General features: G+C 45.7%; 1 protein-coding gene and 1 non-coding gene across 2 annotated transcripts; one reads left to right on the forward strand and one right to left on the reverse strand.

The window, feature by feature from the left end:
• Positions 1-15218: 15218 nt before the first annotated feature.
• Positions 15219-15337, forward strand: LOC138988658 (5S ribosomal RNA). The gene has a single exon (XR_011464930.1). It is a non-coding gene; the product is annotated as a 5S ribosomal RNA (ribosomal RNA).
• Positions 15338-50618: 35281 nt separating this feature from the next.
• Positions 50619-486466, reverse strand: FSTL4 (follistatin like 4). Its single transcript, XM_005890418.2, has 16 exons — positions 486196-486466; positions 478292-478427; positions 448893-448926; positions 284617-284865; positions 192826-193019; positions 189495-189618; positions 113729-113895; positions 101606-101726; positions 85531-85692; positions 85018-85152; positions 84079-84105; positions 80055-80173; positions 74988-75137; positions 66341-66448; positions 59004-59113; positions 50619-56624 (listed from the first exon to the last, which is right to left on the reverse strand). Exons 2-16 carry the CDS (start codon positions 478415-478417, stop codon positions 55919-55921), a joined length of 2532 nt encoding a protein of 843 aa, XP_005890480.2. The 5' UTR covers positions 478418-478427; positions 486196-486466; the 3' UTR covers positions 50619-55918.
• Positions 486467-576716: the final 90250 nt, after the last annotated feature.

Below are 576716 nucleotides of genomic sequence, written 5' to 3' on the forward strand. Positions count from 1 at the left end.
ATTCATCTGTCAATGGACATTTAGGTTCCTTCTACATCCTGAATATTGTAAATAATGCTGGAATGAATATTGGGGTACACATGTCTTCTTGAATTATGGTTTTCTCTGAGTATATGCCCAGTAGTGGGATTGCTGGATCATATGGTAGTTCTATTTTTAGTTTTTAAAGGAACCTCCATACTGTTCTCCATGTGCTGTGCTAAGTCACTTCAGTCATGTCTGACTCTTTCTCAAAGAACCAGCTTTTAGTTTTATTAATCTTTACTATTGTTTCTTTCATTTCTTTTTCATTTATTTCTGCTCTGATCTTTATTATTTCTTTCCTTCTGCTAATTTTTTTTCGGTTCTTCTTTTTCCAGTTGTTTTAGGTGTAAAGTTAGGTTGTCTATTTGATGTTTTTCCTGTTTCTTGAGGTAGGATTGTATTGCTATAAACTTCCCTCTTAGAACTGCTTTTGCTGTATCCCATAGGTTTTGACTTGACATGTTTTCATTGTCATTTGTTTCTAGAAAATTTTTGATTACCCTTTTGATTTCTTCAATAACCTGTTGGTTATTTAGAGGCATATTGTTTAATCTCCATGTGTTTGTGTTTTTTTACAGTTTTTTTTCTTGTAATTGATATCTAGTCTCAAAGCATTGTTGTCAGAAAAGATGCTTGATATGATTTCAATTTTCTTAAAATTACTGAGGTTTGATTTGTGACCCAAAATGTGGTCTATTCTGGAGAATGTTCCATGTGTGCTTGAGAAGAAGGTGCATTCTTTACATTTGGATGGGATGTCCTGAAGATATCAATGAGACCCATCTCACTTAATGTATCATTTAAGACTTGTGTTTCCTTATTAATTTTCTGTTTTGATGATCTGTCCATTGGTGTGAGTGGGGTGTTAAAGTCTCCTACTATTATTGTTTTACTGTCAGTTTCTCCTTTTATGTCTTTTAGTGTTTGTCTTATGTATTGAGGTGCTCCTATGTTGGGTGCATAGATATTTGCAATTGTTATGTCTTCCTCTTGGATTGATCCCTTGATCATTATATAGTGTTCTTCCTTTTCTCTTGTAATAGTCTTTATTTTAAGGCCTATTTTGTTTGTTATGAAGATTGCTATTCCAGTTTTTTTTTGCTTCCCATTTGCATGGAATATATTTTTCCATCCTCTCACTTTCAGTCTAAATGTGTCTTTAGGTCTGAAGTATAGCCAGCATATATATGGATCTTGTTTTTGTATCCATTCAACCAGTCTGTGTCTTTTGGTTGGAGGATTTAATCCGTTTACATTCAAAGTAATTATTGATATATATGTTCTTATTGCCATTTTCTTAGTTGTCTGGGGATTGATTTTGTAGATCTTTTTCTTCCATTGTATTTCTTGACTATGTAAGTCCCTTTAACATTTGTTATAAAGCTAGTTTGGTGGTATTGAATTCTCTTAACTTTTGCTTTTCCGAAAAGCTTTTTATTTCTCTGTCAATTTTGAATGAGATCCTTGCCAGGTACAGTAATCTTGGTTGTAGGTTTTTCCCTTTCAGTACTTTAAATATATCCTGCCATTCCCCTCTGGCCTGCAGAGTTTCTGCTGAAAGATCAGCTGTTAAGCATATGGGTTTCCCTTGTATGTTACTTATTGCTTTTCCCTCACTGTTTTTAATATTCTTTCTTTGTGTTTAATCTTTGTTAGTTTGATTAGTATATGTCTTGGCCTGTTTCGCCTTGGGTTTATCCTATATGGGACTCTTTGCACCTCTTGGACTTAATTGATTATTTCCTTTTCCATGTTGGAGAAAATTTCAACTATAATCTCTTCAAAAATTTTCTTTTTCTCTTCTCCTGGGACCCCTATAATTCAAATGTTGGTGCATTTTATATTGTCCCAGAGATCTCAGAGACTATCCTCAGTTCTTTTCATTCTTCTTGCTTTATTCTGCTCTTCAGAAGTTATTTCCACCATTTTATCTTCCACTCACTGATTTGTTCTGCTTCAGATATTCTGCTATTGATTCCTTTCAGAGTATTTTTAATTTCAGTAATTGTGTTGTTTGTCTCTGTATGTTTATTCTTTAATTCTCGTAGGTCTTTGTTAATTGATTCTTTTCAATTTTCTCCATTCTGTTTTCGAGGTTTTGATCATCTTTGCTATCATTGTTCTGAATTCTTTTTCAGGTAGTTTGCCTATTTCCTCTTCATTTATTCGGACTTCTGTGTTTCTAGTTTGTTCATTCATTTGTGTAGTATTTCTCTGCCTTTTCATTATTAGTATTTTTTTAAACTTACTGTGTTTGAGGTCTCCTTTTCCCTAAGGTTGGTCCAGTGGTTTCTGTAAGCATCATATAGGGTGAGATTTGTGCTGAATTTTTTTCCCCTCTGATGGGCAAGGCTCAGTAAGGTGGTAATCCTGTCTGCTGCTGATTGGGTTTGTACTTTTGTTTGTTGTTTAGATGAAGCTCCTGCACAGGGTGCTACTGGTGGTTGGGTGATGCTGGGTCTTGTATTCAAGTGGTTTCCTTTGTGTGAGTTCTCACTATTTGATACTCCCGAGGGTTAGTTCTCTGGTAGTCTAGCGTCTTGGAGTCAGTGCTCCCACTCCAAAGGCTCAGGGCTTGATCTCTGGTCAGGAATGAAGATTCCACAAGTGGTTTGTTATGGCATTGAGATTGAAAGAAATACCCCAAAACGAGAAACCAAAGATGAACCCCAGACAAATGGTAGTTACAAAATCAGACAAATAATAATTGAAATAATGGAATGTACACATATACATATACACCCATAAGCAAAATCAAAACAGTCCAACAAAAATAAAGTACAATAGATTGACCTGGCAACCAAAGGAAACCAAAAATTATATTTACCAGTTAAGAACAAAACTAACTAAAGCACAGACTAGAAAACAAAACCAAAGCAAGGTGCCAAGTGGGGAATAAGGCAATGAAAATAAAGCTAACAAATATGTTGAGAGGAGAGGAAAGAAAGAAAAGAAAGAAAGAATAGATATGCAAAGTTAAATAGAGGTAGATAAAGAAGATTTATATACATTAAAGATTAACTGTGAGGGGAAAAGAATAGTAGGAAAAGCAAACAAAGGAATAAATATAGAAAAATGATAGATTTTAAAAATTAAAATTAAAAAAAGAGAAAAGAAAAAAAGGAAAGAAGAAAGGAAGGAAAAAAAATAAAAAAGAGGAAAACTCCACAGAACAGCAAATGTCCAATGTAGAGGTAGAGGTTTATAACAACAATAAAAAATGTGACTAAGGAAAAAAAAAAGCCCAAAAGCTTAATTAGATTTCATACTGCCAATAAAATTGACAACTACAACAGAGGGGGGAAAATGGGAAAAAAAAAAAAAAAAAAAAAAAAAAAATCCAGAAGAATCTATAGAACAAGTCAAAACACAAAAATAATAAATGTTTTTTTCTTGAGTCACTGCTGTCAGAGTCCTTTCCCTCACTGGGAGTCACAGCCCACCCCACCTTCCTAGGATGCCCTCCAACACTGTGCTGGTCTCTGGACCTGCTGTGGGGTGCATCTCATAATCTAATCTGGTCCTACTCCTGTGTGTTCTTGCCTTCAATGTCCACAGCTATCAGAACTAGTGCATTTTCTTTTGTGGGAGCTCTCAGTGTCCTTTTATATATTCCATAGACACAGAGTCTGCCTAGTTGATCCTGTGGATTTAATCCACAGCTTGTAAGGCTGGTGGGAAGGTTTTGGGTCTTCTTCCTTAGCCACACTGATCCTGGGTTTCAATTGTGGTTTTATTTCCACCTCTGCATGTGGGTCATCCACTGGGGTTTGCTCCTTAGGCTGCCCTGGAGGATTTGGGTTTGCCCCAATGAGGGCCAGGTGTGGAGGTGGTGCAGCTGCTTGGGTCACAAGCGGTTCTGGCAGCACCAGGTATTCAGGGGAGTTGGCAGGTAGGGCAGCAGGAAATACAGTGCTCTAGAAGGGCATGGAAACCAGTATTGGCCCGTACCCTCCAGTATTCTTCCCTGGAGAACTCCCTTGACAAAAAAGCCTGGCAGGCCACAGTCCACAGGGTGACAAAGAGCTGGACACAACTGAAGTGACCCTGCATGCATAGACGCAAGACTTTTTTTTTGCCTGTGGCAGCTCTGCCCCAGTGAGTGTTGAGTGTGAAGGTGGTGCAGCTGCTTGGGTTGTGGGGACCCTGGCGGTGCCAAGTGTGTAGGGACATGGACTGCCTCCACTGCAGGAGTTGTGGTCCTATCAGTGTCTTTTTGTGAGCCTCTGGTAGCTGACAATCAGAAGGCCTCTTTGGCCAGTCTTTTCCATAGCTCCGCCCATTCAGGCACATAGAGGGGCCACCCTGGCTGGGGTCCTACTCTGTAGATTGGTGCATCAGGCACTTAAAGGGGCACACTGGGTGGGGTCCTACTCTGTAGTTCGGGTGTGTCAGGCACTTGATGGACCAGCCTCTCTATTGTTCAGCTGCAGATGCTGGCTTGTGGGGAGAGAGAGGCTATGGTAATGGCTCCACCCCCTACTCATGAGTCAGCAATATCCCCTAGCTCCCATGGCTGCCTGACTGCTCCACAGGCATTTCCCACCACGATCTTCTCCTTCACATCCCCTAATTCCATCTTTCCACAGTCACCAGCAGCCCTCACCCTGGGAAGCTCCACAATCCCTAAACTCTAGCTCCCAGCCACTGTGCCTTCTAGGGGACCTGTGTCCCTGTCTGAGGTATGTACGGCCGCAGTAAGGACTGTCTGATTCCCATTCCATTTAGGCTGCCACAGATCAGCTCTTTCACTCTCAGCCTTAAATGTTTCTCCTCTGACTCAGACAGTTGCCCCAGTGTGGGGATTAGACCTCTGTTTCAGTTTCTCCACCTGCTGAGGGCAGGTCCAGTCCTACTAACGCTCCTGTTTTCCCCCCACTTCCCACTTCCTACTGAGTTTTGTGTGATTCTTTATATTCTTTTCCGCTGGTCAGGTACTCTCGTCTGCTCTCAGCTGGTGTTCTGCATGCACTTCTGTGTCTGAAGGTGTATTCCTGATGTATCCATGGAGAGAGATGTACTCCACATCCATCCGCTCCTCCACCATCTTGTTCTTGGTCCATGTCCGACTCTTTATGACTCCATGGACTGTAGCCCACCAGACTCCTCTGTCCATGGGATTCTCTAGGCAAGAATACTGGAGTCAGTTGCCATTTCCTTCTCCAGGGAATCTTCCTGATGCAGGGATCGAACCTCTGTCTCTTATGTCTCCTGCATTGGCAAGCAGGTTCTTTACCACTAGCACCACCTGGGAAGCCCTTGTTCTCCATGGTGACTGTATCAATTTACATTCCCACCAACAGTGCAGGAGGGCTCCCTTTTCTCCACACCCTCTCCAACATTTATTGTTTGTAGATTTTTTGATGATATCGTTCTGACCAGCGTGAGGTGACACCTCATTGTAGTTTTGATTTGCATTTCTCTAATAATTAGTGTTGTTGAGCATCTTTTCATATGCTTTTTGGCCATCTATGTGTCTTCTTCAGGGAAATGTCTATTTTGATCTTCTGCCCATTTTTTAAATTGGGTTGTTTGTTGTTTTCATATTGAGTTGCGTGAGCTCTTTATTTTGGAGATTAAACCTTTGTCATTTGCTTTGAAAATACTTTCTCCCATTCTGAAGGTTGCCTTTTTGTCTTATTTATGGTTTCCTTTGCTGTGCAGAAGCTTTTAAGTTTAATTAGGTTCCATTTGTTTATTTTGTTTTCATTTTCATTACTCTGGGAGATGGGTCAAAAAAGATCTTGCTGTGGTTTATGTCAGAGTGTTCTGTCTGTGTTTTCTCCTAGAAGTTGATAGTGTCAAGTCTAACATTCAGGCTCTTAGTCCCTTTTGAATTTGTTTGCGTGTATGGCATTAGGAAGTGTTCTAATATCATTAATTTACATGCAGCTGTCCAGTTTTCCCAGCAGCACTTATTACAGAGTCGGTTTTTTTCCATTGTATAATGTTGCCTCCTTTGTTATAGATTATGTGACCCATAGGTGTGTGGGTTTATCTCTAGGTTTTCTATCAGGATTTACTCTTAACATCTTTCATATATAACATATAGCACTATTAATTATATTTATCATATTGTACATTACATTGTTAATACTTGTAACTGGAAATTTGTACCTTTTGATTGCCTTCGCCCAGTTTTCCCTTCTCCATCCTCATATGCATTTTGGAATCACCTAATGCAATTCCTTGAAAAATACTATTGGTATTAGAATTGTTAGGTAGGTAGAATAGGGAAAAGGAGTCCAAAATGGCGGTGGCTAAAAGACAAGGAAGGTCCGAGGACCAGAGTGAAGACTTCAGGCAGAACAAACAGAACAAACAGCACTCCTGGCTAAGCCCAATTTGCATAGGGCAGGCCCAGGTGGAGCACCAAATAGCCAGGAGTGCTGTTTGTTCTGTTTGTTCTGCCTGAAGTCTTCACTCTGGTCCTCGGACCTTCCTTGTCTTTTAGCCACCGCCATTTTGGACTCCTTTTCCCTATTCTACCTACCTAACAGAATTATGATTACATTGAACTTCTAGATTATTTGGGAAAGAATTGATAACTTTATTATGATAAATCTTCCCATTCTCAAAAATGGATTATCTTTTAAGTTAGGTCATGTTTTAATTATTTTAAATTAAATCTTATAGCTGTACTATTGCTTGCACATTTGTTATTAGGTATATTCTAAAGCTTTTGACTGTGTGGATCACAATAAACTGTGGAAAATTCTGAAAGAGATGGAAATACCAGACCACCTGACCTGCCTCTTGAGAAATCTGTATGCAGGTCAGGAAGCAACAGTTAGAACTGGAGATGGAACAACAGACTGGCTCCAAATAGGAAAAGGAGTTCATCAAGGCTGTATATTGTCACCCTGCTTATTTAACTTATATGCAGAGCACATCATGAGAAACCCTGGGCTGGAAGAAGCACAAGCTGGAATCAAGATTGCTGGGAGAAATATCAATAACCTCAGATATGCAGATGACACCACCCTTATGGCAGAAAGTGAAGAGGAACTCAAAAGCCTCTTGATGAAAGTGAAAGTGGAGAGTGAAAAAGTTGGCTTAAAGCTCAACATTCAGAAAACAAAGATCATGGCATCCGGTCCCATCACGTCATGGGAAATAGATGGAGAAACAGTGGAAACAGTGTCAGACTTTATTTTTTTGGGCTCCAAAATCACTACAGATGGTGACTGCAGCCATGAAATTAAAAGATGCTTACTCCTTGGAAGGAAAGTTATGACCAACCTAGATAGCATATTGAAAAGCAGAGACATTACTTTGCCAACAAAGGTCCATCTAGTCAAGGCTATGGTTTTTCCAGTGGTCACGTATGGATGTGAGAGTTGGACTGTGAAGAAGGCTGAGCGCCGAAGAATTGATGCTTTTGAACTGTGGTGTTGGAGAAGACTCTTGAGAGTCCCTTGGACTGCAAGGAGATCCAACCAGTCCATTCTGGAGATCAGCCCTGGGATTTCTTTGGAAGGAATGATGCTAAAGCTGAAACTCCAGTACTTTGGCCACCTCATGTGAAGAGTTGACTTATTAGAAAAGACTCTGATGCTGGGAGGGATTGGGGGCAGGAGGAGAAGGGGACGACAGAGGATGAGATGACTGGATGGTATCACTGACTCTATGGACGTGAGTCTGAGTGAACTCTGGGAGTTGGTGATGGACAGGGAGGCCTGGCGTGCTGTGATTCATGGGGTCGCAAAGAGTTGGACACGACTGAGCGACTGAACTGAACTGAACTGAAGATACATTATGGTATCTTTTTTTTTTTTCCTACTGCAAATTATAATTGGTTAGAGTTAGTATACAGGAGCTATTGATTTTTTTTTTTTTTTTTTTTGGTCCTGTAAAACCTTGACTTTCTTGAAGTCAAATTTATGTTTTTGTTTTTAATTACTTCTGGATTTTGAAACAGAGTAAGAAAAGTTTTTCCCACTTTTTCCAATCATGCTGAATTTTCATCCATTTTTTTTCTAATACTTGTATGGTTTCATTTTTAACTTTTAGAACTCTGATTTGTTTGGAGTTTATCCTGGGGTGTAGTATAAGAAACTGATCAAGTTTTATCTTCTCTATGATAGTCTAGTGTACCAACACAATTTTTTCCTTAAAGCCCATCTTTTCCCTGCTGATTTGAGATAGTACATTATTGAAAACTAAAATTTTGCATTTCTGGATTTTCTCTTTTGTTCCATTGGCCTGTGTCTAGTCATGCATGGTATCATGCTGTTTTAATCATAGAGGTTTTATCTCAAGTTTTCACATCTGGTAGGTGTGTGTGAGATTTATTTTAGCATGCCTTGGGTCCTTTCTTTCTGAAGTTACATGTATATCTTCAGTTGTGGGCTATGTTTAATGTTCGTTTTTCTTCCCCCTACTTTCCCCTCACTAATTTTCTTATGTAGTTTCTTCTTTTCCATTCTTTGTTTCCCTGTTCTGAGAGTTTCTGGCCTCAGATTCCTCCTTTAGATGTATCTATTCTGCAACTCAGCCCATTTATTGAGTTTTTTTTTAAATATCAAAAGTTTAATTTCTATTAAGATGTGATTTTTCATAGCCTGTCCTTTTTAGTTAATGGTTATGTTATCCTCATACTCTTCTAAGTATGTAAAACATTTTGTTAATAAAAAAATCCTGTCATAATTGCTTTCCTGAGTCTATTTCCTTGGAATTAGCAGTCCTGTTTGCAAAGTTTCCCTCTCTCAGGTTGTTGATGTTTGGTGAACCATCCCTGTGTGCTTATCTTTAGTTGAGTGACCCTTAGTGTCTGCCTGTTCTGTGCACAGAACATTTGTCAGATTGGGTGGGAACCACAATTACTGCTTTACCGAGGAGGACACCTGGGGGATGATATGGGCATGAGTGAGCCTGGCCCACTAGCAATGTTCCCCTTCTATCTGGGATAGCACCTGTCTCTCTTACCTAAGCATCCACAATCACTGCTCCTCCCTGGAGGCAGACACCTTCATGCTGATGCTTGGTGGTAGTGGGAATGTGCAGGCTTACATCTGTATTCTTATTACCAGGTCTCTGTTAGTCACCACTGACTCAGGACTTCTCTGGCCCTGAGTTTTCTCTATGAGTGAGAAACATTTTTTGCTTTTCCACCCTTTCCTTTTTTTCCCATCTTTTTTTTTTTGGGTGTGGGGGGGTGTGAGTTGTTTTTGTTTTATATCCTGGCCAGTGGCATCCTTTTGTGGCTTTCAGCTTTCTCTCTATTTTTTTGCCTTTCATGGATTCTTCACATTTTGTAGTCAACTAGAGTGTCCTTTCTTGTTTTAAACTTAAGCATATATTAACAATTTTGCCAACATTTTTATGGATTTGCTCCCAAAAGAGAAGACTGTGGCCTTGATTTAGTTTATCATCTTAAAAGTGAAACTTCATTTTTTTCTTTTATTTCCTTTTTGAAATTTTGAAAAGAGTTTTTATTAGAAAAATTAAATTATACCCACCCTCCAGAGTCATATTTATATTAAAGAATAGATTATTACAGTTTATGGTTTATATTTGTATATTTGCACTTTAATAAAAAGTATAGCAATGAATTTTTAAAAAATAGGACATAGAGTAAAGGATAGATGTTGCCATTCTGTCAAAGATTCTTACATTATTTACAGTCTGGGTCCAACTTTAAAAATGTATTCATTATGTAAAAAGCTATAGAGAAGTATCTGGCAGACTCTGCTGTGCTCATCACCTATTATCCACTAACCTGCTCTATTTATTATACATCAATATCCTGCCATATTTTCTTTAGATGAAAAAATAATAGGGACTTCCCTGGTAGTTCAGTGGTTAAGACTTTGCCTTCCAATGGAGGGGTGCAGATTTGGTTTCTAGCTGGGGAGCTAAGATCCCATATGCCTCACAGCCAAAAAACCAAAATTTAAAACAGGAATAATATTGTAGCAAATTGAATAAAGACTTTAAAAATGGCCCACATGAAAAAACCTTAAAAAATAGATAGGATATTACAGGTACAGTTGAAGTCGCTTAGGTGCCCTTATTCTATTCTCTTCACTCCCACTGATAACAAACCACTGACAGGGATTATTTTGGTTGTCTTTATTATGTTTTGTTACAATCATCACATATGACTGTACCAACAGACAATGTATAGTATGTATTTTCAGTGTTTTAAAAACTTGATATAAATGATACCATATTGTACATATCTTTAAGGGAGTTGCTTTTTAAACCTAATCTTAGGTTTTTTTGGGGATTTAGCTATGTTAATCAGAAAAGGCAATGGCACCCCACTCCAATACTCTTGCCTGGAAAAATCCCATGGACGGAGGAGCCTGGTGGGCTGCAGTCCATGGGGTCGAAAAGAGTCGGATACAACTGAGCGACTTCACTTTCACTTTTCACTTTCATGCACTGGAGAAGGAAATGCAACCCACTCCAGTGCTCTTGCCTGGAGAATCCCAGGGACGGGGGAGCGTGGCGGGCTGCTGTCTCTGGGGTCACACAGAGTCGGACACGACTGAAGTGACTTAGCAGCAGCAGCAGCAGCCATGTTAATACATGTAGTTCTATTTCATTCATTTAATGTTTCCATTCTGTGAATAGACTACAACTCTTTATCTTTTTTTTTATTTGCCAATGGTCATTTAGAAGGTTTCCAATTTTTCTTTATTATAAACAGTGCTACTGTGATTGTTCTTTAAATATTATTTTGTGCATACACTCTCTAGTATATACTTGGAAATGTTAACTGCTGGATTACAGGATATACACATCTTTAACTTAATTAGATTTTACCAAATTGCTCTTCAAAGTGATGGTGCCAATGTGTACTTCCTCTAGAAGCATATAAAGACCCTGCTTCCCCAGGAACTCATCAACACTGGGTGCTATTGAACTTGTTCATTACTGCTACCCTTATGAGGGTGGAATTGTACTGCAATGTAAATTTAAGGAGCATTTTTCTAGTTATTATGAAGTTGAGTAACCTTTCATCTTATTATTGCCCATCAGGTTTCATTTCTGTGTTTTGTGTGTTCATACTTTTGCCTAGTTTTTATTGAAATGTCTTTTTTCTTATTAAAAATTTCTTTATCGGGTCCAACATACTAATACAATTTTATGTGACCATAAACATCTTGCCTCAGATTGTGGCTTGTCTTTTCACTTTACTTATGGAATCCTTTGAAGATACCATAAATAAAAAAACTTATTTTTAAAATGGATACTATAGTCACATGGTTAACACTCTTGTAAATATAAATGAAATGATTTTCTTTCAATCATATTCTCCATCTGTCTAGCCCTCCAGTACTGTTATTTCCTTCCTTCTGGATTTCTTTGTGCAGAGACAAGCAAGCAAGTACAAATATCTCCCTGAATATAAAACGTACTCAAATTTATTTCTCTTTCCCTTTATGGTTTGTATTTGTAGTTACTTGTTAAGAAAACTTTTTTACTCTCAGTTGTACAGGTATTTTATTTTTTGCAATGAGGTATCACTTCACACCCATCAGAAGGGCCATCATTAAAAAATCTACAAACAATAAATGCTGGAGAGGGCATGGAGAAAAAGGAACTCTCTTGCACTATTAGTAGGAATGTAAGTTGATAAACCACTATGGAGAACAGTGTGGTGGATTCTCAGAAAACTAAAAATAGAACTACCATACGACCCAGTTATCCTACTACCAGCCATATAACCAGATAAAACCATAATTCAAAAGGATGCATGCACCCCAGTGTTCATTGCTGTGCTGTTTGTACTCGCCAGGATGTGGAAGCAAGCTAAATGTCCATCAGCAGAGGAATGGCTAAAGAAGATATGGTATATGTATACAATGGAATATTACTCAGTCATAAGGAATGAAATTGGATCGTTTGTAGAGATGCAGATTGACCTAGAGACTGTCATACAGTGAAGTAAATCAGAAAAAACAAATATCATATATTAATGCATATATGTGGAATCTAGAAAAATGGTATAGATGATCTTATTTGCAAAACAGAAATAGACACGGACATAGAGAACAAACATATGAACACTAAGGGGAGTTTGGGATGAATGTGGATATTGGTATTGACATATATACACTATGGGTGAGGCTTCCCTGGTGGCTCATATGGTAGAGAATCTGCCAGCCAGTGAAGGAGATGGGGGTTCAATTCCTGGGTCGAGATCTCCTGGAGAAGGAAATGGCAACCCACTCTACTATTCTTGCCTGGGAAATTCTATGGACAGAGAAGCCTGGTGCACTACAGTCCATGGGGTGGAAAAGAGTCAGATATGACTTAGCGACAAAAACCACACAGACACTATTGATACTATGTATAAAATAGATAACTAATGAGAACCTACTATATAGCACAGGAAACTGTGCCTACTCAATGCTCTGTGATGACATAGATGGGAAGGAAATCCAAAAAAGAGGGGATATACATTTTTGTATAGTTGATTCACTTTGCTGTACAGTAACACAAAATTATAAATTAACTATAATAAAAATGAAAAAATGTTTTGACTGGAAAAATTATTGAAGTATAGTTGATTTACAATGTTGTGTTAATTTTTGCTGTTACAGCAAAGTGATTCAGTTATATACACACATATATACATACATACATTCTTTTTCATATTCTTTTCCATTATGGTTTATCACAAGGTATTGAATATAGATACAGTAGGGCCTTGTTGAGGAGAAGGCAATGGCACCCCACTCCAGTACTCTTGCTTGGAAAATCCCATGGACGGAGGAGCCTGGTAGACTGCAGTCCATGGGGTCGTGAAGAGTTGGACACGACTGAGCGACTTCACTTTCAGTTTTCACTTTTCTGCATTGGAGAAGGACATGGCAACCCACTCCAGTGTCTTGCCTGGAGAATCCCAGGGACGGGGGAACCTGGTGGGCTGCCATCTATGGGGTCGCACAGAGTCAGACATGACTGAAGCGACTTAGCAGCAGCAGTAGCAGCAGCAGGGCCTTGTTGTTTTTATCCATCCTGTATATATTAGTTTCCACCTGCTAATACCAAACTCATAATCCATCCCTCCTCTACTCGCCTCCCCCTTGGCAACCACAAGTTTGTTCTCTATGTCTGTGAGTCTGTTTCTGTTTCATAGATATATTCATTTGTGTCGTATTTTGGATTCCTCATGTGAGTGATATCATATGGTACTTGTCTTTCTCTTTCTGACTTCATTTAGTATGACAGTATCTAGATCCATCCATGTTGCTGCAAATGGCATTATTTCATTTGTTTATGGCCAAGTAGTATCCCATTGTAGAAGAAGCACCACATCTTCTTTATCCATTCATCTGCTGATGGACATTTAGGTTGTTTCCATGTCTTGGCTACTGTGAATAGTGCTGCTATAAACATAGGAGTGCATACATCTTTTGAACTAGAGTTTTGTCTGGATATATGCCCAGGAGTGGGATTTCCGGATCATATGGCAACTCTATTTTTAGTTTTTTGAGGAACCTCCATACTGTTTTCCATAGTGGATGCACCTGTTTCCATTCCTACCAACAATGTAGGAGGGTTCTCTTTTCTCCACACACTTTCTAGCATTTGTTATTTGTAGATTCTTTAAGGATAGCCTTTCTGACTGGTGTGAGGTAGTACTTCACTGTAGTTTTGATTTGCATTATACGCAGGTCAGGAAACAACAGTTAGAACTGGACATGGAACAACAGACTGGTTCCAAATAGGAAAAGGAGTACGTCAAGGCTGTATACTGTCACCCTGCTTGTTTAACTTATATGCAGAGTACATCATGAGAAATGCTGGGCTGGACGAAGCACAAGCTGGAATCAAGATTGCCGGGAGAAATATCAATAACCTCAGATATGCAGATGACACCACCCTTATGGCAGAAAGTGAAGAGGAACTCAAAAGCCTCTTAATGAAGGTGAAAGAGGAGAGTGAGAAAGTGGGCTTAAAGCTCAACATTCAGAAAACTAAGATCATGGCATCCGGTCCCATCACTTCATGGGAAATAGATGGGGAAACAGTGGAAACAGTGTCAGACTTTATTTTTTTGGGCTCCAAAATCACTACAGATGGTGACTGCAGCCATGAAATTAAAAGATGCTTACTCCTTGGAAGGAAAGTTATGACCAACCTAGATAGCATATTGAAAAGCAGAGACATTACTTTGCCAACAAAGGTCCGTCTAGTCAAGGCTATGGTTTTTCCAGTGGTCATGTATGGATGTGAGAGTTGGACTGTGAAGAAGACTGAGCACCGAAGAATTGATGCTTTTGAACTGTGGTGTTGGAGAAGACTCTTGAGAGTCCCTTGGACTGCAAGGAGATCAGCCCTGGGTGTTCTTTGAAAGGAATGATGCTGAAGCTGAAATTCCAGTACTTTGGCCACCTTATGTGAAGAGTTGACTCATTGGAAAAGACTCTGATGCTGGGAGGGATTGGGGGCAGGAGGAAAAGGATATGACAGAGGATGAGATGGCTGGATGGCATCACTGACTTGATGGACGTGAGTTTGAGTGAACTCCAGGAGTTGGTGATGGACAGGATGGCCTGGCGTGATGCGATTCATGGGGTCGCAAAGAGTCGGACATGACTGAGCGACTGAACTAAACTGAACTGAATAATTACCAATGTTGAACATCTTTTCACGTGTCTATTTGTCATCCATGTGTCTTCTTAGGAGAAATGTCTCTTTAGGCCTCCTGCCCTTTTGTCAGTTGGGTTGTTCCTTTTTTTGTTGATTTGCATGAACTGTTTGTGTATCCTAAAAATTTGTACAGATATTTTGTTTTCTTCTAAAGGTTTTACAGTTTTGCTCTAACTTTATCTTATCATTTTTTAAAATTATGTTTATTTATTTTTAATTGATTGACTGCTTTACAATATTGGTTTGATTTCTGCCTTATATCAACATGAATTAGCCATAAGTGTGCCTATTTCTCCTCCCTCTTGAACCTCCCTTTCACCTCCCACCCTTTTCCACCCCTCTAACTTTATCTTGTCTTCATATGGATAGTTAATTATCTTAGAACCGCTGATTGAATTGCATATGGTTTCTCCCTGACTTTTTATTTTGTTTTTATTTTTGCTGCTTTGCATGGCATGGTGGGATTCTAGTTCCCCAACCAGGAATTGAACCTGCACCCCCTGCAGTGGGAACATGGTGTCTTAACCACTGGACTGCCAGGGAAGTCCCTGTCTCTGATTTCTTTAAAAAGTCTGCTTCTTGTCTATGGCCATACTACCCTGAACGCGCCCGATCTCATCTGATCTCGGAAGCTAAGTAGGGTCGGGCCTGGTTAGTACTTGGATGGGAGACCGCCTGGGAATACCAGGTGCTGTAGGCTTAAAAAAAAAAAAATTAAAAAAAGAAATTTAAAAAAAAAGTCTGCTTCTTGTGTTGTGTATTTGGCTTATCTATTTATCTATCTATATCTGTTTCTGGCCTTTCTATTCACTTCCATAGGTGTATTTATTCATTCTTCCAGCAATATGACTATATTTTAATGGCTCTAGCTTTGAAAGAATTTGAAAGAATTCTTTGAAGGAATTCTTATCTACCATTTCCTACCCCTCTGGATCTTGGCTATTCTTCGTTTTATTTGAATTTGATTGGAAGTTCATAAAATTTATAGTCAATCTGGGGGAGAACTTCCCAGTCATGAATACATCATCATTTGTATGTCTTTCAAATGTCTTTTATAAATATACAATTTTCTCCATAAAACATGTGCATACTCTTTGGTTGTGTCTAACTCTTTGCAACCCCATGGACTATACAGTCCATGGAATTCTCCAGGCCAGAATACCAGAGTGGGTAGCCTTTCTCTTCTCCAGTGGATGTTCCCAACCCAGGAACTGAACTGGGGTCTCCTGCATTGCAGGTGGATTCCTTACCAGCTGAATTACCAGGGAAGCCCGATTTGTTGCTGACCCTAAAGAGAAGAGTTTAACACACCTAAAATATGATGGAGGATGTATTTATTAATTATGATAATATTAGATGTTGTAATAGGCCTCAAAATCTCTGTCTGCAGCAGAGAGTGAGTTTATTTCTTGCTCAGTTAACTTTCATGTCATGTATTTCTGGTGGGTGGCCAGTTCTCTAAATGATCACACAAAGGATCCAAGTTCTCTCAAAAATGTGGTTTCAAGACCACCGCAGAAGTGGAAGGAAGGTGGAAGGGTCATACATAAGAGAATTTCACACATCAGGCCCGGAAGTGGTGTGCACCACTTATGCGTATGTTCGTATAACCAGAATTCAGTCATACGGCCACACTTAACTGCAATGGAGGCTGGATTCTGTAGTGGACAGGTGTCCAGTACACTGGAAGGAAAGAAGAGGAAATGAGGTTTCTGAAGAGCCAGGTAGTTTTTGTCAGTCTGCCCTTCTATATGGGCGTCCCTGGTGGCTCAGATGGTAAAGAATCCACCTGCAGTGTGGGAGACGTGGGTTCGATCTCTGTGTAGGGAAGATCCTGGCAGAGGGCCTGGCAACCCACTCCAGTATTCTTGCCTGGAGAATCTCATGGACAGAGGAGCCTGGCGGGTTAGAGTCTATGGAGTCACAAAGAGTTGGGCACGGCAGAGCGACTAAGCACACACAGCCCTTCTATATACCAAAGATCTATTTCAATCTTCGTTACACATGTAACATGGTAACCTCTTCCCAAGGGATGCATGCCAGGGCACATCTAATTGCTCCTTCTAGATCAACTACCAGGAGATATCTGGGAGATGTGCAGGCTGTCCTTTGGGTCCTGATGTAGTATGATGTGGGCTTCCCTGGTAACTCAGATGGTAAAGAATCTGCCTACAATGTGGGAGACCTGGGTTTGATCCCTGGGTTGGGAAGATACCCTGGAGGAGGGCATGGCAACCCACACCAGCATTCTTGCCTGGAGAATCCCCATGGATAGAGGAGCCTGGCGGGCTACAGTCCTTGGGGTGGAAAAGAGTTGGACACAACTGAGTGACTAAGCACAGCACAGTAGTGTCATGTCATCCGATGATCTGTGAACTCATAAGACAAGTCCCAGCCCTCCCCTTTCCTCAGCAAATGACTGGAGGTGAAGCAAGTGCAGGATGGAGCCCTACATGAATTTCTCTGCAGAAAAGGAAGGACAAGGACCACACAGCAGTCCCTGCTCAGCTGCAATGATGAGATGCCACCAGGCAGACACCAAGAGGCCCCTTGTCCACTCAATTTCAAGTGCCAGTAATTGAATCCAGAGGACATTACTAGAGATAATTCTCAAAACTTACTTAATTAGTTAAGGTTTTGCTAATTAATTTTTTTTATTTTAGAAATCATAAATGGGTGTTGAATTGTATGATGTGTTTTTTTCTATATCTACGGGGGGGGGGAGTCACAGATTTTTCTTCCTTAATATGTTAATGTAGAGAATTGCACTAGGAGCTTAGAATTTATTGATACTTGTTATTACTGGGATATGCTCTTCTTGGTCAGGAGGTTTTACCTTCTAGAAATCTGATTTGCTAGAGTTCTATTTGGAATTTTTCTGTCTATGGTTCATAACTGAGATTGGCTCATACTTTTTATTCTTTTACTGTTCTTGTCTGACATTGGTTTTAAGAGTTTACTAGTAACATAAAATGAATTGAGGAGCTTTTCCTTCTATTTTCTGAAACATTTTGTATAAGATAGAAATGGCTCTTAAACTGTTGGGGCCTGGTGTTTTTGGTTTTGTTTTTGTGAATAGATTAACTATTGACTTGCCTTCTTTTATAGGCTTTTCAAGTTTTCCATTTCTTCTTGAGTTCATTTTGGCAAATCATCTTTCTAGGAAATGGTCCATTTCATTTATGTTTTCATATAGATTGCATAAAGTTTTTTGTAGTAATCTGTTATGTTTTAAAAAAAACCTCTGCTAAGTCTGTGATAATGATGTCTTCTTTTTCATTCCTAATATTGTTTATACTCTCTTTCCTGATCAGTCTTGCTGTGGGTTTGCTATTTTACTGGGTTTTGCAAAGAATATCTTTTGGTTTTATTAATCCTTGTTTGTTTTCCATTTTAAAAATGTTTGCTGTTAGCTGTCCCTCCTCCCCACCCTGCTTTTTGCCTTCTGTTTTCTTCAGGTTTACTCTGCTGTTCTGTTTGTAATTTTTGAGTTGAATGCTCAGACCTCTGATGTCTAAACTTCTGATTATTTTCTAATATAGGCATTTTCCCTAAGGCAAATATATCCTTCTATCTGTGGTTATATGTGCATCATACAAGTTCTGATATATACCTATAATAGATATCAAATAAATATATATAGATGTATCCCTAATCGTTTAATTTGTAATAGTTTCAAAATTATAATGTCCATTATAATTTCTTCTTTGACTTGTGAATTATTTATAATTACACATTTAAGCCTCCAAATGTGCAGATTCTTATCTTTTCTGTTATTTATTTCTGTTTTACTGCTTTATGATCAGAGAACATTTTATAATTTTGATTACGTGGTATTGAAAAGCTTTTCTGTGGCATTGTACCTGGTATATGTTTTTTTGTGAGGCTTTGTGTGAGTTTGAAAAAGATTTTGTTTTCTTTAATTCCAGGGTTCTACATACATGTATCAGTCAAGCTTATTTGTTGTATAGTTCAAATCTTCTACCCCTGTCAGTTTTTATTTGCTCAAGACAATTACTGTGAGAGTTAATGTTAAAATCTCCTGGAATGGTGGTAGATTTTCAGTTCCTCCTTGTAATACTATCAAATTTATTTATGTATTTTGAGGGTATGGTTTTAAAAGTTGTTTTATCTGCCTGGTGAACAGCAACTTTTATCATGTAGTAACTGTCTTTATTCTTATTATTTGCTTGAAAGTCTATTGTCAGGTATTAATATGACCAGAACAGTTTTTAAAAAATTTTCATTTTATATTGGAGTATAGTTTTTTACCAGCACTTAAAATGTGTAAAATATCATGTAGGAAACGAGTTGCCAGTCCAGGTTCGATGCATGATGCTGGATGCTTGGGGCTGGTGCACTGGGATGGCCCAGAGGGATGGTATGGGGAGGGAGGAGGGAGGAGGGTTCGGGATGGGGAACACATGTATACCTGTGGCGGATTCATTTTGATATTTGGCAAAACTAATACAATTATGTAAAGTTTAAAAATAAAATAAAATTAGAGAAAAAAAAATTTTACTAAAAAAAAAAAAAAAATTTTTAGATAGCTCAACAAATCTCAAAATAACAGAAAGGAGGTTTTATTCCCATTTCCTCTGAGAAAATCCAGAAGGTTAAATTTGTAACTTAGCAAAGATTTGAACGAAGAATTCAAAATCATTTTCTGAACCCTAAACTCTTACTCTTGCTTCTCCTGTTCCCAAAGGTAAAAATTCTTACTGATACATAGAAAAAACTCTCCTAGCACAGAAAAACATCTGACTCATCAAAGGATAATCAAAAAATGACACAAGTATATGGAATAGTTGGACAGTCATTTAGACTAAATTACATCCATCTTTAAGTAGTTGTTCAGTCATTAAGTCGTGTCCAACTCTTTTGTGACCCCATGGACTGAAGCACATCAGGCTTCCCTGTCCTTCACTGTCTCCTGGAGTTTGCCCAAATTCATGCCCGTTGAGTAGGTGATGCTATCTGACCATCTCATCCTCTGCGCTCCCTTCTCCTTTTGCCTTCAGTCTCTCCCAGCATCAGGGTCTTTTTCTGGTGAGCTTGTTCTTCACATTAAGTAGTTGCCAGATGGTTACTGAAGAGCCTCAAGAAAGATAGGTATTCTAGTGACCAAACCGGGGTTAAAATATCCAGTGTGTGCTCAGTCACTCAGTCGTGTCCAACGCTTTGTGGCCCCCTGGACTATAAACTGCCAGGTTCCTCTGTCCATGGAATTTTCCAGGCAAGAATACTGGAGTGGGTTGCCATACCCTACTCCAGGGGATTTTCCCAACCCAGGGATGGAGCCCACGTCTCTTGCACTCCTGTATTGGCAGGTGTATTCTTTACCATTAGCGCCACCCCTTGCCCTAATATAAAGCCCTAGGAACTAAGTCATTACATTTTAAGTGGTAAGCAGCATTTCACTACTCATAATTTTGATTCAGTGATACAATTACTAATAGAGCCATCTCATAACCCATTTCTACTAGTCATAACTCCAGAATAAAATGGAAATATTTCTTATATTGTCTCACATACTATTACATTCCATTTCAAATATTCTTTCATTCAGTCTAAGCAAAACTAAGTTGGTCAGTAGCACATTTGTCAAGGCAAAAGTTTCAGTTTTATGGTACAGATCTAGAGAAATAAAATGGAGTTCTTAAATCTGAATACACTACTAGTTTTCCTAATGATTAACTAATTATTGCTTATGGAGAAAAATGAATTTATTCATTCCAAGTTAAAAAAAAAACCTAAAAGTGGATCTTTTTTCTCCCTTTAAATTAAAAAAAAATTACAGGAGAAGTTTGCATTTCTCTTTTATAATGAATTACTGACAAATTCCTGACTCAGCAATCAAAAATTGAAATTCAGAATTTAAGACAAAGAAGCTAAATCATGTACATATTTAATTAAGAAACTAATAATGGAATATTATCCAAATGAAAAGCACAAGGTCAATTATCATGTTCCATATTTCAGAGAAGAGGCATTAAGGATTTATGCCATAAGTTAGGATGCTAAGTTCAAGAGTTTGGTCCTTTTTTTCAAAGAGACTACACCTCTTAAAATGCTCCTCCTCATATCTTAGGGATTATTTTTTAAGCATTTGGTGTCTTACTGTACAGAAATATGCAGTAAATCCATATCCAAAGTGCAAAATCATAATAACCACGTGTTTTCCACTGAAAATGGTAAATGCCTCCCTGGACCCTCCTCACAGTGGTTCCTGTGGACCACAGAGGTTATGAACCTCCAGTGCTTTGTCTCCACCTAGCTCTGTTGGAAGCTCTGTGAGAGGCACAGACAGAGACTGAAGGTGAAAGAAATGGAAGGGGCACACCAAGCTATAACGGAGGATAGTTGATTCTCAGTATTGTGTTAGTTTCAGGTATATAGCAAAGTGATTCAGTTATACACAGACATGTATCTATTCTTTTTCAAATTTTTTTCTCATTTACGTTATTACAAAGTATTGAGCAGTTCCCTGTGCTATACAGTAGGTCCTTGTTGGTTATCTATCCTAAACATACCAGTGTGTGCATGTCAGTCCCAAACTTCCACTTTATCCCTTTCCCTCCCCTTTCCTCCTCGTAAGCATAAGTTCATTTTCTAAATTGAGTCTTTTTCTATTTTGTAAATAAGTTCATTTGTATCATTTTTAAAGATCGTGTATAAAAGTAATATCATATGATATTTGTCTTCCTCTGTCTGATTTACTTCACTTAGTATGATAATCTCCAGCTCCATCCATGTTGCAGCAAATGGCATTATTTCATTTTTTTAAATGCCTGAGTACACTGTACAACATCTTTATCTATTCCCCTGTTGATGGCCATTTAGCTTGCTTCCATGTCTTGGCTATTTAAATAGTGCTGCAATGAACACTGGGATGCATGTATCTTTTCGAATTATGGTTTTCTCTGGATTGTGTCCAGGAGTGGGATTGCTGGATTATATGATACTGTGCTATTTTTATTTTTTAAAGGAATACCCATACTGTTCTCCATAGTGGCTGTACCAGTTTACATTCCCACTAACAGTGTACTTTTGCTACCTGATGCGAAGAGCTGACTCATTAGAAAAGAACACTTTCTAACACCATACACAAAAATAAACTTAAAATGGATTAAAGATCTAAATGTAAGACCAGAAGCTATAAAACTCCTAGAGGAGAACATAGGCAAAACACTCTCCGACATAAATCACAACAGGATCCTCTATGATCCACCTCCCAGAATATTGGAAATAAAAGCAAAAATAAACAAATGGGACCTAATTAAAATTAAAAGCTTCTGCACAATAAAGGAAACTATAAGCAAGGTGAAAAGACAGCCTTCAGAATGGGAGAAAATAATAGCAAACGAAGCAACTGACAAACAACTAATCTCAAAAATATACAAGCAACTCTTGCAGCTCAATTCCAGAAAAATAAATGACCCAATCAAAAAATGGGCCAAAGAACTAAATAGACATTTCTCCAAAGAAGACATACAGATGACTAACAAACACATGAAAAGATGCTCAACATCACTCATTATCAGAGAAATGCAAATCAAAACCACAATGAGGTACCAATTCACACCAGTCAGAATGGCTGCGATCCAAAAGTCTACAAGGAATAAATGCTGGAGAGGGTGTGGAGAAAAGGGAACCCTCTTACACTGTTGGTGAGAATGCAAACTAGCACAGCCACTATGGAGAACAGTGTGGAGATTGCTTAAAAAACTGGAAATAGAACTGCCTTATGACCCAGCAATCCCACTGCTGGGCATACACACTGAGGAAACCAGAATTGAAAGAGACACGTGTACCCCAATGTTCATCGCAGCACTGTTTATAATAGCCAGGACATGGAAGCAACCTAGATGTCCATCAGCAGATGAATGGATAAGAAAGCTGTGGTACATATACACAATGGAGTATTACTCAGCCATTAAAAAGAATACATTTGAATCAGTTCTAATGAGGTGGATGAAACTGGAGCCTATTATACAGAGTGAAGTAAGCCAGAAAGAAAAATACCAATACAGTATATTAATGCATATATATGGAATTTAGAAAGATGGTAACAATAACCCTGTGTACGAGACAGCAAAAGAGACACTGATGTATAGAACAGTCTTACGGACTCTGTTGGAGAGGGAGAGGGTGGGAAGATTTGGGAGAATGGCATTGAAACATGTATAATATCATGTATGAAACGAGTCACCAGTCCAGGTTCGATGCACGATACTGGATGCTTGGGGCTGGTGCACTGGGACGACCCAGAGGGATGGTATGGGGAGGGAGGTGGGAGGAGGGTTCAGGATGGGGAGTGCGTGTACACCCATGGTGGATTCATGTTGATGTATGGCAAAACCAATACAATATTGTAAAGTAAAAAAACAAACAAACACACATACACAAAAAAGAAGAAAAGATCCTGATGCTGGGAAAAATTGAAGGCAGGAGGAGAAGGGGATGACAGGGGATGAGATGGTTGGATGGCATCACCATCTCAATGGACATGAGTTTAAACAAGCTCCAGGAGATCGTGAAGAACAGGGAAGCCTGGTATGCTGCAGTCCATGAGATCACAAGGAGTTGGACATGACTGAGCAACTGAACAACAGCAGTGGAGAAGGGTTCCCTTTTCTCTATACCCTCTATAGCATTTATTGCTTGTAGACCTTTTTCTTTTTTATTACTTATAAAGTTTTATAGAAAGAATGCATCTGAGTATCATTCTGTTGGTGATGACAATTTAACAATACTCATAAAACATAACTGTTCTTGAGCAGCTAATAATTATTAAAATTATAATTGTACAATATTGGAGTGTAGAACAAAATTTAATTATTGGAGGACAATTGCTCTACAATATTGTGTTGGCCTCTGCCACATATCAACATGAAGCAGCCACAGATATATATATGTCCCGTCTTGAACCCCCTCCCATCTCCCACCCCATCCCATCCCTCTAGGTTGTCACAGAACACCGGGTTGAGCTCCCTCTTTTGCACAGTAAATTCTCACTTGCTATCTATTTTGCATATGGTAATGTGTATGTTTCCATGATATTCTCTCAATTCATCCCACTCTCTCCTCCCTCACCGTGTCCACAATCTGTTCTCTATGTCTGTGTCTCCATTGCTGCCCTGCAAATAGGTTCATCGGTACCATCTTCCTAGATTCCATACACGTGTATTAATATACAGTATTTGTCTTTCTCATTCTGACTTACTTCACTTTGTATAATAGGCTCGAGGTTCATCCACCTCATTAGAACCGACTTAAATGTGTCCTTTTTTTTTTAATAATTGAGTAATATTCCATTGTATAATGTACCACATCTTCGTTATCCATTCATCTATTGATGGACATCTAGATTGCTTCCACGTCCTAGCTATTGTAAAAAATGCTGCAACAAACATTGGGGTACATGTATCTCTTTCGATTATGTTTTTTTCTCAGGGTATATGCCCAGCAGTGGGATTGTTGGGTCATATGTAGTTCTATTTTGAACTGTTCTCCATAGTGGCTGTATCAATTTACATTCCTACCAACAGTGCAAGAAAGTTCCCTTTTCTCCACTTCTCTCCAGCATTTATTGTTTGTAAATTCTTTAATGATGGCCATTCTGACTGGTGTGAGATGATACTTGATTGTAGTTTTGATTTGCATTTCTCTAATAACGAGCGGCATTAAGCATCTTTTCACGTGGTTGTTGGTCATCTGTATGTCTTCTATGGAGAAATGTCTGTTCAGGTCTTCTGCCCATTTTTTGACTGGTTGTTTATTTTTCTGATATTGAGTTGCATGTGATGCTTGTATATTTTGGGAATTAATCCTCTGTAAGTTGTTTCATTTGCAATTTATTTTCTTCCATTCTGAGGGTTGCCCTTTAATCTTGTTTATTGTTTCCTTTGCTGTGCAAAAGCTTTTAAGTTTAATTAAGTCCTGTTTGTTTACTTTTGTTTTTATTTTGGTTTAATAGTTGGGTCAAAGAGGATCTTGCTGTGATGTATGTCAAAATGTGTACCACCTATGTTTTCCTCTAAGAGTTTTTTAGCCTTATGTTTAAATCTTTAATTCATTTTGAGTTTATTTTTGTGTATGGCGTTATAAAGTATTCTAGTTTCATTCTTTTACATGCAGCTGTCCAGTTTTCCGAGCACCACTTATTGTAGAGGCTGCCTTTCCTCCACTGTATATTCTTGCCTCCTTTGTCAGAGATAAGGTACCCGTAGGTGCATGGGTTTATCTCTGGGCTTTCTATCATGTTTGTTTGTAGATTTTTTGGTGATGGACATTCTGACCTGTGTGAGGTGATACCTCATTATAGTTTTGATTTGTATTTCTCTGATAATTAGTGATGCTGGGCATCTTTTCATGTGCTTCTTGATATTTGTATGTTGTCTTTGGAGAAATGTCTATGTAGATCTTCTGCCCATTTTGTACACTTAGAACATTAATCACTTATAGGTTGCTTCATTTGCAAATGTTTTCTCCCATTTTGTGGGTTGTCTTTTTGTTCATGATTTCCTTTGCTGTGCAGAAGCTTTTAAGTTTAATTAGGTTCCATTTGTTCACTTTTATTTTCATTACTCTAAAAGGCAGATGAAGGAAGATATTACTACCATTTATGTCAAAGAAAGTTCTGCGTATGTTTTCTTCTAAGTTTTACAGTGTCTGGCATTGCATTTAGGTCTTTGATTCATTTTGAATTTATATTTGTGGATGATATTAAAGAATGTTCTGAGTTCATTCTTTTACATGTAACTGTCCAATTTTCCTAGCACCACTTATTGAGTAGACTGTCTTTTCTCCATTGTATAATCTTGCCTCTTACGTCATAGATGAATTGATCATAGTGTGTGGGTTTATTCCTGGAATTTCTATCCTTTTTCATTGATCTATGTTTCTGTTTTTGCCCTAGTACCAAAGTGTTTTGATTGCTATAGCTTTGTAGTATAGTCTGAAGTCTGAAGTCAGAGAACCTAATCCTACAGCTCTGCTTTTCTTTGTCAGGGTTGCTTTGGCTATTTTGGGTCTTTTGTATTTCCGTACAATTAAAAAATATTTTTGTTCTAGTTCTGTGAAAAATGCCATTGGTATTGCATTGAATCTATGCATTCCTTTGGGTAGTTCCTATGGGGCTTCCCTCATAGCTCTGTTGGTAAAGAATATGCCTGCAATGCAGGAGACTCAGGTTCAATTCCTGGGTCAGGAAGATCCCTTGGAGAAGGGATAGGCTACCCACTCCAGTATTCTTGGGCTTCCCTTGTGGCGCAGCTGGTAAAGAATCCACCTGCAATGCGGGAGACCTGGGTTTGATCCCTGGGTTGGGAAGATGCCCTGGAGAAGGGAAAGGCTACCCACTCCAGTATTCTGGCCTGGAGAATTCCATGGACTGTATAGTCCATGGGGTCACAAAGAGTCAGACACGACTGAGTGATTTTCACATTGGGTAGTATAATCATTTTAGTATATCTTTCCAACTGTTTGTGTCATCTTCAGTTTTTTTTTTTATCAGCATCTTAGTTTTCAGAGTACAGATCTTTTGCCTCCTTAGGTAGGTTTATTCCTAGGTGTTCTTATTCTTTTTGATGCAGTGGTAAATAGGATTGTTTCCTTAATTTATCTTCCTTTTTTTTATTGTGAGTGTATAGGAATGCAAGAGATTTCTGTGTATTAATTAATTTCCTCCAAATTTACTGAATTCATTGAGCTCTAGTAGTTTTCTGGTAGCATATTTAGGATTTTCTACGTATAGTATGATGTCATCTGCAAACAGTGACAACCTTACTTCTGATTTGGATTCCATTTATTTCTTTTTCTTTTCTTATTACTGTGACTAGGACTTCCACAACTGTGTTGAATAAAAGTGGCAAGAATAGACATCCTTGACTTGTTCCTGATCTTGGAAGAAATGCTTTGAGCTTTTTACCATTGAGAATGATGTTAGCTGTGGGTTTGCCACATATGACCTTTATTAATGTTGAGCTAAGTTCCGTACTCTTGCCTGGAAAATCCCATGGATGGAGGAGCCTGCTGGGCTGCAGTCCATGGGGTCACTAAAAGTCGGATATGACTGAGCAACTTCACTTTCACTTTTCACTTTCATGCATTGGAGAAGGAGGTGGAAACCCACTCCACTGTTCTTGCCTGGAGAATCCCAGGGACGGGGGAGCCTGGTGGGCTGCCATCTATGGGGTTGCACAGAGTCGGACATGATTGAAGTGACTTAGCAGCAGCAGCAGCAGCAGCAAGTTCTGTATATGCCCACTTGCTGGAGGGTTTTTTTCATAAATGGGGGTTGAATTTTGTCAAAGCTTTTTCTGCATCTGTTGTGATAATCATATGGATTTTATTCTTCAGTTTGTTAACATGGTGTATCACACTAATAGATTTGTGGATATCAAAGAATCCTTGTATTTCTGGGACAAATCCCACACAATCATGGTGTATGATCTTTTTAATGTGTTGTTGGATTTTTTTGGTATTTTGTTGAGAATTTTGTGTCTATGTTGATCAGTGATATTGACCCATAACTTTCTTCCTTTTATTTTTTGATGGTATCTTTGGTTTTGGTATTAGGATGATGGTGGCCTCAAGGAATGAACTAGGGAGTGTTTCTTCTTCTGCAACTTTTGGGAAGAGTTGCAGAAATATAGGTGTTAACTCTTCTCTAAATGTTTGATAGAATTTGCCTGTGAAGCCATTGGGTACTGGACTTTTGTTTGTTGCAAGTTTTAAAATCACAGTTCCAATGTCAGTACTTGTGATTGACCTGTTCATATCCCCTATTTCTATCTGGTTCAGTCTTGGAAGATTGTACCTTTCTAAGAATTCATCCATTTCTCCTAGGTTGTCCATTTTATTGTTGTATATTTGCTTGTAGTAGTCTCTTATGATTCTTTGTATTTCTGTGGTGTCCATTGTAATATCTCTCTTTTTATGTCTAATTTTATTGATTGGGCCCTCTCCCTTTTTTTTCTTCATGACTCTGTCTAAAGTTTGATCAATTTTGTCTTTTCAAATAATCAGCTTTTAGTTTCATTGATCTTTTCTATTGTATTCTTTGTCTCCACTTCATTTATTTCTGCTCTGATCTTTATGATTTCTTTCCTTCTATTAGCTTTGGGTTTTGCTTGTTCTTCTTTTATAGTTGCTTTATGTGTAAGGTTAGATTGTTTATTTAAGATTTTTATTGTTTCCTGAGGTAAGATTGTATTGCTATAAACTTCCCCTTGGAATTGCTATTTCTGTGCCCTGTAGGTTTTGGATCGTCATGCTTACGTTTTCATTTGTGTCTAGGCTTATTTTGATTTCTTCAGTGATCCATTGGTTGGTTAGTAGTATATTGTTTATCCTCCACATGTTTGTGGGGTTTTATTTTTACAGTAATTTTTCCTGTAGTTAATGTCTAATCTCATAGTGTTCTGGTTGGAAAAGATGCGTGATATGATTTTAGTTTTCTTAAATTTTCTGAGGCTCACTTTGTGACCCAGTATGTGGTAAGTCCTGGAGAATGTTTCATGTGCACTTGAAAAGGATGTGTATTCTGCTGTTTTTGGATGGAATTCTGTACAGATAAATTCGATCTGGTCTAATGTGTCATTTAAGCCTTCTCCCCCTATTTTATGTCTGAGTGATCTGTTCATTGATGAAAGTGGGATGTTAAAGTTCCCCACTATTATTGTGTAACTGTTAATTTCTCCTTTAATGGGTCTTTATTTGACATATATTGAGATGCTCCTATGTTGGGTGTGTATATATTTGTAATTGTTATCTTTTTTCATGGAGTGATCCCTTGATCATTATGTAGAGTACTTCTTTGTCTCGTAACATTCAACATTCTTTATTTTAAAGTTTTTTTTTTTTTTGTCTCGTATGAGTATTGCTACTCCAGCTTTCTTTTAGTTTCCATTTTCATGAAATAACTTTTTCATCCCCTCACTTTCAGTCTGTATGTGTACCCATATCAGAAGTGGGTGTCTTGTTGATAGCATATATATTGTTGTATCCATTCAATCAGTCTATGTCTTTTGGTTGGAACATTTAATATGTTTACATTTAAGTTAATTATTGATATAGTGTGTCTTTGTTGCTAATTCTTTTGGACTTGTTTCTGAAGGTATTTTTCCTTCCCTTCCTCTTTTGTTCTCTTGTGATTTGATGATTATCTTTATTGTTGTGTTTGGGTTGCTTTGTTTTGTCTTTTTGGTGTACGTATCTATTGTAGATTTTGAGTATATGTATCAGTTCAGTTCAGTCACACAGCCATGTCTGACTCTTTGCGACCCCATGGACTGCAGCATGTCAGGCTTCTCTGTCTATCACCAACTTCCAGAGCTTGCTCAAACTCATGTCCATTGAGTTGATGAAGCCATCCAACCATCTCATCCTCTGTTGTCCCCTTCTCCTCCTACCTTTAATCTTTCCTAGCATCACAGTCTTTTCCAGTGAGTCAGTTCTTTCCATTAGGTGGCCAAAGTATTGGAGCTTCAGCCTCAGCATCAGTCCTTCCAATAAATATTCAGGACTGATTTCCTTTAGGATTGACTGGTTTGATCTTCTTGCTGTCCAAGGAACTCTCAAGAGTCTTCTCCAACACCACAGTTCAAAAGCATCAATTCTTCAGCACTCAGCTTTTTTTGTGGTCCAACTTTCACATACATACATGACTACTGAAAAAACCATAGCTTTGACTAGACAGACCTTTCTTGGCAAAGTCAAGTCTCTGGTTTTTAATATGCTGTCTAGGTTGGTCACAGCTTTTCTTCCAAGGAGCAAGCACTTTTAATTGCATGGCTACAGTCACCATCTTCAGTGATTCTGGAGCCCAAGAAAATAAAGTCTACCACTGTTTCCATTGTTTCCCCATCTATTTTCCATGAAGTGATGGGACCAGATCCCATGATCTTAGTTTTCTGAATGTTGAGTTTTAAACCAGCTTTTACACTCTCCTCTTTCACTTCATCAAGAGACTCTTTAGTTCCTCTTTGCTTTCTGCCATAAGGGTGGTATCATCTGCATATCTGAGGTTATTGATGTATCTCAGCAATCTTGATTCCAGCTTGTGCTTCATCCAGCCCGGCATTTTGCATAATGTACTCTGCATATAAGTTAAATAAGTAGGGTGACAATATACAGTCTTGAGGAACTCCTTTCCCAATTTGGAACCAGTTTGTTGTTCCATGTCCAGTTCTAACTGTTGCTTCTTGACCTGCATACAGATTTCTCAGGAGGCAGGTAAGATGATCTGGTATTCCCATCTCTTTAAGAATTTTCCACAGTGTTGTGATCCATACAGTCAAAGGCTTTGGCATAGTCAATAACGCAGAAGTAGATGTTTTTCTGGAACTCTCTTGCTTTTTTGATGATCCAATGGATGTTGGCAATTTGATCTCCGGTTCCTCTGCCTTTTCTAAATCCAGCTTGAACATATGGAGGTTCTTAGTTCACATACTGTTGAAGCTTGGCTTGGAGAATTTTGAGCATTACTTTGCTAGCATGTGAAAGAAAGTGAAGTCGCTCAGGCATGTCCGACTCTTTGCAACCCCATGGACTGTAGCCTACCAGGCTCCTCCATCCATGGGATTTTCCAGGCAAGAATACTGGAGTGGGGTGCCATTTCCTTCTCCAGGGGATCTTCCCCACCCAGGGATTGAAACCAGGTCATGTGGTAATTTGAACATTCTTTAGCATTGCCTTTCTTTGGGATTGGAATGAAAACTGACCTTTTCCAGTCCTATGGCCACTGCTGAGTTTTCCAAATTTGTTGGCATATCAAGTGCAACACTTTCACAGCATCATCTTTTAGGACTTGAAATAGTTCAACTGGAATTCCATCACCTCCACTAGCTTTGCTCGTAGTGATGCTTCCTAAAGCCCACTTGACTTCGGACTCCAGGATATCTGGCTCTAGGTGATTGATCACACCATTGTGTTATCTGCAGAGGTCATTAAGATCTTTTTTTGTGTAGTTCTTCCGTGTATTCTTGCCACCTTTTCTTAATATCTTCTGCATCTGTTAGGTCCATACTGTTTCTGTCCTTTATTGAGCCCATCTTTGCATGAAATGTTCCCTTGGTATCTCTAATTTTCTTGAAGAGATCTCTAGTCTTTCCCATTCTCTTGTTTTCCTCTATTTCTTTGCATTGATCACTGAGGAAGGCTCTCTTGTCTCTCTTTGCTATTCTCTGGAACTCTGCATTCAGATGGGTATAGCTTTTCTTTTCTCCTTTCCCTGTAGCTTCTCTTCTTTTCTCAGCTATTTGTAAGGCCTTCTTGGACCACCATTTTGCCTTTTTGCATTTCTTTTTCTTGGGGATGGTCATGATCACTGCCATCTGTACAATGTTAAGAACCTCTGTCCATAGTTCTTCAGGCACTCTGTCAGATCTAATCCCTTGAAATTTTTGTCATTTCCACTGTATAATTGTAAGGGATTTGATTTAGGTCATACCTGAATGTTTTAGTGGTTTTCCCTACTTTCTTCAATTTAAGTCTGAATTTTGCAATAAGGAGTTCATGTGTGTGTGTGTGTGTGTGTGTGTGTGTGTGTGTATACACATATACATTTATACATATTTATACACATATATATTTATATATACAGATACATACATATAATTATTTTAAGTCTCTGGTTTTTAAATTTCAAGTGGACTCCAGTATCCTGCATTTGTTCTTTCCTCATGATTGCTGGTGTTCATATTGTGTTTGTGTGTGGATGATTTCCTACCTTTCCTGTAAGTTTGCCTTTACCAGTGAGCCTTCCCATTTGTCATTTTCTTGATTCTAGCTTTGGTCTTTTCTCCCTAGAGGATTTTCTTTAGCATTTGTGACAACGGTGGTCTAGTAGTGCTGAATTCTTTTAGCTTCTGCTAGTTGATAAAGCTTTTGATTTCTCCATCAAATCTGAATAAGTGCCTTGCTAGGTAGAGTATTCTCGATTGTAGGTGTTTGCTTTCATCACTTTAAATATATTGTGTCATTCCCTTCTTGCCAGCAGAATTTTTGCTGAGAAATCAGTTGATAATCTTCTGGGCATTCCCTTATACATCTTTGTTGCTTTTCTCTCATTGATTTTAGTATTCCTTGGTCTTTAATTTTTGTCAGTTTGATTACTATGTGTCTTGGCATGTTCCTCTTTGGGTTTATTCTGCCTGGGATAAACTGAGTAGCAGTTCCAGGACTTGCGTGACAGTTTCTGGTCCCATATTAGGGAAGTTTTTGGCTATATTTTCTTTCAGTATTTTCTCAGGTCTTTTCTCTCTCTCTCTCCTCCTTCTTGGACCCTATAATGTGAATATTGATGCTTTTTTGTGGAGGGTTATTTATTTTTTATTTATTTTAATTAAAAGATAATTACTTTACAATATTGTGATGATTTTTGCCATGCATCAATATGAATCGGCCACAGGCATACACATGTCCTTTCCTCCTGGACCACCCTCCCACCTCCCTCTCCACCCTCTCCACCCTATCCCTCCAGGTTGTCACAGAGCACCCTGCATCATACATCAAACTCCCGTTGGCTATCTCTTACATACAATAATGTATATGTTTCAATGCTCTTTTCTCAAATCACCCACCCTCTCCTTCTCCCACTGAGTTCAAGTCTGTTCTTTAAGTCTATGTCTCCTGTGCTGTCCTGCACATAGGACCATTGGTAGCATCTTTCTGGAGTCCATATATATGTATTAATATAAGATATTTATCATTCTCTTTCTGACTGACTTCACTCTGCATTGTCCCAGAAGTCTCTGTGACTGTCCTCATTTTTTAATCCCTTTTTCTCTTCTGCAGCAGTGTTTTCCACCATTCTGTCTTCCAGCTCACCTCTTCATTCTGCTACCTCAGTTACTCTGCTGTTGATTCCTTGTAGTATATTTTTATTCCAGTTATTGTATCATTCATCTGTTTGTTCTTTAAATCTTCTCTTTGTTAAACATCTCTTGTATCTTCTCTATCTCTTCCACCATTTTCTGCCAAGATTTGCATCATCTTTACTATCATCATTTTACATTGCATCATCTTTTACTATCATCACTCTAAATTTTTTTCAGGTAAGTTGCCTGTCTGCACTTAATTTTTTTTCTCTGTGTTTTTTATCTTGTTCCTTCATCTGGAACATATTTCTCTGTCCTCTAATTTTGTCTCAATTTCTATGTTGGTGGTTTCCTTTCTGCTGGCTGCTGAATCATAGCTCCTCTTGCCTCTGGTGTCTGCATACTCGTGGGTGAATTTGGTGCAGGCACTTGTGCAGGTTTGGTGGGAGGGACTGGTGCCTGCCCTCTGGTGGGTGGAGCTGGGTCCTGTCTCTCTGCTGGGCATGGCTGTGTCAAGGATTGTGTTCAGAGGTAGCTGTTGGCTCAGTATGGCTTTAGGCAGCCTGTCTGCTAATGAGTGGGCCTGTATTTCTATCCTCTGGTTAATATTTGGCCTGAGGCATTTCAGCACTAGAACCCATAGGCTGTTGGTCTTGATGCCCTAATGATGACCTTGGTAAGAGCTCACACTGATCAGTATTCTCTGGGGCCTCTGCCACCAGTGTCCTTGCCTCCCCAGTGAGCCACAGCCAACCCCCGCAACACTAGGAGACACTCCAAGAATTATAGTTACATCCAGCCTAGGCCCCTTGGAGTTACTGCTTTATGCTGGGTCCCATTGTACATGAAAGCTTGTTTGCAGCCATCAAGAGTAGGTTCTCTCTTTCCCCCAGTCTTGTGGAGGTCCTGCACTCAAGCCATGCTGATCTTCAAAGCCAAATGTCTGGGGGCTCCTCCCCCTGATGCCATACCCTTGAACTAGGAAGCCTGAGGTGGACTCAGAAATCTTGTGGGAGAACCTCTCCCATATGATTACTTGCCACTTCGTGTTTCACCGTCCCTCCACCTCCCCCAGGAAGGTATGAGATTTGATTATATTGCCAGAGAGCCCCTCCTACCATCTCCTTCTACCATCTTCTTTGTCTTTTGTTGTAAGTTCCAGTCTTTTTGGTCAATGGTCATTCAGCAGTTAATTGTGAGTTGGTGTTTGTGAGAGGAGCTGAGCTCAAGTCCTGGTACTCTACCATCTTTTCCAGAATCGAGGGGCTGCTCCTTTTAGTTTAGATGCTTTCTCTCTGTCCTCAGTGTGTGCTGGCCCTTATCCCCTTGATATCAGATGTGCAGGTGCAGTGGCCCTTGCACACTCCTGGAATGGCAGGGGCGGGGCTTGGGGCCTGCTTGCTGGTCTCCTGTGGGTGGCTGTGGTCTGAATAGTCCTGTGGCAGTGGGGGAGGCACTTGATGCTTGCTCGTGGGTCTCCCAGGGGTGGCTGCTCTCTGTGCACTTCTGGGACAGCAGTGCTTGGGACCTGCCTGTGGGTCTTGTAGTGGTAGCCCAAGGCTAACTCTGGAGCCCACTATGGCGATGGCTCTTTGTGTCTGCCCTGGGAGCTCCTGTACATGGTGACCTCTTGTCTGGGAGCACTCACAGGGAAAGAAGTTCTTATGGTGGTCACACCCTTCTCCTTCTTGCCCCCAGTAATGGCACCTTGCCTCTCTGGTGGGCCCAGACTTCTTTTGAGTACATCCTCAGTTGCCCCAGTCCAGCCTCTTTGGGCTGTGTCTGTGTAGCCGATTCCAGTCTTCTCCCTGAGTCTGACCTCTGAAGCCTGAACTTCAGCATTCAGCTCCCACTGGCACTGACGGTCACGTCCCTCATGCTGGGGAGCGCAGGGCCTTGGGTGCTGACCTTCTGTGCAGGTTACTCTTCAGTTTGCCTTCTGCAAGCTGGTCGCTGCGGTCTCCTTCTGAGCTCCAAAGCTCCTCCTCCATCCAGGCTGAGCTCCACCCCAGTGAGGGGACTTCCCAGGGTCTAAGAACCTCTCCTCCTCACAGCTCTCTCCCTGGGCACAGGCCTCATCATGATCCCTTTCCTTTTCTTTTTCCTTTTGTCCTACTTGGTTATGTGGTGGTGTTCTTGCCCTTCCAGGATTCTGAAGTCTTCTTGTGGTGTTCAATAGGTGTTCTATGTGAACTGGTCCACTCGCAGATGTACTTTTTAATGTTTTTGTGGGAGAAGGTAAGCGCCCCATCTGACTCTTCTGTCTTCTCCATCCTGTCCTCATTTTTAATTGTTTAAACTATTTGGAAGTGGAAATGGGGAGTCTCTCCACTCAGTCCCAGGGCTGTTCTAATGTTGAGGCTCCATTGGTCACCTGGGGCTCATCCATATCCTCCTCAGCATCCTGCCCTCAGCTGAGCTGGGAGCAGATGCCTATATATTTTTAACAAATTAATTAATTTATCTTTGGCTGTGCTGAGTGAGTCTTGATTACTGTGCGTGGGCTTTCTCTAGTGGCAGAAAGTGGGGGCTACTCTCTAGCTGTAGTGTGCAGGCTTCTCATTGCAGTGGCTTCTCTTATTCCGGAGCATGGGCTCTAGCGTGTGAGGGCTTCAGTGGTTGTGGTACACAAACTTAATTGCCCTGCAGCGTATGGAATCTTCCTGGACCAGGGATAGAACTTACATTCCCTACATTGGCAGATGGACTCTCAACCACTTGGACCACCAGGGAAGTCCCTAATGCCTATATTTTAAAATTGAGGTATAGTTAATTTACAATATTGTGTTAATTTTTGAGGTATTTCCAAGTGATTCAGATATATGTGTTCTTTTTCATTATGGTTTATTATAAAATATTGAATACAGTTCCTTTTGTTACTAGGGAGGACCCTGCTGTTTATCCATTCTATATATAATGGTTTGTATCTGCTAATCCCAAACTCCCATTTCATCTCTCCCCTGCCCTACCCTACCCCCACTGGCAATCACAAGTCTGTTCTGTGGATTAATGACTATATTTTTATACTGTCTTATTATTTGATACAGTAAATTCCTTCAGCTTTTGTTTTGAGTTTCTTAGCTATTTGTGGCCTTTCAAACTTCTATAAATTTCAGAATTAGCTTGCCAAAATTACCTCTTGAAGTTATGATTTAGATGGTTATTATTCTATAAATCAGTTTGGGGAATATTAACATCAGTATATTATTAAATTGTCCAATCCATCAACATTGTATATCTCTCCATTTAATAGTGTCAAATACATCTTATATACCTTTGTTGATTCTATTCCTGGACACTCTTTTAATATTATTGTTAATGGTATCTTTCAAAATAATAAATTTTATTTTTATTGTTTGTGATAGTATATAGAAACAGAATTGATTTTGTTGTTGTCCTAATTTTTTAATCCAGTAACCTTACTCAACTCTCATTAATTTTAATAATATATCTTGTATATTCATTAAAATTTTCTACCTACACAGTCATATAATCTTTTTTTTATTTTTTATTTTTGGTTTGTTTGTTTGAAACCCTTATACTTTTTATTGCAATTTCTTATCTTATTGATCTGGCTAGAACCATGGTGCACAGGACTGAACTGAAGTGGCAGTAAGTGAGATCTTTGTCTTATTCCCTATCTGAATGGGAGCACTTGCAATTAAAAAAAAAATTGAATTTACTTATTTTATGGCTGTGCTGGTCTTTGTTACTGTACTCAGGCTTTCTCTAGTTGCAGTGAGAGGGGCTACTCTTCATTGTGGTGCAAGGACTCCTCATTGCCGTGACTTCTCTTGTTGCAGAGCATGGGCTCTAGGGTTTGTGGGCTTCAGTACTTGTGGCTCACAGGCTCTAGAGCACAGGATCGATAGTTGTGATGCATGGGCTTAGTTGCTCCATGGCATGTGGGATCTTCTCAGACCAGGGATCGAACCCGAATCTCTTGCATTAGCAAGTGGATTCTTTACCACTGAGCCAACAGGGATGCCTGCAGTTTTACTATGAAGAATGTTTGGTATAGATTTTTGTCTCTAATAATCAAGAAAGTTTTATTCTGTTTCTACTTTGCAAAGAGGACACCGTGAAAGTGAATGAACTTAGAATTTTTGCAATGCCTTTTCTACTCTCTCCTGTCTTTTAATCCAATAATGTGGTAAATTACATCAATTATTATTTCCTAATATTAAATCAACTTTGCATTTCTGGGATTAATTCAACTTAGTCATAATGCATTATCCTTTTTCTAAGTTGCTGCGTTCAGTTTGCTGATATTTTATTTAGGATTTTGATATATATTTTATGAGTAAAATAGGCTTGTAATTTTTCTCTGTCTTGAATTCATCTTGTTAGGTTTCAATATGAAAGAGTTATTCTAATATCACAAAATAAATTTGTAATTTTATTGCTTTTGTTGTATTGTCTGGAAGAGTTTGTGTAAAATTGGAAATGGTTAATATTAATAGAATTCATTGGTGACACTGGCCTGGAAGTTTAAATATTTAAAAAAATTTTGAGATAATTGTAGATTTGCATACAGTTGTGAGAAAGAATATAGAGAAATCTTATGTATCCTTTACCCAGTTTCCTCCAAAAGTAATATCTTGAAAAATCATAGTATAATCTTAAAACCAGGATCTTGACATTGATACAATTAAGACGAAACATTCCCATCGCCGCAAGAATTTCCCATGTTGTCTTTCATAGCTACACCCAATTTATTCTCACCCTCATACCCTTTCTTAATGCCAGATGACCACTAATGAGTCCTTCATTCTGCCATGTCAGGAATGTAATATACGTGGAATCATGTGTTCAGGATGAAGCCTTATGGAATAGGCCTTTTTAGTCAGCATAATTCTCTGGAGGTTCATTCAGGGCTCTTTTGTGTGTCTGTAGTTTGCTCCCCTGTTTTGCTGAGTAGTGTTTCATGGTGTGGATGTGCCACAGTTTGTTATGATTCACCCTCTGAATGAAGAACATCTCAGTTCTTTCCAGTTTGTGGCTGTTATGAATAAAGCTGTAATGAACATTTGTATGCCCCTTTTTTGTGTGAGAAGATAAATCTTAATTTCTATGGGATAAATGCCCAGGAATGTAATTATTGGGTCATATGGAAGCTGAGTGCTGATTTTTAAAATAAAAACCCTGCTCAACTGTCTTCCGTTTTATGTGCCGATCTGTAATATATGAGTGATCCAGTTTTTCTGCATCCTCAGCAGTATTTGGCTTTGTCACTATTTTTTATTTTAGCAGCATAGTATTTAAGCAATTCTGCTATGTGTGTAGTGTTATTTCATTGTGGTTTCAATCTATATGTCTCTAATGGCTAACGGTGTTGAACATCTTTATTTTATTATATTTTATCCTAATTAGTTGAGATAATCGACAAAGGTAATTAAGATAATTATCAGATAATAAGATAACAGTTAATTGTTCATTAATTTTAATTGACATATAGTTGATGTACAGGCTTCCCAGGTGGTACTAGCGGTAAAGAGCCTGCCTGCCAATGCAGGAGACGTAAGAGACTCAGGTTCCATCCGTAGGTCAGGAGGATCCCCTGGAGGAGGGCATGACAACCCACTCCAGTATTCTTGCCTGGAGAATCCCGTGGACAGAGGAGCTGTGGTGGCGAGCTATGGTCCATAGGGTCATAAAGAGTCGGACGCAACTGAAGCGACTTGGCACAGATAGTTGATTTACAATGTTGTGTTCATTTCAGGTGTACAGTAAAGTGATTCAGTTATACATATATATACGTGTATGTGTATATATATACACACACACACACACATATATATTCTTTTTCAGATTCTTTTCCATTGTAGGTTGTTACAAGATATTGACTGTAATTCCCTGTGCTATACAGTAGGTCCATGTTATTTATCTATTTTATATATACTAGTGTGTATCTGTTAATCCCAAACTCCTAATTTATCCCTCCCCTCTTTTCCCCTTTGGTAACCATAAATTTTTTTTTTTAACATCTTTTCATGTACTTATTTACTATCTATGTATCATCTTGGTAAAATGAGTTTTGGAGTTTTAGAATTCATGTCCTGGGCCCATTTTCTAGTTGGTTGCTATTTTACTGTGGATTTTGATTGTTCTTTATAAGAAGAACAAAGTTAGTAGTCCTCTGTTGGATAGATCATTTGCTAGTATTTTATCCTAGTCTGAAGTTTATCCTTTCATTTTTTTAACAGGATTTTTCACAGAACACAAACATTTTAAATTTTGGTGAGCTCTAATTTATCAGATTTTTCTTTATGAAGCATGTCTTTGGTGTCAAGCCAAGAGCTCTTTGCCTAACTATAGCTCTTGAGTATTTTCTACTGCTTTTTCTTTAAAAGTTTTATAGCTTCATCTTTTACATCTAAGTTCATGATCTATTTTGAGTTAAATGTTTGATAAGATGTGATATGGGCTGAGGTTTTTTATTTTTTCGCCCATGGATATCTAGCTGCTCCAGCACCATTTGTTGAAAAGTCTCTTTCGTCCACTGAGCTGCTTTTGCACATTTGTCAAAAGTCAGTGATGAGTGCATTCCCAATTATGTTGCCTTATTGGAGAAGGAACTGGCAACCCACTCCAGAGTTCTTGCCTGGAGAATCCCAGGGACAGAGGAGCCTGGTGGGCTGCCGTCTATGGGGTCGCACAGAGTCGGACACGACTGAAGCGACTTAGCAGCAGCAGCAGCAGCATTCCCGGTTATATCAGTCAGAGTCTAATCAGGAGACCAAGTCTACACCCATTTGAATGGCAGAAATTTATATAAAGAATTTCTTAGCTAGTATCAGGTGGTTGACTACTAAAAGAGATTTGAGGAGATTCTGTGGCATCCAAAAGTACCAAGTACCAAAAGCTGCTGATACTGTCCCGGAAGACTGGGTGATGGAAGAACTAGGACCGAGGAGGGAGGCCATATCTTATCCCTCCATGAAGATGAGATGCAAACCGATGAGAGCATGGGTGCTACAGGAACACACAGACTGCTGGCGCTGAAGGAAATTGCTAGAGTCAGTGAGCCACAGTGGGTTTGGCAGGTGGAGATGGTTGCCTGAGGCGCGGCTGGAGTTGCAGCAGAGGAGGCTGCTGGCAGTGGGAGTGTGATCTGAGGCCCTCTGGCCAGACTGTCACAAACGTGTACTCCAAGTGAGGAGACCATGGCCGGTGGTGGCCCTGGAAGTTCAGCTGGCCTGATGTGTGAGGATTGCTGAAGTAAGTACCAGCGAGTTTTCCATAATAGTCCTCTGGCTCCTCGGCTTAATGAAAAGGAAGGAGAAGTGGATTCCAAAAGGAAAGTCCCTCTTCCCACTGCTGTTTCAGAGTCTCCCAGAGCCCTCTAGAGAAAAGCGGAACATTGAGGCAGGTGGCCCAGGGGAAAGGCACGCAGAGCTCATTCAGCTCCAGCATTACAATGAAGAGGAAAGGAGGGTGGGTTGGGGTTGAGAGATAATCAGTTGATAACTGGCACACCAACTTGAGGGAAGGTGTATTGGGGTTCTCCAGAGAGATAGGACCAATAGAAGGTACCTATGGATGTGGGCAGGTATCTGTCTGTCTGAAAGGACTGGCTCACATGGCTGTGGAGGCTTGGCAAGTCTAAAATCTGTAGGGTAGGTGGCAGCTGGAGACCCAGAGATGAGTTTATGCTACAGTTTGGGTCCAAAGGCAGTCTGCTAGAAGAATTCTCTTTTCAGGGAGGTCACTTCCCTATTAAGACCTTCAACTGACTGGATGAGGTCCACCCACGCTATGGATGAAACTAAAACTGTTAAGCCGCCAAGTCGTGTCAGACTCCTTGCACCCCATGGACTGTAGCCTGCCAGGCTCCTGTGTCCGTGGAATTCTCCAAGCAAGAACACTGGAGTAAGTTGCCATTTCCTCCTCCAGGGGATCTTCCCAACCCAGGGGTCGAACCCAAGTCTCCTGCATCGCAGTCAAATTCTTTACTGTCTGAGCCACCAGGGAAGTAATCTGTTTTACTTAAAGTTTACTGATTTAAATATTAATCTCATCAAAACACCTTAACATAAACATCTAGAATAATATTTGACCCAATATGTGGGTACTGTGACCTAACCAAGCTGACACACAAAATTAACCATCACAAGAAGCATTCAGCATTTCACCATTAAAGGTGACATTAGCTGTAAGTTTATTAGCTGTAAGTTTTCTGTAAGTGCCTTTTTTCAGGTTGAGGAAGCTCCTTTCTGTTCCTGCTTTGCTGGGAGTTTTTTAAAAATTATGATTGGGTATGGATACTTATCAAATTAGTTTTCTGCTTCTCTTAACATGATCATATGATTTTCCTGTTTTTACTCTGTTATTGTAGTAAATTACATTGACTTTCAAATGTTAAGCCAATCTTGCAGTTTGGGATAAATTCTAGTTGGTCATGATGTATTATTTTATTTATGTATTATTGGATTGAAATTGTTAAAATGATGCTAAGGAAATTGGTATCTATGTTCTTGTTCTTGAGAGAGATGAGGCTGTGTTTTTTTTTTTTTTTTTTTGTCTCATTGGATGAGTTGGGAAGTATTCCCTCCTCTCCTATTTTCCTGGGAGAATTTTTGTAGAATTGGTACTGCTGCTGTTGCTGCTGCTGCTGCGTCGCTTCAGTCGAGTCCAACTCTGTGAGACCCCGTAGACGGCAGCCCACCAGGGTCCTCCATCCCTGGGATTCTCCAGTCAAGAACACTGGAGTGGGTTGCCATTGCCTTCTCCAATGCATGAAAGTGAAAAGTGAAAGTGAAGCCACTCGGTCGTGCCCGACTCTTATCGACCCCGTGGCAGAATGAACCAGTGAAACCATCTGGCCTAAAGTTCTCTTTGTGGGAAAGTTTCCATTTATGAATTAATTTTCTTCAATAGCTGTGGAGCTATACAGATTATTTCTTCTTGAGTGAGCTTTAGTTATTTGTCCTTTTGAAATTTGAGTGTCAGTTTGATTAGTGGAAGTATAAATATGAATTTCAAACTGTGGTGCTGGAGAAGATTCCTGAAAATCCCTTGGATAGCAAGGAGATCAAACCAGTCAATATTAAGGGAGATCAACCCTGAATATTCACTGAAAGGACCGATGCTGAAGCTGAAGCTCCAGTATTTTGGTCATCCAATTCGAACAGACGACTCACTGGAAAAGTCCCTGATGCTGGGAAAGATTGAGGGCAGAAGGAGAAGAGGGTGTCAGAGGATGAGATGGCTGGACGGCATCACCAGTGCAATGAACATGAACTTGGGTGAACTTCGGGAGATGGTGAGGGACAGGGAGGCCTGGCGAGCTGCAGTCTGTGGGGTCGCAAAGAGTCAGACATGACTGCGTGACTGCACAACAAATATAAATTTATATTGATATTTCCAATCCATATTTAAATTGTAGGACTTTAACTTCTGGAATTGATGTTTGTGTCTCTTGTGTGATAACACAAGTTTTCTGTAGTCTTTAATGTTGCTCTTTGATCCTGTTTTCAGCTCTGCAGGGGCAAATAAAATTATGAACTTACTGCCCCTGTTGTGCTTGGATTTGTGCATATGAAGTCGTTCTGGCCAATGAATTGTGAGGAGGAATAGAATTTTTTCACTTCCAGGCTAGAGCACTTAATTCCTGATTCCTGGCTTCAATTCTCTTTAGTTTAGCCTCAGCAGTTATGGAAATGAATTGAGATGGAGTGTTTTTAAAAAGTATTTACTTGTAGTTTATTTTTAGCCACGCTGGATCTTGGTTGCTGCGCGGTCTCTTCTCTCATTGTGGAGAGTAGGGGTTACTCTCTAGGTGTGGTGTGCCGGCTTCTCATTGTGGTGGCTTCTCTTGTCGTGGAGCGTGGGCTCTAGAGCACTCAGGCTTCAGTACTTGTGGCTCCCAGGCTCTAGAGCACAGGCTTAGCAGTTGTGGCCCGGGGGGTTAGTTGCTCCACGCCATGTAGAGTCCTCCCGGACTAGAGATCAAACCCGTGTGTCCTGCATTGGCAGGTGGGTTCTTTACCACTGTGCCACCAGGGAAGCTCTGAGATGGAGTTTTTATCAGACTGGGTCATTGAGAAACTGTAATGCACAGAGCATCCTAACAGCCCCCACTGGATGTAGGGAATGGGCAAGAAATAAATCTTTGTTGTTTCACGCCACTGAAGGTCCAAAGTTGATTATTAGCGCAGCAAAATCTCCTATCCGGATTGATACCATTTTTAATTTGCTTTATCTTGCTAAATGCATAAGATAGCTTAAAAATACAAATATTAAAAATAATATATCATTATAATATATACTATACATGTTATAATAGTAAATATTATTAGCAATGACTATTTAGTGAAGTTGAATATTTTTTTGCAGTTCTTTTAGCTTGGAAGGAAAGTTATGATCAACCTAGATAGCATATTCAAAAGCAGAGACATTACTTTGCCAACAAAGGTTCATCTAGTCAAGGCTATGGTTTTTCCTGTGGTCATGTATGGATGTGAGAGTTGGACTGTGAAGAAGGCTGAGCACCGAAGAATTGATGCCTTTGAACTGTGGTGTTGGAGAAGACTCTTGAGAGTCCCTTGGACTGCAAGGAGATCCAACCAGTCCATTCTGAAGGAGATCAGCCCTGGGATTTCTTTGGAAGGAATGATGCTAAAGCTGAAACTCCAGTACTTTGGTCACCTCATGTGAAGAGTTGACTCATTGGAAAAGACTCTGATGCTGGGAGGGATTGGGGGCAGGAGGAGAAGGGGACGACAGAGGATAAGATGGCTGGATGGCATCACTGACTCGATGGACATGAGTCTCAATGAACTCCGGGAGTTGGTGATGGACAGGGAGGCCTGGCGTGCTGCGATTCATGGGGTCACAAAGAGTCGGACACGACTGAGCGACTGATCTGATCTGATCTGATCTTAGCTCTTAATCTGCCTACTAAGGATGAGCGAACTACTCATCCTTAAACTACCCATAGCAAACTACTATGTCCCGAAGTCCCTTGAATTTATTTTCTTTCTGTGATTGTGTTACCTATTTTATATTTTGCTGAGACATCTTTAAATCTTAGGCTTAAGATTTTTTGAATGTGGATGATATGAGTTTGGTCTGCAGATGTGGTTATGACTCTGCAGGACCTTTCTGTTCTTCTCAGCCTTAAAGCAACTTTCCTTGAGGTTCCCTGGGGCTGGGGTGGGGATGCTCAACTTGTAGTTCACCCTTAGCCTGAGAATATAACTCTTTGGGGCCCGAGCTTTCTATATGAGAATGTGTCCTGGCAGACTCCTTCCCGTTACCTATGAGGCTGTTGAAATGAAAGCCTGTTTACCTGGATAGACAAGTGCTCTCAAGAAGATAGCCTGACCACCCTGCTTCTGTCTCTGGGTTGACTTTTACTTTTTCATGCTCTTCTCACCTACTTGGTGTTTAGGAAGATGTTCTCCTTTGAGAATTGTTTATCTAGCATTGTTAATGGTAGAATTGTCTGAGTGTTTGAATCTGCCATATGCTTAGGAAGGAAAGTCTGACGATTGGCTCTGAGGTAGGAATTGATGAGGCGTTTATGTGGTGGTGGTTGGGCCATAGGAATGATTCCACTGCCTTTCCATCAGCCTTCATCTGCTTTGTTTTTCTTTCTTCAAGTTGCATGCATAAGGATAAGGTAGGCTCAGCTCTGTCGTCATTGATTTTACCTGGGGGATGAGTGCTTCCGTTCACGGTGCCCCCATTCACCAAAGACAAGAGTCCTTCTTGTCCTCACCTGACCCAAAGGGAGCAAGAGTGCTCTCTGCTGTGCACCTGTGTGACTCACTAGTGGATGTCGATGTTAGATTTCTCTTAATACAAAAGTGGTGTGCAAAGCTCCTTGCAGAAATTTTAGAAAATGGAAATAAATGTATAGAAGATTAGCCTGCATATTATCCCAGAATTCAGTGATAAACATTTGGGTCCATTTCCTCTCTAGTATTCTTTTATCAAGGTGATAATATACAGCATGAGTTTTTTTTTTTTTTTTTTTAGTATCCTGAAACAACAGTAATGTGGTTAACTAGCAGTATATCAGCTAGTGCTGATTCAGATTGTCCTTGGGTTTTCAGAAAGCCTGACCAGTGTGTGCAAAGGGCTGTGGCTCCTTTTAGGATTTCCTTGGGGTATCATGAGTCACACTCTCTTATCCCGCAGGGCTGTTGAAAGTCTCCCTGTCCTTGGTCGATCTGGGGGTGCATTCTGCCCTTTGTGCACTGAGGGGGCACTGGTGGTTGTCACTTGCCATCCTTCTTCCTGGGCTGCTCAGGACACTGTCCAGCAGTTCTTCTGGCCACTGCTGACCAATAGCTCCTCTCTGGTAACTGGGTTCATGCTGGCAGAAAATTCGGGCTTGAAGGGATGAACTCTGATGGCCAGTGGCCTTGGAGAAATGGGAGCTAAGGAAACAAACTCATTTTCTGTGAACATATAAAAATAGTACCTTTGTACACATAAAGATAATACCCATCTAGACTTGAGAATAATATAATATACTATTTCATCAAATTTAGTTTTTAAAACTTTGATACTAATTTTTAAAATGGAAGTACAGTTGATTTACAATGTTTCAGGTATATAGCAGAGTGATTCAGTTTATATATATATATATATATATATATACTTTTATTATTGGGGTATAATTGCTTTACCATGTTGTGTTAGTTTCTGCCTTACAACAAAGTGAATCAGCTATATGTATACATATATCCCCTCCTTCTTGAACCTCCCTCCAACCTTCCAATATATACATGTACTTAAAATATATATATATAAATTTTTTTCAGATTCTTTTCCATTATAGGTTATTCTAAGATATTGAATATAGTTCCCTGTGCTATATACTAGGTCATTTGTTGTTCAGTTGCTCAGTCATGTCTGACTCTTTGTGACCCCGTCTGACTCTAATGACTGCAGCACACTAGGCTTCCCTGTCCATCAACAATGCCTGGAGTTTGCTCAAACTCCTGTCCATCGAGTCGGTGATGCCATCCAACCATCTCATCCTCCGTCGTCCCCTTCTCCTCCTGCCCTCAATCCTTCCCAGCATCAGGGTCTTTTCCAATGAGTCAGCCCTTTGCATAAGGTGGCCAAAGTATTGGAGCTTCAGTCTGAGCATCAGTCCTTCCAATGAATATTCAGGACTGATTTCCTTTAGGATTGACTAGTTTGATCTCCTTGAAGTCCAAGGGACTCTCAAGAGTCTTCTCCAACACCACAGTTCAAAAGCATCAATTCTTTGGCGCTCAGCTTTCTTTATGGTCCAACTCTCACATCCATACATGACTATTGGAAAAACCATAGCCTTGACTGTACAGACCTTTTTCAGTAAAGTAATGTCACTGGTTTTTAATATGCTGTCTAGGTTGGTCATAGCTTTTCTTCCAAGGAGCAAGCATCTTTTAAATTCATGGCTGCAGTCACCATCTTCAGTGATTCTGGAGCCCAAGAAAATAAAGTCTGTCACTGTTTCCATTTCTCCCCAATTTATTTGCTATGAAGTAATGTGACCAGATGCCATGATCTTAGTTTTTTGAATGTTGAGATTTAAGCCAACTTTTTCACTCTCCTCTTTCACCTTCATCAAGATGCTCTTTAGTTCCTATGGACTGTAGCCCATCAGGCTTCTCTGTCCATGGGAATTCTATATCTGTGATTTTATTTCTATTTTGTAAATATGTTTATTTGTATCATTATTTTATATTCCACATATAAACAATATCATATGATATTTATTTTTGTCTTCCTTATTATGATAATCTATGATGATTCATGATAATGAATTATTATTTCATTCTTCTTTATGACTGAGTAGCATTGGAGAAGGAAATGGCATCCCACTCCAGTATTCTTGCCTAGAGAATCCCAGGGATGGGGGAGCCTGGTGGGCTGGCAGAGTCAGACATGACTGAAGCGACTTAGCAGCAACACCAGTATTCCATTATATATAGGTACCATATCTTCTTTTTTTAATTTTAATTTTTTAAATTTATTTTTTAATTGAAGGATAATTGCTTTACAGAATTTTGTTTCCTGTCAAACATCAACATGATTCAGTCATAGGTATACATATAACCCCTCCCTTTTGAGCCTCTCTCCCATCTCCTTCCCCATTCCACCTCTCTAGGTTGATACAGAACCCTTGTTTGAGTTCCTTGAGTCATACAGCAAATTCCCACAGCCATCTGTTTTATATATGGCAATGCAAGTTTCCATGTTACTCTCTCTGTACATCTTACCCTCTCCACCCACCGCCACTGTGTCCAAAAGTCTGTTCTCTATGTCTGTTTCTCCATTGCTGCCCTACAAATAAATTAATCATTACCATCTTTCTAGATTTCATATATATGCATTAGTATATGATATTTATCTTTCTGACTTACTGTACTCTGTGTAATAGGCTCTAGGTTCATCCACTTCATTAGAACTAACTTAGATGTCTTTCTTTTTATGGCTAAGTCATATTACATTGTATATATGTACCACAGCTTCTTTATCCATTCATCTGTTGATGGACATTTAGGTTGCTACCATGCTCTAGCTATTGTAAATAGTGCTGCAATTAACACTGGAGTACATGTGTCTTTTTCAATTTTGATTTCCTCGGAGTATATTACTAAGAGTGGGATTACTGGGTCACATGGTGGTTTTCGTCCTAGTTTTTTAAGGACTCTCCATACCATCTTCCATAGTGGCTGTATCAATTTGCATTCCCACCAACGGTGCAAGAGGTTCCCTTTTCTCCACACCCTCTCTAGCACTTACTGTTTGTAGACTTTTTGATGTTGGCCATTCTGACTGGGGTGAGGTGGTATCTCATTGTAGTTTTGATTTGCATTTCTCTAATAATGAGCAAGGTTGAGCATCTTTTCATGTGTTTGTTAGCCATCTGTATGTCTTCTTTGTCCATTCATCTGCTGATGGACATTCAGGTTGCTTCCATGTCTTGTCTACTGTAAATAGTGCTGCTGTGAACATTGGGGTTAATATTAATTTTAGATTCAGGCATAGCCAGCCCTGGCTATTGAAGAATTGTGGCTCTGGGATCACCTTCTAGCCACCATCCAATTTCTTTGAGGGCCCACTGACCCCTTGCATATGGGGGTATTTAGACCCCAGGCCTGTTGGTCTTCTCTTTTCACTCCATACCTGCCACTAGGGCTTGCATACCCTCTACTTCTCAGTTCTCTTTCTCCTGTACTCCCCTACCTCCTGACACCAATTCTCATCTTTGTTTGAATATGTCCCCACTGCACGCGGTGCAGTCCAAGCTTGTTTGGATACCCCTTGCCTACCTGGCTTCTGCCCCTATAACCCCTGATAGAAGCTTCTCTCTGGTCCTCAGAGTCCCAGGGTTTTGTGCTCAGAGGAAGGGATCTGTGCAGGACCATCTGTCAGTTTCTGCCCACCTCCTGTAGGGGCATCTGCCTTCTCTGTCTCTCCTCTGACAACCCTTCCTCACTCCCTGAAGACAGCCTTGTCTTGAGCAGGGTGCTCCCAGGCTCCAGGTAGCTGGATGTGTGAGCCGTGAGGCATCTGAGTCCTGGATGCAGACTAGCAGAAGACTCACTGCTCTTGGCAGCCTCTCTCTTTCCTCCACTTAACCTGGACACTCTGTGGCCCCAGTGCCCGGCTGGGAAGAAGATGCTTCCCAGAGCCCAGTGGATGCTCTCTGTTGCCACAACATGGCACTCCACCATACAGTCGTCGGCCTTGCTGTGCTGTGACCACCCCTCGCAGAGCTGTTGTGCCTGCGGTCGGTGCCATTGTTCTCCACTCCTCTCTCGTGTCAGCCCTTTGCTGTTCCTGTTTGCAGGCAGGCTCTCACCCCCACTGTTCTTCACTCAGGACTTCCTGTTGACTTCCATATCTGGAGAAGGGATAGGCTACCCACTCCAGTATTTTGGGGCTTCTCTTGCGGCTCAGCTGGTAAAGAATGTGCCTACAATGTGGGAGACCTGGGTTTGATCCCTGGGTTGGGAAGATTCCCTGGAGAAAGGAAAGGCTTCCTGCTCTAGTATTCTGGCATGGAGAATTCCATGGACTATATAGTCCATGGGGTTGCAAAGAGTTGGACATGACTGAGTGACTTTCACTTTCTCCAAAAGAGCTCTTCCTCACCAAGCCCCCTGCAGGTCCCTCAGTGATCTGTGTGCCAGTGGTTCCTCTTGGGTCCATTTAACTCTTTATAGACTGTGGGCTACACGTGGGCCAGACCTCGGTACAGAGATGGTTCTTGGAAGATGTTGGTTGAACAAGAGAGGGAATACATTGTGAAGGCTGTGGAGGTGTTCTGGCTGTGGGTAGAGCTGGCAAGCCTGCCCTCCTCCTCCATCTCCCAGACTTGGAAATGTGGAGCCTGGGACCAAGTGCTTTGCTATCTCTGAGTGGCCTCCTTTCAGCCTGGTTAGGAGGGAATGTGTGAATACTGGGTAGGATAGAAGTTTCTCTCAGCTGTTTGGGGTGGGTCTGATGGTGGGCTTCAGCTTTGCTGTCCCAGCACACCCTCAGTCTCAATACCTGGCATCCTGGGGATTGTGAGCCTGAAGGAGAAATCCAGAGTGTGTGCGGTGATAAGCCCAGCCTCTGTGGGCAGTGAGCAAGCCGACTGCTGCTGTCTGCTTTTGATCAAGAGTTTTTGGGTTCTAATGAGATACACTTTCTCTTGCTTAGGGGGACTGGCCAGACCCCAAATCTTCAGGAAGAGTCTGGGCAGTCGTCTCTTTGAGACAGAAGTTCATGCAGAGCAGAGCCCCTAGTGTGTGTGGCCTGTGCCCCTTGGGATCTGCATAGAAGTGAATCTGGAGCAGCTGGGGTTCCATCTTTTTGTCAAGGTGGGTATTGAAAGGAGTAGGTTTACTGGTTAAGAGCATGTGTTTGGCCCTTGAAGACTTGAATTTGAATCCTGGCTCTGTTGTTCTGAGCCTCATTTTTTCTTTGTTTATAAAATAGAGATGATAATAGTACCTCCTGCCTTGTTGGGTGTGGTAAGGTTTAAAGACAGATGCTTATTAAGTGCTTATCACAGGGCTGGGCACAAAGCAGTTTACTTCCTCAGGAGGGTGGGGAGCAACATCCTGCTTGTGTGATTATGATAGTTAATTTTGTGTCAACTTAGCTAGGCTGTGGTTCCCAGATACTTAGTCAAACACTCTTCTAGATGTTTCTGTGTATTTTTTTTTCAGTGAGATTAACTTTGTAAATATTTATTTGGCTGCTTTTTGGGTCTTATTTGCTGCACGCGGGACCTTTAGTTCTCGCACGTGAACTCCTAGTTGTGACGTGTGGGATCTAGTTCCCTGACTTGAACCCCTCAGACCCCCTGCATTGGGAACATGGAGTCTGAGGCACTGGATTACCAGGGAAGTCCCTAGATTTACTGTTAAATCAGTAAACTTTGAGTAAAGCAGATTAACCTCTGTAGTGTGGGTGGGCCTCATCCAATCAGTTGAAAGTCTTAAGAGCAAAAGACTGAGCTCCCTTGAAGAAGAGGGGATTCAGCCAACAAACCACCTTTGAACTTGAACTGCAACTCTTCTCTGGGTCTCCAGCAGCCCACTTACCTTAGAGACACACACACTCTCTCTCTCTCTCAAGAACTTGCACTGCTGGTCATGGTGAAGTAGACTTGAAGCTCACCAAGGCAGGGACCGTGTCTCCTCTGTGTGGCCCTTGGCCCCCTCCCTAGCACCACGTGGCTCATGGCAGGTGTTCCTCATGGGTAGCTTGGTGATTACTGAGCACTTCATACATTCTGTATCCCAGTTGAAAGTCTACTGCAGTGAGAAACAAGGGTGACTGGAGTTGAGAGTGAATTAGTCTGGGGGCTGGGGTGGATTTTAAGGGCATTGCAGGGCAGGTGATGAGAAGTTTTGGACCAGATGTCAGTTGTGCATTTTGGGAGCTGAAACTTCGACATGGGGAAGAAATACATCTGGGGTCAGGTGCTTGCTTTGTCCAGCCTCTTTCTGGACTGGGTCAGAGCAGGGGCCAATTTGCCTTGACCATCATGAACCTATACAGGCCTGGGTTGCCTTAATCAATCCTCATTTTAACAAGTGCACATAGACTGGCACCAAAAAAAGGTAACTTTTTTCAAGTTTTATTGTAAAATCCTCAGAAAAAGAGCATTTACAATGACAATACTTTATGATAATCTGTGAAACATCTTTCTGTCAAGTGGTACTGCAAATACACGGCGTGTCCAATACTGTGCGATACGTTAACGTAAACTCAAACTTATTTCCAATGCCACATACAGTTACTGTGTTGGTACAAATTTCTACTAAAGTTGATGTATTAAAAATAATTTATATATATTTTATAAATAAGGAAAAATTCACATGTATAGTAATTACAGGAGACCTTTGAGAAATACCAGTGATTACAGAAAATATATTTTGGAGTCTACACAACTGCTCAAAATAATGTAATCTGCCTCGACATGAGAGATCTGGAAGTTTTCTGAGGTGGGGCGGGAGGAGAATCCTAACGGGACAAGCGGAGCGTGTGTGTGTGACTTCATATTGTGAGGGTCGTTCACTGGACTACAGCATGAACACAGCGTGTGTGACACTGCAGCAAAATTCCATGCCTAGTCTGCTTTTAGATCATCTCACAGGTCTTCAGGAAGCACGAGCAGATGGGGAGAGGGGTGGTGTACAAAGGGTCCAGGAACGAGAAGGGGCCTGGCCAGTGGCAGGCAGTCAGGGTGTGGGCTGGGGGTACCACAGAAGGCTGTGCTGTGGGTCTGGGGTGCAAGGGGGCTTGCAGACTGCCATCCCTCACCTCTCTGAAGCAGCTGAAGGAGCCAGGGGCCAACAACTATTAAAGCTATGACAGATGTTATACGGGGCAGCAGATGAAGGTTTAGAGTTAGGAAATGTCTCAGGCCCCATCTCCAGCCAATTTTTCATGGTTGCCTTTCCTCAGAAATACTCTTGAAGAAGGTGCCCCCAGGGGGCAGCACTGTCTGATCCTGCCTTGGTGACAGGTAGAGAGCCACATGTCACCAGGTGGGAGTAGAGGTGAGTCAAGTTATTTTCATGGCATGTAGGCTTGAGCCCTCTACAGCCCTTTAGGGCATGGCCTGCTCCCTGGGGCCATAGGGGTGAGCTTGGGAAGAGGGGTGTGTGAAGTGTGGTTTTGTGCAAAAACCAAGCACATGCTCAACACTCTCGTGCTGGCTAATGAAGCCTTGCTGTGAATTTTGAAGTCAGTCCCTGCTCTTCCCTATCTTTCATAATTTCACACATTGTGTTTGGTTAAATTCCCAGTACTGCTCACAGGAGACCATTATTACTGGGCTCCCAGTGTCTGCTGTGTGGCTGGTGCCTAAATCCTGAAGGTCCAGATAAGACACTCAAATCCTCAAGTGGCTCGGCAGGTAACCTGGTGTAGACTAAAGGAAGTGGGTTGCATTCCACCAGGTATTTGGGGTCTTGTAGTCACACCTTGAGGATAAATACTATGCTTTTCCCCCTTGATTCTTTTAAGCCCCTCTGTTCTATATGATCTCTATGATTTTGGAGAGCAATCAAGGCAGCTAATGACTTTCTTGAACAAAACTGCTTTGGCTGTGTGCCAATCTGGGAGCAAATAGTATAGGATTTGGGCGGATGAATGACTTTTCACATGTACCCCAAAGCCAGGAAGCAGCATGCAAAGACCGCTGGGGGAGCTGGTGTGGTGATTAGGTGAGTTGGCCCTTGAATTGTTGGAGTGGTTCATGAGCAGGAGTCTCCAGGCATAGGAAGGAAGCGGGAAACAGAGTACAGGTGAGGATGGAGGGATGTAGCTCAGCCCTTCAGGGCTTGGCTGAGATGGCATGGTCTCCATTCCTGTCCTGCAGTTTCTGTCTGATCATAATGGACTTCTCTGACAGTTCTGAGTTCTCTTTAGTCTTGCTCATCAAACTCCAAAGGGCTGTGAGCTAGGGCTTGGGGGGTGTGATTTGAGCAGCAAGGAGTTGTGTCCCCATGGGTTCTGATTGCACTTGGAGTGGGATCTGGGGTCCTGGTGGGGAGAGATGGCAAAGGACTTCATGTCAGCATCATTGTCATCCTACTTTGCCCGTCTGGTGTCTTGGTTTGGAGTGCACATTCCGGGGGGTGCTAGGTGAGAGGAAGAGGAGAATGTGAGGTAGATTGGTGGATGTGTAGGAGAGAGTTGGGAGCAGTATCAGTGCTCCTGGAGGCTGGCTTTTGAAGAGGAGGATAGGGGAGCGAGCTGTGCAATGTGATAATGAAGAGGGTGCAGCATCCATGGTATTTGAATGAAACACACTGTGGAAATGAATCAGATTACTTTTTAAGCCCCGTGTAGAAAAATATATCCATTGTGAATCTGTTTTGCAACTCAGTTCTGAAATCTCCACTAGTTCACAGGTTATTTGGTCAACAGAAAAGAAGTGGGGCCACACGAAGTCAGCTCCAGGCGGCTTTCCTCTGTGAAGACTCAGCTGTTACAGTTCCCTAGGGTGGCAGGTGGTTCTCGGCTTTATCTGGGCTTGAGAGCTGTCCTCCAGGACACTAATCTGGAGCTGGGAGGCTGAGATTGGGGTAGGAATCGCAGGGACTGAGTTTCTGTCTCCTGTGCTGCCGTCTCTAGGTCATAGAATCTGAAGCTTGGTATGAGTGTGGCCCCTGCCTAGACTTTACAGGGCTCTTCCAGCTACCTCTGCAGGCTTGGGGAAAATAGGATCTTGGAATGACTTGAATGAATACTTAAGAAGGGAGCCTGGGCCAGCCCCAGGCAGGACTTGCTGGTTCAGTGTTGTGGGGATGGGATGATGGCGTTGGCCTCACTGTGTGTGACTCACACCCAACCTTCCTTGTGCGGAAGTCCATGCAGGCTTCTAGGAGCAGACAAATCCCTCTTCCAACTCTCAGTCCGTGAATGGCTGGGCAGGCTTTTGGACCCAATACCTCCATGTAGGGTCCTGCTCACTTGGGCAGAAGGAGAACGAGAGTATTATTTCAAATCCTTAACGTCACTATAGGTTTATTTGTGTGTTTGTTAGTCTGAAAAAAAATATCTACGTTGAATTTTTCTGCAATGAATTTGATTTCAAAATCCAGTAATTTTGAAATAGTTTATTACGTGAGTGACTTTGGGGTGACTCTTTTGGTAAAACAAATATTCCTTTACTATAAGTATTAGTAGATAGCTGATGATTCGTGTTCATAAGAAGGATCTTGGATGTTGTGATGACTTCATATCCCAGTGGCTTTCAGACTGTGTTCCATGAAATTCCGCTGGGGCTGAAGTATGGGAGGAAGAGGCAGGTGGAGTCCAGGCCAGCCTTTCACTTGGCTGCACTGCTGAAAAAACATGGACTTTCCTGCCTTTATGAATTTGCAAATTTCACAATTTTCAGGGCTGTGATTCCCTTCTCCTATTTAATTGTATCTGAAATGCTGGCAGCAAGACCTAAACTGGCTATCTCCAGCTTTGTAACTACACAGTGATGACAATGAGAGGCTGATAAGCTTTCCACACTTGAAAGTGGAATGAATACTGGAAAAGGAACAGGTGCCGCTGAAGTCACTCCCAGTCAAAGAGGCCAGTTGCGGCTGGACTGGTCTCTTACTCAGGAATCCTGTAACACAGAGGGGCTGATGTTCTGTCCTGGCAGTTGGTGGGTTCTTCTTCATGTAGACTCAGACACTTTCTTTTTCTTCCAGGGGCTGCCATAATTCAGAAGGTCTTCCCAAAGGAAGAAGCTTGAGAAAGTTGGGAAATTTCAGTGACAGATGTGCAAGCAAATGTGTCAAGAGATTGAGGCAGGAAAAAAAAAAAAAAAAAGGTGAGATGTGTTTTCCATCCATCCCAGTTATTGTAAAACTAAATAATTAGGTTTTGAGGTCAGTTTCCTCAAATATCTACATATTTTATCTTAAAAAATCTGTGAATGTATATGTCTAGGCACACTCCCGGGAGTTTTTGGGGACAAGAGTATGGTGGACTAAGATGCATGAGACATACCAGAGGACTGGCTGATACCAGGAGCTCTGTGAGGGGGCAGGTGGATTGGGCAGTTAGGTGGGACTGAGATGCTGTATTTCTAGTGAGACAGGGTCTATGTCTCTCTTTCTCTGAAAGAGGCCATTTCTCAGCAGCTTAGGAAAATCATGGCCACGTTGGCAGGAGAAGGCATCTAAACTGATGTTTCTGTGATGGGACCACACCCCTTCCTACTTCAGTGGCTTGAAAAATGACCATTCAAACCTGCTGATGTGCACGAGAAGGGTGTTTAGAGATCCCAAGGGAGCCTCTTCCTTGTTGAGATTCTCCGATATGGGATCTGTTGGGTTGTACTTCTTTGATTGCCCTGGAGAGCCCACCACGTTTGGGAGTACTGGCAGTGGCCTCCCACGTCCTTGTGTGTTCCTGGGGAGATGGGGACCCATGTGTAAGGAACACTGAAATGTGCTGTCTGTGCTTCGTGGATGCAGGGACTTGGGTGCAAGCTGAGTGCGAGGGCCACAGGCAGAAGAGAGTGCGGTTTTAAAGGGATAGCCTAAGGAACCCCACTTGAATCCTTGGAGGAGGGCATGGTTTCTGCATTGAGCCTGGAGGCCACTGTTCTGCACGCACATTTCCAGGCAAGCTTGGTCAGCCCTGAATCTGGGGTACTGGACAGGCTAATACATGTCCCCCTTGAGTGGTGATAAGCAGGCACACAGGGTTTGTCTTGGTCTCTGGGGTCCCAACCCAGAAAAAGGAGCCTTTACCAATGTGGTGGTCTGATCTGCACTTGGGGGTGTCAGTGATGTAGAGGACCCCAGTCCCCTTGATGGCCACTGTCTTCTTTCTGGCTGTCGGGTGTGGGGTAGTGCCTCTCAGAGACGTGGCCTAAGGCAGGGAAGAATACAGCTGGACCTGGGAGAGCATCTTTCTGCTTACTAGCATTTGAGATTATAAAAAATTAGTTTTTAATCAAAATTTCCAAAATAAAGTGAGTGATTTCCCCATCCCCAAGATGCAATAAGTCTTGTTGGCTCTCCCTCAGGCTTACAACAAGTCAAATGGAAAGAAAAGCGAGAAGCAGCTGCAAAGGAGAAAATGAGGTCCAGAGCTCTCAGGCCAGGAGGGAGGGCCCCGCTCCTGGGAGCCCCCGGCTTCAGGCCATCCAGCAGGGTGAAGTCTGGACGGACCCGGTGTTAAAGAATGAGGATGCAAAGGCAACTGACAGAAGCGTCCGCCTGGAAAGCTGGAGCTCCTGGTTCCAGGGCGGCCCAGGTAACGTGGCGCGTAGCTGGGCGCACAATGATTCCTTTACACGGCAGCAGGTTCTCATTGCAGCTCAAGGCAGAAATCCTACATCCTAAAACCCACCCGATCTCTTTAGCAGCGCATACCTTACACTAGGAAACTTGCGAGGAGACCAGTGTTGAACCACAAAGCGAATACAGGTTTTTTGCTTTTGTCTGTAAAAATGTACAGGGTGCCTGCTCGGGACTACTTCATACCTCGCCCACCCACACCACCGTGGTCCCCCCCTTCACGCCTGCCACCTCGCACCGTAGTGCGTTCTGTCTCCCGTTGATGAGGAACAGTGACTCCCGGGCGGGCGTGAGGAGGTGCTGCCCGAACAGCCCGCTGTCCCTCACGATCCTGCGGGGCCCTGCCCAGGCCCGGGCTGGCCCTGCGGGCGCGGGCTCCTTCAGGCCCTTTAGCACACCCATCTTGCCCGTGGACAGCTCCAGAAACAGCAGGTCTGGCTCTGTCTCGAGGGTGGCGTAGACATGGTACTGGTCTCCCTGTGTGAAGGAGCGCTGGAAGGCTACATCCGAGACACCCGGGCTCACTTTCAGGTTGTAGAGGGTCCGGATCTCCCCCCGCAGTGAGATCTCCTGCACGTGCAGCTGGGGGCTGCCCGCGGCTGCGCTGACTACAAAGCGCCCATCCGGGGATGTGTGCGGGGTGCCAGTGACCTGGCCGTTGGGTCCGACCACCGCGTCTGTGACGCTGTCGATCAGCAGCTGTGGAGAGGCTTCAGAAGAGCTGTCCTGCCGGCACTGGACGAAGAAGTAGCCGCCCAGGTGGGTGTGGGCCATGGCCTGTGGCAGGCAGCCGTGGCTCTGCAGCTTGATGGTCTTGAGGGGCATCAGCGTTTCCAGGTCGACTTTGTGGATGGCAGGGTCAGACTTGTTGAAGATGAAGCCGAACCTGGGAGGGGATGAAGACTGAGGTCAGAAGGCCGGGGGGTTAAGGGATCTGCCATTTGTCTTAAACGATGGCATCCTTTCTCTTGTCCTCTATCCTTTGCTGATCTAATAGCCTGTTAATAAGATCTATTTTGCAGGAGATGGTTTCATAAGTGATCCATCTATGATCTCAAACCAAGTGCAGTTGAGTTACAGACTGTCCCTGGATTTATGCTCCTATAACATGCACACATCTTTAGAAATGGTGAAGGAGTGGAATTATGCCTTCAGCAGCTCCTTCCTCTGGGGTGTCTTTACCTTGTGCCAGTTGAGAAGTGGTGGGCCCGTGGCTGGAGGGAAAGGACCAGAGGTGTCTGCCCTGACTCTGCCTGCTAGGAGGACAGGACAGGTGAGTCTATTTCTGAGTGGTTTTGTGGACTAACGGGTGAGTCAGAACCTGGGGATGCAGATACAAGAGAACAAGGACAGATGTCTTATCCACGGTCCCTGACCCTCGGAGAGGAACGTGAGGGCAGCCTCTCCCTTGGCTACACTGATGATGCTGGTCAGAGGAACCCTGGGCTGGGGCTGAGGACAGCTTTTACCTTTACAGCCAGATGGCCTGGCGCTCCCGTGGTGCCTGCTGGCTGCAGAGCCTGGGGCAAGCTGCTGAACCCCTCTGAGCCTCTGCAAATTGAAAGAGGGCAGTTCCTTCCGACGGCTGTTGGGAGGATTAAATCTTAGAGTGGGCGCTTTACTGGAAGAGGTCAGGAGGTGGTGGTTGCCGCATCTGGACTTGGTGAAATTCCTCTTTGGAGGCTGGCTGTGAGCTGCAAAAGGGTCTGACTCCAGGCAGGACTCATTCTGAGCATGAGAGTCTGCCTAAACCCCTTGCTTGCAGAGGCCTTTGGGGGTTGTGTACACCTACCGGAGTAGAGAAAAATGTCTTCCACAATTTTCTCTTGAATAGCTAACTATGCCTCAGAGACGGGAAAATGCCCATGTGATGGCATCTTTAAAGCATCCTTAAAGAGCTAGAGCATGGGGAGAGCAGGAAAGAAAACCCCAGGCCTGTAGGAAGCTGTCATGTAAAAGTCACACACAGGCTCTGCAGCGCCTGAGTTTGCATGACTCTTGTATGAATTCAGCTTCTTTAAGGTGGTTTACCATTTACAACCATCTTAGAGGCTCATCTTAGAGGTATTCTCTGGAGTGAGGTGAGGAGGTCAGAAAGCTGTTATTTTCTCCCTTGGGCAAGGATAAATGGGTGAGCCTTATTTTTACAAGTCCAGCTTCAGCTTGCAAAAATGAGTCATTTCTTCCTGGAAAAAGGTGCTTGATGTCAGAGTAAAGGAAGGCATAAACATTGCCATAAGACATTTGGGTCTTGATGACTTTATAAAAGGGCACGCTCAGCCTTCTGGCAGTGGTGCCTTGACTAAGTGTCAAGGTTCTCTGAAAGAAAGAGGGAAGGGCAGCAGCCAGGCTGGGATGAGGCTTGCAGTTGAGGCCACGGCTGTTATTACTAAGCTGTTCTTTTGGATGGTGGCAAAGCAGGTGTTCTGGGGCCTCTGAGAGGAGCCACAGGTTGTGGTTATTAGAGAATGAGGCCAAGAAAGGAGACCTGACTTAAAAAAATTTTTTTAAATGTATTTTTAATTGGAGGATAATTGCTTTTCAATGTTGTGTTAGTTTCTGATGTACAATAACATGAATCAGCTATCAGTATGTATGTGTGTGTATATATATATATATATATATATATATATATATATATTCATCCCCTCCCTCTTGATCCTCCCTAGCCCTTCCCCCCACTAGGTAATGTCATCACAGAGCACCAGGCTGAGCTCCTTGTGTAACACAGCAACTTCCCACTATCTGTCTTAGGTATCTAAGCTATCTGTTTTACATGTGGTCATGTGTATATTTCAGTGGCACTCTCTCAATTCATCCCCCACCTCCTTCCCCTTCTGTGGGAGACCCACATTAGTCTGACTCTCCAGTTCCTGACTGTGTGACTTTGGTCAGTGTCTTCTGTTCTCTGAGCCTAAGTTTCCTCATCCATAAAACAGGTTGGAGGACTACCTGTTTTGTTTTGTTTTTTTTAACATATAGCAAGGACAGAGTACACAATTAACCACAGTTGTTTCCTCTTTACTGTCCTCACCCAAAGCTAAGACTTCCTGACCTTGGGTCCCTGAGGGCATTAGGAGCTGGGTGCCTTTCTTAACTTTAACAATGAAGACAGGGATGGGGCTGTTTCTCTGTTCGTTCCTGATGTGGTCCAAAGAAGGAGTTGGGGAGAAAAAGAAAGGAGCAGGCCTCCCCGGTGCAAAGCTGCCCCCTAGAGGGCTGAGCTGGGGCATGGAGTAGCTTAGCGCTTGTGGGCCAGTCTCACCTGATATGGTTGATGATGAGGTTTGTTGGGGGAATGAAGAAGTCGTCCACTCCGGCAAAGGGTGTGCGGATGAGGCGCTGGCCCTGGCCAGTGCTGGCCTCTGTGATCACCTGTAACATAGAATGGAAGTCCTTGTGAGGGTCTATCCAAGCGGAGGGGGGGTAGGTGGTGGAAACCTACAGACCCAGGCACACTCGGGTAGTGATCCTCCTTTTGGCTGGGAAAAGGGGGAGAGGGGTTTGAAGTAGCACAATACGCAATGGTGGAGTTGACTGGTTCTGTATTTTCCCTTGACACCAGGTGCCTAGGTTGCTGTGTTGAGAGTCTCCACCATATGCTGCTTGCAGAGGTCCTCTCTGAGCACTGGGAGTCCATAATTTAATAGAGAAAACAGGCATCTTTCAGAGATGCTGGCTGTGCCACTTAGAGTCGGTGATTAGGATGCAGGGGAGGGTTCCACTTTTACAAATGGGACTTGCTATGAGCAGTGAAGAATTAGGCCCTGTGTTTTGTACAAATTGGTAGTGACAGAGCATGGCTGTCTCTGTTCCCTGGGAGGAGCAACTTTATCCCCTGTGGACTTGGCAGGAGGCAACTTGAGCAGTTCCTTGGTGTGTGTCCCTGCTGTGTCTGTATAAGGGAAGGGTACCCTGGCAGGGCCGGACAGAGCTGAGTGATTGATGTCTGGGGTTAGGATGGAAGCCCTGCTGGAAAGCCCCCTGTGGTCAGGCTGGGCTTTTGTCCACCAGCTGCTGAGACCGTGGCACAGGCAGGCTGGAAACACTGAGCCAGACAGCCTGTGTCCTCTTGCCTTCTGCATGCGCTCATCCACCTCCAAGTTCTGGGTGATTCCCAGACAGGTGGCAGACCTGCAGCCAGGTGAGGGGCTTGGCCAACCTGTGGGCAGTTTTGGCTGCAGGACCCAAAGGACAAGCCCAGACCCTCCCAGCAGGACAGAAGGCAGATGCTAGACTCTGACCAGGGAGGGGAGACACATTTTCTGATCTTTATATTGTGACCATGTATACAGACGGAAGGATTCAGATTTTTGCAGCCTGGGGCTGAGGACAGTCTGTGATGTGGCTTTGTGACTCACAGGGCTTAGAGCTCTGGATGCTTTAACCTTTTAAGAGTGGGACTGCCTCTGGCTCTTACTGTAATGACAAGACAAACAGCACCTGCCCTGCCTCCTCTGCACCTGCCCTGCCTCCTCTGGCAGGTTTGAGGCTGGGGTTTTGGGGATGGTGGTTTCCCTCCAGGGGTCAACAGGCAGAATGCCAGAAAGATGTAGGCTGGGAATTTTAGTTTTAGGGCAGCTCTTAAGTTCTAAAGTTAGGTTATTTTCCTGTAATTAAAAAAAAAAGTCGGAATGACATTTCTACGCCAAGTCCATGGGAAAAAACTTAGAACTAGACATTAAGAAAATTTCAGTATTAGGTCAACTTACTTAAAAAAACAGAAAGCAAACTTATAGTTGTCCCGGGGGATAGCTAGGGAGTTTGGGATGGTCATGTTCACACTGCTACATTTAAAATGGATGACCAACAAGGACCTACTATATAGCACATGGAACTCTTCTGTTTATGTGCCAGCCTGGATGGGAGGAGGATTTGGGGGAGAATGGATACATGTACATGTATGGCTGAGTCCCTTTGCTGTTCACCTGAAACTACCATAGCATTGTTAATTGCCTATAGCCCAATACAAAATAAAATGTTTGAAAAAAAGAAAAAGAAAATATCAGTATTAGGCAACTGGATCTTAGAATGTCCAGGTGAAAATGCCGGAGAATTCCAAGAAACCATGCAATCATTGCTTGATACCAGGTCTGTCATTTTAGCTTATAATAGAGATGGAAAATCACAGGCTGCCAGCAGTCAGTGTCATTCACGCTTCACCTGTGTGCAGAGGTTACTTCTTCAAAACCCAGTATCATGAGCCATTGAACTGATATGGGCTAGTCAACCTCACTTCTCCAATGAGTCATGAGTTCCTTCTTGGCCTGTGTCCCAACACATAGCTGGGCATGTTGGTGACTAAAAGATAGCTTTTGAGCCTCTCAAATTTGCTGGATCTATGGGCTTGGTCGAAAATGCAGGCAGGTGGCTGGATATCAGGAGATGTCAGTTGGTAGCATGGGGATGGGAAGGCTGAGCATCTGCTCCAGAGGGGTGGATGAAGCCAGCTAAGAGGTGACAGTTGGGGAAGAGCAGGGAGCCAGGGTATTGATGCAGCTAAAAACTGGACCTGGGAGTGGTGGACAAGAGCACGATGGGCAAAATTTGCAACATGCCAAAGGTTTAAACACTGGCTTCTGGGGGAGGGCCTTGGTGGAACAAGCCTCATTTATAGAACCACTTTCATTTTGTCACAGCAAGTTTGTTTAACTAGTCCCTTAGTGTTAGATGTTCAGAAACCTTAGGATAGAATTTTGAATGTTTTGCAAATGTAAATAATGCTGTAACACACAGTGCTGTAACTAAATCTTTGTGCCCACCCTTGATCATGGCCTCTGAGGGGTCACGTTGCTGGACTGAGGCTTTTGGTTCACATTTCTAAATTGCTCACCACAAAGGCTCTGCCTTTTGTCATTTCCAGGAGCGGTTTTTGCAAGCAGTGGTTTCTTGAACACTAGTCCACAATGATGAAGGTAGGTTTATTCAGTTTATTTCATTTTCTTGTCAGAGTGCATTTCTCAGACTTTCTAATTATGGTGATGGTGGGCATAATGGTCTAATTCTTGATATTAATTAAAATGCTCTTACTGTTTTGTCATTTAGGCAAAATTTGCTCTTGGTTTCTGGGAAACAGTCTTCATTATGTTTATGTCTTCTATTCCTTTTTTTTTTTTTTTAGTTTTTTTTTTTTAATTAAGAATGTCTGCTGTATTTAGTTAAATGCCTTTCCAGCATTCATTGAAAATATTATAGTTTATTCTGTTTTAATTTGTGCTATGAGTAATATTGACTGATTTCCTAAGAGTGAACCATTATTGCATCCTGGAATTTGTTCCCTGCTCAAGCAGTTAGATGCATTGTTGGACTCTCTTTTTAATACCATGTTGAATTTTGCTTCTGTATTTGTGAGATTAGTTGATAGTTTTATTTTTTAATACTAAGGAGCTGTACATTTCCCCCACATGGTCTGAGATAGTTCAAATAATACTAAAACTATCTGCATTTGCAAGGTTTGCTATAACTTGGCTGTACCCAAAAGCTCCTCTTCTGCTCAGTTCCAGTTAATACTATGCTCAGCCTCTCTCACAAAGGTAATGGTTGCACTGAATACAAATGGTCTGAGAAATAAGATTAAATGATCAACTTTAGGTTTCCATAAATGATAAGATTATGGTCCCAAAGCATTTGCCTTACCAATTTCATATGCTTCATTTATCAGTTATTACATTTTAGGCAACTATCACTAAAATGTATTTGTTTCTAGGATCAATACTAATTTATTAATTAGCCAACTTCAATGTATTTTAATATGTTTTTAAAAATCTCCACTCATCATTTGCCTTTTTCTGAATACATACATCTGAATGTTCTTGCCTAGGTATTAATCTAATTGTTAAACAATGCATCAGAAACTTGGCTGTACATTTTTCTATGGTAAATCTTTAATCTTAAAAAAAAAAAAAAAACCTCTGGTAATTGTTCTACTTCAGGTTTTCCTTTTCTTAGGTCAGTTTTTTAAAATTATTTATTTTATTAAAGTATAGTTGATTTACATTAATTTCTGCTGTACAGCACAGAGACTCAGTTACACATTTATATACACACACACATAATTCTTTTTTATATTTATATAAATATTGTATCTTTTCTGCTGTGGTTTTTCCCAGGACACTGTAAGCTCCCTGTGCTATGCAGTGGGACCCTGCTGTCCATCCATTCTGTGTGTAACAATCTGCATCTGCTCACCCCAGGTCTATTCTTTATCAGTGTCTTTCTTTATGTCAGTGTCTTTCTGCTTCACAGAGAGGTTCATTTGTGTCCTTTAGATTCCACATATAAGTGATGTCATACGATACTTTCTCTGACTAGATCAGTTTATTTTTTTCTGCATTTTGCAATCCCGTTTTTTCTAGGTTTTAAAATTTGCCACCTCAGAGCTGCAGTATACTATTTGACAATTATTTTCATCTTCCTTCATCTGTAGTAATCTCTCTTCACATTCTTCATTTTATGTTTTTTTTCTTTATCAGGTTTGTGAAGGATTTATGGGTTTTTTGTTCTCTTTTTATTTCTACTAATTTTGGTCTTTTAAATAATTCCTTCCTGCAAGTTAACTTTGTTCTTTTTCTAATTTCTTAATACAAATATATTCTCTGCAGGTTTTAAGACACAAATATTCCCTTGCGTATGGTTTTCTCTCGATCCCGTAGGTTTTGATGAGAAGGAGTCTCTTTTTCATTGCTTTCAGACACTTTGTAGTTTCTCATTTTAATTTCCTCTTTGCTCCAGTAACAATCTAGGAGTGTTTCCTTATTAGGTAGGTCACATTTTAATTATTTCTAATTATCAGATAATGTAGCCTATAACACTGACTTTTGCAAAATTTGTTAAAATTTTGTGATTACTGATACATGTATATGTGGACATGTGAAAAAATTCTATTTGGCAGAGGAAAGGTTTTCTATATATTTATGAAACTGAGTTCCTTATTCATATTATTCACTTTTCCCACATCATTATACTGTCTCCTTGGTATGTACAATTTAAGTCCATTTTAAAATCAAGTTCCTGTATTGTTAATCACTCTTGTGTCATGTATTTAGTTGTTTGCTATCTGTTGGCTGTTTATCTTCACATGATGTCTCTCCTTATGCTATTTAGTGCTTGTAATCTTAAATTTGACCTTGTCTGATATTATCACTCAAACATCTTTTCATCCACCTATCACCACTTTATATGCCTCTTGTAAACAAATTATAGCTAGTTTTCTCTCCCTCTCTTCCTTCCAAACCCAATCTCATCATCTCTGCTTTTAATAGGAGAAATCAGTTTGTCACATTTGGAATAATTATATAGTTAACTATCTCAACTATTAATTTCAAAGAGCATTTTCTATATCCTCTCTTATCCCCATAAGATGACATGTTAGAATCTTTTTACTCCCTTCTCTTTCCTCTACTCCCTATCTTTACTTTTACTGAAATAATTTACCATCTTTAGAATCTGGTATCAGAATATCTCTTTCAGTACATCTCTAATTCAAATGCCTTTATTTAGCACTTACTATACATTAGTCTCTCCTCATGCATCTTGTTTCAATTTTGGACCTTCCTCTCTTCCCTGGTGGCTCAGATGGTAAAGTATCTGCCTGTAATGCAGGAGACCCGGGTTCAATTCCTGGGTCGGGAAGATCCCCTGGAGAAGGAAATGGCAACCCACTCCAGTATTCCTGCCTGGAAAATCCCATGGACTGAGAAGCCTGCTGGGCTACAGTCCATGGGGTCGCAGAGTCAGACACGACTGAATGACTCCACTTTCACACATTAGTTTCTCCTCATTCATCTTGTTTCAATTTTGGACCTTCCTCTCTAGATTTCTTACTTACTCTTGTCTCTTCTGTATCTTCCTCCATCTCGATGTCTCTGATCTGGCTCACCTGCTGTTTTTCTGCTATCTTTTGTGATATGCTCTCTGAATTCTTGCATATGCTTAGGTCTTTCTTTTGTCCTGACAGGTAAATGATGCCTTGGATATCAACCCTTTTCTTTTAGCAGCATGTGGGCACAATGCCACAGTCTTCACTGTTGCAGGTGAGAAATCTGATTGTTCTATAGGTGACGTGTTCTTTCTGCCTTGAAATATTTTTTCTTTATTCTTAGAAGTCCAGAGTTTTACCAGGAAGAACAGAGATGTGTTCTTTCTCATCATGTTAACCTGGATCACTTTCAATCTACAAGATGTACTTTTTTTAAATTGGAAATTTTATTCCAAATTGAATGTTTGACTCCATTCCAACTATTACTTTTTCTAAACTTCTTTTGACTTTGAAATGTCATTTGAGACTTCATATCTTAATCTTATATTTGTTCTGTGATTTGAGGATTTTCTTGCTCTTTATCTTTCAGGCTATTAATTTGAGTCTCAGTAGAAACCATGCATTTTTCAACTCATCTCCTGCAGTTTTAAATTAGGTAATCATTTTTGTTAATTTTTAGCTCTAGAAAAATATTTTCTGGTGGCCCCTCCCTTCGAATTTCCTTACCTGTTTTCTTAGGGCTGCCAGAGAAACCAATTTTCTGAGCGACCTTATTCTGACTCCTAGGTCCTCTAATGAATTATTACTATTTGTCATCAGCTCGCTGGGGCCCAGGACGTGTTGATGGTGTCCACTGAGGGGCAGTAGTCTCGGTGTGTGGGAGATGAAGTAGTGTCCTTCCCCTGGCCCAGGAGAGTGGCCAGTCCCCAGGAGGAAGCTTCTGTAGACGGGGTGTCCCCTGGCCTCTTACCAGTCTTGGGAAAAAGGTGAACTTGGCTCCATCTGCAGCCCTTCTCAACTGGGGTTCTGAGAGAGAATAAATCCTAATATCCTGAGGAGTCCATTGTATGCGCTGAGTTAACTTCTGGGCATCTGGAATGGTTCTGTGTACCATCATTGTGAAAATTGAGGGAACAGGTATTTAAATCACCTTCTGTAGGGCTTAATCCTCTCATGTGCCTCGGTGAGAAAGGCTGAGCCAGACACTCTCAACACAGGTTGGTGTTGGCCTTCCCTGACTGGTGGAAGAAGGGATCCCACAGTTGTGCTGGGCCCAGGCTCTTCCCAAGGGGGAGTCAGTACAGTGCAGTGGCTGGACTGCAGGGCTGAACATATACCTAGGGTGGAGCAGGGGCCAATTACTGAACCTTCCTGTGCCCCGGCACCCCATGAGCACTCAGTAATGTGCTTTCATTTATGAACATACTTGCCACTGCTTTTCCTTCTTTTCCTTCTGCTTCCTTACTGGCTGGTGCCTGCTTTGGCAGTATTCTCCAGCCCATGCAGCCCAGGGTGGAGAAAGCCCTAGCTCCCTTTGGAGTCCAGAGGTTCATTCCTGCCTGGCCCCAGGAGCTCCTGGCTGAGAAGAGACAAGTGTTTGGGGGCTGGGCTAGGTGGGGCCCAAGAGCCACCTTCTGGTTGTCATGACATCAGAATCCCATCTACCATCAGTGTTGTCTTTAGCAGCACGCCTGGTGGAAGATACCCTGCTAATTGCCTGTAAGGGGCATGGTCCTGAGGATGTTTCCTACTCTCTTTCATGGACATACTTTGGGTAAAGGTGATTAGCTGGGGAGAGAGTCCTTTCTTGCATGTGGGTGTTGTCCTGCATGTACCCAACATACCTGGAGGCTTGGTTGGGACTTGTGCACGTTCCCCCAGCTCAGGACCCACACTTGGTCATGTGATTTGTCATAGGACAGCTTAGCCGGCAGAGGATCGACACCTATGGACTTAAAAAAAAAAGTAGCGACAAGTTGATCATTGTTGTTGCAGAAAGTGATTCTTTTCTAGGCCACTCTATCCAGCCTAGCAGCCTGGATAATGAGCCCATTTGGGAACCCAGGGAAGAAACCTTTGTGGGTTTGTCTCAGAGGCATAAAATTGGTTGTTAGTAATGTTTTCCTTTCTTGCAAGTTTTACTTAAAGAAGACCCATACCATCTTGGCAAAAACATAAACACAGGTTTTTCTTTTTTCCAGTTTTCCACTCACGGTCAGCTTCAGGACCCTCCCATCACTTCTCCTGTAAGCCTTGGAGGCCTCCTGAACCCTCAGCATCCTTCCCAAGCTCTTCCACCTGCGTGATCTGAGACTGACTTGGAAAGCTTCTGTTATTACATGCCCTTTAACTTTGTGCAGACTGTCTTGTACATCACCCACCTGGAACCTCCAGGACTTGGACTTTAGCATCAGGTGAGTCTCTTTCTACTGCTGTAACTGAAACTCTGCTATTTTCTGAGAATAGAGCTTCCTCAGTCCTACCTGGAGACTGTTTTATACTTCTCCACCCTTATGGCAGAAAGTGAAGAGGAACTAAAAAGCCTCTTGATGAAAGTGAAAGTGGGGAGTGAAAAAGTTGGCTTAAAGCTCAACATTCAGAAAACAGATCATGGCATCCAGTCCCATCACTTCATGGGAAATAGATGGGGAAACAGTGGAAACAGTGTCAGACTTTATTTTGGGGGGCTCCAAAATCACTGCAGATGGTGACTGCAGCCATGAAATTAAAAGACGCTTACTCCTTGGAAGGAAAGTTATGACCAACCTAGATAGCATATTCAAAAGCAGAGACATTACTTTGCCAACAAAGGTCCGTCTAGTCAAGGCTATGGTTTTTCCTGTGGTCATGTATGGATGTGAGAGTTGGACTGTGAAAAAGGCTGAGTGCCAAAGAATTGATGCTTTTGAACTGTGGTGTTGGAGAAGACTCTTGAGAGTCCCTTGGACTGCAGGGAGATCCAACCAGTCCATTCTGAAAGAGATCAGCCCTGGGATTTCTTTGGAGGGAATGATGCTGAAGCTAAAACTCCAGTACTTTGGCCACCTCATGTGAAGAGTTGACTCATTGGAAAAGACTCTGATGCTGGGAGGGATTGGGGGCAGGAGGAAAAGGGGATGCCAGAGGATGAGATGGCTGGATGGCATCACTGACTCAATCGACGTGAGTCTGAGTGAACTCTGGGATTTGGTGATGGACAGGGAGGCCTGGCGTGCTGCAATTCATGGGGTTGCAAAGAGTCGGACACGACTGAGCGACTGAACTGAACTGAATGTAGTTTCTAAGTTCCAAAACACTGTTTGTGATGCCGCTGTGACCCCTGCTCTCTTCCGCACTGACCTAGCCACTCTCTTTGTTTGTTAAAGAGCCCTAGTTTGGTGCCTTCATTCAAAGCCCTGCTTTCTTAGTTCCTTCTTGGTTTCAGTGATCTTTTTCTCTTCCCTACTGCAGCCACCGTAACTTATTCTTTGTCAACAAATTTCTGAAACTTCAATTTAAGTCCACCATATTCTAGCCTTTCTGATCTAGTCGAGGGGCATTTTTGTCCCCACTGGTTAAAACTTTCCTCAAGAAATGTCTATGGAGTCCTTGAAACCATTTAATTGTCTTCACCACTCCACTGAACTGTGATAGAGCTTAATGTCAAATTCAGAGATCAATTTTTGATCCTCCTCTAACTTGAATTTTCAGCATGGTTTACCATTCCCTTCTGGGAATATTGTCTTTCCTCAGCCCCCCCACCCCCCTGGCTTCCCTTCCTCATCCTGACTTCTAAATGTTGGCATGTTCCATGGCTTCAGATAAACCCACTGTACTCTAGAATTCATTCCTCTGTTGATGACCACAACTCTATACAAACCTAAACTCTTCATGGTGCCCATCCCCGTTGACGTCTATTTATTCTCTAGTCACCCCCATCTTTGCAGTCTGATTTAACTGCCTTGCTCAGATTAAAACCCACTCTACCCTGAAGTCCTAAGCAGAGTTGTTTCTATTTTCCTACCTTCATATACCCCTGGTCCATTGTTCATGCTTCTAGCTGCTCCTCATTGTTCCTCTCTTCTGCCAGCTTCCTAGTCTTTTCCCTTCATTTACCAAAGGCTTCAGGATCCAGCAGCCTTCTTCTTCCCAGAGCTTCTTAACTCACCATCCTCACTCTCTCTAGATTCTTGTACTTTTTCTCTCTCTTTTAAAAACCCTCTTGATTATGCATGCTCTTCCAGCTATCTTATTTGTCCACCCTCTTCACAAACTTCCCTGAAGTTTGGACTGCAGGCGCTATCTGTCCTTTCTGCCTAACCTTTTCCAACCATAGTTCATATTCTCATTCTGACTGAGGTGGTGTGGAGCAGGAGGTTGAAAGCCTAACCCCCACCCCCCGCAATCTCTTAAATTCAGAACCGAGCTCTCCACAGTCTCTATATACTAAGGAGCTAAGACACGGAGGGGAAAATGTCCTGAAGAACAAACCAGGCTCTCAGTGTGAGGACCGGAAGGGTGACCTACTAGGAGTGAATCAGAGGCTGACTAAGCTTTATAAAAGCTGCAACTCAGCCTTGGCTCAACACAGTACCTGATTAGAGGGATTCATTTTCTACTCTCTCTCTTCCTAGCAGAGAAAAGGATAAACTCTCTTCAGTGGATGACAGCCATAGAAAGTCTCTACAATGTTATATGGAAGGTTTGCCATTCAGAAAAAAATGACTAGGCATTTCAAGATACAGCTTATATGACTGAAAATAATATAAAAAGATAAGGAAATTATGTGCATATAATTATATATATGTGTGTATGTATAGGGAATTAAGCAGAAATTCTAAAGTGAAAAAATGCAAATGAAGATCTGAAATGAAGATCTCAATAAATAGATTTTGTTAAATATACCTTAGACAGGGTGGAAGACAGGACTAGTAAAGTGAAAGACAATTGAGGCACATACCCAAACTGAACTACAAAGAGACAAAAAAGGATGGAAAATATGAAAAGAGGGAAAGAGATGTGTGGGACACAATGAAAAGGTCTATTTTTTTTTTTCTTTCAAAGTTCTCAAAGAAGAGGTGAGAAAGAATGAGGCCTCAGAATATTTGAAGAAACACTGGTTAAGAATTTTCCAGTCTGATGAAAAATATTAAAGACCAAAGAAAGAGAAAATCTAGAAAGCAGCCAGAGAGAAAAAAGGGATACGTCATCTTCAAAAGAGAGACAGTAAAACTTGACGGTTGACCTGTTAACAAAACCAGTGGAAGATAATGAAATGGCATCTTAAAGCTGAAAGAATATAACTGCCAATGTAACATTCTATATCCAGTGAAAACATCCTTTACAAATGGAAACTTTTCAAACAAATAAGAACTATGAGAATCTGTTGTCAGCAGACCTGCACTAAAGAAACCTGTCCAGTCAGAATGAAATTGATCCCAGACAGAACACTGTACTTCAGGAAAGAATAAAGAGCAATGAAAAAGGTAAATATATGTGTGAATATAAATGACAATAATAGTCATGTTTTGCAGGGTTAAATTATGTGTAGAAATAAATTCATTCCTACTATAGTGCCAAAGGCAGAACGGGGGTTAGAGGAGTTAGAGTGTTCTAAGGTTCTCTCGTTATTAGGCAATGAAAGTGAAAGTTTCTCAGTCATGTCCGAATACTGGAGTGGGTGGCCTTTCCCGTCTCCCCAGGATCTTCCTGACCCAGGGATTGAACCTAGGTCTTCCGCATTGCAGGCGGATTCTTTATCAGCTGAGCTATCAGGGAAGCCCATTATTAGGCAAATGAAGTAATAACTTGTATGAGACTGTATTGAGGCAAAGAATGTGTTGTGATCCCTAGGGTGGTCATAATAATAGCAATGATCAAAGAATGCATGGACAACAAGTTACTAGAGGGAGAAATAGAATAATAAAAATGTTTGACTAATCCAGAAAAAAGCGAGAAGGGAGAAAAAAACAAACAGGTAGGTCAAATAAAAAAACAGAAAGATGGTAGGCATAACCATATACAGGAATCAAATAATTGAGTAAAGACCAAGATTATTAAACTAGATAAAAGATCACCTTTTAAATACATGACATAGATTGAAAGTGAAAGAATGGAAAAATTATACCATGGTAACACTAATCAAAGTAAATCTGATTTAGCTACACTGTTAGACAAAAACAGACTTTCAGGCAAGAAGCTTTACCAGAGATAAATAGGGATATTTTGAAAGAAGTCTTCCACTCAGGAAGATATTACAATTTTAAAGCAAAGCAAAAATGGATGGAACTTGATAAATTTACAATCATAGGGGGAGATTTCAACATACCTCTTAGCAGCTAGTTGACTAAACAAAAGTCACTTAGAATATTTGAGTAATAGAATGATCCAACTTGACACACACACACACACACATTAGAAAACACATGCTTTTAAAGTATACATAGAGCACTTGCCAAAGTAGATTAGCTTGATTATAAAACAAGCTTCAATAGATTTCAAAGGATTGAAATTATTCAATCAATAACAAAAAGATAGCTAGAAAATCTCTTGTCATATTTGCCCGGAGAAACCACACCAAAACCCTGGTTTTATGTAACTTTCTCCCAACAGTGAGCATTCCTTGGAAAAAAAAAAAATACAAGTCTCGTCACTGGTTTGACTTTAAATTTGCACCCCTCATCCTTAAGTGGACCTTCACCACTGCCCTGCAGTCCTATCACATTTCCCTGGTCAATTTAATCTCACATCCAACTTTCACCTCTTTCCTTAGACTTCCAGCCTTGGTGATAATTTTCCTTCTTATTTCAAAGGCAACCAGAAGAGAAGGTCACTCAGCTACCACCAACTGTATCACCTATTTGCACCTGTGCCCGAATACTTCCGGTTTCTTCCTGCTCTGATGAGTGAACGTGCTTTTATCTTAGGCTGGTGTATCTGCTCCTATGTCCTGGATTCCACTGCCTACTTCACTGATGCAGAAGAAAGGGAAGAACTGCAGAAGTTTTCCCCATTAGCATACAAATGCTGGAATGTCATCTAGCCTAAAAGTTTCTTCAGCATCCTCTGCCAGCTACCGCCTCATTTGTCTACTTTTACTCACATTTCAGCAAAACCCCTCAAAATGGTTGTCTGTATTCACCATCCCTACTCCCTCTGATTCTGATGTGAACTCACCCCTCTCAGGCTTGTATTCTGCCATTATCATCCTGTTTGTTCCTGCCAAGGTGATCCATGTGGTGCTGAATCCAAGGTTAGTTCTCAGTCTTCACAACATACAAATACTTTCAGCAACCTTTGATACCATTGGCCACTAACTCTCCCTTAAAATACTCTTCTCTTGGCTTCTGGAAAACCACCCTCTCCTCATTTTCTTCTTACCTTTCAGGTTATTCCTTCTTGGTCTCCTCTGTTGGCTCTCTCTCTCATTCCTGATCTTTAAGTGTTGGAGTACTTCAGGGCTCCAACCGTGACCTCTTCTCTATCTATATATCCCTCCATGATCTCCTCCAGGTCACTGGATTTAACAAATTCACATGGTAACGATGCCCACACTCATATCTCCAGCCTAGACCTCTCCTTTGACTCCAGACCTATTTATGCAACCTATTACATAACATCTTTAAAGATATAGATTATATATATAATAGCAGCTTAAACGTAATCTAAAGTGGAATTATGAATTTCCCCCTGGATCTGCTTCACCCCCTGCCTTGCTCAAAGCCCTATCAGAGCGCATTACTTTCCTACTGCTGTAGCAACAGTGCCACTAACTTGGTGGCTTAAAACAACACAGATTTATTCCCCATAATTACAGTTCTTGAGGCCAGAAGTCCAAAATTAATTTCACTGGCAGGAGAAATACATCTGCATGGTAGTGCTCCCTCTAGAGGCTCTAGGGGAAAATGTATTTCCTTGTCTTTCCAGCTGCCAGAATCTAAAAATTTGCATTCTTTGGCTTATGGCCTTTCCCTCCAATCTTAAAGCCAGCAGTGTAGCAAACCTGCTTTATCCTTAAACTGTCTCCTTCTTTGTTGTCACATCCTCTCTCTTATGAGGATACTTGTGCTTGCAGGTAGGGCTCACCCAGATAATTAAGGATCAGATCAGATCAGTCACTAATTCCCTTTAAATTCCATTTAAAAATCCTTACTTTGAACAAAATCTTTAGAATTTGTATGCAAACACAAAAGACCCTGAATAGCCAAAGCAATCTTAAGGAAAATGGAGCTGGAGGAATCAGGGTCCCTGACTTTGGACTATACTACAAAGCTATAAAACAGTACGCTACGGGCACAAAAACAGAAGTATAGATGAATGGAACAGGTTAAAAACCCCCAAAATAAACCCATGCACCTACTGTCACCTAATCTTTGACAAAGGAAGAATATACAATGGAGAGAAGACAGTCTCTTCAATAAGTGGTGCTGGCGAAACCGGACAGTTACATGTAAAGGAATGAAATTAGAACATTCTTTAACACCATACACAAAAATAAACTCAAAATGGATTACAGACCCAAATGTATGATTGGATACTATAAAACTCTTAGTGGCAAACATAGACAGAATACTCTGACATGAACGGCAGCAAGATCTTTTTTGATCCACCTCCTAGAGTAATGAAAATAAAAACAAACAAATGGGACCTAATTAAACTCAAAAGCTTTTGCACAGCAAAGGAAACCATGAAAAAATGAAAAGACAACCCACAGAATGGGAGAAAATATTTACAAATAAAGCAACCAAGAAGGGATTAATCTAAAAAAATATACAAAGAGCTCATGCAGCTCAATATCAAACAAAAGCAACCCCAATGAAAAAACAGGCAGGAGACCTAAATAGACATTTCTTCAAAGAAGACGTACAGATGGCCAAGAAGTACCGGAAAAGATCAACATCAGTAATTATTAGACAAATGCAAATCAAAAGTACAGTGAAGTCTCACACTAGTCAGAATGGCCATCATCAACAAATCTACAAATAATAAATGCTGAAGAGGGTGTGAAGAAAAGGGAAGCTTCTTGCACCTTTGGTGGGGATGGAGAGCAGTATGGAGGTTCCTTAAAAAACTAAATACAGAACTACCCTATGACCCCGCAATCCCACCCCTGAGCAAGTATCTGGAGAAAACCGTAATTTGAAAAGATACATACACCCAACGTTCACTGTAGCATTACTTACAATAGCCAGGACACGGAAACAGCCTACATGTCCAATATGTATGTATAATGGAATATTAGTCATAAAAAAGAATGAAATAATGCCATTTGCAGCAACATTGATGGACCTGGAGATTATTATACGAAGTCAGTCAGAGAGACAAATATGATACTGCTTATATGTAGAATCTAAAATAATACAAATGAACTTGTTACAAAACAGAAATAGGAAGCACAGATGGGGAAAAGAGGGGTGGGCTAAACTGGGAGATTGGGATGTAAGAGTATTAACTATATATACAATAGATAACTAATATGAACCTACTGTATAGCACAGGCAACTCTACTCAATACTCTGTAATGATCTCTATGGGAAAATAATCTTAAAAAAAAGTGGCTATATCTGTATGTATAACCGATTCACCTTGCTGTACACCTGAAACTAACACAACATTGTAAATCAACTGTAGTCAATAAAAAGTCTTAAAAATCCTTAATCACACCTGTGAAATCCCTTTTGCCATATAAGGTGACATTCTTTGGTTCTGGGAATGAGGGTGTGGATATCTTGGGAGCCATTATGCCACCCACCACACACAGTATATGGCATTACCATTCTATTATTGCTAAAATTATTATTATTATTCCTTTCTCTCAAACCTTACATTCAGATGAGCAGAAAATCTTTTGGGCTCTACATTTAAAATATAGCAAGACTTTGATAACTTCTTACTGCCTCTACTGCCGTCATCCTCTCTTGCCTGGATTATTTCCATGACCACATCTCTGTTCTATCTTCCAATCTGAGCAGCAGATTGACTCTTTAAAGATGTCAGATTATGTCACTCCCCTGACTGAAAGACTTGAACGGTTTGCTATCTCACTGGCCTTAGTTTATCTCTGTCTTTGCTGCATCCCACTCTCCTCTGCCATGGTCGTGCTCCAAAGCTCCAATCCCACTTGGTGTTCAGATCTCAGACTCTGTTTACCTCCAGAGGTAGGGCCACTTAAAAACAGTCTTTTGGTTCCTCTGTCTCTTTCAACATGTAAATAGCTCTTAGCATCTGTAGCTCCCTAAAATTCTAAATGATGGTCTCTTTCCCCAACTAGAATATAATTTCTGGGACCTGTTCATTCATGGCTATTTGTCCAAGCACCTAGACCAAAGTTTGGCACATAGTAGGCAATACATGCTTAATGAAAAATGCACTTCTCTAAAATGAATCTTCTCTACATCCTTTCATTAGCCTGACCACTTCTCCTAGGAGCTGGGAAGTGCGCAGAGAACAAAGAAGGATGTGGCAGGCTGTGCCCCAGAGCTGGAAGCTCCCCCCTCCCTCAGAGAGATGTACCTGAAGGACTTTCTGAGCCTGCACGTCGACCACGAGGACTCTGCTGAGTGTGGGCTGGGCCACATAGATGTAGCGGTGCCTGACGTTCACTGCTGATGCCCACTGGCAGGGCTGGGTGGCGTCCCCATCCTTTTGAGGACATATTTCTTCCTGTAAAGGAGACAGGCTGCCATAAGTCTTCTTAATCCCCTGTTCCCCTGCCATCGCTGGGTTCCGCTCCCTTCACCCTCCCCTCTTCCTTTCTTCCTCTCTCAGAATTCTTCGCCACTGCAGCATCCAAGGGAGCACAGCACGCACAGCTTCTCGCATCACCATGCATGGAGCTTTTACTCCGCGTTCCGTTCATCTTTCATCTTCCCCTGCTCCTCCTGAGGCTGTAACTCCCTTTGCCGGCCTTTCGGCCAGCAGCTGAGAGGTCCGTGTGCTTCCACTCTTGAGAGTGGCCTTCTCCCTCTCCTCATCCCCGTCCATCGCACACAACTCTTGTCAGTGACCAGACTCCTGCAGGAGTCACCTACACACACCCTCAGCTTCCTCACCTCTCACATGCTCCTTAGTCTTCTGGCGCTAGTCCTCTGCACAGAGCTGGCGGTGTTCTCACTGAACTTCTGGCCGACTTTTCAGTTATATTCAAGCTTTGCCATCATCTTAATTGAACTTGGGGCATCATTTGACACTGTGTTGACTGTTTCTTGGTTCTGTTCCCTCCACCCTCCCCAGTGTCTGACCCTTCTCTATTGTTCAGTCTACTCTGTTTGCTGATCTCTAGATGCCAGAATGCTCAGGGGTCACTACTGGATGACTTCTCTAAAATCCACTACCTTTGCTAATCATTGTTAATCCACACCTATGACTTTAAATACAGTCTGCTGCTACTGCTGCTAAGTCGCTTCAGTCGTGTCCGACTCTGTGTGACCCCATAGACGGAAGCCCATGAGGCTTCCCCGTCCCTGGGATTCTCCAGGCAAGAACACTGGAGTGGGTTGCCATTTCCTTCTCATGCTGCTGCTGCTGCTAAGCCACTTCAGTCGGGTCTAACTCTGTGCGACCCCATAGACAGAAGCCCACGAGGCTCCCCCGTCCCTGGGATTCTCCAGGCAAGAACACTAGAGTGGGTTGCCATTTCCTTCTTGTGCTAACAACTCCCAAATTTGTATCTTTAGCTCAGCCCTTTTCTCTGAACTCCAGACTTAGCTACTTTCCTAAGTAGCTATTTTATTTACATCTCAAATTTGTAAGTTCAAAATCAACTCTCAGTTTTGCCTCCCAGTCTTGCTCATTTCCCCTGTTTTACTTCCTAGACAAAATCTCTGAAGGCATCTTTGACTCTGCTTTTGCTCTCTACACCCTCAGCCTTCATCCAATGAATAAAAATCATTTCAATTTTACCTCCAAGAACATATTGAGAGTTAAACTTCCCGATCGCTTCCACCTCTGTCACCTTGACTCAAGCCACATCTGTCCCTTGAGTGACTGCTACAGCATCCACTCTGTGCTCCTTGATTCCACCCTGGCCTCCCCTGACAGATTCTTGACTCACCAACCACAGGGATCCCTGTGAATACAAGTCAGCTCAACACACTCCACCACAACAACACTCTTTCTTGCTCAGAACAGGGTCCAAGTCTTTCCTGAAGTCAACAAGGCCCTGAACACTCTGGTTCCTGGGACTCCTCTGACCTGTCTCTAGTGTTTTTCTCCCTTTCCCACCCATTCTGTGCACGCACGTGCCCGCATCTTCCGTACTCATGCTGAACTCCTGCACCAGGGCCCGTGCGTGCGCTGATCAACTGGTGTCCCCAGACATCTACCTGGTGTATTTCATGTCCTTCAGGTGACACGTCAGCCCATATGTCACCTTCTGGAGATGCCCTCTCTAGCCTCAACAAGCTTAGCACCCAGGCACCCACCCTCTTTTACCTTGCTACACTTCTCATTTCCCGCTTGACCTTCTTCATTTGTTTGTCTACCTACACTGAGTCTTTTCTTTGTCACTAGATCATAAGCTCCTTGAGAGCAAGCTCTTTGTTGGGCTCACTGCTTTATTCTTAGCACCTAGTGAAGTGCCTGACACAGCACTGGTGCTTGAAATATATAACATAATGTAATACAAATAAAGAATAAGTGAGAGAAAAGAGGACCTTCTTTTCCCTTGTCTTTTGTGATATACATTCTCACGTGTTTCCTCATGACTCTTGTGCGATGCTGTCTCAACCTTTGTGTCAGCCCCAGGGTTCTGTGCAGATGCCCAACTCCAGTCACTTACACGCACCCTTGGTGATCTTCTCTCCTGTCTTGGCTGTCATCAGCACTCACATGCTGAGGCTCCCAGATCTGTGTCTTTAGCTCAGAACCATTCTCCCCAGTTCTCCCATGGGTTCTCCTACAGTCAGCTCATTCTCAACCATCCACATGTGAGCTGGTCTTTGCCGCCATCCCTGCTCCACCTCTGAGTCCTCAGTGGCATCTAGGCAGCTGAGTCCAAAGCAGGAACACCATTCTGGACGCTTCCTTCTCCCACACAACTCACTGTGAATTAGTCCCTGAGGACTACAGAGATTGCCTCCTAAATCTCAAGAGTTCTATGTTCTAGCTTAAGCCCAGTTTCTTTCCTAAACAGCTGCAATAGCTTTGAAGCAGGTCTTTCTCCTTTTACATTTCACTCTCTGTCATCATATTTAATCCTTACATGCCTGTGTGCTAAGTTGCTTTAGTCATGTCTGACTCTGAAACCCTATGGACATAGCCAGCCAGGCTCCTCTGTCCATGGGATTCTCCAGGCTAGAGTGGGTCACCGTGCCCTTCTTCAGGGAATCTTCCTGACCCAGGGATTGAACCCACGTCTCTTATGCCCTCTTGCATTGGCAGGTGGGTTCTTTCCCACTAGCGCCACCTGGGAAGCCCTTAATCCTCACAATAACCTTAATTTACCTATGAGAAAAGACAGAGGCTTAGAGGGGTTAAACACTTTTCTTAAGCCACTTGGCCTGCTGAGTGATGGAGGTGGGCTCTGATATCACTTGTGCAGATCCTGCTCTACAGCCTGTGCCCTGATCTACTAACCCTGCAGCATCCTGCTGGGCAAAGTGGACTCTCATCCAGCAGAGAGGCCAGAGATGAGAAGCACCAACTGCCTACTCACCCAGAACCTGAGGAAGAGGGTCAGCTCATTGTAACTCTCCTGGGAGGTTCTGGCCATTTTGTAGGTGAGCAAACTGTTATTTGGGACTGTTCCATAGCTCACAGAGGTTTGAGTTGCCTGAAATGCCTACAGGACCTCTCTTACTGTGTATGTTCTACTTTCTTAGGAAAATTGAGCCCTGCTTAGGATTTGAGAGATTTCCCTTGCAAGCTACAGGTTAGGTTATTGCAAATATATGAGAAGTTAGTGCCAATGTGATGGGTTGCAATTATTCAAACCTAACTGCTAGAAATTAACTAGGACCACTCTTACTAGGGGGCTGGTGGTGGCTCAGTGGTAAAGAATTTGCCGCCTATGCAGGAGCCACGGGTTTGATCCCTGGGTCAGGGAGATCCCCTGGAGAAGGAAAGGGCAACCCATTCCAGCAGTCTTGCTTGGGGAATCCTATGGACAGAGGAGCCTGGTAGGCTACAGTCCGTGGGTTGCAAAGAGTTGGACACGACTTAGTGACTAAACAACAACAACAACTCTTTCTAGATGGTTTCATGGCTATCACGTGGAGGGAAAACTTATCAGAGGTTAACACTTTAAAATATGATTAATTCAAATGAAATAGTCTGGAAGACAGCTGTTCCCAAGCTGCAAATATAAGAAACACAACACTGTAAAATACACCACCGGTCAGCACAGCAATACGACAAACTTGTTTCAGGAACTCGTCTGGGCCAAGCCCACTTGCTCCGTGAGCTCCAAGCCCATCACTGTGGCCCAGTGTATCCACTGTATGTCTTTGAGTAGAGGGCTCATGGGGGCTGTTAGATGACTCTTGGATTAATGCCATACTTCTACCCTCAAGAAGCCAGGGATTAGCTAGGTCAGACCTCTAGTAAGAATCCACCAATGCAAGGCCAAGTGGGAAACCAGTGGAAGGGACAGAACCGAGGGGTGGGAGGCACAGCCCTGAGGATGCCTCCTGGCAGCTGGGTCTAGGGGGCTGGAAGAGTTGTTTTGGACCTGCTGCCTGTGGTCGTCTCTTCTGCCTCTGCCCCCTGCATGTCACACTGCCATTTTCTACCCAGCCTCTGAACTGTCCATAGCAGCTCTGATGCTCAGGCCACTCACATGTTTCATGCTCTCTCCCCTGTTCCCTGGGGACCGCTGAGGGCCTCCAAAGCTCAAAAATCTACTGTTTCCCATTCTCACCACCACTGGTTTAACCCAGGTCCCCATCCTCTCCTGGATAATCACAATAGCCTCTTCACCCACTTCTGTGCTTCTAGCGCAGCCCTCCTGATCCTCACCCTCCATGAGGCCCTGCACATGTTCCAAAGCACCGTAATGCTGGCCATCCTTCGCTTGAAGCCCTTCGGTGTTCCCCTTAGGACTCATCAGCCCTGACCCTTACCTACTGTCATCATCAATCTTAGGCCCTTCTCATATCCATTTGTCCTCCAGGCATGTGGAATATTTGTGGTTCCCTGAACATGACCTGATGTTTTATGCTCCTGTGCTCCACGTTCATGACATTTCCTCTCAACATTCATCACCAATTCCTACCTGTTCTTCACAACTGAGCCCAGGCATCACCTGCCCCCGGAGCCTTCTCTGACTTTGCCCCTGGAGAGGCCTTGCTGCCATGTACCTTACACATCTTCTAGCAGCACCTGTTTGGAAGCTGTCCATTCACGCTACTGTCTCTGTCATTTGGTTGTGAACTTGTGGAGGCCAGGAACCCATCTGTCCTCCTGGGGCCTCCCTTCAGGCTCCGTGCATGGAAGTGGCCACTGGAGGAAGGCATCTGGAGCCACATCATGTATAGCAAATGGAATTCAAGAAACCCGGTGGCGCACATGGTGAAAGGCTGTTGTGTGATGTTGCTGGGATGCTGTGTGTGATGTGGAGTGTCCCCAGTGCCAGACACTTACGTAGCTCATGAAGATCTTCTCCGTGGGCTTGAGGTGCCTCTGGATCTCACAGTCCACTGGGTGCAGGACGATTATGCCATCATCGGAGAAGACGTAAAACATGTTTCCCACACTGAGGCCTGCGAGGAGCAAGCACAGCCATGGTTATGCCCTTCCTAGCAGCTGGTCCCCAGGCAGGCTCACAGGCCGCCTTGGGCAGAGATGAAACCGGCAGCCTGGCTGCGTCGGGTGTAGGCACAGAGTGCAAGGTCTGGTCCAGGAGGGGCGAGGCAAGATGAGCAGGCAGTGAGTGGGGAGCAAGTGCCTGAGGGCTGAGAATCAACACGTACACGGAGGGCCCTCCAACCCCTAGGCTGTCTTCCCAGACATGCACTCCTGCCCCCGCTCATCCACAGCTGGCCGTCAACACAAGTTTTCAAATAAAGGACAGCTCTGGCTGTGACGTACATTTGACCTTTCCTAAGGGCTTCCCTGGTAGCTCAGCTGGAAAAGAATCCGCCTGCAATGCAGGAGACCCTGGTTCGATTCCTGGGTCAGAAAGATCCCCTGGAGAAGGGAAAGTCTACCCAGTCCAGTATTCTCGGACTTCCCTGGTGGCTCAGCTAGTAAAGAATCCACCTGTAATGCGGGAGACCTGGGTTGGGATCCCTGGGCTGGGAAGATGCCCTGGAGGAGGGCATGGCAACCTACTTCAGTATTCTTGCCTGGAAAACTCCATGGGCCTAGGAGCCTGGCAGGCTGCAGTCCATGGGGCCAGAAAGAGTCAGACAAGACTGAGCAACTGAATGCATACACGTCCTGAAAGGCAAAGTCTCCCTTGGTCCTTGTCAACTAGGCAAATCAGAATGGATCAGATGATGCCAAAAAAACAAAGTTTTTTTTTTTTTTAAACACATTTATGTACAGTGCTGCCACTTGGAACACGGGGGCCTAAGAATGCTGGGGTTGGTATTTCTTTGTCCAAACCTGGCCTCTGTGCCAGTGAACATTTCCTTCAAGACAGTTTGCTCCAACCTCTGCCTTACTAGTTTCCCTGCGGCAGCCCCATGCCAGGTAACAGAGCCCACAGCTGGGTCAGGCCAGCTGCCTGCCCCCTACCTCATCCTAGCCCAGGGCCATGGCTATCTGGGGAGAAATTTCCTTAGATCAGCAAAGAAGGGGCCTTGGGGACCAGCTAGTTCAGCCTCCTTATTTTAAAGACAAAAAACCAAAAACAGGCCCAAGATGAAGAGGGGCTTGGTTGAGGCCACAGGCCCTTGTAACAGACCTGGAACCTGCACCTGGGCTCTGTCCCCTCACCCTGCTCTCCATACAAGGTCAGCATGGCACAGGGATGGGTAAGGTCTAGAGTTCTCCCTCTTCCTCCCCCACACCCCTTCCTCTCTCCCTTCATTGCTTTCGAAGGTAACACATTGAAAAGATTACTAGGAATTCTAAGAGAATTACCTATGTGAAAAATTCTTTCCTAGCATGCTAATAAAACCAGTGTACTGACTTAATTGACTAATGGAGTAAGTTTTTAGTGAGTGAGAAAATGATAAAACAGGCAAATGGGAATCCTGTTCTGCCTACTTTCAGTGGCTCTGTTGGTCACTTTCACCAGTGCCCGTGGCTCCCAGTGTGGGCAGGGGCCCCTGACTCCACAACACAGCCTCACCTGCGTCTAGTTCTGTGCTGAGTTGAGGGCTCCTGCCACTATAAACAGCTAGACTCCAGCCTCTTGGAAGCTGGGAACGCCTGGGCGCACTCTGCATAGGTCCCAGCGGGAATCCTGGGTGCTGGGCAGCCTCTCCCAAGACCCAGACAAAATGGGCCTGTGCCTCCCACACAGTGGCAAGTGTATGGAGCGGGGTAGGGAGCACACATTTGCTGTGACCCCAATCTATCTTGTCCCCAGCAAGACTTTCTCTTTTATACACTGTCATTTGGCAAGCTCCTCTTGCTCAAACTTAGGGGCCAGAGGAGGTCGTCCCTGCAAAACAACCACAAACCCCACAACAGGCTCCCAAGGTTCTTAGAAAATCAGTGGCTGGAAGAACCAACATGAGACTGAAGACTTTGTAGAGCCCACGTGGGGCTTGCAGCTGTGCTGCAGGCTGAGCACTGAGCCTTGCGACAGTGGACAGTGCAACGTGAAGCTCAACAAGGCCTTGCTCCACAAGTAACTGACTTCACAAGAGAGCTGGCCTCACGAGTCAGACCCCAAGGTTCTGTCTGTGGTGAGCTTGACCAAGGGGCACAGGGGAACATTCTCTGCTATTGGGAGTCCATCATGTCACTGCTCCTATTCAGAGATGGGAGAGCCCTGCCAACCTCTCTGCTTTTGCTCCTGTATTCTCCAACTTCGGGTCCTTGAGTATGAGCAGGGAAGGGCGTGGGCAGACAGCTGTCCAGGTGTGATGGAGTCTGTTCACTGCTGGGTTGTCCACTATCAGCATAGCACCAGCCAGCCCTAAGCTCTGAGGCAGCTGTGGGTCTTAATTTGGCCTTTGGGCAGCCAGAGCTGCATTTAACACTTTGCAGGGGCTCCTGCGCTCTCTGCAATTCTCCACTTTTGAGACTTGTAAACACCCCTTAGGAAGCACTTTTTAAAGAAACAGAGCCAAAGCTCTCTGTGTGTGCGGTGGCCTAGAAGCCAGGTTGAGGCAGTGTCAAGGGACCGCTGTCCCTGATTAGCAACTGTTGCTATGACTTTCCTTCTGAGGATTCCTAAAACCTACTGGCAACAATCCCTCATTTTCCAGGCTCTGCCTTTGTTTTGCTCCCAGACTGTGTGAGCATTAGTGCCTGACAGTCAGGAAATTACTCTGAGTGCTTGTATGCATGTGCATGCTAGATGGCAGGTAACAGCCTGTGACGTTCTTAAGAAGAAACATGAGGAAATGTGCTGGTTTTCAAAAACGGAGAATTAGTGCTTAACCCTGGATCTCACGGTGCCTTCTGCTGGTGCTCGTCCTCTCCTCTGTCCACCAAGCTAGAGGACAAGGTACCTCAGGTGATTTGGAGTCTTTGGTGGAGGGGTTCAGAGGGAGAGTTGGGGGTCCATTGCAAACGCATCCAACACAGTGACTCAGGCTCTTTAACCCAGTGCCCACATGTGCTTGCTATTTTTGAGCCATATTATTAGACCACTTTTGATATACAAAAATGGCAATTTTGTTTTTTGCTTTCTTTGGCCATGTGGCTTGTGGGATCTTAGTTCCCTGACCAGGGATTGAACCTGGGCCCCCAGCAGTAGACACATGGAGTCCTAACCACTGGACTGTCAGGCAATTCCCCCCAAATGGCAGTTTTGTATGGCCTGGCCTAATATCTAAAGATTGTTGGGTAGATACACATAGGTTTAAAAAACCTATTCATTTAGAAAGATACATGCAAATGTATATTTACAGACATGATGGTAGCTTTTTTCTTTAGCATTTTCTCAAAGTAACACTAAACCCCAACACCAACATCAGTTACTAGAAAATATTTTAAGGCTCAGTTCTGACCAGGATCCCTGCCAAGAAGTCTGCTTCAGTGGAGGTTTGAAAATAGCTTTAAATGGAAACTTTTGTTCTAAAAAGTCGAATAGTCTAACGTCCATTAAAGACATCTGTGCTTGTGCATGCTCAGTCACGTCTGACTCTGTGACACCATGGACTGTAGCCCATAAGCTCCTCTGTCCATGGATTTCTCCAGGCGAGAATACTGGAGTGGGTTGCCATTTTCTACTCCAGGGGATCTTCCCAACCCAGGACTTGAATCCACGTCTCTTATGTCTCCTGCACTGGCAGGTGAATTCTTTACCACTGTGCCACCTGGGAAGCCTATTAAAGACACTAGTAGGTTTAAACCAAGTTTAAACTCAAGTGTGCCACTCGAGTTTGATGTGGACTTCCCCTCTGATCTGGCCTGTGGACCCCACTTGTAGGGATTGCTTGATGTTTAAAAGAACTATTGGTGGTGCATGGAAAGATGGCATGTTATGGAGCCATGAACACATGTGATTACAGGCACAATACAGAACAAATAAGCTTGGTACCTTCTTCTCGCCATAGAATGTTCGCAACTGCAGCATCAGAGAAATGAAGAAAGCAGGTACATGATTGGGGGAAGAAAACAAAAGAAAAAGCAACGTCAGAACATTGTAGTGATTCAGTTCAAGAACACACTAGTATCTAGTTCATCATGTATGGACTCTGTACCACTCATCACCCCCCACAACACTGAGGGGGGATGCTGGGCAGAGACAAATGCTTCCAGGGCTCAGGACCCTTTGGGTTTCCAATGAATCAGGTCCCAGGATCACAGAAGCTAATGGGATTCTCTCTTCTGTGGATGATAAACAGCAAGCAACATCCCTCAGACCTCCTGGACTACTTCCAGGAGCATGCTGGTTTTCTGCTAGGATTTTCCTTAGGAAGATCATCTGCAATATTTTTTTGATTTTCTCCCTTGATGATAAAGACTCAGCTAAGGGTCTTTGATCACGGGAAAGAGACCATATCTAACACCCATGTCCATGAAATTACTCCTGTAGAGCCTACTGGGGAGCAGTGGCTATGAGGAAGAGCCTGCTTAGCACCCCAAGTAGGCAACAATCCCTGGCGTAAAAGCATGCGTGGGTGAGTGTGCAGGCCAGTTCCTGGGCTATGGGAGGGCAGCAGCTGCTGGTGGGTAATTAGTAGGGGCAATTTTGTGGATGAAGGACAGAGCAAGCAGGAGGCAGAACTGGGGATAGGCTATGAGGCCTTCCTTGTGGCCTTGGGCTCTGTCTGCTGTCCAGAGACTTTCCCTGCCTGTGTTTGTAGAGTTGTCTAGGTTTACAGGCAAAGTTTTCTCACCTCTGACCATCCTCTGTCCCAGGATACATGGAAGGACATAACGTTTACCAGGGGTTCATGGTTGGTGGCTATGGCCCCTGCAACCCAGTGTCTCCCAACCAGCTCAGTAAGGAGCTCAAAGGCAAAAGTGGACTCACGGGTCTTTCTAGCTGAGTCTTCAATGAAGAGGGAGGAAATATCTTCATCCACACCCACTTCATTTTTGGCAATGCAGGTATATGCCCCCGTGTCTTCATACCGAACACTGCCGATGTGGAGCTCGCTCCCATTGGCTGCAGAAAGAACAGAGCGCAGGGTGGCCTGCTCAGCTGGGACCTCCCCCTGCCTTTCTCTCTCCTATTGAGAGTATTGAGGTTAAAAGTACAGCCCCTCGGCAGGGCTAAGGGCCGTCAGTACCCTGATATATACCCAGGAAGGGCTGGAACAGCGGAGCTGAACTGCAGGTGACCTGGGACCTAGCTGACAGCATCTCCTCATTGTGCTCAGAGAGATCTGTGTAAGACCACAGAGCAGGAAAAGCGGGAGAGACATTTGTTGCTCCCCGTGTCTGACTTAGAAACAAATCACTCCTCTTATTCCCATTCCTAGAGAGAGTGTCAGCTTGAACTTGATGGCATTAATGGCACAAAGACATCAAGGGGGGCTCTTACCTAAAAGGGAGAGCTGTTTTGACATCTGGGTTGAGACATCCATGCCATTTTTTAGCCAAGTGATTCTGGGCATAGGAATGCCCTCTGCGTGACATCTCAGGCTTGCTGCCACCCCCGGCTCCTGTGCCTGGGTCTCTGGATAGACGCGGATAACGGGTGGCACTGTGGGCGAGAGTTAGTGCTGGTGAGAACAGGTCTTCACCTGCCTCGGGCCTGTGGTCCCACACTGAGACTCTGCCCAGAGGGCTGAACCGGGAGGCAACTCTGGAGTTCTCTTTGTAACTAGTTTGCAAACACTCTGCAGCAACTCAGGCTCTAAAAGAAAGGGCTATAAAATGGATTGTAGGCAATAAACACGTCAGGCTTTGTACTCTGTAATTCATGGCGCTCATCATTATTCTAAATATGATCAGAAAGGCATCCAAATATTTAAGGCTGTTCAGCTGCTACACATAAAGAGCAACAACCGCCAAAATTTATTTCTGAATGAATAAAATTCAGATATATTATTTCTGTTATCGGAAAGCCATTGGACAGGGACTTAATTTCTTGCAGGAAGTGCTTCACAAAGCACTTATGGGCATTGACTGGCAGGGCTACTAATTACATCACTGCTCTAGGGAAGCCCATTGATTTTCCAGTGGGTCATTTTATTTCTCCACTTCTCATCCCCTGGAACATGGGTACAAGGCATATCCCCCCTTGTTTGTTCTTGACTCAGCTGTGGGCCCTGGCAGTCAAGTTTGGGACTGGGGATATGACCAGGCCTACTCATCAGATGAGCAGGGCTGGGCAGGACGTCAGCACTCTCCCGCCCTGGCCTTTCCGACATGGGCTGTCTATAGGGCAGGAAGAAGTAAGGGTTGTCTGAGGGTCTTCCCTCCTACCCTGAGCTCTAGGCCCAGGAAATAAAATAATTACCATTTTCAGTGGAATTGTTGGATCTTACTTATTCATATATTTTACTCTATATACTTCCAAAAAGACTTTGTGAGGACTCATGTAATGGCATGGATATGAAACTAAGCAACAATAAAAACCACATCATATGTCTTTTGGAAAGATGGGAGGATTCCTCCTAAAGTGAGCAACAACATTTTTCCAGAGTTCTTTGGACACTCCTAAAGGCAAGCCACTCCAGTATTCTTGCCTGGAGAATTCCATGGACAAAGCAGCCTGGTAGGCTACAGCCCATGGGGTCACCAAGAGTCGGACAAGACTGAAGTGATTGAGCACATTGTCTGATAAAAGAAAGTGATCCAGTATGTTAGGAGAGAGATTTCCTCTAGGACTAGAGGTAGAACAAATTGACGTGCATATAGAAGGAAGTGATAAAGCTGATCCTAGAACCTGAAAATTTCTAGTGATCTGTGCTTGGATGGGCTGAGGACAAAAGAAACATTCTATCCCCTCATTGTGAGAAATGGATGCTGTAGCTCTTCAGGAAGCTGGTAATAATCTGATCAACTTAGTTTGAGTTTCAAGTCTTTCCTCTGGTTGACTGTTGGGGCAAAGTAAAAGGCCGAGGATAAAGCCAAATGGATAGCTAGCAAAGGGCACAAACCCACCTTCAGAGTGACCAGAGCCATCTGCATAATATCAGCTGGGAGGTGCTAACCACAGAGACCAAACAACAATAAAGTCTGAGTCATTTTCGTGGTTTCTCTTTGTCTGCAGTTCTAAGGGAAGAGTCCCAGGAGGTGGGAGAAGGTCCTTGTCACAGGTCAGGCCACTGGGGATGGAGGACGTAAATGGGGCTCTAGCTAAGGTGTACCTGGAGGGCTGCTGAGAACACAGGGCCAAAGAACTAAATAGACATTTCTCCAGAGAAGACATACAGATGGCTAACAAACACATGAAAAGATGCTCAACATCACTCATTATCAGGGAAATGCAAATCAAAACCACTATGAGGTACCATTTCACGCCAGTCAGAATGGCTGCGATCCAAAAGTCTACAAGCAATAAATGCTGGAGAGGGTGTGGAGAAAAGGGAACTCTCTTACACTGTTGCTGGGAATGCAAACTAGTACAGCCACTATGGAGAACAGTGTGGAGATTCCTTAAAAAACTGGAAATAGAACTGCCTTATGATCCAGCAATCCCACTGCTGGGCATACACACTGAGGAAACCAGAAGGGAAAGAGACACGTGTACCCCAATGTTCATCGCAGCACTGTTTATAATAGCCAGGACATGGAAGCAACCTAGATGTCCATCAGCAGATGAATGGATAAGAAAGCTGTGGTACATATACACAATGGAGTATTACTCAGCCATTAAAAAGAATACATTTGAATCAGTTCTAATGAGATGGATGAAACTGGAACCTATTATACAGAGTGAAGTAAGCCAGAAAGAAAAACATCAATATAGTATACTAACGCATATACATGGAATTTAGAAAGATGGTAACAATAACCCTGTGTACGAGACAGCAAAAGAGACACTGATGTATAGATCAGTCTTATGGACTCTGTGGGAGAGGGAGAGGGTGGGGAGATTTGGGAGAATGGCATTGAAACATGTATAATATGTACGAAACGAGTCGCCAGTCCAGGTTCAATGCACGATACTGGATGCTTGGGGCTGGTGCACTGGGACGACCCAGAGGGAAGGTACGGGGAGGGAGGAGGGAGGAGGGTTCAGGATGGGGAACACAGGTATACCTGTGGCGGATTCATTTCGATATTTGGCAAAACTAATACAATATTGTAAAGTTTAAAAAAAAAAAAAAAGAACACAGAAATGGATCTCCCTTCTCTGACTCCCCTTGGTTCAAAGAGCAAAGAAACAGTAATTTATCTAGGAAACCTTCTTATAACCTGAATTTTGTAAAGGGAGGAATGGGGTTCAAGTGGAAAAGTTAGTAGGGTTTTGCTCAAGAGGCTCAGAGATAGGGTTGGGGGCTCTAGGAGCACCGGACTGGTGGGGAGTTGGATAAGGAGGTAGAGTACCCTGGATTCTAGAATGTGGGAGGCCAGGACCTGGGAGTGAATAACCTTGGTTCCTGCTAGATCACTATTTATTTATATAAGCCTGCCAAGCAACCACAAGGAAGAATCAACATAAATAGAATTAGAAAGGAATGAATAAACTTGCCAAAAAAGAGAGGAACTGATAAATCTGAAGCCTGGCTTTTCATGAAAATCAATAAAATAGCCAAACTTCTGGCAAGGCTGGTTACTAAATAAATAAATAAATAAAGAACACAGAGTAGGTTTAAAAGTATGGAAATACTATGTTCAATTATAGGTAATAAACATCAAAATCTCAATGAGATGAATCACTTAAAAGGAAACTTTAAAGTATTGACATGGAATCAAGAAGAAAATATTTATTAAAAACACTTTTTTCCAGTTATTCAATGAATAGATTGTAGAGATCTGTTATACAATAAGGACCTATAATCAGCATGTTATATTGTGCACTTAAACATCCATTAAGAGGGTATATCTCATGTTATGTGTTCTCACCACAAAACAAACAAACAAGAAACACAAAGGGACTCTAGGAAACTTGTGGAGGTGATGGGTATGTCTGTTACCTTGATTGTGGTGGTAGTATCATATGCGTGTACATGTCCAAAGTCATGAATTTGTATATATTAAACATCTATATATAAATTGTACCTCTATAAAGCTGTTTTTAAAAAAGCACTACTGATTAGTTTCATAGGGAAGCACGCTGACTAATTTCATAAGGAAGTTCCTTTTAGGAATGGCTAATTCCTAGAGCATACCACAGAGAAGATGTACCAAATTTTATCCTGGAGCTGGTATAACCTGGACATGGAAACCTGCCAAAGAGAATACAATATAGATCACTACAGACCTAACTCACTCAGCACTAGATTTATCCAAATTCCAAGTAAAATATTAGCAAATCAGGATTCCAGACAAGATGGTGGAATAGAAGGACTTGCACACACCTCCTCTCACAAAAACACCAAAATCACAACTAATTGCTGAACTACCATTGGGGAAAAAAAAAAAAAAAAAAGACTGGGACCTACCAAAAAAGATATTTTACATCCAAAGACAAAGAAGAAGCCATAAGGAGCTGCTAGAAGGGGAGCTTTTGTGATATCATCAAATCCCATACCTGCCAGGTGGGTGACCCACAAACTAGAAAATAATTGTATCACAGAGGCTGTGCTGCACGAGTGAGAGCTCTGAGCCCCAGTCAGGCTTCCCAGCCTGAGGGTCTAGCTCTGGGAGGAGGATCCCCCGGAGCACTGGGCTTTGAAGGCTAGTGGGGATTGAGTGTAGGACTGGGAAAAACAGTGTAGGACTGGGAAAAACTCCACGGGACTGGGAGAAACAGAGACTGTACTCTTGGAGGGTGCACACAAGATTTCACATGCACTAGGACCCAGCACAAAGCAGTGACTCCATAGGAGCTGGGCTAGACATACCTCCATGTATTGGAGGGTCTCATGGGGAGGCAGGGGTTGCTGTGGCTCTCTGTGGGGGCAAGGATACTGATGGCAGAGGGTCCAGACAATACTGATCAGTGTGAGCTCTCCTGGAGGTCACCATTTTGGCAATGAGACCTGGCCAACCCAACAGCCTGCAGGCTCCATTGCTGGGACACCTCAAGCTGAACAACCAGCAGAGTGGGAACACAGCACCACCCATCATCAGACAGGCTGCCTAAAGTTGCACTGAGCTTACAGTCACCTCTAAACACATGCCTTGACATGACCCTGCCCACTAGAGACGAGACACAGTACCATCCACTAGTAGGCAGCACCAGCCCCCTCGCCAGGAAGCCTGCGCAGCCCCCGGGCCAACCTGACCCACCAGGCATCAGAAGCAAAAGATCCTGCAACCTGTGGAAAGGAGACTACAGACACAAAAAGGTAAAATGAGACAGCAGAGAAATTTGTTCCAGACAAAAGAACAAGATAAAAACCATGAAGAACAATTAAGTGAAATGCAGATAGGCAATCTACCTGGAAAAGAATTCAGAGTGATGATAGTAAAGATGATCCAAGATCTCAGAAACAGAATGGAGGCACAGACTAAGATGACACAAGAAATGTTTAACAAAGACCTAGAGGAAGTAAAGAACAAACACAAAGAGATGAAAAATACAATAACTGGAAAGAAAAATACACTAGCAGAGATCAATAGCAGAGTAAATGAGGCAGAAAAATGGATAAGCAAGCTGAAAGACAAAATGGTGGAAATCACTGTCATGGAAAAGAGTAAAGAAAAAAGAGAAAAAAGAAATGAGGACAGTTTAAGAGACCTCTGGGGCAACATTAAATGCCCTAAGAAAGACACTTGGCACAGCTGATGCCAGAGAGAAAAAATGAAATGCACCAACATTCACATTACAGGGTACCAGAAGGAGAAGAGAGAGACAGTGAACCTGAGAAAGTATTTGAAGAGATAATAGCTGAAAACATCCCTAAAGATTTGCCATCAGATCCAGCAGTCCCACTCCTGGGCGTATATCTGGAGAAAACCATGATTCAAAGGGATACATTCACCCCAAAGTTCATTGCAGTGCTGTTTACAATAGCCAAGACATGGAAGCAACTTAAATGTCTATTGACAGATGAAGAATATGTGGTATAATTTATAAGCCATTATAAAGAATGAAATAATGTCATTTGCTGCAACATGGATGGACACAGAGATTATCTTACTTAGTGAAGTAAGTCAGAAAGAGAAAGGTAAATATCATATGATACCACTGATATTCGGAATCTATAAAAATGATACAAATGAACTTATTTGCAAAATAGAAACAGACTCACAGACTTAGAAAATAAACATATGGTTAACAAAATGGAAAGGTTGTGGGGACGAATAAGTTGAGAGTTTGAGATAGACCTATATACCCTATTATATTTAAAATAGGACCTACTAAAAAATGACCTACTATATAACACATGGAATTCTGCTCAATATTCTGTAATAACCTAAATGGGAAAATTTTTTGAAAAAGAATAGATACACATATAACTGAATCACTTTGCTGTAAACCTGAAACTAACAAACCTAACACTATTAATTAACTATATTCCCATACAAGGTAAAAATAAAAGATATTGATGGACCTAGAGATAGGAGAAGTAGTCAAAGAGAAATGTCATATGATATCACTTATATGCGGGAAAAATGATACAAATGAACTTATTGGCACCCACAGACTTCAAAAGCAGACTTATGCTTGCCAGGGGGGGAATGTGAAGGAGAGGAATAAATTAGGAGTTTTGGATTAACACACACATATGGCAATCCACTCCAGTATTCTTGCCTAGAAAATTCCATGGACAGAGGAGCCTGGTGGGCTATAGTTCATGGTGTCGCAAAGAGTCAGTCACAACTGAGCGACTGAGCACATAAATAAAATGGGCTTCCCAGTGGCTCTGACCATAAAGAATCTGTTTGTAATGCAGGAGACCTGGGTTTGATCCCTGGGTCGGCAAGATCCCCTGGAGAAGGGAATGGCAACCCACTCCAGTATTCTTGCCTGGAGAATCCCATGGACAGAAGAGCCTGGTGGGCTACAGTCCATGGATTTGCAAAGAGCTGGACACAACTAACTGACTAACACTTTCACTTTTCCAGGTGGCACTAGTTATAAGGAACCTGCCTGCCAATGCTGGGGATAAAAGAAGCAAGGGTTCAATTCCTGGGTGGGAAAAATCCCCCGGAGGAGGGCGTGGCAACCCACTCCAGTATTCTTGCCTGGAGAATCCCTTGGACAGAGGAGGCTGGCTGGCTATGGTCCGTAGGGTTGCAAAGAGTTGGACACCATTTTAGTGACTTAGCATGCATACCATACCATGTATAAAACAAATAATCAACAGGGACTTACTGTATAGGACATGGAACTTTACTGAATATTCTGTAATAACCTATGGGGAAAGAATCTGAAAAAGAATGAGTATATGTCTAAGTAAATCACTTAGCTGGACACCTGAAACTAATACAGCACTGTAAATCAATTATACTCCAAAACCAAAATAAAAATTCAATTAAAAACACAAAAAACCAAATACACACATAAAAATATTAGCAAATCAAATCTAGCATGGAATTAAAAGAACATGCTGGGACCAAATATAATGTGCTTCAATGACTATTAGGAACTCTGTAATTAATCATATCCAAGTCAAAGGCAGTCAAAAAAGAAACACCATTTGATAATCTTGCTAGACACTAAAAGGCATTTGAAAAAAAAACTCAAAATCCATTTCTTGCGGGGAAAAAAACCTCAATAAAATATGAACAGAATAACATTTTCTTCCAACAATGAAGAATATCTCTATAAAATGAAAGAATGGCACCATTCTTTTCAGAATGGTAAAATATGAAGTGGGGAAAAAACAAAAGAGGAAAGGAGGTAATACCAGACTGCCAACATTTGGTGGGTGTTATTGTCAACAGAAGGCAAGAAATGGGAAGGAACAAATATTAAAGAGATGGAGAAAAATGATTCTTTGTTTGGATATGGTCCAGATAATGAACCAAAAATGAAAGGTTTTATTTATTTTTTTCTTTTAAAAAATAATTTTATTATTATTTTTTTTACTTTACAATATTGTATTGGTTTTGCCATACATCAACATGCATCCGCCACAGATGTACACGTGTTCCCCATCCTGAACCCCCCTCCCACCTCCCTCCCCATACCATCCCTCTGGGTTAAAAGTGAGTATTGTAAAGGGGCCAGCACCCAAACAGAGAAACTTATGTACTAGCAGTGATGAGACAGAAAACACAGCAGACTGAAAAGAAGGAAATTATAACATCTCCTTGAAGACATTGAAAAAAGACTTGAAAAACTAGAGAGACATGGTCTTGGGTAGGAAGGCTTACTGTTGTTAGGACACAAATTATGCCAAACGTTTAATCTAATTCCAGTTAAAATCCATTGGTGGGGTCTTGACAAAACAATTCTCAAATTTAGCTAGAAGAAAGAATGTGCAAGAATAGTGGAAGAAATTTTGAAAAACATGTCATGGTGTGGCATTTTTTTCATACCAGGTATCACGAAGTATTTCAAGAATTACAATAGCTAATGGGGGAGGGGGAGAGGAAGAGGGAAAGGGAGAGATGGCAGGGGCGGTGGTGGTGGTGAGGAGGGCTGAGGGAATTCCCATCTTTGAGTCTAGCACCACATTAATGGTCTTGGTTGATTTTACAAAGTCCTGTCAACTCAATATTGTGCAGCCATTTATTAACTCTTATCCCTTGGAACACATGGAGATCAAATCAGTCAATCCTAAAGGAAATCAACCCTGCACATTCATTGAAAGGACTGATTCTGAAGCTGAAGCTCCAATACTTTGGCCACCTGATGTGAAGAGCTGGCTCATTGGAAAAGACACTGATGCTGGGGAAGATTGAGGGCAGAGGGAGAAGCGGGTGACAGAGGATGAGATGGTTGGATGGCATCACCGACTCAGTGGACATAAGTTTGAGCAAACTCCAGGAAAGTCAAGGACAGGGAAGCCTGGCATGCTGTCCACGGGGTCACAAAGAATCATACAGAATTAAGTGACTGAATAACCACCAAGTGTCAGGTATTACACACAGAGCAGTGAAAAAGACTGGCCCAGTCTCTGGCCTCATGAAGCTTTCTGTCGGGAGGAAGGTGAATAACATAATTGCTAGTGTGATGGGCATGGCAGGAAGGCGAATGGGGACAGGGTCTGGGAAGACTTATCAGAATAGAGCACTCAGATACACTCTGTCCACCTCACAAAGGAAACACCAACCTCCCTTCTGCATGGTGCCTCCCCCTCTATTGACAGCAGGTTTGTCCTGTGGGCTGTGGGTTTGTGGACTGCCCTCCTCAGTGAGGTACCCGGTGGCCAGCACTGGCCTTGAAGACTGGCCTTTGCCACTGCCCTGAGGTCTGATGGGACTCTGTCGACCCATGAAGAGGTCAACCTGAGCATGTACTTGCATCCCCTGGTGGGAGGGTGGGGTGGGGTGCTTGTTACAACAATGCTGGGCCCACCCCACGGTATTTTGATTCCAGAGGGCTAGGGGACTGGTTTTTACTTGTCAGGTTGTAGGTGAGATGCTGGGTCAGCCCCGACGGGAAGCTTTCACAGATGGACTGAACTGAAAAAGGTGGGAGCATTGTAGAACAAAACAAACCCTGACTGAAAGTTGAAGGTGTGGAATCATCCTCTCAAAAACAAGGGTCTATTTTCTGGGCAAAGACACTGGGCCTCCAGTGGCAGGGGTTAGAAGACGGCTCACGGGTGCCGAGAGGGGCACCCTTGGCCAGACTGGAGGGCTCCAGTTGCTGAAGCCATCCTGGGGTCTACAACCACTCCTCTTCAGACCTCTCTGTCTGTCAGACTAAAGATGGGCCTCAATCCTCAAGTGCTCCGCCTCCCAGTGGCTCCATCCCCAGTCTCATCTCCAACTCAGGACCACCAGGACATTTCTGCTCACGCCCTTGGTTTGGGATCCTGTCCATCTTCACAAGAGCTGAGGTCTCTGGGGCATCCCTTATCCCCAAACCTGCTATTGTACCTTCTAGAACTCATGTTCCACCATCAGCAAAATATCCTCTCTCCTCAGACTGTTCTGTGAGTGTCCCTTCAGCTTCTCGCTCAGATGGAAGCCTGGTGACACTCCTCCTGCAGCCCCTTAGGTGGATGCGGCTCCCTCGCCCCTTTGTCCCCTACCCCATAGGCTTGGAGGTGGGGCAGACCCTCTCTTTCCCTTCTCCAGAAAAATGCCGGTTTTGAGTTTTCTGTCCCAAGAGCCTCATTCCTAGATTCCATCCCCTCACATTTCACCCAGGACATTATTCCAGCACTTTTCTTTCCCTCCTGTATCAGTTCCCCATTTCAACTGGATCTTTCCTATCAGTCCACAAATGCTTTTAATTTCCATCTTGGGGGAAAAAAACCCACACATCTTTACCCCTGCTTCTCTCCCCAACTGTGCCTTGTTTTTCTTCTTAGAAATACCCTGTAGAGTTATCCGCACTTGGTGGCTCTCACTTCTCTTCCCCCTAGAGCCAGCTCCAGCAGACCCATCCCCTCAACACCATGGAAACATCTCTGCTCTGGGCCTCAGTGACGCCCACCTCCACTGACCTAATCCAATGGCCAGTTCCTTGTCCTCATCTTCCCTGACCTACCTCTGGTTGAATTCAGCATAGCTGATCACCCCGTCCCGGATACCACACTCCTGGTTTTCTATCTCTGTGGCTTTGTCTGTGCCTTCCTGGCTGCTCTTTCTCATCACCGCACCCCCCATCCCCACTCGCCCCAAGGCTCCCAGTGCCATCATGCTCCCTTGCTCCATGCTCCTTTCCTTATCTGTCCTCCTTCAGCGTCTACCTTGGTCCATTGACTTTAAACACCACCTACCCTGTGAGGCATATGGCATTTCTTCCTCCAGTCAAAACTCTCCCTTCAACTCCAGACTTAGATACCACACGGGCTACATGACACCTTGTCTTTATCATGTCACCACCAGCTCCTCATCTTCCTTCCCCAAGCCTGCTCCTTCACCCACCGCTCAGCGAATGGCCACTCCTCCTCCTTAAAGACCATTTGGAGGCATCTGTGACTTTCCCACCACATGGACACGATGTCATCTTTTCAGTAAGGCCTTGACCTGCCGTCCTACCTAAAGTTTCCAGCTTTTATTGGAGTCTCCTTATCCCCTCCTGTTTAAAACATTTCCCCCCTTAGTATCTTCCACCCTTTGACTTGCTCCACAGGATGGGGATTTTGATGTCTCCACTGCTGTGTTTTCAGTGCTTAGCCTGGTGAGTGTTACGGAAAGAAACTCAGTAAATGCTTGTTGAATGAATGACGATCCTGAGGATGACGTGGTGTTGGTGGCAAGGCAGGGTGGAGGGGGGATGAGGGTGGGAAGGGAGATTCTTTGCCAAGGGAACAATCAGTGCAGGGCAGGGGAGTCAGGGGGGCAGGGCAGGCATGTCTAGGAGCGAGGTGTTCACAGGGTAGGAGCATGTGGGAGGGGTGGGGCGGGGCCCAGGTCCCAGTGTGTGTGCATGTGTGGACTCCTGAGCATGGAAGCTGCTGTTGCCCCTCTGAGTGGAGGCATGGGCCTCCACTCCCATGGTTCCTGAGAGACTGGCATGGCAGAGGCCAAAGTAGCACAGCTCAGCCAGCAGCAATGGGAAGGGGCCCTGCAGACTGACCCAGGCCCCTGGGCTAGGTCAGTGCCAGCGGCCTCCTGGGTCTTCCCAGCCCCACGCCCTGCATGGTGGAGTGGAGGGTAGGGTGGCTTGTGAATGGAAGCCTTGACCTTTGCAGAGTTGATAACTGGTACTAGGATGTTAGAGGGAAAAAATAAAACCATCTCATCATTTGGGTGGGCGCCTGGTCACTGCTTACCAGACCCAACTGTGTTCCTCAAGTGTGAGGGGGCATTGCTAAGGCTGAGGTGGTATGGACCAGGTCTGAGCGAGCACTGTAGCCAGAGCCATGGATCCAGCCTCCTGCCAGGAGAGGGAGGGCCTGAGAAGAACCCTGAGCAGGGAGGCATCCAAGACCTTGGTACATGAGGTCCCCGTTTGGGTAGGTTCCGATCAGAGAAAAGTCCTGCATTTTCTTTGTGAGAGACCCTACCTCTCCAGGGTAGGGCTGGGTGGAGATGCAGCTCTCTGCCAGGAGCAAGGCAAAGCCCAATTGCTTTCTTTTGGCCCTGATCTCCTCTCTTCCTTTGTGTTAATTCACACACCAAAATCGTTTGAAATTAATGTTGTCCTGGGTAAACACATTCATTTCCTTTTAAATTTGCAAAACCTTCCTGTGAAAACATTTGAATACATAACGCAACGGCACATTTTCTTTGGGAAACATTGATCATTTCCAGGGCGAAAGGCAGCATAAATATGTCTTAAGTAAGAGGCACATTCACAAAAGTACCAAGCTGCAGTAATCAACAGATTCGGGAGATTACTATTGTGTTTTGGGAATGAATTGTTACTTGTCTGAACTGTGGGGAGGTCGAGGGTGTTTTTAATTTAATGGATTAATCATTTGTCTGAAGTTTTTCCTCCTTCTTATGGAAGCAATGCAGGAGGTTTGCATGAAGTTATAAATCATGTCAGTGTTTGGGTCTCATCTCTGGGAGGCCTGGTCTATGGGGAAGTTATACTAATAATTTGAGAAAGAAAGGAAATAGTTGCTTAGAAGTGTTCCCTTTAGCAAACCAGGTCAAGGCAGAGTTCTGGATGGAGAAGCCCCAGAAGGCATCCAGAAGCTCAGCCGGTATGTGTGGTCCAGTCCCTGCCACCAGGGAATGGAGCAGCTCCAGGGAGAAGTCTATATTTTATTCCTGGCCTGGCAACTTCCTCTGGATTTGATTTTCCCATCTGTATAATGGGTTGCAAGCTCTGTGAGCGCAAACCATCTGTGTGCACCAACTATGGTTAAAATATGGTTTGAGACAAAACAAAATCTCCCCTATATCTGTCCCATCCTGGACTTTGAATTACATCTTTCCAGGTATTTCCCAAGCATTTGACACATATCCTATCTCATCAGGCCTATAAGGCAGGAGGTATATTGTTATTCCCATTTTACAGGTGAGTTTACCCACCTAGGATGTATGTCAAGGAAGTACCAGCACTAGGATTTGAACTCAGGCCTCTCTAGCTCAGAGTTCATGTCTTGACCTATGACAGAGGTGTCTCCAGTTTGGGTCTGCACTGTGCCTTGGGTGGAACAGCCTCACCCAGTTTCTATTCGTCTGAGTGGTTTCCCATGAATGATTTCTCTGTCTCCTGGGCCCATCAGCTACATACTTGATGCACCTGCCGGTTACCTGGAGAATTCTGAGCCTTCTGAGAGGCAGGGGGCTGGCCAAGGCCTCCCCTCCCCACTTCATCATCCTCCCGTTCCTGTCCTCACTCTGACTGAGGAGAAGCTAGCAGGAGGAACTGACATAGAACATCACTCCCTTTGTGTCCCAGGCACTGCCTTGGCTCAAATAAGCCACAGGCCCTCTCCAGGCCAAGAGGAGACCAAACTTCACCACCTGCAGCACAGCTGGGTGACCACACTTAATTCTACCCAGGTTACTAGGGGACATCTTTCATGCTTTTGACTCATGCTGGGGATGAATGACAAAAAGGAACAAATCCTACAGATGAACCTGTTACTGCTCTCTCACAACTTCCTAATGAGATGACCCAGCAAGGTAGTGCTGCTTCTGTACTGAGCACAGACAGTGCCTTCTCTCCTTCCCAGTCCTTCTGCTTGGAAGCCCCCAAGTGCACTGCCTCTGTGAGTTTTCCCCAGCAGCCCAGCCCTCCTGACCCTGGGACCCTGAGCAGCATTGGTGTCTGCACAGTGGTCTGCTGAGCCCACCTAGAGCTGGACGACCAAGCTGTGCAGGTCACCAAATCAGTCCTGCCAAGGGCAGGGGCTGCCTTACATCTGCGCTGTAAGTCCTTCATTAGACGCCTGCTGCTTCTGACCTGAGCTCAGCACCTGGGGCAGGGGTGGGCCAGGCAGGTTTCCTGTTCCCTGTGTGCGACACTCCCCACCCCCGCAGTGTGCCCCCATAGCAGATCAAAACCAACCTGCCGGCTGATCACACCTGGATTCTCCAGCAGCCACAATGCAAGGGTCCAGAGTGAAGGGGTGGAAAAGCCATCAAGAGTCCAGGCTTTGGTGTCAAGATCTATTTTGCTGTTACTAATTGTAGGGCTAAGGGTCCTGGGCAAGTAATTTAATCTCTCTGTAGTTTCCAACCCCTAGTTTCCTCCTCTGTGAAGCAGAGAAGGTGCCCAGTAGGTATCTGGGAAACGTTCCTACTGTAATTGTGTCTTTCATGCCATTCTACTTTCAACAGCATCTTCCCATCTTCCCACACAGGTAGGATGGTTTACCTTCTCAGTCAACACAGTAAGCTTCACTTCCGGAATACACTTCCGGAAAACCTCGTGTCTTGTCCCTGGTCAACCAGAAATGGACTCACGTCCTTGGGAGACAATACTGGGTCTACCTTAGTGCTGTCTCGCATGACGAGTTGCTTAATGGACCCAAATGCCACCCCAGTTGCCGGTGGCCAGCCCAGCCCAGGGACCTCAAGGGCTCCTGGAGTGAGGCCCACCCGGATAGCCTAGCCTGACCGCTATGGAGCTGAACACAGTGCACCATGGAATGAGGTAGAAAGCCTACTGCAAAATACAGAGGTCCTGGGACTACCCTGGTGGCTCAATGGTTAAGAATCCACATTGCAATGCAGGGGACACGGGTTTGATCCCTGGTCGAGGAACTAAGATTCCACATGCCTTGGAACAACTAAGCCCACAGGCCACAACTCCTGAGCCTGTGCACCACAACTAGAGAGTCTGGGCCACAGCAAAAGATCCCATATGATGCAATGTGGATCCTGACTGTGCAACTAAGACCTGATGCACCAGATAAACAAATAAATAACCAATTTTAAAATTATTAAAAAAAATAGAGGTCCCAGTGTGCTGCCTCTGACACTAGGACTTCACCTTAAAGAGAAGCCTTAAATCTCTCAGCAATCAGAAAATGGATTTCGAGTGGCCTCTTTCTGGATCTCAGCACGGAGGTTTTGCTGTTTCAACTTTCTGAGGCCACAAGCAGCCCCTTTAGCAAGAGGCTGGTGGGTGGGTAGGGAGGCTTGAACAAAACTCTCCAGCTGCACAGTCCACTCTCCACTCGAGTAGTGACAGGGAGCAGCCTAGTCTCTGCTTTAAAGCCAGCAGCACATGGTGTCCATGGGCCTGGGCCCTGCTCCCGGATTCGGCACTGGGAGGGAGGAAATGGTTCATTCCCCATCATGAGCTCTATCTCAGAATTCTGGGGGAACACGAGGCAGAAGGATCCCCCAGCAATTTGTGTGGACCTGCAATTTGTGTATTGAAAGTATTTAAGATCACAGCATCTCCTGCAGAAGCCTGAGGTGAGGACAGGTTCTCACTCGTGAGTTACTCTGGCTCCTGGGCAGATGGATTCCCCCACCCAGGCCCCTCTCCCCACAAATTTGTTCTGGAGGAAATGAAGGGGACCAGCCTCAAGCCCTCTCCTTGTGCCCTCGGTTCTTATGGGGTGGGGGTAAGATGTGAAGGGTTGGATGGAGGATCTGGGAATTCTTGATTTCCCATTTTCAGCTGGTCTGAGGACCAGAGGGAGCTGTGCCAAGGCACATGGAGTTGTTGTGCAACCACGCATTTACCAACACTGTACAATGCTGGGTACCACTTGCCAGCTATAGATGGCAGCGCCCTCTTCACACTGCAGAGCACACAATCTGCCCCTGGAGTGACCCAGACACTGCCTACTGGCTGCACACACAGATTGAACTCTGAATGCCAGCCTGGATGGCTCATCCAAGGGATGTTATAACTAGGAACCTGTGTGTTATTTCTGATGAAATCCAGAAACTTCACTGTACATCTGGAGTCAAGCCAACAAGCATAGACACAAAACCCCAGAGGATTAAGTATGTCCCAGCTCAAGGGAAATACTAATAAAATATGACTTAGGCAGTATGAATATAAAAATCCCTAAAACATCCTCTAGGACAAATGCAGAGGCAAGCTGGGCTTACTCTGTTGTCCTTAAATGGCTTGTCACCCAGGATCCCAGAGGCAAGTGATACTGAACCTTGTGTTGCAATGATCCTCAACACTGTGTACGCTTTATCTCAAAACAGAAGCCCCGGACACTGGCTGGCACCAGGGATCTGGGGCTGACTTGGAGCTTTCACATTATTCTCTGGTGCACGGACACCCTGCTCAGGCTTGCTCAGGGTGGGGCCCAGCTGGGCATGGCTTGACATGTCAAATTTCCCTGGGGTACTGACCCACCTAAATGACTCACCCCTCCCACCTGGACTCACTTCATCAGAGGAGGCTTTGGGGAAGAGCTGGACTGGGAAGTGAGTTAGCAGACTCTGCCCCTGCCCACCGCCCCAGTCCCCCTTTACATATGGGAGAAATGGGACACTTTGGGGTCAGGTATTTCTTCAAGAAGGCAGAATGCAAGAGAGAAGGAAGGTTATTCTGAGCAGCCTTTGGGGAACACGTTGGGGCAACAACATGCATGGAGCCATTTACTAACCATTCACCTGCAGGACGTGGGTCTGGAACAGCTGCTCGTGGCCGGAGGCGTGGCAGGTGTAATTGCCCATGTGGATGGTGGTCACCTTGGTGATGTAGAGGGAGTCGTCCTCTCCGAAGTCCTGCTTGGGCAAGGAAGACAAGATTGGCTTCTCTGTTGAGTGGGCTGGGAAGGACAGCCAGATCTTGGGATTTGCCAGAAAACAGAAACCCTGCAGCTGCGAGGACGTCCTTTCTGCCTGGCCCCTTGCTCAGCCAGAGCTGCCTGTGGGGCAGCAGGACCGCCGTGTCTCCACCGTGCTGCTTGCCCAGACCCCATACGTCATTTTACGACCTGATTCACCTTCTCTGGGAGGCCCGGCTGAATGCCTTCCCCAGCACCCTCCATCTCCATTTCTACAGCTGGCCTCCCCTGCCTTGCCTGTTAATCCTGCTGCTGCTTGGCTGGTTTCTTAGACTCTTGTCCACCTGTTGAGATGCTCTGGAGGGCGGCCTCCTTTGCAAACTTTTTCTTAAAAGACTGGATAGCAAATATTTTGGCTTTGTGGGCCATAGGGCTCTGTCAACTACTCAACCCCGCCTTGAGGCATGAAAATAGCCATACTGATACCTAAATTCATGAGTACCACTATGTTTCAATAAAATTTTATTAAAAAATGGGGTGGGCTGCATTTGGCTCACAGGGTATGGTTTGCCTATCACTGGTTTAGATCTTATCTCCCTCCCCAAATAAGTTCAGGCAGCTTGCAGAGATCTGGGTAACCCCAGAGAAGGAAAACAGAACACTGAGGAAAATGAAAGCAAACAGAAAAAAAGGGCAGGATGTAAATGAGAGCAAGTGGGGCCAATGACAGGCGTTCCATGAGAGAGGGCTCAGTGATAAGCCTTGTCCCTGTGACATCCGCAGCCTCACTGTGGGGTCCGATTTGGCCAGCACGTGGGGAGAGATGGGCAGGAGGGAGCTTCGGGCTGATCAAAGTCACCTCCTAAGCACAGGGCATGAAGCACTCCCCCAGGGGCTTTCCAGCCAGCCGCCTCTTCTGCAGAGCCCTGCGCAATGTTGGCCCTATCCAGGCACTAGCTGCCGACAGGCTGGGGATGGAATTGCCTAGAGTTTCAGGGAGTTTGGTTTTAGCTACCAAACATGTCCGAGGTGTGGTACTCAGAGCTTATGGGGCAGAACAGATCCTGACTCCCCGGTAAGAAACGGGGCTGGCAGCACTAGCTGCAAGGAGTGATGGGGGAAGTCCGGTGCTGCACTCAGGAGACTCAGGTTTTAGCTTGAACTCTGTCACTGACCAATGTCCCCTCATCCCTCTGGGCACTGGTTTCCCCTGCCTGGAAGCTGTGGAAAATTCCTATGCCCTGTCTGCCGATGGGAAGCATGACAGACATGGGGCTGCTCCTTTTCTTCTCATTATTTTTAAAAAAATTATTTATTTTTAATTGAAGGATGATTGCTTTACAATACTGTATTGGTTTCTGCCATACGTCAACATGAATCAGCCGTAGGTATACATTTGTCTACTTTTCTTATTATTAACAGAAGATGCAAAACTCTTCTTGACCCCTTGGAGACAACACTAAACCATCCCTCCTGTTATTTCTCTTGTCCTTCCTGAGCTCCCTTCTCCCACGGAAGCAATTTGGTGGCAGGAGGGACAAAGGCCACTAGTCAGTGTGGCAAGGGCCCAGTTACAACCACGAGTCCTTTAAGGAGGCTTTCTGGCTAGTTAGCCTAATGAGGGGTGCAGGCCAAGTGAGGTCTGGGTTAAGGCAGAGGCTAGAAGGTGGAAAGTGGATGCATGCAGCCTGCTCTTGGTGTCAAGGAAAATGGTACTCAGAAGTGCTCCCACTGGGCCAAAACATTGGAGAAGGCTGCAGGAACCCTTAAGAGTTTTCTCTGAAACATTGCTCTGCTTTAAAAAGCCCCATTCCGATTACCCAGTAGAAGCTTCAATAATAAAAATAAAACACCAGATAGCTGATTTGTCCTGTGTCATAACAGAGTCATAAAGGGTTCATACCTGAGTCGCTTATGAAAAGTTAATAGTCACTTCTGGGGATGACATATTTCTAATCTGAGCTGTTTCCCGTGTTAAAACCTAAGTCTGAAGGAAAATACATTTTGCTTGGAGTCTCAGAGGTTGGAAAGGCATTTTGAGAGAGGGCTGGGGAGCTGGGTGTGGCCCCTACTTTGGGAACCACTCTGCGCCTACCTTGGTTGCTTCCCAGACAAGACTACAGACTCCATCCCAAAGGGCGACACCAGACCCGTTTGCTCTCGGAGTTTGGTGCTGGGGGTCCCCTGGCGTTTCCTTCTGGGATGCCTTCCTGAGCCTTCATATCCACAGCCCTTCCTTATAGGAGGAGGGCCCTTGTAGCCAGTCTCGGGTTCTGGCACCCTCTGCTCATACTGCCACCTCAATGGGATGGCGTGGTCATGGGGACTGCAGGCTTCTCAGGTCGAGGTGCCCACAGGCCCACTGCAGGGTGGTGCTAGGTAACACCACCAGCTCGGTGTCCACGAGCTGACTGTGCACTGGGAATCTGACACACATCGCCTGGTTTAAGCCTCAGAAAAAAGCCCTGAAAACCACAAAGCAAAACAAAAGCCAGTCCCCACAGGATGAGAAAGTAGAGCCCTCCTGCACGATATATTCAGAGTCTGACCTTCTCTAGCACCTCCACTGCTATTACCACAGGCTCCATGCAGTGACTTCCACTGCTGAGCTCTGCGTCCTTCCTCCGCATCACAGCCCAACGACGCCCCTTGTCTTACTCCCATTTAGCGTACTGTTTGCCACCTGTCTCCCTGACTAGCATGTGAGTGCCCTAGGGGAGGGCAGGGACACTGGTGCCTGCTGCTCACTGCTGTGTTCCCAGTGCCTGGTGTAGGGCTGACACAGAGTGGCCCTCAGTAGATACTCATTGAACAGACCATACAAGGCGCTGAGCTGGGCTCTCTGCAGGGGCTTTCCTGATTTTGGTTCTTTGGGTTGGACAATGGACATGTCCAGGACATGTCCTGCCTTCCCATGCCCCCAGATATTGCCAATCACATGAGGGTACAAATCAAGTGGCTGGTAGGGAGGCAGAGAGCCAATCTCAGGTCTTGTGCCCACTTTCCCACCCTGCCTCCTTCTCCACACTGCATTCTCAGACCTGGGCATGCTGGGAGGGCTCCACACATGGCAGCAGGCAGAGTCCATGTAACCCCAGACTAGGCTCATGGCTTCTATGAACCTCTAACAGAGTGGCAACCCACTCCAGTGTTTTCGCCTGGAGAATCCCGTGGACAGAGGAGCCTGGTGGGCTGCTGTCCACAGAACTGCACAGAGTCGGACACGACTGAAGTGACTTAGCATGTATGCATGCATTGGAGAAGAACATGGCAACCCACTCCAGTGTTCTTGCCTGGAGAATCCCAGGGATGGAGGAGCCTGGTGGGCTGCCGTTTATGGGGTTGCACAGAGTCAGACATGACTGAAGTGACTTGGCAGCAGCAGCAGAGTTGCTTAGCCTCTGGTTTTTCCTCAGTGTTCCTGGGAGCAGAGGTGTGATCCCTCAGGTGTGGTGGGTGTGGGGCTGCTGGATGGGTGATGCACTACTTGAAACACCTAACTCATTACCAGCCTGTAACTCAGGCTCCACGGAAAACGTGATTCTGTACTCAAAAAAAAAAAAAAAAGTCTCTGGGCTGAAACAATAGGCATCATATAATTATATTAAAAAGTGCATATTGTTTTCTGGGACATGAATACTGGCTACAGAAATCAAATTTCCCTCATTGGATGTAAAGAAATTACTTTAAAAATTGATTTATAAGAAGTTACATAAAACTAAAGCTGCAATTCTTTCTCTCCTGGAGGTTCTCTGAGATGTGTCTGAATACTGCTATCAGTGCTTGATTGCATCTCTGTAATTGTCTTTTTATGGATGGCTTTTTTTTCTTTTTCTCTGATGCATAGAAATGTATTAGCAAAATCAAGGTTCCTTCCAGAAATAAACAGATGCTAGATTAGACCATTCTTTGTATTGATGCACATCTGTCTTTGGAAAAGAGACGATTTTACTTAAAGAAATGGTTTTTGCCTTTTACGAAGCTGTTTTCTAGGTATCTGCCCTTAATAAAGCAAGCAATTAAACAAGACTTAAGTATTAAACAATATTTAAGCAGAGGAAAGATGGGAGATGTTGTCACAGTGATACATGTGAGTCAGGTCGAAGTAATATGAAAATGAGCCATCAGTGCTGACTATTTAGTGACTAAATGTTGAACACAAGGACTCCAGAATGATTTCAGAGGTGAGGGTAATGGTATTGTCAACGCTGGGCTTCCCTTGTGGCTCGGCTGGTAAAGAATCTGCCTGCAATGCAGGAGACCTGGGTTTGATCCCTGGGTTGGGAAGATTCCCTGGAAAAGGAAATGGCTATCCACCTCAGTATTCTGGCCTGGAGAATTCTATGGACTGTACATGGAGTCGCAAAAAGTCGAACACCACTGAGCAACTTTCACTTTTCACTGTCAATGCTCCAAGTTAAAACTCCATTTAGAGACATTTATTCCAAGCTTTTCTAACTCTGCCCTTCTCAGGAGCTTCCTTGGCTCTCTCTGGAGAGGATGGAGGAAGTAGAGTGTCTTTCCCTCCCGGCCGATTTGACTCTGTGCCCCTGAATCTCGTGAACCCTAGCATCCCACCTGCACAAATGGACCCAAACACCACAGCGCCTTGGTGATGGCGGGTCCTCAGAGATGTCTGCACTGCACGTGCCCCTGCATGCAGCACTACCTAACAGGTGGGCAAAACACCCAAACCACGCCTCTAGCCAGACCCCTGGACACACCCCTACCCTCACCCCACGGAAGGAATTAGCCTGCCCCCCTCGGAAGCAAGCAAGCAAGGGAAACTGTTGTTTATTTTTGCTCCCCTCTGCTGCAGCAGGGTCCCCAATAAAGCCTTGCCTAAAGTTCTTGTCTGGCCCCTAGTCTATTTCTGTTGACTGAAGGAAGGCCAAGAACCCTGGTCGGTAACAAACTGAAGTTTCAGACTGTCTAGAACCTGCTGCCTTCATCTGGGAAGCCTGCAATCCTCTCCCAGAACACTTATATCATGAGTCCCCAAGCAAAGAGGGCCTTCCCAGCTCCTCTAACATGGATCACACTGTCAGCCAAGATGGCTGATCGGCATTCTTGCTGTTTATGAAACATCCTGGAGAGGATTGATTAAATTTCCTTCTGTGGCTCATTTCAGGGACCAACAAGGCTTACAATCAGGAATTTTCTCCCATTACGGTGTTTAAAGCTTGTATACACCGCTGGAAGGGCTATAAACTTGGTGCAACTCTTTTTTGTAGGGAGATTTGGCAATATCCATCAAAACAGAAAATGTGTCCACCCTTGATGGAGTTACTCCACTTCTAAGAACTTAAACAACTACTTACAGAAATGTGGAAAGAGGTACGTATAAAGATGCTCACTGCTGTGCTGTTTGCAGATGGTAAAGCCTAAAAGCAGCCTGAACGTGAACTCCCCAGCATGGGGCTTGGAGTTCTGCATTTAGGGTCTAGAAGCTGGATCAGAACCTTCCTGAGGACCCCTGTACCTTTGAGATGGGGCCAGAAGTGATCATTAAGCACAGGTACAGTGGAGAATGAGGGGTGACCCTGAGGAGGCCACTGAGAAAGCTAAGGCCAGATGAGGTACCTGGAAGGGCAGAGTCCCCCATGAGCTCTACAAGCTGTTGTACCATGGGCCAAGCTCTGTCTCTAGGCGAGCTTCGGCCAATCCTCCTAGTGGTTTGAGCTTATCCAAAGCTCAAAAGAACCGGATGTGCATCCGTAACCAGGGTTTATTTGACAGGAGCTGGAGAGAACTGGCCAAAACCTTTGAACGCTTTAAGTAGAGTGTTTTCCAAGATCTTAAAACAAAATGTACCCAAGCGTTTAATGAGATTATTTTAATGCAGAACCTACAACCACCGTCTAGCATGTTGCAAACAGCTCTCCATGCTAATCAAACGCCTCTCATCTTTTTACAATGGATTCATGACTGGTTCATATAAAGACAATAAAAATTAAATGAGTCATGAGCTCCTAAATCATTCTCTTTTGGTCTTTTTAATAACTCACTTCCAAAGAAGAGCTGGCTGAGAGCGTATGCTTCATTAGAGTTATTTGTTCATGGTTTTACACCATTTAGGCATGGGAAAAAAGTGAACCTTTTAACACATCCTTCAAACACTGCCACAAATACTTTCTTCTAATGGGTTTTGTTTTTCTGCTTTTATCACTGTACTCTGCCTGTCGACATTTGAAAGCCCCAAATAGGGAGATTTGGTGAAAGAAAAAACCAACAAAAAAGAGTGGCTCTTTCAAGTCATTTGCAATATACTAGGGTTTGTTGTGAGCTTTTTTTTTTAAAGAAGAAGAATACAATAGAAAAATATCCTGAGAATATCTTGGCCAAACAACTCCATGTGCTGGTCTAAAAGCTTTCTGCCTTCTCTTTGCTGCGGCAGAAGCCAGCAGCTAATGAGACCTGGAGCACCAGACACACGGCTGCACCCAGAGTGGACATTGGGGCTCAGGTACTGTAGCCATTACTGCTAGAGCAGAAGGTGGGTCCAGCTGCCCCAGAGCGAGACCCTGGCAGTGCTGGGTGCTAGACGCTATTGTCCTAAGAGCAAGGAACCCATGAAGCTCTAACTGGGGTGTGCAGGTTGGCTGCAGGCTCTGGTAAGTTCCTGAAACCCGAGTGAAAGAATTCCACTTGCCTCATAGGGTTGTGATGAGGATTAAATGAGATGATGCTTCTGAATGGACTATCATGGAGACCGGCCCCCCAGACACAGCAGCATCTTGGTACCGATGGTAGAAATACCTGTGTTAACACTAGCAAGGATTTGGGGATCAGCTAATTTCTGGGACTTTGGGGATGTCTTCTCCCTGCTTCTGCTCCCCTCATGGCAGCCCCTGTCCCTGGGGACATAAGGGACAGTGAAGAAGACAGTTAAGTGGCGAGGGCAGGTGACAGTGTTGGAGCAGGGGGTGCAGACTGGGTTTGGGGACGGTCCCTTCACTTCCTGAGTAGCTGCTGTGTGGTCTGGGCAGGGCGCTGAGGCCAGGATGGGCCCTGCTTCTGCAGATAGTGGGGCAGCCTCCCCCCACCCCAAAGAACACCCAGTGTGCAAGGCCTGGCTAGGTGAGGAGTGTATGGATCTGCTGCTGAGATGGGCCCCACCCTGTACTGAAGACTGGCTCTGAGCCCTTAGGAGACAAGAAAGATTGAGGCTCTGTTGTCTGGTGAAAAAGGGAGCTTCCTGGCTCCTGTGCATGACTCGTATCCCACAGGGCCCTGTCTCCCAGGTGATTTCCTTATCACAGCACTACATGACCCCAGGGCCCAGAGAACCCTCAAAGGGGAACTGGTTGGTCCCCTTCCTGCTTCGGTACCTGTGGTGAGGGCATCTCACTGCCTCCTAAGGCAGAGTCCTTCCCTAGTATAAGCTCCCCCCACAGGCTCTGGTTGTGGCCCCCGGGGATGATAGGGTGCCCTTCTCCCACGTGGCCCTGTGCTGTCTGAGCAGAGCAGGACAGAGGCTAGGCGGGCTGACCACAGGTCCACGGAGCTGGGGGTGCTGCTGAGAGGTGCCCGTCACCCTGGCACACCAGCATAGGTACCCTCCTGGCCAGCAGCCTGGCCTGAGACCAGGGCACCTTCTGAGCTGGAGCCGTGGCCCTGGGTCCTTGAGGGTTTGAGGCGGGGGGTGCAGGGCCAGGTCTGAAGCTGCCAGACCCACAGCTGCTCCTGTAGAGATCCCAGCAGTTGGCTGGGAAATAAACAAATTATAGGCCGCCTTTGACGGTGCACGAGTAGAAACTGTCATGCAAACAGAAGGAGGCATCATAATCTGGAGACCCACTGCCGGGAGCGGGGCAGATTCCCACCCCAGCTGGGGGGCGCCGGCCTAGGGGGCCTTTGCACTTCTAGTATCCAGTGCTGCCCTCTGCTCGGGGAGGGGTTGTTTTTCTGGTTGCAGCTGAGTCAGGGCCCCTCATGGTCCGGGCTGCAGAGAGATTGAGATGTCTTGCTGTGGGGAGGGCTCAGGCATCCTTGAGGGGGAATACCAGGTCCCTAGGACCAGCTACACTGTGCTGCGCTGTCCCCTCGAAGCCAGGGAAGTGTCTTTGCTCTATGGCTCTGGACTTGTCACTCGGGAAGTGAATCCAGAGGGGGGTTCCTCATGTGTGCTGTCTGGACAACTGCGTACATACTGGCGACTCCTGACTGCTCCTGACAGCGACATCGCTCACTGGGGAATCTGAGGGGCTCCTCCTTGCGCGGCTCCGGGCTAAACGGGCACATTTACTTTCTGAGCAAATATTATTCTGATGCTTGGGGCCTCCTTGATGTTGGCAAGTCAGAAAAGTTTAATTACATGTGTCATTAGCATGGCATTCTGTAATAGCTCTGTGACCGAATTCATTAACGGAATTCTTAACAGATAAGACAAGACAAATTAATATTTTGTTGCCCATGAAAGCTTCTCATTAAGAGAGTAGTGAAAAAGTGATTAATATTTTGTTGCCAATCAAGATGTCTCATACAAATGACAAAGAAAGGTGGCCCACACCTCTGTGCACTCTCTAATCTCCCCGCCTTGGGTTTTGTAAGCTGATCAGCTTTCCCCGTCAGTGCAGCATTTCGGAGCCAGTCACCCGTTACAAGGCCTGTGATCGTGTTGTGTTTCATCTCTGACTACGGCAGGAGCGGGTAGGCGCTGAGGTGCCACAGGCTGGGGAGCTCTACGAACCCACTGATCCCTGATCTTTGCTCTACCAGGGTAGCCCCCCTGGACTGTTCTCCCCTGACCCGTCTTGCTTCAGGAATGTCCTGTGTATCCTGATGACCCAGCCCTGCCCTGATGCAGCCTAATTTCCTCCTATGGCTACTCCCCTCACTGTCCAGAGCAGGGCTGTGCTTAATGAACCCCTGCTGTGTGCCAGTCACTAGGTGGGGTGCCCTCCTGTCAACACGCTCAGCCTGAAAATGCCCTCTTAAGGTGGACAACCTCATCTCCGCTGCCCCGCAGGCTCAGAGCAGGTGTATGGCTCACCCAGGGCGGCCCTGGACCCACTGGAGGTGCTGGTCAGTGTCTCCCCCTGGATGAATCAAGGCTGACCTGAATCAAGGTGACGACAGGCTGTGTCATCCCAGAGTCACATCTACCTGACGGGGGCCTCACCAGACTGCACTGACTGCTGGTTGGGGACTCAGGCTGCAAGGGGTTGAGAGTGCTGTCTGGTGGGAGAAGTAGTAATAATAGAAATAACGACAATGAGAGCATAATAGCATGGACATCATGTGCTAAGAACTTCATGTGTCTTTTAATCCTCATTATAGTTCTATGCTGCTGCTGCTGCTGCTAAGTCACTTCAGTCGTGTCCGACTCTGTGAGACCCCATAGACAGCAGCCCACCAGGCTCCGCCGTCCCTGGGATTCTCCAGGCAAGAACACTGGAGTGGGCTGCCATTTCTTTCTCCAATGCATGAAAGGGAAAAGTGAAAGTGAAGTCACTCAGTCATGTCTGACTCTTAGCGACCCCATGGATTGCAGCCTACCAGGCTCCTCCATCCATGGGATTTTCCAGGCAAGAGTACTGGAGTGGGTTGCTGTGAGGCAGGATGTATTATTCATCCCCTTTCCACAGAAGAGGAAACTGAGGCTTAGAGAAGTCAAATGCCATTTCCAAGGTCGCTAAGCCAGTAAGTGGTAGAGCTGAGACTTAAACCCAGGTCCCTTTGACCCTGGAGCCTGTTTGTGCCCTTCATGAGTAAGGCTGTGCTGTCACTCTCCTCTCTGGAAGGCAGGTATACATGTGTGTGTATGTATATGTATCTGTGTGTGTGAGTGTGTCGTGTGTGTGTTTGCATGTATCGGGCCAGGATCCCTGTGGGGCTAGCACTGCCCTGCGCCCTCACTTGGGGGTTTCTCAGAAGCACAGGGCCCTGCTTGCTCGAGGGCTGCTCACTTGCCGAGAGGAGCAAGTGTTTCCTGGGAGGTAACGAGAGGCCATTAATCTCCAGTTGCACCACAATTACCCAAATTGCTAACCTCTCTGTGAAAAGTAGAAATGCAATTGAGCTGGTGCTGGAGGCATGTTCGAGGGAGGGGAAAGCACTCAAAGTAATTTAATTAACTGATGGCAAGTGCATTAAAAGGAGCTCTGCCTTTGCCTTTATTTCTAATGTCTTTAAATAGAGCATCGAGCAATGCACATGGACGTTCAGACACAAGTGGGTTTGACCTAGATCTGAATTAATCACCACTGGCCAATCGTGGTTAAAAGCTGACAACCCACCTTGAGAGGTTTGCACACACAAATGTGCACCCCAGAAACACACATAGCACGCACATGCACACATACATACACACCCTAGTCTTCACAAGCAGGACACTGCCTTCCCTTGCTAAGATCTCAGGGCAGCCCTGGGCATCTTAGGCTCAGAGGAAGAACTCTGCCCACTGAGCACCTGACCAGCAAGCAACCAGGCTTGTGCTGGCACTGACATTCAGAGGTGGGTGGATACTGTCTGTGCTCACTATAGAGGGGAAACTGCAAGGAAACCATCTTGCCTGGTGTGACAAAGGTGGGGGAAGGGCACTTCTGCCCAGCCCTGCCCAGGGCTGGACTCCAGAGTGACCCCCTCTTCCCGTCTGCTTCCCCGACCGTCTTCAGTGTGCATCCAAAGGGACCCAGAGAGTGGCAGAGTCCCAGCTTTATGATTTCTGTTACCCTCTCTTTCCACAAAGCAGTCTCAGAGCTGGATGAGATCTTTAAGGTCATGGGGTTTAGCTGCCTTCTTATGGCTGGCAGCACTGTTTACCATGACCCTGAGCTTGTATGCCTCTAGGGACAGGGAGCTCACTATCAGATATGATGGGTCACTCCAGTGCAGGGCAAGGCTGATGGCTGGAGTGGTGCTCCATCCAAGCAGTTCCGATTGGTCTCTTTTTGGGGTGCACACTGGCCCTTTGTGCTAGTCCAACTCATGGGGTCACACGGTCCAGGCCAGTTCTCTCTGCTGGCACCTTAACCCCCACCTTACAGCTGCTAGTGTGAACTGACCACTGACTCCACAGGTCTTCCTTCTTGGGGCCAAGAGGCCCATTCTGGGTTGGCCTGTCCTGAGCCAAGGAGACCAGGGCTGCTTGTCTTCTGCCTGAAACTTGAATTCCTGTCACTGTAGCTCAAGACCTATAGACCATCCTGGCAGCACCCTGCATGGGTGACATTACTCCATTGTCTCACATGAACTCCTAGGAAACCACAGCCCCCTTGCCGCCCACCCTCCTTGTGCCAAACCTGGGCCAGTGCAGACTCTTCAATCCTTCTATTCCTCAAGGCCCACAGAAGGGAGGCACCACTAACATTGCTTTTCTAATAGATTAATTCACTGAGGATACGTTTAAGAAACTGTCCAGTCATAGAGGCAGAGTGGGGTGATGCTGGGACCCCAGTGCACACTGCCTGGGGTCCTCAGAGCCCAGGAGGCCCCCCATTGCTCACGTTGGGCTGTGAGGACACAGGAACTCTCTTTTTCCTCTCAACTCATCACATCCATACTCCTTGCCCAGCAAACAAGACCCCTGGGCAGGTCCCTCTGGTCTGATCTTGTTTTCTTTTATCTTGCCCCCTGCCCCTGCCTTCCAGTCAACCATCCCAGAGGCCACCTCTGCCCTCCACAGGAGGTGCCCTCTCCCCAGTGTCTAGCTGTCTGTGCCCTTCCCAGCTTCAGGATCTAGAGACTCTCCCAGGAGAGAGCATCTTCCCCCACAAGCCAGATGCTCTCCCCTTCCCGGGAACCTCCTGCCCCATCCACAGACTTGCCCCCAGTATTCACCTTATTCTGGGCCTGGCTGGAAGTTTGCAGACATCATCCATCCATCCTATTCTCTGCACAAGGTGGGACTGATAACTCCAGACACCAGACAGCAGGCTGGATGGCACCAACAGGGGATATGAAAAGAAAGCCCTCTGGCCCTGCAGCTCCCACAAGGCATCTCACACAGCTGGCCACCCCAGGCGGTGGAGCTGAGCTCAGAGCCTGGTGACTTACGTTGATGTCTTCCAAATCCAGGAAGTTTAGGGCCAGCCCGTTGCGCTTCCAGACGATGGGCGGCCGCAGGTCTCCGCGGATGGCGCAGGTCAGCACTGTGCTCAGTCCCACGGTCACTGTAGCCACACTGACCCGCTCCTCGGGGGCGAGGCTGAGCTGCACCACCTCTGCAGGGAAAGGAGATGTTGTCAGCTGCAGGCCCACGGGGGTGAAGTCTCTACTCGAAAGGATGTGGCCAAGGGGATCTACTGCAGGTCAGGGGCCTGCGGAACTTCAGGGATCAGGAGCATTATCTACAGTGGGCTGGCTAAATGGACAGATGGACACAACTCCTGGGAGAGGGGCCATGATTTATGTCAAACGCTCCAAGGGCTCTGTGAGTCACATCAGGTTAGGAACCATAGCCAGCGCAGGGAAAGTGTCAGGGCTGTGGATCTGTAAGTGGAGCCAGGGAGGTGGGCTGCTGGGGCCATGGGGCTGCCCCGCTGAAAGCGGGGAGCCAGATGCACCGGCCCCGCCCTGTGCTCACCAGGCCCCATGGAGTCCAGCCCTTGCCAAGTGCAGTCAAGGTCCGCTGGCTGGACCGACAGGTTTCTTGCCCACCTGGGGGCAAATTAAAGGTTGCACTGTCTGCAGTCTGGGGAGAGAACTGGCTGACCTTTGAAGGTTTGCTGCTGCCTAAGGAGCCTGTGAGCTTGGATTTGGGTTTCTGTTCAGCGACCGTGCACTGCAGCCTTTAATTTTTTTGAAGTGTACTTTGGGCTGCACAAATGACTAATCCTTGCCACTTCACACTTGATAACTGGCATTAAGACTGATCACTTGTCAGGCAAATGGGGAGGGTCTAAATTATCTCCCTTTTAGAATCACAGACCTTTCAGAATTCTCAGGGTTAATAAAAAAAATCAAACTCAGGCTACTCAAATGCCAAAATGGGATGAGGTTTGGAGTGGGGAGTCGCTAGCTTCGCTGACTGCATGGCCTCCCTACTGCCCTTCCCTCATATCTTCTTGGGCAGCTTGGGGAGGCAGCGTGGGTGGAGGGAGGCGGGCTGGCTCTGGGGACCTGGGTTGATTCTAGGATGCTGGCAAAGGGTGCTAGGACCTGGGGGGGCCCTGACAGGTGTGGAGCAAGGCCCAGAGTTGGGACCTGAGCTCTGCGACTTCGTGGGACACATTTGAGCTGTGACCAGGCAGCACACCTAGGCTCACACTCTCTTGCTAGTATGTGTGTGTCGGGGGGAGGGGGGCGGTGGAGAAGGGGAGCAAAATCCATCAGAGGTGCCACACATCAAAGAGCAGGTGCAGTGAGAACTGGTGCAGTAGAGACCAGTTCAGCCCTGGGCAGCAAAGCCCTTCCCCCAACTACAAACATTCATGGTCCAGCCCTGGGCCCACAAAGATGAACAAGATATACACTAGGTGCTTAATCAGTGCTTGTTGGATGGCTGAATGAAAAATGAAGGAAATAGAAATACAGAGGGAAAAAAAGGCAACAGGCCAGTGGAGAGGGGACAATCACACACAGGAAAAATGGGACTCCTGGTGAAGGAGCCACATGAGGAAAGATAAGCACCGAGTGATTGATGCAAACGGCATAATATTTTATAAACACTAAAGTGATGCATTTCAAGCTCCCTCTTAAATCATGTTCAACTTGCTGCCCTCCCACCTCTGAGTCATGAGGCTTATTGCTCAGGGCAGAGAAGGCATTAACCCCCCTGTAGCAAGACCCAGGTTTCAGAGATTCAGAGGGGCAGAGACGCGGAGAGGGATTTACTAATATTGTTTAGCTCCCACTGTGCCCAAGTACAGAGGAGACTGTTCTCCCTCCTGGGATGAGCCTCAAGGCCCTATGGAAGTGGGAAGGGGCGTGGAAAGCCCCCTTGCCCCAGGGGAATAGGGAGGGACACAGCGGGAAGGGCAGAGAACTTGCCTGCTTGTATGCAGGTGAGGGGAACCAAGGAGGCTCCAAGAGGAGGCTGAAACCTCCCTCACCCGGCTGGCGCCCCTCTGCACCTAGAGTGACCACACGGACACGGCAGAGAGCCAGGGTCTGCATTCATCTGCCAGAGCCCCCTTGATCCTGAGTGGCGTGGAGGGGCCCAGTGGTTCATGGTGCGCTCTGTGCCTCTGTACTTGAGGACGGCATTGGACTCTCAGACCTGAGCCTGACTGTGCCAGCGGGGGCTTGGCAGGCCGAACTGTTGGGAAGCATGGGACTCTGGACTCCACTGGGCTGAGAGTGCCCAGACCAGGAGCACAGTGGCGTTGATCCCTGCTGAGGGTGCCTGTGGGCAGGGCGACCAGGGGCCCTTGCAGTGGGGACCAGAGGTGGCAGAGGACAGCCAGCCGTATGCCTCCCTCTACGCTCAGAAACACAAAGTTGTGTTTTAAACAGTTGTAGAAAAATGTCTGGAGGAGCCTGTAGCACAGGGCTGAAAATAAACAAACAAGCAAACGAACCCAAGTGGGAAGCCTGTGTGGCTCGCCATCCGCCGCTGGGACGGCTGCTTCCCACTTTTTTCCTGAGCACGCCCCCAAGCATTCGTATGTCTGAAGATGTGCGATTTCACAGGAAAGACTCAGGCAAAATTAGAATGTGTGAATACTGACAAAACCATCATAATTCTGCTCCTGTCAGCTACACAAATATTAACCAAACAGCAAATATTTGGATCATTTAAAGTTTAATTAAATGAATGTTTTATTAGATTTAGTTCATGTCAATATTCCCTAGGTCCTTTAAAAATTCTAGAGAGATTTATGGCCAACGAATTGCTCCTCACTGCTGGTGTTTTACTGTTCAACACATGTTCCCCGGCAGGCCCCACTTCCCTGCTAAGTGACCTCCCAGGGTGATTTCCCAGTGAGGGAAAAATGAGGCAACCTCCCAGGTCGGGGCTCGAGTGAACCGGGCAGATGTGGGGCTGTGGCTTCGGACACCTGGCCCCCCCGGTGCTGCTGGAGATCGCCAGGCAGCCTTGGGCAGGTCCCTTCCCATCCCCGGTCCCCAGCTGAGTCATGAAGGGTTGGTCTAGGAGGGCTCTGGAGGCCTGGCCAACTTTTAGGCTCTGGACTCTGCATGTACGGTTCTGAGTAGACGTCCCTGTTCATCCTCCTTTGTCCTGCCAGCGCCTGGTTGCTGCTTCCCCAGCACCATCTGCCTCTGTTCCCTGCCCACTTGCCGTGATGGTACAAATGATGCCTCAAGGGGCAGCATGAACACATGCCAAGCCCCCAGGGGTTCCCTCCTGATGCTCCCTGAGCCCTCCTTTCCTCTCCCTACAGGTCCTCGAGAACCTCCTGTGTGGTCACCGCCTCCCCCAACCCCGTTTGTCCCTGTTGCCCCTGAGTGTCCTGGTCACCACTTGGAGGGCAAGGTATATCAGGGCTCTGCTCAGAAGCTACCAGCAGCTCCCCATCACCCCCAGATTCATCACGAATTGAGAACAGTCCCTGACCTTGCCCCATAGTTTCCCAGTTGACTCAATCGTACCTGCTGGCTCCCATCCCACTGTGGTTTGGGGCCTAAGCTTGTGCCTACTTGGCACCTTCTACTTGTCTATTCTGAGACCCTCAGCCCCAGTCTCTAGGATGACCTCATGGGATGTTTCCGGGACCCTGTAGTCTTCACATAAAGGGAAACTTAGACAGACATTGGGTGAAGAACATTGAAAGTTGTCCTGGTGAACCTGTCATGACTTTTTCAGGCTTAAGTAACAGAAATTCTCCGAAATGCTCAACACACTTAGGAAAAGAAAAAAGAAAGGGGTTGATCTTCATGCCCGTAATTGGGAAAGCTCAGGGGTGGAGGAGACTGCAAGCATCCAGGACCCTTGACACTTTCTGCATGGCTGCAAGGAGTCCAGGGGTGGCCTCATGGTCACATTGTTCCTGTATGTGGGATCCTGGACAAAGGGCCCAAATCTTTCCTAAGGGCCCTGCAAAAAGCACGGACTGAACTCCGATTACCCAGACTCATCTCCTATGTTCTTTCACGAAGCAATCTCCCGGGCCAGGTGATGAAGTGCTCTGCAGTCACAGGACTGACTGACCCACAGCCCTGGGCCATGTGACCACTTCTGGACCAGGTGCTGGGTGCTTAGAGGTGGGGTCAAATGTCATGCTAAACAGGGTGTATTGGGCAGATCAATACCCTGTGGCCACTGAAGACACACAGAGAGGTCCTCTTTGGTTCCCTCCATCCCTTCACAGCCCCATCCGGAAGCCTAGGCGTGGTGAAAGACGATAATGGGAAGAGGGGTGGAGCTGTGTTGTGCAGACAATGAGAGTCATCAGAAGGAAATGTGATCTCAGTTATTGCACCTACCCCCAACCTCCCGGGTGGCACTAGTGGTAAAGAAACCATCTGCCAATGTTGAAGATGTAAGAGAGGCGGATTTGATCTTTGGGTCAGGAAGATCGCCTGGAGGAGGGCATGGCAACCCACTCCAGTATTCTTGCCTAGAGAATCCCATGGACCGAGGAGCCTGGCTGGCTATAGTCCATAGGGTAGCAAAGAGTCAGACGACTTAGCATGCATGCACGCATGTGCGACTGCATGCCTGCTCACTACAGAGCGATAGCAGAGGGCTTTGTGGTGGTGGTGTGGACCAGCTGAGGGGACCCCACAATCCTCTTAAGTTTCCCATTGTGATGGGGACCGGAGGAGGGCCAAGAAGCCTGGGATTTGTGGAGATGGCCCTCATATGTGTTCAGTGAACACACTGACTGAACTGTGGGCTGAAGCTCACCACTGCCCGGGCACGCCTGTAGATGAGGGGACTCAGATGTGTCTGGACCTGGACTCTGCTGCAGTGGGGTCAAGAGTCATCAGAGAGGGAGGTGGAGAAGCCACACTGCAGCCCTCCAGGGAGCAGCCTGTGGAAGGGCCAGCAAGGGTTCCTTTCAACTCTTGACTATGACTTTGCTGCTCCCATGGTGCTGACCATCTGTGGTTCCAGGGCCACTCTGTGGGAAGTGTCCATAGGTTTCTGGGGCACCGAGCAACAAGACCTGCCTTGTGCCCAGAGCATGTTGGGGACAGTGACAGAGGGCTGGGCTGGGGGCTCCGGTCAGGTTCGGGGTGAGAAGATATCTGTAGAAAGGGTCTCTAGAAAGAGAGGGCTGGACTGGGGAGCTTGTCCAGCACTGCTGGCAGAGCTGCCCACAGAGAGATGATGTCCTTGCTGTAAGAGCCACACTGGAAGGCTGCCAGGTGGTAGGCAATTGGAGGAGGGCAAGGGAGATCAGGGTTCCTCACAGCTTGGGACATCTGTCTCTCTATAGGCCAAGGCTTTGGACATTAGTCAGCTTCCCCTTATTCCTCGTGGGAGGAGGAGGCTCAGGTAGCATTGCCATGACTACCAAAGTCAGCGTGGGTTGCTCAGCGTAAGAGAAACCTTCCTCCTTCACTTGAGGCAGAAGATAGATGGGGCCCAGGCTGAGCAGCTGTCCCCTGTGGACAGAGCTGAGTCCTGCTTGGATAAAAGATTGAGACATCACAGGTTTCTCATTCTTGAAGTCAATGAGCTCTCCCAAACTACACGTGCACAGAAAGGTTCCTCAGAGGTCAGAGAAGGGAGGGGTCTCCAGACCATAATATGTTCCGTCAATTTCCCAGAAACCCTTGCCCTGGAATCCATTCTGGCTAAGAGATGTGTATGCGCATGGTTGGCGGTGCTGAATCAGACCAAATGTGGACTCAGAGCCAGGCAAAGCAAGATGATTGGCCAGGGGAAACCAGAAGCCCTGCCCGGTATAAGTGATTTAAACTACCCCAAAGGCATGATTGGAGAAGGCAACAGCAACCCACTCCAGTACTCTTGCCTGGAAAATCCCATGGACGGAGGAGCCTGGTAGGCTGCAGTCCATGGAGTTTGCGAAGAGTCGGACACGACTGAGCGACTTCACTTTCACTTTTCCCTTTCATGCATTGGAGAAGGAAATGGCAGCCCACTCCAGTGTTCTTGCCTGGAGAATCCCAGGGACAGGGGAGCCTGGTGGGCTGCCATCTATGGGGTCGCACAGAGTTGGACACAACTGAAGTGACTTAGCAGCAGCAGCAAAGGCATGATTCTTTCTCTGAGCCCACCCATGTATATCTATCCACACTTATTTTTTTCCTCCTAATAAATGCTTTACTTGTTTCACTTCTTTCCACCTCTTAATAATTCCTTTCTCCAAAGCAGAACTTGTCACTGGCCACTGGCCCCGGTGGTCTAGTGACTAGGATTTGACACTCTCACTGTCTCAGCCTGGCTTCAATCTCTGGTCCGGGAGCTGAGATTCTGCTTCGAGCTGACGCAGGCTGAGACACCCGAGATCACACTCAGCACGCTGCATGGTGGTGGGGTCCCCCTGGGCTGTCTGACCCTCTGGTAACTAGCACAGTGCCTGGCACACGGCAGGTAGGCTTCAGGTGCAGTCCTGGGAGACACGTCCCTGGCTCTCAAGGCCCTTCAAGCCAGAGTGGCAATGCCCTTGGTTTTCCAGACACAGCCCTCACTTCCCTCCCCATACACATGCCCTCGGTGCTCCTTGGAGCTTGGAGAGATGGGGCGGTGCGGGGGATTAATGGGCCCACCACGAGCAGCGAACAAGCACCCTTCCTGGAAGCAGAAGGCCATAAAATTTGAGTCACGGGAGAATTGGGTTTTAGTTCCTATTACAGCTTTCCCTTAATCTCAGGCACTATTTCTCACACTGACTTGAACTCGATGAGACACTCATAAACCCATCAGCACCCTCTCAAGCAGGCTTCTGTTGCTTCACAGCAATAGAAATTAAATTTCTCAAATCCCTGTCAAGTTGGCATTAGTTTTCTTATGCTAGAAATGCACTAATGGAACACATTCCTACCCGGACATTTGCCATTTTTCAAATGATGCTCTTGGTGGAAAGACTCTGTCCAAAGCTCAGTCTACTGGCTCCCACATCCCTGTGTGGACTGAGCTTGGCTCAGGGCAAACCTGGGCTCGGGGGCTGGCTGGGAACCAGGGAGGCCTGGAGAGAGACCCCAGACCAGGTGCTCAGAGACCTACCAGAGGTGGCCTCTTTTGACACTGTTCTTTTCCAACAAGCAATGTGCTTCTCCCATGCCCTGGGGGAGCCCCCTCCCCACCAGTGGCCTGGGAGTTGCCAAAGCAGGTGCAGCCCGTGTGACAGTCTCTACTAATCTGGTCTTATTCCTGACCAGGGCCACGCTATGAGATGGTGAGTGGGATAGAAACCAGGGTAGAGTGTGTGTTGCCTAAGGCCATCTGACCAAGTAGGGGACAGGCAATGTCTAACTGCCTGGACCTGATGGCCTCCCCTGGCATTTACAGGGCAGGGCTGCTGTGGGGAGGTGATGGGGGTGCTTTGTGACTCCCCTGGCCCCCTCCACCAGAGCCTGCCTTTCTGGGCTCCCTTCAAACGTCTACTGAAACTCTATGGGTGGGAGGCTGGGAACATGTGGTCTTTCATCTCAACCTGCATATTTTGAGCACTGGGGCATGTCCAGCCTGGGCAGGAGGCCTAGACCAGCTAGACTCGTACTCCTTCAAAATTTCCCATTTCTTTCTGCATAATAAGATTTCATTTTTGTGTCACTGTTGGATTCCCTCTGGCATGCTTCACTTGGGGGAGGGTAATAAATTTACTAGTTAATTACCTGCAGATCTGGGGGGTAATTTACTTTCTCAATTGACTTATGTTGTTTGGGGTTTCTTCAAGCATTTCTGCAGTTTAGTTATTAAGTTCTGCTCTCTGATATAAACAGATACCTTTATAAGCTGCATGAAGACAGACCATATCTCTTTTATTTCTTTTGTATCCCAGCACCTAGCACAGTTCTAGCACATAAAAGGGCTTAATAAGTAATGTTAAGCAAGTAAACAGTTAGGGTAGTATTCATTCAACAGTTATATATTGAGCACTTCCTATGTACTAGGATATAGTGGGAATATGCCAGAAAGCAGACCATGCCCAGAGCCTGCTAACCTGGGACTCCTGGCTAAGCAGGGAGAGAAGTGTCACTTGGAGGGAGAGCATGCCCCCGAGCCTGTCCACAGACCCTGCTGCAGAGCCCTGGTTCCGCAGAGCCTGAGCAACCTCTTTTGGTGGCGCTCCCCATGTGCCCAGCGGTGGGTCCTGCAGGGGTGGATGTGGAAGGCTAACGCATGTCTTGCTCCCAAGGAGCCCAGGTCTGGCAGAGCCTTCTCTTTGTTTGCAAGGCAGGGGGTGCCCATGCAGGAGCCAGGTCACCTGGGTATTCTCCGAACTCTAGGGTTGTTTTGCCTCTTCTGGCCAATGAACCCTTTTGTATTTGGGAAAACTAAAGCACAAGGTGACTGCTGTGGGCAGGTGAGGAGAGGTAAGAGTTGAGCTCAGCATCCAAAGGCTGTGATGTCACTGTCTCAGGGTGCCCTGGGCTCCATGGGTGTGGCAGGCAGCAGAGGCATCAGTGGAAGAACAGGGTCAGTGCCGAGGTGAAAAGCCCAGAGCTTCCTGGTCAGCAGGCTATGTGGTCCCTCCCTGGTTGGTCTCTGTGCCTGGGGGAGCCTCAGTCCGGCCAGCCAGTCTACTTCCTGGTCAACCCAGGACCCTCCCTGGTTGTTCTCTGTGCCTGGGGGAGCCTCAGTCCGGCCAGCCAGTCTATGTATTTCCCACTTCCTGCCGAGTCTGCTCCCAAAGGGATGGGAGCACCTCTGCTCAAGATACTTGCAGAAGCAAAGTATTTTAACCCAGAGTTGTTTTCGGTGACTGTAGGGAAAAGACTGTATTATCTTATCCAATTATATACTAGCTACTCAGAATTTGCAAAAATTCATACAGATGTCAAAGACTGGATCTAGAATCTCCTGGACAAGCTATTGGTGGAGATGAGCAGGCAACTTTTATCTGACTAGCATGAGGGTGCCATGCTATGTGTTCCCAGATGCTAATTCATTTCCCAGTTCCTGCGCACTCATTACGACTATTCCCCAGCCCCTCTTGGAGCCAGGATATAGATATATGACAGGTTCTGACCAAAAGAATTTGAACATGTCTGGCTACACAAGCACTCATTGTGATGGTTAATTTTATGGATCAACCTGACTGGGCCATGGGGTACACAGAGAGTTGGTCAAACATTATTCTGGTATATCTATGAGACTGTTTTTGGATGAGATGAACATTTGAATCAGTAGACTGAGTAAACCAGATTGCCTTCCCTAATGTCCATGGGCCTCATCCAGCCAACTGAAGACCCGAATAAGCCAAAAAGTCTGAGTAAGAGAAAGAGATCTTTTCCCGACTGTCTTCAAGAGGGGACACAGGTCTTTTCTCCCCTTCAGTGAGTGCATGCTCAGTTGCTTCAGTCATGTCCAACTCTTTGCAACCCCATGGACTGTAGCCTGCCAGGCGCCTCTGTTCATGGGATTTTGAGGCAAGAATACTGGAGTGGTTACCATTTCCTCTTCCAGGGGATCTTCCCAACCCAAGGATCGAACCTGCATCTCCTGCATTGCAGACAGATTCTTTATCACTGAGCCAGCAAGGAAGCCCTTATTATCTCTTCCTGAGTCTTGAGGTTGCTAGCTTTCAGACTGAAACTTACACCATTGGCTCTCCTGGGTCTTGTGCTTACTGACTGCAGATCTTGGGACTTCCCAGCCTCTAAAATCATGTGAGCCAATTCCTTATAATAGATCTCTCTTTCTCCCCATCCACCCATTCATCCATCTATCCGTCCATCCATCTATCCATCCTGTTGGTTCTGGTACTCTGGAGAACCCTGTCTTCTGCAGTTATCATCCACGCTCGCTTGTTCCTTCTATGGAGACTGCATGGCCAGGTGTTTTGTGAGAACAAATAACATAGCCTCCTAGTTGCTGCTGGAGGAGAACTGCATAACCCTATCGGACCTGATAAAGGTGAGAAGTCAGTCTTTACTGTATTACGTCACTGAGATTTTAGGGTTTCTATAGCATCTGGTATTGATTATCTAAAAGACCATCCCCTATCCCAAGAGAAAGAAATGTAAGTTAATTTACTTCCATGGAAGAAATTGTAATGAGATACGGAAGGGACCTTTGGGAGGGCAAGGCATTTGGGTCAGGAAGCCTCTGCTAATCCTCTGACAAGAGGAGATCTAACTTCTGTTTCAATCCCCAGGACATCGGTCCAGGGATCTCATTCTCTCATCTCATAGCTATTTCCACGGCTTTCAATATTAGAGTCCAAACTTTGTGCCCAAGGGAGGTGACATCTAAAGGCAGAATGGGAGAGAACATGTAAATCAATTGCACAATATAATATGCTCTGTGGGTGGAAGGAACAAGATGCTGAGAGAGAGAGAAAGGCAGGGGAACCCTATCAAGATGCAGGTGGAGACATTCAGGATCAAGATGGTGGAGTAGTAGGACATGAAGCTCATCTTCTCCCACAAACAGCAAAAATATGTCTACATGAGGAACGATTCTCGCAGAATATCTACTGTAAGCTGGCAGAAGACCTTAGACTGCTGAAAGGGCAAGAAAATCTTCATGTGACCAGGTAGGAGAAAAGAAAAAAAGAAATGAATTGGGATGAGACCTGTGCCCCTGGGAGGGAGCTGTGAAAGAGGAAATGTTCCTACACCCTGGGAAGCCCCCTCACGGGAGGGGAGATCAGCTGGGACAGAAGGGGAGCTTCAGAGCCTCAGAGGAAAATGCAGCAGCCAGTTTGTGGCAGCCGGAGCAGAGGGAGAAATACACAGATGGTCAGTATTGCTGTCTTGCATTCCCCAGCCTGAGATGTGCAACCATGGGAGTAGACAGTTTTCTTGGAGGCTGGAACTAGAGCTTTGGAGATGAAGCAGAGCAAGGACTGGGATTGGCTGTGTGGAAACAGTTTAGGGAGGCTGGAATCCAGTGTGACTACAACTGAGGGTATATGAAGAGGAAACCGAGGCTGCCTTAGTGGCCAGTTGCCATTGTTTTGGGGATGCAGTAGGAGAGGGGAAGGACCTGGACTGTAGCCTTTTCCCTTTGCACATGCTCAGAGATGGCAGGACACTGCCTGCACAGTCCCCAGGGGTGGCCGTGAGCCGCTGCTGCTGCCTGCCAACCATGAGTGGTTGTGAGCTTCTGCCTCTGTCCTTGCAGACTCCAGGAGTGCAGGAGATACCTCTGCTCCCATCATGTACTCTGGGGGCATGCCTGAGCTGCCGCTGCCCCTGAGAACCCCAGTCTAGGAACCAGCTGCTGCACTTGCACATCCCCTGTCAAGCAGATAATGACCAGCACACATTGAGGAAAGAAGCTACAGGCATCAATACTAAAAACAGGCCTCACACCACACATATTAAACCCATACAAGCTACACATATAAATAGCCCTCTAAGACCAAGTAGATAACTGTTTCTCCTAAACTCACAGAGTAAGAGAAATACAAGTAAAATGAAGACACAGAAGAACTCTCAGTTAAAAGACCACGAGCATTCCCCTAAAGAACAATGAAACAGATCTCATCAGTCTAACACACACCAATTTCAGAAAGGAGATAATGAAAATATTAAAGGAATTAAGAAAGGCTATCAAAAGAACTGCAGAATATTGTAAAAAGGAACTGGAAACTATAAAGAACCAAGAAAAATTAGAAAATTCATTGGCCGAAACAAAAGCTGAGCTAAAGGCAATGAAGAGCAAAATGAATAATGCAGAAAAACAAATAAGTGACCTGGAAGACAAAATAACAGAAACCACCTAATCAGGACAGCAGACAGAAAGCCAAACAAACAAAAAAAGAAAGCAAAACAAGAGGCCTATGAGATAATATAGAGCATGACAATCTATGCATGGTAGGGATCCCAAAAGGGGAAGAAAGAGGAAAGGGGATTGAAAATGTTTTTGAAGAAATTATGGCTGAAAAGTTTCCAAACCTAAAGAAGGAAACAGATATGCAGGTATAGGAAGCACAGAGGGTCCCAAACAAGATAAACCCAAACAGACCCACACGGAGACATATTATAGAAAAAATGGCAAAAGTTAAAGAGAGGATTCTAAAGGCAGCAGGAGAAAAACAAAGAGTTAATTACAAGGGAACCCTCAGAATGATGTCAGCTGATTTCCCTATGGAAATGTTGCAGGTCAGAAGGGAGTGGGCAAGATATATTCAAAGTCCTGAAAGGGAAAAATCTGCAACCTAGGATACTTTACCCATTTAGAAGAGAAGGAGAGATAAAGAATTTCTCAGACAAGCAAAAACAAAGAACACAGCAACACAAAATCTATCTAAAAGAAAATATTGAAAGGTCTTCTCTAAATAGAAAAGACGTAAGAATCTATAGATAGGAGAAAATCACAGTTATAAAGAAAATCACTTAAATAAACCAGTACACATATTAAAAAAAATTTCTGTGAAAGTGAAGATAACCACAGTGAACAGCAAAAGGATGAACATAAAGATGTAAAAGAAGACATCAAAATCATAATATGTAGGGGAGGAGTGTGTGTGTGTGTGTGTGTGTGTGTGTGAATTGCTCGGTCATATCTGACTCTTTGTGACCCCATGGACTGTATCCCAGCAGGCTCCTCTGTCCATTCTTGTCCAGGCAAGAATACTGGAATGGGTTGCCATTTCCTTCTCCAGGGGATCTTCCTGCCCCAGGGATGGAACCCTCATCTCCTGCAGCTCCTGCACTGGTAGGCAGATTGGGTACCACCGCACCACCTGGGAAGCCTGTGCACCTATGCAGGAGCACCCAGATACATAAAACAAGTGTTAACAGACATGAAGAGACAAATTTGTGAGAGTACAATAGCAGACTAACACTCCACTCACATCAATACACAGATCTTCTAGACAGAAAATCAATAAAGCAACAGAGACCCTAAATGATGTTAATACAATACAACAGTTAGACATAATTGATATTTTCAGGACATTACATTAAAAAAAAACAACCCAGAATACAAATTCCTTTCAAGTGCACACAGAACATTCTCTAGGATTGCCCATATGCTAGGACACAAAACAAACCTCAACAAATTTAAGAGTATTATCTCAAGCATCTTTGTTAACTACAATGACATGAAACTAGAAAATCACCCACAGAAAAAGAAAGAAAAAGCAATTACATGGAGATTAAACAACATGCTACTGAAAAACCAGTGTGTCAAAGAGGAAACCAAAGAAGAAATTAAACAATACCTGAAGCAAATGACAATGAAAACACAACCATACACAATCTATGGGATTCAGCAAAAGCAGTTTTTAGAGGGAAATTTAATGATGATACAGGGCTTCTTTAAGAAACAAGAAAAATCTGAAATAAACAACCTAACCCACCATCTAAACGAATTAGAAAAAGAAGAACAAAGAAAACCTAAAGCCAGCAGAAGGAAGGAGATAATAAAGATCAGATAGGAAATAAAGTAGGGATTAAAATGAATAAAAACCAAGAGCTTTTAAAGCCAGTCTTATGGACTCTGTGGGAGAGGGAGAAGGTGGGGAGATTTGGGAGAATGGCATTGAAACATGTATAATATCATGTATGAAATGAGTCGCCAGTCCAGGTTCGATGCACGATACTGGATGCTTGGGGCTGGTGCACTGGGACGACCCAGAGGGAGGATATGGGGAGGGAGGAGGGAGGAGGGTTCAGGATGGGGAGCACGGGTATACCTGTGGTGGATTCATTTCGATGTTGGGCAAAACTAATACAATATTGTAAAGTTTAAAAATAAAATAAAATTAAAAAAAAATAAAGTAAATCTTAAGATGCTAAAAAAAAAAAAAAAAGGATAAATAAGATGGACAAATCTCTGGCCAGGTTCACCAGGAAGAAAAGAAAGGGATCCAAATAAACAAAATAAGAAATGAAAAAGGAGGCATAACAACTGATACCACAGAAATACAAAAAATAATTAGGGAATATTATGAAGAGTTCTATGCCAGCAAATTTGACAACCTAGAAGAAATGGACAAGGTTCTAGAAACATACAGCCCACCAAAACTGAATAAGAAGAAACGTAATTTGAACAGACCAATTACTAGAAGTGAAATAGAACCTGCAATTAAAAAGCTCCCTATAGATAAAAGTCCAGGCCCTGATAGCTTCACTGGCAAATTCTACCAAACATACAAAGAACTTACACTGATCCTTTTCAAGCTATTACAAAAAACTGAAGGGAAGGAACACTCCCAAAAACATTCTATGAAGCCACTATCACCCTGATACCAAAACCAGCTGAAGACACCACCAAAAAAGACACCACCAGGACTTCCCTGGTAGCTCAGCTGGTAAAGAATCTGTCTGCAATGCAGGAGACCCCAGTTCAACTCCTGGGCAGGGAAGATCTGCTAGAGAAAGGATAGGCTACTCACTCCAGTATTTTGGGGCCTCAGCTGGTAAAGGATCTGCCTGCAGTGCGGGAGACCTGGGTTTGATCCCTGGGCTGGGAAGATCCCCTGGAGAAGGGAATGGCTACCCAGTCCAGTATTCTGGCCTGGAGAATTCCATGGACTGTATAGTCCATGGGTTGCAAAGAGTTGGACATGACTGAGTGACTCTCACTTTCATTTCTCTTAATAAAATATTAGCAAAGCAAATTCAACAAGACATAAAAAGATCATACACCATGATCAAATGGGATTCATCCCAGGTTCACAAGGATGGTTCAACATACACAAATCAATCAATGTGATACACCACATAAACAAAAGTAAAAACCACATGATCATCTCAACAGATGCAGAAAAAACATTTGACAAAATTCAACATTCAGTTAATGATAAAAATTCTTACAAGATGGCTACAGAGGGAACATATCTCAATATAATAAAACTATTTATGGTAAACCCACAGCCAATATAATACCCAATGGTGAGAAGCTGAAAATGTTTCCGCTAAAATTCAGAACAAGACAAGGATGCCCACTCTCACCTCTTCTATTCAACACAGTACGGGAAGACAGGAAAAAGAAGTAAAATGTATCCAAGTTGAAAGGGAAAAGGTAAAATTCTTATTTTATACAGATAGATGTATAGATAGATAGATGTATAGAAAATCCTAAAGACTCCACACAGAAAGGACTAGATCTGATAAAAGATTCAGCAAGATATAAGGATACAAGAAACATATGGAAGTCAGTTGCCTTTCTTTACACCAACAATTAAACATCAGAAAGAGAATTATAAAAAACAATACCTTCTAAAATTGTAACCCCCAAAATAAAATACTTAGGAATAAATCTGACTAAGGAGGTAAAAGACTATGCTGAAAATTATAAAATATTAATGCAGGAAATTGAAGATGATTCAAAGAAGTGGAGAGACAACCCATGCTCTTGGATTGGAAGAATATTATTAAAGAGGCCATAGCACCCAAAGCGACCCACAGATTTAATGCTACCCCTACCAAATTACCCATGACATTTTTCACAGAACTAGAACAAATAATCCTAAAATTCATTTGGAATCATAAAAGACCCAGAGTTACCAAAGCAATCCTGAAGAAAAAGAACAAAGCAGGAGGCCTAGTCCTCCTAGACTTTAGACAATACTACAAATCTACAGTAATCAAAATCATGTGTTATTGGCACAAAAACAAACTTATGGATCAATGGAACAGAATAGAGAGAAACCCAGAAATAAACTCATAATTTATGGTATGAGTTTATACTCAAAGGTATGAATTAACCTTTGACAAAGGAGGCAAGAATATACAACAGGAAAAAGTCTCTTCAGCAAGTGGGGCTGGGAAAGTTGGACAACTGAATGTAAATCAATGAAGCTAGAACACACCCTCTCATCATACACAAAAATAAACTCAAAATGGCTTAAAGACTTAAACATTAGATATGACACCACAGAACTCCTAGAAGAGAACATAGGCAAAACGTTCTCTGACATAAATTATACCAATGTGTTCTTAGGTCAGTCTCCCGAGGCAAGAGAAATAAAAGTAAAATAAACAAATGCTGCTGCTGCTAAGTCACTTCAGTCATGTCCGACTCTGTGTGACCCCATAGACGGCGGCCCACCAGGCTCCCCCGTCCCTGGGATTCTCCAGGCAAGAACACTGGAGTGAGTTGCCATTTCCTTCTCCAATGCATGAAAGTGAAAAGTGAAAGTGAAGTCGCTCAGTCTTGTCTGACTCTTCGCGACCCCATGGTCTGCAGCCTACCAGGTTCCTCCGTCCATGGGATTTTCCAGGCAAGAGTACTGGAGTGGGGTGCCATTGCCTTGGGACCTCATCAAACTTAAAAGCTTTTGAACAGCAAAGGGGACCATGAACAAAATGAAAAGACAATGCACAGAATGGAAGAAAATATTTGCAAATGATGTGAGTGACAAGGGTTTAATTTCCAAAATATACAAACAGCTCATATAACTCAACAACAACAATCAAATAATCCAATCGAAAAATGGACAGAAGACCTTAGCTGACATTTCTCCAGGGAAGACATGCAGATGGCCAATAGGCACATGAGAGATGCTCAGCTTCACTATTAGAGAAATGCAAATTAAAACTAAAGTGAGGTATCACCACCTCACACTGGTCAGAATGACCATCACAAAGTCTACAAATAACAGATGCTGGAGAGAGGATGGAGAAAAAGGGAACCCTTCCACACTGTGGGAATGTAAGTTGGTGCATTCACTGTGGAAAACAGTATGGCAGTTCCTCAGAAAATGAAAAATGGAATTACCATATGATCCAGAAACCCCACTCTGGGCATATTCCCAGACAAAACTATAATTCAAAAAGACACATGCAGTGCTATGTTCACAACAGCACTTATTCACAACAGACAAGACATGGAAACAACCTGTCTACTGACCAATGAATGGATAATGAAGATGTGGTACATATATACAATGGAATACTACTCAGCTGTAAAAAACCAAAATAATGCTATTTGCAATAACATGGATGAAACCAGAGATGATCATATTAAGTGAAGAAAGTCAGAAAAACAAAGACAAATATATGACATCACATATGTAAAATGGAATCACTTTGTTGTACAGCAGAAATTAATACAACATGACAAATCAATTATACTTCAATTTAAAAAAGGGTATGTGGTGTTCTGTGCTTAGTCAGTCACATCCAAATCTTTGCAACCCCATGGACTGTAGCCCACCAGGCTCCTTTCTCCATGGGGATTCTTCAGGCAAGAATACTGGAGTGGGTTGCCATGTGCTCCTCCAGGGGATCTTCCCAACCCAGGGATTGAACCCAGGTTTCCCACCTTGCAGGCAGATTCTTTACCATCTGAGCCACCAGGGAAGCCCAAGAATACTGGAGTTGATAGCCTATCCCTTCTCCAGGGGAACTTCCCAATCCAGGAATCAAACCCAGGTCTCCTGCACTGCACGTGGATTCTTTACCAGCTGAGCTACCTGGGAAGCCCCCAAAATGTATATACAGATAAAGAAAAAGATGCAAGTGGTGAGTAGTGGTGGAAGACTTCTGAGTAGGAGATATTTAAGTAGAAATTTATAAAATGGGAAGAAACCAGGCCAAGAATGAGGGGGAGGACGTTCTAGTCAGAGAAAGCTCGTGCAAAGTCCCTGAAGTTGGATGGGGCTTAGCATGCTCTGAGAACTGAAGAAGGCGAGTGTGGCCAGAGTGCAGGGAACAGGGCAGGTGTGCGTGGTACAGATGCTGAGAGGCAGAAGGTGGCCAGGTGAAATAGGCAGAGCCATGGTTCCTTAAAGGGAAGATGTAATAGTTTTAATTTAAAGCAATGGAAAGTGATGGGAAGGATTTTGGGTCAAGAAGGGCTGTGATCTCATTTGCATGCTAAAAGGATCACTTTGGCTATTGTGGGAATAATGGACCACTAGGAGAGAGGAGAGGATGCGGCAAGACCATCCAAGAGGCTGAGGCAGGGGTTCAGGGGAGACAGATGATGATTATGGAGATGGGGAGAAGAGGAAGGTCTGGGGCTTGGAAGCTGTGGATGAAGGGGCAAGGGAAAGGTGTTCAGGATGACTTCCTCTTGTGCTCCTGGTTCCATCCTCTTGCATGCTACAGTGCCATTCCCAGCGATGAGGCGAGCTGGGAGTGGAGCTCCAGGGACCCACACACAAGCCTTCTCAAGGCGTGTGATCTGAAATGTAGATTACAAGCACGCTCTTGTCCTCTTTGGTAAATAAGATGAGAAGAGGACTTCTCAACTGTGGCACTTTTGTGCCACAGCCTCAGCTGAGGAAGAGGGACAGACACAGTCCTCTACTGTACAGGGTCTGGAACGTGTCCAAGCAGCAAAAGCCAGACAGGGAGCCTGTCCCTGAGGGGTCTCTCCCTTTACCTCCACCCTGCAGCCCAGGCCATGGCCCTCTCTGAGTAGGGACTGGGCTTCATGTGTGCAAAGCAGAGAAGCCATTGGGTCTTGCAAGACATTAATGAATACAGCTTGTTTTCTAATTATCTAGTCTCCAGAGGACACTAAGTCATGGCTGCGTTTTGTAAACAGGCATCAGCAGGCTGTTTTGGAAACAGCTTCTATAAGTGTATTTGTTTTTTGTCTCAATCCCAACTTCTGGAATGTACCACAGCTCGGATGAACTCCTGAGGAGGGGTTCCTGAGCCTGGTGGTGGGTTCTGCTGCTCCCAGGGCCCATGGAGTTCCTGCCAACTTCAGTCTTAAGGGAAAACATTGCTCACGGCCTCTATCCTTTCCAGCATGGCTCCCAAGGACCCTGGCCTTGGGAAGGCCAGGGAAGTGTGAGCCACGTCCAGACTATGTTCTCCCTCTGTGTCTTCCCTCTGCTTTCGTAGCTTCGGTCACTGAGTATTTATTAACATGGCAGAGAGCTCAGCTGAGTCCAACTGTTGGAAGGAGAGGAGGTCAGTGTGAGGTGTTGGCCCTAACAGCCTGGCTTGGGTCTTGGCAGAGAGTGGTCAGGGTTGAATTTGAAGGACCTTTCCCTCACCAGTTGGTGATGCTATGGGCATAAGCCAGGAACGAGCAGCACAGAGTTAGGGAGGGGGCCTCTGGGGTAGTGGTCAGAGGTGAGACTGGAGATGTCAGGAGCTGGGCTGGCGGGGCCGCATGATGATGGCGAGAAGTTGATGTTTTATTCCATGAGAAGCCAGTGGAGGATTTTAAGCCGGAGAGTAAAATGATCTGATTTATACTTTTAAAGACCATCTGTACATTGGTTGAGACATTTTCTGCAGCATTAACAGGAAACCCCAGTCGGGAATGAGGCTGCCTAGTAAGGAAAAGCTACTACTGACACAGTGAGAAGGCCCTTGGGGGAGTTTCTCGGGTAGGTTCACCCTGTGGTCCCAAGATGGCATGGAGCACTCAAACCCTACCCTACCTGCCCTGCAGCCCTTAGCCTGTGGTTGTGTGGCACAGCTTTAGGTGCTGCATTGGAGCATGAGAGGAGGGACTCCCTTGTGCTTGAGCTGTGGGAACAAGTAAGCCTCTCCCCAAAGCCCTCATGCCTTGACTTCCCCTCAGGTTTCCACCTTGACGTCCCCTCGGGTTTCCGCCTTGACTTCCCCTCAGTTTCCACCTTGACTTCCTCTCAGGTTTCTGCCTTGATTTCCCCTCAGTTTTCCCCTTGACTTCCCCTCAGTTTCCACCTTGACTTCCCTTCAGGTTTCCGCCTTGACTTCCCCTCAGGTTTCCAGCTTGACTTCCCCTCAGGTTTCCAGCTTGACTTCCCCTCAGTTTCTGCCTTGACTTCCCCTCAGGTTTCCGCCTTGACTTCCCCTCAAGTTTCTGCCTTGACTTCCCTTCAGGTTTCCACCTTGACTTCCCCTCAGGTTTCCACCTTGACTTCCCCTCAGGTTTCCACCTTGACTTCCCCTCAGGTTTCCGCCTTGACTTCCCCTCAGGTTTCCACCTTGACTTCCCCTCAGGTTTCCACCTTGACTTCCCCTCAGGTTTCCAGCTTGACTTCCCCTCAGTTTCCACCTTGACTTCCCCTCAGGTTTCCGCCTTGACTTCCCCTCAGTTTCCACCTTGACTTCCCCTCAGGTTTCCACCTTGACTTCCCCTCAGGTTTCCACCTTGACTTCCCCTCAGGTTTCCAGCTTGACTTCCCCTCAGTTTCCACCTTGACTTCCCCTCAGGTTTCCGCCTTGACTTCCCCTCAGTTTCCGCCTTGACTTCCCCTCAGGTTTCCACCTTGACTTCCCCTCAGGTTTCCACCTTGACTTCCCCTCAGGTTTCCGCCTTGACTTCCCCTCAGTTTCCGCCTTGACTTCCCCTCAGGTTTCCACCTTGACTTCCCCTCAGGTTTCCACCTTGACTTCCCCTCAGGTTTCCACCTTGACTTCCCCTCAGGTTTCTGCCTTGACTTCCCTTCAGGTTTCCAGTTTGACTTCCCCTCAGGTTTCCACCTTGACTCCCCCTCAGGTTTCCTTGGCAGATTTGCATCACGCGCTTACCCCAAAGCAACCACCAGAGAGAACCACCACGACTGGCTTGGGCAGGCATGTGGCTATGGGAGGAGGTGGGCTGACCGAAGCTCTGTCTGAAAGGGGTGCACAGTGCTGGGGTGGCCTCCTGGGGGTTCCAGGAAGGGTGGACAGAGCAGGCAGCAGAGGAAGTGAGGAGAGCTGTTAGAAGCCAGGCTGATTTGGGACAACTGTTGGAGGCAAGTCAATGGATGTGTTGATTGACTGAATGAGGGGATGGAGAGAAAGGAAATAATCAAGCATGAATATTAGATATTTTGGCCAGATAAACCGGATGGGGGTTTGATCCATTTACTGAAGGCTGAGGAAGAAAGGGCAGATATTTTTTGTAAAATCCAGGTTCTGCTTTTTCCACAGTAGGTGGACTGAGAGGTAGGCAGTGGGCTCAGGTATCTGAAATAGAGGTACCTCCCTGTATGTCCAAGGAAAGATCTTGGTAAGAAAAATGGTCCATGCCAGGGAAACCAATTCAGAATTCATCAATGCTCTGTGACATTTAAAACCACAGGAGCCAGTGAGATCACCAGGGAGTGTATGAAGTGAGGGGAGATGTCTGAGAACCGAGTCCTGGTCCCCACTGAAGTTTAGGGGTGGGAGGATGAGGAGAAGTCACAATGAGCCTGGGCAAGAATGTGAGGACGAGATGAGGTCACTCATGTCCAGTGATCCAGTCAGGCTGGGCCTGAGATTATGGGCTTGGCAACATGGAAGACACTCAGAAACTCAATGTTTGGAACCTCTAGTGTTTCATTAGGGCACTGGGGAGTGAAGTCATCTTTGGAATAGGCTGAGAGAGGATAGGAGGTGGAGAGGAAGAGCTCGTTAGAAGAGTTTTGTCATGAAGGGGAGCAGAGAAATGGAGTGGTGGGGGGGAAACCCTGGCTTGCAAACACAACAGCTTAAAAAACAAACCTGTGGGGATGAGCGAATGGAGAGGGAGATATTCATGATACAAAAGGGAGAAGGGACAATTCTAGAAGAAAAGTCTCTGGGTGGGTGAAAGCAGGAAGTCCCTAGAGAATAAGTGGAGGCCTGGCCCCTGACAGGGCAGACGCTCTGTGCTTCATAACAGAGGGTGGGCAGAGCCTGGTGCAGGTGGAGGCATGGGGAAACGCATCCAATGGTGAGGGACGAGGGGAAAGGTCCGTGCAGTAAGTATTTGTGCTTCACAACCGGGGGTGATTCTGACCCCCAGGAGACAGCTGGAGCTTTCTGGAGATGGTTTTAGCTGTCCTCCTTGGGGAGGGAGGATTTTCCTACTAGTATCTAGGGGTGTAGGTCAGGGATGCTGCTAAATACCCTACAATGCACTCAAGAGTCCCCACAACAAAGAATAATCTAGCCCCAAAAGTCAATAGTGGCACCGTGAAGAACTGTGGTTTATGTTAATAATTATAACTAACAATAATAACTTTGGCCACCTGATGCAAAGAGCTGACTCATTTGAAAAGACTCTGATGCTGGGAAAGATTGAGGGCAGGAGGAGAAGGGGATGACAGAGGATGAGATGGTTGGATGGCATCACCGACTCAATGGACATGGGTTTGGGTGGACTCTGGAGTTGGTGATGGACAGGGAGGCCTGGCGTGCTGTGGTTCACAGGGTCACAAAGAGTCGGACCCGACTGAGTGACTGAACTGAACAATAATAATGTGACTCGTACAGCCTTCCAAGAAATACCGAACCTTAGCCCTCAAAAGTGAAAGTCCTGCCTCTCACTACCCTCTCCTAGGCAGGGCCGGCATGCACGCAGCCCTGTGTAGACTAACCCACGTCCTGGTGGTTACACTGTGGGGGTTAGAGAAGGCCCTTCGTTCCTCATCCCAGCTTGCTGAGGCCAAACCTTACCCTGGGGCTCAGGCATCATGCTTTGCTGCTGACACTGGGCCTGCTGGACTCCCTGCTGCTCCTGGGGTGGAGGGTCTCCATGCAGGAAGGTGACTGGGGAGGGGGGACGTCAGAAGAATGGGCGTTACGGTCGTCACAGTTGTGACATAGAAACGAACTCATTTGCCTTTGCTGAAATCTTCCCTGTGTCAGGCATGATGCATGGCACCACAGTATTGGGATGTGAGAAATCTCTTCTTCTTGTTTGGAGTATTTATCTCTCTCTTTTGCCTCAGGTAGGTTCTTTAAATTATCTTTCAGAGAGAACCCTATAATGTATGCTTTGTCCAAGGACAGATCTTGGTAAGAAAAATGCCTCTGTTTCCTCTCCGAAGACTCCTCCGCCATCTGTCAGTTTGGAAATCTCCACATCTTGACCCACAGCAAATTGCTTCTGGCAGCATACAACAATGTAGTACCTGTACTGCGAGGCACACCTGGAGGCTGTGGGCCGGCGGAGTGAGCGGTCCATTTCAGGGATGAATGAGCCAAACATCATCTACCTCTCCCCATCTTTACAATTACGGCCAAACTGCTCTAGCACCCCTCCGAGTTCACCCCTTTCTCCTCAACTCATCCGAGGCAGCTCTGGCCAGAACCTCATTATTGGCCAACACAGCAGCCTCTTCTCTGGGAATTTCTCCATCAATGGGCAGCTCCCCTCCAGGGCTCCTCCTTGCCTGCTGTCTTGGGAGGGAGCCCAATTCCTCGGCCTGGTGTTTAAAGCCCACGAATACCTATTTTTAGCCACATCTCCTGCCGTTCCTGCTTTAGTCTGAGCCAAACTGCACACACTCTCCATGTGTGTCCTGTCCTGGACCCAGAGAGGGTACTTGGGGCAGAAACCCTTAAAATCAGAGAAATTCCAATGATCACAAGAGTAGTGGTGAAAATAAACCAGCCCCTGCAACTTGACAAATGCAGCACTTGGTGGGCTGAATTTCGGAGAAGAGACCTCCAGACTAATGCAGGGTAGTCATTCCCCCACCAGGGACTCACAGGCTGGCAGGAGGTACCCGACATGCCCGCCCAACAGGCAGGCTGCCCAGCATCCCTGCAGGGCAGGCCATCTGGGTCTTGGGTCCCCACGTGGAGGATGGGAAAGCAATGCCCAGAGTCACAGAGGCAGGACCAACACTCTGTAGTTCTGAACACTGCCGGGTACTTCTCAGCATCCCATTTCTTTCTTTCTTTCTTTCTTTTTTATTGAAATGAATCCGCCACAGGTATACATGTGTTCCCCATCCTGAACCCTCCTCCCTCCTCCCTCCCCACACCATCCCTCTGGGTCGTCCCAGTGCACCAGCCCCAAGCATCCAGTATCGTGCATCGAACCTGGACTGGCGACTCATTTCATAATGATATTATACATGTTTCAGTGTCATTCTCCCAAATCTTCCCACCCTCTCCCTCTCCCATAGAGTCCATAAGACTGTTCTATACATCAGTGTCTCTTTTGCTGTCTCGTATACAGGGTTATTGTTACCATCTTTATAAATTCCATATATATGTGTTAGTATACTGTATTGGTGTTTTTCTTTCTGGCTTACTTCACTCTGTATAATAGGCTCCAGTTTCATCCACCTCATTAGAACTGACTCAAATACATTCTTTTTAATGGCTGAGTAATACTCCATCGTGTATATATACCACAGCTTTCTTATCCATTCATCTGCTGATGGACATCTAGGTTTCAGCATCCCATTTCTATGGGGCTGGAGGGAGAAGGGGAATGATAATCTCAAGAAGAGAATCTGGGTCTCAACCTCAAGCAATTAACAAGTTGGAGAAAGGGAACCAAAGAGTTAAACACGGTACTCCTCACTGCCACCCCCCCTCCCCCAAACACTGCCCCTACAGTGCCCTCAGCCAGACTGTTTGAGGGGCAGGGGACACCACAGGATGTGGCAGTGACATCACTGCCCCTGGCAAGGAGACTGATTATCTTGATCTCACGTGTTCTGCTCCTGGTTGTGGTGCTGAATGACTTTATGGTTATAACTGAACCATCTCACACAGGCTGGGCTGCTGCAGGGGTCCCAGTGCCCTGGCGGGGAGAGGGCACATGCACAGCCTGGGCAGAGGTCAACGTGTGACAAATGGCTCTTGCGCATGGTGTGTGGGGATGTGTTTGGGTCTCACCTGGGATGCAGCCTATTTCAGGAAGCTGGGTTGGGCCCAGACCCAGTTTCTCTTCTGCGCTTTGTACCAAGAGGCTCAGGTTCAAGTTCAAAGGCCCTAGAATTCTTTGGAATAAAATTATCATCTGGGTTCTACAAACACCTATAAACACACTGCACAGGTACCCCAGGAACCTGTCTTTACCCCTGGAGACCCAAGTTTCATACTCCCACCTGCTTGCTTTATACTGATACCTGGTTCTCTGGAGCAGCCCTGGGAAGCCACCGTTCCTGCCCACTGTAATGTCCTCATGCCAAGATGATCTTCCTTTTAGCCTCACCTCCCTGACTCCACTCAGGCCCATTAAAAAGGAAAGGATTCTGAGAAACTAGAAGCTGACACCAGTCAAATGTGTGACCCTCCCAGGTCCCAGGCCTGGCTGCTTCTCTCAGCTCAGCTCTGCACACCTGAGCCCTCCGGGGCAGGTGTTGTGGGAAGGCTGGGTTTGGGGAAATGACCCTGACACCAGGAGGCCTACATCTGCCCTCAGCTCCACAGATGCCACACATCACGGTCCCCCGGCAGACGAGGGGCTGGCCCAGCGGTCCTTGGGAAGAACCGGGTGTCACTGACCACAGGCTCCTTCTGTTTAACCCATGGCACTTCAGGAGAGTAGAGTTAAGGTCTTGGAACCTAGCCGAGCCCTGCCTTTCAAGCCAGTGTGGCATGGTTGGAAAGCAGTTACAATATGAAAACCCATCCGCCGGTTTACACAGTCTTTCACGCCACAGCGTGTGGACCGAGTGCCTGCTGGGAGCCAGGCCCTGTGTGCCCCGAGACATTCGGCCCCTGGCACTCCTCATGGACCTGTTCTCTGATGTCCAAGGGACCTCTGTCCTAGATGGCCTGGTCTTCCCCTCACCTCGTCTTCCCCAGCTGGGCCTCCTTCCCAGGCTCTGTCTCACCATCCTTTCTCATTCCTTCAGCCTCTTGCCTCCATGGACCCAGGACTGGCCACCTCCTTCTTCTCAACCCTTTCAGCTCGACCTGTCCTCCACTCCCATCTCCACAGGCCAGAGCCTCCGAAGGCCTCCTGCCTCCACGCCCATGTCCTTTGCACTTAATGCTGGAAGCACGGCCTTTGCAGGGTGCCCCATACCACGCCTGGTGCCACGTTCTGTGGCAACCAGCTGCTGCTGCTGCTAAGTTGCTTCAGTCATGTCCGACTCTGTGCGACCCCATAGATGGCAGCCCACGAGGCTCCCCCATCCCTGGGATTCTCCAGGCAAGAACACTGGAGTGGGTTGCCATTGCCTTCTCCAAGGCAGCCAGGTGAACAGACCCTAAATAAGGTGGCATCAGCAGAAAAGGGGCTCTGAGCAGGGCACACTGGATAGGGGTGAGTGGCAGGAAGGGTCAGGAGTGGCAGGAACTCCCTGCCTGCTTTTCAGCTGCCCCCTCAGCACCTTGCATGGGACATGGCATTCAGCTCACCCTAAGAAACACCAACTGAATCCAGGAAAAATAAGCTTAGGGACTGAAGAGGGACAAACAGGCCACCAAGGTACAGAGGGACAGAAGACTAGGAGTGGCAGGGAGCTGGAGCGCCTGGGCCGTGGAGGGTGGTAGGGAATGGTGGGGCATGGATCAAGGCAGCCCTGGTTTCTGAGCCCTCTGTGCATGGCTGCCATGGGAGTTGATTCACACCACGGCCACCCAGGAGGGTGCTGCCTTGACCCTGTGGCTCAGGGAGGAGAAGGGATGGTTCATGGCTGAGCCCAGGTTTAGCCATCAAGTGAGCACACTACCCCAAGCAGTGAGGTTGGGGTACATATCAAGGGTCTTATTTTGCCTTGCACCCTTTCCCTTCACACCCACCAAGCAATGGCGATTGATTGCTTAATGACTCCAGCCAGGAGGTACTCTCCCCAAAGGTGGGCAGCAGCCCTGCGAGTCCCAGTCTTGCTGCCCCCACACCCCAGGCCCACAATGGGGCTCTGGGTAAGGGTGAGCGTACAGTGACTACCCAGTATGGTAGCCTCAGAGCTGGCAAGTTCAAGGGCCCCACTGCCTGTGACCACAGCACTCCTGTTCGCTCTGGGCTAGGCATTGTGAGCCTGGTTAGTACTGGCCAGAATGCTGAGCATCCGCCCAGTGTGTGTAGGGGGTTCTCTGCATGCAAACCTGGGGTAAACAAACCACAGCATGTACAGCGAGTATGGCTGTAGAATGTTGCTTCCATGGCCCTGACCTTGGGAACTGAGATGAGTTTCCTTTCTCCTGGAGGCTCTACAGACAGACCAGGAAGTCGTGGATAGGATGGCTTCCAGCTGTCCTGAAACAACAGCGGTTTAATGAGCTCCTGCACATGTGGGGCAGTCTCCAGTGAAATGTGTCCATTAAAATATATGTGGTTCAGGAGGCCTGGCCCTCTCCCGGCTGAGGAGCAGCTGAGGGCAGATGCCTGGTGAGCTGTGGGCTGGCATGGCCAGGACAGGGTCCGCTTAGCAGCCTCACCCTCACCATCCTCCCCCAGAGACACCCTCCACACTGGCTCCTGACCTTGGAGAGAAGATGGTGAGCCAAGAAGGGTGTGGAACAAAGGCCTGGGTGTCAGTGGAGCCTGGGAGGGCCAGGGCTCCAGGAAATCTCTGTCTTTCACGAGAAGCAGGTGAGCAGTTGCCTGTCTCTGTCCATCCTTTCACTAAGAAGTATGAAGTCCCTGGCAGTGGACAGCAAAGGACACCATCTGCCCCTGCCTCCTGGGAGCTGGGCACGTCTCCTTGTGGAGTAGGCGTGATCAGCTGGCAGTAACTGCAGGGGTCACTGGTCCAGAACAGTGACCAGGCTTCCCCTTTGGCCCTGGCCCTGGTAGGGTGCACTCAGCCTTTAGAATAGTCATGACCCTGCTCAAGCCTGTAGGAACCAGCTGGGAGTAAGCATGTGACTCCCCACCATGTACCTGGAGAGCACTGGGTATGCACAAGTCACAAAGGTGGAGGGTCTGGGCTGCCAGCTGGGCAGGGTGGACCCCCGTCCTTGCACTGCATATCCCCCTGGAGTCTCCATAACCCTGTTTCTCAGGACCACTCTCCTGGGAGCTGGTGATGGTAGAAGAAGGAAGAACCTGGGTGATTTTGATTTGACAGATCCTCTTGGGATGGGTGAGAGAGGGAAGGGGTGAAAGAAAAGAAACTAGGGAAGGTGGAAGAGGAGAGAACTGGCTCAGGCACCTTACTGTCTAACAAGATACTGGGGGCCGGGTTCAGATGTGGCCACAGAGCAAGTAACAAGCTGAAATCAAGACTGCTGGGAGAAATACCAACAATCTCAGATGTACAGATGATACCACTCTAATGGCAGAAAATGAAGAGGAACTAAAGAGCCTCTTGATGAGGGTGAAAGAGAAGAGTAAAAAAGCTGGCTTAAAATTCAATGTTCATAAAACTAAGATCATGGCATCTGGTCCCATCACTTCACAGCAAATAGAAGGGGGAAAGTGGAAGCAGTGACAGATTTTCTCTTCTTAGGCTCCAAAATCACTGTGGATGGTGACTGCAGCCATGAAATTACAAAATGCTTCTTAGAAGGACGGCTATGACAAACTTAGTGTATTAAAAAGCAGAGACATGACTTTGCTGACAAAGGTCTGTATAGTCAAAGCTAAATTGTCTTTCTAGTAGTCATGAACGGATGTGAAAGTTGGACCATAAAGGAGGCTAAGGGCTGAAGATTTGATGCTTTCAAATTGTGATGGAGAAGACTCTTGAGAGTCCCTTGGACAGCAAAGAGATTAAATGAGTCAACCCTAAGGAAAATCAACCCTGAATACTCATTAGAAGGACTGATGTTGAAGCTGAAGTTCCAATATTTGGCCACCTGATGTGAAGAACTGTATTGGAAAAGACCCTGATGCTGGGAGAGATTGAAAGCAAAAGAAGAGGGTGGCAGAGGATGAGACGGTTGGATGGCATCACCAACTCAACGGACATGAGCTTGAGCAAACTCTGGGAGATGGTGAAGGACAGGGAAGCCTGGCCTGGTACAGTCCATGGGGTCACAAAGACGCAGACACGACTTAGAGACTGAACGATACAGGATCCAGGAGCTCTCCTGATGGGTGTAAAGGTCACGTTGCCAGGTCCTTCTAACTCACTGGCTGGCCCACCTGCTCCCTCGGTGGCTCCTTGCCCTTAGGTGGCACTGCCCTCCAAGCCGATGAGGATTGACATGGCTGAGAAGCCAGGCATTTCCACCATGAAAGCAGACGGGCTGGGATGGGAGAGGTCTTCCCTCCCACCAGTCAAACCAGCAGAGGGAGATTTCAGGCCCAGTCTGAGTGCGGTGATGCTGTGAGGGCCCAGTGCGGGCACCTGCACAGAGTTGGGGAGTCCACCTGGCATCCAGATGTTCTCCTTTAGATGTGACACCAGACCAGACTCTGGGCTGAGAGCTGGTACTGCCCTGGGGAAGACGTCTTCTCTGGAGGGCAGCGAGGGGTGTGAATGTGTGTATGATATTCTTGATACTACTGCCAGGCTGCCAGTGGTCTATTCCTTCTGTCTGAAACTATTTCCTTTCTGACTTACGGAAATTATTTCCTTTTCTGACTTCCTAACTTCCTTATTTTTATGGTGCTGTGGTCATTGTAGAAGCTACTTATCATTACTTGGCCAAATGAAAAGTTGGCCACCCTAAATCAGTCTTCTAAATTTCTGTTTTTAATTAAAAAGTTAAATTATATGTAAAAAATAAGAGTTTTTACGTTAAAAAAATTAAGTGTGTATAATCTGGACACTGCAGGTGTTGGTTTGATGCTGGGGTGCCAGCTCTCACATCTCACTTCTTGGTTGGCCTCCTGTGCCTATGGCAGCAGGGATGGCTGGTGGTTCAGTGTCTGTACCAGATCTTATTGGCTGCATTGAGAAGGAGTCTGGGCTCCATCCAGGCTCAGCAGAAAAGAACGGTATCATTGATGTGCTGTGTCTGCCAGCAACTTGGGAAGGAATTTGCTCTCACTAACACCAGCTCTTAGGTTGAAAGTGAGCAATTTTGCATTCAAAGAAAAAGAAAAAAAAAAAAAGCACAAACTGGTTAAATGGGCTTAAATAAAATTGTAACCAATATACAGTAATTTCTGAAAGGTCCAGCTGATCATAACTTTAGAGACTTCCCTGATAGCTCAGTTGGTAAAGAATCCGCCTGTGACGCAGGAAACGCTGATTCAATTCCTGGGTAGAGAAGATTTGCTGGAGAAGAAAATGGCAACCCACTCCAGTATTCTTGGGCTTCCCTTGTGGCTCAGCTGGAAAAGAATCTGCCTGCAATGCGGGAGACCTGGGTTCGATCCCTGGGTTGGGAAGATCCCTTGGAGAAGGGAAAGGCTACCCATTCCAGTATTCTGGCCTGGGGAATTCCACGGACTGTATAATCCATGGGGTTGCAAAGAGTCAGACATGACCAAGTGATTTTCACTCACTCACTCAAGCTTTAAAGAGGGTTTCACTTTGGAAACCTAGATGCTAGAGACATCTGGTTGGTAAACAGAAGATAAGGATAACTCAGGATAAATACACTCAGCAGGCCTTAGAAGGAGCACTGCTCACCAGGAACAGAGGCTGGAGTCCCTCCTCCCAGGAGCTACATCTACTGTGGGCTGAGCTCTGAGGTCACCAGGCTACAGTACAGATGACTTTAGGATTTTAAATGCAGAGCTGGTCAAAGCTGTGCTTTCTCACCAGTGGAAAGTTTCATGGCGACACCCAGAGCTCCAACTACTCTTTCTGTGCTATTGCTTTTTAGTGGGGAAGAGTCTGTAAACTACCACCACCTGCCATGGGAGTTGGTTTGAGAAGCTGGGCTGATGTATATGAGTTCATGGATGACTGAAGACACCTGGAGACTTTTGAAGCCATGGGAGGTCAATCTGGAGGCGTTGGAGGCACAGTTTATTTGTTTTTGTAGGCCAGTTTCTCAGGAGCAAACTCTGAGTGCAAATCTCAGCTGCCTCCCTCTTCATTCCAAGACAAGGAGGAGGGAGTGGGCTGTTTAGTCTCCTTAAGTTTGGAAACCAAAAGATACAGAGACGAGAGTGCATCACTTTTGGAGGGGTTGGCAGGAACCTGCAAAATCAGGCACCTCCAGAAACCTCTGTGAGTTGATATGATGGTGTATTTATGTGCAAAGATGCCTTTGACCAATGATGCTGACTGCAGTATTGTTTGTGATAATAAAAAACTAAGAATATCCTGACACTCATCACCAGGGCACTGGCTAAATATACTATGTTTCAGCCCCAAAGAGAATATTATACAGCTATTTAAAGATCCAGGTCAATCTATTTGTACTGACTTGAGATGGTTTTTAAGTGAGAAAAGCAAGTTGTAAAACAATTCGTAGTCTAATCTTAGGTCACAAAAATACCTGTGTGGGTATTTGTACATACATGAAAGAAAGCCTGGATGGGTCCCACCAATTTGTCAATGCAGGTTTTTCTTGGGGCTTGGGACTGGGGGTCAGGGTTTGGGACTGGGTTTTGGGATTTGAAGAATATGAAAGAAAGCCCTTGGGAGCATCACTGTTTCAGGGTCTCACAATGACTGGATGGGAGCAGTTGGACTTGAAGGATGAGTTCTCAGGAATTCATGCCCTGGGAGTTTTCAATCAGCCTGATGCTCTGGTCCAAGCCCTTGCCAGAGGTGAAGCCTTTGCTCTGCTCCATCTAAGGTTTGCTGGACCTGTTAATGCGCTTGCCTTTGAGCTGACTTTGGGATCTATAGAGTTCTACAGGGCATGGCAGCGTGTCTTCTCTTATCTTATTGGGTTACAGGCTACAGAGTTGACTGCAGCTTGAACTTTTAAGGTTACTGGTTTGGTGAACACTGTGCTTATAAAGATGATGGAGACAGGAGGCTGCATTTGATGCTATCGGTCATTCATTACCAACTTCTGAATGGAAACCTAAATGCCCACATATCTGGCTATCTTCTCTCTTTCCATCCCTTTTCAAGTCTTTAATTCATGTCACCCTTTCGCGGTAGCCCCTAATTCCACAGAACATGGGTGCCTAACATGGCTTTTCCTTAGGATGCCACTTCATTATCTCCCTAATCCAACGTGGCGATGGGGAAGATGAGCACGGCCACTCTCTGAGTGATTTAACAGGATGCTTTAATGATGTATTGAAAATGAACATTGACCCCAGGTAAGAGGTGCTAAACTGATACTTTAAAAGCACACCATCAATTTCGCTACGATGGACTCTCCACCTTAAATCACTGTGTTGTCATTTTTATGATGCCGATCTAGCTATTGAGGCTACAGGACTGTGAAATGTCGTATAAAAAAGCCAATAAGAAAAAAATAAAATTAAGTTGCGGGGAGCGTGCATTAGCATTTCAAAAATGTTCTGTTGCATTATGCTATTATTCTCTCTCTGTCAAGGGGCACTGGGATCGCATCCTCCCCATAAAGAGACTGTGCCACAGAATGTATCAGCACTCCCTTCCTGAACCGGTGTGGCAGCTGAAGGGCATAGTTACGATAATGGCAAAATACATTCTGGACTAAATTTGATAGGACACTGGTGCCGTCTGCCTCCTCTGATGACAAAGTCTTGATTGCTCTTTTCCTTGTTGGCTCCAGCCTGTGGCTTTCAGAGTCTTGACAAATTAATGTTTTCAGCATTTCTGCCCTGGGAGAAAAGTAAGGAATGATCTCTGCTGAGTTGAGGGTATGACTTCACTACAGGTGGCAACATGGGTGCTGGGATTCCATGAGGCATAGGCGACCGCCAGACTGCACTTCCCAACCTGGCAGCATAATAAAATCCCCTAAGTTACCAAAAGCCCAGTCCACTTGAATTCTGCTGGAGAAGACTCTTGAGAGTCATTGGACAACAAGATCAAACCAGTCAATCCTAAAGGAAGTCAATCCTGAATACTCATTCATTGGAAGGCCTGATGTTGAAGCTGAAGCTCCAATACTTTGGTCACCTGATGTGAAAAGCTGACTCATTGAAAATGACCCCGATGTTGGGTAAGATTGAAGGCAGGAGGAGAAGGGGATAACAGAGAATGAGATGGTTGGATGGCATCACCAAATCAATGGACAGAGAGTTTAAGCAAACTCTGGGAGATAGTGGCAGACAGGGAAGCCTGGCATGTTGCAGTCCATGGGGTTGCAAAGAGTGGGAACGTGACTTACAGACTGAACAACAATAAAAGGGTTAAGGAGGCATGGTCCATCTGGAAAGGGTGAGTTTAATAACTCATAATGAGCCTGGGTCAGCAGGATTGGTCTGCTCTGGGAAAATTTAGGCTCATCCTTGGCGTTCACCAGGCTGTCTTCCCTGGTGGCTCAGAGGTTAAAGCATCTGCCTCCAGTGTGGGAGACCCGGGTTTGATCCCTGGGTCAGGAAGATCCCCTGGAGAAGGAAATGGTAACCCACTCCGGTATTCTTGCCTGGAGAATTCCATGGATGGAGAAGCCTGATAGGCTACAGTCCATGGGGTTGCAAAGAGTTGGACACGACTGAGCGACTTCACTTCACTTGGAGTTCAACCCCTTGGCTCTCTGAGGGGCATCTTACATTCTAACTTGGATTCTAGTTAGTGCTTCTTCGTAAGCCCGGCTTCTAGGCCTAAGCTGGGCCAGAGTGAGGGTCATTGTCTGCAGAGGGGAGGAAGGCCTGCCAAGCCTTGCCTTGAGGAGCTTCTGTCTCCTGGGTAATTACGGGAATGTGATTCCTTTCTATGGCTCTGAATTTGCCCAGTTGGGGAAGATGAATCCAGTGCCCCTGGTAGTCTATTACACTAAACCACTGAGACAATTGCAGTGTTTTATCTAGAACTTTCAGAGAGCTGACTTGTTCCTTAGGAACCATTGGCTTAACGGAATTCACTGTATTATTTTCCAACGTGATGTGCTGCAAAACCGGTTGGGTCAGCACTTTGGTTTGGGGAATGTATTTTCATTTGAGAAGATGCCTCTGCTGGGCTTTTTGCTGCATTGGTTTAGGAAGCACGAGGCTCTTAGCCCTGGTGAGGGAAGGTGACTTGGGGAGGCCATCATGGCAGTGCAGGGAGCGGGTGAGCACAGGCCTGCTGGCAGTGGCTGGGGCTTTTATTTTTTTAAACTATATTCAGAATCAAGTCTAGCAAGTGAGGTTCTCTGCTGAGTTGAATGTTACCCTTAATGAGATACCATGTCCCTTCTGTTCTCTGTAACAGGGACCTTGAGAGTTTTTATTAGTGAGCGAAACCAAACTTTTCACTGTTTTCATGTTTCCTAATAACCGTCTGAGTCGTAACCTGAATTTTTATGCAGCTAATTACAAGTGCGACTTGAGCATGAAAGATTTATGCGATCAGAAATTACCTGTGTAATCTCTAGGCAGGCGGGGGATGAACCAAGAAAGGAAGTTAATCAGTTTTCTAGGTCACACAAGAGGCACCTGAGAGGTGCTTCTGAGGGCAGGCAATGGATCTCTCGGGACATGCCCTGCCCCACCCCAGAGCTCTTTGCTCCCCCTCCACCCCAGGGCAGCCAGCATCGGCCCTGGGAATCAGCACTTTTCCCTAGGGTGACACTTCCACCCTCTGTCCCTAAGACCAACATACCCAGCTAACAGTTCTGCAGAAATGAAATCAAGCACATGAAGGTGACAGGCTTAACAGGAAACAGTGACATCTCCAAAAAGGGTCAGTGCCCATGACCAGAATAGAGGCCAGAATTCTAATAAACTTCACCTCTTTAAGATTTCATTTAGTTAAAAAACAAAGACAGAAAATGAACCACGTGGCCATTCCTTGAAGTCTGCACCTGGAGGAATGCAAGTCTGCCAAGAAGCCAGAGCTCTCACCACCTAACACACTCACTAAATGACTAACATATTGTTTATCCATGGGAAGGCAGCTTGCCCAAGTGGCAGTAAGGAGCATGTGATGGAGAGCTGGCCCGGAGAGCCTGGGAACTCACACATGCTAAGGTCCGTAACACACGTTTACTTATGCAGCCATTTGCTGAGGCCCACAACTGATTAATATACCCAGGCTTGTTCATTTACTCAGCATTGTTTAATCATTTAATTTCACAAGAGTTTTCATATCTTTTAATCATCCTAATATTCTTCTTATTGCAACATATTACTAAGCTGTTAGTTCAATTCAATTAAAAAGTGTCATCCAAAAGTAATTTATTCCATGTGCATCCTTAAGCGGATACCCCAGATATGTCTGCATTTTAAAGAAATAACAACTCTGCCGATTTATTATTCTGCAAACGACTGTGCTGTGTTAGCACTGAGGGAGATACCGGGAACAGTGAACGTCTGCGGACACCAACATGGTAGCAGATCTGTGATTATTCCTCTAGAGTTTTCTCTAAGACTCAGAAGAGACTATGGACACTTGGACCATCTGTTACTACTGGCTGACCCCTGAAAACCCACTGTGACTTTCTGGTCTTGATCATATTTGTAATAGCACAGCCTCTGAGTTTGCGCTCTGGGGGCCCCTTGGCTGGAGTTCCCACCAGCACTGCCTCACTTCAGGAGCAAGTGCAGGAGGCCTTTGAGGGCCAGGGTTCAGGAAATCGCCTGCTGTGGGTCTGCTGGGGACACATTTCTTCCAGAATATGACCTTCCTGGTTGACCTCTGAGATATTTCCTCTGGCCCCTCTAGAGCAGTGCTGTCTAGTGGGAATGTAATGCAGTGCCAGCCACCTAGCAGATTTAAATGGTCTAGCAGCCACCTAAAGCAAAAAGAAACAGTGGCTACTGATTTACTTAATATTCTTTAACGCAATATATCTAAAATATCATTTCAACATGTAGTCAATGCAAAAGTTAGTTAATGAGCTATTTTATGTTCTTTTCCCATGCAAGGCTTCAAAATCTGGTATGTACATTTCACTCTGGGTGAGCCTCATTTCAGGGGTTCAGTGTCCACATGGAACCAGTGTCTACCATAAGGCTCCAGAGACCTCAGGCAGGGGCCTTTGTGCAGCCTGGCTGTGGCTCCCCTGTGTCTGTGGCTCCCCTGGATTGAGGGGGGAGCTGCTTGGGGTCCTAGGGATCTGCCTGCAGAAGTTGGTGAAGCTCCCACAGTGGTACAAAACAGGGCTCGCTGGCCACTGATGACCTCTGAGGCTTGTCTGACCCTGAGGTTGCAGGAACTCAGCAGGCCTGGGAAGGGATCACTGGTGGGAAGAAGCAGTTGCAAAGATGCTATCGTTCCTCGTCCCTAGGCCTTTGGGGGGCCAAAGGGAAATCCAGGTTTCAGGAGGTGGAGGGAGGAAAACTGCTCCAGTGCTAATGGGGGCACTGATGGGAGGGAGGGTCCACTTCCTCTCCTCAACCCTCTTCCTGCCTGCTCAGGCATGACCCTGGGCACATATGGGATGCCCCAACTGGTGGGCAGGTCCCTCTTGCCTTTCCATCAGGAGACTAGCCTTGAGGGCTGATTACCAAGCTCAGGGAGTAAACTTTAGTCCTTAGCCTGCTGTGTCCTCCAGGGAAAGATCGACTTTCCTTGGGGAACAAAGTCTTCCATGATGAGGACACTTGGGATATTAATATGCCCGCATTTTGAGGCCAAGGTGGTCCTTCTCCTTTGGCAGACCCGGGCCAGGGCCTGATGGAGGGCTGTTGCAGAGGTGTGCTCTGGGTGGGCGGGGTTTTATTACACGAGTCTGGTGATAGCCACTAAGTGCCACTTCCACGTCCTAGTCCCCTGGGTCTGTCCCCTATCTGGGCCAACTGAGAGCCTCAAGAAATCAGGGACAAATAGAGACCTTGAAAAATTCTTCATGCCCTTTCCTGCTCTTGCAGAAGGCCCTGGTTATTAATATCTCACTCTAGGAAAAGGGCTATTTGTGCCGGTTGTTTTTTTTAGGAGAACAGCAATAAAAAAGGGAAATTAAATTAGCAACTCTGTGTGAGCTTCTAATCCATTAGAGTGTCTTCAACTCTATAACCTGCTATCTTAAACTCTGGTCACCTACTTAAGTGGTTTCAAGAAAATAGCAGTGTTCCGCCTGGCCCTATTTTGCACCAGTTACAATAAAAGTGATTGAATATCAGCAGAGCCTGGGGTTCTGGTACTGAGCCACAGGGCTCTGATGGGTCACCCTGCTCGGCCTGCCCACGTGGTCACAGATGCTAATATCCCCATCAACAAACCCGTGTCCTTGCCCCGGAGCACACACCCAGCTCCAAGAATTAGTCAAATACAATTACCCACATGAGGTGGCCTCACCAACCTCTACTAAATAATGGGAAGATAAAACTGTCTTCGGTGGGAAACACCACAAAGGAATTATACTTCGTAACAAGAACAGGGCACCGCCAGCAGCAGCTAACCATTACCGAGTGCCACTGGTGTGTCTGGCTCTGTGCCGTGCAGGGGTCCTGCTACATCATCTACAGGGCCCAGTACAAAATGAAAACGCAGGATCTTTGCTTAAAAAAGTACTAAGGATTTAAAGATGGAGATGGCAGAGCATTAAACCAAGCACGGGGCCTTCTGAGGACTTCCCAGGTGGCGCTAGTGGTGAAGAATCTGCCTGCCAATGCAAGAGACTTAAAGAGATGCAGCTTTGATCCCTGGATTGGAGGAGGGCATGGCAACCCACTCTAGTATTCTTGCTTGGAGAATCTCATGGACAGAGGAGCCCGGAAGGCTACAGTCCTTGGGGTTGCAAAGAGCTGGACACAACTGAAATGACAGCATGCACGCAGGGGGCCTTCAGAAGACGGAGGCCTGAATGGCTGCAGGGGTTGTCCACTCAGGTCGGCCTGGCTCTGTGCATCAACTGGCTTAATTCTCACAACAAACCCTATTACTCTCTCCACTTTACAGATGAACAAACAGAGACCCAGAGAAGTCCAGAGACTGTTGGAATGGTTTCAAAGTGGTCTGAATGGAGAAAAGGGACAGGAGGTCTGAGTCAGCCCATGGTGAAGTCACGGAAAACCTCCCAGAACTGTAGCAGGCTGCCCCAGAATCATGCTGTGAGTGCTGATTCAGTTTCAGGAAAACAATATCACTTGTCCCATTAAATTAATGTTGTTAATTTGAAGTTTATTGGTTTTGCAGTTTGTTTTTATTTCATTTATAAATTTGTTTTAGCTTTATGGTTATGAAAGAGCTCTACACATAAGGAACATATACTCAGTTTTATGTTTACACATATTTAACTAACATTATACTAAACGTAATTCAAGTCAACAGAGAGAAACCACAAGGTTCCTGCTTTAAGTGGGGGTTACATATTACTCCAGGAGGGAAATGCATCTCTTGTCCCCCAGGGTGGGGGCCACAGGGGGTGCTCACAGCCCCGCCCCTCGTCTGGCTGCAAGGACCCCAGTGGAGAGTGGGGGTGGGAGACAGGGAGGGAGTGAGAAGAAGGGGAAGGCAGGTGGTTCCTCTGAGTGGGTGCTGTCTAAAGAGCCCCCAAAGGTCTGCCTGGCCCTGGTTCCTCTCCTGGCTGCTGCTCCACATCATTTGCCTTGGCCCAGGGAGCCCTCAGCCTATAATCTAGATTCCTGGAGAGTGGCCCTGACCCCAAAACATGGAAAGGCCTGAAGAAACACCCAGGGGCTCAAGACTACACGTGCGTGTGTGTGTGTGTGTGGCAGTTATGACCTCTCAAGGGTGTGTCATTAGCTGACCCTCAACAGGTGCTCTGGGGATAAAGGCCACCCCCACCTCCCCATTGTGGTCTAAGCCCCCAGTCTCACAATAGGAGCACGTTTAAAACCAGCAGACAAGACCCTGTTACTCTTGACTGGCAATTGCCCTGCCAAGATACATTTCCCACAAAAATGCAGGCCAAAGACTTGCAAGAGAATGTTCACAGAAACATTGTGTATAATTGCCCCAAACCAGAAACAAGCCAGGTATATCCACTATGGAACACTGTATACCAATGCAAAGGAACAAACCTCTGCTACTGATGAAAATAAATAGATGAGTCAGTCTCACAACCACAGTTCTGAGGAAGCAGATAGACACAAAAGGGTCATATTATATGATTCCACTGATGGAAAGTTCAAAGACAGGCAAAATGACTCTACGGTATTAGAAAGGCAGGTTAATAGTTATACCTGGGAGGAGCGAGAGCATCTGGGTGCTGGACACAGAGCCCTCAAATAGCAGGAAGGCATGCCTACATCACAGATGGGACCATTCTTCCCAGGGACCTTAAAGGGTTTGCATGGGCACCTCCAGAACCACCGCCAGCATATCTCTGGGGACCTGGTGTCATAGGCTTTGCAAAGCACAGCTGGGCTGATACAACTAGTTTAGTGATGTTCAAAAGCACTGTAAGGTCCCACAACTACCAGCTAAAAAGTGCCAGTCCATGGGCGGGCCAGGTGCCCACACCCTGCCCAGAAGCCTACCTCCCCTGAAGCTTGTGGATCCAACATGGCATGTGTGTTTAGAGCAAAAGGGGTCTTGTGAGACCCTACCTAACTCTTGCAGAGGCTCTTGCCCTCCTTGGCTCATCACGACTTCTGCCATGACCCACACATGGGCTTAACTCTTATCCCCACACCTCCCTACATGGACAGCCTTCTGTTCTCAAGCGTTCCAGGGGGCTCTGCCTCTGTTGGAACTTTCTTTCCTACATTTCATCAGGGCCATCACCAGCTTATGCTTCCTGCTCTGTCATGACTCAGATGTGGTGTGTTGATGACTACCACCTCCTTTCAGTCTAAGGGAGCCAGGATCGGTTCCCCTGCCTGCCCTGGGAGGCCATCCCAGCAGAGGTGTGTCAGAAGCCCCTCAAGGAACATCAAAGGCGGGAGGAAGTTCATAGTGGAAGATTGAGTACCAGGTGCTGGGCTCAGAGGGACATGCTGCAAGAGGGCAGCCCTCACAAGGGGACCTCTGAAAGGCCTGCACGTCACTTTCACCTCAAAAACTCCCAGGCAGTTAAACAGGTGCATGTCTGTGTTTCCCACTCAGGACACCAGGGAGGGAAGGGCCCTTGAAGACCATCTGGTCCCCTGCTCCTCCTGTGGACACGTAACCAAGGGAGCCTCAAGTATCCAGGGTGCTAATGGCCTTGCTGGCTCTAAAATTCAGGCCCCTGGACTCCCAGGCTGTGGTGGGGCTCCTGGGCATCATTTCTTGAAGAGGCAGCTGTATACCTGTCAAACCTTCAGGCACAGGAGTCTCTCCCCAGCCCTGGACAACCCGCTCATCCTGTGTGGCTGCAATCTGAGTGCAGCTGTGATGTGGGGTTTCTGTGTAGAAGAAGGTCAGTTTCTGTAGAGAAGTTCTCTAGAGCTGACTGTGCATTCTCTGGATTTCCAGCACCCTAGACTGTTGCCAAAATTGGCTCCCATGTGCCTGGGAGGAGGTGCGGGCTGAGCCTGGGCTGGCCAGTGTACACAGATCCTGGAAAGCTCAGGGGTTCCCTGAATGGACACATATGGAACTTGAGAATATGGTGACAACGAGAGTCACAGAGCACAGGAGTGGTTGGGAGGTGGAGGTGCACAGGGCACGCATCTGCAAGGGCCAAGACAGCACACAGCAGCTCCCTGCCAGGGCCTCCTCCTCTTTATGGGCTCTACTGGGTTGAATAGCATCCTCCTTAAATTCAGGCCCATCAAGAACCTCGGGATATAACCTTATCAAAAGAAAGGTAGGATCTCACAGATGTAATTATTTAAGGGTCTCAGGATAAAATCATCTTAGATTTAGGGTAGGCCCTAAATCCAATGTCTGGTGTCATTATAGGGCTTCCTGGTGGCTCAGACAGTCAAGAAGAGGAAAAGACACAGAGCAACAAAGAGAAGGCTATGTGAAAATGGAGGCAGGAGGCAGACGGAGGCAGAGACAGGAGGTGTGCTGCTACAAGCCATGGATCGCCGGGAGCCCAAGAAGTTGCAAGAGACAAGGAAGTGTTCTCTCCCAGAATGTTTAGGGGGAGCATGGCCCTTCCAACACCTTGATTTCAGATTCCTGGCCTCCTGAACTATGAGAGAATAAATTTACAGGGTGTTGTTGTACTTTGCTATGGCAGTCCAGGGAAACTGGTGCAGGGCACTCCCTTGAGTTCAGCGGGTCATATCAACCTGCAGCGCCCTCCAGGCCTGCATTCGGCTACCTGCTCTGGCCTTGGCCAATCATTTCAGTGTTGTCTAGCTTCTGGAAGCCACATTACTTAAGCTGGCTGGGGTGGAAAGTGGCAGGTGGGCATGGAGAGGAAGGGCTTGAAGTCTCAAGCCATAGGCTCAGTCTAGCCCACTTACCCAGCTGCAGTTAGCTCAGCACTCTGTACTCCAAGCCCAGACATGAATATTCATGAGCCAAGTTACTGCAGGCACCTCAAACTCCCAGCCAAGGTCCATGCCATGAGAAAGGTATACTGTGCCAGGTGGGTGAAAATGAGGCATGAAAGTCATCTGTCACCTGCTCTGAAAATTGCTCCTGAAATGTGGCTGCACAAAGCCCCCAGTCCCAAAGGATGCAAGACACGACCCAACAGGTGGAGGCTCCCCGAGGGCAGGGACCTAGGCTGTGTGGTCTTGCAGGCTCAGCACAGAGCCTGGAACAAACCAAGCCCTACCCAGGGCCACGGAGATGTTTAATAAGCAGCTGTCCACCGCACGTTGTAAAAGCCACCCTCTTTTGAGAGCTTCCCCTACCCCCTCAGCTTCCCCGCACCACTGCATCCCAGCCATGCAGCCTGCCTCCTGTTCTGGGGACACAGCAAGCCTATTCCCACCCCCAGGTCCGTGCACAGGCTGTGTGCCTGATCTGGACTTTGGCTGGCTCCTTCTCATCCTGTAGGTGTCTTCCTTTACCCTCTCAGTGGGGCGCTTACCCTGTAACTACCCTATCCAGAGGGGCCAGGGTAGTTTCTGTATCTCTCTCCATAGCCTATAAGCTCTCAGAGGGCAGGAACCATATCTGGTTTTGCTCACCACTGAATCCCAGCCACCTGCCCAGTGCCTGGCATGTGCAACAGAGGTTAACACTTAGTAAGTGGACAGAGAGGCCCGTACACTGGTTCCTTGAGTTTGGGACACACAGAGATGTTCTGATTTAGGGGAGGGGTCACCTGATTCCTATCTCACTGGAGCCAGACCTCCGGTGCCCTGAGCCAGCTAACTTTCCTATTTGCCTGATGTCTGTGATCCGCATTAATGGCCCTGAGGGCCACTTGAAGGTCATGATTCAGAGTCCCCAAAAGACCCGTGCTGACTGTTGCCTGGAACCTACTTTCTAGGAAATGCTCCCAAACAGATTGGATTTAGCAGGCCAATAACAGATAATAAAAACTAATATTCCCTGGGCATCCTGCCTTGCACTTGGCTGGGTCCTATAAACACTACTCACTGAACCCTCAGAACAACCCTATTATCATAAACAGGTGCTCTATTGACTCCCATTGTGGACTTTCCTGGTGGCTTAGACGGTAAAGTGTCTGCCTGCAATGCGGGAGACCTGGGTTCGATCCCTGGGTCGGGAAGATCCCGTGGAGAAGGAAATGGCAACCCAGTCAATATTCTTGCCTGGAAAATTCCATGAACTGAGGAGCCTGATAGGCTACAGTCCATGGGGTCGCAATGAGTCGGACATGACTTCACTTTCACTTTCATTGACTCCCATTGTACAGATGAGAAAACTGAAACTCGGGGAAATGAAGCAACCCAGCTCTTCAGGAGTCCCCACCCAAGCTCCCACTAAAGGTTGCCACAGTCCTGGTCCAGGTGTCTCCTGAGGTTTGAGCTGAACATCTGGAACAAGAGACTGGAAGTGGAAGACTATGATGGAACTGGAGAGTGAGGGAAGTGGTAGGGAGGGGTTGTCTTTTCTCAAGAGTTACTAGGTCAGGGATGGCACTGGGCAGGGCTCCCAGCCGGGTACTCAGTTTTTCCAGCCATGGGTTGGGTCTCAGGGGAGCCAGTCAGAGGCAGGTGTGGCCATGGGGTTTTATCAGGACCTCTGGTCCCAGCAGCAGTCAGGATTTCACTACATGCTGCTGCTGTTCTCAGACGCTCAGTCGTGTCTGACTCTCTGCGACCCCATGGACTGTAGCCCGCCAGGCTCTTCTGTGCATGGGATTCTCCAGGCAAGAATACTGGAGTGGGTAGCCATTCCCTTCTCCAGGGGATCTTCCGGAAACCAAGGAATGAAGCTGCATCTGTCTCTTAAGTTCCTCCATCAGCAGGTGGATTCTTTACCACTAGTGCCACCTGGGAAGCCCTTTCACTACATGAGTGGCTGGCAAACCTGGGTTTGGGGTTCGGGTTCGTGGCTCCAAGACTACAGGTCAGGCCAGAACTTGGTTGGGAAGGTGGAGCTGGTTGGCAAGGTCAGTGCCTAAGCCCAGGAGAGGGAGCTGAGGATAGATTTGGGTGGTAAGCACAGGCTTTGTGGGGGCATCTGTTCTGTGTCCTCAGAGGCTACCCTGAGCAGGGGAAACTTGAGCTGAGCCTCAAAGGCTTTTAACCAGAAGACAGAAAAGGGTGGGACCCGGGAGTGGGTTCCAAGTAGAGGAAACAGTACATGCAAAGGCCTGGCACCCTGCTACGGGGACAGATGAGCAGTTGCAGGAGCACCAAACCATACGCTGGGGCCTGAGAGCATGGTGGAAATTTCTTAAATGCCTGGAGTCCGAGAGGAGTCCTGGGGTGTCCTTGTGTGTTCTGGGGGTGGGGAACCTGTGGCCAGTTGGGGGAGAAGCTGTCAGTTCTGGTTTCCTGCCAGCTCACAGTTGTACTGTTCCAATTAACATTCATAGAGTAATTGAAATATGTAATTGGAAAACTTACAATGTATTTTAATCCGACTAGCAGCAGGACTATTTTCTCCCCATAGGACTCCCCTTGTGAGAGGAGACAGAGGCACAACAGTGGCTCCTGGGGCCAGAGTCGGGGCCTTCTCTTCCAGAAGATGCCCCCTTGTGCCCCAGGTGAGGGCTGCCCCAAGGGTTCCCCGAGCGGATGCCTGGGTCATTCTACCCATGGGTGCAGCTGCTGATTCTGCCTGGTCAGCAGGACCTGCCCTGAGTCTTGGCTCGGCCACATCAAACCTGGGATTTGTCACACTCAGGCTAGTCTTCTGAGTCCCAGGACTTTGTTCTGGAAGGGTATGGACTGATCTTTTCTCAGAAGGAACAAACAGCATTTTTACCAGGAGGGTGGTTTCCTCTAAAGGCTTTCCTGGTGGCTCAGTGGTAAAGAATATGCCTGCAATGTAGGAGACTCGAGTTCAATCCCTGGGTCGGGAAGATTCCCTGGAGAAGTGAATGGCAACCCACTCCAGTATTCTTGCCTGGAGAATCCCATGGACCGAGGAGCCTGGTGGGCTACAGTCCATGGGGTCACAAAGAGTCAGACATGACCGAGCAACTAACATATACACACACCAGGAGGATGGTTTTGTCTAAACAAACACTACAGTTTCACAGGCTCATCTGACATTAGCCTCTTCTTCAAGAACACAACAGTTGACACTTATCAAGTTCTGAGAAATAATTTGGGAGAAGAGGGACACGAAATGCCTGTGGGTACAAGGTCGGCGATCTGGGAAGGCTGAGGTGCCCCCGTCTCAGCAGATGTGCTATTTTGTCACCAGGCCACAGAAGGACCTCCTGCCTGCTTCTAAGGACTGGTCAGCAGTGACAGAGTTTGGTGGAGGTACTGAGTGTCCCTAACCATTCTCCCCCTAAAGGTGTGTTTCAGGAGCCCTTCCTGGGGCCCTCGGGCCCTGAGCCCAGTGTGTGGTGTCTTTAAGGCTCTAATGGGGCCATGCTGAGCCTTGAGGATCCAGCTCTGGGGCTGGGCCTTGGCTGTCCAGATGGTGGACAAGAACTCGGGCCCTGACTTAGAAAGCTGTGCCCACTGGAGATGAGAAATAAAATCAAACAAAACAAGTCACCGAGACATGACTTGTTATGAGGTCCAAATCCAGGGGGCAGTCTGCCCTCTTGCTCAAATTGATCATGTCAGACACCCAGCTTTCCTTCCCATAGAGACCCCTCGAAGCATATCACCAGGCAAGCAAATGCTGGGAGCTTCCTGGGGGGAACTGAGACCAGGCCCCAGACGTGTTTGGCCTGAGGGTGAAGATGGAGCTGGTAAAGGCTCATGGAAACCTTTCTGGGGACTGTGGACAGGCGTGCTGGCTCACAGCACTGCAAGAGCAGGAGACACACGTGCGAGGTGAGGTCTGACCTGCACAGATGTGGGCAGAGGCCCTACCCTGACCTAGCCACACCCTGGGAGGGACCATTTGCACATCTGAAACTCTGAGCACATTGTAAGGAGCAAACCTCACAAGTCTGTGCCCCCAAGTCAGACTGCTGCCAAAGTCTTGTGTTCTCGACTTAGAACTGAGTCTTGTCACTAAAAACATGATCTTTCTATTGTTGAAGTGTGACACTCCTTCTTGATCCTAAGACATGTGTCACTTGGGGTAGAAGGTGGGGGAAGGATGTCAGCATCTTTGGTTTTCGTAGCAGAGGGCTCTGCAGATATGACCAGTGGCCCTCCAGTTAAGACCCTCCTTCTACCTCCTCTCCCATGAATCCTCCCGGTTTGCTCCTCATTCTCCTCCCCGGCCTGTGCGGACATAGCCCCTGGCACAGCTCTGCCCTGCACGTGGGGCTCTGGAACCACTCTGGGCCCTGACTCTGCTTTGGGCACTTGATCTTTTCCTTAAGTCCTTAGCCAACCCTATTGCAGAAGACTTGGGCATCCAAGACCTGGGATTAGGCCCCCACCTGCCAATCTCCTCCCCACTTCCTGCTTTAAAATGCTTAGTAGACTAACACTGTAAAATCTGAGAGGCTGTTTAGTGTTAGACACTGGAGAGACAGGTGAATTAGACACATTAGTCTAATTTGTCCTCCTTGAACAAATTAACTTTTTGGGTTTTTTTGCGGGGCAGGGAAGGGTAAGTGCTGAGGGAATGCAAATAGAGGGAAAGAATCAGGCTGGCTGGGGCCTAGGGGCCCATACCCTCCACTGAGGTATGAGTCCTAAGGAGCAGGCCGCAGTATTAAGACTCAATGAGGCAGGAAATAGGAGGCTTGTGTGTAGGTGAGCGCATAGCAATGGGTGACCTTAGGGAGCCCTGCCAGGAAGCTGTGCAAGTGGTCAGGGCACGGCATTGGGTCAGCCCTGGGACTCTCAATGCTGCCCCCACTGTGCCCGGCAAGGTCACGGGGTATGGGAGGTTGGCCCAGTCCCCTGTGCCCTCTTACTGTAAAAAGGCAGAGCTCAGATCCTGAGGAGACAGAGAAGGCAAGACATATTTAAGAGTAACAAAAAGAGAAATGAACACACAGAGGAAAACCATGATGGAGAGGGAACTGCTAAGATCCTGTAACAGGAATGACATTTTGCTTTTGTACAGTGCCTTGGCGAAATGAGGAGAATGGAGAAAATTCCAGAAAGTGCCAGCCCAGCTGGGACCCCTACCTTTCCTCCAAAGGCTGCCTCTGACACCAAAGATTCTCTCTGACCTGCAGCAGAGACCTGCCCTCTCCCTTGGCTCTGACCCCTCCCCTTAGAGACACCATGGGGTAGGATCTGAACTCTCACGTGTCCCCTCCACAGTTCCAAAGGAATCACATCCCATTGTCCTACAAGTCCCAAGGGTTCAAACACTGCCACCCCAGGGAGCCTCCCTGACCCTCAGCTTCTTCTTCCAGAGGGGTCTTCAAGGCCCTGGAGCTCAGTACTGCCTGACACAGCCCAGGCTGGGATGCCCTGGTGACAGCAGCAGAAGGAGCTGGCACTTAGCTTTCTGCACACCTCAGGATGGGCCTTTGGGTTCAGCCATGGCCAGGCACAGACTTTGTCAAGACCTGCCTTGGGGGTTCTCAGAACCCTCAGGGTTGACCACAGCCCTGAGCACTGGACCCTAGGAAGGCAGCAGGATCAGTGGCCCCATCACCAGGGCATTAATATCTTGGCTCTGCACCAAGCTCTGTTCTGGGTGCCCATGTACAGCAGAATCCTGGCCTGCCCTCATGGAGCTTGCAGCCTGGGTGTGTGTGATATGGTTGTAACATGAAGCTGACTGCTGAGTGACCCAGAGTATGAGGTCAAGCAGAGCTTGGGAGCCTCGATTCTGATCCCAGCTCTACTATTGACTGATTCTGCCACTGTGGGCAAATTCCTTTACCTCTCTGGGCCTTTCTCTCCTCTTCTATAACATGGGAAGCATACTAGGATCTGCCTCACAGACTTTCCATGAGGATTGAATATGTAAAAGTATTTAGCATTGTGTCAGCTCATGAAATATCAACGACCTCAGATATCCAGATGAAACCACCCTAATGGCAGAAAGTGAAGAGAAATAAAGAGCGTCTTGATGAAGATGAAAGAGGAGAGTGGAAAAGCTGGCTTAAAAAACAACATTCAAAAAGTGAAGATCATGGCATCTAGTCCCATCACTTCATGGCAAATAAATAGATGGGGAGACAATGGAAACAGTGAGAGACTTTATTTACTTGGGCTCCAGAATCACCGTGGACAGTGACCACAGCCATGAAATTAAGAGAGACTTGCTCCTTGGAAGAAAAGCTATGACTGACCTAGACAACAAATTAAAAAGCAGAGACACCACTGTGGTGACAAAGGTCCGTCTAGTCAAAGCTATGATTTGTCCAGTAGTCATGTATGGATGTGAGAGTTGGACCACAAAGAAGGCTGAGTGCTAAAGAACTGATGCTTTTGAACTGTGGTGCTGGAGAAGATTGTTGAGAATCTCTTGGACTGGCAGGAGACCAAACCAGTCAATTCTAAAGGAAATCAACCCTGAATATTCATTGGAAGGACTGATGCTGAAGCTGAAGCTCTAATACTTTGGCTATCTGATGGGAAGAGCTAACGCACTGGAAAAGATCCTGATGCTGGGAAAGACTGAGGGCAGGAGGAGAAGGGGGTGACAGAGGTTGAGATGGTTGGATGGCATCATCAGCTCAACAGACATGAGTTTGAACAAGCTCCAGGAGATGGTGAAGGATAGGGAAGCCTGGCACGCTGTAATCTATGGGGCTGCAAAGAGTTGGACATGACTGAGCAACTAAACAACAACAATAGCTCATGGTATCACTCAGAAGCAACAGATTCTAGGCTTTGGGAGACCATCCCAGACCTTCCAACTCAAGTACCTAAAACACCTGGACTGAGTTTTTCCCCAGAGAGCTCTTGTTTCTATGAAGCACATTTTAGACACACATCCACCCACTACAAATCCATCACCTCTTTAGTCTTGACAAAAACTTCTTTCTCACCCACAGGCCACACAGTTAAAAAGGGCTTTTCAGCTTTTTAATTTTTAAAACACATCACCTGAGAGAAGTTGTTGTGTGAGGAGAGAGCAGCACAGCCTGGGGAGGGGAGAGGGGTGGGGGCCTAACCCCTCACGGAGACCCTGCCCTCCACTCATGGCCACATCCTGGCAATGGGGGCCCTCCCCCCACATCCAACGCAAGCAAGGGCCAGAGGGAAGGGGTAAGGACAGTTTCTTGGTGGAGGGGGCATTTGAACTGGTCCACAGTGACTGGAAAGATCCTGACAAGCCGGCGGGCCTTCCTAGCTGCTGTGTGGAAATGATTTTGGTTCTCTTTGTTTTTACTCCAAGTGTGTGTGTGTGTCTGGAAGTTATGAGACACACTAATCACCTCGAAGCTGCTTCCAGTCCACATTTCTCCTCTGGGCTTGAGTGGAGCATTTTTAATTCCATAAAAAGAAAACCTAATCCAAAAAGTATTGATTTTAAATTTCTTTCCATCTCTTTCACTTAAAAACCAAGGTTCAGCTGCGGGTGGGTTTGGAATGGTGATCCCATCTTTATATACACAGACCAAATGCTAGTGCTTCTCAGCCAGAAAGCCTCAGCTCAGAATATATCAAAGCTTTACAGAGTAACTATTTTGCAGGGGAAGGGAGTGCTGCGCCTGGAGACTTAGAGTCACTGTCTCCGTTAAATCAGCGTTGGTTTGAGGATGCTACCTGGACTCTGGCTTGTGACACTGGCAGCAGTTGGGTCATTTCCTTTTTTAAGATGCAGGCCTGGGATGCCCACCCAGTTCAGCCCTGGCCCCACCTCCCTTCTGCCCAGAGCTTGGCTGGCGGCCCCCGGTCTGCCACTGAGGCCTGTGTGCTCTTGGTGACCTCACCCTCTGGTTCCCACTGCCCCCTACTGCCTGCACCCCACGCTCTGAGACAGAGCATGCCCTCCAGCGTCCATGTCCTCTCTCACACTGTGCTTCTGCCATTTGGCTCAATCACACATTTCCTTCTGGATGCCATTTAAATGCCAAATGCCACCTCCTCCAAGGAGCTTTCCATGACTGCCATACCTCAAGCACCTGCATCACTTTCTTAGCCTCTTTTCCCTGGGAAGCAGAATAGTGCAGTGGACAAGTCGTGTGTTTGGGAGTTGGAGTTGCCTCGGTTTAATCCTAGCTCTGCTATTGCCTGAGCTTCCTGGGTGGCTCAAGTGGTAAAGAATCTGCCTGCTAATGCAGGGGACACAGGCAGGAAATGACGGTTTGATTTCTGGGTCAGGAAGATCTCCTGGAAGAAGGACTGGCAACCTGCTCCAGTATTCTTGCCTGGAGAATCACCATGGACAGAGGAACCTAGTGGGCTACAGTCTGCAAAGAGTTGGACACATAGCGATGGAAAACACACACTCTCTCTCTACCCAAGTGGCGGGACAGCTGGACAGCCCTGAGGGGCCCCTGGGACTAAGGGGGCACTGCTTCTCTGGGTCTTGACAACCTTGTTAACTGTTCCAAAGACAAGTGTCAGAGTCCATGAATGGCTGCTTGCCACACTCCAGAGGTGTGCTGTGTCTTCTCCCCTACTCCTGCAGCCTGGGCTCAGGGAAGCACAGTAAGGCCTGTAAGACGTCCTTTGGGCAAGGGAGCTCCAGGAACTGCCCCTCTCCAATGGGGCACTCACCCGGAGCAAGACAGCTCAGAGGTACTGGCTTTCCAGCTGCTCCGTCAACATTCTAATGGTCCCAGAAACTCCAGGGGGACATGGGACAACCAGGTGTCTCCCTTGCCCATGGGGTGAGCACAACCCCTACCACCTGGGAATCTGGGATAACAGCGAGGACCTTGGAGGCTGCCAGGTCTGGAGCCCCAGGGCCAAGCAGGACAGAGCTGGAGGTCACGTGTCTCTGCCTGGCCTGGAGGCCCAGTTCCAGCTGTCCTACCACCATCTGTCCCACTTCAGTCATTCAGTCATGCAGACCAGGAATACAGCAGGTGCTTCGCCAGAGCTGAATGAAGGTCAATTCGTGAACCCTCGCCTAATACCTCCTTTGACCCTTTTTGTCTTACCACAAGGCGGAATACTTTCCTTCTCTCTCTGTCCATCCATCTTTTCCTTCTCTATCCCATCTCCATGCTTTCAGGCCATCTCAAGTCCATCTTCTTCCAAGAAGCCTGCTGACCCTCATGATATTTCCACAATACCTAGCACACAGCTCCTGTGGTTTATTTCCATATTCACGCATTGCCTTCTGCCCTGGGCCTCATTTCCCTAGATGGGTTGGGAGCTACAGAGTGCAAGCCCTGGGCCATCACTTCCTCTACCTCCTAAGTGAATGACTGGCCATGTCTCCATTCCCCAGAGTCTCTGGTGAGAAAGAAGCCTTTTCAGATAGAGTTTCAGATCCCAGGATGAGTGAAGGACCACAGCGTGGCTAGACAGGTGTCCTGCAGTTGGGGTCACCTGTCTCCCGGTTCACCCAACTCCTGGGGGGTCCAGTGGTCTGTCCTGGCACAGAATTAGCCCCATGCCTGCCATCTGCCTCCAGAGCTGCCTGAAGCCAGGCCATAAACCCTTGGCTAGAAAAATAACATGGGGGCTCCACGTGGCAGTAAGATGTGAGGGATTTAGCTCACCTGCCACAGCCAGGCACACAGTTTATTTCCACTCTTTTGGCCGACACTTCACTTGAGAAATAGAAATGGAGCAATGGCTTCTAAAGCAAAAGGAATTTTGTCTCAATTGCATTTGTATCCAAATGGGCAAAATAAATTCCAGTGCAGTCCCAAGTGTGCCAAGAGCAGGGTCTGGGTACCACGGGGTGTGACGGCCTTCCATCCCCAAGAGAATGACCAGGATGAAACACGAGGCCCTGGAGCAAATCTTCACAGTCTATTCGTGGTGGCACAGGCACAGCACTGGGAGGTGTGTCCTCCAGGCGGGTGTGCCCTCTCCCCTCCCAAAGGGTGCTCGGTGATTAATTATCACGTAGGTGGTCAGGGACAGCAGGGAGGAGAGTGATTGAGTAACATGGAATTTTACTTCCACATGTGCTGGGAAGCAAGCGAGTGAGACTACTTGCTGCTCTAAATGAACAGAATGTTTAGAGCTGCATCAATCAGCAGACACACTCAGCACCTGCACCCACCACTTAAACGCCAGCCAGTGCCAGGCGCATACCCACAGCGGAGCTGCAGAGCAGGGTCCCAGCAAGACCATGTTGGGGTAGGCTGCCAGCTTCCTCTGCATGACCCTTTGTGACCCTCGCTCAGTCATGTCCGACTCTTTGCAAGAGATTCTCCAGGCAAGAATACTGGAGTGGGTTGCTATTCCCTTCTCCAGGGGATCTTCCCCACACAGAGATCAAACCTGGGTCTCCCGTACTGCAGGCGGATCCTGTACCATCTGAGCCACCAGGGAAGTCCTTATGGAGGCAGGAGAGAGCCAAAACCTGAGTCTCCCCCCTTGGTCTATTGCTCTGCTTCCTGGCATGTCAGCAGCCCTCGGGGAGGTGGTCCCACAAGGGAAATGGGGGCCCATTATGGAGTTATACTTTCTGCAGGGTCTGTGGATCTTCACATAGATGTCTGAGGCCCCTGAAGCTTAGCTGTCCTTCACTTGTGGTCGCTTGTCTGCACCTGGTCAATTCACCGCCAGACTCCTTTTCCTTCATTATAACTCCATGGAGCCCTGTTTAAAAGCCAAGATGCTGGCTTGTTGGCCAGCTAGCCTGTTGGCAGGCAGAAACCCAGGCCCAGCAAACCCTTGATTGCAGTTTCCCACTCGTGCTGCAGTCTCCCCATGGGGCCCTCATTCTCCAGCTCCTCTCCATCCCCAGAGCCTTTTCCCACTGACTCCTGCAGGTTCTCCAAGGCCCAACCACCCACCCCGAGGCATGTAGCAATCTGATTAAAAGTGAAGTACACTGAAGGGAAGAGGTGAGAATACACTGGTGACATAGGGGATACAGGAAGAGAGCTGGGCTTGCAGAGAGGATGGCGAGTTCAGTCACCATGGTGATGACCAAGGGTTCCTGGGGTGAGGTAAGGGGCTGGTGAAGACCTACAGCTGGAAACTTGGTGTCTGGATGTGTGGGTGGGACAAAAACCTCTTGTAGAGAGAAACCTCCGTAAGTGTCTCAGGAAGGCCCTCCGCCTGCTTGTGTAAATAGAGTTTTACTGGAACGCAGCCACATTCATTGGTCTTACGGTTGCTTTTGTGTCACAGTGTCAGAGTATTCACTACCTGGCTCTCTATAGGAAACCTGTAAGAGGCTGGCAGAGGAGAGGAACTCACTCACAAAGGAGGTGGAGAAGAGGTGGAAGGCAAATGGGCATCTCTGGGGAGGGCTCAGCAGGGCCTGTAGAGGTGAAACCCACTAAAGGCTGAGGCGTGTCCCTGCTGGATGTGCCAATGGAGATCACCAGTGGCTGTCGCAGGCCTCAACTTCCTCATCTGTATGAGGCTGTGGAGGAGGTGGAGAGGGAAATAGACAGGCTGGAGAGAGAAGAACAAGAGGGAGGAGTAGGGCCACAGAGTCAGTGGGCACAGATGACCCATGGGTGGGATGCTTGGCTGTTTCACGGAGGAGAGGCGGCTGCAGGCATTAGGGTGTAAACACTTCTATATCAGAGCCAAGCCTTGAAAACGTCTGTGAAATATGAGTCTGCTTTCCTGCCTGGGATACAACTGTCCAGTCAGCTTTACAGACTGATTCTGCTTTAGCAGAGTCTCCATCTGGGTCTGCAGAAATGGGAGCTGGAGGGTAAGAGGGGAGCAGCAGGCCCAGGCTCAAACCTCATGTTCCTATTTCCTTGGGGCTGGCCCTTGCCAGGGTCAATTCACCAGTCCTTTCTCATCTCGTACCTACTTTCCACACCGGAGCCCGGAACACGTCTACTCAGTCTGTTGAGTTGAGGCCATGCCCTGCAGGCTCCATCCCTTCCTCCTGGGTCTGCACTGGCCCCTGGGTTCTCTGTGTAACCCAAGAGTTCAGCCAGCCAGGCCTGTCCCCAGTCCTCCTTCCTCTAAGTACTCCTTCCCAAGACTGTGCCTCCCTGCACCATGGGCTTTGGGGTCTCTGTCCCACCTTCCACAGCCCAGGCCCAGTGATCCACTCCAGGAGGGGTCTGCCCCTCCCCCGCACCGGCCTCCTAGAGTGAGTCTTCATGATTCCTCACAGTGGTGCCACAGCTAGACCTGTGGGCCAGCCCTTGAATCAAACAAAACAAAACAAAAAATCGGAAAAAAACCCAAAAAACAAAAAAAAAAACCCCAAAAAACCAAGAGTGTGAAGCTAAGTAGCAAACTCATCATTTGAAAATCTCACGTTTCCTGAGATGAGATGATTCCCATTAACCAAACACCTTCATTTTCAGAAAATCCATGTTCACAGCTTGCTCTGTAGAGCCTGCCCCCGCAAGTTATGGTTTATATTTTATTACAAGGTGAAAAGAGAGAGAAAAAAAAATTCTCACAAGGAAAAAAAAAAAGCCCACTGACTCTTTATAGCAACTCCCAGGGCATTTGATTTAAAGGGACATTGTCATCTTTAATGTTTTCATCCAGAGGAATTAGAGAGCGCCACCACGATAATTTAGAAGCTCCTGATTTAAGGGGCAGTCTCCGTGGTCTGGCTTCACTGTATTTCCCTTTTTATGGTTCCAGAGAGTATTTTCTGAGAGATAATAATGTTGGGTGATATTTCTCCTTTGTCATGTGGAGGCCCAAGAAGAAAATTAAAATAGGTCCTTTCTAACCCCCCTCTCTGAGGCCAGGCTGTGGCTCGAGGAGGACTGTCACGGGCCACCTGCAGCCACTTCATCTTCCCGAGGCCCGAGCCTGCCTTTTGGTGCCCCCACTGTGGAGATGGGGAGGCAGGCCGCCATCCTGGCCCTGCGGGAAGAGACTCCTGCACCAGCCGCTGGCCACAAGGGCTTCTCAATACCATGGCTTTCTGTGGCCCTTTCTGCTCCTATTTCTGCCTCCACATTCAGGTCTCCATCACCTTCCAATTTCACCAGCCCATCACTTTCCCTGGGTGCATCCCCTGCTTAGTCCTCAAGCTGGAGAAGCTTGATCAAGTCTCTTCCTGATTTCCTTGAACAGCTCAAACCCTGCAGCCTGATCTGGGGGCCTGTGGCAGAGACTGCTATGTGTTCACCTAACCTGCTTCCTGTCCCTCCTGTGGACACAGTTGGACTACATTTCCCAGCTGCCCTTGAGGTTGGGCATGGCCATATGACCGAGTTCTGGTCAATGGAGTGTCAGAAGGGACATATCCACGTCCTAGCTGGGCTCCCCCAAATCTGCTACAAGATCTTCTACTCTTTCTATCCCTCCATATACTGGCCAGGTGCAGGGCATCTGGTTAAGGAATCTGAGGCTTTGTGAGATGGTATAATAGAGCCACAGAAACAAAGATGCCTGGGTCCCTTTCTCATCATGTGGCCACAAAGTGAACCCCAGCACTGAACTATTACATGAGGAAGAAGGAATCTGTACTGTTAAACCCCTGAGATTTTGGGGTATCCGTGCCTGCATTCAGAGAAGGCAGTGGCAACCCACTCCAGTACTCTTGCCTGGAAAATCCCATGGACAGAGGAGCCTGGTAGGCTGCAGTTCATGGGGTCACTAAGAGTCGGGCACAACTGAGTGACTTCACTTTCACTTTTCAATTTCATGCATTGGAGAAGGACATGGCAAGCCACTCCAATGTTCTTGCCTGGAGAATCCCAGGGATAGGGGAGCCTGGTGCGCTGCCGTCTATGGGGTTGCACAGAGTCAGACACGACTGAAGCGACTTAGCAGCAGCAGCAGCAGTGCCTGCATTTAGCCTCCCTAACACAAGCCCTTGATGCTCTGGTTCTCATCTCTCCCTCCAGCATCACCTTATTTGCCTGTGACACAGGGATGCACCGGCCATGCAGGATGGTCTGGGGCCTTCCCATGTCTGCACTTTTTCTTGGGCTGTTCCCTCTAACTGGGCTACCCTTCCCTATTTGCCTATGTAATGCAATCCATCCTTCTCTGAAGACTTCTGGCATCTCTCTGATTGGAGGTGTTATACCCTTCTCAGTTTTCAGGGCATTCTGTGGGTACCCATTTCACAGACAAGGGAAACCTGTCTCTGCACATGTACTGATTTCCCAGAGGACGGTGAACTCCTTGGGGGCAAGGACCACATCTCCCTCATGCCCAGAGTCAGAAGCTGTGCTGTGTGGTGGCCGGGGAGCCAGCCTTGGGGCCAGACCCTCTGATGTGAGTTTTAGCCATACTATTACTTACTGACACCTGGGGCCTCAATTCCTCTTCTGTAAAACAGGGATAAAAAAGAAGAGTCCACCTCACAGGAGTTAGTCCCAGGTCCATGTGCCACCCCCACTCCTCTGCCAGTCATCGGCTACGGCTGGGGCGCTTCTCTCCTCATCCCACTCTGATACGCGTAGCTTTTCACTGACCATAGTCTCTCTGATGCTTCTCTTGTTTTTACATCCACTAGGTGATATAAACATCCAAGTAGATTACCCTACCAACCCTCCACCTTACAAATAACAACAGACTGAAAAAGCTTATCTTCAAGCATCCTCCTCTCTGATCACTCCCAAATCTTTTCTGGTTTATCCTCTCTGGTATCCAGATTTCAAAGTCTTCAACTCTACTGACCAACCATCTACTTTGCCATCAACCCCCTTATGATGTCACTTCCTTCTCACCCAGCTTTAGCTCCATGGAATTTGCATCTCTGGAACCAAGCATTGCACACAACCTCAATTCCCTGCTCCCTCAGCACTCCCTCAGCCTTGATTAGTCCTGTCTGTGTGTTCTTACTGTGAAATTCAGACTAAAATTGAAGAAAGTGGAGAAAACCACTAGACCATTCAGGTATGACCTAAATCAAATCCCTTATGACTATACAGTGGAAGTGAGAAATAGATTTAAGGGACTAGATCTGATAGACAGAGTGCCTGATGAACTATGGATGGAGGTTCGTGACATTGTATAGGAGAGAGGAATCAAGACCATCCCCAAGAAAAAGAAATGCAAAAAAGAAAAATGGCTGTCTGAGGATGCCTTACAAATAGCCGTGAAAAGAAGGGAAGCAAAAAGCAAAGGAGAAAAAGAAAGATATACCCATTTGAATGCAGAGTTCCAAAGAATAGCAAGGAGAGATAAGAAAGCCTTCCTCAGTGATAAATGCAAAGAAATAGAGGAAAACAATAGAATGGGAAAGACTAGAGATCTCTTCAAGAAAATTAGAGATACCAAGGGAACATTTCATGCATAGATGGGCTCAATAAAGGACAGAAATGGTATGGAACTAACAGAAGCAGAAGATATTAAGAAGAGGTGGCAAGAATACACAGAAGAACTATACAAAAAAGATTTTCATGACCAAGATAATCACGATGGTGTGATCACTCACCTAGAGCCAGACATCCTGGAATGTGAAGTCAAGTGAGCCTTAGGAAGCATCACTACAAACAAAGCTAGTGGAGGTGATGGAATTCCAGTTGAGTTATTTCAAATCCTAAAAGATGACGCTGTGAAAGTCCTGCACTCAATATGTCAGCAAATTTGGAAAACTCAGCAGTGGTCACAAGACTGGAAAAGGTCAGTTTTCATTCCAATCCCAAAGAAAGGCAATGCCAAAGAATGCTCAAACTACCACACAATTGCACTCATCTCACAGGCTACTAAAGTAATGCTCAAAATTCTCCAAGCCAGGCTTCAGCAATACATGAACCGTGAACTTCCAGATGTCCAAGCTGGTTTTAGGAAAGGCAGAGGAACCAGAGATCAAATTGCCAACATCTGCTGGATCATCGAAAAAGCAAGAGAGTTCCAGAAAAACATCTATTTCTGCTTTATTGACTATGCCAAAGCCTTTGACTGTGTGGATCACAATAAACTGTGGAAAATTCTGAAAGAGATGGGAATACCAGACCACCTGACCTGCCTCTTGAGAAACCTGTATGCAGGTCAGGAAGCAACAGTTAGAACTGGACATGGAACAACAGACTTGTTCCAAATAGGAAAAGGAGTACGTCAACGCTGTATATTGTCACCCTGCTTATTTAACTTCTATGCAGAGTACATCATGAGAAACACTGGGCTGGAGGAAGCACAAGCTGGAATCAAGATTGCTGGGAGAAATATCAATAACCTCAGATATGCAGATGACACCACCCTTATGGCAGAAAGTGAAGAACTAAAGAGCTAATGAAGTTCTTTAGAAGAAATAAAGAACTAATGAAAGTCAAAGAGGAGAGTGAAAAGTTGGCTTAAAGCTCAACATTCAGAAAACTAAGATCATGGCATCCAGTCCCATCACTTCATGGCAAATAGATGGGGAAACAGTGGAAACAGTGGCTGACTTTATTTATTTGGGCTCCAAAATCACTGTAGATGGTGATTGCAGCCACAAAATTAAAAGACACTTACTCCTAGGAAGGAAAGTTATGACCAACCTAGACAGCATATTAAAAAGCAGAGACATTTCTTTGTCCACAAAGGTCCGTCTAGTCAAGGCTATGGTTTTTCCAGTGGTCATGTATGGATGTGAGAGTTGGACTATAAAGAAAGCTGAGCGCCGAAGAATTGATGCTTTTGAACTGTGGTGTTGGAGAAGACTCTTGAGAGTCCCTTGGACTGCAAGGAGATCCAACCAGTCCATTCTGAAGGAGATCAGTCCTGGGTGTTCATTGGAAGGACTGATGTTGAAGCTGAAACTCCAATATTTTGGCCACTGATGCAAAGAGCTGACTCATTTGAAAAGACCTTGATGTTGGGAAAGATTGAGGGCAGGAGAAGGGGACAACAGAGGATGAGATGGTTAGATGACATCACCAACTTGATGGACATGAGTTTGAGTTAACTCCGGGAGTTGGTGATGGACAGGGAGGCCTGCGTGCTGGGTTCATGGGGTCGCAAAGAGTCAGACACGAATGAGCAACTGAACTGAACTGTGTGCTGTATGCTTACATCTGAGTAGCTGAAAATGGCTGCGGACAGCTCACCACCCTGCTGACTCGGTTCCCTTTGGGTTCATGACTCTGTGCGTCATGTGATGTGAGCCCTTCATGCTGCCTGGTGACCACCCCACCTTCTGTCCAACTGCCCACCCTCCCATTTTCCTAACAGATTGTTCCAGACTTTCTCTCTCCTCAAGCCTCCACATCTCCTCTTCTATCCTCACTCTCAGCCATGACCTTGCTTCCTGACTCACAGAGAAAATAGATGTCTACACGGGTTACTGCCACATCCTTCCACCTACCTGCACCTGCACTCACCCAGCAGGCTCCTCTCCTGTTGGTACGGCTCTACCAGCCTCACCCTAGGACAGCCCCATCACCCCAGCACTAGACTCTACCTGCCCTCACCTGCTCAGAGAAGTTTCTCTGTTCCTCACAACAAAACTCCTCGGATGAGCTCTTTATACCTTGTGTCTCCAGTTCCTCTGTTCCCACTCACTTTTGCCCTCTGGCCCTGCCATCCAGTGAAAGCTGCTCCTCCAGGTCACGAAAGACCCCAGAACTCAGGGCCCAGCGCTCTCTTCTCTGTCATCTGAATCTCCCAGTTGCATCCGCACCACTTACCACTTCTGGCATACGCTTCTGTTGGTTTCCAGGACATTGTGCTTGTCTGGTTTCCCTCCCATCTCTCTGGCTTCTTCCTCTAACTCTTTTGCCAGCTCCCCCACCCCCATCTCCTGACCTCTTCACACTGAAGACTCAGTCTTGGATGCTCTTCTCCATCGACACTCACCACTCAGTGATCTCATCCAGCCTCCGTGCTTCAAACACTACCAGTAAGCTAAGGACTGGCATGTTCCATCTTGGGGCTGGACCTTTCCCTAACTCAGTCTTGTATGCCCAGCTGCCTGTTAGCATTGCCACTTGGATGTCTCGTAGGCACCTCAAACTCCATATGCCCCCAATGTAACAGCGATCGTCCCTCCCAAACCTACTCCACCCACAGTCTCCTTCATCACAGGAAATGGCAACTCCATCCTTCTGGTCCTCATGCCAAAACCTCCGAGTCACTCTGGACTCACCTCTTCTCTTGTAACCACAGCCAGTCCAGCAGCAAATTTCCTTGGTGTTACCCTTCAAAACACCCACTTTTCACCACCTGTCACGTTGCCCTTCACCACCATTATCTCTCCCCCAGATTATTGTAACAGCCTCCTGTCTTGACTGCTTGCTTCCACCCTTGGCCTGCAACAGTCTATTCTCACAACAGTAGCTAGAGTGATTCATTTAGAATACAAAGCCAGATTATGTCACTCCTCAACTTGAAACCCTCCAAAGACTTGATGTTTCATCCAGTGTAAAAACAAGCCTTCATACTAGCATCCAGGGTCCTGCAGGGCCTCTGACCTCATACCCTCCACCCCATACCACTCCAGCCACCAGACCTGTGCTCACCCAAGGGCCTGGGATGTTTTCTCAGGTGACCTTGTGGCTAAGTGCCCATCCCTCCAACACCCGGCTCACACAGCCCCTGCTTAGCGAGGCCTTCCCTGGACTATGGTGTTTAACTTCTGCTGCCCACCTGCTGCTACCTGCCCCCACCCTGTCCTCCCTGGTCCTCTGTGTTGATCTCAAATCACATCTCTTCTTCTAGTCTATTTTCTGTTATTGTTTATCTCTGTCTCCTCACTGGGATGCAAGTTCCATGAGACTGAGACTCTGTCTGCTCTGTTTTGAAACCTGGTGAATACCACGGCCTAGGACAGCACTGCCAGGAGGTGTTTGTTGTGTGAGTGACTGCACCCTGCTTCTGAGGTTAAGTGCTTTTCACCTGCAGACCAACCTCGAGGGGTTGGGGGTTCTGCAAGGGCGCCTGTGAGGCCACATGGGTAGGACGCCCTGGCCTATCTCCACTGCATCAGGAGGCCCTCTATAATCAGTAATTGCAACTTTGATGCAAAATTTCTTGAAAAAAGGCTCTCTACAGGAGCCAATGGCACCTCACTCCAGTACTCTTGCCTGGAAAATCCCATGGATGGAGGAGCCTGGTGGGCTGCAGTCCATGGGGTCTCTAAGAGTCAGACAACTGAGCGACTTTCCTTTCAGTTTTCACTTTCATGCATTGGAGAAGGAAATGGCAACCCACTCCAGTGTTCTTGCCTGGAGAATCCCAGGGACAGGGGAGCCTGGTGGGTTTCTGTGTATGGGGTCGCACAGAGTCGGACATGACTGAAGCGACTTAGCAGCAACAGCAGCACAGAAGCCAAGAGGACCATTTTTCATGGCAAAGGGCATCACTCGAAACTGTCTTGCACTAATGTGTCCTGACTCACGTGTGAGATCGCAAAGCATTTTGCAAGCATATACTAATTGATTTGTTCAACATCCCTGCCAGAGAGAGGAGGAATCAGTACCCTGATTAAAGAAAGAAGACTCAGCTCATGATTGAATCAGGCACAAGGATGGAGTGTGGGGAGTCCCGGGGTGCCAGGCATGGAGAGGAAACTCCCACCTGTCCTCAAGCCGAAGCTTAAACGTGGTCACAGATGGGCTCATCACAGAAGTACTGAGGAGGGGTGGGCGCTGCAGTTGCAGTGTCTTCTGGGTTCCAAGCTGGGGGACCATGGGCAAGTTCCTTAATCTTGCAGAGCCTTGCTTTCCTCAACTCTAAAATGGGCATAAATGGCATCCTTTTCATCAGGATCGCTGTCACTAGGTAAGATAATACGAAACTGGTTACCACCCAACAAATGTGACCACTGGTAACAAATGCCACAGCCTCTGCTGCCCACCTCCCCTGTGTGCCTACTGTGTGCCTGACTGGCCCAGCTCCCTGTCACTCACAGCCACAGAAGCCCCAGGCTGGACACAGGAGCCTCAGGAAGAGCTTGCCAGAGGGGTCCTGGCCAACTGGGAGGAGGGCCCTGTAGCCCCACCGTGGTCCTTCACAGACCTCTGGTCGGGCAGACTATAGAAGAAGGGGACTTCTGGTGGAGCGGCCTGTGTGGGCCAGGATGCTGCGGGGTGGGAGTGTGTGGGCTTGGGCGAGCCACGTCCACTTCTCTGGATACACCCCACTCCTCTAATCCCTGGTACCCGCGAGGCCAACACCTGACAAATGTGACGTACCACAGGGACCCTGCTAAAACACTCTGGGCATCACAGCAGCTGGAATTCCTTGAGTGGCAGTGCAGCCGAGCTCGGACTCTGAGGCCAGACTCCGGGGTTCAAGTCCTGACCCTCAATCCCAGCTCTGAGATGCAGCAAGTTGCTCCAGCGCTCGATGCTTCTGGGCTTTTTCTACAGAAAGGGGCTAACAATGGTTCCTCCCTCGCAGCATGCTGCCAGGATTAGTGGATTCCCTTAGAGCTGTACCATGGCACATGCTAGGTGCTCAATAAGCACTGGCTCTTAATCCTGTTATTATTTTCTGAGACTGATTATACGGCTTCAGAAACAAGCTCTGTGACACACGCCGGGCCCTGCAGCTGCTCTGTGCCAGCACCCTGGGGTGTCTGCACCAAGTGTTGGGTTGTGGATCAGCCCCCACAGCAGACACCCCATCATGGGAGGGCTTCCTCACATGGGCCCAAACCACTCCCTCAGCCAGTAACTTGAGGACAGGGTGACACAGCCAGGCCTGCTGCAGTCACCGCTGTGTCCCCAGGGCCCAGCCAGCCACCTGCTAAGCATGAGTGGAAACGGGCGAGCAAATATTCACCTGTTGTTCCACTTGGAGGTGTTTCCCTAAACTTGTGTTTACCTAACAGGATTAAGAGCCAATGCTTATTGAGCACCTAGCATGCGCCATGGTACAGTTCCTAACCTGATGGCTTTGTGACTTCAAAGACCACAGCTGTCACATGTAAAGCTTCCTCCAGTAAACCGAGCCACACTGCTTAACCATCTGACACTTGCCAGGCGTGTCTCAGTTCACTCTGGAAGCTTACTGTCCTCTACAAGGACCACTGGGACAGCTGCTGGTCAGGCCACACATCCTGGAAGCACCAGAGTATTCCCGTTCAAGGATTAGAAATGGGAACTGGGGTTGGGAAGCCATCCCTGTACACTCAGGGAGATGCCATGGCTGTGCTGTTGTAAGGACCACATGCTGTCCTGTGATGAAGGTCATCTCCCGCTCCATGGACATATTGGCAGAGCCTGCAGGGCCTCAGCCTTCTGAGTGGCTCTTCTTTAAAGGAGCAGGCTTAGTGCAGACAGTCTAGTCCAACACAAGCCTTTTGAAGTCGAGCTGCCCAGAGTCTGGGCCTGTGAAAATTCTGTCCACCCAGCTGCCCAGCCGGGACTGCCCACAGAGGAGCTGTGGCCAGCAGTCTGGTGGCCATGGATCATGGGCTTGGGCTGAGTGTGCCCTTCTCTCTAAGCAAGATCAATGACCTCTCCTGACCTCAAAGGGAGAGGCTCACACAAGTGTGGAGGCTCAGGTGGGGCCCACATGAACAGATAACCCCAATCCCTCCTCCTGTGTCCAATTAACCCCAGGTTTGCCCGCCTCTCCAATACCACAGCCGCCCGGAGACACTAATCAACAGCCCATCTAACTGCTTAGAGCTTTCCCTCCTTCGTCTCCACCTTCCCTTCACAAGAGCTGCTTTCAGACTCTAACCAGGTAGTGGTGGGAGGCAGGGAGGTGGCTGGAATCTGGGCATGAATTGTTCCAAAGTGAACAATCAGCCTCTGAGTGATGGAGGCCTGACTCTCGGGGACCAGGAGCCCTGCTCAGCCCATGCTTTCATTGTTAATTTAGAGAATTCAAGGAAAACATTCCAAGTGGAAGCGCATTGGCAAGCCTCTTCAATTAGAGGCAGCTACTGACTGCCTCTCCATACGGCGGAAGCTGCTGCTCCCTTAGAAGCTCCACCGGCAGCCCTTAGAAAGCCTCCCACCACCTGCCCTCCTGTCTGAGACAGGGTGTGTGGGTCCCTGGCTGGAAGCAAGGGAAGCGGGGGCAAGGTGCTCTGTGATGGTGGGGCTGGGGAGGGTGGCCCTAGGGAAAACTCACATGACTGTGTGGGGCACAGCCTGAGAATCCACGGACACGTGTCTCAGGTGAGACAGGCCAGGTTGCCTCTGAGGCTCCCTGCAGCTGTGGCCCCTGCTGCTCACTGTCTAGACCACCCCCACCCTGCTGGCTTCACACCCACACCCCTCCACCCTCCCGCCCGTGAACCTTCCACATGTCCCATTTCTTCTGAAGCCTGAAGCCCTGAGTTCCATCAGAAAGTGTTTCATCGACTGCCCACCAGTCCACAGGATGGTAATTCTGTACATGACCCAACCCTCGGGTCACCAGGGTCACCAGTGGGGGCAGGGCTGCAATCCTGAAGGTTTGGTCAGGACAAAGCAGGACCCCCAGTTCTGCCCTCAGCTCACACCTACCCCAGGACCACCGTCTTCACAGAAAGAGAGACAGCCTGAGTGCACTGAGTCCACTTGTCCACTCAGCACGCCCAGGTGTCAGGGCTGGCTGGGCCGTGGGGAGCCTCAAGAGCTCTGTCAATGCTCTTATTTGACCTCTAGTCCTTTTTGGCCCAACTCCCAACCCACTGTTGATCTGTCTGAGCCAGCCTTGGGTGGCTCCCACTGACCCTTAGACCCCTCACTGTGCCCAGTGCGCTGGGTGCTGGTGGCCCCACACATGGGCCAGTGCAGCTGCTGCCTGGATAGCACTCAGCCTGCCACGCTCTCTTCAGCTGTCACCCCACACCCAGGCATCAGCAGGGGAACCCCAGGGGGTGGGGGTGGTCCTGAATGGCAGTGCTGTTCCCAGCCATCCTGCTGATAACAGCAGCAGCTTTCTAAGCACTGCTGCAGAGAGATGGGATTTGAGGCCTGGGATCAATAGGGCTACCAATAGAGATAGCAAGGGAACATTTCATGCACAGATGGGCTCAATAAAGGACAGAAATAGTATGGACCTAACAGAAGCAGAAGATATTAAGAAGAGGTGGCAAGAATACACAGAAGAACTATACAAAAAAGATCTTCATGACCAAGATAATCATGATGGTGTGATCACTCACCTAGAGCCAGACATCCTGGAATGCGAAGTCAAGCGGGCACTAGGAAGCATCACTACAAACAAAGCTAGTGGAGGTGATGGAATTCCAGTTGAGTTATTTCAAATCCTAAAAGATGACGCTGTGAAAGTCCTGCACTCAATATGTCAGCAAATTTGGAAAACTCAGCAGTGGTCACAGGACTGGAAAAGGTCAGTTTTCATTCCAATCCCAAAGAAAGGCAATGCCAAAGAATGCTCAAACTACCACACAATTGCATTCATCTCACAGGCTACTAAAGTAATGCTCAAAATTCTCCAAGCCAGGCTTCAGCAATACATGAACCGTGAACTTCCAGATGTCCAAGCTGGTTTTAGAAAAGGGAGAGGAACAAGAGATCAAATTGCCAACATCCTCTGGATCATTGAAAAAGCAAGAGAGTTCCAGAAAAACATCTATTTCTGCTTTATTGACTATGCCAAAGCCTTTGACTGTGTGGATCACAATAAACTGTGGAAAATTCTTCAAGAGATGGGAATACCAGACCACCTGACCGGCCTCTTGAGAAACCTATATGCAGGTCAGGAAGCAACAGTTAGAACTGGACATGGAACAACAGACTTGTTCCAAATAGGAAAAGGAGTACGTCAACGCTGTATATTGTCACCCTGCTTATTTAACTTCTATGCAGAATACATCATGAGAAACACTGGGCTGGAGGAAGCACAAGCTGGAATCAAGATTGCTGGGAGAAATATCAATAACCTCAGATATGCAGATGACACCACCCTTATGGCAGAAAGTGAAGAAGAACTAAAGAGCCTCTTGATGAAAGTGAAAGAGGAGTGAAAAAGTTCGCTTAAAGCTCAACATTCAGAAAACTTAAGATCATGGCACCTGGTCCCATCACTTCATGGCAAATAGATGGGGAAACAGTGGAAACAGTGGCTGACTTTATTTTTCTGGGTTCCAAAATCACTGCAGATGGTGACTGCAGCCATAAAATTAAAAGACGCTTACTCCTTGGAAGGAAAGTTATGACCAACCTAGACAGCATATTAAAAAGCAGAGACATTACTTTGTCCACAAAGGTCCGTCTAGTCAAGGCTATGGTTTTTCCAGGGGTCATGTTTGGATGTGAGAGTTGGACTGTGAAGAAAGCTGAGCGCCGAAGAATTGATGCTTTTGAACTGTGGTGTTGGAAAAGACTCTTGAGAGTCCCTTAGACTGCAAGGAGATCCAACCAGTCCATCCCAAAGGAGATCAGTCCTGGGTGTTCATTGGAAGGACTGATGTTGAAGCTGAAACTCCAATACTTTGGCCACCTCATGCAAAGAGCTGACTCATTTGAAAAGACCCTGATGCTGGGAAAGATTGAGGGCAGGAGGAGAAGGGAACAACAGAGGATGAGATGGTTGGATGGCATCACCGACACAATGGACGTGAGTTTGGGTAAACTCCAGGTGTTGGTGATGGACAGGGAGTCCTGGTGTGCTCCGGTTCATGGGGTCGCAGAGTCGGACATGACTGAGTGACTGAACTGAACTGAACCAATAGGGCTGGACGTGCACAAGAAGAGGAGGCGCTCGATGTGCTTTCACTTGTGGGAGCTGAGAAGGGAATCACTGCTTAATGGGTTTGGGTCTGGAAGGAAAGCATCTCTCCACAGGGTCCTGGGAGCATGGGGATACCTGTTCTGAGTGACAGGCCTGCTCCCTAGGGGGCCCCACCCTCCCCTGTGGGGCTGAAGCCCACTGGCCCTAAGGGGCTCTTTCTGTGGTGCCGTGGGAAGGGGACCTGGTAAAGTGTCTGAAAGCACCTGCGGCCCACAGACTTTGGGATCCAGAAAGAGCCCACGTTGCCCTGCTCTGCACCAGCATGTGGTGAAAGGCCCTCAGAGAGGATGCGGCCTCAGGGATCCCTCCCTCTGCCCCATCCCAGAGTCACAGATCGTGGGGAACTTTCTGGACGTTGAACTCTGGGGGAAAAACTGAAGACTCTAAAAGGTCTTGTCTAGGGTAGGGCATGTAGCCAGTGACTCAGTGTTCAGGTATGACCCATGCACACCTGCCTCGGTGTTGGGGTCTGTGTTAGCAGCTGTGGGCCCCCGGGAGGCCCCCAGCTTCCTGGCCTCAGTTTTCCTTATTCTCAGAACATGGGGCTGGGAGGAAGCCCTGCCAGGGGCGGGCGCAGCATCTGGCACATGGCTCTGAAGCCCTGTCAGTGCCTCACCAGTGGGGCTGTATCTGGAGAGGCTTGAGAGTGTTCAGGAAGATGAGTGAACCAGAGAAGGCACTCAGGGGGCCATCCGCCCACCTCACCGCCCCTCCTACTACCTGTGGAGGGCCGAGTCCTTTGGGCCCCATTTCCACTCCCACTTGGATTCGATTTGCAATCCTGACAAGTGTACAAACAGTTATTGTGCCTGAAACACCTGAAGACAAACGCCGGTGCCATCTGGAGCAGAACGGCTCACCAGGGCTCAGCTTGCAGCTGCCTGGGAGGGGGTGTCTCGCACAGCCTCCCTCCACCTCCCCTGGGCAGACCACACTGTGGAGGGTCCCAGAGTGGGACCATAGTGGGGGACTGGGAATCCTGGCTGAAGCCTGAAATGGAAAGCCACTGCCAAGCAGCCCCATACGTGGAGAGCAACAGAAGGCCAACTGATCAGCAGTCCTCAGCTCCCCGCCCCCCGAGTGTCCACAGGCAGGAGGAGCGTCGGGAGATACTAGAAGGTCTGCACAGAGGAGACTGGTCTGCCTGGAGCTCTGCTGAGACTGCTCGCAGTCCAACAGACTGCTTATGCGTGTTGCTTGTGCCAGTCCCTGCCTGGATCCCTGGGTCCAAAAACAACAGCAGAGTCCAGAAGCAGAGGCACAGGTCTGAGGCCCCCAGAACCCCATCAGATTCTGTGTGAGCTGAAACAGGAACTCGACGCTTGGAGCTCGTGGCTGGGAGCAGCTTGCCTCCCACCAGAATGGGAATATATTCTCCGTCAGTGGGGACGCCTCCCAAGTCCCCACTTTGCTGCAAAGGGCATTTTAATTTCACCCCACTCCTTGGCCTGGGGCCTCCTTACAGCGCCTGGAGCCTCCAGGAGGCATCTGGTAAGGACTTGTCAGATGCTGTAGATATAAGGGGATCTAAAGACAGATTTGCATGCTTCCCTGGTGGCTCAGTCAGTGAAGAACCTGCTGCAGTGCAGGAGACCCACGTTCAATCCCTGGGTCGGGAAGATCCCCTGGAGAAGGAAACGGCAAACTACTCCAGTATCCTTGCATGGAAAATTCCATGGACAGAGAAGACTGATGGGCTTCAGTCCATAGAGTCACAAAGACTCGGACACGACTGAGCAACTACTACTACTACTACTACTACTTACTACTACTACTGGTGGCTCAGATGGTGAAGAACCTGCCTGCAGTGCAGGAGACCTGGGTTTGATCTCTGGGTCCGTAAGATCCTCTGGAGAAGGGAATGGCTACCCACTCTGGTATTCTGGCCTGGAGAATCCATGGACAGAGAAGCCTGGCAGGCTACAGTCCATGGAGTCAAAAGGAGTCTGACATGACTGAGCGACTAACACACACACACACACACACACACACACACACACACACACACACAGGGTAGATTTGCACTCTCCCACAGAAGGCCAGCTTTGAGGGAAATACCGGTCCTACCAGGAAAGGGGTGAATAAAGTAGAGCAGGGGTGAGGGCTGTCTTGGCAGAGGGCACCTCTCTGCCAACCCAGTGATACAGATAACACAACACACCTGAAGAACAATAGTGGGCAGCTGACCCCGCTCAGTGCCACATGGGCAGTAGGGTTAACTCCACCACCAGGAACCCCCCTGACTTGCATTCTCCCCGAGAACCACTACAACCGTCTTGAACCATCTCTCTTCACTACTGTTTAGAAAACTCCAGCATGGTCTTTCATCCTTCCCACAAGTGTTTATCAAGCACCTGCCATATACCAGTTTCTGCCTCATGGAAAGCTCTGGGTTTATCTCTCTCTCCTGCCCCTTTGTCCTCCAGCTGGAACAAGATGCCTCAGACAATAACAACCTTGCCTGCTCTCAGAGGCAGCCCCTACTTTGCCGTCTTTGTCCCCTGGCTTTGTTATTGCCTCGCCTGTTCTGCTGCTACCTGCGTCCAGGCGCTCTTGGTCATGTGGCCTCTGCCCATGCTTTAGTCACTCACCATCGTCCCCAGCCCTCAGGCTGGAGAGTGGCTGGAGAGTAACATTCATGATAAAATGAGGACCGGTGAGCCAGCAGGTATGGCTGATGCAGAGGACACCTGGATGGGTCACGGCCGGTGGTCTAGGGTCTCCAACTAGCCCCTAGTGTGCCACCGGAGTGCCTGCTTCAGGCAGCAGCAGCAGCTTGGGCATCCCCCGCCCTTCCCTTCTCTCTCTGCCTGTCCAGGTCCCGTCTGTGCCCGGGGCCTGGCTCTCTAGCCACCACCTTGCCAGGGACCATCCTGGTGCTGGGATGTGAGTGCTCCCCCCACTCCTGCCTCAAGAGTGGCCCCCATGCTGCCCACCCAGGCGGTCGCTGTGCCCATGTGAGCAGAGCCCTAGCACCTCCACTCCCCAGCATCTCATTCCTGTGCAGACCGTAAGCTGGGCAAGCAGAGTGGTGGTGGAGGTGGGGGTCTTATGGGACACTGTCACAGAGCCTGAATTAAGGTGGCTGGAGAGGAAGGGAAGACCATGAGGCAGAGGATAGGGATTTATGCTCCAAGTACTTCCTGGGCATGTACAGCCCTGGGAGAGCTCTCAGACACATACCTGGTGGGTCTTGCCATGCCTCAGAGCACTGGGGTCTCAGGAGCCACAGAGGCCACCCCCAGGCCACACCCACACCAAGACGCAGGTGCTGCTGGTTGGATGAGGAGGCAGCGAGCTGGGGTGGGGGGCACCTTGCCTTACTTTCTGGGATCTTGCCTGGAGTCTGGGAGGCAGTCTCAGCATCTGAGGGGTCCCTTGCAAAGCTGGGCTCTGGGCAGCTCAGCCATTCACATCCCAAACCTTCCTAGCATCCCAATCCCAGGGAGCAAGTTTGGAAATCAGTAACGTGAACTTCAGTGCTTAATTGCACATTTAGGGCCTTTGGAGCCCTCACAAAAGCTTTGCAAAAACACAAGATTTACAAGGACAGTAAGGTGCTATCCTGGTAAAGAGCTGACATTTAAATGGTTCTCATTTTATATTTTTGTAATGAAATGCTTTGTTTCATCTGCAGCCATTTCTATGTATTTTCTAACATTCAGAGAGCTGTCTGTTCTGTACAAAACGTAAGCCTCTCTACAGTTTGTACATCAGGCTGGCTGGGTGATATGTGAGCATAAGACCCAGAGCCTGGCTGCAGTCCTGCTGGGAGTCCTTACCCTGGAACAGGAACAAACAAGGTATCCAGCCACCCTAACCCTGCTTCTCTCTCCAAGACTTTTTTTCATTTTGTTTTTTTTTTTAAATCACCAAAGCATCGCATTTTAATGAGTTTTCTTTGCAATTTGTATATAATAGATTTTCAATAACAACCTGTAATTAGTTCATTTCTACTGTTCAATTGCTCTGCACTAAGGCCATTGACAGCTTCCAGCTGGGATCTTTAAAAATGGAAAGTGCTTGAAATCTCAGCTCCTGACAATGTTAGCAAGTGCTAGGCTCTACAATTTAGCTGTTAGCAGCAAATCACTGGAGATGGGAAAGAGGTGGTCTCGATTTGAAACTTCCAAGACCCTCTGCTTGCCAAGTGTATTTATTTCTTCATATACTTCATCCCTTTCACTGAACAAAGATTTACCAAGGGCTTTCTGGACGTCAGACCCCACGCTAAGCGTGAGCCCATGGTGAGCAAAACAGCCTCCAGCCTCATGGAGCTTATGGACTATTATGGGCCAGATGACGATGACAGAGCACAGAGTGACAAGGAGTGGGAACACACAGAAATCTTTATCATCACCATCATCACCTCCATCACTGACCTACTTGGCTGATGACTACTTAGCATTTACCATATACAGGGTATCATTCTAAACACTTTACACAAATTATCTCACTTAGTGTCGGGTAACCTACGTGGGATTTGATGCTTTTGAACTGTGGTGCTGGAGAAGACTCTTGACAGTCCCTTGGACTGCAAGGAGATCCAACCAGTCCATCCTAAAGGAAATCAGTCCTGAATATTCATTGGAAGGACTCATGCTGAAGCTCCAATATTTTGGCCGCCCGATGTGAAGAGCCGACTCATTGGAAAAGACTCTGATGCTGGGACAGATTGAGGGCAGGAGGAGAAGGGGGCAACAGAGGATGAGATGGTTGGATAGCATCACTCAGTGGACATGAATTTGAGAAACTCTAGGAGATAGTGGAGGACAGAGGAACCTGGCATGCTACAGTGCCTGGGGTTGCAAAGAGTTGGACATGGCTTAGTGACTGAACAACAACCTTATGTGGTGGTTATTATACCCATTTTACAGTTAAGGAACTTGAAGCTCAGCTTAACCTCTGGTGAAGACCTGTCCAAGGAAAAATGGGTGGCAGAGGATGAGATGGTTAGATATCATCCCCAACTCAGTGGACATGAATCTGAGCAAACTCTGGGAGATAGTGGAGGACAGAGAAGCCTGGCATGCTGCAGTCCATGTGGTCGCAAAGAGTCACAACTTACTGACTGAACAACAACAATCGTTTTTATATGACTTGAGTGGTAAGAGCCCATTACTAACTAAAGCACTATTAATAAGCAAAAAAGCACCCAGATGGCTGGCCCATTGGCTTTGGCTTCAGGGGCACATAGCAAACTCACACAGAAGCCTTCTTGGAGGCCCTCTCCCTGCTGGAGGCAAGGAGAAAGCCCTTGGCAGGGAGTGCTGAGACTGACAGCACTTTCTGATACCAGTTTCCAGTGGCAGCTCCAGTTTAGCTCTTTTATGCCCTTGAGCAAATGAGGGACCAAGGTCAGGAAATCAGTGTTTTTCCCACTTGATTTGCAAGTCCTGCCTGAGGCAACCAGTTCCTCCCTTTGGGATTAGGGGAGTCACCCCACCAATGGTCGTAGCCTCTGCCAACACTGACACAGGTAACTGCACACAGGTAACTCTTGCTCTCCAAACTCAAGAGCCAAATAGATTCAGATAAAACTTTTGATGGACTCTGTGCCATCTGTAAGGAGATCAAACCAGTCCATCCTAAAGGAAACCAGTCTTGAATATTCATTGGAAGGACTGATGCTGAAGCTGAAACTCCAATATTTTGGCTAGTGAAGAACTGACTCATTGGAAAAGACCCTGATGCTGGGAAAGATTGAAGGCAGGAGGAGATGGGGACAACAGAGGATGAGATGGTTGGATGACATCACTGACTTGATGGACATGAATTTGAGCAAGCTCTGGGAGTTGGTGATGGACAGGGAAGTCTGGCATGCTGTAGTCCATGGGGTGGCAAAAAGTTGGACATGACTGAGTGACTGAACTAACTGAACTGATGCCATCTGAAATTTTGCTATTCAATATCCCAAACGGAGGAAAGGAATGGAGGAGTATAAAGTGGGATTTTACTGGCTGAACTTTCTGTCTGAACTCACCCTACATGGATAAGGGGCTGGATAGATTTGGGGGAGGGATAGTTGCTGTTGTTTTACTATCATGGGGTGGTGGTGAGGGCTATGATAATGGGTCTGGCAAGGCATCTGCCCTGTGCGGGCATTATTTGTTCCAGAGGATAACCACATGCTAGATGAACCCACAGTACCCTTTCATAATGCAGCAACAATGGCAGAAAAAACAGCTGTGAATTTGCCCAGTGACTACCTCCTCTGGTTTACAGAGTTGCCCTGGATACAGAAGTACCACAATAATCAGATTAAATCACTGTTTTCCTTTCTGCTGGCCTGGAGCTAAGGGAGGGCATCTGCCTCCCACACAGTTGGTCCCCCTGACTCAGGTCCTCCTCCTGTACACTGTGCATCCGTGACCCTCGGACGGTAATGCAGGAAGACCTTGATCCTATGGTGAGCCTGTCCTTTACATGTAGCACATTGCTCTCATAGGATTAATTAAAAGGACAAGTATCTTTCTAAAAAAGCAGAAGGAACTTGTAATGAATTTAAAGTGAGAGAAAAATCCTCATTTAAGCAATATGTTTTTTCCCACAATCCCAACCCAAGCATTCAGAAAAGTGCAAAAACATGCATTATTGAAAAGATTTTTAAGCAAGCAACTTTTTAATTCATTGAGATGAACAGACAGGCGGGCACGCATCTCGCTCACCAGTAACCCTGGCGCCTGGGTCTCTGTCTCACATCAGGGGTGGGAGGTTCTGCGGCTTGTTGGGGGTCGGGGGCGGGGCAGGAGGAGGAGTGAGGAGGAAGGCTTGGGGGACATGCTGAGAGGGCACTGGACCGTTAGTTCCAAGATCAGTCTATGATTTGGAAAACCAAAAGCAACCTGAGGAGAATGCTTAGGTGACAAATAGAGGCAGAGAGGGAGGCCAGCCTCACATTTCACTGCCATCATTGTACAAAGATGAGTGATTGGCAGCTTTTGTGACTTCCATGGTTAAGGGACCTGTCCTCTGCCCTCCTCAGGAGGTGGGGGTCACCTGTTCTGCAGAGCCAGGAGGAAGGTGCAGCACCCCACGAGCCACTCAACTGAGCAAGGCAGCTACCAGCCCTGGGGTTGCTGGCATTGCCCTCAGCCAGCTGCAGACAGTGGCAAACACCAGCACAGCCTGGGCTATGTCAGCTGCATGAGAAAATATGACTTAGGAGACTGCACACTGTCCCCCTCCCCCCCGGAAAAAAAAAAAAAAAACCCTTGTAAATATTAATACAACTCACTTCACCAGGGAAAAGCCCCCCAAATCCCATCCTTTAATAAAGTGGCTGAATCTGTGCTAGTCACCCTACATAGCCTGCCCTGCCTGGAACCCAAGGATCCTGGCAAAACAGAGACTAGAAAATGCAATTTTAAAGTCTCAACCTTTGCCAGCCAGTCAGCTTCAGTTTTGAAAATCAAATCCAAAATGTTGTTGCTGAAATGTCTGAGATATTCCTTTTTGCGTTTTAGAGAGATGTCTTTAATGCCCATTGATTTCTGGGTAATCAGTTGTACCTGTGTGTCTCATTTCAATTTCCTATTTAATATCCACTGGACCATAAATCCATTCCCAGAGCGAGGGGAGTTTAGAGTTCCTGTGACTTTGAAAGACCACTGATCCCGGGTGACTCTGCGTCTCCGAGTGCTCCGAGTGACTGTGCTGGGCCTTGAAAGCAGGGTTAACTCATTTTGTGGCTTCCTTAATGGCTGTGAGTTTACGTTTTATTGCATGTCTATTGTTTGGGTTGGGCTGTGATGAATGGTTTGGCTGCCCAGTTCAAAACAAGTCCAAGGCGACAGCAGAATCTAATTTGTTTTAAAAATGATGATTATAAGGCTTTTCAAATAATAATCCAGGAACAAGGAAACAGACAGCACATTGCTCTACATGGGACATACGACCAGAAGTGAAGTGAGGACGTTCCTCCTTTTCCACGGGCAGCTCCTGCTCTTAACAACCTTCACTAGGGAGGCCAGGGCGGCCTCTTTCATCAGGGGCAACAGGGATGCTGCCACTTCCTTGAAAGGAGAGCCAATAGCCCCTGCTTGGTTTCAGACCAGTTCCCAGGAAGGAAGTGGGCTCAAAGATCAGAGGCTTCTGTGACAACTGGTACCAGGATGGTACCCAAGCAGTGTCATTTTCTGCCTAGTGATGCCATTGTGGGACACTGGTGTGTGGCTCTGGTATATCCCCAAATCCTTGAAGTCCAGCCTTGGCCCCCAGCTTTGAAAATGCAGTGATCTTTTTCTTTACAGCTCCTTCTATAGATGGGGGGAGGGGGGTGTTGAGTGCATAAAGCATGCTGGGAATGTCTCAGAACTGACCCTGGAAAGCGTGCTGCTGTTCCTCTGATGAGAAAGGAAGCTCCACCTGCTCACCCTGTCATTGGCCTGACATCTACTCCTTTCTTGTTCACTTCCCGTGGGATTAGCATCATCAAGGGGGCTCTGTTTGAAGAAGGCGGATGGAGAGGAGATCCCGGGAGGTGGTGAGGGCAGGTCGGGAGGGAGGGTCTTGTCCAGCGTGTGCAGGTCAGTGCCTCACCATGGGCTCTCCAGAGGGAAAAAGAGCCCCCTCACCCTTGGGTAGCATTTGTGTTGTGTATGTAGACTTCTGTGTTGTAAACAGTCCTACTAGGGCTGATTTAAATCTCCCATCTATGTAACTGTTTGCCTTTGCAAAAGTCCTGAAAATATAACAATCATTGCACGAGCTAGGTCTCCAGAGTTGCCGATACTGCCACACATTTTAAAATTTAGAGATTCATTTCATGGAATAAGCTCCTCAATCCACAAAGCAAACACCTCCCAGGCAGATTGAATCTACCAGCCATTCACACCTTATTATGAACCACCACTTGTAGAGTTTAAACTGTGGGCATGAAGGAGGAGGCTGGGGAGCAACACAGTCATCATGTATCAAGCAGAGCCTGGGAACTGGGGCTTGGACTTTGGTCCTTGGTAAGAGGGATGCCGTGGACTGGAAAGGCGCAGCCTGCAACAAGCTCATGGACACTTCCCACAGGGAAGAATCACGCTCATTTCTCTCCTTTCAGGTCACATGCATACCTTTTCTACCTGCCACAAGAGCCCTTCTTGTCAACAAGTCATGAGGATGCCCCCTCAGGCCTGGTGAACGAAGTAACAACAGTACACAGAGATGCCGATATGAAGCAGGAACACCTTCCTGGAAAACATACTTCCAGGTAGAGAATGGGACCCAGGATGCCAGGACCTGTGGCTCAGAGTACTCAGGGACCCTGGGGGTCTCACCCCTGCTTCCTCAATTGCAGGGCCCACCGGAGCTGCAAGCTTGCAGGTCATGTTCAAGGTGCTTCATACAAGGTACACACGTTACCTGCTTTAAACAGAGCCTGCTCCACATGTTGTCTGACACAAAGGAGCTTCACGTCTTTGGGGCCAAGAATGTCCCCCTTGTCTCAAGTTAGGGTCCCACACTGCCTTCCATCTCCTAGTGAACTTGTCTGGACGTGTCTGGAGCTTCTTGCATCTCACATCTCCTGGAAGCCCTGTCCCAGCTCTAGCTATGGTTGACATGAGGTCATCTCTTGGAAGAGCACCTCAGGGAGAAGACCTGGGTCCCTCAGACACTGTGCCTGCTCACCATATGCACCAGTGGCCCCACAGAGGGTCCATTCTGAGCACATCCTCCGTTTTCAGGCAGAGCAGCCCCATTTCTCTTCTTTCTCAGGGACTCCACCACCTCTCATCAACCTGGACCCTCATTCTTCATTATCCTGCATTGTGACTACTCCTTTGTTTACCTGGCCAAGCCTCCAGAACCCTCCTGCAGGATCTGGCCCCAGGCAGGGTTCTCTGATGGGGCTGGGCCACTTCCTTGGGAGAACCCTAACATCTGCTCTGTCCAAGTGCAGTCACAGAATCCCCTAGCCATGTGAGGCAGTGCCTTCTTAATCATGCTTAAACACAGTCCTGGGTTCCTCAAATGATATCAACAGTGAGAATAACCTTCATCCAAAAGGAACAGAGCAAGTATCCCATCCCCCATCTCTGCCCTCCTCTTGATGCTAACGCTAAGTCATTTCAGTTGTGTCCGACTCTGTGCGACCCCATAGACGGCAGCCCACCAGGCTCCCCCGTCCCTGGGATTCTCCAGGCAAGAACACTGAAGTGGGTTGCCATTTCCTTCTCCAATGCATGAAAGTGAAAAGTCAAACTGAAGTTGCTCAGTCGTGTCCGACTCTTCGCGACCCCATGGACTGCAGCCTACCAGGCTCCTCCATCCATGGGATTTTCTAGGCAAGAGTACTGGAGTGGGGTGCCATTGCCCTCCCTGTACTCTTTCCTTAAATCTCAGGCTTGTTGCAAAACAAACTCAACTACTTTCACCTATAAAAGAAGCCAACCTTGGAAAACAACCAAAGACAGACTCCAGACCCTGACACCGTTTTGGTGAGGAAATGTCTTTTTGCTGACTGTGAGCCCCGACGGGGACCTGACTTACGGAAAGCTGTGTAGAACTCATGAAGGGTCAGGAGGCCGTCTTTGTTGTAGTCATCAAATCGGAGGAGGTCACCCGGCGAGCAACCCAGGAAGTCCTCTTCCAGGTCCTGCTCCTTCAGCATGTGCTGTGGGTGAAAGGGAGAAGGCTAGAGTCAGGAGTGAGTTCAGAGCTGTGGGCACTGTCAGGCCAAGTGAGGCTGCAGTCACCGTTTGGGCAGATGTGTCTGTGTGTGTGCCTATGGACTCCAGCAACAGCTCCGTAGGCCATGGGGAGCATCCAAATCTCTGTGGTGTTGTCTTGTCTGACCTTCTCCTTTTAGAGATGAGAAAACTGAGGCTCAGAGAGGAAAGGGACTTTCTCAAGGTCACATGGTGATTGGGCTGAGTCAGTATTAGCTTTCAGGTCTGTCTTTTCCCTGCCAGGGCAAACAGACCCTACATGATCTGAAGTGAGAAGGATCCATGTGGTCATCTGGTCTACCCCTTTGTGTTATAGATGGGGAAACAGGGAAGAGACAGGGGCCTGATCAAATAAGCCCAATTAACAGTGGCCATACTCAGTGGCTCCCAACTGTGTAGAGCTGGAAGGTCACTGCTCCATCAGTGTACCCCTCCCCGCCCCCTCCAACCCCCACCAATCTCAGGTCAGCACATCCTAGCCACAGTACTACTCCTGGGGAGAGGAAGCTGCTGTTCTATTGACCTAGGCCTGAGCCCCTGCTCTGCCTGCCTTGTCCTGCCAGGAACACAAAACACTACCCTTGGGATTCTGTTGAGGGGACCATGGGTGGGCCCTTGTGAACTCCTCTCTGGATGTGGTCTGGGCTGCAGGGTGGGGGCCTCCCTAGTAGGATCATTTGCATGTGGGTCTGAAACTAGAGTCTTGCAAAGAAAATGCTCAGAAGGAAATCTCAGAAGAAAGAAAATGATTTTATTTTGGGGGGAAGAGGGGAACAGAGGCATTTTCTCTTTATTTAACAGTCTCAGCTGGGCCTGGTATATTAAAGGCAATTTAATGTGATAATGTTAAAAAAATGACCCTTCACCCAGCAAATAAGAGTGTTCGATAAAAGGGAGATCAACCATAACGCCCGAAATCAATCTTCCAAAGATGGAAATTTCCCTTTGTCTATTTCTGTGCTGGAAATTGATTAACTTTTCATAGGACCTACAAGTTTTCCCCAACGCCTCTGATTCAGTGTCAAGGAAAGGCCCACTTTAGCTGGGCCCTGCTTGGCAGATTTATGAAATGGACTTTAAACACATTAAATTTTAAAGAGGAAATCATAGTCCAATTACCACGCTTGTTAATGGCTGCAGGTGCCTCAGGGCATGTCTCTGCCAGGTTAGAGCCATGCGCCCAGGAATGTTCTGTTTACCTGGCAACTACCTGGATCCACGTGGGCCTGGGGCACCGAGATCCCACAGTTGCCTGATGCCTGCCCTCTGGGCTCCCCATACAGCCTGTACTGTGGGGAATCGAACTGCTAGATGGCTCTTCTCTCAGATAACCATGACCAGCAGGACCTGGGCTCTCCCCGGAGCAGCGTGGGTCATTGGTGGGTCTCTGGTCCTGGCCCATGGGGTCTTAGCCATAGCTGGGGGCTGAAGGTTGATGAAATAGTGACATGAAGGCTGGTGTGTGTCTGGGAGGCTTCCTGGAGTGTGGGCCATGGATGGACTTGCCCGTGATGCCAGGTATGAGTGAGCAGAGCAGGGTCTGCAAGTGCCTTAGGATCTGTGGTTTCCCACCCAACACTGGAAGCCAGCTCTGAACTGGGTGGACCTGACAAGGGGGCCCTGCATGGGGAAATGTCTGGATAACTGCTCTACTCAGAGTTTTTGGGCACTTGCTGTCCCCACAGACCTCGAGAGGATCAGGTGGAGCTGGTGCTGGGAGCTGTCCTCCCAGGGGGCCCCGTGGAGTGTGAGGAGAGCTGGTCCATGCACACCTGGCACCCTGGCTGCATCTCAGGTCACCACATCCTAGGCAATGAGTGTGGCCGCAGGCAAACCATTTGATTTCCGCTTCCTCATCTAAAAATACCTGGTAAGTGGGGATAACAGGAGCACCTACCACACAGCAAAAGGCGGCTGAAAGGTTTACAGTAGAGGTGATGGTGACAAAGGGATGCTAACGGCTGTCACCCACTGAGAACGTACCACCTGCTGGGCACCAGGCTGAGAACTGCACACCTCTTTGCTCATCTAAGCCTCCTGAAGACCCCGTGACAGTCAGAGACAAGAAAAGGGGTACAGAGCCAGGCAGTTGTCTGCCTAGACCCGCTAGGTCCCCGCAAATGCTGGAGTTGGGTCTGAATTCAGGCCGTTTGACTGTAAAGTCTGTGTTCGTAGCTACTCTATTGAAGAGTGAGGGACATGCCTGTGTGGGGCACATTGCAGGTAAAGGGCCTCCCTTAGTGCCAAGCCCGGGGTGGGGCACTCTGTGGTCTCGGGGGCAGAGCTGCCCCAGGGTTGCTGACCTAGCCTCCCTCCATGTCTTTGCACCTGTTTTGGCTCTGAGACCCCAGGCTCTCAGACCAAAAACAGCAGAGCAGGAGCAGGAATGCAGACCCCTGGGCCCATCCAGCCCGCCTTTCCACCACCAGCACCCAACAGGCCTGTCCTGCAGCTGGTGTGCCTGCCGCCCCGGGTTGATCCTTCCTTGTTTCTTTTTGCTGCAGATGCTTATGGCCCTTGTACCACCTGGTACCTGGGTAAAGGGCCACACGTGCTGTGTTTGGAAGGGAGGCAAACCATAGGCTCCATCTGAGTGTTTTCTCAAAGGAGAGAGCAGTGCTTAGGGGGTGACCACAGGGCTGCCTGTGAGCCACAGGCTGGAGTGTGGGCTGCTGCTACCCAGGTACCACCACTGGTGAGGTCCGAGGGGGAGAGGACGAGGGGACAGCATGTTGCAGCTCCCAAAGCTCTTGGGGAAAACCAAATCTGCTTTCTTTGAACCTTCCTGCTGAGGACAGTAAAGGATTCAGGAAGAAAAGATTTGTTTCCTAATGAAAGCCTCAGAGCTCAGCCTGTGTACAGTGTGTTTCGCCAGCTAGCTCGGAGCTTGTTGGTAAATATTGGCTGAAGGTGGCTGGTGGTAAAGAGACACGGACATCATTTTGTTTGTCAGATATTTCCAAGTGTTCAACACAAGCTCTCTGACTCCTGGGAGATGCTTTCTCTTGCAGGAGAAAGGCCCCCTCAGTGTCCCATTTCAGAGATAGTGACAAACGACTCTTCCCACATGGGTCTGCTGGTTCTCTTTCTACACACCCTGAATGGAAAATTGGATCCCCCCGTAATGTGATTTCACCCAGTGCTGTACCCACCTGGGCCAGCTCAGAGGTGCCAAGGTGGCCGTCTCCATCTGCATCAAAGTCCTTGAACAGAGATTCCACCAGGAGGCGCTTCTGGGAGGCGGGGTCTTGTCTGCTGTCCCCTTCGTGGAGTGGCTGCAAGCGGCTCTGCAGTGCCAGAAGGACCTTCTTCAGGCGGGCGTAGTCGGCCACGGTGCACGGGTCACCTGGAAGAGAAGATGGGGTTACTCCAGTCAGACTCTTCCCCGGTCTTGAGAAGACCTCCCTCCATCCCACCACCCATCAGCAGTTACTAGGCACCTGCTAGACGTAGTGCAAGGTGCAGCCTGAGTACATGAGACCTGTCCATCCGACTGGCCACCAGTCCATGCCACAGATATTTACTGAGCACCAGATACAAGCGACACGTGATGTCAACGATGGAAGGAGCCTGTCGTTCACCCTGCACATGTTGATTGAGCACCTTCTACAGCCAGACACAGACTGATGGTCAGACAGAATGGGAGTCTTCATTTGGGGGATTTCACAGTGCAGCCCCACAGCAGCTTTAGGAAAGTGAAGTCACTCAGTCGGGCACGACTCTTTGCGACCCCGTGGAGAGTAGCCTGCACCAACTCCTCCGTCCATGGGATTTTCAAGACAAGAGTACTGGAGTGGGTTGCCATTTCCAATTCCACTTTGCAATGGCTCATCTTTGCCTTAATCCTACCTTAAAGGCTTCTTTGGAATCCGTGGCCTCATAGATCAGGGAGTTGCAGTTAACAGGACTAATAAGCCTTGCTTAAGATAATTAGAAACACTCCCAGAGCTGGATTACTTCAAGACGAACATGTATACACAAGCCCACGACCAAGAAACAAAAGGCAGCTTTTACGAAAGTAAGCCCAAAGCACACAGCCCATTGCTCTCAGGTCTTTCATCACGGCTGTGCTTGGTCCATAGCATCAGAACCACACAGTATTTTGGCAAATGAGGCCTGTGATACACTGTGACATGATGTAGTTTAACTTTGCTGGTAATGGGCCATGGAGATGTTCCCCACCCACGGGGCTGTGAGCAGAGCAGGGGAGCACTCCCTGCTGCCCCACTTCCCCTCCTCCTGGGATGAGGATGAAGGATGTACCCCACCTCCTGGCTTTGCCGAATCCTGGAGCACAGGTGTGGGGTCTTCCTCATCCATTCCAGGTTCAAGCCAGAGTGCTGCTAGCAAGGGAGTGTCTGAGGTCTAGGTCTTTTCACCTTAATTTCAAGGCCAGCTTAGGGCAGGCTGTGTCAGCTCAGGGCTGGAGAGCCACGGCTCTGTGGTCTGCCGGGTTTGAGTCCTGGTTCTGCGGCTGCCTGAGTGTGTACCTTGCACAGGGTGTGTCAGTGATTTCATCTGTGAAGTGGGGGAGAGCAGAGCCTCCCACACAGGGCTGTGAGGAGGGTTAATAAGACATGCACATGATAAAAGGCATGGGACTGGCCTAGCACTGAGTAAGGGCTCATAAAATGACAGCTACTCTCCCCTTTGTCATTATTGGAACCAGAGTAGCTGAAGAGCAATAAACAGGGAGCTGCTTGGTGGGGACAGGGCTGCTGGGAAGTCCATCTGTCTCTCTCCCTCCCTCACTGGACAAGCCTGGATGGTCCGACCACTTTCTCTTGTGCTTGTTTGTGTTTCTAGATCTTCTTTCTTCCAATTTGGGGTCAATTGATTCTTGTCAGAAACAGATGTCTGTTACCATTTCATCCTGCATGTTTATTTAGAAAAAAATCAATTGCTGTGTTCAATATAATCAAATCTATCTGCTCTCTAGGAGTTTCCGTGGTCTGACAAGAATAGCTCTCCCACCCCTCTTTGGCCTGGTAGCATATCCATTCCTGGGAGCTCGTAGGGCCTCCAATTGGTAAACCTGATTCTCAAGTCTGCACAGTGAAAATCACAGCCATGTTCCACAGCCACACACTCCTGCCCAGGGTCTGTCCTCGGCTTCCTGAGCTGGACAAAGGCCAGTCTGGGGAAATAAGAGGAAGAGGTTTGCCCAGATCTTGGTGCCTAGCTCCCCAGAGGATAAAACCAGTCCTGGCAAGTGGCAGAAGCTGGATGCAGTGTATGAGGGCAGAGAGATGCTTCGGTGGAGGTGGCAGTGGAAATGTGTGGGGGATCTGCAGGGGCCTGGAATGGAAGGCCTGTCAGGCTTTCCAGGGGACAGGCGTTTTTGCCCCAACACTGGGAAGCTGGTGTTCACAGCAGATGGATGTGGGATTGATAGAAGGCTCAGTTCAGAAATGCTAGCATACCATTAGGCTCCCCCCGCCTCCCCAAAAGAAAAGAATACACCTGAAGGTTGGAGCAGGCTGGGCCAGGTCGGATGGGCAGAGCTGTCTCATCTTCCCTATCTCGGTGGGGCACAGATCTCTGAGCTGCCTGCTGCTCTAGGCCAGGGGTCCTCACGCGGCTAGACAGCACCTCCCACTCTGGTGGCCAGGAAAACCAGCTACGCAGGTCCTGTCGGGTGGGCTGCAGCAACCTCCCCTGGCTCACCTCTCCCATCACACCCCTATAGTTCACTGTGAGTTCATGGAGGCTTCTCCACCCTGGCAATGCCCAGCCCATGCCTGCTGGTCAAGAAGGTATATACATGCCTAGAAATAAACTCGGCAGAAGAGGTAGGTGCCTCAGTGTCCAGGGTCAGCTCCCTGAATCCCTGGTCTGGCCTTCTGCTAGGCTCATGCCACCCATGCCTTTTCCATCTTTTTACCAGCATCTACTCACAGATTCTGTGCTCTGTGTTGGGCGGTACTTTGAGTATACAATGGAGCTTTCTGTCTTGGGCATCAAGGGTGCCCATGGAAGGAGAGCTAATGAGGCCAAGGTAAAGGAAGTCTCGCTATGGATGAGCCCCACAGGATGAGGGATCTGTGGGCACAGGAGGCCGGGGGAAGGGATTTCTGGGTCACAGGGGTCGCAGGTATAGGATCCAGCAGCACAGTGTGTTCAGAGTCCCAAGGAGGCGGGTATGGCTGGGCCGGAGTAGGGCAGGGAGCAGGGCTTGGATGAGGCTAGAGGGAAGCGTGGAGCTGGGGCAGGGTGCCAGGCCCAGCAGATCGCACTTTGCCAAACTTGCTCTGTCCCTTCCTTTACTGAGGCCCTCACTGTGCCTGGCTGCTGCTGGGCATGGAGGTCCTAAGACAAACCCTCTGCTCCTAGAAGGTGATATTGAAATCCTTCTTTATCCCAGGAGCAGTTGTGCTTTACATGAGTCTCAACCTGGAATAAATAAATCATTGCCTCAAGGTTCCCGGCTCCTCTAATACCTGTGTAGCTATATGGGGGCGTGAGCCTCAGAGGAAGGGCACGTGATGGTGGCATTTCTGTGCCCATGGAGATGTCACTTCAGCTTCCACAATTCAGCCTCTTTCAAGACTTTTGAGGCTTCATTTCCAGCAAGGACTGCCCTCTCACAAGCCCTCCCTTTTGGTCTCTAGGATGCACAGCTTCTGAGAGAAGCACGTGAAAGTGCTAGTTCACCAAGTCCCAGCTTTACTTTTTCATTCACAACCTCCTGATCACACGCTGGGGTCAGAGGTAACGGCTCCCTGAGGCGGGGTGTGGGCACCTGTGAGTCCTTGCACAGCTGGCCTTCAGCTAAAGGGTCTCGCTCTGCTGCCAGTTTGAAATCTCTGTCTTATTATAAAAGGAACACACGCATCAAAACAACAACAAAACACTTGGAAAGTGCAGATAAATATAAAGAAAGAAAGTAAATTACCCATGATCTCTTTTCCAGAGGCTGGCCAGGCTGGGGGTGAAGCCTAGCCCTCAGCACAGGCGACCCTGAGCCAGGAACCAAGCTAGCAGAGCCCTGGCTGGCCTCATGTGATGCATGGGTCCTGAGGCCTGGCCTATAGCCTCTGTTTTCAGATCTCCTTCTCCCCTTAATAAATATAGGCAAGAGCTTCGATACCCAAAGGTTGGGTGCTTCTCATTATTATGCAGGTCATTTCCGCACACCCACCTGGCAAGCCAACTGGGGACTTGAGGAGGTTGGGGTGTGGAGGGAGAAACAATCTCATTAGCCCTGGCCACACAAATGTGCTGCATGCGGGCGGTGTTTACTGCTCCCCTCAGTGTTCTTTACCCACATCTCTGCCCGGCCTACTCATCTCTGCATCTTGGCCACAGCTGAAATATCACCTGATCTAAACTAGCCCTTTGGCTTCATAATTCTCTGTGCTCTGCATGTTTGGGGGTGGGCCTGGTCCCAGGGAGGGACCCTGCCCCTTTGGAGGGAAAGTCCCTGGAGGGGAGTACAGCAGAGGCTTGGGGACCACAGCACTCTTCCCCAGTGCCCATGTGGGGGCTGACCACGATGATGGAGAGTGGGCTGACTACAGGAACCTGGATGGGGTGTTGTCAGCGCCGTGCACATCCCGCTGTGGGACCAGACTGGGTAGTCGCGCACATGGTGGGAGAGTGTTAGGTGACTGTGAACGTGGTTGAGTCCTGTGGCTCCAGGGCAGATCCTCTCATCAAGAAGCCAGGGTGACTGGGCCACCCTGTAACAACCTTTCCTTGGGTCTTCAGGCAGACAGGCTTCACCATAGGCTGTGACACCTGACACCAACTCCGCTGGTGAGTCCCTGCAAGGCTGGACGAAGCACTGGACAAGGAGTCAGCAGAGCAAAGGAGATCACAGGCTCTGCCTTTGCGTGGCTGTGAGACCCCAGGAAAGGCAGCCACTCCTGCCTTTCTTGCCCCATTTCCTACCTTAGAATGGGGACAATGAACACCTTATAGGGTCCAGACATAAAAGGAAACATAATAGACCTTGCAGTGTCTGCATGATTGCCAGGCCCGAGGGCCTCTCTGCATGAAATGCCCTACATGAGCCACAGGGTGTGGTGCATTTATCTCTGTCCCCTTTACTGATGCCCAGAGCCTAGTACAGGTGGCCAGTAAGTTGGTGAAGACTTCCTCCTGCCTACCCGTCCCCATGAACGTTTCTGCTCTGGGGCCTCTCGGGGAGGGAGGCTCACGTCCTCCAGCCTGGCAGTGATGAGAGTCCCCAACAGGCCCTTTGAAGGACTCAGCCATCCTCCGCTGGCCGGGGTGTCCCCCATGCAGCAACACTGGCCCCGCTTGGCCAGGCCCCGGCACTGGCCTCGGGCTTCCTGCTGGCACGTGTGTGTGGGGGCTCCTTCTGCTCACAGACCGGGCCTGTTTTGGCAGATAAAATATTGATCAGCTTGCTGAGGAGCCCAGAATGTGATCCTATTTTCATGTCAGAACTTGGTAATGAACTACATTTATCAAGCCCGTTCTCCACGAGAAAGGTCAGCTGCGGATCTGGCTAAGTTGTTATGACACCTCATTAATCTAGTTCCCTCAATAATTGTCCCTCTTTGAAGATTCTAATGTTCTCCCATTCCAGCCACACTGCCTCCACTCTGAGGGAGATTATTACAGCAGGAGCACAGGCACGTCCGCATTTAATTTTTTGAGCAAAGAGAGATAGGACGCAGGTAGCAGCCTCTGGAATTGAACGTCTATCAAAGGCATGCTTTCTCCTGCAGAACAAAGGGAAGCAAGGGAGACACTGAATATTCCATCAGCCACATGCGCCCCTGCCAGGTTGGCCTCAAAGGAACGGTCTTTGCTGTGGCAGGCAAAGCTTCTGGGCACAGATGTGGGAGGGGCTGGTGGCTCCAGAGTCGGGGAAAGGGATGTGGCACAGCATGGGCAAGGAGGGGGAGAGCCAGCCAAGTAGCAGAGAGCTCAGATTCTAACAGAGAGGGAGACAGGCCATGTGGTCAAGGCCCTGGGTCTGCCCAGGGCCTGGATACTGGGGGGACGTGGAGGCAGGAGAGAGGGCGGACTGGAGAGTCCTGGCATTAGGAATAGAGGTAGTAGGGAGACTGGAGAGAGACCATCTCTGCTTGCCTCCCTCACCAAGCCACCCCCATCTAAAGACGTCCCTGTGCACTGCCCCATTCTTGTCTGTCGTGGTCCTTTCCCCAGCCTTCACTCTGTTATTCATACACTGTTGGCATCAGGCTGCCCCATTACATGGGAGCCCCTTGAAGCCAGGGCCATGCCTTGTTGTAGGTGTGATGCCAGCACCTGGCCCACGCATCTGCATGCAGAAGGTGCTCATTAAATGTCTGCTGACTGGACAAAAGTGTAATCTTGGTGGATAGTTGCTACAGCCCTGTCCTGAGGAGGAGGACAATCCCAGCCACCCCGAGGCATAGTGACTGAGGTCTGGAACTCTGGAGCGGCTGGGGGGCCATGCCATCCATCATATCAGCTCTTGGCTGCAGGGGGCATGACACATGAGTGTGTGAGGAAGCCCCAGTGTGTGGTTTGTGTCATGCTCACTGCCAGGGGCATGGATCCTACCTCACTAGTGGGGGCACCCCAAAACCTGCAGCAGTAGCTCCAAAGAGTCTAGCACAACAAGCCTGGGAGTCATGGTGGCAAGGAGGTGGGGGGCCACAGAGAGGCTGTCACCCTGCTGGACACGGGGTCACATGGGAGTGTCTCCTCCAAGCCCCTCTAGGGAACACACAGCTCTTCAGGACCTGCCACTGGACGGGAGGAGGATGAGAGGGTCTGGCCTCTGGTTCTGCCATTGCTGGTCAGGACAGTCCTGGACAGCCCTGGGAAAAGGCCAGGCAAGGGGCTTCTGCTTGGAACAGTGCACAGGTGGGGAGGCCTGAGGGTGAATTCAGTTGTGGCACAGCTTCAGGAAAGGTTCAGTGCCACACGAGGGTTCTAATCAGTAACTGAACACAAAGCTGACCCTGGGGACCCTCCGAGCTCCAGGAGAATTTACATGTGGGTAGAACTGGGGGGAGTCGGGGCTAGGGGGATCCTGAGGCCCCTGTGAAGACAATCCCCCATGGCCTCCGGGGTGCTGGCCCTTCCCTTACTGAGGCAGCCTTACACTTCAAGAGTCCCTGGCAAACCCCTAAATTTATGGGAGAGGGGACTTCAGGACAGAGGTTACTAGATATCATGAAGAACTCTTCTGCCATTAGCAGGAGTCATCTCACTTGGGGATGGGTGTGAGCTAAAGAGCAGGGGGATGGGAAGGAAGAACGTGCCCAGTGGGGGCTGGTGGGTCATGCTCTGAGATGCCACCACCTGGGGGAGGGCAGCTCCCTTCCTGAGCTGCACACAGGCTGTCCCTTCAGAAGCCACACAGCAGCCTACCATGCCCTTGAGCCACAACCTCTGGACTCCAGTCCTTCCTGACCAGGCCAGGCGGCCCAGCCCCTGGGCTCAGAGGACCCTCAGGGGTGTGCCCACAGTCTCTTGGCTGCTGCTGGGTTTGCTCACGGGCAGGCTCTGCCCCGACCCCCACCCAAGCATCTGCCTCCCTGGTTCCCACACTATCCCCAGCTGGCCTGAGAAGTAATGTCACTGCTGAAGACAAAGCTGCCGTCTTCACCACCAAAGCAAAAACTCAGCTTAATCGTCTGGCACCAACATCACAGCTCAACATGCTGTGTTACATGGGCCTCAGTTGCAATGTGGCATTCTGAGGTCTATTTTGAAACTGCTAAGCTGTGCAAAGAGCAAGAAGCATTTTCCTCCCCTGTCTAATTTATGAGCCGCCATAACTTTACTGGAGTTTAGCTTAAGAGGAACAGATGTTTAATTTGATGTAAATTCATGAACATTAACAATCTTTCTGCTGCCATTTCTGGGAAAATTCAATTAACAATAAATACCAAAACCAATGGGTTTATCTTTAGGATACGTTTTTGCTAATAGGTGATATAGTTTTACTGATAGTGTTGACCAAGCCACAAAATTCTGACAATTTCTAGAGATTGCTAAGCACACATGATATGGTCCCCTCACAAGCCCCAAACAGGTGTACTCAAAGTCATGCCACCTGGTGATCCTCTGCTGGCTGTCCCTTGGGACCTATGACTTCTGAGCAGATGGGTCACTGCTGCCATACTCAGGTCCTCTGGGCAAGTGTTTACACCATGGCCTGAGCTGCAGTTCCTGAATACCCTCTGACAGAAAGCAGCCTGCCAATTTGCTTCCCTTTCCTGGAAGGCCCTTTCTTCAAATCTGGCTTTACTGCCAAGGTCCAGCTCTAAGGAGGTGCTCTGTCCATTTTGTTGGTCATAGCAAACACCATCTTCCAAAAACAAAACAGATGATTCTACACATGGACATCACCAGATGGTCAATATCAAAATCAAATTGGTTATATTCTTTGCAGCTGAAGATGGAGAAGCTCTATATAGTCAGCAAAAACAAGACCTGGAGCTGACTGTGGCTCAGACCATTAGCTCCTTATTGTAAAATTCAGGCTTAAATTGAAGAAAGTGAGGAAAACAACTAGACAATTCAGGTATGACCTAAATCAAATCCCTTATGATTATACGGTACAGGTGACAAATAGATTAAAGGAATTAGATGTGGTAGACAGAGGGCCCAAAGAACTATGGATGGAGGCTTGTAACACTGTACAGGAGGCAGTTACCAAAACCATCCCCACAAAATAGAAATGCAAGAAGGCAAAGTGGTTCTCTGAGAAGGTCTTACAAATAGCTGAGGAAAAAAAGAGAAGCAAAAGGCAAAGGAGAAAGGTAAAGATATACCAAACTGAATGCAGAGTTTCAGAGAATAGCAAGGAGAGATAAGAAAGTCTTCTTAAGTGAACAATGCAAAGAAATAGAGGAAAACAACAGAATGGGAAAGACTAGAGATCCCTTTATGAAAATCAGAGATACCAAGGGAACATTTCATGCTAAGATGGGCACCATAAAGGACAGAAATGGCAAGGACTTAACAGAAACAGAAAATATTAAGAAGAGCTGGCAAGAATACATGGAACTATACAAAAAAGGTCTTAATGATCTGGATAACCATGATGGTGTGGTCACTCACCTAGAGCCAGACATCCTGGAGTGTGAAGTCAAGTAGGTGTTAGGAAGCATTACTACGAACAAAGCTAGTGGAGGTGATGGAATTCCAGTGTAACTGTTTCAAATCCTAAAAGATGATGCTGTGAAAGTGCTGCACACAATATGCCAGCAAATTTGGAAAACTCAGCAATGGCCACAGGACTGGAAAAGGTCAGTTTTCATTTCAATCCTAAAGAAGGGCAATGTCAAAGAATGCTCAAACTACCATACGATTGTGGTCATTTCACATACTAGCAAGGTAATCCTCAAAATCCTTCAAGCTAGGTTTCAACAGTACATGAAGCGAGAACTTCCAGATGTACAAACTGGATTTAGAAAAGGCAAAGGTACCAGAAATCAAATGGCCAAGATCCATTTGATCATAGAAAAAGCAAAGGAATTCCAGAAAAACATCTACTTCTGCTTCATTGACTATACTAAAGCCACTGACTCTGTGGATCAAAACAAACATGTGGAAAATTCTTAGAGATGAAAGACCAGACCACCTTACCTGCCTCCTGAGAAGCCTGTATGCAGGTCAAGAAGCAACAGTTAGAACCAGACACGGGACAAGAGACTGGTTCAAAATTGAGAAAAGAGTATGTCAAGGCTGTATATTGTCACTCTGCTTCTTTAACTTATATACAGAGTACAGCATGCCAAATGCCAGGCTGGATGAATCACAAGCTGGAATCAAGACTGATAGGAGAAATATCAACAGTCTCAGACATGCAGATGATACCTCTCTAATGGCAAAAAGTGAAGAGGAACTAAAGAGCCTCTTGATGAAGGTGAAAGAGGAGAGTGAAAAAGCTGGTTTAAAACTCAACAACCAAAAAATGAAGATCATGGCATCCAGTCTCATCACTTCATGGCAAATAAGATGGGGAAAAAGTGGAAATAATGGCTGATCTTATTTTCTTTGGCTCTAAAATCACTGTGGATGGTGACTGCAGCCATGAAATTACAAGACACTTGCTCCTTGGAAGAAATGCTATGACCAACTTAGACAGCATGTTAAAAAGCAGAGACACCACCATGTTACAGTCCACATAGCCAAGACTATGGTTTTTCCAGTAGTGAGAGCTGGACCATAAAGAAGGCTGAGCACTGAAGAATTGATGCTTTTCAACTGTGGTGCTGGAAAAGACTCTTGAGAGTCCCTTGGACAGTAAGGAGATCAATCAATCAATCCTAAAGGAAATCAACCCAGAATATTCATTGGAAGGACTGATGCTGAAGCTGAAGCTGAAGCTCCTACTTTGGCCACTTGATGCAAAGAGCGGACTCCCTGGAAAAGGCCTTGATGTTGGGAAAGATTGAGGGCAGGAGGAGAAGGGGGCGACAGAGGATGAGATGATTGGGTGGCATCATTGACAAGCTACACATGCTCATCTTGTCTTCGTCTCTGCCTGTCTCTGCCATAAATTATGTCCCAAAGCCTTTGCATCTCTTGTATGAGTGTCTTCAGTGTCTTAGAGAACTGGCCACGGGGACCCACACTGGATGCTGTCATGGGCTATGAGGGGCTTGGCAAGTTCCTGCCTGCCTTTGAATGCATGGTGCTCAGCCTGTCTCCTGCCCTGCCTTCACTCAGCCTGTCTCCCCTCTTCACTCACTAATCCTAACTCCAGAACCAACAGCAGGCCCACCACGCTCATTAGCAGTCCCTCATTGTTCCAGACTCCAAAGAGGGCCTAGCATCAGGCTGGGTCACTGTCCTTGCTCAGCATTCTCTGTTCTCTTCCACAGACTGTGCTATTCATCATCCCAGCTTCTGAGTTGAAGATACAGGACCCACTTTAGGCCCACAACAGGATTTGCACATCTAGGGCTCCACATGGCCTCTGCCCTGCCTAGCCCAACACACATGCCAGGCAGACCACACACCTCCTTCCCCCGCTGCCCGCACCAGAGCCGATCAAGGCTTCTCGGACGCTGGGTGGAAGTAACCTGAATTTGTGGACAAAACCTCATCTCAAGTTTTTCCCCAGCATCAGGTAATTTAAATTAACAAAACCACCCAGAGCTTTGCTAGATAAATGGTACATTTGCTCATGAATGCCTGGTTCAATTGATGTTGCTATACAATCTGCTGTTTGACATTTACAATCCTCTCTTCTATTCCTATTAGAGAAGCAAAATTGGTTGGATTCCTAGGAGAGGGATCCACATACACTTTTTATGGTTGACTGGCACATCTATCAGGTGGCCCCTGAGTGAAAGAGTAATGTTTGAAAACTTGAATAAATGCTAAAGCCCTCCTGGAATTAAGAACTTTAGCTTTTACTCTTGCGTTTGTGGGAAACCCACATGACTAGGTTCCCTACCAAGTAACTCACGCTTTCTAGGAGGAGGACACGTGCTCCTTCCAGACTCTGCTCCCCTGATGCCCTGCCCAGAAGCTCTGTCCCCTGCCTGCTCCCCTCCTGTCCTTACCTGCACCATGAGGAGAAGCAGTGGTGCTAGACCAGGGGATGGCAGATGGGGAAGCTGGAGGGGACGAGAGGAGAAAAAGTGAGCACCACCCCGTCTACTGTGATTCCCCCAGAATTGCTGCGAGGCTTCATCCTCCAGACACCTAAGCAAACGGAAATGTCCTGCTACTGAGGCTGCAAAAATTTAGTTCCTTGGGGTCAGATGTCCAAAAAATGTCACTGCTTTAAGCCGCTATGATCTTCGAGTGGCCACTGAGTTGAGGGGAACCTTGCCAAGAGACGCAGCAGGGTCTGAGGCCGCTGTGGACTGAGTGAATGGTGGGGACAAGGTCTCCTGGCCCTAGAGCCAGGCTTACATCCAGGTAAAGGGATCGCTTTGCTCTGTGAGGACTCACAGCACAGGAGAAGCACTCTGTAAATGACCTCAAGAAGGGCAGTGCTGTTTCCAGCAGGCGTTCTGAAATTCCATGGCGGGTGTTTTTGGTTCTCACAATGATTGGCGGGGGCCCTGGTGGCACTTAATGGCTGGGACCAGGGACCTTAGGGACCCTGCTCTTTGTAGCACTGTCCTGTCTAGCAAACATTTCAAATTGTACCATGGACAGTCACTTTTGGTTAGCTGTTTGGAGGATGAAGCCTCCCAGCAATTCTCAGGAACAAAATCAATGGAATCACAGCCTATGGGGGTGGTGGCCACTCTCTAACTGGAGTGAAAGATCTACTTACCACTCTTGGGTTACTAGGACCTACCGAGGTGTTACACACAAAATACTTCCCCTTCCGGCCATGAAAAGGATTTTCCAAGGATGCACTTATGCTTGTATATTGTAAATTTGGTTTACATCTTTAAAAAGTTAAAAAAATATATTAAAAAAAATTTTGTGACTGTGTCTTCTGGCTTTCAGGATCTTAGTTCCCTGACCAGAGATCGAACCCATGCCCTTGGCAGTGAAAGCATGGAGTCCTAACCACTGGACCACCAGGAAGGACCACCCTTGTTTACAACTTTATAGAGAATTGTCCACTATTTTGGAGAATCATCCTTCCACACTCAAGGACACCTGAGTACTCAAACTGCCAACCTAACGTGCCCATCATGGGCTCCATCTGCAGCCTTTGTTCCAAGATCCGCACGTCGGGGCTGACATCTTACCACTGTGAGGTGGGGTGTGTAGCTGGCATCCAGTTACTTAAAATGCATGCTTTATGCCTAGGACTTTTCTTTATATCCCAGTTTTGGTTAAGACACATATTCATTCAAGATTACACAGGGACATTACACAATACTTGCTATGGAAAGGTAACTTTGAGTCTGGAAGGATTAAAGACTAGTCATCTATGGAAACAACAAAAATATGTTTTTCCTCAGATTATTTTTATTGTGGTAAAATACACATAATATAAAACTTACCGTTTTAAAGTATACAGCTCAGTGATATTCAGAATATGGTACAACTATCACCACCATCCATCCCCATAACTCTTTCCATGTGTAGAATTTTAACTTTGTCTGCATTGAACAATAGTCACCTATTCCCTCTTCCCTCAGCCCCTGCCAAAACCATTCTGTCTATCTCTGTGACTTCTATTCCTTTATGCTGTGCTTAGTTGCTGAGTTGTGTCCAACTCTTTGCGACCCTTTGGACTGAAGCCTGCCAGGTTCCTCTGTCTATGGGGATTCTCCAGGCAAGAACACTGAAGTGGGTTGCCATGCCCTCCTCCAGGGGATCTTCCCAACCCAGGGATCGAACCCAGGTTTCCCATATTATAGGTGCATTCTTTACCAGCTGACCCACCACTCCTCTATGTATCTCAAATAAATAGAACACATTCATTTGACGAGTGAACACGGGTGAACTTTGAGAACAGAATGCGAAGTAGAACAAGCCAGTCACAAAAAGACTACGGTATGATTCTCTTTATTTGAGATATGTAAAGGAGTGGATAAATAAATAGAATCATACACTAGTTGTCTTTTTGTGACTGGCATCTTCTACTTCGCATACTGTTCTCAAGGTTCATCCACGTAGTAGCATGTGTCAGAATTTCCTTTCTATTTAAGGCTGAATAACATTTCATTGTACATATATACCACATTTTGCTCTTCCATGCATTGGTTGATGGACACTGAATTGCTTCCTGTTTTTAGTTATTGTGCATAATACTGCTGTGAACACGGGTATGTAAATGTCCTTTCAAGACCCTGCTTTCAATTTTTCAGGATAAATACTCAGAAGCAGAATTGGAGACAATTCCAGAAGTAGAATTGGAATCCATATGGTAGTTCTATTTTAAATTTTTTGACAAACTGTGATACTGTTTTCCACAGCTGCATTTGACATTCTCATCAACAGCTCACAAGGGTTCTAATTTCTCCATATCCTTGCCAACATTTGGTATTTCCTGTTTTACTGTGAGTGGCTGTCCTAATGGCTGTGAGGTGGTGGCCTTACTTCTTCTGACACTGCTTGGTTCTGGGATTGTAAAGGACAGGGGGAAAGGTATAGGAGTGTGCCTGAGTGTGTGTGTGCAGCCCCATGGCTGTGCCGTGTACACTTGCACCTGTGTGCAAGCCCAGCCTGCAAAGGCCCAGCACAGGGAGGCAGAGAGGGCAGGGCCATGCTTTGGGCCGTGGAGCTGCCTACTCCTAGGGTGACAGCCAGCCACAGCCCCCAAGGACAGGGCTTCGTGCCTGCCCCACTGGTGACAACAGGCCCTACGTGGGGAGTGCCAGGGCACAGGGCAGGACCCACCTCCCTCCCCATCTCTCTAGAACGGGGTTCCTCCCTGCCTCTGTCCTTCTGGGATGCCTACTGGGTGGGGCCCGGACACTCTGCGCCTGCAGGTGAAGAGACTGGGACGGGAAGATTCTGAACCCGTGTCTCACGCCGGCACGGCCTGAGGTGTGTTGCTTTCCTCTGTGTTGTCTGGGGTGTGTGCTCAGATGCAGTAATCCTCAGCTTCAGAGCACGCCAGAGAGCCAATGACTTTTAAAGACAACAAGCAGAGACGTTCCTTCTTTGGCATGAGGGGTGTGTGGACTGCAAATCTCTGCCACTGAACGGGTCTCCAGGAAAGAACCGCCCAAATGTGAACAAGGTCCACGTCTCCACCAGCAGAAGCTTAGCTGGGCTCGTGGGACATTTACTTTAGAAAGAAAGGTATTAGAGGAAAACTGCCTGAGAATGTGCTCAGAAGGCAAGGTCTGCTCTAAGTCGGGGATTCATCCTGTATGTGGCCTTGTCAGGACACGGCATTTTGGAGAGAATTACCTGAACAGAGGCTTTTAGACCTGACGTGACTTGGAGAAGTTCCCTGAGGTTTGAAGGTTTATCTGAACCTCTCTGACTTGTATGATTGACAGTAAATCCCAGGTCAAAACAAAGGAAAACAAAACTCCACAACAACAACTCCGAGAGAGAACAGCAGCCTTTCGGGACAGCTTTAGAGCCTTTCCGGTGCTTGAGCTGCTGGAGGAGAGAGAGCAGGCTCTCCTTTCTGCATCTGCTCTGCTGTTCAGGGATTATCCACCCTGGAAACCTATCAAAATGCAGGCGGCCCACAGAGAGAGCCCCAGAAACTATTGTTTCTGTGAAAGTCAGCTCCAGGCAGGACTTGTCTGAGCTGATGGGCGGGCCATAGTGGTCCTGGCTCGGTGTTCAGAGCCTGGCGAAGGGGGTTTGGGGGCCAACAGCAAAGGTGGGGAGCAGTGGGACTGAAGAGGCATCCAGGGTTCAGCTCCTCTGTGGCTCAGAAAGCCCCTCCCCTCCAGCAAAGCGAGTTATTCCGGACACAGCTCAGTCGCATCACTGCTCTGCCTGCTCTGTTCGGTCCCCAAACACTGTGGTGGGATTTGTGGATGTGTTGACTCTCATTCGGTTCACACACTGGGAAATCGCTGGGCCTGCTCCTTGCCCTGCTTACTTATAAGTTCTCGCATCCCGAGAATGGCCTCCTCATTGCCTTATCTGTCATGAAAATGGATGCAGGTGTTTTAAGAGGGCTCAACACCCACAGGAAATGGGAGCGACAGGGACACTCCAGGATTCTCCGGAGGATGATGTATGTAGCCCGGGGTACCCCTGGAGGCAGGCAGAGTGGGGCCAGTGCCCCATGGCTTGACACTGTCCTTCACACCTGAGGCTGTGACCAGGTGTCTGGTGTGAATCCCCACAGACAAGGTGCAGTCTGCATGTGTCACAGGACTAGTATGCTGTGCCTCAACCTCAGGGGATGCTTACCTGCCCTCTTTTGAGTTGGGCTTTGAAAAAGGTGGGTAAAACATTCACAAAGAACTTTCCATGGAGAAGGGCAAATCTGAGAAGCCACCTGGTGAGGCTCTACACCCACCACTTATCGATGCTAATGGCCCCTAATAAACATGGGAGCCGTCAATTAAATAAGCCAATCCCACTCGCACCTTGGTGTGAGTTTTCCCCACTAACGGTGCTGTTTGATGAGTATGGTGTCCTGTTGAGATTTTTAAGAGCATGGGGTGAAATGCTCTTTCATTTCCTTTGTAGGCCCTCAGCCTGTCACCCAGGGCCAGATGCACAGAGGACACTGGATAAAAAGTCCCCATGTAGGTAGACAGATGCGCACACACACACAGCTGCTGATTCAGGGCTGCAGCCCAGTGACTGATCCTGTGCCAGTGGCCAGCCCCAGCCTCGTCCCCCATCCCTGTCGGTCTTTTAAAGACCCCTACACAGTTATGACCGACCTAGACAGCATATTAAAAAGCAGAGATATTACTTTGCCAACAAGGGTCTGTCTAGTCAAGGCTATGATTTTTCCAGTGGTCATGTATGGATGTGAGAGTTGGACTGTGAAGGAAGCTGAGCACCAAAGAATTGATGCTTTTGAACTGTGGTGTTGGAGAAGACTCTTGAGAGTCCCTTGGACTGCAAGGAGATCCAACCAGTCCATCCTAAAGGAGATCAGTCCTGGGTGTTCATTGGAAGGACTGATGCTAAAGCTGAAACTCCAATACTTTGGCCACCACATGCGAAGAGTTGACTCATTGGAAAAGACTCTGATGCTGGGAGGGATTGGGGGCAGGAGGAGAAGGGGACGACAGAGGATAAGATGGCTGAATGGCATCACCAACTCAATGGACGTGAGTTTGGGTGAACTCCAGGAGTTGGTGATGGACAGGGAGGCCTGGCGTGCTGTGAATCATGGGGTTGCAAAGAGTCGGACACGACTGAGTGACTGAACTGAACACAGTCTGTCCAGCATAAATAATAGGCCACAGACCCTAAGAGCATGGGGTAAAGGCTTTAGCATGATGTAGTCCAGACTCTTCCTTGTACCAACACAGAAACTGAGGCCAGGAACAGTCAGGGTCTGTCTTGGGTCCTAGGGTGTGGGTGATGGAGCCAGGTTATCACCTGCCTGGTGTTTCGTGCCCATACCCTTGGGAGTCTTTCCTGACCCAGCTCCACCTCCCTTCTCTTTTATTTCCAGCCTTCTTGCAAAGAAACTCCACAAGATGTAAATAAACTTGTGGGGAAGGATGAAGGAGACTGTCGTTGGGGAGAGAATGGGGTTTTCTGTAGCATGAGGGGGAGGTGGAAACCCTGCCCAGATGTGAGGCCTCTTCCTTGGCAAATCGTATTATCACCAACACACTGGCAGGGCTGGTCTTTCATGGCCAGCAGCCTTGGCTCAGAGCTGCTCTTAGCAAGCCTGAGGGCAGAGTGGACTGGACTCGGCCTGACCTGAGAGGGATCTTCAATGCCTTGTGCCTGACCTCTGGGGGCATTCGAAGACCCAGGCCCCACCCAAGTCCCAGGGTATCACCAACAGCAGGAAGAGCCAACAGGAGATGTCTGTTTTCTACCCCACTAACAATTTTTACTGTTTCCTTTCAAAAGTCTCTTCTCCTCTGGGTGTAGAGCCTAGAAAGGGCCCATGTTAGAAGCTGATGTTGTCATCTACATGCTATTAAACCCCTAGGTAGTTGCTTTGTGTTCTAAGTGATAGGGACAGAGTAAAGGGACAAAGCAGGTGATTAGATAGTTAATCCCACTAAGGGATGGTAAGTAAGGAAAAAAGTATGGGAGACCCTGTAAGTTAGTGATCGTTCAAGAAAGCCAGTTTGCTTAACCACAAAAACGAGCAGGCTTGCTTCGCAACAAGACCTGCAGCAGAAGCATGAGACGTGCCCGCAAGCAATACAGCAGTGGTAGCGTGAGACCCATATCCTGCCCAGTAAGTCAGTTAATAATTCCTAGGACACGCTCCTCTGTACACACAAAAATACAGGAAAAATGCACATTATATTGAAGCCTGAGATGATTCACTGAATTTTAGTCCATGTTAACACCTTCTGGTTCATTCCATCACACCATGACGGTCCTGGCTTGACCATGTGGGGACAAGAAAACCCCTGCCTGACGTGGAGGAGGAGCTGATGATGGAAGCCTGACCTCTACTCAAAGATGAGGAAGAAGGTGGTCTTCTCCCCCGCCCCTTTCCTCCTTGGGTTATAAAACTGCAGCTCGCTAAGTTCTTGGGGCAGCACCTCTCATGTGCTGGCTTATAAACCTCACAAGTGGCCCATCTATCACTTTGCCTCTCGCTTAAATCTTTCCGGGCTGAGACATAAAGCACTGGAGCTCCTCAGAGCTCCCCTGCCGAGACACATTTCTGTGGTTTCATAAGTGCAGTGACACATCACAGTTGGCCTGTGTCTGCCACACTCACTGGGTTACTTTCTTCCACGCTCACACAGAGTTTCCTTAACCCTCTGGCCTGTGCTCCCTTCCCCAGTGTACCCCCTCTTCCTAGGGCCTCCTCTAAGCGACAAGGTGGGCTTTTGTCTCTGATCTGGTTTGTCGCATCTGTTCCTCTTTCAAAAGGCAATCTGAATAGGGTGATGCTTGGATGGAGACTTGAATAGGGCATTGTGTGGGGTGCTTCTGGGTGCTGGTCAGGAGATGTGTTTTCTGTAAAAACACATTGAGCTCTACACTTATGATTTATTCATTTTCTGTCTGTGTTATACTTCAACAATACGCTTATTTAAGAGGCAACCTGACAGTTCTCAACGTCTGTTGCCTCGGTAGGGTCTTTGTCCTCGGCCAGGCACCAGTCTGGGTACACGGACAGGGAGGGGGGTTCAAGGAGGGGGTCTGTGATGTGCAGCAGCCGCTTGCCTGGTTGCTCAGGCTCTGCCCTGGCGCGTGACTCTGGCCTATATAGCAGCCTGGGGGCCGGGTTGCCCACCTTCCCTGGAGGTGTGGTTTGTTAGGTCCTCTGGCCTGGGTCTCTGTGGAGGGGTGGGGTTTGCAGAAGAACCTTAGTATGAATGGAAGAAGCTGAGGCCAGGGGATCACCAGTTCCTGGGGCATCCTGGCATCACCCCCACACTTGGCTGGGAGCTCAGTCTAGCAGCTGGGATGACCCCTCACAGGCCCTTGGGCCACACACCAAGGTACCCCTCTATGGACCCTGGCTCACGTCTCAGGCCCAGCTGGCAGTGGGTGGCTCTTGGCTCAGAGCTATTGCTGTGGAATCGATCTGTTCTCGGTGAGGGCTCACCACGGTTCCTGGCATCACCACGGCCTCCTTAGAGGCCCCTGAGTGCACAGGGCTGGTGGGGAAGGACATGGAAACCTCTCACAGACCACGGCCTGGCCTGCTCTGCCCCCTTGTCCTCTACCGGGTTCCCAAGTTGTTGAATTGAAACGAGGGCTCAGGCTCAGTTGGGACCGACCTTGGTGGCCCCGGCTGTTTAGCTCATGTGGGCATCAAATGGGCATCAAAGGTCTACTCAGAGGGGAGTGAGATGGACCCTTCTGCAACCTCACCTCATGGTCCAATTGTGCCCAACTCACTATCGATGACAGTGGCACAGCAGGCCCAGCCATACCCTCCTGTCCCCACATCCCTCCTGTCAAGGCCCTGGACTACCCTCCCAGGCACAGCTCAAGTCACCTCCTGGAAAGTTGTCCCTGGCCAGCCCCCTCCCCCTCTTCTGTGGCAACTACGACCTGGACAGTGCACCTGACTTTCAGCATGAACTCGCTCTCCAGTGGGTGGTACACCTGCCAAGCAGATGGCAACCACAGGGGCGGGAACCGTGTGGGCCCTCTCTGCACTTCCAGCACCCACCACGCCCATGCGGGATGCTCCATCCCTGGGGACGGACTAATTGGTCTTAAGCAATGTGACATTCAGATAATTTACATCCAGGGAGCAGAGGGAAGTTGACTCCACAGCAGGAGATAATTTATAACCATTTTGGATGTCTGGCTTGGCAGAGATGGGCAACCTCGTCGCTTACCCCTGTTCTGTGAATTCACGAGCTCATGAATTACTGCCTGGCTTACAGTAACTCTGTATATCCCGCCAAATGTAGGCTACAGGGGCACTGGGCAAAGAGTTCTGAAAGCCCCAAACCAGGTGGCACCCCTGCCCCCACTCACTGAGAGGTCCCAGAAAACACGCTGGCATCCTCCCCAGTAAAGTTGTTCAGCTGGGGAAGGAGGGAGGGATGGGGTGCGGGGAAGAAGCACAGACAGCCCTGAATAGTCCCTGGGTCCCGTCCCCATTCACTCAATAGACAGGCACTAACTCGTGGTGCACTTGGGGTGTGGGTGTGCCAGCCCTGGGCCAGGCAGTGGGGCGCAGAGGGGACGAGGCACAGGCTCTGCTCTCCAGAAGGCCAGGCCACAGGACGTGAAGAGATGAACAGCACAACAGGGCTGCCTCCTCACCTGCACCAGGGCAGGCCCCAGGCAGGGGGTGGGGTGAGGGGTTGCAGCCCATGGGGCTCGACTCAGGGCAGCGTCCTTCCCAGTGAGGCTGAGAGCCCTCTGCCTGCCCTTTCAGGAGTGCAGAGATGGGATAGGCATGCCTGTTCCCACCTCTGGACCAGCTGCACAGGCTCATCAGACAAGCCACCCACCCAGGGGAACGATGCTTGCGTTCTGGGTGGGGGCGTCTCTCCCTGTGACCCAAATGACAGAGCCAAAGGCACATTTTCCAACTAAGGGGAGAGCTGTAAAGAGTCCTCTGCTACTAACCTGAGCACATGCTTTACTGTCTTTAAAAGGAGATGAGATAAACTGGCAGGGCTGGCTCTGCCTGTTAACTGGGGTGCATTAGTACAGAATTGGAGCCTGGGACATCTTCAAGAAGAGGGTCTGGGTCCCCTTATCTGGATCATGTCCATCTGATCAAATGGCCACGATCCTAGCCTTTAAAGGACTTAGTAGAACTAGTGGATCACAGGAAAGAGAGTGGAACGAAAAGTAAATATGTAGGGAAGGAGTCTGCTGGTACAAAATCTGGGGCTGCACATTGGGAATACTGGTGATAATTACATTTAGAATGCCGCCCCAGCCTTAGGAGATTCTTCTCCCGAATCGTGTCTCCAAGTTTCAGGCTGCATGCTAGAGTTACACGCCTCTCAGAGCTTTAAACGTGCACCAGAGAGCGACAGATCCTCACCCCATTTATCAGAAAGCCAGCCAAGAGCTGGGGAAGCATCCTTGCCAAGGTCAGCTAGCTCAGTGAAGTTGATTTAGTTTTTAAGCGAAGTAGAGTGAGCATCCTGGGGACACTGTTTGCAGAAATGGAGATTTAGTACCGAGAACAGCCATGCCTCCTACCCACAAGTCACTGAGGCCCATGTGACTCCAGAGGAGGCTGTTGGGATGGTTAGTACATGTGTGGAAGGCATCTAGCAGTGGGGTTCTGGGGGTGTTGTGCATCACAGGTGTGTGTGAGTATGAGGCTGAGTCTCTGGGTGCATCAGTCCCTAGGTCACCCATGTGGAGACACGTGGTCGGTAGGTAAGCCTGGGCGAGGGGGCTGGAGAGAGCTGGTCCCCTCTGGCACTTCTGCCTGCCTTGGGCAGGTCATGAGCGAGTACTGGTTGAGCCATGTCTCTGGAGGGGCCTGGTTCACCCTGACTACCTCTGTCTTGGCCCAGACCACCCTGTGCGCTGTAGATGCTGCTATCTTCCAAGGGATGCAGCAACTTGGACCACTGACTGGCCCTGTCAACATCATACTAGGCTGGCTCTTGGAGGCCCCAGAGCCTTGAGGATGCACTGACCTGCCCATGCCAGGGGCCCTCTCTGGACCAGCTCCTGTGGGCAGGACGTGAGTGTAGCCCCCAGGACTGGCCCCTCTCCATGCTCCATCTTCCCGCCCTGTTCTCTGCAGGCCCTTCCATACCTGATCGTTGCTGTTTTGACTGTTTTTCCTGCTCCAGTGCTTTCTGGGTTCCTAGAAGCTTTGGTTCTTCAGAGACTGGGATAACATGAGCTGGATAGAGCTGTGGGTGCTCCTCAGTAGACTCAGTCCCTTTGATCAGGGGCTGGAGTGGGGGAAGACTGGAGAGGTCTTTACTCACTGTCCAGCTCATACCCTCTCCTGACCTCCAGACCTCATACCCTGATGCTGGTCTGACATCTTTCCACGTTGTCCCTCAGGCTTCTGACTCACCCTGGCCCCAAGTGAACCTGCCATAGAGACTACTCCTTCCTTTATATCCCAACCCCAGCCAGTGGCCCCTCAGCCAGCGTCTCTAGCTGCCTAACCACATACCTGACGTTGACCTTGCCACCCTGCCATCCCCAGCCCATCAGTCCTGCCTCCTAAGTGTCTCCTTATTTGTTTTTTTTAAATTAACTTTTCTCAAAGTATAAAATTTTCTCAATTGTATAAAGTTGCTATACAATGTGGTGTTAGTTTCTGCTGTACAGCAAAGTAAATCAGCTATACATATACATATAGCCCCTCTTTTTGGGATTTCCTTCCCATTTGGGTTACCACAGAGCACTGAGTAGAGCTCCCCGTGCCATACAGTAGGTTCTCAGTAGTGATCTATTTCATACACAGTATTTTTTATATGTCAATCCCATCTCCCAATTCATCCCACTTTCCCTGCCCCCCATGATAGCCATGAGTTTATTTTCTACACCTGTGACTCTATTCCTGCTTTGCAAATAAGTTAATCTGTACCATTTTTCTAGATTACACATATAGAGCGATAACATAGGATATTTGTCTGTCTGACTTCACTCTGTATGACGGTCTCTGGGTCCATCCACGTTGCAGCAAATCTGACTCCTATGTACTTCTTGATGGTGCCAGTTCCCCCCATTCCTTCTGTCTCCACTCTAGGTCAAGGAAACCACTAACGTGACTTGGATGACCACTCTGTCCTGGTTAGCCGGTGGCTCCAATCTTGCTCTGGCCAACCCCCTCCACTCAGCATTGAGGACCCCCACTGTCCTCAGGGGAGAGCCAAACTGCTCCCCGTGGCCTGTAGAGTCCTCCCCTACTGGCCTGGCCCCTTCACCAGCCTCACTTCTTCCCATGTACACACCTGCTCCAAGGACCCTGGACCACCTTCAGTATCTCACACCAGCCTGGCATCACCCTTGGTTCATGGCACCACAGCCACACCATACCCCATCTTGGCAAACTCCTCACCACCTTTAGGTCTTAGCTGGCATGTGGCTCCCCCTGCATATCACTGTCCTCTGCATATTCACGCTCCTCTGCGTGTCCTCAGTCCTCTATGGGCATGTCCTTTGGACGTTACAGCCTCCACTTCCTCTGCTTGCCCATCATGCCCCTCCTGTCATGGCCTGAGAACCAGTGGAGGTCCTGGCATGTGATCAGCATTCAGCAAACACACACCAAAGAAACGAAGGAGTGACCAGATGAACAGGCAAGTGACTTCTGTCCAGAGTCCCTTCTACTGTGACACACAAGGCCTCTAAGTTTCCCTCTGACCCAGGATGTCATAGAAGAGCTGATGGGTTAGCTAAACATGGATATTCCATACTCACAGGCCTTCCTTCCCCTCCACTCAGAACCTCCCTCCAGTCAAACCCACCTCCTTCACATGAGTGGGGGCAAAAGAGGAACGAGGAATGGTGACAAGTAGGCACGAGCATGGGGTGCCCCGGCCATGTCCAGGAGCCAGCCTGGGCCACCTGGGATCTGCTGTCTCTTTCACTGATGGGGAGGGAGCTCTGCTCAGTGTCTGGAAGTACGGGGACTGGGGTCAGAGTGGCCGGACAGTCCTCCCTTCCAGGCCCTCTTTCACTTTATACTTTCCCCCAGGTGTGCTCACAGGACAGGCAGGAGGGTTGGGTGTGCCCGCCATCACTGTGTGCACCTGCTCGGGTTATGTGTGTGAGCAGAGCAGCACCCGCTTGCTGGGAATTTTGCTCTTCTCTCCCTGAGTTGCATTTCCTCATGTGTGCGAGGGGCCTGACCATCTTTGTCCCCAGGGCTGTTGGACTCAGCCCTGGGGACAAAGGGCTGTTGGCCCTGGATGGCACCTAACCTGGCACAAAGGAGGAGCACCCTGGGTGGCTGGGAAATCCTCTTTGCATTTAATAGGTCAGATTCCCAAGACCTCCGGGTGTGTGGTGAGTGTGGGGTCCGTGAAAATTTCTATGAGTTCAATCTCCTTACAGAGGAAACACCTCCAGGGCCTCAATCCCAGGGAGCCCACAGGGTCCAGGATGGACAGCCCTCTCCCTGGTGGCATTGGCAGTGGGTGGGAGAGGGCACCCGTTAAATGACTGTAATGGAAATATAAATTATTCTACTTCAAAGCAGGCACTTCAATATTTCATAATGACCATTATAAACCTGTTCTCTGCACACTGCTAATAAATACCTCAGCCCCACACCACATTTTCTGGTATCTCTAAAGACACCAGGGGAAGGCAGGGGAGCCATAAAAGAAACATAAAAATACAGTCGCAGATGAGCCTAAAACTCATTTTGTTGAAGCTTAATTGATGGGAAAAGCTTCTGGTCCCAGAGAACTTAAAGGCCCATCATGCGGATATTTGATTAAGCATCCCCATATCACAGACCACACAGAACTGGAAATTGTTAGGCAGTAATTGCAAATGCATTAATAAAATGATGATGTGGGTTTGTTCGGGACATAAAACAGGAATAAAATAATTCACTCAGATAACTCCACAAAAACGTACAGTCACCCCTGAGCAGATGGGAGCAAGGCTTGTTTGGGTCTCAGTTTCACCAACCCTCTCCAGATGGGGCCCAGGCCTCTGTTTTCAAAGGCTCATGGGATAGATGGAAGCATGGCCAGGCTCCTGAACCACTGCTTGAGTCCAGGTATGTGATCCCTGAAGGTCCTCTGAAGTTACTGTCCCAGGGAACCACCACCCCACTTATGTCTCTGTCACCCAGCCAGGGGGAGACAACCAAGCTCTGATGATGGCAACTTCAGCCATCATCTCTCTCCTAAAGTACTACAGGGCAATGTAGAAAATGTGTGCAGGAACTCAATCATCTACATTAGGAAAGGAGTACATCAAGGCTGTATACTGTCACCCTGCTTATTTAATTTCTATGCAGAGTACATCATGCGAAATGCCAGGCTGGATCAATCACAAGCTGGAATCAAGATTGCCAGGAGAAATATCAACAGCCTCAAATACACGGATGCTACCACTCTAATGGCAGAAAGCAAAGAGGAACTAAAGAGCCTCTTGATGAAGGTGAAAGAGGACAGTGAAAAATCTGGCTTAAATCTCAACATTCAAAAAACTAAGATCATGGCATCCAGTCCCATCACTTCATGGTAAATAGATGGGAAAAAGTGGAAACAGTGGCAGATTTTATTTTCTTGAGCTCCAAAATCACTGTGGATGGTGACAGTGATTTTAAAAGATGCTTGTTCCTTGAAGAAAAGGTATGACAAACCTAGATAGCATATTAAAAAGCAGAGACATCACTTTGCTGACAAATAGTCCGTATAGTCAAAACTATGGTTTTCCCAGTAGTCATGTATGGATGTGACAGCTGGACCGTAAAGAAGGCTGAGCACCAAAGAACTGATGCTTTCAAATTGTGCTGGACAAGACTCTTGAGAGTCCTTTGGACAGCAAGGGGATCAAACCAGTCAATCCTAAAGGAAACCAACCCTGAGTATTCATTGGAAGGACTGATGCTGAAACTGAAGCAATACTTTGGCCACCTGATGTGAAAAACCAACTTATTGGAAAAGACTCTGATACTGGGAAAGATTGAGGGCAAGAGGAGAAGGGAGAGACAGAGGATGAGATGGTTAGATAGCATCACTGACTCAGTGAACATGAGTTTGAGCAAACTCCAGGAGATAGTGAAAGTCAGAGAAGCCTGGCATGTTGCAGTTCATGGGGTCACGAAGGTCGGACACCATTTAGCAAATGAACAACAACAAGTTAAGATCTAAGCCAAGGTCAAGATAACTATGAGATGACTGTCCCTTACCGTGGGCTGGCTTCCTACTGGACATTAGGCAGGCTTGGTCATGGACTCCCAGAACACAACCAAAGAAAGTTCACCAGCCTTGTTTGGGTCCCAGGACTCTCTGCCAAGCTGCTGTGTGAATGCGTGTATGCACAGGTGTGCAGAAGGGAGGGGGTGAGAAAAGTGTCATGGAGACCTTTCATGGAGGAAAACTTCTTCCTTTCTCCCCTCTTCTTATCGACAAATGAAGCACATCCAGCTACCAAAACCCTTGTACAAACTCTAGATCCTGTCACTTCTGGACCACTCCCCCTGCCCTGCTCCTTCCAGGCCCATCTGTCCTTTCAGGCCCATTGTGAAGCAGTCTTCCTGTAAGAAGGCCTAGGTGTGGCTCCTGGATATGCCATTTTACCAGCTGTGTGACCTCAGGTAAGTCACTTCACCTCTCTGAACCCTGTTCATGAAGCAAGAGCAGTAAGAGTACCTACATTATTAACATCTCTGAGGCCTCCAGCGCACTGTCAGCTATGCCTCCGCCACCCAGGCCACAGGAGTGTGGTTACCTGCCCTAGGTGTGTAGAGGGCCTGGTCCCTGCTCTAGTGCTGCCTCTCGGGCACCCACAGCTTCCTGAGGGGCCTCCTCGGGGCCCAAGTCACCTCATCTCTGGCTCTGGGAACTCCCACAGTGCTCTCACAGAGCGGGGTTGATAGAGGAGCTGGGACCAGCTGACAAGAGGACAGGAAGGACAGCCGGGAAGGACCGCCCCAGAAAAGGTGGGGCTGGAGAGGCTGAGGCAGCATCACTTGAAGCTCAGGGGGTAGTGGGCCTGGAACAGAAGGACAAAAGTTGCTGGGCCCTCATGTGGCCAGAGAATGGCAGGAGGAGGCGTTGAGGAGAGGCTGAGAGGGTCAGGGGCGGGGGGTGGAGTTGGAGTGCAGGGAAGGGGCAGGAGCAAAGACAGCTCAGAACCAGAGAAAACATGACTGTATTTGTTAGAGTAAGGCACACTAGCAGAAGAGTGTGGAAACCCTGTGTAATTCATCCCTGAACGAGCAGCATTGCACATCTTCCGCTAACCAATACTTCAGTGAGGAGGCAAGCTGTCGACTTGCTCACTCACTACGTTTTTACCCCAGATAGCTGAGGAAAGAACAACATTTGGAGTCGGTTTCTGCCTCTCGGCTCTGAAGGGGCCATGTGTCACAGTGTGTCCTAGCACGCAGGAACCACGCGATCGTCAGGGAGGACTTCTCTGGATGGCCGGGTGAGCTGCAGACACGCGGGGCCTTTGTGCTTCCACGACGCATGTGTAAACATAGGATGCGGGAACCAGTGATACAGAGAGAACGTGTCTGCACCCTGGTCAGGTGCGGTGGGAAGAGGATGGGTGGTTCTCCTACAGCCTCGACACCAGGAGCAGGAGGAACAGAGGGGACATTAAGCAGGGTGGCTCCCCCGGGGCAGGGACTGGGACAGCTGATGGGGCCCCAGGGGTGCCCAGACCTGTTACTTCATGGGCACCCGCCTCAGCAGGTCCTTGGAGATCTGCATGTGTGGCTGATTTCAGGCCCCTCCTGAGCTGAGGATGTCCTGGGAGAGCTCCGTCTCTGACACAGAAAAGTATTCTTTTATCTGAGCCTGGATCTGTAGGTAATTGAGGTGTTCTCCCCTTGCTGACAACAGGAGAGAGGAGGAGAGGAGGTGAGATCTAGGCAGTGTGGGTGAATCTCATTCCTCCCTGCAAGGTGGCTCGCTTGTTTTAAAATGATGAAGAACCCAAGGCAGGGGGCAAACTTCCGTTCAATGCAAATAACTAAATGGTAGCCCTAAAAGTTCCTCTTTCATGGGGATTTTGAGAAATTTTTGAAAAAGAAAAAAAGAACCACCAGTAATTCTTAAGCCTCTAATAGCAAGGCCACCTCTATTCTGCACGGTCCCTTTTGCTCTTTGCCTTCATGTTGCACGTTTGCACCATGGTGATGACAACATTTGTGACACCCAGAGTTGTGCCTTCGTAACTGTCTCCCAACCAGTCCATCCCAAAGGAGATCAGTCCTGGGTGTTCACTGGAAGGACTGATGCTGAAGCTGAAACTTCAATACTTTGGCCACATCACGTGAAGAGTTGACTCATTGGAAAAGACCCTGATACTGGGAGGGATTGGGGGCAGGAGGAGAAGGGGACGACAGAGGATGAGATGGCTTGATGGACATGAGTCTGAGTGAACTCCAGGAGTTGGTGATGGACAGGGAGGCCTGGCGTGCTGCGATTCATGGGGTCGCAAAGAGTCGGACATGACTGAGCGACTGAACTGAACTAAACTGGTCTCCGGGAAGACTCTTGTTTTTCCATTTGCTCATGGATCTTTTTACTGCAAGGGGATCCACTTACCACCATCTGTGGAACACCCCAGGGCTTATCACAGTGACTGTGGGGTCTGGGGCTTTCCTTCCTTCTGGAGAGAAACAGGCCTGGGAGCACCCCTGCCAGCTCATCAGGATGAAGGATGCTCCTGTCATGTGTGTTATTATTATGCGTTATAATGAGGGCCCACCTGCCCTGGATAAATCCATTTTAATCAGCAAGAAATAAAGCAGGGCATAGATTTCCTTAGAAACTCTGGAAAAAGAGATTTTCTGGACGCATCCTCTGAGCCTTCTTTGAGGAGGACAAAGAGAAGGCTGAGGCTGGCTCTGATGTGGAAGTTCTCCTCTGGGCTGCTGGCTGTGCCGACAGAGGCCCGGATGCTCAGCACAGATGCAGAGACCGCCCGCAGCCAGCCGCATTCTGGGCTCCCTGGGAGGTCGGCCCAGGGCCACCTCTCTGTCCTGGAAACATCTGAGCAACCCTGGAGCTTCACATGGAATGTGGAATACAGGGGAATTTTCAAACACTGTGTCATCCTTCCAAACCCTGGGGTTTGAGAGTCTCAGATCTAAAATCACATGAGTCAAAAATACACTTTTTTGCTCAAACAGCTTAGCACATTTGAAAGAGGACTCTGACCCTAAACTTGCGACATAAAGTTTTTATGACTCGGGGTTGCATTTGGTGATATTTGCTTTGTTGTGTTCAAAGCAATAAGAGACATTTTTATTAGCGGCGTGGTTCCCATTTACTGGGTTTCTATTTACTCTGCAAGATCTAATTCTGTATTGTCATTCCAAGAGCAACGCCACTGGAATTCAATCACTAGGATTGTGAATTTCCTCAAGCAACTTCTATTTAGTCAAGGCCAGAAGCTCAGTAGGTGGTAATAAATATCAAAGTACAGGATGGTTGAGGAAGCAAAGTAAGAAGCCCAAATCAAATATGATTATTGATCAACACTGAACGGTCTTAATCATCCCTATGCTAATTCTAGATACACATAGTGGCTTTTTTACCACATGACTACATAGACATTTTTAGCTGAGAAAATACATTGAGGAATTCAAAATGGAAATCTTTGGAGAGCAGCAAATAAATAAAAATACAGCAAAAGGCACAGAATAGAAAATGCAGCACATTCTTAAAAGCGTGAGATAGCTGGTGACAGAGTTGGGTAGAAACTCTTCAAATGTTCAACATGGCACTACTTTTTAAAGAATTTTGAAAGCAAAATACCCTCACCATAAAAACAAAACCCTAAACTATAACACATTAAGATCAATTAGGCAGTCTAGCCTGTTAGCAGGTTGATGGATTATCCACAGTCTTCTGTTATAGCCCAAGAACTGCTAAGTCACTGATTGAGAAGCTCAGTCACTTAGAAGAGAACTAGGCTGTGTCTGATACAGCACAAACTGTTTCAAGCTCTAAACTAAATAAGTGCAAGGGTAAAGTTCTTGTCCAGGGTTTTGAGAACAAATAACAAAGAGCTCACCACCCAGTTCTACAAGGGTTAGGTCACGTCTGTGTCCCAGTGACCCATGGATAGCATACTCTGAGGGGAAAATCAGTTTGGAAAACAGGATGAGGCACTGTGTGCTTTGGGTGAACAGGCCCTCAGGTAGATAGATGCACACCTCAGGAAGAATCTCAATGAATCAGATTCTCTCCTCTTTCCCATACATAGAAAAGGACTAAAATCATTAACTTGAGATGTCTGTTCTTTGTGATCAGCAATACTCTTTTCCCCAAGATGTGGTGCTTGACTGCATATATTTCCCAGTCAAAAATGATCAACTGGCTTTTCTCCTATTCTTTGAGCAATTTCCTTAGAGCTGAGTGAATGGCTGTCTCCCATGCTATAGTTCTCAGGAAGATCCTAAATAAAACTTAACTCACAAAAACAAAACAAAACAAAAAAGATCAGTTAGACAGTCTTTCTTGCCCCTTCACTGTGGAAGAAATCCAACCCTGGATCCTTCCCTGTTACTTCTGATTTCAGTGACCTACAACATTCATCTTTACCTTGTTGCATTCTGTAACTGTATGTACTAAGAGCCAGTTTCTGCTCATTGCATCTAGAAGTGAAAATGAATAAAGAGCATTAAGAACATTCTAGTCCATCACCCTCAGCAGAAAGACAGTGACCCTCCCTGTCACTGGGGAGAAGTTGGCGGTTCCCCTGACTCCACTGTGCTGTTTGAAGGAGGCTGTTTCAGGCCTCAGTCAAATAGTTCTGCTTTTTCACCTTCTTTCAGTTACTCAAAATGTGACATATTTTAGTTTGCTTAACATGGGATGATGTCTTTCTTGTTTAGCAATTTGTTTTTTCCAGAATTTTTAACTGCTTTAAAAATGTATTTAAAAAGTTTATTTTCTTATCATGGAGGTTTAGAGCATCTAATCTGATTTCTATGAGATGGAGTCTGCTTTGTTCTTGCAGACTTTCTTCTCAGAACCTTCTGACTTCTTCTTCTCACCTGACTGGATCATCTCCCAGGTTCCTTACACAGCTACCCTACCTGTCATGGTGGGGCCCCTTTCACTACACATCTGGTTTAGTTCTGCTGCTTCTTGGACCAGCTCTTCTCATTAAACACCTTTTCTGCTTTAGTGGATTACACTGCCTCTCTCACTCTCCCTTTTTTTCTAAATTAAGAAAGCAGATAACTTTTTGTGTCCTTACATGTCTGAAAATGTCTTTATTTGGTTCAAGATTCCAGGTAAAAGTTGTTTCCCTCAGACACTTGAAGGCAACTGTCCCACGGCCTTTTAGTGTTGATAACTCCTATCTGATAACAGTGATCTCCTGACTCTTTGTTGATAACACATCTTTTCTCTCTGGAAGCTTTTACAATCTTCTCTTTGTCCTTGATGTTCTGAAATCTCAGTTCACTTCAGTTAAGTCACTCAGTCGTGTCTGACTCTTTGTGACCCCAAGAACCGCAGCACACCAGGCCTCCCTGTCCATCACCAACTCCCGGAGTTCACCCAAAGAGAATATGCATTTGTGGCTCTTTTTCATTTCCCCGTTTCTCAGTTCTAATCTGGTCTTTCCATATGAAGGTGTTTTAATTCAGCTCTGAGGAATGTTCTTCTGTTACTCCCTTGATCATGTCCTCTTCTTGGATTTCTTGGTTCTCCCTAAGTCAACTTGTTTGAGCAGATGGATATTGCTTCCCCTAGATTGATTGTCCATATCACTCAGTTTTTATCTCACCTTTTCTACTCTTATGTTTTTAGCCTACATTACAGGATACTTCCTCAACTCTTCCTTTAAATCCTATTGAATTTTTAACTTTAGCAACTGTATTTATAATTTCCAAGAAATCTTTCTTGCTCTATTCTTCTTTCTCTTAACAGCTCTTTCTTATTTAATGAAAAACATATACTCAAGTCTAAGGGTTTTTATTAGATTAAAAACCAATTTCTTTTGTTCCATATCCTCCAGGGTTAGTTGTGGGGTTTTCTGTTGTCATTCGTCTTGGTTCTTCTCTTTTAGGCTGTTCGTTTCCTCTACATGTCTCATGACCCCGCTTGTCCAAGTCATCTGTAGTGATTAGCTTGATCAGTGCACATGGCTGACACTAGTTTCCTCTGTGGTTGTATAGCTTGCCCTGGGAGGGCTGACTGTGAACTCTGTGCATAATGGGGTGTGTGTGTGTGTGTGTGTGTGAGGGGGGGAGGAGGAGGGAGAGGTGGAGAAGGAGAGGGAGAGGTGGGGAGAGAGGGACACAGTGACTCATTTCAGGATGCACAGACAAGCTGTCCTGCCCAGTTCTCCTGGACCTCCAATTCCTTGAGATCAGATCTGCCCCATGTAGTTTCAAGAGGAAACTAGCCCTCAAGAGGACTTTGAGTAAGACAATTATTAACTAATAAAAGCAAAACCAAACAAAAAAGTTCTTATTGTTCATTAAGGGCCTATTCTGAGCCACATGTTTTATAACTGATTTATTTCCATTTATCTTATTAAATTGCCCAAACCACTCTATCTTTCCATTTTAGAGGCAGGGAAAAACTCAAAGACTGTACGACACCTGCTCAAGTTCACACATGTGGGATGTGGCAGAGCCAGAAGAAGTTCTCAGTAGCCCCAGACCCTTGCTTTTTCTGGCACTGCTTCCACATTTGTTTGAGGCCAAAGGAACAGATGGTAGATTCCAGAAATCTATAGTCACTACCAAATGCCCTCACCTTATCACCTCCGTGCTTTTTGTTTTATAAATTCATAGTGTAGAGAATTATATTCAATATAATCTTCAGATCTGAGCTTGAGGAGAAATAGCTTTCTTTTGAGATGTATAGTTATACAACAAAGCCTCCGTGATAACATGGCTGGGGAGGTAGGTGGGCTGGTTAGTAAAGAGTTTCTGAGGAGGACTTATCCCTCCCATGAGCCAAACAGACCCCTGGCTTCAGAGTTGGGTCTTATCCACCCCATGGGGACTTCTGGTTCTCCAAACACAAGAGGGCAAACATACCCAGCACACAGCACACAGCTGGGCTTGCTCTGGTGGCCCAGGTCAGAGCTCTCGCTAAAGTCGGCAGTGGCACCGTCACCTGCAGTCGTCCTGACTCAGAGCGGCTAAGTCCCAGGCGGGCTGCCCACCAGCCTCCTAGAGCACTAAGCCTGATCCTCCCTTTGCTCAAAGGCCCTGTGCTCCTGGAGAGAACCAGCCATCAAGAGGCCAAAACACACCCAGAGCAGCCGGCCCCCTGCCCCACAGGGACAAACCCTGCAGATGTTCATCTCTGTTGTGACACTCTTGAGCCACGGTCCCAGGAACTTCCTGCCACCCACAAGCAGTACCTTGTGGACCTAAGAGCTAATGCAGGAAACCAAAGAGGACCTGGAGGGCCTTATCATGGACTAGCAGCTACTGAAAATAACCCCTGTGGTCACACAAATGCCCTAAAATCTGTTCATGCTTTGAGTTACTAAGGATCACAGCAGCCTTGGGAGGCAAGCAGAGCCCGGGCATCAGCCCATCTTACAGATAGGCAAACTGAGGCTTGGCAGTGAGTATATTAGTCAAATTCCTCTAAGGGTGTAAAAGAGCAGCCTGGGAAGTTAATTTTCTCCACTAATTCCATTTCTACATTGTGATCCAGAAGGTGTCTTCAAGTCCTTCAAAGTGTGTGAGGCTTCAGTGAACCTGGTCAAGCTTGCCAGCTCCTCTTTGCTAGTCTCAAATCTTTCCCGTTCCTCCCCTGGGGCCCAGCTCCAGCTGCACCAGCACTCCACGGATCTTCCCAACATGCCCTGCTCATGGGACCTAAACCCCTTCAAAAGGCCTGTCCCCTACCAGGCTGGCAAACAGAGGACACACTGAGACAGGCAGAGGAGGGCAGAGGTGCAGACCAGTATTCAGCTGCAAAGTTCCCTTGGCTTTTAAAACTCTGAAATGGGGGCAAAATTCTAGCCGGGTCTGAGGATTTCCCAGAAGAAAGCAGGCAAGGCAGTCCCTGGTGCTAGACAGTGGGAGCTAATAGGCAGTGTCCGGTAGTTGAATTTCCATTCAGGGGCATTTGTGCTTCTCTGCTCAGTGGCACCCCGTTGTCCCACTCCCTCCCCTACACCCCACCTCCCACACCGTATTCTATTCTATGAATGCATGGAACGTGAAATCACCAAGTCTGAAGATGGAAGATGGAATGTGTTAGCTGCAGCTAGAGACAGCAATGAATTTTACAAATAGCTTTCTAGAAGCCCTCATTCAAGTTCACAAATCAGGCCCATAACAACCCCAATTCTACATTCCCGCAGATAGAGACTGCCGGCTTCTCATTTCTGGTGAGGCCATTTGTCTTGGGCCTAATCTTGTTCACGCAGCGTGGGAGGCTCCAACTGATCCCAAATTTCCCCAAATGCCTCAAAGTGTGGAGGATAGAGACCCTTCTTCGCCTCGGAAGGGGCCCCAGCCGGAATTCCTGCTGAAATGCAGGAATCATGGGGTGTCATTGCCAGTAAGGATGGGGAGACCAGCAAGTTTAACTCCTCCCTCAAGAACAAGGAGCCCAAGGCTGGGTTTTACCCAAAGTCATGGCCAGGGGAGGAGGACAGTCTTTCAAAATGATAGCTGGTGCTTTTTCATTTTCAGTAAATTATTTTTTCTCCTATATTCTTTCACCATTAAAACTAGACCCAAGGCTGAGCATTACAGCCTCCGGGGAGGGATTGGAGCACAGAGCACAAAGGTGTCAAATTTTTGGCTCCTAGCGGAGACAATTTTCTGGAAACTAAGGCTTTCAATTTGCAGAAGACAGGCTTTCTGAAAAATAATTTATTTCTAAAGCTCTAGAAGCTTGACTTTTAATAGCAAGAAATAAAGCTATGGAGTTCATAAAATGTGGAGCATAAGTGTCTGAGCTGGGGAGGATATGTGGGAATCCAAGGGCTCGTTTTCCCTCCCGGGAGGAGGTCGAGTCACCAGACTGGGAGAGGAGAGGAGAGGAGGTCAGGGCCCTGACACCAGAAAGGCTGTGTTTGGGTCCCTCTTCTAGAGGGGGTTGGTGTCTTATGGCCCCTTTCCTGGGAGGAGATGATCAAAACCCCATAAACACTGGTGGGGTCCAGAAGATAGGAGACCTGTGCCATGGGAGAGGGGCTGCAAGTCTGCTAGATTAGACAGGTCCTGGGTCTAGCTGGGAGTGGGAGCCGGAGGGCAGAAGGGCTGTGGGGTGTCCTTGAGGGTAAGTCTGTAGGCAGGAGCAGGACCTTGTCAGCTGGAGGTCCCCACCTTACTTCCCATGACTTTCAAGTCCAATAGATCTAAATTTACCCATGGTCTGCCTCCTCCACTTCCTTGTGGAGGGAACAGTAGCTGATTAGTGTCTTCATCTGAAAAGTGGGGACAAGTAACAGGGCTGACCTCACTGGGTGGTCCTGAGGATTAAGTGAGATGATACATGCAAAGTCCTTAGCACGGAGCCTGCCACAGAGAAACTGCCTGAGAAACGTCGTTCTTACTATTGTTTCTAACAACACCACGCTGGCTTTGAAATCAACTCACTTAAACAAGCGGAACCAGGGAACTCCTGCAAGCAGGCTAATTAAGACATCTAAGTCATCATCATCTTTTCAATAACTGCCTGTTAAAGCCAGGCTGCAAGGGCTTGTGGGGTTTGTAATCATATTCACTGAAAGCTCAGAAGAATTCTCTCAAGTTCACAGGCCAAATATGAAACGCATCTTGTGACAACTTCACTCTTCTTTGCAGAGGAAAGGCTGGGGTGTAGAGCCTGCCTTTGTGTGAGCATCACAAGCCCAGAGAGAAGCACGGGGTAGTCCTGAGGGGAAAAGAAACAATGCTCTTCTAACTGCCAGATATTGAGTGCAAGGTTGCTCCTCCTCTTGGAAGCCTGTGTGTAGGTATATACAGGTGTTGTGCATGTATGCACACACACATGCATATGGGTTTCTCTGTGTTCCTCCTCTTCGCTGTGGCCCCAGCTCTCTGAGGAGCTTCCAATAATACAGAAACCCCTGACCGATAGGACACAACCTCACTGCACCGAAGAAACTAAGAGCCCAGCCAGCACAGCTCAGCACTCTGAATGGTAAGGCTGCGATGCCAGCTGAGTGGTCATACCACAAAAGACCCACTTTACGGGGTGGACTGTATCTTTGTTCATCCTTGGAGAGAGTGTCACATGTCTTCCAAGGGTGACTGATATTGGAAGCACTGAAGTACAATCCCTGGAGGACAGCGTGGCTGTGCTGAGCCATGGTCAGCCTCTCTTGGCCTCCTGCCCAGCAAAGACTCACTGTTGCAGGCAGGGCCCACGCTCTGTCAACACAGGAGGGTCTTCCCTCCAGGCCCAGGCTCTCAGGCTTGACCACCTCTCTTGGTTGTCCCCTGCACCCTTCTTTTTCAAGGTTTCTCCCAAGGTTTGGGTTCCTGTTTTCATTTCTGCAGTCAAAAGCTCTTCACCATCAGCAGACTTCCCTGGGGTCCAGTGGCTAAGACCATGCTCCCAATGCAGGGGGCCTGGGTTTCATCCCTGGTCAGGGGACTAGATCCCACATGCTGCAACTAAAGATCCCACGTGCTACAACTAAGACCTGGCACAGCTAAATAAATATTAAAACAAAAGTGTTTTGTTTTTTTTTTAAATCTCTTCAACATCAGTTAAGATTAAACTTGCTATAGCAGAAATCAACACACCACTGTAAATCAACTATACTTCAATAACATTTTTTAAAAAGATTAAATCTGCTGTGATTGGAAGCCCCAAACAGTGACTTAAACATAAGTTTTTGTCATTCATCTTTTTCACGTAAAAGAATCCAGAGGTAGGAAACTCAGAGCTGGGTTGGTGTGTCCACTAGCTTGTCACAGATCTGGAGTCATCCCAGTTCACCGTCCCCTGTCCCCTTGGTGTGACCCTTGGCTTCATGGTCCCAGATTGAGCTAGAGCCTCAGCCACAATATCATCCTTCCTGGAAGCAATGTGGGTGAAGGGGAGGGCACAACCCCTCTACTGTAATCAGCTTTCTGGAAATCTCACATAGCCTTTCTGCTTCATCCCATCGGGCAGAACTTATTTGAAAGGCCAACTGAGTGATGAGGAAGGCCAGGAACATAGCCTTTTGTCTGAATGGCAATGTGTCCATGTAACTTTGAGATTTGTTACTGAAGAAGGAGGTGGGAGAAGATATTTGAAGGCAGCTATCAGTTGCCTGTCCTATGGAAATTTTTTATTTTGGTGAGCAAAGGGAACTGGACACAGACCTCTCCACCTCCCCTCACTGCATTTCCACTCCCAATCTCCAAGGCTACCTTGCAGTTTTTAGTAGTATTACATTGTGCTCTAGCATCTACTGTTGTCCTCTGTCAGGCTAAGAATTTCTCCTTTGTAGATAATATAGCTTTTTAATCTCTGGCTGCTCTTTTCTCATTGTCTCTGGTGGTCTACAGTTTTATTATTATTTGTTTAATCTTGGATCTACTTTTATTATCTTGCCTGGAACTTGCTGTACTTTCTCAATCTGAAGATTAAATTGTTTCTTCAATCCTGGAAAATCCCCTGCCATTATCTTCACACATTGCTTCTCTTTCATTCTCATTGTTATCACCTTCTGTGACTCTTATTAGATGTGTATTGGATCGTTTTATTTGGTTATTCATATTTTAGCTGCTGTTTCCAATTTTCCTTATCTCTTCATGCTGCATTTTTGGTTATTTCTTCAGCTGTTTTCCAAGTCATTAATTTTCTCTTCAGCTGTCTAAACTATATTTTAAATCCTTAGACATAATGGCAATTAAAATTTTTTTCTACTAGCTCCATTTGGCTCTTTTTAGAGTATTTAGTTCTTTCAGGATGATCTAATCTTTCTTATATCTTTAAATATTTAATATACTTTAAAAAGTTATATTTAAAACATGTTACATAAGTGTATAATTTAAAGAGCCCAATAGTTTCTTAAGGCATCTTATGAAAACAGCAAGCCTTTGTCCCTTTAATTTTCCTTTCCTAGAGGAAATCCCTTTTAGCATTTTTACTTGGTTATTTTGGAATTAACCTAAAAAACATTCAAATTCTTTTTTTTTTTTTTAGTGTTAGGCATTATCCATTAACTTTCCAGTATGAAAGATGAGAATTTAGCTCTTTTTTTTTTTTTGCATAATTCTTCCCCCATCCTCACTATAGAAAATCACCGTCCTGTCTACCCTTCCTCCCAGTAGAAATATATTTCAGTTAGCTCAATGTTTGGTGTTTATGTTATTAGGCTTTATAAAGGCTATTCACAGCCAAGCCAAGAAGTGCTCTCTGGTCCATGGGAGGAGGAGCTTGGAACTTTTCTTGAATTTTCTTTTTTTGTTTTTACTCTGGAGATAATTTTTGGTGACTCTGGAGATAATGGTGACAAACAAACAACCCATCTGCAGAAGAGAAAACAAAGGTCTGCAGGTGGGCTGGAGCCAGACTGCCTCCCCAGCCTGAAGGGTACATGTGGGGTCCCTCCTACATCCCAAAGGAGGCAAGGCTGTGCTCCGGGCTCCCTGGGGTTTGGTGAGAGGGTGTGTGGGGCATCCTTCCTCGACGGCAACAACGTGGAGTGAGAATGCAAGTCCCGCATGGATACCCTGAAGGGCCGATACTTGATAGATGGGGGTGGGGCAGCTGGAGCCACAATAGGGCAGGTTAACGCTTCCTGGAAGGCTTTCTTTGGAAAGTTGCCTCCTGACAGTATTGCAGTGGAGACTGTGAGGAGTGGTATGTGCGTGCGTGTGCACACACACACACACATACACCTGAAATAACTTCAGAAGCGGAAGAAGCATGCTGTCTGCTGGGACTTTGCTGGCCTCAGGTATCACCAGATTCCTAGTACTCAGTTCTTTCCAGAGGCGACAGGACCCCCAAACATGCTGGGTAGGGCAGGGAGCACTGTCCCCCTTGTTGCCTCTCCTGCTGAGGATGAGTCAGAACCAGAGCTATGACCAACAGGAGCAGAGGAACAAGGGGTGGGCTTTAGAGAACAGGGGGCCCTGCCATTCTGCACTGTGTACAGGCTTATGGGGCTGGGGCTGGTCTGGGCTCTGCTCCCACTGCGTGGCCTCAGGCAGCTCACACATCCTCTCAGAACCTTAGTTTGTCCATCTGAAAAATAACTCCTGTTATGCAGGACTACCCTCAGGATTGAGAGAACTGATATCAGGAAAACAGAGCAAAATAAAGCAAAGCGTGGAAAGCTTGTAATGCCACCCCAGAGTGATGGGCAGCTCTTACCAGGCTGAAAAGAGAGAAGGAGCTAAAACAACTCACACTGATAAGCCACTCCCAAATGACCCTCCTGCTCAAATGGAAACATGATCGGAGGTTCCCTAAAAGGGTCCCCGTGAACGTGTATGGAGCAGGATGGAGATTTGTGGAAGAGATGTGGTGATTTCCCAGCTCAGCCCTCCTGGCTGAGTATGCCTGGAAGCTGTGAGATGGGAAGGATGTCATGGAGACCCTTGGTGATCTGGCCCAGGTGCCTCTGCCTGCGGACCCACAGCAGCCCTGTGGTCACTCAGTCTCTGGCTTTGTCCATTACTACTGGGTATGGATTCATTTTTACCTCCCCAGGGAGACCACATAAAGTCCTTGTGCACAGGCTGGACTCATCCCAGCTACATCCCCAGATGGAGCTACAGAGAGCAGGCCAGCGACCAGCTGGGCACTGGGCAGGTAATCGATGAGACCACCTGTAGGTATTAGTATAAGTGGGCATGGCACCCGCCCTCTAGCTGATGGTGTGACAGCCTTGTAATCCAAAGGTCATGGCTGTGTCCCCTGCAGATCTCACATCCCTTACACCTGACCTACAGTCCCAGGAGCACTATGTTTCTACCAAATGAACAGACTGACGGCAGCCAAGTGATGGCAGCAGTGCGCGTGCGTGTGCAGGTGTGGGCAATGTCACCGCCCGTGCTGCTGTGAGCCTCACGCCTGCCTGGTACCTGCTGGCTCCTGTCATGCCGACTGTGGACTCTGTCCACTGCTAATTGAATTTAGGAAGCCCCACGGTTAGCAGCAGTTAGGCTCTGGCTGTGATGTAGACTTTACTGGTCCTGAGCAGCTGTTAGTAAGTAGCTTGCATGTGAAAAGACTGGAAATACAGAATACCAGTCACAGGCGGTAGCAGCCTCTGCTAGACGTTTATCCAAAATAGTTGAGGGAGCAGGGGTCTAGACGCCTCAGCAGTCTAGTTCACAGATATTCCCAGACGGCTTATCAAGTTTCGAAGAGAGAAAACAAATATGCGATATTTAGCATGGAACTAAGCTGAATGTGACTGAATCTTTCTTCAGGCTCAGGAGGCAAGCCAAACTCTAGTGGAAACTGAGAACCAGCATTAACAATGCCAAATTTAGTTGTAAAAGAAGATCCCAAATCAAATCCTTCAGCTATTTAAGTTTTAATGGCCAAGAAGGGGTTTCTAATCCCTTATTTCAGACTCAGCATTTCCTTTCCATGTGGTCTGAGGTCCTGCTTGTACTCCTGGGGCCTTGAAACTGACACTCGTGGCTGTGGCCTGGTCTGTGGGAGGAGGTGTCAGGGACTGTCTGATGGTCACCGAGGGCATGTGTCCAGGCCTCCTGGGTGGCATTTTATCTTTTAAGAGAAAGACTCTCAAGGCCTTTCATAGAGGCTTGGGAGCTGGGGGGTCCCCAGGGGCCGTCAGGGTCATGGAAGCCAGGTATGACTCTACCTAAATCCTCTCTGCAGCCAAGAGCTCAGGGGGTCCTGCTAAAGAGGTCTTCATGCTTAAAAGATAACCTTGTTGAAAATGACTACCATCCAAAGCAATCTAGAGATTCAGTGCAATTGCTATCTAATCACCAATGTCATTTTTTCCCACAGAATTTGAACAAAAAAATGGTACAGTTTGAATGGAAACACAAATGACTCCAAATAGCCAAAGTAATCTTGAGAAAGGAAGATGGACCTGGAGGAACCAGGCCCCCTGACTTCAGACTATACTACAAAGATACAGTCATCAAAACATTTTGGTACTGACTCAAAAACAGAAATATAGATCAACGGAACAGAATAGAAAGTCTAGAGATAAACCCATGCACCTTTGGTCACCTAATCTATGACAAAGGAGGCAAGAATATACAATGGAGAAAAGACAGTCTCTTCAATAAGTGGTGCTAGGAAAACAGACAGCTACATGTAAAAGAAAAGGAGAATACTCCCTAAAACCACACACAAAAATAAACTCAAATAGTTTAAAGACCTAAATGTAAGGCCAGGTACTACAAAACTCTTAGAGGAACACATAGATAGAACACTCGTTGACATAATTGCAGCAAGTTCTTTTTCATCTACCTCCTAGGGTAGTGAAAATAAAAACCAAAATAAACAAATGGGATCTAATTAAACTTAAGAGTTCTTGCACAGCAAAGGAAACCATAAACAAAGTGAAAAGACAAGCTTCAGAATGGGAGAAAATATTTGCAAATGAAGTGACCAACAAGGGATTAATCTCCAAAATAAACAAACAACTCATGTAGCTCAATATCAGAAAAACAAACAACCTAATTTAAAAAACGGGTGGAAGATCTAAATTATCATTTCTCCAAAGAAGACATACAGAAGGCCAAAAAGCACATGAAAAGATTGTTAACATCACTAATTATTAGAGAAATGCAAATCAAAACAATGCTGCTGCTGCTAAGTCACTTCAGTCGTGTCTGACTCTGTGCGACCCCATAGACGGCAGCCCACTAGGCTCCTCTGTCCCTGGGATTCTCCAGGCAAGAACACTGGACTGGGTTGCCATTTCCTCCTCCAATGCATGAAAGTGAAAAGTGAAAGTGAGGTCACTCAGTCGTGCCCAACTCTTAGCGACCCCATGGACTGCAGCCTACCAGGCTCCTCCGTCCATGGGATTTTCCAGGCAAGAGTACTGGAGTGAGGTGTCATCTTATAGCAGTCAGCATGGCCATTATCAAAAATTCTACAAACAATAAATGCTGGAGAGGGTGTGAGCAAAGGGAACCGTCCTACACTGTGGGTAGAAATGTAAATTGATACAACCATTATGGAGAACAGCATGGAGGTACCAAAAAAACTAAATAATGAACTCCTGTATGATCCAGCAATCCCACTCCTAGGCATATATCTGGAGAAAACCACAATTCAAAAGACACATGCACCCAGTATTCCCTGCAGCACTATTTACAAGAACCAAGCCATGGAAGCAACCGAAATGTCCATCAGCAGAGGAATGGATAAAGAAGATACGGTACATATATACCATGGAATATTACTGAGTCACAAAAAAGAATGAAACCACATCATCTGTAGTGCCAGGGATGGACTGAGAGATCATACTGTCAGTCAGACAAAGACAAACATCACATGATATTGCTTATATGTGGAATGTAAAAAATGTATACAAATGAACTTTTCTACAAAAGAGAAATAGAATTACAGACGTAGAAAACAAACTTAGGGTTACCAGGAGCAAAAGGGGAGAGGGATAAATTGGGAGATTGGGACTGACACATACACAGTACTATATAAACAGTTAGTTGCTCAGTTGTATCTGACTCTTTGCAATCTTATGGACTGAACCTTGCCCAGGTTCCTCTGTCTGTGGGATTCTCCAGGCAAGAATACTGGAGTGGGTTGCCATTTCCTTTTCCAGGAGATCTTCCTGAACCAGGAATCAAATCTGGCTCTTCTGCATTGCTGCTGCTGCTTCTAAGTCACTTCAGTCGTGTCCGACTCTGTGTGACCCCATAGACGGCAGCCCACCAGGCTCCCTGGTCCCTGGGATTCTCCAGGCAAAAACACTGGAGTGGGTTGTCATTTCCTTCTCCAATGCATGAAAGTGAAAAGTGAAAGTGAAGTCGCTCAGTCATGTCCGACTCTTAGTGACCCCATGGACTGCAGCCTACCAGACTCCTCTGTCCATGGGGTTTTCCAGGCAAGAGTACTGGAGTGGGGTGCCATTGTCTTCTCCACTTCCGCATTGCAGGCAGATTCTTTACTGTATGAGCCATCATAAAGCAGATAAGTAATAAGAACCTGCTGTATAGCATAGGAAACTTTACTCAGTAACTCTGTAATGGCCTATATGGGGAAAAAAAAATCTAAAAGAAGAGTGGATATATGTGTATGTATAACTGATTCACTTGGCTATATACCTGAAACTAACACAGCATTATAAATCAACTACATTCCAATAAAAATTCAAAAATTTATTCCTAAATAAAAAGTTTATTAAAAATGAAAAAAAGAGATAGTCTTAAAAAGTAGACATGGGGGTATGTTATTTATGTTCCAAATTCTTATTTACCATAAATTCAATCACAAATACATACCAGGTGTCTATTTTGTGCCAGACCCCAGGAACACAGCTGGGACACCGCCAGCTCTGGGTGCTTTGGTTATTCCCAGGTTGGAGCTGAACCTGGATTTGGGGATGATGTCTGGAGGGCCACGTGGAAGAGGTATGTAGAGGGTGCGCTGAGAGAAAGAAGCACGGCACAGTGCTTCTGGGTGGCCAAGGCTAGGTGCTGACCTGTGGGGAGAGGCCAGACCAGAGAGGACAAGTTGGAGGCCCCCCAGCAAATTTCAGGGGACTCCTCAACCTTCTCCAGGTGGAAATGCAGGAGACTACAAACCACTCTGTCGGTAGCAGCTGCAGGGGACACCAGGAGACTAGAAACTTAAACCAAAAAAGCAGTAAAGAGCCCACCATCATGGTTCCAGGCTGCTTTACATCTGCCTTCTGGCCTGCCTCACTGGGAACCTCAAGCCTATGTGGTCTTTTCAAGAAGAGCCCCCCTGAAGCTTCCTCTAGGACTCTGATGAGGATGCGAGGCATGCAAATGAGACCCTCAGACCACATCACACAGCTTCTGGTCTGGGACAGTCCATCCCAAAGTGCACTCGCTCACATCTAAACAAATGAAGGGACCCTTATCTCCCTTTTAAATTTCAGGTCCGTTTTATGGTTCAAGGCAAGAAGGCATGCAGAGACCATCTAAAGCTGCATCGGTCTTGGAGTCCGAGAGCTCAGGCGGCCTGAGTGTGGAGCTAGGATGCATGGGGATCAGAAGGCAACCTTCAGGTAGAAACTGGCAAGATGCTGGCCAGGGGTCCACATCAGACTGCTGTTAGGTATGCGAGGAAAGAGAGCATTTGAGATTGGCACTGTAGCCTCAGGTCAGGGCTAAGAAGAGCACACGTGATGGTTTGGGTAGTTTCTCACTTCCTTCCAGTCTGCGGGGTCCTGTATCCCTACCCCTCTCCTGGCAGAAAGTCCTGCTGCTGTCTGTCTCCTCCAGACTGGGTGTTCTCTCCTCTCTCCTGGATGGATCCTTAGTGCCCACTCCCAGGATATGCCGATGAGTAATCACACAAAGAACCAATTTGCAAGAAGTAAAATAGGTCCATGGACCGGGTTGGGAGCCAGGGAACCACTTTCTAGCTGTGTTTGGGTTGTCGCCATTTTATAAAATGCAGTTTAGAAGGTGCTGATTTCAGCGACAGCTTTAAGCTCTGTCTGACATCATCCTTTGTTAAGCAAAAATGAATTTCTCCCTTGCCTTCCCAGATGACCTAATGGTAAGAACTGCATCCGCCGCCCCCCACCCACCCCCGCCCCGCCCAATCCTAACCCTCCAGCCGACTCCAGTGCTCTCTCATTGCCTTATTGCCTCCCACAGGCTTCACAGGCTCAGCTGCCTTCACGGGGTTTCTTGCCTGATTCAGTTCTGAAGGTTTGCCTCCCCTAGTCTCACTCTCTACAACTCCCCTTCCCCAGCACGAGGCAGGAGCAGGTGACTTGGGCTCTGAGACACCCACATTGAAGCCCCTAAAGGAAGAGCGTTCTGGGGTCAGTCTTGTCCCAGGCCCTTCCTGAGAACATACCTGCCTTGTCTTCTCCAGCCCCTTCCCACTGCTGGCGACAAGTGGTGGAGAGCCCACGCAGGGGCAGCTCTGCCCAGGATGACCAGTTAGCTGATCGTGGTGTCAGCTCAGCCTGGTAAAGCATGCAGCTGGCCTGGACCCACCTGCATCAGCCAGGGCTCTCCCGCATCTCCCCTGGGGCATGGCCTCTCCCGCTGCTCTCTCTTGGTCCTTCTCTCTCAGGGAAAATGCAGTCATCTGTGGCCGCCTGAACAGACTGCCACGGACTTAGTGACTTAAAACAATACAGATTTATTATCAGACAGAACTGGAGGTCAGAAGTCCAAGATGGATCTCACTGGGCTAAAATTAAGGTGTCAGTGCTTCCACCTTCCTCTTCTGTTTGCAAGGACCACTGGGCTTGCCTGTATAGCCTCCCCATTGCAACAGCCTTCACTTTTTCACACCTGCAAAGTTCCCATCGCCATCTGAGGAGCACAGTCACAGGTCTGGGGATTAGGGTGTGGTACCTTTGGGAATGAGCATCCCTCGGCCTCCCACACTGCCCAACTCAACCCGTCAGCTCCAACACTAACTCAAAAAGTCTCATTAGAGAAATTATGCTTCACATGTCACTTTCTCAAAGGATCAAACAGCAAAGCTTGGACTCTGATAGCAAAGGAGGCCCCACCATGAAACGGCACTGCTGGGAGGATGAGGGGGGCCCCAAGCTCTCTCCCTATGACCCCTGAGGCCATGCGTAGACACCCCAAGTTCACTCAGGTGATGATTCCTTTCCAGCTAGGGTTTCATCTCTTTTCAGGGTCTGGCCTGACCTGAGCACCACAGCTAGAGAACCCATGTGCCACCACGGGCTGCAAGACCCAGCATAGCCAAATAAATAAGTATTAAAAAATACCCAGCTGAGTAAAAGAAGCCAGATACCAGAGAGAACATACTGTATGATTACACTTGGTAGAAGTTTTAGAACTGTCAAAATGAATCTGTAATGATAGAAATCAGGCTAGCAATTGCCCTGGTAGGTGAGGCAACAGACTGAAAAAGGACCACGGGTGTACTTTTTGGGATGATGATAATGTTTCATATCTTCACTGGCATAGTAGTTATGCAGGTATGACGCGTCTGTCAAAATTTCCAAATTGGCCCCTTCTTAATGTTAATATTAGTGTTTTGATTCTTATAGATTTAGAGTACATTATAAGTAAGGGCTTTTCAGGTGGCACTAGAGTCTGCCTGCCACTGCAGGAGACACAAGAGTTGCAGGTTCGATCCCTAGGTTGGGAAGATTCCCTAGAAAAGGAATTGGCAACCCACTTCAGTATTCTTGCCTAGAAAATCCTATGGACAGAGGAGCCTGGGGGCTACAGTCCACTGAGTCGCGAAGAGTCAGACATGACTGAGCAACTGAGCAGAGCATGCACAAATGTAAGTAACTAAAGTCTGCTCTCTCCCTGTCTTATTCTTCTTTTAACAGCATTTCTTTACTATTCTTTGTCTTGATGAAAACTTATCTGAAACCCTCTTTCTCTGTTTCTCTGCTGGATGTGGTCTCAGCATTCCTCCTGGGAGTATTCCAGAAGAACTGGAGAGGGTGGCGCAGGTGTAGAGGGTCACGCACTTTCCCTGACTCTCCTGGGTCCTAGATTCAAAACTGCCTGGACAGAGCAGAGTCAGGTGTCCCGAGCTCCAGCCTGCCTCCAGGCCCCTAGGCCCACTCCTTTCTAAATCCCACAACCAGCCACAAGGCAGTTCCAAGCAGAGTAGATTTCTTGCAGTGCTCCATCAGTGGGTGGAGGCTTGGGGCTTCCCCCTCTACCAGATGCAGGTGCTCGAGGGCAAGGTTCCTGGCCCCCCCACTGCCCCCAGCTCCTCCACTGCCAATCATTCAGCTGCATCACAAAGTCCAAGAACAATACTTTCCTGGCATTTTTTTTCAAACTGTGAACAAGGACTTCGGGTGATTTCCTCCCTACCTGCACCTAACTGTTCTCTGATCTTTTAAAACCTGTTCGATGGTGAGAAAGGAAGAACCAATTGTTTAAGTCAAAGCTGGCTCCATGATCTGACCTTAATGCATGAAAATGTGCTGTGGTCCAATGATCGTTTTATAGAATCTAAATCTGAAATATTCTCACTTCCCATCTGAAGTGAAAAATCATAAATGTTATTATTAGTGTCTCTTAGAGTTTGTTTTTCAGGCAATAAAAACTTTTTGCAATAAACCAGCATTTATTCTTCATGGACAACCTTTAAATTCACTGTTTGATAGACTGGAAAAGGAAACTAGACAAGGCGATACAATCCCCATAGAAAGTTCCTATTGATGTGATTACAGCTTGAGGGAAATAAGAGATGGCACATTTTAAAAAGTAAACTTCTCTTTACATCATCCAATTATGCTCAGGAAAAATAAAAATAAGCTCAAAGAAGAGGCTATGTCTTCAAAATTCACTTTAATTTCAGGCAGTGAAGAGCAGTAATGCATTTACCCTTCAAAAACAATAAATAAACTTTCAGAGTAATTGCAAAGACTCATCTCTTCTGAGATGGCATGTCCCATTCTCTGTCATGTTCCCAGTTATCACCGTGAGTGATACTCCTGCACACAGGGAGTTTAATTGCCATCTTAACTGTGTGTAGCACTTTTTTTTTCCTAAAGCAAAATTTGGGGAATTAAATCTTTGAGAATAAAATGGTTCAATTACAATAACACAACTGTGTATTAACTTTCTTCTCTCCCTGGAGTTTATAAACCTCAGAATTCTGCTCTGAGCAAGAAGCCAATTTTAGAAGTGGGTTAAATGACCCAGAGTAAGAAGAACATCCGATTAACTTTTTTTTCTGGGCCCTTCCCACTGAGACCAAGTCTGAAACATGACTCCTGACCTCTTCTTGCTCTAATAAATTTTCCAAGGAGGGGTTCACATACCAACTATGCAGTGCTGGCCTCTTTCCAGAGATTTTTATTAACTGGATAAAAAGCACTGTGTCTAGAAGAACACCATGCCAGGAATGGGGGCACCTAACCTCTGACCCTTTATCTGTTATCTTGAGACATTATGGTGAATTACACTAAGTTTTCGTATTTATTTGCTGCTCTAATTAAGAAGCATCCTCTTTTCTGTCATCTGCTCTTCCTTTTACAACAAGCAGCAGGCTCTCTAGGGGGTCCTGTGCCCCTACTTTAGTTCATACTTCTCCTTTTCTCCAGCAGCTGTGTTCTGTCTCCCTGAGACCCATTTCACTGTTCCCTGCCCAAGAATCTACAGAGCTCCCCACAGCATTCCACTCATTCACCATGGCCAAAGCTAAAGGCCTGTCTTTCAGGCTTTCCTGCTCTAGCTCCTAATTACCTTCTTTTGCCTACCACCCCACTCCCCGCCCCCTCAAAAAGTTCCCTGACATTTCTGAGGCTTGGAAAATGTACCCAGATAGCCCTGAGGAGGTCCAAGAGGCTGTCAAATACTTTCTTTCTGTTTTTTTTAATTATTGTAGTTGATTTACAATGTGTTAATTTCTGCTGTACACTAAAGTGAATCAACTATAGGTATACACATATCCACTCTTTTTTAGATTATTATCCCATATAGGCCATTACAGAGTATTGAGCAGAGTTCCCTGTGTTATACAGTAGGTTCTTATTAGTTATCTATTTTATATATGATAGTGGGTATATGTCAATCCCAATCTCCCAGTCTACAGATTCAATGCAACCCCTGTCAAATGATCATGGCATTTTTCACAGAAGTAGAACAAAAAATTGTACAATTTGTATGGAAATGTAAAGATTCTGAATAGCCAAAGCAATCCTGAGAAAGAAAAATGGAGTTAGAGGAATGAGGCTCCCTGAGTTCAGACTATACTACAAAGTTACAGTCATCAAAACATTTTGGTACTGGCCCAAAAAACAGAACTATGGATCACTGGATAGAAAGCCCAGAGACAAACCCACTCACACACGATCACCTAATCTTCGACAAAGGAGGCTGCTGCTGCTAAGTCACTTCAGTTGTGTCCGACTCTGTGCGACCCATAGACGGCAGCCCAACAGGCTCCTCTGTCCCTGGGATTCTTCAGGCAAGAACACTGAAGTGGGTTGCCATGTCTTTCTCCAATGCAAGCATGCATGCTTAGTCACTTCAGTCGTGTCCGACTCTGTGTGACCCCATGGATAGCAGGCCACCAGGCTCCTCTGTCCACGGGATTCTCCAGGCAAGAATACTGGAGTGGGTTGCCATTTCCTTCTCCAGACAAAGGAGGCAGGACTATACAATGGAGAAAAGACAGTCTCTTCAGTAAGTGGTGTTGGGAAAACTGGACAGCTATATGTAAAAGAATGAAATGAGAACACTCCCTAACACCACACACCAAAATAAACTCAAAATGGATTAAAGACCTAAATGTAAGACTTGAACACTATAAAACTCTTACAGGAAAACACAGGCAGGACACTCTGACATAAATCTCAGCAAGACCTTTTCTGACCCACCTCCTAATGAAAATAAAAACAAATGCAAACAAATGGGACCTAATTAAACTTAAAAGCTTTTGCACAGTAAAGAAAACCACGAAGAACCCTCAGAATGGGAAAAAATATTTGCAAACGAAACGCTCAACAAGGGATTAATTTCCAAAAAACACAAACAACTCATGCAGTTCGATATAAAGGAAAAAAAAAGTCAAAAAATGAGCAAAAGACCACATTCCTACTTGATTAGCCATGTTTCTCCCTAACACTGGTTCTAAGTTGGACAGAACTGCCTCCCAGTGCGTTTTTTTTTGGAAATCACTGGAGCATTTTGTATTGTCACAATGACTGGGGTATGGTGGGTGGGGGAGGGTTGCTGTTAGTGTCGAATGGCAAAGAACCTTGGGTGCCAGCCTTTCTGCATTGCACAGGATTGTTCTGCACAACGATGTATTATCACATATCCCCATTTTGGGGGAATGTCTCATTGGGTATCCATGTAGGTGAAAACATAATGATTTAAGCCTAAACCCTAACTCTGATTATACATAAACACAAGATATCTTGTGCATGGTTTTAATATATTTGGAATTTTCCTGGGATAAGCTGCTATGAAAACCAAGGGAAAAGCATACATTGTTTTGCTCGGAACTTTATCAAAAGCTGTTCACCATGACCTCATTGCCAATGGCAACACATGCCTGTGGTGTGAGCCGCCAGCTCCATACACCTGAATCAGCTTTGTTTGAGGAGGTTGCTTTCATGCCAACATTGGCTTCCTCATTAAGAATCCTGTTGTGATCTTGCATGAGCACCCACATATTGAAAGGCATAGTGGTTTACTACAAATTACTTCCTTATTTTTCATTTATATTTCTATCAGCACACCTTCCTTCAAAATTACATGCGTAAGTACATTATCTATAATTTTCATTTCAAAGTAATAAAGGGGGCATTACAAATAATTTGATAAAAAGTGGGCACCAGGTCTGATAGGCCCAGAGTAGGAAATGGCAACCCACTCCAGTATTCTTGCCTGGAAAATTCCATGGACAGAGGAGTCTGGTGGGCTACAGTCCGTGGGGTTACAAAGAGTTGGACACGACTAAGTTCATATGCACGCAGGTGTGATACAGCTGACAGCCAGGGCTTAAGATTTGGCAGTGGAACCCAGCAGCCCCTCATGGGACAGGGCCAGGGAGACCTTTGATTGTGTATTTGCTTATGCATTGGTTTCTTAGTTCTCACTCCCCAGCATGAATTGCCTCCTAGGTGATGAGAGGTGCTCTAGCTGCACCCTTGGGGTTTCTTTGATGGGTCCTGGCTCTGAGGTCTTTGGGTCTGCTTGAGTATAAAGGAAGGACAGCTCTCTTCCACCCAAATGGAAAACTGCTGCCCCCTGGTGCGGGAAGAAGGGACCCAGGGTGGGAGCTGTGCCCAGGAGGCGTGGGGGCTGCACCCTCTCTAGGACCTTCTCCCCAGGCTCACCTGCCCAGACACCTTCTGCCACATCCACCTCTTTTCTGCTCTACGACTATTTCTTCACTGTAGTTACTTTATATTTTAACACTCTATCTCCTACTTTTATTTGATCTTCACTTAATTTCTATGCTTTTAACCTATCTCCTTTGAAATTAAATACTTTACTTCAAAATTCACTCTGCTTTTTTATTCCTTTCTTTTCTATTTTATCTCAAGTTTAGTATTTGGGATTTCAATTCGAGTCTTCTAATTCCTCTTCTCCTGCCTTGTGTAGCTGTCAGCTCTTTCAACCTCTTGTTTTAAACTTCATCCGTTTTACTGACTCTCCTCTCTTCTAACTTACGCCTGGTTCGCTTCCATTTTGGGGTTTTATGTCTGCTCTATCACTCTTGGAGAAAAAAATCACCTCTTTTTATTTTTTCTCTTTCCAAATAATCTGGATGACCTACAGTCTACAGAGAGAAAAACCAGGTGTAGAGGAAACCTCCTGGTTCATTCCTGGCGGGGACACTGCTGGCAGTGCCAGGCGGGGCGCCAGTCTCCCACAGGAGCAGGTCTCCTGTGCTCCCGTGGGTGGGGTGTGATATAGGGTGGGAGGTCTCTGGGAGGTTCCTGACTCCCAGTTCCAGCCCTGCAGTGGGAATCATCTACTGCAGCCCCCTCAGCACTTGCTTTTCCCAAGAAACCCTGAATCTCCCACCCAAGATGATTTTCCTTTTCCTTCCTGTCTCCAGCCCTGCCTTCTACTGAGCCTACCCAGGCAGGTCCTCTCCAACCACTGCAGCCTGCAGGAGCCTGACAGCCCTGAGTTCCTATGGCCAGTCGCAACTCAAGCCTTTAACTCCATCAGCTACCTTTTCATTTTGCCTCCTCTGCTCTTTCTTTAGATGAACTTAATTTGCAAAGCAGAAATAGAGACACGACTAGAGAACAAACACATGGATATTAAGAGGGGGCTGGAGGAGTGGGGTAGACTGGGACTGACCTATATACACTACTATGTATAATACAGAATACTACTGAGAACCAACTGTAGAGCACAGGGAGCCCTACTCAGTGCTCTGTGGTGACCTAAATGGGAAGGAAATCCAAGGAAGAAGGGATATGTGCATACATGTGTCTGATTCACCTTGCTGCACAGCAGAAGTTAATAACACTGTAAAGCAACTACACTCAAAAAAAAAATTTTTTTTTCATTTTTGCCTCCTTTGCTCTTTCTTTTAAAGATGACAGCATTTAGCCTCCACGTAGGAGGCCAAGCAAGGTTGTTTCTGAACCTACAGACAGCACCCTTGGTGCTGCAGGATAACACGTGGACTGTGGGGTGAGGGGGGAAATCTCAGATTTGGGTGGTTGGAGACCAGAGGAACCAGCTCCCATTCACTAGCTTGGTTCTGCTGCAATTTTCCACACCAAGGGTTGTTTAAAACGAAGCCCGCCCACACCCTGCTCCATGCTCTGTCCTCCTATCAGCGTTAAAAGTGTGTGCAGGCCTCTCATCACTGAGACCATTTCATACTGAGCTAACGATAGTTTTCTATGGCTGGGTTAATTCAGAGACGGTGGTACAGAGGGCATTAAATTAACACTTGCCACTTTGCAGTAATTCACCAGCCTTCCTGTCGATTGCAGCCCACCTCTGGACTTTAACTATGCTGTTAGGAACAGATCTTTAAATAACCCCTTCCTACCGAACACACTGGCTAAGGTGGCACATACTGAATTCCAGCATCGGCAGGCAGATTGTGAGCTCAGAAACACAGGTCAAGTGTGCCCGTTGGGTGACGGTTCCAATTACTGCCCAGCAGGGATGAGTTCAAAGTACATCTTGAGCCAGGCTCAGGTTTGGAGAGACCCCACACAGCTTTTAAGTTCTAAAGTCAGGTTCTGTTGTGGGGCAAGAGTGGGCCGTGGTGGTCGCTATGAAGCCTGCTGCCTCCCTGTGACATCATGCTTCCAGGGGATGAGGGGCCCCCACTCGAGGTGGCAGTGGGGCTGTAAAGGGGAGAGTTGGTAGGGCTGCCCTGGAGAGGCCTCCAGCTCCACTGAGTCCTGATCTAAGGCCCCATAAGCAAGATGTTCTGGCCCTCCTGCGAAAGCTGTCCCTCCCGCCACACATTAGCAGACAGCGTTTGGGAAATTGTGCAGTTATGAGGCAGGCACTGAAATGAATCCTGAAGGAGATGGTACATTTTTTTAGCCACTTAATTGAATCTGTGGCAGTAAATCTTTTAGTCTTCTCTTAGCATTTAGAATTTCAATTTACTCCATGGATTTTTGTGCTCAACCCCCAGTGAAAATGAACATTTGTGCCGAAAAGCTTTTAATCAACTGTTCTCAAAATGTCAGTCCCCCTTATCTCCAAAGCCCACTGAAATCTTTGTGCCTTTGGTTTAAAAAATATACTCTGTGTATCCTGTTTCTCCCTTTCAGTTTCTAGCATCCTTTATCGTGGTTTAATCAGAGTCATTTTTGATGTTCATCCCTCTCTTAATCTTCTTAGATTTCTTTTTAAGGTGAACCTTCCACTTCAATCCGGCTTCGCCAATCTATTAAGATTCTCTGCGGCTGCTGCCTCGCAGATGAAGATATGCTTCTGTGGAAAGCCCTCGCAAAGCCCTCTGTTTTAGCACGCAGAAGGTTAATTGCCCAGTCTTTAATTAAATCAGTCATTTTTCTTGAATGTTGTTTGTGGAACGCCATAATAAATGAAGCCATAAACCTGTCCTCATTTTATGAGGATTCTGAGTTTTGACTGTTCTTGCTTACTCTTTCTCCAAAGGCTGCTCATGGCAAAAAGCTAATTTCTAAAAAACCCTAGATAGGAAAAAAAAAAAATTACAACTTTAGAAATTTTAATGGCAAGGGCTTTATTTGGCCCTTTTTTTATGGCTTAGGGAAATGTGATTTTTAATACTTTTTGTGGTAAAAGAGAAAAGGCTAAACTACAGGCCTGGAAGGACCCATAGACTGGGCCCAGGACAGGACCTTGACCAGGCTTCTCTGGGCCCTCCAGCTTGCCACCAGATGCCGTTATCATTTGAGCAGCCACCAGGGGGCAGCATGACCCCCACCTGCTGATGCGCTCATCAGCTCAGTACTGCCCTGACCCCCTGCATGGGGTAAAGATGTTCTCCCATCGATTTCTCCCTGGTCCTCTGATTTCCGATGAGCCTAATCAGCTGTGCAGCTCAGTCCTTGCTCCTTGATTTGTCAGGAGAATGAGTTATCTGAGCAGACACTCTCTGTGATTTGTAGGTTGGAAGACTTAGCTGTACTGCGATGACCTTTTCAATATTCTGTTATTAGATGGGCTGGCCATTTCAACTTTTTCCTGAACAAAATGTCTTCCTGTGTGCTGAAGTGGGAGAATGGCCAGTTAATCAGGACACCCAGTGCTGAAAAGGTCGGACTAGGGCCATGGGTATTAACATTCACCATCGTCATTAGCATCCTACAGCCTGCAAAGCTCTCATCCCTTGGCCTCTGGAGGGATCTGACAAAGTTCCACCAGCAGACCCTGTCCTATCTCTAGCAGACAGATCTACAGGGCTCCCTCTGCCTGGGCTTCTGACTTCTTCCCCGACCTCATCTCCTACCAGCCTTCACTTCACTTTTGATGCTCCAGCTACAGTGACCTTTCTGTGTCTTGAGCAACCCAAGCTCCCTCCAGTCTCAGGCCCTTTGCACGGGCTGAGTCTCAGCATGGATCCCTCTTTCCCCTGATTTCTGAGTGGCAGACTTCTTGTGAACATTTAACTCTCAACTCAAACGTCACCTCACAGAGGCCTTCCCAACGGACCCCCTAGTCGTGAAACAACTCCCCATTGAAACAGCATCCTATTTACTTCTTTTTTGAGTCATTTATCACACTCATCTGTCCATGTCTTTATTCTTTGTCTCATGCTGCTTGAATGTAGGCAGCTCAAGGGCAGGATGCTGTCTCTCATGGTCACCACCATATCAGCAGTGCCTGGCAAAGTCACGGGTCCTCAAAAATGATTACTGGCTGTCATGGACTTAATGTTTGTGTGCCCCCAAATTTCATATGTTGAAATTCTAATCCCCAATGTGACAGTATCTAGAAGTAGGGGTCTTGGGGAGATACCTAGGTTGCATGGGTGGAGCCCTCATGAATGAGATTGGTGTCTTTAAAAGCAGAGTAGGAAGAGCTTGCCTCTCCTCTGCACAGGAGGACACAGGAGAAGGCTGCCATCTGTGAACCAGGAAGCAGGCCCTCATTAGACACTGATCTACCGGTTCTTTGATCTCAGCCTTTCCCGACTCTGGAACTGTGAGAAATAAAGGTTTGTTGTTTGAGCCATTGAATCTATGGTAATTTGTTATGGAAGACAGAATGAAAGCAACAGCACAGTTTATTAAAACATAATCTTGTAATTTAAACGCCACCATGGCCACTGAACGCTCTCCTCCTCCTGCTTTGCTCTGCCTCTGTCTTAACCCTTCTTGGCAGGGGTGGTGGGAAAGAATCCCCTGACACAGAGGCCAGGAGAAATTCAGCACCCAGGGTGTTAATTCACTGCAGTTTTATTCACTCAAAATAATAGCGAGTGACCAATCTAAAGCAGAAGTGGCTCATACAAGCACAGAGCAGCCGCAACACTTGTAGCAATAAATCAAAGGTTTGAATTTAGGCCTACTTAAAGCACTCACCCTAGCTAAAAAAGAAAAGGAAAGGAAAAAACTCTACAAACAGCTTTTGCTTAATTTTTTGGTGCAGGGCACTTCAATGCTGGCCAATGAGCCATCTAAACTTGGATTTATATTGAAACGTTGAAACTAAACAGTATCTACTCTTGTGAGATGAGACTGCAGTGATTCGACACCCTCCCCTTGAAGGCCTGTCTGAGGGTGACTCTGTTAGAGGCTTTGGAGCAGATGCAGGTGGAATGGAGCCGTCATTTCCATGGGGAGCTCAGCTCAGGGCTGGCAAGGGATGAGCAGACTGGACCACCTACCTGCTTAAGGCAGCACAGAGGGGTGGACACCATGACACCCAGAAGCACTTGCTCAACAGTGAGTGAAGACTCTGATCAACCAGCAATGCCAATTTCAAACAGCTGAGATACATGTCCACATCCCCACAAAGCAGGGGAGGGGGCACTGTTTTTAGCAGGACCTACACATACGGTTTCTCCAGTGGTCGTGTATGGATGTGAGAATTGGACTGTGAAGCAAGCTGAGCGCTGAAGAATTGATGCTTTTGAACTATGGTGCTGGAAAAGACTCTTAAGAGTCCCTTGGACTGCAAGGAGATCTAATATCCTGGGTGTTCATTGGAAGGACTGATGCTGAAGCTGAAACTCCAATACTTTGGCCACCTCATGTGAAGAGTTGACTCATTGGAAAAGACTCTGATGCTGGGAGGGATTGAGGGCAGGAGGAGAAGGGGACGACAGAGGATGAGATGACTGGATGGCATCACCGACTTGATGGACATGAGTTTGGGTGAACTCCAGGAGTTGGTGATGGACAGGGAGGCCTGTCCATGCGATTCATGGGGTCGCCAAGAGTCGGACACGACTCAGCAACTGAACTGAACTGAAACACGTGTGGGGTGGGCAGGGTTGTCTCCTAACAGTGTAGAATAGTCTGGGCAGAATGTTTCCCTTACAGCCCTAAGGTAAACAAAGAAACAGCTGTATGGCAGACTTGATTCTCAGAAGTTCTTTTAGGAATTCAACCAAAGCTGCTTTTGAATTCCTTCCAGGCAGACCCTGCATGTTTAGGATTGCGATGTGAAGAGGCCTGGGCATTCCTCCGTGAGCACTGTCACTCTGGATGCCCGTCTGCAGCGATCTGAACCATGGAACAGCGTCACGCTCCCTCCCCTTGGCCCTCCCCTCACCTGGAGGATGAAAGATGTTCAGAAGTGCAAGGAAGCAGGTTTGCCTGCCGCTGTGGGGTTTTCTGCAGTAGGCCACACCAGGAGTTTGGAATCAAAGATCAGGAGAGTAGGAAAGGAAATTAAAGCTAATGGTTTTAAAGGGTCTGCTGGCTATGATCCTTGGGAGAGAACAAATCAAACATAATTCCACAGGTAATATGGGATGTACCTGAACAGAAACCTTAACAGTTTCTCACTGTGTTTGGCTGGTTGGTTGGAACTTCATTCTCCACGCTCTGCTGTTGATAAACCCAGGCCCAATAGGCAGGAACAAGACCCCAGAGCTTGAGACCTTGAAGGAGTCCGGAGACCAGGCTCTTCTCTCACCCCCTTCATAGTTTCAGATGGAAACTACGATGAAGGATTAACCTTGTCTAGGGAGAGTCTGGCCTCTGACCCCTGGCTCCTGGGAGGTGATTGCTAAGCTTTTGGCATGTCTGGCCTGGTAGAAGTCTTTGTTGACCTGTGAGCTTTGGGCCACGTCAGACAGTCTATGCTAGCGATGCAATTTATGATGGGGACCACGGTCCACATGGTGTCAGCACCACCTCTGCAAGGGTTGGAGACCGACCAGCCATGTGGGCACTCAATCACGTTTATGCAACTGAGTCACAGTGAAATCTTTGGACACCAAGGCTCAGGTGAGTGTCTTCTGTTAGCAACACTCTGGGTAATGTCACACATCACTGCTGGAAGAAGCCAGCACACGAGCACAACTGCTGGGGAGGACAGTTGGAAGCTCTGCCCTCGGAGCCTCCTGGACTCTGCTCTGCATGGCCCTTCTTTCTGCTGTAATTTTAATCTATATCCTTTTACTGCAATAAATCATAACCACTAGTATACTGAGGGCCTCTCTGGTGGCTCAGTGGTAAAGAATTCACCTGCCAATGCAGGAGACACGGTTTTGATCCCTGGGTCGGGAAGATCCCCTGGAGAAGGAAATGGCAACCCACTCCAATATTCTTGCCTGGAAAATCCCATGGACAGAGGAGCTGGCAGGCTACAGTCCATGCGGTAGCACAGAGTCAGACATGACTAAGTGGCTAAACAACAACAAAAGTAGTATCTTGGCTTTCCTGAATTCTGTGAGTCCTTGCAGCAAATTGTCAAACAGGGGGGTGGTCTTGGGGATTCCTAAACTTGCAGTTGGTATCTGAAGTTAGGAAGGTCTTGAGACCAACCCAACTCTGCAGAGACTGAGGTCCAGTGAGCAGGAGGGAGATTCAGAAGAGAACCAGACCTCCTGATGGCAGCTCAGTTCCCCAGCACCGCAGGGGTGTGGCACACAGATGCCCGGAGCTAGGAAACAGACACGCACTAGAACAGAAGTGTCGGCAGGGCCCCTGCGATTGGGGCCCATGGGCACCTGTATGCTGGGCTCTGCTGTGAGACACACCTGGGTCCTTCTACCAGGTCCTTTCCTGGTGTCCCAACTGTGGACAGGTTGGTGGCCTCTCCTCTGGCCTGTCATTTTATTTCATTGAGTGAAGATCAGCTAGCAGGGCCAGGATTTTTCTCCTAATGTCAACTGCCTTTTCCTGCAAAAGGAGATTTTTTTCTGGCTGACAACACTGTGGTGGGAAAAGCTAGTCTTGAGCCAAATATAGCTGACCCTCCCAACAGGTGGAGAAGCCATCCCAGTAGAGAGAGAAGCTGTAGGTGCCACCTTCCAGGTCTACTGGGGTTTCGCACAGGGTCTGTCAGGCCCACCTGCATGGGGCCGGCTCAAAGTCACCAGCCTCTGAGCCACCGAGTCTGCCCTTTCTTTGATAATGTTAATCTCTTTATATCTTTCAAAGCTCAGTGCCCATTTGGCATTTGAAAATTGATTGAACAGAATCATGCCTCTTCAAACAAAACACCAATTATGCAAGTTGCTCCATCCGACAACTGGCGTCTGGCTAATGCCCGGCCAGTGCCGTCCCTCTCTCAGCCACCTCCCTGGGGCTCCTTGCTCCTGGGGTCCCTCAGCAGGACCTGGGCTGAGCCCCAACTGAGACATGTCATGCTGCACAGGGAAGAGTCACAGAATGTCACGTGGGAAGGGACAGAGAAGCGGGGCAATCCCTCACTGTACAGAAGGAGATAGGCCACCTGCCTGGGGGCAGGGCAGGGACCAGGTTGTTCAAAGCTGCGACCCCCGGAGGCTGACACGCCAGGCCAGCCCACCACACCCCAGCTCAGTGTGGGCCTCGTTCCTTCCACCCTGGTGCCTGCTTCCTCATTCTCCACAAAAGCTCAATTTAGGCGAGCCCCGTGCTGACAGGTGGGCGTCTCCTACGTGGGGACACTTTGGAGACACCCAACTGACACGCAGAGCCTGAAATGACATTGTTAAATGGTACTTGTGGTCATTCCATTTCCTGGGTGGACTCCTAGTTACCCGGTCACCAGTCACCTGGTGTCAACAGGACCTCAAGAACTCATTTGGCTCCGCTCCCTCCTTCCAAAGCCCCAGAGCCTCAGAGCTGAGGGCAGAGCTCGGGGTGGCCAGGACACGGGCCAGCAGAGTTTTGACAGGGCTGAATGAGCAGCACTTGTCTGCCCTGTGACACTGAGGCCCTATTCTCGGTGTCCTTTGTCGAGGCTGGCCCTGGCTCTGACCCAAGACCATTCTGCTGGGTTCCAATTCCACCTCCTCCGGGAAGGCCCCCCAGCCCCCCGGGGGGCTGTCCGCCTCCTCCGGCAGCACTCACAGGCCCATCTCCTTTGTAGTCTTGCCATGTGTGTGATCAGAGTCCTACTGTCTCTCTTGGCGAGCATCCTCCTGACTCATGTCCTGATTATCTCATCTGTCCTGATGAGACTCTGAGCTCTGCAGGGCAGAGGAGAGGGAGAGGGCTGGTTGCCTCCAAGAGCACTCAGCTCTGGGCCAAGGGAATGACACGGTAACTTGGATAGTGCAGCCGTGGTTGGCAGGCTGGGCGATGGGCAGCCAGGCAGGGGCTGGGACAGACCGCCCCCAGCCCTGTCACTTTGCCAGAGATGGTTCCACCACTTGGCATCTGACCCCAAGGCCAGTCCCACTACAGTGAATCATCTGGATCATTTAAAGAGCCTATTACTGGGGAAGTTTTAATTTTTAAAAACATTAGCTATGGACCCTGCAGGAAGCCTGGCAGAGGATACCTAAAGAAAGAGAGGGCCTGTCCCAGCTCGGAAAACAGACATGACTGGTTTGCCTCCACGGCAAACCAGGTTGGTAAGGGACCTGAGGATAGGTTGGGGCCAGGAAGCCTGGTCGATAGATGGCATCAAGGTTTGGACTCCACAGTTTCATCACCTTGAGATAGGGGCTGAGACATGAAGCAGTGCTGAGGGAGGGAGGAGAGGCCAGAGAGTTCAAAGGATGACCTATCCAAGTCCGAGGTGACTGGCTCCATTGGCAGGTCAGGGGTGGCCAGTGGGGAGGAGGCTGTGTGCTGAATCAACCCGGGGTTCAGAGCCTGCTCCATCTTGGATGAGGTGACCAAGTATAACCTGGGCCTCAGCATGGATGTGGGCTAAAACATTAGCCTTGATGACTGTGCTACTTCCCTTCCCTGCATCAGGCCTGGCGCTTGGGCAGCCTTGCGTAGCCTGGGCAAGACAGGCACATGGAGGAAGGGGCAGAGCTGCCTGAGCATCCCAAAGCACTGAGAAAATGGGGCCCACTCCCGGGCCATCAACACAGGCCAGCCTTGGGGGACTGAGATGAGCACCCCCATCTTGGACCTCAGCGTCCACTGATCACGTAAGCTCTGCCCACATTTCAGGGTTGCCCAGAAACTGGCTCTGCTTTCTGCCGGCCCTCACAGCAGGTGGCATTCCTGGCCCTGAGCACTGCTGCTCCTGATATCTATCTGCCACCTGGGTCTCATGGAATTTAAAGCTGGAGCTGGTTTGCATCCCTTAAACCCCTGCGACTGAAAAAGCGGCATGACTGAAGAGATCTGAGGGGAGTGTGGGATGCCTGGCCGTAGGTTGAGGCCTGTCTGGGAGGTGAGGAGCTGCCTGGGTGTCCCTAAGGCAGGGCGGCCTCTTGTCCGCACTACCCAAGAACTCTCGGGGGTGGGAGGAGCCTCCTCTACAAGTGAAGAGCCCACAGAATAATACAGCAAGCGGCAGCTGATTCATGTGCATAAACATCCACTGGAGGACGAGGAAATGTCATCTCCTCCTTTGTTCTCAGACCCCTTTGAAGTGCGATGGAAAAAGATGGTCACAATGATCATCAGGCACTCTTTGTTACGGGAGCTTCATTTAAAGAAACTGATTTGAGCTTGAAAAATACTGAGGTCCAGCAGTGTCTGCTGGAGCAGACACTCAGGCTCAAGGCTGGAGGCTGTCCAGGTGACCCTCTCTCACAGGGCTGAGTCCTCTCTCTCTTCTCTGCTACTGTTGTATCCCAGGATGGGAGGCCCCATACTCTGCTGTACATAAACAGTGCCGGCTGTTGGAAGGCTCATTTTATGGGAGAGGTGTGGGGAGGAGATGAGAGTCATGATACTGACAAGCAGACTTTGAAACCTGCCTTTCTGCCTCCCACCCACAGGCCCAGTATCCACCTGCCATAGGGCCCAAACACCCACAGCCGACTCCCAGATGAAGGTCCTTCACGCTCGGAGAGTTTTCTTGTTTCTCTTATTAGGGAGGCAATGCTTTATGCTGAGATCCTGGGGACTGTTGCGGAAAACCCACAGTGTTGTTTTCACTGGCCCGCGGGATGACACTTCTAGACTGCATGCTACCCTAGTCTTCCCTCGCTGGAGGCCACCTACCTGTCAGAATCCCCCTAAACATGCAAAACCAAGGAGAGAATATGCCACGCAGCCTGGTCCAGCCAGTGCTAGTGGGGAGACCCTCCCCTCCCTCGAGGTCCCTGTGAGGATCGGGTTGTTGCTCAGGCCTCCTGGTCACTGTCCAGCCAGACAGTCTCACAACCTCTCCTGGAGCCAGAAGGAATCCCACCTCCAGGCTTCCGTGGAATGACTTTTAAGGTGGGAAAAAGCCAACAAGGGCAATTACAGGGATGTCGCTTCACTCTGGACCAGTTCCCAGTGCCACGTGTAGTGAGAATAATAAGCCAGAATGCAAGTCAGGTGTTGCAGTATTAACTCCATGTACCTGGGGCGGATGGGGATGCTCTCTGGACAGTTCCAGAAATCCTTCCACATGTGGCATGTTATGGTGGAGATGGGGCTTCCAGGGCGGGAAGTGGAAATTCAAGACTCTGACCAGGAGGACACTGCCTCTAGTTGCCCCCAGAGGGAGGGTGGCTCTTTGTTTCCGGCTCTCCTAGCGGCTGTTCCCTGGTGTGGACAGTGTGGCCGACCTTCCCCACAGAGGAAGGGGCTGGGGCTCTGAGGCCAGGAACCACGCTGTTGCATTTATGGGGCCATGCAGGGGGCTGTCTGCCCCTTAAGTCCCGACCTTGGAAGTGATGGGGAATCAGCTGCTGCATCTATGGGGACACGCAGGGGGCTGTCTGCCCCTTAAATCCTGACCTCGGGAAGTGATGGGGATTGGGAGCATTGGTTCCAGCGGCTAACAAGAAGCAAGTCCTCCTGGAAGCACATCTCAAGGGTGATAACGTGAAATCCGCAGGGAGAGGCAGGGAGGGGGGCTGTGTCTGCAGAAGAAGACATTCACTCTGCACAAGAGAGGGAACCGTGTGAACGAGGAGCGGCACCAACGCGGGACCGTGTGAGCTGGAACAGTCTGCTCCTGGGGCCCAGCCAGTCCACCCAGTAATGGCCCACTGCACTGGCTTCCCCGCGGGGTCTCCATAGAGAGGCTGAGGCAGCTGAGGGGGCTGAGTGTCACAAGGGCACCAGTATCATCTGGCCTTAATGATTTGGTGCAGGTTGGCACAGTCCTTGAGCAGGCTGGCGGTGAGTCTGGGGTGCTGGCCCCACGCTGAGTGACCATCTGGGGCAGATCCCACAACTCCCACACTCTCTGCATGGGGAGCCCTGGCCAAAACCTAGGCCACGCAGTCTGGGATGGGGCCACCAAGCCCCTTGGTACCCTCTCAGTGGGGTGCTAACGTGGGTGGCCTTGGATAGTCCCCAAATCTCAGCATGAAGGATCTTCTGGCTTAGGGAGTGCTGCTTTTCTCCCTGCTGGCTTAAACAGAACAGTCTACAGAGCTTTGAAATTATCTCCTCCCTTTGGGAAGCACAGGAAATGTCTCCCCTTAAGCTCTGCCTCCCTCCTGCAGTGCACGTCCAGCAGTGCAGACAGAAGGGCCAGGCCTCCTACCTTGGACACGGGAACCCTGAGCCCACCACGGGTGGTAACTTAGGGTGATTTTACAAGTTCTGGGGAGGTCCTCCTGCCCACCTCTCCCCTACCTTCCCCACACTCAAGCTTACTACCCTGGGCACAAGGAGTTTATTTTATAATTAAAGACAGTTTACCAATTTCCCTGTCCAGTCACTACGGACACAAGTTTGTCCACACTTGTGGACAAAGGTCTTTCCGGAGGAGGGTTCATGTCAGCAGCAGAGCTGAAGGGAAAAGAGCAGGGGCTTAACAAGGGGCCTGAGCCCCGGGCACACAGACACTTCACCAGAGACAAGCTCTGAATCACCGCCTCATCTCTGTACAAGTAAGTTGTGCAGATGGAACGACCTTTTAACCTTCCCCTTCTAGACGGAAATAGCAATAGCACTACATCCTGGTTAAATACGGACACTTTCAACCATGTTCTTGGTGAAAAGTTAAACAAAACATCCTCGCTGCAACCATTCAGCTCTATGACAGGGAGGTGTTGAAACCCCAACATTTCAGCGTTGGAAGAAACCTAAAGGCCATGACAATCATAAGTTAACCATTTACAAACGAGTGGACCGAGGGCCACCAGTGAGCTGGCACATCACCTAACGAAGCATATGATTGTAAATATGTTTATACGATGCAGAACTGCGGGAGCTGTTTCAGTCTGGACGCCCCTTCCCCTCCTGAAGGAATCCTCTGTCCACTTAACCTGCAAGGCACCGCTGCATCCACACCACCTGCCTTGCCTGGGCTGGAGGTCCTTCTCCCAAAAGAGTGACGACTTCACTCATAAAAACACTTAAAAGTGTTCTTCTGGGGGAAAAAGTGTGTGCATGGGTGTGTATATACACACAAAGAAAAAGTCTCTAAACCTATATGCCAAAATATTATCCAAGGCTCTCTCTGATGGTAAATATGCTTTAGTTTGCTCTTTTGTGCTTTCCTGTACTTTTTTCTGCAAATAATACATAATATCTTTGTAATCAGAAAAACAACAATAAAAAGCAAGCAACAGTGGTTACTTTAAAAAAACCCCAATCAAGGTTTTCCTGCCTTGATTGAAGTAGCAGAGCCTCACGCTAGCCCCCCGTTGTCAGCAAACAGCTGGAATGTTGGTGAAAGCATGAAACAAACTGGTTAGTTAAAAGCGGTGTACGAGCTTCAGAGTAGGTGCTCCTTTGTGACAAAAATGTACTTTCCTCTATTCTTGCTCCCCTTGCGTGTAGTCATTCCATTAGAGGCAGCTCCCCAAATATCTACCTGTTTGGAAATCTGGCTTTCTGTCAAGTCTGGATCAGTAATGGACTCTAAGGTTAATTTATTTCTCTCCCACCAACACGGCTTACAGTGAGATCAACCTTTGTGACCAAGGAGTAGAGACAGGAGAAAATGTTACTAGTCACTGAAAGATCCCCAGCCTGGACAATAAACATACTGCTTCTATCAGCTGCTATTCAGACCTAAACAAATGGAGGGATATGGTAGGTCTGGGGATTAAAAGATACAGTTGTATAAACACGTCAAGCTTCCTGAACTAACCCATAGATTTAATGCAATATGAATCATACTTCCAACAGGGTGTGTGCACACAGGTACGTGTGCATAAGCACAGGGGTGCAGGCACTGAACAGCTCGTTCTGTAATTTATTGAGAGATGAAAAGGACCAAGGGCAGCTGTAGTGTTCCCAAAGAGGAATAACAAGGGCCTGCTCTATGAGATAGCAAAACTTATTATGAAACTCTACTGAGACAATGTATAGAAATAGGTCAAATGAACAGAAGAAAGGGTTCCACAACAGTGTCAAAGTTGCCCAGTTGAGTCTGACTCTTTGAGACCCCATGGACTATACAGTCCATGGAATTCTCCTGGTCAGAATACTGGAGTGGGTACCCCTTCTCCAGGGGATCTTCCCCTGAAAATATGAGCATTTGCTATAGGAGAGATGTTATTATAGATCTCAGGGGAACAGATGGACCTCTTAATACATGATGCAAGCACAATGGGGGAATAAATGGCCTCTGTTTGATACCATTCATAAAAAAATTACTTCCACATAGACTAAAAAATAAACCTGGGATTCTACTTCTGGAATGTTGGCATAAGGAGCTCTGGAGGCATGCTTCCCAGAGAAACAATCATAATTGGCAAGACTTTAAAAACCATTGCTTAGGGCTCCCCAGGTGGTTCAGTGGTAAAGAATTCACCTGTCAATGCAGGAGACATGGGTTCGATCTCTGATCAGGGATGATCCCATATGCCATGGGGCAACTAAGCCCGTGCACCATCACTATTGAGCTTGTGCTCTAGAGTCTAGTAGCTGCAGTTACTGAGCCCATGTGCTGTAACTACCGAAGCCCACATGCTCTAACCACTAAATCTCTGCAACAAGAGAAGCCATCACAGTGAAAAGCCCGCACACCACCCACTAGAGAGTAGCTCCTTCTTGCCACAACTAGAGAAAAGCCTGTGCAGCAATGAAGACCCAGCATAGCCAAAAATAAATAAATAAAATAAACCGCACTGTTTAAAGTGACTAGAAATTGTCATTGTTCAGTTGCTAAGTCGTGTCTGACTCTATGACCCCATGGATGTAGCACACCAGACTTCCCTGTCCTTCACTATCTCCCAGAGTTTGCTCAAATTCATGTCTATTGAGTCAGTGATGCTATCCAACCATCTCATCCTTTGTCATCCCCTTCTCTTCTTGCCCTCAATCTTTCCCAGCATCAGAGTCTTTTTCAATGAGTTGGCTCTTCACATCAGGTGGCCAAAGTTAGAACTTCAGCATCAGTCCTTCCACTGAATTTTCACGGTTGATTTTCTTTAAGACTGACTGGTTTAATCTCTGTGCAGTACAAGGGACTCTTAAGAGTCTTCTCCAGCACTACAATTTGAAAACATCAGTTCTTTGGTGCTCAGCCTTCTTTATGGTCCAACTCTCACATCTGTACATGACTGCTGGAAAAACCATAGCTTTGACTATACGGACCTTTCTTAAGGGCATATCACACATGAAGAAGCTTTTTAAAAAAGAAAAGCTATTAACTTTCAGTAAAAACAGTAAGAGTCTTACTTGAACCATGACCTGCTTACTTTGCCCTCTCCACTCCAGATGGGAGTGGCCCAGGAGACAGAGTTCTTTCTCTCTCAGCTCTCAGTCAAAGCCTATACTACCTTCCTGAGAGGGCAAGACACCAGAAATTCTCATCCTTCCTTCCTCCATTTTGCATAAGCTAAATTCCAAGTCAAGTGCAGCTGAAGGATCTGGGGCTTGTGTCTTATGTCCAGGCCTGAGTTATAAGAGGGATATTCAACTGTTGGCAAGGCAGGCCAAAGATACTGAGGCCCCAGCTGATCTCATCCTAGGTCACTCACAGGACAGAGGTTGCATGATGGGAGAGACAGGCTGAGAAGACCGGAGATTACAACCCCAGGTAGCACCCCAATCCTAAACCAGGAGTGTCACTCTGAGAAAAATGGGCCACTATGCCTGCCTCAAGCTCTGGAGCATTGGTTTGAAGATTTTGCCCAAGGGGAGAGGCAGGCCACAAAAAAAAAAAAAAAAAAAAAAAGGAGAGCTGTGACTAAGAGGAAGTAACTTTATTTTGAAAACAGTATACAGAAGTTTAAGCCTAAGGGTCCCCATATAAAAGGAGATTTTGGTGCTAAGCAATTGAGAGGAGGCTCTTAGCTCAATGAGGGCAACAAACTAGACTGTAGGCTGGTCAACTGAACAGGAAACATACAAACAAAACAAACAAAATAAAAATGAACAAAGCTTCAAAGACATACGGCATACCATTAAGCATCCTGACATTTGTATAATGGGAGTACTAAAAGGAGCGGAGAGAGAAGAAACAATGAGAAAAATATTTAGAGGACTAATAGTTGAAAACTTCCGAAATTGGAGGAAAAACATTAATCCACACATCCAAGAAACTCAATGAATTCCAAGTAGGATACACACGAAAAGATCCACACTCAGGATCTTAGTAGGAGATAGAAACATTTTATAATAACAAAAGGATCCATTCATCTGGAAAATTTATAATAACAATTATAAACATATATACAACCAGAACCCAAAAATACATGAAGCAAAAACATGATAGAATTTAAGGGAGAAATAGACAATTTAATAGTAATAGTTAAAAGGTTCAATACCCACTTTTGATAATGAAGAAAACAACCAGGCAGAAGATAAACAAGGAAATTCAAATCATGGGCAACACTATAAACCAACCAGATCTAACAGATCGTTGTATAACTGTCCATCCAACAAGCGTAGAATGCGCATTTTTCTAAGTGTACATGAAACACTCTCTAGGCTAGACTACATTCTATACAATTAAACAAGGATTAATACATTTAAAGGGACCGAAATAACATAAAATATCTTCTCCTACTGCAATGGAATGAAATTAGAAGTCAAAATCAAAAATAAAAATTGGGAAATTCACAGATATGTGGAAATTAAATAGCATTCTTCTACATAACCAATGAATCACAGAAGAAATAACAAGGCAAATTAGAAAGTGCTTTGAGATGGATGGAAATGAAATTGCAACATAACAAAACTTAAGGTATACAGCTAAAGGAGTTTTAGAGGGGAATGAATTTATAGCTGTAAATGCCTCATCAAAAGAAAAATTAATCTCAAATCAATAACCTATCATTTTACCTTAACATACTAGAAAAGTGGAGTAAACTAAACTTAAACCAAGTAGGGGATAGAAATAGTAAAGATTAGAGTAGAAATTAGTGTAATAAAGAATAGAAAAGTAAAATCAACAGAACCAAACTTGTTTCCTTACCAAAACAAAACAACCCCAAACTGACAGAATTTTAGCTAGACTGATAAGAAGAAAATACAGAAGGCTCAAATTACTAAAAACAGGAAATAAAGAGGGGCCCACTACTACTGGCTTTACACAGTAAAAAGGATAATGAGGTAATAATATGAACTATTATATACCAACAAACTAGATAACTCTGGCAAGTTGGATTTATTTGTAGAAACACACCAACTACTGAAATTGACTCAAGAAGAAACAGAAAATCTATACAAGTCATTTGATTAACTATTTAAAAAATTTACCACAAAGGAAAGTGCAGGGCCAGATGGATTTATGGGTGAAGTCTACCAAACACTTAAAAAGAATTAATGCCAATTCTTCATAAAGTCATACAAAAAACAGAAGAGCTGGGAACACTTCCCAACTCATTCTGTGAGGCCAGTGTCACACTGATACCAAAACTAGACAATGTGTTACAGGAAAATAAATACTAGCCAACACCTCCTAACCCCCTTCTAGGTACAAAAAAAAAAAAAACCCACCCTTAACAAATTCAAACCAAATCCAGCAATACATAAAAAGGATTATATACCATGACCAAATGCGACTTACGCAAGTAATGTAAGGTTGGCTTAGCATACAAAATCAATTCATGTAATACACAATATAAACAGAAAAAGAACAAAACCACATGATCATCTCAAGTGTTGTAGAAAAAATTATTTGATAAAGTGTAAAATTCCTTTTTGATAAAACAAACAAACAAACAAAAAACTCAACAAAGAGGGAATAGAAGAAAATTTCTCAATGTGGTGGGACTTCCCTGGTGGCTGAAATTACAGTCTGCCTGCAGTGCAGGAGACTTGGGTTTGATTCCTGGGTCAGGAAGATCCCCTGAAGAAGGGAATGGCAACCCACTCCAGGATTCTTGCCTGGAGAATTTCATGAACAGAGGAGCCTGGTGGACTACAGTCCATGAGGTCACAAAGAATCAGACACGACTGAGAGACTGACATTACCACTTTCTTCTCAACATGGTAATAAACATCTATGGCTCATAGTTAACATCGTACTTAATAGTGAACAACTGAATGCTTTCCCCTAAGATCAGGAGATCAGCCCTGGGATTTCTTTGGAAGGAATGATGCTAAAGCTGAAACTCCATACTTTGGCCACCTCATGCGAAGAGTTGACTCATTGGAAAAGACTCTGATGCTGGGAGGGATTGGGGGCAGGAGAAGGGGACGACAGAGGATGAGATGGCTGGATGGCATCACTGACTCGATGGACGTGAGTCTGGGTGAATTCTGGGAGTTGGTGATGGACAGGGAGGCCTGGCGTGCTGCGATTCATGGGGTTGCAAAGAGTCGGACACGACTGAGCGACTGAACTGAACTGAAGATCAGGAACAAGACAAGGATGTCTGCTTTTGCTATTCTATTCAACACTGCACAGGGGGTTCTAGCTATAGCATATAGGTAGGAAAATGAAACATAAGGCACCCAGATTAGAAAGAAAGAAGTAAAATTCTATTTATGCTCATATTATCTTAAATATAGATAATTCTAAGTCATACCCAAAAGGCCCTATTAAAACTAATAAATGAGTTTGGCAAGTTTGCAGGGTACAAGATCAATACACAAAAATCAACTGTATTTCTATATATTAACAATAAACACTCTGAAAATGAAAATATGAAAACAATTCTATTACAACAGATTGAAAAAGAATAAAATGCTTAGGAATAAACTGAACCAAAGAAGTGCAAAAGTTATATTTCAAAACTGCAAAAATTGTTTCAAGAAACTAAAGAAGACCAAAATAAATGGAAAGACATCCCATGGTCATGGATCAGAAGACTTAATACTGTTAAAGTGTCAACACTTCCCAAAATGATTGACTCATTCAATGAAACACCTATCAGAATCTTAGCTGTTTCTTTGTACAAGTTAACAAGCTGATCCAAAAATTCATATGGAAGTATAAAGGACCCAGAATAGCCAAAATGATCTTACAATAGAATAACCAAGTCAGAGGATTCACAGTTCCTAATTTCAAACACTTACAAAGCTGTAGTAATCAGGATAATGTAGCACTAGTCAAAAGATAGATATACAGATCAACGGAATGGAATTGAGAGTCTAGAAATATGCCCTTACAATCATGGTTAATTGATTTTCAACAAGAATGCCAAGACAATTTAAAAGAAAGAATAGTCTTTAAAACAAATGGTAGAGGGATAGCTGGATATTCACATGTAAAAATGTGACACTGGACCCTTGTATCAAAATGCATGCAAAAATCAACTCAAGATGGACTTAAGATCTTAATATAAGATCTAAATGTAAATGCTAAAATGCAAGATACAAATGTAAATGTTATAACTGTAAGATTCAGGAAAAAAAACTACAGTAAATATTCTCTTAAATATGACATCAAAAGTACAACTGACAAAATAATAAAAAGGTAAACTGAACTTCATCAAAATTCATAACTTTTGTTCTTCAAGGGATAACAAAATGAAAAAGAACCCGTAGAATAAGAGAAAATATTTGTAAAGCATATATATGATAAGAGACATGTATCAGGAATATACAAAGAACACTTGAAACTCAATAAGGCAAACTGTCCAATTAAAAATGGGTTAAGGATATAGACAGTTTTCCAAAGATATACAGATGACCAATAATCACATGAAAAGATGCTCAAAATTATTATCCACCAAGGAAATGCAAATCCAAACACATCAGAAACCACTTCATATCTGCTTGGAAGACAGTAATTAAAGAGACGGATAATAACCATTGGCAAAGATATGGAGAAATTGGAACCCTCGTGCACTGCTGATGGGACTGTAACATGGGGTAGTCACTTTGGAAAACATTTGACAGTCCTCAAAAGTTTGAACACAGAGTTCAGATATGACCTAGCAACTCTACTCCCACGTAAATACACAAGAGAAATGATAATATATTTATGTCCACACAAAAACTTTATAGCAGGATATTTATAACAGCCCCAAAGGGGAAATGACCCAAAGGTTCATCAACTGATAAATGAATAAGGTCTGTTCTATCCATGCAACGGAATTTTATTTGGCAATAAAAAGGAATTAGGTATTCATATATGCCACAACATGGGTGAATCTTGAAACCATGATACTAAGTGAAAGAAGCCAGTCATGAAAGACCACATATTCTTTCAAATGTCTAGAATGGGCAAATCGCAGGGCAGAAAGTCGATTATTGTGTTTGCTAGGGCTAGGGGGTTATGGCTGGTGTGGGAGAAATGAGGAGTGACTGCTAATGGGTTCAGGGTTTCTTTCTGGAAGTGAGGAAGATGTTTTAAAATTGTTCATAGTGATGGTTGCACAACTCTTGGGATATTTTGAAAACTATTGAACAGCATACTTCAAATAAGTGAATTGAATGGCATGTGATTATATCTCAGTAAAACTATTATATTTAAAAATTAAATGTAAGAAGCAACACTATAAAGATAACATGGAATAATGTAGGGGGCAGGGAAGGATTTATTTTAAAAAGCAGAAAATCCACTGAGCGTGATGGAAAAGTTTTTCTTTAAATCGAGATATAACTGACACACAACACTGGGCATGTTTAAATGACACATGTTGATTTGATACATTTATACGTTGTAATAGGAATGAAGGAAAGCTTGATAAATTACATTAACATGAAGAACTTGCATCCTTAAAAATAAACCAAGACAGAGTGAAAAGCCACCATTGGAAGAATATGTTTGTAATAAATATAATCAACAAAGAATAAGCATTCAGAGTACAGAAAGAACTGCTATAAATCAATTTTTTAAAAAGATAAACAACTGAATGGAAAAGTGAACAGAAAACTTGGGCAGGTCCTTGAGAGAAGATGAAATCAAAATAGACAATAAACAAGTGAAATGATGCTTAGTCTTACTGGTGATGAGAAAAGTCTCTGTTAAAACCACAGTGCAACAGCATTTCATACCCCCACCCCGCTGCCAGAGAGTGTAAATTAAACATGTTTAACCGTCACAAGTGCTAGTAGTGTGAAGGACAGGAACTCTCTCATGTTGCTCTTTTCAGGGTAAAATGGCCAACAACTTGGAAGACAATATGACAATCTCTAGTAAGGCTAAAGAAGCACACTGCTCTGCATATGCATAGCAAAAGACATAAGACTTCCCTGGTGGCTCAGTTGGTAAAGAGTATACCTGCAATGCAGGACATCCAGGTTCGATCTCTGGGTCAGGAAGATCCCCTGGAGAAGGAAATGGCAACCCACCCCAGTATTCTTGCCTGGAGAATTCCATGGACAGAGGAGCCTGGCCGGCTACTGTCCATGGGGTGGCAAGAGTTGGACATGTCTTAGCAACTAAACCACCATCAAAAGGCATATACACAAATGATTCCAGCAATAGACCTGAATGGGAAATGATACTGCCTGTCAGCAGTGTGATAGATAAATGACGGTATATGTATATAAGGGGTTTTCAGTAACACAAACAAACAAGCTACAGCTATACTCAACATGGATGTCGTACAGATATGACGTCATATGAGAGTAGCAAATCAAAACAGGACATTACAACACAGTTCCACTTATATTAAGTTCAAAACTGGGAAAAAGCAAATCATACCTCAATATATAGTTAGATGAGACAACTATAAAGAAAAGCCAGAACAAGATGCTCACAGAAGGCAGGGAGGACTACGTAAATTTGGAGAGGGGCAGGAGAAAGAGGGGTATCTCTAAAGCATAGCCCTAATTCCTAAAACATGTGCTGTGCTTAGTAGCTCAGTCGTGTTCGACTCTTTGTGACCCCATGGACTGTAGCTCACCAAGCTCCTCTGTCTGTGGGGATTTTCCAGACAAGAATACTGGAGTGGGTTGCCATGCCCTCCTCCAGGGGATCTTCCCAACCCAGGGATAGAACCCAGGTCTCCTGCATTGCAGGCAGATTCTTTACCACTGCGCCACCTGGGAAGCCCTCCTAAAACATGGCTCTTCTCAATGATTTTTTGTTGTTGTTACAAATATACCTTTGTATCCTCTTCTGTCTCTATGTTATATTTCATCATAAATAAATGAAGAGAAATCTGTTTTCAACAAGCTGCTTCCCTTTCAGTCCTTTGAAAGTGCCGGCGGGTCAGCACTGCACGTGGCACACCTATATGCAGGGAAGGCTCGGGGAGCCTGACCTGGGAACTCGCGCGTGGCCTCGGAACACTGCTCTGGCCTGAGCACATCCTGCTGCGGGTGACACCACCGTGCAACAGACCGAGTTCTGGTCCTTAAGGTTTTCTCCATCCCTTCTCAGCTCTGCAGTCGTCCACTCTTTGCTGTTCTTCTGACGGAGGTGAAAGCCAGTCTTGCTTCCACCCAGTCCTTCCCGTGTTCTCCCTCTCTGTCCTGAGCATGTGTTTATGGCATGCTTACTCCATGCCAGCCTACGATACGGCACTGAGAAAGGCGGGTCTGGTCTCTACAGTTCAGTGGAGGGATAATGTTACTTACTATCTCCTAATTAATTGATCACTATTATTCCAAGGGCAATGGCAACCCACTCCAGTACTCTTGCCTGGAGGATCCCATGGACGGAGGAGCCTGGTAGGCTACAGTCCATGGGGTGGCTAAGAGTTAGACATGACTAAGCGACTTCATTTTCACTTTTCACTTTCATGCATTGGAGAAGGAAATGGCAACCCACTCCAGTGTTCTTGCCTGGAGAATCCTAGGGACAGAGGAGCCTGGTGGGCTGCCATCTATGGGGTCGCACAGAGTCGGACACGACTGACGCGACTTAGCAGCAGCAGCAGTTCCAAGGGTAAGAGGAACATTTAGGCTTTATACACTCAGGTTTGTTAAACCAAGCCCATATCCGGGCCCAGGACAGAAACTTTGGAAAATATTGTGAAGTCTTTTAGTCCTTTCCATAAAATGTTAATTTTGTGGATATTCTTAAACCCTTGGAGGTTTCAGGGATGTAAAATTTGGTCACTAGGAAGCAATTTGAGTATGGTGGATGTAATTGCTTTTGTTTTGCTAAAAGTTTCAATCTGCTCTCTCTGGAAACTTAAAAGAACAGCTTCGTTCTGTGGCTTTGTCATTTCTGTTTGTGTATTTGTGCTATCCGGTGGGCAAAAGTTAAATGTAGATATAAAAACCAGGAGGCACTAAGACAATGTATAAGGAGATTGTTTTCTTCTGATGCTGTGGGAAGACGAATTTTAGCCTTAAACCCATTACTCTTAATGTCCTGTTTTCAGGATTTACAACCTCCATATGGATTTCCCCCAGCAGAAGAGAGGGGCCAACACACAAAGGGGAACATGGCTTAATTTTCTCCATTGCACACCCATCTGGGAACCTGTTCTCATGGAAGCGTAGGCGTCCATTTGTGCCAAGAGATGTGGTCTCACACCTGGCTTCAACTAACGTGGGAGTGGGAGAGCCCCAGCAAACAGCCCAGCCGGAGCTGTGCTCACTCAACAACTCCTTCCCCATCAGCCGTGCTGGGGAGAGGGTGCTGAGGCGGGTCCCTGTGCCTACGCTGTGCTGACCCACGCCGGCTAGGTGGTGCGGGTGAGAAGCACACGTCTCCTGGGTTACTGAGACTCTGTTGCTGCCACAGAGCCCAGCATGCTTTGAAGCCTTGGCCTCCTCTTCACAAGGGGCAATAATTCCCACCCAACCGCCTGACTGTTCTCATCATCCCTCACAACCTTCCTCTTTAAACTGGAGGCAAGAACACGGAGAAATTACTCACTTATTTTTTGACTCAGTCCCTTATTTATAATCTAGACTGATGGAAAAGCTGGAGAAAAGGATCCTCCAACAAAGGAAAGCTTGCTGGCTCACATGAAGTTGCCTCCCTACACACACCAGGAGAGTCATACGGAAAGGGTTCCAGGTTCCTGCCCCACCCTGGGTGATGATGTCCAGGGGAGGGTGGACAGCTCAGTATTTCAATCGTGTCTAAATGCCAGTAAAACTGCTCAAGTCATTAAAATGGCCTGTGCCATCCAGTTCACTGAGAAACAATTTTCCAGCCGCTTGTTTTAGATATGTGTGGGCACACTCAAGTCAGACTTCCTGGGGAGAGGGGTGGAGAGGGAGAGCCGAAAGGGGGAGGTGAGAGGATGGAGCCCTGGGAAGGAGAGAGAGAAGGGGAGACTGTGCCTGCCTGGTGAATATGCAGTCAGCTACGCCCCCCTTAACCGGCCTCCGACTGCAGCTGGCCTGGGCCTGTGTGCCCACAGGGCCTTTACGACAGGCTACTCCACTCCTTGGCACATTCGGAAATCTACCTTTCCCTTGACACAACCACCTCCTCCCCATCGGAGCAAGCCTAGCCCACCTGACTTTGCTCTCCCCTAAGCATCACTGTCCCGAGTCACACCTCTCCTGTGGCCCACCCTCTGTACCTGCTCCTGGAGGTCACCTCTGGAGTCCAGATCCAGGCGGGGTCCTGGCCGGGGCTCTCTGGACACAGACTGGACAAGGAAGGAGAGCTGCCCTCTTGTGGACCACAGACCAGTTGCTGGGCACAGTCCTCTACTGCCAAATTCTCCTGGCTTTGTAGATTTCTGGCCACGCCCTCTGGCTCTGTGAGACCCCTGGTGAGATACCCCCAATCATACAGTCTCCGTGGTGGTGGGTGGTAGGGACAGGGGAGCCCATCGGAAGGACGCTTCTATCTGGGGTCAGGCAAAGAGAACTGTCAAAAACAAACTTGAGTCCCAATCAGTGACAGGCCAGTGCTCACTTCCCTAGAAGGAGGTTTTCTCCAATTAACTTAAGTCATGTACCTGCCTGTCTGACTGACTGGCCCCCGGGCAGCTCTGGGAGAGAAGCAGGTGTCCCGTCCCTTGGTGGGGACACCTCAAACATTTGCTCAGTTAATTGGCCGCTGTCTTATTAAGAGGCGGGTCTCCTGCTGCCGCCTTCATTGCCGCTTTTGAGGAGAAACTTGGGCTCCCTGTTCTTCCCCCAAAGCCCTCCATCAACCGAGGTGGCTGATTAAATACTTGGATTCCTGTGGCTCTGAACATGGCAGCTTGCCAGCTGAGGTGTGTGGCTCCAGACAAAAGTATCCTTGGACCAGAACCATGTCAGGTCTAATCAGCAGCCCTTGTGTCCTTCCGCCGTCTCCCACCACTTGTGCACTTCCCTGTGTTCTGGAAAATTTGATGCCTCTCTTCCCTTTTGATTTTTCTCCTCTCAAGTTTGCATCTTATATCATCAGAGTGGTGAAGGATCATTTCAAACACTTACTGTTTTAACTATTAAGTTTGTGGTAGAGAAGAACTTGACTGAGAAAACAGTCATTGGCAGAAAGCACCTCTCAGACCGGCGGGTGCAGGAGGGTGGGGACTTCTGGGCTAAGTGCCATCCCCCCTACCTTTCTGTGGATCTTGTGGGTGCTAGGTGTAGGGGGGTGAGGGCTGGGCTGGAATCAGGGGAGGCAGGTACAATGACCCAAAGAGTCAACACTCCATCTGCAGCTCAGGGTCAGGGACCTAGCCCCAGGACAAGGGAAGCATGTGTGTCCCTGAATGCCTGAACAGTGCCTCCTTCCTGCTCTCCAGGTGGGGTGGCAACGGGCTGTGCCCCCGACACAGGGCCAGCACGTCCACAGGGCTGTTCAGAGCGTGGTCCAGACGGGACGCTTGGCTCCTGTTGACCGAAGAACCTCATGCTGACTGGCTAAGGTCTGAGGAAGACGGTTAGAACAATGCTGTTTAGTCATGTCTGACTCTTTGTGACCCCATGGACTGTAGCCCACCAGGCTCCTCTGTCCATGGGATTCTCCAGGCAAGAATACTGGAGTGGGTTGCCATTCCCTTTTCTGGGGGATGGGGGGTCTTCCCAATCCAGGGACTGAACCCGGGTTTCCTGCTTTGCATATGGATTTTTTACCATTTGAGCCACCAGGGAAGCTTGGGTGAGTAGACAGTGCTTAATTTTATGCCTCAACTTGGCTGGGCCACAGCACCCTAATAGGTGATCAGACATTGTTCTGCCTGTTTCTGTAGGGGTATTCTGGATGCAATTAAAATTTAAACCAGTGGAGTTTGAGTAAAGCAGATGACCATCCACAAAGTGGGTAGGCCTCATTTAATCAGTTGAAGGCCTGACTAGAACAAAAAGACCAACTCTCCCTCAGGTAAGAGAATTCTCTAGCAGTTGGCCTTCAGATTCTAAACAGAACACTGACTTTTTCTGGGTCTCCAGCCTGCTGGCCCGTCCTGCAGATTTGGGACATCTTGGCCTCCACAATCACATGAGCCAATTCCTTATACTAAATCTCTTCCTCTCTCTAATCACAGCCTATTGGTTCTGTGTCTCTGGGGAGCCCTGACTAATGCAGTAGGGGTAGGAGGCAGGCCTGACTCTGTCATCCTCCAACTGTTCAAAAGTCTCTTCAGGTAAGAATGGCTGAAGTCTAGAGGGCAGGTTTTTAATAGAACCTGAGCCCCTCTCCGCCCAGCCTTCCTGCATGGCTGTAGACTCCCCCACATCCACAGCAGATGGGGTGAGCCCACCACTCACAGCTTCTACGCCTGCATTCCCATTCTGGGGAAAAGGCATGCGTTGTGTCCAGGCTTTGAGCCTCCATGTCACCTCCACCTCCTTCTCCCAGTGTGTTCAGCCAGTCTCTGATCCTGCCAAACTGATTTTTCCTGAAGAGTTCCCCAGTCTGTTCACGCCCTTAATTCAGGCTCCCACGTCTTTCTATTGCATGCATCAAATGCTTCCTCCCTGGGCTCAGCCTGAAGCTGCTCCTCATGGCAATTCTGGGTGATGCTTCTAAACACCAGCTCAACTATTAAGACTCCAATCCTGCCTGCAAAAGAAAAGCCATCCCTATAACCCCAAGTTCAAGGTCTAGCCCTGGCTTGGCCAGAGCCCCTCCCCAGACTCATCTCTTGCTGCACTGTTCTCTCACCTAGAAATCTGTATTTGGGAAAACAGCAGGTGGCTTGTGGCTCCCCATACTGGCTTTACATCCTAACCCTTGGCCTAAAAGGCCTTTTTCTTCCCTCTTTGACTCACCCATTTCTACCCATCATTTAGTACTCAGCCCAGATGGCACCTCACCCGGGAGGTCTTCCGGTTCCTTCCATAACAGACTAGAGGTGCTCCACCACGGTGCTCCTCACCCAGCTTTACGTGCATCTCCACTGTGAGCTCTCCATGGGCAGGGCCACCTCACAGTCCTCTTGAGTCCCCACCCCTGAACTGGGCCTGATGCACAAAACTTGAAAAATAAATGAAACATTGAGTTGTCGAGTCTTGGCAAGTCATGAATGGCCAAATATAAGAATCACAGGTTATTTTAAGTAATCTTGAAACCAAGGGTGAGACTTGGTCCATATAACGTTGAAGGAACTTGCTCTGGGAACGTGAGCAAACAGGTGGAATTAAGTCAGGGCACACCCTGTAGCTGCTTGGAAATCCTGCATGATGCAGCCTTTTTCCTGATCATACCCGCTCAGACCTCCTTCTCCAGGAGCACCATCTCAGGCCATCCCAGAGGCCGCTGGTCCCCCAGGAGTCCACCTGGGGCTGCAGTGAGAGGCCGAGTCTGCTTGCAGCAGGCCTGGGCGGTAGCTTGGCCCCAAGTCTGCCGTGCCCGCTGGCGCCTCTGAGGAGAACACACGTGCTTGCTTCCCAGCTTATCATCCTGACCCAGGGCCAGACTGGGCAGGGCTCACTGCACCATCTCTGTCCTTTTATAAAAATCAGCACACACACAGAAAGCTTAAGAAGAGCAAAGACCACAAAGGAAGAAATGTTTTTTAAAAAACACCATTTCTTTGCTGTGACAAGAGTGGCTAACAGCAAGGTTACTGTCAGCTCCATGTGTGAAAATGCCTCCCTCAGAACAGAACATGGACACAGGCACCATCTGCCTGTGAGTTTTATAAAACGATGGTGAGCAACAATCACCTAGTGCTTTACGGGTCCGAAGAGTTTCAAAGCTTGTTTCCTTTCGTTAATTATAAAAATCACTATAGGTATAAGAGACGGATGTGGCAGAGCAGTAGGTGCTAAGACAACATGTAACATTCACAATCAAAAAGTCAGAGAGATGTGAGTTTGGAGGGCAAACTCCATAGAGGTGAGCTCTCCTCCTCACCAGCTGAGTGGTCTTGGACAAGTCACTAAACCTCTCTGAGTCTCAGTTTCCTCATCTGCCAAGCAGGGACCATAACAGTCTTTATCTGGGAGGGCTGTGTGGGACTGGTGAGAAACAGTGATGAAGTAGCCAGGTTTGGGTGCAGCACGCAGCACGCACTGCTTGTGTTACCTGCCCTCCATTCTCATCCAAACCTCTGATCTCTTCAAAAGGATGAGATGCGTGAACTCATAATAATTTGCTGCAATTTTTGGAGATTGTAAATGTAGCCAACTGAGTCCCTGTGGAGCTGCAACCAAAGGAAGCCTGGCGGAGCCTTCAGCTGGAGTTCTTTCTTTCCCCAATCTTCTAGACAGGCACGTTCAAGGGTGCATCTTGCTTCCTGCCTACTGTTTCTCTAAACGAGTCCATGGGCTCCTGCCGGCATTTCTCACAGGAAAGAAACCACATTTCCCAGCAGTGGGCTCTGCCTTCCTTCTTAACAGATCCCTGTTCTCATTAGGTCTTCCTGATACCTACAACTGTTTGCCCTGAGAGCCATAAAACTCTTTAAAATGGAGAGTTTGTTGCTTTAAAACCATGAGCAGACGGACATAGAAAACAAACTTAACGGTTACCAAAGTAGGAGTTGGGGCTGGGGAGGGATATATTGGGAATATGGGATTAAAAGATGCACACTCCCATATATAAATAAACTACAAGGATTTTACTGTATACCATAAGGAACTATACTGAGCATCTTGTAATAACCTATAATGGGAAAGAATTTTAAAAAAGGATAACATAAACACATACAAAAAATATATATATATATATCTGAATCATGTTGATATATACCTGACACTAATACAATATTGCAAATCAACTACATTTCAGTAAAAACCAACCAGACAGAAAACACCATGAGCAGAGTGTTTACTGAGAGAAGCCTGGCACATAAACAAGACCTTCATGCTACTCCTGTCTGGCAAGGGGTGGGGGTGAGCAGGAACACAGGCAAAGGGGAGAAGGAGAGGCGGGAGAGGCGGGGAGGGGGAGAGAGGATGAGGTGTGGACAGAGGATCAGAGAGCTCAGCTGGGCACCCTGAGCAGGGCAGGCGGGGCTCCCAGAGGTGTCTTCTAGACTACAGGGACAGGCCTGTGGCTACACCTCAGCTGACCAAAGTGGGCGGGAGTGGGCTGAGGGACAGGCAGTGGGACACCGTCCCCTACGGAAGAGCAGGAAACAGACACGCCTGCCAGGCCACTGGATGAGCCCTTTCTTCCCGCTACAGAGAGACGCGCATCACTCACACCCCCTGCTTAAAACAAGTGAATGGAGTTCACCATATCTGGTGATTTTAATTACCTGCAAGCAAAGTGATTTTACTGCTTTCATTTAGGGGAGCTTCATGAAAGTACTAACAGTTTCACTCCGAATACCTTCATTAATGAGGGCTCGGAACCCATCAAAGCAGAAGCAAGCACAATGAGAAGCAGGGCAGATGGCAGGCTTGTGGGGACCAGGTGCCCAAGTCCGGGAGTCCCTGGGGAGCTCTGCCCTCAGCAGTTTCAAGAACACCCCATGTTCTGGACACTGCTCCTCCATGGCACCTGGCACAGGGCTGGGCACAAGTCTATCCACAATAGGAACATGGGCAGTTCCTGCGCCTCGGGACACTGTGGAGGACTGGGCCCCAGCTATCTGTAGCTCTGTCCCTTGGCTATCCCAGGCGGGGACTCAGCTCTACTCTAGAGAGCTAGCTCTCCTTAAGCATGCCTTTGAGGAGCCCACTCTGCTGGGGAAGGTTACCTCTCCCTGGGCTACCCCGTGACCACTCCACCCCCCAACTCCCCTGACTGGTTTCAGTTAATTTGGCACAGTGGTAAGTGGCACCTCCCTCTCTTTGGAGAAAAAAGATGGTTCAGACTGGTACCTTGCTTCCTGTCCAGAAAAGCAAGCAGAGAATCTGGGCACCCGCGTCAGCCATAGGAGCTGCAGGTGAGTCCGGGGGTTGGGTTGGGGTCGAGAACCAAGAACAGGCTTACTGGACTCATGGACCCACTGTCCTCCCAGCCTCCCAGTCCCCTTTAGCTCCTTATGTCATCAGGGAACAGAACCTGAGAGGGACTCCACGTGCCCAGAAGAGCCAGAGAGCCCTTGCCCTCAGCCTGTTAGTAAGCAGCAAACACTTTTAGGCAGGGACAGAGTCAACATATTTGAGTTGTGGCTGGTCTGACAGCTGCTGAGTTTGTCACACAGATAATTAGATAAACTGCTTGAGCACAGAGATTCAATATGCGGTGTCATTTAGCGGCTGCTACACGGGGGCCTTGATCTTAATTGAAGGCGCAATAGGGGAGAACCTTAAAGAAGTCCCAAATCAACTTCTCGCTCCAGTAATTAAACATCTGACTTCTGATCATCATCCAAAGCTCCTCAAGTGCTGGCTGTGGGCTCCACTAAGTGGTGCTAAGCACCCTGAACCAAGGGCCTCCCTTCTCTTCATGCAGGGTGTTTCTTGAGCAGCCTCCTACACAGAAGCTTGGGGGGCAGGACGCTCCATGTCACCCCCCACCCCACCTACTTCTGCCTTCCTCCTCCCTCATGTCCCCTCAACTCCTTATGTCATCAGGGAACAGAATCTGAGGAGGATTCCTCGTGAATCCACGCCTCTTCGGCTGGGACCCTGTGACTTGTGTTGAATGGAGGGCTTCCAGCTAGGCCTTCCCATCCTCTCACATGGGTCTCCCTCAGGAACTGTGTGAGCCCCATTTAACACATAATCATCAATCTGTGCATTCATCTATGAAATGAATGGAACATCTCAAAAAGCAAAGGATGGGAAGACAAATCATATTTCCCCACTCATAAGGACACCCAGGATAGCAAGATATGTACTCTAACTCTTGAGAATCCCTTGGACAGCCAGAAGATCAAATCAGTCAATCCTAAAGGAAATCAATCCTGACTATTCATTGGAAGTATTGATGGTGAAGTTTCAATACTTTGGCTACCTGATGTGAAGAACTGACTCATTGGAAAAGACCCTGATGCTGGGAAAGATTGAAGGCACAAGGAGAAGGATGAGATGGTTGGATGGCATCACTAATTCAATGGACATGAATCTGAGCAAACTCTGGGAGATAGTGAAGGGCAGAGAAGCCTGGAGTGCTGCAGTCCATGGGGTCGCAAAGAGTCAGACATGATTTAGCGACTGAACAACAACATGCCAGCTAACAAGAAGTTAGAACCAAGGGAGGACACTGCTCTTGCTAGAAGCTCTGATGGTAGCTTGTTCTTATGCAGGAAATCCCCTGGGCCCTGTAGGTTTATCTCAGTTAAAGGGTGAAGCTAGAAATACGTGATGATGAGCTCCTAGACAGGCCATCTTTTCCAGCCCATGGCACACCCCTCCCAGCTTCCTGGGTGGTGATGAAAGAGGAGGTCCCCTCAAGGCCATCCCTGGGTGGGGGTGCTGAAAACTAGAAAGAAAACATGGCATGGTGGCTGAGAGTTTGGGTTTTCAGTGCTGACAAGGCCCACTTGGAGGATGTGTCTCTTTACCTCTCGGATGTCTCTCACTTTCTGTGTTCTGCTCCAGCAGCCTTGGCCCCCTTTTGATCCCCAAATGTTCCAGGAGAGCATTCACATCAGGGTCTGTGCACTAGCTATTCCTTCTGCTGGGATGCTCTTTCCCTGGATATGCAAATACCTTGCCCCCTAACCTCCCAGCCTCCTCCAGGCCTTTGCTCAAAACTCACTTCTCATGTTAGATTCTGTAACTTCTTTCCTTATCTTCTTCTTCTCCATGGCACGTGTCACCACCTAAGACACCTTATCTCTTGCTTACTGTCCCCCTTACAAAACTGTATGCACCGCGAGGGCAGGAATCCTGTCTTGTCTGTGCATTGCTGTATTCTCAGTGCCCAGAGAAGACGTGACTCATAAGAAGTAAATGTTCTCTGAATGAATGGAAGGAAGAGTTCAAGCAGCAGAGCAATGTGGCCAGAGTTGCCTCTTGGCGGTGTCACTCTTAAAGCCACGTGGAAGATGGGTTTGAAGAAGTATCTGACCAGGAGCCAGGACAGGGGGCCTGGGAAGAGTCAGAAGGGCTGGGGCTGGCAGGACCAGGAAGAGTGACGATAGCACTGCGGGAGGAATGTAGTAAGACAAGGCCTGGAAAGCACTGCCTGGCCTTGGAATTTATAAGGGCAGAGTGATCTTGGTGGAGACAGGAGCCAGGTGCAGACCCTGGTGGGCAGAGTGTGGGGGGAGCTGAGGAAGTGGAGGCAGCTAGCACAGGCAAGGCTTTGGATGACTGGGAGAGAGGGAAAGGGAGAGGAGAAATGGTACCTGAGGGATGCCGGGATAAAGCCGGCTCTGCTTGGCTTTAGCATGAGAATGTGTGAGTCTGTCAATGGACACAGAGAAGTGGTTGGAATAAGGAGAGGGTGCTGAAAAGAACAGGGAACACTGTAGGGGCCTCAGAGACTGCAACTTGTTTCCACAAGTGAAATCAATGCAGTACGAGACTTTCTCAGCTCAATGAGTTATTAGTAATTTTTAATTACTGAAATGTAATTAATTCATCCAAAGTGTGGCAGTTCTGTGAAGCACACCACAAATGCTGATCTGATAGCAGCCTTGTACCCTTGCAGGGTGCTCACACTAGGACATTTTCTTGCATAAAATCTAGAGTAAATATCCAGAGAAGACACATGTTTAAGTTATGTTTCTTGATCATGGAAGCAGATACTATAAATGGGATGACTGGGACTCAAAGGCCATTGTACTGGGAGGCTATTGCTGATGCTTTGATGCCGGCAGAACCTATGGGGGAGGCTGCAAGGAGACGGTCCATGAAGACTTCCATTGGTCCTTGAAGTCTTGGGGATGTCTCTGGCTACAGAATGGCCACACAACGGCCCAGATAATAGGGGTGCTGCAGATGCGACTCCGACCTTTCTTTTAGCTGTTAGTTGAGATGGGAATACCAGACCACCTGATCTGCCTCTTGAGAAATTTGTATGCAGGTCAGGAAGAAACAGTTAGAACTGGACATGGAACAACAGACTGGTTCCAAATAGGAAAAGGAGTACATCAAGGCTGTATATTGTCACCCTCTTTATTTAACTTATATGCAGAGTACATCATGAGAAACGCTGGACTGGAAGAAACACAAGCTGGAATCAAGATTGCCGGGAGAAATAGCAATAACCTCAGATATGCAGATGACACCACCCTTATGGCAGAAAGTGAAGAGGAACTAAAAATCTTCTTGATGAAGGTGAAAGTGGAGAGTGAAAAAGTTGGCTTAAAGCTCAACATTCAGAAAACGAAGATCATGGCATCCAGTCCCATCACTTCATGGGAAATAGATGGGGAAACAGTGGAAATAGTGTTAGACTTTATTTTTCTGGGCTCCAAAATCACTGCAGATGGTGACTGCAGCCATGAAATTAAAAGACGCTTACTCCTCGGAAGGAAAGTTATGACCAACCTAGATGGCATATTGAAAAGCAGAGACATTAACTTGCCAACAAAGGTTCATCTAGTCAAGGCTATGGTTTTTCCTGTGGTCATGTATGGATGTGAGAGTTGGACTGTGAAGAAGGCTGAGCGCTAAAGAATTGATGCTTTTGAACTGTGGTGTTGGAGAAGACTCTTGAGAGTCCCTTGGACTGCAAGGAGATCCAACCAGTCCATTCTGAAGGAGATCAGCCCTGAGATTTCTTTGGAAGGAATGATGCTAAAGCTGAAACTCCAGTACTTTGGCCACCTCATGCGAAGAGTTGACTCATTGGAAAAGACTCTGATGCTGGGAGGGATTGGGGGCAGGAGGAGAAGGGGACAATAGAGGATGAGATGGCTGGATGGCATCACTGACTCGATGGACATGAGTCTGAGTGAACTCTGGGAGTTGGTGATGGACAGGGAGGCCTGGAGTGCTGCGATTCATAGGGTCGCAAAGAGTTGGACACGACTGAGCGACTGATCTGATCTGATCTGATCTGTGAAATCAGGCCTCCAGTCCTGACCCTGCTGGTGCTCTCAGGTCCTGCACAGCCTGGCCACCCAGCAGACATTCAATAATGTCTCTCTCTCTTCAATAAGCAGTGCTGGGAAAGTTGGAGAGCTGCATGTAAATCAATGAAGCTAGAGCACACCCTCACACCACACACAAAAATAAACTCAAAATGGCTTAAAGACTTAAAAATAAGACATGACACCATAAAACTTCTAGACGAGAACACAGGCAAAATGTTCTCTACCATAAATTGTATCAGTGTTTTTTTAGGTCAGTCTCCCAAGGCAATACAAATAAAAGACAAAATAAACAAATGGGACCTGGTCAAACATATAAGCTTTTGCACAGCAAAGGGAACCATAATCAAAGTGAAAAGACAACCTATGGAATGGGAGAAAATATTTGCAAATAATGCAACTAACAAGGGCTTAATTTCCAAAGTATATACACAGCTCCTACAATTCAATAACAAAACCCCCAAACAATCCAATTTAAAGATGGGCAGAGGACTTAAATAACCATTTCTCCAAAGAAGACATACAGATGGCCTATAGGCACATGAAAAGATGCTCATCATCGCTAATCAGTAGAGAAAGGCAAATCAAAACTACAATGAGGTAGCACCTCATACCAGTCAGAATGGTTGTCACTAAAAAGCTGATAAATTCTGGAGAGTGTGTGGAGAAAAGGGAACCCTTTTACACTATTGGTGGGAATGTAAATTGGTTCAGTCACTACAGAAAACAGTTTGGAGGTTCCTCAAAAAAATAAAATTAAACTGCCATATAATCTAGTAATCCACTCCTTGGTGTATACTCAGACTAAACTAAATTTTAAAAGATAAATCCATCCCTACATTCATAGCAGCACTATTCACAGTAGCCAAGACATGGAAACAACCTAAATGTCTATCAGGAGATAAACAGATAAATGTACATGCATCTATGTACATACATAGATACATATGATGGAATACTACTCAGTCATCAAAAAGAATGAAATAATGCCATTTGAGGGAGCATGGATGGACCTAGAGATTATTATACTAAGCAAAGTAAATCAGAAACAAAAAGACAAATGCCATATGATATCACTTACAAGTGGAATCTAAAATACTACACAAATGAGTATCTATGGAGCAAAAACAGGTCCACAAATATACAGGACAGATTTGTGGTTGCCAAAGGGGTGAGTGGGCTTCCCTGTTGGCTCAGGTGGTAAAGAATCCACCTGTAATGTGGGAGACCTGGGTTCAATCCCTGGGTTGGGAAGATCCCTTGGAGAAGGGAACGGCTACCCACTCCAGTATTCTGGTCTGGAGAAATCCATGGACTGTATAATCCATGGGGTTGCAAAGAGTTGGACACAACTGAGCGACTTTCACTTCACTTCAAAGAGGCGAGGGGTCGAGGAGGGAAGGATTAGGAGTTTGGGGTTAGCAGATGCAAACTATCACATATAGGATGGCTAAAGAGCAAGGTCCTACTGCATAGCACAGGGAACTATATTCAATATCCTGTGATAAACCATAATGGAAAAGAATATGAAAAAGAATACACACGTATAACTGAGTCATTGTGCTGTACACTCAACATTGTAAATCAACTATACTTCAATAAAATTAAAAACAAACCAACATCTTTGAGTGAGACAGCTTGGTGGAAAATGCCCACATTCCCCTGTGTGGAGCTCACAGGAAAGGCCAGGAAGGTACAGAGAGATTCCTTTGCCAGGCTGGGGAAGCAGCAGTGGCCTATGATAGAATGCAGGTGGGGCCGGGAGTGGAAGGGCAATTGGAAGAAACTGGAAACAGGAAGGGGGTGGGGAGAAAGTGGAGGCCAGTGCCAAGAGGCCAGAGCATGCTAAAGGAGGGCACACCCCAGAGGCTCTGATTTTCGTCTCTGGGCCTCTCTGGCAGCTGCTGAGTTTCCCACTCCTTCCTTAGGGGAGAGGAGGTGGCTGGTGCTCTGGTGCAGGGAGGGGCTGTGAGTTCAGGATAACTCAGCCGCCTTTCCTGCAGAAGCTCCCAGCTGGGCCCCTTACTAACCTGCACAGCCAGGAGGCCCAGCCCAGCAGAGGGGCCTTGCCCACTGACCATGGCACCTGAGTCCTCACTCCACAAAGTCTCCTGGGGGGAAAAGAAAAGGCAGTCTTGCCTACTGTGAACATGACTTGCTGGGACTGAATTAAAAAGAGCCCCAAAGTTGGGGGTGATGATGAAGGGTGGACTACAGCAGCAGAGCCCGAGGACTAGGGGCCTCGCTGGGGCTCTGGGTCCCCATGTGGGGAAATGGGAAGGTTGGACTATCTGACAGTCCACTTGAGTTCAAACTACCTAGGTTGGCACACAGGCCTATCTTTTCCCCCCTTGTCTCCATTCATCCATAGTCTCCCTCATCAACCCCAGCTCCCTGTCAGGACCCGCATTTTAATCACTTGCTCTGTCCTGAGAGTCTGCAGGTATTACTACTTCATGTCTGCACCCTGTGAAGCCCTTATTCACTCTTCAAGATTCATCTCAATTGTCTTTTCTCCAGCTCCCTCCCTAGACATTCCCCTTTTCACACTCAAGTGTACCAGTCCCTCCCTCATCTCAACTGGCAGTTCCCGAAAGCCTTTCATGCATTCCAGAACCTTCCTCTAGACCTGGAATCAGGAGTTTCTGGTTCTTCTCTTCCACCTCTGCAAGCTTATCAGGTGAACTTGGATGCCTCACTACATTTCTTTTCAAAAAGTAAGGCAGTTGGAAAAGTTTTAGAATTTTGATCATTTGGAGATCAAATTCTAGTCATTCATTAAATAAACATGGAGGACAAATGTCTTTCTTTCCCCTTGTTCACAGGACATTCACACCCTTGACTTCTAAGCCCATATCGAGTGTAATCACACGTGAGCAGGGCTCTTAGAGCCTCCTGCTTCCATCCCTTGACTGTGCCCCGATGTTTGCCATGATGTCACCATTATCCTGAGTGATGCTGATACTGCTTAGAGAAGAGCACGCATGACGATGTGCCTAGCCCTGCTCATTTTATGCTCACGACAGTCTATGAGGTAGGCATTATCATCACCCCGTCTTACAAACATAGTAAGTGAGACAGAGAGAGCTTCTGTGTCTTCTCCAGGGCAGTGTGGAACGGTCCCATGGCTGGCCTTAAGGTGATGCCTCCAGGCCTGTGCCACCTGCCCTCTCAGTGCGGGCCTCCCCATGATGCTTCCTCAGGCCCCAGCATTTCCCTGGTGTAGGGACCACTCCAGCAGAGTGAAACCAAATCCCTAGGATGTCTGCCCCTACCATAGCCCTGTGCCTGCTGCCCCCACACCTGGGGAAGCTGAGAGTCTGCCTGAGGCTGGGCCAACACAGCTGGGAATCAGAGTATCTCTCCCTGGCAGGGCAGAAGAGACTTGGAAGTGGGGAAATGCCCTGGAGGCATGGGACTCAATTTATATTCCTAAAGCTATAAGATGCTAAAGTAACAACAACGTCTAAATACCCCAAAGAAGAAAAGAAGTCTTTGGCAACAAGTTGTATCTGCTCTGCTAACTTGTAACAGAAGGTTGAGTTTTTATTCCTTCAGGAAAAAAAAAAAAAAAAAAAAAGGTTTGCTAGTGAGCCTATTGTATGTTTAACTTTCAAAATAAGAGGCAATTATTTCCTCTGATTTCAAGAGTCTGGGAATTCCCCTCTGAAGCACCAAGGCGCACTTGTGCACTTACAAATGCCATGCGGGATGAGGATGCTTAAGGGTCTGTTCAGAACTGAACCTCTAACAGGCTCCTTTCTTCCATAATTTCATGGTTTGTTTGGAAAACTGCCTAACTATGACATTGTATCATCTGAAATAATACAAGCCTGGCGTGCTGAGTGATGGCTGAGAGGCAAGCTCCTCTTCTCCAACACCATAGGAGATAAAGCGTGAACTCAGAGCTGAGTCAGGAAAATCATTTTAAAAGTGCCAACTAGTACACAATAAGGAATGCCATGTCACAAGATAACTTGAGACACAAACTCTAGAAGAAGTTAAAGGTACAGAGAAATCTACCCACTATCTTGGTGTTTTGGTGCGGAGGACAAATGTGACTAATTCTGCCCCAAGGAGAGAGACAGTATTCCATCTCCTTCATCCCCCTGACTTTTCGGATGTCAGGAGAGCTGGTATGGAAGCTGCCAATGGCCTCTGAGACAAGGCTGCAGAGTTCAATTTTGATTTTCTCACCAGTGAATGATCCCTAAATGATGTATCTCATTCTGTATTCACACAGTATTCCATTGCCATAGCAACTAGAATGTGTTACCACAAGTTTTCTTGTACGCGGTCTTTGAATGCAGCCGCTCCTTCCTTGCACAGCAGTAAGCACCCTGTGATCCCAGGTGGTACCCCCAAGAAGACACCCCCCCCCCAACAAGGGTGCAGGGAAGGGCTCTGGTGGCAGAGCGACTGCTCTGAACTGTGGTGGCCTGGCCTGGAAGCCCACATCCACTTTGCTCCACACACCCCCACCCCATAAGGACCATCCTAATATAGTGACTTCTGGGGGTAGAGAAAGCCCCAGAGAATGAACTTGTAATTTCTCTTTGTAAAGTCTGATGGGGAAAGAGAATGAAACATGAAGGATTTTAGAATTTTTGTTCGGACAGGTAGAAAGGCATTTTCAAGTTTCCTGAACCAATAACTCCCTGGACATTTGGGACAGAGACAAATTGTCATCCTTGGAGCTCAAGACAGCATTACACACTCTGCTGCCATCTTGGGGTGAGGACTGTAGGAAGCTGTCCTTTATACCCACCCTTCTTTCCCCCAAGAATCCCATCCTGCCTCCCTCTAGCACTCTGTCCATCCATTACCTCCTGCTCCCTGTGAAAGCCAGGGTTCTGGCAAAGATGAAGTTTCTCCCCAAAAGCACCCTCCTAGGGCTTGCCTTCCTCCATGGCCACTGGGACCCTGGGGTCGGTGAACTGCTTGCTGGGCATTCCCTATGGAAACACTAGGGGAGGAGAAGCTGGCTGGCCCTCCTGCCTCCTGGGACTGGAGCTGATGCTGAACCAGAGGCAGTGAAGGCTTCTCTGTGGGATTCAGAGCCAGGGGATGAGGTGTGTAGACAGGGGAACCCTAGCTGCAGGTGGACATCTCCAGGATAGCTTGACTCTCAGCACCTCCCACCTCCACTCTCCATCTACCAGCAAGCTGTCCAAGCCCAAGACCATCCAGGCAGGAGTCCTTGTTCCTGCTTCTGCATCTCCCTCACAGCTTGTGCGTCTCCCTGCTCCAGGCCTGAGGCCACCATGAATTAGATAAATGATGACAACAGGTGTCATTAATACCCGACATGTGTAATGTACCTGGCCCATGCTAAGTGGTTTCTGTGCTGCATCTTATTTACTTTTCTCCACAGAGCAGGTGGAAACTGCCAGCAGCCCGTTTTAACAGCTGGGCAAAAGGCCTAGAGAGGCGGAGTCACGCACTCAAGGTCACACAGCTGGCCTGCAAACTCAGGTCCCTCTGGAACCTTGCAGGTACCTCTCTCCATTGAAAAAGGGTCGTTTGGAGATCGGCGCTGCCACGGTGAGTGGGTGGGATTTCACAACATCAGTGAAAACCCCATTGAATCAGAAGGATTCAGTGGATAAATTCAATCAGTGTGAAGCAGAACCGAGACCTAATCTGCTCGCCCCTTCTCAACGCTCCCGTCACCCCTCATCACGGCAGGTTCTGTGGTGGTTAACTTTCCCTCGCGTGAAATGAGAAATGCTGTATGAATAACAGATGGTGAGGGAGGCCATGCACACTCTGATGTAGAAATATAAACCTTTAGAAAGGTGCAGTCTGGGGGAATACTGGAAACTGGAGAATGGAACGTCAGTCTATAACATGCAACATGACCAATAAAGCTGGAGCAAGGTGGACAAGTGTGTTAGTGCTCACGGCTGCTGAGGCACAGGCAGGCCTGGACTGGGCAGGGCTTCCAGGCCTCGGACATTTTTCTTGTGCTTGTTTTGGTTTGATTTCCACATTGGGCCTCATGATTTCTGAAGTGCCCCAGCATTCATGTCACAAGCACACCCATGAAAGGGTCCAAGACTCTTCCCATCACAGGATAAACTCAACAGTCCAGAGACCCATCTGCTCCAGGAACCCCTGCCAGGGCCCGTGGACGAGGAGGAAAAGCTACCTTCTCTAGGGTTACAGGAGGCCCATAGACTTGGGCTCCTGCATCGTGACTCCTCCTGCCACACGGACCTGATGCCTAGGAGAGTGAGGCCTGAGCTTGGCCCTTTCCTCCTGAAGGCCAGGCCCCCAGCTGTGGCCACACAGAAGTTCCTCTCTGTCAGTGTCACAGGCACTCAGTGGCAGCAGGGCTCCATCCCAGCTTTCTCCTCCCCTCCCGGCCCTGCCCCACAGCAGGTCTGGGACCTCATGCAGGCCCACGTGGGCCCCCCACCTCCAAGATCCCACAGCTCAGGCCAGAGGACCCGTTCCCACGTGCACACAAGCTGCTTCTGCTGTCTCACCTCACCTAGATTATACACGTGTGACCATTTGGGCTCAGCATCGCAAACACTTCTACAGCCTCTGACACGCACCATTCATCGCAGCCACACAGACACAGAAATTTGTGGCCTAACTCTCGTGTCTTGGAACATCTGTGAGCTATTGACACCTTCTTGGTGTCATCAAGGCCTTGAGCCACATGTTAGTAAGATGATATTCATGTACGAAGAGCCACAGGCCTTGCCCCTGAGGCTCTTACCCTCTGCCAGGAGCTGGCACTGCTCTTCTCACTCAAGGACAGGGCATGAACACTTTGGCCCCCTCCTCCATGGAGATGGTCTGACGTCCATGCAGGACCTTCCTTAACTTGCTCTGAGGTGCTCTAGACAGGCCAGACAACCACTCTAGGCCAGAGTTGGAGTGACTGCCATGCTGGGAACCTCTGTCCTGGGGTGGGGAGGGGCCCATCTGACTACTTTCTATGCACAGAGTGACCTTCTGATTCATGAGACATAGTCCAGAGGGGTCAGTGTGCTCCCTGCCACCACCTGGCAGGACCCACCCTGTGAGAGAGACCTGGGCAGTGTCTTTTAGCCTGGACGCTATGGACATGGGCTCTGCACCAGCCCAGACTTCCTGGGCCCTCCGGTTCTGCTCTCCCAGGCCCTTCCTCAAGGCAGGGGCCTCTGGAGGTGGACACAAATGCACATGCAGCACTGAAACACTGCTACTGCTTTTAAGGCTCCAATCTTCCTCTTTCTCTATTTTTAAAACACATTTAACCTGTAGACTCAGCACCCAGGTCATTTGCCAGAAAGGCATTAGAGGATCTATGATAAAACCCACAAGCACAAAGGCACAGAGCCATCTTCCTACCTTTAAGGAAGCAGTCCTTGTTGTGGACCATGACGATCTTCTTCCCCAGCAGGCAGGCAGCACGGTGGAGCTCACAGTGGTTTTCGTAAACCCTCCCGTCTGAGCCACACACAGGCACATAGCTGGGCCGGCAGGCCTCCAGGCATCGGCACTCGGGCTCCCCTGTCTTCCTGTTGAGCATACACCTGCTCCCGCGGCCGCACAACTTCTTCCCGCAGGAGGCTGGCAGCTCGTCGTGGCTGGAAAGTCCTGCGAGGCACACAAACACAGAGGGTCAGCCGCCAGCACTCGCGGGCATGGGCCACCTGCATGGCTCTCTCAGGCTGTATTGGCCAGAGTCTGTGAAGCCAAGGCATCGGGGCTCAGCTGCCCCATGGAGCCCCTGCCCCTCCAATGGGTGGTGGACAGGAGTGCTACAAGCAATGCCCTGTCATGTAGAGCCCAGGTTTTATGTCTGGCTCCCACCAAGCATCTCAGACACAACCGCTGCCCGTCCTGGGAGGGAGGAGTCAACAGAGGGCCATGCGGAGGTGGTAAGGTACCAATGGACCCTGCTGACTGAGAGGCGGAGGGCTTGCCAAGGGATGGGGGCTTGAGCCAAGGTTCCTGTAACCACCATGCAGCTAGCATTTGCCTGCCTTAGGGAGGAGACCTGGCATGAGCAGGGGTTTTGTGCAAGAATGGGGGTGGGAAGTAAGGGGTAGCAAGATGTGGGTCTGTCTTGCTAGATTCAGAGAGCCAAGTGGAACTTCAGTCTGATACGTTAGGCACTGGGGAGCCATGGTGGAGACTAGTAACAGTGGAGTAAGGAGAAAGTGGTTCTCTAAGTGTTTAGGAATGGGGGCAGCCAAGGCAGGGAGGTCAGAGGTTGACCATTTCCTCTGGAAAGAGTATGGTTCTCTAAGACACAGGAGCAGGGGTAGCACTGGCACTCCACTGCTCAGCCCTTCCCTGGAGGCTCAGAAGGTAAAGAATCTGCCTGCAATGTGGGAGACCTGGGTTCAACCCCTGGGTTGGGAAGATTCCCTGGAGGAGGGAACAGCTACCCACTCCAGTATTCTTGCCTGGAGAATTCCATGGACAGAAGAGCCTGGCGGGCTACAGTCCATGGGGTAGCAAAGAGTCGGACACGACTGAGTGACTAGCGATAACAACAGTCCTTCTGGCATAATAGCACAGCCTATGTCCATGGGCAGGAGGGCTGAGATCATGGAAACAGCAGCTGCCGTGCTGCTGTGTGTCTCCTGTACCCAACACACACCCATGATGATCTCAGGCAGTGGTGTCCCGAGCTCACACACCAGAGCAGTGGGGCAGAGTGGTTTCTTGCTGAAAAGGCTCACTTACGTGGACGCTTAAGCAAGCATCCATCACCTACGGGACATTCCTCAGGAGCCCAGAAAACTGGATTATGGCCACGTGGCATTAATGGCAACGGATAGGAAACTGAGAATTATAAAAGGATATCAAAACACAAATAATTGAAACATATATACAGATTTTACAGCCACAGAAGTCTTTGCTTTTAAGTTTTAATTAAATTTTCTTCAAAATATTGGCAAGACAGAATGGCCCTGACAGTCAAGACTGAACTTTCAGCCTCAACTCCTACTCTATGGGATTAAAATGCCTAAGGAAAAAAAAGCAAAACTTGTTTTTGGTTAAGTCTGCTTTTCATCATTATAGATTTGAAAGGAAAAAAATCAGTTATCAGTAGATTAACTGCTTGATTCAATAACTCATTTAAATTCTTCCAGCCTTGGCAAGCTAAGAAATATTGACTTTTTCTTGAATCATAATAAGCTAGAAGGTCAAAATATCTCTTAGCAGTATAAAAATACAGATCCTAAGTGGGCGTGTGAATCTCCTTTATCCACTTTGCTAATTGTTGGCGTGTCACTGCAAAGACTCAGGGGCATTCATGGGCCCCTGCTCGCCCTGCTGGCAAGGCTGATGGGCAGAGGAAGCCGGGGTGCTGGCTCGACAGTGGGAGGCTCTGGGCTGGAGGCCCCCCACCCACAGTGTCTATGGCTGCTTTGCCACGGAGCGTGTTTGATTAGCAAAATTCTCCTGGGTTACCCGGGGAAGTGCTGGCGGCTACTAGAAGAAACTAACAGGCTCTGAAAATATCAGCCTTTGTTTCTTTCCAAGACAATGCTGCCTTTGTATCACTATTTTCATCAATTTTCCTATGTGATGTGAAGGACACCCACTAGTGGCTCCATTTAAGACACTGAGCCCAGCTTTCTGAGCCTCTGGTCTCACAGTGCCTGCTTTGGGGGCTTTGCCCTGGCTGGGCTGCCCATGGAGACAGGCTATGCCCTCTCTCTGGGTACCTCAGCCTCAGTGTACCCCTGGGGCCCATTTCGGCTGCCCCTGCCAGTCGGAGTGCCCCTCTCTGAATCCTCTGAGCCCAGGAGGGCCTGCCTGATTCTCTGGCCTCAGAAGATGCCCAGGGTACAGAGCCTTTATCTTCTTGCCCTTGCCCCCATCATTGACTCAGGATTTGTGAAACACAATAGTTTTCAAAGCTGTCCTCCCTAACTCTGTTTAACCCCCAGGCTAGAGGCTGGGCTGGGAGGGTAGAGGGGGACCATATGCAGCGATCTGCTCAGGGGTGTATCTCTCTTGCTTTCTCCAAGAGGGGAGCTGGAGGGATGACAGTACGAAGGGGAAGCCACTGTGTGTAGAGATGGGCCTTTGCTGGGGTACAGGGGGCTGGAACCAGGAGGGCAGAGCAGGAAGGCCCTTCAGAGACCACCTAGTCCAGTGCAAACATCAAAGGAAGAGCCAGTTTGCATGGGCAGGCACGGGGAGGGTCCCCTCTACCTGACCCTGGCCCTCTGAGACGCCCACAGCCCAGGCTGCAGCCAGCGCCTCTGAGGAGCAAGCAGCACTGCACTGCCCAGGTCTGATCATCCTGCCAGTGTGGCTCTGGGGGCCTCTACCAAGCTGTGCTCTGAGAGGCCAATATCAAGAAAACACTCGTGCCGACCTGTGCTCATCCAAGCTGCCAAGACACTCAGGTTCTCTCCAACATGGAAATGGGCTGTTGGCACATATGTGATTTCTAATGATCTGCAACGAGGACAAAAGTCGCTTGAAAGCCCTGCACTGCCCTTCCCAGTCTGTGGCCGGCAAGCCCACAAAGAGCTGAGAACGTTGTGCATGGGGGTACAGGGCCCCGGCCCTGCCACCGAGACACCCGCCAAGTGTGGTTTCACAAACGAGTCCCTTGTCATCACTTCCTCCTTGTTATTAAAACAGAATGAATTCCCCACTCCTACCAGGACGATGATAAACCAGTAATGGGAAAGGTAACCAAGTGAGACTGCCAGCAACTGCCTACAGTATTTATGGGTACGACCATGATGCCTGGAAAAGATATAATGCGCTTAATTTATAGTCATAAAGAAAGTCATTTACCCAGGTTAGAAACCGATCATCTCACCAAATAAGTGCTTTTCAACACTAATTAAATTTACTGAACACAGTCAGACATGGAAATTGTTACATGAAAGTTATGGTGGCAGAAGAAACAAGTCCATCTGTAACCAGTCAGTGCTAGTCTCCCTCTGCGATTCAAATGAGGATTCTCCACGTGACTGCCCCAGACCCGGAACTGCTACCTCAGGGCATGGGTGGAGGCAGTGGAGGATAGCAGTGGTCAGACAAGCCACCCAACCCCAAGAGAGGGATCAGAGGGAGCAAGCCTTCCTCATTCACCCGGAGCTGGAAGCATTTCTTGTTTTGTCACCATTGACCGTAGGGCAGAGCACAGACAATTTGGCTCTTTTGCTTCCAAACTCTGACTCAGTCTCAACTGGTTCCTTGCACAAGGCACTCTAATGAGCAGGCAACCTCTCCGAGCAGGATATGGCCTGAATAGCACAGCGGGGAAACCCCTTAGTGTTCCACTCTGGGATGCTCAGTGCCTTCAGGTACATTTGCCCGGTGCGGTGTTCCGTCTGAGAACTCAGCCTCGGCTCGCCTGCTGAGGAAGCCCCTCCCCTCACATGGCCTGTGGCGGTCATTCTCCGTCTCTCTATGAGCAGTACTGCCTCAGTTCCCTGGGGAAGGGCTGGAGCTGAAATCCCCACTACCTGGCCACATGCCACCACAAAGCCCTAGTGAGGTGATGGCATGGTTCTATGGTGGCTGCAGAATCACGAGTCATGTACAGATGTGACAGCTGGACAGTAAAAAAGAAAAAGAAAAAAGGCTGAGTACTGTTAGGTAGGTAGAATAGGGAAAAGGAGTCCAAAATGGCGGTGGCTAAGACAAGGAAGGTCAAAGGAAGGTCCGAGGACCAGAGTGAAGACTTCAGGCAGAACAAACAGCACTCCTGGCTAAGCCCAATTTGCATAGGGCAGGCCCAAGTGGAGGAAAAAAATGTAAGAGGAGGAGCCAAAGCGCTTTCTCACGGACTCTCTCTCCCGTGTGCGTGCGCTCTTCTCTCTCTCTCTCTTCTCTGTTCTCTCTCTCTCTCTCTCTCTTCTCTCCTCTTCTCTCTCTCTCCTCTCTCTCTTCTCTCCTCTCTTCTCTTTCTCTCTCTCTTTCTCTCTTCTCTTCTCTCTCTCTCTTCTCTCTCTTCTCTTTTCTCTTCTCTTCTCTCTCTCTTCTCTTTTCTCTTCTCTTCTCTTTCTTCTCTCTCTCTCTTCTCTCTTCCTTTTCTCTCTCTCTCTTCTCTCTCTCTTCTCTCTTCTCTCTCTCTTCTCTCTTCTCTCTCTCTCTCTTCTCATCTCTCTCTCTTCTCTCTTCTCTCTCCTCTTCTCTCTTCTCTTCTCTTTCTCTCTCTTCTCTCTTCTCTCTCTCTTCTCTCTCTCTCTCTTCTCTCTCTTCTCTTCTCTCTCTCTTCTCTTCTCTCTCTCTCTCTCTTCTCTCTCTCTTTCTCTCTCTCTTCTCTCTCTCTCCTCTCTCTTCTCCTCTCTCTCTCTTCTCCTCTCTCCCCCCGCCTTTCCCCTGCTATCTTCTAAATAAAATAGAGCTATAACTCTGATTTGCCTAAGAGCTGTAGCATGATTTGTCCAAGACCCGAGAGCTGTGATGCACCGAGGGCTTTAATGTCCGTCGCTCCAAATCTTTGTTGTGACGAGACAAAGAACCGAGGAACATACACTTGTGTGACAGTACCGAAGAATTGATGCCTTCGAACTGTGATGCTGGAGAAGACTCTTGAGAGTCCCTTGGACTGCAAGGAGATCAAACCAGTCAATCTGAAAAGAAATCAACCCTGAACATTCTTTGGAAGGACTGATGCTGAAATTGAAGTTCCAATACTTTGGCCACCTGATGCGAAGAGCTGACTCACTGCAAAAGACCCTGATGCTGGGAAAGATTGAGGGCAAGAGGAGAAGGGGGATAACAGAGGACGAGATGGTTGGATGGCATTACCGACTCAATGGACATGAATTTGAGCAAACTCCAGGAGATAGTGAAGGACAGGGAAGCCTGGCATGCTGGGGTCCATGGGGTTACAAAGAGCTGGACACGACTGAGCGAGTGAACAACAATAACAGTGGCTTCACACTCTGCAGGGCCCAAGACAGGCCAAGGAGAGTGGGTGCGGACACTGAAGATGAGAGGCAGCACATGCAGTCCCAAGAACTGGTCGCCCTGCCTGCTGATGGCCTCACTGCTGCCTGCCCTAAATGCCTGCCTGTCACTGCAGTGGTCTCTGGTTTCTGCAGACAGAATGTATTTGTACAGGGATGAAGGGCCCACCTGTCAGCAGACATAGGCATACACAGATTATATGCGTTACTTTCTGTGCATCGATAGGGATCCAGCAGGGAGCTGAAGCCTGTATCTTGTGCTGTGGGCAGGTTTTTTAAAGACCTAGAGTGAGGGCTTGCATTTGAAAGAGTGTGTGTAGAGGAGCAGTGATGTGGGCTGTATCAGCTGGAGCTGGGTAATGGTCACAGTACTTGCCCACATCTTCCCTGACAACTCAACCTTAGACATGCCCAAGATGGTCTGGAGACAGGGTGTCTGTAAACTTTGAATCCATCATTACAGAAGACACCCAAGTGCCTTGGAAGTAGTTGCAGAATTCACGTTTGTATGAGAGCCAGGCAGAGACCCAGGTCTACAGCCAGTGCAGTTTCTACACACTGTGTGGAGTTGGGGGTAACAACCGGGCACTTCAGGAGTGCTTGCCAGCCAGCTCTCCATCCACCCATTCATCCAATGAATATTTATGAAGCACCTGTCATGGGCCACAGACCCTATTCTAGATGCCAGGGACACAGGCAGACTGGGACCCTGTCTTCAGTTCACTGATATCACAGAAAGACACACAAGAATGTGAACAAGTGAACACATATAAGGCAAATGTGGACTGCAGAAAAGGCCAGGAAGGAGTTAAACAGGGCACTACAGTGGGCCGGCTTCCATCTGGAGGTCAGGGAAGAGAGGAGGTGAGAGTTGACCTGAGATCTGAAAGTCAAGGGGCAGAGCCCCAGACAGCACAGCAACTTGGGGTGCCAGAGCCCAGGGTACAGAACAAGCAGAGAGCGGCACCAGGGTCAGGCCTGGATTGCTTCCAGGCAGATCTCACAGGGCAGAACCAGTCTGTAGAGTCAAATTTGCTGTTTGCCTATCTGTATCCCCAGGGAAGTGGGGTGACTCTGGCTCCCTGAAAGCTTCAGTCAGTTTGTGGGAACTCAGTGTTGGAGGGGAGCCCCCTCTCCTGGGTTCAGCACCGCCTGCTCCACACCTGGTTGAAAGGCCTGTCCTCCAACACCCGCCCCCTCACCCCCCACCCCAGCCACCATTCCTAATATTTACACAAGCTTATCTAATCCTCACTTAGCCCTTGTAACAGCCCTGTAAGGTAGATGCACTGACCTCACTCTGAATGTGGCATGTACATCTGCCCACTTTACAGACTGGGAAATATGAGTCCTGCAGTGACATGCTGATGGTCACACAGCAAGTAGATTTTAGGTGGTGGAGCCTAGATTTGAATGAGTCTCACCCCAAATCTCTCAGACTTGGAATAATAAGCTCAGCCAGGAATATGAGTTCCCTCAAGGAACCCAGGCCAGAAGGGTTCAGATGTCTAGTCTGGGCTTCTCCAACATCAGGACACACACAGATGTCAGCACTCCTGGCCAGCAGGATCGCTGCTGCTCACACATCCCAAGAATACACAGCCTGGAGGCCAATTTAGCAACTTTTCTGAGGGCTATAGGCTCACAGCGTCACAGGAGGAAGTCCCGCTTGGATCTTAGAACACAGAATTCCAAGCCCATGCGTCATCATGCATGGACACCTGGCCCACAACCCCCTCCTTCCATTGTGATGTCTCAGCCTCAGTGGCCCCCTACCCCCCTCCTCTGGCCTTTTCCCCTGAAATTGTTAAGGTGACTGCTGGGCAGACGTGATGACCTCTCAGTGACCACACAGTGCATCCTAAGCCGAGACTACTGTGTGCTTCATGAAAGAAGAAATTTGACCAGCTCGGAAACACTTGACCAATGTTCCAGCTTCCAAAGCTTAATAGAAACATATGGTTACCCATCGCTGGAAGGTAATGCTACTGTTCTGTGTGTGGCTCACAGATACTAAATTAAGGTCTGACAAATTGGCTTCAAAACACACCAATCAGTCAAAGCCAGAAATGCCTGGCACACAGAGAGGGAAGAAGGACTTCTAACCCTCAGCAGGCTCTCAATTCTGCCTGAGGAGTTTGATTCTAACCAATTCTACAACAGACCAAAGCCCAGATTAGGATATTACACACTGTCCTACCTCCCTGGGCAAGGTTTCTGGAGGTAACTATTTCCGGTCAGGGATGAAGAATGTAAGTGCCAAAAGGACACTCCTCTAAAACCTGAAAACAGGACTCTGATGAGGATACAAAATGAGCAGTGTTTAAGATTTATTCAACTCGGTTATGAGGGACCCTCAGGAAGGTAAAGCTGGTTCAAAGGAGAGTTGGTGGAGGTACGGGTGTTGGAGAGATTAGGTGGGATAAAGCTGCCAGAAAAGACGTACAACTGGGGAATGACCTACAGGGCAAGAACACCATACCCTTTGGGGGGTATTTTTTCCACCAGAAAGAAACAGTTTGCATTTTTACTGGAAACAAATCTGCAAGTTAATGTGTAACTGCATAGTGCGGGCCTTTGATGAACACAAACTAATGAGGTGAACAGAGATATAACTGCCTAGTTCAGAATGGTGTAGCATTTTGGGGTGAGTCTGTTAAAAGATGTTCCTGTATGACACAAGAGGACTTGCCACCCTCCCTTGGCCTTATTCCCAAGTTCTGGGTAATTTTCCCAATGTCAACAACAGTGGCAGATGTCATCTGAGTCACCTGCCAGGAATTTCATCCTTGTCTCCTTCCTGTGGAGCCCCCAGCCTCACAAAAGACCCCAGAAGGAGGAAATGAGACTGCAAACCACCGAGCTCAGCTCTGCTGGACTCTCACTTGAGAAAGACAAGTGAGGTGTGTGGGAACGTGAGGGCACGCTGGAGCTGGACATGTGTGAGTGAACTCATCCTAGAACTTACGTGATTCCCAAATCCCATCTGGGTTTCAAGTAACTCAAGGTTAAAGCTCACATTGACCCAGCCCCGGGCTCCTGGCCTTGTGAGCTGTGTGAGCCCAGTCAAGTTTCCCACTCTTTTCCCTCTAATTTAAATACGAGGATAATGATGCTTTGCCCTTTACAGGATCTTTTTTTTTTTTTTGAGGATTACATGAGCTGATTTGTGTGAAGGGCTTGGCACATAGTAGGCACTCAATTCAGACATTTGGAATTACTGACAGGTTAGTTATAGTCTTAAGGAGGTCTGCCTTAATGAAAAGGGGAACAAATTTATACTGCAAGTATTGCCTGGTTTTAAAAGGCAGACTCACAATAGCACGCTTCATAATATCTTGAGGAAATGCTTCCCTTGAAGCTTCCCCTGCACTGGAAACTTGCTTGACCCAAGTTAAGTCTGCCCAGCTTTCGGGGGCATCTGAAATCACACATTCTCAGGGCACGGTGAGCAGCACTGGCCTGCGGCCTCCACTCTGCACCCCAGGGCCTCTGACCTGAACACACTTTCGAAAGCAGCCTGGACATGGGCCCCGGTCCTGTGGCTGTAGCCGGCTGCTCTCCTCAGTCAGTCCCGGTGTTTCTCTCTCCTCTGGGAACCTTTTGCACTGTTATGCCATCTCTCCCTCTATAGTGTATTGATGACAGTGAAGCTACCTGACTCATGATTTCTAGAACTTTCTCCCTGAGGCCTCCCACAGGCATACTCCACTTAAAAGGGGCTCCCAGACTGCTAGCCTGGATCTTTATCTGGCTGTTTGCTGGCGCTCAGCACTTCTCGCTGTGAAACTGGGGACCCCCACTCACATGGCTCCCCAGACAGTAGAGCAAGCCCTGGAGCAGGGCCACTGTAGCCAATCTCCACCATCACTCAGAGCTCCAGGGTGGGCATGAAGTGGTCTCTCTGGTTTCAGAGGAAAGACCAGGTTCTACTTCTGCTGAAGAGAGCTTGGCACAGGGCCTAGCACAGAGAGGGCTGAGGAAAACATCAGAAGAAAGACCAAATCTTATTAACACACTTCAGAGACCTAAGACAGCTGGCTTAGTAACCAGAAATCAATGGTTCTAAAGAAACAGACACGGCAACATAAGTAATAGAGTAGAAACTGGACAGCATTTGGTGGGAGAATGGACTGGACTGGGTTCTGTCTGGATTCCACCAAAGCAAGGCTTTTTCACATGTGAGCCCAGTTTCCATATGAGGGGGTATCTATAATTCCCTGAGACTGGATTTAGGATGTCTATAAGAGCTTGTGTTCTAACATGCACATCTTTGGGCTGTAGTAAAACTACGATAATCCCTCCTTTTTTCTTTTTGCCTCTATTTGCCCTACCAGGTTATCTCAACTGGCCTTTGAAGGGTTATTTTGAAGACATTTTTGGGAAGAAAAGCTGCATAAAAATGTGAAGCACAATTGGATTTTTGCCCTTGGGAGAGTTTCCTTAACAAAATGGTTTTGTTTTAGAGCACTTCCTCCAAATACATTCCTATCCCCAGGTTTCCGTTCATTGCCTAAAGCCTCTCCAGTTCACATCTGTCTTACTCTCTGTCACCAGGGCCCTCATTTTTCCTCCTGGTACTCAGCTCCCTTGTCACTTTCTCTGGGTCCTCGGGGGTCCCTGCGTCTTCCAGCTGAGGGGGGCAGATGTTGCTGCTCTCAGTGGGTCCCCTCTCTCGCTGATACCTCATTATGTGGGTTTGTTCCTGCTTCTCCACCAGCTAATGATTCAAGGCCGTGACACCTTGGGCTGCCTCCAATTATTTTGAGGATTATTGTGGAGACACTCAGCATGAGCCACCAGGATGCTTCCTAACACTTTAGACCTATGAACACAGAAGGGATGTTAAATCCTTCCAGGGCCATTTACCTGCTGTACAAATGCTGCCCCCAGGTCGACACATTATCCTGGTAGATCACCTGTCATTGGTGTATATTACAAAACTGAATAATATGTACTTCTTGATTATTCCTTTAAAGCAAGAAATGGAGTGCAACAAAAATATCTGATATTAGCACAGAAAAATTTAGTACTTTCTAGTCAGAAGGGCGGGTTTCCCAGGTGGTACAATGGTAAAGAATCTGCCTGCCAATGCAGGAGATGCAGGTTCAATCTCTGGGACAGGAATATTCCCTGGAGAAGGGATTGGCAACCTGCTCCAGTATTCTCGACTGGAGAATCCCATGGGCCAGAGGAGCCTAGCTGGCTACATTCTATGGTGTTGCCAAGAGTCAGATACGACTCGGGAACTAAACAACAATAATAACCACCAGAAGGGTATCAGTTTCTCCTCTTAAAGACCTGCCCTTTCTCTCTCAATCATAAAAATACATGCTGGATAATATCGAAACAAAGCTCAGTAATAGTATCAAATAGATAATTCCATTTCTACTCTGGTTTGCCTGAACCGAGCAGCTGCTGAGGCCTCTGGTAGGTGGGCCTGGGGGCCCAGAGAGGCTGGCTAACTATCCCTCCTGAACAGCTGGGTGTGCTGCAGCTCTGAGCCCGGGAGTGCACACGCTGAATGGACAGCCAGAGACTTCCTTCAGATGTCTCCATAGGGGCCAGCAAAGTATTTCAGCATTTGAACCTGAGCTCCGGGGAGCAGGCAGTGGACAATAACCATCCACATGAGGGGGTCTGGCCTCCAGGGGGAAAAGAACAACCAGAATTAGAGCTGCTAGAGAAGGATAATGACTTCAACAGTCAACAAGATATCAAAACTCCAGGAGGAGTGAGCACAGCACAAGGAGGGTTTTCAAGAGTCATGATTTTTGAACCAAAAAGAAAATCAGAGGGATTTAAAAAGAGAATGGTCAGCACTGGGACTCAAATCTTCCAAGATCAAGTAGAGTACATATCTCAAGGCCCAGAGCAAAAAATAGAAGAAAAAAAAAAAGTTCTGAAATATAGTAGTCATTCTAAATAAAAACTTTAAGGAAAAAAAGGCACAGAAGACAACTTCTAAATATGTCCTTTTAAATGGTCAACCACTGCTTCAAGTAAAGATCAGGAGCCAGACAGGGGTACTTGTCATCACCATTTTTATTCAAAAAGGAAGTGTAGTAAAACAAGAAGATGAAACATTAGTAAAAATTTGGAAGAGGCAACTAACAATTATCTCTTTTCACTAATTGTGCATCTGTATACTTAGAAAACCAAGAGGTTCTAGTGAAAAAATATGAAAATTTTAAGAGAATTATGATGAGGGTGGTTGGACAGATGATAAATATGCCAAAATTAATCATTCTCCTCTTCATTAGCAAAATAATTAGAAATAGAAAAGGGAAAATAGTCCACTCATAATAATGATAAGACCATAAAATATTTATGAATAAATTTAACAAGAAAGCCATAGGACTGATATGAAAAAGACTATAAAATATTATTGAAGGTCATAAAATAAGATTTGAACAAATGCAAAGACGTTTCACATTCTTGGGTGGGAAGACATTACCATAAATTTACAAATTTAATGCAATATTTTGGGAATTGGATAAAATAATCTCAAGAAGTTCATTTGGAAGAATAAATGGCCCCAGATAACCAAGAAAAATAAGAAAAAGAATACTGAAGTGGGATGTGACTTTTCTGATATCAGAACATCAAACCAGAAAGCTGCTATATGATCAAATCAATAAGATAATGATTGAGGAATAGACAAATCAATGACTGCAGATATGACAATAAAATAGAAGAGGGTCCAGAAATAAATCCCCATGTATCTGAAAATTCGATGTATGACAAGAGTGGCTACTACATAGGGAACATGATAGTCATTTGATAAATGATAGTCACTATATTTTGCCTAGCTATCCACCTGGAATGAAACAGCATCAGAAACTTCTCACAACACATAAAAGACAAAATTAAAGTAGCTGTACATGTTTAAATTATTCCTATTAAATGATGAGTGAATATAACAATACTTATACACTTTGTGCACAGCCTAAGCATTACAGTACAATAAACTATGTACTCATCAATGCACTTAAAAAAGTTTCATTAGTTTTGAATTCCTCCTATTTTATTCCCTCATTTCTACTCAGAGGTAAATATTATCTGGAATTTTTGTCTATTATCGTTTTGTTTTTCTTTGTAGTTTGAGCTCATCTTTGTATTTTTATGCAGTATACTGCTTTTTTTTTTTAAACATGTTTCTGAACTTTACAGAAATGAATCACCCTATACTTACTTACCTGTGAAGTGACCTCTTTGCTTTTACACTGTCTAGTTTCACACCTTTGCATATACCTGCAATTCATTTTCACTTATCGTGCCCGTAGTACACACATGCCATTATTCATCTATACAGTTTATTTAGATTGTTGATTGCTTTTTCCCACGGTCCTCTTTCTTTTGTTTCTTTATTTTGGATTGAATACTTCACCTTTGGTTCTTTTCTTCTACTCAGATGAAAATTAAATATACTCTTTTTATTCTTCTACTCTTTAATCCATAAATTAAAAAATGTATAAATTAACCTAAGTCCAAAATTAACTAATAACTATACCCTCCACAGGAAGAACTTCAGACCATATGAACTATAATCACTCCTCCCTTGACCTAAATATATGAAAATAGTATATATTAATTCTGCTTTTATTCCTCATAATTCCTTCTTATGCCTTGAGTTTTCTTAGTTGTGTCTGTCTAAAATATCCATATTACCCTCATTTAAAAGAGTGATTTGTGCTCTGTAATTAATTCTATGTTCACAGATCTTTCCTCTCAACTTAATAAACATTTTATTATTCTGCTCTTTGGCTTCCTTGTTACTGAGATGTCAGCTGACAGCCTTTTCATTCTTTTGTACGTAATCCTTCTTTTCTCTTTGAATCATTTTAAAATCTTCACTTTGTTTTCCTGCAGTTTCTCCAGGACGTGAAAGCGTTAGTCGCCCAGCTGTGTTTGACTCTTTGAAACACCACGTACTCCTCCTGCCAGGCTTCTCTGTCCATGGGATTTTTCAGGCAAGAATACTGGAGAGGATTGGCATTTCCTTCTCCAGGGGATCTTCCTGACCCAGGGATGGAACCCGAGTCTTCTGCATTGCAGGCAGATTCTTCACCATCTGAGCCACTATGGAAGCCCCTCTATAATGTAAGTATGCAGATTTCTCTGCATTTGTTCTGCTTGCAATTCATTTGGCTTCCAGGAAGTGAGGATTCATGCCTTTCATCAGTTCATCACAGCCATCTTTACATATTGTCTCTGCTCCATTATTTCTCTTTCCCCCCTCCCCAGGCATTCTGATTAGACACGTTACAAGTCCTCATTCTACCTCCTTCTATCTCAGTATCTCTTATCTCTTTCACATTTCCCATATTTGGTTTCTCTGTGCTGCATTCTATGTAATTTTTTTCTAATTCATCTTCTAACTCCTGAATTCTTCAGGCTTTTTCTAATCTACTCTTGCACTCTCTCATTGAGCATTTATCTTTGAATGTTTATTTCTGAAAGTTCTATTTAGTTCTTCATGATGATGAATGGTCATCTCAAGACTCTCTTGATTTTCAACCATATTTGAATCTTCAAAAATCATTAAACATATATTTTATATTCCGAGTCACATTGTTATTTATGCTGGTTGTTGCATGGTGTTTCTCCCCCATGGCATTTCAAGTTTATTTTTTTAAGAATGAGCTCACACTTCTTGGAAGTAGATCTGTGAAAATTCTGGATGCACAGTTTGAAGATGGGCTCATCTTGAGCTAAGCACTTGTGCTAGGTACTCAAGGACTCCATCATTCTGGGTTAAGCTCAATTTTATGTTTGAGATTTTACAGACTACCTAGGTAGTCTGCATCTGAGCTACAATTTCTTATAGAGATCACCATATGGTTATATGTTATCATGAGATTTTTTTCCCCTTAATTTTGTCTACTCTTTTAATTTTGTGCAAGGACTTGAGACAAGCACATTCTCTTGTACTTGCTTGTGACAGGGTATGTTTCTTTCTTGTTTAATCCTCCACTGTGGATGTAACCCCTTGGAGTTTCTGGTTTATGATGGGAAGGAGAGAAATTTTTCCAGATATATCCAACTTGGAAGGACCCTGGGGTTTGTCGTTGCTGCTCTGAATTATGCTGGGTGATCAAACCAAAGCTAAGGTTCACCCAGTTTGGCCAAAGCCCTCCAGGCAAAGCCAGCTTCCAGCTACATTACTCTCTGGGTTCCTTATTTCACTTTCTTTTTTTAACCTCTAAGTATTCCTTACATTCTTACCAGCACATCAATGCCTATAAGGATTTAAAAATATATTTCTCTGCCACACCGCCAGAGGCAGAAGTTAGGTTATGACTTTTAAAAGTATTATATAACAATTACAAAGCTGAGGTAAATACAGGGATACAACACTCAACGCAGCACTGGTCAGCTCTTTGGAAAGTGGCTGAGAACTGTTCCTGCCACAGAAGAGACTCAGGGAAGCCTGTGGTCACTGCCAGATAGCCTCTTGCCATTTTTCTGAGTCCACCTGCATGTTTAAAGCAAACTTCAGCTCTTCCAACACCAGAAAGTTACAAATTAAAGAGAAGTCTATGAATGGGATGCAGTGGAGGAAAAAAGACACAGTTATCACCAGTAACCTATGTCCCTATCTTCTACCTCAAAGCCCAGAGCAAGGCCACTTAGGAGCAGTACTTTTCTCAGTGTAGTGAGGTGGCTGGTGACAAATACAAGATCACTGACTTACCACTTGCAGACCACTTGTGATAACAGAAATAAAAAAGACTGAGTTGGGTTTGAAGTATCTTCTGAATAAGCAATGCCTTTAGGCACAGTGTGGGTCTCTGACCTGTAATGCCATCTGATCTCTAGTTTATATTGACCAGAACAAACCTGCTTTTGACTGGTCCTCCTCTCCTGAGGCAGACTCAGCGGAGAGGGAGGGCTTTGCTCTCATTGACACGTTTCTAACTAAAGCCTGGGCAGAAGTCATTCTGTACCAGTTATTGGATCAACCTTATCTAGAGTGGCAAAACAGGACAATATTTAAAACCAAAATATCCTTCTAAGCAGGTCTTATTGGCCAAAACAAAACTATGTTTGATTTGTGACAACAAGCATACTTATCATTTCACATCTAAATGTGTCAGAATGACTTTTGCTATTTTATTCCAAGGGGAGAAAACTCTAATACTATTTTAATTTCAAAAATTCATAGTTAAGAGGTAGGCAAGTGGGGAGTGGGGTACCACAAGGAAGGGGACCAAAGAATGAAGGCCATATTGGTTCTAGTAGCAGCACACTGGGCAGTGGCAGGTGGGATAAGGACCCACAGAGGAAGATGGGGTCAGGATATTACTTTATATACAGGGGAACCTAGCAATAGATGCATACCTTGAGGATAATGGGAGCCAGGTTTCTTACAGAAGAGAGTTACAAATAAGAAAAGAGGGAAGCTAAAATGAACTCTAGAAAATGAACTGTGTGTGTGTGTGTCCTGTGTGTCTTTTCTGAGAGGAGCCAGGAGCAGTAAAACTCCAGTAGTAAGGAGCACATTTTATTCTCATGTCTTGGTTTCTATATGCAATTCACCACTAATGGGAACCAAGGCTCTTTGAAAAAAATGGCTTATTCCAGGGAAGGGGCAGGGAAAGTATAAGAATAGCCCAGGGTATCTTTTGCCAGAAAGTAAGGAAAAGTCTTTTTAAAAAAAATCATGGAACATATCAAAAGATGCAGAATACAGTTTGAAGAAGCTCCTGCTGGCCAAATCTTGGACCTCCTGAAAATAATGATAGCAGCAGGTAATATCCCATTGAATAAACAGAAATCCACAAATCCACAGTGAGTTTTAAAAACTGGGCAAATAAATGGGGTAAAGTAGAAAAGTCTTCCTTACAGTAGAATTTCAATTAATAAGAATAGAAGAAATAAAGGAGGTAGAAAATTTTAATTTGGCAATGATAGTATTAATTATTTCAGGCCAAGAAAATCAATAAATGTTAAAATTGGTGGGTGAGAAAGGAATAAAAAGGTATTTACATAGCTTCAAAATATCTCATCAGAAAACATTTATTAGTTTTAAAGGAAAACAGAGTAACTTTACAGTGGAGAAAGCTGGTAGATATCATCTTATTCAAGTGATCAAAGTTAACATTACCAGCGATGGGACAGGTTGCCATCAATTCTTAGTTGATGGGATGCAGGAGGAGAGCTCCATCCTAAAGGAGATCAGTCCTGGGTGTTCACTGGAGGAACTGATGTTGAAGCTGAAACTCCAATACTTTGGCCACCTGATGCGAAGAACTGACTCATTTGAAAAGACCCTGATGCTGGGAGGGATTGGGGGCAGGAGGAGAAGGGGATGATAGAGGATGAGATGGTTGGATGGCATCACCGACACAAAGGACATGGGTCTGGGTGGACTCTGGGAGTTGGTGATGGACAAGGAGGCCTGGCATGCTGCAATTCATGGGGTCCCAAAGAGTCGGACACGACTGAGCGACTGAACTGAACTGAGGAGCAGAGCTCATCATAACTTCAGTTTTATTCTTGCCCCAAATTCACAACTTCAGTGTAGTCACAAAGAAACATGAGATGAACCCAAATTGAGAGACATTATTAAAATGACTGGCCTATAATCTTAAAAAATGTTAAGGATATGAAGGCCAAGAAAGGATTGAAGAACTGTTCTGCATTGAAGCAGGCTGAGGATAGATGACAACTAAATGTAATGGGTGGTTCGATGTGACGTCTCTTACTATAAAGGATACTGTTAGGATGAAACTTCAATGAGGTCCTCTGTGAAGTATATTTTGGAGTCCTTTGTATTGTTCTTACAATTTCCCAATAATATGGTAGACATTAAAAAAAAAGGCATCTAAAATTTCAGACAGAAGTATATCTCTGTATAAGATAGAAATTTCCAAAAGATTGCTGCTCCTTTTATAACAACAAAAAAAACTCAGGACTACAATTCATACCTTATTTTTAGTCATGTGATAGTAATAAAGGAATATATGTCTAAGTGAACCAAATTCAGAGAAGAGGAAGCCTTTAATAGAACTTAATATACAATATATTCAATTTATTCAGTTCAGTTCAGTTCAGTCGCTCCGTCGTGTCCGACTCTTTGCAACCCCATGAATCGCAGCACGCCAGGCTTCCCTGTCCATCACCAACTCCCAGAGTTCATGTCTGGGATGGACTCACGTCCATCGAGTCAGTGATGCCATCCAGCCATCTCATCCGCTGTCGTCCCCTTCTCCTCTTGCCCCCAATCCCTCCCAGCATCAGAGTCTTTTCCAATGAGTCAACTCTTCGCATGAGGTGGTGAAAGTACTGGAGTTTCAGCTTCAGCATCATTCCCTCCAAAGAAATCCCAGGGCTGATCTCCTTTAGAATGGACTGGTTGGATCTCCTTGCAGTCCAAGGAACTCTCAAGAGTCTTCTCCAACACCACATTAACTGGACTTAAATAAGAATAAGCTGATTAGACAGAGCAGGTAATGAGATCAACAAATTCCAATGTAAGTCAATAATAAAAAGGACTGAACACAGTAAAAGAAATACAGTAAAAAAAAAAAAATTGAACAGATCACCAGAGAGCTAGGAGAATATCTGAATAGGACTAACATACATGTGTTATTGACTATGCCAAAGCCTTTGACTGTGTGGATCACAATAAACTGTGGAAAATTCTGAAAGAGATGGGAAACCAGACCACCTGACCTGCCTCTTAAGAAACCGTATGCAGGTCAGGAAGCAACAGTTAGAACTCGACATGGAACAACAGACTGGTTCCAAATAGGAAAAAGAGTATGTCAAGGCTGTATATTGTCACTCTGCTTATTTAACTTATATGCAGAGTACATCACGAGAAACGCTGGGCTGGAGGAAGCACAAGCTGGAATCAAGATTGCCCGGAGAAATATCAATAACTTCAGATTCACAGACGACACCACCCTTATGGCAGAAAGTGAAGAACTAAAGAGCTTTTTGATGAAAGTGAAAGAGGAGAGTGAAAAAGTTGGCTTAAAGCTCAACATTCAGAAAACTAAGATCATGGCATCTGGTCTCATCACTTCATGGCAAATAGATGGGGAAACAGTGGCAGACTTTATTTTTGGGGCTCCAAAATCACTGCAGATGGTGACTGCAGCCATGAAATTAAAAGACGTTTATTCCTTGGAAGGAAAGTTATGACCAACCTAGGCAGCATATTAAAAAGCAGAGACATTACTTTGTCAACAAAGGTCTGTCTAGTCAAGGCTATGGTTTTTCCAGGGGTCATGTATGGATGTGAGAGTTGGACTATAAAGAAAGCTGAGCGCCAAAGAATTGATGCTTTTGAACTGTGGTGTTGGAGAAGACTTTTGAGAGTCCCTTGGATTGCAAGGAGATCTAACCAGTCCAACCTAAAGGAGATCAATCCTGGGTGTTCACTGGAAGGACTGATGTTGAAGCTGAAACTCCAATACTTTGGCCACCTGACACGGAGAGCTGACTCATTTGAAAAGACCTTGATGCTGGGAAAGATTGAGGGCAGGAGGAGAAGGGGACGACAGAGGATGAAATGGTTGGATGGCATCACCGACTCAATGAACATGCATTTGGGTGGATTCCAGGAGTTGGTGATGGACAGGGAGGCCTGGCATGTTCATGGGATCACCAAGAGTCAGACATGACTGAGCAACTGAACTGAACTGAACATACATGTAATTTGAGTTTCAGGCGAGGACAGAAAGCACAGCATGGAAGAAACATGAGATCTTGCTAGGGTGATAGAAATGGTTAAAGTTTTGATGTGAGTAATGGCGTATATATTTGTTACAAATTATTAACAAAGACCTATGCATTGGGGTCTCAAAGAGTCAGACACGACTGAGAGACTGAACTGAACTGACTGAACTGATGCATTTCATTGTATGTAAATTATACTTCAATTAAAAAAAAAATCCACATTCAGGTGTTACTTTTTTCAAGAAATGCTTAAATGATCACAAACAGAAAGTGAAGAAATCTTTAATATTGCTCCGATATCTCACTCAGCAATTGCAGGGCTTACCACTTTTCTGGCTGAGTGGAAGGACTCTGGTCTAGGTTCTGGGAGGAGGGTGGGGCCCTGAGACAGGGCATGTGTGCTCAGTCGCCTTCGACTCTGATTAAGTTACTGAGCATGCAGTGACTCCTGGGAAAATTCCCTGGTGGAATCGGATGATCTCAAACAGTGCTGCAGGAACAGGGAGTCTGCTGGAGTCTGGCAGAGATCGCGAGCTGTGCCTGTTTCCAGAAGTGCTTCTGAAGCCAGAGAGGGTCATACAGCAGCCCTGGCTGGCTCACCTTTCTGAGACTGCAGCTAGGGCTGGCTTCACGGTCAGTGCTGGACATGTGCCTGCTCTCTGCACTTCACCTCTTGCGTGACCCCGGGCTAGATGGCTGTGCTGTAGGAAGCCTCACTTTCACCTGGTGAACTCTGCACCTGCTCCCTTGCTGTGTGTTCTCCAAGAACACAGTCTGGGAGACACCAGTCATGTGGCTCTAGAAGTGAGGCCTTCTGATATCTTATGTGCTCAATTCAGAAACAATTCCTAAATGATGCTTTTGGGAAAATCACAAGCGAGACTATCTTCTCACCCTGTATGCAAGCTCATAGGACATAGAATGGAGAAGGAAATGGCAACCCACTCCAGTATTCTTGCCTGGAGAATCCCAGGGATGGAGGAGCCTGGTTGGCTGCTGTCTATGGGGTCATACATAGTCGGAAACGACTGAAGCACTTAGCTGTAGCTGTAGCACATAGAAGCAAGCTGGGCTGGTTTTATTGTTGCCCATTCATTCATTCGTCCTAATACTTTATCTCCTACTGCATGACAGGCCCTAATCTATGTACTGCAGATACAGCAGTAACCAAAACAGACAAAATCCCTGCCCTCGGGGAACTGAAATTCAAGTGGAGGAGACAGACAGGAGTAGTAAGTGCCATGAAGAAAATGATATCAGGGAAAGTGGATGAGGAGGGCAGGGGTGCAGAACTATTTAGATGAGGTGGTCAGGGAAGGCCTCTTGGAGGAGATAGCCTTTCATGACTTGTATGAAGTGAGGAAAGAGGATCTGAGTACAGAGCAACGGCCGAGTCCCTGTGGTGGGAACAGATGTGGTGTTTTCAAGGAGGAGCAAGAAGAGTGTCTGGGGTGGTGGAGAGGGGAGGAGAGTGGCTGAAGAGGTGAGGGAAGGAGGTGACCCAGAGCCGGCAGGGCCGTGCGCGGAGCCCTGACTGCAGCCCAAGTGTGACGGCAAGCCGCTGGGGGATTCTGAGCAGGAGAACAATTCGATATGATTTATGCTTTTAAAATGGATTCTGGCTTCAGGTGGCGTGGTGGGAGGAAGCATGGCTGAAACAGCAGCCTAAGGAGAAGCAAATAGATCGCCTTAGGAGGCTGCTGGAGTTGCCAGAGCAAGAGGTGCTGGGGCCTGGACTGGGGGAGGCGGGGGGTGGGTGGCGGGGAGAGTGGAGGGATTTCTGTGTTGTTTCAGGCAGGGCTTGCTGACACAGCAGATGATGCTGTGAGTGAAAGAGAGAGTCAAGGTTCTTTCCTGAATAACCAGGTGAAGGCTGCTTGCTCTTCACTGAGGTGGGGAGTAATCAAGTTTGCTCATAAATTCAAGAGATTTATTCCAACTACACTAAGATTGAGGCATCTATTAAGTGTCCAAGCACAGAAAAGCAAGGGAGCAGATGGCTTTGTGGGCCTGGAGTTCAGGAAACAAGTGTGAACTGGAGACAGAGAACTGCAAGATTTTAAAATCACGGGACTAGATGACATCACCCAGGGAAAGAGTACGGACAAAGAAGAAAAGAGGGCTACCCTGAAAAAAAATTATTCTTAGACAATTATCAAGTGCGGAAATTTGTGAAACTTAATTCCATTTCTGTAGTAGGAAATTTAATTCGAAAACTACATGTTTAATTAGGTTATTCAGGCTACCTTAGGAGAAACTCTTGCCAAACTTGTTTTTCCTTTACAAGTTGTTCCAGATTAGAAACAAGACCCAAGGTCCCCGGGACTGGGTTAATGTTCTGATGCCTGAGGCTGCTAATGTGGTGGTCTGGGAGCCTGAGGCCAGATGAACAGGGAACAGACGAGCTGCGCACCTCCAGTTGTGGAGTTCCCTGTACCCGGTTTCTGTATGGGGACCATAATGAAGAAAGAGAAGATCCCCTGGTATTACCATCACAACATGTTGGAGCTGGCGCGCTGGCTTTGTCCTCAGACTGCACAGAGGAACCTGTTTCCTGGCCACTGTTTACAGCTCCTGTTTGACCATTTGGCACTGCTCATCTTGATGGAGAGGGTACCCGAACATGCATTCACTTACATCAGTGGAAACTTCAGTTGTCACCCCATTCAGGAGGCACTCAGCTCTCCCGTTTGCATTTTAGGAGCTGGAGGCCTGAGCCTTGTTACCTCACATACCCTGGTGTCCCTACTGCGGGGCTGCACACAGGGCTCCCCGCTGAGAGATGCTCCACATGTCTGTTCCCTACCCTCAAAGGCAAAGGGTGCTGCCCGACTGCAGCAACAGGAGGAAATAAGCCCTTGTCACATGCAAATAGGAGCTCCCAGTCAGCTGTGTGCTGGAAAGGGGGTAGTCACAGTGGGGAGACCAAGAGGTGGATGGAGGCTCTGAAGGGGCCTGGAGTGGGACAGAGAGTGGGTGGGGGCAGTGACAGTGGTGAAGGGAGGAAGGTTGAGTGGCAGCGGGATGACTGCGGAAATGAATGGTGGCTGCCCATGGTGGCGAGGGAGGGGACCAGTGGTGGGACCATTTTCTTCCCCTCTGAGAATGAGCCCCCTAAACGACTCACCACAGAGGTCAGGGGACCTGCATAGGGCAGGAGGAAGATGGAAATGACTTAGTATGAGCCTTTTTATACACAAGAACACAGGATAGGTCCGTGAAGGCTGGGTGACCACAGGCCAGGACTAGAGCCCTTCCATGTACATGGCCCAAGTTCTGAGCTGAGGCGGGCAGTGGGGGATGGTGCTGTGGTCCCAGGGGGTAAGGTGGCGAGGAACAGGGGAGCCTGGCATGCTACAGTCTCTGGGGTCACAAAGACTCAGACACGACCTGGCAACTGAACAACAACAACCAACCCACCCCCACGTCACCTCTGCTCCAAGACAAGGGGCACTCGAAGATAAACGGCCACACCTGCCTTTGTGAAACCAGGACCTTCTGCACAAGAGAAAGGGCATTCTGTGTGACACCACTAGAGGGAGCCCCTGTACCCCGGGTTTCTGGGACCACCAGGACCTGAGGCAGCCTGCGGGTCCTGGGTAGACGGCACCCCTGAACTTTCTGGCAGTTCAAAAAGTCAGTGCGGAGAGACTCCATTCACTGGTTACTAGTGGAGATCTGTGGGCAGTGCCGGAGGCTACAGCAGGAAATCTTATGAAATAATCATATCAGAATGATGAAAACCTCCTGGGACCAGCTGACAACACAGGCAGTTCACGGAAAATGTGAGAAACGTGCAACCCAATGGAAATGGGGAATAGGGAGATATTTTGATTCAATACACGAAAGACAAGGAAATAGCATGTTGTGAAGAGTTCTGAGTTTGCAGCCGCTCAGTTTTGATGTTGAGGTGGTCCGGGGCACCTTGGTTTGCTGGCCCACACTCCCTTTCTGTTGGTGATGCTGAAATACTGGCAGGTTAGATGAGTGTCCTCTGAAAGGCCAGTGGAAGGCTGGTCTGGGCAGGGAAGCTGACAGTGACCTGATCACGTCGTCACATGGGCCATTTTGGCTGACTTCACTACGCACAGTTCCCATTTCTGGGCTCACTTCTAAAGACGAGAGAAGGGAAAGCATACTGGCATTGGAGTTCGACAATACTGAGCTCCTCTTCTGGAAAATGGGAGAGCAAACCTTCCCCTGAGGTCAGCAGAGAAGAATACAACAATGAACATTAAACAGCTGGCCTAGCCCCCAGCCAGTACCTGAAAAAGCTAGATCTTTCCCCCTTCCCAATAAAGAGACATTCCATTGAGAGGAAATCTATGAAAACAAATCAAAACATCCTTTACATGAAATTTCTCATCTGTATCAGATTGTGCTGAAATTTTCGCCTGTGGATTAACCTGTTTCAAGTGAACATTGATAAAAAAGATTGATGGGCTCCCATTTATTGAGCATTTACTATGTTCCAGACAGTAAAAGTGCTCGATATAGATTTTCTTCATGGGTGAAGGTGGTACCAAATTGCAAAAACACTTTACTACATAGGTATTAGTTTGTACATCTTTTTAATATTAAAATTTCATTCATGACCAAAAAAAAAAAAATGAATTTTAGCTTATGCCCAAGATTTGTCCCAGAAGCTGTTCTCCAGTTATTCAGATAGCCTGTCCCAACTGCCCTGTAGCAGGAGACTCAAAGCAAAGCATCTTGACACAAAGCGAAACACACAAGACAAGGCCCTTCCCAGGCGGCAAAGCTGTTAAACTGCCAGGCCTGAGGCTTAGCAACTGTCCACAGCAGGAGCTGTGCTGAGATATTAAGGAAGAGACATAAGGGAAAACTATTTTGAATGTGCATTTAGATGCTTCAGCAGAAAACCTGACAAAGTAATTAGCAGACTCCTGTGAGGGAAGATTTAAGGCCCGGCTGACCTTCTAAGGCACTCATGACAGCTGAATCTCCACTGTTGGAGATTCAGTTCTTGGGATTGCCCTTCTGGGCTCCTCTCAGAAAGGATAAGTTTGAACTTTAAGTTAAAGTATTCAGGGACTGAATGGTGGTCCAGTGGCTAAGACTCCATGCTCCCAAAGCAGGAGACCGGGGTTCAATCCCTGGTCGTGGAACTAGATCCCACTTGCCATGACTAAGAGTTCACATGCCGCAACTAAGACCCAGCACAGCCAGATAAATTTAAAAAATAACAATACATATTTTAAAAAGTTATAGCAGTCATTCATTCACTTACTGAATAATTTTGCATTCCTACTATGGGCTAGGCATTATGTCCTGGGAATACAACAGAGAACAGGAAAGACCTGGACCCTGTCCTCAAAGCTCATGGCTACTACATACAGCACTGCAGTTTCTTCACCACACAGCGTCCAGGGAGGATGAAATCTAGTTCACAGTCTGTGTTTCCTGGCATCAGATTGAACTTATCTGGATGAGGGGACACTACTGTTTTTGAACAAACGTGTCCTCTACTTGCCAAGCCAAGAACTCACAGTGCTCTGTTTGCCCATTGCGGGCACTTTCATTCTGATGCATATGAAGGCTCTGGAGGAGACTGTCCTGTACACAGAGTTACAGGACCATGACTGTCTCACTGATGTCTGCATAGCCTATTGGTGTGGGCAGAGGCCTCCTCCTGGCCCACAACCAGGCCTCAATGGGAGGAAAGAGACGTGGAAAAGAGAGTCTGTGTTTGAAGCTGGGATGAGGGGAAGGGAAGCAGGACCACGTGGGTGGACCCCAGTCCTGCTGCCCCATGTTGTGGAACCCACTAGATAAGACTCTCCTCTCCCTGGCCTCTGCCCCTTCCTCTTCTCTTTGGGGGCAGGTGGGACTGGACTGTTTGTGACTTTCCTAGTAGCTCTCAACAACCCTTATTGGGCCACCATCTCCAGGAATAGGCCTTTGATCTCTAAAGAAACCATCTCTCCCAAATAAAAAATTCTTCCAACAGAGAATGTGCTAAGGGTCTAGTGAGTGTGGCCCTTTATGCTGACCATAGGAGAGTCTTCCCACCAAGGGAGGGAGTGCAGAGCATCTGGGAGCCTTTAGACGTGAGGACGAGACCTGCCTCCCATCCCTCTGCAGGGCTGGGCTGACCAGCAGGACCAGCGGGCTTCGGGCTCCAGTATAATGAGCCACCGGCACTGTGTGGGGGCTCTGGGCAGACAGGCCATGCTGCCCTGCCAGCCTGGAAGCTCCCTAATTGGAGAACATCCTGAAGGTGGTCTCCTGACAAAGGTCATTAGGGGAGAGAGTAACAATTCTGATTACTCATAACACAGCTCCTATGGCCAATTAACAGCAGAGGAGGCTGAGCTGCATCACTGGGGGGGTGATCTATACGGTTTTGTGTCTCCTGATGGACTGGACAGCAGGCAGCTGCAGAGCAGAGGAAATGATGGCAGAAGGGGTGGCAGAGGTGGGGCTGAGGGAGGAATCACCTATGAGCATCCACCTTCATGCCAATCCCTGCTGTAATGACATGTGGTTAGAACCTCCAAGTCCCTTCTTCAGGTTAACAAACAGCACTGCCTCCACAAGGCAAGAACCCAGACCCCAGACTCTCCTTTCAGAGAGTCAGCACAGGTTTGGGAAGGAGCATGCTGATGTTTGAGGTCCTAAAACCACGTTAGTCTCAAGGCGTCTTGTCACATGCTCAGCCTTGGATCTCTAAGCTCAAAGGCTCAGGGGAAGTTTGGTTTTACTGAATCAGAAAATAACCCAGTGTTCCGTCTCACAGGCTGACCCACATCATCTCCACCAGAAGATGCTGGCAGTGTCACCAGAAGAGAGTCAGCCAGCCCTGGGATACCGCCTTCTTCTGCTTTCACCGGCTGTGTGATCTTGGACCAGTCACACAACTTCTCTGAGCCTCAGTTTGTACAGCTATAGAGCAGAGATAACAACCAGTACCTTGCCAAAGGGTAAGAGAGGGCTCAGGCACAGTACCCAACTTAGAAGGTTCTCAGTACTTGGAAGCGCTCCTGTTCCATCAGTTTCTTCAGCCAAACGCTATGCTAAAGGAATGATCTGGGACTTCCCTGGTGGTCCAGTGGTTAAGAATCTGCCTTCCAATGCACGGGATGCAGGTTCGATCCCCAGTCAGTGAACTAAGATCCCATATACCATGGGGCAACTAAACCTACACACTGCAATGAAGACCCAGCACAGCAAAAAAAAAAAAAAAAAAAAAAAGTAAAGAATCCAGAGGCCTGAGAGGACGACAGGGCGCCTCCCGGCTGAGGAGCTGTAACTCTCCATCTCAGGGGCTTGCTTTTCTCCACAGCAGGGTGGCCACCATGTCTAGGGCTCCCCAAGCCCTGAGACACTGGACTCCTCCTAGTGGGAGGGTGTGAGCAAAGGGCTATACAGGAGTGCTCCTCACTAGTGCTTCCTGCTAGGAGTACGCGTAACTGGGCATGGGGAGGTGTTCAGGGTAAAAAATGCAAATTCCTAGACTCCACGTGCAGAGATTCTGACGCAGTAGTTCTGGGGCAGGTCCTGGGAGTGTGCCTTTTTAATGAGTGCCCTGCTAAGTTAGGTTGCAGAGCTGTGGACCACACATTGGGAGGCCCCGCAGGGCTCCAGCTCGCGCGGTGGGGACACACAAGGCTTTGACTCAGGCAGCAGCCCTGCCTGTGCTGTGGGCAACACACCTGCTCGGGGGCTTCACCTGGCCACATGCACCAGAGAAGTGCGGGCATCCAGGTCTCTCAGGGCAGGTGCACAGGACATCTGCTTTCCATTATGGATCTTTCTGGAAAGTTAGGGGTGCCCAGAGGGTAAGAGAGAGTGAGCTGGGGTGGGGGGCGGTTATTTCAAGGACTCTGCTGAAGCCCCTAATGGGAGAAGAATCGCCCTCTAAACCCCGATGTCAACTTCCCTTAGTTGTGAGGTGGTGAGTAATGCGTGGATAACAATGCCTGAGGGGTGCCAAGCTGGGAATGAGTTACTTTCAAGATAATGAATTTTGAGTGGATTTAAATTTATCCTGATAAAAATCTCATTCTCACATACGTGTGCTCTGAAAGCCTGTTGTGTATGTATAAGGGACTGCACCAGCGTGTGTGGACCCAGGCAGGGCTTCTGGTCTTCTGTACTTGGGTACACAGGACACATGATGAAACCTGTCACATGTGTCGTGGCAGGAGACAGGCCTGCTGCACCACCTGGGCTGTGGCCCGGGGCTCCCTGTCTCATCCCAGGGCCCTGGACCGGCACCTGGCTACCTCACCCTGCTGCTGCCTCTGATTGGAGCCATGGGGGTCTCTGGAGGGACATGAGGGCACACCCTGCCCACAGCCAGCAAAACAGGAAAGACAGCAGGTAGGGGTGGAGGGGAGGGGAGGCCCATTCTGAGTCCCTGTGGTTCACAGTGAAGCCCAGACATCCTCCCATGAGAGACACGTGAGTGAGAGACGCTGGGCAGGTGCTCCACCTCGCAGCAGCCCAGAGCCCTGAGCACGGGGGTACTCTGTGTGAACGGGAAGCGACCGCCCAGGAGTCAGTGTGACACAGGCAGGGGCACCCATCTTCACACGCAGCAGACCAGCCCGGCCCGCAACTGCAAGCACACACGTGGGCACGCCAACTCAGCATGTGCCTTTCTGTCTGGCCATTAACCTTAATGTGACTCTTTAAAAGCGTTTTTTTTTTTTTTTTTTTTTTTTAAAATGAGCAACTGTCTCCTTGTCCACAGGCAGGGATTTTGATTTTCCCTTTCTTCCCTTAGAGCTGGGCTCCTAAGGATACCACAAATGGGAGGAAACCAAACACTAAGATTCCACAAAGAAATCTGGTTTCTGGACCTGCAATCCCACTCCTGGGCATGTATCCAGAGAAAAACATGATCTGAAAGGATACATGCGTCCCAACATTCACTGCAGCACCCTTTACAATAGCCAAGACATGGAAGCAACCTAAATGTCCACCAACAGAGGGATGGATAAAGAAGATGTGGTACATTTACACAATGGAATATTCAGTTCAGTTCAGTTCAGTCACTCAGTCGTGTCCAGCTCTTTGTGACCCCATGAATCACAGCACGCCAGGCCTCCCTGTCCATCACCAACTCCCGGAGTTCACTCAGACTCATGTTCATCAAGTTGGTGATGCCATTCAGCCATCTCATCCTCCGTTGTCCCCTTGTCCTCCTGCCCCCAATCCCTCCCAAAGAATGAAAAGATGCCATTTGCAGCAACATGGATGGACTTAGAGATTGCCACACTGAGTGAAGTAAGTCAGACAGAGAAGCAAAATTACCATACTATATCCCTTATATGTGGAATCTAAAAAGAAATACAAATAAACTTATAGAGACTGACACAGAAGAAGGAACTTATGCTTGCCTATGCACACTACTGTATTTAAAAAGGATAAACAACAGGGACCTACTGCACAACACAAGGGACTGATCAATGTTATGTGGCAGCCTGGATGGGAGGGGAGTTTGGGGGAGAATGGATTCATGTACATGTATGGCTGAGTCCCTTCACTGTTCACCTGAAACTACCACAAATTGTTAAACGGCTACGTGTGTGTGCATGCTCAGTCGCTTTAGTCGTGTCCCACTCTTTGAGACCCCATGGACCATAGCCCACAAGGCTCCTCTGTCCATGGAATTCTCCAGGCAAGAATACTGGAGTGGGTTGCCATGTCCTCCTCCAGGGGATCTTCTTGACTCAGGGATCGAACTCATGTCTCCTGCATTGCAGGCAGATTCTTTACCGCTGAGTCACTGGGAAGCCCCAATTGTCTATACCCCAATTCAAAATTAAAAGTTTTTTGTTTTTCAAAAAAAAAGAAATCTGGTCTCTGGAGTGGCCTGACCAGGGCTCTAGCTGTAGTTAAATTGGTTTACCCCTGCAAACCCTATGACAGTGGAGATCTGCTCTCAGGAAACCCATACCCCATAGAGTCACTAACACGAGTAGCTGTGCCCTTAGCCCTCAACTCAGATGGTGGTGAGGATGACAATGCTGAAGGCACCATGTGGGTCGGACACTCACTGTGTAGCTGCCCTGGGCGGGGTCGGGGGGAGTTTGTTTCCTCACTTCATCCTCATAACAACCTCCTGAGATGGGGTTCTGGTATTCCCATAGTACAGGCGAGAAGACCGGCAGGGCGAGGATTCTATGCTTGGGATCAGATCCTGTGCTCAGACCACCATCCAGGGAAATGGGAAGAAAGATGGTAGCTGTGACAACAGTCATGCTAACAGAAGATGCCCAGGATGGACACTAAGTCCAAGCTCTTTCTCCTTCCAGAACCTGCCTTGATCAAAATTAGGCCTGTCCTCTGAGTGTGGATCTCGAGTCTCATAAGCATCTAGACAGATCCGGTCATCAGAGTTCACTGTCTTATGGGTGTCTCTATGCCCCAGGTTGCCTGCTGGAAACAGGACAAAGCAGGATAAGCTTAGGACCCATTCCCTGTAAGGCACAGACTCTCAGCCTGTGGTCATGCTCCCTCAGCGACCTCCCAGAATCCACCAGCACACACCACATCAAGATGTAACTCAGTGAGAACATAAGGTCCCTCCCTTCCCTTTTCAGGTTAATTGAGCCTGTACCATAGTTCACATACTCCTGTTTTCAGATCTCTGATTATTGATTAATGGCAGGTCACTGGTCACAGACATACACTGCACAGCGTCAGCATTTGAGACATGAGCTGTAAATAAATGCTCATAATTAGTGCTTGAGAAAGGCTGGGTGGCCCCAAGATGCACAAAGCATTTGGGAAATGTGAGATGCAATTTTTCCTTATGCAGACAATTTCCAAATTCTAGATGTAAAGCTGCCTGGGTGTGGAACGTAAGTTGAAAGTAAGATTTTTCACACTAGGGGCAAACTTCACAAGAGAGAAAAACAATTGGAGAAAAGTTGATTGAGTTAATTGTCTTTTTTCCCCCTGCTGTTCCGAGGTACGGGGAGAGCTGGACAGGCTTCCTCTGAAGCCTAGTCTTGCTCCAGCCCCAGTGCCTGTGGGGTGGGTCTTGCTGCTTATGCCAACACTCCACTATCTCCCAGGGGTTGGGCTTAATGGGAAAGCGGCATTTGCAAAGGTTTCGGGGAGTGGCCCTGGGATGGTGATGCTTGTTGCTATGGTGATAAATATAAAGTCTCCAGTTCATCACTGTCATCTCAGCAGGACCTGGGAGAGCAATGGACAAGTCAGAGCCCTTATGCGTTTGGTTACAGATGCATTCATGAGCTCACGAAAGAAGTGGAGGAATAACTGCTCAGGCATGCCTTAGCTCACTGCATGTGTTGTTTCGGCCAAACTCTTCATGTCAAAATCTTACTCTACAGAACAAAAGAGTGGAATATAGCTTTCAAAAATAATAAGCTTCCTCCTTTCTTCTTTCCCTCTCTCCCACAAATTTCTAATTTGTGTTTTGACATGAGTCTACTTGGTATAGTTAGAAGTAACACAATCATTTGTGTTTCTCATCGTTTCTTGAAGGACACACCCACAATTAGATATAGAGAGGGTTGGCTGGCCTTGCTCAACTGTGGCTTGGTAAAGCTGTAGAGAGTGGCCGAGGCCTTAAGAAGCACAGACAAAGCTTAGAGAAAAGTGGTACCTGATAAAGGAACGCATCCCCAGCACAGATCTAAGGCCTCACTGTTCCTGCAAAGTGGTGAGCAATCAAATTACCTACAAATGTATGGAATCTACTGTGTGGTAGGCAATAGCTAAACACAATCAGGATAATATGCTGATGGGAAGAAAAGAGGGTAACAGAGAGAGAGGGGGCTGGGCACACATTCTGAGGGAGAAAGGTCCAAGTCAGAGATGGCAAATACGGGGCACTCATGCCCCAGCTCCAAAGGCAGACAATGGGAATCACCCCACTCTTGCCCACCGAACCCATGGGTGGCCTTCTTCTTCCTCCCTCACATCACTGCAGGCAGATACTACCGAGAGGTATGAGTTACACTGTGGTAGATAAAGAAGGCAACAAGTCTCCAGTGCCTCTCAGAGGCAGACTCTTAATTCCCCTCTTCCCGCATCTGGTCTGTCCCGAGCGACTTGCTTGACTATTAGAACATGACAGCCATACCTCGGACTTCTGAGGCTTACGAGCCTTGATTGTTCCACAGGAGTGTCTTGGAACACTCACTCTTGGAGCCCCAGGCCACCACCTTAGAGTTCTCACTATCTTGCAGAACAGACTTATGGAAATAATCTAAAACAACATGGGAGGAGAAGAGTGCAGCTGACCCTGCCAACGTGCCAGACACGTGAGTGACACGGGCTGGGACCCTCAACGACAGCCCAGCCAGCCTGTGGGTCCCACTGAGTAGCCCTAACACTGTCACTGAAGCAGAGAAAAGAAGCACTCAGCTGAACCTTTGCCAAATTCTACATGCAGTCATGAGATATAATACAAAGGTGGTTGCTTTTAAGTTGCTAAGTTTGGGGGTAACTTGTTCAGTTTAGTCACTCAGTCGTGTCCGACTCTTTGCGACCCCATGAATTGCAGCACGCCAGGCCTCCCTGTCCATCAACTCCCGGAGTTTACCCAAACTCACGTCCATCGGGTCAGTGATGCCATCCAGCCATCTCATCCTCTGTCGTCCCCTTCTCCTCCTGCCCCCAATCCCTCCCAGCATCAGGGTTTTTTCCAATGAGTCAACTCTTAGCAATGAGGTGGCCAAAGTACTGGAGTTTCAGCTTCAGCATCAGTCCTTCCAATGAATACCCAGGACTGATCTCCTTTAGGATGGACTGGTTGGATCTCCTTGCAGTCCAATGGACTCCCAAGAGTCTTCTCTAACACCACAGTTCAAAAGCATCAATTCTTTGGTGCTCAGGTTTCTTCACAGTCCAACTCTCACATCCATACATGACCACTGGAAAAACCATAGCCTTGACTAGATGGACCTTTATTGGCAAAGTAATGTCTCTGCTTTTGAATATGCTATCTAGGTTGGTCGTAACTTTCCTTCCAAGGAGTAAGCATCTTTTAATTTTATGGCTGCAATCACACCATCTGCAGTGATTTTGGAGCCCCCCAAAATAAAGTCTGACACTGTTTCCACTGTTTCCCCATCTATTTTCCATGAAGTGATGTTACACCACTATAAATAATGTATCACACAAAGTCAAACTCACTGGCCTCCCCTGGGTATAGATAAAAACGGTTCAGAGCCTAACAAGAGTCTTTGGAGGTTTTTCCAGTAACACAATAGTAAAACTAGTATTACTGAGTGCTTACTATGTGCAAGATACCCAGAAACATTTTATGTGGAATAATTCATTTAGACGCAAAATTTCCCCAAGTACTCAATAACTGATACCAAACCCCCATGAACTGGGCTAAACACTGATGAATCTACCTTGTTAAGAGTTGACTCAACGAGCAAAGGGCTTGAAGGCATCCGATCATGTCTGTTCTCTCACTGGTGCCTCACTATAGCCCGTGTGAGCTGGACAAGGCTGGTTTCATTTTATACCACACGTGTATATATGTATTTTAACATATGAAGAAACCGGGACTCAGGGAGGTTGTGATTTGTCCAAGTTCATACCGGTTTACACAGAAAATGGAATTTGAACCCAGAGATGACAATTCCCTGGCCAGTGACTTTTTTGTATATCACAATGTCTCTCTAAACATGTGGAGAAAGGTTCTCCTTACCATTACCACCACCACCACCATGCCTGACTCTCCCACAGTATGCAATATGACCATTAGACAGGACCCTACAAAGGAAGTTAACCCTAACTTTCTAAGAGACACTTGCTGCATGAAAGATTTGTAGCACCTAACATCAAGTTCTCCTCTGCAAAACCCACTTATGGGGGTGGTGTGAGGATTAAGCTCAAGTTGCTAAGCGAATTGAGCCAGGCAAGGCACACAGGAAGTGCCCAGTAAGTGGGGGCAAATACCATCACTCATTTATTAACCCATTTGACATTAATTAGTAAGTATCCATGAGGTGCATGTGATGTTTTAGGCACAAGGGATTTAGCAGGGAACAAAATAGGCAGAAATCTGTCTCTTAAAGATCTCATACTCCAATGCTGAGTAGAAGCCTCTATGGGAAGAGGTGCTGGGTGGCTAAGCCCACTTACTAGTTAAGTGATCTATTAACATCTCCATACAGCAGCCTCAGATCACACTTAATTCAAATTTATTCCACAGCAACATGACAAATGCTCTAGTGCCTTGCCGTGTGAGGCCATGGTCCAATTCTCAACAGCAGTCCTCAGGAATGGCTTACAAAGAGCAGAAAATGCTCCTTGGGTCCTGTGCCATTAAAGGGTGGCTCCACTAAGTTCTTTACTTCTCAGGCTATCACGTTGGGAAAGAGAAACTCCTAGAGTTGTGAGGCAAACAAATATCGAAACTGCTCTCTCTTTCAGTGAATTGAAAGCCAGAGGTGAAATCTTGTATGATTCAAACTGGAGCTCATTGGAATTCACCAAAACCTGGGCGAGTTCCCTAGAGACCGACAAAAGCCTAATAGTGTTATTTGTTTGTGAAGCGGGGGAAACTGCAAATCCATTCCACCTGCCCACCCACATTAATATCATTTTCTGGTCTGGGAAGTTAACGAGGGGAGGGATTTCCTACAACACTCTGGCAGTAGGGCATCCACATGAGGGTGGGATACCCCCTCCAACCTGCAGGTTACCTATTTTTTTTTTTTTAAGATTGTTGGTCAAGTAGCCTATCGTGATTTAACTTTTCCAGCTTTAATGAAACATTTTTAGTTTCACTTACTAGTTCACGCAGTCAGCTAGCACTTATTGTCTACTAAGGCAAGGTTATAAATGAATACAGCAAGCTGTGATGGGGTTTGTAGTCTAGTGGGGCAAGTGTAGACAACACACAAAGAAACAGACACATAAGAAAAAAAAATAGATGCTAATGAAAGCTATGCCGAGATTAAAGTACATTGATTTGATCAGGAGGCATCTCAGAGCAGGTTACCTGTAAGCTTAGACATGACAGGAGGGAATCAACCAGATGGAAAGGACAGGGGAAACATCCCAGGCAGAAGGAGACTGGAGCCAGGTCGAGGCTAGCTCCCCTGAGGGAGAGGACTCAGCAGCGTGGGAGGAGGGGGCAGCTGGAGATGAGATCACATGGGCTTCCCGGGATCTCTGGGGGCCTCCGGGCCCTGGCAAAGGAAAGAGCTTGGGATCTTACTCAAGGTACAATGGGAAAACCCTGGAGGGTTTTAAGCAGGAGGTATTGAAGATCCCCCGGAGAAGGAAATGGCAACCCACTCCAGTGTTCTTGCCTGGAGAATTGCATGGACGGGGGAGCCTGGTGGGCTACAGTCCACGGGGTCGCAAAGAGTCGGACACTACTGAGCGACTTCACTTCACTTCACTTCATTGTGATCCAATTTACATTAGAAATAAATTACTCTGGATTGGCCTATAACAGGGCAAAGGGGGAGGGAGGGACACCAGTGAGAGGCTGCTGTGTTTGTCAAGGTGAAAGACGGTGGTGGTTCTGACCAGGGCACAGTACTGGGGATCGAGGAAGTCGACAAGACTCGGGAAATGCTTTGGCAGTCAGGTTGATAAGACTTGGTTGATGGATTACATGTGGAGGTGTGGGGGATGGTTATAAAATAAATGCAATGTGTTTCAGAGAGAATAACTCAACATTTTAGTATACTTTACCCTAGTATTTTCCAGTTACATAAACATACATATGCATTTTTATAAAATTGGATTCTGGATATAGTTTTACACCATGCTTTTCAACTTAATGTTCTTTTTGTGAATATTTCTGTAAGTCATATTTTTTTTTAATGACTGCATAATATCTCATCATGTAGGGCATACCATAATTTCTTCAACCAATCACTGCTTGACATTTGGGCTGCTTCCAATATTTCCGCTATTATAAACAAGGCTAGAGTAAACATCCGTGTACATAAATCTTTAGGCAATCTCTAACTTTTTTTCCTTGCGATAAATTGCCTGAAGCAGGATTACCGAATCAAAGGCATTTTGAAAAAGAGACTTGATGAATGGGTACTGCCAAATCACTAACAAGAGAGGTGGTATCATTTCATATTTCCACTGGCTGTATATGATAGTGCCTGCTTTACTTTACCTTATGGAATTGAATTTTATCATTAAAAGTGGCCAACTTAATAGCCAAAATAATATATTATGCTGTTTTAACTTGCCTTTTTTGATTACAAGTTAAGCATCTTTCTAATATTTAACCATCATGCAAATTTGCTGGATGCAAGTGAACATGAGCGTGTGTGTACATGTACTTTCCATTCCTGCTCTTCACCAACCAGGCTATTTCGATGGCAATCTTTTTTTTTTTTTATTATTATTGATTACTAAAAACTCTTTATATAGTAAAGTCATTCCTAATGCCAACTACTTTTCCCCCCTTCAGTTTTTCATTGGCCTTATGATATTTAGAAGCCTAAAGATTTTATGCCATCAAATATATCAACTGCTTCCTTAATTGTGTCCTCCTTTCTTGTTTGGTTTAGGAAAGTCTTATTCACCTGGATAAAGGCATATAAATATCTGTGTATATTTATTTGAGGTCTTTTATTGGGTTGGTCAGAATACTGGAGTGGGTAGCCTTTCCCTTCTCCAGGGGATCTTCCCAATGCAGGTCTCCCACATTGCAGGTGGATTCTTTACCAGCTGAGCCACAAGGGAAGCCTGAGAATATGGGAGTGGGTAGTCTATCCCTCCTCCAGGGTATCTTCCTAATTCAGGGATCAAACCAGGCTCTACTGCATTACAGGCAGATTCTTTACCAGCTGAACCATCAGGGACCTAGACAGCATATTAAAAAGCAGAGACATTACTTTGCCAACAAAGGTCTGTCTAGTCAAAGCTACAGTTTTTCCAGTAGTCATGTATGGATGTGAGAGTTGGACCATAAAGAAAGCTGAGTGCTGAAGTATTGATGCTTTTGAACTGTGGAATTAGAGAAGACTTGAGAGTCTCTGTAAGAAGATCCAACCAGTCAATCCTAAAGGAAATCATTCCTGAATATTCATTGGAAGGTCTGATATTGAAGCTGAATCTCCAATACTTTGGCCACCTGATGTGAAGAACTGACTTATTTGAAAAGACCCTTATGCTGGGAAAGATTGAAGGCAGGAGGAGAAGGGGATGACAGAGGATGAGATGGTTGGATGGCATCAACGATTCGATGGACTTGAGTTTGAACAAGCTCCGGGAGTTGGTGATGAACAGGGAAGCCTGGAGTGCTACAGTCCATGGGGTTGCAAAGAGTCAGACACAGCTGAGTGACTGAACTGAATTGATTGGGTGGGCCAAAAAGTTCATTCAGGTGTTGTTGTTTTTTTTTTTTAAAAAAACCCAAATGAACTTTTTGGCCAACCCAATAAGATTTTGTTTAGTTCTTAAGCTACCATTTCCTAAGTGGTTTCTGCAGAACATGAAACATCAGTCTCATCAAATGTTCTGTGGTCAAGAAATTCTGGAACAGTAAAGTTCTGTCTTGAAATTATCTAGTTCACAGTAGCAACAGAGATTTTGAAAAGTCTGCAATAAAGAAATGTGCTTACCTTGGCTTAACATAATGTTTCTCTTTTCCTATTATGATTATTACTAACCTGTAAGAGTGTTTTGGGACAAGCTTTAGAAGAGCCATTTTATCTAACGGATTATGAAGCAAATTCAATTTTTAAAAACAAACACTTGCTTAGTTGTCCTAGCAACATGTAGAAATAGTACCTAAATGCCTTTCTCAGAGTACTTAAATACCATCTTTATGTTAATGTTCTGTGTTCTAAGGTTTGCTGCTGGCCCTTATATTCAATTCTATTGGTATGTCAAAGCCTCACACCACAACTCTTGTTTTTCCTTCTACTTCTAACAGTAACAGTTGATGTTATTTGGTACATGAAGCTCCTTGACCACTGCATCTTCTTTATAGATTTTATCACCATACAACAACCTCCTTTTTCTCCTTTAATGCTTTTACCTTGAATTCTACTTTGTCTATAAAATTGCTACCTTTCCTTTGTGTTTTTGACTAATAAATATTTTCCCACTCTCCTTCCTTTAACCTCCTTGTGCCATTTGATTTTAATTGTATATGTTTTCATTGTCTTATTCATCAAAAAATGTATGGAGTCCTTCCAACGTGCCAAGTGTTAGGCACTAAGGAATACAATGATGATCATAAAATAAATATGGCGCTCACCTTCATAGAAATTAAACTGCAGTATGAAAGCTAGACATTGATCCATTGAAATGTATAGTAAGTATACATATAAGCATATGTGAATTTACAATGGTAATAAATTTTAATTTGCCTAATTCTGATTACTGTATTTTATGGTAGAGGGCAGCATGAACTACTAAGTGATAGAAAAGTTTATGATGGAATGATGTCATTGAGCTTGGAGGAGAGCTCAGGAAAGGCTTTCCTGAAGAAGAAACATTTAGGCTCAGCTCTAAAGGATGTTTCATTAACCAGATGGAGTGGGGGCACTGGAAGCATGCCAGACAGATGGTGATGGTGTGGCATGAAAGAGCTTGTTGTCAGAAAGTGGGCTCAGGTGAAGAGGACCAGGAGAATATGGTATGGGTTGAGGTTGGAAAGGTCAGTGGGGTATGATCATGAAGCCTCTTTTAGATCCTGCTGAGGATTTGAGCATTCATTTTAGAAGCAATGAAAAGTCATTCAAAGGTTTAAAGTAGAGGATTTACAGGCAGAGACGTGCTGCAGACATGTGCATGCACGAGCAGAACTGGGCATCTTTCTTTCCAACTCTGTGTTCGGTGATAGCACTGAACCAGTGACTTGAAATTACCCATGGGGACTTCCCTGGTGGTCCAGTGGCTAAGACTCCATGCTCCCACTGCAGGAGGCCCTAATTTGATCCCTGGTCGGGGAACTAGATCTCACATGCCACAAGTAAGTGTTTGCATGCCACAACAAAAAGATCCCACATGCCACAATGAACATCAATGATCCCACGTGATGCAATAAAACCTGGTGCAGCCAAATAAATAGCCACCCATGGTGTTAGTATTTACACCACAGATATTGGCAAATATTGGCTCTCACCCTTGGAGAGCTGGTTGTTAAACACTGACATAATTACCAATTGCATCTTGAAGTCACTCTGATATCTGGGTAGAAAATAGCTTCAGGAGAAGAAGAGGGGATATAAGGAGATTGGTTAGGATGTGATTATGAGAATCTTGTTAAGAAATAACTGTACTTTGAGTCAGAGTAGTTGTAGTGGAGATGGAAAGAAGTGGATGGAGACACATGTAGGATGTAGAGCTGAACAGGTACGGTGAGGGACTGGATTGGATAGTTACAGGAGAAAGAGGTATGGAGATGGCTCCCAGATCTTTGGCTTCTGTAAATGCATGGATGGTGGTATCATTTACTGAGTATGAATGCTGGTTGAGAAGTGTTTTGTTTTTGTTTTGGCAGCAGGGTTGGTGATGGGCAAAGACCATAAATTTCAATAGGAACATTAGGAGTTTGAGTTGCCTGTGAGATACTAAAGTGTGGGTGCCAAGGAGGAAGCTGGACTTAAGGGCCTGGATGTCTGAGTAGAGGTCTGAGTAAGAGCTATAAGGTTGAGTCACAGGACTGTGGTGGCACCTGAAACTCTGAGCACGGGTGAGGACACTTAAGAATATGGAGTCAGAAGGGAAGATCATCTAGGACAATCTCCAAGATGAGAGCCTGAGGAAAGATACTTATCAGCCAACATTTAATGTAAATTGTATACAGTCAGGTTATGGGAGGGGTTGAGTTTATTTAGGAGTCTGCCTTTTCAGTGGGAAGCTATTCTTTTAAAATCACTCTTTCATTATTTCTATGACTAGCGTTTCCTTGCTTTGTCCTTTTCTTTGTATTATTATTTTTCCATTTTTTCAGCTCCACAGGTCATGTTTTCCTTTTTTCTTTCTTTCCTTCTTCCTTTCCTTCCTTCTCTTCCCTTCCTCCTTCCCTCTTTCCTTTCCTTCCCTCTTTCTCTTTCTTATTATTAATGAGTTTTTCTATATTACTCTGATTATATACACTCAATTCTATAACTCATTGGGAATCTCATGACCCATTCTTTTATGACACAATTTTTTTCTGGATATTTATTTTGATTCATTTATCAAATGTGTGGTATTAAAAAAAGCAGGGAGAGGTTATATGCTTTTGAACTCTTAGATATGTAAGAATGTCTTTCTCTTACCTTCTCACATAAACAACATTTAGGCAGGGAACAGAAGTCTTAGATCATCATTTGTCCTCCAAAGTCCCTAACCACTGCTCCAGAATTTTCTGGCATTCAGTATTTATAGACAAGAACTCATGAGTCGTTCGGATTTTTCTTCCAGGATGCCAGTAGAATTTTTGTATGTGTATATATTTCAAAACCGTTTCCAGGATATGTTTTTGGGTTAGGCAGTATCGATCAGAAAGAGAATATATCACATTGGTGGAATGAAATATATTAGAGGTTATAAACAGAAATGAATCTGTGGAGTCCCTGCAGTCAGGGACACACATACAGGTCACTAAGATGATGTGGAGACACAGACATGGCAGTGGGGGGAAGCGGCAGACGTGGAGGAACTGCAGAATCTTTGCCTTCATAGCGTCACAAACATGGGATGAGTGAGGAACACAGAGGGAGTCTGACTAAGGAAAGTGTCCAGCAAAGGCAGAACTGCAAATTCATTATCCTGACTGTCCTGACAACGGGGCTCACACCTCATGAGAACAACATTATGAGGGAAAAAACCACATGCAAATCAACTACCTCAGCTGCAGAAGATGAACGAAACCTAAATCAGTACAAGTTATTTCAGGGCTCTGGGTGAGACATACAACTGATACCACAGGTTTAATATTTTCATCCTGATGTCAGGTGGGATGTTGACTGTCCTTTCCATGGCTAAAAATAAATAGCTTAGGGTTACCAGGAGTTACAAGTTAGGGGAAGCAGAGCACCCCCTCTCTCTTGCATCAGGAATCCAGGCACTGACACACGGGCCACCAAGGGAAAGTCCCTTTCCTCTTGGAGTTGTGCCCTCCCCTTCTCCGAAACACGGTCTAGGATGAGAGGTGATTCAGTTCTAACACTGGTACCTATGACTGCAGAGATGGCGCTACTGGCCAAAGACAGTCTGTGCCCAGTGGTGTGGCAGGCCAGAGCGCACATGGGCAGGGCAGGGCAGGCCATGCCATGTGGAAGGCCTTGCTGAAGGGGGCAAGCTCAAGGGTATTCATGTGCTTGGCCCACCACCACCCACAGCCCATTCCAGCACCATCAGTGGTGGGCATTCTTTCGTTAGGAATTCACTCCCTTAATCACAGGCATTAGGGCTCAGACCTCTGGGAGGAGTTAGACGCTGATCTGTCTGTTATAAGCAAGACCACTTGATCAGTCACTCCAAGGACCGATGGTCCTTGGGGAGTACAGCTTCTCGGGTAGCAGGACAGATATGGTGGGAGGAGGGAAAGGAAGAACAAGTTTGCTGTGAGGCCCTGGCCCTGGCAGGAGGTGGGTTCAGCTGGCGGGTGGCATAGGACAAGCTCTGGACACCAGGGGCACCTCCATTCACTAAATAGCTCCTAAGTGTTGGCAAGGGGCAGGGACCCTTGGGAGTATGCTGAGGGCACAGAAACAAGCTCCACCCACAGCTCAAGGGTGCCTTACGATATCCCCCAGGCCCATCTTGGGAGGGGTTTGGGCTTCAAGGCATTTGCTTCTGGAGAGGATCAAAGTCTGCTGGTGGCTGCTTCACAGGCCCATGTGTCGCCCTAATCACTCAGCCTCCAGGGTCTGGGGCTGCACGGAGCCCTTCCACCTGCCTGGTTGACATGCTGCTCACGGCAATGCCTGGCTGAACTGAGACATCAGCTCCATCTAGGGAGTCACCAGTGCTGGCCTCAGCTTATCACTTGCAGGACACTGGTGATCCAGGTGGATGTGCCAACACTGTAATGTTCTCCAAGTGGTGGGGAAGGCAGCATCAGGACAGTTGCCTGGTTCACAGACACAACCTCTGAGAGCTTGTGGAGGAAGGAGGAAGACAGTGGAGATTGCAGAGGAGATCCAGCCAAGGCCGGGCCTGAAGACGGGGGTCCAGGCATCACTCCTCATTTCACTGCACCTCTGCTGTGCCCATCGTGGCACTACAGAGAGGGGCGTGTGTCCTAATGGCTAGATGTATGCACAGGTGAACTCCCTTTTGGCCTGCACCTTCTGTCTCTGTGACAAGGTCAGCCCTGTTCCAGATGATGGCAATGAGAAGGAAAGAAAAACTCCACAAATCAGGCCCTGCGCCACACAGGGCATGCATTGGAGTAACTGGTTCCTTCATGGTGTGGTTCCCAGAAGCAGACCATGAATCAAGGATCTGAGTACAAGTAGTTTGGGGGAGGTGATCCCTGGAAGCACTGGTAGGGGTTGGGGAAATTAACAAGAGACAGAAGCCAGCACAGAGTATATGAATGAGCGGGTTATTGCCATGGGCAACTGGGGTTCACCCCTGCTGGGCAGGCCCCTCTGGGTGATGGAGGGAGAGCATGATCCCACCTGAGGGTGCAGAGCTGCTACCAATCCGTCAACTCTCATTTGCCATTGGCGGAAGGTTGCTCCTAGGAACATTAATGCCCCAGCCCTCCTGGCCTGCCCTGGGCTCTAATGGAGCACATTCTGGCAGCCAGGGAAAGGCCCATGGAGAAGCAGCAGGAGACACCTTCATTGTGTCGGAAACAGTGAGAACTGGGGCCAAGGGCAGGGCATTGGTGATGTCCACTGCATTGGCCAAGAGCTGTTTGGTGAAGATATGTAGCTTCAGAGAAGGAGGGTCACAGGTGGCTGATCCATCACCACAGAGGACAGGGCAAGGGATGAAGAGCTGAGCAGAGGCCTGAGGCCAGCATCTGTGACAGACAGGAATACTGGACCCAACATAAGGAAAACTGAGTCACTTACACTAGGGAACGAGGATGGCTGGTGGCAAGGGTAGGAGCAGGGAACGCAGACCTGCTGACTCCTGGCCTGCAGTGTTGCCTCCCACCTGCCCACAGGCATGCTCCCGTGTGGCTGGGCTGCTGACCATACCGACAACATCGTCTGTAAAGGCCTCTGTTCACCTCGTCAGCCCGGTTCCACTTGTGCATGGGTTTCAGTCCAGGCTGGCACGGTCTTGGACAGGGGCTCAAGGATGGAGCATAATGTCTCTGAGTGGGTATGGGCAGCCATGCCAGTCAACTCATCAGCTGCCAACATCATCCCCCTGATAGTGAAAAGCTGGGCCCATGGGGACAGGGACATCCTCTCAGTCACGTAGAACCCAGAGGAGGTCCATTCACTGGATCTGAAATGTTAACAAGCAAGTCCAGCCACGCACACAGAGGCAGGGCCATGCAGCAGCACCCTCCAGGAGGCACAAGGAGGCATGTCCGTGGAACAGTCTCACCGGATGATGTGAGGTGGCAAATAACCTCCCAATGGCTCACTGGCTAAGGACAGCTATATGTCTGTGCCATGGGGTAACAAGATTCCAGCTATCTTTCTCCCGCTACATGCTTACAGGAAGATGCAACAAGACTAAAAATTGATAGCACAGGCATCCCTTTCAGCTGGCAGTCATTTTTCTTTGTTGCTAACTATACAGTTGCAATATTGTGCCATTAAGTCACTGGAATAAAAGATGCTAACTAGTCTAGACTAGCATTGAAGGAAAGTTACACAGCTCAAAAGAGCCTGGACTTAAATTCCCCTCGGGGGTCCTCCCCACCATTCTATGCAAAACAAAGAACTCTCCTTTCTGAAGAAAAAAAAAAAATGGACATTAAGATTGATTTGCCCAGCTCCCAGCCAGTCCAGCCTCTGGCTGATCTCCAGAATTCCTTGCCCCAGCCATTTAAGAGATAACTACTCTGAACAACCTTGGAGAAGAACAGGCCCCCTTAAGACAGTAGATTTCCACATATATGCCTATATATACTTACTCTTTTCTTGGGTTAGTGCAGCAGCTCACTAATCTGACTGTTGCCCTTTCTCGCCTCATTAAAGGTGACCTGTTACTGTAAAGTGCCCGTCTTGTTCTTTTTCTGAACCTCGCCTTCTCTAACTCTGTACCCTACAAGCATAGTGTCAGATCCATTTTTATTGACCATCCTCTTCTGCAGCTTTTCTTGAGAGATACGATGTTGATGTTTTTTATCTATCTCTATTTATCAAAATAAAGGGGAAAAATCCTCATCTGTTTTTGACTAGAGTCAATAGAAGCATGTTTAGTAAAACCAATATAATACAGCAGGGATGTCATCCTTTGATTTACTTTTTAAAAAGCTCCCATGTGATGGTATATCATCTTGAACTCTGGTGGAAGTTAAGAAGGAAAAGACACAGAGGCATCTGTGCAATGACCCTCAGTGGAGGGACCCCAAAAGTCATGTCGTGTCAGGAAGCATTTAACAGGAAGCTTCCTGTGTGCTGTTTTGGATCTGTCAGGAATTCTCTGTTCCTTATTAATTCCTGAATATTCAGGAATTAAGAGAGGCAAGCCTCTCTCAGGGGCTGAGGAATCCAGGCATTTCCTTCATTAGTTTTTCTATACGGTGATAAGTACCCTCTTCCTTCTTGTAAACCATATGGTAAAAGTGATTATTTACAACTCTCTCTCTCTTTAATATGGATCGCCTATGTTTTGTAAGTCTGGAATTTTAATCTTTATCTTTGCTGAGAATAACTACAGTATATATGCCCACACCATGTTGATTAAAACACCTTTGCTCCATCAGAGCTCTGGTCTCCGTGTCTGTCTTTCTCTCTCTCAGGCTATTTCTTTGGAGCACAGAGGCCCTCTGAGTTCACTTTCCTGCCCGGGCTTCTAAGACCCTCTGGAGAAGGAGCTCTGTGCCTTCACCCCATCGAGAGGGCGCCTGAGGCCTCTGTGAACAGAGCAAGCCCTGTGCCAGAGGCTTTATTGGCTTTCTGCGTAAACCAAGGAATATCAGCCTCTTTCTCTCCTTTACTTTCTTATCATCAACTCCAAACCACCAGGTTTCGGTCCATTAAAGGACCTATTAAAGTTACATAGGTTCAACTGGGTGTTCCTAGTCGCCAGGACAAAACCACTCAGTGACTAAGTCACATTATACCATTGACCCAATACCAGCAATAGCACCAGGCTTCATATACATTTGTACCTTTTTGCCATCTATAATTGCATATTTTGTACCTTCTTTAAAGCAACAACAGGTACCCTGCCTACCTTATTAAATGTGAACAAAGCACATTAAGTCAAATATAATGATTTTAAAGAATACTTTTGAAGGTTCAGTTTATCGGAGATCATTACCTCTAAATCCCCCTGCAGAAATATCATTCTTGTTCCATATGGGCCACATTTATTTCCACACATCCCCAACCTCCCTTGCAGAAGGTTTTCAGCACAACACCTTGTGTTCATAAGGTAAGTGTGACATTCTAATTAGAAATCAAACATGGGTGGTGGAGCCTAAATGTGGAATTTAAATTCACTCAAGGTCCAAAAATATCCAACTGTTCCTATCTAAGATTCTTCCAGGTGCAAGGAAGTGATAAGGGGAGTTCAATTCCTCTAATGTGCCTTAAAGAAGAAATGGCAACATTTAAGGACTCCCATCTGGGAAAGGAAAGCTCAAATGTTCTAAATAGCCAAGCCTGAACAGACGTTTTACACTTTCTGGTGTTGGGACAACTCATGCACATTTTGGGGAGTCCCCCACCCCTTCTGCTACTGTGTCTGCTTCTTAAACCAGGCAGGCACCATCCTTTAGATGGGAGTGTCTGGACTGCTATGGGGTGGGGAAGGGAGTTGGTTGGTGGTGCCTGGGGTCCTCTTAGTTAAGGCATCTAACCCTCCGAGACAGTTCCTCTGTGGGTTCAGCCTGATGTTCTGAGGGCCCTGGCAGTGGTAGATCAATTCCTGCCCACAGGGCCCTCCAGCCTCATGAGAAACCCCACCTGACCCTGCCCCCTGCACCACATTCCAGCCAGACTTCACCACCCACAGTAGGCCTCCATTCTGTACCAGACTCCCCCTGCCCTGGCTTCAGCACATCTGTTCTCTCTGCTGAGAACAATGTCCCCCTGCCTCCTGCCTTTGCCTTTCTGTTTAAACATCACACCATCTGAGACACCTAAATCTCCATTTGGGGATTAGGGTTCCTGCTGTATGCTCCTACAGCACCCCTCCTTCCTTCCTGACAGCTGTGTTGAGCTGTTGCTGTCAGACCTGAGCACGAGGAGGGGGAATCATGTCTATCTAGGGTGGCTTCCATCCCCAGCTCCTTAGAGCATTTCTTAAATGACTCAACAACTGAAAGGAAGGAAGGAAGGAAGGGCAAAACATTAAGACAGACAGACAGGTAGATGCCTCCTTGTCCACAGTCCCTGCTATGGCCTGAATGTGTCTCTCCCCACCCCATCTCCAGTTTCTATGTTGAAACAGCCCCCATGGTGATGGTATTAGGAGATGGGGTTTGTGTTGGAGGGGGGGCATAATTAGGTCATGAGCACCCAGCTCTCATTAATAGAATTACTGCCCTTCTAAAAGAGGCCCGAGAGAGCTCCCCACTCCTTCCACTACATAAGCACACAGTGAGAGGTCAGCAGTCAGCAACCGGAAGAGGGTCCTCACCAGAACACGTGGGCACCCTGATCTCAGATTCCCAGGCTCCAGAGCACAAGAAGTGAAGGTCAGCTGCTTACAAGCTGCTCGGTCTGTGGTGTTTTGTTACAGCAACCCCAGTGACTGAGACAGACCCCGTGGGAGGGCTTACCCAGCAGACTGCCCAGGCCATTAGAATTGCTGAGTGAAACCGGCCGGTTTGCTTCTCTACCACCAGCACCAACTACGGCAGTCCAGGTGCTCAGCACCTGCCCCACAGGCAGCCAGAATGCAGCCAGGTCTTGCTCTTTGGGGATCACTCTGGTTCTCTGCTCCCACTCCTGCACGGACTCAGCTCACTCTCTGCCCAACTCAGGGCATGGTCTGTGCTATGCCCTTGTATTTTTCTCTCTCTTGCTGGACCGCTGTCTGCCCCAAGCTACTGCCCTGTCTATGCCCGGGCCAGCCATGAACCAGTGGGCTGCAGCTCCAGGCCCCGTTTCCCTTCTCTTTAATCTAGGGGCTCTTGGGACTGGGCAGAGGTGAAGTGAAGAAGGGGTTCCTGCAAGGCACTGGGCAGGGTGGAGGCCTCAAGCAGTCCTTCCCCTACTGCCCTGAGCCCATGGCATCCTCCTCCTCAGCCGCTACTGTGCAGCCCCAGGAAGGAGGCACAATGCCTGATTGCCTGTAGTCCCCAATCAACCCTCACTGTCTCCCACTGCGGTCACTAGGCTTGATGCAGAGCTTCAGAGAGGGAGAGGGGGCCCAGGGTAGGGCAGGCAGCAGGTAGGAAAGCATAGGCCCTGAGCCCGGCATGTAGCTCCTCTCAAAAGACTGTATTTGAGGACCCAGCCATCAGATCTGGTTCTGATTCCACTAACTTTTCACATTCAAATTAAACAGTGAGTCTGCTTTCCTCTGAAGAAGGAAATGGCAACCCACTCCAGTATTCTTGCCTAGAGAATCATGTGGACAGAGGAGCCTGGTGGGCTGCTATCCATGGGGTCGCACCGAATTGGACACAACTGAAGTGACTTAGCATGCATGCATGCATGCATGCATTGGAGAAGGAAATGGCAACTCCAGTATTCTTGCCTGGAGAATCCCAGGGACAGAGGAGCCTGGTGAGCTGCTGTCTATAGGGTCGCACAGAGCTGGACACAACTGAAATGACTTAGCAGCAGCAGCGGCTTTCCTCTGACATGGACGCACCATCCACCTTTAAAACTCAGAGAAATGGAGGGGCAGCTGCCACCTCCTAAGGCCTCACCGCTGAGATCACTCCAAGGGGGTGTTCAGGTGTGGTGCGGGTGTGCACCCTCAGATCACCACCCTGCAAGCCACAAAGGCCTTCTGTGAAGGTTCAGCCTCACCCCAGTCACCTGTGGGTGGCTGCCACCTCATTGGCTCTGCCTGCCCTGGTGTCTGGCACAGCTCTGGGGCACACTGTGTCAGCCAGGCCCTTCTGTCCAGGGATACCTGGGGACCAAGTACACCCCGTAGCAGCCCAGTCAGCCCCACCTGGAGAGTATCTAAGACACCAGCTCGTGGGGCCAGACGGCTCCCTCCCAGGGGAGACCAGCACGTGTGCTGGGGGCCAGGTCGGGGGGACGGAATGCGCCATGCTGGGGTTTTCTTCCCCTAGACCTGTGAGCTCACCTGCCAATGTGCAGTAGCATGAAAACAGAGGGTGTTGGGGATTATTTAATTGAGTTCTGAATTTATGCTTGAGTTTCTGTAGAAGGAGAAAAAAAAGACAACCCTCTTTAAACAAGTTTCATTGAAAGGTTATAAAACACAGATAATTTACATGTGGGAGCAGATGGCAGGCTGGGTGCTGTTCCAGGCAAACCATGTGTCCCCCGGCGGCTCTTTTTAATGGATACTCTGAGTTTATATGTGGTTTATAAACTCAAGGGTTAGTGACTTCTGAGTGATTGACTGTAAGGCATAAAAATGCCTACAGCCGTGACCTTCATTTCTACTGAGGAGGCTTTCCTCACTCCTCCTACTCTAGTGGCACCCAGAGCCAACTTAGCCCATCAAGGCTCCCAAACCCTCATCCACAGGCAGGTTCTGACGACAACCTGACTGAGACTCCGCAGCCTTCTTTTGTTGCTGAGCTTGCTGCTGTTGTGTGCCCCGGCTCCCGGCCCACATCCTCCCCCTCTCAAGTTTGCTTCACTCTTCTGAATGACGCCTATCACCCCATCTCCTGGCGCCCTGTATCAGGACAGCCTGGCCCTAACACACAATGCTGGCCTTCCCCTCCAGGCCCTCCATGAGGGGAAGCCCTGGAGCTGGCCTCTCTCTGTGGCTTGCCCACTGCCCTGCCCATCCCAGCACCCTCCCGTTTCTAAGCAGAACGTGTCTGCGCATAACAGAGCCCTCCCTCCGGCTGGGTCCGGTCCTCATCAGCTGCATGGCCTGGCACGTCCCCCCAGCACTCCTGGACCTCACTGTCTGGGTTCTCTGACCACCAGTGATAAGGCTGTGGAGCAGCAGAGAGGAGTCAGGAGGTGTGGCTGGGACAGCACAGGTCTACTGCATACAGGTTTGGATGACCAAGTGGCTCATGTAGGGTGCAGAGAAGCGAGGACTCCTATTACTTCCATTACAAAGGTTCATTTCCTTCTAACTTTGCAGGGCCCGTCCCAGGTAGTTCACCCTGAGCTCCTCTGCCTGCGCCAAGGAGTCATCAAGTGTGCACTATGTTGGTGGGGGTGTGGTGGAGGGAGGAGGTGGAACAGTCACAGCCAAGGTACCAGGAGGACTTGGGTGCTAAACACGTGACAAGCCTCACTGATGGGGTCAGCATCATCACCAGCCCATGTTGGGGAAACCGAGGCACAGAGCAAGGGAAGGACTTGCTCAGGGCCACGTGGGGCCACCTAGAGCCCAAGTTCCCCACTAAACCATAGTGCTATCCTGCCTTTTCCCAAGGTGAACCTTTACTCGATGTGTCAAAGCAGGACCAAACGCACCTCCTGGAAATTTCCAAACCTGGAGCTCAAGAGAAGTACCCTGGCTGGCACAGGGGACAAGACAAGATGCCAGGCAAGATGGAGGGTCAGATTCCTGCAGCTCAAACTGGATGAAGCTCATAGAAACACACAAAAAGCAACCATGTACACATGGTTATTATTTTTGTATATCATTTTAGTGCAAGCTATGTGTTTCTACCATTCTGGTGGAAACTTCCTAATCTTTCAACAGAACTGCCCCCCACCACCCTTTTCTTTTTTTTTTTTCTTGGAACAGATGGCAAGATCTTTATTTCAAATAACTTCAACGAGGAAATTGTTATTTCTACCCCATGTCTGCATGTGCGAATACACCATGTTTCATATATTTGCATGAAAGGAGCTGTGTTTAGTCTTTGCTCACACTTGAGATGCTGAGAAGACACTTTAAATTAAGCACTCTCCACAAACAGTGATCATAAAGTAGCGGGAAGATAACACCGCACTCATTTGCCCCTGCTGATACCATATGCCACTTTCCTCCCCGGGGCTGCCCTGCTGATGGTTCCTGTCGACTCCGACTCCGTAATAGAGTCACAGCTTCCACCCTTCTCACGGCACCCTCTGTCTTCTTCAAGGTGCACAACCTTCCTCAGTGACATGGGAGAGCACTGGGCCAGTGCCCACCCGTCTGAAGGGGAGAGGCACCCAGGGCTGAACACCAGGCACTTGGCTTCCTGCTCTACAAGCTGCGGAAGCGTGTGCAGAAGGCCTCTGCTGGCCTGTCCTCTTGGGTGTCACTCCTGCCCCTATGGCAGCACAGCGCTCACACCCTTGAGCACAGCCCCTCCCAGCACACACAGTGTCAGTGCTCCTCTGCCCCGGGGGCTGACGGTGGGGTCACATCCAAGACCAGGGCCTCCCCACCACCTCATCTTTCCCCAAAGGCTGGTGTTTCTCAGTCTCCTCCCAAGGGCATGGTCAGAAACACATAAACACCCTCATCTTCCCTGGTGGCTCACATAGTAAAGAATCTGCCTATAATTCAGGAGACCTGAGTTTGATCCCTGGGTTGGGAAGATTCCCTGGAGAAGGGCAAGGCAACCCACACCAGTATTCCTGCCCTGAGAATTCCATGGACAGAGGAGCCTGGCGGGTGACAGTCCACGGGGTTGCAAAGAGTCAGACATGACTGAGCGACTAACACTTTCACTTAGAGACAGAGGCTGAAGCTGACAGAGACGGCCGATGACTTCCAAGGTCAGATGTTCTTCAGCATTTCTCCAAGGGTGGCCCTGACCTCCCGCAGCATTTGTTAAAATGTGTCCTGAATGGGATTCAGGATCCCAGGGTGCAGGCTCTGAATGTCCTGTGTTCTGAACAAACACTTCATGTATCAGGGTGCACAGGACAGCTTGACACCCACTGGCGGGGATAAGACAGGGATTTAAATTCAGGTTCCAATAGTCAGCGCTCTTTTGAAACCACAGCTGCCACCGGTGTTTCAGGTAATCGACTAACTCACATCCAGATGTTTAATGGCCAACTGGTTAATTCATACTGGGGAGGTAATTCTGACAATCGTTTGAACAGGTTTTCTCTCCCAGAACATTACCTTTTAATGGTGGCCTTTAGGCATACAGACGAACACTGAAAAAGGAATGGGGTCGGTGGGGGGCGGGCAGGGAGGTGTGCCTGAGCCCCCATTTCTTGGATCCCTTGGTGTGTGCGCCCTACAGCATGCATTCAACATTGCTGCACCTCACTGAAGCTCAGGGCAGTCCTGGGGGGCAGGAGGGCTGTGCCTCTGCTCCACTCTGAACTACCCCAGTGCTTCACCCTATACTGGCTTCCCTCCGGAGCTGGGGGCCCAGCCAGGACTGCACCATCCTGGCCAGTCAGTGGTGGGGGGAGCCCTGGGCTCCAGCCCTACCACTTCCACTTAGCCATCTGCACACACCTCGTGCAAGGGCTCTGCACACTGAGCTCATGGGCTCAGGGAGCCCTGAGAACCATCACCAGTCTTGTCCTTCTTTCATAATTCAGGAGAATCAGGGTTAAAAAAAGTGCATGAGCAATCGACATAATTTATATGCTGCAAGTGGACGAGCTGGCATCCTCTCGCGTCATAAAGTTTAAATAACGGTGGTTTAACACCAGATGTAAGTGCAGCTGTCCTGAGCGGAACGCCATTAGCTCCATTACGACGGGAGATGGTGCTTTTCCCAGCTCAGCATCCCCAGGAAAACATCACACCTGTCATCTTGGTGCCGCAAGCAGCTGACTTGACGCAGGGGTCTACAGCGCCTCTTCAGATCGCATCCATCAAGGATCTGGGGCATTCACAGGGGAGGGGAAGGCGGGCTGCAGACCAACCAGCAGAGAGGCCAGCCAGGCCAGCACTTAGTGCATGCTGGACAAGACCTGGACTCCAGGTATCCCCAGGTGGCCTGGCTCTTCACACTGGTGTGCAAGCCAGTGGGCCTGGGCCAAGTGGAGGGAAAATGTGGGAGAAGAGGGAAGGAGGGAGGGAGGGAGAAGGATTAGGAAGGAAGGAGAGAGGGACAGCAGGGGAGAGGAACAGAGGGACAGAGAGGGAGACTGAGAGCCAGAGGGAGGAGTAAGAAGGGGCCGAGGATGGAGGAGGCAGAGGAAAGGGAGGGAGGGGATCGTGGAAGGGTAGAGTCAGCTGTGGGCCTGAGCAACCTGGAAGAAGTCTCCCCCATTCCCTGGCCCCTGTTTTTGCAAAACCCCTCAAGGGCAGATTGACTTGACCTGGGCAGGCAGGTACTGTACACAGACTCCTTCTGCTAGTGTTTCCATTCCGATCAAGAAGTCTCTTGAGGCCTACTACAGACAAAGAGAAAACTTGAGCATGTCAGCAGCAGTGCAGGGGGGACAGGGCTCAAACACAACTGTGGACAGAGCCCCTGGCTGGGCTGCAGACAACAGCACGAGGCAAGAGCACCCCTCTCACAGACGAGACAACTGAGACCCAAAGGAAGGGATCTGATGCCCAGGGCACAATCCAGAAGGCAGTAGAATTGCTGGAGGCAGGCAGAAAAAGCGGACTTTTCTATTGCTTTGGCAGTGACACTGCTCTAACTCTTCACCATGGAAAGGGTGTGCTGCTTGATCACCAAGAGCTGTGGGCACCAAGGTGGCCACAGAGGGAGCCACCTGGCCCACTGTCCGCCTGCCCCATCACTTGCCCTGTTTCAGGAGGCATTGCAGGTGCAGACAGAGAAAGCATAGTCCCTCTTCCTCCAGAAGCCCACGCTTGGCTGGGAGGCAGACTTGTGGAGTACCCGGGGCTTCCATGTGTTCCGTGCATCAGCTGCGGGAGCACAGAGAATGGAGCCCCTGACCTTGCAGAGGGCACAGTGCAGGTCACAGGTGGCCCCTGACAACACCCCCCAGGTCCCAGGCCAGTCTCACATTGATCTCCACCTAGAAGCCACAGCACACGCTGGGGACCACAGCCGGGGCGCAGCCTGTGGGTGTGCACAACCACCGGGGCTGAGAGCTGTGACCGGGGAGGTCACGACCCTCGCAGACCAAGGCTGCTGGGAGAGGAGGTGTCAGCGGTCTGTAGGGCGAGCTGTTGGGCCAAGTGCCCCCTTATAAATGCTTGAGCAGCACTGCTGAGTGTCTCAGCGGCCTGTCTGATTACCTGGGAAGAAGCTTGTCTAAGAAGATATAGACTGCCCCGTTTCCGTCATCCTTTGCTCTTATCCCTCAAGTACCAAACCAAAGAATTGGATTTTTAAAAGATGACAAAGGTATCTGTGTTGCACCAAACAACAAGAGGGAAACAACAAAAGAATACTTAGTGGGATCTACAGCTGGGAAAATTTTCCTGAGCTAAGAGATTTCTGTGCAGGCAATCTCTGTAGACAGTTCTCATTTAAATGGAAATTCCTTCTGAAACACAAACAACGGCTAACACACCCACTGCTTTACTGGGTGCCAGGCACTATTCTGAGAGGTTTGTGTGTATTAACTCACTTAATCCTCAGCTACCTTGTCAAGTACTTATTCCTACTACACGTGCTTTACAGACGAGGGTGGTGAAGCTGAGAAAAGTTAAGTAATTAGGCCAAGATTATTCAGCTTATAAAATCGCACAGCTGGGATTTAAACCCAGGCACAGTCTGGGTACAGAAACTATCATCTTAACCATGAATGTGCCAGGAATGGGAAATGATCCATAGAGAAAGCATTAAATTAACTGTCACAAGAATTGCTCACACTTCCAACAACTTCTGCAGGTAGTTTGGAGGGATTTATTTAGCTTTTGTGGACTTTGACATTGTTTTGGGGCGTTCATCTCAGAAAGGATTCACAGAGGGACTTTTCTAACAGGGAACAGTGGAAATGCTTTGCCACTTTGAGCTTCTAAGACCTTCTGACACAGAAAAAAAGGGGTTGGTGGTCTTTCACTGGGAAAGCAGGGCCCCAGGGGGCTGAGTGAGGTGAGCTGGTGGTGCTCTCACCCAGAGAGACCACCTACAACACAGCTCTGCTGACCTCAGCCCAAAACACAGAGGTCGGGGAAGGCATCCTTTTCTACAGCAGGCTCACTCTGCACTGTGTCTCCCTGAGTCACTGAATATGCTCCCACAACCCTGGGATGCAGCCAAGGTGCAGAGGGGAAGTGACTCGTTGGGATGATACAAACAATGCCTTGCCAACTTGGATACATGTCAGTGTCCACGAAAGCGCCCGGAGCACGTACTCACTCCAAAATGAATGGATGGATGAACAAATGAATGAACAAATTCCTCCTGATCCAGTGACAACAATGGCAGTGAGAAGGCAGAAAGGACACACAGTCTTTCTGTCTCCTGAAAGGAGGTCTCATTCATGAGAGGAAAGTGTTAGAGGTGAGGTGAGCCCAGCAATAGACACTCCCTCAGGTCAGACACGACTGAGCAACTTCACTTTCACTTTTCACTTTCATGCATTGGAGAAGGAAATGGCAACCCACTCCAGTGTTCTTGCCTGGAGAATCCCAGGGATGGCGGAGCCTGGTGGGCTGCCGTCTGTGGGGTCACACAGAGTCGGACACCACTGAAGCGACTTAGCAGCAAAGACCCAACTGATGCCACCCTCTCCTCCTCATCCCCACGGCCTCACTGTATACAGTCGCCGGATTATAACTTTCTGAGGTCACAGGCTGCGACTAGATGGACTCTGGAATGCACACTTCCCCCCACACCCCAGCGATGGCATCCATCCCTGGGAGCAGCTCCTGGCTGTGCCCGGTGTAGGGGCCTCACAGAGGGGACTGTGTTCCATTTCCTCTGGGCTGTCTTAGGGGATCAAAGCCTGATCCAGATCAGACTCTGGGCTGACCCTAACCCTCGCCCAGCCCAGCCTGTCTCCTTGGGGAAAGAGATGGGGGAGAAGGAAGCAGCCATCTTCTCCATGGTCTCCCAGCCTGAGTCCATGGCTGGGAGCCACAGCACACTCATAGGCGACAAAGAATGGTCCCCTCAGGGCCCACCATGTGGAGCAGCACAGTGCCCAGTAGGGGCCCTTGTGACTAACTACGGGAGAGGGGCCGGGTTGAGCAGCTGGGGACTCAGAGTGGAGGAGGCCGTCAACCCCAGAGGCAGCGTTCTCATAGTTCTGAAAGTCCCTGCAGCATTTCTGTCTTCTGTAAGAAGTGGAAACAGCTAAGTTGGGCAGAGATGAGGCATCCTGTCAACACAGCAGCTGTCAGAAGAGAAGCATAAACTGCTCTTAGCAAGAGAAATATCACATTTCTCCCTCAATCAGCGAGTTTTAATTTATTTATCTAGCTGAGCCATGATGGATACAGTCTGTCCAAATATATTACATGGGGATAATGCAATCTCTTATCCAGAAAACCACCATATTATAGATACTATCAAGCTACTTCCTCAAAAGTGTTTGGTACCCTAGCAACCAAAAAAGAAAACAACTAAGACATAAAAATTGCATTGCATCTGCAATACTTTGTTGGAATTGGTTTTGCAATAAAGCATGTATTGTAAAAACAAAGGTTTAATGATATATCAGTTTGGTGAAAATCTGATTACAAAGCAAAAACACATACATCTAAGTAAAGTTGCAGAGCTTTTAAAAATGAAGCTTGGTGAGGACGTCCTGGGCAAGCTCCATCTGAAAGGGTACTGGATTTGGTTTCTCCTTAATGGTGGGTTGGCATCAATGAAATCCCTTCTTCCACGTCCAGCTCCATGAATGCCAGCCTCAATCCTGAATTTGAACTTGCAGCAGCAGCTACTGGGGTTGGTACACTTACAAAGAGGACAGATGGCTACTTGGACATATGAAACATTTGCCAAGATAGTAAGCTCCCTCTGCCCTCAGACGTGGCACTGAATAGAGCCTGGGAACCTGGGGAGGTCCCGGCAAGGCAGCTGCCACAGCTTATAATGAACAGCCATCTGTATCCTGCTGACCGGCCTCTGACTGTTGTAGTGCCGCCCGGTCTGCCAGTCACTGGCAGGGGTGGGAAGTCTTTTGTTCAGTGTCCTCAGTCCCTTGGCCGCTGGACTGAGCCTGCCATCGCTGAGACCCCAAGATATGTCAGCTGAAAAGGACTCGGTCCTACCACTGGGCCCTTCTCGTGGCCTTTGCTCTGCTGCCTGTCTCCTTCACAGACTGGAGCACCGGGGGAGAAGACCATGTCTCATCTCACTCTCACTCTGGCAGCACAGAGCTCAGCATGGTCTCGGCCTCACTCCATGTGAGCTGTTAAATGCCCGAGTGGCGGGCTCCATACCAAGGGAGGAGTGTGCAGAAGTGAACAAGAGATGCAGCACAAGAGGGGAAGGGGAGAGAGAAAGGCGCCCACGGCACGTCCAGCAGGTTCCCCGCTTGGCCCTCCCTCCTTTTACTTTCTTCACGTTTCCAGGCTCCTCACCTGGGTACGTTCCCATTTTTCTGCTACAAAGAACGAATATACTCATTATATTAAAATGCCAGGCACAGTATCCTGAGAAGTGTTTTTATTTCCTAAGAAAATAATAGGCAGGGAGTATTTAACCTAAAAAAGTGAACACGAGTGTGGCAGGCACCGTGGCCCCTGGGTGGAGGTGATGCACTGCAGCTGCCATTGCTAACACAGCAAAAGATGAAAGAAACTGGTTTTTAAACATGTACGTACATGCACCTTACTGATTCTATTTCTTAACCTATATGGATTGCCTTTTCAAATAAATTCGCCCTTTTAGAAAGGGTCAGGCATACAGCCTTCGCCAGCAAAGGCTGAGGGCAGAAAGAAATCTAGAGAGCAAGAACAGCTTATTCCAGGTAGAGACCAGACCACGGAGGCTTCCATAGCACGAGATGATATTAAAGGTCTTGGGAGAGAAGTGAAAAGATGAAAATCAGAAAGGTGATGAATCTATAGACCAGACTCCTAGCCTCCAGCCTGTGGACAGGGCTTCCTGGGCAGGCAGTCCCTACTCAGTGTACATCTATGCTGGCCCCCACCCTCTGGGCAAGAAGGAGAGCCTCAAGGCTGGGCAGCATCCAAAGGCTGTGGAGGGAAGCCCTCGGAGGGCCTGATCAGCCAGCCCCTCTGCTCAGACCCCAGCCCTCCTGGGGTCTTGCCATCAGCAAGCCCTGCAGGTGCCCTTGGTGTGGTAGGGGCTGTTCTGGGAACAATGACATTAGTAGCTTGGGTATTTCCTGCAAAGAGCCTGAGGCTTTTCATTGAGTGAATCAGGCTTTCAGAGCTGATTTCTGGATTTCATTATAACCCTGGGGGTCCTCAGGGGAGCTCCGCAAGGCCACTCTGTAGCTTTGACTTCTGCTTTACATCTGGAGCACACCATTCACACATACACGTGCATACTAGAGACCAAATGTCCCAGTGGGTAGAAATGAAGTCCTTTGGCTGTGAAGTCAAGTTCAGCTTACAAATGTGGATGACCAGCTGGTTCCTTGCCTCCCAAACACTGTCTGAGGCCCAGAGATGGGCTTCCCCTGATCAGGCCGACGGCCCTTGGTTGCACTGACACTTTGAGTTGGGACCCAAGAGGAGGAAGCTTTCTTTTTTCCCTAGAAAGACTTATCAGTGGTCAAGACACAGCATCGCACAAAGTTTTACTTTAAAGAAACAATACCCAGCACAAGTTAACAAAACCCGAAGTCGTCCTCACCCCCTCTGGCCCAGCACAGGGACAAGGCCCCATTGTACCCAGCCTGTGACACTACAGGTTCTAGGTGGAGATGAGCCCAAAGGATACCCACCCTCTGCTCCTCTGCCCACCTCTGGCTCCATTTCCATCCTGGAGACTTCCTGTTTTTGCTCTTCGGACGTCTGCATAGTGAGGAACTCGCTGAAAGGTCCCATGAAACAGGCCTGGAGAGATGCCATTCCATAGACTTTAGCCAGGCTGGAGCTAAATGCACTGGGTGGAATTTACAACCTACAATTTTCTGTAACATTGTTCCCAGGGTGGGGAGGTACAGAAGGAACAAAAAGAAGGGAAAAAACCAAGAAAGCTAAGAGAAGGAACTATAGTTTCAAATTCATTCATGATTTATTGGTTCCCTCCCTGAGGCTGCAGGGGAATCTGAACTCCACTGCGGGATGGCCTGGCTGTGTGATGCTGCAGGCCACGGAGCTGCACACAGCTCGGGTGATGTTAATCCCTCCTGTGCTGGCTGCCTCCAGCCCTCACACCGCTGCTACCCAGCCTGGCATCTGGTCAGTCTCAGCAACCGGGTGGGACATCACACACCTCCTGGGGCACGCAGGTGGGCATACCTGACTCAGAGAGACCCACTCCAGTCCCGGCACAGACAAAATTCTCTGGAGCCAATATGAAACAGAGCAGGTTTGAAATCCGTGTCCTTTCCACTTCTGCTGCTTTCTCCTTTATCCAGTGCCTTCCCTTTGAAATGAGGCAAAGCCCTGAAGGGAGGCAAAACAGCAGTGCAAAGGAGGCTTTCAGAAACGTCAGTTTCCATGTTTGCGAGCCGGGGCAGCAGGGCCAATCAAATGCTCTGCCGCCGCCAGTGTTGCAGGCGCCAGTGGGCTCCATCTACATCACCATCAGCATCTCAAGTCTGCATTGCCCCACATGGTTTATAAAAGCCCTTCCCCGTACATTTCCCCATTCAATCGGCTTCTGCCATTTAATCAAGGATCCTTTGACTTCCAGAAAGAAAAGGGGGTTACAGCGACCTTGGAAGAAGTGGACAAAGCCATTAATCAATGGTCTCTGCAAGCAAGGGGAGGCCATTTGAAGAGCTTGAGCATCGGGTTCCAATTAGTGCATAAGACTGCGTCCAGGGAAGAAAGAGTTAGTGCCAGTGTCACCAGGCCAAAGCAACACAGGAAAATTCATTCGTGCAGTTTAGCCTTCGACAAGCATCCATCTATCTATATGTTCAGCTGAGCTCCCCCATCCCATTCTGCACGGTGAACAGTCATTGTTTAAAAATGTCACGATAATAATCAGCTTTTGCGGCAAAGATATGAAAAATGTATTGCAAGATCAAAAGGACGATATTGTCTTCCAGCAGATTACACATTCTGCCCAGAGAAAGGCTAATCTGATGTCCTCAGAGAGGAAATAGGTAAACATTTTCAACATTATCACCATCTGTGTTCCACTTCTTTGGGTCTGCTCAAGAAAACAGTTATTTATGTATAAATAAAAGAGAATGATTTTTGTCCTTAAGAAAATCGTAATGGAAGCCTTGAAATACCTGTTTTGGGTTTTACAATCTCAGCCAGTATATCTGGGAGGAAACATGCATACATCCCCCAATCTTCTTGGAGAAGAGATAACCACCCTCCTCCCGTTTCCACTGTGTCTGCACCCCAGCCTGAAGTGAGTCTTAGAAGGTCATGTCCCACTCCACACAGTTCACACATTGAGAAATAGGCTCTCTGGATGGCAGCTCCATAGAGGTGCCGTGGGGCTGGAATACCCGCCTCTCCGCACTCGGCAAGACTTCTGTCCTGAGTCTGACCCCACCTGTGAAATGGGGATGACCTGGCCTCAGGGGTGTACCCTGGGATGATGGGCAACCACTGGCCACTTACGAGGCCCTCACAGACTGCCCTTATCAGCAGCAGTACTGTCATTAAACACAGGATGGGGTGAGCGATGGAAGAGTGCAGCGCTTCGAAACCTGCCTCTTTTGGGTTGACTTCAGCAGGTATTTCCTGAACAACCTGCTGCCTGCTTAGGTCTTGGCCAGCCTCCTGGGAATGACATGAAACAGCCCGGTGGAGCACCTGGCCATCTACAAAGTGGAAGGAGGGGATGAAGGGCAGGTTCACTCACTGCCACCTTCTAGTGGGGGCTGGCAGGGAGAACCAGAGGGAAAGGGAGGTGTCCCAGCTTCTCTTGCCTTGAAAGTCGGCTGCTGCTGATGGACAGCTCTGACCTCAGCTTCTCTAAGGGGCAAGGCACTGTCATCTCCCCTTTCTCCAACAGACCCTTGGGTTTAGCCCTCCGAGGGACCTTTCAGCCAGCAGGCTTCCAGAAACTGAGAGGATTTCACTGCTTTCTCCAGTTTCCCTGGGCCTGAGAGACTAACACAAAGAGCACACATGTTAACTCTGAAGCTGAAAACAAGGAGCAAGGCAAACCCAACAAGTGCTCCCATGTCCTTTCCCATCAGCAGGGAAGGGGTGAGGAGCCCGTTAGCCACAACCCTGCCAAGAGCCTGCGCTTGGAATGAATACCATCACAGGAGCCACTCAATCCTTGGGACTGTCAAATGTAATTAGGATTAGATCTTTGAATTCTAGATTTTAAAGAAACGTCTGTGTGGAATTTCAAGTACAATTTAAATAACACAATTTAAAATTGTGTTATTTTTAAAACATTGCTTTGCTCTTAGAAATCTATAAGCTTGAGTAAATTCAATCAATAGATATTATCAAACATCTGCTGAGGGGACTGTAGAGAATTGAAAACAAAACAAAAAATAGCTCTTGTCCCCAAGCAGTGTCATCTGAGGCAAAGGGTTCAGACAGAAGAGGAAAGAGACATGTGGGTTCCCAGTGTCCGAGGCCACCTCTCAGACAGAGGGCATGGGGAATCCATGGGGGGCCATGCCTGCCTGAGTGCCAGCCTCTGTGCCATGAGATGTTTTGGTATTTGTTTCTTGTCTTACCCTCAGTGGGCTATCGGCCATGCACACTTGGTGACTGAACTGTTTCTGGATGACCACCTTCCCCTTCCTTCATCAAGGACCCTCTCCTCCCCATTATAAAGCAGGTTCTCTACCACAGTGCCCTTGTCAACCAGGGCAGCCACAAAGCTGCAGGGGGTGACAGCACCCCCCTGGCATGGAGCTCTGCAGCCCCCACGGGCTCCTAGAGGCACAGCCTGGTGCCCCCATACGGTCTCAGTTCTGCTCTCCTGCTACTTCCAGCTCCGTTACTTTGACCTTGCTGTTCTTTCTCACAAGAACACGTATTTCTGCTCTCTTCATCCTGTCTGTGAGCTCCATGGTGTTATTCCTAGAGAAGTTAATAGCAGTCCTAGGCTCATCTTTACTTAATGAAGAAGTGCTATTGGCTCAGTCGTGTCTGACTCTTTGTGACCCCGTGGACTGTAGCCCTCCAGGCTCTTCTGTCCATGGAATTCTCTAGGCAAGAACACTGGAGTGGGTAGCCGTTCCCTTCTCCAAGGGATCTTCCTGACCCAGGGATTGAACCTGGGTCTCCTGCATTGCAGGCAGATTCTTTACTATCTGAGCCACTAAGGAAGTCCCTTAATAAAGAAGGAACAGGACATATTTTATACTGAAACTGGGGAAAACCAGACATCCAATAGGGCCCAACACAACTTGGAAGACCCCAAATGCATTTGATAGTCTCTCTGCAAACTTCCCACAGGCCATCTTCACTGGGTCAGGGCAGGACTAGGTTCAAGTCTTACTGGCTGTGTGACCTCCAGTCAAGTACCTCATGTCGATGAACCTCAGTTTCCTCATTTGACAAACGAGGGCTGGAACTCAACTATCACTCAACCCCTTCCCATGCTCAGCTTGTCACCTTCCTTCATGTTATACCAAGTAAGGGAAAAAAAAAATATTTTTCTCTTCAGTGTTATTGTTTTACTTATAACACTGGGGTCTCTAACATTAACCAAGTATGTATGGTATTTTTAGCTACATCAAGGGTTAAATAAAGTTCTGGAGGCTTGTCTATAAATCACCCTCCTTTCTGGGGAATACGTCTATGGAAAAATGCATTTTCGTTTGCAAAGGTCCAAACAACGGCCTCACGACAGACGCCAGACTGCTGGGAACAAAACCCTCTTGTGAATTGCGGATGGCTTGCAAAATCAGTTACTCAAATTCCATCTGTTGACACTGCTCTGCTATTACAAAGTTCCGATCTAAGGGGAAAATGCCATAACGAGTGTGGGTTTCAATCCCATATCTCAATACTGGGAACTGCCATCCAGCCTCCTCTGTCATAACAGACTGATTGCCTTCAGAAGTGGTTCTTCAGGAACAATGGGTGATTCTTTCATTCTCAGCAGTTTGGTCTCTTGCAAGAGACTTAATTCAATTCCTAAGTAGTGTACTGGGGCATTTACAGATTCCCTGCCCCACATCCCAGCTCCACAGTGTAATCTCCCAGTTTTCACCCACCAACATTTGCTGCCACAGATCTGTCCTTGAAATATCTTAGGATGAATGCATATTTGATGTCTGATGTTTTTTCCCAGAACCAAAAGGATTTCCAAGTTTCCAAAGAAATTCTACTACAGTTACAGACTACAGACGCTGTGGGTGACTAACAAGACAAATGGGGAGTTCACATATATCCCACTAATGCCCTTGGAGATGGGCAGGTGCTCAACCCTGTTCACTAGTATGCTATTCATAGCTAAGGATTTTATAACATTTAGATGATTTACTGTGTCATCTGATCAGCCTGGGTAAAAAAAAAAAAAAAAAACCTCATCAATTTTCTTCATCAAATGACCTAGGGTGTTCAAATAAGGAAATAACTATACATTCTCACAACCACACTTCAGAACCTTCCAGCTCTCAGTGAGAATGAGGAAAGGTCTAGGCCTATTCAGGTTTAGAGGGTGAGTGCTGCTAAGCACAAAACCCTCGGCACCACCGTATGAGTAGATGATGGTCTCAGGCAATAAGAGGGGCATATACTTTCACAACCACCTGGCCTCGTCCTGAGTTATTCACAGGTGTCATCCAAGAAGGGGATGATGAGCATGGAGAAACATAGACACAGCTCCTCACAGCCACCTCCTCACTGGGGCCAGCCAGCCAGCAACATCTGCCCCATGACATCCCCTCCTGTCTCTGAGGGTCTGGTAGCAGATGGAATGGTCTCAGAGTGAAAGCTGGCCAGGTGAAGGGCTGACCAGGTGCTCACGCATAGGCCTGGCACACGCCACCCAGAGGGACAATGCCCGGGACCCTGGCACTTGCTTCTCCCCAACACTCTGGGGGGTCCCCTATAAAGCACTGCACCCCTTAGCTGCCAGGGTTCACCTTCCCTTCCTCTCTCACTCCTTACTTAGCTTCTAGTTTATGAACACTCTGCTCTGCAGCTCAGAATTCCAGTCCCACCTCAGGTGGTCTCAATTTAGCACGTGTGAGGATGGGATGGTTGACTCTCTCACTTTCTTTTCACTCCAAATGATTCAAGACGGTAATGAAATTCTATTTCCATGCCAATGATTGGCTCAGAAGGGGCCATATATCCCCCTTCAGTCAGTGAAGTATTAGGGGCAGTCTTCCAGGCATCACTGATGGTTGGAGCCTAGGGAAGCCCTACCTACTGATAGCTGTGAAAATATCTTTCCATGTGGCTTGAGCCACTTTGAATGAAGCTATCTGCAATCTGAGAGAGCAGGGGCTCAGGGATGGGAGACACACCCTCAGGAGCCTTTGCTCTTCTGAAGCTCACAAGCCAACAGGGTCTGGGTGAGGAAGCCACATGGAGTTCCTTCTAAATTTCAGGAGTTATACCATCTTTACTATGCGTGGAGCACCTATGAGAACTCACAACAGCCAAAGGCCATTCCAGCATCCTTAGCAACCATGTGCTGGGCCTCACGGGTCGGCCTCCAGTCTGTGAGCACCTGTGACAAAGGCTTGACCACATTTTGCTCAGTTTCCTTGAATCCTCTTCTCCACCAGGCCTTGGCCTTTGCCTGCTGAGCCCAGTATTAGGAAAATATCCTGCTAAGCCAGTTAATCCAGAATCTCCCAACTCTTGACAGCCTTTCAAGTTCCTGTCCCTCCATGTCCTTGATACCTAACCAAGGTCCCCTCAGTAATTTCCCATGCCCTCCCTCATTCTGCCTGCTGGCTGTAAATTCTAGCCTGTCACTCTTGATTTGAAGTTGAGGTGATTCTCTCTCTCCTCTACTGCAAGAGTCTAAAAGAATTTTATTTAAATTTTATACATTTTCTTTTTTTCTGGTCTATGCTCTTCTTTTATTTTAACTTGAGGTATAGTTGATGCAAACTATAAAAGTTACAGGTGTATAACAGTGATTCACAATTTTTTTAAGTTATACTCCATTTACAGTCATTATAAAATAACTGACTTTGTTCTTTGTGTTATACAATACATCCTTGTAGCTTATTTTATACCCTAAGAGTTTGTACTTCTTAATCCCCTACCCACTGTGGTCTCTCTCTGTTTCCCTCTCCCCACTGGTAACCACTGTTTGTACATTACATCTGTGAGTCTGTTTCTTTTTTGTTGTATTCATGAGTTTTTTTGAATTTTTTCGACTCCACATATACGTGATATCATACAGTTTTTGCCTTTCTCTGTCTGATTTACTTCACTTAGCATAATACCCTCCAAGTCCATCCATGTTGTTACAAGTGGAAAATTTCATACTTTTTTATGGCTGAGTAGTATTCCTATGTGTATATGTGTGTGTGTGTATCAACAGTCTTGAATAAAATCTTTCTTGCTCTTAGAGTAATTTCTTCTGACACTACCCATCATCCCTCCTCAGCAGTCTAGGCTTTGCTTTCAGATGGTTCATGCCCAGGCAACAACACTTGGGAAGAGACCTGTCACTCAAAGCACCATCTCCTCTCACATCTCATCCCAGCATCTCAACCTCCTGGCACAACATCTTTACATAAATAGGAAATAGCGCTTTCCATACCATGAGGATTAAGGTCGAAAGCGCAAATATCCTGCGTCAAGGAGTTTGACTTAACGCACACCAAGGTTGTAAATAGTTGATACCTTTTCCTGAGAGCAAATGATAACAGAATGAATATTAACGGCTGCCCACAAGGCTAAATAAATCAGGATGTTGAGCATCTGAAGGCAGCTAAGAGGACAGAAAGGACAAAAAGGCAGGTGGAGGTTGATGAGGCAGGGACCGACCTGCATTACCAACTTGCTGCAGGGGCAGCCCCATTCCTTCCTGCACCAAATGGTCCCACCACATCTGCACCAAGTCTCCATCCTAAATTCAGTTCACTCGGCTCCCTGTGGGACAGACACTGAATGGGAAGTACCATAATCACCTCAAGTCTCTAGGGCCTCCCCAGATGTCCTCTGCAGAAACTCTGCTCTTGGCAGCACACACACACTCGCATCAGGGATGCTAAAGCACCTCCCCTCCCCTGCAGCACAGCACAGGCACCAAACCCGCCTCGGCCACATCCGGGCATCTGAGTCTCGGCCCCCAAACAGCCCAAGTCACCGGCATCAGGGCGGCTGCATTTCCCCAGGGACAGACCATTCTTCTCTAGGTGGACTCCACGTGTAGGATTTTCTATTTAAATAATGAGAAAGATAGTCCCACCCCTACCACCAAAGAGCCTAAAAAGGAAAACATAACTGAGCTTAAAATGTTCAAGTGGTTCAAAGGAGACAGCGCTCTCTCTCAGAAGAAAATAATTCACTGTAGTTTTACAACGGAGCATCACCAGCCTGGTGGGTATGTTCCTTGGACTGCTGTGGAGGAAGCACCGGGGACCTTCCCTGCTCTTCCCTGCCCAGAAGCCCCTTCTTCACAGGGGCACAGTGCCTCAGACCCCAAAGACAGAGAGCAACTGAGGTAATGAAGTGGCAGTGCAAGCCGGTACTTTAGGGCCAGGAGCCTGGGTACAGGTCACCCCAACGGCAGGTGACTCCCAACAGCAGGGTTTGATGGGAGAGAATTCTCAAAGCTGGCGTGAAAGAGAAGGCCATTTTCTTATGTTTTATGTTTTTCCTATGAAACCTTGCTGAGTGAACAAGTTAAATAGAACCTTTCCAGGGCCTGCCTTCACCTGGACGGTCTGTGTAGTGAAGTACACCTGTAGGCATTTCCCTTGTCCTGGGTGAAAGGCCCATTGCCCACAGAGCAGCTGGCTGTTTCACTGCCAGCCCTGACAGGTGCCACCATGCCTGTCCTGACCTCTGTCCTGCCTGGTTCCACCTATGCCCTCCAGCAAGAGTAACCACTCCAACTTCCCATTCATCTGTCAAAGCGGTTCCCGTTCTGGCTGCTTCTCAAAGCTGTTCCTGTGTGGCTCAGCCCACATCCCTCTCCTCTGAGTGCCTCAAAGCCCCAGGACTGCTCCACATGGACAAGGGGGCACCCTGTGCTGTCTGACATAGTCTCTGTTACCTCCCGAGTGCTGTGTTCTCCCCAGTACGGAGTGAGCTTCCTGAGGGCAGCCCTATGCCACTTGTCCTGTGAGGGCTCCCGACGGTGCTAAGCACAGGGTATGGGCTCAAGCCTGGGGAACAGCGGGGGTTTTTGGGGAGGGGCAAACTAGCAGGGGCAGAGAGCCAGAGTTCTCAGGGGCACGTGACCCAGCAGCAGTCTGTCCCTGCTCTGGGAAGGGGACAGTGAGATCACACCCACTGGCAGTGGCCCAGCGGGCTCGGAGAAGGTGCCATGGCTGCTCCAGGGAGCATGTCATCTCCAGCCAGGCCTCAGCACGAGGCCAGACACACAGGCTCGGCTGTGTGACAGCCCCAGTGTGAACTGAACGAACAACGCCTCTGCTGAAGCAGGGAGGAAAAAATCTTTACTGATGCCTCTGATGAGTGGCACACAGACAAGCATGACTAAAACACATGCTACCCGGGAAGCAGTATTTCCAAGTAATTACATCGACGGTCAAAGATGCATGGTAGCTTTGAAGATGTGGGATCAGGATGTGTTTCTGCAGAGGCAGGAGAAGCAGATCAAAGAAAAGAGGGGGGAGGCTGCTAAACCCGTGGATGGCCAAGATCCAAGAGGCCAGATCCGGGGCCTGACAGAGAGAAGAGGATGTATGTGATTCAAGTTTCTGCCACTTAAAATTCGTCTCCAGTGACCACCGGAATCTCTCGGGCATGAGTCCAAACCTTCCCTGGCATACGAATCTCCAGGGGTGCTCGCTTAAAATGCCCCTTCCAGACTCCCCCACCCCAGAGATTCTGATTCAGCAGGGCTGAGTAGGGCCCCAGAAGCCGATTTCTAAGAAACCCGCCCAGTAATTGTGGTGCAGATGGTCTGTGTCCTCGATTTGAGAGCCTCGTGAGTCCTGAGAACAGGGCAGACCTTGTGGCTGTATCCTCCTCTATTTCCCCAGAACACGATCAAGGAGAACTTTAGATGGACAGGTGTTTCTGTGTTTCAGAATCTTCCTATAGGGACACAGAAGGGGGTGGCTAGCTTGTCCATGAGGCCAGACCTCCATCCCTACACCAACCTGGTTCCAGTGCTTATGGGAGAGACTGAGGCAGGGTTGGCTCAGTTTTTAGCTGTGGGGTAAGGAGAAAGGCTGATTTGTGAACTTAACTTGGTTCAGAGTAGAAGGAAATAGGACACAGCTTTTGTGAAACAGCTGACCCATTCTTTGAATAAATTTCTCACCATATTCTGCTCCCCACAAAGGAGTGGGTGGTGCCCAGTGGAGAAGAGAGTCCTCAGTTGAATCCATCCCTCTCTCTCTCTCTTCCCCTGGGTTAGTTCCTGATTTCGAGTCATGCTGAGGTGGAAGAACTCGGGAAAAGACCCTTTACCAATCCTCAGGGCTACTCATTAATCCACTGTCCATCCATCTACCCGTCTATCCTTCTGACACGTATTGAATTCTCTCTGAGTAATAGGTCTCTTGCCACATTCCAGGAGCAGAAAGTGAACAAGGCAAGGCCCCTGCTCTCTTAGCTGCACACAAGCTGGTGAGAACAACAGAGAGACAAATGGAGGCAACAGAGCATAGATGTGAGACGAGTTCCAGGCCTGACGCAGCACGAAGGAGAAACTGCCTAACTCCTCCCCCTGTGTTAGCAAAGATTCACAAGGCAAGGATGCCAGGCCTGAAGGCTGAGGAACGGGGAGTGGTCTATGGTCAGATTGCATATATATGTGTATGTGTGTATGTGTGTGCCTGAGAATGTGCACGAGTATCACACCCTACTGGGACAAAGGAAGAGCAGCATGAGGCATAAAGCAAAGGCAGAATGAATCAAGGTGATTGTTCAAGGTCTTCAGGCAGGCAGGGCCTAGGTGGAGGCTGGTCCTCCACCTCCCCAGTGCTAAGGGTTGCCTGGTGTCCTATAAGAAGCCACAAAGCTGTTTGTGTGCTCAGTCATGTTCAACTCTTTGTGACCCCATGGACTATAGCCCATTAGGCTCCTCTGTCCATGGGATTCTCCAGGCAAGAATACTGGAGTGGGTTGCCATTTCCTTCTCCAGGGCATCTTCCCAACCCAGGGATCGAACCTGCGTCTCTTGCATCTCCTGCTTTGGCAAGCGGATTCTCCACGACTGCACCACCTGGGAATCCCCACAAAGCTGTTCAGAAGTGTTTGTGCCGCTTGTGTTTCAGGCAGCCCCCTTGGTAGCTGTGAGTGTGACGGCTGGGAAGCAGGCAGGGAGCTTACTTGGCAGCGACTCTAGTGATCCTGACTGCAAAGGGTGGGCCTGGGCCCACAGTGATGACAGGGATGGGCGAGAGGACACAGCATCCACAGACCTTGTTGGGGGCACAGGGCAGGGGGCAGGAGTCCAGGATGGCTCCCTTGCCTCGACAGGACCCTGAGGACAGAGACAGCTAGCAGAGTAGAGACTCCCCTGACCTCTTCCCACGCGGCACACTGCTTGCCCACGAAGGTCCCAACCTCCTCAGCGCCTGGTCCCTTAGGCCTCCCTGGTGCCCGTCTGCTCAGACACTGCTGGCTGTGAACTAAACGCTCCTGAAACGTTTCTTATACACTGCAGACGTTTTTCTGCCCTGAAACACTCGGGTGGCTTAATTTGTTTTCTGAAATAACAAAAGCAATTAGACTAATTGCCTTCAGAATGGGGCACTCATAGGGAACAGCCTCCATACCGCACAGCCTGCGCCTGGCACACTGCTTCTGGGTCCATCATTTATGGAGCAATCTGCCTGTCCTGTCTCAGGCAGGTGCCTCAGCACGGGAAAGGCATGCCGATTTCCTTTCCCATGGAAAGGACAGGCATCACACTTCTCAGCCCTTTAGCAACTCCTCCTACTGGAAGTTGAAGATAAAGCAATTACTTTCTGTCCTCATGAACCAGAAGCCGGACTCACCCCTCTAGCTCATTACCTCCTCAGGGTCACGTGGGTGTCACTGCTCCAGAGCATCACCTACGGATTACAGACGAGTCAGGAGGTCTGCCAAAAAGATCAGTCGATGGAGAAGACATCAACCCACAACCCAAATGCTGGGTTGAGACCCACTCATGCTGAGCATCTGCTCCCTTGTTCCCTCATCTGCACATCAAAACTTTGCTGAGCACAACTGCCCCGGACACCATGAAGGCTGAGTATGTACTGGAGGAAATAAACCAGCATGATTCCTGCCCTTTGGGTACCTGGGGTCCAGCGTACCACCTATCAATAGACTAGTAAATAAAACATCACGATAAAAAACATTTGTATGTAAATAAGAATTGGGATAGGGTTGTGGAGAAAATGAATAGGTACAGGACAAGAAAATCATGAGTGAGAGAAACCAACTTAGAGGGAGCGGACCCTGAGCAGGGCCTAAGGATGAGAAAAGGGGTGCCATGTGGAGGGCTGGGGACAGCGTGAGCATGGCTCCTTGGAGGAGGTCAGAGTGGCTGGAGCCAGAAACAGAGGAGATGAGAATGTGCCAAGGTTTGGGAGGTGGGAAGAAGCTAGTTCATGTAGACAGGCCTGGTGGGGAATTGGATGTTACTGAAAGGGTGATGGGAGGCATGAGATGGCATTTCTCTACCAGGAAGATGGGCTGTGGGGTAAGAAGGGAAGAAGGGAGACTAGAAGGGATTAGAGTCTTGGCTTGTCTAGGTGGTGGCACTAAGGGTGGGGATATAGACAGATTTGAGGTACAAACACAGAAGGCAAAGCCAAGAGGACACAAAGATGGGAAGGGGAAGAATGACAGACAACTCAGTCCACCGTTTAACACATGGTGGATGTTAGTGCTATTCCCAGAGGCAGGCATGACCAGAGGAGAAGCAGATACTTAGGAGGGCTGGCAGAGGGACTATAACTGTTTCACCCTGGGCATGTTTAGCTTGAGATGCCAAGTGCTAACACCAGAGGCCAGATCTTCCAAACAGGTTAGAAACAAGGGAAGAGGGTTCAAAATGACAGGGGTAGCTGTACCATTTATTCCCTTCTCCTCCTGAGACTCAAAAAAACCTTGAAAGAATAAATCACAGAGATGAAGAGAACCTGATGCAAAGGATTTAAAGACACTTGGTGAAGAACATTCACTGGTGAGCAGGACAGAAGGCACCTCAGCCCACAGCCTGGAACATGTGCAGAAGAGGCAGCGGCTGTACGACCCCTCCCCCAGAGCGGGGCTGAGAAGGGCAGGGAAATTGAAGCTGTCTGTCCACGAAACACCCTCATTCGGAAAAACACCCAGAGGGCTCTTCTCTAAAGAAATGGAATGAACTGCCTGAGGAGAACCACGGCAGTTAGCGTGGGTGTTGGCGCCCTCCTCATCTGGTACTTTGGCCATGCAACACGATGTCTGGCTCACAGCCTGTTCATCCTCAGGTGGAACCCCAGCTGACAAGCCCTGAACGTCAGCATTTGTACCTTCTTCATTCTTACATCTGGACGGTCAGCCAAGAAACACCAGACCCACAACCCGAAACAGAGCAATCTGAAAACAGATCAACAAAAAAGAGCAATTAGAGAAAACCACACACAAAGATGCCCCACATGACAAGAGACAAGTAAAAGAAAAAGCAGAACTCAAACAGAAAACCAAAAATTACTAACTAATCGTTTCACGGTGTAGCCTCAAATAGTTTCAAGGTGCCACATGGAGAAATCAGAGAGTAAGAAAGTGTGCTTGGGAATTTTCCAGAATATTGAAAAAGATATATGGAAACAGAAGCTTTGAGAGAAAAGGTATGATAGCAAATACTGATCCAGCAGGTCATATATCCAATTGAGATTTCTGAAAGACAAGAGAGAAACTGACAAGACAAAATTATTTAAAAATCTGTAATTGCTTTCATTTGAGGAAGGATATATATTTTTAGATCAAAAAGCCTACAGAAAAGGCCACAGAGCCAAACACATCATTGCAAAATTTCATAACATCAAGAATATTAATTATTATTTTGTTCATCATGGACTTTTTTGGGGTAATAATTTTTATTTTGCAAACTATTACATTAAATGTTTATCTTGACTACTGACTTTTTGTCCTGAAAGTAAGGGCCTTAATTACTTCGCCTTAATCCCATCTCTGTTATATGACAGGCAGAGATACTGGAGACAAACCAGTGAGACAGAGTCCTTACTTTCAAGGACCTTAAAGGAGACAAAGAGATTATCCTTAATAGCTTAAAGATAGATTAAAACAGGCCACCCACAAGGAACAGAAATCAGTCTAGCACTGGACTTCTTATCACTTCGGCTTGAAAATGATGCCTTTAAAAGTATGAAGATATGATTTTCTCTACAAGCCTATACCAACTACACTTCCTATTCCCCTTGCATCTAGATGGGGCCATGTGACTAGTTCTTACAGAGAAGCTGTGGATAGAATATGTTACCTCTAGGCTGATTGAGTTAGGAGTTGGTGGGCCTTTTCTATATTCCCATATCTTTGTCTACAGTGACCTTGTAGGCTACAATATAGGAGGAGTCTTTCTAGGTCTCTGAAATATTGTATGGAGCAGAGAACATCCCAGAATTACAGAGCAATGAGCAGGCCGGATGTGAGTGCATAATAAACTCTGTTACACTACTGGTATTTGAGTTATCTATCCCACCTTGACTATTGGGACCCCTGGTGGTACAATGGTAAAGAATCTGCCTACCAAAGTAGGAGATGCAAGAGATGCAAGTGACCCCTGGGTCGGGAAGATCCCCTGGAGAAGGAAATGGCAACCCACTCCAGCATTCTTGCCTGGCAAATTCCATGGACAGAAGAACCTGGCAGATTAGAGTCCATGGGGTTGAAAAGGGTTGGACACAGCTGATCACCATAGCTCATACACCTGGACTATTATTACAAGGCAAATTTTCAATTTGTAATACTACATCCAATCTGTCAAGTGTGAAGAAAGAAAAGCATTTTCAGACATTTGAGGAATAGAACGTTGAGGTCCTATTCATGCTTTCTGAGGCAGTTACACAAAGGTGTACTCCAGCAAAAAGAAAATGTGAGCTAACAAAGGAAGTCAGGCCATACTAGGAAGAGTGGTGCAACCGAGAAAAGAAAGAAAAACCCATTCTAGATTGGAGCAAGAAAAAGAGGCTCCGGAAGAAAGGACTTAAGGCACAAGTTACAACTGATGATGAGAGAGAGAGAAAGTAGGTGAGGATATGTGAAAGGCAATTGATGGAGGGCGAAAAAGACGCTCTCTGAACCTAATGTCAGAAAAAAGTCTTCACTAAGTGACACATGGGGTCAGTATGCTGGTACCTAGAGGAGGAAATGAAAAACTAGGACATGATTGATTCTCCAGGGAGCAATATTTCATAGTTATAATAATACAAATATAATTTATCTGTCCTCAACCTTTAGAATCATCTTACAGACAAATGATGAGAGATGATTCAAATGCTGGCATGAGAGGGAGCGACAGATCTTGGCTGTTGACTCCAACCCTAGCCTTTGAAGATGAATAAACTGGAGTTGGAATAGGGATGTGAGTTTCCCAAGGTCCCTCAGGCAGAGTAGGAACTGGAGGAAAGCGGTCTTGGTCACTGCCCTCATTATGCCCTGTCTTGTGCCCTGCTCACCTGCCTTGATTCACTACAAACAAGTTAGGCAGGGGAGCCTGTGCCTGTGACCTTGCCTTCCCAGCAAAGGCTGTTTCGACTTTTGCAGAGTTTCTCATCCACTTTTCGTTCTAAGAAGCCTTCCCGGCCCTGTTCCTTTAGATGGTTTTCCTCCCAATAGGGACAGCTGTCAATTCCCTCTCTAGAGAAGATAACCTTGCCTGTCTAACATGTGCTAATCTAGTGCTCTGTTCCTTTAGTTTTGGGATGCTATTGGAAAGGCTCCAATTTGAAAAGGAAAAAAAAAAAAATCAATGGTGTGCTTTGTAGAGGTGACACATTAAAGCATATCAGCCGCTTGGCAGGTAGCCAGTAAGCAGCCCTTGGTCTGCAGATCACCAGGGATGGAGGGCACTGGGAGGCCTGCCAGTCAGGACTGGCCAGCATGGCTCTTGGTCATGTGCAGCATGTCCCTCCCGGGGCCTCTGTGAGTCTGAGATCAGGACTGATCAGTCATGCTGGGGGTGACATGATGGCTGCCCAAGTGGCTAGTGGGTCAAGAGGTCAGCTAGGTCCCTCCTCTGCCACAGGACCAGTGCCACTACCTTGATAGGCTTCCACAGAATGTCTTCCACATTCAGGAATTTAGGAAGGACTAATAGCCAAGACAGAAGTGTTAGAGAAATCTCACGCCGGCGGTGGCATGATCTATTCCACAGTAAGAAAACAGATTTCAGGTCTCAGCTCAACTCTTCCCGCTGAACTTCCTTCCAAGTTCAGCGCGGCTGCATTGGAGCTGGTCCCCACCTTCAGTGCTACCTACGTCATCCCTGGAAACTGAGACATGTGGAGTGGTGACGTGTGCACAGCTGGTGCCTAATAACCAGAGTGAGACCCACAAACCCGTACACACAAACTCTCGATGCCCCAGCTCTGGGCTCCTGCATTCTGCTCCCTTGCCAAGTCCAGCAGCTTCAATCGCATCACCCAAGGAGCAGGATAAAGGGGAGAAGGAGCCAAAGATCTGCTGAGAAATAGTGGGTGCTCAGGACTCAGGTAGAGGTTGTGACATCTCTGTAGGGGCCTCAGACTCTTCTGGAATCAGGCCCTGTCCACCCCAGTCCATGTGACAGAGCGTGCCGGCTCCCCTCCGGTGCACTGGGCAGTGCCTAGGCCAGAGGTAATGCTAGGACTTGCTTATCTGTATCACTCATCTCTTCTGCAGCTGTCACCTATGGCATTCAGTGCTCAGGGATGGGCAAACCTCCACAGCTTTCGTGACTTACAGGCAGGTACTGCCAATATTTTGCAGTTTGCAAAGCAGTTGTTTGCAAAGAAGGGCCTTCCTTTTCTGTTTCCCTCCCCTGGCATTAATAAGGAGAACACATTTAATTGCCAAGATTGGCTGATGTAAGGAGAGAAAACTCTGAGTGCCAGGGTCAGTGGAAAGGGCTGGTGCACCAATTACTCCTGAATTATCTTCCCTGTCTTAGCATCTGCCTGCAATGCAGAAGACCTGGGTTCAATCCCTGGGTCAGGAAGATCCCCTGGAGAAGATGGCTACCCACTGCAGTATTCTTACCTGGAGAATTCCATGGACAGAGGAACCTGGAGTGCTATAGTCCACAAGTCAGACACGACTGAGTAACTAACACTTTCACTTAAAGCAATAAATCAACAGCAACTTCTTTGTATCTTTGACTGATATTTGTCCCCTTAAACTAGTCCTGTGATTTAAACTGATGGCTCTCACTGACACCCACCAGCCCGTGGGAGAGAATCAGCTGCAAATGTTCCCTGGGGCAGCCTAAGTCACCCCATGGGCCTGAATCATCCTAATACTAGGTTCCTACAGCCCAGTCCCAACAGGAGGAGCCTGAAAGAGAATGCACACTGGTCTCAAGGGGGCCGTGAGCCCAGCACCCAGCCTAGGCTGGGACCGGGACATGGCTTTGGCAGACATTTAAGTCAAGGAGCATTCTTAGCTACAAACTGAGAGTTTCAGGCTTAACTTCCCAAAAAGTTTGTTCTGTCTAGACATCAATTTTCCCTGTTAACTACCAACAGGTGGGCACGAAAGGCACACAACAAAATGTCATTTATAATTTAAAATTCATTACTGAAAAGGGCTCTGCAGTAATAGTCTGACTTCTATCATTTCAAAGATGCCTTCATGAAGGAGGCGCGGCGTCTGGTAACAGGCGGTCGTGTGGGTTTGCCTGGGCTCCTTTCCTCGCTCCCCACCTTACTGGGCCGAACCCCTCCCCGACCCCAACCCTCTTGTTAGAAAGCTATTTTATCTCTGGAGAAGTCTTATGCCACGGATATATGACCAGAATACATGAAGGTCTTTTAAATTTATTTTCAATAGCCCTGCTATTCTCTTCTCTATGAAATATTTAGCATTTAACTCATTCTTTCTGTTGCTGGCAAAGTCTCAGGTGCAGGTGGCTTTGTAGAGATGGCAGAATGTCACACCAAGGTAATTGTTTCTCTTTATTTCCTCCTGATAAAGAATAAGTAATAGGCAAGTCTGAATTATTGGGCAGTGCTTCCATTGCCGGCTCCAGCGATAACATGACCTAGGAGATTGAATTTGGAGTCTCTGCATAATCAGCTCACCTCACCCCCACCCCGACTCCAAAAATTTGCCTGAGAAGGAACCTGCGTTCGCCAGCCACTTCTGCTACTCTGCTGTTCTATGCATGTAAGACCCTGCTTTCTAGAAACTCTGAGTGCCAGAACTGCATTTTAATACCCACCCTCAAGCATTGTCTGGGCAGGCGGGATCGGCCTCCTGGGGTCCTGGGAGAAGTCATCAGGATGGCTCCACGGGGAGGAGGAGTAAGGTGGGGAGGAGGAAAGGAGCCAGGCATTGAAAGGCACTGCAGGGCTGAGGAAGGTGGAAAAGTAGGTTCACGGAGCAAAAGCAAAGATCACAGCACCAGACAGCTTCCTGATGAGTACCTGAACCACATGGAATCAATCTCCAAACCTTCTGAAGCTTCATCACTTAGCTTCAAGTAAATTATGTTAAGTTCGATTACAAAAAGATGAAGGAAGCAGAGACCAGTACATCTCATGTTTATGCCCCCCTAACATTCTTATCTCCTGTATACCTTATTACAATTTGCAGTTAATACAGAGCAGACCTCAGCTTTAAATGAATATTGGTCTAAGCACTTGGTTCAGCAGTACACTGTTACTATCTTATACCGATGCTTTCATACCTCAGAAAAATTGGAGGCTGAGAACAAAGTTTGCTTGTTTTCTTCCCCTCTCCAAGCATTTTAAGCAGCCAAGGCATAAATATTCATGACTGATAGGAAAGCTAGCTAGAGAGCAGTCGTGGTGAAGACGATGATTCTGTGAAATTTTTATAGACCAGCCACTTACCTTGGTGGTAATCTTTTACTCAGGAAAAAAGTGCATCAGATATCAAATTTACCATCTCCACCAATGAATGTTCATTCTCTGAACAAAGAGAAGTCTCTGTCCCATGAAAGTGTCCACTGTGTCCTCCTGAGCCCTCACTTACCGCTCCCCCATCCTTCCTTTGTTCAGGAGGCAGAGGTAAGGAGAGCTCTCTATGGATAGTGGACCTCAGTGACTTCATGTCAGTGGGATCCCGTTGAGTGATCTTCAGATTTACATACATGTGATGCGAAGAGTCGGACACGACTGAGCGACTTCACTTTCACTTTTCACTTTCATGCATTGGAGAAGGAAATGGCAACCCACTCCAGTGTTCTTGCCTGGAGAATCCCAGGGAGAGCGGAGCCTGGTGGGCTGCCGTCTATGGGGTCGCACAGAGTCGGCCACGACTGAAGCGACTTAGCAGCAGCAGCAGCATTATAAATATATGGGCTTTCCAGGTGGCAGTGGTGGTAAAGAATCTGCCTGTCAATGCAGAAGACATAAGGTTCTTATGTCTGGGTTGATCCCTGGGTCAGGAAGATCCCCCTGGAGGAAGGCATGGCAACCCACTCCAGTATTCTTGTCTGGAGAATCCCATGGACAGAGGAACCTGGTGGGCCACACAGTCCATGGGGTTGCACAGAGTCAGACATGACTGAAGTGACTTAGCATGTACGCACACTATAACTACAATTGGAAGACTAATTTGTAAGTCCCTTCTGATGTCATCGTGTAAACTCTGGGGGATGACTGGATGAGCGAACAACCTAAGCCTGGGTCAGGGATACTCAGTCCCTGAGTCTGGGGTCACAGGATCCTTCAGGCAGACCAGCAACTGACCCATCTGAAGGTTGTATCCATAACCTGGCCTCACTGGCAAACACTCAGGGCTGTGCCTGAAACATAGTATGTGCTTAGTAAATCATTTCATCATTGAAGACTTATGTGTTCTGCCATCACCATTCTGCTCAAGAAGTCAACAGACTAATACCACTGACCTGCAAATGTTTACCTTCTGTGTTTAAAGTTTGGCTTAAAATAACTGCTCAAGTGACTCATTAATTGTCAGCGAGAAAAAAAATCTAGGAAGGAAGGAATGGAGAGGGGGGGAAGGAGACAGGGAAGGAAAGGGTTAAATGCATTCCTAAAATCTGCTAATACAATTAGTTGGTCTATAAGAATATTGCCCTGATTTCTCAAAGGAGAAAGTCAAATTTCTCATAAATGATCAATAGTTCTACCATTTTCTCTCTGCCATTCTAATAAATTCCACCCCTTCCATGTCCTTCGAGTAGATTGCCATCATGTTGGGCATGTACTTCATGCTGTATACTTTGCTCAATAACTCACACTTTTCACTGGATCCTCCCAGCAACCCTGTGGAGATAGGGCTTATGATGTTCCACCTCCCAGGTGAAGATGCTGAGGCGGAGAGCACGCGTGGCTGGCCTGCAGCCACAGACCTGGGCAGTGCCAGAACCATTTCCTGTTACTCCCAGACCTCCACGCTGAAACAGTCTCCAGTGGTTCTCTCTTCAGGAAGATGCAGAGCTGCAGATATGATGCTTTCATGCTTTGTCTGCTTCTCTTCTAGAGAACAACTTGCTGAAATTTTAATTGGCTTGGGCGACAACTTTTCTGAAAGCTTCTTTTTCAAACTTTATCTTCAAAACTCTGAAAAATCCTTTTTTTTTTCCCTCTGAGAAGTGCCAGTTTTCCAGAGAATTCAGACAGAACTTTGCCCAGGTAATTGATTACTCTGGTCGTGGGTACTGAAGCACACCTCTCGTTGGGGACATTTCGTATTACTTTATGCTTCAATTACTGAAAAGTTCTCATTGTCTGGCCTGTGTGACTTTAACAGTGATGACATCTGAGGCAGATGCCAATCCATTAACACCAGTGGGACAATTTTCTCTTTCTGAATCTCACTCTGGTACATATTATTGTATGAGCCAGTTTCATTAGGAAGCAAATTACATTCTTCCACTGAAGGTCCCCATTGAACCAAAAACCACTTTTGATGTTCCTCCAAGATTTTACTAATGAAAAATATGTGGGAATGAACTGCATAACCAATTCCATGATTTTTTTTTCTCTTAATAAAATTTATGTTGTACAAAGCCAGCATTGTGGCCCCAATTGGATTTAGACTCACGCAGCTACCTTCATCCTCACGATTTATGATGCAACTGTACACACAAACATTCTAAAAATATCTCGAGTGCTCATCTGAAATTCCAACTTTACTGGTGAGCTGCAAGTCATCTGTCTCTGGTCTGCTTCTGTAACCGACTGGGGTCCAAACCACAGGAAGAAGCATCTGTAACTGTGGTAACAGGCAAGAAATAAATAATGCATTTTCAGGAGAGAGCCTTATTTCGCTGCAGTTTTCAAATGCCTCCCTATATTACAGGCTTGCAAATTTAATCTTAATTTCTTCTCTGATTTTCTCTTTAAGGTTCTCCATTGATCCCCTGAGTCAAGAAAATGTGTAGTTTATCATCTGCCTGATCAACAATGGCTGAGTTCACTTAAGTTGCCTCATCCGTTTCCTTCCATCAGATCAGGACAAGATTTTAATTTTTCATGAAGAGCAAAACTGTAGCTTTCTACATGGCCAGATAACTGGGGTAATTTGCTCATACACACTAATGCAGCTTTAGCTGCAGGCTCCTGAGGCCTCTGAGCTGCCCCCAACTGGAATGGAAAGGACGCTGCCTTGTCAGGTGGGTGTGGGGTGGCATGGGGGAGAGAACTGGGTGTGTTTGAACTCCACAGAGTGTGCAAAGATACCCCCACACACAAAAAAGCTGTCCCCTGTGTGTCTCTGAGGTATATGGATAGAAATGAGGTCCTCTGTCATAAATCTCTGCACATTTTCCATGCAAAGTGAAATTACTTGGATAATTCTTTAAGTAAAATAGAAATTTCATATACTGGGGGAAAAAAAATCTAGAGAAAGTGTTAGTCGCTCAGTCATGTCCTGCTCTTTGTGACCCCATGGACTATAGTCCACCAGGCTCCTTTATCCATGGGATTCTCCAGGCAAGAATACTGGAGTGGGCTGCCATGCCCTTCTCCAGGGGATCTTCCCCCAAGGATCGAACCTGGGTCTCCAGCAATGAGGGCAGATTCTTTACCATCTGAGCCACTAGGGAAGAGACAGAGGGGAAAAAAAAATATCTAGAGAAGTTTAAAAATGCTAAAAAAGATTCTGAACTCCTTGTTACATGTTCACACACTACCTTATGTTCTTTCCTTCACAGCACTTATCACTAGAAACACTCAAACTTTTAAGTATGTTTACTTGCTAACTGTCTCCCTCCACTAGAGTGACAGTCTCACGAAGGCACCTTCTGCATCTTGCTCACTGCAGGGTTCCCAGGGTCAAGCCCAGTGCCAGGAACACAGAAGGAGCTACATAAGTGTTCGCTTAGGTCAGTGAATGAGCCAGAAGGCCCCAGTCTGAGTCTCTCTGACTCCACTAAAGGTGTAGCTATAACAAGGGCCCAAGCCGAGACTCAGTTTCTTTTTCAATCAAAGAGGATGAGATAATACAGTAGTCTAAAAGAGGAAACCATCCAGATCTTCCTTAACTGGTAGATAGATGAACCAAATGTGGTACACAGGATTGTACCTGGTTCAGTAATTCAAGGGAATGAAGCCCCCTCTGTCCTAAACAGTGTTTTCTGCTGTTCTTCCCCAGCAATGCCCCTCAGCAGTCCCCTTACAATCTCACATCTAATTCTTAAAGCATCTGCTCTGGAATGACCTTCCACACGATCCTGAAGAAATGCTCCCCTAGATGATGAGCCTCTGTTTTCTCAGGAAGAGAAACCCGATTTTAAAGTGAGATTTCTCTCTTGAAGGCTTTGTCTGCCTTTCAACAACACTTCCAAGAAAAGGGTAGCTCCTGGCCGAACACAATGCTTGGGGAGGTGGGGGTGGGAGGTGGCAGGCGACAGGCCATCCTTTGATACAGACATAGCCCTGGCAATCCCAGACACTTCTGGGGGTTCCAGGCTATAGAGCCAGTGGCTGTTGGTTTAAAAAGCGAGCCTACCAGGGGCTGGGGACTGTGCTTTTGCTGACGACATCCTGAGCACAGGTCTGGTGCCTCCACAAGCTGGCAGGTGCATGGTCAAGGTCTCTGTGGCCTTGAGATGTCTAACACCAGTCTGGGGGCTAAGTTGTAGATTTTCCTTTTTATCCTAATCACTCATGAGCTGCAAGGCATTACTGTGGGAGGAACTCAACACAAGTGGTCATCTGCTAAGCTCAAAAGACATTTGATTTGTACATTCATTTGACAAGTCTTTACTGAGTGCTCACTGTGGGCCAGGCTCTGTCCCACCGTCTGCGTTCACAAGGGTGACAAGTCAGGACATTCCCTACCTGCAGGGAGTGATCCAGAATGGACCCACCACCAAGGGGCAAAGTCCTGCCCCCAAAGAGGGCAGTCTGATGCAGGAATCACAGGAGGGCTGTAAATCTTGGGCTTCTCTTGTTGGCATCTAAGAGCGCCACAGTGTCAAACCCATGCCATCAGGCAGAGCGAAGGGGGTCCTGGCTCTTGGCACTGATTTGTTTTGAGAAGGAGGAAGGGAGGAGGGGAAGGCAGCTGACTCTGGGTGGGAAAGAAAAGCATCTGAGAATGATAAGCAGGGCCACAGTCAGGCCATGTCTGCCTGCGACGCAGAGTGGGGGCCAGCAGGAGGAGTTGCTCTGGGGGTGGGGGCCCCAAGGCCTCCCTTGAAGGGGAGAGGCCCAGGAATCCTCCTTCAGCCAGTGCAAGGCTCAGCTGCAATTTCACAAGAGGAAGAAGGCACGGAGCAGGCCCACAGGGGGCTCTGTGTCCCTGGGAGTGACGACCCCTGACTGCACACAGACACTCTACAGAGGCCACAGGAGTGCTGCACAGAGCTTCCAGGCTCTCGTAAATCCATCCTCAGAGAAAGCACACGCATGCAGCAAAGGGTGTGTGGCTGAAGGTGGGCTCCTTCTCGGCAGGTATGTGTACACACGCCCCCAACCATGTGTGCGCTGCCATGAGCCTGTGTCCAGTCCCCACCCTAGCAAAAGGGCTAGGATGCTGTGGCTGGAGCTGTGACTGGACTCTCTCCAAAGCCTGACCTTCTACCATCATTCAAATCCCCTATGGTCAGGCTTGCCATCATTTATTCTTTGATTATAGTTCATCCCTCAACCTGGCCTCAGACTGGCCTCACTGTTCAGCCTGGAGGCCAAGGCGAATTCACCAGGTAACCTTTTCCTTTTGGTGTCACTATTTCACAGAGCTTATACTAGTTTTTGTGACCTGGCAAAGTACACATGCCGCATGCTAGTGGGAGGCACCAGCAGATCTCCAGGGCAGGTGGGAGCCCCTGAGCAGAGGCAGAGCGGGGCTCAGCAGAAGATGCATCTTCCCTGCTGTCAGTCCTGCCACACGGCCCACCACCTGCCTCCCTGTCCCTCACCCAGGCAAGTCTCCCTGGAGTCCGTACTAGAGGTGATAGCCACAAAGCTCCCACCACCTCCAGCTCCTCTGCATCCTGCCAGGTCTCCTGGCAAGAAGGTCTGCTCCCACTTCATTTCTTTGGACCTTTCTTCCCACCCAACCTCCACTCAAAATCTCCAGAATCCATATGTTCCATGTCCAGGCTCCAGTCACGTGCCTGCCTTTCAGTGTCCCCAGCTGGCCCTGTCTCCCAGCCCCACACATGCCTCTGCCCAAGCAGCAGGTCCATGAAGGTTTTCTGTCCCCCTGGTGTGGCTCATTCTCTGCTACTCAGCACAATGAGCAATTTCTTCCATCTCCCAGGCATGGCCCCTTGAAGTGAAGGGAAGGCAGCCTTAGAAGTGGTACTATCACATCTCTGAGCCCTTCTTTGAAGAAAATGGAAGTGCAGGAAGAAACAAAGCTTTCTGAGATGGATGGTTTGCTCAAAGATCTCTCATACAAAACTCTGACGATGACACTACAAGAGAGGCCACTTACACAAATAGGATGCAATTTGCTTTCAATAAAAAGAATAAAAATCTCACTGTCTTGACTAGCTAAGATGGAAAAGTAGAAGATGATACTAACTTAGATGCAAGAAGAACTATATTCTCTTACATTTATGAGAACCATCATGTGTCAAGGAAACACATGCTTGGATAAGGTTGAAAACAGCTCATTTGAGGCTCTCATCCTGCTTTCGCCTGACTGTAAAGAGAACTTGCACTTTCTGGGCTTCTGTCACTTTATGTACACTTGGCGGTGGCACTTTCTACACACTGCTTAGCAACAGTGCCTACTGTCACTTAAGCGAGAGCATGACACAGTGACAAGAGCCTGGGGCCAGCATCCAGGACACTTCAAATCTAGCCCCACTTCTACAACTCATGGCAGCACAAGGGCCTCAGAGTCCCTTTCTGTGAACTGGGGATGTCTTTCTTCTTATCTCATGTGGTTTTCCTAAGGATAAATTGAGCTCCCAAATGTGACAACTTACAGCTCTCTAAATGCAAGCACTTTGTATTTATTCATTAAGCTACTGTTCTTATTATTGCTATAAGAAAGATGCAGTTTGGGCTAAGTCTCAATTCAGGCATGATTTGACGGTTACTTTACCCAAAGAACTTTCTTAGTTCTTCCTTTGCTTTTATCTCTTTATCAGTGATTTCAATACATTTATATTACCCTTGACAGTAATTAGAGATACCAAGGGAACATTTCATGCAAAGATGGGTTCAATAAAGGACAGAAATGGTATGGACCTAACAGAAGAGGTGGCAAGAATACACAGAAGAACTGTACAAAAAAGATCTTCATGACCCAGATAATCATGATGGTGTGATCACTCACTTAGAGCCAGACATCCTGGAATGTGAAGTCAAGTGGGCCTTAGAAAGCATCACTATGAACAAAGCTAGTGGAGGTGATGAATTCCAGTTGAGCTATTTCAAATCCTGAACAATGATGCTGTGAAAGTGCTGCACTCAATATGCCAGCACATTTGTAAAACTCAGCAGTGGCCACAGGACTAGAAAAGGTCAGTTTTCATTCCAATCCCAAAGAAAGGCAATGCCAAAGAATGCTCAAACTACCGCACAATTGCATTCATCTCACACGCTAGTAAAGTAATGCTCAAAACTCTCCAAGCCAGGCTTCAGCAATACGTGAACCGTGAATTTCCAGATGTTCAAGCTTGTTTTAGAAAAGGCAGAGGAACCAGAGATCAAATTGCCAACATCCGCTGGATCGCGGAAAAAGCAAGAGAGTTCCAGAAAAACATCTATTTCTGCTTTATTGACTATGCCAAAGCCTTTAACTGTGTGGATCACAATGAACTGTGGAAAATTCTGAAAGAGATGGGAATACCAGACCACCTGACCTGCCTCTTGAGAAACCTATATGCAGGTCAGGAAGCAACAGTTAGAACTGGACATGGAACAATAGACTGGTTCCAAATAAGAAGAATACGTCAATGCTGTATATTGTCACCCTGCTTATTTAACTTCTATGTAGAGTACATCATGAGAAACTCTGGGCTGGAAGAAACACAACCTGGAATCAAGATTGCCGGGAGAAATATCAATAACCTCAGATATGCAGATGACACCACCCTTATGGCAGAAAGTGAAGAGGAACTAAAAAGCCTCTTGATGAAGGTGAAAGAGGAGACTGAAAAGTTGGCTTAAAGCTCAACATTCAGAAAACGAAGATCATGGCATCTGGTCCCATCACTTCATGGGAAATAGGTGGGGAAACAGTGGAAACAGTGTCAGACTTTATTTTTTTGGGCTCCAAAATCACTGCAGATGGTGACTGCAGCCATGAAATTAAAAGACACTTACTCCTTGGAAGGAAAGTTATGACCAACCTAGATAGCATATTGAAAAGCAGAGACATCACTTTGCCAACAAAGGTCCGTCTAGTCAAGGCTATGGTTTTTCCAGTGGTCATGTATGGATGCGAGAGTTGGACTGTGAAGAAAGCTGAGCACCGAAGAATTGATGCTTTTGGACTGTGGTGTTGGAGAAGACTCTTGAGAGTCCCTTGGACTGTAAGGAGATCCAACCAGTCCATTGTAAAGGGAAACAGTCCTGGGTGTTCTTTGGAAGGACTGATGCTAAAGCTGAAACTCTAATATTTTGGCCATCTCATGCGAAGAGTTGACTCATTGGAAAAGACTCTGATGCTGGGAGGGATTGGGGGCAGGAGGAGAAGGGGACGACAGAGGATGAGATGGCTGGATGGCATCATCGACTTGATGGATGTGAGTTTGAGTGAACTCTGGGAGTTGGTGATGGACAGGGAGGCCTGGCGTGCTGCAATTCATGGGGTCGCAAAGAGTCGGACACAACTGAGTGACTGAACTGAACTGACAGTAGCCATGAATTTTGGCTTAAAAATGAAATGTGACTGCCCCTGGGTAGTGCCATTCCTCAGCCCGGGGGTAGGGGGGAAATGCTTATGGAGATTCTAGAGCACCAAGAGTTTCTCCCAATGGCCCTGAGAGGACCTCATAGCAGCCTGAGCTGTAGGAACACCCATTCTCTTAGCCTGAGCTTTATAACTAGTTCAGAGGCAGAGTTCACAGCCCCAGCCAGTTCTTGGGAGCAGATATTTAAAAAATACCTGTCTGGAGATTTTTGGAGGAAGCAACGGGGGAACACTTTATGGGCAGGTAGTGGCACTGCTTCCCGTGCAGGCAACCTTACCACTTTAGGCTAATTGGGAGGCTGACCAGCTGTGTTAGTGCTAGCTGAGCTTGGGAACATTGAAAGTGAAATCTAATTTAATTTTGGTTTTGCAGCAACACAGAGTAGAAAGTATGACTAGGACTTGCTGCTTGGCAGAGGTCCTTTAAACCCACTTTATAAGAGGTAAAGAATTTATAATCAGTACATTCCAAGCCAATATGCCAATGGGAACAGCCCAGGCAGCTGCAAACAAGCTGTTGGCTGGGCAGGAGGCAGGCCTTGCCGCAGGTTTGCAGACAGTGCCTGCGTCCTTGCAAACACTCTGTGCCTAGAACACTCAGCCAGTTTCTGGGTATCAGATACTGTATAGGAGACTGAGTTGCTGAGGTCCACTATACGTGGGCTCACGTTGGTCCTGAACCATGGTTATCTGAGGAGTGCATCCTTAAAACCCCAACCAATCAGCTGTGATAATGCGCTTTGCAGATAATGCAGTTTGTGATAATGATATTGCAGAAGACAAACTCTCCTTTAAGAGGCAAATTACTACTTTCTCCAGTCCTGGACCAGGCTGACTGTCTTTCTGTTGGTAAATGGACGTATCCCCAAGCTGAGGAGGGACTCCCTGCCCCTTGGGAAAAAAGCAGTCCCAGCAGGATTGGCTCACACTCGTGAACATGTGACCTTCATGTCGGCATCAGCAAAACATGGGCTTGTACTTGAGAGAGACCTCTGTGCTTGAGAGACAGCATAGTGTGTGTGTGTGTGTGTGTGTGTGTGGTGGGGAGGAGGGGGAGCAGGACTGAGAGACAGGGATAGACAGACAGTGAGAGAGGAAGAGAGGGAGGGAGCAGAAAGACAGGAGAGAGAGAGAGAGATGGGGAGAAAGCCTGACAGCAAGAGACTGACAGAGAGGGGCACTGGTAAAGAAAGCAAGCTAGGGAGAGGGACCATGAGAGTACAAGAGAGAGACCTAAAGTGAAGAGAGGGGCTACAGACAGGGAAGAAAGACCAAGATGGACAAGAAGACAGACCTCAAGAAAACCTTCATACAGAGACAGAGAGATTGAAGGAAATAGGGGGAGAGACTGATTTCTCTAAGGGACGAGAAAAAGAGACAGAACTCAGACAAGCATTCCTGCCCCTGTTCTGTCCCCAGTTTCTAGCTCAATCATCAACCACATCTGAAATGCACTTGAGGGGATAAGTTGAAGAAAAATGTTTCCCTGTGAAAAATTCATCACCCGACACAAGTTATTTCACTGGCTTACACTAAGGAAGCAAAAACAACCCAAGTGACCCTTCATAGCTTATCAATAAAATTACCAGAAGAACCTAGAGACACTCCCACCTCCCTAAGCCACATCCAGGGGACAGGTCTATACATGCTAGTGAGCCTGAGAGCTGGACTGGGGGGTGAGGGGCGCTATGGGCCACGCTGTCTTCAGCATGGCATACACAGTGAAACTCTACAAAATTATGCAATATTATCCCCATTTGACTGATGAGGAAATGCAGGCTCAGGCAGGATAGTGCGCTTGAAGCTACGCAGTGGTCGGAGGAGAACCTTGGGTTCCCCCATGACTACTGCAGGAGGCCCTGGTGCCTGTCTTCTGAGCAGAGAACTGAGCTTTGTCAAAGATTTCATACATTACACTGCCCTTGGTAGTAGCTGCGTGGAGGAACTGGGTCTGACCCTGGAACCCAAAGCATAGTGAAACACAGAGAAAAACTAGCAGAGGCTATGCAGAGCAGGCAGATATCAAGCGCATCCCCAATGCCATCTGAAAGCACCCCGTGAGCCCGGAGGACACTCCACTGTGGGCATTTCACCCTGTGAGCCCCGGGAGGTAGCCTGACACTTGGTCTCACCACCCACGTCAAGTGCTTCCATTTCCACACACTCGGCACCCGGGGGTGCTGGAGTTCAGGATGAATACACAAAGGGCAGGCGCCCACGATTTATCTGCTGTTTGGTATTCTCCTCCTCCTGCAGTCTGAGCTGTCACCATCTTTCCTTGCGGATGATGGAACGTGAGCCACTCTGAGGTTAAGCAGCACTCACCGGGGGCCCTGGATACCTGGTAGCAGGTCCCCCACTCGGTGAACTGTTCTGCTGCCAGCCTGTCTCTGTGAACTCGGTCAAGCGACTGCCTCTGAGCTTCAGGTTTTCACTATTAAATGTAAAATTTGTACCTCACCAGGTCATGTGGAGTGTGTACTGTGATATGAACACATTAGCAAAGTGCTTGGTAGATGGCAAGTCCTTACTCAGTGAAGGAGAGTCAGCCACGGGAGGAGGCCGCTTCCCCCCAACACGCAGCAGGATCCCCACTCACCCTTCCTCACCATCATCTCTCACTGTGCCAACCAGCCCCAGTGCTCGGCTCAGCTGAGCATGCTGCAGAACCACAGCGAAGGGCTAGCACCTCGGGCTGTCTCTAATCTCCAGAAAAGTCTGGGAGACCTGGGTCTCCAACCTCCAGCCCTGATGCTGTGGGCCTCGGGCTCTCCATCCTTAGGACCAAGCGTACAGGGGAAGGCCGAAAGTGATAGTCCCATCCAGCACTACTCTCTCACACACGGGAGACACGGTGCTCCAGGAGGGAAGGGGTCATGCCTTGTGCAAAGACTGTTGAGGAACTAAAATTCAGACCTCTTCCTATACAACTGTGTACTAAAGGACTAAAAGCTAAACCAGAACATATATTACTGTGTGTTTCTAATTATTTTATAATATATATTTTCTAGTATTAACTAGTGTTGATTCATTTTGATTTCGTTGATATAATTATCTTATGTTGAAAAGTGAAGTCAAAGTGTTAGTAGCTCAAGTCGTGTCCAATTCTTGCAATGCTATGGACTGCAACCCATGGGAAAAGGTATACTCTTAAAGACATACATCCTAAAAGAAAAAATATGCTTTGTAGTGGCATTAATATCAAAGTGTACTTTTAGATCCAGACACATTATTGGGTTTACCGCACACTGACAGAAGAAACAAGTTACTGAGAAGATATAACAATTATGAACCTATATGTACCTAACATAGGTGCTAAATAGACATAAAGCAAAGCCTAGAAACTTACAGGAGAAAATTGACAAATCCACCACTATGATGGAATATTTTAGCACTCTGAAATAATATTTAGTAAGTTTTTAGGCTTTGCTTTATGTCTATTTAGCACCTATGTTAAGGATATTTAGCACCTATGACAGGCTCCTCTGTCCATGGGATTCTCCAGGCAAGAATACTGGAATGGGTTGTCATTTCCTTCTCCAGGGGATCTTCCTGACCCAGGGATCAAACCTGGGTCTCCTGCACTGCAGGCAGATTCTTTACCATCTGAGCCACCATGGAAAGCCATCTAATATCATTTAGGATGTTTTAAAAAGCTCAGGAGAAATGAAATGATCATTGTGGTGGGAATCCTATACAGATTAGGGATGGAGCATTACCTGCCATGGGCAGAGCAGAGATCCTGAGTTTACCTCTGGTTGAGAAATGTTATTAAAGAGGTAAATTTGGAAGAAAAACTCCCAAACCGAGGTCAATTTTCATTCTTGAGGGACATGACAACACCAAAACAAGAACTTCCCTGGGGAGGTATACACAGGTCGGATGCTAGGCTGTGAATGACTAGGTATGCTTCAGAGGACCCACCATCACCCCAGTCTCACAGGCCCCATGATGCTCCCCGCCTCCCAGGGAGGCATCTCACCCCTCCCACTGCCGCTGGATCCTGCTCCTCCCCTGCATCTGGTCTTCCTCCTGGAGACGGCCCATCAGAGATCCACAGGGCTTGGGCGCCATGAAGCTCTCACCACAGGACCTATCCCCAAAGGCCATCTCACAAAGCCCTCACTGGGCTGAGAGTCAGGCAGTCAGGCCCTTCCTGGGAGGGGCCAGGAAGCTGGAGTTTAACAAGAGCAGCTGGTGCTACTGGAAGCTTGATTTCTCCTTCCTTTGAATCCATCCTGACACAGGGTACTACTAAGAAGGCCCAGAGGAGGCCAGGACTCTTACGAGAAGCACCAACTCTGAATCTCTGAAGGTGCTGGCCCTCAGGGGAACCCACTTTTCAGCTAACCTCTGGGACACCTGGCTGTCGATTGCCAGGGGCTGTCACTGTGACTCCCTCAGGGGGCAGAGAGGCAGGACCTCCATTTTCCAAGGAGGAACCCTTTGACTTCCTGTCCAGAGGCTCTATCATCCCAGATGCAATCTGGGACCCTCAGAAGAGCCTGAGGCTGAGTCTACTGAACCGGTCTTGGAAAATGTGCATAAGCTGAGGGACTGGTGTTTGTTCTGGGGAGAAAACTTCCCTGTTGGAGCATTGGGAAGAAAACTTCCCCAATGCAGCACACGGTGTCTGGGCAATGATGAATATGTCACCCTCTAAATAACCCCCACATCCTCAGCCCCATGTAGTCCCAGGGGGCTCTGAGACCCTCCCTAAGGAGCCAACAAAGGATGAGGAGCCACTCATCACTGACATCTGAATAGATGCTGATGTATTAATGCATAAGCCAGGTCAAAGGCTTACCTCCACCCTGAAAATAAGACTCTAGCCTGAATGCTGCACCCAATGACATCATTTCATACAGCTCATCCCTTTTGCCAGGAAATACCCATTTCCACATTAACCTTGACTGCCAGGAACCATCATTTCATTTCAGGTCCTTAGTTTAAGACATTCTCCTTTTTGCCAAATTTGTTTCTTCCATTTTTAAGTTTTATTTTACCTGCCCTAGTAATTATACATAATTATGTAAAATTATACTTCATCATAAGTTACCTTCCATCCTTTTCAAATCATTTATGATTTTGTTGCTTTTTTAAAACAAATTTACATTTGTCATAAAAAATGGAGTGTCCTACAACAGAGGAATTTCACTCAGTTCCCATGGAGCACAAGTAGCTATGTGGTAAAATACTACACTTATGTGTCTTTTAGGTTGCTTTGGCCTTTTAAGTGAATTAAACAAAAGGCACACAGAAGTCTGTGGCACATGAGCAGTAGTATTATCATCAGTCTTGCCAGAGCTTAATGTATTTTATTCATTTATTTCAGGAGGCCAGGTCTTTGCTTCATGGATTATCACAATTTTGTCTTTGTTTTCTATTAATTTCTGTTCTTATATGCGTTATTTCAATGTTCTTGAGTTAACTCTTTTGGCTCTTTAATTTGCAACTTCTCTGATTTCCTAACATTGCAATGAAAGTTATAAATTTCCCTCCAAATATCACTTTAGCAGCATCCTATATATTTTGATATACAATGAAGTCATTATTATTTAATTCTAAACATTCAATCATTTTCATTATGACCACTTCTCTGACCCTTGAGTTGCTTAGAAATACACACACACACACTGTATATATTTAAATTGAGGTAACACGGGTTTATATTATGTAAGCTTCATGTGTACAACATTATATTTAGAAGTATATATTTAAGTTTCTAAATGTACAAATTTATCGTGGGTTTTTTGTTATTGGTTTATAATTCTATTGCAGATTGGTTGAAGACTGGTCTATCAATTACTTTGCATTTGTTGAAGCATTTTTGTGGCCTAGAACACGGTTACCTTTGGTAATTGCATATGCAAAGGATGTATACTAGGTATACAGTTTTACATATAGCAATTGGACTAAGTTTATTAGTTATAATTTTCAAATATCTGTTTTTAATGACTTCTGGTTTGCTTGACTTATTTTATGAAATATACACTAAAATATTCCATCATAGTGGTGGATTTGTCAGTTTTCTCCTGTAAGTTTCTAGGCTTTGCTTTATGTCTATTTAGCACCTATGTTAGGTACATATAGGTTCATAATTGTTATGCTTCTCAGTGACTTGTTTCTTTTGTCAGTGTGCAGTAAACCCAATAATGTGTCTGGATCTAAAAGTACACTTTGATATTAATGCCACTACAAAGCATATTTTTTTCTTTTAGTATAAATGCCTTTAATAGTATACTGTTTCCCATAGATGCCATTTCAAACTTTTTTTTGTTATATTTAGACATGATGCTTATAAGTAGTACATCTCTAGATTTTAAAAATTCAATCTGAGAATTACTACTAATAGATGAGTCAAGTTCATTAATGATTATTACTGATATATTCAGACTTATTTTGCCATCTTATTTTGTATATTTATTTATTACTATTTTATTATTGTATATTATTACCCCTATTATGCTTTTACTTTGCTTCATTTTGTCTACTTTCATGCCTTCTATAGATTTGGTTGAGTGTTATCTAACAAAATCCCTTTTCCACTCTTCTGTGTTAGAAGTTACATCCCATTTATATTCTTTTACAGGTTACTCCTAAATTTTTAATATGCATTTTGATTTAAAAATCTAAAGTTTATTAAGGCCTATTATCTTCTAAAGTAACACCAAAATTATAAAATGCTTTAGCATTTTAATCATCATCACCTCCCATCTCATATTTAGACACATGGAATAGTTATCTTATAACTGCTGTTTTTCTTTTTCTTTTTTTTTTTTATCCTTGATGGATTCAGTGTTTATTTTTTATTTTTTTCTACAGTCAATGCTTACTTACATTTATCTACATGTTTGCCTTTAACCTTTCTTGACAGTGATTTTTATATTCTATTATTATCTTCTGGAATCAATCACCTTCCTCCTAAAGTATACCCTTTAGTATTTCTTCCAGAGAGAGTTTGTTAATGGTCACCTCTCAAATCTTTGTCACAAAGTACCTTTGCTTTCACTACTGAATATAATTTTGTTAACTATTTTCCCTCATAACATGGAAGATATTATTCAATTGCCTTCTGGCCTCCATTGTTGCCAATGAAAAGCTTGCAATCAGTAATTGTTTTATTCTCTGCAGTTAATTTTTTCCTCTTTGTTTTTCATTTTTGGTATTTTGCAGTTCACTGTTATATAACCTGTATTCATCCTATTCAGGACTTAGTATGCTTCTTCAATCTAGAAATTTATATCTTCCTTCAATTCTAGGAAATTCTTAACCATTATCATATCCAATGTTTCCTCTCTTCCACTCCCTTCATACTTTTCTTATAGACCTTCTTAATCTCTCTCCTCAAATCTTAATATCTTTTAATATCTCTCAACATCTCAATGTCTTAATATTCTCTCAATATCTGTTCTATACTTTTCATCTTTATGTCTCTTGAGTTCTTTTCTGGATAATTTTCCAAAATCTATCTTCCAGTTCAATCATTCTCTCTTTAGCTATGTCTAATATGCTTTTTAACCCATCCATTGAGTTATCAATTTTAATAACTTTAATTTCTGGAAATTCTACTTTTCCAAATTTACCTGTGTTTTTTCTGTACAATTCTTCCTTTATAATTCCTCGCTTTCTTTTTACTATTCTAATCATTTCAAACACAACGTTTAAAATAGTTACTCTTACATTGTTTTATGACCTGAAGAATCTGGAGGGACTAACCCTCCAGTGTATTGAGTCTGGTTAACTCTTCCTCATGGCAAATAAGTTCCTTATGATCAGCAATTTTATATTTTCAGATTTCTTTTCCCCATGGGAATCCCATATGTTCTGGTGTGGAGGTATTCCTTTAAAACACATTTACATGTATTTCTTCTAGGATTCCCTGATAGTTTTACTGATCTGGGAACTACCTGCATGCTAATTTCTAGGTTTAGAATTTCAGAACCACTTATAGTGTAAATGCAGAGCCTCACACTTATGTAATGGAGAAAACTTCAGCAGATCACAAATTACTTGCTACTTTCCTGGCCCAGCAGGTAAAATTTTCATAGTCCCTGGCAGTTTCCTTGGTTTTGGCCTTTTGTAGGGGCCTTTCTCAGTGGTGTAGGCAGATCACATCTGTTGCCCTGACATGGGTGTAAAAGTCCCTGTTCCCAACTCTCATGGATTACATGTGCATTTGACACTACCCTCTGAAACTAAAGGGTGCCATCACAGGGGCTGACTCACTAATCACTGCCTTCTAGAGTTCTTTGTTCATTCTGGCACCTAGGGATTTTCCTTACCTTCATGTTCAACCATGTATTTAGAAAACCAGCCAACCAACCTTTTTCCCCAATAATATTAACGTTTTATCCATCATTTATACATATTTGGAGTGGGGATAGTGAGCTGTCTGGTGTCAAGCCAGATCATCCTTCTGTCAGAAAGTGAGTCTTTGAGCCCCTCGCTTGACTATTTGTTTTCTTTGGAGGAAAAAACCAGCCCCTAATTATTGCTTCAACCGACACAAACTTGAAAGAAAGAAAACTCCAACAGTGAAGCATGGAACTCTAGCCTGTGGCTCAGATGATAAAGAATCTGCCTGCAATATAGGAGACCTGGGTTTGATCCCTGGATTGGGAAGATCCCCTGGAAAATGGAACAGCTATCCACTCCAGTATTCTTGCCTGGAGAATTCCATGATCAGAGGAGCCTAGTGGGCTACAGTCCATGGGGTCGCAGAGTCAGACACAACTGAGCGACTTTCACTTTCACTTTTCAAACAAAGTTAAAAGAAAGAAAACTCCAACAGTGAAGCATGGAGCTCTAAGCTATGCAATAACAATAGCAGACCCACTACGTGCCAGGCATTTTCTGAGGATTTTAAACACACTGAGATATGTGAGCTCCATGACAGTCCTATGAGGTAGGTGTTACCATCCATTTTACAGTTAAGGAAGCTGAGGAACAGAGAGGCTAAATACACACAGCAGCTGTTTGTTTAACAACATCTAAACAACAGCAGAAAGAAGAAAAGGAAGACATCTCTACTTTCCTAGAGTTGGAATGACAGGATTTTATATGAGGCAGTCTCACAACTACTACCTGCCACTCAGGGTTTAGTACTGGCTTATTCTGCCTGAGATGATACTCGTGGTGCTGTCTTTTTTAAAATTGTGTTGTACAGATATGTAATTTAATTTCCTTGAAAGCTTCCCAAGCTCAGCATCACATAGGAGTAAGTTCACTTAATCACTGGTGCTGTTACTAATGTACAGAAGACATTAGCGCACATGGACTCACTTGAAACACATTTGCAGACATATGGATACCCTGCCAGCATAGAATACACGGAGAAGTAGTGGGTTTTTTTGAAGATAAAATGTTCAACAACTACGTCCTTAGACCTTATGGAATTCCGAGCATAGATTTTGATCAACTGAAATCTGAATTCCATGGGACTAAACTGTATCTGAAAACTGTGAAATCCTGATGTCCTTTGAAGAGCATGGTCTGGCTTATTCACACATTTATTTCTGTTACCACACTTAAAAGAAGGTGGCCTGCGGCCTGAGAAAACCCACTGGTGGGACGTTAATGTGAATACAATGTCCCAGCACAGAGAGGCAGCAGACTTGCGTGCCAAGGCATCTGATACAAATGCTTTGATCAGCCTGGAAAGTGAACTGTCTTTCTTCCCTACTCTCAGTCCTGGAACCGCAGGTTACATTTAGCAAATATTTTGACTGGTGAGGCTGCAAACAACTGTCTTCATTCTGAGGCAGAAAACCAAACACAGCGTGTTGAACAAACAAAGAGGAGGAATGATTCCTGCCTTGGCCTGCAGCATCCTGACAGGAATCAGTCCGGGGAACATACACGGGAATCACTGATGAGAAGGATCAACACAAATGCTCATCTGCTTACAAACTGGCTAGGTTTGAAGGACTGCAGCTGATATCAGATGTCAGAGACATGTGCTGTTAATGACTGAGGCGGGGACCTGCCCAGGTCCCTGTGGGCAAGGACAGGGCAGGGACAGGACAGGGCAGGGAAACTCTGCAGGTAATTTCCAAGGCTTTAAGGTGAAAGAGCAAGTGTCTCAGATGTCATGGTCACACCTAGAGGGCAGTTTGGCTATCAATGAAGAGAATGAAATAAAACTGAACATCAATCCTGGGACGTTCATTGTGCTGTCGCGTCCAGCTCTGACAATGAAATTTTCCAGGCAAGAATACTGGAGTGGGTTGCCATTTCCTACTCCAAGGGATCTTTGCAACCCAGGGATCGAACCCCCATCTCTCACATCCCCTGCATTGGCAGGCTGATTCTTTACCACTAGCACCACCTGGGAAGCCTGGAAATAAGGAGCTATAAATCACACCCTAAAGCTGGCACATTCGAGGGCATCTCTAAGCAGATGAGCAAATAATTCAAATAACTGAGCTTCAGACCTTCACATGGCAAAACTTTTCTTCTAAGTGCAATTATTTTGGGTGAATCCCTTCTCTAGGGTGTGACACACACCCTTTTACACAGAAAGAACCTAATAGCCTCTGAGGCTTCCCTGATGGTTCGGCAGGTAAAAAAATCCCCTGCAATGCAGGTTCCCATGGGTTTTATCCCTGGGTTGGGAAGATCCCCTGGAGGAGGAAATGGCAACCCACTCCAGTATTCTCACGTGAAAAATCCCATGGACAGAGAAGGCTGGTGGCCTACAGGCTCTACTCCCCATGCTCTACTCCCAGGATGACCCCAGGGCCTAATAAGGTACTGGACGGAGGTTTGGGCCAACTCTGAGTAAACTGGTGACCTTCTGTCCACTTCTGCAGTTTGCTTTTGGGCTGCCATCTGTCCCCTGTACTGTGGCCAGAATCTGCTGCCTCTGGCTTTTCCTTTCCTGCATCTAATTGCTCATGGGCTGGGAATCCACTTCACCAAGGTGGTTAGAATTATGTTTCAAGCAGGAGTCACCAGGCTCTGAGTTCTGAGAGAGGCTTCTCTTCTCAAGTAATTAGGAGCATTTGCACAGGCTGTGGCCTCAGGATGAACAGCTCAAAGGGCTTCTGCGTGCCTCCGGGCTCTAAGAGGTTCAGCGGGCAGAGAAGGGACAGGTGTGGGGTGCAGCAGCTCTGCTGCTAGGAGGAGGAGGATCAGTGCCACCGACAGCACGTGACTGGGATTCCACCCTCCCGTCTAGCACGTCTAGAACTTTGCTCTGAAATCCAAAACCATCTACACTTAGTTTCTTTCACTAGAATGTATTCCTGTGACATAAAGCTGGTGGGTACAGTGTGCCTTCTGCAAGGGTAAAAACATTTTAACAAACAAAGCCATCTTGTAGATTCAAATGTAATTTGCTCTTTAAGATGCTAACGTGGGAAGGAAGAACATGCTGTCCAGCCCCATGGTCTGACACCTAGCGCTCTCTCGTGTTAGCCCCTCCACTGCCCAGGCCCGCAGAGGTCTAAGATCTGAGAAGAAAGGCCACTGTTGACTTAGCTTTTCCGCTACACCTGGCCACAATACTTTCCCATCAAAAGACTCTTAGAACCCTGAGACCTGGGTCCTAGTGGAAGACCAACATTTGCTGAATGAGATTCCAAACCAACCAGGAGATGAGCCTCTTCATCACCTCTCCCATGGGATGTAAGTGGGGGTGAGGCCTCGACAGGAAATGCACAGGCAAGGATGAGGAACAAGGAAATCCTGCACCACCTTTGCCTTTGCCTGCCTATCAGATCAGAGCTGTCCCAGAGGAAGACAGAGGACTCCGGGGAAGACTAACGCACTGGGACTGGGCTCTTCCCTGCCAGTCTCTCCCACTCCCAGCCAGCCCCATGAACTGCTCCATCCTCCCCTGCTCAGGCCTAGCCTTGCTCCCGTTCACTTCCCGTGGGACCAGCCAGGACCACCACCCGCACGGCCACCCCTACCAGTGGGGGTTCTTGGTGATAGCCACCTTCTGGTCTGGGGAGGCCCCAACCTAGTCCTCTCCCCTTATCTGCCTTCAGGGCCAAGCCGCCTCCCCTTCCCTCCAGGGGCCTCCCTGCCCTCCTCAGTCCCCAGTCTTTCCACCATGCATGCATCTCCTTCCAGTTGCACTCCCTGAGCTGTGCTGATTCCATGGAGCTTCTGTGAGGTCCAGGGCTGCACCCGCTCCTAATCCCATTCTGGTTCTGCCAAATCAGCACCCCACCCCAGATGACCCAGCAGGCATCCAGGAAAATGCAGGTGAATCAGTATGGACTGAGTAGGTAGAGAGGGGAGAATGATGGTCATTTATGAAATCTGAAAAAGGCTCCAGGATGTTGGCAAAGGCTTTAAAAGATATGATCTATTATTTGTGAAGGGACGACTTTGATGTGATGAGTCTAAAATGATAAAATCCCAGTTCTTATCAATCTCTGTGTTGCAATTCTTATTAAGCAAGGCCATGAGTAGTGAGCCCTGGGGACAGAAAACTTTCTCAAGGATTCCTTTACTGAAGAAAGAGATGAAAGGATGTAGGATGAACACCAGCGGCAGCTCTGGAAGCTCTTAGGAGGACAGCTTGGGGTGTCAGTTGTCCTGGGAGCAGGGGAACCTGAGACTTACCCTGAAGCCTCATTTGCCCAGCACACTCACTGTTCTGATCAGAGTGTAGCTCTTTGAGGGAGGTGCTGAAAAATATTAACATTATGGGAGAGCTATAGTCTCCCTCACCAGTCCCTCTTGGTGCCACCAGTGTGTAGGCATCTACAGACAGACCCCTGAAGTCAGAGATAAGCACAGTGCATAGACCACTTCGTGTAAGTTCAGCAGAAGTACCTTCTAGGTAAATTCTTTCCTGCAAATCTCCTTCCTCTAAACCTCTCTCTAAATCCTGGCTTTCTGGGAATTCCATGCTTCCACTACAGGGGGCCATGGTTTAATCCCTGCTTGGGGAAACTAAGATCCCACAAGCTGCATAGTATGGCCAAAAGTCAGTCCATCAATCCTGGCTTTCTTGGGAGCATCTCCCACTTTAAAAAAAAACAAAAAAAACACAAGAGAATTTCCTGGCAGTCCAGTGGTCAGGACTCCATGCTTTCACTGCTGACGGCAAGGGTTCAATGCCTGGTGAGGTACTAAGAGCCTACAAGCCACATGGTGTGGGCAAATAAATAAATAAAATTGTATAAGCACATTCTGTTCTGCATTCCATTTAAAGAACAAGAGAAAAAAATAAGTGGGCAGAACAGACAGACTCAAGGACCCCTTGAGAACACCAAGTTCATGTATCTGGGTGTGAATCATGTTTCAGACTCATCAGAGATGCCAGACGTCAGTGCACTGTGGGCTCCAGCCTTGGAGCCTGGTCAGAGGCCTTCAGCTCCAGCACCCTGCTGGCTGACTTCTGGTGTGTGTGACACCACAGCTTCTGGTTCTGACAGAGACCTGGCCTGCACTTTCCTTGGATCAAGGGAACTTGTCCCACACAACCAGATCTCTGGGGGAGAGGCCTGATAAACAGAGATAAGGAACCAACTGCAGGGCTTCCTGGGCTCAGCCTAAGCAAGGAACTGAGGTTTCTGCCGCTGACCCTCAAACAATAATAATCATCGCCACTCTACCATTTATTGAGCAGGTGCTATGAGTCAAGCAGTGTGCCCAGGGCTTCACATGATGTATTTTGACTTCCATACCTCCTCTATCCATCCTATCGGCGAGGAGACTCACAGAAGGTGACCATCTCAGGGCCACACAGCTACTGGAGTAGCAGAACCAGGATTGGAACTCACATGGGTGTCAGTCCAGAGTGCTAAGTCCTGCTCCATCTGGGAAGGCGCCTCCACAGTGCAGAAGGGAAGGTCTTGGATAATTCTGTGGTGAGTCAGATACCTTAGAGCTGGACTCAGAGACAATGTCTATGAGGGCTGAGTTCAGAGGAGGAGATTCTCACCTTTTTTGTCAACATCCATCTTCCTTGTTTAGAGGAAATGCCTATACAATCATGATGTGAATGTCTGACAGAGAATACAGAAACTTCTCAGATCACCCAAAATGAGCATGTTCCCACCATCAACAAATTGTACACACAGACACAGAGTGCTTGAACACACTCCTTTTACCCACTGGTTATTTTCCAAATATTAAACAACTAGTGTGGCATGCACAGTGGCCAGCCAGAACGAATCCCAGCCATAAATGCCCAGTTAAGACAAATGCTTGCCGTCTGGCTAAACTTTAGCCATTTCCATGGTCATGTTCAAAGTTCCACATACACAGGAGATCTAAGTAGCTCTTATTTGATCCCAGTCTCACCTGGTCCTGAGATGGCTGGTTTAAAGCTAGGGAAACAGATCCAAGATTAACTGGACGCCAAGTCTTTGCTAAAATCTCTGGAGGGACCTGACCATTTCAACAGAGGTTCATCTTGGTTACACACATCATTGTGTCCTGAGGGCGTCTGGGAGGCATGTAGGAGTCCCCTAGTAACATACAGGGGAGACTCACTTTGTTGTGGGCAGAAGAAAAAGTGAGACTTGATTAGGGCTATGGGGTTGGAGTTTACAGGAAAGGCTTACACAAATTATAATTGCCAGCTGCTTCAATGGGTTCAAACCCAGGAATAAAACAACCTCCCAGAGTTTCAGTTCAGCTGAAAAATTTGCTGTTCACAACAGGGACAATGTATCTTTGCTTTGGTGAAGCACACACTTACATGATTTTAAATCCCTCTGTGACTGAATTCACACTCAACACATCTGTCTTGTGTTGGGTATGTGGGGCTGTTGCTGGGACCACACCTCCCAATCCCTTTGAAATCCTCCAGGCAGCAACGATCGCCACCCAGCCCCACTGCCATGGCACACAGTTTAGCTTGGTAATGGGATCTTGGAAAGGCAGGACCCAAGTTCTGCTTTCTTGTATTTTGCTTGACATTAATTTATTCAGTCAATCAGTATGTATTCAGAGCCCGCTCTGCACAAGTCTTATCTTTACAACTAGACCAATTGGGCTGCAAAGCATGCATGCTTCCTCTTGTGGGCCAGCAGAAGGCTGGGACATAGAAGGTGCTTTGTAAACACTTGGAGCATTGAATAAATATTTGTTCTGCTGCAGAAGGAGAGAAGGAGTTCCTAAGAACCCTTCATGGGCCCTGTTTTCAGCTGAAGGGTCTTTTATCTCAGGAGTTGTGCCCTCCATCCTCTTCTTCCCCGCCAACATCCCACGTTGACATCTATGAACTCATGCAACCCTCCCCACATCCCTCTAAGAGAAGCTGAGCCCACACTCTGCAGAGAAACACAGTGTTCATGGTAGGTTTGTCGACCTGTCCTGGTTTCACACAACAATGAGGCTCAGAACGGACACTGTGATCACGCTGACTGAGCCCTGGTCTTTAGCTCATCATATGGCATGATGCTGCCAGTGAGCAAGGTTAAGAGGACCAAGATTGTGGGTCCAAGCTCCCCTTCAGAAGCAGCCCTTCCTTATGTTGCCTGCACAGAATGACCCGCATGCAAAGCTTTGAGCCTAAAGGGTCCAAGTAGATGCACATGTGCCTGGAACTCAGCCTCAGCAGCAAGAAAGCCCAGTCACCTCCCAAGTCTAGGGGTGATATGTCATCTTAGGGTGCAAAGGTCAGTGTCCAGAGACACAGAATAACAACGGTGTTAATTTTCCAAGCTTGCTTGTACTCTGAGGCTATTTTACAAAATAGCAGTGCTTTAAAAAAAAAAATCAAAGCAATTAACATGTTAACCTTTGAAGATATAAAAGTTGATAAAATAACCAAACCCGTTTCCAAAAAGGATTTCCTAATGACTAATTCTCCTCTCTAACCTTTCTAGATGGAGTAGATGATCATATGGTAACTTAGCATAATTAAATTGTCCACAGGAAATTGCCCAGAAGAGAACAAACTGGACACACAGTGGGAAACCACTGAGCTCTCAACATTCCTGTGCAACTCGGACACCGACAAGACTACTGTTCGCCTCATCAAATGTATGCTTTAACTTTTGAATTTGCTTGACATCTGGAGGAGGGGGAGATGAAGGGAGACTCTAAGTGCTCTGTAATTTCAGCCATCATTCACAGTGGGAGAGGCACTCCAGGAGAAGATGAAAAGAGAGGGCAGGCTGCATTAGGTGGGCATGGATGACTCTGGCCTGCACAGACGCACCTTCAGTGGGCGGAAGAATGGGGTGCAGAGGGCCCTGGGGAAAGGAAGACATCCCCCAACCACAACCACATGAGCAAAAATGGGGAGCAATTTGTTACACACACCACCATCTTAAGACAGAAATAAAAAGCAAACTTTCCTTTGCTGATAAGTAGAGCACAAAATTGGTCATGATTCAAGGATGGGAGAGTTCCTTCTTATCACTGTGTCTTGTACCAATTCAATTTCTCCTAAGCCTTCCCCAAGAAAGAGGAGCAGTATGCTCCATGAGACAGTCTTGTTGGGAAGGCAGACAATACACTCAAAACTGGAAGAGATAAGAAAAGGTGTGAACTGAGGTCACACAAAGAGGAGTGCCAGGGGGCATGGAATCTATTTTTAGGTAAGGCAGAAAATGAGACAGTTCCTTAAAGGGCATCTCTGGAGACCCTGGTAGGCAGAATTCTAAAAGTGTGCCCATCCCCCAAAGAGTCTAGGTCCCTAATTCCTGGAACCTGCCAACATGATGAGATCCCATTTCTGTGATTATCTTACACATGCAATGGCCCTGTTATGGGTTGAGCTGTGTCCCTCATAAACATTTGTTAAGATGTGGCAACTATATATAATGGAATATTACTCAGCCATTAAAAAGAATAAAATAATGTCATTTGTAGCAACATGGATGGACCTGGAAATTACCACACTTAGTGAAGCAAGTCAGACAGAGAAAGACAAATAGCATATGAAACCACTTTTATGTGAAACCTAAAAAGAAATGAACTTATTTACAAAACAGAAATAGCCTCACAGACATAGAAAGTAAACTTATGGTTATCAAAGGGGAAAGGTGGGGTGAGGGATAGATTAGGAGTTTGAGACTAACATATACACATATGATATATAAAATAATTGACAATGACCTACTGTTTGGCCCAGATAACTAAATTCAATATTCTGTAATAATCTATATGGGAAAAGAATCTTAAAAAGAACAGATATATGAATCTGTATAACTGAACCACTTTGCTGGACAAGAGACAGGGCAGCCTGCTGGGCTGCCGCCTATGGGGTCGCACAGAGTCAGACACAACTGAAGTGACTCAGCAGCATAAATTAACTATACTCCAATATAAAATAAAAATTTTAAAAACACTTGTAGGAGTACTAACTCCTGGTCCCTGAGAATGTCACTATTTGGAGGGTCTTTGCAGATGTAATCAAGTAAAGATGATGTTGTTAGGGTGGGCCCCAGTTCAGCCTGCCCGGCATGTTTATAGGAAGTGGGTAACGTGAACATGGACACACATGAGGAGGAGGACACAGAGACAGAGGGGAGACGGCATGTGAGGATGAAGGCAGATATCAGAGGTGCTGCCACAAGTCAAGGAATGCCTGGGGCTTCCAGAAGCTGGAAGACACGAGGAAAGATTCTCCCCTAGAGGCTTTGTGGGGAGAAGGGCCCTGCTGACACCTTGATAGTGGACTTCTAGCATTTAGACCTATGAGAATAAATTTCCAAAGTTTTAAGCTACCCAGTTACTGGCACTTTGTCACTGAAGCCCCAGGAAACCAAGACAAGAACAGTTAACCATAAGATAGGTGGATAATCTAGGTAGGACTGATCTAATGGTGTGATTCCTTAAAGACAGAGAGGTCAGAGGTTCCAAGTGTGAGAAGGACTTGATGTTCTGTTGCTGACCTGAGGATGGAGGGACCACACGGAAAGGAATGCAAGTAACCTCTAGGAGCAGAGTGACCCTGAGCAGAGGCCAGCAAGAAGTCAAGGGTCTCGGTCCCACTTTCAGAAGGAACTGAATTCTGCAGCAACATGAAGGAGCTCGAGTGCATGCTAAGTTGCTTCAGTCATGTCCGACTCTTTTGCAATGCTAGGGACTGTAGCCCACCAGGTTCTTGTCCATGGGCTTCTCCAGGCAAGAATACTGGAGTGGGTTCTTCCTGACTCAGGGAGTGAACAGGCATCTCTTATGTCTCCTGCATTGGCAGGCGGGTTCTTTACCACTAGTGCGAACTGGGAAGACCCAGGGTTTTTTCTCCAGAGCCTAGCCTGCACAACCCCTTGGGCCTCGTGAGACACTAAACAGGGAACCCAGCCGGGCCAAGGTGGACCTCTGACCTAGAGAAACCTTGAGGTAATAGGTTTGTATTGTTTCAGGTTGCTATGTGTGTGATTTGTTGTAGCAGTGACAGAAAACTGAGACGGAGACTGAGGAAGTTATCTCAACCGGTCATTTGCTTACTCCCTCTTTAGCAGAAGGCGCTGGTAATTTAGAACAAAATCAGAGACTTTCAGAAGAAATATGAAAGCCATCATCAGTAAGTCTCCTTCTCAGATTCCAATGGAAATAACCCACAAAATCACACTAGAAATAAAGCTAGTTAGAAACAGTGGTATGCTAGTAAAAGTTTAACAACCAGCTCTCCAGGATGGAGAAGGAAAAAAAAAAAAAAAAAACACCCTAAATTACATCTGTCAATTTCCACAGTAGGAGTGCTCCTATGGTGGCCAATTTTAAATAACTGGCTCACAAAATTCCTGAAAATTTAATACAACTTCTCATGAACCAGGAGAGCTGGCTTCAGCACTCCATGTGGATTCACAAAGCAGTATGGAGAGAAGTTATCTTGAAGGAAGGCAGACAGGCTTGGCCCGAAGGAGCTGAAGAGGCGCAGCTCTTTGCCTTCATCACTTCCTCAGGGAAGCCTTCCCAATGCTCAGACCCGGGCAGGCGCCCACAGTCCCCTGTCTTTATCGTTCATTGCTATTATCACAGTTGTACTCAAATAATCATTGGAGCAATTCTTTGTTTAATGCCCTCTCCCCTCTCTTGGATGAGCACTCAGTGAGGGCTGGTCCAGTGGGTCCAGTCTCTTTCTACTGAGTAGAGGCGCTGGACACTAACACAGGGAGAGAGGACCAGGATTTTGGAGGCATAGATAATGGACTCTGGTTTACGCATGCCAAGCTGGACGTGCCGGTTGGGAAGGAGACAGCATACAGGCTGTTGGCCAAGCAGAACTGGAATGCAACAGAGGGCCCTGGGTTGAACATGAAGATTTGAGGATCATCAGCTTGTGGATTGCAAAAGAATCCATGAGTGGCTGAAAATGTCTGAGGCCTGAGGGTAGAGTCTGTATCCTCACAACAACCACAACTTCTTCATGGAGAGATGCAGAATGTGTAATTTTTAATAGCAATAAATGAAAACTGTACGGTGAAGTGAGAAGAATCAGGTTACAGAACAGAATGTACAGGAAGATTCCAGTTTTGTAGCAATATCAAAGATGCTTTAACAGAGAACAGGCTCAGTATAAATCAGAAGACCATCTCTGGTATTACAAGCAACGTTTGCCTCCCTGTCTACACATAGATTCTTTTTTCCTTTTTTTAACAAAGGACATGTTCTATTATTATAATCAGGGGAAAATGCTATGAAGGGTATTGTTTTTAAGTACAAGAACTTAGCAGAAGGGGCACTGTGTCTGAAGTTAAAGAATGAAGGAGGCCCCTACCCTTCTCCTCTACCTCTGGTCCCAAGCAGGGCTCTGAAGCAGTGAGCATCCCCATAGCACACTCTGGGCAGCAGTCGGTTCTCACAAGCCAACCTCTATGTACTGGAAGGTCCTGGCCCCATTGAGAACCTAAGACAAGATTTTTTCCCCTGAAGTCTGAGTATCCCAGAAGACAAACAGAAGAAACGCCTGTCTTCATAGTACCTCTTAATCAAAGCCCAGGGGAGATTCCTGGCCATTAAGCAGGATTTTTATTTCCATTGGGATGAAGATATTTTAGAATAAATTCTCTCTTATTCCTTAAAATGAATTTTTAAGAAAGGAGATGCATTCCCTATAGCTGCCAATTTTACTTTATTTTATTTTTTTGTTACAAGTGGATAAGAAACTGCGACTCTAACATCTATGTGATAAATTAAGGTTCCTTCCAGCAGATGAAGCAGTGGAAGGTTGTTTATAACGTTAATACTCCTGAGGCCTGAAATCACGGCATCAGGCCTGCATATCAATATCTGGCAGAAACAAATCAGTTGTGAGATAAAATCCAATAAACTACATCTCCTCTCAACCCCCATCAAAAATACCCATCCCACTTGGCCTGGGAATATATTCTTCAAGTAGTTTTACTTCAGGTCAGACAACTGCAAAAGTCTAAAGAGTGGGCAAGGGACTGCCTGTCAACCCCAGCAAGGTGGGGTCTCTTTAGAGCTGGGGAAAGACTTTTAACTTCAAAAGCTGTTACCCACACCCAGCTCTTAGAGAAAAGGCTGACAATTATTTTACAGAAACTAAAAGCTGTGTCAATCCGTTTGGTTTCCCAGGGATTTGTGACATGGCAGAAATATGCTCTTGCCTGTTCATCAAGTTTTGGTCCAGGTGTACCCCCAACTCTAGCTAACAGGGATCTGCAGAACCAAAGGTGAGAGGTGTGTGTGCGACAAGCTGCCGACCTTGTGGCAGGTAAAGCAGGTGCACAGAGGGTAACTGAGTCATGACAGTGATTAACTTCCCAACCATCAGCACAGAGGAGCTGACTCCATCACTTGTCACCCTCAAAAGTCAACAACTCAACCTTGAAAGAATGAGGGGAGGGACAGGTAAGAGCTGATGAGCAGGGAGGGAGAGAAGAGTGATCGGAAACTCAACGGGGCAGAATGAAAATCCTGGCTTCTGATTCACCACTGCCTTTGGTAGTTCATACAACCGCTAATCACGCTGTCTGTTTTCTCACCTGCGTGGCAGGGCTATCATCCAGGCAGCATCGTTGTGAGAACAGATGTGACAGAAACATTCCACAGATTTGAGGGCCGAGGCAGGGCACAAACAAAGGTGAGAATCAGGTTGAGAGCAGAGTTGTTTAAATGTCTATCTCTGTTCCAGGCTCCTGAACAGTGCCTAGCACAAATGGGGTCATTCAATAGATACTTGCTGGAGGAATGGCTAGCTGAATAAACAAAATAACAGCAAGAATTTCTGCAAGACTGATTTGAAATAAATTAGAATGGGACTTTAAAAGGCACAAATGAACAATGCACCATGCTGTACCAGTTCTTTATAGTTTCTCCAATCAGGCTGCAAAGAGCTGGGGCCCAGTGGGTCATTTCTGCAGGTCAACCAGAAGGCTGCTTTGAAACTGGCTCAGAAACTGCCTTTACCAACTCAGTGATCTAATGCTCCCTTTTGAAACTAATGCCCACATATGAAAACAAAAATCTGGCAATAATTTTCAAAATGCAAGCATGTTCCCTCTACCCTCTTACATGGCCATCCCCATGTGGAAGGCTCTTCAGACCCTGGGAGAGCTGCCCCTGCAGTAGTGGGGGGCCCTCCTCCTGTGGCTGTGCCATGGCCACAGGGCTGCCGCTTCCCGCCCCCGCTGCCCTGGGCCTCCCCTCAGCTGGGCTTCCGGGCTCTTCTGCGACACAGCCTTCCTCTCCTTTACACACACAGCAAAGACCTGGCCAACCTACTGTGTTCCCCATTTCCATGTTCTGTTTAGACTTTTCTTTTCCTGATTTCCTCTCTTCTGATTCTTTATCTAAGAGGAACCTTGGCCGTCCCTGACCCGTCTCCTCCTCTCTCATTACTGTACCCTGGGCACCCTCACAGAGATGCTCATCGCTCAATTCATCCCGAGAAAACCTTTTAAGGGGCTGGACCACTAAGCGCTCGCTTTAGCTATTCAAACGGTTATTGCTCTCAGCGTACGAAAATGGCTGTGGGAGCTTTCTCTTGTTTTTCTCTGGAAATGATTCATTTCATAACAGCAGAGTCCTTCAATGTGGGACTGCAATAGCATCTGGGTTGCTAAACACTCCGAGTGTTTCATTGTGGATAATGGGCCTAATACAATAACGTATATAAGCAACAGGAAAAGAGGAAAGACATCAAGCCAGATGAGGAGCTGTGCGGGTGCCAGTCCCACCCTTTCTGCTGCCCTAGGCAGTGCCTCCTGGCCGAGGGCTTTGATCTCCCAGCACCTGCTCTGAACCTGAGTAAGGACCTCAGAAGTCATGCATGTGTCAAATTCCTATGAGGCTCTGGGGACCAATGTCTGGCCCAAGTCCCAGATGCTAAAGCTCATACACAGAGAACAGGTAAAAGATCCAGCCCACTCACTCATACTTAGCAATCATAGCTAAGGTTAGGGGCCCACTGTATGCTAGGCCCTGTGCCAAGGTATTTATACATGCTATCAGGTGGCACTAGTGGTAAAGAACCTGCCTGCCAATGCAGGAGACATAAGAGATGAGGGTTCAATCCCTGGGTTGGGAAGATCCCCTGGAGGAGGAAATGGCAACCCACTCCAGTATTTTTGCCCAGAGAATCCCATAGCCAGAGGAGCCTGCCGGGCAACAGTCCATGGGGTCAAAGAGTTGGACATGACTGAAGTGACTTAGCATGTGTGTATTTTCTTTAAATGCTGACAATAATTCATGATGCAGGCATGAGTATTATCCCTGTTTTACAGTTGGGGGAACTGAGCTCCGTGTGGTTAACCAACTGGTCTCATGCCATAGAGTCAAATGGCACGGCTGGACCACACAGCCGAGCTTTCCAGACCCCCAGTGCTGACCTCCTAACAACAGGCTGTGGGGCTCACACTGGGCAGGGGTGTTACTCCCTCCTCCAAAGCGTCAGACCTGCAGCGCTTGCCCTGCTCCCCCTGGCTCTGCACCCACTCAATGCTACAGGCTCCTTACCTGGGCCCTGTCACCTCTCTCTCTGCCACACACAGTCCAGCACACACTAAAACTCAACTCTGACCACACAGGTGTCCCCACAACTCATGGTTTCTACTCTGGGCCCTCCATAAATACAGCCGATTAGCTAACGATGCTGGTAACGAACAAACACATAGAAGAAAGATCTATGGTCTCATGAGGGGGCTTGGATCTCAACTGGACTGGACACTTACAACTGAAAATACACTACTGTTCAATATGCTTTTTTCAATTTATTTTTTGACAGAGAGATGTGACACAGAATAATGTGGCGCTTCTCCCCAGAATTTGATACATTAGATTTTTACATACATATCACTCAATTATATTGTTACAGATCCTCAACAGTAATTCAGCCAGCATGCATGTGTTTTTTAATCTCTTTCATTCTGTATCATAAGTTATGCATTATGTGCTGTACATTCATGCACACACACATACATACTTAAGACACTTACATACTCAAGAAGAAGAATAGGTCTTGCATATGATGCCGATAGTAGCCTTAGCTGCCAACACAGAGGCAGGATTAAATTAAACGAGTGATACCGAGTCAATAAACATGAGTTTGAGCAAACTCCAGGAGATAGTGAAGGATAGGGAAGCCTGATGCACTGCAGTCCATAGGGTTGCAAAGAGTTGGACACAACTCAGCAACTGAACAACAATCACCAAAAAAATGGATAAAATTTTCTACAATCTCATAGGCCTCCTTCAGAGAAATGCACCTTTGAATGCTTTGAATGGGCATTTTGCTTTGATGATGAACCCTCAACTTTAAGTGTGCTATATACACATGTACCCACACACATATACGTATATCTACACACACACATATATATATAAAAACATATACATATATACATTTTCATATCATATGTAGTCTAACAGGACATAACTATTTCTTTCCATAAATAAACATGATTCATTATTAAATGGGACAAAAGTTAAATTGTGTTCTTTGGGCAGAGAGAATGAGGCTTGCCACTAGAATAAGTAGTGATCATACTGAATTTATTCTGACCCAGTGCACGAGAGAAGAGATCCTAGCAGCAGTACACTCTGTGAATACAGCCTGTCCTGCATCTATCCATATGTCCAGGGTGTTGTGTCAGAGAAGCAGCAAGTGGGATGAAAAGATACACATGGTTAGACACTCATTATGAGCTTAGTTCCTCCTAGGACTTGCAGGAGGGACTGGATTCTAGCGGACCTGTGCTCAGCAGCCCACATAGACAAACAAGGACAGGAGCATCTGAACACCCTGTGTTTTGGCAAACAAGGAATGGGAATGGATCATTATTTCAATGATGAGTAAAGGATTTAAACCTAACGGGACGCTTAGGGCAAAGGGGTAGGGATGAGGGTGGAGGTGAAAACTGCCCATCAGGAGAATATCTCCCTGAGGAGTCATATCAGAAAATGATCAATTCTAGGATTCAGAAGAAAATTTAAGAAAATTCTGCACCTCAGGAGAAGTCAAGAAGTCGTGGTTTCTGAGAGAGAAGCAGAAATTCATAGAGAAAAGGAATATATATAAAGACAAGAGAATGAATCAATTCAATAAAGGATGGAAGGACAACATGAGGAAAACTAATGTGAGGTAGCTTAGAAAACTGGAGATTTTAAGGGGCAGGAAAGGAATTTGCATAATTAACATCCATATGCTGCTGCTGCTGCTGCTGCTAAGTCACTTCAGTTGTGTCCGACTCTGTGCAACCCCATAGATGGCAGCCCACCAGGCTCCCCTGTCCCTGGGATTCTCCAGGTAAGAACACTGGAGTGAGTTGCCCTTTCCTTCTCCAAGGCATGAAAGTAAAAAGTGAAAGTGAAGTCGCTCAGTCGTGTCCGACCTTCAGCGAACATCCATATAGGAGCCAGTAAAAAGCAGAACTGAAATGGTACAAAACTTAATCAGTGACATGGAAGACAAACTTCAGAAGCTTTCTCTCAGCAAAGAGAAGACAGAGGACAGAGTGTAGGACCAGCAATAAAGATCTATGTACACAGATAATTTGGTAGACAAACCAGAATGAATAATTAAGACATAGTTGAGGAAAATTTTCCTAAAGATCAAAGCCCAGATTAAAAATGCTTACCATGTTCTGGAAGAAAAAAAAAATTATAACAAGCATATAACCATACTTGTCTAAACAAAACGCGTTAGTAGCAAAAATGAAGTACAGGTGGTTCTAGCACTGTTCTAAGAAAAGAACAATGACAAACAGATTTTCTGCAAGAAAACAAAATCAGGCCTCCTTTAGATTTTTATTCTGGAACACAAAACACTGAAAGATGATGGAGTAATACCTATGGAGATGTAAGGAAAATAACTGTATTTTATTTAAGAAGAATAGCCAGAAAAGTTGTCTTTCGTGTATAAAAGTATTATATTCTTAGAGATGCAACATTTCAGACAATAGAACACTCATGCATTCTTCCTCCAAAAGCATTGCTTGAAAATACAGTATTAATACAACTAACTCAGGAGAAGAAAGTTAATACCTTCTGAAACTATAAAGGAACCCTCAATAAGTCATGCAACTAAATAAACAATCAATAAATCAAAATAAATGTTATTATGTTTGTTGATAAACTGAAGAAAAGTCAACATTTTTTTTACTGAACTATAGGTAATTTACATTTTTATATTAGCTGCAGGTGTACAACATAGTGATTCAATATTTGTATACATTATACTCAATTTAAAGTTGTTATAAAACAGTGGCTACATTCCCTGTGCTGTGCATTACATTTTTGTATCTTATTTTATACCTAGTAGTTTGTATCTCTTTATCCCCTTCCCTATCATGCCCTTACCTGCCCTCCACACTGTTACCTGTTAGTTTGTTTCTCCCTATCTGTGAGTCTGCTTCAGTTTTGTAACATTCATTCATTTTATGTTTTAGATTCTACATATAAGTGGAAACATGCAATATTTGTGTTTCTCTTATTTCACTAACCATAATACACTTTCAGGTTCATCTATGTTGCGGAAAACAGCAAAATTTCATTCCTTTTGATGGCTGAGTAATATTTTGTTATACACACATACCCTTGGACCGCAAGGCGATCCAACCAGTCTATTCTGAAGGAGATCAGCCCTGGGATTTCTTTGGAAGGAATGATGCTAAAGCTGAAACTCCAGTACTTTGGCCACCTCATGCGAAGAGTTGACTCATTGGAAAAGACTGATGCTGGGAGGGATCAGGGGCAGGAGGAGAAGGGGATGACAGAGGATGAGATGGCTGGATGGCATCACTGACTCGATGGACGTGAGTCTGAGTGAACTCCGGGAGTTGGTGATGGACAGGGAGGCCTGGCGTGCTGTGATTCATGGGGTCGCAAATAGTCAGACACGACTGAGTGACTGAACTGAACTGAACTGATACACACACACATACATACATACACATATTCCACATCTTCTTTATTCATTGATCTTTTGGTAGACATTTAGGTTGCTTCTATATCTTGATCTTATAAATAATGCTGCTATGAATATTGAGGTGCATATATCTTTTCAAATTAGTGTTTTCATTTTCTTTGACTATATACCCGGGAGTAGAATTGCTGGATCATATCATACTTCTATTTGCGGGGGGTTGGGGGGTGGGTAGGGAACCTTTATATAGTTTACCACAGTAACTGTACCAATTTATATTCTCACCAACATTATACTAGAGTTCTCTGTTCTTCACATCTTCACCAACATTTATTATTTTCTGCCTTTGACGACAGCAATTTTGACGGTGTGCTGTGATACCTCATTGTAGTTTGGACTTGCATTCCCCTGATGATGAGTGATGTTGACTACCTTTTCATGTGTCTGTTGGCCATCTTTATGTCTTCTTTGGAAAAATTTCTGTTCAGGTCTTCTACCCATTCCTTAACACGGTTGTTTTTTTCATATGAGTTGTATGAGTTCTTTCTATGTTTTGAATATTAACCTCTTACCTGACGTATTATCTGTAAGTATCTTCTCCCCTTGAGTAGGTTGTCTTTTTGTTTACTGGTAGTTCCCTTCCCTGCGCCAAAGCCTTTAATTCTGATTTGGTCCCATTTATCTTTGCCTTTGTGTTCCTTGTGTGATGACTCAGATCCAGAACAATATTGCTAAGACCTCTGTCAAAGAGCACACTACCTATGTTTTCTTATGGAAGTTTTACAATTTCTGGTCTTATATTTAGGTTTAGATTTCTAATCCATTTTGAGTTTATTTTTGTATATAGTATGAGAAAATATTCTAAGTACGTAAGTGTTAGTCACTCAGTCATGTCTGACTCTTTGAGATCCAATGGACTGTAGCCTGCCAGGCTCCTCTGTCCATGAAATTCTCCAAGCAAGAATACTGCAGTGGGTTGCCATTTTCAGAAAATACTCTAATTTTATGTTTTATATGCACCTGTCCAGTTTTCTCAATACCATTTATTGAAGAAACTATCCTTTTCTTTTTTGCTGGACAGGAATTTGAGCAAACTCTGGGAGAGAGCGAAGGACAGGGAAGCCTGAAGTGCTGCAGACCATGGGATGGCAAAGAGTCGGCAATGACTTAGCGACTGAACAACAATCTTTTTCATATTGTATATTTTTCTTCCTTTGTCACAGATTAGCCATATGTGTGTGGGTTTGTCTCTGAGCTCCATATCTGTTGCACTGACCTCTGTGACTATTTTTGTGCCAGTACCGTACTGTTATGCTTACTGTAGCTTCATAGTATAGCCTGAAGTCAGGCAGCATGCTACTTCTGGCTTTGTTCTTTTGCCTCAAGATTGTTTTGGCTATTCAGGGTCTTACGTGATTCCACAAAGATTTTAGGATTATTTGTTCTAGTTCTGAGTATTTTTATAGGGATTACATTAAATTTGTAGATTGCTTTGGGTAGTACAGACATTTTAGCAATTTCAATTCTTCCAATTCATGAAGAGGATTTCTTTCCCTTTATTTGCATCATCCTCAATTTCCTTCATCAATGTCAACGTTTTATTTTTAAAGATTTAACAAGTTTTAAAAATTGACCTGGCACCAAACCCCTAACATTAATATAAACGAAAAAGGGGTACAGAGGTAGGGAAAGAAACTGGAAGCAGAAAGGAGGGTAAAGAGTTATTAAGAGGAGTTAATACTGAAATTCAAAAGACACTGTTTCAATGGACTCAAAAGCTAGAGAAAAATGGATTTACGGTGCTTCAGAAAATTTAAATGTGCGAAATTTTAAGAACAGGGAACAAACTGTGAAGAAAGTGATAGTGTGAAGAAAAAGGAATATTTGTGCATTGTTGGTGGGAATGTAAACTGGGGCAGCCACTATGGAAAACAGTATGTAAGTGCCTCAAAAAATTAAAAATAAAAATACCACATGATACAGCAATCTCAATTCTGAATATATATATACAAAGGAATAGAAATCAGGATCGTACAGAGATATCTCAACCCCATGTTCATTGCAACATTATTCAAAATAGCTAAGATAGGAAATAACCTATGTGTCTGTCAGGGGATGAATGGGTAATGAAGATGTGGCGTGCACAATGATATACACAATGGGATATTATTCAGCCATTAGAAAGAAGGAAATCCTGCTGTTTTCAATAACTTGGATGAATCTGGAGGACATTATGTAAGTGAAAGAAGTCAAAGAAAGACAAATGCTGTATATCACTTGTATGTGGCAATCTAAAAAAGCTCAACTCAGAAAAATAACAAATATAGTGGTGGTTACCAGGGATGGGAGGTGGCGGTAGGGGAATGCGTAAATGCTGGCCAAAGTGCATGAACTTTCAGCTGTAAGATTAACAACTTCTGGGGATTTAATGTGCCACATGGTGATTATAGCTAATAATGTTGTATCATATACTGTATCAATACTTTGGCCACCTGATGCAAAGAGCAGACTCACTGGAAAAGACCCTGATGTTAGGAAAGACTGAAGGCAAACAGAGAAGAGGGCAGCAGAGGATGAGATGGTTGAATGGCATTACCGATCCAATGGACATGAGCTTGAGTGAACTCCAAGAGATGGTGAGGGACAGGGAGGCCTGGCATGCTGCAGTCCGTGAGGTTGCAGAGTCGGATACAACTTAGCAACTGAACAACTACTATATCATGTACTTGAAAGCTGCTTACAGAGTTTAGCAGCTTTCAATCTTGAATGTTGTTACCACAAAAAAGAAATATTGACTACATAATGTGATGGACCTAACAGAAGCAGAAGATATTAAGAAGAGATGGCAAGAATACACAGAAGAACTGTACAAAAAAGATCTTCACGATCCAGATAATCATGATTCTGTGATCACTCACCTAGAGCCAGACATCCTGGAATGTGAAGTCAAGTGAGCCTTAGAAAGCATCACTACGAACAAAGCTAGTGGCGGTGATGGAATTCCAGATGAGCTATTTCAAATCCTAAAAGATGATGCTGTGAAAGTGCTGCACTCAATATGCCAGCAAGTTTGGAAAACTCAGCAGTGGCCACAGGACTGGAAAAGGTCAGTTTTCATTCCAATCCCAAAGAAAGGCAATGCCAAAGAATGCTCAGACTACCGCACAACTGCACTCATCTCACATGCTAGTAAAGTAATGCTCAAAATTCTCCAGGCCAGGCTTCAGCAATATGTGAACCATGAACTTCCAAATGTTCAAGCTGGTTTTAGAAAAGGCAGAGGAACCAGAGATCAAATTGCCAACATCCACTGGATCGTGGAAAAAGTAATAGAGTTCCAGAAAAACATCTATTTCTGCTTTATTGACTATGCCAAAGCCTTTGACTGTGTGGATCACAATAAACTGTGGAAAATTCTGAAAGAGATGGGCATACGAGACCACCTGACCTGCCTCTTGAGAAACCTGTATGCAGGTCAGGAAGCAACAGTTAGAACTGGACATGGAACAACAGACTGGTTCCAAATAGGAAAAGGAGTACGTCAAGGCTGTATATTGTCACCCTGCTTATTTAACTTCTATGCAGAGTACATCATGAGAAACGCTGGGCTGGAGGAAGCACAAGCTGGAATCCAGATTGCTGGGAGAAATATCAATAACTTCAGATATGTAGATGACACCACCCTTATGGCAGAAAGTGAAGAGGAACTAAAAAGCCTCTTGATGAAAGTGAAAGAGGAGAGTGAAAAAGTTGGCTTAAAGCTCAACATTCAGAAAAGTAAAATCATGGCATCTGGTCCCATCACTTCATGGGAAATAGATGGGGAAACAGTGGAAACAGTGTCAGACTTTATTTTTTGGGGCTCCAGAATCACTACAGATGGTGACTGCAGCCATGAAATTAAAAGACACTTACTCCTTGGAAGAAAAGTTATGACCAATCTAGATAGCATATTGAAAAGCAGAGACATTACTTTGCCAACAAAGGTCCGTCTAGTCAAGGCTATGGTTTTTCCTGTGGTCATGTATGGATGTGAGAGTTGGACTGTGAAGAAAGCTGAGTGCCGAAGAATTGATGCTTTTGAACTGTGGTGTTGGAGAAGACTCTTGAGAGTCCCTTGGACTGCAAGGAGATCCAACCAGTCCATTCTGAAGGAGATCAGCCCTGGGATTTCTTTGGAAGGAATGATGCTAAAGCTGAAACTCCAGTACTTTGGCCACCTCATGCGAAGAGTTGACTCATTGGAAAAGACTCTGATGCCAGGAGGGATTGGGGGCAGGAGGAGAAGGGGATGACAGAGGATGAGATGGCTGGATGGCATCACTGACTCGATGGACGTGAGTCTGAGTGAACTCCGGGAGTTGGTGATGGACAGGGAGGCCTGGTGTGCTGTGAATCATGGGGTCTCAAAGAGTCGGACACAACTGAGCGACTGAACTGAACTGAATGTGATGGAAGTGTTCGCTAATATTATGTTGGTAACCACTCTGCAGTAAATAAATGCACCAAATCAAAACGTTGTACACTTAAAACTTACCAATGTTATATGTCAATTTTAACAAAACCGGCGGGGGAATTACATTGTAGAAGAGCAGAGGAAAATATTCAACTCTCACTGGTAATTGGAAATGAAATTTTACAACACAAAATACAAAATAAAACACTAAAACATAAAAATGAAATAATGATAGATCCTTGAGTAAACTATGGAAAACAAAGACAAAAGAAGCATAAATTTAGAAAACAAAATAAACGGAAAGAAATAATTCCAATCACAACACATATAATAAGTAGATTAAATACTCTTATAAAATAAAATACTTGATTGGCTCAACAAATAACACTTGTATCTTTTTTAAATAAGAAAAACATAGAAAATATAGGTGGACAAATAAAAATCAATGCTTAGAACATAGTATGTGTCCAGTAAATATTTACTGGATAAATGAATATCAGAAAAACCAATTTACAAAAAGGTAGGGTTGGTAATAGTAACATTAGACACTGTGTGGATATGGTGGCCAGTAGTATTTAACAATTCAATTTATTGGGGAAAAAATGGATTTTCCCAGCTCCTTACAAAGTGAACAATCACTGATACAAGCATGAGAAATAAAACATAAAAACTGAAAACTGCAGCTCTATTTCATGAAAATTCATGCAAAGAAAAAACCGTAAGACCAAGTCCATCATGTCCAAGGAGCACTAATTTTAGCAATCTGGTGATTATGTGGGGGGAATGAACTTCATACATGGCAATAATAGCCATAACACTTAATAGCCAATATTTACCGAGTAACTATTATATCCTTATTTAAAGGTGAGGAAACCAAAATGCAAAACGTCTGAGTATTTTGTCCAAAATTCCATATCTAGTAAAGGGGGATGACAGAATCTGTACCCTGAAGTTTATATCTAGGGCCTACATTCTTAACCTCTTTGCCAAAGGTGAGAAACCACTTCATACATGTAGAAAAGACAGCTGATAAAGTTTCAAAGTCATTCCTAATGTAAAGATCTTACTGAAAAGTAGGAACATGATGCTTGCTCTGTATGTTAAATACTAGTGACCTCAAAATAATCATCATTTTCAACCATGAAATGATGAAATTACTTCTCATGTTTGTATCAGTGATCACTCACTTTTACTTAGGGGCATTCACTTTACTTTTGGAATTAAGACAAAAATCCTTGCATACAATATGTATGACTTTGTTTTCAACAAAGTCTAGTCATTTGCAATTAGACAGGAAAATAAAATAGCAGTCAAAAAACTTAGGAGAGAAAAATGATCCTTTTTTCTGGAAAAAAAATCTGCAATTCACAAAATTACTACAAGAATTCATTAAGTATTAAAGCAAAAATAATAAGATAAAAATATTAGTAAGGCAACTGTTTACAAGATAAATTAACAGAAAAACAAATATGATGGCCAAAAAAACTCACTTTACAATAGCAATTGGAAGTAGAAAATGACTATAGAATATGCAAAACACATGAAGAAAATTACAAGATTTTATTGAGAAAAATAAAAGACAACTAAATGGGATTTTGTAAAAATTTAAATTTTCTCGACGCTAATCTACATTAACGCGGTTCCAATAAATATCCCAAAGGGGTTCTTTTGGGAACAAAGATTATTCAAATGAATATGGAAAATAATTCCCAAAAAAGTACTTAGACAAAGCAATATAGAGTGTATGTATCGAACATTAAACTGCATTGTAAAACTAAGGAAACTGAAACAGTGGGGAATGGAGTAGGAACAGACAGATCAAAATAACAGACTAAGAAATCCAGGAAGAAAAACTTACAAAGAGTGCCTTTTCAAAACAAAGAAGAAAGGATATGCCGTTCAATTTATGATGTCGGGACATCTAGTTAACCACAGGGGAGATAATTAAATCTCTGCCTCACATCAAACATTACATTTCGACAGACTAATAAAAGAATGTAGAAACTGAAATCATAATAGTATTAGAAGATAATATTTATATCATCCCTGGTTTGAAAAGGACTTTCTAGCATATAAGCTGGAGAAGGAAATGGCAACCCACTCCAGTGTTCTTGCCTGGAGAATCCCAGGGACGGGGGAGCCTGGTGGGCTGCCGTCTATGGGGTCGCACAGAGTCAGACACGACTGAAGCGACTTAGCAGCAACAGCACCAGCATATAAGCAGATGTGGATAGTACAAAGAAAAAAAATGAAAAATTTGACTAAATAAACATGTTAAAAAAACTTTCTTGTATGTCAAACTTATCATGAATAAAATTAAAAGGCAGATTACAAATGGGGGATACATTTGTAAAATATATGCTGAAAGGATGATGTCTTTAATATATTAAAGTGTTATTTTACAAATCAGTAAGAAAATGATAAATGATAAAAACAGGTGAGCAGGACAAAGGGCAAAGGAACAGTAAGGGTGCGGAGAAATCCATACAAGTGCCTGATACACAGATGAAGACAGGTTCCTCATCACCAATAATCAAAGACAGGCACATTAAACCAGGACATGCCACTTTATACTGTCAAATGAGTGAAGATCTTTAAGAATATCAACACTCAGCAAAGGACAGGGAAAGGGAAAACAAACAGCATTATGTTTAATTTGGTGGAGACGTGAATTAAAGTACCCTGTCAAAATGTCAAATTGACACTATGTTTCTAAAGATCTCAAACTCTGCATATGTGCTGCTCCAAATTCCAACAATTTCACTACTAAAACACTATGTTAAGGAAAAAATTAGGAATATATAGATGTGGATGTAAGAACAAAGATACTAAATGCTTGTTACTCTTAATCCATGCATGGCAAAAAAAAAAAAAAAGCCTGATGGGACATACGTATTATACAAACAGTAATAGTGTTTAAGGTCCAGGTGGTGGTTTAAAAATATTTTTTGTGTGCTTTGTTGTATTTTCCAAATTGACTACAATACAGATATATCACTTTGGAAACGGAAAACAAACAAAAAGCTCTCTCAAAACTCAATTACAAAGGATATTATTCCCTGACCACCAAAGCATGTAATAAAATTAACAATAATCTTTGTATGTTATTAGTCCTTTTTTGAGACTTTCATCAGACCAGAGAGAGAAGAAAGACTATTATTAGCACCAATTTACAGATAAAAGTACTGAGACCTAGACAGAAATCATTTTTATAAACCCAAGCTCTGGGTTCCAAGGCTCACCTGTCAGGTGCGGACCAAGGTCCCCCAAGCAAGGATGGGGTTCCCCCTCACACCGCCGCCCCTAAAGTTTCATTGCTTGTCCTTACTGTTTAATGTCGCTTATGTCACTTTCTAAAGGCTACCATTTGTTTGGATTGTTGTAGAAACCAATAACACATCTCCACTCTAGAGCTCCCCTTTTATGAACCAGAACGTGCCCACTGCTCCCTGGACATGGTGCAGTGACTCAGTGGTCAGTAACAATCACCCTCCAGCTGCCTCCCTCCCGCACAAGCACCCCCAGAGACCGGAGACCAGGCCCTTTCTGCTCCCACCCAGCACTGGCACCTGTGAGGAGCTGGTGTTCAGGAAGCCTGTGCTGGGTAGTGTTGGGGCTTTTATGCTTCCTGCAGCCCCCTCTCCCCAAAGTAGCAATGCTCAGGAGAGCCCCTGTAGCTCCAGGCATCTCAAGGCGGCTGGGTGGCCGCATGCCTTTCAGAGAAGGGCGATGACAGTAATAACAGTGCCTGCGCCCCTCTAGCATTTTTCATGCAATAACTAGCTGTACTTTTCCAACCAGATATTATCCCTCCTTCCCTGGCAAGCTGCTTTTTACAGAGAATTTTGCTGTTTAGCCAGAATCACTTCTGCTCTAAGAGGCGCAGTCAGGAACGAGAACTCAAGATATGTCATCTCTAAGATCTTCTAATCAGAGGGAGAGGGCGCTGGGCCCGCGACCCCACAAGTCACATACATTCATTCTGGGTCTAATTACGACACGTAGGCAGTAGATGTAGGTGTTAGCCCTGGCAAGGGGAGCGCCAGAAGATTGAAAGTAAATTTTCTATAGAAAAAAATTACATAAAATTACTTGGGATAAACAAGCAGCTAAATTAGACAGTGGGCAGCACTGAGTTTAAAAAGTAACAACATAAACCACATGTACATGGAAACACCCTGGAAGGAAATCAACCAAAGAGGCAAAAAGAAGCGGCTTTCCATATTTTTCTTTCACTTTTCCTTCTCCTTTCTTTTACTCATCTCCCTTCTCTTCCTTTCCCTCCCTTCCTTCCTTCCTGCCTGCCTTCCTCATTTTCTGTTTGCAATCTGATTCTATCACTCACATACTTAAAAATACACACAGGGTTTTTGAGAGGAAGATACCTCAAAGGCAGATGAGTAGTGGGTCACTAGACCTCAAAGCAGAGTCCAGGGAAACAGGTCAGGTTTGGACCCTGTACCCTTCCCTGCAGCTCTGCAGACCTCGGCGTGGCCTCAAGGAAGCCATTCCAGTCTACCAGCCCACACTGAGCACAGACTCCACACTGCTAAGTGCTGGGCACGTCAGGAAGAGAAGTACAGGGTTGCCCCTTGACATACACCATGTCAGGGGGCAAGGGACGGGGTGTGAGCAGATGCCCAGGCAGCAAGAGACAGGCAGAACTGTCAGGACACAAACAAGGTGTGAGGCGAGCATGGTACTCCAGGAGGAGAAAACAGCCCCTTGGGCATTCGGCTAACATTCACAGGCATCTGCTGTGTGTCCAGGACAGTGCTGAGACCAGGGAGGTGTTTGGTCCCTGTTGTTGGAAAGCATAATGCTGAGCTCAGGCACTGGACAGAAGAAGGTGGCAGGGGGGAACATGCAATGTAGGGATTTTTATAAATAGCATTGCTTATATGGAAAGTTATATATGTGAGTATATAATAATAGAGGTATATGTTATATATAATAATTTAGAATTATGCCTTGCTGTAGAAACAAAGAGCTAGGCACTGGGGAATGAGATGTAAGATCAATTCTGATGGGTGAGAGGGCAGGCTGTGTGAGGCATCTGGAGGTGCTGATGAGGAGGAAGACTGTTGTTGCAGAGAGGACCAGGGAAACACTGCTGGATGCTTCCTGAAGGAGCACAGTGAAGGGGAAGCTCTGGGATCAATGTCCAGCAGCCCTGAGTGGATTATCTAAGCTTTCTGCGGTTTGGTTCCTCCTCTGGTATAGTGGGCTTCCCTGGTGGCTCAGAAGGTAAAGAATCTGCTTGCAATGCAGGAGACCTGGGTTCAGTCCCTGGGTTGGGAAGATCCCTTGGAGAAGGGAATGGCTACCCACTCCAGTATTCTCCCCTGGGAAATCCCACGGACAGAGGAGCATGGCGGGCTACAGTCCACGGGGTTGCAAAGAGTCGGACATGACTGAGCAACTAACACTTTCACTTTCACTGTTGCAGTGAGAAGTAACTGTTTCCCCCTACCCCCACCAAGCACCCACTATTTCTTCTTAGGATGAGAGTACCAGGCACCTGCTTTAGAGTAACCACCCCAGCCCCACTCTCTGGGCAACACTGTCCTCATCCCCAGCACCAGGTTGGGGGGAACCTGGTGTCTATCTGACCTTAGGTGCAGCTTTTCCTTCTCTGCATAATGGCTGTCGGAGGATGGGCCCAAGATGCAATGTGGTCCAGCAAGAGGAGACCTCGCAGTTTGAGCTTAAGCAGCTGGGGAGGGGTCGTCTATTGCTTCCCAACTGAGTTCTGAACCCAGTCATGTGTGGAGCCAGTTATCACTGGCCTCTCCAGTTATACATCCCTTTCCCTCTTGCTAAAGACAGTTTGGTTGGATTTCTGACACTTGCGATTATAAATTCTAACTGAGGAACTGCAAGCTCCCAGAGGACAGGAACTGCACATTTGCCATCCCCTGCTCAGCACCTGTGACTGCCCAGTGTCTAGCTGGCCTTTGTGGAATCACTGGAAGGATGATACAAGTGGAATTATGGCATCTCCTCCATAAATCTGCTATATTTTAAAAGAAAAAATGATTCTCAGTAAACACCTTTTCCATTTTGCTTCCCATTATTCTATAAGTGCTTTCTACATTAACTCCCCAAGAGGGACCCTATTAACTCTCTATGGCCATTCACGTCTTAGTGGGAATTTTTATTGAATTCCTTTTCACGGAGAGGCAGTGTGGGCAACCATGATATGGTACCCATTGTTAAGTTATAAGTAAGAACATGCAGGGTGTTTTGGCCACAGAGAGGCTTCACAGGTCATCTAGTTTAATCTCCTGCCTCCAGGTGGCTGGGTTTCTAAACAGCAGGCTGTCCCAAGAGCACAGTGACGCAACTGAGGAGGGAGGCCAAGATGATGTAAAGCTGCCTTTATGACAGAGATGCAGACGTTTCAGGAAGGAGGCACCGCACAAAGTAAGATAGAGGTACAGGGCCCCAGGCCCCCAGAGTCCCCACAGGGACATGGAGCTGTGGGGGAAACTGGTAGTGGGCTTGACTTTATTGCACAGTAACCACTCAAGACAAAGGCCCATCAGACAGGACCACCGGTAGTTCAATTCTCTTGGTCGTTCAGTTCCACATTTAATCACAGCAAAAATCAAAATGATCAGTGCTTTGCCTCCTCCACCTTTCTTTCACTGGACTTGAGTCCATAACTCCTATTAAAATTTCCAAGAAAATGTTAAGCAGCTGGTCAGCATTCTTCCTTTAACTACCCTGGAAGATAGTAAATTACCCTTTTGCCATCGTCTCTCGGGCACTGGGATTTTAAAAAACAAAAAACCACAACTCTCATCGCTTTCCCTCACAGCATCATTTTCTGTCCCTTAATTCACCCTCGTTGTTCATTTTTGGATCTCTTCCAGCCTTTTCACATTCTGCCTAAAATTTGGAGGCCAAAGCTGATGGCATAATGCTGATGCAGACATCTTTCTGATGTGACTTGCAGCCTAAACAATTTTTAGTTGTATCTTTCACATTTAATATTTCAGTGGCTGCCACTTTTCAAATGAAGCTAATTGATTATCCCATCAACACATTCTCAGTATGCATCTGCCCCGGTGGTCCCTCGGAGTCCAGGTGCTTTACCAGGGGCATCACCCGGAATTCATTCTAAAGGCCCATTACCATTAGCAGAGCATACAACTCAATGACATGATCATTAGAAACTCTAATAAGTTCCTTGAGGGCAGGAACCATGTATTTCAGTATTTTGTTTTGAGGTACTTTTTGTGTATCAATCAGCTGAGTATAGCTAAGGAATTGGAAAATTTCTCCCCCAAATTCCTATGTTAAAGTCCTAACCTTCAGTGTGACTGTCTGGAGAAAGGACCTCTAAGGAGGTAAAGCCAGGTGAGCCAAGAGTGCTAGAGACTGGACAGGGGACGCGTAGCAAGTTACTCACTTGTTCTTTACAGATAGTGCATTGGTTTCCAGGCCAGACAGATCTCGGTTTGAATCATGGCCATTATGTTTACTACAAAAGTGGCAGTGAATGTAAGCTCTATGAATCTTGATTTTTGCGTATGTAAAGTGAGGACGATAGCACCAGCCACTTGGAATTGGTGTGATGATTAAACAGGTTACTGAATATAGCCTAACACAAAACAGGTGCTCAATAAATAGTGGCTCCTACTATCATTACTGCCATACATTCATTCACCCATTCATTCATTTAGTAATAACAGTCCATGCACCGCAGATACAGTGGTTACCAACTCCTTCAGGGTATCTTTCACTTGGAGCTTACATTCTAGCTCACTGGACACACAGTAAATTAGACAGTAAATAAGACTATGTTGGATCATCATAACTGCTGTGAAAGAATTATAACAAAGCAATGGACAGTGGAGGGAAGAGAGTGCTCCTAAGAGGAGAAAGTCAGCAATGGTCTTTCCAGGGAGTCACCATTTGAGGGGACACCACATGGTGAGAGGGCAGCAGCGAGAATGAACTCAGGAAGACTTTCAAGGCAGAGGGAAGAGCAAGTGCTAAAGCCCAGAGTGGAAGCAAGGTTGTTCGACTTGAGGGGCAGAGAGAAGACAAATCCTTGTGTCTGGAGCACGGGGAGCAGGCAGGAGAAGGGAGGAGATGAATAGGGAGAGACAGCGGGGGTGAGATCATGCAGGGCCTTGTGGGCTCTGGGAAGAAATTGGATTTTATCCTAAGCATAATGGAAGGCCACCGGAGGGTTTAAGAAGATAAATCATGACCATTACTCTGGGTTTTCCAAAGGCTGACGAGACAATAAGGAAAAGGCTTTATGATGACTGAAGGGTAAAAAAACCAGAGTCGCAGCCCCTGGCAGCGTAAGAGGAAAGGGTCAGAGTGGCGTCAGCCCCAAGGAGTTTATGAGGAACACACACTGTTTGTCACCTTGCCTTGTCACAGATGGCTGTAACGTGGGAGATAGAGGTTGAGAGCCGCCTGGCACAGACGAGCCTGCTTCAGACAGAGCACGGGAGAAACGTGCTTTCTCCATCAGCCACTGCTCTGCCCAGAGGATCTGCACACGGAGGACCCTCCAAGGACCCTTGCTATGGTGGCTCACATGACACTGCAGCGATTCAAATACGCACAGTGGGACTCGGAAGGTCACACCCAGCACACAGCCTTCCAGGACCTCTGCTGTCCCCCCTGCAATACACATCGCATGAAGGATGCCACCCACCTGGGCACCAACCCAGACCAGCAGGCAAACATTGCATGTCAGGACTGAATCTGACCTCCTGTACCCAGTGCCCTTTAGCGCCCTTTAGAACCACCTAATCTTGCTTATTTGCATGTGTAAGTTTTAGATAAGGGATCCTTGAACAGATCCATGTAGCACTAAGCTCTTAAACAGGCCTCTGAAACTTCACCTTTTAAACCCTGCTATGCGGCATCTTCTCAGAAGACTGGTGCTCCAGCCTTTTCACCGTTATGGCATAACAGCCCCAGGGATGGTAAGTCCAAGTCCACTTGACATCTGAAGGACTTCCATTCATCATGAATCCCTTGGTTAAAAATGCAAATGATCCTTGGCAGCCACACAGACCTCTGTGTGAATTAGCTTATCACTCACATTCAACCCTAAGCCAAGACAGCCAAATGTGATGTACAATGAGGGCCAGCTCCGGGGAGGTGGACCCCTTCTCCTGTCCATCAGGTTAGCCTGTCCTGGCTTCCTCCTCATTAGGAATCTCTGAGTGCCCACTCAAAGGCAGCTCCTTTATTTCACAAAGTGAATGAAGAGATGCTTCGAGAAGGATCAGTTCAGTTCAGTCACTCAGTCGTGTCCAACTCTTTGCAACCCCATGATTCACAGCACGCCAGGCCTCCCTGTCCATCACCAATTCTCAGAGTTTACTCAAACTCATGTCCATTGAGTCGGTGATTCCATCCAGCCATCTCATCCTCTGTTGTCCTCTTCTCCTCCTGCCCCCAATCCCTCCCAGCATCAGAGTCTTCCAATGAGTCAACTTTTCACATGAGGTGGCCAAAGTATTGGAGTTTCAGCTTTAGCATCAGTCCTTCCAATGAACACCCAGGACTGATCTTTAGAATGGACTGGTTGGATCTCCTTGCAGTCCAAGGGACTCTCAAGAGTCTTCTCCAACACCACAGTTCAAAAGCATCAATTCTTCGGCACTCAGCTTTCTTCACAGTCCAACTCTCACGTCCATACATGACCACTGGAAAAACCATAGCCTTGACTAGATGGACCTTTGTTAACAAAGTAATGTCTCTGCTTTTTAATATGCTATCTAGATTGGTCATCTCCTCCTCTGTCATCCCCTTCTCCTCCTGCCCCCAATCCCTCCCAGCATCAGAGTCTTTTCCAATGAGTCAACTCTTCGCATGAGGTGGCCAAAGTACTGGAGTTTCAGCTTTAGCATCATTCCTTCCAAAGAAATCCCAGGGCTGATCTCCTTCAGAATGGACTAGTTGGATCTCCTTGCAGTCCGAGGGACTCTCAAGAGTCTTCTCCAACACCACAGTTCAAAAGCATCAATTCTTCGGCACTCAGCTTTCTTCACAGTCCAACTCTCACATCCATACATGACCACTGGAAAAACCATAGCCTTGACTAGACAGACCTTTGTTGGCAAAGTAATGTCTCTGCTTTTCAATATACTATCTAGGTTGGTCACAACTTTTCTTCCAAGGAGTAAGCGTCTTTTAATTTCATGGCTGCAGTCACCATCTGTAGTGATTCTGGAGCCCAAAAAAATAAAGTCTGACACTGTTTCCACTGTTTCCTCATCTATTTCCCATGAAGTGATGGGACCAGAGGCCATGATCTTCGTTTTCTGAATGTTGAGCTTTAAGCCAACTTTTCACTCTCCACTTTCACTTTCATCAAGAGGCTTTTTAGTTCCTCTTCACTTTCTGCCATAAGGGTGGTGTCATCTGCATATCGGAGGTTATTGATATTTCTCCCGGCAATCTGGATTCCAGCTTGTGCTTCTTCCAGCCCAGCGTTTCTCATGATGTACTCTGCATAGAAGTTAAATAAGCAGGGTGACAATATACAGCCTTGATGTACTCCTTTTCCTATTTGGAATCAGTCTGTTATTCCATGTCCAGTTCTAACTGTTGTTTCCTCACCTGCATATAGGTTTCTCAAGAGGCAGGTCAGGTGGTCTGGTATTCCCATATCTTTCAGAATTTTCCACAGTTTATTGTGATCCACACAGTCAAAGGCTTTGGCATAGTCAATAAAGCAGAAATAGATGTTTTTCTGGAACTCTCTTGCTTTTTCCATGATCCAGCAAATGTTGGCAATTTGATCTCTGGGTGGCATCACTGACTCGATGGACGTGAGTCTGAGTGAACTCCGGGAGTTGGTGATGGACAGGGAGGCCTGGCATGCTGCAATTCATGGGGTCACCAAGAGTCGGACACGACTGAGCGACTGAACTGACTGAGATTGGTCATAACTTTCCTTCCAAGGAGTAAGCATCTTTTAATTTCATGGCTGCAATCACCATCTGCAGTGATTTTGGAGCCCAAAAAAATAAAGTCTGACACTGTTTCCCCATCTATTTCCCATGAAAAGATGGATCAGAGCTAGCTAAATGAGGAACATTAAAACATCCTGCCCACTAATGTGCCCCAGGTCTGGACCCACAGCTTTCTTATTTAATGTTGTGGGGGGAGAATTTCTATTTATCTTCAGCAATCTCCTCATGGTCTCTGCTCTCCTGAGACTGGCACACAGTCATCAGTAACCGTACTGGCCTTGGCAATGATGCCATCCTCACTAACAAGCTATGTCTCAGCTGTGTAATTGCCAGTTAAAGAGCACCACATCCTAATTAACCTCTTCAGGGAACAAAAATAAAAACATTAAGAATTTCAGACTTAGCAGGACCTGAGCACAACCTCTTATCATACAGATAAGGAAATTATGTCTGAGGATGATTAAGGGCCAAGGGCCCACGGCCAATTAGTAGAATGCCAGAACCCGAAGCTGGATTTCTAGATCGACAACCAAAGTGCTGGGTCACTCCAGCAGCCAGGATGAGCTGTCCACATTCTTGCCCTCTTTATCTCTTAAAATACGTCGATCAAACATGTATCATGCTGAGATCCAGGGTCATGGGAAGACATAATGGCTCATTCATTCTTTTAATAACTATCTGTGCAGGCATGCATGCTAAGTCACTTTCAGTTCAGTTCAGTTGCTCAGTCGTTTCCGACTCTTTGCGACCCCATGAATTGCAGCACGCCAGGCCTTTAGTCATGTCCAGCTCTTTATGACCCTATGGACTGTAGCCCACCAGACTCCTCTGTCCATGCAGATTCTCCAGGCAAGAATACTGGAGTGGGTTACCATGCCCTCCTCCAGGGAATCTTCCTGACCCAGGGATCGAACCCAGGTCTCTTCTGTCTCCTGCATTGGCAGGCAGGTTGTTTACCACTAGTGCCACCCAGGCAGCCCAATAACTCTCTGTCTTGTGCTGTACTTACTTGCTCAGTCGTGTCTGACTCCTTGTGACCCCACAGACTGTAGCCCACCAGTCTCCTCTGTCCAAGGGATTCTACAGGCAAAAATACTGGAGTGGGTTGCCATGCCCTCCTCCAGGGGATCTTCCCAACCCAGGGCAATAACTATCTACTGAGCAGCTATTATGTATGAGACACAGTAAGGGTGCTGGTTAACAGCATTGCTTTTCTAGGTAAACAGCTTTGATTCCTGGCAGTGGGATTTACTAACTAAAATGAGACGTTGACACTAAGCACACAGAGTTACTGAGTGGTGAAGTGCAGTGATATTTAGGAGGGGCTTGGCCTAATCTTTGGCCTGTAGTATGTAATCAGTATGCTATAACTGTCTTCATTCTCCTCCCCATGCAGCTGGGAGAGATGAAAGGATCCGTGAAACCTCGTTATCAAGCACTGGACAGTAAGAAGTGGTGTTGGGGTGGTGAGGAAGAGCAGGTGAACAGAGAGAAAGTGAGATGAGAACTTAGCTGGATCTTGCAGGATATAGAAAAGGTATTCACAACTAGAAGCCGCCCCTGTGTAGAGCTGGAAATAAGGAAGCTGTGAGAGCAGGACGGGGGGCACTTGAGACATCAAGGATGGCCTTGAAACTCCCATCAAAGGAGCGGGAATGATGCCCAGTGACCTCCAAATCAGCCATTGAGACCTCCGTGTGAAGGAGCTTACTGGCCAAGAGTGAGGAGGCACCATGGATGCTTACAGGAGTGCTGCTGGGCAGACTGGGGCCAGAGACACCTTCACAGGGAACCAGGGATAAGGATAAAGGGTCAGGGATGGTTGGATCTGAAAGATAAGGGGGCAGAACGTGTAGCCAACCTGGATGTGACCAACGTGGGACCAAGAGGGACTTGTGAGCAAATGGAGCTTGTGCGCTCAGGTGGATGGAGCTGACTGTCTTCATCTTTAAAGGGACCCGGCGAGGAAGTTTCCCAGTCCTCCTCCTCCCGTCAGCAGAGGGGCAGGTGGAATGACACCCTGTGAACATCCATGGAAGCATGAGTGGAGTGGGCAGTGAGGACTCCTGAGCACACCCTCTGCCTAGAGAGCCTCACAGCACCCAGACTCTCCCCAAAGGACGGCTAATGTGCTGCCTCTCAGTCACCACATGCTTCCTCTGCCTCTCTTTTTGTTTCTAAGCTGCTGGAAAACGAGAGGTTTCAGTGGAAGATGAAAAATTATCCCTTATTTTTATTCTGTGTCTGAACACCTTCCACTTCTCTGTAAATTGAAGGGTGCATTTTGGTGCTTCGTCTAATGCTTGGCTAACAGAACCAGAGAATCAAGAATTAGTCAAGGTTCTAGAAAGACTGATGCAGGCCGATGCTTCATAGAGACACATTACTCTCACCCAAAACTGCTCTGATTCCTCATTGAAACTGGGGTGCTCCCCATAACCCTGGGGAGGGGGCTCCATTCCCTCTTCCTCTCAGTTTTAATCTCCCAACTGTGAGCATGAGTGTGGTCATGGCAATACTGGCCAGTGTCATAAGCATTCCAGACACAGACTGCTGTTAAACAACCAGGAATCACCTTTGAAAATGCAGGCCAGAACTGACCCTGTAAGAACTGTAAACTCAAGAGCTGAGGGAACTCAGAGCACCAAGAGTCATTCACATTTTATCGATTTCCTCTCACTTCTTCCCATTATTTGGCAACATCAAGGTGTGAGATAGCCACAAGCACACACACACTGAGTGGGCTGTGGGGTGGTGACCAGCAGGGTTCGTGGCCCAGATAGGTGTGCAGCTCTGGGCTCAGGCAGGAGGATCCTAGCGAGCCCCCAGTGGCCTAGGATCAGCCTCACTCTGCCTCCATCTCCCAGCCCCAACGAGTATGGTGCGCTCACCTACAAGTCTGTAAACCAGTCTAAAAAACAAGTCTGTAAAAACAAGTCTGTAATGAGCTAACTTAACTCCCACTACTTGGACAGCCCGTGCTGGGCATGAAGATGAACCCTCATCATCAGGCTCCATCCAAGCACCACGGCATCACCTTGGTGATGCCTGCCAGTTCACTTTAGGGGCGTAATTCATGGATTCATGAATGGCGTAATTCATGGATGGCAGTCCTTGAGCCATGTGCATGCATGGTAAATTGCTTCAGTCACGTCCGACTCTTTGCAATCCAATGGACTATAGCCCACCAACTCCTCTGTCCATGGGATTCTCCAGGCAAGAAAACTGGAGTGGGTTGCTATGCCCTCCTTGAGGCAATCTTCCCAACCCAGGGATCAAACCAGCATCTCTTACAACCCCTGCACTGGCAGGCGGGTTCTTTACCACTAGTGTGCCCCTTGAGCCATGGTTGGAGGTAAAATGCCACAAGCTGTCCTGTTGTTTCAGTAGTAATTTCTAGGATCTACCATCATGGCTCCAGGAACAAGTTGTCTTTAATAAAGGGGCATTGCCCACAGGACAGTGAGCTACCCATCAGGCTCGACCATAGCCCAAGGAGCTCTGCTCTGCCTGCCAAGCCCTTGCTCTGTTGCCTTCCCCTCCCCCACCCAAGGTCTGGGTATGTGGCCTTCAGTTCCTCCCCCAGACTGTGCTCCCACCCCCTCAGGGCTTTGCTCCTGGGATTCCCCTGGTCTAGACACCCTCCTTCCACCTGCCCCTGCCAGGCCAGCTGCTCTGTCCTCCAGTAGACATCCCATCCCGGGAAGGGTACCTTGTCCAGGTCAGACACCCCATGCCCCACACGGCATCACATGTCACTGTGACTCGCACATCTGCCCTTGTCATGTGGCCACTGTGTCCCCAGCACCCAGGGCACAGCCTGGCACATATGACTCTGCGAACATTCGGTGACTGGTCAGGGGACAACAAGGGAGTGATGTTGAAATGCCGGCTAAACTGCCACCTTGCTCTCCCACAAGCCTAGGCCACCGTGCCCTGGCCCACATGGCTCCTTTTAGCTCAGGTGACTTGACAACCAACAACGCGGATGAGTCAGTATGGCAAGGAACATCACACCCACTTTAGAAAGGAGCAAATGTCTGGTAAAAATCGGTTCTTCTATGGAGGCAGAGTGCAATGATTTCTTGCTAGTAATTGTGACCACATGATGAGTCATCCTGACCAGAATGTGCAGGGCAGGAAGAGTGCCCCTCCAAGTCTGGCCATGAGACCATACCACACACATGCCTCTACATCCTTCCCAGGCTGGCTTGGGTGCTGACACCCAGGCCACTCTTGGAAGCTGCCATCAGCTTGGGTCCCTGAAAGACCATGTGGAGGACAGCTGCCTTGACCACCTGAACACCTGTCCAGAAATGTCTCTGGAGCAAGAAATCAACTTCTGTTGTGTTGAGACACTGAAACTGTGGGGCTGATTTGTTGCTGTAATCTATCAAACCTTCACACATACCCAAGCTTAGAAAAGATAAATGGTTCTCCCAAAATACTATCCACCAATGCCAGCTCCAGAATTCACATTTTAATTAAGGGATCTTCCCACAGTTCTTTGCTGGACTACACTCACCACAGGGGATTTCGTTCAGCTGTCTCCTTCTGTCTTTTCTGATACCACTAGACATTGGCTACCAGGGGCCCACCTAGCACCAACCCCAGTACACAGAAGGCTCTCACTGCAAGGAGATCAAAACCAACCAGTCCTAAGGAAATCCACTTTGAATATTCCTGGAAGGACTGATGCTGAAGTTCCAGTACTTTGGCCACCTGATGCAAAGAGCCAACTCATTGGAAAAGACCCTCAAACTGAGAAAGGTTGAAGGTAGGAGGAGAAAGGAACAACAGAGGATAAGATGGTTGGATGGCATCACTGACTCAATGGACTCAAACTCAACTGACTTTGAGCAAGCTCCAGGAGACAGTGAAGGACAGGGAAGCCTGGTGTGCTGCAGTTCATGGGGTTGCAAAGAGTCGGAAATGACTTAGTGACTGAACAACAACAGCAACATAATTTTTCCCATGTGCCAGGCTCCATCCAAAGGTTATTATAAATCTTCACTTAATTCTCTTAACTTCATGAGGTACATATGATCATCATCTCCATTAGGAATGAGGAGACTGAAGTACTGCTGCCTCCCTGGTGACAACTGAAGCAGCTAGAAGTCCCCCAGCCAGGTCAGAGCATTTCTAACCCTGAACTCACTCCAGAGCCCACAAGCCTCCACAAACGGTGACATCCTGCTTCAATAGAGACTCGCTGTTTTAGAGTCACTGCTTCAGATTTCTGTTGAATGTTTGGCGCTTTTTTTTGTATAACATTACTCATCTATAATAACATTTATTTTCTACAGAGAAGGAAAAGCAAGCAGTAAAATGGGTTTTTTAATAAAAAAAAAATCTCCTATGGTTGTATTTATGCAGCAGCCCACAAACACTGATCCAAACCACGACGAGAAGACAATGGCTTTGTGTAACCGTTTCTCTTTTCTCAGGCAGCACAGCCAACCTTTTGGAGTGTGACACCCAATTTGCTTGTTTGGATTTTGTGACACGTTTCTCCCCTCCACCCTCAAACGCAGCTGAAACTGCTGTATTCTGCATATTTGTTTTTCTTTTGAAGCAAATGGTTTTGAGAATCCTGTGCCAGCCCTTGAGACAACTGGAGACACCCTGGGGTGCTGTAAAACTGACAGTGGGAATCACTGATCTGACAGAAGGAGAAAGGGCGCAGGGAAAATTGGTGTATCAGCATCTTCCGGAGCTGCAGTGCGACCCAGGCAGCCCAAGTGCAGCCGCTGCTCACACCCAACTTCAAGGTGAGAGCAGGTGAAATCCTCCTTGCAGGACTCCCCGCCCTTCACTGGCTGTTCCAGGGTAGCTCACACAGCAGTTTCCAAGGGCCCCTACAATCCTGAGTCATGTGACCAGTAGTTTTATATTCAGCACTAGCCTAGGCACCTTCCAACCACACTGTATATAAGAACATCATCCCTGTCTTCAAGGACAGGGTAGTCAAGGCAAGGTGATGAGACTCACACATATTATGCTTTCTTGCATCATGGAGAAGATCCAATCATACACAGTAACAGCACCTCATCTCCTCCTCTGAGGAATCACTGTGGTCTGGGCTTCTGTGAGGTGGGACCCTACCCCAACCATGGTGCCCCATCCCTACAAGGTCTCCAAATACAGAAGACGCTTTGGCAGAGGAGAGCCAAGCAACCCCTTGCTAATAGCTGGACTCAGGTGCCATGCTCCAGTGTAGCAATCTGGCAAACAGAGCTGGGGCAGAGATATAGACCAAAGCAGGTCCTAGGTGGGGTCTGTGTGCTCCAAACACTAATACTCACAAACTCGGGTCTGGATCCCGCCACACTTACTTGATCTGCAACAGCCAAGACACAAGAGAAGGATGTGCCCCAATGCCCAATATATGGACCCACAGGAGGCAGTGCCCAGACCTGACATGGGGCCAGGTGCCAACACCTGGGGCAGGGACGGATGAGCCTGGAGACAAGACTGGCCCGGGTGGAGTCAACAGTCTTCTTTGCGAGGAGAGCTAATGCAAAAAAAGATGGGTTCCAGCCACCCTGACTGATCCTCTCCTCGTGTCTCTCTGGGCAACACTGATGTGACTTTCTTTTCATTTTTTTTTTTTACAGCATCTCTCTGTCAAAATCTTAGCAACATTCTCAGTGACACATTCTATCATGTAATAAATACAAGGTACCACCTTTGGAGAAAGTGCTGCCCTCCAGTGCTACGAGTGAGAGGCATGAAAGGCGGCTGGAGCCTGGACTGCGGTGGCCACCTTGCCAGGGAGAGACCCGCAATGGTGAGTTTTAGAATTATTTTTACCAGGGAGTCAGGAGGCCTTGAGCATCCTACTTCTGCTGCTAAAGATCAGCTGGGAAGAACTAGGGCTTGAGCTGCATGTGGCATAGCCCTCCCTGCACAAGAGAAAGCAAGCCCTGCCTGGCTGAGCTAGTGACCTAAAGGAATATGGTTCCAAGGAGGTCTCTCATCTCGGGGGGAAGGTACAGCAATAGAATAAGCAACAAGTCATTTTATTTGCTAAGACTATGAGCTACAACCTGAAATAAATCAGTGTGAAATGAGAAAACAGAAAGAGAAAGATGATCCTTCTCAAATTGCCAGTCAAGTTTTGGTTTACAAAATCACAGGTTAGTGATAGGAATGGCAATCATCAGATGCCTCGGTCATAGTCCTAGTCTCAAATGAATGATATTAAAGTGTTCTAGTGAGCTCATTCCTGGCGTCCATCACTGTACTATGTAACGCTTCAATAATCTGTGTCCCTTTACCATGGGATGAGAAACCAAGAACAAAGCTCCAGCAGGCAAAGCTGGACAGGGAGTGGTCCCTAAGCCAGCTCTGCAGCAGATAGAATTTGTCGTTGCTGTTCCATCGCTCAGTCACGTCCGACTCTTTGTGACCCCGTGGACTACAGCATGCCAGGCTTTCCTGTCCTTCACCATCTCCTGGAGTTTGCTAAAACTCATGTTCATTGAGTCAGTGATGCCATCCAACCATCTCATTCTCTGTCACCTCCTCTCCCCCTGCCTTCAATCTTTCCCAGCATCAGGGTCCTTTCCAATGAGTCAGCTCTACCCATAAGGTGGCCAAAGTATTAGAGTGGTAGACAGAATACTGTTCTCAAAGGTGCCCATGCTTAATCCCTAGAACCTGTGAACATGTTGCCTTACATGGCAAAAGGGACTTTGCAGATGTGATTGAGTTAAAGGTCTTAGGGTGTGATTATCTTACAGCCTCCTGGTGGGGCCAATGTAATGACAGGGTCATCATAAAAGGGAGGCAGAAGGGACAGAGAAGATGCGACAATAAGAACATAAGCCAGAGTGACATGGGGCCATGAATCAAGAAGGCAAGTAACCTCAAGAAGCTAAAAACTATAAGGAAGCAGATTCTCCCTCAGAGTCTCCAAAAGGAAGCACTGGCTGGTGTTTGTCTGAGGCTACACAGACTAAGCAACCTTTATAACTTCCAGAAATCTACAGCTACTACAAATGCTCCTCACAGTATCATCTCCGTGCGGTACATTTTTTTAAAAATCCATAGCATAGAGAATTATATTGAGTAGAATCTCCAGGTCTGAGTTTGAGAACATGTGCAGTTGTGTAAAAAAGCCTCCATTGTAATACAGCTGCGGAAGTAGGCATGCTGGTTAGTGTAGAGCTTCCGAGGACTTTCTATGAAGAACTGAGACCCCTCTCATGAGCCACTTATAAACAGACCCCGAGCTTCAGAGTTGGGTCTTATCCACCCCATGGGGACTTCTGGTTCTCCAAACACAAGAGGGCAAACATACCCATCACACAGCACACAGCTGGGCTTGCTCTGATGGCCCAGGTCAGAGCTCTCGCTAAAGTCGGCAGTGGCACGGTCACCTGCAGTTATCCTGACTCAGAGCGGCTAAGTCCCAGGCGGGCCGCCCACCAGCCTCCTAGAGCACTAAGCCTGATCCTCCCTTTGCTCAAAGGCCCTGTGCTCCTGGAGAGAACCAGCCATCAAGAGGCCAAAACACACCCAGAGCAGCCGGCCCCCTGCCCCACAGGGACAAACCCTGCAGATGCTCATCTCTGTTGTGACACTCTTGAGCCACGGTCCCAGGAACTTCCTGCCACCCACAAGCAGTACCTTGTGGACCTAAGAGCTAATGCAGGAAACCAAAGAGGGCCTGGAGGGCCTTATCATGGACTAGCAGCTACTGAAAATAACCCCTGTGGTCATTATGTAGCTTGACACTTTACTTACGAAACTGATTTGGGATTTCTGACTTGAAGAACTACAAGAGAATAAATGTATGCTGTTGTAGGCCACACAGATGGTGGCAATTCATCACAGTAGGGACAGGAGACACATGAGCTCTCCATGAGCAGTCACCTCCATGCCACTCTGGGCAGGACAGACTTCCAGCAAAGCCAGCTGAGGACAGATCCTTGTCCTCAACTTCACCTCATGTTAGAGATGATTCTTCCTGTATGCACACCTCAGAGCAGACTAACCTAGATCCCCACTGAGGAAGAGGGATGGCTGATCAGACCCTGAGGACTCTCCATCCTGACTCACCACCCTTTCCTGCCTCCTGACCTCCCTCCAGCAGCTGGCAGCTGCCCATCCCCACCCCCACCCATCCTCACCTCCCACTAGGAGAGGGGCCTGCAGTAACAGAGCTGTGCCCCCTCACTCACACATCCAAAGGGACCCCTCAGGCTGAAACAAGTCACTTTAGAAGATAAACTGGTTGCATTTTAAAAAGCAAAAATAAGAAAAAAAAATTTTAATCAAAACCTCCTACACAGTAGGAGTCTACGTGTTCAAGTTAACAAATCATCCTAAACTATTTGATGCAAATAAAATTTGTTCTGATAAGTAAACAAACAAAAAAAAGTTATTTTTATATCACTTGAGTTTCAAGAAAGGTCAGTCGGTCTGTAAGGTCTCTGCCATTTCCCAGCCAGCCAAGGTCTGCTCTGCTTTCCGCAACCTGGTCTAAACGCCAACAAGTCCAGGCACAGGAAGGAACCAAGCCTCAGGGTAAGGTGCAAGGAAAATTTATTGTTGATCTTGTCTAGTACACTTAACTACGGTAACGAGTTTCTTATATGCTGATGTATTTCTTCTCACTGCCCATTTTGCTTTTATTCCTGGTGATAAAAGTCTTGGGTAACTCCATCCTTTGTGTATTCATTACTATACTATTCTTGTGTTATCATTAAACCCAGACTCATAAGGTCCAGTCCTGGAAGAATAATGTGGTTGAAGGAACATAGCCCCAAGGTCAAAAATCATTTTAACAAACAGCACAATTTCTTTACTTGCTTTTTTCTAAAACAGCTACTGGGATATACATATGTAAATTATGGTAGCATCCTTTTCCTCCTTGCCTCTTTGCTCTTGCACTCCTGGCTGTCCTAAGCATGCTCCCCACTACTGCTGTAACCCCTTCATTCCCAGCTGCCCTGGCTTTTCCTCCATGCAACTACCTCTTTGGGGCTTCCCGAGTGGCACAATGGGTAAAGAATCTTCCTGCCAGTACAGGTAACGCAAGAGACTCGGGTTTGATCCCTGGGTCAGGAAGACCCCCTGGAGAAGGAAATGGTAACCCATTCCAGTATTCTTGCCTGGAAAATTCCATGAACAGAGGAGCCTGGTGGGCTACAATCCATGGTGTCGAAAAAAGTTAGACTTGACTGAGCATGCACACAACCATCTCTTTATCCGTTTAATACATGGACCAAATTGTCTCTTCCTGAGCAGAGAAGAAGAATAGAGGGTGTCAAAACTGGGCTGGAAATGATAAGACTGTCTTTGGTTGATGGAAAGAAGTGGAGAGGTAGCATTCACCCTAGAATTAATCAGAGTGTCAGATACCGTCATCACAGTACATGCGACACTGTCTCACCTATACAGAGACTGAACTCCTCCAGGGCAAGGACCATGCTTTGCTCATCTTTCTTTTCCTAGTGCCAAGCAGAGAGCCTCACACACACAGCAGACAGTCAGTAAATGGATGATAAGCTGAGCTCATGGTTCAATATGTTCCTACCCACTGGCCTCTGTTTAGCAGCAGATCTTACCCCTTTATACATGTTTAGCCATGGAAATATTAGAAAATACAGATCGTCATGAGGAAAAGAAAAGTCATTCAAGTTGACTACTTAGAAATAAGCCTCTTGAGGTTTTGTTTTATATAATTCTATATTTATCTCATTTATTTTTTTTACAAAATATGATCTAACAGTGCATATTCTTTTTATAACCTGCTTTTTTCCTCCTTAACCCGACATTGTAAACAACTTTCCATTTTGACAAACATCACTGTACAACATTGTTTTAAATAGCTGCTTAGCATGCTATAGCATGGATCTATCATAATTATTTTAGTTGCTTTTTCTTAGTTTAAAATAAAAATTATTATTATACATAATCCTGTGATAAACATTTTAAAATTAAAGTGTAAAATTAATTTTTGCACAGAAACAAAGTATAAAATATATGTAGCATATAAAATAACAATGATTAAAATTAGTGTTTACTTAATATAAATACATCATTTTGTAACTTGTTTATTTTTGTTCAATATTTACTAGAATGTTATATCAGTGTTATTACATGTACATGGAATACATTGATTTTCACTGGTTATAGTATTCTGTATCTGTCTTCTTTATATCACTAAAAAGTAAATCACTATAGGCTTGATCACAATTATACATTTTTCCGTTGCTACTCCTTTCAGTTACTTGTAGTTTTAAACTATTACAAATGAAGCTGCTATAACTTTCCTGTTCACGTTTCCTAGCATAAATATACAAGAAGTTCTGAGCGTATATGCCAAGAGTGGAATGTCTGGTTCATATGGTATAACTACTACTAGCTATACTAAATAAGAACAAACTGTTTTCCAAAGGAGTCATACAATTTAGATTCTCCCCCATGGTGTATGCATAAGAGCCCATTGATGTGTGCTCCTTCCTCAGGATGGCTATCACAATTTCTGGTCCTTTGGTTTCCATATAAATTTTAGAACTAGCTTATCAAATTACATACACACACGCACCTACCCCTGATAGTAAGTTAATATACTGATTATTCTGCAATACTGAACTTTCTTATCCATTAATTTAGGCCCTTCAATAAATTGTCAAAACCCTTTTCCCATGAATATCTTACATATTTTAATTATACAAATTCTTAGGAACTTTTTATTTTTAATGTCAGTGATCTGGGTACTATTTTAAATTATGTTTTCTCTTTCTTGCTATAGTATAGAAATGCAATTGGACTTTTGTATATTAATTTTATATTTAACAAGTACATTAAAATATGTTGGTTAATCTGAATTAATTTATTCAGTCTTTTGGATTCTCTATAGAATCATATCATTGTGAATAATCAGTTTCACTTCTTCCTTTTCAGTTTTTATGCTGTTAATTTCTTTTTCTTGTCTTATTGCACTAGTTCTGCCATTCTGCACAATGTTCAATAAAAACGGCTTTAGCAGGAACCCTGATCTTGCTTATAATCTTGCTCATTAAAAGGGAATGCTTTTAATGTTTCTCAAAAACAGTATTTGCTGTAGGTTTGTCACCTTTATTTTCGTATAATTTCAAACTTACAGAAAACAGCAAGAATAGTACAAGACACTTTTTTTTAAGTCAGATTCACCATTTTGCCCTATTTGCTTACCATTTATCTCTTACCTCCCTCTCTACATTTCTCAGGTGGTGCTAGTGGTACAGAACCTGCCTGCCAATGCAGGAGATATGAGACTCAGGTTCCAGCCCTGAGTCAGAAAGATCCCTTGGAGAAGGTCATGGCAACCCACTCCAGTATTCTTGTGTGGAGAATCCCATGGACAGAGGAGCCTGGCGGACTACAATGCATAGGGTCGCAAAGAGTGGGACACAATTGAAGTGACTTAGCATGCTACAGATAGATAGATACACACATACATGTATATATGTGTGTGTGTATATATACAGACATGCATACTTTTAAGTGCAATGGCACCCCACTCCAGTACTCTTGCCTGGAAAAGCCCATGGATGGAGGAGCCTGGTAGGCTGCAGTCTATGAGGTTGCTAAGAGTCGGACACGACTGAGCGACTTCACTTTCACTTTTCACTTTCATGCATTGGAGAAGGAAATGGCAACCCACTCCAGTGTTCTTGCCTGGAGAATCCCAGGGACGGGGAAACCTGGTGGGCTGCCGTCTATGGGGTCGCACAGAGTCGGACACAACTGAAGCGACTTAGCAGCAGCAGCAGCATATATGTAATTATACACAGATAATTTCTTACAGGAAACCAGACTGAATTTTTTGGCCAGCCCAAAACATACACATGCATGCTTTGGGGAGAACTACTTGTGAACAAGTCAAAGGCGTAATACCCACTCCCGTATTCTGGCCTAGAGAATTCCATGGACTGTATAGTCTGTGGGGTTGCAAAGAGTCAGACACAACTGAGCGACTTTCACTTTCACTTAAAGGCATAACGTGCCTTTAACCCTAAGCATATATTTCCTAAAATCAAAACATTTTTCTGCAGTACCATTGTACAGTTCAGCATTGCTACAATTATCTAATTCACAGCCCAAATTCAAATTTTGTCAAATGTCCCAGTAGTGTTCTTTATATCTATTTTTCTTTCCTACTCCACCTTCAACCCAGGATCACAGATTTAGTTATGTTTCTTTAGTCTCCCTTTATCTGGAACACCTTCTCAGCTTTTCTATGTTTCTTGACCTCAATATTTTTGAAGATTACAGGCAAGTTATTTTCTAGACTATCTCTCAACCTGGATTTGTCTGATACTTTCTCATGACAAGATTCAAGTTATAAAATTTTCACAAGAATACTACAAAACTGACATTTTCTCCACAGTACATCATATCAAGAGGTACATATTTTAGCTGGTTCTGATACCAGTGATGTTAGCTTCAAGGGTAAGGTGGTATCCACCAGTGTCTCAAAGTAGAGTGAGTAATTACCCTTAAGAAGTACTTTCAGAATCTAATATTCTGCTCCTTATCAAATTTTGGCTATTGGTTTTCAGTATCCACTGATGGTTTTTTTTTTAACTACATACTTCCTTTTATATTTCTTATCTGGCATTACACCAGAAGGAAGAGCTTTCCGTTATCCCTGTTTATTCATCCATTCATGTAAGAATGGACTCACAGATTCCTGTTTTAGTCAGTGTGGTATAATCCTGCTCCAGTTATCTCTTGTTGTGGAACCAATCATTCAGAAATCTAGTGGCTTGAAGCAACACCACCTATTTCATTACCTCTCAGTTTCTATGGGTTGGGAATCTTGGCAGGACTGATTCTAGCTCAGGGCCCTCATGTGTCTGAAATCAGACAACATCCAGAACTAGAGCCATGGGGGACTAGCCACTAGAGCCATGGGGGACACTCTCTCTCTCTCTCTCTTCCTGGAGTCTCAGAGTCGCCCCATGAGACAGTCTCACATTGGCTCATTTGGGTCCCCTCAGAGGATGCTGACCTCAGAGTAATTAGACCATTTACATGACAGCTCAGGACTTTACTGTGAGTGATCCAGTCAGCAACACAGAAGACTTGTTACCTTTTTTGACCAAGCCTTAGAAGTCATGCAACATAATTTCTATCATAGTCACAAGCCTGTCCAGATTCAAGGAGCAGGAAATACATCCCATCTCTTGATAGGAAAAACAGCAAAGAACCCTGTGGGAAGGTATGTATGGGACATAGAGAGATTCTGTTACAGACATCTTTGAACAATACTCTCTGCCATGTTCCACCCTTTGACCACAGCCATCTGCACACCTCCCACAGGCACATAAGCTATCTTTTCCTTAATATCCCCAAGTCTATAAGTGCAACAACAAAAATCCATGATGTTGTTATCTAAATCAGGTCCAGGCTCAGCTAAGACTTCTCAGGTAAAATTCCTTGGTTCAGCTTCTTGAGTACTATTCTTAATCTGATGCCTTTTCAAAACTAAAGAAACATAATCTCCACCACCCTCCTATACACCAATTTAAAAACAGTGGGACAAGGACAGTATTTATAGATATTTCCACTGAACAAAGAAAAAAATGTGAAGCACATTTCAATTTTTTATCCACAGCAGTTCTGAAATTCAGCAGCAGCTTATTTCTTGATTACTCCTGCCCAGGAATAATTCTCCATGGCTCTTGGCTGTACCCTCGGAATCATTCTTTTTTTTCCTATAAAAAGTAGCCTGTGTTTGCAGTTTTCTCAGACTGCTTCCTACCCATAGAAGTTACAGCATTCAAGGGCTTCTTCATCTCCTACCGTCTCTTCCATTTTCAATCCAAATGTATACAATGCTTTAAAAAGTATCTTTTTTAATATATTAGTTTACAATGTACCATGTGATTAATTTTATGTATCAACATGGCTGGGCCACCACGCCCAGATTTTGGTCAAACATTTGTCTGGATGTTTCTGTGAATGTGCTTTCTGGATGAGGCTAACATTTAAAATGGTGGACTTTGAGTAGAGCAGGTTAAGTTCTGTCTCTCAGTCGTGACCCACTCTTTGAAATCCCATGGACTGCAGCACGCCAGGCCTGCTTGTCCATCACCAACTCCTGGAGCTTGCTCAAACTCATGTCCATCGAGTTGGTGATGTCATCCAACCATCTCATTCTCTGTCATCCCCTTCTCCTCCTGCCTTCAATCTTTCCCAGCATCAGGGTCTTCTCCAATGAGTCAGCTCTTCACATCAGGTGACCAAAGTATTGGAGTTTCAGCTTCAACATCAGTCCTTCAATAAATATTCAGGACTGACTTCCTTTAGGATGGACTGACTTGATCTCCTTGCAGTCCAAGGGACTCTCAAGAGTCTTCTCCAACACCACAGTTCAAAAGCATCAGTTCTTTGGTGCTCAGCTTTCTTTATAGTCCAACTCTCACATCCATACATGACTACTGGAAAAACCATAGCTTTGACTAGATGGACCTTTGTTGGCAAAATAATGTCTCTGCTTTTTAATATGCTGTCTAGGTGGGTCATAGCTTTTCTTCTAAGGAGCAAGCATCTTTTAATTTCATGGCTGCAGTCACCATCTACAATGATTTGATTTTGGAGCTCCCAAAATATAGTGTGTCACTGTTTCCACTGCTTCCCCATCTATTTGCCATGAAATGATGGGACCAGATGCCATGATCTTAGTTTTCTGAATGTTGAGCTTTATGCCAACTTTTTAACTCTCCTCTTTCACTTTCATCAAGAGGCTTTTTAGTTCCTCTTCACTTTCTGCCATAAGGGTGGTGTCATCTACATATCTGAGGTTATTGATATTTTCCCCTGCATCTTGATTCCAGCTTGTGCTTCATCCAGCCTGGCATTTCACATGATGTACTCTGCACAGAAGTTAAATAAGCAGGGTGACAACATACAGCCTTGACATATTCCTTTCCCAATTTGGAACTGTTGTCCCATGTCCGGTTCTAACTTGCTTCTTAACCTGCATACAGATTTCTCAAGAGGCAGGTAAGGTGATCCGGTATTCCCATCTTTTTAAGAATTTTCCAGTTTGTTGTGATCCATACAGTCAAAGGCTTTGACATAGTCAATAAAGCAGAAGCTGATGTTTTTCTGGAACTCTCTTGCTTTTTTGATGATCCAACAGATGTTGGCAATTTGATCTCTGGTTCCTCTGCTTTTTCTAAATCCAGCTTGAACATCTGGAAGTTCTTGATTCACATACTGTTGAAGCCTTGCTTGGAGAATTTTGAGTATTACTTTGCTAGTGTGTGAGATGAGTGCAATTGTGCAGTAGTTTGAACATTCTTTGGCATTGCCTTTCTTTGGGATTGGAATGAAAACTGACCTTTTCCAGTCCTGTGGCCACTGCTGAGTTTTCCCAAATTTGCTGGCATATTGAGTGCAGCACTTTAACAGCCTTATCTTTTAGAACTTGAAATAGGTCAGGTGGCATTCCATCACCTCCACTGGCTCTGTTCACAGTGATGCTTCCTAAGGGCCACCTGACTTCAGACTCTAGGATGTCTGGCTCTAGGTGAGTGATCACACCATCATGGTTATCTGGGTCATTAAGATCTTTTTTGTATAGTTCTTCTGTATATTCTTGCCACTTTTTAATATCTTCTGCTCCTGTTAGGTCCATACCATTTCTGTCCTTTATCGTGCCCATCTTTATTTTTCTCTTGGTATCTCTAATTTTCTTGAAGAGCTCTCTAGTCTTTCCCATTCTATTGCTTTCCTCTATTTCTTTGCATTGGTCCCCAAGAAAGGTTTTCTTATCTCTCCTTGCTATTCTTTGGAACTCTGCATTCAGATGGGTATATCTTTCCTTTTTTCCTTTGCCTTTAGTTTCTCTTCTTTTCTCAGCTATTTGTAAGGCCTCCTCTGATAACCATTTTGCTTTTTTGCATTTCTTTTTCTTGGGGAAAGTAATTGTAAGTTTCTTTAGAAAAAGAAATTGTACTGCCTCCTGTACAATGTCACAAACCTCTGTCCATAGTTCTTCAGGCACTCTGTTTATAAGATCTAATCCCCTGAATCTATTTGTCACTTCCACTGTATAAGGGATTTGATTCAGGTCATACCTGAATGGTCTAGTGGTTTTCCCTACTTTTTTCAATTTAAGTCTGAATTGCAATAAGGAGTTCATAATCTAAGCCACAGTCAGCTCCCAGTCTTGTTTTTGCTGACTGGATAGGGCTTCTCCATTTTTGGCTGCAAAGAATATAATCAATCTGATTTCAGTGTTGACCATCTAGTTATGTCCATGTATAGAGTCGTCTTGTGTTGTTGGAAAAGGGTGTTTGCTATGACCAGTACGTTCCCTTGGCAAAACTCTGTTAGCTTTTGCCCTGCTTCATTTTGTACTCCAGGGCCAAATTTGCCTGTTACTCCGGATATCTCTTGACTTCCTACTTTTGCATTCCAGTCCCCTAAGATTAAAAGGATATCTTTTTTGGTGTTAGTTCTAGAAGGTCTTATAGGACTTCACAGAACCGTTCAACTTCTGCTTCTTCAGCATTACTGATTGGGGCATAGGCTTGGGTTACTGTGATATTGAATGGTTTGCCTTGGAAATGAACAGAGATCAGTCTGTCATGTTTGAGATTGTAGCCAAGTACTGCATTTCAGACTCTTGTTGACTATGAGGGCTACTCCATTTCTTCTAAGCTATTCTTGCTGACAGTAGTAGATATAATGGTCATCTGACTTAAATTTGCCCATTCCAGTCCATTTTAGTTCACTGATTCCTAGAATGTCTATGCTCACTTTTGCCATCTCCTGTTTGACCTTGATTCATGGACCTGACATTCCAGGTTCCATGTGATATTGTTCTTCACAGCATCAGACTTTACTTCCATCACAGTCACATCCACAAGTGGGCATCACTTTGCTTTGGCTCCTACGGTAATCCTATTATGGATTATTAGTCCTATTATGGTAATCCTCCATAATGTGGGTAGGCCTCAAGCAGTCAGCTGAAGGCCTGATGAGAACAAAACTGACCTCCCCTGAGAGGGAAGGAATCCTGTCAGTGCAGGGCCTGTGGACTCAGACTGCAACTCTTCCCTGGGTCTCCTACAGCCTGCTGGCCTAAGGGTCAGATTTTGGACTGGTGAGCCTCTACAATCATGCAATCCAATTCCTAAAAATAAATCATTCTATATAAACATATCCTGTCAGTTCTGTTTCTGTGCAGAAATTTGACAAACAAATTTAGACAAAAGTCTAAATCTCTTTTAGACAAAAGTCAAACCCACAAACCTCTTCAAAATAAACTCTACCAGATCTTGGGCCCCCATGAGGCTGCTATGGGGCAGTGCTCTTTCAGTAGAAAGGTATAATCTTAAGATCTGGAGACACTTTTCTTTCTCTCTTTTTCTGATTGTATAAGAGTCAATGATACCTTAAAATTTGGGGGAGTTTTAAAAAAAGATTTTTATAGACCTTCCATGGATTTGATCTTTGCCTTGAAACTGTTTCTTAATTTGACCACTTTTTGCTACCAACTTTGAGAGGCTGAAAATGAGAAAGAATTTTCAAAGTCAGTGAGTCCTGGCTCCTTACATCCTTAGCTCATCTCTCTCATGTTTCATCACAGGAAGCAGTAGCCAGGGGGTACTGTGAATATTCTGCCTGCTAATATGTTTAGCTGGATCATTTAATTCATTTGGCATATTTCTTATTATTATATTATCACTGGTGACAATATTACCAAACCATCCTCTTTCATCCAGCTTTTAATAATGCTTTCCTTTCTTGCCTCTAAGCTCTCACTGAGGGCCTCCTCAAGGCTCTTCAGGTTTCTGCTAACACTCTCATAAAGCCCTTAAAGCTCTTATCAGCCATCTCTTCAAGGCCCATCCTGCTTCTTCCTCTCATCCAGTCCCCAAACCAGTGTTACATGCTTTGATTTTTTTTGCTGTGGTACCATTTCACAACCAGGTCCCACATCTATTATGATTACCTGCTGCTACGCAGTGGATCACCTCAAAACTTAGTGACTTATAGCAACGAGTTTTTTCTATTGTTCTCAGTATTTCTGTAGGTCAGAAACTTGGGAAGGGTACAGCTGGGTGGTACAGCTGCACTCAGAAGCTCTTATGCAGTGGTAGTCAGATGGTGGCTGAAGCTACAAGAGTGGGAAGAGGCTGCTGAGGGCTGATGCAGAATCATTCTTTCTTTGTGAGGTCCAGGTCCCTCCATGTAGCTCCTCCTCCTCCTCCTTATAGCACAGTGACCTCAGGATGGTTAGTTTATACGGTAGCTCGGGGCTCCAGCATGAGTGCTCCAGCCAGCAAGGTAGAAGCGCTCATTCCTTTTACAACCTTGAAAGTCACACAGTACCACTTCTACCATACCACAAGTCTGTCCAGATTCAAGGAGAAGGACCCTTAAAGCCGTAGGCTACACGCCTCAATGAGAAGGCTTTCAAAGGCACTTTTAAGAAGAACCTACAAATGTGAAATACTGTTGTGACTGCGTTTGGAAAATCTGCCACAGACACATCGTGTCGTTGTTGTTTAGTCACTAAGTTGTGTCTGACATTTTGTGATCTCATGAACTGTATCCCGCCAGGATCCTCTGTCCATGGAATTTCCCAGGCAAGAATATCGGAGTGGGTTGCCATTTCTTTCTCCAGGGGATCTTCCTGACCCAGGGATCGAACCTGCATCTCCTGCACTGGAAGGTGGATTCTTTACCACTGAGCCACCTGGGAAGCCCAGCTATCTTTTTTTTTTTTTCTTCCTTGTTTAAGCCCAAATTGTCCAGATGTGGCCAGTTAGAGTCCTTTCAAATTGCAACTGTATCCTTTTGACAAGATCCCATGATATGCTGCTGAAAACAAACACATCAGGACATTTCTAGTGGCAACCTAAATATAAATGTAGGGGATACACCCAAATTATTATGTTTCATTATCTTTTATTCGGCTTCCCAGCTGGTGCAGTGGAAGGTCCCCTGGAGGAAGAAATGGCAACCCACTCCAGTATTCTTGCCTGGAGAATCCCATGGCCAGAGGAGCCTGGCGGGCTACAGTCCATGGAGTCACAAAGAGTCGGACATGATTGAACATGCATGCACACGCAACTTTTATTAACACACTGCTAAATTTAGTTTGCTAATTTTTGATTATAGGTCTTTCACAGCTATATTTAAAACTTGCCTTTCTTTGGTAAATACCATTCTTGCTAGGTATGAGTATCAAGTTCATTCTAGCCTCAGAAGTATACCCACTTTTTCTGCATTCTAGAATGGTTTGTGTGAAATTGAAATTTTTATTACTTGAACGTTTGATAATTTGTTAGTACTCCTATCTGGACCTGATATCATCTTTGTGGGAATTTTTCTAACTAGACGTCTGATTCTATTTCTTTAATGATCATAAACTGGGTTTTTTATTTCTACTTGAGTAAGTTTTGCAAAGTTTTATTTTACTTTTTTTCTTTTTTAGGAATTAGACCATCAGAGCTTTCAAATCTATTGGCAAAATAAGATTCTGTTATGGTTTTATTTTTTGCAGCTTCGATAATTCCATCTCCTTTTATTTTTCCTATTATATATTTATTCTCTTTCCCTCCTCTGTTCCCTGCGTTTTTCCTTTCTCCTCTTTCAGAGTTTTGCCCATTTTATCAGTTCTTTCAAACAATCTGCATTTGGCTTTATCGTTTCTGTTGATTTGTTGTTTCAACTTTATCGTTTCTTTGTAATATACTTTGTTATTCACTTCCTTCTCCTTTACTTGGGTTTCCTCTGCTAGTCTTTATCTACCTTTGTGAGTTGGATATTTAATTCATTGACTTTGGTCCTTCTACTTTAATGAAATTATGTAAGATGATGGATTTCCCTCCAATTTCTACTTTAGCTGCATTCCACAAATTTTAATATGTAATGCTTGTTATTGTTTACTTATTCTCATTTTTCTTTTACTCATGTATTGTTTAGAAAAGTATTTCATCTTCAAACATATGGGAGTATTTCTAGTATTCTTTTTTAAATTTCTTACTTTACTGAATCAGGCAGAAATTTTATGAGAACTGCTTTATGGTTTAGCTTGTGGCAAGATTCTTCAACTTTCTGTGCACACATGAGAAACACATCCGTTCACCACTTGTGTGCACTCTGGGTTACAATTTCAGACTTTGCTTTTAGTTCTCTTAGTTATGACTAATTGCACCTACTGATTTTTAAAGTTTCCATTATATTTTTCATTTCTAGACATTATACTGGGCCTCCCAGGTGGCTCAGTGGTAAAAGAATCTGCCTGCCAAGGCAGGAGTTCCAGGAGATGCTAGTTTGATCCCTGGGTCGGGAAGATCCCCTGGAGAAGGAATCGGCAACTCACTCCAGTATTCTTGCCTGGAGAATCCCATGGACAGAGAAACCTGGTGGGATATGGTCCATAGGGTTACCCAGAGTCAAAGACGACTGAGCGTGCATGCACCCAGACATTATACTTGGTTGTTTTTTAAATAATCAAGATCATGTATGACAGCCTTACTCTTTGTTCATATTTTCAGGTCCTTTTTAAAATATATCTTTATAAGACGCTTTACCTTTTTTATTTTTTTATGCTGTGCCTGTTAATTCTAATATCTGAACTTCTATTTTTACTGGTTTTTACTTTGGTGTCTTTTAAAACTTTCTTAAAATGTGTTCTGGTTTCTGACTGTGAGCTCACATTCCTTGGATGGCAACCTGTCAAAATCATCTGAGGCCTCTGCTGAAGAAGGTTCTTCTAGACAGGATTTGCATTCCCTCTGCCATGTGCCTGGGAGCACTACCCACAGGACAGCTTTGAACTAAATTCTTGGCTTGAGGTCTTTTCAGACATGTCTGCTATATGAATTCCACTGAAAACCCAGCTCGTGGTTCTAGTTGTCAGAGGAGATATTTTGACCCTTCCCTTGGCGCCAAGTCTTAACTCATCCCTGAGGGGTGACAGGCATGTTTATCATCTACCCTCACATGACACGTGCAGCCTCTTGAGGCTTCAGCATGAGTTTCCTGACTGACATATCCTGGGCTTTGTTCCTGTCCCCCATATCGCTCTCTCTCTTCTTTTAAACCTATATGGCCACACTGCATGGCATGTGGGATTTTAGGATTTCCTGACTGGGGCCTGAACCCAGGTCTCCTGCATTGGGAGCATGGAGTCTTAACCAATGGATCACCAGAGAAGTCCCTCTCCCATATCTCAGTCACCTGTATTTGGCAAACATCCTCAAAGCTCAAGGCAGCTTCAGAGCTCTGATTTTCAACTTTTACTGTTTGTGACCTCTTAGGAAATCTCCACTTTCCTGCTTCTCACTGGCATCACTAAAAAATTTATTTAAATGTTTTATCCATCATTTAAATTATTTTAAGTGAAAGAGTCAGCTAAGGAATCTAGCCACACAGCTAAAAACAAAAGCCTGCACAAATAGTTCTAAACTTTTCATCTTATTATTGCCCACTCTTCCTGAAATAGTGGGTACATGTGATTACTTAGGTTTGATGAAAGAAAATAACTAGGTCCACTCAATCCAAGGCTGTCTAACCCAGTTCCTTTCAGCAAGTACTCACTGCACATGTCCTGGTTTCCTACAGGTCCATTTAGAATTACAAGATACAACCCAGCCAAGCCAAGCGCTAGCATGGGTGAATAACAGCTAACCATACTGGCAAACACGGGGTCTGCTCACAAGATGGGCCAGCACTATGCTAAGCTTTTTTTAAAATTATGTATTTAAATCCATACAAGTGCCATGAGATCAAATTATTACTACCACTTTAGAGGTGAGTAAATCAAGGCACAGAAGATTAAGCAACTTGTCGAAAATAACATAGCTAGTAAGCTGGGTCATACTCAGAATGTCTGGCTATGCAAGTTTGAAAAAACACATAGAAAAGTTAGAGAACACCATGGTAAAGGATGTGAGATTATATGAGAAATAAGAGTAGGAGAGAGTGCACAGGTAACGGTGGCTGGAACTGCTGCAGAGGGGCCAGCTGATAGGCAGAACCGACTGGGGGCTGCTCTGCACTGGAGGGATGGTCTTCCTGCCCGCTGCAGTAATTAATATTCCCCGTGATGTGGTCACTGCACACTTAACGCCTCTTCCTGACTAGAGGGGCACATCCTGCTCCTCTCCTCCTACAGCCTGCCCTCTGTTAATTATGGTGCTTTTCTAGTAAATCTCCTTGGCTTCATGTAAGTCCTTTCACAGCACAGCAGCCAACAAATTGGGAAGCATTGTTCCTAAAGGCAAGGGGTGGGCCATGAGTTGTAACTCCAACTCTGTTAGAGGCCAGCGATGTTTGTCTGCTTCTTGCCTCTGCTGATGACATTTGGGGGAAAAACAAGTATGGGAGGGAGGACAAGTCACAAGATAGCTTTTATAAAATGCCTATTATGGAAATAATGAGAACCCAATAACTACCAACTGCAGAGGCAAGAAAAATAATAAAAATAATAAAGCAGAAAATGTACAAAGCAAACAATTAAGACCATTTTATTAAAACAGTACTTGCTACTCGGCAAGCATTAATTCTCAACACACAAGGGCAGTAAATGTTTATCAACCGAATTTTGCATGTTAAGAAATTCACACAGAAGTTAATATGCTCCCCAAGCTCTAGGATACTTCACAGCCCAGATTAAAAGTTAGCCATGCTCACTGTCAGGCTGAGATGTCATCTCTCATTAAATTCTAAATCAGCTCATAGAACACAACATGTTTATTATTTTTCCAACACCATGCAACTGATTCTGGAAGAGCCAAGAGAATCTTCGGGATAAATACATTGATTAAAAGGTACTTTAAATATCTTTTTTAACCCAGTGAACCAAAATACATAAATCAGAACTATTCTGGTCTACTGAGTACTGTAAATGTATATTTAGATGTAACGAAATATCAGTGGGAAATATCTTTGGAAAGTAATTACTTTACAATATATGTGGAATGTTTGTAAATGCTTAAAGCAACTTATCCATATTAAAGACCTAACTTACATGAAGAGACACAAGTATTAATTACCAAGCTGGAAACTCACTTGCAGACTTATAGCCCAGAGTTAATGTTTACAGATCATGGAATAAATACCATAAAATAAAATAGTTTAATGCAAGACTTAACTGTCTAAACCAGGGACCCACTTGTAGACACCAGCTTCATCAGCAATGCTGGAGAGAGGCTAAGTAGATAAGGGTGACTCCAGCCTTTACACTAAGTTCCTCCTTGCTTCCTGCTCTCTTTCCCACCTCCGCCCTTACTGACGTCAGGTTCTCCTGTGCTATTATTACCAGTCCGGTATCTGAGTCCAAATGAGGACTCAGTGCCTTCACAGCCCACTCAGGTAACTTAATGATCATGGATATTTTGGCATTTCAACTCGTTCCTATTGATTTCTCAAAAGTGCTCCTGATGCTCCATGTCAGTTTCAAGGAGGCACTAGGGAGCAGTGCAGACCGTGGCCAATAGGCAAGTGTGTGCACTCTCCAGGGACATGGCTACTTGCTCCCGCCTATGCTTGCCAAGAAGTCACATGGCCCAGAGTTAATAAAGGATTTCACTTTCCAAGATCATCATCCTAATTGGATCTGTTACTAAATATCCTTATTTATTTATTTATAGTAGATGCTGACAACTTACTCATATTAAAATAGAAATACAGACAACCCCCCTGCACATCAACACTATGGAAATCAAACAATATGACCACCAGATGATTCCGGTCCACAGAACACCAGTTTGAGACCTGTCACACAGAACAAATACGGAACAGACACAGAGCCTAGGGGTCTTAGGAAAAGCTTGTGTTTGTTTCCTGACAAAGAGGCACACAGGCTTGGTGAGTTGCCCAGGTCGGGTATGACATGGCTCGTTGGAAGTTTTGGGACTTCTTCAGGACTCAAAATGACTTTGGGGTGTTTACAAGGAAAGATGGGATTGAAGCAGTAATGGTGGGCTTAGGTATTAACAGGCAGACGGGGGAGGCACATGGGGGTGAAAAGTCCTTTCAGCCCCTTGAATATAGGAGCAGAGTCCCAGAATTCCCAGGACCCACCAGGTGCAGGACAAGGCAGCCTCCAGGCCAAGTCTCTTGTGCCCACCAGGCCCTGAACTCCCACCACAGTGGCCTTTCAGTCTCTGCCATCCAATATCCTGGCCCATACCCTGGCCACAGAACAGAACTCTCCCTCCAAGCTCCTGGGGGTCTGGGGGAGAAAGAGCCTGGTGGCAGTACACTGTCTATATCAAAAGGGCAGAAGCCCAGGTTCATCTAAGATCAATAGCCGAGGCCAGCATCCTCACCTCTGCTCTGAGTTTCATGGTATCTGGCCTGACATTTCTGTTTCCACCAGTCCTCCGCACTGCTCCCTCTCCCATCAGGGGCAGCCATAGAGGTGCCTGATCTTAAGCTTTTCAAGGGCTGACCATTTAGAAATGGCTTTGAGGATATGCTTGAGAGCTGAGAGTCCTCGGAACAAGGGCCCTAGGGAGGCCACATGAGCAAGACACAGGAACATGTCTTCACAGAGGACTCTGAATATTCTATTACAATGAGGGTTAATGTAAGGGTCACCTAGTAACTGAAGCACCCAGCCTACCAAATCATTAACGCTTCCAAAGCCCATGTTCCTTCATCCATAAAATAGAAGGTCACACAAGCGGGCCACACTGGACTGCCGAGTGTGGAGACAAGTTAATCCAGCAAAGCTTACAGTGGGGGCTTCAATAATGAGAGCTGTCACCATGTATTCCCTCCCCATGGTCCCCTTCCCTCAAGAGAAAAAGAAAATATTTAGAGACGTTTTAAGCAAAAGTCAAAGCAGAGACTTTAACTAGAAATCTCACCCAAGATGCCCATCGCTAGGAAACGGTGGCTGAGTATCTAGGATACGTTGGACACTGCGCCACCTTGGGAGACAGGAAAACCTGGCCCCAAGGGTGGGAAGAAAAGGAAGAAAACCACCATAGGGAGCCCAGAGGTCTATGCACACCAGTTCAGGACCTCACACCCGTCCTCTGCTCCTCACTAGCCATGGGACTTCAAGTCCATCACTCTTGCTGTTCAAGCACGTCTTCACCTTTGAAAATAACAGTTGACCCTGAAGGAATGTTCCAGATGTGCGGCTGAATCATGGGATGATTCCATGAATGGCAGCACCAGAAAGAGAGTTAGACTTCATGACCACCGCCACGCAGAGCATTCAGGCAGCTGTTTGGTGGTAGGGATGCAGTCATGCAGACCGGCTGTGGGACCGGCCTTAGAAACAGAGTGAGGTGAGGGAAGAGGTGGCTCCTGGACCAGAGGGCTAGAGGCACACCCAGCATGGTCTCAGACCTCCGAAACGGGGCTCGAACGGCACTGGCCCGAATCTCACTGCACTCTGAGTGTCTCTGATCCATGATAACGGCGTCCTGATGGATCCTGCTGTCAGCGCTGGATAAGCAATGAGCTAATAGATGTCAAACAGCATTTGCATTTCTGAGATGGCTTCATCTGCTCCCTCTCCGTGGACTCTCCAAAGTGAAATTTGAAATCTGGACAGACGGGTCCACTCTGAGCAGCAGCTCTTCCAGAAATCCCATGGGAAAGAAACACTTATTTAATTATTTCCTACACAGACAAACAGCTGAGCTTCTTACACAACAACCGCAACCGGTGGCTGCTTCTCAACCTTTTCATTTTGGAAGACATGCAGCTCCCTAAGAGACGCATGGACATGTTTATCACCCCTTGTAGTTTAAGTATCTTTCATTCATTCATTCAAAGCACACATCACAACAAATTGTCTTGTTCATGAGAAATTCTGCAGAAGGCCCAGGTTTGGGTTGGGAGAGCACTGGGGAGGCTGGCATCTGGAATATGACCCAAGAAACAATCCATGAGTCTAGATTCACCCAAGCTCCTTCTGGAAGACGACAGCAGGGTCAGAATGGAGTCCTTAATTTGGGTTTCATTTCCAGGGACATCTGTAGCCATCCGAACAGGCTGTAGAATCGTCTGTGTGGGGAGCATCTGTATTTGTGGGGTTACTCGAATGCAGCGCCAGGCACACAGTAATGAATGGATTTTCTGGCTCTCCCTGGCTCTATTTTAAACTGTCATCATTTTAAACCATGAAATATGTCAAGTGATAATTAAACCTCACCACAGACAGACACTGTGAAAATGATTAACTTTTACCATTTCCCCCACACACATTCTGAATATTCTGAATCCCCAAGGTATGGAATCATTACACTGACAGATGAGAAAAGTCGTCTTCACACTAATTTATTCTTAAAAGAACCATAACAGGACTGAAAATTCTGTGCTTTCCCATTGTGTTTTAATTTGAAAACTTCTGCTGTCAACTCACACTTGTGTAGAGGAAGCCTGGTGGGGAGGAGAACAGAGCTGACGTCACAGCTCCAGCCCCGCCTCTGCTAGCTGTGTGACCAGGGACAAGTCCCTTGCCACCTCTGAACATCATGTTTCTCCACTCATCAAGTCACCAATAACAGTATCTTCACTCCACCCGATGCACAGCTTTCTTAAATGTAGTGAATGAGATGACAAATGAGAAAGTCCTTTGAAAGCAAAAAATGGCCTGGTAACACTATCCAAGTATAAGATGTATATTCTGTATAAAGGGGTGAGGCACAGCTTTGCAGATCTGCTGTCTTTAAAAAAAGAAGAAAGAAAGAAAATGGGAAGAAAAAAAAAAAAAAAACCTCAACTCATTTTATTTTCAGCTGAAGTTTCTAAGCATGAGATTAGATCTGACCCTGTCAGATAAATGTCTCCTCTTAGCCACAGGACTCCTATTTTGTGCCCAAATATGCAGTGATTCACACAAATGATAAAAATTCAAATGAAGCAGCCAAGCAGCTGGATGGGAATGCTGCTTCCAGCAAAAAGAGAGCACAAATAACTGCTAAAATTAGTAAAACAAACAGACTGAAATGTATTTTCACTCCCACAACTCTTTTTCCAGACCTGTGATTTTCTCCTTTAAGGCCCATTTCTTCTAAATGTGGAGGTCTCTGGTTCTCTCTGGCAGCGGCAGCCTGCAGGGTCCCATCACCCTAACCCTGCGGGTACGTCAGCTGCAGAGTGGTGAGTCCCGCTGGCAAACGGGAGCATTTCCATCAGAACTGTACAAACACTGCTGAATTTCCATCAGGAACGTGCTTTCCTGGATGACCTCAGTTAAGCACATTTTAATTCTTTGATCAATTTCCTATGGCGTTCAAAGGGTTTCCTGTTTTTCTCTATTTACAAAATAAAATTCCAATGCCTGTGTCAGAGGGCTTTTATGAGGATTAAATAAGAAATGAGTATGTTAAAATGTTTCCATTAAGAACTCTTCTGATCTAAGCAATTTATATTAAAGCAGTGAAGTAAGCCTCTACTACTATATTAATCTATCAGTAAAAAAAAATCAGTGAAAGTCACTCAGTCTTGTCTGATTCTGCGACCCCATGGACTGTAGCCCGCCAGGCTCCTCTGTCCATGGGATTCTCCAGGAAAGAATACTGGAGTGGGTAGCTGTTCCCTTTTCCAGGGGATCTTTCCAACCCAGGGATCAAACCCAGGTCTGAGCAACCACGGAAGCACAAGAAGCTGCTTACTTAAAAGTGGCTGGTGAACAAGAGCACTGGTTTTCTGTAAGGACCAGGTCTCCCCACCTCAACTGTGTCCCTGCCTGCTATCAAATGCCCATTGGGAAGCAGTAGTGCAGAGAGCTCCCACCATCTCCTTTCCAAGAAAGAAGCAGGATCTCTCATGAAAAATGGAGACTAAAGCTCCTGGAAGCCTCATGGAGGTAAATATTAAAGTCACCAAAGGGTGGGGCTGGGGGGGAGATTTGATATTAGCTTTTGATCTTTATGCTCTTTCACTGAAGAGCTAAGGAAAGCAGAATATGTTGAGGTCCAAAAAAACAATAATACACCCACAGTTTAGGCCAGGGGATGCTTACTGTACCTTACCAGGTCACTATGTCCGTCACAGGGGAAGGGCGTCAAAGGAGCAGGAGACCCCCTTGCTGGAGGCAGCTGTGATTTAAGAAAACCAAATAGGCCTGCATTTGTCATCAGGGATCTGGGTTCCAAGCCACATCCCGCTTCCTTCTTGGAAGATGGGAGCAATGCCCTACCCGGAAACACTAGGTAAATGCTTCCTGCAGCTTAGCCTAAGCCTGCTTTTGAGGCACTCAGGACCCCTCAGGGGTGGAGGATGTAACACACATTCGGATGCAAAATAATTTAGTAACTGATAACATGCACCTTCCTGCATTGTGTCCCCTTTGTGGGAAGAGCCCCCGTTGTCATCTGGGCATCTGCCTCCCTCTCACTCTCAGGTGCGCAGCCCGTGCCTGCTAAACCCAGCAGCGTGCAGCATCCCCCTGGCCTCAGGCACTGATTCAGGATGGGGCATGTGACCTGAGCCCATCCCATCTGAGTAGCACTTCCAGAGGAAAAGACTTGGAGGTGTAAGGGAGGTTGGCACTCACCATGAGGAGAGTCAACTGCAAGAGGGGAGATGAGTGAAACCAGATCCTGGTACCCTACATTAGGTTTGCCTGAAGCCAGCACCCCTCATGCCTCCATCCTCCACCCAGCTTTCCAGTTAACTAAGCCAATAAGATGTTCCTTTTGTTTGGCCTACTTGGACTGCATTTTGCCAGTTCCAACAAAAAAATTGTCCCCACTAATCAAGTGTGCCCAAAAGAGACCCTCTGCCAATGGAACTGTCCTTTGGAGAGAAGACTCTGAAACATCATTTCCACCACGTTATTCAGGGAGCTGTTCCCCTTGGCTCCCATGTTGGTGTACATAGAGCAAATACTCCCCTGCTTTGGGGTCTGCCCCGTACAAGGCACCTGGCCATGATACATGGCAGCTCTTGCCTTTCTGTCTGCAGGAAACTCTTGTATCTCCCCAGCTGACACGTTCATGGATGCACATGCTCTGTAAAGGCAGGGACCACACCTTGTCATCACTGCACATCCAGCAAATTCCAGTCCATCCGAGGAAACTTTCATTAGCACCCAATAAGCCTTCACAAAACCCTAAGAATGGTGCTTACCTTTCTACCAGAGTGATTTATCTTTTAGAAGTAGTCATAACCAAACCAAGCTCCTTGACATTGCTTCAGAAGCACTGCAGGAGTGAGGGAGCACTCAGGGACGGAACACTCCCTACAGAGGCCTCTGGAGAGTGGGTGGGTGGACAACAACTGGCCTAGGTACCCGGGTGAACTAGCCTCATGCACGTTTCAATGATGCTGACTGTACTCACACACCAGCTGGGACAGCCACCCGCTGCCCGCACCCAGGACCCGGAGGCTGCTGGTCATTGCCCACATCCCACAGAGCTGGTGGTTGGTCAGTGCTCATTCATTTCTGGGGCCCATGTTTCCTGACTTTCCAAGAGCACAAAGCAAGCTAATGTTACCTCATGCAAAATTCAACATTTTGCAAAAAAGTTTTCTATACACACACACGCCCTGAAGCATTTTCTTGAAGCCCACTGACAGTCCCAGCAAAAAAGCATAATTAAAAAGAGTGTGCAGAGAACCACAGGGTGGGTTGTAATGTCCTGGATCTCTGGCCCTCATTGCCTGATCTGCAGGGGCCTCCAGGGGCATGTGGCTTGTTCATCACAGCCAGCGTCTGCACCAGACGGCACCCTGTGAAGCCCTCACCGCACCCAAGGGGAGAAACAGGCCAGTGGCGCAGCAGCAGTGAGCGCCCACAAAAGAGTGAGGCTGACCAGGACAGAGCACACTGCCAGGCCTCACTCCTTCAAATGGGACTCATCACCTTGCAGATTACTCCCCGTGTGGGCTCTGTGTCTGAAGAAGCTGAGAGAGGAAAGATTTGATGTTGAGACAACACACTCTGAAAATAAGACAGTGGGAGTTTTGGGTGTTTTTTGTAAGAGATTTTAACAGATGAACTAATTCTGATGACAAGAAAGGAATTAGATCACAATGGTCAGTTAGATTCTGTACCTTGTTCCCAAGAAAGACCGCTGAGTAGCAATAAAATAGAAGAGACAGAAACAAATGATTTTTAAGTCACAGATAATTAACCCCAGAGGCTCACTGATGGTACATTAATATTGCTGGGGCAAGTGGCTTAACGAGTTTGAAAAGGACCTCAGAGTTTATACGCAACAGATCATTTCAAGGGTTCCTGAAAAGCAGAGAAACCCCTTCAGGCTTAAGGGCCAGGCAAGGGGAGATGACGACAAATATCAGCCTCTATTACTGGGATCTCAGAGAAGGGACTGCCTCCTGCCCTGGGGAAGGATGGGATCTCAGCAGGTCTACTGGGAGTGCCATCACCTCTGTTTCCGGGCCTTGGACAAGCCAGCTTAGTGTGCTTCACAATGATGCCGTCTCGGGAAGGGCTTGCCCTACTGTGCTTATGAAGCTGCAGAGGCTCATATCCTCTGAGGGGTATGACTTCTCAAATAATGTGACTCTTTCCCATCCATTCCAGAGAGGGGCCTAGGGACACATTTTGCAATGGCAACTCCCAAGGAGACTTCTCACCACCAACATGGCTCACTGCACAGGGCTTCCTCACCCCACTCAGACCCACCAAGACCCTCCACAAGCACATACCTCATTTGCACGAGCACCTTTCAAGGACTTTCTATCTGAGGGACCCCCAAGGTGTCAGAAAGAGCAGAGTAGCTCCCTGAGGATGGTCATTAAGGAGAGGGAGCCCTCCCAAGGGCAGCGGTGGGAAGAGTAAGTGCAGAAGGGGAGATGGGGTACCCACAGCTGAACAACCTGGCAACCCCACACCTGCGGTTTTACTTTCCAAGAAATTTTACTTTCTCTGAGAGAGCCGGGTCAGCCCTAGGGTGTGTGGGGATCTGTGTGTACCAGGTGGGAGACCCCACAAGGAAGGGCCTCGATCCCTTCTCTCCCGGGGCTCACCCTACACAGCAGTGTGGGAGCCTCCACTGGAGCGCAGCAGACCTCGGCCACCAGCGCCATGCACCATAGTGCTGAGGCGGCAGGCATGGTGTCACACACATTCAAACAGAAGCATGAGTGGCTCCCTGAGCTATACACAGCAAGGTCCTGCTTCTTCCAAATCAGGGAGAAAGCAAACATTGGCCAGGTGATAGGAGGAAGCACTCACCCAGAGCCGGGAAGACCCTCGATTAAGGGAGAGCATGTAAGAGGCAGCAGAGACAACTCAGGTTCACTCGGGCTTAGTCCATGGCTGGTGTTTCCACGCCCAGACACTTAGAATTGTCTTCAAGAAGCTTGGGGTCACCCACAGCCTGAGAATCCTCTGGCTAAGGCTGTGCTTGGTCCTTGGGAAAGGCCATTGTCTGCCTGAGTTTTATTATGATGAAGTAATTAAAAGGAAATAGGAAGGATTTACCATGGGATGCTCAAGACAGTTTCTGACCTCAGTGCCTAGAAAACCCTTAATCTGGGAATACAAATTTTATGCGTGTTTGTGGTTAAGTTCTTAAAGACATCATCAAGAAGAGAGCTGTTTCTCTGATTGCAGAATAAGAGAATCTGAGCAGAGAGTTCAAGATTCTGGGCTAAATTTCAGAAAATCCTTCACAGGAAAAGTCAACAGACTAAGATTTGCAACATCATCTGTAAGTCAGCTTGAAGACAGAGGAATGGGTTTGGTGACTGAGACGTTCTTTGTTGTATGTCTGAGGCCAAACCTACAGATACAGTATGAAAAGAGCCACAGTGAAGACTACCAGCTTCACTGTGCATTGACGCCATGGCCCACACTGGGCCAAGGGCTCTCCATGCTGAATCCCTCCCCATAATGCATCCAGAAAGCTGTGAGGGATGTCAGTTGCATACTGCCCAGCATCCTCTCTCTATGGACCAAACCTGTACCCACTCTCTGGCATCTGAGTGAGGGTGAATCCCCAAGGGAAGCACACATGGTCTTGCCTGGCCAATCCCAGTATTCCAACCCCTCCTTGCCAGTAATTGGTTTAGGGCTTGACTCATAATACAAGGCCAGCAAATCAGAATCTTCACGGAGACCTTTCTCCGCTTTCTCTGGAGGAAAGTAGTTTCACCCTCTCAGATGGTGAGCAGTCAGTCAGGAGTCTGTGAGCACCAGCTGCCAGGAGCCAGCCTGCAAGGCTAAGTGGAAGAGGCGAAAACGCCAGGAGGAGGAAAGAAAAGGAGTGTAAGGTGTTATAGGAGCTGTTTTTGAGGCCAGATCCACCCTTCCTTAGATTCACAAGGTGTTTAGGCATTAGCCAGTGCAAGCTGGGTTTCTACAATGCAGAGTTAGGACTAAGGGTCTATACTATTACTGTCCTAAGCTTTTTCAGAGAAGACTGAGTAACTTGCCCCAAGTCACACTGTGAGTAAGCGGAGAAGTGGGATTCTGCTAATTGGTCATGGCCTAACTGGGTACCAAATTGTTGTAAGCAACCAGAATATACCAGCCAGTTGTGTCATCCACTCCCCACTCATCCTGGGGCACATAGGTACAATATCAGTTTCCCAGTAGCTAAAGAGAAAGCACTCTCCAGAAAGAGTCAACTGCTGTGGAATTAGACACTGAAGGAGACAGGTGCCACCCCCAACTTTTTGGAGCCCAAAAACTGCTGGAGAGAACAAGCAAGCTCCGCTGTATAGAGTGGGGGCAGGATAGGGAAGGAAATCCCATTTCACTCCCCAGATGGCACTCTTGATTGGAAAAGGACCCACTACCCCAGGCACTGACAAATCTGAATGGCTTCCTTTTAAGTTCCCTACATCTGCAGCCATTAAAGAAGTTATCTCAAAAGAAGTTAGGAGTTTATTAATCCGTTTCATCGAAGAGAGTCAGCCACTTTACATTATACCAAGATAGATTATGCAGGCAACCGAGAGACCCAGAAAACATCTGCTAAACAAAATCAAAATTAATGGTAAACATACTGCAATTCTTGATAGCTGAAGTTCACCCAGATGCAAAGAACTAAAAAGGGGCTATTAGAGGCAGCTGCCAATTAAGGGAATAATTCCAAGGGTTTTCACAAAGTGAGGCTCTAGTTACACGCTCAGGACTGGCAGGTCATGTTTATATAGGAGATTTGCATTGCTAAGGAGACAGAGCCACCCTGCCTGTGTGACTGTCACTTCCCTCTCTTCTTCTGTGAAGACAGCAGCATCCCTCCTCTCAAGTCTCCCTCACAGCCCTGCTGGAAGCCACGACAGGCTGGTCTAGACGGCAATGTGTGAGTGAGCCATCGTAGGGAAGATGGGTAATGCAGTGTGACATTGGTGCCCACCCCCAAAACCCACAGTCTCTAATCACAGCACAGTCACAGACATCTGGAATAGCTTACTGATCACCCCATGCTCTAAGAGATGGCTGACAAGGGCTGAATTATCCGGGCCGCTTGCTCAGCTCACTCGAGTGTTCTCTCATGACTGTAATTCAGTGTGATGGGATCAGTTAGAGAAAAGCACTGGTTTGGGTAGATGGATCCCAGCAGTTATCATCAGCATCAGCCCTCAGAGTGGACATGGGAGTGTCTCGGTGAGGTGAGGTTGGCATCTTTTGTGGAAGCTTCAGAAAAAAAGTTGAAATTAAATTGTAGGTGACTAGAGGGAGGTGTAAAAATGCCTGCATTAGAGAGGCAATGAAGAAGCAGCCATCTGCCTTCCCTGTGCTGCTGGCAAAGGGGGGCCCAGGGCAAGAGGATGATGTAAGACTGCCCTGAAGGTGGAAGGAGGTACCAACTGGGGTACCAAGAGACATCCTCCCAAGGTTGCTGTCCTGCCACAATATTCTCTATCGCCCTCCAGGCTCCCCTGAGAGTCCTTCCCATAAATCTAAATTGGAAACAAAGCTCCCCTAGAAAGTTTTCTTCCAAGAGGCCCTCTCAGTTCTCTGGGCTTGGCAGTGATCATGTATGCTTAGAAATCCTTGGGTGATGAAGCGAGATCAAATCATCACCTGCCCATTAGAGAGAGGTTCAATGTCTCAGAGAGACATTGGTCCAGAGGGACCTTGGCCCAAAGGGCTCTTTATTCCTACTCAAACAAGCATGAGAAGGAAGGAGTCTAATGTAAGGTGCCATCTGCTCTGCTTATATCATGGGTTACTGAGAATTAAGGGAGATAAAGAACATGAAACTCTCAGAAAACTTCAGAATATCTAAGATACAATTAACATTATCTCACCACTCTCCCCACACACCACCCCTGGAAGACAGGCACATGCTGGGGCCTGTCCTGGGCTCTGTCAAAGCAGTCCCTCTTTGTGGACTCTTTAGAGCAGGGCTTGCAAAGGGCACTGTGTGGAAGCCCAGCCAGAGATGATTAAAACCAAATCAAGATGCCATGGGGAACTAAGTTTGGGAAAGGCTGCATACTACACTCCCTTTTCAAAGTCCTATTTAACATCTTAACAACCTAAGAGATTCTGCAATAAAAATAACAACCAGCTTGATATTGAGTCCAGCATTTACCAAGTGTTTTATTTTCCTACGGCTGCTGTAGCAAAGTTCTATAAAGTAAGTGACTTAACGAGAGAAATCTGTTTTCTCCCAGTTCTGGAGGCTAGAAGTCAGAAATCAACGTGTTGGCATGACCACCCTCCCTTTGAAGGCTCTAGAGGAGGATTCTCTGTCGCTCCTTCCTAGCTTCTGCTGATTGTCAACAGCCCTTCATGTTGCTTGGCTTATGTACTCAGTCTACTCTGTGCCTCCTTTAGAACATGCCATTCTCCCTGTGTCTATGTCTAAATCTCTCTCCTCAAAAGGATCTCACTTATTGGATCATGGTCCATCCTATTCCAATATGACCTCATTGTAATTACACATTTGCCAGGACTATATTTTCAAGTAAGGTCACATTCACATATTCTGGGTTAGAACTTCAAAATATCTTCTTGGGAGACACAATCCAACCTATAATACCAAACCTATTTGAACGTGGAGCACTTTCATCAATGCATCAGCTGGGAATGTCTGGATATCCACAGAACACTTCCTATAAGTGCCTCTGTAGAACCAAATGATTCAGTGCCTCTCTTGTATATCACTGGGACAGGATCAGAGTGAAAAATACATATACAAGGCAATTTTTAAATTTGCACTTAATTGTTTGAAATGATTGTTGAGCCACTATAGGCCCGGGCTAAGGCCTTGAGGAATTTAGGAGTGAAAGAGGGGAGGGTCTCAGCTCTCAGGAAATGAATGACTTACCAGGAGCCCTTAACTCCCAGGTAAAGCAGGGTAAGAAAAACTCTTCAGAAAGAGAGTTGGAAGGGATAGGAGAGAGGTGGGATTTCACAAGATGAGGGACAAAGAGCCGGCAGGCTGCAGGGACAACGCATGAGGCAAGAAAGCCGGGCTACAGCCTGAGAACCATGACAGCACTGGATGGGAGGAGCATGGGGGAACTAAGCCACAGAGCCCGTCTGAGGCACGCGGTGCATTCGCGCCACCGTAATGATCTCCAACACACCTGACCTAGCCTGGACTCCGTTCCCACTGCTAATATCAGCTCCCTCACCTCTCACTCCACAGACTTAATCAAGAGCTTCCAAAAGTTACAGAGTGTAAAGTTGTAATTGGTCATCCATTTGTAGCTATGAGTTGGAGCTGATATCCTGAGTCAGATGTTACATAAAAACAAAAACAGAAAAGTATCTTAGGTTTTGTGGTCCAGAGGCTACCCCTCTAGACCTTTCCAGGATCTCCTGGGCCTGGTAAACTAGGCAGAAAAATTCAGAGGGTTAATTATCTGCTCCTCTTTCAGTGCCAGATCAAGTCAAAGCTAAGTGTTCATTGCTAGACAATAATGTCTTATTCGTGTTTGCAGGAATGTTTATTGAAATATTCACAGTGCTTCTACTATTTTTATACCCATATACATACACTGTTCTGGGCAAGATTAACAACCCTACTACCCAAGCCATTGAATCTCAGACTTAAAAAATACTCAGAACTGACCTACAAGGTCCCACTCTTCCTTCCTTCCTGCCAGGTTATAAGCACTGACATTAAGGCACTGGGCTATCTCAGGAATTTTCAAACACTCAACTTTGACAGAAGCAAGCAAGAAACATCAGCTCACAGAAGGAAGAAAAATGTTTCTGTTGTATCAAGACAAATTAGCAGTACAAACCCGAGGCATATGTTCCCAGTAAGCCAGTTATGAAAGATGCTGCTTCAAGAACGAAGAGAGTTATGGGAAAATAGAGCACAGCCTAACCATGCCTTTGCTCACCCTGAGACATGTAGTCTTCTAGGAGTTTGGAGTCTCAGGTACAATAAGGTCTTTTATGCCTCTGAGCAAAAATACACATGGTTTTCTCATATCCTAGCCTTACTATTTAAAGACATTTCTAACACAAGAACAGTAAGAGTCCAAAACAGTTAAGCTCATATGTGATTCCATAATGCAAATAGTGCTGTGCACCAAACAGTCACACGCACTCAGGAGTAGTGGAATAAATAGTATTCTAAACCAAAGTTCATGCCGACTTGTCTCCTAAAGGCTATTTTTCTCCAGGTTACATGGTCATAACATTGTGAACACAACTTTGAATCAGAAACAGGCCTTCCCTGCCCCACCCACCTTCATCCAGTACCATTCGATTTTGACGTCCAAATGATGTGGTTCAGCAGTTCAGAGGACGCTGAGCCCAAAACCAGAGACAATGGCGAATGAGAGTGAAAGCCAGAAAGTTTATCCTAGAGCTAGATTAACCAGATTCTTTGTATCCAGGACTCCAGTACCGCAGACAGCAGCAAACAATTGGTTCTATGAACCCATGAGTATAGACAGTATGGAAAGTTTAAGTCTAGGGGCACACTTCAGTAACATGACCCTTCTGTGTTTTTCATTGTGTTGCATAAAATAAGAACTAACCAAGAGGCAAGGTTTTTAGATTTGAAAATCAGTATGGTATTTTCTCACTTCTAATGATTGGTGCTCTTTTTGGAGACAATACCACCAAGAAGGAGGTGTGGTTATAGCTAAAACCATAGGCCAGACCCCAGACCGAGAACTCACTTTGGTTCCTAACTTCATCCTCCCATCCCTGAAATACAGGGATGACTGGTGGTGATTTCCATAAATCATACAAAAGACAGTCTCTTATTAGAGACCAGGTACCACTGAAAGCAAGTAAGAGTAACTTCAATTTCCACTAAAAGATTTCAGAAATCACCATCCATATATATTTACCTCAGTAATCAGAAAACAAATGCACTAGAGGAACTCTGGCAGGGAAAATAAAACATGGTGGAATTGTTTTCAAAAGGAAAATTAATTACTTATATCTATTTCAGCTTAACTAAAGTCGTAAAAATCTAATCAGAAATATTTTTCACAGTGGCACCTTTTCCCAGTTATTGAAATACCTCAAACCATAAACAATTTTTTATTGTTGATGTAGTTTTCACCAGGTTAAATAATTATTTCAAACTTCACTCAGAAATGAGGCTTCTTTTGAGAGACTGCAAACATTATCATGAATGAGCCAGTTCCCTAGACCCCATCTCTAATACCTAAAGGTAGAGGACACAGTTGTCACAAGCAAACTTCGGCTTTCGCTCCTACAGTCCCTGAGGCAAGTGCCAAGCAGTCAGCACCCAGAACAGGTCACATGAAATTTCAAAGAACAGGCTGCCCACAGTCTGAAGATAATCTTAACTGTAACAAACTACATCCATATGCCCACAATGAGAATGAAGTGAGTATGAGTGCATCTTCCCTACCTTCTCTTCTTCTGACGTCAAGGCTTCTGGATTCCTGCAAGACAAGAAAGATTTGGTGTTTTTGAAGAATAACTCATATGTAGAAATACTTGCAAATACCTCACCTCTTGTTAGACATTCATTCACAGAAGGGTAAACAATCTCATAAATATAAGACATTCAGCAGTGTTGGGGCTCCTAAACTCTCAACATATACATACACATCTGTAAATGTAAACCACTTGCTGCTTTGCTGGCTTAAGCAAACATACTGTTAATCATGCAGTTTTTAATGAGCAGACCCAACTCTCATGGTCTTCCTTATATGGAAACTGGGCTGGTTCCAATTGTTAGGAAATACCTTGTTTTAAGTTGAATTCCCACCCTTGACCTAGACTGCAAGTGTTTGTAGGGAAAACATAAGTAGACAGGAGCCAGAATGAAGTGAGCAACAGCAGGCTGTGATTTGTGGTGCCATGGGAAAGACCATTATTGTTCCTGTGCAGGCCACTGGCATGATCTGCTGATTGACTATGCTCCTCAAGAGTTTCCAAAGCGTGGGAAACTATGGACAATTTGGATAGCCACTCCATGCCACTGGACTAGAGTAAGCCTTGGCTCTTCTTAATTCAATCTCATCTTCCTGCAATGTGCAGAGCAATAAGCAAAGTGTTTCAGAAATTACATAGGTTAAAGACAGAGTCCTTGAATTGAAGGTATTTACAGTTGAACAGAAGGGTACAGGACAAACACAAATTACTGAGAAATAAAGAGGAGATTTTGCCTTGATGAATACCAATATGTTCACAATCAAATGAAAAATGTAAGGGAAAAAAAAAAGGTTTTTTAAATAACCTTTGCAAATAGCACAGAAGAATGGGCAGGCTTTCAGATAGAAATATGGGAGGGAGGGTGTACCAGGAAGAGAGAATAGCTTAAGAAAAGGCCAAAAAGTACAAGGCATGGTCAGGCAGCAGGAAAAGGCCCAGTGAGACGTAATGCAGGGAAAGGCTGAAATCTATTGTGGTTTCATGACTAGTAAAAAGCATCTACAATCTGTTATAAATGACCCAGTTACGATAAAGAGCCTAATATTGAGATTAAGGTGAAAATCCATGCTTAGCATTAGCATGTCTTTCATACCTTAGCATTCTCGTTTAGCATTCTTACGGGGCGAGGAAGGGGGAGCCAATATTAGGAAGGAAACTTGACGAGGCACTGAAAAGATTGTCCTGTCTTGCCTAAATTACACTCTCTGACTGCCATCTCTGTAATGAGTCAAAAGGCCAAGTGGAGACCAATGGAAGACCATGTCACAGGCCAGCAGCGTACCAGCAGGCACAATTACCCAAACAGGCTTCCCAAATGCTGGCTCTTCATAAGCTCAAGGGCCAAAAGAGGGAGCCTGGAGAACAGTAACTGGAACAGAGCTGCTGCCGCAAGCACATCATGCACTAAGGAAACCCAGCTTCTACACTGCTGCTCAGACTCTGCTCTAGGGGCTGGCACCTCCCTCCTGGAAGGAACTAGTATTTGTGGAACAGGAACTCAACCGTTATAGCTCGAGAAAAAAACCTTATGGGAATTTTACTGTAATTGCATAAAATGTATAAATTACCTTAGGGTACGTTGATCTCTGTATAACATATCTCCTTATTTAACATGGTATTTTTAATAATTTGTTCAAGTCTATTTTTATTTCTTTCGAGAGTATAATTTTCCTGTATATATTCTGAAAATGTCTTTATTACATACCTTTCGTTATCATAAATGGAATTTGTCTTTCATTATATCTTATAACTGTTTCTTATTTGTATATTTGACAGCAATTGAGGTTTACATATTGATATAACCAACCACTTGACTGAATTTCTTATTGTTTGTAATAGGTTTCAAATGATTCTTTTGGCATCTCGATTTGTTGATTTATACAATATGCAAATAGCAATGATTTTCTTTCTTTCTTCCAGTTTCTATTGTTGCTTACTCTAGTCTTATTCTTACAGCTAATTCTTTCTCTAATGTTAAGAATTTTGAACATAGTGAACATCCTGGTCTTCTTTCTGATTTTAAGAAGAAAACCTGAAGTGTTTCCCAATCAAGTAAAATGCTGGCTTTTGGCCCAGATATGTTTATCATATTAGTGAAATCTATGCATATTTTATAGACTTTTTAAAATAAATTTATGTTCTAGCTTGTCCTCTTACTTGCTTATTTATTGGCTCTTTCCCTCCACTGGAATGTGAGTTGGGATGGTGCCAACATCTTTCTCACTCTTGCATTTTCAGTGTTATTTATAATAGGGCAGATGCTCAATATATATTTGTTGAATGAAAATAAAATAAATGTGTGTTGACTTTAACCAAATACTTTTTCTGCATTTATGGAGGTATCCTATGATTTTTTCTCCTCAGCTCTATTAATTCGATGGCTTATCTAGTAGATTTCATAGTAGTCAATTATATCTATATTTACGGAGTAAGCTTTTCTTAATCATGATGTGTTTTTTAAAAAATATGCTGCTAGATATTGTTCACTATGATTTTAAACACATTTTTGCATTAGTATTCATAAATGAGATTAAGCTATAATTTTAGGTGTCATTTTTCTGTTTCAGGAATTAAAATTATATCAGTTTCATATACTGGATTTGGAAGTTTCCCTTTTATTATGCACTGGAATAGTTTAAATAAAAGTGGAGTTATCTGACCTTTAAGGTTTCTGCAACTTTCTTTCTCAGATATTTATTAAAAAGTAGAGGAAGTAGAGGGTCATAGAGGTTAAAATTTGTCCAAGTTCTCACATTTTGGTCAATGGACAGCTGGGATTTAAATTCCAAAGTCTAATTACAAAGCTTATGCACAAAACATTCTAACTCCAGTCAATTAATAGTGTGAAAATTAGACGAGATAGACCTCTGCTTAGGACCATGAAAGAGTAGCTTGTATTAGGCCAATCCTTCTAATAACAACTACAAAAATTGGATAAATAACAACAACAACAAAAGTTTTTGAAGGCATGTGAGAGCAACAAAGGCAGACAGAACTTAGCCAATATTTGGAGAGAAGTAAAGGCTTTGGTGGAGAGCCCCATATTTACTGCCAGATTTTCCCTTTGGGGAATTTGTGGTTTTTCAGACAGGCCAAAGTAATGTTTTGGGGCTTAAAGTAGCCTCACTGAGTTGGGAGATACCTGAGTTGAGGCTACAAAAGCAACCAAAACTTGAGGGTCTGCAATCCTAGAAAATGGAATCAGAAAGAAATGAACTCAATAATTTGCCCAGCCTCCTCTTGAGTTATATTATTATGCTTGAATTGGATATATAAAGAACATGAGGTTGAGAAATAAGCAAAAAATTTGCCTCAAACAAACTAAAAAGTAAACTAAAACACTAAAAACAGATTTTGACAGTATCATGGTGCTCAGAAGACAAAAATTAAGCTCTCAAAGGAACAATGGTCCTGGTAATTGCAGCTGACTTTCAGTTAAAATCATATATTCTCAAAGAACTTCTGTTCCTGAGTAGATCAAGATGATCTGCCAGTGTTCCGTATCTAACAAATAAAAGTAAGTCCTCTCTGAGAGGCAATAAAGTAATCCAAACACCATATAATTTTTCATAGTTTTGACCTAAAACTAATAAATTGTTAGCTATCTCTCCAGAATAAAAAAGGGGGGGCATTATTCAAGATGAAAACAGAGTTGAAATTCAGGGTCTACAGCCATGATGAGCCATGTGCAAGTCCCCACACGGCAAAGGAAGGAAAATTCTTTTATAGAGGTAAAAAGTATTGATAAATTGAGAGGGTAATAGTAAACATAGAGTTAATGGCTTTTCATTGGCTAGCTTGTTGCGAGGAAATGAAAGGAGCCTTTCTTTTCCCTTTTGAATTCTGCTCTTGTCACAGCATATGAGAACTCCCCCTTCTTGTCTCCCAGCTCTATTTAATTGAGGCTTTTGTTTATTAATTTTTTTTACCAATACATAATGTCCAGCATCCAAACCAAAATTACTAGGCATGATGGGAAACAGTATCATGTTTCCCATCATGATACTGTTGATGTTTAGTCATCCCATGAATGACTAAAATTCAATAAAACAGACAGCATAAACTGATCCACAGGTTATCCAGAGTTTAGAATTATCAGACACAAGCTCTAGAATAAGTATGACTAATATGTTCAGGAAAACAGAAGATGCTGAATTTCACCATAAAATTGAAATTAAAATAAGAATCAAATGGAAATCCTAGAACTAAAAAATCAATGACTGTCAGATTCAACAAGAATCTAATAGAAGACTAAACACAATTAAACAGAGGATTAATAAGCCAGAGCCTAGGTCAGTAGAAAATAACCAGACTGAAGCTCTGAAAGGAAATAATAAAGAGTAGAAAACACAGGAAAGTATGAGAGACATTTTGGAGAATGGTGAGAAGTTCTAACAAGTATGTAATTGAAGTATCAGATAGAGGAAATTAGGCAGAATCAATATTTGAAGAGAGATTCTTGAAAAATGTCCAAAATTGATGAAAGACATCAATCCAAAGATTTAGAAATCTCTAGAAACTCTAATCAAGATAAATACAATGAACACCATAACTAGGTCCTCAGGAAAATATAGTTGAATATTCAAGGACAAAAAGAAAAATCTTTAAAATAGCCAGAGAGTGGGTGGTGGAGGTGGAGGGCACATCACCTACAAAGACTGGATAGCCAACTTTACAGGAAAAAATAACAGAACCAGAAGAGGGGCTACAATCCTAGAAAAGGGAATCAGAAAGAAATGAACTAAAAAATCTGCACAGCCTCCTCTTGAGTTACATTATTATGCTTGAATTGGATACATAAATTCAGTGACATCTTTAAATGACAGATGAATCGACATCTTTAAGTGACAGATGAAACAACATCTTTAAATTTCTGGAAAACTTTGAATTCTATACCCACTGAAAGGATATTCATAGGGTAAAATAAAGATATATCTAGACAGACAAAAACTGAGAGAATACATTGTCAGCAGATTAATACTAAGAGCAATACAGGGAAACACTCTGCACAAAAGGAAAGTGTTTTCAGATGAATGCATAGTTGTCCAAGAAGTAATAAAGAACAGGAAGAGTTAAAAAATGAACAAATCTAGTTCTGTCTGTTTAACACAACAACAATAACGCTCTCTAAGTTAATACTATTTACAGGACTAAAATGAATGATGATATGATCACAAATTCAGGAGGTCAAATGGAATTTAAGTATTACAATCCTATTAATAGCTAAAAAATGGTAAAACCAATGCTATAAGGTCAAAGGAGTGGGATTACAAAAGACTAACTCCCCAAAAAAAGACAAGAGAAAAGGGGGAAGAGGAATAAAAAGAGAGAGGAATACATTAGATTTATAATGATAAAAGAACAATTTAATAGGAATTAATAGCAATTCTAAACTTGTACACACCTAACTACATAGTCTAGAGGGGTGGGATGTGGGGGAGGGGATGTGAGAGAGGTTCAAGAAGGAGGGGATATATGTATACTTATAGCTGATTCACGTTGTACAGCAAAAACAACATTGTAAAGCGATTATACTCCAATTTAAAAAATAAATTTTTAAAAAAGATGGTTTCTGGGGGTACTGGGAATGTTCTAAATTACAATCTTGGTGGTAGTCACTTGGGTGTGTTCAATTTGTAAAAATTAATGGAGTTCTATTCTACATTTGAGATGTATACACTTTCCAGTATGTTTGATACATGTCAATCAAAAATTTTAAAAATATTAGGTCAAAGTACTCATAGTACACAGCACAGATTTGTTGAAGAAGGGGAATAAATCACATGCCCTAACTTACAGATGAGGGTGGTTCTACAGGAGGAAAGGCTACAGCATGCTCAATTGTCACAGGGCAGCAAGTGGCCAGGCTCAAGTCTTGGAAATCCTACCACCATGCTCTGCTGTGTGTGCTAAGTCACTTCAGTCATGTCTGACTCTTTGCAGCCCCATGCACTGTGGCCTGTGGCCCACCAGGCTCCTCTGCCCATGGGATTCTCCAGGCAAGAATATTGGAGTAGGTTGCCACATCCTCCTCTAGCAGATCTTCCCAACCCAGGGATCGAACCCACAGCTCCTACAGCTCCTGCACTGCGAGTGGATTCTTTACCACTGAGCCACCTGGGGAGCCCAGTGTATTCTGCTGCCTCAAAGTAAATACTCAGTGAATATTCTGGAAACAAGTGACAGGAACTAAAAGATGGAACTCTGAAGTCAGATGGATCTGGGCTGGATCCTGGCTTATTCCTGATGGCCACGGCCCTGCCACCTTTGATTAATTATCTCACCTTTCTGAGCCTCAGTTTGTTCATCTGTGAAATAAGGGTAGGAATGGTGCCTTCTTCATAGAGTTGTTAGGAGGATTAAGTGAAATATAAGCCTGTAGCACACACAGTATGGTGGCTGGCATACAGTAGTCCTGAAATGGTGGCCATCACCATCTTTATTGCCATTAATGAAGACAACAAAGGTGGAGAAATAGTAAGATCACTTGGGGGAGGGCAATGAGTGCAATTTCTCCGTCAATTATTGTGGCTCAATCAGAATGTCTTTCCAGTACTTGAAAAAGTACTCCCCCAAAACCTGTACCAGAACTGAACAGAAGAGAATTCACTGACAGAAGTGACACCAAGACCCCGAATGCTTTGCTTAAGGAAGAAATTATCTGCTGCAGAAGCTTCAAACCAGATGGTTATAAATGAGAGTTAGCACATGGGCATTATTTAACGACTGAATTTCTTTAACTAAAAATCTAATTTTATTATGGTATAAATCACACTTTCTTGAAGTAGGGAATTAATTTTAGATTTTTCATTTAGTGTTCATAACCTTTCCACGAATTTGACAGCCAAATCATTTAAAACGTCATTTAACCAATACAATACAACAGCTTTATTCCTCATTGTGCCCTTCCTGAATCCATTATCTTTCACTATAACGTAGGGGAACTTAAAGTAAAAAATTACCATCCCATAAAGCTGTATTTTATTGTGCAGTTGAACTGCATAATCTTTATTTTTGAATCAATATACTGTGAGTGCTGAGTAATATTTTTCATAATCCAAAAATCTATTACAGATTCTCAGCTACCAAAAACATAGTTTGCAAGCTGCTGAAAGAGGACAAATGAAGATCCTCAGATTCTGTGCCTGGATCCTTTACATCCATCTTAGGCAGTACTCACGATCTTAGGCTGTATGTGAGGCTCAGGAAAAGAAGGGTGGACCTTGGCCCCAAATCAAATGCACCTCTCCTTGGCCATGAATCCAGTCATCCTTGGTTAGAGAATAAGTCTCAATTTATCACTCAAAATGTTATGGGATTCAGTGGCTTCTGGGAAAATGTTGGCTCTGTGAGTTAGCCAAGTGGGAATCAAAATATCCACTGCTCAGAAGAGGAAGCCATGGAATCATGAAGCTGAATGAAGCTTGATGTGGCCAGGGTTTTGCAGACAAAGCAGAGGTGAGTCTTGTGCAGACGGGGCTGAGTGCATCTGAGGGCTGGGCAGCTGCAGGCTCTCAGCCCTGCCAGTGTCCTGGTGGTGAGCCCATGACTGGCAGCACCTCAGTCCAGCATCAGGGGAGCTGAGGAAGCCCCCTGCTTCAGAGTTCCTCAGGCTCCTACTGCCTGGAAAAGCTATAAATTGTGCTCAATTTATAAATCACTCGGTACAGTTGGGATGCAAGCTTTGCTAACGGCACTCATCACTACTGAAATACTGACATCTAAATTCTAAGGTTTTCATGTCTGAGATGCTTTTAACACTAATGCTTCTTTAACAACCTTTCTTACAATCTTTCATTTATTCATTTGAATTTTAAAACCTTGACTCTTAACAACTTTGATTTTTGCTAGCAGGACACCACTCTGCAACTAAAGCCACATGGACAGGTAGAACACAGTGAAATAAAGGGATGCCTTATGTAGCATAGATTCGATCACTGCCTCCCGCTTACTGAGCATACAACAAGCATCTGGTACACTTTATCTCACTTCTATTGTTCAGGTAAAGGCAGAAGGAAAACCTTCTGTTAGATTTGTTGTTAGATTTGCCAGAGCATCACGTCAGGGCCTTCGAAGCTGGATGAAGACAGAATTAGGGAGATTAACCCTAAACTCAAGAGCCAGCTTGAGAGCCAAGGTGAATAATCCCGCTAACAACAGGATTTCCTGGAGGGTGTAGAGGGGATGTCTGAACGTGAGCTTTCTCCTCCAGTCATGTGGAGCCCACGGCAGGAGCTCGAGGAAACTATCACCTAGGAGGTGCCTGCTCCTAAGGAATGCCACCTTGTCGAGGGGTCAGAACTCATCTCCTACCTCCCTGAGAGCAGCGCCATGTGCTAGGAGCCCTCTGATAGAGTGGTGTGTCCTCTGAGGTAGACTGCCTTAGAGGTGGGAAGGGCACAGCTGATCATCCTACACCTCGGGATGCTGGGAGAGCAGAGGGAGCTGGGCACAGGCATGGTTGTTCCCCTTCTCAGCCCACAGGCTTCCCAATCCAGTGACGCCTCCCCGGCCTCTATCAGGAAACCAGGCATGGAATGGGTGGGGAGTATGACCACACAGGCAATGAAAAGACCTTCTCCACATTTCAGGGCTGAAACGTGGACCCCATACAGTGAGCAAGTTCTGTGTCCCCTCTACTTCCTGTCCAACAATAAGTGGACCAGTGTGAGCAAACGTGTTTACACAGGACCCAAGTGTTTATTGGAGGTTTATCAAAACAAATGGGAGAGACCATGCATGGATAATTTTGAAAAAATATCACAGGAATCTCTTTATGATTAAGCTATAGGCATCTTTTTTTTTTAAGTCATTGATATGAACCCACCAATAGCCTCCCTGTGGGGAACACTTGTGAGGAACATCAATTTCCTTATGTCTATGGAGGAGATGGAAACAGGCCCCTCATAGCCGCCAGGGGGTCCGAGCAGCCTGTTATTAGTAAGCGCAGCAGCAGCCGCAGCGCTGAGGGAGCTGCCCAGACACCTGCCACTCCAGCTTCCCCATCTGGAGTGGCATCCCCACCGAATGGACAGATCAGACTGCCCACACAGGACGGATTTAGGTGACAATTCAGAAACACAGGCAGAATCCCTCAGGCAGTGCTGCTCAGTGCTTTCTGATGGGGAACATAGAGGGGCTGCATTGGAGGGAAGCTGTGATGCTCTAAAAAGAAAAGTATTAATGGTGATTATGAGACACCACAGAGAAAAGAAAGAATGAGAGTATGTGCCAGGCCTTCAGAAATTCAGGTGACTTGGATGTTAAATTTCTTGTTTCTAGAAGCAAAGAATGAATAGATTTATCATATGAGGATTTAGGGATTTTAAATTCTCAGGATTACTTAAAGCTATATATTAAAGGTTATTCATTTACAATCAAAAAAAAAAAAAAGTTGGCTCTGGATTTAAAATTGTCTTCTGCAGTGAATCTACCAAAGTGACAGTATAAGTAAACATTAAGTTACATTTGATGCAATAAATGTCAATGACAAATAGATCAGTCCAACTTGTTAAACACCATCACCTGCACACAGCCGGATGAAAAGACTAAGGAGGAAAGAGAGCACTTTCCAGCTTCATCTCTCTGACAACCCAACAAATTAAAAACTGATTAAGTTTTTTATTTAGAAAAGTATAGCACAGTATCATTTCTGCTTGAGGACAAGCAATCCCCATGCAGGTCTCTTCTAAGAGTTAGCAGCATGGGGCTCTAACTCAGCACCCCAGGGACAACTAACAGTCATCCTCTCCAGGGACACCAGACAGGCTCGACAAAGCCCAGCCCACCACGCAGAACTGACGAACTGCAACGTGCCACGGCCACACAGGACTGCCATGAACTAGGACAACATCTATCTCCCCACAGCCTGCATCTCATTCCTCTTTCATCCCACCGCAGGGTCTGGCCTGTCACAGACCCTCAACAGATGGATTGCGAGGAAGAAGTCAGTTTTTTTCAAGGTCTCCTGAGGAGAGTATGGGGTTAGTGAGGGTCTCCTCTGGGCTCATAGAACACACTGACTGCCTCTGAAGTCTGACTTTCCATATTTTCCATTTTTAGCCAAGTTTCCACAGGATCAGGGACAGCTAAGGATGCCTTCCTTACTCTGGGAGGTTTCACACCCACCAGCTGCCCTATCCTGTGCTCTAGTCATCCGTGAGCCACAAGATGATCAGGACCATGTTTCAGGGGTTCGGGGAGGACAGGTGGCCTCTGGGAAAGGGACAGTAGTTTATGTTTTAATTATTCATTATCCTGTCCAGGTACCACCCAATAGATAATGTAATTTAACATCAACCTGTTTCATATGATATTAAAACCTGCTACTTTTTTTCTTCTGCCAGCTACAAGCCCACAATGAGGTTTGAAACGTGTCTGAATGTGTCTGAAAAATTAAGAGACAAAAGAAGGAAAACGGCTGCCCTCTGGTAGAGTTCTCTATTTTTCATTCTTGTTTTTACACATGGAGTGGGGGTGGGTCACAGATAGAGATTATCTGACTTAAAGATGCAGAAAGTTACAGAGCCACAGTGGGGCTCTTTTTTCCACCCACAAACCACACAGTATTTATTGAATAATAAATGTGTAGCACACAATCCAGCTATATATTTTTTTACGCTCGTTCATTTTTTCATTTGGCAACTTCTGTCACATTAGCTGAGTAGCCTGGAAGTGGTCTGTTGCCTGTTTTCTAAAAGGCTCTTCCATCACTACCTGCATCACTCACAGTCTTAAGAGTTTCAGAGTTTACTTTAGAGAGTAGCTACAATTTGCCTGGCAGACCACACTGAGACTGGTAATTGGCTGCTTGTCCCTCCCATTTGAGCCTAATCTGCAGCCCAGACAAACTGCTTTATGGGCACAAGTAGGAAAGAGAAAAAGGCAGGTAACGGGTGAGAAGGTGAGCACATGAATGACAGGCACACTCACTTCCTCCAAAAGAAATAGTGCAAACCCCTCAGTCCAAGGGCCACAACCAGAGTCTCTCATCTTGCCCAGAAACAACCCCCTCCTCCCTAGTCCTCCTGCCTGGCCAGTGGCCCTTCTGCCCCCCTGGGGCATAAACCCTACCTCCTCATTTATCACTTTCTGCTTCGGCAGGCTCATCCTTGCAATTTTTGTCAGGCCTTATCTTGCCATTCCCACCACCTTGATTCTCCCTGACACACACAGCCCCTCACCCAGCACTCCCAGCAGAGCTCCTGGTAATTCTCCTGCCCGGTTCATTTATTCTTACCTTCATCTGTCCATGTATCTGTTCATTCAGTAAATACTGACTGATCTGGGGACACAGCAATGCCAAGACAGTCACAACTCTTGTCCCCATGAGGCTTATGATCTCACACAGAGAGACAGACAACAAACAAGCAAATACAATGTACAGAACATGTCTCAGTAAGAAGTGCCACGGTCATAGACAAAGCAGGGAAGGGAAACCAGGACAGAGGTTTTCTACTTGTGACAAGGAGGGCCCCTCCAGGGGCTGCATTGATTACAGACCTGTCCCCTGCTCCCTGCTGTGCACAGCACGACCTTCCCCTGCTCAGAACCATTTTGTCATCCCTTCAAGCCACCACAGAAAGGGAAGAGGAACAAAAGAGCCTCTTGATGAAAGTGAAAGAGGAGAGTGAAAAAGCTGGCTTAAAGCTCAACATTCAGAAAACGAAGATCATGGCATCCGGTCCCATCACGTCATGGCAAACAGATGGGGAAACAGTGGAAACAGTGTCAGACTTTATTTGGGGGGCTCCAAAATCACTGCAGATGGAGACTGCAGCCATGAAATTAAAAGACACTTCCTCCTTGGAAGAAAAGTTATGACCAACCTAGATAGCATATTAAAAAGCAGAGACATTACTTCGCCAACAAAGGTCCGTCTAGTCAAGGCTATGGTTTTTCCAGTGGTCATGTATGGATGTGAGAGTTGGACTATAAAGAAAGCTGAGCGCCGAAGAATTGATGTTTTTGAACTGTGGTGTTGGAGAAGACTCTTGAGAGTCCCTTGGACTGCAAGGAGATCCAACCAGTCCATCCTAAAGGAAATCAGTCCTGGGTGTTCATTGGAAGGACTGATGTTGAAGCTGAAACTCCAATACTTTGGCCACTTGATGTCAGGAACTGACTCATTTGAAAAGACCCTGATGCTGGGAAAGATTGAAGGTGGGAGGAGAAGGGGACGACAGAGAAGGAGATGGTTGGATGGCATCACCGACTCAATGGACATGAGTTTGAGTAAGCTCTAGGAGTTGGTGATGGACAGGGAAGCCTGGCGTGCTGCAGTTCAAGGGGTTGCAAAGAGTCAGACATGACTGAGCAACTGAACTGAACTGAAGCCACCACGCAAGCCCCCATCTCCATTCTCGTCTCCCTGTCCACAGCTGTGACACCAGCAGTAAGAACTAGCAATGGAAGCAGTCGTGGCCCCAGAAAGCAGCGAGTGTGATGAGGGCCACTTCTGTTTGCTGAGCCCTCTCCACCCACCTTCCTCAATTTTCACAGCCCCCCTTCCACCGCAGATGAATCCCCAATGCCACCCATGAGCCTCTACCACCATGCCTCCCACTCAACTCTTGGCAATTTTTGATTGTTGTCTGGATAAATAATTAGCCGGGGCTCCTATGGGTATCCGCTTCTATACAGGGAGATAAATCTACTAACACCCTTTGATTAGAAAGCACTTTCATTGTACCACTATAAACTTGTATTAAAAATGGAACCTAAAGTAGTTTAAATTAAATGAGTTATATATAATTAAAAAGCCTTTAAGGCACAATAAGGCTCCTTTTCAATTTTCTTTTATAACAGAGTCAGAAAGAAAGGCACCCAATGGTCAGCATAGCTGGACTGCTATTCACATAGTAGCCAGCGCTTCTGAAAGTGCTAGATAAAACCGATAGTTTTCTCCTGTCCTTTCCCAGCTGCACTTAAGTAGGACATTCCAGAAACTTGAGTCTGCTCACCCACGAGATGACATTCAGAGCAGTGCCTAGAAGGTGGTCGTGAGAATAGAACGAGATGTGTGCGAAGAACTGTGAGCATCACTGCTCAGCTGGACAGACGTCTGCCCTCCGCCTACTGGTCAGGAGCCAGGCCAGCCTTAGGCACCCACGCCTCCCAGAGGGCCTTGCACTTGGGGCAGAAGCACATGAGACTTTGTCTCCAACAGCTGGAACCATCTCTCTCCCTGAAGAGCAATTTGCTGAGAAGGACAACTCTGAGGGCATTCAATCTGCACTTCCTCCATAAGCTAACCCAGTGGTTCTCGAACAGGGATGTCTTAGGCAATCCAGAGTTCCAACCACACCCCAACCCAATTACATCACAACCTCTAGGCCGGAGACACACATCAGTGTTTTTTATAAAGCTGGTTCCAATGTATGGATACAATCTCCCCCAAAACAGGCTCTCTGCTCATCAGTGCTGCTCATCACAGAGCCAGGCAGCCTCCGACGGACCACCACGGCTCCGGCAGGTACCAGGAAGGCTTTCCCAGGCATAGCCACTGTACACAGAAGCACCAAGTTCTCTTTCCCAGCGAGATTTAGTAAGGCAGGCGGATAACGGGGCAGGCCTGGGCTCTCTTTCCCTGGGGAGCCATGCGACCCCAGTATCCAGATCTCAGCAGCCACTGGGTGCAGGTGGGAAGGGAAGGCTCAGCACCAGAGCTGGGAGCCTCCCCAGGGATGGGGAGAATAGGATGACCGGCCTGGAGTACATGAGTTGGCTTTAAATGGTTGTAAAGGTGCTCATCTGAGCCCCAGCACCTTGGGTCTCCAGCTCAAAGGTGCTAAGGTCCACCTTAGTGACCACAGCTGTAAGCTGGGATTCAAGGTAGTGCCTGTGAGACTGCTAGGAGACCTTAAAGAGGAAGGGTGCTTGGTGGCTGCTGTAACTTACCAGTTCCCCGCTACAGACACCATCTGGGAGACTGTCCAGCATCGCCCTGACCCCAACCCTGAGCACAGCGCCCAGAACCAAACAGGTACTCATCAGTGTCTTGGGGCCCCTGGCGCAGAGAGGGCCCAGCAGTTTTGTTGCCCCAGTGGGCAATAACGGGCAGAGACAGGGTGCAGGATGGCTCCATCAGTTGATACAGTGTCAGTTGTGAACCACCAACACCAGCCAGAGCTGTCCCTTCACTCCCCTTCTTGCACCCACCCCAGGCTATCTTCCCTGACCTTCTCTGACTCTCTGGTGCTGCTCATGAGCTGACTGGCTCCAGCACACTAAAATGCCAGGATTCCTTCCTCTCGGGGCTCTACAGTGGGCACTCTGTATACTGTATAGTGGGGGCCTGCCCCACCTCCAGAGCGGCCCTTTCCTCCTCATCCATGAGACAGGAGCCAAGACTTCCTGGTGTGCTCACCCACCTGGAGAAGGCAGGCACACTTCCATAGGAGCCAGCGCCAGCTCCCACAGCTGAGCCAAGCTCAGTGCCCTGTGTACCTGGGGCTGCCCTACCATTCCCACCTCTGGGGAAGAGAGGACCATCCTCCATAACAGCCTCCCTCCAACAGCAGGAACATAAGGAACTCTGGCTGTAACCCAGCACTGACCCCCTCGCTCTCTTCCAGGGGCTAGTAGAAGAGTCAGCAAACACCAACATTTTCCCACTGGGATTACTGACCCTCCAGAAGCCTGTATCGGACAGTAATCGCCTTAGTCACCGATTCTGGGACTCTTGCCTCTTCCCTAAAGTCAAGGGCCCAGAGTCTAGCTTCCTAACTCTCAATCCTGGACAGTTCTCAACCCTTAGGCACCTGCCAAGGCCAATTCTTAGAAGCAGAAACAGGGAAAACCACTCATCACTGCCATGCTTAGGCCTCCATCCAGAGCCCAGACACCCAGCTTTCTATTACACATGCACAGCAGTGGGCCTGGCCAGGCTCTGCCCTACACGAGGGCAGATGCTCAGGGATCCACAAGGCAGTGGCTGCAAAGTCCTTGTTAGACCCCCCTTGAAAAAGGGAAGAAAATATCCTAAGAGATATTAATTCTTGTGGGTTCCATGGCTGCCCCATAGGCCCTTTCCCACAGTGGGAGAAGACAAGAGAAAGAGGTGTGTGTTGGGGAGCCAGGGTGAAGAGGGATGGGAGGACATGCTCTGCCACTGCCCCCAGGGTAGGGCAGGAGGCTCCCTCAAGCTGTGCTGCCCACTAGGAGGTGATAGGGTCTTATCTGACGTGATAGAGTCTGCTCTGGCCTCCAAAGTTCATCATCAAATGTTCTTTTAAATTTTGGCTGCTCCATGAGGCAAGTGAGATCTTAGTTGGCCAATGAGGGATGGAGCCCATGCCCCTTGCTTTAGAAGTGTGGAGTCTTAACCACCAGACCACCAAGGAATTTCCCAAACATCCTTTCCTGAGCCTCAAAAATATGTAAGGTAGGGGTGGGGGTGGGGAAAGCAGCTGGAACTTGAGAGGAGCATGTGGGATGGTCAGAAGGCCAGTGCAAAGCCCAGCTCCACCACTTCACACATGGGAGACCTCAGGCAACTCATCTATCATCTTGAAGCCTCCGCTTCCACATGAATAAAATAAGAAATGTAATGGTACCTCATAGAATCTTTTGAGAGGTCAATGAAGTGATGTACTTAAAGCTTTGACAAAATGAGAGCTGTTTATTAATGTTATCAACATTCATAGCTATGCAATTCAAAGGAGTCTCTATCAGGAATCTACTTATTTCTTATGAGGAGTGTCTTCAGATGCCCAGCTCTGAGCTCCAGAGAGCCCCTGGCCTGACATCTCTGGCAGTGTCCCTGGTTCCCTAACACTCCATACTCTTAGTTACCCAGAAATAGACACGACAGCAAAACCCAAGTTGTGAATGCAACAAGATTCTGCACCTGGCTGGGAGCAAAGCTCAGCCCCAGAACTGAGAGAACATCCATTGTGTCTAGATTCCGTGGCCTAATTATCTCATGGCAGCTCAGCTGTGCTGTTACTTACTGGATTCCACAGAGTGACAGCCCCTCTAAGAAGAGACACCTGGTAAAGTCATGACTCCCCTCCCACAAAGCCCCTTCTTTCTTCCCAAGAACAAGTCCATCTAAACCTCAAGGCAGCTGTCCTAAAGAGCTCCCTGCCCTACAAGATGCATGAGTGCAGAGTCGCAGGGCCACCTCCAAGCCCCAAAGCCTGCTGCCCTTTAGTCAGTTTGCTGAGGGGGCGTGAACACAGTCACAGGCGGCCGGGAGGGTCAGGGTGACAACTGGTGAAATGCTGAGCCAGCCCATGGCCATCAAGCGGCCTTTACAGCCTGTCAGCTGGGATGAGCCAGGGAGGGTAAACTGGGCTTCCGAGCTGCCTAGCCGCAGACAGTCCAGGTTGATGTGGTGAGGGTACCACGGAGACAGGTAGAGGAAGCTGGGCCTACAAAGCCCAAGAGCAAATATTTAAGACCATGTAGGCAGGTGCCCTAACCCAGTTCCAGCTCTGAAGACAGGAAAAAGCACAACTTGATAAATTGCCAGCACTTCTGAAAATTCAGCACACATTGCTCCAAGTGCTGAAAGGTTGGAGACTGGCTCCTCAGCCTTATCAACCCCGGCCACCCACGGTGACCTGCTCTCTCGCTCCTTCACTTGAGCCCCCCAGGCCTGTACCCACAGCCTCCGTTCAGAGCCCCTGAATGGCATTGCTCCTCTGGGGACCTAACCCCTGGCCACACGTGATGGGACCAACGCAAATGCCTGGCCAAGCTGAGCCAACCAGGTTCTGAGACTGGACCTAGACTGGGTAGCCCAGGGCCCTGAGGCCGGAGCTTGGTGTACTGGCAGGGCAAAGCTATAAGATAAAGGCTATGAGACAGGATCTGCAGGTTTGCAGAGAAGTGGATATCCAGAGAGAACAGGGAGACAGCAGAGAGGTGCATGCTGGAGATGGTGAGCTGGGCAGAGGTGGGGAGAGGGACAGGCTGCCTGAAGACTCTAGCCTTGTACCCTCGAGGCAGCCTGCAGGGCTCCAGAAGGTCTCTGGGGCCTCAAGATGACACATCTGTGTACACAAACACATTGGAAGGTGATTCTGCTCATAGCCACCAAGGGTCCCTCATGAGTCACTTGGCCAGCAGGCCTGGATAACCATGCCCAGAGTCCCTCTTCTCCTTCCCCAACAGCCCTGGTCCTGCTCCAGCCCACATCTACATGTGAAAAGTCCCTCTTCCTCAAATACTTAAGTGTTCTCCCCACCCACATCTCTGCCAGCCTCTCCAAGTCCCTCTGTCTCCAAGAGGTCCTTCCCAGCCTGCCTCCCACCCAGTGCCTCTCTGCTCTTAACTCTCCCGTCACCCAGTTAGGCCCACACTGCTAACTGAACACATTCCACACTGCATTAACTGCTCACCACATGCATGTCATAGGTGATTTCTTAGAGCCATTTGTGATGATTCCCTTTCTCTTCTCATAACCCTGAGGTGAGACATCAGTCCACCGCCTACAGGGCTTTCCTACAGAATGCAGCTCAGGACCCGCCTTTCTTGTAGTGCAAGAACAGTCATTTTCAATGAGGTAAGGCTTCAAGTCTATTTTACATTTTCATCTAGAATGTATAATGAATCACAGATAATTTTGTCCTAGTCAGCATGGTCACAGAAGTGTTTTCTTCCTGTGAATTACTGAACCAACTGGTACAACCCGTTGGACATGGACAGAAACCTAGCTCAAGATGGGACTCGAAAGGAAGAGCTAAGACTCCCGGGTATGACAGTCTGGGCAGTGGGGTGGCACCATCACACGTGACAGCATCCTCGGTGAGACGAGACAGAGCAGCAATGGGCAGCTGTTCCCTCCTTGTCGCCAGATAAAGTCCTCTGGGTCAACAAGAAGGCCAGGGCCATATTGGACAGAACCACCTTAGCAGAGGGCCCAGAGGGATGCACACCTGCTCTGGTGGACAAGTTCTGGTGGACAGCTCTAGCTGCTGCAGTAACCACGGTGTCTGGCTTGTGGGGGTGACACCCTGAGATGCCAGCTTCTTCCAGCCCCCAACCAACCCTCTTGAAGGTTCCAGGGCAGCTGAATCACGGGCCTTGGATGAACCTGGGACACTAGGTTTGCTATTAGCCACAGCCCTTCTGCAGAGGAGAAAGTCTGGACCGTGAGAACAAGCATCCTACTATGGGACCAGGAGTGGGCCAACAAAACCAGGGAAGGGCAGGGGGCTCCGCTTCCTGCTTTGTTATTTGAGAAAGAGACCTCATTTCCTTTAGGCTAAAGTCAACATAGGGTTAAATTCCTCTACTAACTCAGATTCTAATAGCCAAGGGCTCCATCACCTTCCCAATTCTCCACCCTACTGGTCCTCAAGCCCCAAGAATACAATCAGTCCATTTCTCCTCATCCAATAGGCCCTAGACCATGGCCAAGCACACAGCGGAGTGCTCAGTGGATACCCACTGATGACTAGGATTTAAGACCACCTGATGTCCCATTGGCCCAGATATCCGAGGGTCCAGAGACCCATACCAGGTAGGTATATTGCATCCCGAGAAGGTCAAGTGGGAAGTTCTGCTTTTAGACGTATTCCTAAACTACACTGCCAAAGGAGGAACACCCAAGAACAAGGCAGAGAATCCCTTTCTTCACAGCCAAATGCTAAAAGTGAAAGTAACAGCATATGTAACAACCAAAGAGCAGTGAGCGGAGGAGGAAGAGGAGGCAGAGTGGGGCATATTTTAGAAGCACTCCAATTAGAGCATCGCCTGGCAGGCCTCCCTCATTTCAAATCTCCTGGTGTCCCCAAGTCTACTTCCCTGGAATGAATGCACAAAGTGTGGCATCAGCAGAACCACAGAAACCTCAGGTCTTCACTAGAGAGGAAGTTTTCCAGCAGGTTTTAAATGCAAGGCTAGAAAAGCAAATAAATGGGAAGAGTTCTGTGTTTTTTACTTAGACAGCAAGCTTTAAATGATAGAATGGCTTAAGCAAGCTTTCACTCCCGCTGACCTAAGACGTAGCATCAAGAAAAGCCATCAGGAGTCTTACACCTATTTAGCAACATCCCCAGAGACAGCTTCTGTTCTCACTGCCCTCAATCCCTTCCTCCCTTTGTAGGGATAGTTGGCAGCCACCCTCCCTGGAGCCACAGGCTATTTCTGCTGACCCTGAAAACGTGAAACATAAACAGGACATCCTGCATTTGAGTTTACATTGCATTTTCGGGTTCCCATTTCAGGTGAGGGTCTGGTGTGCCTGCCTCGTGTTCCAGTATCTTTGCAGAAGGGACCATCAGGGTCAGGCAGGCCCAAAGCCCACTCTGTGAGGGAGACAGGAAGTGAGTCAGGGATTCAACCCCCTCCCCTATACACAACCCATAGGGCTCTATTACGCTTCTACTGGATGCTGGAAAGGATGCTGGAAAGAGTTGAAACTGTGACTGGATTCTACTATAAGTGGAAACCAAAGAACCGTCTGGTCTCTCCAGGGATTTTTTTGTAAGGAGTCCTAGAAACTCAAGTCTCCTTGTCTAAATTCCTATGTGGTGCCAAAGCAATAACAGAAGGTCTCTGACTCATTCACTTACTTGACAAGTATCTGAATACCCTACTATGTACCAACCCCCCGGGACACTGGGGACCCAGGGGGCCCAGACTCCAGGACACTGACCATTCCTCCAGAAAGGGGACCATCCCACCACAAGAGCTGCCCTGCTGAGCACTTGAGTGACAGGCGGCAACATGCCAGCTCCCGGTGTGAGAGAAGTGCACAGTCTTCTTGATGTGCTTGGTAGGGTTCTGAGATCAAGGGCACAAACCACAGCTCTGACAGCTGTGTTCTGAGCAGCTGTCCATGCCAGAGATACATGTACCATCTTAGTCCTCATGACAACTCTGAAATCAGGACTTTTATTGCTTGCATTCTACTCAATGCTAAGCTGAAGGTCAGAGAATAAGGAACTTCCCTCAACCACACAGCTGGAAGGGAAGAAGCAGATCTGAGCTCCTGGGGCCCTTGACGAAGGGCCCCCGAGTCAAAGGCAGAATAGGAGATTGCTTAGGCAGCAGCGCAGACAGGCAGTGCGGCAAGTGAATAGTTTGGTCCCAGCTGGAAAAAGCAACTATGGGATTTTAAAGCAACAATAAACATCGTGGAGGATGAAGAGAAAATGTAGAACCTCCAGGGTCCAGTTAGGTCATGGTGGGGAAGGCTGCCTACAACCTGTCTATGCTAAGAGCTTGCCCACCACCAGCCAACAAGCCACCAAGAGCACACACACCTCTCAGCCTCAGCAGGGAGAACTGTGTGGTCAGAAAAACAGGCCATGCTCCAGAGGCAGGGCCCGAAACCCAGGTGGTCATGTTGGTCACCTCTGTGGTGGGGCCAATCTGCCAATTCCCTCAGAGCTGGTTAGGTGACCAGCCACCATGGTTCTTTAAGTCACTTCCTATTCCATTAAGGGCTCACTGGTACCAGTGGTATTCCCTGGAAAGAACTTTCCTGAGGTAAATACAGTGATGACTTCCCAACTCTTAAAAAAATACACACATACAGTTTCTATCCCAATCCAGACCCTCAACGGTTAAAGTATTTTAACAAAATTAACAGTGGTAGCTTTCCTTTCCAAGTAAAACTTCAGAAGCGTTTCAGTTTGAACTCAAGACACTCTTGGAACACTGGTAAAGGGGGAAAACAGGGCTCAGTCTCCAGGTGAAGCATCAAGCAATCACTCAGGTGCTTTTCTAAAACCGCCTACAGCTGAAGGGAAAACAGTGGTGGTTCCCTACAGGCCAACCCAGCATCTTGCCAGCACCAGCTTCTCCACTCCTACCCTGCACAGAGTCAGGCGGAAACGCACCCTTTGGCCAGGGGAAGACCTGAGTCCCACCACCTTCCATTCTTCTCTCTAGCCAAGAGCAAACTCTCTTGAGTTTTCTTCTTCCCAACTAGAAGTGAAACAAGACTGTCTTTCATTAGGATGAAGTTGTCCACCAAATAGCAGTGGTGTGTCAGGTTTCATGAGCAGACTAAAGAGATGGCAAGAAAGTTTCAAGATCAAGAAATCCTCACCCCACTTTCCCTTTAAGCTCTTCTGTCACCTCCACATAGAGGACTGCTGGATGTGACCATGGAAACCTATCTGTAGGGGGACGTGCCACCACCTCGGAGGGCCCAGGGGCCTCTTTCTGAGACGAGCACCCATCCTATCCATCTTGGAGCTAATAGAGCTTTCCAGCCATGAAATTAGGACAGACATCACAGAATACAACTCTGAAACTAGGTCTGGGACCTAATGTCTTGACAGGGCTCAGACTCCATCTCGGCAGGAAATTCAAGGCCACACTACCGCACGTTTCTGTGGGTTTCAGTTCCCTGTGGATTACCACATTGGCCAAAGACTTTGCTTGGGTTTTTTTCATAAGATGTTATGGAGAAACCCAAATGAGCCTTTTGGCCAACCCAATAGATGGATGTTCCAGTGATTTAACAGTTATGTCTGACTGGCCCTTAGACACAACCCACCTGCGTGGGCAATCTAGAACATGCCAGTGTCAGGCTTCCATGGGATGGACTGCCCTTTTTCCTCCAACTCTGGCTTTTATTCTTCTTTATAAAGAAGAAGGTACAAAGGTATAAAGAGGTGATAGGGATTCCTGGAGTTAGCTGAGTTCATTCTTTAAAAAGTTTTCATGTTTCTGCTTTGTGAAGTCAAAAGGTCTAGGAAGCCCTTATCTGAGCAGAGTTCCCAGCACATAGCAGATACGCAGCCCTTGTTAGACACTGAGTAAGAAGACAGTTCCAATTCCTTTCTTCTTAGCACACTGAGGACTTCTCTCCCTGACACCAGCAGCAGTTTCCCCAGGGGAGCCTTCTTTGAACCCAGGTCTGTATGTAGGATGTGGCAGTGTTTCTGGCCAAACAGACTCCACATGGTCTCCATGCAGAGCTCCTCAAAGCTATTCCTCCCCAGAGGTGTGCACCCAGGAGGTTTCAGACAAAGCAAGATGGGCCACGCCTTCAGACCTCACACCTGCTACTTGGCCAAACAGGATTAAGAAAGAGAGGTAGGACTACATCTGAAAGAACACTTGAGCTTTCCGCTCATGTTTTAAAGGGGCCCAGTCTGCAGCGAATAGAATTTAGGTGTGAAGTAAGCCTGAAAGGAACCTCCCCTGACATCTTGATCACCCCTCACTCTCCACTTAAGGAAACTGAAGTCCAGAGAAGAGAAGAAGGTGGTTCAAGTCCACGGAACTAGCTGTGCCAGGCTAGACCTGAGACACCGAGCCCAATCAGGAGTGCTGTGTTCTCACCCCGAGACTCGCAGGCTTGGGGCAGACTGCACTTCTGAGCTATAAGGCTGCAACAGTGTTTAAGGGGCTCTGCTTGTTCTTGTTCTCTTCTCTCCCAGTGGGTCATTTCTCAATTTGGGGACTGGGTCAAACACCGACAGGCTTTACTGGGACCACAGAGAGAAGGCCAAGCCATGAAACACAGGTGGATCACCAGCCTACGGCACACACTGCATGCCACCCCAGCTCAACCTCCAGAGCTGGGCACTTCCCCACCAACCCGACAGTAACACTTCACAGCTCTCTCCCACCACCCTCCCAATTCCATCCTGTCCCTGTACTTCTGTCTGTCCTTAACACACCCAGATCCTTTCCTCAGGGACTATTTCCTCCAAAACCTGACTGTAGGACGCCCACCCTTGGAGGAGGGGAGAAGCACTAGGTGAACCACTGCCCTGGCCCTCCCCTCCTGGCAGAATTGCTTCCTTTCTACCCTCAGTTCAGTTCAGTCGCTCAGTCGTGTCTGACTCTTTGTGACCCCGTGGACTGCAGCACGCCCGGCTTCCCTGTCCTTCACCATCTCCTGGAGCTTGCTCAAACTCATGTCCATCGAGGCTGTGATGCCATCCAGCCCTCTCATCCTCTGTCATCCCTTTCTTCTCCTGCCTTCAATCTTTTCCAGAATCAGGGTCTTTTCCAAGCTTTTCTACCCTGCGAGGGTCCATTCAGGGCTAGATTCTGTGTCACCACTCCCTACTAAGCCCAGCGGTGCTATTAGGGAGACATTTTAAAATTAAACTGAAGCAAAATTAATTTTATTTTCTGAATTTCACTACAGTTCCTGAAATACCTGAACAAAGCATAAGGCTTGGTCCTCAGAGCAAGCTGGAGGCCCCAGTCACCCAAAGGAGTAAGTGAGGACACCCAGGTTTCACTTTTAGAAAGAAAGAACCCTCAAGATATTAGAACCATGATCCCATGAAGGAAAAGACCGAGTTTCTCTGCATCTAGGACTTTCTGACTCAGAGAATTTCTAAGGCCAAGATACAAATGTGTGTGGTCACTGACAAGTGAAGGACCAGACTCTGTGGACAGATGGCTTCTCCAAGCCTTGGGGGGCTCAGGTGGGCTGCTTCCTTCACCCAACAGCACCCGCCTGGCTCTGCTGCAGTTTTCCCAGGTCCTGGACCCAGAGCCTCTTAAGCCCTCCCTCCCTGGAGCCTGTGCCCCTCTCCCTCCCCAGGGGGCTGGCAACAAGATGAGGCCCAGGAGCCCCACAGCAGAAGCCACAGCAGTGGAGGCAGAAGGACAATGGCCCTGGCTTGCAGGACAGAGAACCAGAGCCCCCACACAGGGGGCCTGTTGGAGTCTGACACCGACAAGGCATTTTCTTGTCTCTGAATGGGAGACGAAAGAGACAACCCACAATCACAGAGAACTAATCGAGCAGATGATTGGGGCCTGGCAGAGCTGATGCTGCCAAGTTTCCCCAAAATGGAAATCAGAGCCGTATTTACAACGCCTGGCCTAATGTCCTGATTACAAGGATGGGAAATTTCCTAGAGAAGCATAGATTATTTAGCAGCAGAGGCATAAATAAAATAGATATGTAAATGCTAAATTAAGAGGAAGAAGAATAATGGTTTTCTGTGAACTCATAAATGTTTATTTTCCTGGGTCGCAGAACTTTTCAGAACCAATTAAAACTCTGTCAACAATGATCTGAAAATACCAAAGGGGCGCACAGTACACTAGCTGGTAGAGTAGGTTTGCCAAAAACGGCAAGAGAGGAGGAACATCCGAAGATGGTGGCTTCCCCGTCAATGGATTATAAATGAAAACAAGACCGCCAAACACAGCACCAGCCCAGCAGTCGTGGTCCCCAAAGCAGCCGGGCTGGGCGCTGGGGCCAGAAGCCCCAGCTTCTGGTGGGACACCAGGGTGGGAGGCACAGGTGATGGTGAGGGCATGAGGGTGCAGGCTGACCTCTGGATGGCAATCACCAGGACAAGCCAGGGTGCGACCCAAGATTCAGATCTAAGTTTACCTGTCTGCCTGCTTGCTTGAAAACACGTGAAAATGACTCAGACCCAGGCTGTATCAATTTACCGGCCCCCTCACCTACCTGCCCCTGCCTCCTCTCCCCCAAGCCAATTTCACGGCAAGCTATTTCCCAGCATGACTGCAGCCTGTGTGTTTCTCTCCTCTTCCTGACTGCAGTCAACATCATCCTGTTAGCAGGAAGCTTAAAAAAAAAAGGCCAGGGTTCATCACCAACTGGATTCTCCTTCTTGAATGTGTACATGGGAGAGGGAGGCTGTGGGATGCCTCCAGGGCTTTTCTGCCCACTGTCCTCTGGGACTGGAAGTATTAGGGCCTGTTCACAAGCACACTGAAGCTCAAGAGACCCTGGACTGGAGTACGTACAGCCCACACAGTCTCTAAAGCCAGCTCATCCAATGTCCCTGGGACTTGGAGTACTGTCACCATCCTTCACCCTGGAAATTACGAATTTATTCACATATGTAGATAGGAGATTGCAATCTACTGATTTTCCCGAAAAAGCTAACATCCATACCCTCTGACACAGAGTAATCAGCAGCCAGCCAGAGGTGAGAGCTGGAGGAGCAGAGAAGAAGCCTGCCCCTACCAGAACCACCCCTGCAGCAGATGTCTCATATAAGGGGTGCCATCTACATCGACAGAGGATGAGATGGCTGGATGGCATCACTGACTCGATGGACGTGAGTCTCAGTGAACTCCGGGAGTTGGTGATGGACAGGGAGGCCTGGCGTGCTGCGATTCATGGGGTCGCAAAGAGTCGGACATGACTGAGCGACTGATCTGATCTGATCTGATCTACATCCCAGTGCCCCACACCCAGTGAAAGGTGAAAGGCCCATCGCACTTTCTTGCTAAAAAGTGGTACACCCAATCTCATCTTCTTTGAAAGATAGTCAGTGATAGAGTTTGGCACCAGGGAATGCTGAGGAAGGGCGATTCCACAGAATACAAACATAAAAGCTGTACACAGGTCTGTGCTTCAGGTGAGGCCTAGAAAATGCTGAGTACCAGCCTAGACCCTGTCTGGGGTCCCCCAGGAAGGAGGGAGCTGCCTTTCTCTTCCCACAAACAGAATCAGGGGCTGGAGTGATCCAACTAATCTTCCCCATCCATCAATCAAAAAGAAGTTGGGGGTAGGGGGTGGGGCAGACCATCACTAGAAAGGGGGAGGGGAGCCTGGTCTTAAATTAAATCAAATGTACAAGGACGCTTATTAAGGGAGAAAAATGTTTTTTAGGTTAATGCTCAGTCTTAGCAGCCTGAGTCCTCTTGAGTGCCCAATCAATGTAGAGAGAAGCCAGATCATTGAACTTCTCTAAAATTCGAAGGTGTCCTCCCAGGGAGAGCAGTGCAGTCTGAGTCTGGGGCCAAGTCTTGCAGAAAGGGGAAGGGCAGATCAGCCCCGGTGGGACCCTGCTCTCTCAGGCTGAACCCTGGGGTCAGGGAGGACGGGAAGCATCCTGACTCTGATACCACTCCTATATATCTTTCTCCTCAAAGATCCTTGTGTGACTTCACACACACTAAAAAAAAAAAAAATGGTGTCTGACCTCAAAGCACATCTCTGCTCTGTAAGCACCAAGGCATACAAAGCTAACAATTCTAAATGGAACCAGTATCAATATTTACAGTTATTTAGTGCGTGACTAGAAACTACAGGGAAGAGCAATTTAGGAAAAGTTCAGTAATATCAGGAAGCAGGCAAGAAGGCTGAATAATAGCCACCATCCAATCCCTCCACCTAGCAAGCGATGGCAACACTGTATCCAGGGCTCAAAGGGGGAGGGAACCCTCCCACACAGGCCTGCCCCTCAAGAGGGGGTGTCACTAGAGACTGTTACCACACCCCTTCTCACTTTCCTGGTTCCCCCCATTATAAAATTCTACCAATATTGATTTTTACTACTGTATCTATCTTGGCCAGAGTATCAGGGAAAAGAGGAAAATATAACTATTTCGGAATTTCAATAAGTTGTATCTCTTCGAATTGTTTCCTGTATATTCAGGATTGCATTAGTATTCTAGACCATGTCATGCCACTCAGCTCTTATTAAACAGGCACTCCACCCAGCTACATTTCTTTTTTATCTACGTTTGTAAAATGGTAAACTCCTTGAAGCTATTTCAGCTTCAGTCTTTGTACATAAAACAATATTTTAACAAAATTCATATTCATTATAATTGCTTTAAAAATGTGCAAGCACACACAATTGGTCATTTAATCCTTGTTCACCCTTAGGACACTTGAGTAATTGGCATAATAACTTGAAAGGCAAATCAAATCTCATTAATGCTTTCCAAGTACTTCAAAAATCTCAAGTCAATGAATGTTTTGGGAAGTACTCCTATCAGGAGGAAAACACACAGGGAAACATTTTACCATTTAGTTATTTATTTATTGAGTCTCAGGAAACTGTTGGTTTTGATTCTTCTAGAAAATAAGACTGCCTGAGGAAACTGCTAGAGGAGTTTAATATGGTTTGTGAGGTGAGCTCTGGATATATTAAGAGCTACGGTTCAAAGAAGAAACTACCCAGACCCTGTAACACACAGGACTATCTTGGATGTTGATAAGGTACAAGCATGGCTCAGCCCACAAGCTGCTTACAGGTCTGCTGGGAGGGACCATTCATGCCCCCATCGGAAATGAGCCTTCAGCACAGGGAGGTATTAAAAGCTCATTTAAATACATGACAGTCTAGTGTGAAATTGAAAGCACCAAGGTGACTTCATGACTAGTACCAAATGTTGAATAAATATCGACTGACTGAAAAACTCAATAAGCCTCTGTAAAGAAGAGAAAGATAAAGAAGATGGCTTCATTCTTATGCTAAATAAAATTTAAGAGTTAAAAAGAAAAAGAGATAGGAAAGATTAGGAGTAGGAGTTCAGGGAGGGAGAGATCAAACATGATCAAGAGTGGTCAAAGAAGATTTTAAAGAAAAGGTAAGAACCAGAGCAAGGCCTTGGAGGAGTGGCTGATTCAGACTTGGAAAAAAAGGTAGGGAGGGAACAGGAGGACCCTAACAAGTGAGGGCACAGTGGGACCATGCATCAAGTGTGATCAAGGTCAGCCAACTAACCAGTTAACAATGTTGGACAATACATGTCTTGCCCTCTCTAAACATTCACAGAGGTTGTCCTATGTCCTGGGCCCATTCACATCCTCATCATCTCATTTAAAAATTAGCAGAAGCAGACTCAACAAGCACTCAAAAAAACTCAGACTACAGCAAAGAGAACTGGAGGGCTAAGGCAGATGTTTCTGCCTTCCAGAGCCCACAGAGGCATCACTTCCTTTCCCTGAAATTCCCAAAGCTGGATGACAATGGCGTCTCTGGGGCTCTATCCTAAAAAGGCAAGCAGGGAGTACAACAATACCCTCAAGCAAAAGAGCCTCACTTCCTCAGGATGAGCAGCATCTGCTTTTTCTTGTTGGTATACAGAGTACTAGGGTGTTAACAGCTAAAATAAAGAAGCCTTGGGTTGATATCAACTTACCTTCAATTTACCTCCCACTAAAACCCACCTTAATTAGCTTGACTGTTTTAACTAAAATGAGCAATTTAAAACAGTGGGCCAATGAGCTCCAACAGTAAGAAGACTAAACACACCTTGCTGTGTGTTTGCCTATTTGCTTTTCTAGTAAATATTCAACAATATATTTATAGGATTTAAGTGATCGTTTTCCCTCTGTATGAGTACGAGTGTAGTGATTAAATGGTTCCCATTGGGAAATGCCAGGCTTGCTGGCAAGTCAGCCTTCAGACTCTTTCAAAAGAGCATTACGTTGCATCCTTCATGGAGCTAGATGGGAGAGATAGTGTTTCTATTTAATCATCTGCTCACCACAAAGGGAAGCCACACTAACTTCAGCAGGAAAAGTGTGTGCATTAAATTACTTCTGAGGCTCCCTGAAGAGTAAGGCTTGTAGGTTTGGGACTGCATTACAATTAAGTAATAATGAAAGAGAAATCATGTCTTTTGATCAAATAATGCATTAATCCTACCATACACCAGGTATCGCTGTTCACTCTCCAGGTAATGCTGACTTTTGGGGGTGACTGTGTTGGGAAGATCTCCTGCAGAAGGGAAAGGCTATCTATCCACTCCAGTATTCTAAGTTGGAGAATTCCATGGACTGTATAGTCCATGGGGTCGCAAAGAGTCGGACATAACTGAGCAACTTTCACTTTCACTTTCTTCCTTATTCCACAGGACGCAGGCAGAGTGAAGGAAAAGGGGGTGCATCTTGGAAAACAATGGTTATAAAGATGCCCTGGAAAGCTCTCAGGTGAGAATTAGTATTCACCGAATCATCAAGGAAATCCTAGGTAGGTCTAGTCATTTCTTAAGGTTCAGCATGTACAAAACATTTTTGGCAGGAAGTCTACATCCCTCACAAGCCCCCAGTTCATGCAGCCCACTACCTGAGCGGGTGCTGTTTAGGACTCCTCTTCACCACTTCAGACCAGAGTTCACTAAGCAATTAGCAGGATGGCGAGACTCTCCCAGGAGGCATTTGAGAACAAGTTTTTCAAGCACTTTAGAAGCATTTATATATACCTAACATGCCATTAATCATTCTTATCTGTTCATTAAGGCCGGCTCCCTCAGGACTTCCACCCGCCAGTTCTTACTCCGCCTGGTTCTTTTATCTACATAGCTGAAAAGGAGTCTATTTCCTTTAAAACATATTTTATAATTAAAAGACTTCATTAATTTACAGGGGTGTGTTCCACCGATGAGTTGGCACTTTCAGAGTACTATTAAACATACACAGAGGCCATTCTCAGGAGGGTCTGCGGAGAAGACAAAACATGCAACCACAGCTTGATTTAGGGATACATCTTCAACACTGGAGAGATTTTAGACCATTGTTATAGCATCATATAAACCTCCAGTCCCTATCAACACACATGGCTTCCTTCTGTCCCCTACTGCAAAGGGAGCAGGGTTTTCACTTCCACTGCAATCTACTTGATATAAACTACAGGCATAAAGGAAATCAGATACTGTAACAATCAAAAGCAATGAGTTTTAAATGTCATGTCAGCTGTGACGTGACTATACCTCTGCCGGGGACTCTCCCACACCCATGTTCCATCCTCTGCTGGCTCCTGGGTTCATCCATCCTAGTGCAGCAGGCAGGGAGGCTCCAAGCAGTGTGAGATGCAGCCAAAAGCCTCCTGGTCTCATTTTGTTGAGTCTGTTGAGAAAATGACAAATGCCCAGTACTGAGCACTGCAAAATGTAAACAAGTCAAGGGGTAGTGAGTGAGTGAGTACTTGCTCTCCAGAATCAGATAAACGTGAGTTTATATGCTGGCACCAGGTCTTCTGGTTTACCGTGGAGAAGTTACACTACTTTGGAGCCTTAGTTTACTCATCTCTAAAGTGGGGTCAATAATATGTACCCAATAGGGCTGCTGTGAGGGCTGAAGGAGGCAGGGTTGGGCACACAGTAAAAACTCTAAATGCTGACTGGTATGCAGAAACCCATTTGAAATACACCTGTCACTACATCTGTAAGAACAAGTGAGGGTGGAAAGGCTGAGACACCACTGATAGGTTACCATGTGTCCATGCTTCAGTTTCTGCAGACAGCATTTGCAGTTGGGCACACAGTAAGCACTGGTGAGAAATCATGTTAAATCTGTAGTATTCCTGTTTGTAGCTGAGGACTCAGTTAACAAGACAGTGAACTTCAAAACATTAAGGGGTCTACTATTTTCATTTCTGTTCTAAGACCAAACCTTCTTGTAGTAGAATTCAAGCATCTACCAGATAACAGGATTTCAGTAACATTTAAGATGTTTTATGAGACTCTCTTTAGTATTGTCTAAAATACTAGAGGACAAGAAATGGGCAATTGAAAGTAGTAAAAGAATTACATGGATGAAAAAAACACAAAGGATCAGCTGTAATAAAAATTCAACGTCCTAATATATGCTGGGCATTGTGTTAAGAGGACAAAGACACAGATTGGTGCATTTGTCCAATTAGCTGTCCTTTTTAAGGTTTCCACTGTGAACATATTCCAGCCTTAATTTCAATATCTCTGAGAAACATAGCCAGATAGAGCTCATCATGCAGTATTTACAACTCTTACCCAAGGAAACTTTAAGGGTTATTGATTTCTGTGAGCACCACACAATTTAGTGCTTAATTGCATGTGGTCCACACTGCCTCGTGCTCATGGCCGCAGAGATGAAAACACAGAGTGCCTTGGAGGCCCAGCACCCACTGTGAGGTGGCTCAGGGCTGGTCCAGAGCAGGTGTCCCAGTCAGAGATGATGAGCTGCTGGAGAGACCTTACAGCCTGTTTGAAGGATCCACCCATGCTCACCCCCAAAGCCAACAGCTTAGAAGGATCCCTGTGCTACACAAGGAGAGGGATCAAATGATCACTAGGGCTGCTGCCAGGCTGCGAAACAAGTACACTGCCTGCCACCTTCCAGGCTTCCTTTGGCTGCCTTCCACACCCCAATAAAGCTGCCGTTCCAGACTTGCTTTATGTTCCCAACTTGAGACAGAAATGCCCACAGCAATGAGGAGCTAGACTGAAACTTGTGGGCATGTAACACTGGCCTATGAGAGGCGAGGTTATAAGTTATGGCTATCTTTTAAGGGAAGGTATCTTTTTTTTTTTTTTTTTAAGGAGTCCACAGGCTCCTACTCCTACCTATGTTTCTTCAGCCATTCATCTTGGACATCTGTAGGGAAAGCTGGAGCTACCAGGGAAAGAGTCTGGGTGGCCAGTAAATACGATGTGACAGTCATGGTCTCAGCGCCATCTGCACCAGCTCCCACCTCTGAAGAAGGCAGAGCAAAGTGGAACCGGTACAGCAGCTACCTGGGAGAAGGCTGCAGTGTTAGCAGCAGCCACCCAGCGCTATGTTCCCCATCTGGGGCTCGAGCTAGGGTGTGTGTTCTTACAGGGAGGGGGAGGAGGGAAAAAATCACATTCAGGACTAAAAGAGAATAAAAATGACTTTCCCTAATTGCAACCAATTTTTCTAAAAATAAATAGGTTAACACCCTACTCTCCATAAATTATTCTCCTCTGAACACAGAGCCATGTTCCAGAGACTGCAGAAAGCAGCTACTCGGGTTTTGGAATTTTGTTTTCTTCAAACAAGCAACAGTAATTCAAGCGGGAATGAGAAAGACACTGCTTCCCACTCTACTTTTATTCATCCTTCCCTATTTATCCACCATCACACACACAGTGCTCATGGAGTAAGCATACATATCAAAGGTCCTGTCTCCCTTTTCATGCCTTCAAGCCTAAATAAACTAAAAAACAGCAAGATAGTCAAAACTTACTCTAGATAACTTACAGATGTCAATTCCTGGAGTTATAAAATATTCAAGCCACAATATCGAGTATTTAGTTTTCAATTTGTCTAGTAATCCAAGACCAATTATTTTGGATGTTTTATTATTAATGAATAGCATCAGAATAAACTCTGTTCATTTCAATTGTTTTGGAAAGCGCCAAATCACTTTATTTAAGAGGGTGTATTCAGACCTCTGACATTACCCAGCTGCCCTGAGCTGTTTCAGCAACCTGAGCTGCAGCATTGCTGCACTTGGAATCATCTCTGGTTTTGTCTAGATCGTGTTGAGGTTCCCATAGGATTTTACTGGATGACAGGGAAACATGAGCCAGACCAACTCCTGAAATATTCCTAGGTAGTACTCTTGCCTGGAAAATCCCAGGGATGGAAGAGCCTGGTGAGCTACAGTCCATGGGGCGCTAAGAGTCGGACACGACTGAGCGACTTCACTTTCATTTTTCACTTTCATGCATTGGAGAAGGAAATGGCAACCCACTCCAGTGTTCTTGCCTGGAGAATCCCAGGGAGCGGGGAGCCTGGTGGGTTGCCGTCTATTGGGTCGCACAGAGTCATAAACGACTGAAGCGACTTAGCAGCAGCCTCTCTGTAAAGTTTATTTCAGCTTGGCCACCACCAGATCAAACTTCATTTGCACGGCAGATGCGTCTGAGATGTCATTTTATACTCAGGGTGATTGACAATTCATTCCATCTACAGCAGCAACAGCCTTAAAATTTACAACTCAAGTTTTATGACAGCTCAGTTCATAAAAAAAAAGAATTAATACTGGGTCTAAATCAATTTTGATGATCTGTCTAATAACCAAATAGAGATTATCTATTTGGTTAACACTTATATAGCAATTACTATGTGTCAGGCACTGTTCTAAATGCTTTATAGGTACTAACTCATAACCCTCACTGCTATTCCATGAAGAGGGCAAGGATTAGCTCCTAGTTAGATAACAGAGGAGATGGGTCACAGAGAGGGTTAAGCACCCTGCCAAGGCCATGCGGCAAATAAATGACAGAGCTGGGACTCCAAACCAGCCAGGTGGACGCGGATCTATATTCAGACCTTGTCCACTGAGGCCTCTTGATACTTAGCAATATTTCATTTGGATGAATGGGAGTTTTTAGTATGATGGGGAAACATCTACGTAGAACAAGATTGGAAGCCCTGAGCCCCAAGTCTCTCCTGTGAAAGATGCCGAGACCCTGTTCCTCCAGCTTCCATGGCTCCAGCAAGGCCAGAGGAACAGAGTGAGGGGGAAGTCAAGCTTCCCCCTGCCCCACACTCCACCTGTGATGAGGCCACACAGCACTCTCTCCTCAGCCCTCATCACTGCTGTCTTTATTGGCCTAGAATGAATGTGGCTGAAATAAAAAAAAAACCATGAGGAGATGCAAAGGATGCCAGGCAGCAAGGGTGCCCTTCAGCTCACTGACAATGCCAGTCAGCCTGGTAGATGGTCACTTTGAGGAAAGAGGATCTGTTGAAAGATTAACTACTCCTCAAATTCAAATAGCGCTACTGGCCCTCAGACAGAAGAACATACAACAAGAATCTCCCCATCATACAAGTAGGAAGGTATCACCAATAAGATCACAAACCCTCTTTTTCAACCTAGAGCTTCTTTTGAAATCACTTTAGGTTTATAAGCTTCATCCAATCCATGCTAGAGTCCCAAGATTGGTTATAAATCTACCTGAGATTGTTCTCATAAAAGATCTGGGACTATTTCTCCTTTCAAACAACTTATAAAACACAATCACTTGATATTTAAGACATCTCGTTTCCAAGGAAAGTACTTCACTGCTTCTTCTGGGGTTTCCCACCTGAGCCTCATGTTTCCACATGCTCATGAGAATCAGGCACCAAAGGCCTGGAAGGTGGAAAGGTTCACCCAATATATAAAGCCAACTCAGTGGCCAGACCTAGACTAACACTGGAGCATCCTGACCCCCCAGGCAACTGCTTTGTTTCTTATATCATCTTAAATTTACGTATGGAATATGTATGCATTAGACAGACTGATTTTGCTTTTTTTTAAGTTATGGATGAGCCCTATTTCATCTTGCTATTTCACCTTGCTGTGAAAACCACAGATTTCCTGGTGTTATAAGCTGATAGCTGTACTATTATTTATTTGTATTTAAAACTATAGAGGTAACATTCCAAATACTGACTTGATTTCTGAAGAAACTGGAAAAACCATGACCAAAGAAGGCAAATGGTCAGGGAGAAATAGATATGAATACGTAAACTCCAAATCTGCACCACCAGAGAACATACAGTGGCATGCAACCTGTCTTTACTGAACAGGGTCAGAGGCCAAGAGAGAAGCACCAACATAAACAAACTTCTCTTTCCTCCTCCAGGATCCAGCCCTGTTTGGGAAGAATTGGGGAAGAACTCTGACCCTCAGAGCTCTGGGGGAGACTATTCCCTGGTTTGTTCTCTCTCGTCTTTTCTCTCAGAATATGGTGACATAACAGTCCAGACATTATGGAGTAGTCACGCAGAAACGGCTCCTCTTTGTCACAGACAGGACCAGAAATTACAAAGATGATTTGGCAGAACTGAGCAACACCATCCAGCCTTGAAGAGGATGGTCAGGTTTGTGACTTCGAGCCTCCTGAATTTCTATCCTAATTGAAAAGTGTATGCTCTAGCCAACTGCTTTTAGGTGTACTGCCTTTTACACATGTGATGTTGGCAATCAGCAACACACACCAAAATCCTACAGTTCTCTCTGCATGCTTGCCCCATGCTCAAAGAAAAAAAACACATCAAAAGCCCAAACTAAAACCAGGAAGCTATCTGCTAATTTCTTTTGCAAGGCTTAAGACTGCAGTTTTGATTGGTGAGTCTTTTAGGAAAAAAGAGAGGGGTTCAAACTTCCTAGTTTCTAGAATACCAATCCAAGGAAATTAGGCATGGAAACATATGAAGGCAACAATGAAGCAAGCCATAATGAAGTTATATTGCATTCCCCAGTAATTATCTACTCTGTCTCTTTGGTTAATTGTTCCTACATTTGATAAATTTGATATCTAAATTAGCCTGTGTGTAAACCTATGACACTCCTATTTACTATGAAGCTAACATATAGAAGCCTCAACATTCAGATTATACTTCTGGAGTACCATGTTCTCTCCACTGTAGTTGTGTTTTACTTGAAGTTGCGTGCCTTGTGTTATGCACCAAGATAGAAAATGTAAACAAAGATGTGCTCTTGAAATAACTGCCTAATTTGATTAACTAGTAAGCACACAGCATCACAAGAAGGTTGAGTTTGCAAAAAAATACCAAAAAAGGCAAAGTAGCAATTAAGGAGATTTTTAGGAAATCTTGACTAGTCAGTGCCAATTTCTGAAATATAATGTTGTCAAACAAAAGATCACATCATGAAGATCACTAAAGGGGTGGGGAGCAGGGTGTGAGGGTGGGGGGAAGCCTGCAGCCCTTAGGAGGAGAAGAATCTTGAATGACTGGCAGATCAAGGTAGAAAAATTCAATCTATCCCTCCCTTAACTACCTCCAGGACACAGCCAAAGGGATAAAGGTTCTCCCGGTACCCAGAACAAGCTGCCCCTCTCTTGGGGGGTGAGGGGTGGGGGGGAACCTTCCTGGAATTAACAATAATAGAAGGTGGGCAAAAAAATTGAAGAGAGGAAAATCCAGTCACTTTTATTAAGCAATTCATATTCATTACATCAAAAACTATTTTCTTACACTGACCTTTGCTCTGTCTGAAGTCTTTGGAGAGAGGGCTGTCTTTTTTTATACAGGATGGGAAGAAAGTGAACATTCATCTGAGTGTGTTTAAACAGAAATAATCTAGTAATGTTGCAGTGTCTTCTCACAAAACTAAGATGGGAAGCAGACATGGCCCTGTAAGGCATCAGCTCAGGTCTTCCATGAGAGCTACTGCCTAAGGACTGTTGGGAGATGCCACATCCCTCACTCCCCTGACGTGTCCTTCCCAGGTGAGCAGATCCACCTGACCATTGCCCAGACCCACGGCCTGTCTGGATCATTCCAGGATTAAGTCATCTCTCGCTTTCCCCTAACCCTGATGGTAGGAAAATAATTCGAGACTTTCCAGAAAAGTCCGAATTTCTACCTGACCCCTTTTCTCTCCTCATGTATCGTGAAATGGGCACATTTTAGGGTGCACATTTTTAGTGCCACGTCCTACTAAAATTCTGTTTGGCCCAAAGAATGTGGACGGACGTCTGTGTCTCAGGGGCCCATCTAGTACAATTTCTGGTGCACAGGTTTGCTACAAATTCACGAAGGGAACAGACCAAAGCTACTGGCGTTGTTTTCCGCTCGCCGGAAACCTCGGCGGAAGCGACACCTAGAGGGAAGCGATGGCGAAGCTGCGTAAGCGCTATTCATCAATGTCGGCGACAGTGATCAGGAGCGAGGTCTGCTGGACAGCGCACGGGGGACCAACTCTGGGCTAGACGCAGACCTAGGCGGCCCAACGCTGCCTTGTCCCGAGGAGCTTACATAGACGGACAAGCGGCACGGGATGCTCGCCGCGTTCCGGGCATGGTGAGAAACCCTACTGCTTCCAGCAGGTTTCTGCTCCTGCCGGAGGGGTGGGTGCCAAAGTCCTCAGGTGGCAGGCCTCAAACGAAGGCGCTCGGGGCACCCCTTTGTCAGCTGAAGGCAGTCCCGAAGGCTCGCGCCAAGCTCTCCTCGCTAAACTCGAGGGGACACGCGCTCCCAAAGCGGAGCGCGCTCTGCTCGAGTCGCCTAGGTACCCCCGAAACTTGGAACACGTTTTGTGCTGGCGCAAAGACGGGCGGGAGATCACCCATATTACAAGCTCTTAGGACCAAGCGCGGTGCTTGAACATCCCCTAAACAAACTGCTTGCTACTGACTCCCCAGCAAGTAACACCGGCGCTTGCTTGGAACAGCGACCGGCCGAGCGGAAGGGGAGTAGCGGGCTGCCCGAGCCGAGCGGGGTCCCGGGTCTTTCCCCACCTCCTCCGCGGAGGCCAAGCGCTCAGTCTGGACGCGGCGGCCCTCCGGGTTGTGAGGGCCAGGCCCGGGCGCCGCGGGCCCTTTGAGCTGCAGCGAGCAGGTGCCAAGTTTCCCCGCAAAGCTGGAGAAAAGAGGTAGTGAGGACGCCCGCCCCACGCCCCACGCCCCAGCCCCGGGTCAAGGGCACAAGTCCGAGCCCAGGTGCAACCGCGCTCCCCGAGGCCGCTCGGGATCCAGAGCCCAAGATCCGCACCTGCAGGGACTCGGAGCCCGGCGCCCGCTGCGGGCTCGGCCCGAGTGGTTCTGCGCGGTGCTCCGCGCCAGCCCGGTCACTCTGGTCCCCATTGAAGACTTGCTACATGCCTCGGCGCCCCAGCCTTTACCCCGAGTCCTGGCCCCGATGGGGGTAGCCCTGCCTAGCCCGGGTGAGGGGGTCCCGTGCCCGCCTCCCCGCAGGCGGGCAAACTTAGCTCACCCGGAGCGGCGGTGAGGACAAGCAAGCACCCAGCCGGGCCCTGCAGGCAAACGCGTGGCCGCGGGCGCACGGATCCCAACGGGGTGCAGGGGGACCGGCTGGCGGCGGTGGCGGCTTGGCACCCTCCCCACGACCGCTCCGAAGCTGCGCTGCGTACCTGAGGCGGCCGGGGCCGAGAGGAAGACCAGGTGGCCGGACTCGGCGGGCAGGAGGGAGCGCCCCGTGGTGGCAGCGGCGACCCGACCCCGTGTCCTTCGGTCTGTCTCCCTGGCTGTCAGCGGGTCCTGGGCGCGCTGGAGGGCTGTCGCGGCTCCGCTCTCTGAGCCGCCGCTGCCCGCTGCTGTAGCACCGCCGCGGCGGCTGCCCTATTTCTGCCGCCAGGACCGGAGCCCGTGACGTCACCCTCCCGGCCCCGCCTGCCCAATCGCCGCCACCTGTGCGCGCCGCCCGCCCGCAGCTCAGACCCGCGCGGGGCCCGTGGCAGGTGCGCGGAGCAGCCGGGCGCGCACTCGGGCTGGGAGGGCCCAGGCGCTCCGGGGCGATCTCTGCAGCCGCAGAGGGAGGGGGTGAGCTCCCCTCCCTGGCTCTGTGGATCCCTGCAGGCAACGAGCCCTCCCACCGGCCGCCCCCAAAACACCCCTCCTCTCCTCTTTTCTGGCTCTTTTCCCGGCGGGGCTCCCTAAAGCTGTGCTCTCAAGATGCGCGGCTGCTCTTAATCAGCTGCCATAGCTTGTGCAGCTCAGGCGGGCCGGTACACCGCACCAAGAGAGCTGTCACTGGAGGCAAAGTCAAATAACACTCCCCCTTGCTGAGTACCAACAACCGGCCAAATAGCGAAGTTTTCCTCTCTTTCTGAATCTGCCTTCTATCACTGCAGAATCTTACGAAATCACACGCATACAGAAGCAGTCCCGGGTGACGTTTGCCTAGTCTGGCCAAGGTCTGACCGGAGGGTCCTTTCTTCTCCTAAGCTTAGAACCATACATGAGGCCCAGACCTCGCCTCCAAGCCTGGGGCTCCGAAACCTTTCTGGATCCCTTCTCAACATCTACAGCTTTTGGAGACCACAGCCCAGTGATCATATTGTTTTCTTTAATTGGCCTAAAGATCAGTCTTGGTGACCAAATAAACTGGAAACTTTGTAACAACTAGCCCCCACACCCCCACCAATAGTCCTGCTGTGGGTCCAGTGTGGCATCAGACTTAGGAGGGAGACTCCAGCCAGACTAGTCTGGTGGTAACTAGACTACTTACCTGATGGGCAGGAGCCTTTGAGGAGTGGAGAAGGGATTCTGCTCTGGCTGTGTGGGCAGCAGGTGATCCCCTGGCATGGGGGAACAGTGTCTTATTCATGCCTCTGTGATCTTTCCTGGCCTGGAGGAGGGGCAGAGGGGCTTTTCTGCTGTTAAGGTTAGTTGAATATCAGGAGAAGCAAAACTGACATGGAAGAAGAGCTCTTAAATTTGTTTGTTCCTTCTACAGGGGCCTCGTGTCTACCAGGCACTGTAGGAGGTGCTGGGGAGACTGCAGTGGATGGGACAGCATGGTTCCTCCCCTTACACAGGTTTAGTTCTGGGATGCAGCCCTCCCTCTATTATCACTCAGCTTGTAACCCAGAGCCATTTGGATTTCTGCTATTGGTATGTTTCCCTATCTGTAAAATGAGGACTTGGAGGAAATCTGGGTGACTTCCAGGTCTCACTCTGCTGTGACTTCTCCCTTGGATACCATGATTTGTCCTCAGAAGCATAAAGGCTGCCCCATGTTCCATGCCCCGGGCCTTGGCAGGCATGATGCTCTCTCAGAATTGACCATGAATCTTTGCCAAGGCCACCCATGACTGAAACTCCAAGGCTGGCTTGAGGCCAGACTCTCAGCAGCCAGACCAGGAAAGAGACAGCACTTTTCATCGTGGGAAAAAGAAGATGAGGACGACACGTAAATGGAAGCCGGGAAGTTTGGAAACATGTTGAGCCTCCCTCTGAAGTCAGTGGTCAAGATGGAGTCCCCACAGCCTGGAGGCTGGGTTCAGCCACCTTCCCAGACTTTGAGGTATTTGGAAAAACCAGTTTCTGTTCTCAGCTCTGAACACAAAGTCCCTGAGTCAGCCTAGTGACCCTGTTACATAACCAAGGCAGGCCTTGGAGTATGTTTTTTAATAACTCAGGGTCATATGTAAGTCAGGGTCTGTAGATCAACCGAGATCAGAAATAGCTCCCTTTAATGCAGGGACTGGACTTCCATAAACTTCCTCCACTTCCCACAGAAGCAGAGAAATGTAGCTGCTGCAAATCAGATGTTCAGAATATCCCTTAGAGATAATACTAACATCTGAAGTGAGCTATTGTGACTACTGTGCATAAAATAAGACTGGAATTAAAAGTCACCTTGGAATAAAAAAGGTGAAGTGTGAATGACGAAATAAAACAAGCCTTCAGGGAGGCAGCATCAGACGCCAGCAGACCTTGACACTTCTTTCAGTTGCTCTATGCTTTCACCTCTCAGGGCAATTCTTGGTTTAATAATACTCCCCAACTTGGAAAATGGGCTAGATTTTACACATAGAATTTCAGAATTTGCCTGAAATCTTGTTTCAGGACTTGCGAGCACACTGATGATTCTCAGTAGCCAACTGTGATGCTTAAATGTTGAAATCATACAATTCAGTAAGTTTGAAAGGAAAAAATTAAAAGGCAACATAAATTCAGATTACTCCCCAGGCAGACTCAAAGACACACAAGAGAAACTTATCAGTGTGTTTCTTTACCAGGTCAGGAAGTTTTAAAATCCCCAATATGTATTAGGGATTTTACTTTGCCAGCTTTAAAACTTTTTTCTGTCTCTAATCTTACCAACACCACAACCATATGACCAAAAACTGCTGCCAAATAATGGTGTCTCCTACAGGTCATTTCAGATTGCAGCTGCACATTAGATACCCAGAGATGACACACAGCTGTGGGGATCAGAAGGATCAGATTCTACCAAAAGTTACTCTGTCCCTGGCTTTGGGTCAAGTCCACCTTGGGCAAATCAGACAGTCCCCAGTAATACCAGTTAGAAGCCAGACCAGGAGGTCACATTAGAAGGTGGGAATAGGCAGGGAACAGTATTCCTTGTCTTGCATAATTTAACATTCTGCTTCCTCCCCAGAAATGTCTTAGTAAATCTTCAAACCAAACTATGTAGTTGATTGAAGAAGCAGCCTGGATCTTAGGAGAGCCCTGGTCAGAGAGGCAAAAAGACTGGGTCCCTGGCCTGCCTCTGTCCCTCTCTGGCTATGCAAGTCAGGATGAATCCTACCTTTCCTTGGCTTGTTTCCTCAGCTCTTAAGAAGGGGTTGGGAGAGGGTGGAGGGGGAGGCAGTCATACTCAGTGAGCTTCTGAGAGCATTTTCAACTCTACAAGTCGATGCCTTTATTTTGCTAGAAGTTAGGCCTACTCTGATCTAAAGCTGTGACATGAAAGGTTTCCCTTAAGTCTAATATTAATTATTAAGTGATGATGCATTGTCATCTAGAAGTTAAGGCAGTGTAGGCACCAAATTCAAAATCCTAGACCTAAAATCACACTCAGAAATAATTACTTTAAACTCTGATTTAGGGAGAAAGGGAGTCAGCATAGAGATAAGGTATTTGTTCAGGAGAAAACTGATTTGGGAAATTTTTCAAGGCAATAAAGAATTGGTGTAGGGTTGGAATTTTAATTAAGAAGGTGGGATGAATGAGAAGATGTAGTGATGGAAAGGGAATTGTGACTGGAGAGAGTAGAGGGAGTTGAAAACCAAAACCCTTCACCATAGTACTGTTCCAGAGACAAAAGTCCCACTGAACTCCCAGGGCCTAGATTGATGGTACAAGGGGCCTAAGAAAGGCACGGATAACAAGAGGAAATGATGCTCAGCTACTCTCAGAATTCCATGTGCACAGGGACCATCCGGGATGAGAAGACCAGGCCTCCAGGCCACAAAGCAGCATGTGCACTAGGATTAGAAAGCCAGGTGAAAGAGGCGATGCAGTGGGAGAGCCAAGGGAGGGGCCAACCTCCTTCAGTCACAAGGGATATTTTTGTCATGACCCCATTTTCCAGCTCACTTGTAGAGGATGGTAAATAGCACGACTATCTGAAAAGGAGATCACTGGCAAAGATGAGCTCCTACTTATGGAGATTCCATCTGTTTGAATATCTGCTTCATTCAAATGAATATGCAATATTATGGCAGGTCATCTTCAGTGTTAGGAAGAGAGCTATGCAGGATGAGGATGTATCAGATGGTGCTGGACTTAGTTTGTACACTGCTGAAATCTGAGCAGGCATGCTGACCTCTCTGCCCCTATCCTCCACCAGGGCTTTGGCTACTTGCCTTGCTTCCTGGCCAGAGTGGCCTGATCAACTGCTCTGTACTATTCACACATTCTTAGAGCCAGGTGCCTCTGCTGCTATTGCCAGCAGCTCAGATCAAGATGCCGTGTGTGTGGCAATAACTGACAAAGGAATACTGGCATTGGTCAGACTGGAGCCCTGCAGCTCTGGCTTCCCCAGAGGCTACCTGGGGGGCTACTCACTACATCATAGAGGTTGGGGTGGAGTGGGGGTGGGGAGTTTCTGCCTCAGGGGTGGGTGGACCTGACCAGTGGGAGATGGGGTACAGGAGGGAGCCAGCAGATCAATTCTTACTTCCTTCCCTGGATGGTCTGTACAGAGATGCAGAGAGCTCTATGCCTCATCTCAAGACATCCTTGGAGACCAAGCCCTCAGCTACAGTGATGCAGAGCTGCAGCCCATTCGGTATTTTATCTTTCTTCTTCCTTGTTCCTGCTTCCCTGAGACTGTATCCTTCCTCAGTCAAGTATCAGCACATGAGCTTTTGTTTCAGGTGGTTTTCTAGACCAGTGGTCCCCAACCTTTTTGGCAACAGGGACCAGTTTTGTGGAAGACAGCTTTTTCCAAGGACCATGAGGGAGTGATGGTTTCAGGATGATTCAAGCACATTACACTTTTTGTGCACTTTGTTTCTATTATTATTACATCAGCTCCACCTCAGATCTGCAGGCATTAGATCTCAGAGGTTGAGGACCCCTGTTCTAGACAATCCAGGCTAAGAGGAAGAGTAACTCAGAGTGAGTGTGGTAACTGTTCTTAAGAGGGCAAATGACAAAGATCTCTCTGAGGAGGTGCTTAGAGCACAGACATGAACAAATGAGGGGACAAGATGTGAGACGATTTAGTGGGGAGAGTTTTCAGGCTGAAGGTACAACAAGCATAAAAAATGTGATGTAGGATCAGGCTTGATGTGATTCAGGCCAACATAACAAACCAGAGGGATGTGGGTCATGTTGCTGAAGAAGGCGGAGAGCTAGGCAAGAGCCAGACCATATGGAGACTCTAGGCTGTGATGCACAATAACTTTCGGTCTGATTTTAGGTGTAATGGGAGCCATGAGAGGGTTTTGAGCAGGAGAATGACATGATCTTCTATATGTTTCTAACAGCTCACTCTGGATGCTCTATGGAAAATAGATGGCTAGAGGAGATACTGGCTGATAGAAGAGTGAAAGCAGGAAAAACAACTAGTCAGCTGTTGAGAAGTACAAGGTCATATCAGCTCATCATGGTCATCACTGCATCACACCAGCACTGAATGTTCATTGATTGCCAACTATGCACTGAGCTCCAGGCCTAATCCTCATATATGTTGTTTTACCTAATTCTCCCAACAGCTAACTCCATAACATCCCCAGTTTGTAAGTTAAACTTAGAGATGGTACACAACTTATCTCAGGCAATCTGTCTGGCAAATGGCAGCGCTTGGATGTGATCAGCCTGCCCTCATGATCACGACGCAATTCTGCATCAGTGGCACAGAGTGTCTAAACTCTTGGCAGCTAATCCAGATCTCAGAAGTCATGTTCTACACACCAGTGCCTAGAAAACCTTTTGTTCTGAACCTACTGGTATGTGTACTTACTTGTCCTCACCATGAACCCTTGTTGTATCAAAACCAAACACACAGTCTTTCTCTCTTCTCTGACTGCGGAATATCAGTTGTGTTCGGCACAGTCTAAGCCAGTCTTGGAGCTCCCATTCTCCCTGCTGGAATCTGGTCAAGGGTTGAGCAGGGGACCCAGTGCGAGCCAAGGAGAGGTGTGAGAAAGGCAGCTAGGGAGGTAAAGAAGTGCACTAGAGGAGATAGTACTGCTTTTCTCTCTTGATACCCTCACGACCTGCAGGGCCTCCCAGACCCATGGCCACCATCCTGTGACCCTGAGAGAAGCCCTGTGGGCCATGAATGATGGCAGAACACCAGAAGGAACCTAGGACCTTCACGTCCTGCTGAAATGAGCTGTTAAAATAACCAACTCTGAGGCTGCCCTAAATTCTAGTTTTCTATTTTCCTCACGACTTAAACCGATTTAGTTGGCTTTCTGTTACTTAGAGTAGAAAACATACCAAATGAGAAAGAAGCTAAAATGTAAATAAAAGCTGATTTGCTTGGCTTCAGACACTCACCATAGGAGATGCATGCATGTGCTCTCAGTCATGTCCAATGCTTCTGCGACCCCATGGACTGTATGGCTCCTTCCTCTTTTCATGGAATTTTCCAGGCAATGATAGTGGAGTGGGTTGCCATTTCTTACTCCAGGGGATCTTCCTGACCCAGGGATCGAGCCCACGTTCTCTTGTGTCTCCTGCACCGGCAGACAGATTCTCTTGCACTGTGCCACCTGGGAAGCCCGCCATAGGAGATAAGTGTCTATTAATATTGTCATCATCCCACTTAATTTGTCCAAGAACCCCAGGCTAGTGAAAGACTGAAGTCTCTTGACCCCAATCCAGTGCTCACACCTATAGTAATTTTCAGTTATGGAGAACATGTCATTAGCCAGGACCCGCATTTCCTAATTGCCCTAGATAAGTGCCAGTGGGCACTTAACAGCTGATGTGTTCAGGAGAGTTTAAAGCTGACAAATGCATGCACACCCACCACACTGCCCAGCCATATGTGACTTGCAAATGCCTTTCACTACTACTGTCTTCAAAAAATTTTAAACTGGTTTTGCCATTTTTCTGTGGTATATGACAAAGAAGTGATTTTAACCTTCAAATTATTTAAGAGTATCATATTAAGTATTGTATGCTACAGTTTGTTTTAATGCATTCATTAATATTATTTATAATATGTAGTCATTACAGACAAATTTCCACTTTATATCATTTAACAACAAATACACAGTTAACTCTTTTACAATTATATAAAAAGAACACAATTTTCTAAATTATATTGAATAAATATACTAAAAAGTGACGTGTCAAATCTGGCTTGGAGAATGTACGTACACTAAAAATACTTTGAGATTTAACTCCATGACGCAGCACCAGTACAAGCAAAAGCTGTTTTCTAAGAATTTATGTCTGAAATTATGGAATTTTATGCTAAAAACACTACTGGTTTATTTTTATAATTTCTATGTTTTGCTTATAAATGACAAGAGGGGACAGATTCTAGGCCGCTATTTGCAAGCACTCTGCAAATAGCTCATTGTGGGTGTGGGTAGACCCTTTATTCTCAATAAATGAAGAGCCAAATTGGGTATAACTGTTACTCTATTTTCTCCTCTTCACACTGTTTTTGAAGTACCAAGGACATCTTGATGCTCCATATAAGGATTTTTTTTTTTTATCAGATGAATGCAATTTTCCGATTGGGGAAGGTAATTTTGAAGTAGGATTACAGTTTTGCCATTTTTTGCTCTTAATTATCTTGTATTTCATCATTGGTTCCTTATGTTTCTAGTCTTTAAACGCAATCTATTATGAGCACAAATCAAACATATTTGACTAAGAAGAAAAACTATTTAAAATGTAACAGTCTCGACCATCCCAGCAGTCAGTGCTGTTCAGCCAAGAGATAAACTGAGTGATGGAAAAATAAGTGTCCTCATCTGACATCCCTCTAACCACTGTGTGTGCTCACGTGTTGCACACCAACAAGCTTGCAGTCTTTCATTATAAATGGAAAAAATTAAACAATGTAGCACTTATTGTTTTTTTCATTAAACCTTTCATTTTTAAATAATTGGAGATTCATGTACAGTTGTAAGAAATAATACACAGGAATCATGTGTACATTTTACCTGGTTTCCCCCAGTGATACATCTTTGTCACTTACCACTTCTTTGCCACATATCTTGTAAGACCTTTGTCCAGGATCACAACCACATACCGATATCATTGCTGTCAAGATACAGAATCTCTCCAGCACCACAGGGACCCCTCCCACCTGCCTCTCACTCCTTATCTCTAACCCCTGGCAACCACTGCTCTGTCTTCATTTCTATAATTTTGTCACTTCAAGAATGTTACACAAAGAGAAGGATACAATATTTAACCTTTGGAACTGGCTTTTTTTTCAGTCAGCATAATTACCTTGAGTTTCATTCAAATTGTTTGACATATCAATAGTTGTTCCTCTGTATTACTGAGTAGTATTCCATGGCATCGGAGAAGGCAATGGCACCCCACTCCAGTACTCTTGCCTAGAAAATCCCATGGGCAGAGGAGCCTGGTTGGCTGCAGTCCATGGGGTCGCTAAGAATCAGACACGACTGAGCGACTTCACTTTCACTTTTCACTTTCATGCATTGGAGAAGGAAATGGCAACCCACTCCAGTGTTCTTGCCTGGAGAATCCCAGGGACGGGGGAGCCTGGTGGGCTGCCATCTATGGACACAAGAGTCGGACACGACTGATGCGACTTAGCAGCAGAAGCAGCAGCATTCCATGGCATGGAAGTACCACAGTTGCTTAACCACCTGGGTTGTTTCCATTTTTGGCTATTACAAGTAAAGTTGCTATTAACATTTGTATACAGGTTTATATAGGAACATAAATTTTCATTTTGCTGAGATAAATGCTGAGTACAATTGCTGGTTTGGCTGATAGTTGCATGTTTAGCTTTTCAAGAAAAGATCCAACTGTTCCTGACTGACGATAGCATGTTACAACAATACATGAATGATTCTGTTTCTCTACCTACATTACTGGCGTCACTATTTTTTGTTTTAGTCATTCTGATAGGTGTGTAGCGATACCTCATTGTGGTTTTAATTTACATATCCCTAGTGACTAGGGATGCTGAACATCTTTTCATGTGCTTAGTTGTCATCTGTATATTCTTATTGAAATGTCTTTAGGCCATTTTCTAATTGTATTTCTTGAGGTTGCTTGTTTTTACTGTTGAATATTGAGAGTTCTTTATACATTCTAAATACTAGTCTTTTGTGGACATGTGGTTTGAAAATATATTTTTCCAGTCTCTAGCTTGTTTTTTCATCCTTTTCATGGACTCTTTTGCAGAGCAAACAATTTTAATTTTGATGTGGTAAAGTTTATCAGTTTTTCCTTGTTACAGATTTTTTTTTTTTAATATCAAGTCTAAGGCTCACTCTGGAGAAGGCAATGGCAAGCCACTCCAGTGTTCTTGCCTGGAGAATCCCAGGGACGGCAGAGCCTGGTGGGCTGCTGTCTATGGGGTTGCACAGAGTCGGACACGACTGAAGCGACTTAGCAGCAGCAAGGCTCACTCTGGTGGTTCAGACAGTAAAAAAATCCAGTCTGTAATGCAGGAGGCCTGGGTTTTATCCCTGGGTCAGGAAGATCTCCTGGAGAAGGAAATGACAACCCACTCCAGTATTCTTGCCAGGAAATCCCATGGACAGAGGAACCTGGCAGGCTACAGTCCATGGGGCTGCACAGAGTCAGACATGACTGAGCAACTTAACATTTTCACTTTCTAACTCTCAGAGATCAAAGATTTTTCTATTTTTAAAATAAAAGTTTAATAGTTTTACATTTAAGTCAATCATCATTGTGAGACAATTTTCACTCAAGGTCTGACACTTAGATTGAGATTCTTTTTGTTTCCTCTAAGCTTGTCAAATTGCCACATGTCATTTATTGAAAAAGCTTTTCAAGGGTCCCTAAAAAGCCAAACCAATCTTGAAAAAGAAGACTGGAGGGAAAACAAAGTTGGAGGTTTCCCACTTTCCAAATTCAAAACTTACTACAAAACTACAATAATCAAAACAGTATGGTACTGGAAAAAAGACAGAAACATAGACCAATGGAACAGAACTGAGAGTCCAGCAACATATATATATATGGCCGATTGATTTTAATCAAGGAAACCAAGACTATTTAATGAAGAACAGTCTCTTAAACAAGTGGCACTTGGGACAATTGGATTTTCACATACAAAAGAATGAATTTGGACCCCTATCTAACTCCATACAAAAAATCAACTCAAAATTGATACATGACCTAGTTCAGTTCAGTCACTCAGTTGTGTCCGACTCTTTGCGACCCCATGAACCACAGCATGCCAGGCCTCCCTGTCTATCACCAGCTCCCGGAGTTTACCCAAATTCATGTCAATTGAGTTGGTGATGCCATCTAACCATCTCATCCTCTGTCATCCCCTTCTCCTCCTGCCTTCAATCTTTCCCAACATCAGGGTCTTTTGAAATGAGTCAGCTCTTCACATCAGGTGGCCAAAGTATCGGAGTTTCAGCTTCAACATCAGTACTTCCAATGAATATCCAGGACTGATCTCCTTTAGGATGGACTGGTTGGATCTCCTTGCAGTCCAAGGGACTCTCAAGAGTCTTCTCCAACACCACAGTTCAAAAGCATCAATTCTTCTGCACTCAGCTTTCTTTACAGTCCAACTCTCACATCCATACATGACCACTGGAAAAACCATAGCCTTGACTAGATGGACCTTTGTTGACAAAATAATGTCTCTGCTTTTTAATATGCTGTCCAGGTTGGTCATAAATACAAGCTTAAACCATAAACTTTCAGAAGAAAACATAGGGGTAAAATTTCATGACCTTGGATTTAGAGATGTAGTCTTAGATATGATACCAAAAGCATGAGCAACAGAAGAAAAACAGAAAAGTTGGGTTTTATAAAAATTTAAACCTTCCATGCATCAAAGAACATCAGGAAGTAAAAAGACAACCAGGAGAAGGTAATGGCAACCCACTCCAGTATTCTTGCTTGGAGAATCCCGTGGACAGAGGAGCCTGGTGGGCTGCTGTCCATGGGGATGGGGTCACACAGAGTCAGAGACGACTGAAGTGACTTAGCATGCATGCATGCATTGGAGAAGAAAATGGCAACCCACTCCAGTATTCTTGCCTGGAGAATCCCAGGGATGGGAGAGCCTGGTGGGCTACCATCTATGGGGTCACACAGAGTTGAAGTAAAGTTCAGTCGCATGACTGAAGCGACTTAGCAGCAGCATCAGAATGGGGAAAATATTTTTAAATCGTATATCTGATAAGGGGATAACATAAAAATATAAATAACCCTCACAACTCAACATCAGAAAAAGAACTTGAATAGACATTTATCTAGAGAAGATATATAAATAGCCAAAAAGCACATGAGAAGATGCTCAACATTCTTAGCCATTAGGGAAATGCAAATCAAGATAAGATACGATTTTATGCCCACTAGCATGGCTCAAAGAGCTTGCAGGTTTGTACGTCAATGTTCAGCAACCTCCACACTTCACGAATGGGATAGGCAGTAAGGGCTACAGGAATTCAACAGATGTGCCTTTGCCCTAAGTAGTCAGGAAGGCCATGCTGAGGGCTCCTTAAGAACACAGCAGAATCTTTCGCATTTCAGAACCACCAGTGTCTGGCACAGGGCCTGGCTCACAGTTCACACTAGGTAAAGGTTTTCTGAAGACAGGATGATTGAAACAACCTTACTGTTCCACCTGAGAGCTGTGCAACCTGAGACAAGGCACCTAACCACTCTACCTTGATTTCCTTTTCTACAAAGTGGGAACAATAACACAACCTGCTATCCAGGGTTGCTCTGAGAATTACATGAGTTCATATGTACAAAGCACTCATTTAGTAAGGACTAAGTGCTGTGTAAATATTTGCTATTATTATTATTATTATAGCTATGCATAAATGAACAGACAGTCTCGAATAGGATCTTGGAGCAGACTTTAACAGATGGACTATGGGGGGCGTGGGGTGGGGTGGACCTAGCACAAGCAAATGTGCAAAAATAGGAATAAAAATTATTGCTACTTATTGAATATCAGCTGAACACTACTGCTTAATTCCCTAACAACCCCTTGAATACAGTAATTATCCTTATTATACAGATGAGGAAACTGAGGCTCAGAAAGGTTAAGTGACTTACTGATAGTTACACAGTTCATAAGGCATCTGGGATCTGCATTGTTTGACTGGAAAAGAAAGGTATTAAGGATAGCAAAAAAGACGGATGGCAACTGGATTGTGTCAGGGCAGTTTGGGCTTTATTCTGTTGAGGAGCTGCAGTGACAAGGTGAAAGCCAGGCTCTTGGAAAATGACCCCATTAGTGATGTGGCAAGACAGACTGGACTTAATGCTGTATTTTCTCCAGCTAGAAGCTCACTTTTCGGTTCTGTCCTGTTCCTGCACTTGTTCTCCCCTGGAGCCCACCTCAGTAAGCATTCATCCTTACCCCACCACTGAAATGGCTCTTGTGAGGTCACCTCCATGCTGCTACATCCAGTGGTAAATTATCAGTCCTCACCCTACTTGACTTATTCATTCAACAAATTGTTTGTTGAGCATGTTTTCTGTGCCAGGCCCTAGTTTAGGAGCTGGGCATCAAGCATAGAATAATGTAGGAAGAGTCCCTGTGCTCATGAACTTGCAGTCCAGTGACCAGCAGAACTGGACACAGCTCATCACCTGCTTGCCTTAGCCATATTTCCTCCACTCCATTTTTAGGATGTCACTCTCTAGGTTTCTCTGTCCCTCCCTGGCCATTCCTGCTTGACCTGCTATGCTTGTTTCTATTTGTGTCTCCTCCCTCTAAATGCTGAGGTGCTCTGGGTCCTATTCCTGGGATCTCTGCTCTTCAGCACCTTTACTCGCTGTGTTCAGGAGCTCTTCCAGTGCATGGCTTTTATTACCTGTGCAAGCTGCCAACTCTGAAACTCCTATCTTTTTAGCCTGGAGACCATCCTCCTAAACTCCAGGCTCTTGTATGGCCCACCCTGAGCTACTCCCCTTGAGTAGCTGAAAGTGAAAGTATTAGTTTCTCAGTCATGTCTGACTCTGTGTGACCCCATGGACTGTAGCCTACCAGATTCCTCTGTCCATGGAATTCTCCAGGCAAGAATACTGGAGTGAATAGCCGTTCCTTTCTCCAGGGGATTTTCCCGACCCAGGGATTGAACTTGGGTCTCTTGCATGGCAGGCAGATTCTTTACCATCTGAGCCACCAGGTGGGGCCTCTGAATAGCTGAAGGGCATCTCAAATTTAATGGGCTCAGTCTGATTCCTGACTTTTCTTTCTTCAAAGTTGAATTTTCTCCACTCAGTCTTCCTCAGATCTGAACATGGTAACCCCATCCTTTCAGTTGTTCAGTCCAAAATGTTGAAGTCATCCATGGCTCTTCTCTTTCTGTTACATCTCAATTGAATCCATCAGCAAATCTTTTTTAAAATTAATCTTTATTGCAGTATCATTACTTTACAATGTTGTGTGAGTTTCTGCCATGCAGCAAAGTGAATCAGCTATACATATACCATGTCCACTCTTGTTTGGATTTCCTTCCCACTTAGGTCACTACAGAACTTTGAGTTCCCTGTGCTATACAATAGGTTCTCATTACTTCCCTATTTCATACAGAGTAGTGTATATATGTCAACCCCCATCTCCCAATTCATCCCACCTCTCTTTCCCGCTTGGTATTCATACACTTGTACTCTACAACTGTGTCTGTATTTCTGCTTTGCAAATAAATTCATCTATACTATTTTTCTAGATTCCACATATAAGTGACATTATACAATATTTGTTTTTCTCTTTCTGACTTACTTCACTCTGTATGTCGGTCCCTAGATCCAACCACACCTCTGCAAATTGAAGTTTTGTTCCTTTTTATGGCTGAGTAATATTCCTGTGTGTGTGTGTGTGTGTGTGTGTGTGTGTGTGTGTGTGTGTGTTACCACATCTTCTTTATCCATTCCTCTGTTGAGGGACATTTAGGTTGCTTGCTTCCATGTCCTGGTTATTGTATATAGTGCTGCAATAAACACTGGAGTGTGTGCATCTGTTTAAATTATGGTTTTCCCCTGAGTATATGCCCAGGAGTGGGATTTCTAGGTCATATGGTAATTCTATTTTTAGTTTTTTAAGGAACCTCTATACTGTTCTCCATAGTGGCTGTATCAATTTATATTCTCATAAACAGTGCAAGAGGATTCCCTTTTCTCCACACCCTCTCCAGCGTTTATTGTTTGTACATTTTTTGATGATGGCCATTCTGACTGGTACGAGGTGATACCTCATTGTAGTTTTGATTTGCTTTTCTCTAATAATTAGCGATGTTGAGGATATTTTCAGGTACCTGTTGGCTATCTTTATGTCTTCTCAAGAGAAGTGTCTATATAGGTCTTCCAGCCATTTTTTTGTTTGGGTTATTTCGTTGATTTTTTTTTTTATATTGATCTGTATTGAGCTGTTTGTACATTTTGGAGCATAATCCCTTGTCAGTTACTTTGTTAAGTATTTTCTCCCATTCTGAGGGTTGTCTTTTTGTCTTGTTTACAGTTTCCTTTGCTGTGCAGAAGCTTTTAAGTTTAATTAGGTCCCATTTGTTTATTTTTGTTTTTATAGATCAACAGAACAGGATAGAAAGCCCAGAGATAAGTCCAGGCACCTATGGACACCTAATCTATGACAAAGGAGGCAAGAATATACAATGGAGAAAAGACAGTCTCTTCAATAAGTTCTACTGGAAAAACTGGACAGCTCATGTAGAAGAATGAAACTGGAACACTCCCTAACACCATACACAAAAATAAACTCAAAATAGGTCAAAGACCTAAATGTAAGCCTGGACACTATAAAACTCTTAGAGGAAAACATAGGCAGAACACTCTGACATAAACAGCAAATTTTTTCAGCTTCACTTTCTTAGCATATCACTGCCTTCACAGCTGCCCAGCACTGTCACAGGCCACCACCAACTCTCAGCTACATCACGAGCGCTTGCTTCCCTTCCCCCCAACCTGAACCCACCATAGACTATTCTCAAAACTGGAATCAGAGCTTCCTCTTAAATATCAGTTGGACCATGCCAATCTTTTTCTTGACCCCATCCCCCAAAGACTTCTCATTTCACTTCAAGGAAAACCCCAAGTCCTCATGAGAGCCTGTAAGACCCTACACGATCATCCCATCATCTCTCTGATGTGACTCTCCCTTCCGTCCTCCTTGAACAAGGAACAGCTGCAGCTGCACTGGCCTTGCGGAAGACTCCAGGCACTCGCCTGCCTGAGGCTGCCTTCCCGACCCCCACAGGCTCCCTCCTCTTCCACAGGGCTCTGCTTCTTCACGAGGCCTTTCCTGACCAGCCTACTTAAAATTTCAACCCTTCCCCACCCAAACATGCCCCATCCCTGTTCTCTGCTTTGTTTTTCTCCCATAGCACTTATCATCTTTCAACACACTATATATTTTGCTTTTAACTCTCTATCCCCACTGGAATGTGAGCTCCATGAGGGCTGGACATGTATCTCTTTAGTTCCTTAGTATATCCTCAATCCCTAGACCAGAGTGGCAATAGATCCATCAACATTTGTTGAGTGGATGATTAAATACATATATAGGGATCCTGAGTGTCAGAGAGGGGAGGGTCTATGACCAGTCATCAGGTTTTCCCCAGCCCTAAGTCAACAGAGAAGGTATGTGGGGCTCGTAAGGTGACCCTGGAGAGGGGAGAGATTTCCCAGGCAGATTCCCAACAGCCTCAGCTCCTTCCCCAAGAGAGGCCCTCATCTTGTCCTCAGAGCTTCCTCTGCTTCCAAAGCAGACCCAGAGCTCCGAGTCAAGTCAGGGAGTTTCAAGTAGGGCCAAATCCCTGGAGGAGGAAGGCGCGAGCTCCCCTTCCTGGGGCCATCTGAGGAAGAGGCAGGGAGGGCAGAGAAGAGCAGTGGGTGGCACGGAGCCTGCATGGACCAGAGCCTCCAGCCCTAGCCTGTACTGCATTATCTCTGACCACCCAGGTTCAGAGGGTCCCACAAGCTTCCATCTACAACCTCGTGTGCTCCTAGTCCAGGGCTGAGCCTGGGGAAGAGTTGAAGGTGGCCACCCTACCCACGGTGATCTTTCCCACAGGCACATTCTCCATCCCCAACTTCTTTGCCCAGACTCTTGATGAGCCAGGAGAAAAAGAGTCAGAACTGACTTTTTAGATGGAGAAGGCAATGGCACCCCACTCCAGTACTCTCGCCTGGAAAATCCCATGGATGGAGGAACCTGATAGGCTATAGTCCATGGGGTTGCAAAGAGTCGGACATGACTGAGCGACTTCACTTTTTCACTTTTTTTGACTTTTTTAGAACAGGAAGAAAGAATCTGCACTGGTTCTGATTAACATTAAAAGACAGGCCCCATTCACATCCACCACAGGTATGTTAAACAAACACGAAAGTGACAACAGGCACAGTGCCGTGACAGAGGAGCCTGCGGTTATCACCGTGACGGGGTGCGCCCGGCCCACGTGCCGTTCATTAAGGCTTCTCCCTCTGCTGGTGCATGAAATTATCCGCCCGGACGGAGCTGCACCTACATTTGTGCCGACTAGCAACATGGCATCCTCTCATTATCCCCTTGGTCACAGATCCACCTGGAGGGGTGTGATTAATGACAGTCTCATAAAGCCTGGGGGAAGGGGCCATCCCCGGTGCCCTGTAAGAGTGAAATTGCCACTCACAGTCACATAAATCACCACGTGTCAATCCCAGCTTCCTGGCTGTCACACCCTAGTGAGCCACCCCACGGCCTCGAAGATGTGACAGGTTTTCTAGGACAGCAGAATCTGCCGCTCTCAGGGACACCTTGTACCCAACTCCAAAGCAAGGTCAGAGTTTAGCTCTAATTATCCCAGCCCACTCCTGGCTCTGAGACCTCCTAACAGGGTGAAGAAAGAAGCAAGGTGTTTATATCAGGGGAAATACTAAATGTGGAGTGATGGCCTGATTCATTTCACAGCTATAGTCTTTTTTTATTTGTTCATAATTTTCTACACTACTGCTTCCAATTTGATACTGTCTGGGCCTAGGATGACAATAAGAATGGGATAACAGATGATGAGCTCAAAACACTGAACACCGTCAGAGTCACCCTGCATGTATGTACAATCAATATGTCACTTGGAAGAAGAAGCCATTGGCCACTGGGCAGAGTAGGGAATGTGAAATGTCACAGAATTCAAGATGCATTTCTTATGTACTTAGGAACTGTCACCATAGCTGCCTCATTGCCCAGGAAAGGAAATAGGCTTAATGTTTCATTATCAGTTGCCTTAGACAAATGAATTCAAAATCCAAAAGAAATATGGAAAGATTTCCAAGTGACTCCTTTTGCTTTGGTTGGCAGGGGTGCTGGGTACTGTTGTGCAGGTTATCTACTGCACAACTCCAGGGTGCGCGTGGGGGTCACAACTTCCGTAGACTACATTGTGAAACAGCACCTCCTAAAGTCAGTAAGTCATTTCTGTACAACCATATGTAGCAGCCCTATGGGTGATTGAGCAACTTGGAGTTAACGCTCATCACGAAGACCCAGCTTCAGAGTGCCCATGATAATAGCCTGAAAAATCCATGTACAGACCCACAGATAACTAGTGCAGTGAACATTCTGTTATCAGGCTCAGTAGGGCAAGGGTCTATTCCATTTATTCTAGATACTCTGGTTAATAAAGCTGTCCTGTATATACATGTATTGTTAATGATTCATTTTTAATTATTTGAATATTATCAAAACTCTCTAAACTTGATAACTCCTTTAAACATGACCTATCTTTGTTGAGAGGCACTTCAACAAGATTTTATGAAGACAATGTCATGATACATTTCAAAATATAAGATTTTAAATATCCTGTGACCAGCACTTCTACTCTGAAGAGTTAATCCTACAAAAATAAGTTAAAGTACACAAATATATTTGCATGTTAGTATATACCTGTGGAAAATTCTTCAAGAGATGGGAATGCCAGACCACCTGATCTGCCTCTTGAGAAATTTGTATGCAGGTCAGGAAGCAACAGTTAGAACTGGACATGGAACAATAGACTGGTTCCAAATAGGAAAAGGAGTTCGTCAAGGCTGTATATTGTCACCCTGTTTATTTAACTTATATGCAGAGTACATCATGAGAAATGCTGGACTGGAAGAAACACAAGCTGGAATCAAGATTGCCAGGAGAAATATCAATAACCTCAGATATGCAGATGACACCACCTTTATGGCAGAAAGTGAAGAGGAACTAAAAAGCCTCTTGATGAAAGTGAAAGCGGAGAGTGGAAAAGTTGGCTTAAAGCTCAACATTCAGAAAACAAAGATCATGGCATCTGGTCCCACCACTTCATGGGAAATAGATGAGGAAACAGTGGAAACAGTGTCAGACTTTATTTTTCTGGGCTCCAAAATCACTACAGATGGTGACTGCAGCCATGAAATTAAAAGACACTTACTCCTTGGAAGGAAAGTTATGACCAACCTAGATAGCATATTCAAAAGCAGAGACATTACTTTGCCAACAACGGTCCATCTAGTCAAGGCTATGGTTTTTCCTGTGGTCATGTATGGATGTGAGAGTTGGACTGTGAAGAAAGCTGAGCGCTGAAGAATTGATGCTTTTGAACTGTGGTGTTGGAGAAGATTCTTGAGAGTCCCTTGGACTACAAGGAGATCCAACCAGTCCATTCTGAAGGAGATCAGTCCTGGGATTTCTTTGGAAGGAATGATGCTAAAGCTGAAACTCCAGTACTTTGGCTACCTCATGCGAAGAGTTGACTCATTGGAAAAGACTCTGATGCTGGGAGGGATTGGGGGCAGGAGGAGAAGGGGACGACAGAGGATGAGATGGCTGGATGGCATCACTGACTCGATGGACGTGAGTCTGGGTGAACTCTGGGAGTTGGTGATGGACAGGGAGGCCTGGCGTGCTGCGATGCATGGGGTCGCAAAGAGTCGGACACGACTGAGTGACTGATCTGATCTGATCTGATATACCTATGTGTATACACACACATATGCAAATATGATTTTTAACAGCAAAAACAAAGGACATCATTTGAATATATACTAGTAAAGTATTTGCTAGATGAATTATATGCATAAAGTGCAATATTACACAGACTTTAAAATAATCTACTATAGCTATTGGTTGGGCTTCCCTGGTGGCCCAGACAGTAAAGAATCTTCCTGCAATGCGGGAGACCCAGGTTCAATTCCAGGATAGGGAAGATCCCTGGAAAAGGAAATGGCAACCCACTCCAGTATTCTTGTCTGGGAAATCCCATGGACAGAAGAGTCTGGTGGACTACAATCCAATGAGGTTGCAAAGAGTCAGACACGACTGAGTGAATAACATAGCTATTTGTACTTGTACAGTTCTTATCCTTCTTCTCTGCTTCTTCCTCTTTTCTGTAGTCCCAGCAAATTTGAACATTCTTTTCATGTTTGGGGAATCAGCTGTCTTATAACATTGGGTTGGCCAAAAAGTTCATTTGGATCTTTCCATTAAGATCAGAAAACCCAGAATTAACTCTTTGGCCGAGCCAATACCTTTGTCCCATGGCAGAAGCCAGAAATCCCACTTCCCAGAGTGCTCTGCAGCGAGGACACAGGGTTGCAGTCTGGTTCCACCAGAGGGACACACCACACAGGTCTACACAAGGAAAATGAGGAGACCAGCTCAGAGAGGGGTAATGTTTTGCGGGTGAGGAGAGTGCCTGAGATGGCTTGCTTTAGGACTTGCAAGAACCTGACACAGAGCCCTGTCAGCATTCCTAGCTATGTGCTGTGAGTTCCTAGTACAGCATTTGTAGCCCCGAGGGTTTCCTGGTAACATTTTCTTATCAGGGCAGCTCTGTATCATGACCTTGGCCATTGCTCCTCAAAGCAGAGTTCTGGACCTAGTGCTCTGGCCCCCAACACCTTTCTGATCAGCCCATCTTTTTCAGTAAGTTTGTGTTCTTCCTACAGAGCTAGGTCAGCTTCCACTGCCTGCAAAGATATTCACAATACAGGTATCCTTGACTTCATAATTTCAACTTTGGAATCAGCCACACTTATGTACAACACATGTGGAGACTCTCTAAGCCACTACTCAAGTACCAGCTTCAGACCTTCAGAACTCACCAGAAGGATGCATATTTGAGATCTGCAGGGTGGCACTGTCTGCCAGCCCCCAATCCAGGTTAAGGAGCATGGCCAGGCAAGTTCGTACAATTATCCTTGAATATTTTTATTGCATCATGCCCTCTTGTTTCATTAAAATGAATAATAAGAAGAGAAATTAAAATGTTGATATTAACAACAAGAAGACAAGGTCTCATATGCCTAATAAAATTGAAACAAAGAAATCACTGGGGCACTGCAAGGAGAAAGTCTTCAGCCTTGATTTGCTGCTCATGGACTTAAGCTTGTGGACTTTGTGTTCAACTGCAAAGTATAAGAACAAATTCGAAGAATGAGATGCCAGAATAATTTAGATTTCTGAGATTGCAATTACCTCAGAAAATGTATGTCGATTATTTACTTTTGCAAATTTAGCTTCTGAACATCTTTTCAGAAATGCATTATGTGTGGAAAGCAGGACTGCCCATACCTTCTGAAGTATCAATAAAATAGAATAGGATAAAGCAAGCAAAGGTTTGACCCCAGCTTTAAAACAATGATATGAACATTAAAAAATCTGGAACTATATACTGCAAGGTCTCAAAACTTGTTAATTCTGTAGGCTGAATTAACAGGCTACAGAAAGGTAGGAAATTTCACTGGCCTTTGGAAGATCACACAGCCTTTAAGTGTTTGAAACGCTGCAATGAGCAAGTTTTACTTACTAGTAGAATCTATGGGGTCGCATAGATTTGGACACGACTGAAGCGACTTAGCAGCAGCAGCAGCAGCAGAATCATCAAAACTCCCAAAAAAATTTCCATTGTGAAAAAACAATACGATGGCTTGTCAGAGCTTCCTAAGACCTGGGGCTATTATGAACGGATGAGTCCCAGACCCTGGGCTCTGGGAGACTTCTGTCCTCTCCCTGACCCTTCTGCAGCCTGATGTGTGGCTCATTTCTATCATGCCACCTCCTCTGGGCCTTACGTCTTGATTCCTAAAATTAGGGGGTAGGCACACACTCCCATGGTGGCCCTCTGGAGTTTTTCACAATGAACAGAGGGTTTACCACCACTGAGGGCAAAGCAGGTCCCCCACCAGACAGGTGCCCCTCCCATACAACTGTCAATAGACACAAGAACTAAGCCTTTTCTTAAGAGAAACTGCCCAACAATGTTGTTCAGGGTGAATACAGCTAATTGATTGTTCTGTTTAATAAAGTGAGATCCTGCCCCCAAGGCAGCATGGGCCAATAGAGCTCACAAGGATCAGAGAGAAAACAGTGAAGCCGGCATCCCCCTGCTTACAAGGAGGGGAAGGAGAGCCTGGCAGCAGCTCAGAAAGAGATGCAACAGCATGCAGAGAAGACCCAAGGACAAAGCAGAGCTATTCTTGTCTGACTGCTTCCCAGGAAGGCAGCTTATCCTTCTACCATTTCTAATACTTCCATTATTCTTTCAGTAAATAATATGGGGGGAAAAAGACCTAAATTCAAGCAGCTATCAAAACAAAATGGTGAGAAAAAGGTAAAGGTGTTGGGCTTGGTAAATGTGTCCTTCCCAGGGCCACAGGAGTGTGCTTTGCTAGGAAAAGAGAGGGTTCGCCCAGGTTGGATGTCCAGGTGTCCAGCAGAGATGTGGAATCTGCCGTCAGCTGGACCAGCCCTTCTGGTCCCTGGAGTTCAACTTGTAGCTGTGCTGAGAAAGACCAGTCCAGTTCTCATACTTTTCTTGGCTCCAGCCTGCAAGTCAGAGGTTAAAGTTCCCTTTTTTTTTTCTAGGCCTGGGGCAGGACAGGGCAGGGACTGATCTGTGAACCCCACGGTAGAATTAAAGATTCTGCTAAGATCCTTGCCCTGCTTGCTCTCAAGTCTTGCTGGGCTTCAGCCCCTGCTCTCCACAAGCATCTTCACCCTCCAGTTGTTTGGTTGCTCAGTGTCTGACTCTTTGTGACCCCACTGACTGCAGCACACCAGGCTTCCCTGTCCTTCACCATCTCCTGGAGTGTGCTCAAACTCACGTCCATTGAGTCACTGATGCCATCCAACCATCTCGTCCTTTGTCATCCCCATCTCCTCCTGCCTTCAGTCTTCCCCAGCATCAGAGTCTTTTCTAATGAGTCAGCTCTTCACATCAGGTGGCCAAAATATTGGTGCTTCAGCTTCACCATCAGTCATTCCAGTGAATATTCAGGCTTGATTTCCTTTAGGACAGACTGGTGTGATCTCCTTGCAGTCCAAGGGACTCTCAAGAGTCTTCTCCAGCACCACAGTGAGAAAGCATCAATTCTTTGGCACTCAGCTTTCTTTATGGTCCAACTCTCACATCTCTACTTGACTACTGGAAAAACCACAGCTTTGACGATATGGACCTTTGTTGGCAAAGTAATGTCTCTGCTTTTTAATACACGGTCTAGGTCTGTCATAACTTTTCTTCCAAGGAGCAAGTTCTTTTAATTTCATGGCTGCAGTCACCATCTGCAGTGATTTTGGAGCCCAAGAAAATAAAGTCTGTCAATGTTTCCGTTGTTTCCCCATCTGTTTGCCATCAAGTGATGTGACTGGATGCCATGATCTTAGTTTTTTGAATGTTGAACTTTAACACCCTCCAGAGCCTTTGGCAAAGGGCGGTTCTGTGGCTGGGCTCTTCCTGTCCCCAACCTTCAGGGGGACAACAGTGTCACAAGTGTTGGAACAACTGAGGTAGTCTCCCTGCTTCCATGGAGGGTAGAGATAGCAAGGTGGATGGCAGGAGAGAGAGGGAAGTTTCTTACTTGTTGTTCCCTTATTTAGGTCAAGAGACAACTTCCTTCTGCCTCCTGCCTCTCTGACCCTTCAAATGAAGTCACTGCTTGCAATCTTCCCTGCTGGTCATTTCCCCTTTGCATCTCCTCCAGACCTACGCCCTATCTTCTTCCTGGCTTTGTACCCCAAGGGATGACCACTATGGACTATGGGCAGCACCTAGAAGTCCGCTTTCCTCTGGTTCCTATTCAGTTCTGCCCATTGAGAACACCAGCAGTCAGAAAATGGAAAGAGAGACATGCTGTATATTTCTCTCCCTGCTCCCTCCTTATTTTATGACTATAGCTCCTGCCAGGAAGCTCCGTAGCTTAGCTCTCATAGGACTCTGTTGGCATTATTTCCCCGCTCCCCCATCCCTTTGGTCCTCAGGGTGGTAAGACCTTGCCCCCGGGGACCCCATTATCCTTTGTTTGTTTCCTTTCCCATTCCCACACTAATTTAAGTAGTCTTCTCATTAAACCTCTTCAATTGACCTATCTGGGTGGATACTGTTTCAAGATCTTAAACGATACATACGCCATCCTTTTGTCTTTGAGAGTCTGCTTTTTCATCCCTCCTGGGTGATGTAGATGGTTCCTGAACAAAAGGAAGCCCTAAGAGATAGCCATGGTGGATGATGGGTGAAGCACACCCTCAGGTACAGGTAAGCGCTAATGCGGCAAGCCCAGCACTCACTTGGAAAAGATACCTGAAGGTAAACATTTCTAATCAAGGGTGAGGGTCAGTGAGACAAGCTGGCTGGTTTCTCTGATCACAGCATCCCTTGTTGTTATGATTCGTTCATCCACTCAACACATGTTTTTGAGCACCTACTGGCTACCAGGAACTTTGTTAGGTATAGTGGGCTGACGAGTAGCCCTGAAATATGTCCATGTCCTGATCCCCAGGACCCGTGGATATGACCTTATATGGGAAAAGTTGTGACCAAGGATTTTGAGAGGAGTTTATCCTGAATGATCTGGGTGGGCCCTAAATCCAATGACAACTGCCCTTACAAGAGTGAAGGAGAAGGAAATGTGACAGAAGAGGAGGAGGCAGTGTGACCATGGAGGAAGAGACTATAGCAATGCAGCCACAAGCCAAGGGGCATCAGAAACCACCAGAAACTGGGAGAGGCAGAAGAGGACCCTCTACTAGAGGCTTTGGAGGGAGCGCAGCCCTGCCAGCATCTTGATTTGCGACTTCTGATCTCCAGAACTCTATGAGAATAAATTTCTCTTGTTTTAAGCCACCCAGTTTGTGATACTTTATAACTGCAACCCCAGGAAACTAATACACTAGTTTCTGAGAATAGAATACTGATCAAAACATACACGGTCCCTACCCTCCTAGAATATACAGTCTAGGGGAGCAAACAGACAATGAACAAGTGATCAAAGGTAAGTAATTACCGACTATGATGAAACAACAATATACTTGGATAGAGAAGAGTGCAGAGGAGCGCTTTATTTACTGGATTTATTGGAGTTTAGGGTCAGCATCTTTGAGGAGGTGATCTTTGAGCTAAGTTTTGAAAGGTGAGAAGAACCAGCCATAGAAAACTCTCAGAAAAGAGCTCTCCAGGCAGAGGAGACAACAAGCTGAAGACTTTGTGATTGGAAACAGATTCTAGAAACATGAAGTAGTCCAGTATAGGTAGAATGAGGTCAGAGAGGTGGGGAGGGCTAGGACACACAAGGCTCATGGGCCATGATAATCTCTTGGTATTTTATTGGTATAAAGGCATCTGATGGTTGAGCGCTGGATACCGTGGGCTACTTTAAGGTTTTATGTCAATTCCTCTGGTTATTGGTGGGAAATAGCTTGGGACGGGGGATCAGGGAGAGCATGAAGACCAGTTAGTAGACTCTTAAAGTCTTCTATTTGAGCTCTGAAGATGGACTATGTGATCCCTTAGAGATGGAGAAGAGGAGGTGAATTGAAGACATATTTTGGAGCTAGAACTGTCGAGAATTGATGGATACTGGGAAGGCAAGAAAGACATGAGTTAAGGATGAAAACAAGATTTTAGCTTTGAGTAACTGGGTATATGTTGGTGCCATTTATTCAGATGAGACAATGAGGAGCACAGTGGGAAAGGAATGAAACCAGGAAATATGCTCCCACTCCCATCACAGTGTCAATAAATTCTTCTGAGATAAAGAAAGTTAGCCCAGTTTCTGTTGTTTTAGGGACCCAGTGAAAAGTGTCCTGGCTCCTGCAAAAGGGGCACTAAGACCATTGGCCACCTAGATCTAAGCCCCTAATACCATTCACCACAACACACAGAGAAAACCAGGAGTAGGGAGTAGGGTCTTCCAGAGACATACCTGTCCTGTCTCCCATGCGGCATCCACAGTCTGCTCTAATTAAGGGTTCCAATGATCAGGATCTAATTTAATAAACCCTCGCCCCATCCAATTGACTCTACTAATCATTCACCATGTTTCTGACCCTGCTGGAGGCACCATGAGATGATCTAGGGGAAACAATGATTGAAAGATATCTCCTGAATACCTGAACACACCACTACTTAACAAATATTCCACTAAAACATTTTATGTTCTAGGTCAATGTCACCTCAGTTTCTTGAATTCTAAAAATTGACTACCCTTCCCCAATCTTCCCTACAAACATATATTATAAGAAATTTACTCTATAAAAAGATGACATGTCAACATGGTCTAAACCTGCCTTCAAGGCAACAGAGACAAGGACCATGATGATGATGGAGCCTGCTCAGGGTCTGCCGGACAGCTGAAATCTTGTGTTAAAATATTAGATGATACTCTTTCTGGAGAAGGTGTCTGAAGAATCACCTCCCAAATCCGTTATGTGGGTCATTTTCCTTCATTCCTCTCTAACATACACCATACTGCTCAGATCCAGGAAGAAGGCAAAATATACACATGGCCTCATGCCATTTGCCAAAAGTTTATGTATATTTCTCATTAGAAATCCATTCACTCTAGCTTCACTCTGCCCTCCTTAGCATTTATTTAATCTCTTATTTTAAGGCCATGTCCGATACTAACATTCTTGATAATTTGATTTCCCACTCACAAGAAACTAAAAACAGTAACTATGAATGGCTAGCTAAAAGCTTGAGAACAAAGGAGGAGACAGACATTAAAAAGCAGAAATAAGAATAGGAAAAGTTTGGGGCCAGATAGTACCAGGGCAAACAATCCCACTCAATTCAGTAACCCTGGGGGGCAGCACTGCAGGGTTTAATCCCTGATAGTTCAGTTGGTAAAGAATCTGCCTGCAATTCAGGAGACCCCAGTTCAATTCCTGGGTCTGGAAGATTCCCCTGGAGAAGGGATAGACTACCCATTCCAGTATTCTTGGGCTTCCCTGGTGGCTCAGACAATAAAGAATCTGCCCGCAATATAGGAGACCTGGGTTCGATCCCTGGTTTGGGAAGATCCCTGAAGAAAGGAACAGCTACCTAGTCCAGTATTCTGGCCTGGAGAATTCCATGGACAGAGAAGCCTGGCAGTCTATGGGGTTGCAAAGAGTCGAACACAACTGAGTGACTTTCACTTACTAATTAGTGGTGCCAGGACAGCTACTGGGCAAAGACAAGTCTCCTCTGACTAAGGTTGTCAGGACCAATCTTTTCCAAGATGAACTCTCTAGGCTGACCCCCAGAAAGAGCAGTCAATATCAACTCAATACGGTAGGATGTGTCATGCACCTATAGCGTACTCAGCACAGTTCCAAGCCTGGAAGAAGCCAATCACAGCTGCCTGCTGAGTCATGGGGTACTCCTCAGCCTCAGTTCTCCTGGCCTCAAGGGGTCTTCTGGGCACTGATGCTATAGGCATAGAAAGGAACTCAGTGCTGACATTTTAAAATTAAAAACAAAGATCTGTACTTACTTTGATGAACATTGATATCCAGACAATATTCCAATAGCTGTATTAAGTAAACATAAATGTGAGAATGGCTAGTTAGGAGAAGCATCCATGGTCACTGTGGTGCCAGTGGGCACCTTGCTCACACCCCATCAATTAGATGTTTCACTTTGATTATAAAATGATCCACTGTGCCAGGAGTGAGTTCATATACCCAGAAATTACCACGTACATAATGCTCAACAAGTCATATATCACTCACACATGTTCATAGTCCAGAACACACGTGTGCTGAGTCGAGATGTAAGTTGTTCGTGCAAGAAGGGCCTTTAGCAATGAAATGGCTCAGTCTCTTCCTTATGTGAGTGGGAAACTCAGGTGAAGGGAGAAGGAGGAATCCTAAAATCCCCTCCAGGCCAAACACCATCAACTCAACTCACAGGCCTTTATGGTTCACACAGCATTTTGTCCCTGAGGCCTTGAATCCTCAGCAGACAAATGTACTGAGGTCAAGCGCACCCCACTAGGCACCCACGTCGAGTAGCTGGAGGCCTCTACAGAACCCCAAACTCTTTGAGTCACAAGGAGGCAGCCCTGTTCGAACACTGGCTCTGGAAAGCTCTTCCTCAGGAAAGTATCCCCTCCCTGCTCCAACGCAAGCTCCTGTCTAGAATCTTCTCTCCTGCTGAGGATTAACTATGCTGCATCTTGGGCAGGAAATGAGTTCTTTGCTGCTTATTGTGGTCAAATCCTAAAATGAAGTCAATCTAGCAGTGAAGGCTGGATAAACTTATGTCTCTTTATTAATTCATGAGGCACTTTGCAGTCCACCACTTTCCATGCTGAGATTGACGGAAGCCAAAAAAGAAGTGCATGTGAAATTACGTCTTTGATAACTTCTGCTTAACTGGCCTGTCAGAGGCCGAGAAGATTAAACATCTGTGATTTATTCCTGTGTTAACACACACATGCACTCACGCTCACACCACACACATACACAGGTCAGCTAATTAGACATCGCACCAGACTGCATCTCAAACGAGACTCCAGCGATTCGCAGTATGAAATCAGAGAAAGGTCAGCGCTGAAAGGCCGTAACAGAAGGCTCATTATTCCTTTATTTATTCCTTATTCCTCCATTCTTTCATTTATTTGTTCATTCAACCTTTCCTCATCCTCTCTGGACTTTCTAAAAAGGTCTTGCACTAAGCAGGAAGCAGATTCCTGGGGGACTGAATTTTCCTTATTTCTAGGCAAACAGTCTGGATATAATTAATCTGAATGTGTATTTGTAGCAAGTTCTAACATCTCCAGCTCTGCCTCTCACAGGTCAAGTGGCCTTATGTAAACCTGTTCTCTTTCTCTAGCCTGGTGTGCTTGGAATCATAGCAGCCCCCATGTACTAAGGCTTGCTATGTACCAGGCACTTAGACTGGGTCCATTGCGTGAATTCCCTGATTTAGTCCTCACCACAACCCTCTGAAGTGAATACAATTCATGTGCCCTTTCATGTAGTAGAAGTCTGAGACTCAGAGAAGTTACAGAACCTGCCCAAGCTGCCAAGCTGCAAAATAGGGATGCGGAGCCTGGACAGTCAGACTTCAGAGCCTGTGTTCATCCTCATTCCCCAAACCCTGGGGACAGCCTTCACTTCACAGACTGCACTGGGTCACAGGCGGTTACTTCCTGCATTCCCCACCACTGCTTTGCTGGTGCCTCTGGGTGAAGTCTTCTTTTTGTCTTTCCTCCTTCTGCTGATGGTACCCGTCATGTGGAAGGGATTTCTCTTAACCTGGACTCAGTCTTCCCAGGGCTGGGTCCAGAACCACAGATACCAGGCAAGGGAGAGCAAGGAGGGGAAGAAAGGCCAACATCCTTGATGGAGAGCTGCTGGTACGTATGCAAAAGGGATCCACAGCGAGGCAGGGGTCCAGGCCCTTCCCAGTGGGAAAACGATCCCCAGGGCTGCCCTGGCCCGTCTAGATCTTCAGAGCCCTCTGGGACTGCTTGGGATTCTCTTTGGACAGCAATTGGTGACCATATTCCCTTCTATAACTCCAACCTTCACCATGAAACAAGAAAGCCATAAAATTTTGTCATCAAGCCTTACCTTGGTCCTCAATGCAGAACATTATATCTAACTGGGCACCACCATCTGTCCACACCAGGAGACCTCTATTTTTCAAACACGACACAGTTCAAACTAGATTCATCATCTTTTACCCACACCCATTTCCTCCTGTTTCTTTTCTCTCTTTCACTCTCTGTAGTCAGTCTAGAACCAGGCTCCAGGCCTCAGACTCTGCCTTCTGCCCTCCCTCACCTGCCAGGCCCTCCTCTTCTTCCCCACAATTGCTCCTGTATCCAGGATCTCATCTCCTCACCTCACATCTGCTTTAGGCTAAGCCAGAGCCTCTCACAGAACCCCTATCTCCAGCCTGGAGCTACCATGGTCCATCCCCATCTACTGCCAAAGTGAGCTTCTGGAAGCTCACCACTGAATCAGGTTTCTCCCCTGCTTCAAACCCAGCAAGGTCCTCTCCCTCCCGCAACACACACAGCACTTCCAGTGGCAGTTGTCAAACTGTGCTATCTTGTTGTCCAGTGGGAGGTACACAGTGGGGAAACTTTTCAAGGGCTTTACAAGAAAAGTGTTGACTAAGAGTCATTTACTAAAACAAATGTGCCTGTGAGCCAGGTCACATGCCAGGAGCTTGGTGTGCAGTGGGGAGCTACACAGTGGGTCCTTGTGCTCAGGGACCAAGGATCCTACTGAGGGAGACAGAAAGCAAGAATGAGCAAACCATATGGACTCTAATATCAGACAGTGATATGTTGCCATGGGGACTAAATGCGTTAATAAATATGGCGCACTTGGAACACAGCCTGGTGTGTAGTAAGCATTCAATAAATGTTACCTTGTGATCCCTGAATACCTCAGCGAAAATCGCTCTTGGCCTCATTACTGTTTTTGCTTCTCATCTTACAGATGAGAAAATTGAGCCCAAGAGCCCAAGTCCACAAACTGAGCAGTGGGGCCAGGCTTCCCCCCAGCAACCTGACCTCAGAATCCACTCTCCTAACCATTGTGCTCCGCCACTTCTCCAGAGGGGGGTACTTCAGTTGAAATGGTTGGAATCGGCAGTCTCTTATTCTGAATTCTTTCAGGAGCAGAACTGAGACAAAGATTCACAGGATTGCAGTTATTTAAGAGGTGACCCAAGGAAGCCCTGGTAGAGGAATGGAAAAGTAAAAGAGAGAATAGGCAGCAGCTTCTAAAGGGTATGTCATCAAGCCAGTTACCAATGTGGGCAGATGGAGCCTAGTCCTACAGGAGGAACTCTGGGATCCAGTGTAAAGCACATGCCTCTAAATCTCCTTCCCACCCAAGGGCTGTGGGAGCTGGGGTATTGATCCACCAACTCCCATCTCATAGGTGGAGTGCTGCTTTCAGGGGCAAGACTTCTCTAGCCCTTCTGACTGGCCATTTGCAGAGGCAGAGAGGGTTCTCACCAGAGAGAGTACTCAGAAGAGGAGGAGCAGCTGCTGGCAGGTAGAATTCTAGCTGTGTGCACAGAGATGTGGGGGCCCAAAAGGATATAGCATTCCATACTCCATGGAATAGTCATGGAGTATGAAAGAGTCATTTGTTGAGATGGAGATATTAGGGGGAGACACCAATTCAGAGCAGTGGATGGGGAAATCCTGAAGTGTTTTGGACATTTAATCAGTTTGAAATGTCTGTTAACAGACTGTTGAATACATGAGGCTGGAGCTTGAGGAAGAATTTGATTAAATTTGCTCTGCTATGCTGTGACCATACCCACCTCCCCTTGCCTCTCCATTGCTCTAAACTTTCTGGAGAGCCCTCTGGAGGCAGTACCTAGTCTGGGGTGCAGAGTGCTCACACAGCTTGGAAGAGGGACGGTGGACTCAGAAACACAGTGGAGAGCTGGAATGCAGCAGGACTGGTAGCCCTGAGCCTGAGAAAGCCAGGAGAAAAGTTAGCCCCAGGAGACAGTGGGGCTTATCCAAGCTACCTCATTACTCAAAATAGGTGAGAGCTTTTTAGCTGAGTGGCTCATGTTGCTCAGTTCAATGCAGTCTTCCCTGGTTCACACAGGGTTTGTCTCTGGCTTTGTATTTTATTATTTCCCCTAACCCTCTGTTTGCTTATCTCTTCTTCCTTGCCCATAGGTACTCTCTCTAACATATTTGTCAATGCCACTAGATATCTAGGTATTCATGAAAAACATGTATTGTTTTATATATGTTTGATTTTACAACTCAAAAATTATAAATTTCATTCTTTTTAATAAATCCTATATTAAGATCTATTTGCATTACTATATGTAAACCTAGTTTATTTTGACCAGTTACTGTGTAGTGGTTTTGGAGGGTTTTGTTTTCTTAAAAAACAGATGTATAGGCTACATTTTCTTATCCATTCTCCTAAAGGAAGGCACTTGGTCTTCCTCAAACTCCTTCTTTATAAATGATACTATAAGAAAGCACATTTTAAAAAATAAGCTTTTAGTAGATAAACTTTGTTAAAATTGGAAATTTTTCTTTTATTCTGGTTTTCTCAGATTATTTTTTAATGATGAATATATGATCAACTTTATTGACTGCTTCATTTGCATATACCAAAACAATCATGGGGGCTTCCCTTGTACCTCAAATGGTAAAGACTCTGCCTGCAATGCAAGAGACCTGGGTTCCATCCCTGGGTTTGGAAGATCCCCTGGAGAAGGGAATGGCAACTCACTCCAATATTCTTGCCTGCAGAAAAGCTTGACAGGCTACAGTCCATGGGGTTGCAAAGAGTCAGACACGACTGAGTAACACACAAAAGCAATCATGAGATTTTCCCCCTTTATTCTATTAATATATTGAATCACAATGATAGACATTTTTAAGTGTTTAAACTTTCTTAAATTCCTTGGATAAATTCAATTTGATTGCATGTATTTTGAAAAAAACCATTAGATTTGATAAACTAATATCATATTTAGGATTTTCACATCTATGTTCATAGAGAAATGGGGCTCTAATTTTTTTTCCTGACTTGTTTTCATCTAGTTTTGGAATCAAGCTTATACTAACCTGATTAAAAAAAATGTGAACAATTTTCTATTTCTATTTTTCTATAACAACTTTACAAGGTTGGAATTACCTCTTCCTTGAAAGTATTACAGAACACAGCTATAAAACTCTCTGGACCTGAGGCTTTTTTTGAAAGGGTGATGATGATTCCATTTCAGTTTCTTTAAGGGTTATAGTTTTACAATCTTGTAAAAATGTAGCATTTTTACATTTTTTTCAGAACTTTACCTAGTTTATCTAAATATCCAGTTTATTGGTATATAGTTACATTACCTCACTCATATTTTTATTTACATTTCCTCCCTCCTTTCCCTCTCCCATGATTCTTGCGAGAGGCTCATGTATTTTGTTAGTCTTTCTAAAGACCATTATCAGTTTTGCTAATTTCCTATTTGTTTTTGTTACCTACATTTATTAATTTCTGCCCATATTCTTATTTATGTCCTTCCCTCTTTTTTATTTGGGTTTACTCTATTTGTCTCTTTCAAACTTTATAATTGGAAAGCTTAACTCTCTTGTTTGCATTCTCCTTAATTTCTTCTATATTTAAAGCTGTAAGTTTACCTCTGAGTACTGCTTTGAATGTGATCCACAAATTTTGACCTGCACTTTGATTGCCATTCACCTGGAAGTATTTAATAATTTATCTTTGATTTATTTATAGCCAAATGATACCTGGTAGTATTTTTTCAAATTTCTAGACATAGGATTTTAAATTTAGTTCAACTGCATCATAGACAGTAACACTGTGCTGTATATATGATGCTTAAATTTACTAAAGTTTCTTCTGTGGCCTAGCACATTTTTTGTGTATGCAAAAAGAAAATATTTGGTTTTTGGTGAAATATAGGGACTGTTATATCAGTATAGTTTTCTGTATCTTTGCTTATTTTTATATGCTCCAACTACTAGTTTTTAAGAGGGTATCTTAAAATCGTCAACCATGATTTTTTTTTTAATTTCATTTTATTTTTAAACTTTACATAATTGTATTAGTTTTGCCAAATATCAAAATGAATCCGCCACAGGTATACATGTGTTCCCCATCCTGAACCCTCCTCCCTCCTCCCTCCCCATACCATCCCTCTGGGTCGTCCCAGTGCACTAGCCCCAATTCTATCCTAGATCTATCAGTTGTTGTTTATGTATTTTGACATCATATTGTCAGCTGCATACATGTTAATAACTATTATATTTCTTGATGCTTTGTTTTACTAATATATGACATCTTTGTTTTCCTCTTTTAATATTTTATAACTTAAATTAGGGGAACAAGATAGCAGAGGAGTAGGTGGACGTGGAGTCCATCTCTCTCCACGGATACATCAGGAATAAACCTTCAGACACAGAAGTGCATGCAGAACAGCAGCTCAGAGTGGACAGGAGTACCTGACCAGCGGAAAAGAATACATAGAACCACACAAAACTTGGTAGGACAGAGGAATTAGGGGAAAACAGGAGTGTTAGCAGGACTGGACCTGCCCTCGGTGGGTGGGGGAACTGAAGCAGGGGTCCCATCCCCACATCAGGGCAACTGTCTGTGTCAGAGGAGAAACATTTAAGGCTGAGAGAGAAACAGCTGATCTGTGGCAGCCTAAATGGAATGAGAATCAGACAGTCCTTGCTGCAGCCATACAAACCCAAGACAGGAATGCTGGTCCCTGGAAGGTGCAGCAGCGGGGAGCTGGAGTTTAGGGATTGTGAGGCAATCCCAGGGCGAGGGCTGCTGTTGACTGTGGAGAGATGGATCAAGGGGATGTGAGGGAGGAGGTCGTGGTGAGAAATGCTGGTGGAGGAAAGCCAGGCAGCCATGGAAGCAAGGTGATACTGCTGAGTCCCGCTTAGGGGGTGGAGCCATCACCATAGCCTCTCTATCCCACACATGCCAGCATCGACAGCTGAACAATAGAGAGGATGGCCCATCAAACACCTGACACACTGAACTACAGAGTAGGACCCCACCTAGGGTGCCCCTTTAAGTGGCTGACGCACTGATCTACAGACTAGGACCCTAGCCAGGGGGCCCCTCTATGTGCCTGACACGCTGAACAACAGAGAAGGACCTCAGGCAAGGGAGCCCTCCAAGTGCCTGAATGGGTGGAGTTATGAAGAAAGACTGACCAAAGAGGCCTTCTGAACACCAGCTAAAAGAGGCTTGAAAAGGGACTCTGATAAGGCCATAACTCCTATGGTGGAAGCAGTCCCTGTCCGTGCACACTGGGCACCGCCAGGGTCCCCGCAAGCCAAGCAGGAGTGCCACCTTCACTCAACTCTCACTGGGGCAGAGCTGCCACAGGCAAGAAAAGTCTTGCATCCATGCATGCAGGGTCGCTTTGGTCTTGCAACCCTGTACACTGTGGCCTGCCAGGCTTCTCTGTCAGGGAGGGGGATGGGGGTCTCCTGACAAGAATACTGGAGGGTATCGGCCAATACTGGTTATCATACCCTTCTAGAGCATTATATTTCCTGCTGCCCTAGCCACCAACTCCCGAGTACCTGGTGCTGCCAGAACCCCTGCAACCCAAACAGCTGCACCACCTCCACACCTGGCCTTCAGTGGGGCAAACCCAAGTCCTTCAGGGCAGCCTCAGGAGTAAACCCCAGTGGACATATGTAGAGGTAGAAATAAAACCACAATTAATAATCAATGACTATAGTAAAGTTGCAGGATATAAAATCAACATACAGAAATCCCTTGCATTCCTATACACTAATAATGAGAAAACAGAAAGAGAAATTAAGGAAACAATTCCATTCATCATTGCAACGGAAAGAATAAAATACTTAGGAATATATCTACCTAAAGAAACTAAAGACCTATATATAGAAAACTATAAAACACTGGTGAAAGAAATCAAAGAGGACACTAATAGATGGAGAAATATACCATGTTCATGGATTGGAAGAATCAATATAGTGAAAATGAGTATACTACCCAAAGCAATTTATAGATTCAACGCAATCCCTATCAAGCTACCAACAGTATTCTTCACAGAGCTAGGACAAATAATTTCACAATTTGTATGGAAATACAAAAACCTCGAATAGCCAAAGCGATCTTGAGAAAGAAGAATGGAACTGGAGGAATCAACCTACCTGACTTCAGGCTCTACTACAAAGCCACAGTTATCAAGACAGTATGGTACTGGCACAAAGACAGAAATATTGATCAATGGAATAAAATAGAAAGCCCAGAGATAAATCCACGCACATATGGACACCTTATCTTTGACAAAGGAGGCAAGAATATACAATGGATTAAAGACAATCTCTTTAACAAGTGGTGCTGGGAAATCTGGTCAACCACTTGTAAAACAATGAAACTGGACCACTTTCTAACACCATACACAAAAATAAACTCAAAATGGATTAAAGATCTAAATGTAAGACCAGAAACTATAAAACTCCTAGAGGAGAACATAGGCAAAACACTCTCCGACATACATCACAGCAGGATCCTCTATGACCCACCTCCCAGAATATTGGAAATAAAAGCAAAAATAAACAAATGGGACCTAGTTAACCTTAAAAGCTTCTGCACATCAAAGGAAACTATTAGCAAGGTGAAAAGACAGCCTTCAGAATGGGAGAAAATAATAGCAAATGAAGCAACCGACAAACAACTAATCTCAAAAATATACAAGCAACTCCTACAGCTCAACTCCAGAAAAATAAACGACCCAATCAAAAAATGGGCCAAAGAACTAAATAGACATTTCTCCAAAGAAGACATACAGATGGCTAACAAACACATGAAAAGATGCTCAACATCACTCATTATCAGAGAAATGCAAATCAAAACCACTATGAGGTACCATTTCACACCAGTCAGAATGGCTGCAATCCAAAAGTCTACAAATAATAAATGCTGGAGAGGGTGTGGAGAAAAGGGAACCCTCTTACACTGTTGGTGGGAATGCAAACTAGTACAGCCACTATGGAGAACAGTGTGGAGATTCCTTAAAAAACTGGAAATAGAACTGCCTTATGATCCAGCAACCCCACTGCTGGGCATACACACTGAGGAAACCAGAAGGGAAAGAGACACATGTACCCCAATGTTCATCGCAGCACTGTTTATAATAGCCAAGACATGGAAGCAACCTAGATGTCCATCAGCAGATGAATGGATAAGAAAGCTGTGGTACATATACACAATGGAGTATTACTCAGCCATTAAAAAGAATACATTTGAATCAGTTCTAATGAGGTGGATGAAACTGGAGCCTATTATACAGAGTGAAGTAAGCCAGAAGGAAAAACATCAATACAGTATACTAACGCATATATATGGAATTTAGAAAGATGGTAACAATAACCCGGTGTACGAGACAGCAAAAGAGACACTGATGTATAGAACAGTCTTATGGACTCTGTGGGAGGGGGAGAGGGTGGGAAGATTTGGGAGAATGGCAATGAAACATGTAAAATATCATGTAGGAAACGAGTTGCCAGTCCAGGTTCGATGCACGATGCTGGATGCTTAGGGCTGGTGCACTGGGACGGCCCAGAGGGATGGTATGGGGAGGGAGGAGGGAGGAGGATTCGGGATGGGGAACACATGTATACCTGTGGCAGATTCATTTTGATATTTGGCAAAACTAATACAATTATGTAAAGTTTAAAAATAAAATAAAATTAGAAAAAAAAAAAAAATATATATATATATCTACATAAAACCTTTTGAAGGAGCACTTGCTTGCTGAGGCCAAGTCATGATTTGTAGTGGAAAAGAATAAAGTGTGTTATAAAGTTGAAAAAAAAAAAAACACAATTAAAACCCAGGGGCAGTGTGGCTAAGGAAGAGACCGAAAACCTTCCACCAGCTGTACGAGATGCAGATTAAATTCACATGATCGACTAGGCAGACTCTGTGTCTATGGAATATATAAAAGGTCATTGAGAGCTCCCACAAAAGAAAACACACTAGTTCTGATAGCTGTGGACATTGGAGGCAAGAACACACAGGAGTAGGATCAAAATAGAATCTGAGCTGCCCCTACAACAGGTCCAAAGATCAGCACACAGTTGGAGGGCATCCTAGGCAGGTAAGGTGGACTGTGACTCCCATGAGGGAAAGGACTCTGACATCAGTGAGTCAAGAAAAACATTTTTTATTCTTATGTTTTGACTTGTCCTGTAGATTCTTTTGGACTTTTTTTTTTTCTTCCTTTTTTCCCCACTCTGTTGTAGTTGTCAGTTTTATTGTCATTATGAAATACAATTAAGCTTTTTTTTTTCTCAGTCACATTTTTTATTGTTGTTATAAACCTCTGCCTCTACATTGGGTTTTTGCAGTTCTGTGGAGTTTTCCTTTTTTTTTTTTTTTTAGTTCTCCCTCTTTTTAAAAAAACCTATTATTATTTTTTCTACATTTATTCCTTTGTTTGCTTTACCTAGTACTCTTTTCCCCTTGCAGTTAACCTTTAATGTATATAAATATTCTTTTATCTACCTGTATTTAACTTTGCATATCTGTTCTTTCTTTTCTTTCTCTCCTTTCCTCGTAACATATCTGTTAGTTTTATTTTCATTGCTTTATTCCCCAATTGGCACTTTGTTTTAGTTTTGTTTTCCAGTTTGTGCTTTAGTTAGTTTTGTTCTGGTAGATATAGTTTTTGTTCTGGTTTCCTTTGTTTGCTGGGTCAATCTATTGTACTTTATTTTTGTTGGACTGTTTGATTTTGCTTATGGGTGTATATGTATATATGTATATTCAGTCACACTTTTTATTGTTGTTATAAACCTCTGCCTCTACACTGGGCTTTTGCAAGTCTGTGGAGTTTTCTTTTTTTTTTTTTTCTTTTTCCACTTTTTCTTTTCTCTTTTTTATAATTTTAATTTTTAAACCTATTATACTTTTTCTACATTTACTCCTTTGTTTGCCTTTCCTACTGTTCTTTTCCCTTTGCAGTTAATCTTTAATGTATATAAATCTTCATCTACCTCTATTTAACTTTGCATATCTATTCTTTCTTACTTTTCTTTCTTTCCTTTCCTCTCAATATATTTGTTAGTTTTGTTTTCATTGCTTTATTCCCCATTTGGCACCTTGCTTTAGTTTTGTTTTCCAGTCTGTGCTTTAGTTAGTTTTGTTCTTAACTGGTAAATATAATTTTTTATTTCCTTCATTCGCTGGGTCAGTCTACTGTACTTTATTTTTGTTGGACTGTTTTTACTTTGCTCATGGGTGTATTTGTATATTCCATTGTTTTAGTTATCATTTGCCTGATTTTGTAATTGCCATTTGTTTGGGGTTCATCATTGGTTTCTCGTTTCTCGTTTTTAATCTCACTTAATGCCATAACAAACCACTTGTGGAATTTTTGTTCCTGGCCAGAAATCAAGCCCTGAGCCTTTGGAGTGGGAGCACTAACTCCAAGACCCTAGACTACCAGAGAACTAACCCTAGGGAGTATCAAATAGTGAGAACTCACACAAACAAAACCACTTGAATATAAGACCCAGCATCACCCAACCATCAGAGGCACCCTGTGCAGGATGCCTCATCTAAACAACTAACAAAACAAAAATACAAACCCAATCATCAGCAGACAGGGTTACCACCTCACTCAGACTTGCTCATCAGAGGAAAAACAAACAAAAATTCAGCACAAATCTCACCCTATGTGAAGTTTACACAAACCACTGGACCAACCTTAGTAGGGCAGAAACCAAAAGAAAGAATTCAACCTTCTTCAAGGAAAGAATTCAACTTTCCTTGAAGCCTAGGAAAAGGAGACTTCAAACATAATAAGTTAAAAAAAAATAATGAAGAGGAAGAGAAATACTACACAAATGAAGGAACAAACTACAAACACAGAAGTCCAAATAAATGAAGAGGAAATAGGCAAATTACCCAAAAAAGAATTCAGAATAATGATAGTAAAGATGATCAAAATCCTTTAAAACAGAATGAAGAAAATGCAAGAACCAATTAACAAAGACCTAGAAAAATTAAAGAATAAACATACAGAGACAAACAACATAATTACTGAAATTAAAAATACTCTAGAAGGAATCAATAGCAGAATATCTGAAGCAGAAGAATGAATCAGTGAGCTGGAAGATAAAACGGTGGAAATAACTTCTGAAGAGCAGAATAAAGTAAAAAGAATGAGAAGAACTGAGGATAGTCTCAGAGACCTCAATAATTCAAATGCATCAATATTTGAATTATTGAGGTCCTAGAAGAAGAGAAAAAGAAAGGGTATGAGAAATTTTTTGAAGAGATTATAGTTGAAAATTTCTCCAACATGGGAAAGGAAATAGTCAATCAAGTCCAAGAGGTGCAGAGAGCCCCATACAGGATAAATCCAAGGAGAAACATGCCAAGACTCATACTAATCAAACTAACAAAGACTAAACACAAATAAAGAATATTAAAAAGCAGCAGGAAGAAGCAACAAGTAACATATAAAGGAAACTCCATTTGCTTAACAGCTGATCTTTCAGCAGAAACTCTGCAGGCCAGAAGGGAATGGAAAGATATATTTAAAGTACTGAGAGGGAAAAATCTACAACCAAGCTACAGTACCTGGCAAGGATCTCCAAAATTGATGGAGAAATAAAAACGTTTTCAGACAAGCAACCAGCTTTACAACAAATGTTAAAGGGACTTATATAGTCAAGAAATGTAAGAGAAGAAAAAAACATCTACAGAATCAACCCCAAACAATTAAGAAAATGGCAATAGGAACATATATATCAATAATTACTTTAAATGTAAATGGATTAAATGTTCCAACCAAAAGGCACAGACTGGCTGAATGATACAAAGACCCATATATAAGCTGTCTACAAGAAACCCATTTCAGACCTAAAGACAGATGTAGACTGAAAGTGAGAGGATGGAAAAATATATTCCATGCAAATGGCAAGCTAAAGAAAGTTGGAGTGGCAATCCTCATATCAGACAAAACAGACCTTAAAATAAAGAAGATTACAAGAGATAAGGAAAGACACTACATAATGATCAAGGGATCAATCCAAGAGGAAGACATAACAATTGTAAATATCTATGTACCCAAGATAGGAGCACCTCAATACATAAGACAAACATTAACAGGCATAAAAGGAGAAATTGACAGTAACACAATAATAGTAGGAGACTTTAACTCCCCACTCACACCAATGGACCATCATAAAAACAGAAAATTAACAAGAAAACACAAGTCTTAAATGATATTTTAGAAGAATAAAAGGAGAAATTGACAGTAACACAATAATAGTAGGAGACTTTAACTCCACACTCACACCAATGGACCATCATAAAAACAGAAAATTAACCAGAAAACACAAGTCTTAAATGATATTTTAGATGAGATGGATCTCATTGATATCTTCAGGACATTCCATCCAAATGCAGAATACACCTTCTTCTCAAGTGCACATGGAACATTCTCCAGGATAGACCACATTTTGGGTCACAAACCAAGCCTCAGTAAATTTAAGAAAATTGAAATCATATCAAGCATCTTCTCTGACTATAATGCTATGAGACTAGGTATCAATTACAGTGTAAAAAAAAAAAAAACTGTAAGAAACACAAACACATGGAGATTAAACACATTTCTAAATAACCAACAGGTTACTGAAGAAATCAAAATGGAAATCAAAAATTTCTAGAAACAAATGACAATGAAAACATGACAACTCAAAACCTATGGGATGCAGCAAAAGCAGGTCTAAGAGGGAAGTTTAGAGCAATACAATCCTACCTCAAGAAACAAAATAAATATCAAATAGACAACTTAACTTTACACCTAAAACAACTGGAAAAAGAAGAACAAAAAAAAACCAAAATTAGTAGAAGGAAAGAAATCATAAAGATCTGAGCAAAAACAAATGAAAAAGAAATGAAAGAAACAATAGTAAAGATTAATAAAACTAAAAGCTGGTTCTTTGAGAAGCTAAACAAAATTGACAAACCTTTGGCCAGACTTATCAAGGAAAAAAGAGAAAAGTATCACATCAACAAAATTAGAAATGAAAAAGGAGAGGTTATAACAGATAATGCAGAAATACAAAGTTTTATAAGAGACTATTATGAACAACTATATGGCAATAAAATAGATAACCTGGAAGAAATGGACAGATTTTTTAGAAAAGTTCAATCTTCCAAGACTGAATCAGGAAGAAATAGCAACTATGAACAACCCAATCACAAGCACTAAAATTGAAGCTGTGATCAAAAATCTCCCAAAAAACAAAAGCCCAGGATCAGATAGCTTCACAGGAGAATTCTATCAAACATTTAGAGAAGAGCTAATGCCTATCCTTCTATAACACTTTCAAAAAATTGTAGAGGAAGGAACATTTCCAAACTCATTCTCTGAGGCCACCAACACCCTGATACCAAAACCAGACAAAGACAACACAAAAAAAGAAAACTACAGGCCAATATCATTGATGAAGATAGATGCAAAAATCACCAACAAAATTTTAGCAAACAGAATTCAGCAATACATCAAAAGCTCATACACCATGATCAAGTTGGGTTTATTCCAGGGATGCAAGGATTCTTCAATATATGCAAATTAATCAATGTGATACACCATATTAACAAATTGAAAGATAAAAACCATATGATAATCTCAATAGATGCAGAAAAAGCCTTTGACAAAATTCAGCACACATTTATGATAAAAACTCTTCCAAAAATGGGCATAGAAGGAACCTACCTAAACATAGTAAAGGCCATAAATGATAAGCCTACAGCAAACATTATTCTCAATGGTGAAAAACTGAAAGCATTCCCCTTAAGATCAGGAACAACACCAGGGTGTCCACTTTCACCACTGTTACTCAAAATAGTTCTCAAAGTCCTAACTACAGCAATCAGAGAAGGAAAAGAAATAAAAGGAATCCAAATCAGAAAAGAAGAAGTAAAGCTCTCACTGTTTGCAGATGACATGATCCTGTACATAGAAAACCCTAAAGATAGTATCAGAATATTACTATAGCTAATCAGTGAATTTAGCAAAGTTTCAGGATACAAAATCAATACACAGAAATCACTTGCATTTCTGTATACTAACAATGAAAAATCAGAAAGAGAAATTAAGGAATCAATCCCATTCACCATTGCAACAAAAAGAATATCTAGGAATAAACTTATGTATGGATACAAAAGAACTGAACATAGAAAAATTATAAGATACTGATGAAAGAAATCAAAGATGACATAAACAGATGGTGAGATATTCCATGTTCCTGGGTAGGAAGAATCAATATTGTGAAAATGACTATACTACCAAATGCAATCTACAGATTCAAAGCAATCCTGTCAAATTACCAATGGCATCTTTCATAGAACTAGAACAAAAAATTTCACAATTCATATGGAAACACAAAAGACCCCAAAGAGCCAAAGCAGTCTTGAGAAAGAAGAATGGAGCTGGAGGAATCAACCTTCCTGACTTCAGATTACATTACAAAGCTACAATCATCAAGACAGTATGGTACTGTCACAAAAACAGAAATATAGATCAATGGAACAAGATAGAAAGCCCAGAAATAAACCCATGCACCTTTGGGTACTTTATTTTTGACAAAGGAGGCAAGAATATATAATGGGGCAAAGACAGCCTCTTCAATAAATAGTGCTAGGAAAACTGGACAGCTACATGCAAAAGAATGAAATTAGAACACTTCCTAACACCACATACAAAGATAAACTCAAAATGGATTAAAGACCTACATGTAAGACCAGAAACTTTAAAACTCTTAGAGGAAACATAGGCAGAACACTTGATGATATAAATCAAAGCAAGATCCTCTATGACCCACCTCCTACAGTAACAGAAATAAAAACAAAAGTAAACAAGTGGGACCTGATTAAATTTAAAAGCTTTTGCCCAGCAAAGAAAACTATAAGCAAGGTGAAAAGACAACCCTCAGAATGGGAGAAAATAATAGCAAATGAAACGACTGACAAACAATTTCCAAAATATACAAGCAGCTCATACAACTCAATACCAGAAAAACAGACAACCCAATCAAAAAATGGGAAAAAGACCTAAACAGACATTTCTCCAAAGAAGAGATACAGATGGCAAACAAACACATGAAAAGATGCTCAACATCGCTCATTATTAGAGAAATGCAAATCAAAACTACAATGAGATATCACCTCACACCAGTCAGAATGGCCATCATCAAAAAGTCTACAAACAATAAGTGCTGGAGAGGGTGTGAAGAGAAGGGAATGCTCTTGCACTGTTGGTGGGAATGTAAATCGATACAGCCACTATGGAAGATGGTATGAAGATTCCTTAAAAAATCAAGAATAAAACCACTATATGACCCAGCAATCCCACTCCTAGGCTTATACCCTGAGGAAACAAAAATTGAAAAAGATACATATATCCCATTGTTCATTGGAGCACTATTTACAATAACGAGAACATGAAGCAACCTTAGATGTCCATCGACAGATGAATGGATAAAGAAATTGCAATACATATATACAACAGAATATTACTCAGCCATAAAAGCAAATGCATTTGAGTCAGTTCTAATGAAGTGGATGAATGAACCTAGAACCTATTATACAAAGTGAAGTAAGTCAGAAAGAAAAAGATAAATATTGCATTCTAATGCATATATACAGAATCTAGAAAAATGGTACTGGAGAATTTATTTACAGGGCAACAATGGAGAAACAGACATAGAGAGTAGACTTACAGACATGGGGAGAGGGGAAAAGAGGGACCTGTATGGAAAGAGTAACGTGGAAACTTATATTAGCATATGTAAAATAGATAGCCAACAGGAATTTGCTGTTGGGCTCAGGAAACTCAAACAGGGGCTCTGTATCAACCTAAAGGGGTGGGATGGGAGGGAGATGGGAGGGAGGTTCAAAAGGGTGGGGATATATGTATACCTATGGCTGATTCATGTTGAAGTTTGACAGAAAACAATAAAATTCTGTAAAGCAATTATCCTTCAATAAAAAAATAAATTAATTTTAAATATATATATTTTATGCCTTAAATTAATATTTCTTCATATTACAATTTCTATCCTAGCTTATTTTGATAAACCTTTTCCTATCTTTTACATACCTTTTGTTTTTAATAGGTATCTTATAGGCAATATATAGCTTGATTTTATATTTAATTCTATTAGAGAGTCTTTACGCTTTGAAGAGTTTTAACTATTTACATTTATCATAATTTCTCATAGCAATATTTATTTCTGCCTTTCTTATGTTCCAAATTGTCCATGCCTTTTTTTTTTACCCTTTTCTTCTTTTCCTATTCTGTTGAGTAAATGGAATTTTCTTCTCCTGGTGTAAAAGTTATGCAGTCTATTTTTATTTTTCAAGTAACTGTCCCTAAGTTATTAAGAACACTACTTTTCCCCCCTATTACTGTCTTAAGCTATCAGTATGTAATTTTTTCCTCCAGAAAAAGAATTTTGGAGAAATAGACAAAACCAAGCAAAGTAACACAGAAAAGGTAAAACAAAGAAAGTAAATTAGGGAGCAAAAGGTCAACAAAGAACAGAGAAAAAGGGGAAAAAAAACATAAATCAACAAAAAGAGTTGGAGTATGAGGGAATAAAGCAAGGAGCCTTGCACATCCAGCATGATCAAAATTCCAAGAGTGAGAAAAAAATCTAGGCTTCATTCATTCCTGTTATGTAATATCTTCAGATCATTTCTTTCTTCCCTTTCTTGGAAAAGCATTACAAAATATTTCATAAATATTTACTAAGTAGCCGCTGTGTTCCAGGTCCTCCGTCCAGCCTGGGGACAAAGCAGTGAACTAGTAGATCCTCTCCTTGCCTTCCCAGGACTCATAGTCAAAGTAAATCATTTTAAAAAACAATTACAGGAAGAATTACTATTGTTAAAATGACCATACTACCCAAACAATATACAGATTTAATGCAATCCCTATCAAATTACACATGACATTTTTTATAGAACTAGAACAAATAATCCTAAAATTTATATGAAACAATAAAAGACACAGAATTGCCAAAGCTACCCTGAAGAAAGACATCAAAGCAGGAAGCATAGCCCTCCCAGACTTCAGACAATACTACAAATCTACAGTAATCAAAACAGCCTGGTATTGGTATAAAAACAGACATATGGATCAATGAAACAGAATAAAGAGCCTAGAAATAAGCCCATACACCTATGGTCAATTAATCTTCAACAAAGGAGATGAGAATATACAATGGTGAAAAGACAGTCTATTCAGCAAGTAGTGTTGTGACAACCATATACAAATCAATGAAGTTAGAACCTACCCTGTCACCACCATGAAAATAAACTCAAAATGGCTTCAAGACTTAAATATAAGACATGACACTGTAAAACTCCTAGAGGAGAACAGAAGCAAAATATTCTCTGATATAAATTGTACTAATGTTTTCTTAGGTAAGTCTTGCCAGGCAATAGAAATTTAAACAAAAATAAACAAATGGATCTAATCAAACTTATAAGCTTTTGTATAGCAAAGAAAACCATACAGAAAACAAAAAGACAACCTACAGACTGGGAGAAAATATTTGCAAATGATGTGACCAACAAAAGCTTCATTTTCAAACTATACAAACAGTTTATATAACTCAATAAAAAGAAAACAAACAACCAATCCAAAAACGGGCAGAAGACCTAAATAGATGTTTCTCCAAAGAAGAAATACAGGTAGCCAAGAGGCACAATGAAAAGACGCTCTTCACAACTATCAGAGAAATATAAATCAAAACCACAAGGAGGCACAGTCTCACACTGGTCACAAAAGACATCATTAAAAAGTCTACAAACAGCAAACACTGAAGAGGGTGTGAGGAAAAGGGAACCCTCTTACATTGTTGATGGGAATGTAAATTAATGCAGCCACTATGGAAAACAGTATGGAGATTCCTCAAAACACTAGAGTTGCCTCATTATCCAGTAATCCCATTCCTGGGCATATACCCAGACAGAACTATAATTCAAAAAGATACATGAACCACGATGGTCACACAGCACTATTTACAGTAGCCAAGACAAGGAAAGAACCTAAATGTCCATTGACAGATGAATGGATGAAGAAGATGGGATATATACTTATATATATATATATATATATATATATATATATATATATGCACACACATGTATAGGCATGAACTTGGGCAAACTCCAGGAGATGGTGAGGGACAGGGAGGCCTGGCATTCTGCAGTCCATGGGGTCACAAAGAGTTGGACACAACTGGGTGACTGAAAAACAACAGCAATATTATACAATGGAATATTACTCAGCCATTAAAAAAGAATGAAATAATGCCATTGGCAGCAATATGGGTGGACCTGGAGATTCTCATACTAAGCGAAGCAAGTCAAAAAGAGATAAATACCCTTTGATACCACTTGTATGAGAAATCTAAAAATGACACAAATGAGCATATCTATAAAACAGAAACAGACTCACAGATACAGAGAAGAGACTTGGAAATGCCAAGGTGGGGAGGAGGAGGGTGGGGGAGGGAAGGACTGGAAGTTTGAGATTATTAGATACAAGTTATTATATATAAGTTGGACAAACAATAAGGTCCTACTGTACGGCACAGGGAATTATATTCAGTATCTTATAATGAACCATAATGGAAATAATATGAAAAATAATATGTATAACTGAATTACTTTGTTATACAACAGAAATTAACACACTATAAATCAACTGTCTTCAAAAATTTTTTTTCTAAAAGCAGTTGCATCAGAATAGGAGGAGTACAGGCACCTTGGAAGTATCCAGCAAGGGAAAACCAACCTGGTCTGTGGGAATCAGGAAAATCCCCCCATATGAAGTGACACCTGCACTAAAGTTGGAAGGCCATCACTCCTCCCCCAGTGGCCGTCAAAAGCAGAGGCTGGCCTGAACTGCCGCCCTGCTGCTTGCCACTGGTCTTCTGCATCCTATGCGACTGTGAGGAGGACATATCCATGTGGCCAAGGCTATGGTACTTATACTTGCCATGAAGCCATGTGTTTATAAACAGCCCAGGTCCTCTAAATACACGTGCTCAGAATTCACAAGGCCCCTACCCTGTCCCATTTCCTCAGGGTGTGTCAGTATGTAAGTAGAGACTGGTGTCAGTGTGACCACTAGTTCCTGAAACCAAACCCTTCTCTGTGTAGCTTGCCTGCATATCTGCTCCATGCCTTACTTTTCTTTTATGCACAATCAGACTCATTTAGATGGATCAAGGAAGGAGTCTGAGTTAGGAAATAATTGAAGGAAAAGAGCAACTTTTATTGCTTCTAAGGAGCTACAGTAAATTCAGTGAGGCCCACTTCAAATGCCATCCACATTGGCCTTCATGAATAGATAGAGAAAAGAGCATGGAAAAGAGCAGAAGAGATTATGAGCTCCCACTTTGGGAACAATTACCTAGGTTCAAACCCTGATTTTACCACTCTTGCCACTGTGATCTTGGGAACAAGACTGAAGGGCTCTGAGTCTCAGATTACTTATTTGCGAAGAGATTAGTTATAGCTTCACAAGGTGGTGAAGATTAATCAGGACCTGCTTGTGACTTAGCACTGAGCCTGGTACTTAAGACGAGCTCAAAAACAGAGTTGCTTAGTATTGCTGTTATCATCAGCATTAGCATGAGAATTACTACATTACAACCTGAACTGGGAGAATTAATGAAGGACATAGTATCATTATTTTTTATGGTGAGAAAATATGGAGAGTGGTTTCCCATAGATGCATGATACTTAATCTATAATATTTACTAATCAGTTCTTCTAATTGGTTTAAGCAAAATACAAAGCTCTAGTTCATAAAAAATAACTTGGTAATTAAGCAAAGGGATTCAAATATTTTCTTTATGAACTTCTGTCCTGAAATTTGCATTATTTGCTCATTTAAGGATTCAGGGTATCTAGTCACACCCTTACTAAATTGTCCTTGTTCATTGATTCATCATTTAGTCAACAAATATTTGTTGGATGCCTATCAGAGAGGCATTTACACAAAGTAGGTACCAGCCAATGTTTGTTGAATTAAAAAAAAAAAATGTATTACCAGCATCCAACCATACACATGAATGCTTGCATGCACGTGCACACATGTGCGCACACACACACACACACACACGCAACATGTTTAATTACATTCATAAAATTCTTGAGTTTTATTTTGCTTCATCTCTGAAACAAATTATCTAATCTAAATCAAATAATTTTTTACTTTTTGAGAATGCTTTAGAAATTTTTCATTCCATTAAACCTCCCAGATTTCTCAAAAGTGGGGAAAAAATCCAAATTTCTTGTTTAGTACAATGCTATACATATATATATATAGCCTAGCATACATATATAAGCTCACTAACTAATCATTTTCACTCCTAAAACATGAGCAACTCTCTTTTCCATCTAATCCTCAATTTTTATTCACTTTACTTTTTCATTAATAGTTGACATACTCAGCAATAGTATTACTATTTGCCAAATCACTGTGGATATTTTCAGTCTTTGCCTGATCACTTTCAAATTTAACAAAGTCAAATTGGAATCTGAATTCGTACAACCTTTCTCCAGATCAGACAATCATAGAGTACACATACCCTTTGAAGGCATATACCACGAAGGGAGTTAATAATATGAGAGCCATCAGTTCAGTTCAGTTGCTCAGTCGTGTCCAACTCTTTGTGACCCCAGGGAGCACACCAGGCCTCCCTGTCCATCACAAACTCCTGGAGTCCACCCAAACCCATGTCTATCGAGTCAGTGACGCCATCCAACCATCTTATCCTCTGTCGTCCCCTTCTCCTCCTGCCCCCAATCTTTCCCAGCATCAGTCTTTTCAAAAGAGTCAGCTCTTCACATCAGGTGACCAAAGTATTGGAATTTCAGCTTCAACATCAGTCCTTCCAAAGAACACCCAGGACTGATCTCCTTTAGGATGGACTGATTGGATCTCCTTGCAGTCCAAGGGACTCTCAAGAGTCTTCTCCAACACCACAGTTCAAAGGTGTCAATTCTTCGGTGCTCAGCTTTCTTTATAGTCCAACTCTCACATCCATACATGACCACTGGAAAAACCATAGCCTTGACTAGACGGATCTTTGTTGGCAAAATAATGTCTCTGCTTTTCAATATGCTATCTAGGTTGGTCATAACTTTCCTTCCAAGGAGTAAGCATCTTTTAATTTCATGGATGTAATCACCATCTGCAGTGATTTTTGAGCCCAGAAAAATAAAGTCTGACACTGTTTCCACTGTTTCCCCATCTATTTCCCATGAAGTGATGGGACCAGATGCCATGATCTTTGTTTTCTGAATATTGAGCTTTAAGCCAACTTTTTCACTCTCCACTTTCACTTTCATCAAGAGGCTTTTTAGTTCCTCTTCACTTTCTGCCATAAGGGTGGTGTCATCTGCATATCTGAGGTTATTGATATTTCTCCTGGCAATCTTGATTCCAGTTTGTGCTTCCTCCAGCCCAGCGTTTCTCGTGATGTACTCTGCATAGAAGTTCAATAAGCAGGGTAACAATATACAGCCTTGACGTACTCCTTTTCCTATTTGGAACCAGTCTGTTGTTCCATGTCCAGTTCTAACTGTTGCTTCCTGACCTGCATACAGGTTTCTCAAGAGGCAGGTCAGGTGGTCTGGTATTCCCATCTCTTTCAGAATTTTCCACAGTTTATTGTGATCCACACAGTCAAAGGCTTTGGCATAGTCAATAAAGCAGAAATAGATGTTTTTCTGGAACTCTCTTGCTTTTTCGATGATCCAGTGGATGTTGGCAATTTGATCTCTGGTTCCTCTGCCTTTTCTAAAATCAGCTTGAACATCTGGAAGTTCATGATTCACATATTGCTGAAGCCTGGCTTCGAGAATTTTAAGCATAGTCCCTGCTAAAATGCTTCCCTGGGAAAAAAACAACTAAAGGTTGACAAGTTTCATCACTCTTGAATTTTAGCCCATTATTTGAAAGTGCTGAAATCTTTAGGCAATGAAAAATGTTGGTGTTTCATAGCACAAAGATAGAAGAGGAAGGCAAAAACTCAAAGGCATCACATTCAAAGTTCCAGAGCCCCATGGAACTCTGCAAAGATGTGCTGTACCAGCAGAGCCTTCCTGGGGTCACCCAGATCATACAGCCAATGCTCCATGTACTGCCACAGCAGCATGAGTCACTATACGCATTGAGGAGGCCTTGTCACATTGTCCAGAATAAAAATATAAAACTACGTAATGATTTAGGACCATAAGTACATGTAGGGGCTTCGCAGGTGACGCAGTGGTAAAGAATCTGCCTGCCGGAAGATTCCCCAGAGTAGGAAATGGCAACCCACTCCACAATATTCTTGCCTGGAAAATCCCATGGACAGAGGAGCCTGGTGGGCTACAGTCCAGGAGATTGCAAAGAATCAGACACAACTGAGCACAGGTGCAGAAACATATATAAACACACACACAGTACATGTAAGCAGAAGATATCCATGGGAATTATGCAGAGTGGAAAGAGCCAATCTCAAAGACTTACATACTGTGCAATTCCATTGATACAATATTCTCAGAGTGACAAAACCTTAGTGATAGAAAGCAGATCAGAGGTTGCCAAGGTTGGAGGAAGGATGTGACTTAGAGGGAATATTAGAGAGTCACACCGTGAGGCATCTCAGCAGCCAGGGCCAACACAGACAGTCAGGCTCTCACTAGGGTGTTTAACTGAAGCAAGCCAGGGAGGCCATCTAGGAGAGTCTGGAAGCCACGCTGTACTTCTGAATCAAGCTGGGATGCTCAGCCGGATGAGAGGTGTGAGCCTTGTCTATATGTGGGGAGGTACAGCCTGGCTGCTGTAAGCAAATATCTACAGGGCTGTTGTGTGGGAAATAGATTAGATCTGCCCTATATTAACTCTGAGGGCAGGTCTTATATCTGCAGGGAGAAGCTAGATGAAAGCAGGTTTCAATTCAATATAAAGAACTGTCCAAGAGACCTTCTTTGACAGGTAATAAGTTCCCAGATACTGGAAATATTTGAACATAGATCAAATGACCACCTGTCGAGCATGATATAAGGGGTCCCCATGAAGGGCCTCTATCCCATTCTAAGGAGATGACACCAACAATAAAGACACTGGAGGTAGGGCACTCTGATCTGAAGGTAAGATTCAGTGCCACTCTTCCCTTTTAATTTTGCAAACTCCATTAGTATGAGTCCTAAATCCATTAACTCCTTGGTGGTTCATCCTGTCCCAAAATGAATCTTACCTCCCCAGCCGATCTCCAGGCCTCCTGATAAGAGGGACACTGCCTGCCCTGCCCCTGCACTGAGCCTGGCACAAGGTGGGCAGAAGAGAAGCTCCGTAAATGTGTGAAGCCAGGTGAATGATAGCTTGGGCATGTCCAAGGCAAGAAGCCAGCTGGGCTCCAGCTGAAGTCCTCACGCACTGAAAGTCCATATATTTTATGACCTCAGAGTGCTTCCTGGCACAGACTCCCTCCAATGGTGATTCATTTCTCCATTGCAGCTTTGTCAGTATCAGGGTTTTCTACTTAGTTCTCAATGAACTAGCTATCATAGTTATAGCTCCCTAGGAAATGCCATACAGTAACTCTGTCAGGGTTTTTATTTGCTTGGACAAATTGTTTTATTTCAGCAAGGTGTTTTATTAGCTTAGAGAGTCATAAATCACTTCAAAGGTAGATGAAAGATGACCCAAGACACACAATTTTATATGAGATGTTGTTCTTTCTGCTGAAGATCATGTCTCCTTGATTATGACTGAGATCAAATTAGTTTCATGCAAATTATGAAAAGCAAATAACATCAACATACCTGTTTAGTCACCTGGCCAGAGCTAAGAAGCTGATTCCAACACCCATCTGGTTACCATCACTCAGGAAATCTGTCATCAACATGCAGGGTTATAACAGTCCCCAAAAAGGCAGTTTGAAGTTCCTTCTCCAAAACATAAGTCCTCCTGGGCCCAAATCACACCAACGATGAAGACACTGGTGTGAGAATAGCTATGAGAAAGGAGTTGTATTAGCTAGCATAGGCTCTGCTATGATGCAGTTACGCCTAAACCCTTAAATCTCCATGACTTAACCCAACATATCGTTATTTCTCATCCTCACCAGGTTTCCAGTGAGATTTGGTCACGCCATACCACAGGGTGACTCAGCAACTGATCCTGCTCTCTTCCATCTTGTTAGAGCAGGAAGAGGAGAGGGAATAAAAAACTCTACCCACTTCCTTCCCTTCCTTCCTACCTTCCTTCCCTCCTTCCTTTCTTTCATGTTAAGACTTTTTTTTTTTTTAAAGAAGTTTCAGGTTCACAGGAAAATTGGAAGGTGCAGAGATTTCCCATACTCCCCCCATATACATGCATGATCTCCCCCGTTATTAACATTGTCCACCATCTGTCTGTATTAGTCACTTCAGTCATGTTTGACTCTGTGACCCTGTGGACTGTAGCCCTCCAGGCTCCTCTGTCCATGGTATTTTCCAGGCAAGAATACTGGAGTGGGTTGCCATTTCCTCCTCCAGGGGATCTTCCTCACCCTGGGATTGAACCCAGGTCTCCTGCATTGTATGCAGATTCTTTACTATCTGAGCCACCAGGGAAGACCACCAGAGTGGTATCTTCGATACAACTGATGAATCTATATTGATACATCATAATTACTCAAAGTCCATAGTTAACATTCTCTCAATATTGACTATCCTGTGGGTTTGTACCATTGTATATTGATATGTATCCACTGTTATAGTATCATACATGGTATTTTCACTGCCCTAAAAATCCTATGTACTCTACCTATTCATCTCTCCTCCCCAATCCCTGGCAAACACTGATATTATTTTTTTCTCCATGGTTTTGCCATTTCCAGAATGTCATATAGCTGAGGCCATATAATATGTACCCTTTTCAGATTTTAGTACTATGCATTTAAAGTTCCTCCTGATCTTTTCATGCATGGTTTGACACCTCACTTCTTTTTAGCACTGATTAATATTCTATTGTCTGGATGTACCGCAGTTCAGTTATCCTTTCACCTACTGAAGGACATCTTGGTTTCTTCCAACTTTTGGCAATTATGGATAAACTTTCTATGAACACATGCGTGCAGATTTCTGTGTAGACATAGGTTTTCAAATCCTTTGGGTAAATACCAAGGAGTGTGATTGCTGGATTGTATGGTATGAGTATGTATTTTTACTCTCGTAAGAAACTGCCAAACTATCTTCCGAAGTGGCTGTACCATTTTGCGTTCCTACAAGCAATGAAAGAAAGAGAACTCAGCATTTGGTGTTGTCAATGTTCTAAAGTTTGGCCATTCTAACAGGTATGGAGGTATCTCACTGCATATAGTCTTAATTTCCTGATGACATTTGCCCACTTTTAAATGCCTGGGCCTGGAGTGACACTCACTGCTTTTACCTCACAGCCCACTGGTCAGAACTAGACATAGCCCAGAACCTGACAGCAGGTCTGAGAAACACAAGGGAGTGCCTGGGTGCTGAGAAAGAACGAAGGTCTCTGCCACAGGGCTTAAACGCCTGGGAATGGCTTTCTTAGCAGCTGTATCCCAACTTTATCTCTTGCCATGGATCCAGGTTTATTCTGGTGTGCAAGTTGGACTGGAAAAGCAGACTCACTTCTGTGATTGAGAAAGAACTGGGACTTGGAGCCCAGAAACCTCTTTGGAAAGTCAGGAGTTAGATATGCTAGACCACCAGGAACATCTGGCTGACTGGGGGCACACGTCGGAGGGCGCTACAAGAGTTTCTCCCTCCTCCTCTTTATTCAGATCTGAAAGCACCCAACCATCAAGGAAATGCAGAGCAAGTGAGCACAGCCATGCCTCTGCACAGCTCTTTGTTTCCAGTGCCCAGGGAGGCAACTCTACTTAAAGCCAGCAGTCGGACTGCCACAGAATCTAAGGGCACTGCACAAGTGGTGACTTGGGACCATGGCTGCTCAGGTGTGGTGTTCTCTCCATACCCTGACGTCACTGGCTTTATACTGGCCAAAGGCCCCATAGAAAAGTCAGGCATCGGAGTATCCTACATATCATATCTCTTGTGCCAATTAAAAAAATAAAGATAATCACTAAAGAAATAGCTTGTAAGTTGTAGCAGCATCTTATCTGCAAGTGAACCAGCCATGCTGTTCAGATATTATATTATATTATGAAATTCAGGTTGTAGTCTTCAATGTAAAGAATCATTTCAGTGAACAAAGTACCTTTTTTTCTTCCAATTCCTGTTTTAATTAGAAAAGTGATGGAAAATCTAGAAGTACCTCCCTATAGCTAGTTTTAAAAATCTATTTGGAAACCTTGAAAATATTGGTAAATTATAAAAGAAATTGAACTCTGATACTTTTCTCTTATTTCATTGTTCCCTATTCTCTGAAAAGCCTTCAACGTTGTATTTCTATCTCAGAATAAGGATGCATTTTCCTCTCAGAACCTGAAGGTATTCTAATTATGTGTAAATCAGTTCACAGAAATAAATATCCATGGTTAAAGGACATTTAAAATGTTAAAAGGTTTTTCTCAACCGTTCACTGTTTAAAATAAAAAAGTCTATTCCCAGAACCCTGGCAGCTCTAACCCCCTTTCACGACTGCACAGAAGCACATGCAAAGCCATTTTTCCCGGGCTCTTCTCTTCCCTGAAAGACCTCAAGTGGGGAATCACAGTTTGATTCTGAATTTGAGGCAATTCTATGTTAATCAACTTTTTTTTTTAACAGTGAAAAATTTTTCCCTTTTATTCAGAATCAAAACAGACAATTGGACAGAGAAACTAAATAGAAATCAAGAAAGTTGCTATCATATTGGAAAGGGTATCTTAAGTATTATCCTTCAAGTCCTGAAAACACTGCCACATATGTATGTTTAAAGTATCATGATTGCCTTGATGCCTATATTTTGCTCTAATTCCCTGGCCATAAACACCAACAAAATGCTGATGATTTCTCTGTCTCCACCCCCGAATCCTCGGCTCACAGAGCTGAATGCCTATTTAATATCTGCAGTTGGTTATCTCACAGGCATTGTAAGCTGAGCATGTTCAAACGTAATCCTTGATCTGCAAATCTACCCGCCCCCCACTTTCTCCCTCTCAACAACAGGCAGTGCTGTGCTTTAGGTCTCTCAGGACAAAAGCACAGCAGTTATCCTTCATTCTGCTTTATCTCTCAGTCCACTTTCAACCCATCAGCTAAGTTCTATTGGCCCCATCCTCAAAATTTGTCCAGAATGTGACTGTGTTATCAGCTCCATGATCATTACTCTGGTCCAAGCCACCATCATGGTTTGCCTGCATTGCTTGTACTGGTCTTCTCCCTAATTGTGACCTAGCCCTCCTAGAGGCTACTTTGAGCACCATAGTTAGCTAGAATGATCTTTCGAAAACATAAAGAGAGTCATGTTACTTCAGTGCTCTAAACTCTCCATGACCTCCCAGTGTCAAAGCAAAGTCCTATTCATGCAGATGGCCATCAGGCACATGAAAATATGCTCAACGTCACTAATTATTAGAGAAATGCAAATCAAAACTACAGTGAGGTACCACTTCACACCAGTCAGAATGGCCATCAGGGAGACTTTCCTGTGTCCAAAGGTTAAGACTTCACCTTGCAGTGCAAGGGGTGCAGGTTCAATCCCTGGTCAGGGAACTAAGATCCTACATGCCTCGAGGCCAAAATACATCAAATAGAAGCAACATTGTAACAAATTCAACAAAGACTTTAAAAATGGTCCACATCAGGAAAAAAATTTAAAAACTGGCCATAATTAAAAATGTACAAATAATAAATGTTGGAGAGGGTTTGGAGAAAAAGGAAACTTCCTACACTGTTGGTGGGAATGTAAATTAGTGCAGCCACTATGGAGAACAGTATGCAGGTTCCTCAAAACACTAAAAACAGAGGTGCCATATGATCCAACAATTTCACTCCTGGGCATACACCCAGACAAAACTGTGATTCAAAAAGATTCATAGGATAATTATTCACAGCAGCCAAGACATGGAAACAACTTAAATGTACATCAATGGATGAAGGCATAAAGAAGATGAGGTACATATATACAATGGAATACTCCTCGCCCTTAAAAAAGAATGAAATGCCTTTTGCAGCAACATGGATGGACCTAGAGATTATCATACTAAGTAGAGTAAGTCAGAAGGATCAAGACAAATGCTATATGATATCACTTATATGTGAGTCTAAAATATGACACGAATGAAGTTATATACAAAAGAGACTCATAGATAGAACAAAGTTGTGGTTACCAAGGGGGAAGTGGCTGGGGGTGGAATGGACTGGGAGTTTGTGATCAGCAAATGCGAACTGGTATATATAGAATGGATAGACAACAAGGTCCTACTGTATAGCATGGGGAACTATAGTTAATATCCTGTGGCAAACCATAATGGAAAAAATACGAAAAGAATGTATATGTGTATATGTATAACTGAATCACTTTGCTGTGAATAAATACTTGAATAAACTAAAAAAAAATTTAAAAACAGCATGCTATTAAAATGGCCCATAAAACTCCCTTTGATCTCATTTCCTACATTTCTCTTCTGATTCGCTCAGTTCAAGTTCAGGGCATTTGTTTCTCAAACTCACCGGATGTGTTTCCACCACAGGACCTTTGCACTGACTGTTCCTTTGCCAAGGATGCTTTTCCCCAGACATTTACAAGATTCTTGCTCCTTCATCAAACTGATGACCACAGATGTAGCATCCTCACTGCTATCCTGCCCTCCCTTCCCTACTGCATCTTCTTTCATACTTATCATCTAACGTACTTTATCCTGTACTTTATCATTTCCTTCTTCTAGTATATAAACTCCACAAGCACAGAGATTTTTATGTTTTGTTCACAGCTGTGTCTATTCACTTAGGAATGATACCTGGCACACAGTAGACACTTAACAAATAATGTTGAATAAATAAGATTCAATGCATTTGGACAAATTAGGGACTGATTCCCACCTTTCATGCCTTCTAACTCTTCTCACTTGCATATTTGTGATACGTGAACCTATGACAGACCAAGGGGCTCCTTGTTGCCGGATCATCAGGGGCTAAGCTTGTAATCAAACCTTGAGGATATGATGTGCAACATCTGAAGGTACCCATAGGCTGCACACTGGATCTTATTTCTGAGCTGGACTGGCTGCACCAGGTCAGTCACTGCAGATACCTTTATGGAATGAGGTGAGGTTGTGTACAAATCCGTCACACCAGGCACTGTGATACCCCCAGATCACTCATCTTACAAGACAGAGGTGCAGGGGTCAGAGGGCAGGGGTGATTCTGAAGATAGCTACATGGATATGGGTGAATCAGGCTGCCTCCAACCCCTTTCTGGTCAGGAGAGGGTTGTAAGTAAAAATTTGGATTTCACCAAGTGCTAGTAGACCTGCGGACAGGTGTTCAAACAATTGAGAAGCAACTTCCTTCCTCCTCCAAGCTCAGTGAGCTACAGGCATGAACTAGGCTGTGAGCCAAGAGATACTCCCAGAGACCTTCCAAAACATTCAGCAAGGACTGAGGGCTCAAGCGGCTGGGGGCGCCCAAGACCTTCTGACATTTGGATTATGCTGCTAACAGGACTTCATCAGTAGCCAAGGACTGGCTGGACCTGGGGAAACTTGGGCCCCACTTGGGTGACATCACCAGCTCTGCCAAGTCCTGGATGCTCTGCCTTGTGGTCTCATCAAGCCGGAGGTGATACTTAGGGATACGATCAGTTGTCACTGATACAAATGAGCTGGGTCCACCGGGTGAGCTGCTTTTAACATATCCTGAAAAATTCTAAGATGTGATGAGATCTAAACATGTCACAAGCAGAAAGGGCAAGAAATGTTTCCAAGTCTCATTTGCTCTTATGAAGTGACATCTAGAAAGAAAATGAATTCGATGAAGAGGAAAAGGCGAATTATTATATTAAAAATTCATTTCCATTTAGCAAATTTGCTATTAGCATCACAATTCAGGATACTTTAATAATTAGAGCCTCACATAGGTGGCATAATTGGCTGCCTCACTGATAGGATTTAAGAACATCAGAAAAATCCCTTTTCCTAAATCGCTTCTTCAACAGCCTGAGTCACCCACCAGGGCTGGACACCGCTGACCCTTCCTGGGTTCCTCTTCTAAATACACATTCTCAGGGTGGGAAGTGACAGCCACTCAGGCCTAGCCCTCCCCGCAAGTGGGTGGAGCAGATGAGAGCCCCGAAGGAAAGACTGAGCATGGGAAGGGAGGCTCCTGGAGGCCACTGCGCACCCCAGGAGGCTTCTCCTCCTCGAATCGTCTTCACAGTGACCCATTCCTGCTGAAGACCTTTTGTCTTTAGGAGAGCACTTTTTGCTCAAGAGGCAAATGTTTTCTGCAAAGTCACAGGAGAAATGGCAGGAACTGTGTAGTGGGACATCCTTCAGACAGGGAAGAGTTCTGCCATGGTCTGGGGTCAGCACGGATAGGGGTGCGCCCCGCACTCAGAGCAGCTCCAACTGACAGTACCAGCCAGGGCGCCTCTGAGGACCCACTAGGTCCCGTGCCTGCCTTCAGCCAGGTTCCTGCTGAGCCTCTGGAACAAGTAAAGGATCCTGTTGTGACATGAGCATAGATACCCACGCTCATGCTTTGAAAACAAGGCAAGTCCAGAGCAGAAAGGCCCCAGATCAAACAATCATGCTGAGGCTCCCAGTGCCTCTGCCTCTGCTTTCAACAGTGACCCCTCACGGAAGGTGAGTTTCTTCTCTGGACTTCGGCCCTACCCACTCCCAAGTCCATGCTCATTTCCCCCAAGCAACTAGAGGGGCTTCTGAAGTGCTAGGCTGAACTGCTGTTTTCTCAGTTTAAAAGTCATCAATAACTTCCCAGTAACCCTGTGTTCGCAAGGTCCCCTGGAGGAGGGCATGGCAACCCATTCCAGTAATCTTGCCTGGAGAATTCCCATGGACAAAGGAGCCTGATGGCTACAGTCCATAGGGTCGCAAAGAATCAGACACGACTGAGTGACTAAGCATACACACACAACCTCAAGAAAAAGGCCCACACCCTGGCCCAGTATTAGTGGTAAAGAATCCACCTGCCAATGCAAGAGACATAAGAGACCCAGGTTCGATCCCTGGGTTAGGAAGATCCCCTGGAGAAGGAAATGGTAACCCACTCCAGTATTCTTGCCTGTAGAATTCATGGACAGAGGAACCTGGCAGGCTACACTCCATAGGGTCACACAGAGTTGGACACAACTGAAGTGACTTAGCATGCACGCACTGGCCCAGTATATCTAGTTGCACAAGATCTGGGTGCTGTCCATTCTCAGGCCTCCTCCCACGACCTTCCCGCATGACCCCTGCATTCAGCTACAAGCACAGCTCCCAAGATGCCCATACACTGAGGCCTGGTGTGCTCGCCTCTGCCAACCAAGGCCTGCTCCACCTCACGCTCCCGAGAGTCAGCCTCGGTCCTGCTCTGGAAAGATGGGATGGTAAAAGAGGGCAAGATAGAGTAAGTTAGAATGCAAGAAAGTCTGATTTTTACTGAGATTCAGTTGTTTTTCTTAACAAGCACTCCTCATATTGTTGCGAGCCTCTGGTTAATCTCCAAAGTTCTGAAAAAGTTAATCTTGATAGTTTGTGTGTTTACCAGTATTGTCATGGCTTTTTATGAAGGAGTAGGCTTCCAGAGAAGGCAATGGCAACCCACTCCAGTACTCTTGCCTGGGAAATCCCATGGACGGAGGAACCTGGTAGGCTACAGTCCATGGGGTCGCGAAGAGTCAGACTCGACTGAGCGACTTCACTTTCATTTTTCACTTTCATGCACTGGAGAAGAAAATGGTAACACACTCCAGTATTGTTGCCTGGAGAATCCCAGGGACGGGAGCCTGGTGGGCTGCCATCTATGGGGTCACACAGAGTCGGATACAACTGACGTGACTTAGCAGCAGCAGCAGGCTTCCAGAGGTCCTTACTCTGCCAGTCCAGAAGTATTCTTGCCAGTGGACTGATTTTTTACAAAGGTGTGAAGGCAATTCACTGGGTAAAGGACAGTCTTTCTGAAAATGGGCTGAAACAATTAAATATTTATATGCAATCAATTAATACATAAAAATGAAAGGAACTTTGATCCACACCATGCACCATACAAGAAAATAAGCCAAAAGGTTCAAAGACCCTAAAGTAAAACCTAAAGCTACAAAATTTCTAGAAGAAAACCTAACAGAAAATCTCCATGGCTTTGGATAGGCAAAGATCCTAGATAGAATGTTAAATATATGATCCTTAAAAGAAAAAAATGACCCTGTGAACTTAAGCAATTTCCCTAAAACCACTGAAACTTAGTTCTATTTTGAAGGTGGGAAGAAAGACTTTCTCTCAGTACACTATTTCTCCCCATCCTCTCTCTGTGATTTTTTAAAAAGTAATGAATGGCTGCTATCAAAAAGTCTACAAACAATAAATGCTGGAGAGGGTGCAGAAAAAAGGAACCCTCTTACACTGTTGGTAGGAATGCAAACTAGTACAGCCACTATGGAGAATAGTGTGGAGATTCCTTAAAAAACTGGAAATAGAACTGCCATAGGACCCAGCAATCCCACTGCTGGGCATACACATTGAAGAAACCAGAATTGAAAGAGACACATGTACCCCAATGTTCATCACAACACTGTTTACAATAGCCAGGACATGGAAGCAACCTAGATGTCCATCAGCAGATGAATGGATAAGAAAGCCATGGTACATATACACAATGGAATATTACTCAGCTGTTAAAAAGAATGCATTTGAATCAGTTCTAATGAGGTGGATGAAACTGGAGCCTATTATACAGAGCGAGGTAAGTCAGAAAGAAAAACACCAATAGAGTATATTGATGCATATATATATGGAATTTAGAAAGATGGTAACAATGACCCTATATGCGACACAGCAAAAGAGACACAGATGTAAAGAACAGACTTTTGGACTCTGTGGGAGAAGGCAAGGGTGGGATGATTTGAGAGAATAGCATTGAAAACATGTATATTATGTGTGAAATAGATGGCCAGTCCAGGTTCGATGCATGAGGCAGGGTGCTCAGAGCTGGTGCACTGGGTTGATGCTGAGGGATGGGATGTGGAGGGAGCTGGGAGGGAGAGTCAGGATGGGGAATACATGTACACCCATGGCTGATTCATGTGAATGTATGGCAACCACCACAATATTGTAAAGTAATTAGCCTCCAATTAAAATAAATTAAAAAAAAGAAAAATAAATAAAAGTAATGACACATCAGTGTTGTACTATAAGAGGTTATTAGTATAGTACTCTCTGTTTGTTTCCAAGGCAAACCATTCAATATCACAGTAATCCAAGCCTATGCCCCAACCAGTAATGCTGAAGAAGCTGAAGTTGAACAGTTCTATGAAGACCTACACGACATTTTAGAACTAGCACCCAAAAAAGATGTCCTTTTCATTATAGGGGACTGGAATGCAAAAGTAGGAAGTCAAGAAACACCTGGGGTAACAGGCTAATTTGGCCTTGGGATACGGAATGAAGCAGGGCAAAGGCTAATAGAGTTTTCCCAAGAGAATGCACTGGTCATAACAAACACCCTCTTCTGAAAACACAAGAGAAGACTCTACACATGGACATCACCAGATGGTCAACACTGAAATCAGATTGATTATATTCTTTGCAGCCAAAGATGGAGAAGCTCTATACAGTCAGCAAAAGCAAGACCGGGAACTGACTGTGGGTCAGATCATGAACTCCTTATTGCCAAATTCAGACTTAAATTGAAGAAAGTAGGGAAAACCACTAGACCATTCAGCTATGACCTAAATCAAATCCCTTATGATTATACAGTGGAAGTGAGAAATATATTTAAAGGACTAGATCTGATAGACAGAGTACCTGATGAACTATGGACGGAGGTTCGTGACATTGAACAGGAGACAGGAATCAAGACCACTCCCAAGAAAAAGAAATGCAAAATGGCTGTCTGGGGAGGCCTTACAAATAGCTGTGAAAAGAAGATAAGTGAAAAGCATAGAAGAAAAGGAAAGATATAAGTATATGGATGCAGAGTTCCAAAGAATAGCAAAGAGAGATAAGAAAGCCTTCCTCAGTGATAAATGCAAAGAAATAGAGGAAAACAATAGAATGGGAAAGACTAGAGATCTCTTCAAGAATATTAAAGATACCAAAGGAACATTTCATCCAAAGATGGGCTCGATGAAGGACAGAAATGGTATAGACCTAACAGAAGCAGAAGATATTAAGAAGAGGTGGCAGGCTTCTTTTCATCCTAGTGGATAAGGTAAGGGAGCAGGTCCTGGAATGGGCCTCTCCTTAAGTACAAAAAAAAAAAAAAAAGAAGAAGAGGTGGCAAAAATACACAGAAGAACTGTACAAAAAAGATCTTCACGACCCAGATAATCACAATGGTGTGATCACTCACCAAGAGCCAGACATCCTGGAATGTGAAGTCCAGTGGGCCTTAGAAACATCACTACGAACAAAACTAGTGGAGGTGATGGAATTCCAGTTGAGCTATTTCAAATCCTGAAAGATGATGCTGTGAAAGTGCTATTTTGAAAACTCAGCAGTGGCCACGGGACTGGAAAAAGTCAGTTTTCATTTGAATCCAAAAGAAAGGCAATGCCAAAGAATGCTCAAACTACCACACAATTGCACTCATCTCACACGCTAGTAAAGTAATGCTCAAAATTCTTCAAGCCAGGCTTCAGCAATATGTGAATTGTGAACTTCCTGATGTTCAAGCTGGTTTTAGAAAAGGCAGAGGAACCAGAGATCAAATTGCCAACATCTGCTGGATCATCGAAAAAGCAAGCAAGTTCCAGAAAAACATCTATTTTTGCTTTATTGACTATGCCAAAGCCTTTGACTGTGTGGATCACAATAAACTGTGGAAAATTCTGAAAGAGGTGGGAATACCAGACCACCTGACCTGCCTCTTGAGAAACCTATATGCAGGTCAGGAAGCAACAGTTAGAACTGGACATGGAACAACAGACTGGTTCCAAATAGGAAAAGGAGTATGTCAAGGCTGTATATTGTCACCCTGCTTATTGAACTTCTATGCAGAGTACATCATGAGAAATGCTGGACTAGAAGAAGCACAAGCTGGAATCGAGATTGCTGGGAGAAATATCAATAACCTTAGATATGCAGATGACACCACCCTTATGGCAGAAAGTGAAGAGGAACTAAAAAGCCTCTTGATGAAAGTGAAAGTGGAGAGTGAAAAAGTTGGCTTAAAGCTCAACATTCAGAAAACGAAGATCATGGCATCTGGTCCCATCACTTCATGGGAAATAGATGGGGAAACAGTGGCTGACTTTATTTTTTGGGGCTCCAAAATCACTGCAGATGGTGATTACAGCCATGAAATTAAAAGATACTTACTCCTCAGAAGGAAAGTTTTGACCAACCTAGATAGCATATTAAAAAGCAGAGACATTACTTTGCCAACAAAGATCCGTCTAGTCAAGGCTATGGTTTTTCCAGTGGTCATGTATGGATGTGAGAGTTGGACTGTGAAGAAAGCTGAGTGCCGAAGAATTGATGCTTTTGAACTGTGGTGTTGGAGAAGACTCTTGAGAGTCCCTTGGACTGCAAGGAGATCCAACCAGTCCATTCTAAAGGAGATCAGTCCTGGGTGTTCATTGGAAGGACTGATGCTAAAGCTGAAACTCCAGTATTTTGGCCACTTCATGCGAAGAGTTGACTCATTGGAAAAGACTCTGATGCTGGAAGGGATTGGGGGCAGGAGGAGAAGGGGACGACAGAGGATGACATGGCTGGATGGCATCACCGACTTGATGGACATGAGTTTGAGTGAACTCCGGGAGTTGGTGATGGACAGGGAGACCTGGCGTGCTGTGATTCATGGGGTTGCAAAGAGTCGGACACGACTGAGCGACTGAACTGAACTGACTGAGAGAGTTTCATTCATATTGTTGGTGAGCCAGTTTAAAGAAGTGAGAGGATCCAGGTTAAAACTGACCAGGCATCCAGAAATCAGGTGGTAGTGTTAAGATGTTTAGGGATCCTGGGGAATAAAATCTTAAATACAATGGTAAATATATGATCTTTGAAAGGAAAAAGTGAATTTCATCAAAATTAAGAAACTTCTGTTCTTCTAAATCATTGTCAAAGGAATAGAAAGACAAGCCACAGACTAGGAGAAAATATTTGGAAATCATGTATCTGATAGAAGACTTGTATCCACAATACAGAAAGTATTCTCAATACAAGCTCTCAAACAAACAATTCAATCTTAAAATGGTCAAAATATTTGACCAGATATATATGAAACAAGAAACATGGATGATAATTAAGCACTTGAAAAACTATTCAAGATCTTTAGTTATTGGGGAAATACAAATCAAAATCACAATGAGATACCACGTCACAGTCATAAAATGGCTAAAATTAAAGAGACTCTTTTATACCAAGTGTGAGTGAAGATGCAGAGCCACTGAAACTCTTAACCACTGGTTTTAGCTGTTTTCAGTCACTAAGTCATGTCTGACTCTTTGCAACCCCGTGGGCTATAAAATTATACAACTATTTTGGGAAACCATGTGGCAATTTCTTAAAAAATATACACCAATATATTCCTATCATATGCCCCAGTCACTCCACTCCTAGGTATCCAACCAGGAGAAATGAAAGCATGTGTCTACTTATAGACTTGAACTTCGATAGTCATGCAGCTTTACATGTAAGAGCCAGAATCTAGAAACAACAAAATATTTATCAAGAGATGAAGGGGAGGAGGAGCTAAGATGGCGGAGGAGTAGGACGGGGAGAACACTTTCTCCCCCACAAATTCATCAAAAGAACATTTAAACGCCGAGTAAATTCCACAAAACAACTTCTGAATGCCGGCAGAGGACATCAGGCACCCAGAAAAGCAACCCAACTCTTCGAAAGGAGGTAGGAAAAAATATTAAAAACAAACAAAAAAAAAGAGACAAAAGAGGGAGGGACGGAGTTCCGTCCCGGGAAGGGAATCTTAAAAAGAGAGAAGTTTACAAACATCAGGAAACCTTCTCACTGCCGAATCTGTGCCGAGCCTTGGAAGCACAGAGGGCAACATAACAAGGAGGAAAAATAAATAAACAATTAAAACCCGCACATTGCGAGCCCTATGGTAACTCCCCCAGCGGAGAAGCAACGCAGATGCCTGCATCCGCCATTAGCAAGCGGGGGCTGGGCAGGGAGGCGCGGCACGGGCTGCATCGCTGAGAGTAAGAATCTGGCCTGAATACCCTGAGCGCTATCTGAGCGAAATAATTTGGGCTAGCAAACCAGACTGTGGGATATCTACCACGCGAAAAGCCAGCCCTAACCTAAGACACCGCCAGGCCCGCACACGGAACAAAGGACTGAACAGAGATAGCCGGCGGCAGACCATCCCCCTCTGGTGATAGGCAGCCAGAGCCGGAAGGGGACAATCACAGCCCCAGAGAGAAATTATCTATAAAACTGTAAGCAGGCTTCTTTGCTAACTAAAACTTCTTGGGGGTCTGGACGGTCAACATCTGCCTGAGAAGGCGCGCCAGTGCACACCTAGATAACCAAGTGGCGGGGAGGCAATAAGTCGCAGCAATCGCATGTGCCAAACACCTCATCACCTGAGCTGCTCGGATCTGGGAAGGACACAAAACGCAGGCCCAACCGAGAGTCTGCGCCTCTGAGGACTACCCAAATGCCTGAACCTGAGCGGCTTGGACCTGGAAGTGCAGGCAGCCCAGGGCTGGCCATGGATGGTTCCTGGCGGAGCAACCTAGAGCCTGAGCAGTGTGGGCAGGGAGGCTACATGCGCCGTGAATGGGGGGCAGACCCAGTGTGGCTGAGGCACTGCGAGCACACGCCAGTGTTATTTGTTTGCAGCATCCCTCCCTACCTCCCCTCAGCGCAAGTGAACAAGTGAGCCTAAAAAAAAAAGGGGGGCGGCCCTCCACCGTCCCCTTTGTGTCAGGGTGGAAACCAGACACTGAAGAGACCAGCAAACAGAAGAAGCTATAACAGAGGGAACCACCTTGGAAGCTACAGGCAATAGATTAAAATCCTGAGGTTAGTACCAACTACATAGGAAGGGGCCTATAGACCTTGAGAAATATAAGTCGGACCAAGGAACTAGCCAAAACTGAACTGAACCCGCAATACTCACAACAAAACCAGAGAAAGTCCTAGATATATTTTTACTATTTGTACGATCATTCTTTCTTTCTTATTTTTTTAATTAAAAAAATTTTTTAAGTCCTCTATTATTCCTTTAATTTTCACTTTTATAACTGATTACTTTGCAAAAAAAAAAAAAGTCCCTATTTTTTTAAAGCAAACTTCATATATATTTTTTATAATTTTTTGACTTTTTTTTTTCCCTTCTTTTCTTTAACATTGTATCTTTGAAATTCCAAACTCTACTCTAGATTTTTAATTTTAGCTTTTTGGTATTTGTTATCAATTTTGTACCTATAGTTTTTTTTTTTTTATAATTTCGGTGACCCTTTTTATTTTTTCTTTTTTCTTTTTCTCTGTTTCTTTCTCTTCTTCTTTTAAATAACATCGTATATCTGAAATTCCAAACTCTACTCTAGATTTTTAATTTATGCTTTTTGGTATTTGTTATCAATTTTGTACCTGTATTTTCTTTATAACTTATATACTTTGTTTGTTCTTGTTTGTTTGTTTTTCTCTCTCTTTCTTTTTCTTCTTCTTTTTTTAACATTGTATTTTTGAAATTCCAAACTCTACTCTAGATTTTTAACTTTTGCTTTTTGGTATTAGTTATCAATTTTGTACCTATATTTGTTTATAATTTTTGCGACGTTGTTTGTTTTTGTTTGTTTGTTTTATCTCTCTTCCTTTTCCTTCTTCTTTTCTTTAACATCGTATTTTTGAAATTCCAAACTCTACTCTAGATTTTTAATTTTTGCTTTTATGTATTTGTTACCAGTTTTGTACCTTTAAGAACCCAATCTTCAGTACCCATTTTTCACTAGGGAGCGAGATTACTGGCTTAACTGCTCTCTCTCCCTTTGGACTCTCCTTTTTCTCCACCAGGTCGCCTGTGTCTCCTACCTAACCCCTCTCTACTCTACCCAACTCTGTGAATTTCTGTGTGTTCCAGACGGTGGAGAACACTTAGGGAACTGATTACTGGCTGGATCTGTCTCCCTCCTTTTCATTCCCCCCTTATATCCTCCTGGCCACCTCTGTCACCTTCCTCCTTCTTCTCTTCTCTGTATAACTCCGTGAACAACTCTGAGCAGTCCAGTTGTAGAGTGCACATAAGGAAGAGATTACTGGATAGCCCACTCTCTCATTGATTCCACCTCATCTCATTCGGGTCACCTCTAACTCCCTCCTCCCTCTTCTCGTCTCCATATAACGCTGTGAACCTCTTTGGGTGACCCTAACGGTAGAGAAACTTTTCATCTTTAACGTAGATGTCTTATCAGTGGTGCTGTATAGGAGAAGCTCTGAAACTACTGTAAAAATAAGACCGATAACTGGAAGCAGGAGGCTTAAGTCCAAACCCTGACTCCAGGGAGCTCCTGACTCCAAGGAACATTAATTGACAGGAGCTCATCAAATACCTCCATACCTGCACTGAAACCAAGCACCACACAAGGGCCAACAAGTTTCAGGGCAAGACATACCAAGCAAATTCTCCAGCAACAAGGAACACAGCCCTGAGCTCCAAGATACAGGCAGCCCAAAGTCACCCCAAAACCATAGACATCCCATAACTCATTACTGGACATTTCATTGCACTCCAGAGAGAAGAAATACAGCTCCACCCACCAGAACACTGACACAAGCTTCCCTAACCAAGAAACCTTGACAAGCCACCTGTACAAACCCACACAGAGTGAGGAAACGCCACAATAAAGAGAACTCCACAAGCTGCCAGAATACAGAAAGGCCACCCCAAACTCAGCAATTTAAACAAGATGGAGAGACAGAGGAATACCCAGCAGATAAAGGAACAGGATAAATGCCCACCAAACCAAAGAGGAAGAGATAGGGAATCTACCTGATAAAGAATTCCGAATAATGATAGTGAAATTGATCCAAAATCTTGAAATCAAAATGGAAACACAGATAAATAGCCTGGAGACAAAGATTGAGAAGATGCAAGAAAGGTTTAACAAGGACCTAGAAGAAATAAAAGAGAGTCAATATATAATGAATAATGCAATAAATGAAATTAAAAACACTCTGGAGGCAACAAATAGTAGAATAACAGAGGCAGAAGATAGGATTAGTGAATTAGAAGATAGAATGCTAGAAATAAATGAATCAGAGAGGATAAAAGAAAAACGAATTAAAAGAAATGAGGACAATCTCAGAGACCTCCAGGACAATGTTAAACGCTACAACATTCAAATCATAGGGGTCCCAGAAGAAGAAGACAAAAAGAAAGACCATGAGAAAATACGTGAAGAGATAATAGTTGAAAACTTCCCTAAAATGGGGAAGGAAATAATCACCCAAGTCCAAGAAACCCAGAGAGTCCCCAACAGGATAAACCCAAGGCAAAACACCCCAAGACACATATTAATCAAATTAACAAAGATCAAACACAAAGAACAAATATTAAAAGCAGCAAGGGAAAAACAACAAATAACACACAAGGGAATTCCCATAAGGATAACAGCTGATCTTTCAATAGAAACTCTTCAAGCCGGGAGGGAATGGCAAGACATACTTAAAATGATGAAAGAAAATAACCTACAGCCCAGATTATTGTACCCAGCAAGGATCTCATTCAAATATGAGGGAGAAATCAAAAGCTTTTCAGACAAGCAAGAGCTGAGAGAATTCAGCACCATCAAACCAGCTCTCCAACAAATACTAAAGGATATTCTCTAGACAGGAAACACAAAAACGGTGTATAAAATCGAACCCAAAACAATAAAGTAAATGGCAACGGGATCATACTTATCAGTAATTACCTTAAACATAAATGGGTTGAATGCCCCAACCAAAAGACAAAGACTGGCTGAATGGATACAAAAACAAGACCCCTACATATGTTGTCTACAAGAGACCCACCTCAAAACAGGGGACACATACAGACTGAAAGTGAAGGGCTGGAAAAAGATTTTCCATGCAAATAGGGACCAAAAGAAAGCAGGAGTAGCAATACTTATATCAGATAAAATAGACTTTAAAACAAAGGCTGTGAAAAGAGACAAAGATGGTCACTACATAATGATCAAAGGATCAATCCAAGAAGATATAACAATTATAAATATATATGCACCCAACACGGGAGCGCCGCAATATGTAAGACAAATGCTAACAAGTATGAAAGGAGAAATCAACAATAACACAATAATAGTGGGAGACTTTAATACCCCACTCACACCTATGGATAGATCAACTAAACAGAAAATTAACAAGGAAACACAAACTTTAAACGATACAATAGACCAGACCTAATTGATATCTATAGGACATTTCATCCCAAAACAATGAATTTCACCTTTTTCTCAAGCGCACATGGAACCTTCTCCAGGATAGATCACGTCCTGGGCCATAAATCTAGCCTTGGTAAATTCAAAAAATAGAAATCATTCCAAGCATCTTTTCTGACCACAATGCAGTAAGATTAGATCTCAATTACAGGAGAAAAACTATTAAAAATTCCAACATATGGAGACTGAATAACACGCTGCTGAATAACCAACAAATCACAGAAGAAATCAAAAAAGAAATAAAAATTTGCATAGAAACTAATGAAAATGAAAACACAACAACCCAAAACCTATGGGACACTTTAAAAGCAGTCCTAAGGGGAAAGTTCATAGCAATACAGGCATACCTCAAGAAACAAGAAAAAAGTCAAATAAATAACCTAACCCTACACCTAAAGCAACTAGAAAAGGAAGAAATGAAGAACCCCAGGTTTAGTAGAAGGAAAGAAATCTTAAAAATTAGGGCAGGAATAAATGCAAAAGAAACAAAAGAGACCATAGCAAAAATCAATAAAGCCAAAAGCTGGTTCTTTGAAAGGATAAATAAAATTGACAAACCATTAGCCAGACTCATCAAGAAACAAAGGGAGAAAAATCAAATCAATAAAATTAGAAATGAAAATGGAGAGATCACATCAGACAACACAGAAATACAAAGGATCATAAGAGACTACTATCAACAATTTATGCCAATAAAATGGACAACGTGGAAGAAATGGACAAATTCTTAGAAAAGTACAACTTTCCAAAACTGGACCAGGAAGAACTAGAAAATCTTAACAGACCCATCACAAGCACGGAAATTGAAACTGTAATCAAAAATCTTCCAGCAAAACCATACACAAAAATAAACTCAAAATGGATTAAAGATCTCAACATAAGACCAGAAACTATAAAACTCCTAGAGGAGAACATAGGCAAAACACTCTCCGACATACATCACAGCAGGATCCTCTATGACCCACCTCCCAGAATATCGGAAATAAAAGCAAAAATAAACAAATGGGACCTAATTAAACTTAAAAGCTTCTGCACAACAAAGGAAACTATTAGCAAGGTGAAAAGGCAGCCTTCAGAATGGGAGAAAATAATAGCAAATGAAGCAACTGACAAACAACTAATCTCAAAAATATACAAGCAACTCCTATAGCTCAACTCCAGAAAAATAAATGACCCAATCAAAAAATGGGCCAAAGAACTAAATAGACATTTCTCCAAAGAAGACATACAGATGGCTAACAAACACATGAAAAGATGCTCAACATCACTCATTATCAGAGAAATGCAAATCAAAACCACTATGAGGTACCATTTCACATCAGTCAGAATGGCTGCGATCCAAAAGTCTACAAGCAATAAATGCTGGAGAGGGTGTGGAGAAAAGGGAACCCTTTTACACTGTTGGTGGGAATTCAAACTAGTACAGCCACTATGGAGAACAGTGTGGAGATTCCTTAAAAACCTGGAAATAGAACTGCCTTATGATCCAGCAATCCCACTGCTGGGCATACACACTTTGGAAACCAGAAGGGAAAGAGACACATGTACCCCAATGTTCATCGCAGCACTGTTTACAATAGCCAGGACATGGAAGCAACCTAGATGCCCATCAGCAGATGAATGGATAAGAAAGCTGTGGTACATATACACAATGGAGTATTACTCAGCCATTAAAAAGAATACATTTGAATCAGTTCTAATGAGATGGATGAAACTGGAACCTATTATACAGAGTGAAGTAAGCCAGAAAGAAAAACACCAATACAGTATACTAACACATATATATGGAATTTAGAAAGATGGTAACAATAACCCTGTGTACGAGACAGCAAAAGAGACACTGATGTATAGATCAGTCTTGTGGACTCTGTGGGAGAGGGAGAGGGTAGGGAGATTTGGAAGAATGGCATTGAAACATGTGTAATATCATGTATGAGACGAGTCGCCAGTCCAGGTTCGATGCACGATGCTGGATGCTTGGGGCTGGTGCACTGGGACGGCCCAGAGGGAGGGTATGGGGAGGGAGGAGGGAAGAGGGTTCAGGATGGGGAGCACGGGTATACCTGTGGTGGATTCATTTCGATGTTGTGCAAAACTAATACAATATTGTAAAGTTTAAAAATAAAATAAAATTAAAAAAAAAAAAAGAGATGAAGGGGTAAACCAATTTTACCACAGTCATATAATGAAATACTGCTCACCAAAAACGAGGAATGAAGTATTGATAAATCAGCCGTGTAGAAGATTTCAAAATAAATACGCTAAGCAAAAGAAATATAAGCAAAATATAGATAAATCTAAACAAATATGCTAATCAAAAATAGATCTAAACAAAAAAATTATACATACTATGCTATTCTCATTTATCTCAAGTTCTGGGAAATGTGACCGTATTCCATTTGTTCCACACAAACTAACACACAGAGACAGAGAGCAGAAGCGTTTGCAGTGATGGGGTGGGGCTAGCCTGGGTGAGAGGGAAGGAATACAAAGGGTCCCAAAAAGTTTCTGGACAGATGGATATGTGATGGTGTCACCAGTATATACATATGCCAAAACTTAGATTTAAGACATGTGCATTTTATTGTGTGTCAGTTATTCCCATAATGCTGTTAAAAATAATAAAACCCAGGACCATCAATCAAATCAGTGTGTGGCTGTAAGATATTTTGTTAAGACATGTAAAAACATTAACCCAGGGACTTCCTGGTGGTCTAGGGCTAAGAAACTCGGTGCTCCCAATGCATGGGGCCCAGGTTTGATCCCTGTTTGGGGAGCTAGATCCCACATGCTGTAACTAACAGCTTGCATGCTGCCACTAAAGATCCTATTATACATGATGCAACTAAAGATCACTCCTACTGCAACTAAGGCTCAGCACTTTTTTAAAAGAATTAACCAAGTAGAACTTCCCAGATATACAAATGGGCTTTAGGAACTTAAAGGCAAGATTCCACAGTCTTCAGAAACAATGAGTACATTTTGCATGGGGAAAGAAAGTGGATCATTCTGACAGAGGACAGACTGAAGAAGATCTATGAAAGGAAAATCAAAATAAAGTTGGTATTGCTAAGAGAGCTCTCTAAAATGGAGCCAGCAACATTGGTAATTATTAGAGAAATTCAAATTAAAATTGCAATGAGGTTCCACCCACCCCAGTCAGAATGACCATCATTAAAACATCTACCAATGCTAGAGAGAGTGTGGAGAGAAAGGAATTCTCCTACACTGTTGATGGGAATGTACATTGGTGCATCCACTATAGAAAAGAGTATGGAGATTTCTCAAAAAACTAAAAATTGAACTATCGTATAATCCTGCAACCCCACCCCTGGGCATATATCTGGGGGGAAAAAACCATAACTCGAAGAGATACTTACACCCCAATGTTCATTGCAACACTATTTACAATAGCCAAGACACAGAAGCAACGTACGTGTCCACTGACAGATGAATGGATAAAGACGATGCGGTACATATATAGAATGGAATATTACTCAGCCATAAAGAGGATGACATAATGCCATTTGCAGCAACATGGATGGACCTAGAGATTATCAAACTAAGTGAAGTAAGTCAGAAAGAAGAAAGATATATACCCTCAGATATCACTTATATGTGGAATCTAAAATATGACACAAATGACCTCATCTATGAAACAGAAACAGGTTCACTGACATAGATAAGAGACTTGAGGTTGATGGGAAGGTGGCAGGGGGGAGGTTCAGAGTTTGGGATTAGCAGATGCAAACCATTATATACAGTATGGATAAACAACAGAGGGAACTGTATTCAATATCCTGTAATAAACCATACGGAAAAGAATAGGAAAAGAATGTGCATATACACATACAAATATATATGGATACATACACATATAAATGAATCACTTTACTGTACAGCAGAAATTAACACAACATTGTAAATCAACTATACATCAACAAAATAAATTTTAAAATAATAATAATAAAATAGAGCCAGGAGGCCATTAAGGAAGTGTGACTTATGCACATCTCAGCCTGGATGGCATCTGACCTACTGACCTGCCAGAAACTCATGATATTTATTGGACCTCTGCCCTAAAACAATTTGTGATTCCTTAAGGACAAATGTTTTCTGACTCGTGTCAAAGTCCATCACAATTCTCACCAGGTAACTTTTAACAACCTCGTACCTTTTTGTCTTTACAAGTTCCTAATGCTTTCTCTTCCTTGGAACACTCTTTTGGGGTTACCTGAATCTGTATCTCCCAAATTGCAGTTCCTACGACCTCAAATAAATTCTTTTCTATTTTCAGTCTCCTGGAATGTCTTTTTTGAGTTAACAGATCAATTTTACAAATGGCCCAATTCTGTGTCCGCAGCCTCTCCAATATAGCTTGGCATCTCTCCAGCCATCAAGATGTGGAATCTCTCTTCAGACCCTCTGACTCTGGGCTGACTTGAGAACATTCTTTAGCTGATAGGATATAGAGAAATTGATGGTGTGTTAGTTCCAAGCCCAGGCTTCAAGGCTCCTTCTATTCTCCAGCTCTCTTCCTTGGTTGCCTGCCTGCACTCTGAGAATAAGCCTGGGCGAGCCTGCTGCAGGATGAAGGAACTCATGAAAGTCAGCTGATGACCAGACTGCCTCCAGAAGCAGAGCCTCCTGGATGACTTATCACATATCATGATGGAGCCCAGCTAAGAGCAGAAAAACTGTCCAGATGAGCCCCACGTAAATTGCCAAACTGCACACTGTGAGCTTGCTGTTTAAGCCACTGAAGTTGGTTACACAGCAGTAGATAACTGATACACACGCATCATCTCTTAGAATTCACACAACAGCCAGAGAGAGGACACATTACCCCTATTTTAGGCAGACCTAAGGCTCAGAGCAAGTCTCACAACTGTCTAGGGTCATACAGCTAGCAAGTGGCTTTGTAGTCATCAAAGCCATGTACCAATATTCTGGCTCTCCTCCCAGGCACTTGGTGAGGCTGATGTGGAGCAGAGTATCAGGACTTGTTTTGGACAAAAGCTTAAGTGAAAGCGATGTGTGTCACTTCCAGGAGAAGGACTCTAAAAGAAACGCATGATTTGCCACCTTCCCTTCCTCTTGCTGCCACACACAGAGATGCACCATGTGGTGACCGTCCCTTCTGTCCAGGTCTCTGAATGTGATCTGGAGGACAGCCCCCAGCCAACCCATGATGGACATCACACATGATAGTGAAATAAACCCTTGTTAGTGTAAGTCTTTGAGAGTAGAGATTATCACTGCAGCCCAGCCTAGCCCATCCTAATTTATACAGCAGCTGGGCCAGGATTAACCTCCATATCTGTGTCATTCCAAAACCCACACTTTCACTCACAAATGAATGGGTTAGTAAATGATTTCTATCCAAAGGACGAGCAAGACCAACAGCATTAACTGAAATGGGAGAAAAAAGATGAAAGACAACAAATGAACGCAATCGAGACAGCAGAGGTCAGAGGAACACATTTTCCATCCAGAGGTCAGAGAAGGCAAAGCAAACATCTAGGGAGCATAAGAATGAGGTCCCTTCTGCCACAGCCCTTCAGAGCTGTGCACGGGGCTGAAGAGAGAGCCAGCTACTGCTTTTCATCAGAAAGTCTCTGAAGAATAGACGCAAAGCAGGCACAATGGGGCAGCCATGAGCATGGGTGGCGACTCCAGTCCTTCTCTCTCTGGGTTCAGTTCAGTCGCTCAGTCGTGTCCGACTCTTTGTGACCCCATGGACTGCAGCACACCAGGCCTCCCTATCCATCACCAACTCCCAGAGTTTATCCAAACTCATGTCCATTGAGTCGGTGATGCCGTCCAACTATCTCATCCTCTGTCGTCCCCTTCTCCCCTCGCCTTCAATTTTTCCCAGCATCACCTTGTAAGTGATCCTGCCTCAGGGAACCCCAGACTGAGACATCCAGGGTCCCTCCTGTGGTTGGGGTGTCTCCTCCTGGTTTGACCATCCTGGTTGCTGCTCACTGCTGGATTTTCTTCCCCTCAAATTAGGATGGCTTCTCAGCATCCTCTTACCCAAACCTCTTCAATAAAACTAACCAAGATCTTCTGATTAATCAACTCACGTCCTGAATCTGACATCTCCTGTTGCCCACCAGCAACTGTGGATTCAAATTCAACTCATCTGCTTCCACTTTGAACTCTCCAATTTAGGTGACTTTTCCAATACCAAACTTTAATTCTATGCAAACAAACAAATGCTTATCTGGAGGCTATTGTATGCACAGAGCTACAGCCAGGAAATAAATAAAACATCCTCTTTCCCTGGAGGGACTCACAGTCCTGTAAGGGAGACAGATGTCAGTAAAGAGGGCCTTAATTCAAGGCCACGTTTGAGAAGGGCTGCATTAGAGGGCCAAAGACAACCAGAAAACAGGGTGAGTCGGTGAGATTCTAGCTCTCCAAGTTCCCCTCAGGGCCTGGACCTACTTGTCTGTGTGTTTTTATCATAATTTGCTACAATGCAATTTTATTGGTTTTGCCTCAATAATGAGCAGTCTTGGGAACATAATTAAATGTTTGCAATCACTGTAACGGGCTTCCCTGGTGGCTCAGTGGCAAAGAATCCACCTGTCAATGCAGGAGATGCAGGTTCAATCCCTGGGTCGGGAAAATCCCCTGGAGAAGGAAATGGCAACCCACTCCAGTATTCTTGCCTGGGAAATCCCATGGACAGAGAAGCCTGGCAGGCTACAGCCCTGGGGTTGCAAAGAATAGGACACAATTGAGCAGCTAGACAGCAACAACAATCACTAACAGTAATTATAGTGTAGGGCAGGGATGCAGTAACAACAGAGATCCACAGTGTAGGAAGGGTGGTGGCCTCCAGAGGCGCCAGGTGGCTCTGTCGTCTGAGGGGACCGCTGTTTCCCTCTGTGAGCAAAGCACTCACACACTGATGTCTGTGGATCGCAGTTCCTATCCTGCTCACTTCTGTCACACACAAGTTGTGGGGTTGTTTTGCCTTTCCACTAAGTAAGATGCATCAGCTAGATGACAACAACACACCCCTCCATGATGTATTTTCCCTTACCCACTTCAGAGCTTTCAGCTGTCTTCTTAATGGTAGAGGTCACTGCAATTCTGACCTCCAGGTACTGGGGGGCAGGAGTGTTATTGTTGATAATACTACTTGTCACCCATCCTTTGAACAAAGTAACCAGAAGATGAAAAAGTTATATGCCTACTATAATAATAATAAAAAAAGGAAGCCAAGCTTATTGATTCAGATTGCATTAAGACAAGAAACCTCGACAAATCATAGAGAATGAAGCAGGAAAGACCAAAGAGGCTTCTGGCCATGTGCGGATGTAAGTTAATAGAAGCCAGATGTGAATTAGCAGAGACTTTTCCTGTTCTGCTACTGGAAGATCACAGATGGTGAGCCTTAGAACGCCATGCCTGGCACACAGTAGGTACTCAGCAAATACAACAGAGCAATCTCATGAGCTGTGTGGGTAGAGAAAAGAGAAACTGTTCATAGGTATCAGGGTCAAAAATTAAATATTCTTCTCAACATAAGTTGGCAGGTTTCTCATTATAATCACATATTCATTAATTTGGCCAAGAAACCTGTTTACTACACGTTTACTGAGTTCATGCTATGTTTCAGGCGCTCGTCAAGGTATTGGGCTCATTGCAGGGAACAAGTCCCCCCTCTGGTGACTGCAGTCTAGTGATGACGCAGACAGTGAAGCTGCAAACTGAAAAATCAGGCTGTGATTTGTCCTGTGGAGAAAATCCAACAGTGATATGAAGGGCCTGGCTGGCATGGGCGGGTGGGGCCAAGAAGGCCTCTCCGAGGAATGACATTTAAGCAGAAACCTGAAAGATCACTAGTTTCTTTCTGTGACTTCTAAAGGAAAAGCTTGGGTGCAGAAGGAACAGCTTGCACAAGAAACCTAATGTGCGAAAGAGCTTGGAATGGAAATGGGAACATGGGATAATTTAAAATGTGGGAATGATGTTTTAAAATTGACACTTAAAATAGTAGTACTTGTTGCCAGTGATATTTGTCTACCAATCTCAACATGATGGCGTGTCTACCACTAATTCTGAAACCACTCCATTCATGGCAACCCTAGGTGGTGGTGGAAAGGTATGGGATAGTCAGGCATCCTGCTCACCGTGAACCTCAGGCAAGCCACTCACCACTCAGGCCCGTTTCCAACTGAAAAGGCCAAGGCCACTGACCCACAGTAGTGTTTCTGAGGATCAGATGAGACCATTTGCTATATTTACACCAGGGCTTGTTGTCAATGCCTCACACTGCGCAGTCTGTTGGCAGAAAGGAGAGGGTTGCAAACACCTACTGGAATGGCCCGAGCAAAGGTCCTTGGCGAGGTCTGTCCTCAGCACCTATGATTTGTACCCTTAGGGGCTGGTTTGTAATGTAAGCCCATCACTGGCACCCTCAACTGGCTGGGGCTGAGAATACACAAAAATGAGGAATCAACAAAAATTCAGGGAGTCAGTGAGCACAGCTCCCTTACCTCACCAGTGTGGATCTTTGGGAACATCACAGTGAGGGGCAGGAGGAGCCGCCCTCACTCCTGACCGCCTTGGCTGTGCGGAACCCTGTTGTCTGACCTCCAGGCCCGGACTCTCTCCAAGATTGCAGTCAGCCCTGGGGGACAGGCTCCGGGACCAGAGGGATGATCCTGAGCTCTGCCCTTGGTGAGTTCCACACCAGGACAACCCCTTTTCACTCCAGTCTCCTTGGCCAGGTGCCAGGGGACTGGGGGACCCTTGAATGTATAAATAGATTCAAAAGAATGTTTAATTTATACTGGGCTAGAGGATACAGTGGAGAAGGCAATGGCACCCCACTCCAGTACTCTTGCCTGGAAAATCCCATGGATAGAGGAGCCTGGTGGGCTGTAGTCCATGGGGTCGCTAAGAGTTGGACACGAATGAGCGACTTCCCTTTCACTTTTCACTTTCATGCACTGGAGAAGGAAATGGCAACCCACTCCAGTGTTCTTGCCTGGAGAATCCCAGGGACGGGGGAGCCTGGTGGGCTGCCATCTATGGGGTCGCACAGAGTCGGACACGACTGAAGTGACTTAGCAGCAGCAGAGGATACAGAGGTGTTTTAGAGACCACAGCAAAATAGAATAGTTGGTGAGGGGACTGGTATCTGTTCATCATATTTGTTTTCTAAGAAATATCTTATCCCAAAGATTTCTCTTAAAAAAAAAATTGTAACACTAACACTAGTTTGAAGAAATGAGGTTTACTTTGGGGAGGGGGGCTATCTTGTAACCCCATGGACTAACACTATTTCTGGGATTTTTCTTGTTGCTCTTCAACTACTTTCAGACAGAAAAAAAAAAAAAAACTTGTAACAATACCTTTTGTTAAGAACACTTTACATTCCATGTATTCTTAGCTCTCTGAAAGTAATTCTGCTTTTAACTAGACTTTTCATTAATTAGTTTCTTCTTTCGAGATTCCAATTCTTCAGAAATGCTTTGAAATATAGCTGTTCTTCATGCATTTTCTTTTGCTTAGAAAAGCCTTTTCCTCGGGCTTAGAAAGAGCTGGGTAATAACCAGTTTGGAGCTAAACAGCAAAACACATTAGTGTTAATACTGCCAATTTTCTATCACATGAAGATGTATGAACACCACGAGGTTTTGATTTTGACTAAATCTACAGGCTCAGATGTTTAAAAGATAGATTATTCTTCTGGGCTTCTAAGGATAAAATTGAGTCAAGTTTGTGTCAGCCTGAAAATTAAATTGTGAATATTGTCATAATGGAAATTTCTTACATTTGCAAGCCAGTCCCTTATCAGAAAGTGGAAGGGAGAAAAGTGTGTATCCCTATACTTCTCTCGTCTAATTCTGTATTCTGTTTAGTCCTTTGATGTTAATAGTTTAAATTACTCTGAGTACTTTTCCACCATGAGGGCTTTAGCTCTGCTTTCAAACATCTATAGATATAATAATGTGCCTCCCCAAATGCCATGAGAAGTTTTATGAACTCTTTTAGAACCCTTCCCCAGAGAAGGTGCATTTAATAGAGGAAAATGTCATGTTTCATTAGTATATTCGTGCTCACACAAATTTAGTCTTCAGAAAAGATAGTGCTTGTAAAACTGAAACCAAAACTGACAAATTGTGCCTCTGTTTAAAAGCTGAAATCCTCAAATAGAGAATCATTCTCACATACATCAGCATAAATCTATAAAACATATACTTTCCCCTCAAATAAAAATTCTTCTAAGATTCTGTTCCTAGCATGCAAATCTAGAGACCCATGTCCTGAGTCCTGGAGGTCATTTAGCAGAATTCCATGGAATCTGGGCAGCTTTATCTATGATTTGTCCGCTGCATGAGCATGGATGGGTTTGAAATCAGGAATACCTTTTAGCCTCACTTCCCAGAGACTGTACAATAATGACATCTGAGGTCTCTACTGCATTATGACTTCAGAGGGAGGGGACCGCGTAGAAACCAGAAATTCTAGAGTGGAGAGATTCAATTAAGATGCAGAGTGGATCACATCCACTAGAGACAATGACCGAAGGCTTGGGAATAAAGTAGTTTCATAAATAGAGATTTAGATCTTTCATTTCTGATCCTAGGAAAATATTCTTTTCAGGGCTGAGCAGCCTAGGAGGTAGACACAAATATGGGAGAGTCTAGCAGAGTGTTGGATGTGTAACTTTGGACTCGAAAGAGAATTCAAATCCCAAATCTCCTGCTTAATAGCTTCATGACTTCAGTCAAGTTACTTAATTGCTCTGAGTTTTAATGTCTTCAAACAAAGGGTTATTGTGAGGATTAAACAAGTTGTTGTGTTTATTGATGTATTTCTTCAACAAATAACCACCAAAATCAAGCGGCTATTCTGAATGCTGAGACAGAATTGAATAAACCAATAAAGTTGTGACTCTCATGAGGCTTATATTTTAACACAAGGAGACAGATAAAATAAACAAATGAACAAAGATTCTGTTGAGTTGTGACATCATTGCTATGAAGATACATTTTAAAAGGATCACCCTGGCTATCATGTTGAAAACAAACCCAAGGCAGGCAGAGTGAGAAGGTGTGTTAACAAATAATCCAAACAGGGCCCAAATAAGCAAAATTATAAATGAAAGAGAAACACCACAGAAATAGAATCATAAGGTAATGCTACAAACACATATGCCATCGAATTTGACAACTTAGAAGAAATGGATAAATTCCTAGAAACACAGAATCTTTCAAGACTGAATCAGGAAGAAACAGAAAACATGAACAGACAAATGACTAGGATTGAAATTGAATTAGCAATCAAAAAAACTCCCAATGAACGGAAGTCTAGGACTGAATGATGTACAGGGGAATTCTACCCAACATTTAAAGAGGAGTTAATACCTATTCTCAAACTATTCCAAAAAATTGAAGAGAATGGAATACTTCCAAACTCATTCTATGAGGCCAGTATTAGACATAGGCAGTCCAAAAAAAGAAAATTACAGGCTAATATTCCCAATGAATGTAGTCACAAAAATGAGAGACTTGTACTCTGAAAACTATAAGACACTGAAGAAGGAAACTGAAGATGACACATATAAAAGGAAAGATATCCTGTGTTTATAGACTGGAATAATTAATGTTGTTAACATGTGCACACCATTCAAAGCAATCTATATATTTATTGCAATCCCTATCAAAATACCCATGATATTTCTTAAGAACTAGAACAAATAATCTTAAAGTTTGTATAGAGCTAAAAAATACCCTAAATAGCCTAAGTAATTTTGGGGAAGGAACAAAGCTGGGGACGTCACACCCCCTGACTTTAGACTATACTACAAAGTTACAGTAATCAAAATAGTATGGTACTGGCACAGAAACAGACACAAAGCTCAGTAGAAAAGAATCGAGAACTCAGAAATAAACCCATCTATATGGTCAATTATTCTATGACAAATGAGGGAAGAATATACAATGGGAAAAAGACAGTCTCTTCAATAAGTGGTGTTGGGAAAACTGAGCAAGTATATATAAAAGAATTAAATCAAAACATTTTCTCATATCATATACAAAAATAAAGTCAAAATGAATTAAAGTCATAAATTTAAGACCTAAAGCCATAAAACTCCTTAAAAAAAATGGCAATATGCTGTTTGGCATTGGTCTTAGCAATATTTTTTTGGATCTGTCTTCTCAGGGAAGGAATACAAAAGCAAAACTAAACTAATTGGACGAAATTAAACTAAAAAGCTTATACACAGTGAAGGAAACTATCAATGAAATGAAAAGACAGCCTACTGAATGGAGGAAGATATTTGCAAATCATATGACCAATAAGGTGTTAATATCCAAAATATAGAAAGTACTGTTACAACTCAATATAAGAGAACAGTAGGGAGATTTCTCAAAAAATTAAAAATAGAGCTATCATATGATTAGCAATTACACTCCTAAGTATATATCCAAAGAAAATGAGGACACTTCTTTGAAAAGATATAGCACCCCAATATTCATAGCAGCATTATTTACAATGGCCAAGATATGGAAGCAAATTATATGTATAATGACAGATGAGTGGATAAAGAAGATGCGATAAATAAAGAAGATGTGTGTGTGATATATTCCACACATACAATGGAATATTACTCAGCCAAAAAAGGAATACATTTTTGCCCTTCACAGTATCATGGATGGACCTTGAGGGTATTAGGCTAAGTGAAATAGTACACAGAGTAAGACAAATATTGTATGATATCACTTATATGTGGAATCTAAAAAAATTTTTTTAATGAATATAACCAGATTCAGAGATATATAGGACACACTGGTGGTTGCCAGAGGGGACAGGGATGTGGGAGGGGCAAAACAGGTGAGGGAGATTAAGAGATAGAGACCACTAGGTATAAAATAGTTAGATAAGTTACAAGGATGTCGTGTATACCACAGGAATACAGTTAGTTATTTTATAGTAACTTTATATGGAGTATAATCTGTAAATATATCAAATTACTATGCTGTACACCTGAAACTAGTATAAAGTTGTAAGTCAACTAGACTTCATTTTAAAAAGAAGAAAACCAATCAATCAAAGATAATGACAGCTTTGAGGGCTGGCAGTAGATCAAGAACTAGTCATATTTTAGATTTATTTGAAAGTGAAGATGATAGCCTTTGCTGAGGGCTTGGAGATGGAGTATAACAAAACAAAGAAAGCAAAGACAATCCCAATACCATAGATCTGATCAGCAACCACGTAAGTGTCAAGACAAGTAACTGGCATGGGGAAGCCTGGGGAAGGGGTAGATCTGTGTATGAGTATGTGGCAGGCCAGTGTGTGTGTCCAGAAGAGGAAATCAAGAATTCAGTTTTGGACATGTTCATTTCAAGATGCCTATTTGGTATACAAGTGGAGCTATCGAGCAGATGGTTGCAGGAGGTAAGGCCAGACAGGCACAATGCCTGGGATGCTTTCTGTTTTTGTAATCCCTGTAGCATCTGAGTGCTAGATGCTGGTCTTGAGGTGTTTCTCAGCAACCTGGATACCCAAACTCTTGAAAAGTCCCAGAAGATGAAGCTATCACTTGGGCAGCCAAGAGGTGACCTGCTGGACACAGGTTCAGGGAGCTGGAAAGCTGGTCAGATTAATTCCAGGCCTCACTTCCTGAAAGTAAACTCCCTGACAGCACCCGCAAAAAGGTACATCAGTCAGTCATCAGCAGAGCAGATGCTGCTCTGGTTCTCAGTGGATGGAAGCTGCCCTTCTTTGCAGGGTCTCTCTGCTCACAGCCCCCAACCTGCCCCTTAGTTTCACTAAAACTCATAGGCCCCAGCCCACCCAGATCTTAGCTCTCACTTCTCTGGACTATGGTGACAGCCTGGGCACTAGCCTCCCTCTGCCTCCAGCCAGGCAGTTTCGTGTCTTCACCCTCTGAAGCAGTCTGCCCTAGGGTGATCCCAGTAATTAAGATACCTGCAAAATCAGGGGTAAGGCTCTAATAGAACTCAGCAAAGTCAAGATGATGAGATGAGCTGGGATGTCAGAGTGGCAGGTAGCTGCCTTCTTTGATTTGGATTCATAAATCATAAGTCTGATCATTTCCAAAAACCTTTGCTGGTGCCCTAAAGCCTATATAATAAATCCCAAATTGCATTCCACAAAATGGCACAATTTTTCATGCCTTCTCATTCATTCGCTCACTCACTCACATTCATTTCTTCATTATTGAGACCTGCTATGAGGCCTTGTGCTGGACTCTGGAGATACACAAACAGCACACTGTCCTCTCCTCACCCCACCTTACCCCAAGAATCATGCAGCTGAGGGAAGAGGCACACCTGTGAAATGAAGCTTTGCACCAGATGTGCAACACCTTTGCTTGGGGGTTATAAGTGTATCTCCAAACACAGGATCCTCCTTAAAGAGGTGGCCCTCTCCCTTCCAGCCACGCCTCATACCACCTCCTCCAGGCAGGATTCTGTGGGCTCCTCTCAACCTAAAGCAAAACTCCTTGTTCAGCGTTCCCGTAGCACGGGGCTCACTTCTTAGAGGACTACCAAATTTCACCCTCTAGTGTTCTCTTCTCCTCCAGGATGTCACTAAGGACAAGAAACAACCCATGATTACCGGTGAGCTTGACAACCAGCAAGTCCTCAGCACACAGCCGTCCAATGACAACCTGTCACCAGCCCACAGGAGAAAGCCCCTCTTTACAGGCACCCCATCACAAATCTGCCTGCAATGCAGGAAACCCCGGTTAGATTCCTGGGTCAGGAAGATCCCCTGGAGAAGGGAAAGGATACCCACTCCAGTATTCTGGCCTGGAGAATTCCATGGACTGTATAGTCCATGGGTTCGCGTAGAGTTGGACATGACTGAACAACTCACTTCACATCCCACCTTCTGGGGGAGAATAAGCTTGGACACAAAGTGATGTGGTAATCTGGTTATAGCAGACTAAATACTGATATCCCAACAGCCACCATTTGCAAAGATTTACAGCATTCTGGGTTCTGTGCTGATAAAATCACATGCATGAGTTCCTGTCACTCTCACATAGATACTATTCATCACCGCCCTTTTACAGATGAGGACATTGAAGCTCAATGGGGCAATGACTAACTTGAGGTAATACAGCTGGTCACCAGCAGAGTCAGAACTGAACCCAGATCTTTGAGAGTCTAGAGCCAGAGTCCTTCTCACTGGGTGCTGTGGCTTCTCTATGGAGGACTGAATGTCTGAACGAAGCAGGGGTAGTGGTGCAGGCAGAGGAGAATGTGACACGGGCACGCCCAAGTGGGAGTGATGGGCTATGTCCTTCGAGTAATTCTCCTGTCCCGCTTTTACTGCTACAGCACCAGCTACTCGGAGTGGGCGCTAATGTGGGAGGAGAGACAGCAGGTGGGGGGGCTGGCACCATCCCAACCTTGGCCTCCCTCTGGCTTTGTTTCCAGCTGTGTGACTGTGCAAACAGACCATGGCAAGTGGTCACCCCACTGTCTGCTTTCCTGAGCAGACATGCAAAACGATGTGAGGTTTGTGCCAGGAGTAGTAAGTGAAGCAGGGCAAACCTTCACCCCACAGGCATATGTTCTCCAACCTCAGGGAAATAAAAGGTGATTGTTATGGCCCTTCCTGATTCCAACAGCCCTGGGTCAGACGCTTCCCATAAACAGCTACCAGAAGAACTCAGCTGTGGCCCCATCGAGTCGGTGATCCCTTCCTGGAAATGTTAAGATATTCTGAAGCCAAATGTAAGAGTGATGTACTCTTTGAAAGTCAAAGGGGAGACTCTCTGATCGTCCTGTTACTGAGGGAAAAGAAAAAGACCCTGACATGACAATTGTCATTGATGATGTGATATACTTGACTAGCATGTCCCTAGAGCTGATTATTACAAATTGTGATTTTTAGAAATGCTGCTCATCAGATGAAGGGATGGGGAGGGGCAAGGCCAGAGGAAATTCCAGCTGCTGGAAGCTCCTGTTTCACCCCTAGCAGGGTGGGCCCACTCTCTGAAAGATACAGCATTCCTGACTCAGCCTCCTATAGAAATGGTTGGGAGTGGCCCCTTGGCCCCAGCAGAGGCCACTGACAAGACTGCCCTTGCAGCTGCCCTGTAATCAGACCCAGAGGACAAAACCAGCAAGCCATGCTCAGGAAATGAACTCCAAGCATGGAGAACGTGCCCTCTTGCTAACGGGTTCATGGTGGCATGAGCCAATGGAAGAAAGGCTTTAGCCCTGCTTTCAGGGAGGATACAAACTGAGACTCTCTGTATTTCGTGGTGCAGCAAAAGACCTCACCCATAGGCGGCACAGTTCCTTCTGACCAGTCGTCATCCTTACACCAAGACAGCTCTGCCCAGAGCACCACCCAGGGATCTGGGCACATCAGTCCCTATAGAGACCTGACAACCATCAGAGTGAAACTAACGAACTCTTGAGGCAGTGAAAACTCCTCAGAGGCAGAAGTGTAAGTTCAGCCACCCAGTCAGCCAGCAGCCTCCCAAGTAGAGGCAGGAATCCTCCCAAGTAGAGGCAGGAATCCTCCCAGTTCTCACTCTCAACTCCCTTGGTCTGGCCCTAACTGTGGCACCCAATACACTGCATCATCACTGCCTAATTTGCTCCCTCAGGGTCAGGACTGATTCAGACTAATGGCTAAAAATGGTATAAACCTCATGTACTGCCTGCTCGGTACAAAGTACTTACACATTAACACCAGTGCTGGCAATGAGTATACCCAAAGAAGGCCTTTATAGTAAGTTTGCTGTCTGTTCTAGATACCTGGGTGATAACAAACAGCATCTGACTGCCCTGGGGTAGAGCTTCTGAGTACAACACACTTGGAGCCCCATTTGTCACTGCAGCCATGTGACTGAAGCCCTGAGTCGTGTACATCCTCAGAAGTAGTGTGTCTTCATGGGCTATGACCACCCTGAAGCCTACAATCCTCAACACGTGCAGTCCAACTGAAGAAAGGTGGGCTCTTGGGGGTGACCTCCTGCAGAGAAAGAATGGGGGATGCAAAGTCCTAAGTGTAACCAGAGGTCCTGGTGCTCAGGTAAGAGACTAGGCAGCCTCCCCACTTTGATCCAGGTATTGATGTTGAAGGCACCAACTCCTCCACCCAAGTGGCTAACGTCAAGATATCCTTTGAAGAAATGTTTGTTGAGCCTTTGAGATATGGTTGAAGCCTTTGCACATCATAGAGAAGCAGAGAAAAGAGATTTGACACGGTCCATATTTTTCCAAGTATTTTCTAGGCCAGTCTGCAGAGGGTGGTTAGAAGCACAAGGTACAGAAATATAGCCCAGGCTTGCATGTCTTGAGACCAGGCACGGGAAAAACTTAATGAGAAAAGATGAATGTTATGTTTGTTATGCAGGAGGGCACCAGCGGACAGCTACATCTGCCATTCCCTAAATTAGAGCTATTTGTTCTCATAGAATTAATTGCAGAAATAAATAAAATTTATCTTCAATATTTGGCATGTGATCTTAGAAATTAGAATTCATGAGCTCACATTTTCGATAACTCACATATAAATATAGACAAACGGATGTTTTAATGCAAATTTAATATACAGTAGTTAAATTAATGATTTTTCTCAGTTTGTTTTTAATTGGGGGGAAAAAACCTCCCAGCCACACTGTATAAATCAAACTCGCCCAGCGTGTTTGCGTGATAGAGAAGTCAGCACGTTCATGGCCATGTATCAAGATCTGATTTGCTTAAAATAAATGACTCCTGCTTCTAGCTCCAAACGCAGCATCATGTTAATGCATATTCATAGCTGGCCATTTCTTTCCTTTTTTCCTCCTTTGTGTTTTATATATTCTGGATTGAAAACATAACCAAGGACATTTGTTCCCAGGGGCCATCTGGGTCAGGAATGCTATAGTCAATTGGATTAAAGATGTGATGAAGCATCTTTTACTGCTCTGAAAGCAGACAGGAAAGGAAAAGCCCCTTCTGCAGAACTGGACTTGGGCCGCAGGACTGCAGGGTGGGTGGTGGGAGCCCTCCCTGCTGGGACCGAGGCAGTGGGTGCCCACACAAGGAGATGGTGAAGGACGAGACCCGGAACGTGGGCTCTGCTAATTGCTCCTGCGCATAGCTCATCTCGCCTCATCCGCAGTGATTGCCTCTTGATTTCATGCTAGATGGCTATACTGCTACCAGGAGCCTCTTGGTGAGTTTGTGGACCATACGAAAAAGGCATTTTTATCACCGGTTTAATGCCCCATGGCTGACAGGGAACAGGCGCGCGAGAGAAGCGATGCTATGGCTTGGGCATTAAAAGGATCATTAAGCTCCGCGTTAAGGAAAGGTCTTGTTTTCAGTTACATGCCAAGTGCAGAGCCAAAAGTGACGGGTAAGCAAAAGGCAGGGGGATATGCTCACCTTGCCTGGCCAGTCGCTGCCCTGCGTGTCCACCTCCTCTATCCTCCCCACCCACCCTCCTGGTCAGCTCTGGATGGTTACAGAAGGAGAGCATCGACCAGAAGCAGAGGCTTGCACCCCAACTCTACTCACTGGTTGTGCTCCTCTGAGAGATGGTGTGACCCACCACCACACCCTCACTTGTTTCTCAGCCCCCTTGAGCTTCCCCAGGGGAAGCCGAGGTCCCCTTAAAGAGGCAACCACTGGCATTGACCCTCTCCTTCACCCCAGGCAACTGCTGTTCCCCAAGTACCCTTGAAGCCTTCCTTTAATGCCCGGCAGAGAGGCTCGCTCTCTCCCTGTCAAGCCTAATCCCATGTCTTTCTGCCTCCAAGTATCCAGGGACTCATCACTGAGACACAGAGTCTGTGGAACATGAGCATTCACCCAGGGGACTCGAAGCATTTCAAGAAATGGGAAACTGCCCTCCTGGTACAATTAGCTGGTGCATGGATCTCACCCACGCTGATGGCAGTCTGGAGAGATGGCCCAGTGGAAAGAAGAAATCAAGTGGAGCTGAGGGCTGCATAATTTACAGATGACCTGGGGCAGCTGTAAATAATGAACATCCCCAAATTATGATTCATTGTTTTATCAGGCATCCTGCTTCTTCCCAAAGAGAAGCTCCAGGGATGGAGATATATTTGTGACAAGATTTATATGGCAGTCACGTTGCTTTAGTCTATACCCAGAGGACATGTTCCTAAGTTCCTATGAATTCTTCTCTAACAAATTGTTAAATGGCAGCACTGAACTCTTGACCAAGTGCCTAGGGTCAGTCCAGCCCTAGCAAGGTCAACCAACCAGTAGTGACAGAAACACACAGTCCTAATCTTCAAAGGGCCAGGGCAACAGCTCTCCTGATGTCAATAACCTGTCCCCAAGACTCAGCAACTCTTCTGAGATTGGGCCGTCACTCTCCAGGATACTATACTGTTTCTTCTGCTAGAAATCCAGTTTGAAGGTGACAAGCCCTATCTCCTCTCCATTCAATTCAAAGTTTTTGGGTTTTCAATATGGCACCTCAGACAGAACAGTTACACCGGGGCAAGGTCCTTGGGTGGCTGAGTTGGGTAGGGGAAGCTGAAACGGCCCCAAAAATAAAATTTCTGACAATAGTCACCTAAGGTCCAGTATATGCTCTGTCTACACAAAGAAAGGGCTTCACTGGTGGTTCAGACAGTAAAGAATCTGCCTGCAATGAGGGAGACCTGGGTTCGATCCCTAGGTTGGGAAGATCCCCTGGAGAAGGGCATGGCAACCCACTCCAGTATTCTTGCCTGGAGAATCCGCATGGACAGAGGAGCCTGGCGGGTTACAGTCCATGGGATCTCAAAGAGTCGGACATAACTGAGTGACTAAGCACAGCACACAAAGGAGGGAAAAAAAACCCCAAAGTACAGAATGTGACAGATTAAACAAGGGACACACGTGTATTCAGAAACGGTGAAATGCTACGTTAGTATCAGGGACAGTTACTCCTTGCGGCTGCATCTGTGTGACAAAGTTGTAACGCTCGTGTTGCTTTCTGGTGCTGCCACAAGGCCTGCCTAAGATGGAACTACCTCCGCCTTCTTTCACCCGCAGATGATTCCACGGGATTATCTGAGCCCTATTAGGCAGCTACTCTGTGCCAGTCCTAACAGTAATGGAAGTCTGGAACCACTAGCCAAGTATGAGCCACAGGATGTGGGCTCAGCACCAGCGCTGGCAAGAGGCAGGCTGGCCACGATCCCCCAGTGATAGATGGATGTGAAACCCGGCCCAATGGCTCTGCCAGCCGCTGCTTTTAAAAAGCCAGACCTTGCTGTGTTCCAGTCATGTCCCTGAGGCTTATCAGCTCTGACATACTCCCGACTCATTTGTTTTTCTTATTCTCCCCACAACCACTTCTAGAGGGGCATCATTTCCCTGGCAAATGGTGCAGTTGTCAGATCACCTGATTAAGAGGTCTGCATGTATTGCTGTGAAATCACGGGCCTGTGTCTGAACAGAGCCCACCAGACAGACTCTTTGTGAGGGTGGAGTCTGTTTTCTCCTCTGATGCCAAATAAAAATCACAATTATGACCACCCTACACATTTGGCATAACAGACTTACCATCTTAGGCAGGGCTCGTGGCAGTACCAGGAAGCAGCAGGAGTGTTACAACTCTGTCACATAGACACAGCAACAAGGAGTAACTGTCCCTGATATTAACACAGCATTTCACTGTTTCTGAGTACATGCGCATCCCTTGTTTAATCTGTCACATTCTGTACTTTGGGTTTTGTGTTTTTTTTTTTTTTTTTTGTGAATACATAGCATATATTGGATTCCTGGTGACCACTGTCAGAAGTTTTATTCTTTGGGCCATTTCAGCTTCCCCTTCCCAACTCATCCAACCCATCTGGCTCTTTCTGGCTTTGGAAAGCTGGTCAGTGCTAAGGTGGACAGCCCGGACTGCAGAGCCTGACTGCTTGCCTTCAGACCTCAGTTCCTCCACTCACCACCTCTGCTGTCGAGCAGTGTTTTCAACTGTTTCTCAGTTCCCATCTGTGAAATGGGGAGGAGAGAGCTACCCATTTCAGGGAGTGGAAGCTGGGATTAAATGTGATGATGCTGTATAACCAGTGTCTGGCACACAGTAAGTGCTTTGTAAGTGTTTGTACAAATAAGTGAGCCCCATCCTCTGGGCAGTTCTGCTGGTTCAGTGTCAGAGTTGACCATATTTGCTGGATGTGGCTCAGAAGCCATTCCAACATC

Source organism: Bos mutus, chromosome 7, assembly GCF_027580195.1.
Source record: "Bos mutus isolate GX-2022 chromosome 7, NWIPB_WYAK_1.1, whole genome shotgun sequence".
Lineage (NCBI taxonomy): Eukaryota > Metazoa > Chordata > Mammalia > Artiodactyla > Bovidae > Bos > Bos mutus.

Coding starts and splice junctions, on each gene's coding strand:
- FSTL4 (XM_005890418.2), bottom strand. CDS start 478,417: ATGAGACCAGGAGGCTTTTGGCTGCATCTCACACTGCTTGGAGCCTCC. Junction 193,020..284,616: donor CAAGGACTGCTTCCTTAAAG/GTAGGAAGATGG, acceptor CTTCTCTTCCAG/GTGACCCGTGCACCGTGGCC. Junction 101,727..113,728: donor TGGATTTGGAAGACATCAAC/GTAAGTCACCAG, acceptor TTGCCCAAGCAG/GACTTCGGAGAGGACGACTC.